The following is a 576716-nucleotide window of genomic DNA, read 5'->3' as shown; positions in this document are numbered from 1 at the left end:
TGGCTCACGGTGCTAGGTGGAGACAGGGTCAGATATCCCAGGAAACTCCGCACACACAGCAGAAAGATGCCCAAGGCAGTGCAGAGAAGATGACCAGCCTCAGAAAGCAAAACCGCCCCGCCCCTCGCCTCGCGTCATCCTTCACCGAACAGTGTCAGAAAACCTCCCAAACTCAGCTTTGGACAAATTTCTACAAAAGGAGAGCTCCGTGAAATGTGCATCGAAACCACCCCCCAACAGGGGTCCTCCAAGCGCGGCAGGACTAGGTGGAGGAGACCAATGGGTTGCTTTCTCTTCCACCTCCAACGCCATTCCCTGCCGCAGTCAGTGTTCGGGCTGCACACGACCTCCCCACGCCCCAGCCAAGCTGCCTGCCTGCCTGCGGACTCCTTTGAATTCCATCTGATTTCGGAAACACCCAGAGAAGTCGGGAACAGCAAGGGCTTCAGAGACGTCAGATGCCATGGGGAAAGGTAAGCAGGCAGGCAGGCAGCAAACCCCAGAATCAGGAAGGATGACTTGTAGGGTGCTAATCCATGGGGTCACCCCCTCTCGGAGCCTCACTCCGGCCTTTGTCACCCCTTGCCCACACTCCAGACCCACACCTCCTTCCCCATACTTCCAGGGAAAGGAGGTGAGGAAAGAACCTGTCACTACAGCCCAAATTTACTCCAAATGCAAATGAACCCCTTTTACAATATCGGGCTCCACTTCCAGAAAAATGGGGCAGAATCGCCGTGTTTACTTCAGCCACGGTGATGCTGCCAGGACGCAGCACAACCTTCAGTCAAGCTATTAACTTGAACGTTGAACTTCACAGCCTGGCTGTCTTCCTCAGCCTTCCTTTTGATGTTACCTCCAAAGCAAAGATCAAAGGCTTTGAGTGTGGTGAGGGGAAGTCCCAGGCTCTTAGCCTACCAGCCTGTGATATATGTTAAAATCCTGGCCAAGAGAGCAGGCAGGAGAGGAAGCTGCTCCAGAGAGGCCTGGGGTGGGCAGGGGGTGCAGGAAGGAGGCTGGACAAGAAATGAGGTCACTGGTGACAAAGACATCGGGACAGTGACAATCTGTGTGCTTGAAGCATCTCCTACCTGGAAACACACAGAACCCCCAGAACAAACTCCCCTTGGCAGGCATGGAGCCCACCCCCGCAGCACAGACACACCCCCCCAAAGGAGCCAAGCACTGCTCCACGTGCCCTCGTCTTTCACACAAAGGAACCCCCCCAATGACCCAGCCAACGTGAACTGGGCATCCACCCCACCGCGAGCCAGACACGCTCTCCAGCTCGGGGGGAGGTGCGTGTCAATCAAGTCATCACACCAGGCAGTGATGGTAACGGAGAGGGTGACAATGTGGGAAGGGGGCTGTAGTTTAAGAGGGTACAAAACGCTGCAGCCACCCCAGGCACCCCCCCCCCCGAGGCTACGGGAGTTGAGGAAGAGGGATGAAGGCCGGTGGAGCCGTGGGGATGGCAAGCGGCGGGGGTCTCGGCCGCACAGGGCTTCCAGGAGCTGTGGGGATGCGAGCATCCCAGGTAAAGGTGTGCCCTAGGCTTTTCCACCTGCAGCTCTTAAACACGCAGACTAGATACAAAAAGCATTCTTATGTAAAGGCATAACAAATGGACCAGGTTTTGACGGGGTAGAAGGGTATGAAATTAAACTTAAAACACCGATGGTGATTCAACGTACATGAAGTTCAAGGGAGAAAAACTAAGGTGTGGTTACAAAACCCAGAAGCGGTTTTCTCCGGGAAGGGGCATGAGCAAAACCCCTGGATGCGGGTGGGTTGTGGGTACACAGGCGTAAACGTGAGCAAACCATACGGCTGGACACCTGAGGCATGTGCACCTGAAGTTCTAGTCCGTGAGCAAGCAGGGGGGCAAAGAAAAAAACTTAAATCGATAGCACCCCGGCGCCCACTCGCTCGTCCAGTGTGGGAGGGAGGGTCTGGGTAGAGACAGCCTCCCCAACACCACGGCGCACAACCCAGGGGCTCTGCTAGCTCTGCCCCGGGAGAGAGGGCTGCAAATGTAAAAAAAAGCCAGGGTTTCAACTAAGCAAATAAACAAGCCTATCTCTGGCCCCTTTTAGAAACAGAAGTGTAGCTAAAGGGATAAAATGGAGAAATTCTTCTGGGACAACTTTCATTATGGACAGTGCGTGCTGTTTCCAATTTGCTGCATCTCCCGAGTTCCATTTTATGTTTTACAAGAAAAGTCTCTGCAAGGAATCGGAGGCTCTGTGGGCCAAGTTTATCTTCACTCTCTCCAAACCTCACCGGGCTCTTTCTCTAGGGTATCCAGAGAGCCGTTTGTCCTCCCCTCCCCGCCCCGCCCCTCCCCTCCCCGCCCCACCCCGCCCCGCCCCTCCCCTCTCTGGAATGCTCCTGTTGGCCCATCCTTGTCCCACCTCTGTGAATCCCCTGTGCTAGTCTTGGTTTCCATTTCCCAGAACACATACCAGCTCCATCCCACATGTGGACAATGACGCCACGGCCCACACTCCGGTCAAAAGAAACCAGATCCCACCGAGGGGCCACCGCATCCACCACCAGGTGGTTCCTCGCCCAAACCCAGACTCGTTCTCCTCTCGTTCCTCCTGACCCCAGGCAGGTACCGCCAGGGGCACAGACGACACCGGGAAGGACTTCTTCCCGCTGGCCCTTTGCAGGCCACCTCTCCGGAGCGACCCTCAGCCCCTCCGCAGTACGAGGAGTGGCCGTTCAACCTCCACCCTCCAGGAAAACAGGGCGGCAGGGGTGAGAAGGCGGGGAGCGTGTGAATCTCAGAAGCGGCCCTTCGGGGCACTTGACAACTGGCTCCCAGCTGGAGGGTCATCGGCCCAGCAGACCACATCAGCCTGAACCCCCCAGGGTAGAAAAAGGCTTGAAACGCAGCCGGTTCAAGCTCAATGAAAGCCCAGTGAGATGGGCACCTCCTCTGTAGTGACCCCGCCAGCCAATGGCAGAGTCGGACCTCAGACCCGTCCTCTGAGAGCCAACCTGTCTCCCGGCACACTGGCCCCCAGCCACACCACACTAACTGGACAGGGAAAGGGTCCTCTGCCCACCCGCTCACCATGCACCATGAAAGTGATCCAACAGCCTGTCAGACCACCAGCAAGACCCCTTGAGCACCAAGAACCTCCACGGCTCACTCATTCATTCGTTTATTCATTCAATCATTCACCTCTGGCCCAATGCCTGCCAGGTGCCAGGAAATGTGCCTGGGGTTTGAGTGTCACAAAACAAAGCCTGCCCCCACAGTCCCCCACACGCCCAGCTCCCTTGAACCATGGGGGCTATGAGAGGATCAAAAGGAGAGCTTTTAAAAAAAACGGAGCTGTGCAAAGACCCACGCCCAAAAGTCTACCGTGATTCAGTGTGGGAAATTTCATGTGGACTATCTAGAAACATGTGTGAGCAGCAGCTCAGAGAAGAAAAATGCCATCTCAGTCCCAGAGAGGGAAGTCTTCCTGTAACAAAGCAGGGTTTTTTTAAAGGAGGATTTTTATGTCACTGCAGCCAGTAACCATCTCTGATCTGTAACAAACCTGGACCCTATTCATCTCCCAGTGTGAATAATGACCAAGGGACTCCAACCACCACTGTCCACTGAGCCGCAGGTCCTCCGGGGGACGGCGGGGCTGACGAATTGGTTTACACTGTAACCTACAGCTCATCCGTAGCTCCTTTGGCTCCTAAAGCCCCGGCGAGGCTTGTTGGGAGTCTACAGAGACCCGAGACATCCTGTGGCCCCAAATCCTCGCTGCTCCTCCCTCACACGACTCCTCCTCTACTGTCCCCCACCATGGTTCACACTGTCCTTCCTGCCCCGACCGCAACCCCACCCAGAGCCTCCCCCACCCCCTGGCACTCCTCCCACAGATCCAAAGTCCACCCTCGCTTCAAGGAACCGGGGAACCGTGTTCTCACTCACGGAGGACAAGCTAACTGATCTTGGGCAATCCACTTCCCTGTTCTCAGCCTCGTCTCGTAGGTCTGTGAAGTCCCCATGATTAACCAACACCAGCCCCGAGGAGACCTAAAATGCCCCGGAGTGCATCTCCTCTCTGGTTCCTCGCCCGCTTAATGAGAATCCCATCTGCTGGCCTCAGAGGATTGGAGAGGGGACAATGACAGGGCTCAGTGGTTGGCACGAAGTAGGTTATCTCAGATAAGGTCCCTTCCCCTCCCCTGCTTGTCCATAAAACATGTGGTGAGTTTCTGGAGACAAAGCTACAACCACAGCTCCGGCAGGGAAAGGGGGTCAGGGAGGGGAGGAGGAACAGGGCACGGCCATTATTTCTGAGCCCCCAAATGACTCCCGGGGACATCCAAGTCCTGTCACAGAGACCATCCCTCTGCTGCGTGGGGCTCTGGGGACGGCTCGCCACAAAGCAGACACCCCTGGCACCGCACGGGTGGCGAGCAAAGACAGGACCTGGCACCCAAGGGTCTCCAGGGGCACGTGGATGAGATTCCACAAAGGAAGAGCATCAAAAGGAAGTCCCAAATCGAGACCCGATCACACCATCGCCCACAATAAATGATGTCTGCGAAAGGTAGGGGGGACAGGGAGGCCCCCACACTGGGGGAGCCAACTCTCGCATCCAGTGTGGAAGAAAAGCTTGTTTTGTGTGTCACACAAAGCAGACATTGTTCCCAATGCTTCACCCACAGACACGGTCAGGGCCGCCTCTGGCTATTACATAAGTCTCTGCTGGCCTGGGACTCCACGGTTAATGTCATTCCATACTTGTTCATACATATATATATATATATAGATATATATATAGATATACACACACAAATATATTCAAATACAGGGGGTTCAGGAGAAGCAACGCCTGCTTGAGTGTGGTTGGTAGGGTAATAATGTGAATGTCATAACTTGTAGTTTTAATGTGGACATTTCGTATAAAATGGCATAGGGTGTGCTTGAGTGCGATAGTGTGATGTTACAGAATTAAAGGCTAATGATCTTGTAATAGAAGATTTTGTCATTTAAAAAGGGGCGTTATGTGTGCCAGGCCCTGTATATAAATCCAACATAAACTCATTCTTTCCTGTACTTACTCATACACACGAATAAGAATATATCCGTACCTATAAATATATAACATATATAAATTCTCCTATGTCCGTATATAAGAACAAAGGCTCCAACAGGGGTGTCCAGCCTTTCGGCGTCTCTGGGCCACACGGGAAGAAGAAGAGTTGTCTGGGACCGCGCATTAAATACACCAACCCTCATGAAAACTGACGGGCAAAAAACAGGTTTAAAGTAAATTTACGATTTTGTGTCGGGAGGCCCACAGGCCACAGGTTGGACACCCTGCAAAGTGAAATTGAGAGATGAGTGAAATTTACAGGCATACCAACTTGTTAAAAGTGGTTACACCTGAAGAGGTAGGTGGGGGACTTGACTTCTTCACCAGACCCCCTTCCAAGGAAAAGTGTAGCGATGATGTGATTTTTATTTTATTTTTGTGGGTTACTGTACTTCTCAAAGAGAAGGTCTCAATATAGAAGCAAAGACAATGTAAAAGAGCCACCAAATAAAGTAGATTCCATTCTTCTCCCGTTGACCCGAGGGCCGCTCACAGGCCTGCCCTGACCCCGAGGTCCCCACAGCCAGCGCCAGGCCTGAAGCACAGGTGAGCATCGCCCGCAGTGACCGCCAGGGGAGCGTGCGTGCACTTCCGCTGCCCGCTGCAGACCAGGTAGCGCACATGTGCACACCCATGCACACACTCGCTCACACCAGACACTCTCAACCTCAGCACTATGGACAGTTTGGGTGGACAACTCTTTGTAGTGGGCATCTGCCCTGTGCACTGATGGCCATTCAGCAGGACCCCCAGCCTCTGCCCACCACATGCCAATAGCAACCCCCACTCCCTCCCCAAGGAATGACAACCCTAAATGTCTCCAGATTGCCAAACACCCCCTGGGGTGAGCAGGATCCCCTCCTTCTGAAAACCACTGAACTAAACCATGGGAATCTAGCAGCCCCAAGGCACGGAGAAACTAAGCCCCCACCGGCTTCCTAGTGACCAGCTCCAAGGGCACACACAGTAGGCCAGCTAATTGAACCCAAAACATCGAAGTCTTCCGCCACCTTGACACAACCCCAGGCCTCAGACAAAGCTGAATACCACTGAGGAGTTTCAGAAAGCACAGCTTTTTCTTCCTAAGAACAGGAGCTGGGGGGTGGAACCTGTCATCCATTCCGGGGGCGGCACTGTCACCACGCCTCCACGCATGATGAACTGAGGCCGGGAGGATGCCTACACGGACTTCCTCACGTTCTCTAACTTCTCAGCAGCTGGGCTCCGGCCTCAAAACCGCGCCCCCCGCCCCCCCATCTAGGCCAATAACCCAAACAATGCAGTGTCCGGTTACAACAGGGTTTTTAATTCTTTAGGAAATTACTTTGGGGAAAACAAACAAACTGATTATCTTAGTGATGCCTGGCTTAGACTCGTATCTCTTCCATTTAAATTTAACACTCAGAAGACAATGAAAAGTCCCTCCTTGTCAACAACCACTATCTTGAGGGTGACTTGGTTCCCCCCCCAGCCACACCCACACCATCTCTCATACACAAACCGGAAAGTCTAGAGGACCTTTTCAGGAGCTAACAGGCCCAGCTTAGAGTAGTAGTAAAAGTTACTTAGAGTAACTTAGAGTAAAAGTTTAGAGCAGTCCGTCCTCTGTCTGCACCAAACGGAGGAAAACGCCACGGAAGACGGAGTCAGAAAGAACAGTCTGTGGCTCGGTGGCCCCTCTGCCCGCCTCCTGGAGAACCGACCTGGAGAACCGACCTGCCGGCCTGCAGCACTCACCTCGGACCTGACTGGCCGGGGTTCTCCTCACCCTGCAGACATTTTTCTTCTTTCAAAGTTTCTATTAACTCCCCACTGATGCGCCCTAAAAGAATTTTTGAGGGCTTGGAAACCCATAAATAAAATACTCTTTGTTGGACCAGCACAGCCAAATGAAAGCCTTTCACCTGTGGCCGTGGTGATAAAAGTTTCAGGCCCTGCTTTCCTGTCGGCCACCTGAGGGCCTGGGAGAGCCTGGCGTGCCCAGACCTCCCGTGGCACCTGCGCCCTCCACGCCAGCCCAGCGCGCTCCCCGACCAAGGGCAGGGTGAGGAGGGCACGCCCACCGGACACACCGGTTGCAAGAAGCATTTCTGACTCCAGGCCTGCCCGCTAGAGCCTTCCAAAAACACCCAGTTCATCATGTTTGTCAAAGCCCCAGTTCGCACATAGTTACAGATGAGCAGGCTCTCTGGCCAACTGACCCAGTGGGGGGGTTGGGGGTGGGGGGTGGGCTCAGGTGGAGGAGGAGAAATAGGACCCGACCAGAAACAGAAAACCAGAGATGCTTCTCCATCCGAAGGCCGTGCAGGAAGTCTCTGGCCATCGATCACATGGGCAGAGCGGCACACCGTGGGGTGTGAGCCGCACTCAGAGCCTTCCGCCAGAAACACTAATGCTCGCCCTCCCCTCCGGGCCCGCAAGACCGTGTGCCAGTGGAGGGACAGCAACGCTGCCATCCTAAGCAAACATCACTGCTTACACTGTCCAGGAAAGACATCATCCTGACACCATTTGGCAGATTAAATACTTCTGCTATCTTGCTTGGAGTTCTCCGTCCAACAGGGCCACTGCAGGACCTCAGGTGAGTCCCTTGGCCTGTCTGGACCTAAAGATGCTCACCTTCCATGAGAAGAGACCAGTGGCAGGAAAATAGAGACAGCTGTATTTGAACAACAATTAAAAAAAAAAGAAGAAGAGGAGACTGGACAGATTGTGACAATTCTTCTCCACTCATTCTACGCTGTACATACTACTCCAAACTGTGCAGCATTCCAGTGTCTGTGGTCTCAGTCCAGACAGGTCTCGGTTTTTCTTCTTCCCGTCAGAGTTTGGTCCCCCGAGCCCAGGAGAGTGAACTGGACAAGCACTGGTTGGACAATGCTCCCTTTCTCTGTCACAGGTTTCCCGAGATGGTGACCATGCCTCGATGGAGTGCTGCCTGTGACCCATCACAGCTGGCACAAGTAAATGGGGAGTAAGATGCAGCTGAGATGATCTGGAAGGAGGTTCGAGCCCCACCTACCCTCATCCCCTAGTTCCCAGGATGCATTATTCAGTGCCGCAGAGAGCTGTCCAGATTCCTCTAACTGTAGGGCCTCCCGGGCCTTCGGATGAGCATCTGAATTCCCCGAGAGGGGACGCCTGACGCAGAATCCCCTAGAATCCACTCAGCCTTCCTTACGTGACAGTCACCGAAATTTCACTGTGTTCCCTTTTTCATCCAGACCATGAGAAAAACGAACCAGTAACCCCAGGTACCTGTACCCAAACCCCTCTAGAGTATAACTCATCTCTGAGGCAGCTTCCTCCCCTCCTCCCAAAAAGCAAACTGAGCCGGACGGAGCCTGCAGGATGCAGAAGGACCCTCCACGAAGGAAGGCACCAAACTAAGACAAGGTACTGTGTGCAGCAACAGAGGCCCCTAACCCCGCCACGAAGTCATCGGCAGCATGCAGAGTCCAGGCCCGAGGCCTGGTGCGCTGTAATGCACTTCCCTGCACCCTCCAAGTCAGGGGCGGGGCTAGCAAGTCCCAGAGAGGCGCCCACTCAGCCACGTGGGACACAGACAACACAGGGCCATTTCAGTTCGCCTGTTACACAGGCCCAAACACACAGGGCCCTCCTGAAGCAAAGAACCCCCTTCGCCGGAAAGCCCCATGCGAATGGACAAAGCCTGGGGAAGACTCAGCATTCTTGAGAAGGCCTGAGACCCAGCCCCAAGGTACACTGCTGGTGTGGCCGTGAAAAAATAACCCCTCATACCACCTCTTAATTTGGTATTGACGTTGTGATGACTTATCAAAACACAAAGCCGTTCAAAAGCATTACCAAATTCTTAGGACTTCTGGTCCCTGTGTCCTGTTTGCAGTCAACACATACAGCCAGGAAGAATGGAGCGGCCCAGTGCTCAGGCTCCTGGCCCCCTCCTAGCAGGGGGACTCTGAACAGCTACCTGGCCTCTCCCATGTCAGTGTCCCCGCACCTGGGAAGGAAGCACGCCACGCCTCACAGGCACTAACCAGCACAATGTCTACCAAGCGCTTAGCTCTGCGACCACTCAGTAAGTGGCGGCTGTTTTAAGTTCTGATGCTGCAGAGCCGGTTTCATTCCCAGCACTTAGAGACAGGGCCATCGGGCTGGCAGAGCCATCATCGTGTTTGCATCCCCAGGTGATGACGCCTCCCCTGCTCCATCCTGCCTTCCCCCTTTCCTTCTGCTGCCCGCCAGCCAAACCTACGCAGACCTGAAAAGGCCGGGTAGGCAGGGGGCATTCCTATGTGGAAAATTTGGAAATGTTTGCTTTAATCCAGCTCAATGTACAAATCAGAAAGCAGGCCCAGGGGAAAGGTCCCAGAGTGTACAACCAGGAAGCGACTTACCAAGAACAGAACCCAGGCTTGGGTGTCGTGGGTCGGGGCTCTCCCACTGCCAAAGGCTCCTCCCCGCAACTCATCCCCCAGCCAACTGTGCACGGTAAACCAGGAATATCACCAAAACGGCTCCCTCTTTCCCTCTCCCGGTCAAGGCAACTGATTAGCTGTCCCCATCAGGGGTGCGATACACTGGCAATCAGAGTAACAGTCCGTGGGGAAGTACGCAGACACAGACAGATTGTGACACAAGATCAGAGACAGCCCCTCGGCCAGGATGACATACACCCTCTACCCCGACAGGGTCCTAGAACTCATGAGTTACAGAACGCGGTCTCCCCAGGACAAGAAGGCAAAGGAACCAATGTGGAATGCGGCCAGCTGGACCCCAGGCCTGAGAACATGCCTCCCCAGAGGCAGGACCAGGACCGAGTGGACGAGACCAGGAGATGCCCCGTGGGGCTCATCACGCGACCCGTCTGTCGTCTCTGGTCCCCAGCCCAACGTTTCCCTGGGGGAGGGGTGTCCACCCCTGCCAGGAGGGGATCTACAGCCCCCTTCCCACTGGCCCAAGGCCTCTTGCTCCCTTGGGGCCTCTGTGTGACCGGAAGGTGACTAGCGACAGAAGGCATCCCTGTCATCTCCTGATGTCACCGTGAATCCCCAGGCCTGGTGTCCCCCGGCCTCCAATCCACTGACCATCCTCCCTTCACGTTATTTCAAATTTCAAAACAAAATACCATGACTCAAGTCAAGATAAGCACAAGTTTCCGTCGGCTTTTCCACACACTAATGGGCCTGTGTGTCAGTCCAGAGCCACTGGCCCCCGTCAGACGGACGCTGGCTCCGGGCCGAGAAACACCCCACCAGCCGTGCAAGACTTGTGATTTCCGAGGCTAAGGCCCTCCAACAGTGGGAGGGCGGGAGGAAATTACCAAACCGACCATTCAACTACAAAACTCGTAGCCAACACGCTTCAGGATTTCTTCAGAAACCCACGGCTTCACTACGTTTTGAAGAACCTGAGCTGGAGTCTTGCTCAACTTCTTGGAAGCCCCGCCACCCCCACCCCAGATTTTAGCTCAGCCCAGGACAGCCACCACCATCACCACCCCGCGAGGGCAGAGCGTCAACCTCGCCCTGATAAAGCGCCCCGAATCTGCAGAAATCTCCACCTCAACAACCCGGGCACCAGCCCCAGCTCAGCCTCCAAGGAGCTGTGTGACCTTCGCACGTCTCGCGGTCCCAGCTCCCCAGTCTGGAAACGAGGAGGCTGAATGGCACCGCATCTCTGGCCCCGTCCAGCTAGCGGGTTGTACAATAGGGCACGCTCCGCACACCATCAGCCTACGGGCTTCACGTTTGGCGACTGCTAACCAGAAAGGCCAGAGCCCCCCAGAAGCTAGCCGAGGAGGGCGCGGTCGGCCTCGCCTAGAGCCCGCCTAGATAAAGACGCCGAGTGAGGAGTGCAGCCCCCCCAACGGGCCGCCCCCGCACCAGAGCCTGTGCTGTGGGTTTTCGGGGGCCATCACTCAGGAAGGCCTGATCTCAGGCGGTGGTCAACGATGCAAATGGCCTTTTGGATCCTAGAGTGCCCGCCCCAGCCTGACACGTTGGCCCTCCCCACGGGGCCACCCCCTCCAGTGCCTCAGAGGCACAGGCCACCCCAGCGGCCCCTTTCTGGTTTCAGGTGAGAACCACCAGCGCAGGACCAGTGCGGGGGCCACTGAGCACAGTCTCTTCCTGGTGCCACAACAGGGACCTGTGACGGGGCCCCAAATCACTGGGCTGCCAAACCCGAGAGGGTCACCGTCCTTCCCCACCCCCAGCATTGTTTGTTTGTTTGTTTGTTGGTTGGTTGCCCCCAATGCACAGGATTCTCTGATTTGCTAATCCTCTCACGGGGGACAACAGGGCATTGTGGGCTCCGGAGTGCGGAAGGTCCGAGCCTAGGCCGCACCTCTAACTTGCTCTGCCGCCTCCCCTGTGAAATGGCGTCTGTAAAGGCAGGCCCGCCTGCCACGCAGGACTGCTCTGGGTAAAGAGAGAGAATCGATTGAATTCCTTAGCCCCACGCTGGGCACAAAAGTTTTCAATAGATGTTCATCATCATCATTGCTTCTTAAATGTAATTTATTAAATGATAAAAAAAATTATGGCCAAAGAATAAAATGTCTGTGGCCAAGCTCTGCATTCATCAGGAATTCGCCGTCCCAGCCACAAGTCACGCTTCTGAAGTTCCTCCCGTCACCTGCAAGTCCCAGGTCCCCGCTCACGCCCTCTACGCAGCCCAGGGCTCGTGTAAGAGAGTGTCTGGGACCTTCCTAGATTCCTTCTGGCCTGCACAACCAACCCCATCTCTGCCTCTCCTTCTCCCCTGGGGGCGGGGGGCAGAGGTGCAAAATGGGCAACACCAATTTGTGAAAAAACAGGTGAAAATGCCGGCACGTAGGTTCTGATTTAACTGACCTGGAGGATGAAGCTTCTGTTTTCTTTCTAAGAGCTCCCGGGTGATTGCACTATGCAGCCGGGGTCAAGAACCGCTGGGCTACAGGACTGTAACTGCTGAGTGTCCATCCAATCATGAAGAAGAGGGCCTAGTATTTAACATGACCGCTTTGTTCACAGGCAATCTTAATATTGTCTCTGGCAAACAAAAGCCCCATTCTGCTGTCTTGCCCAACACGACTGGCACACACGGTATCCAAGGCTTTCAAAACAAAACGTGCTATACCCATACAGTGGAGCCATATCTGGCCCTAGGAAAGAATGAAGAACTGATACATGCTACAACACGGATGAACCCTGAAAGCGTGAGGCATAGTGGAAGCAGCCAGACACAAGGGGCCACATATTGGACAATTCCATTTATATGAAATGTCAAGAAGAGGCGAGTCCATAGGGATTGCCACGGGGTGCAGGAGAAGGGGGAATGGGGAGTGACTGCTAACGGGGACAGGGGGTTTTCCTTTTGGGCGTGATTAGATAGTGTTGGTAATTATTATACAACTCTGTGAATATACTAGAAGTCACTAAATGGTGCACTTTGAATAAGAGAACTGCTGTAAGTTTTGTAAAAGTCTCAGTAAAGCTATTGTGTCCAAAAAAGGAACCCGAGGATTTATGGCGGCTGGAGAAGCAGGAGGTGTGATTTTTGGAGCCCTCTCTCGGTGAGTCGCACCAAGGCGCGGACACTACGCACTCAGTGCTGAGTGGGACGACTTACAGACAACTCCAAGTCCAGGTGTACCCTGAGGAACCTGACCTTCTAGGTATAGACCCCGATGCCGGGGAAAGCAGGAGACAGCACAGGGCAACAAGCATTTTGATATGCCACTTCATAGAGACACATTCCCAGGTCGCCACCGCGCCCAGGGAGTTCTGATCCAGTCAGTGGGGTGGGGAGGAGATACAGGAAGAATCTCAGTTTCTAGCAAGGTAAGAGTCCCATAATTAGGAGGGTCTGGGGAACACTAGCAGGATAAAGAACTCACACTTTATTCCAGAATCTCAGAGAAGAATCAACTCAGAAGTTTATTCTTTGGGAGAGACCTCCAGGGGCCAGACAGAAGCCTGGAGTCTTGCTCCTCGGACTCCTCCAACCCCCGCCCTCCCCCCATCCTGAGTCCTGGGACTTTGTCTCCTTGCAGCTCCAAGCCCTTGGCAGAGCCCCGGTGATCTGGGCGCCCAGCAGCGAATCGCTCCTGAAGGCCTTGCTGGGCAGGCTGCACCTCTTTTGATTCCAGAAATGTTAGCCCAGCGCCCAGGCGATTGGCAGTAAGCTGGAACTCGAACTCAGGAATCCCTACGCCCACAGATTCTCACCTCCAGCTCCAACAAAAGTCTCTTTGTGGGGTTTGGGTGTCTCCCGGAGGGCACGTTTCCCTCCCAGGGCTGGGAGAGGAGGCGAGGGTGGTGTGTGGAATGAAGCCTAGGCCACCGACGTGCGTTTCTGTTCCCACATTGCCCAATCCCACCGCCCGAGGGGACGGATGGGCAGCGCTTTCCCTGGGCTTGGCGGCGGGATCCGAGAGGGGGCTGGCCGGGCCCCACAGGCCCACTGCCCTGTGAATCCGAGGCCTGACCGACGGGCCGCCCGCGTCTGCGTGCTGCCCGTGCAACAGGTCTGGAGCGAACAACGGGGCTCTTGTTCAGACACGCTTTTCAGCCGGTGAGGCGACTCTGGAAATACTTCTACATAAACACATCAGCCAGCTCATGCGGAAGCTGTACGGTGCAGCTTTGCACAGCAGGCTCACCTCGGTGGCGTGCCATCCCCCCCTGCCCTGACCACCACCACCTCTGCCCGGGGCTCACTCTGCCTTCACGGTGAGGACCCCTCCGAGCACCAGAGGATCAGAGTCCACGGGCACACCAGGGCGGGGGTGGGGCGGGGGCCGGGGGTGAGACCGGGTGGGGCTAGCACAGCACCTCAGCCCCTCTCCTTCCAAAGCCCCCTTTCCAAAAAGCGCCAGGGAGGGAGCTGGCTGCGGCTGAGCAGACTGACAGAGGCCTTCACAGGAGGGGAGGTGGCAGTTCACACCCACTCTGTTCCAGATGTAATGCAGCCCTGGCCTGGGGACCACCCAGAAGATGAAGATGCATCGCTGTCCCTGCAGCCTGACACCCCCTTGGCAGTGGGACTGACTCACTTGTGGCTCTTCTGACCCTGGTCCCTGCTTTCTGAACCCCCGTGGAGGCGGGGCTACATCCTCACCCCACAGCAGGTCCTATGCCCCATTAGCAACATCTCACTCCCCAGAGAGGGAAGTGAGTCCCAAAGGTGCCACGAGAAGCCAGGCCGCCACAGCTCCGGACCCCCCCCCCCCATTTGGCATGTACTCCAGAGCCTGCAGGATCCTGAGGAAAATCACAGAGCTCACCTCAATGGGGGGTGGGGGTGGGCGCGGTGGTGGGATTACACGAAGGACGAGGCAACTCTGGGCCATAAAAACGCAGGACTGAGACTCGGGGTGACCAAAAACCATTGAATGGTCTCAAATTTAAAAGCCTGCCCAGCAACACTGATTTCCCCCAGAGGGTTTCCATCAAACTATGTCCGTTTTGGAGTTCAAAACTACCCCATTATGATAAGGAAATATTCCCACTTTAAAGGAGCAAAAGAACTAGCATAAACAGCTGACAACCTAATCTTGAACATCCTTTCAGATCCTGAGATTGTGTATCTGCCCAAAACGTTAGGGGACGGGAATGTAAGCCTGGGAAAAGGGGAGAGGGGATGAATTCTACGACCCTGAACTGCTCTGAGGCTTAATGGATGAAATTAAAACTTACTGAGTCTAACCGCTATGCTGCACACCTGAAACTAATACAAGGTAATATTAACTGCAAACCATAACTGAAAAAAAATAATTAAAAATATAAAAAACAAATAAATTAAAAGTTTTTTTTAAAAGTTACCCTTCGAGCACCAGGAAAAAATGGATAAACCTATGTCTCACCTGAGTTACCCTGGGGGTGGGCAGGACAAACACTAACAAAACACTCCGGCCCCCAGTGCTGTGTCCTAGACCATGGGGAATTAACTGTCTATTAGCCACGCGGAGGAGCCCTGAGAAGCAGGCAATTGTCTGTGTATTATTAACAGTAATGAGAACACACTACGACGAATAATCACGGCTGCATCTCATGCCAACCTAAACTTTCATTTCACTGTATGAGCTGCTGGGCATCAAAGCCGGCAAATTCGCAGAAATGCCCGGGGAAGGAAGGAGGGGGAAGAGAAGAAAGCCCAGCCTTCTGCCCACCACCATCCCCTCCACATCCCATCCATTTGAAAACCTATTTCTAAATAAATAATGAGGAAGTCCAATTTTGCAAAATACTCCACGGCACTAGGGGAGCAGAAAGCCCCTAAAACGTCATCTCAAAAAAAATGTGAGACCTCCCTCTCACCGATTAATCGACCCCACCTCGGTCCAAATTAAATGAAACGCTGTCGCGCTGCTGTGTCTCAGAACAGTGTCCAAGAAGGTAGAAAAGGTTACCCACAGTAAGCAGTGGCTGCCATCCTCACCATAGCAACGCGCTGATTTATAATGTGGTCCACCTGCATCAAAGGCTTGCGCAAGACACTCAAGGCAAGTCTAGTGCTACGTCCCAGCCTGCAGATGAGGCCGGAAACGCTCCTACCCGTGTCAATGAAACACTTCCAATTACATACATGCCACAATTATCAGCATCGACTATCAATTTTTCCTTCCACTCAAGTACGAATAAAGGGGAATATGAATCGAGACACTTTCTGGGACATGGTAGACACCCAGCATACGACTTTCCAAAGTGCTTTAGCAATTTTTTTTAATGGTTAACCCCACAGGCAGATACAGGAGGGAGGCGCGGCGCAGGAAAGCCGCCCTGGAGGGTGATGAACCCTCACCCGTGTCGGGTGCATGCGGCCTGGTAAGATGCCCACTGGTGCACCAGCAAAGCTTCTGCCACTCGTCCCGGACAGAGGAACTCCAGGGGAGCCCAGGTCCAGATCCACACTGGACCGTGGGGGGAAGAAGAGACGCTTTTGTTTTAGAGGGAGACACGAGTACCCACATCCAATGACTAATGTGCAAAAGAATTCTGATGCGCCGTCGAAGCCTACCCTAAAGGTATGGAAGCGAAATCTAACTCTGTCCCTAAGAGCAGCGTCCCTGTTTCCAGGTCGGTGTGGCCACCATGCAGCATGACAGGGCCCAGAGTCAAGCCCCAGCAGAGCCACTGACTAGTCACATGTGTCCTCGGGCAAGTCCCCTTTCTTCAGTTCTCTCATCTGCATAAAGCTGCTATAAGCCTCAAGTTTACAAATACACAGAATGTTCTAGAAACTGGCACACAGAGAGAGCTCAAACAACAACCTACTCTTTCTTTTTTCTACTGATATTAAGGTTCTTTCTGGAATTACTGAGGAATAAACAAGGCATAAGCTCCCACTCACAGCAGAGCCACAAGAGAACCTCAAAAATTTGAGTGTTCCCCTTCCTTAGCACACATTCTATGAAATAATGCCAGTCCCGTTTCACAGGTAGAAATACTGAGGCCAGACACACCGGCACCAATGATAGTGCTAAGGCTCAAACCTGGTAGACAGACCAGGAGGAAGTTAAGAGTGACAGAAGGGGGAGTGACCTGGAGGAAGCTCTAAGGGCAAGGCAGACTGGCCCTCATTGTTTTCGTTCAGTCAAACGCAAGAAAGACAAAAGCACGCCTTGGGCCACGGTGAGTGGCACAGACTACAGAGGGGTTCCCAGTTCTGGACACGCTCCTCTAAGTATTTTCTTTCCCAGCAGACTGTACATTCCTATAGGGCAGGGTTATATCTTTTATCTAGATGTCCCCAGAGCAATGGACACACTGCAAACCCTAAATAAATATTTGTTTCTGTTGAATGCATTTGCGAGGGTGGGGGGAGGCTCCAACTTCCTGCTATCTTCCCTAAAGTGGTTTTTCATTTTAAAAAAGCACAAGATAGAATATTGTTTCATTTCATTATTGCAGCAATCTCTTGAAGAAGGTTATGTTTTATTAACCCTGTTTTCCAGAGAGGGAAAGAAGTTTAGGGAAGTACTCGCCTAAGGTCATAAAAGTCACAAAACAGCAAAGCTAAGATTCAAAGGTGGGTCCATCGGATACTACAGTCAAGTTCTGCAGTACTTCCTTATTCTCAACATTTCCCTCAGTGTATCATGTGCAGCTCCGCACATGGTTCTTGCGTGCATGCTCGGGAAGTGTTTTCTAAATGGAAACAAAAGGAATGGACAACTCAGGCTGTCCCTTCCTGTGCTCACAGAAACATTATTAGATCACCCAGAGCTGAGAAAGCTTCACCTCTGCCTTGCAAACTGCGGGAGCAAGTCCTCCCTGCAGGCATCCCAGGTGAAGAACAACTCAGCGCCGTCTTCACCCTCCCAGTCTCCGCGAGAGAAAGCCCAGGAGCAAACCCAGGGACACACAACTGCCTGGGTCTCTTCTGGCCCAGGTACTGAGTTAGGCTGAGCTAGGAACTCCCAAACCGGGGATCCAGGATCACCCAAGACAAGGAGTGTGAGGTCAGTGCTGGACCCACCTGGGAGGAGGAACACCTTCCCGGGGGAGGAGTGGAAGCCTCCAGAAAGGGAGGTGTGTGGGGAAAATGCTCTAACACATCCTCTTAACCACAGCCCGAGCATTTCTCCACCAGAGAGAAACACCAAGTGCAGCCACAGTGACTTCTAAGTGTGCAGGCCGATTATGGCTTTACTTTCAAAAGAGCTTTGATTGATCTTTTTTGATAGACCTGAAATAAATTAAACTAGATTGACTCACTTGAGAATGGACTCTAATCCCTTAGTCAGATCCCGGAGAACTCAAACCAAACCAGCTGTTAATTTAGGCTTTATAAGATAAAGCATGAGAAATCCAAGTTGATGTACCCCAGAGCAAAGCTTGCATCATCTCTGTAAGCAATCAACTTACTGCCTCTTGCAGGAACTAATCAGTTCTTGGGTAAGTGGGTGCCAAGCCTGCGCTCTCAGAGCGAAACTCACTCAAAGAAAGGAGGAAAGGCGAGAGAGGAAGAGAAAACTCGAGAAACAATGACTGACTCACTCCCCCAGCAAGCTGAGAACCAGCCCAAGACATTTTCGTCTTGCTTTCTGCACGCCCTGTCTCCTGCCCTGTAAACTGTGATGGCGTGGCCAGAGCCTATCCACCAAGTGAGAGGAAGCAGCTGACACTCTTGTATTTCCTTTAAAAATTGGGGGGCAGGGGGACCAGGATTACCCAGAATATATTCCCCACTACTTTTTTATTCCCTCGTCTTTGAAGATCACACTGTCCCCGTCCCTTCATCTTTGCTTCTGGGTGTCTTTGATTTGAATACAGGAATCCCTACACTTTCAAGTAGCAGCTGCCTGTGGCACTAATAGAGTTAACAGGCACACATGCACGCGCACACACTCACAGACACGCAACTACAGGCTTCTTCCCAAGCTGAACTCTGCTCACTACCAGGCAGCCCCCGCTAGCTGTCCTCAGCATTTTTGGAAAGGGACGCCTGTCCCCACCCCAAGCAAAGGTGAGCTTTCACCTCCAGGGGACACACCCACAGCCTCCCCCCAGGAGGTTTAGACATGGTGCCTTTTCCCTCTGAAAAAAGCAAGGCCGCCGCCTCACGCCCCCAAACAGCGATGTTTCATAGGACACTCTGTTTACCGAACATAAGGGGATCAAGAACTGAAATCCAATTTAAGGAATTATGGTGCCTTCAGACTGTTTTTCCTCAACGATGAAAAAAGACAGGCATGTTGTTCCTGGAATTAGGCCAGAAGAAACTGATCCTTGTAGTAATACAAGAAAAAAGAAAGAAATCGATGTATGTGTTTATAAATGTGTTGGGGGAGGGGACTGCTAAACTGGGAGTTAAAGCCTGAGTGGCAAATGAAATCTGCTTAATTCTCCAGAAGGATCCTGACGTCTATTTCAAGGCCCTATTCGGATCTCTATCGGATAAGTACGATGCAGTTCATCTCTTATGGCTTCTGAAAAGCAGTTGAACCAGAGCAGCACAATAAAAAGCCAAAGTCCATCCACTTGCCTTCCCGGGTAGCAAAAGGAACCGAGTACCCCAGGCACAGCCAGAACATACCAGGATTGCAGCCACCTTTCCCCTTTAAATATTGATCAAGGAAACCGCTGCTGCCTGGTGCTGGCCACTGTGTTCCGCCTGCCTGTGTGCTGTCCTATTGAACACTCTGCGCCTGGTTTATCCCCATTTTACAGGTAAAACTGAGACTTGGGGAGGTTAAGCAAACTGGCCGAGGTCACACATGCAATAAATAGATGTGGCTCGAGGCCCCATGTGTGTCTGACATCAGGGCCAGAGTTCTTACCCATGAGCCTACCAAGCCTCCTTTTCACAGTAAAAACTTGTCAAGTCCAGATACAACAGCACTTTTATGGCCTGTTATTGGTCTCGCTACTGCAAACACCCCGATTCCACAGATGAGCAGACTGAGTCCCAGGGCACACAGCCATCTGCAACCTGTGAGTTAGGGGCAGACCTGGGAGTGCTGGGAGCTCCCGGTGTGTAACTGTAATTAACTAAGCGCCATCCTCTCCCTTAATTAATTCTTCCCCATGGCCATATCCAAAGACAAAGTCCTCCCAGAGAAAAATGTCTCATCTCACCAAGTGCCACCTGGGGAAATGGTTATGTTATTGGTATTCATTTTCTTTCTTTTTTTTTTTTTTTCTTTTTTTGGAGCGGGGAGGAGAAAACCATCAGATGAAGGAAATTAAGGCATTTCTGATAGGTATGAAATAAATCACCACTTAGAGGAACTAACCCATTAAAGTCACAGCACTGCTCTTGCTGAAAAAGCCACGCGGTCCGCCAGGGCGCCTGGGACAAACTTCCGTGGAAGAGGGAGGAAAACATGGCACCTTCCGCAGCCTAAGGCCACTGAACAGCTACAAAGGTCTGGCCAAAGCCAACAAAAATACCATAACTTTCTGATTAACAAAGCCTGCTGAAATATAAGTCCTATTTTTTTAGGTGGGAGGGGGAGTGAGTGGGAGGGCATAATCACACTAATCTATTGTTTTACACCTCCCAAAGTCAAAAAGAGGGGAGAGAGAATTTTAAAAAGTCTACTGACTAAGACTGCTTTCTGGTTCCTCATATTTCACTCCAGCTCTTTTCATTTTGGCCCTGAAAGCTGAAGAAAGAGAGCAATAAAAACGGACAAACCTCCACGCACCGTTTTAACACGGCCTTCTGCAAATGAGGGAGGTCTGAACTGTACCTTCTAGAACCAGGAGATGCCAAAGAAACAATGGCTTCTGTCAAGTTGATTGGGAGAATCAATGTCATTTCTTAGCCACCGCTGGGGATAAATCACTGCGGACAAGCTCCTGCCTGCATCGCCGTTACCCAAGCTGAACTGTGAAAGGGCCCCAGTGTGCTGTCCACCAACTGATGTCTTGCCCAGGAGAGCCCCACAGGAAACTTCCAGAGAACTGACCTGCGTGGTGGGCACAGACTCAACTGCAGAGATGGGGCGCTTCCCCCCACCCCGGGGGCCAGTACCCGGAGCAGTGAGCGCCCCATCACAGGTTCCAAAGGTCTCGTCCCTAGTAACCCACTAGGGCTGCCTGTCTTTGAAGCAAATTGGAGGAGGAGGGGGCTGTTACACGCTTATTAGAAATTCAGACAAACAATAGCCAGACCACAGCGGCCAAGGAAACTCCCTCGTAAAGGAAGAAGTGTTATTAGGCTCGCAAGCCAGGAGCCAACCCCTGCCTTTCAAGAACCAGAAAGGATGCCTTTTCAAATCTTTTTTTTTTTTTTAAACAAAGTTCTAAGCAATAGAAATTCGACCAGAGAAGAGAACAGACATTACAACCGAAAGACCACAAATTCCTATCTTGCTGTCACTAATTTCATGCCCATCAGAAGTTGAATAATTCTAAGTCCAGTCTCCCGGCCGGGTTTTTTGTCTGCCCTCCCCGGGGAGATAAATTATGTCACGACGAAGGCTCTTGCACCCCAGCGCCCCTCCACAGGTGTTCTGGCCTCCTGATGCTGCCCACTCTCTTCCAGGAGAAATAACTCAACGCCCAGGACTTGGGGAGAGAACGGGGGAAGGAAAACTCCGAAAGACATCCAACACGACATATCACCAACTTGTCGACTTGGCAGGAGTGCGGTTAGCGGCGTTGTCAGGGTGACCAGCGGTGCCAGTCCGCCTGGGGCTGATGGCACCAGCGCCGCGCACCCTCTCACACGCCGGGCGGAGGGCTGATGCCTCTCCCGGTCTCACGCCGACCCAGTGTAGGCAAGCCCTCCCGCTGACCCAGAGTCACGGACGAGGGAAAAGGAGGCAGGGGGCAATTAAGTACTTTGCCCAACTTCAAGTTTTCATCTTTAAGTAAAAAGCGGGGGTGGGAAGGGGTGGAAAGCAAATACTGGGGTAAGTGGGGGAGGAGGGAAGGATTGAGAAGAGAAAAAAAAGAGAGAAAAGAACTCTTGGAGATGGGCAACAGTGTGGTGGCTGTGGGGGGCGGCGTGCGGGGAGGGGCGGGGTGTGTGGGGAGGGGCGAGAGGGTTCAGGGGGATAAATGGTGATGGAGGTGATGTGGATGGGGTGGTGAACACATCATACAATGCACAGGTGATGTGTTGTGGAATTGTGCACCTGAAACCTGCATGATATTGTCGACCAGTATCACCCCAATCAATGCAATAAAAAGGGTTAAAAATAAAAATAAAAACAAATTTAAGAATACTCAGCTAAAGAAAAGTTCATACTTTATGGGGAAATTCTCACCTGGAAACTAGTTACTGAGGAAAAAACATTTCCATCTCCAAGGAGATGAGAGGAAGGCTGGGGCACCGGTAAACAGAACAGAAAGATCAACCACAAGCTGGTCTAACTGTTTCCAAAACAGTCCTTAGAGGCATCCCGTAAGCAACACAGAAAGAGAGAGAAGAAACCCAGGTGGGGGGCATGTGACAGCCAAGGGTCCTGCACTGTCAGGGAACCCTGGGCCCACGGGAGACGTCCCACCCCAGCATCCCCAGGGAATGCCACCCTAGGGCCCCCTCTCTGCAGACACCCACAGACCAGCAGCCCCGGCCACTCCGGTCCCCCAGCAGCCAGAGCCACGAGCTGTGATGGCGAATGGAAACCACAAACCATGAACCGACCCAGAAGTCACACCGAGAGATAAAAATCCACCCTCACGAAAAAAGAAACGATAACCGAACCACCGAGACTGAAATCAAAACCAGGGCTGCTTTGCATGTGGTGTGTGGTTTTGTTTGTACTTTCTGCATGCCGGATCATCGGTTCCCGTCCTGTGCGCGTCGCCGTCGGGCTCCCTTCACGGCGGCGCGGACCCGGGGCCCCGGGTGGAGCACATTGGCCCCCAATTCCAACACGGGATGGAGAAGGGAACACCCTCAACGTAGCACAGTTGGGGAGGGCAGGGTGCCCGACCCAATCCTCAGCAACAACCACGTTGGTGCTTCTCCTAAAGCATTATCAACTGGCCGAACCGTGTCAGGAGTAAGTGGGGGAGTGTACTCTAGGGTTTATTTTCTAATAGGGATTATGTGGCAAATTTAACCCACCGGAAAAGCCACCCAAACAAAACAGAGTTTTTGGAGGGAGGGGGATTGGGAGGGTTCTCTTCCAAAGAATCCTCTCCTCGGGCATTCCAGGCCTGAGTGCCAATATACTTCAGACACAAGTGGTTCCACAAATCAGGTCTTCTGTGGGGAGACATTTGTCATCAGCTTTCACTCGACATCATGAAACTGTGACGTCAGTGACAAGGTTTCTTTAAAAAGCAAAATCGAGTGCATAAGGCACACACTGGTGGTTTGGTAAACATGTCCTTCAGCTTACGGGCAATTTCAAAACTTCCTCTAAGTTCTCTTTTAAGAAAACTGTTTGTATACATTGGGCCAGTGAGGAGTTGTTTTGTTCTGAGCGGTTTTTTTTTAATTAACAGAGAAATTCTTGGCTTCTCCCACAACAATGATTAGGAACTAAAAGCCGCCGGACTCCAGAATAAAAACGAAGTCACTGAAGACCAAGAGGAGGAGAACAGGGGGGTCTGGTTCTGATTCTGAGGCCAAGAACCAAGTTCAGCACCAAGGCACTCCTGAAACACTCCTGAATCCAGTCTTACAGATTCCATATGTCAGTAAAGCCCTGATCGAGAACTTGCTGCCACAGGGAAGCTTATTTTTTTTAATTCCATGGAAAATTATTTTAAGCTAACCAGGAATGATCTATTTCGTTTCTGTATCGTATTTTAAGTATTCCTAAGTCTTGGGTTCTAATCAAAATGAAAGCCCTGGCTGGCGTAGCTCAGTGGATTGAGCGCGGGCTGCGAACCAAAGTGTCGCAGGTTCGATTCCCAGCCAGGGTACACGCCTGGGTTGCAGGCCATAACCCCCAGCAACCACACATTGATGTTTCTCTCCCTATCTCCCTCCCTTCCCTCTCTAAAAAATAAATAAATAAAATCTTCTAAAAAAAAAAGGATAAAACTTCCTCTCTGCGCACATTTTCACAAGATTTCAGCTCTGCTAGAACACCAGAAAGCAACAATTAACCATGAAAGCACCCCCTCGAGGCCCTGAAAAGATGTACCCATACCACACGCAGGACGTTTCGACCCACAAAGTGGACACTTTCTCTTCCGTAAGAGTCTGATACCCAGAAGTCCCCTTATTCATGGCCTGCCCAACCCACACAGGCTATACCCGCCCCTCTGAAGTATAAGTCTGACAAACGCTTTCAAGCCAAACCAGACAGAACCCCCACAAAACTCAGGGAATGCAAGGGACGTGCCTGCCTCCCTTCAATACAAAGATCTTCAGGTTCAGAAGCACATCTCCAGGTTTTCTCCAAATCACTCAATCACATCACTTACTTGTTCTGAAGGGACCTGGAGGTGTACCGTCAGGCAATGTCAAACTGAGGGCTAACGGTGCGGGTGGGTTTTGCTGGACATGGTCCTTTAATTCAGATTCTTAGAATTCAGTGTTGACCCATTACTGTAAAGTCTTAAGTTCTTATTATCATTCCCTTATTGGTTTTTTTTCTACTGAGTTGAAAGTTAAGAGAAAGCCAGAAAGTAAACTCCTATCAAATTGGTCTCCAGGAGAAAAGATGGACTTGGAACGGACACCACGACCCCATGTGAAGAGCCGTATCCCAACTACAAAAAAAATCCTCAGAGCTCTGACCTCCACTTACACCCAGCGGTCCCCGTGGTTAGATTTATGGCCGCTGGGGGAAGAGGGCAGAACGATGAATTTCTGGGCCGTCTACTGCCAAGCTCTCCCTGCACTCCAGGCTTTTAAATTCTCCTTTCAACAGGCAAAGTCGCCAAGTCCAGTCCATGCCACAAAAGAAAAGAAAACCTCCCAAAAAAAAAAAAAAAAACCCCGGTAACTACTCATCGGGGCGCTTTATCATTCCTACCAAAATAAAAGGAAGTCAGAAGTCTTCTAAGAACTTCCTAGGCAAAACCAACACTAGAGAAGCGGGGGTAAAAGTAAGAATCATAAATTTTGATGTCACATCCTCGAATTCCTGGGAATGAAAACTACTGGGTGAAACTGGGTTACAAGGTGCTCATGGGTCTGAATGACTCTGAGGTGAGGGAAACTCCGGAACTTCGCCTCAAAAGTTACTTCTCTAGGGTCCCGAGTGTCCACTCACCTCATCAGTATGTCCTGAGCCCCTACTATGTACAAAGCTGAGTCGACCACCCATCAGTAGCTATTTAAAACACAGAAACTTTTATTAAATAGACGAGACCTTCCAAACTTCCAAATATGCATCCCATACGTATTTCAGAATAACAGTCCCCCCTTCACTGCTTTCCAATAGAGAACCTCAGGCCCCACGATTATTGACTTAAATTTAGCTGTCCTGTTCTTGCTCCGTCTCTCTCTAATCATCATTAAGCAAAAGGGAAGCCCATGCCCCGGGCTTCCTATTACAAGGCTTAGGACAGCCCATGCAGGTGTCAGGACTGGAAACACAAGAGAGGAACTCAAATTTCCTTTCTATTTTGGACTGTCAGGAGCATTCAGGAAAAACACCTCTTCTTGTTTCTGCTTCACGTGTTTTCCTTATTGGTTCATTTCCACAGTGCAGCTCTCGCGACGGCAGTTAGTACATCGTTTTGTCATTTCTGCCCTTCCCCACCATTAGCGCGGGCTGCTGAGACGACACCCCAGCTGCCTCCCGGGGTGGCTTGCAGCATGGGCTCATCCTTCCCCCAAGTGGTCCCCCCCTTTGACTAATGTCCACCAACACTCATACATCATCCCCAAATTGGTCCAAATGAATTAAGCACAGCTCTGCTTAACATTACGAGATTTAAATGGATTTTCTCTCTACAGGTCTGCCCCGTAATTGGGTTTATCCATCTTGTTGAAGTACAGTTTACACTTGCTAACATCACGCCAATTCAAGCTACATTTTCTGCTCCAGTGGCAGGAGTAAGGCAGATTTGTCATCGGATCATAACAGGTAATTCAAACAACAATTAGTTTGATGACGGCCCGTATGTCAATGTCGGCTCCCAGCAGCCCGGCTCACACGCGGTGCTCTCTGTTCCTCAAGATGAATTCTCTCCCCGATTCTTCAATTTCAATCACCAACAATGCCTACTGAATCAACTTAAAAACCACTGACACAAGGCTATCTTCCCAACAGGGCAGCCGCGACACAGCCCTGGTAGAAAGAACCCTCTCGCCCCACTGGGAGGGGCCGCCAGCACACCCATGTCCACTGTCAGGCCCTGGACGACTGCCGATTCTCCACCAAAGCTATTTATTCCGGTCCTCATCGCAACCTCAGACTTCAGGGAGGCACAAGGTTTAGGCCTAGAGAGAAATGAATCTGACTGGGCTGGCTCATCTATGCACGGGCAGTGTAACACTTGTTTAGTGTTTTGGAAGTCCCCTGCGGGAATTCAGGCAATTATCAAAGTCGGCCAAAATGTTATGATCCAGTGGGTGACACAACTTGTCATACTGAAGAAATAAAAAAAAAAAGCTGTTGCTGCTTTTAAAAATCAACTAACCTCCAAGCATTTTGAAAAGGAGAAGGCAATCAGATAAACATGAGCCAATCCAACCATGGTTTGAGCGATGCCACAGACATTAAGACAGGGTGCCAACTCAGGCACCGAGGGAGAGCTGGAATTAAAATATGAGGTATCTGGGAACATCTAGTGAGCACAGGGGCTGAAGGTCTACCTCAAAGTATTTGGTTGAATACCAAAAAAAAATACTCACACACACATATATACACACACATAGTAGTAATGGCCTCTCCTGTTATGCAGGGGGCTGTTAGGAGAAAAATGCAAAAAGCTACCTCTCGTACACACCCACCCCAACCTCGCTTATGTCCTCTGTCCCCATTTCTGCCCACAGTGTGTATTATTTAAACGTATTCACACCCCGTGTTGTACATGTACTGCGTCCCAGGCATTCGTGCACGCTGCTATACAAAAGGTGAGTAAGACACAATCTCAGAAGAGCTTATATTCTAGTCCAATGTTACGAGGACTAGGCAGAATTTTTTTTAAGTGACATAAGAGAAATGCAAACAGCAAGTACCAGGAGTCATAAATCTTGGTTATGCCACAAAGATGGTCCAGGTTATCAAATTTATCATGTGTGATGTTCTTGACAGGAAATATAAAATATGCGATGCATGCCAGGATAAGGCATATTCTAAATCTGCAGACAAGTACTTCACGTAGCACTGGGGGGCAGGAGCAGGAGCCTGTGGGTACCAACCACCTGCCGCGGGCCCCTGCACTGCCCGCCCCCTCAGTACACACCCTCCCATTTGGACTCCCAAGCACCTCCTGGAAACAGATGCTATCAGTATCCCCATTTTACAGGGTAAGGAGACTGAGTCTTGGCAGAATGGGGACCCAAAGCCAGGTTACCTGACTCCAGACGCATGAGGGGAACCACCAGCTTCCTCTTGCCCGTCCCTTTAAAATGCAACGGTGATGTACTCGGGTCTCAGTGGCAAGGTGCACACGTTAAATGGTTGTGTTAAAGCAGTGGTCCTCAACAGGGGCCAAGTCGGACTCGGCTGAGGGGGGCAGTTGGTAAGGTCTAGGGGCATTTTTGGTTGTCGCAGGTTTGTTGGGTGCCAGAGGCACAGAGAGGGTAAACAAGTATCCTGTAATGCACAGGACAATCCCCTGTGCCACCAGGACGTGTCCCGCCCAAACCTCAACAGCCCTGAGCCGTCGTCCGGTCTCATCCAGACCCAGCTGCTAACCAAGCACGTGGCAATTTCCAGTCTGGGAGGATCGAGTATAACCAAGTGTTTTCCTGCTGTGTCCCTCACAAAACTGGGGTCCTGCGAAGATGCTTCAGAGAGTCCCCAACTGTTCGTTCTATTCTAATGTTCCTTTTTTATGACATGTTAAAGATACAGAGATATCCAGGGGAGGGCAAAAGTAGGTTTACAGTTGTAATACAAATAAATAATATCATAATTAATATATAATACAAGAACAAACTCGGTGCTTCGCATACTCACAAATGTAAACCTACTTTTGCCCACCCCTGTATAATACAGGTACCTACTTTTAAGCTTTATACACTTTTCTTTCCATTGTGATCTATTATTCATTAACTATCAAACACACCACCAGCCACCCAATGGTTTGGGTAGAACCCTAGGAATAATGGTCAGCAGTCATTTCTGTTTAATTGAAGAGTTTGCTGGGATTTCAAGATAAACCATTTAAAAAATAATTTGCAACCACTTATCTGTCTGATCGGGATTTGATAACACGCAACCAAACGCACATCCAGAAACAATTACGTGCTAAGCCTGATACGCCCACAAGTGTTGCTATGGCCCACATGGACATTTCTGTGCTTAGCTACACAGCCCCATGACTCCCGGCAACTTTATACAAAGTAAATGTTACAAAGTGCAACTTATAAAATAAGAGTTACAAAGAAGTCAATCCCACCAGCTGACTGCCTGCCACAGGCCAGACCTCCAGACCACTTGCCGGGGACCATAAGGGGGACACGTGTGGCCGAGGGAACAGCTGTTTCCATTCTTCCCGGGTGTCCGGTCAGGACTAGCAGGCGCTCTCTGCGTCCTCCCCAGCCCTCTCACACACCAGGCGGGCTGGGCCCCACGTGCCTGAACATGGTGGGGAATGAACAGATGCAAGTATCTCAACTCACACAAACACAGTTAGAACAGATACAAGTTAAATCGATGATGTAAATAAGAACAGCCGAACCAGACTGTTGTATTTTATCTGGCCAATGTAATGCAACGGCTTAGACACAGTAACTTCTCCTTGAAAGACGGGTAGTCGGACTCCTGGATTCTAGTCTTGGCCCTGTTTCCACCAAGATGGGAGACCTCGGCTAAACCATTCTGCCTCTTTGCAGTGCCGTTTCCATGCTTTTCAAAGTGGGCTTGACCTCCACAACACGCCAAGAGTGTGTGCTGGAAATGCAGAATCTCAGGCCGCGCCCTGGAACTATCGAACCCAGGCCTGCACTTGCGCGTGACATGAAGTGTGAGCGGCACTAGGCTGCCTGGCCCCCAAGCTCCAGGCTCCGCAGCCCCCTGTGCATGGCAGCAGATTCCCGCCTCCTCTCACTGGCACCAGCTCAGGGCAGTCGAGCACCACTGTTACGCAATGGTCTCAAATGAGAGGTTCCTGCCACGGAATAGGCATCCCCTTTAGAACTCTGAACATAAGCAGACCTTTCTCCCCCAAGGAAACACGGTCCAGCTACAATAAGCAAACAAAAAACTTGATAAACAGTTGTTGTCCAAGGAGACTCCGTGCTTCAGATTCAACCAAAGAGTGGGGAAGGGGTGTGGAGTCCAAGATCTCCTGGACTGGCGCTCCTCAACCACCTGTGCACAGTAAAATGACCGGGGAAGTCTTTTAGGCACAGGGTGGGCTGCCCAGTCCCCACCCCACCACCAGACCCCCGTACAGGCGGGCCGGGGCAGAGCCTAAGTTTACGCACTGGTTCTCGTGCTCCCCAGGGGATGCAGTGTGCAGCCAGAGTCGAGCACCCCCGCCCCGGTCCAGCGTTCTCAGGGTGCAGTCACCAGATGAGGGACATCATCGTTACCTGAAAACTTGTACAAGATGCCAATGTCAGGACCCACCCCAGACCTACAGAACTGGACACTGTGGGGGTGGGGCTGCAACAGGTTATCTTACCAAACCCTGCAGGTGCCCTCCAGGTGATGCTTGTTCAAATTTCTAAGGCACTGCCCCAGTCCTCATAAATGGGATTCTCCAAGGAGTAAAACCCTGACTCTCCACTTTCTGGCAACTCCAGGTGATTCCTTTGTATGCAGCCCAGGGAGCTGGTTGGGCACCACAGCTTTGGGAAACCCCGGGACCCTCTGGAGCACGACTCTGAGCAGATGGTAGTTAGCACAAGGCTGTGTGTGTGCTACAGCCTCTCCTCAGTCTGCTGGGGCTTGAATCCTAAGCCCTTGATCTCAAGCAAAAGACCTCAGGTATCTGTCTCCACTTCCTTATTTACAAATCGGGATAACAGTGGTAATGAGTTTAACTATATCTTTTGGGTTGCCCTCCATGTTCTTATGAAGAATCAATAAACAATTCACAGATAGCACTGGACACTGGACCCAGTGCCAGGGAGAATTCTGTAAGCACAAGCTGCTGTCCACTGTTGTACTGCCTCTGACCCCTACCACCAAGCACCTTATTGTCTGTGCTACTCTTGCGTAAGCAAAGCAACGCCTCTTCCCGAGCCTGGCGAAAGTACCTGGCTTTCTTCGTGTACCATGGAGCAGGAAAGGCATCGAACACGCATGGAACCGAAGGGCAGTTTCACCCAAAATGAGGAAAAGTTATCCCAATGGTGTAGCTGGCCACCCTTCAATTTTTATTCACCAGGTGAAAAGGACTGAGTATTCAATAAATGACTCGAGGACAGCAAGTCTCAAATTCTAGCAGGCAGAAAACCAGAGCCCTGATTAAAAATGCAACCTCCCAGGCTATACCCGAACCTACTCAATCAGACCAAGAGGAGTGAGGTGCTTAGAAACCCACATTTAAAACATCACTGGAACTTCAGCTCAGTGACAGCACACAACTTTTGTCGGTCTGGCTCACTGTCAAGTTCCCCAGACACACAGTAGACACACAATAAATATTTTTGAATGAATGAATGAGTATTCTGAGATTTGGACTTAAATTAGACAATCTGGCTAAAACAACACTGTCGCCAGTGAATGAACCTTTTGAATGAGTTAACTGGCATCTACAGGCTTTGTCAAACTACGAGTGAAATGGCATCTCTCTCCGGCTCACTCACTCACTCACACACACTCACACACTCATTCATTCTTTGTGAGAGGCAGAAATGAAACGTCACAGACAGGTGTGGCGGTGGGTCTACACGAAAAGTGAGAAGTGACTACAACAAGAACTGAACCTGTGTGGGGGAATTCTCCCACGTATCCCACATTTGCTCCCCAACTAGGAGAGCAGATCCACATGAAGACTGGACGGCCAGGGAACTGGTGAGGACAGGCCTAGGGCACAAGGCACCGCCGTGGGGCCCATGAACGGGAGGAAAGCCAGGAGCCCTCACGGACGTCCTGGTCACACCCACTGGTGTCCGTCTCTGGACAGTTTTACCACCAATGCCAACGGCCCATCTGGTCAAAGAGTTGGACTCCAAGCCACAGCACGGCAGGGAGCGTAACAAGTTGAACACGTGGGCAAGTTGACATCCAGGAATAAGGGGCCAACATGGAACAAGGATGTTCTCCAGCTTCTATCCTTCCGTCCCTGGCTCCACAAAGCACCCAGACGCTGCAGGAGGGCCGGTGGGCCTTCCCGGATCACGCCAACGAGCTCTGAGACCAGGCGGAAGGGGTGAGCTTTGGTGCAGCTCAGATGAGAACCTGCAAGCCCGAGGAGAGAGGGAAAGCAACACCCACTGCAAAGTCTCCACCGCTCAGCTGTGTAAACAAATAAAATGGTCCATTTCTTCTGGATCCTCTCCTAGTTGTCTTTGTGCGCACACACACAAGCGTGTGCATGCACTCACACACACCAACACACACAAACCACTTTACATTTAGAAGAAAAACAACCAAGAGAGGTCTACTCAGTTTGTTTTTGCTGCGTGTGGAGTTTTTTTTTTTTTTCCCCTCCCTAAATCACATCTGACTTGGTGTTAAAACATCAACCTTTGGCCAAAGTACTCTTAAAACAAAGGCTTAATTGGTTCTGGAGTAGCCCTTCTGAAAACCAAGGGAAACATCTGTGGGTCCTGACCTCGCTTCCAACCTTGCTCTTGGGGTTGGAATAACGATGAGTGCACAAGTGTGGGGAGAGTGCTCTTCAGAGAGGCAACAGAGATGCCGAAACGCTGACGTGCAACCAGCTACAGGGCACCCCCAGGGGTCATCTGCAGCGTGGGACCCCTCTGTGCTCAGGTTTATGAGAAGGTGGGAGGAGCTCCTAGGAGCTGAGGCCAAAGGCCATGAAGGGGCCTGCACTGGACTCTGGGCAAAGGAGCCTTATCTTGTTGCTCCTCCTCGTAAATATCACCCACATACCTAACAACCACTATGCTAGTGCATCTCCATGACAACACTTGGAATCCTGTGTTTAAGTCCCTCTCAAAAAAGGTCAGCGTAAAGCTAAGCACACACATTACCCTTCGCCTCTCCCAGCCCACTCCTGTGTATGAACAGATGTAGGTGAGTGTGTTTCCAGGGCCTGACTGATAAGAGCAGAAAGTGGGAGGCAACCCAAACATCCAACAACACAGAGAAAAACCTACGCCCATTGTGGTGTGTTCCTGTGTGGAATACTATGCAGCCGTTAAAAAGGCAGGCTGTTGCTACACACAGTAAAGGGGACACACACACACACACACACACACACACACACGACACTGAGTGGGGCCAGGCATGAAACAGTGTGTTCTGTGGAACTCCATTTCTAAGAAGCTAAAAACCAGGCCAACCTGATCCACAGTGAGAATTTTTGCTGGAGGTGGGGGGAGCCGGAGCACTGGGACGAGAAGGGAGCAACAGAGACTTCTGGGGGGCTGGCAATATATTCTTTATCGGGGGCAGCAAACAGTAGTCCATGGACCGCATCCAGCCGCCGTCTGATTTTATCAATGAGGTTTCCCTGGAGCACAGCCACACCTGCTCCTCCAGGTGCTATCTCGGGGAGCTTTCTCATCGCAATGGCGGAGCTGAGTAGCTGCCACAGAGACTGTGTGGCCCGCCGAGCCTAAAACAGTTACTACCTGGCCCTTTACAGAAAAAGTATTCCGTCCCCATTCTCTACCCCACCGATCTGGGTCATGTTTTCCTATGTAGCAGTTCATCCGCCCCTCCACGAAAGACCCGAGCAGTGTACTTCAGTAAAACTTTTAAAGTCAACACAGTTAAATAACTGTGTCTAAAGAAAGGTTTTTTTCATTTTCATTCCATTGATATTTGTGATAACCCTTTCGGGAGAATCATTTTGGTTACCTGAGTCTTTTCAAAACCGAGAGGAGTTGGGAGACTGTCACAAACGTGGGCGGGGGGGGGGGGGGGAAGACCCCAATGCCGGCACGGACACTGCGCCCATAACCTTGGACAAGAACACGCCACGTCTGCACAAGCACCCGGCGCCCATTCATACAAACGGTGGACCTGGCCCAGCCCCCAGGTCACAGGGCGGGTGGGAAGGGAATCTCATGTGATACGCGGTATCATACTTCTGGAGGTTATTTTAGGATATAGCTTAGGAGAGCAACAAGCGCCGCTCATATTGAAATACAGTATTTATTAAGGTTAAACGGGCTTCAGTTTCCAGGAAAAAAGACTTCAGCCCCGACCATCACGTTGACTTAAGCCTTAAACTGGAGACCAGAGCCAGGGGAATGCCCACTCCACTGCTCACCAAACGCAAGGCCAGCCTGTCCTCCAGCCCCCACCTCGGGGCAGAACGGTCCCATGTGCCTTGGGAACCACTTTTCTGTGGCTGAGGTTTCCTCTTTTTTTCCCTTTGCTGCTTTTGTTTTGTTTGGGGGTGGGGAGGGGGTGCCATTTATCCTTTGATGATCAAACTAGAATTACAGCTAGCTGCCATTTGGCTTGGCCCCATCCCGGTCTAGCGGGGAAGCCGGGAGAGTGAGCCCCGAAAGCATGCCGGTGCTGGGTCTCTAATAAAATGTCTCTCTGTTTGCCCACATGGGCATCAAGCCTCAGCAAACAGAGGCAGGGGAGAACAATACTACCTGTTCATGGAGGAATAGTAATGGTCTCAGTCCTCCAAACAATGAGCTCTGTAATTTACTCCATCTTCCTCCTGAGAAAGAGCTTCCCATGGCCTGCCCCGTGCCAGGTGGTTTGGAGAAAAGACGAGCTTGCTCGGCCTAACAAGGGACGCTTCAGCCCCGGGTGTAAAGACACAACAGCTGGTCTGGGCTCGGCCGGTCTCCCAGCGACATGGCCCCAGCCAGCCTTTCCACACCAAGATAGGGATCACTGCGCTATTCAGCCCCAACAATTCCCACACCCCGGGCAGCAGGACTCTCCAGCGTGGCCGGAGATGTAGCAGGCCTGTTCGTCTATCCATCCATCCATCAGGAGGTAGGGGTGAGGCACGTTCTCTCAGCAAACCCCGACTTGCAACCATCCTCTGGGAGCGGGACTCACTGTGCCGTCACTCAGCGGGGAGAAGGGTCCACCCAGAAGCGTGCCAGCAAGAGAAACTGTTGTGTCCAACTGAAGACACCAGTCTTAAACACAGCTGGCGGTTGGGGGATAAATTCAAGGTCGCACTTTGCTCTCAAATGCAGACTGAGATCAGCCAGCCCAACTTCAGAAGTCACTGGAATATTTTTAGAATAACTTACTGTCTCTCCTTGAAAGGAGCACAAAAACACGAGGGATCCACCAAAGAAAAATGTCTGCTGAGTCATAGCTTCCCCTGGTGAGATGACGCACGAGCTACCTGAGGCAAACGGCGCTTTGCAAGTCTCACCTGGGAAGAGGCACATGCGGGGCAGCAGCAGAGATCCCCGGATGCCACGCGGCTGGGGTCCGGGAGGAGACCACAGGCAGGGAACACGAGTGCTCTGAAAAGGCAACTAACTACAGGACGGAGAACGAGGGAGCAAGGAAGTCGCTTAACCAGCCAGCACCAACCTCTAAACAAAGACCCTAGGCCCGGCCTGGAATACTACAACAACCGGTTTCAAAAGCCTCCCCCCCCAAGGGTTAACCCAGAAGACTCCAGAAGTTTCAGTCCCGTGAGTGACACCAGGAGGTCCGTCCACCCGGGCGAAGCCAGGCAAGGCCAGGCAGACAGACGAAAATCGAGTTAGTCTGCCCGCCCTCCACGGCTGCGGTGTGCTGGCATCGGTTCAGCGCCGAGTCTATATTAGTCCGTGATTTGTTTAGCCTTTGGGTTTAAGAGAATGGAAGTACTACGTGAGCAGGAAACAGGACACTCATCAGAAGCCGGGATCTGTCGCCTTTCCCTTCCAGCACTGCAAGTGTCATGTATCAACAGGCCCAGGAGAAATCAACATTTCAGGACAATCAGGTCAAAAGTGATATTCTTAGCACCACTTAACATGATTCTGATCCACCGGAAACAACTCTCTGGCTGTCACACGGCCGCCTCTCCCATCTCCCCCTGCCCTCTTCCCATTCACTCTCCGCCGCCTCATCTTACTCCCTGTTTAAGACCCCTCTCTAGGCAAAAAAAAAAGACAGTGGCCAAGCTGGGGTCTGTGTGCCCATTATGCCTGAACAAGAGACTCTTCACAAAGACACAGACTTCTCTTTCTCTCCATATCTTTTAAATCATTTGAGCAGCATCTCTTCTGCTCTTGTTTATCCTTTGCTTCCCACCTCCCCCAATGAATCAACCACCACCGCCACCATCGTCACCACCATCGTCGTCATCACCACACTCATCATCGTTACCACGGTCATCACCACCATCACCACCACCACCATCATCATCATCATCATCACCACCAACACCAGCATCATCACATCAGCATCATCACATCAGCATCAGCATCATCTAGGTTGGGGGAAGGGGTGGAGAAGAAAAGACACAAGAGACCTACGTATGTCATGACCATGCAAGCCTCGGGGACCTGTGGCATTTCCTACCTGAACTGCAATCTGGTGCTCAATCGTTTTGTACGCAGAGGAATGCGTGCTCCCGGACTGAAAATGGAGCTGTAGAAAGAAACCAAATCAAAGCGTTCTGCTTATGTCACAAACTACAAGGCAACATCTTAAGCAGTTTATGAATAGCAGACAAACCTCCTTAGATTGAACTGCAGCCTTGGCATGCAATCGAGACCTGTGTATTTTTATTTGTTGCTATGGATAAGATGATCATAATAATCTAAGGTAAAGTCAAAAAAAAAAAAAAGCCTCTATTCAATAAAGCAAAAAGGGAGTGGGGAGGGGGCCAGGAGTGAGAATCAATAACATGAAAAGGGAAGACGGATGCCCATTAAGACATAAAGGAAGCCAGTGTGCTGAGCAGGACGCTGCAGAAAAATTAACTGTGCTGCAAAAAAGTCATCAGAATTGCAACATGTAGGCAAGAGGAAGAGGCTATGAGAGAAAGGATGATGGGAAGCCACGAGACTGCCACAGGTATACAAGCCCCCCACAGTCCCAATAACTGGCTCTCGCCCTCAAACACAATCCTGTTTTGGGGGAAACAAATGCATCAGACAGAATTCAGGGGCTACCCCGCGCCCTGTACATTCTTTCACAGCGATGAAGCTATGTCGCCCAGGACAGCCGGGAAGCCTGCACTCCAGGTATCCACACCTCCCCAAAGGGGGAGCCAACCCCTGGCTAAGAATCACCGAGTTTTCTAAAGAGAGGCCACCACCTACAGCACGGCCACTTGAGTGCAAGTCCACCCTGGTTCAGCAGACCCTGCACCGCCAAGTATGTATCGAAATCTCTCCTGGGCCTTCCCCTCTGAAGCCCCATCAAAGAAGTGTGTAGCCTCCAAATAGAAAGGAGTACCAAGAGTCCTCATCAAAGTCTTTCCAAATAACACTCGTTAATCTTGGGATCCTACCAATTGGGAAAACAAACACCATCTGCTGATTTCTTTCATAAACAATGCAACAGTCGCCAAAGGATCTCCACATTATCTGAAAACGCACTGTAATTTGCCATGGACGCACAAACGATGAAGAATCAGATGGTCCCAAGAAACTGCTGCCCATTCCCCTCGCAACACGCCCATCAGTGGTGCTTCCAATCACAGACTGGTTTCACTGCGACCAACTATTGCTATCACTACTACTACACTGTTACTACCACCATTACCAAAACACTTCTGTATCTACCGCAAAGCGTACCCTAGCCTGCAAGGGTTTCAGGTCCAATTAGTGTGCATCTTACTCCCTGCCAGAAAAATTATTCAGCCCATAAAAAAGAAAAGCGGGGTGGGGAGGATTTCACATAAGAACTTCTGCACCAACTCATAAACACCACAGTGGTAATCAAATTTTCAAAAATAGTCTAAAGCCATACTGCTCATGGCACGAGGCTGTAAGTTCCCATTTTTGGAGACAGGGGGTTCTGGGAGCATTTTATCTGTCACGAATAAACAGAAATACCCCCTGTATCCATTATGAGTCCACTTGCCCCAGAACACAATATTAATCAAATTAAAGAGGGCACAACCAAGGTGGGCCACAGAAAGGATTTGTTCACCTGTCAAAGTGGAGTGATAAACCATATCCCCCAAAGGAAGCCCAGACGCCCGCTGAGCCCCTGAACACATGCCCCCCCACGCACAGAGCCCCCACGCACTCTCAGAAGCCAGCCATCCGAGGTGCGCTGCTGACAAAGGGAGCTGAAGTTGCGCTCCTTGCTCCCCCGTCCTTTTTGTGAAAACCGCCCGTCAGTAAGCGGAGATTGCACTAATTACTGTGACAATTCTGCATCGTGTTAAAACAACTTCTGTGCCACAGACAGGTTCCTCCGCGAGTTTGGAATTCTTGGCTGGAGAGCGGCTCTTGTCTGAGGAGGGGGGCAGGGTGGGGGGGTTCTCCTTCTCAGTAGAGAAGGCAACACTAACAACGTGTCCCCCTTTCTCAGCGGGCTTTATTCTCCTCTTCTGCCTGATTCAGAGCTGACTGGAAACTTGTCCAGGCTTTGCTTCCCACAGACCCTGCGGAGCCCTAGGCGATCTGTACTCAGGGTAACCGCAGGAATCTTATATTGTCAATTAAAATTGAATGGACACCTGATAACTAAGTATAGGTCGTGGAAACAAAATTTCATATAATCACAGCCTTATGAATGCATTAATGAAACTGTGGCTAATCCAAATTCAATTTTCACTTGTCGGGTTCCATTCTTAATCCTGGCGTTCACCGCCACCCAAGGAACAACACGACCCCGAGCGGAAGCTGCAATTAAACAGTAAATACGCAGCTGCAAAGTCCTCAAGACTCTAGCAGGACAAAGTGAATTTAACCTTCACACACGCCATCCTAACGCCCCCCAGCAATGTCACTTCCCTCCCCAGGTGTCCAGCCACACAGAACAGCCTTGACCAGCTCATGAATACCCACAGCACACGCTCCTATGGGCCTTCGCGCCCAGCCAGCAACCGCTGTTGCAGGGATTTCGAGCTCGGCTTCCCCCAGCTACAGCGACACAGCCTTAACCATTTTCTTGTTTCTCCCAGCCCCTCTTTCCCCAAATGATCCTTTGTAAAAACATATTTTAAACTGCTTTTTCCTCCCCTGTAAAACACGAAGATGCCTGTTCATTCTAGTCTAGCTTTTTAAGACAAAGAGAAGACACGGGGACCCTGGAAAAACCTGGCATTCTAAACTAGAACAAGAGACAAGGTGATTGGCCCTCTGCTTTTTGGAAGAGAAGGGAGGCTGAGAGGCCCAGGACCGGCTGTGGGGCTGTCCAAAGCTTCCTCATCTGAGTTTGAGAACCAGATTCCCCTAGTCCTCAACTCTGGGGACCGCCCTGCTGTTGACCACCTGCAGCACGCACATCACGCAGCGCCTCATGCAGCACCTGTGCCTGTTGTACCCTGGCCATGCGACAGGCCGGCCCTCGCCATGGCGCCTCCCTCCCAGGGCTGTCCCCCCCAACGAGGACTCCAAGGTGCTTTCCTTTTCATCCCTCCCAGTGACACTTCCGGCAAAATAAACCTTCCTTTCCTGTGCGTTTGTTGACAGTGGCCAGGCCCACCCACCCATTGTAACACCCGAAGGTGACCCAACCCTCCATGGTCCAGGGGAAGCACCAGGAAGGCCGGCTGTGCTCGACACACAGGTGTGCACAGTTCTCCAGCAACGGGAAAACCAACCTGTCATGGTTGACCGCTTCCCTTATTATCAGCCCATCTTGCTGCCTCGTTGTAGCTCTGATCACTACTACTGGCCCTCACTACGGCATCTGGGATACACGACATCAGAGATTTCCCCGAGGTGGGAGGAAAGGGAGTGGGCTTTTACAACCAGAGATCTCACCCTCAAAGGCAACTAAAAAAAAAAAAAAAAAAAAAAAAAAAAAAAAAACGGAAACCCTATGGAAAGACCAACGTAGGATGCCTGTTCATTCTGCTAAATTGGGAGGGGGTAGGGCATTCGTTTTATTTTCAGCTTAATGAATCACTTAGCTTTCTTCATTACAAGTAATAATAATAAATCCAGATTAATCTCCTACAAGGTTTTGATTTTTTGGTCCACTTCCCTTCCTTTTTTACCCCGTAGCTACCACTATGACCCACTTGAAGTTTCATTTCCATGCCATGAGCTGAAGACGCAGAACACTTTTTTAGAAAAAGGAATACCTAAGACTTTCCCTTTCGCCATCCATCGTTCTCAGGACAGGAACTGCACCCTGCGTTAGGAGCCTCTTCCTTTCGATGGGGAATGAATGTCTGACCAGGACTCTGGGCTACTGCCTGCCCTTTCCGAAAGTGTCCAGGGGGGCCTCTGGCTTCCCCTGGGAAGGCAGAACCAGCACTGCCTGGCAGGTATGTGGGCTTAAGCATTCCTGCAGAGATCTAGACACCGGAACACTCAGACCCTCCTAAAACAACACCTTAAACAAAGGCATCACTTTGCACTTCCCAGCATCCTCCAGGAATCCTGCTGCAACACAACGCATGCCTTTGGAAGCGAGAACAACCTCTCCCACTGTCTCCGTGTTCCATCAAATGTCTATTTACCCTCATTAATTTCTTTCTTTTCTCTTTCCTCAACCTGAAACCATCAGCTATGAGTCAGAGAGGATCATTAACTTTTACAGCTTCCACACACATCCACCTACTCACATTTGGGGAAAGAAGTATTGACTTGCAACATTGCCTGAGACCAAAAATCTGTAAGAAGAAAAAGAGGGGAAAAAATTGCTTCAAGAAAGTTACATCCACAGGTCTATGGGGGGATGCTACGCGTTCATTGTTTTTCCACTTGGTGCTGCAATCTCTTGCAAAATAGAAAAAGAAAGGAAGAAATATTGAAGTTGAACTTGGTGATGGTGATCGGTATTTCTCGGTTGATTTTTTTGAAGAAAAACTAGATGATTTTCTTGAAATGTTAAGACAAAGTTCATAAACTGCTTGGGGCGGGGGGGTGGGGGGGGTAAGGGGGAGGGTATAAAGTGAATCAAGTTTCCTGCTCCCGAACAAAACACATTTCTAGCATCCAAACACACACAAGCTCTACCACAGCACTTTTCGTTAAAAGTTGCTACACTAACACTCTTAAAATGATGCCCCCATCATTACTCCACTTAGCAGTCACAGTGCTGCAACTCATAACGCATTAATTTGCATTAATGTGGGTTTCATATGTCCTTCCCTGGCTATGCCATTGTGATTCAGGCTTAATAAAACTGACACGACAGTAACACAGTGCCTTTTATTTCACTTTCTAAAACAAACCAACCCACCCCAAGACCCACACAAATCCTCTCGATTTTTAAAGTATCTTACTAATATATTTAGTACATCATAATTGGCCCAGCACGCTGGATCCTAGTTATCTTCTCAGTAAATATTTATAGCATCACTCTTTCCCATTCATTCTGCATTTTCTGGGAGAATCGCACTGCAGCCTACATCTGCAATTCATTGACTTTACAATTTACCACATGTTGGGATGGGAGAGGTCTTAGCTCCATTTGAATCACTGCACAAATATGCAAGTGATTTATCGGTTTCAAACTGAAGACTGCAAGAGAAGGACTCCACTTTTCCTGAACATTACTTCTTCTGGCAGACCATGAACAATTACAGTTCGTACTAATTAAGCTCTGTAAATGTGCTGTGCCCTGCTAATGCCTACCAGGCCTCAAATTTATTTTCATGATGCCAAACTTTGGGGAGCGATTTTAACTCCTTCAGAGCTGCTGCCACTAATAATAGCCATTCCTTCCCCCTTTAGATGGAACAGTTTGGGGCTACTTCACGACAAAAAAAAAAAAAAAAAAAAAAAGAATAAAATGTAACGGGCCGAATTACCAGCCCGAAATCAGATGTGCCTAAGGAAGGAAAAGCCATCCTGGGAAAACCGAAGAACACCAGGGCTGATAACCCGTTCAAAGATCCCACAGCCCCATCTTTGTAATGAGCTGGTAAGGGATTCAGATCTGTCCCGGAGGGCTAGTAAGTTTCTGCATTCCATTGATTAGAAAATAAAACCTTTCAGCCTCGGTCTTTAAGTTTCGGCTGGATGGAGAGAAGTATCCCGCCAGAAACGACGGAGCCATCCACCCCCCTCAAGTTTCCCACACCCAGGAGCCCCGCGCCCCTTTACCATGTGGTCAGCTTATAACACACAGAACAGCACACTTTTAAAAACTAAATTAAAATCGGCCAAGTAATTGGCCTTTGAGACCTCCTGCAGCGGGAGGGGGGAGGGGGGGGTCCTCACCCACAAATGCCCCACCCCCAGATCATCTCACAACAGCTGATAGGAAATATATCTGTTGCAAGATCCTCACTTTGGGCAAGGACTGGATTGGAACTAGTCTCTGCTGAGCAAAGTAATAATATCGTTTTTAACAGCCCGCCCCCCTCCCCCCCACCACCACCATGGTCCTCCCACCTCTCATAAGAAACTTCCAATCCCCAGTTTGGATAAAGACATTCCCCAAACCCGAATCTGTGTCCCATCTTCTTATACTTTCCTAATCCCAGCCCAGCATCTTCTCTGCCTTCCTGGGCGACATGACATTTCTGTACTGCCATCCCCATCCCCAGACAACAGCTCATGCTTCCCAAATGAGTGGCCCTCCCATCCCCAACATAAACCTGGATTGTTCCCTCTCATCTATTAATTTCTTTTCATCGACTCTCCTCACCCTCACTTAAAAAAAAAAAAAAAAAAAAAACCCTCCTGTTAACTGGGGATGCAACGTGTGTATTTTCCCTTCCAGCTCAGTAGAAGGAACATCATATAAATTACAGAGCAGTCTCCCCTATCAGGTTTCCCTAAGTATTCTGGGAAATATGCACAGTATAGGCAACATAGTCTTAAAAAAAAAAAAAAAAAAAAAAGGAAAAAGGGAGAAACCAAAAGGAAAAAGATGCAAACACCTAGAGCAACTTTGCTTTTGAAAAAGGCATTTGTGCAGGGCCCCCCACTGAATTTCCATCCCTGAAAGTGCTCTTTATAAATGTGTATAACAATAGCCTAGAGGAAAAGTACAAGTCAGCTGCCAAGGAGGGGGTGTCTGTCTCAGTCAGCTCAGATTGCAGAGGTGGGGGTCAGGGGAGGGGGGAGGGCAGCATTTGCGATGGGCTATCCCCCAGCCCCCCCAACTCATTGCTTATAATTAGTGAGAGAAATCTGAGCTACTGCCAATGTCTGCGGACCTTGAATATTATAAGGCCAACGTGGCGTCAAATATCTTAACATTCATAAGTGTTATGGGCTGTAAATAAAGCCTGTGGATTTATGACCCGGTGGCGCTTGCCAGCAAAGGACTGGGGCACATTTCTTTCAGCAGACCTGTCGAGGTGCAAGTTTGCCTTTGGTTGTAAAATTAACCATTTCCTTCACAAATGTGCTCAATTATAAGTCAGAGTTGAAGATTTACTTACACGGTTGCCAATGTTCACTCCCAGAAGAATCTCAGACGCCCCCATCATACCCCCCCTACAAAAATAAAAGCCTCCAGGATCTGATTGACCCCTCCTTTTCAAAACTTCTGTACTGTGTCACCTCCGAACAGTTATAAATGTGGTTAAAGATATTATCTAATTCCACTTACCAAGACTAAAAAGCTTACAACCTACTTCCTTGGAAAGTGCTTATTTATTTGGCAAGTCTATGGTTTAAAAAAAAAAAAAAGCAAAAAAAAAAAAGAGAGAGAGAGAGAGAAGAGTAAATCACTCCTTGCCTTAAGTCTCTTCCCTGCCCCCAATATAATGTCATCTACTTCCTGTGCAAGAGAGAGCCTCTGCTAAATCCAGGTTGTCTCATACTTAACTGCCAATAAACCAACTTCCACATAACTTCCAGACAGCTGGGGAAAAGGTCCCCGGGAGTTTTAGTCACGGTCCAGAAACACGCGTCCGCACAAAAATTTGCAGCTGTCCTTTCTCTCCAGTGCATTTTTAATGTGATTCGGGGGGCCCCTGTTGTGAAGCCTCTGACAAAATGTGAAATCCTCTTAGATGCCTCCTCGTTGACCCACTGTGCTTGCGTGCGAGAAGCCGCACCAAGGTTTCCCCACCAGGAACTCTGGGCACTTTTTGCAGGCACACAGGCACCTCACAGGATGGAGAGGGGCATTCGGAACCTGCAAGGGCTTCTGCTGTAAATCTTTAAAAGCACAGCCTCCGGTGCAACTCTTAAACTGCGAGTTTTCTAAAGCAAATATTTTTTGCGCTGCTCCCAGAACAGCCTTCTTGATCTGCCAACCCCCGGACACCTTCCTGTAACTTTTTCACAGCTTGCTAAGAAACAGAAAGCTGACCAGCTTCCAGCAGGGACTCCCGAATGAAATCCATTATCAGTAAAATTTCAAAGCAACGTGCAAAACTCCTCGGCTGAGAACGGGGGTTGTCTTCCTCTAAATCTTTCCTCAGTCAGATAGGGGGCATCAGTGAAAGCTACTTCCCCTGTAGCCGTCAAAAGTTTCCAAAAACACTTCTTCCAGAGAAGCACTTTAGGCTCCCAACTGCTTAATAGTTTGTTTCTGGCGTTTCAGAAAGCTTTAAATTCAACAAACGCCAAAGCGCTGGCATATTAAATTTATAATCATTAAAATATGACTTACTGGGTGAGTGTTGAACCCATAATCCATACTGCAGACATTAAACCCCAACCTATAAAGATTAGCACTGAATTAATGCTGTGGCGGTCAGATTGAAATCTAAACATGTTCGCCATAAATATTTCGGAAGGAGATGAAAAACAATTAGCATAAATACCAAAGAAGGGCAAGAACACCTGTTCTTTTTCAGGGTGATAAGCATTTTATTGTTCTCTATTTAAAATGTAATGACCTGTGTAATTACAGTAATATTACATTGTTATGTAGGGGCTTGGAATGTCACACTTTGAAAAGTGTTGTCAAAACAATCGGGGGTGAAGGTGGGGGGTGGGAGGACAACAGGGAAGGACCACCATTAACCCTTCACACTCCAAGGTCTAGCTCTTTTGTATTAGAAAGGATTATGTTGTTTGAGTGAGAAGAAAACATCCATTTTTCACAAGGCAGAAAGAGAAGTTGCCCGGCTAAATAGAACCCCAGTGAATAGGCCCCTCTTGCTTTCCTTTAAATGCTAGATTCCAAGTTCAAAAATGAATTCAAGATGCTGCTTATTTATTTGTTCAAACTAGTAGCAAATAGTTCAGTGAAAAGCAAACAACGTTGGAGGAAAAGATGCGAGAGCTCCAACAATCAAGTCCTGAAAAGGAAATTCAAACCTAACTAGAATTTCGACCACACCACATTCCCTTTCTGTTTTGGCAGGAGGCAAAAAGAAACGCAACACTCCTTTTTCCTATCAACTTTAATATGGTAACAGTATTCTTATCTTCAACATACAACTGTTACCACAATTCTAATATTTGTGGTTCTATCACTTCCCATCTACTTAACTAGACCTCTCTCCTTAATGCGTTTCTGTATTCAAATCTGTCGTTTTAAAAGCCGTTCCTATTACTGTATCAAAGACTAAATTAATGTTATGCAGAAATCTTTGTCGTTTTAAAATAAAATTATTACTATCAAGCTTTATGGCGTCTTCGGCAATTAAAGCATTATTCTTGAGATAATGTATTATTCATCATAAGCCTATTTAATGATACTCCTTAATTCTTTACATTCTTAAATAGAAAAGCAGAAATCAGGGATCGAAAGAGTTGGCTTTTTTAAAGGCTGAAGCTGCTTCCAGGTACACTCACAAGCGACAGAAAAATGTAGCAAAAAACACCACCGCCAAGGAGGGTCAGGATATGAATTAAGCATATAGCTAATTTGTCTTTACACCTTGCCCTCCAAAACACCCTCTATGAAGCACTAAGAATTTCAGATAGGCATGAAAAGACCGCTGTCTTGCCTATAGATTCCGCCGGCAGCTGTATCAAATCTGGAATTGCAAGCTGACCCCTCTGATCGAAGACGTCAGGAGTGACACATAACAGCCTCTCGTCCTCATTTCCATTGCTCTGCTGCCCGGCCTAAATAAATAACTTTAATTTTGGAGCACATAATCTAACCCAGGTAACAGAGAGGAAGGCGGAAGGGGCAGCACACACAAAGATGTCAGTTGCCGTTTGACATGCAAATACCAAAAACTGCCTACTGAGTTCAGAAATGTCTTTTCAGACCCAATCTGATGTCACAGCACAAGGCCACCCGCTAGGTCCGCAATTAAAATAACTAGACTCCTTCTATTCCTATAATGCCCACAAAGGGAGCCTTCCTTTTCGCACCAGGAAATCACTTCTTTGCCTCTAACAATTTCCCTGTTTCCCCATTACAGCACAACACAACAGCTCAAGTTTGCGGAGATAGTATGGCGAGATTGCCAGCGGTCACAGACGTGGAGTTTGCAAAGAGTCAAGAAAGCCAGCAAGCCCGCCATCCAAGCTCAACATTCAGATGGCCTTTCAGATGGCCAAGTGGATTTTAAAATAATACCATCGCAGAGGGAGGGGGGAGGGTAAGAAATTCTCATGGTTACTTTGGAATGTTGCTTGGTCGGGTTGGTGAGTACACAAACCATCCGATTCCGAGCCGAAAGCTCCCGGTTTAAGATGCCCTCAAGCTCCCAAGAAAAATACAACAGAGCCATAGCAGGGTGTGCTTCCCCCACAGCCCGGCCCCTGCAGCCAGAAAGAGCTGGCCCTGCAGGAAGAGGTCGGGCTGAAACGTTCTCCCAGCTTCCCAAGCATGCAGAAGGCTGAGCGCAGGGGAGGGGGGAATAATTGTTTCTCTTTCCTAGCCATAAAAAATGACCGGTCTAGCATGCCCTTGCCATTTTTGCCGGGACCCAAAGAACAGGTCAAACCTGATAGTTAATATTTTAATGCTTAAAAACACTTGTAGATCTGATCGACTCCTGTTCGGCAAGCCCTCGGCCATTAGCCCTGAATCAACGGCTGCTGAACAGTGGGTGCATTATTTCAAATGGCTATCTCCAGTTACCGAAAAAGAAAAAACAAGAGTAGTAGTGTGTGTAAATAAGAGGTAGGGGGACCAAACCAGAGAAGGTGCAACTGACAATTCCGGGAAACCAGGCACAAACGGCTGAACACTGCATCTAGAGATTCTCAATCCAGGCTTTTTTTGAGGATGGGGAAAGGGAGTTCAGGGCAAGGGCAGGGGGCAGAGGCCGTCCGGGAAGGGGATGAGCCTCATTAACAAATGTCAACGGTGGGTGCGGGATGTAGGCTATGAGAAGCAGCCCAGGAGCCTGGCACCCCATGCAACCGTGGGGCCCCCAAAGTTGGAAGGCTCACGATCAGCAGCCCACTCACTTAAGGACAGACGCCTTTAGCCTCCTCTTGTAGCCCCTTGGGCCGGCACACCCTGGTGTCTGTCTCCCCTCCCCCAGGGCCCACTGAGCTGGCGCGCGCAGACCCCGCTCCACGCCCGAAGCCACCAAAATTCCCTAGAAACACATCAAGTCCGCTCGGAGGAAGCCGTGCGGGCTGCCCACAAACCCAGGACCCCAGCCACAGACAGGGGCCTCACCACCCAGCACGGCCCCGGGGAGCTTGTAGCCAGAGCACCGGGCAGCCGAGCCAGCCAACGCGCCCAAGGCGCTCGCGGCCCTGCGGGGTAGCTAAAGGAGAGGAAGCCCAGAGGCCCCAAGTTTGCAGCGGGACTACTCTGGCAAGCATGACCTTCCAGGGCAAAAGGGGAGGAGGGCTATGCGCCTGAGATCAGCACTAGAAAGCTAAATAAGTAACCGGCCGAAAAAGAAAGCCGAGTCGCTTCTCCAGGGCCCCGGGCTCTGCGCGCTCGCTCGCTAGTTTTCAAGTCCAACGCCTGGAGGAAAATTCACTCTCTACCCCGCGCACTCCGGACGCAGCCCAGTCACTGAGTCCCCGGCAGCGGCAGCCAAGGGGTTAACCGGGGAAAGCCCAAGACGCCACAGAAGAGGGAAGGAAGAGAGAGAGAGCGAGAGAAAAGAAAGAGCCACACAGTCATCTTCCCAGGGTGAAGAAACAAACAACACCACCGAAGGGGGAGGGGACAATCAGAGCGCAAAAAAAAGTTCTTCTGATTTCTTTCGCCCCCAACAAAGCCCTGCATGGAAAGAAAGGTCTCCCCAACATCACGAGGCAGCAAACTGAAAGCAAGAACATGGCGAAGTGCAAACAAATCCAGTCCACAAAAGGCAGAAAAGTTTGGAGAGTTTCGGGCGGCCTGGGCCACGAGCGGGGGAGGGGAGGCAGGGAGGGGAGGAGGTGTGGAGGGGGAGGGAGAGGAGGGGGAAGGAGGGGGCAGGGCAGGGGCCGCATGCGGGGCAGGGCTGGCGGGTAGCGGGCGGGGGCCGGGCGCGGAGACACTTACGGTTCGGGCGGTGGGCGAAAGAGATCCGTTGGGGAGGTAGGGGCTCGTCAGGTCGGGGATCATGATGAAGGGGTAGCCGGGATACGGTGGCCCCTTAAAGAGCCCTCCATCTTGCCTCTTGGCCGCTAACATGGCGGGGCGGCGAGGGGACGGCGGCGGCCGCGCGGAGCGGGAGAGAGCGAGGAGAAACTTTTTAGAGAGTGGCCCAAGTGTCCAGGCGCCCCGGCCGGGCCGGCGCAAGGCCGGGCCGAGCGGGGCGCGGGGCCCGGGCGCGCGGGGCGGCGGGCCCGGGGGGGCGGCTGCGGGCGGCTGCGGGGCACGCGGGGCGTACTCACCTTCTTCCAAACTTTCCCGGGATTTATCTCGGAAACTTTCGGAGCGAGGCGGAGGCCGTCTTTCCGCCTTCCCGGAGGGGTGGAGGTGGGGAGGGCGAGGGGCAAACGCCACGCAGGGGTGGAGAGAAGAGGGGAGAAGAAGAACCGGCGAGGTAGGGGTTTTGGGGGGGAGAGAAAAACAGGGTTACAAGTTTTTGCAATGGTGGCACGGCACGCACACGCCGCCCGCCCGGCCCTGCGGTGCCCCGCCGCCGCCCCCAGCCCCGATTTCTCCCCTTTAAGCAACATTTGCCAAGCCCAGGAAATAGATTAAAAACCCCACCAGCCCGAGGGGCTTTTCCTACCTCGGAATCGGAAGAGCTGTTTTGATTCGTTTCTGATTCATTGACTAGAGACGATTTGACATCAGCTAAATCCCTCTCTGCTGAGGAGTTTTCGGAGCTCTTCTCCTCCTGCTCGCCCTCGTCTTTGAAGGAAATCAGTTCGTCGTTGGCGCCTAGGTCATCTCCTCCACCGCCGTTCAGCTGCGGCATTTTTTTCACCCACCAGCAGCAATTTTGGAAGAAAAATGAAGGAAGAAAAGCCAAAAAAAAATACCCCCAAAAAGTTTTGCCCCCCCAAAAAAATATTGCAAGAAAAAGACCAGTCCAAGGTGAACTTTTTTTTCAGCTTTGGGGTCTTTTTCTCCTGGGGAGGGGAAAGAGGGAGGAGGGGAGGGGAAGGGGGGAGATCTTCTGCACGCGTGAGTTTGGGTTTCTTTTTTCTCTCGTTCCCAAGGATCCGATCAATGTGCAAAAAAAATAATAAATAAAAAAGGGGGGTAAAAAAAACACCAACAACAACAAGAAGTCAGATATAAAGAGCAGAGGGGGGGGGAAGCCGAAGATACAGGAGGAGCTCGTGCCGCTCGAATTTGAGTGAGTTGAAGTTAGACTGAGAGCTTTTCAGTTCAAAGGCGGCGCTGATTGACAGATAGAAAAAGGGGGATCGAAATCCGGAGGAACGGAGTAGTCTGGGAGCGGAGATTATTGACAGGGCGAGAGGAACACACTCGCTTAATGAGATGCCGGGGGGTGGGGCCAGCCCGGTGACGTGTGCATAAATAAACAGGCGGGGTGGGCGGGGCGGGGGCGGCTAACAATGATCCTTTCGGGCGCCGGGAGCAGGAGGAGGAGAGGGCGGGGTAGTGGTGGGGAGAGAGATGGAGGGAGGAGTGTGCTGGGGGAGAGGCCTTCGCTGAGTGTGCGACCCCGGGAGTCTGTTCAGGGGGGACCGGGACTCTCTCCGGGAGTGGGGGGTGGTTGGGGGGGCGGCCTCAGAAAGACAATGCGGAGTGGGAGAGGAGGGGAAGGGGGTGGCAACCAAGTCTGGAATCGGAGCCGAGGAAGGCGGAAGGAAAGCCCACTTGGGGGGCGGGGATGGGGAGAGGCCCAGAAAAGTGCACTTCAGAAATGCTAGAAATAAGTCTTGAGAATGGGTGAAAGGGGAGTATTACTGGGAGAGGGGTGTACGAGGGGGGTTCTTAGTGGTTAATCCAGCAGTGAAATCAGCCACCCTTGGGCGGGATGTAACAGAAGTCAAAAAGAAAGATCAGCCCTCCACTTTCAGCGGGCTTGGGGAAGTGGAGGGCTGGGCAGAGTTCCTGGTCACAGGCAGTGAAAGAAACTATTAACCCACGAGGTCTTCCCTCCCTTTTTTGTTTATTAGTAGTGAATCATTTCATTAAATGTCTCACTAGAACAAATATGCCAGGATGACCTTTTATCCAAAAAACAATCCAATATTGTAGTGTTTGTTAGGGGCATTAAAAATATCTTTAAGGTAAAATACATGATTCATTTAAATGTTGAGTCTTGTGGATTTTTTTCTTTTTTTTTTTTTTTTTTTAACTGACGTCTCAGGTGGTAGGAAATGAGCTAGGATTCAAAGTCCTTTCTGACTTGGGAGGTGAAAAGTTTGGGCGTTAACACCACCAGGGAAAATAAAACTGAAAGTTCACCAACCCCTGGGATCAGAGGTACTGGAGTCTTTCTCCAAGGGGGTCTGAAATGAAATCCCGGAAAGACTGACCAAATAATCAAGATGTAGATGGCTCTGGCAGGAAATTGCTAACCAAGTTGATGCTGGAAGACCTCAGGGAGGAGATGGAAAACCTGGGGTTTGAAGCAGGTATTTGTTGATTTTTAGGCACTCTCCTGGGGAGCAGATTGATTTGCTACAAAACGGGGAGCAGAATTATGTTAAGGGGGAAAAGACCTAGCTTCCAAAACACAGTGTCCCTGGATGATGGAGCAAGAACACTTATTTTCTTGCAAATATCCAATGGGAAGTGGACTGGAAACTCCAACATGAAAGGGGAACAGAAAGAATCAGAAAAGAAAGAAAGAAATCAATAGGAATTAGCAAACTGTCTGTTAGGAAGTGTTGGCCTGGAGTCCATGATGTATTAAATTATCCCACCCATCCTTAAAAAAAAAAAATCACTTGCTTTTCACCAGCTCATCAGTACCTAAAAAGAGCAAATTTACCATGTAGTATTTAGAGAGTTTGGGGTTTCAGCAAAACTGTTTTATAAGCTAAGGTCTCAGAAAGAAGACTACTAAAAATAATGATACCAAGATTGGCAAGCCCATGAATTCCCCTACAATGGAAAAAATTCACAACCACATTTGCACACTAAACAATAAGGTGCAGAGAAAACAAAAATGGGGGGGACTAGAATCACTGTAACTCCCAACTTTAATATTAATCAGGAAATCAGAAGTATAGCAAGAAGAAGCCTGAAAAGAAGTTAAACAAATGTGTACATTTAATCAGACAGGATTGAATAGGATACAAAGCACAGGACTAATTAGTCTCAGCAGGTAGGACTAACCTTCAGACTTCATAAATAAATAAGGCGGGCACAGTTTCTAAGAGGGAGAGTGGAGACAGAAAGGGGATTATTTCAAGACACCAAGTAAAAACATGAAGAATGAAATGCTTCACTGTTAAATCCATGTACAAATGGATTTAACAGTTTCCTTTTTTAGGTCTTTTCACTTGGTTGCCTTTAGATTTATACGTTTAGCAAATGACCATAGTTTTTCACACTTGCTAATTGTAACACGTATACTTGGTGTGCCTCAGTCTGTGTACAGCATAGACTTTCCTAAGGCCCATTTTAAGGGCTTACTTACTTTAACTGGAACACATTTATGGTAATTCAATTTTCTGGCAATTTCTTTCTCCTGTATGGTGGTATTTTGTTTTTTAATCTAACCTGATCTGAATTAAGTTGGATAATGAGGCCTTCTATGTCCTTTATAGGACTACCTGGATAATAAAAACTCATTAATATACTGACTTGAAATTTTAAAGAGCGGATTTATTGTTTTTAATGTCCTGGCCTGCATTTTTATCATATGTAAATATAAGCGCTTTCTTCCTGTGATCAGTAACCACATGTATTTTGGCATATCCTTATATTTCTCAGTCAAAGGGAACTCTTGACTCTTTCCTTCTTTAAATCTCTGATTTAATCGAGCAATTAAAAGTTATTTCATAAGAGCGCATGTGCCACATCTCATTTCTTTGCCTCGTGCCACAAAAAAGGCGTGGAGAGACCAGCAGGCCCTCAGAGGGTCAGTGACCTCAGAGTCCCTGAAAGGGCTTCAGGTGATGTCAGGGTGGGGGTGGGGGAGGAGTTGGGCATGGAGCTGCCATTGGCAAAAAGCAAGGTCACATGATTTTTTTTTTTTACTCTTTGGCCCAGAATGTGAATATGTAATTTACAGTTTTGGTGTGAAATTCTAAAGAACAGCTGGCATGTGCCCAGGTTGAGGCACAGCCACTCAGACACTTTAAAAAAATTTTTTTTAAATATGTCTATTGATTTGTGAGAGAGAGACAGAGAGAAAGAGAAACATGGATGGGAGAGAGAAATGGATGGCAGTTGGTTGCCTCCCATACCTGCCCCAACCGGGGATCGAACCTGAAACCTAGTTATGTTCCCTGACCAGGAATGGGACCCCCAAAATGTTGGTGTACAGGACAATGCTGCAACCAACTGAGCCACACCAGCAAGGACTTGGATTCTCCTTTGACAGCTGAAGGCAAGTTCTCTCTCTAGATACAGATGACTCCTACTACTGGGCAGGGATTCTGAAAACACGGAGGAAGCCAGACCAGTTCTGACTTTAGCCCAAACTAAGGGATTTTGCCCTCTTGGTGTATGAATATTGGAGGCGGGGGGGGGGGGGGGGGGTGAACAGGATTGGATTAAGGAGAAGCTGTGACTTCTTCCTTTGGAGCCTGTTGTGGGAGCCAGACCAGGGCCTAAACTATGTAGACAGACTGTCCCTCAGTCTCCCGTTCTTTCTCCGTCTCCTCCTTACCCACTGCTTCTTCACTTCTTTGTTTGCTCCTCCCTGTCCGCCATTCTTCTATTAAATCTTTCTCTGTGGGTCCCGACCTGTGTGGCTCAGTTGGTTGGGTGTCATCCGCAAAGCTAAGTGTCGATCCCCAGTCAGGCACGTCGAATCTCTCTCACATCAAGATTTCTCTCCCTCTCTTTCTCCTTCTCTTTCCCTTTCTCTAAAAAAAAAAAAACTATTTTTTAAAGTAACTTTATTTTTTTAAAGATTTTATTTATTTATTTTTAGAGAGTGAAGGGAGGGAGAAAGAGAGAGAGAGAAACATCAATATGCGGTTGCTCAATGTGGTGGCCGCACATTGACGCCGTGGCCTGCAACCCAGGTATGTGGCCTGACTGGGAATTGAACCTGCGACACTTTGGTTCGCAGCCCGCACTCAATCCACTGAACTACACCAGCCAGGGCTAAAATAAAATATTTTTTAAAAAATCTTTGTGGAATTATGTTGGTATTAGTAAAATGCATAAAATTTTTTTATCCTCACCTGAGAACATTTCTTCATTGCTTCTAGAAAGAGAGGAAAGGAGAGAGAAACATTGGTGTGAGAGAGAAACATCCGTCTGTTGCCTCCCACACCTACCCTGACCAGGGATCGAACCCTCAAGCTAGAGTAATATGCATAACATTAAATGAATACGTTATCTCCCCCAGGTACGCTTTCTTGTTCATCCCAACTGAGGAGTATGAAAAGGATGCTCCAGTTTACATAAATCACCTTTTGGGCACAGGTTCCTCGTGGGGAGTGACGGCAGAGTGTTAGGTGTCCTCTGGGAAATGCGCTGGATGGAGAGACAGCAGGCATAGGCCCCGTTACCTGTTCCCCCTTCGTCCTGTTTCACCTGGCAGTCAAAGTGGTTGGACTGGATACGCTCTTAGACCCTTTTGAGCATTCACAGTCCATGATTCACAGTTCCAGCCCCCACCTAATTTATGGGAAAGGTTCACCAGCACACCAGCAAGACAGACAAACCGCATTGGAAGGTTGGCTTCGGAATTTAGGAGAAGTAAGGGGAGCCTGTTCAGATTCACCAGAAGCAGAGAAGACATGTTGACAACCATATTCAGCTCCCTCAATCGCTCGGCAAGATTCTGCTAAATTACCCTTGACAGCGATGTGTACATGTGTGCGTGTGTGTCTATGTATGTTCTGTGTGATTTTTCTTTAAAGATCGGGGCTCCATGATGGATGATCTGTTACCCACTGTGTTGGACTTATCTATGCAGGGAGTGTGCTGACTGATGGGAGCCAAAAAAAGAACCTGAAAACATAAGGAAGCTATAAAATGGGGGAAATGTTTAGAAGCCAAAGTCCTGACTCCACTGTGAGATTTTCTGTTTGCTTTTTGTTCTGTGTGAGTGATGGTTCCTTATTTGGTTCCTTAAGGAAAGCTACTCCCTTAGCCAACATTAGGAACACTAAAAATTGGACACCTAAGAGTGTTCAATTTTAACAGGAAGAACAGGTAGGTAAAAAGGGCCCACTTTGCAGGCATCCTTTTATTCCCCCCCCAGTGATTCTGTCAAGGGACGTGCGAAGGCACGCACGCTCGCGCACGCGCACACACACACACACACACACACACACCCTGTTCTTGAAACCCCAAGGAATGCTGTTCTGTTCTGGCATTTTTCTGCAGTGCCTGGCTTGATCTCCTTGCTTCAGCTAATGACAGGTCCGGGTAATAAAGTGACAATAATGCCTGATGATCCAAGGGTTAATGGGGAGATGTATGTATTTGTACAGGGTTTCATCACCTGCCTTCCTAAGCCGATCACTACCGCTATAGGCATTTGTGACAGCCTTTGGAAAGACATCAGCTCTCCATAAATATACCTTTCCTATTGACAAGATGTCTTTTAACCCTAATAGTAATGGAAGAAGGCCAATAAATGAAACATTTACTGCATAACTTGCCTTATTTTGGGGTGGTGTACGATTCCTTTCTAGCCGCCTCTAGAAGATGTTTTCAGCCTAATTTGCTCCCTAGAAATTTCGCTTGCTACAGTTATACGTCTATGACGTTTTATTGCCTGAAGCCAAGTCTGCATAAGAACTTTCTTAAGATATACTTATCCTAATGCCAGGCTACAGGAACTGGCTGCTTTATGCGGAATTATTTGTGCTGCCCTGGTATACAGGGCAGAGGCTTCCGATAGTCATTGCCATAGGGTAGGTCTCAGTGTTTCTGGGAAGGGGGGAAAGGCTGCTTTAAAAAGTTTCATCTAGGTTGATTCGTGGAAGCCTTTAGAATTAATGATTGGGTGTGGATTTAACATATTAAAATGCTTGAGGTTTTCTGTTCTTTCAAACAAAAACAAAAACCCTCCTCCAGTGACCCTGTCTTTCTTTACAGAGCATCCTCGCCCCACACAAACCCAGTTGTTCAGAAATGTCAGGGATGCCAAAGCCCCCTCCGCAAAAACATGGGCACTTTAAATGGAGGCAGAGACGGGTGTCAGCCAGCATTGAGCAATCTCACAAGGTGGTTTATGTCTTTTCCAGGGACAGAGCAGGTGAAATTTCAGGAGAAGACAATAGCATTGTTCCCCCTGGTAACTTATCTAGGTGTGGGCTGACACACCTGCTTCTGGCCAAAAGCATCATGGGATGGAGGAAGTGAAGGATCCAAGGAGACTCCTGGGCCAGAGTGTGATGATGTCAGGCTGATTTCTGCAGAAACCCACAGCAGCTTTGAGCTCCAGTCTGTCCTTGAGGAAGGACTGAATCTATATGTTGATCAAATCACTTGAGACTGGATTAGAATCAGCTTCCCCTCCCCCTGACAAAAGTCCCAATCGTTTCTGTGAATTCCAAATATTAGTGGATATTTCCTAGTGAAACACTTCTTTGGGCGGGAAGGGGGAGAAGGATAGACGAGTCCTGGGGTCCAGAGTGAGGTGGATCGCAGTGCAGAGCACAGCCTGCAGCCCAGGGCTCAGCAACAAGGAGTGAGGCTTCCGGTTGACTGTCATCTTGAGCAAACTCTGATTCCTGGTAGCCTGAGGGCACACTGTAAATACCTAGAGCTGGAGGGAAGGCATTAATCGTTATTTCTTAAAGGTTCCAGGATGCCAAGAATGAGAGATTATAATGACCCAAAACCCCTTAAGAAGCACAGGTACCCTCCCAGCCACCCCTCCCGTGGGAATGTGGTCTTTCTCTAGGCGTGAGCACTCAGACCCTGATTCTTCCACGCTTTCTCGGTCACCCCGGTTCACGACGGTCTTGTCACAGCACAGGCACACACATTTCATGCTCCACGCAACCAAGGGCTCTGCTCCTGGAGAAACCTCCATCCCAGGTCCCAGAAGAACAGCAGAGGCCTCAACCCCTCTCCCTTCCCTTTCCCACCAGGGGCCTTGTGAGTGATGGTGTCCAGGTACCTGGGAGCCCTCCTAACCCCTCCAGGCCCTGCGGCTCACCCCACCCCCAAAAGCAAAGGCGATGCCTATCTGCACACCAGATGGGGCATTTCTTAGGGAAGGGTCTCATATGGATGTCTTTCAGCATTTTCCTCTTTGAAGGAAGCTCACACACCCCTCTGTACAAGAAGCAGCTTTCATTAAATGGTAATGGAAAAGATAATGATAATTTTTATCATTATAATGATAAAAATGATAATCATGATAATTTTTTTAAAAAGAAGCATCTTTCTATTTTATTTTTATTTATTTATTTTAAATTTTATTTTTCAATTGCAGTTTACATGCAATAGCATTTTGTATTAGTTTCAGGTGTACAGCAGAGTGGTTAGATAATCATACAAGAAGTGTCTAATGTGGTCTTCTGGCTCTTCATGTTATTTTATTCTGTCTACAAAATGGCAGGTACAGTAGAGTTCTTTCTTTAAAAAAGGTATGATTGTTCATTAAAAAATAATTAAAAGGGTAATCTAAAATATCAAGTATTTTGTTTTAGGTGATAAAATGTTGGGTGATTTTTACTTTCATTTTTATACTTGTCTATACTATCTGGTTTTGTTTGCTGTTAACGACTGGGCCCGGATTAGTTGCATAATCAAAGAGAAAGATCATGCTCTTTTTTCTGTTTTAAGAAATAAATGTGGGTTGGGTGGGTGGGCTGGAATGGGAGTGGGGGGAGAAAACTGTACTAGAACAATGATTAAAATAAAAAAAATTAAAAAAAAAAAAGAAATAAGTGCTTTGGCCCTGGCTGGTGTGGCTCAGTGGACTGAGCGCCGGCCTGTGAGCCAAAAGGTTTTGGTTCGATTCCCAGTCAGGGCACATACCTGAGTGGCGGGCCAGGTCCCCAGTTGGGAACATGCAACAGGCAACTAATGGATTTTTCTCTCCTTCTCTTTCTCCCTCCCTTCCCCTCTCTCTAAAAATAAATAAAATCTTTAAAAAAAGGAAAGAAAGATATGTTTTGGCTTTCCTCCTTCTCATACACATGCCTCCCCACTCAAAATGGGGATATGTCAAGACAGCTGTCACTCATGTTGCATCTCATTTCTTTTGAGGATTGTTTTTACTTTTATTTTTTAATTGCATTTCGCCATCAGCACTTATCCCCCTTATACCTTCTTCCACCTCTGTCCACCGCCGCCCCACAATCAACACGCTGTTGTCCGTGACCCTGAGTTCACCCCACCCCCAGAGCTGTCGGGCTGCTCTGAGTCTGTCTTCTCTTGCCTGGTAGTTCAGTGTGTTCACTGGATTCCGCATCATATATAACTTTAAAGCTCTGTTTGTCATATTCACTCTCATACTTGAGTTTCAAAGCACACGAATGACAAAGGATTCCATTTCACTCCTTTAATTTAAAACTATTGGGTTGGCCAAAACGTTCATTTGGTTTTTATCATAAGACGGCTCTCAGAGTGCTTAGTCGTCTTTAACTTCACCCGAACCAATTTTGCTATATTGCATTGTGACAACTGTCATATCGGCGTGCATTTAAGAACTTATCAAAATTACCTGGCTGCATAGCTCAGTGATTGAGCGCGAGGGCTACAAACCAAAGTGTCGCAGGTTCAATTGCCAGTCAGGGTACATGCCTGGGTTGCAGGCCACGGTCCCCAGCAACTGCACATTGATGTTTTCTCTCTCTCACTCTCTTTCTCCCTCCCTTCTCTCTCTAAAAATAAATAAATAAAATCTTAAAAAAAAAAAGAACTTACCAAAATGAGTGAATTTTTGTACAGCCATTGTAATATAGAAGATGGAAAAAAATAAGCAACATTCTCCACATATTATGCTTTATTATGTCAAGAAAGGTAAAAGGCACCTGAAATGCAGAAAAGGATGTGTGCAGTGTGTGGAGAAGGTGCCGTGGCTGACTGAACGCGTCAGAAGTGAGTGAGAAGTTTCGAGCTGGAGAGTTCTCACTGGATGACGCCCCATGGCCGGGTAGACCGGTTGAAGTTGAAAACAGTCAAATTGAGACATTAATGGAGAACAATCAACGCTGTACCATGTCCAAATCAATAAAGTTATTGGTGAAAGTAAAAAAATGTGTGTTTTATTTTATTGAAAAAACCATGCAGACTTTTGGGCCGACCCAGTAAATAGTGAACCCCATGTACCTAAAATGTGCTTAGAGACCTGCATACAGGTGTCGTGGTGCAGCATCCTCTGTCCTTTAAGGGGACTGTCCTTCAACAAAGCCTGTTCTCACGCCTTGTTACACTTGCTACACAGAACACCTTGTGTGGTAGAGAGGGCAAATGTAATTATCCCCATTTTACAGGTAAGGAAACTGAGGCATCGCCTAGCCAGGCCAGGATTGGAGTTCAAGTTCTTGAACTCCCAAACCAGGTCTTCTTTTTGCTACTAGCTCTGTATCCACAGACGAGAATCACCCTCACCATTTCCCTGTGATGTTCTGGTGGTATAAAGAAGATCTAGGCAGAAAGGTAAGTATCATAGTTTCTGCTCTGACCAGGTGGCTCAGTTGGGTGGAACCTTGTCCCCAAACACTAAAAGGTTGTGGGTTTGATTACATGTCAGGGCACATACCTAGGTTTCGGGTTTGATCTCAGATTGAGTGTGTATGGGAGGCAACGGATCAATGTTTCTCTCTCTCTCCCCGCCCCCCACGCCTCCTCTCTCCCCTCCCTTTCTCTCTCTCTAAATCAATACACACTTCCTCAGGTGAGGATCAAAAACAAAAACATAAGTAGTTTTCTTTTAAAGCAAAACTCATACCTGCCCTCAGCCAAATTGTGAAGTAGATAACATCGGTCTTCAAGATCCATTCACCGCCCCCCCCCCCCGCCCCCCGCTCCACTTATGCTTTGTCTGGGATGCAAAGGGCTCATGCCTGCAATTTACCCCCTTCCTCACCCCCTCACCCAACAGTGCTGGTTTTCTTCGACCTCGGTGGCCGTCGACATTTTGGGCTGAAACACTCTTTGTCCTGCAGGGCTCTCCTGTGGGGTTGTCGGGTACTGAGCAGCATCCCTGTCTCTACCCCACAGTTGACAGTGGCAGGACTAATGCCTCCAGAAGGTGACACATGTTGCCTTTGAGGGAGGAGCAATTGACCTCCAGTAGAATCACTGATGTGCACCCAACCCCCCCTCTCTGGAAGGCATAAGATCAACTCATTCACTTTAATAATTAGCAAGTCCTATTCTGTACCAGGGAGGGACCACACTCCCCTCACCCCAGCCACCCAGGGGCTGTATCAGGATGACCTTGGGCCATTTTTTTCAAACTGTGCCACCATCCACTCTCTGGTGGGGACCTAAGCTTCTGCCCAAGAGGGCATCTGTGGTCTCACTGGAAGGGTTTCAGATCTCGGCCCTACCATGTCTGAACACGTGACCTGGGGCCCCCGTCCATGGCTTGTTCTGCCTCTTCTTCCTCATCTGTAAAAATGGGGGTGTAACACCCACTGCATTGGAGTGTTTTCATGAGGATTCAGGGAAACAACGTTCCTTCCCTGCCTCCCTTCCCCAGACGGAGGTCAGATGCCAGGACTGCGCACAGTATGCCTTAGCCCTACCACGGTTTATCCCATCCCTGCTCAAGAGCAAGCTGCGTCATGAATGCAAAGGTACCTAAACTCAAACGGAACGTATCAGGAAGGTGGCTTTCAGAACCAAACCACAAGCTGGGAAGTGGCCCCAGAGAGACTCTGAGGCTGTCTTTGGTTGTCCTGTCCGTTGGGAGGGGCCAGCCCCACCCGAAGAGTCTAAGAGTCCCACTACTCCTCTCCCTCTCTCCCTCTCTCCCTCTCTCCCTCTCTCCCTCTCTCCCTCTCTCCCTCTCTCCCTCTCTCCCTCTCTCCCTCTCTCCCCTCTCTCTCTCTCTCTCTCCCCACCTCCCCCCAGGCAGGTCCCTCCCACAAGTTAGGGCAGCACAGGACAGATTTCAAAAGCCCCCAGGCTTTATCTCAATTGTCTAGTAATTTAACAATCCACAGCCCTTTGCAAACACTAATTAAGCAAGAGTACAACTCCCCGGTGAAGGCAGCTGGCCACCCTCCCACCCCTTGGCCCTGCTTTCAAATGGGAGGCAACTGAGAGGTGTCTCCCAAGAGAAAGTGGTTTGCCTGGGGCTAAGGAGGAAAGAAAGGAGGAGCTGGTGTCCAAAGGGAAGAGAGGAAATCCAGGTCACAGGATGTCAGAAACTTGGTGTAGACGAGACTGCTTGCTACTGGCCACGTCCAGGCTGGCGCATCTCCTTGAGACCAGGGCCCTCTCGCTCTTCCACTCCTCAGGGGAGGGTGGCAGAGAAATCCTCCGGGAGCCTGAAGCTAGGTGAAGTCTTGCTTACCAGGGAAATGCACGCACTTCAGTTTTGGCCAATACTCTCTAGACTTTTATTTAAATGTTCTGCTCTAAAGAATTCTAAGGGAAGTCTTCTGTTTGGTGAGTCTTTACAATTTTAGAAACAGTTTCCAGTCGGCAAGGCGCTGGGTGTGGAAGCGAACTATCGGGCTCTGGAATGATGGGTTTGAACCTGTCCGTGCCGCCATTTGCTGGGTTGCCCTGAACAGGTATTTCACCTCCCAACCCTTCTGCTCCCTCGTGCACAAAGCGGAGTTAGTAGAATAGCTCTTATTCAAATTGGATTTTCCATTTCACAGAAAAAAAAAAAAAAAAAGAAAAAAAACAGAGACTTGGAAACGTTGGACAAACTGATGCAAGTCAGGAACTGTGATTTGAACCCATGACTCCTGATCCTTTAGGTATTGTCTCTACCTCTGTATTAAAACTTTTTGTTGACATCTACAACATTGTATAGTAAAATGCAAACATCTTAAGCATTTACCTATGATGAATTTTTAGAACAGACACACTCAATATAACTACTCTCTCGATCAAAATATTAGGGATGTTACCAAACCACAGGAGCCAGCCTCCTGCACCCTGTGATTTAATATCCCCCCTCCCCAAAGCAGGGTTGCCAGATTTGGCAGGTAAAACTTTGCACAGCACAAACTTATAATAAAAAAAGTATTTGTTGTTAATCTGAAATTCAAATTTCACTGGGTGGCCTGTACCACTGTTCTGACCTTTATGACTCTGGATTCGCCTTGCCCGTTCTCAGACATCACAGGAGGGGAATCGCACAGTGTGGACCGCTTTGGGTGCTGGCTTCTTGGGTTTGGCGTTATCTCAACGAGAGGCAGCGAGATAGCTGTAGTTTCCTCTTCATGGACTCCATAGTACCCACTGCACGCAATGGAATATAAATTTATACATGTATACAACAAGTAGACATTTATATTATCCACCCCACTGTAGGTGAAACTTCGGGTTGTCTTTAGACAAGACTAACAGAGCTACAGTAAGTATTCTCGTACATACCTTTTTGTTACTGTATGAGTGCACCCCTATTGTATATACCCAGGAGTAAAATTCCTATGACATCAGAGCACACGTGCGTCCCTCTACATGTGATCAGTTGCCTCTCACATGTGTCCCAACCGAGGACCTGACCCACAATCCAGGCATGTGCCCCTGACGGAGAATTGAACTAGGCGACCTTTTGGTTTTGTGGGATGATGCCCAACCCACTGAGCTGCACCAGTGAGGACTGATATTGCATTATTTTGATGTTACTTTAGGGTTTATAGTATATGCAGTTAACACATCACAGTCTACTTTCATGGGATATTATTCCTCCATACATGTGGTGAAAAAACTTACAATAATATACTTCCACTTCTCCTTATCTGGCCTTTCTGTTATTATTGTCAAATATTCACCACCACATACATACAAACGTCACAATATATTATTAATATTTTTACTTTAAATAGTCCACAGTATCTTCTTAATACACTTACATCATAAGGAAACAGTCTTGTATTACCCACATGTTAGCATTTCTGGCACACTTTATTCCTTGGTTGTAGATCCAGATTGCCAGCTGCTATAATTTGCCTTCTTCCTGAGGGACTTTCTTCAACATTCTTGTAACATGGGTCTGCCAGTGATGCATTCTTTCAACTTTTGTATGTCTAGAAAAATATTTATTTCACTTTTGCTTTTGAAAGATATTTTTGCTGAGTATAGAATTCTAAGTTGCCAGTGTGGGTTATTTTCTTCTACATTTTATTTCATTGTTATTTTTCAATACTTTAAAGATTTTGCTCCATTGTCTTCTGTTGGTTTGGATTGTTTCAGACAAGAAAAGTATTCTATTCTTATCTTTATCTTGTTCCTATTGTGTAATGTTTGGTCTTTTGTTGTTGTTGTTTACTGATTTTTAATCTTTCCCTGCTTTTAAATGTTTTATTTTTCTCATTGTGTATAGACTTTCTCTGTTAAACTATGCTTTATATGTGCAATCTTATTCATGTTTCTTGTGTGTGGGGTGTGTTGAGTTTCTTGGATCTTGGGTTTATATTTTTTTAATCAAAATTGAAAAGTGTTTGATCATTATTTCTTCAATAGTTTATTCTTTGGGACCTCTAACTGCATATTTTTGGACTGCTTGAAGTTGTGCCATAACTCAATGATGTCTGCTACATTTTAAGGTCTTTTTTCCTTGTTTATTTTAGATAGCTTTACGTGTATTACTGTTTGCAAGTCCACTAATTATTCTTCTACATTATGTAATTTGTTATTAGTCCCATCTACTGTGTTTTTCAACTCACACATTATAGTTTTTCATCCCTAGAATTTCAAATAAGGCCTTTTTTATATATATCTTTGATGTCTCTACTTAACATGCTCAATCTTTCCTATAGCTTCTTGAATGTAGCTGTTTTAATGTCCCTGAGCATTAATTCTATCATTGGTATCATTTCTGAATCAGTTTTGATTGATGGATTTTCATATTCATTATGGATATATTTTCCTGCTTCTTTGCACGCTGATAACTTTTTATTGCAATGCAGTTGATAGATACTGTGAATTTTACTTCTTTTGCGTATTACATATTTTGATATTCTTATAAATCTTCTAAATACTCTTGGCTTTGTTCTGAGACATGGTTCAGTTTGATTTTCCTAAGCCTTGTTTGTTGAGAACACAGCAGCGTTTCGTTTAAAAGCTAAATTTTCCCAACCACTGAGACAAAACCATTCTGAGTGCTCAACCTGGTGCTCAGTGGGATTACAAGGCTTTCTAGTCCGGTAGATAAGATAGAGTAAGGAACCCTTCCCCGATCCTGGGGAACTCCAAGAATCGTTCCCACTAATCCTCTCAGGTGGTTCTTTTCCGGGCCTTGAGCAGTCTCTGCACCCACCTTGTGCTGATCAGCACTCAGCTGAAGACTCGGGGAGACCCTCTGTGGATCTCAGGCTCTCTTTGCATGGCTCTCTTCTCTGGGGTATTCTGCGTCACAAACTCCGGCCACCTTGGCCTCCCCTTCGTCCAGCTGCTCTTCTCAATCCAGGGAGACTACCAGCTCCTCATGCTTGCACACAGTTTGGAAGCTCTGCAGGCAGTAAGCTGGGCGGTGTCACAGTGCCGCCTGGTTCGTCTCCCACCTCTCAGGGGTCATTGTCTTTTGCTGAATGAATGTCAGTGCTTTAAATTGTTTCATGTACTTTGTGTGGCTTTTGTGGTTGTTCAGGCAGAAGGGTAAATCGATCCTTTTAACAGGACCTTGGTTAGTAGTGGAAGCCTGCAATCAATTCTATATATTATATTTAATGCATTAAGCAAAAATATTGATTCTGAGATGTTCATAGCCTTCAACCAGATGGCCAGAGGGGACCATAACATGAAAAAAGGTTAAGAACTGCTGTTCAGCACCTCAGGTATTAGTTCATTTTTCTTTTTTTTGACCTCTTTTTTTTTTTCCCGCATTCACAGATTTTGCCTGGGACCGTGGGAACAAGGCCTGCCTGCTTTTAGGCCCTCAGGAGCTAGGGCCCGAGCGTGGATGAGAACGTGAGCGTGGTGGCTGGGAAGCCAGGCTCCTGAGGTCCCCCCACAGGGAAAGGTGGCAGGGGGGACCTGATTTCCACTCTGCACCACATCTCTCCACACTGGGTTGTGTTCTCTATCACGTCTTCTTTTTCTTTTCTTCCTTTTAAACAAATCCTCTGTCACTTCTTATAGAGATATTTGTAAGCCTTCTGCATGCTGTAGGCAAATGCGTTGGTGGAGTTGTAATTTCCCAGCAAACTGGTTACGAAGCTTTCATTTTCTCTCTCTGTCCTCCATGCCCCGCCCCATCCCATTGTAGGCTCTGCCCCATTTTCCCCTCCTCCATAATTAGGGCTTAAGCTTCCTGATCCTTTGCTTGGTGAAGGAATCTACGCACACCCCTAGCACAGCGTGTTTTGTTAATCCTGGTGCAAAGTCAGAACAGGTTGGAGGTCTCTCCTGCCTCTGACTGACAAAGGACCCGGAGGCGGGGGCTGGCTCCCACCTGGAAACCACTCATTAGTCCTATATTTTGCCTACTATTCCAAGTCTCCCCTAATTCCTTTTGGAAGACCGGAACTGCCTGGGCTGCTCTGTACAGACAAATGGATGAACACATTGGCTTTTGTAAGCAGGTCTGTGAGAGCCAGGCCGGAGGGGTTCATTCTATAGAGATGAACCCTGATAAGGCCCCAAAGTTGAGCTAAACTGCTACTCCAGCCTCAAGCTCAGTAGCATCTTCCTCTGAATCTGTCTTCTTCTTTTTTTAAAGATATTTAGTTATTTATTTTTAGAGGGGGGGAAAGGAGGGAGAGAAACATCACTGTGCAAGAGAAACATCTATCAGTTGGCTCTCGCATGCCCCCAACTGGGGACATGGCCCACAATCCAGGCATGTGCCCGGACTGGGAATCATCCGGGGCCCTTTTGGTCTGCAGGCCAGTGCTCAGTCCACTGAGCTGCACCAACCGGGGCTGAATCTGTCTTCTTGCCTGGATTTCATAGACCTGCCCCAGAGGTAACAACCCATCAGAAAATCATAGGGGACCCAAAATCCAGCCTAGACATCCATGCATTTTTTTTCATTCCATAAATATATGAACACCTACTATATCCCAGTTTCCATACTAGGAGAGTGATGACAAAGCCAAACTCTGCATTTCCTTTGTGTGGGCTTACCTTCTAACTGAGAGACAGGCATTGGTGTGTGTGTCTGCCCATACACACATCGATACATATATAATTGTGTGTATATTTTATATGCACACATATGTAAAATAGAACTGGGATATGCGTCAGGAATCATAAACTAGGGCGAACTGGCCTGGTGAGGGAGCTTGGGAAGGCTTCCCTAGAAAAAACAGTGACTCAGCTGAGATAGGAGGGATGAATAGGCCTTAATTAGGGAAAGAGGTGAAGGGATGTTGCAGGTAGAAGAAACAGAATGTGCAAAGGCCCCATGGGCTGAGGACGCAGGTGTATGTCTGATTGTACTTCCAATGCTGACCACATCACTACGGGGTACCCCGCAGCTCTTCTTACAGTGTGACCCTGATACTCACTCCCCAAGAGGCGGGGCCTATGTTTCCTCCCTTGAATTTCAGTGGCCTGTGACCACCGCAGAGGAGATGCCGTGTGACTTTTAAGCTACACATCTTCTGCTGGTTCCTTGAGACCTGGTCACCATGCTGTGGGGCAGCCATGCAGCCACATGGAGAAGACCCAGCTGAAGACTCAGGGTGTCTGAAGGGTGTTGCCCCACAGACACGTGAGTGGGCCAGCCCCAGAGGATGCCAGCCCTGTCTTTGAGCTTCTGTAGCTGCCATAAAGTGGAGCAGAGGAAAAACCGCCCCATGAGGCCCCACCCAAACTGCATGATTGTGAGCAAGATGCATACGGCCATTATTTTAAAACCACTGAGTATCGGGGTGTTTTGTTCTGTGCTGTGGATAACAGTGTATACGAGACACTAGGTACCTCAGAACTTGGAGCATTCCTCTGTGCGCTGAGGATGAAATAGGCAGCAGATCCAGAACAGCCCAGTGACACTAGCAACTGCGCCTTCCTACCCCGGTCAGGGTGAATGAACAAAGGCCTGAGGCTGGTGGCTCAGCGACTGGAGTGGGCTCTAGATTGCACCCCTCAGCCAAGTGCACTTGTCCAGAGTCCACCGACCCAACCAACTTGGGCCCTGGCTAGACAGACCGTGCAAGGCCTGAGAGACGGGGATGGGGGCTCTGGTCTTCATCCTAGGAGCCATGGGGGACCAGGAAAAGGCAGCAGTGGCGTGGTTCCTGCCGCTGAAGTTCGGAGGCTCCCATGGTCACTTACTGTCCATAGGTGTCAGGCTCTATTTTCAAGTGGAAAATGGGACCAGAAAAGTCAGCTTCTTGTTCTTTGCTATTTTTCTTCTGTAAAAGGTGGAGGAAATTTCTCCCACCGACAGGCTCAACTCTTCGTACACATGGATCCCCATCCTGTCCTAACGCTGCAGAGTTCGAAGAATGAGAAATGGTAGACACCCGTTCTCTTTCCAAGCAAGTGAGACATTCATTCCGAGTTGTGCCGTGTTCCACAACTCCCTACAAACTCATCAGTTGTCATGTTTAAAAGGATTTTTGTCTTGGCCTGGCTGGGTGGCTCAGTTGTTAGGGTGTCGTCCTAATACACCAAGGTTGTGGGTTCAATTCCCAGTCAGGGCACATGCAAGAGTCAACCAATGAATGTTTCCAGTAAGTAGAACAACAAATTGATGTTTCTCTCTCTTTTTCCTCTCTCTCTCTCTCTCTCCCCTAAATCAATGTATTAAAATAATTAATTAAAAATGAAAAACACCTTTTTTAACCTCGGGGGCATTTCTCACCTCCGTGCCCAGCCTTGCTCACCAGCCCTGGCTCAGGAGGCCCTCGCGGGCTGTTCCTCCTCTCCAAAGGAGCACAACTCGGTCCCCACTGAAGCAATGGGGAGTCAGTGCTCGTACTCCCGACAACCTCCGCTTTCTGCTTTCTCCTTGGCTGCCATTGTTTCCTTCCTGCTTCTTCTTTTGTCCTTATCTGTCCTTTTGTGGTTTTTTTGTTTTGTTATTTAAACCTAATTTTCAGATTCTCTTGGGTTTTTTAGATTTTATTTATTTATTTTCAGAGAGGGAAGGGAGGGAGAAAGAGAGAGAAACATCAATGTGCGGTTGCTGGGGGCCTTGGCCTGCAACCCAGGCATGTACCCTGACTGGGAATCGAACCTGTGACACTTTGGTTCACAGCCCGTGCTCAATCCACTGAGCCACGCCAGCCAGGGATTGTCCTTTTGTTCAGGCCACTCCCTGCCTGTAATTACCCGCTGGGATCTCGAGTCCTTGGGTCTTCAGGCTGAGAGCTAGCTGGTCTTTGGGAGGCCTCAAGACTCTGGCAAAAGAATCTTGAAGCTCACAACCTTGGTGTCCCGCTTCACCAGTGAGTAACTGAAACCAGAGGACTCGTGAGACCCAGAGTGTCTGCCAGAGCAGCGGGCCCGTCTGTGCCGGGCAGACAGTCCCCAGCGGATCTGACACAGAGAGCGCAGAGGGGGAGACGCATGGGATGCTACGCAGGCGGAAGCACACTTTACTTTGTAATCCGCGTGGACCAAAGGCACAGAGAAGATAAATAGACTCTCTACCACCTACTAGCTTCTCTGACCCTCAGTTTCCTTATCTGTAAAATGGGGATAATAATCGTATCTACCTCACATGGTTGTCGTGAGGATGCACTGAGATCATACATGTAATGTACAAAGTGCCTATGACATGGTGACGGATCAAAAATGGAAGTATTTATTATCATCTTTTTAAAAAATCTTCACCCCAGCATATGTTGATTGATTTAACAGAGAGAGGAAGGCAGGGGGGTGGGCCGGGAGAGACAGAGAAAGACACAGGGAGAGAGAGAGAAACATCAATTAGTTGCCCCCCATTCGCATCTCAACCGGGGACCAAACCCTCAGCAGGCATGTGCCCTGACTGGGAGCGAATCTGCAACCCTTTGGTGTATAGGGCAGCGCCCCATCCAACTGAGCCACCCATCCAGGATAGACCATCATCTTTTTCAAGTTCATATAATGTGTCCTCTCAGTGCCTCGAAAGTCTTGCACCCCGTGCTTATGAACGGAGGGGTTAGCTCCGGAAGGCACCTCTAGTTCCTGGTGGGGGCAGCTCTGAGAGCTGGATCAAGGGACTCCAGAGCTTTCCTCTCTACGCCATTGGTTAGAGGCCCCCTTCTGCCCCAGAATGGGGTAGGAGCCCTTTAGGGAGAAGCCAGGTGGAACTGGATTTTCTCCCTCTGTTGCACCAGCACATCTGTCTTATAGTCATTGTTCTCCCAGACAAAGCAGAAGGAATACCTCCCCATTTTGTATACTAGGGCTACTAACCCTGACCGTGGTAGTCAGCTGGGCAACTTTCACGGGAGGACAGCACAGAGCGCCCCTCTTCTGTGCCATGAGCAAATGAATGAATGAATGAATGGATGGATGAATGAGTGGATGAGCAGAATGAATATGAGGCCTCTGTGCAGTGTAGGCAATCATTTCATCCTCCAAAGAGCCTAAGCCATGGGTCCCCCTACCCTTTGTCTCCCTCCACACCAGGCTGTGGTTCTACCAGGCCTGGGCAGGAGCTTTCAAGCCTACGGGTTTTCTCCCCTAGGCCTGGAAAACGGATCTATTCAAAGCCAAAAACTGGACGGGCACCTGTAGGGTTATGCCAGAGAACTAGTACTGAAGAGATCTCAGGTGACTCACTAAACACGAGCAGCGGTAACCCGGGACTGTGAGTACATCAGTCTCCCTTGCCAACTCTTGAAAACATCCAGGAATGTAGCCTGTGCAGGGGACGGCCTCCTTCCGTAGACTGACGCCTCCGACAGAAATGAAGGCAGATAAGAGAGGGCTCTTCATATACCAACTCACCGTGAGGCAGTCTTCCCACCTCTACTGAGGACACACGCCTGAGGCCTGGGAGATTAGAATATTGAGAAAGATCTGTCACAAAATGCATTGGCCTGGCTTGTTGTACGGCCAAACATTTATTTGTCAGAAGAAAAAAAAAAAATCTCAGCAGGCAAGGCAGTCAAAGATAGTGGACACGACTTTGGTTTAAGAAAGCTCTGGCCGAAGCAGCTTCCTGGATGCGGATAACATAACAGGCTTCAGGAAGCAGCCAGCTGCCGGCCCCCTGCCCCTCGGTAGCTGCTCTGGATGTGAATTATGCTATCCTGGATTGATACGTTAGGTCTTTAAAAGAGATCTCTGTTCTTTGTAATAGCGGAGCCACGTTATGGATGCTGAGGGCGAGATGGCTCGTTGTGCATAGGAAAATACCCTTCTCCCTTTGAGTAAAAGTACAAGCAAGCCGGATGAGGGAGTCTGTTTAGTAGTGGGCCAGGAAAAATGTTCACTGGGCATCTGAAACGCAGACCCTTCATATGTAAAAGGACGGTAATGCTAGGACTGAGCATGTTCAGTTTTTGCAATGTTTTCATATCCGTTTCTCATTGCATCTGCAAGGTAAGGAGGACAGGAATTACAACTCCCCTTTCAATCGTGATACTTCTTGGTGCTGTTTGTGGGAAAGGAAACTGAAGGCCAAATCGTGAAGGGGGCTCTTCCATGAGAACTAGCAAAGGCACCGGGAACAGAAATGGCTGACTCCAGGTCTCATGCCCTTAGGGACATGCATTTTTCTCTTTATTTTTTATTTTTTATTTTTTTGCCCTGGCTGGTATGACTCAATGGATTGAGTGACAGCCTACAAATCAAGGGTTGCTGGTTCGATTCCCAGTCAGGGCAGATGCCTGGGCTGCGGGCAGGTCCCCAGTAGGAAGCGTTTGAGAGGCAACCACACGTTGATGTTCTCTCCCTCTCTTTCTCCCTCCCTTCCCCTCTCTAAAAATAAATAAATAAAATCTTTAAAATAAGACTTTATTTATTTATTTATTTATTTTAAATAAGATTTTATTTATTTATTTGTTGGCTTGTTTATAATAAGATTTTATTTATTTATTTTTAGAGAGGAGAAGGGAGGGAGAAAGAGAGGAAGAGAAACTTTGATTAGTTTCTTCTCACACGTCCCCAACCTGAGACCTGCCCCACACCCCAGGCAGGTACTCTGACTGAGAATCGAACGGGCAGCCTTTAGGTTTTCAGGACAATGCCCAATCCACTGAGCCACACCAGTCAGGGCAAGACATACATTTAAAAAATCTAAATGCAGAAACATACCAAAATGAAATGGACCAAACTAGGAGTACGCTAAAAAGAGATTTTTCACCATCTCATAAAGTGGTTAGAACTAGGAAGGTCACCTGGAGGTCTCTGGCCCTGTCTCCAGAAATGCAGATTCAGCAAGGCTGGGGTGGTGCCCAGGAGTCCGCATGTCCCCTGAGTTCCAAGGGGGTTCTCAAGCAGGTTCCTTGAACTGAATTTGGAAAGAGTTCGATGTTAGAGCTTATTCTTTTCTCCACTGATTCAGGACACATCAAGAATATTTGTCTCTTCCTATTCTGTCTCCAGAGAACAAGGCCACCTCTGAAGTCCAAAGCTTGCTAATTACTGAGATTCTTTTCGCAATTTGTAGGTAGTGACCATCCCTAAGCTCCAGGCAAATCCCAGCTTCGGGCCATATTGAATTGTAGCGTCTTCCAGGGAGGGAGTGTACAACAGAAAAACAGCCAGGGCACCCTCTGTCAGGGGAACGTTCACAACATACCCTTAAGAATGTTAGCCCGAACAACTGAAATTTCAGACTATGGATTGAAGTATTGAGACTTTTCACCAGCAAATGTCTGTCTCGGGTCTTCTGTACTAGTTAACACTGGAAATTCTCCTGCCAGATGTCTATTTTCAGCAAGTAGTCATGAACTCGAGGAAGTTTAAGCTATTGTTATGATATGAGTTACTAATTTAATAGATCAATTATCCAAGGTTTATGGTGGTCAGTCAAGAGAAATATGACAGCTAATCCACCCGGACACAAGCCAGACATTTTCACCAGCATTGCTTCTACGAGCCTGAGAAATTCTAGCGTTTTATGTTCACTGATTCATAAGTCCCTTCTCAGTTACCCGGGAGGGTGGTTACTGGTCATCAGCATGCTATTCCAACTCTGTTTAATAGTTACTCCACATCGTGGTTACTAGGTTCTCAGTTGGGGGTTTTAATGCACTCACTGTGGCAGCTATACGCAGGAAAATAGGCAGCCATTCACAACCATGGCTAATAACAGCATCACCTTTGGAGCTCTTAGGAAAATCCAGATGCTAGAGACCCACACCCCAGACCCAGTGACTCACCATCTCCTGGGTGGAGTCTGGGTGTGTTTTGTTTATTTGATCTTACTTTTCTTCTTCTTCTTTTCTTTTTTCTTCAAAGGATTCCTAAGAGTGCCCACCCACTCCAGCCTCTACCCTTAAGAACCGTGATCTGTTTTTGTGCGTTTCGTAGTAATAAAATCTACCGTTTGTGAAAGCCTCTCCTGGGTTGGGGGTTTGCCTGTAACACATCTAACCGTTCCAACAACTCTATAGGCCAGGAATTATCTTGCCCTTATTACAAATGAGACAACCGGGCCTGGAAAGTTTAAGCAAGTTGTTCTAAGTCACTGAGATCAGTTTCATGTTCTTACTACGTGAAAATCCATCATTACTTAAGAGGCTCAGGGTTCTGCAAGAAAAATTCCTTTGCTCAGTAGGAGTAGCAGTTATACTTGTAGATTTTTTTTTCCCCCTAAGAATGTCCCACTCCTCTCCCAGCTCCTTCTTTTTATGCTTTAGTCTGAACTCAAAGAGGATTTCCTTATGGAACTTTTCTGAGACCCTCTGGCCAGTGTCCCTTATTTGTGCTCACAATGAGCTCTGAACTGGACAGGACACCGTATTGCCTATGTCTTTGTCTATACTCCTCATGAGGCTATATCGCCCCAGAGGGCAGATATCCAGACTCACCCTCGTATCCTAGAAAGTCACCAAGCTGAGTACCCTAGCTCATACTGAGTGTTCATAAGTATTTCTGTTGAATGGATGATGGCTGCATGGCTGGGTGGACGGGTGATTGATTGTGGACTGAATTAACAGCAATGGCAGCAAGAGAGCAAAATGAGGACCGATTCGTGAGCATGACTAAGAAAACTATTCAATTCTTGGAATAGGGCATCACACATACAAGAAAAAAACTTTTGAATCCTGTTAGTAACATAAGTGGAGACTGAGATCAAACATTATTTGTTGGCATAAATATCAACAAGACTTCTGAAGCCTCCAAGTGAATATATAAGTCACAAATGAATAAATAATTTAACTCATAATATTGTTCTTCTTCAACAGTAACAACAATGCCACCTTGGGTTTCCAGACCATTTTTCCCCCTATAGGGGTTAAATCACTCAATAAAGAACAGAATTTGTCACTTCCAAATTTCAAAGAACTTTCTCAACTATCTGGCTACTCTAAGTGTTTGAAAGAAGGAGCCAGGAAGGGAGAATAAAGACCATGTGTATGGCGGAGTAGAAAGCTCCGTCACTGCATTGCCCCATTATGGATCATATAAAGAAAAAAGTTTTGAAATAATGGCAAGTCTTCAAGAGTAACAAAGGGTACCTTAGAAAACAAAGCAAAAAACAACAGCAGCCTAACACAGAGAGGAAGGCAGCGTGAATGCCGAGGGAGAGAACACAAAGAGCTCTGGATATTGGAGACGGAGGCTCCTTGGAGCCATCGGGGCAGGACTTGGTAATCTGTGTGAAGAAAAGAAAAGCCTACGCGATACTATGGCAGGTATTCAAGAGCAATAAAAGGCAGATTAAGAAACAAAATTCAAAATACTGCCTGCGTGCACAAAAGGAGGAGGAGACCCCTCCTATCTCAATACCATCTTCATTTCCTCTCCCTCCTCTTTCTTAAGACTGTACAGCAAGGAGTCCAAAGCAAGATTAAACCCACTTTGAACATTATAGGGAATACCAGCCCCCCCCAAACCAGAACATTATTTCCTCGTTATCACCCTCATTAAGATGCCCCTAAGGCCCTCGCTCTTTATACGGTGATATCACGCAAGGACCAGGTCCCGTGTGCCTGCGATGAAGCATGACTGATATTTAAGACCAACAACTCAAGAGCATTTGATTGCATTTGTGTTTATTCAGAATGGCACTTTTACGTGCGGCCATAAAGTGGCGAATTTCCTAGACAGGGCTGAGAGTGTGCGGGTGGGGCAGGTGGTGTGTGAAGCCTGGGGGTGGGGGTGCATGAGGGAGCCCCAACACTTCTCACTGAGTATGGCCCTTGCAGCCAAACGAGAGGACTGTGCAACTTTCAAGTAAATTACTCTGCTCATGTGGCCGAGTCCATCGCCACCCTCTGAGAAATGAAAAGCAGGAGGAAGTGGATGTCAACGAGGAAGAGAAAATAGATATAAGCAAATTGACCCTGACAAATATGAGTCATGCACCTTTCGCCAGCTAGCTCTGAGAAAGGGAAGCCATCATTACTCAGGTTTAACCTCTCAGATTCCAAACACTTAGGAGGTGAGACTCCATGTAGCGGTGGAAAATGCATCTGCATGAACACACTCTGTTCGCAGACACTCCTTCCTGTTTTGGCCGCAACCACAGACTCATCTGCCATTTTGACCTTTGAAAGGAAGGAAGAAGAGCAGCTCCAAGTTGAGCTAGAGAATCACCCTGATCTCCATCTCGCCATGGGGGTAGGTAGCCACTCCTTGGCCTTCTCTATGTAAATACCACTCCGATCTCCATTTCAACCGGAGCAGTTCCTACCACCCTCCTTTAAAAAAAACACAAAGCTCATTGAGATATAACTTCCGTGTCTTATAATTCACCCTCTTAAAGTGTGCAGTTCAATGGTCCCTGTTATGTTTACATGATTAATTTCTTTAATTAGCCTAATTTTCTTATTAAAAACTTTAGTACTGCTACAGAGGAAGAGGAAAAAATCGAATCTAGGAGAAAATAACAGTAGGCGCACAGAAGACAAAGAAGAAAGTGAGGCAGAGACAGCTAAAAAGGGAAGTCAACTATTTTCCAAAAGGAGTTGCAGACTGCCACTGGAGTTCTGGGTCTTGGCAGCAGGTTTCCAAAAATCAGCATGGTGGTATGTCCCCCAGGGCGGGGCAGAGTGGAACCTTGGAGCGGATAAAGAAAGGGACCAGAACGGGCTCTGCGGTTTGGGGCCGAGAGAGGAAAAGCCTCTGGGAGGCCGCAGGAAAATCCCGAACCCTGGCCCGTGAGTCCCCGTCAGTCCGTGAGCCTCCCCTGTGGGGAGCCAGGCACGCCAGGCTCAGAGCCACAGCTCGGTGACCTGCACCAGGTGCCGGCGGTCCATCTCAGCCCTCCTCTCGTGTCATCAAATGGCAGCATTTAATGAGGGAAACCATTGGATTACAGAGGACTTTTTTTTTTTTAATGAGAGTTCAGGGAGGTTTCTGGGTTAGCTGAGAAAGTACGAAAGTATGTAACCTCCCCTCAGCAGACTGCCCTTTATTAACTTTCCCTTCTACCGTTGTCCACATGAGCTGCACCTAAACAAGTTCACGGTTCGGTGTTTGGGTCTGGTCGTAGCAGACCGCAGCGTATTCCCATTGCAGGGAACGTCTTCTGTAAATCCCACTGAAGAGTGGCTTTTGACTTTTTAAAGAAATTCTCACCCAACGATAGGCTTATTGATTTTAGAGAGAGCGGAAGGGAGAGAAGAGAGAGAGAGAAACATCAACCAGTTGCCTTTTGTACCAGTTGCCCTGACAGGGGATCGAACCCACAACCTAAGTTTGTGCCCTGACGGGGATTGAACCCACGACCTTTTGGTATGTGGGATGATGCTCCAGACAATGGAGTCACAGGGCCAGGGTGCTTTCTTTTTGCTCCCTACTCTCCCTCTCTTCCAGGGAAACACACGACAGTGATATAATGGTACGATACAAAGAGTAAGGAGGCAAAAAGACAACCCCACCATCCTCCCTCCTCCTCCTCCCATCTATTACTCTTTGTAAGCTACACAAGGACAACAGCAGAAACTATTCCCTAAAGTCACACACTGGTAGAACTGGAAGTCACCTGAGAGCCACCTGTAGTGAACACCTGTTTGCCATGCCTTCCCATCATCCCTTCTCCCTTCTTTTGTTCACAGGACCTTTCTTTCTTTCCTTCTTCCTTCCTTCCTTCCTTCCTTCCTTCCTTCCTTCCTTCCTTCCTTCCTTCCTTCCTTCTTCCTTCCTTCCTTCTCTCTTTCTTTCTCTCTCTCTCTCGTCTCTCTCTTTCTTTCTTTCTTTTCTTCTTCTTTCTTTCTTTCTCTTTCTTTTCTTTCTTTCTTTTCTTTCTTTCTTTCTTTCTCTATTTATTTATTGGAAACCAGCATCCTCGCACCCTCTCACGCCTTTGAATAGGGCTGGCCTATCCCTGGGCTCCAAGGCCTGGCCAATGGGCAGACTCTGGCCCCCTGACTCTGGGGACTTCTTTGGGATATACACATAGCCTTCACTGGTCCAATGAGGTTTTTTTCCCCCTGGAGCTATTGTGATAGAGGATGTCTGTGTGATAGAGGAGGAATTGCTGGCTGTGAGGATAATGTCAGGCTACAGCCACTGGAGTTACTACAAGAATGAGGCTGAGTAGGAAAGTCCAAGACGAAGACCAAATCATAGGTGCTCTGTTTGAGCCCCTGGATTCAGCTGTACCTGAAGCCAACTTTATCTCTGCATTTTTCAGTTATGTGAGCTGATAATCCAATTTGTTTTTAATCCTCACCCAAGGATGAGTTATTGATTTGAGAGAGAAAGACATTGATGTGAGAGAAAAATATCTATTGTTTGCCTCCCATGCACGCCCTGCCAGGGATCAACCTACAACCTTTGGGTACATGGGACAATGCTTCAACCAAATGAGCTACCCAATCAGGGCTGAATCCAGTTGTTTGGCTTAAGCCTATCTAAATTGGTTGTTTTCATTTGCAATCAAAAGAGCTAATATTCCCCCTGGTTCTTTCATTCCACAAGCCCAAACCAGGGAACGGCTTTGCCTAAATCTCATTGTTAGGGACAAACTAAACTAGCATCTAAGCTCTCTGATATCTGGTCTAGGGTCCTTTCTAAAAGCGTCTCGCAATTCTCCTTCCTGTTTGAGGCAGCAGAGTGCGGCTATCCTCAGTCCGCTGCAAGCACAATAACGTGAGCTAACAATGTTTTATGACACCATCGATGGCGAGGACCTCTTAGGATCGGCAGCAGCCGGCGCCTGCGTAGCTGACTAATTGCAGCAGTTTCGACTCCTGAACTCTCTCCACAGTTTACAGGACAGGCAACCAGGCACGGCTCACACCACCAGCCCTCAACTTTTCTTTCCTTTAAATGGGTGGAGACCTTTTCTTAGGTGAACACCCTGATACACTCATGTGAGTCTGAGCTTCAGCCACACATATGGCTACAAGTGTGCTGGCTGTTACAATGTGGAAAATAGGTCTGTCCTGGTTGGCAAAAGAGCCACTGCCCTGAGCTCCCCGAGAGCCCTTCTGCTGTCCCCTGCCCTTCACCCTGGACCCCCACTCCCCCAGACATCCTAAGTATCTAGTCATTACAGGTTAATGCCTGGGTTATGGAGAGGGGTCTCGGAACCCCGCTCTAGCACCGACCCGGGGGCATTCTGATTGGGCTGTTTCTGAGCCCAGAGGTTGCTTTCATATTTTATTTTGAATTTTGGTTCTAGGATACAACACATGTGCGGCCTCGTCCCCAAGGGGGAAATGTCGAGACACAAACGTCATAGTCCTGATCTCCTCACTCAGAGGAGGGCACTCCTCGATGCTTTTAAATTGTGTGTGTACCTTTTCATCTGGCTCCACAAGGAAATGGGCTCCTGGTGGTTTTACAGTGAGGGCTGGACCGGGAAAGAGTACGCCCCGGCGTCTCATCCCAGCTGTGGGCCCCGGAATCTCCGCGGACCCAACCCAGTTTCTCTGCGCCGCACGTGTAAGGAGCTTACAGGGCCGTGACTGCTGACCCTCTCTCCCTGGGATGCTCTGAGGATTCTGAAGCCGTCTCGTTTTAAGGATGGAATTTTAGTTAACGTCACGGAGCACATGCCATGGGCCACGCACGGATCTAAGTCCTTGACACATATGAACTCCTTCAATTCCCATGGACTGTGAGGCAGATGCTACGGTCACTATTCATAGATGAGGAAAACTAAGGCACAGAGGAGAGCGGTTTCGTTACTTCCGCTGACCTCGGAGACCTCAGGTTTAGTCAGGACACTTTGCCACCCTTGAGGTCCTCCCGAGAAGGGGATGTGGCTTTGAGCTTTGAATAGAACCCCCACCACATACCAAACACACACCACACACACACACACACTCACACACTCAGGGTTCAAATCCTGGCTCTGTTGTGCACAAACGCCGCACCAAGTTTTCTCTTCTGTAAAGTGGGACTATTCGTAGTAACTACTGTACAGCTGTTGAGCTGATTGACTAAGCTAAGACCGAGGATTGCCAGATTTAGAAAAGAAAATCAGCGTACCTAGTTAAATTTGGAATTTTAGCTAAACAATGAATGGGTTCTTTCAAAAAGTATAAGATGTCCTATGCAATATTTGGGACACTTTTATACTAAAAACTACTCATTGTTTCTCTGAAATTTCAAATTCAACTGGGTGTCCTGAAGACTCAGCGTCGTGCCTGGCCTGGCAGGGTCATTGGGAGGTGGCAGGTGTCCCCGCTGAGAACTGAGCACCAGGGAAGGTGTGATGGGGCTGAAGAGTGGGACCGTGCAAAGGGGACCAGTTGGAGAACCTTGAAGTCTCCAGGACTGGTCCTAGACTGCGCTGGCTGTTTCTAGAAGATGCCTAGGGCAGGGGTAGGCTGCGGAGAGATGACACTGTGACGCAGAGTCTTTGGCTTTCATCTCAGTGCTGGTCCCTGCTGGGTTTTCAATGCCCGCCACGCCCTGGCATCCTACCTGTCCCCAGAGCCTCCCGGGCTGCCCTATGGGACTGGGCCACATTACCACCCCCCGCCCCCACCCTGCCAGCTCCCCTTAAACTTTTTTCACTTGGAGGCCAGTGCTACCTCCATGTCAATAGTCCCTGGTGGCCACCTGGCCCTGTGAGCACAGTGTGTACCCAGGCCCTGGAGCACACTGGGTGCTTTTTGATGGAAGTTCCAGGAACATTCTGCCACAGTCACACAGTGCAGGGGAGAACATGAAAACACAGAAAGCCGAAACCACCGTCGGCTCTCCATGAGGAAGAGCAGGAGGGAAGGAAGAATAGAAAAAAGATCCAAAACGAAGGTTGCACCAGGTCACACCGGGTCCCCTTAAGGGCCCACCTAACCGAGAGGAGAAGGTGGCCCAGCAGAGCCTAAAGCCACCCTCCGGGAATGGTGCCACCCTCACCTCAGTACCGTCCGCTGGACTCCAGCACCTTCCGGCCCCAGCAGCTCTTTGTAGTTACTGCGAACTCCCCACACCTGCCTGGTCAGAGCAGGCTGCCCTGCCTCCATGCTTTCCGGCCCTCTCGTCCTCCTACTGCCTCAGCCTCTCTGTTTGCTAAGTCGGGATAACGCCATGGCGGTACTCATAAATCACAGCTTTCCTTCCGTTTTGCTCAACAACACGGTAGTTAAGAGTGTGGGTTTTTAAGAAGGACCCAAGTTTGAATTCCAGCCTTGCTGCCTACTTTGAGTGTTGGGACCTCTCTTGGCCTCCGTTTCCTTAGCTGTAAAAAGGACCCGCGGACACCTCCCGCCATCTGGTCGGTGCAGAAACCAGCCCGCAAGTTCAGGCTGGCTGCCTCTGCTCTCCCTGTCAATGCTGCACCCAAAGTGCAGAGTGGGCTCCCTTCCTCCCCGGCAAGCACGCAGTCTGCAGTCCGTGGTAGCTCTGAGGACATCCTGAGCCCTCGCGTGGTAGGGAGAGGTCCAGGAGAAACAGATTCAGTCGACAATACTCCATGCCCTGGAGGGTGTACAATTTAGTTGGGAAGACAGATGATTAAATCATTAGAGAAAAAGACATAAGTACTTTCCTATAATTAAACTGCAGAGTGCGTGGCTCCCAGTGAAAATGCCGTGGCCTGAGGCATGCTCCCTGGTAGCTGGGAGAGTGCGAGGTTGGGGCTGCCGCTTGGCCAGATGGCGAGGGGGGCCATCCGTTGGCTGCGTAACTTAAAGATGATGCTACACCAGTGGCCCAAGGAGAGATCCCTGGTCTAATGGAGTGAATCACCCTTCCCTCGCTCTGTAGGTCAGCATTTGGAAAAAAAAAGATCCCAGAGCAAGCCACACGTTTATTGCAGCCATTCCTCGCCGGCTGCCAAGCACATCCCACCCAAGCTTGCACATAGCGGCCCAGAGGCCCAGAGGCCCAGAGACCACAGCACTTTCTCTGCCCTGACCCACGAGCGCAGCATTCATGGGTGGATTCACCACAGGTCCCCCAAGCCCTCTTCCTTTCTCATCTGCTCACTCGCACTCCTCGAGGAGTTCGAAGAAGCAGAAGCCGGTCAAGCTGCTGCCGGCCCAGCCCGGGGAGATCAGGCTGGATTGCTGTTTGTCTCCGCTTCCAGGTCCTGTGTGTGGTTAAATCATTTCTCAGAGGCCCTCCAGAGCGTAGTCTCACACTCTCCAGATGTTTCGCTGATGACTGGACCAGTCCTCTATAGATCGCCATGGGGGTTCTTTGCTATGCATCATTTCTGGTGAGTCACCCAACAGCCCAGTGAGAAAGGGCAGGAGGTGTTACTGGAATCCCCCTTTGGCAGACGGGAAACCGAGTTCCCTGGAAGGAAAATGCCCTGCCCTGGGTCACTCAGCTGGAACTTGAAACTTATTTCCTAACTCAAATCAGTGACATTCTCTACATGCTCATCATCAAGGCTGCTAGGTCGCGCCTGGAAGGCAGGGCATGCTCCTGTACGAATCCGTCCCTCTTATGTTACCTACATGTCATCCAGTGGTGTGCTGGTAAATGTTTAACGACCGGCTCTCTGAGACGAAACAGAATCCCTGATTTGCAGTGTTTGCCAATTTCTGTAGTGCAAATACTCTCACCGCAACAGATTTCAAGCTAGCAGTGTGAAATCAACCCCTTGCAAAATTCCTGAACATTTGAGATCAGCTCTTACAAGCCAGTATGAGCTGCCTCCAGCATACCACTGCTTGCAAAGTACCTTACAAGAGAGAGCTGATGAACTCGGTGGTTTAACGCTCCTCTATCCATCCAAGTACCCCGGGGATGGAAGACTCCTGCCCCTAGTTTACACAGAAGGATGCTTAGGATCTCCTAGCCCTGTGGTTGGTTCCTCAAGGGTCAAGTATTGTTACTGGTTGGTGGCCTGTGACGCTGGCAGGAAAGAAGTGGGAAAGAGATTTAGAGAGAAAGGAAAGAAAGGCTATGGGCGAGGAGAAGAGAAAAAGAAGGAGAGAGAAGACAGGCAGGTGAAAAAGGGAGGGATGAGGGGAGGGAGGAAGGAAAAAGGAGATGCCTTAGACGGTAATAGCGGGGAGGGGTCTCCTGAGGATGCCTCTGGCAGGTACTTTCATTCTAGCACCTGGGGTGCAGCAGAGGGAGGCTCAGCAAACCAGTGTCCAAGGGCCCAGTCCTACCCTGCCTCTGCTCAGCGTCTCTGATCTTATCTCCCAAGGAGATCCTGAGATCGGTGAAATTAAATCTTGTAGCATTCACTTCTCTATCCACAGTAGAATCACCGCTAAGCGTTTAGAGATATTATTTATAATTTTCAGGACAATTCCGCAAGGCAGAAAACGGAAGCTCAACAAGTAAGTGGCTCAGACTTACACAGCCATGGAGTGATGGGGCCAGATGCACACTCCGCCTGCTTTTCCACGCTGCTCCTGAAAGGGGCAGAGATCCTTCTGCCAAATGCAGAGTGAATTTGTCTTCTCACCCAGAGACCTGCACTCCCCTCCTTTGCTACAGATGGCCACCTCTCATCGGTCACAGGGGCCTGAACAAGAACATCAGGACATTGGTACAGGCATGTAACACGGAGTCTCCAAATCCTAGAGCGTATGCACTGCATATTAACCCTCGGTGATCAGGAACTAATGGGACTTCATCAAACCCCCAGCTCAGCGGTGTAGAGCCTGCAGCAGACATGGGCGCACACAGGCAGCGATGCTCTCTCGGATTTTGCCATGGTGAGGCTTACTGCACGCTAGTACCCATTTACAATCCCGAGGAGGGATTGCCAGCCCTTTTATGAGTGAGGAAACTGAGGCTCATGGAGCGTAAGGAACCTGCTCTCATAGCTTGGTCTTCGCCCCCAAAAGCAAATCCCAAGACAAGGACTCGGGAGCAGGTAGGCTATTTGGGAGGTGATTCCAAGAAGCATGAGTGAGGGAGTGAGGGAGCAGTAACTCGGGCATCGCTATGGACAACAGGGATGTAAGGCCACTGGGGCTCCTTCAAGCAATCCTGTGCCCAGTACCATTCCATCCCCCAAGGGGCGCAGAAGCTGAGATGCTACCAACCGTTTTCTCTCTTTGGGAGACGCCTTCTCTGGAGGGACTGAATCTGGAGCACTCTGGTCACCCTGCTCCGGTGCTGGGCAAGCTCCCTCAGTACCGGGTCACCAAACAGAGAGAGAGACCCTGGGTGCCCGCTGGGGAGGACCATCGGTGGTGAACTTGAAGGTGAGCCGGGGCAGTATGGGGCATTCTTGCTCCAGGCCATGCTGGAAGTCGGAGGAGCCAAAGTGAAATTCCAACTCAGGCTTGTTTCGTGCCAGAACTCATCTTCGTCCTGTGACGTCAAACCCTTACAGCCAACCAATGAGGGAGAGAGAATCTGCAGGCCTCAGACGAGGAATGCACGGGCTGGCGATGAAGAGCGGGCTGAGAGGGGAGTCCCAGGTTTCAGGCTGATCTGACTCGGCGATGGGGCACGGGCGCTGGCCGAGAGCGAGGAGGCAGACTCCAAGGGCAGGTATGATTAGGCTGCTCAGGGCACCTTCATCCGGCCACATGTGTTTCCCTGGAAAAATCCAGTCTCCTTATTTTACAGCCCAAACCTCTGAGCAAGAACAATAAGACCAACGCAAGAAGCGAGTCTCCAAAAGCCCCATGGGAGGGAAATGAGCTAAGAATACAGGCCTTCCCAGGGCCAGCCAAGCCTCTTTTGGAGCATGCCAAAAAAACACACAAAATATCCAAAACAAAACAAAACAAAACAAAACACACACACACAAACCAACAAAAGTCAGGGATGCTGTCCCTGGGCTCCTCCGCCAATAATGGTGCTGGTACCCGTTTTACACGGTGCCGTTTGTTTAAGAGCCGAGCAGGTGCTCCGCTCTCGTATTCACACCAGGAACAAAGCCAAGTGCTGGCCCAGGCTGCTGGGGACAGCCATTAGCGGCGAGGGAACAGAGGGAAGGGAGGGCTGGGCCCACCTTTCAATGGTGAAAAGGTTTTGTTTTGTTTTGGTTTTTTAAAGAAAAGTAATTTCTCCTTGGCAAAACCATTGGCTTGAAATCCGACCAGCCTCCGTATCCAAATTCAAAAAAGGGAAAGTGGAACTCTGAGGGAAGGCAATAGGCGGACGTGGCGGATCTCATGCCCTCCTCGCCCCATCCTGCCGGCCCCTCTGTCATTGGCCGTCCCCCGGCCTCATGGGAAGGCACTCTGAGTTCTGTGTCCAGGAGGAATCCCAGCTGGAAAGGACCTCAGGGATCGCCCCAGGGACCACACTCCTTGCCTTGTTTCAAAGAGCAGAAAACAGGCCCAAAGTGTCTGGCATTTCCTGAACTCTCAGAAGGGAAGGGACCAGACCGATGAACCACTTCAGGTGCCCCCCAGTCATGACCTTCACCTCCGGACTGTGGTCTTCCCAGGACAGCTGGGGAGAGGCCGTTCAGCAAGGACCCCGAGGAGGTTGCTTGTGGCCCCAAACAGAACCAGCTTCCCATCCCAGCTCAGTGGCGTCCTTCCTGTGTGACGGAGGGCAAGTCTCTTTACCTCTCGGAGTCTCAGTTTCCTCATCTGTAAACTACAGATGATGGTACCTACCTCCTAGGATTGTTGTGCTGGTGAAAGGAGAAAGATAACAATGGTGCAGTGGTTCTCCAACATTTTGATCTCAATGTTTTGAGCTCTTAAAAAGTGTTGAGCCCTGCCTGGTGTGGCGAGGTGGATTGAGTGCTGGCCTGTGAACTGAGAGGTCGCTGGTTCGATTCCCTATCAGGGCACATGCCTAGGGTGTGGGCTGGGTTCCTGGCTGGGGCCATGCGAGGGGCCATTTCTCTCACATATTGATGTCTCTCTCCCTCTCTTTCTCTCTCCCTTCTCCTCTTTCTGAAAGCACCCCATCGGCCCTTGTGAAAATTCTAGAAAACACATCCCACTGGCCATCAGAAGGATGACTTCATCACATATCATGGAGCTTCCGGAAAATTTTATTGTGTGCTTGAGATAGAATGAGAGTGAAAAGCAGTCAGGGTCAGAGGTCTGGGCAGCCAATGGGAGGGAGAAACGGGGGCTGGGGTCCCAGATCCCCCTCCCTACAGGCACACCCGGCTTGCCTCTCACAGCCCCCCAGCAGGCTTACCTTGAACCCAGCCAGCTCCCGGTCCAGTGTAGAAAGAGAGGTCCAGGTCAGAAGGTCAGGTGCATCCAATGGTCAGCAACGCCCATCCGTTCCGTGGGTTTCTGGTGGATCTGCTGACTCGTCTTTGGCTTGAGGTGGAAGTCAGGCAACAGGAGGGGCAAAAATCTTCGGGCAACACTGTGGGGTCTTCTCACCCATTTTGTTCAGTGTCTCTGCGGTATCTTAAACATAAGAAGAGTAAGAGTGACAAAAGTGGCCCTGGCTGGCGTAACTCAGTGGATTGAGCTCGGGCTGGGAACCAAAGTGTCCCAGGTTCAATTCCCAGTCAGGGTACATCCCTGGGTTGCAGGCCGTGACCCCCAGCAACCGCACATTGATGTTTCTCTCTCTCTCTCTCTCCCTCTCTCTCTCTTCCTCCCTCCCTTCCCTCTCTAAAAATAAATAAATAAAATTTTTTTTTAAAAAAAGAGTGTAAAAAGCAAATAATGCCTTAGTGACATAATGAAAATATGATACAGTAGTTTTGACTTCCCCGATCCCTGAGAGGGCATTCAGGCCTGTAAGACCTGCTGCCCCGGGCATGCAAAGCCCCGACACGATGCCTGGGGTGTGGGAGGTGTTCCATCACCGTGCCGGTGGCCAGCGGTTGGGGTCAGGGGACTTGGCACTGCTCACTGGTGTGACTGGACAGGTGTATGGGCCTTGCAAACTCACTGGTGTGGAAACACCCTCTGTAGTACTTCTAGCAGGAGGCTCTTTCTCTGGGCTACCTGGGGGACCTTTTGACTCTTCCAGGCAGGGCCCGGAGGGAAAGTTCAGCAGGAAGCCAGACGGGCCAGGAGAGCCGCCTGGAGGGGTCTGTGGGCAGGGCTGCCTAGGCTGGTTTTCGGGTTCCCGTTGCTACTCTGACAGAACGATTCATGCACATTAGGCCAGTGCATATACAGCACATAGAGCAGGCTGGGGGAAAGACAGGCAGCCGACAAGCCTTGGAGGCCTTCCACGGAATCTCGCTGCCTGGTCCGGAGAACAGAGCTCTTGTCGCCACTACTCGAGCCTCAGTCTCCTGAAGTGTAAAACAGCGGTGATGTTGACCTCCAGAGGTGTCTCGAGAATTAAATGAGATACTCCCTGGTGAGAGGGGCACATTGTGCCAAGGAGAGGACATGTTATTGATCACCCCATGTTTATTGAGAGGATTGTTCTCAGTTGGCCACATTCAACAGTTGCTTTAGTTGACTTCATAAGGCTTTGCCGAATTTGGTACCGGGTCCAAAACGGCAGGTGTGGAGTGTATGGCGTTGGCCCTGAACGTGTCCTGCTCCCCTGTAGGGAGAGGTCTGTGCTGTCTTTCCACAGCTGAGGCCACTCATCCTGCTGCGCTCCAGTGGCTGGTCCAGAAGAGCTGGGCCACTTCCTTCTTCCTTTATTGTCCCCTGTCCCAAGGCAAACACCGGCTCCCCAGTCCAGCCTTGGCCACGCTGAGTCTGCAGGTCTGCCTCCGGGGCCAGCTCCGCTCTCGCCTGCCTCTGCGGTTTCTTCTTCCTAGTGCCACCACTGCCATCTGTCAAGTGACTTGGTGGCTTGTAAGGGCCAAGGCCTTCCTGGTCCTAATAAGGGTGACAGGTGCTGTCATTAGCACCTACTGCATGCTCAGCAACATAAGGAAAGACTCCTGTCCCCAGTGTAATCACCGGCACTTGGAGTGTGAGTGGAGGGCAGGGGCTGGGAGGAGAGACATTTCACACAAGAGAAGCAAAAGACCCACATTTCTGAAAACGTCCTGGGATGATATTAATGAAATTAACTTCCACCTCTGCTACATGTCGAACGTGTATGAAGCGCCAGGCTGCATTTTTCCCATAAACCAGGGATCAGAAAATTCCTCTGCAAAGGACTAGACAGTAAATATTTCAGAGTTTGTGGGCCATCCAGTCACTACTGCAACTACTCAGCCCGGCCTTTGGAGCGTGAAAGTAGCCGCCGGCTCTAAGGACTTAAGCGGATATGGCTGACCCTGACATGCACTGTGTCCGACCCTGGCATCGACTCCACAAAAGCAGTGTTGCCGGTTCCATTCCACAGCGCAGTGAGCTGGCTCAGAGAAGCTAAGGAAGTTGTGCAGGGCTACCCAGCGGCTAACGACCAAGTCGATATGAAAACCCAGGTGTGACTCCAACACTGATACGTCTGGGGCCCTGCCTGGAGACCAGCCTCGGAACACAGACACACAGATGGTGGCTGTGTAGGGTCCGGGGGAGGGGTCCCCAGCCCCCAGGGTGAGAGGCTGGAGTCCTGTCTTTCTGCCTGGAACTCAGAGGGAAGGCTCGAGGCCTCCAGCCTTTGTCACGGGGCACCGCTGCCGTCTTCCCCAGAAGGAGATGGCCACAGCTGGGGTGACATGAGTGGGCTGGAACCCCATCTTGTCATCAGCACCCTGGCGCCTAGTTGAACTTTTGACTTTCCAAACCAGAGAAGTTGAAAGTTCTGCAGGGCACTTTTTTCTTTTGAGGGAAACATTTGTTGTTAATTATTTACCAGAAAGGGGTCTGTGTCTCTCTCCCTCTCTCTCCCTCTCTCTCCCTCTGTCTCCCTCTGTCTCCCTCTCTCTCTGCCCACCTCCTTCATGCCCTTCCCTCCTCCCTGAATTATCTTTCCTTCAGTTTCAACTCCTCACAGGATTGAAGTGTTGAGAGGCACCCCTGGCCTTCTCCCCCAGACAAAGCACAGTGGAGTGGGGGCTCCCTAGACCCGCTTCTCTGTGCGAGTTGCCTCCCAGAGACCCCGGCTGCCCGCCCCCCCAGCATCCGATGCATAATTTAGCAGCCTGGTTCTCCCACCCAGCCCCATCTGTTTTCTCCGTGTATTTTATCGACTCTTGCACAAGAAAAGCTGCCCGGGATAAGGGTGGGGACGGCGTGCAACCCCATTGTCAGAGAGGTTAAACATTAAGTTGGACTCCGAGTTTGCTCCCTAGCCCCTTAACATCCGCCTCAGATCCTCTTCTGGCCACGCCTCCTTGCCAAATTGTGAGGCGCTAATGACCTGATTTACATCTGTGTAAATCCGAGCTGCGGCCTTTAATGAGGCCTGAAATGAATGGAACGGCCAAGGCTAGCTGGCCGGGCCCACGTGCGGAGGCGCCATAGAGTGGAAATCCAGCTGTGGCTTGCCCAGCACAAACCATGGCAGAGACACACAGGACACAGAACTGAACTCCGGGCCCAAACCCTGGTCACCCGGGCTGGGTCAGCAGGAAAAGAGTTAAGCGACAGGCTGCCAGTCAGTCTCCCACTGGAAGCACCTTCTCCTTCAATTCCCGGGTACTGGGCTTAGCCCAGGACCATGCATAATTGATAACATCAGCCTGTCCTCTTTCTCCAAGTTGGCAATGACAGTGCATATTCACCCCATCACAGGCAAGGGCAGGGCACCCTAGTCTGGGTCACTGAGCATCCACCTTAGTCCAGCATTTTGGGGACAAAGGCTCTCTGGGTCCCCTCTTCCTCCTAAGGAGCTGTGGGTAGAGGAGGTACAGCTCTGGGCTGTTCGCAGGGCAGAGAGGGCTTGAGTTTTCTCTTTGCAACTTCTTCACTCTTGGGTTGACCTTGAGAAAGTCAACTCTACTTTGCTAAGCCCAATCCCCCCATCTGTAAGCTGGACAGGACAGCAGGTCTACCGGTCAGAGTGTTTTGGGAAGACTCCCTGAGCTAGTACAGGCTGAGTGCTTTTCGTGATGCCTGGCACACAGGTGCGAATAACTTCCTCTTTTTATTTCTAACTGGTTGGCCCTGAAGACCAATAAGGTGGAGGGATGGCAGGGGAAAGACAAGAATTTGGGAGGAAAGGGACTTGAGAATTGGAGAAAGCCTGCAGGCACAGGCCAGAGCAGGGTTGCCATCAGTTATCTTATTGGGGGACATGCCCTACGTCTCACCTGGAGGAGCTCAGCTCTCTCCTCCGTAACACAGGAGTGTGAGGGATGCTCTTCCTCCTTGCCCTGCAGCTTTGAGGTGAAGTAAAGAGTGTGAACGAGCTTTGGAGCCCAGAATCTCTTTACAAATGCCAGCGTTTTATTGCAATTCCTGATAACAATAACAGTGCTACTGTTGATAATAGCACCAACGACAAATTCTCCAGGGTCAAGGGCTATAGGTTTGTGTCACCTGCAACCACTTCCCAGAGCACACAGAGGCACGCAGGCATGGTTTTACCCGTTGTAACCAGTTCTGCACGATGGGTCTGCACCAGCCGTCAGGCGAGGCTAGACAACGGGCCACACAGAAGTGAAGGCAGACCCGCACTCCTGCCACCAGGCAGAACTGTTCCTCCTGGTGACCCGCTGAGGGCCCGGTGCATTGTAGGTGCTCAGTAAGCGTTAGAATGCTGGTTGAATGAGTGGAGAAACAAATGAGGCTTGTTTGCTCTTACCAATTCAGTCCCCCTACAAGGACCCTCCATTAAACGTTTTCATAGAATAATGCTCCGTTCTTTTTATTTTGATTTCTACATGGTGGGGCAAAAGTTGTGAATACACGAAACACAGAATTTATTCTTGTATTATTATGTATTAATTATTCTATTGTTTTCCATATTAACCACGGTGAACCTTCTTTTGCCGCACCCTGTATATATAACAACTTTTGGGAAAATAGGCTGGTTATTGCAACTAATTGGTGGGATGCTTTTTTTTTGAAGATATTATTTATTTCTTTTTAGAGGGGGGAAGGGAGAGAGAAAGAGAAGGAGAGAAACATCAATGTGTGGTTGCCTCTCTCACACCCCCCCCCACTGGGGACCTGTCCTGCACCCCAGGCATGTGCCCTGACTGGGAATCGAATCGGCAACTCTTTGGTTCTAAGGCCAGCGCTCAATCCACTGAGCCACACCAGCCAGAGCTGATAGGCTGCTCTTTTATTTTGCTCTTTCTTTTATGGATAGAAGTCAAGTCACTGAAAATAATGATCAAAATAAAACTTACAGCTTGTTACAATGTGCTCGGCAGAGCCAAGTCCTGACAGGTCGCTGTCTGTATGTCCTGAGAGTTCTGGATTCAGTGACATATTTTTAAGCTTTTATTTGAAAAAATTAGTTATACATATTTATTTATTGAAGTATAATTGACATATAACATTATATTAGTTTCAGGTATATAGCATGATAATTCAATTTGTATACATTGCAAAATAATCACCCCTATAAATCTAATTATTATCCATCAACATACATAGTCACAAAAATTTTTTCTTTTTTTTTTCTTCTGGTGAGGATTTCTAAGATTTACTCTCTTTGCAACTTGCAAATATGCAATACGGTGTTATTAGCTACAGTTGCACTGCGGCTGCGGCACATCTCACCTCCCCGGTTTATTTTATTACTGGAAGTCCACTCCTTCCGACCTCCTTCACCCAGTTCACCCCATCTGTTAGCCATTTGTATGTCTTTGAAAAAATGTCTATTCAGATCCCCTGCCCATTTTTTCATTGAAGTGTTTGTGTTTTTTGTTATTGAGTTGTATGAGTTCTTTATGTATGTTGAATATTAACTTCTTATCAGATGTGATTTGCAAATATTGTCTCCCACTCGGTAGGTTGCCTTTTTGTTCCTTTCTTCTATACAAAATTTGTTCATTCGTTTTTTTTATCATTGCTTGTGATGGTTTTGTTTTTTTTTAAGACTTTATTTATTTATTTTTAGAGGGGGAAGGGAGGGAGAAGGAGAGAGAGAGAGAAACATCAATGTGCAGTTGCTGGGGGCCGTGGCCTGCAACCCAGGAATGTGCCCTGACTGGGAATTGAACCTGTGATGCTTTGGTTTGCAGCCCGCGCTCAATCCACTGAGCTACGCCAGCCAGGGCCTGTGATGGTTTTTAAAATGGCCACCAACTGTGTTTTGATTCTTCGTCCATTGAAAGATGGGGCTCTGGCTCTTCCTCATGGATCTGGGCAGACTAGTGACTGACTTGACCAGAGTCCGAAGACATATGCAGCGATGGCCTCTCGCAGTGATCCAGCTGACACAGCCTCAGTGCAGCCGACCCTCGACTCCTACCCTCAATTCATCACAGTCCAGATACGGGGCATGTGCAGGACAAAGCTTTGGATCTGTCCTAGTCACTCTGTTCAGTCTTCTGGCAGAATCCCCAAACCCCGTGAAACTGAGGCAAACCATCCCCTCTGCACCTGCCTGAATTCTTGACCACAGACTCTGTGAACATAATAAAATGGTGTAGTTTCCCAGCACTACATTTGGGGCACTTTATAATAATAACAGCTGGAATATTGGTAGCTTGTCTGTCTTCTACTCCAAACAGTAAGCTTTCTGAGGTCAGAGTCCACGTCTGGTTTTGCTCACTGCTCTGTCTGTCCTGGGAGTAGGGTGCAGGAAGCCAGGTGCCTAAGACACAAAATATAAGGAGGCCTTTGCTTTCAGGGTCATGGGAGTTCAGGCCGTACACCTGAGAGTTAGTGCCTCCTTAAATTTAGTGTCTTTGGTGCCCTCTTGCACCAACCTAGCCCTGGCCCTCATTGCTAGAGACCTGTAGAGGGCTTGGCCCATAGTAGGCACCTCATAAATATTGAATGGATGAGTGGATGAATGAATGAATGAATGAATGAACAAAACAGATCCTGAAATGGTATCTGCCTTAGGGTGGTAATGGAAAGAATAAGCACTAGACTTAGAATCAGATGGACACAGGTGTGAATCTCAGTGTTGCTGCTCATTCGTGGTAGAACCACGAACAAGTGACTAGCATTTCTGAGCCCGAGGCTAATACTACCTTCAGGGAGGGTTCTGTGGACAGTAAACAAGATAACAGACACGTAAAGTGCCTAGCAAGTGTGGCACTCAGTACAGGTCATTTCCCTTCTGCTTCTCCCTCCCCTCAAAGCAGGCAAGGACTCAGTGATTTCACAAAACTACCCACGGGAACTCTGCTCGTGCAACATTCCAGAGCCACAGGAAGTCGTGGTTTGAAAAACTTTGATTTTGCTCCAGTAGGAGGTTTGTTTCCACGTATTTGTATATTTTTTTCTTCTTGGAGAGGCAGTGTGCATAGTAGAATCACAGGAATTGGAGACAGCTAGGTTCGAGTTAAAATCCCAGCCTCCAACCTTTATGTAACTTGCCTAAAGTCACTTAACATGAGGCTCAGTTTTCTCGTGGAACAGCTGCAAGTAAGAAAAACCTCAGTGGCTTAACCAAATAGAAATGTATCTCACAGTCATGTTTCAGTCCAACACAGGAGTGTTCGGCAGGTGACCTTGCACCTGGAGCGTGATTCATGAAGCCAATCGCTTTCCATTTTGTGGCTCTGCCATCGTTTAGGCCTCAAGGTCATTGGCTGGCTCCTTTATATCCACTGTCGGAAGAGAAGAGGGAGGAACTCAGGGGAGGTTTTTGTACGCCTGGTCTGGAAATGCACATGTTACCCCTTCTCGCATTTCACTGAGCAGAACCTGGTCACATGGTTACACTTAGCTGCTAGGGAACCTGGGAAACACAGTGTAGCTGGGCGCCAAGGAGGAAAGGGAAAATGCATAGCGTCTCTGCCACATGTCGTAGGTAAATGAGGCGCATCTCAGGGAGGGCCATTGGGAGATTTAAATAAGACACTATGTCCCTGGCTTCTGTGGCTCAGTGGATTGAGTGCTGGCCTGCGAACTGAAAAGTCACTGGTTCGATTCCCAGTCAGGGCATATGCCTGGGTTGCAGGCCAGGTCCCCAGCTAGGGGCGTGCAAGAGGCCATTGATGGGTGTTTCTCACATTGATGTTTTTCTTCCTCTCTTTCTCCCTCTCTTCCCCTCTCTAATAAATAAATTAAATAAATAAATAAAGCCTAAGGGTCATCCTTTTAAACAAAAGGCAACATGTGCAGAGTTTTTAGCGCAGGTCCTGTGCCAGGAATAAGTGCTCAGGAAGTGGCAGCTATCCGGGTCGTCAGCCTCGGGGGAGTCAGTGCACTTCTTTGCTGGCTGTGGAGTGCACGTGCTGGAACATGGCAGGATTATACCACCAGAGTCTGCTGGGGTCGCTTTGCTTCCTGTAGCTGGAGTAAGACGCCCCCTTTCATTGCCAGTAAACACCGAGTGTATGTAGAGTACTTCACAGGCTGGGGGCCCATGGGAGATGAAAACAAGCCAAAATGAATCCTTGTGCTCAGAAAGCTTAGTCTCACTTGGTGTGGATGATGGACTTGGGTTCACTGCCTGTAGTACAAGTAAAATGTGTTACGTGAAAGGTGTTAGGGAAATAAGACTTAGTGTTAGCTAAAGGGATTTGGAGGATGTGTTAGCTGAGTTAGACGGTGGAGGATTCCAAAAGGTGAACGACAGGAAAAGACATTCCAAGGGCAGGGTCACAGTGAGAAAAGGCACCGAGGGAAGAAAGATCAGTGACAGTTTGGGGACCAGGAAATGATTCACATGGCTGCCACGTTATGCGTGGGTTTTATGAGAAGGAAAATGGGGATGGCAGGCGGGACCGGACACAGGGGACTTGGCTGCCGTGATGAGCAAAGCTGCCTTTTTTTCTGTGAGCAATGGGGAGCCATCGACGGTTCAGGGTTCACAGGAGCGTTGCTGTGGTTATGACACTAGATGAACTTTCTTAAAGCTATCATTTTATTTGTAAAACATCCCTGATAGTTGGGTGAGACAGGTACTGTCTTTTCATTTTACAGATGAAAGACCTGAGCCCAGAAACTGGCTAGCCCAGGATCACAGAGCGAGCAAGTCATTTCATTTGTATAGATCAGTGAATTGAACCAGAAGCTTTTTAACCCCACCCACCCCCACTTTGTATCAGTTAAATTTCTACTCAACAATGCCGCATAACAAATGTCTCCAGAGTCTCACTGGCTTACAAAACCAGTGCTTTTATACCTAGCTCATGGTTACATGAGTTGGCCAAGGCAGCTTGCTTCAGGCCGTGGGTTGGCCTAGGTTTGCCTCCTGTGTCCCTTTGTCCTCCTTGGACCAGGGGCTTCTCAGGGCGTGGTGTTTTCACGGCATATGGCAGAGACAAAAGACTGCAAACCAGAAGCAACAACACATGCAGCCCTACTCACGTCATGTCTGCATCGGCCAAATCAGTGGTTCAGACCAACGTTAAGGGCAGAGAAGCAGTGCGCCCCCTGTGGTGCCGCGGGAGCAAGACTCTAGAAGGGAACGGAGACTCAGGAATGACAGTCTCACTGACCACACTCCCATCATCAATGCTCAGTGATTCTGAGCGGGAGAGCCCATCATTCCGCTGGACACTCAGGAGCTGTTGCATACAAGAGGATACACAGTGGATTCCAACCATACAAACATTTAAGTTATAAGAACTCAGCAACAGAGACAGAGAAAGACAAAGAGACAGAGACAGGGAGAGCACGCAACTTACGTGGTCCGGCTGCTTGTGTTTTGCTGGGTGAGCCTGTGCGTGGTCAGAGACTGGCTGCGTGCAAGCATCTCACCACACTGAGGGGTGGGGGGGCACAGAGGAGCCCCCCTTTGTTTAACACACCCCTTATGTACAAGGTCACCATCAACTGAAGAAACAGCAACCTATCCTCTTTTGGGGAAAGGAGGAAAAATAGGGTGTGCTGGATTTATTGAAGGATGGCACTCCCGCTCACTTGGAGTTCGTTTAGACGATCCTCAGATGACAGAGACCACGGCGCCGGCCTTGCTGTCGGTGGGGTCTGGCCGGAAGTTGCTAGTCACTCATGGAAAGTCAGCTGAAGTGGGGAATTATTCTAAGACCACACACACATATGTGTTACAAGGTTTAAGCACTTTGAGACATTTCAGTGTGATCAATGTACATTCCTTTGCGGACCTTTTGATGTAGAACCAAGGCTTTGCTTGGGGTCTGGGTCTTCTTCTCTTTGTGGATCTGGCTTCTCTTTCTCGCCACAGTCGACTGCACATTATTCCTAACTTCCGGTCGTGCTTTTCTAGAGCGAAGATCTTACAGTGAGACCTCAAAGACTCTTGCAGAACGATCAGAACACCGAACTCTTGGGGGAATTTTATGTTTTATTTCTCCTGCTCCTTCAGAGCATCTCACGTGCACTTAATATTTTCCTTATCAATTTTATGGAGAAATCACTTACAGCTAATAAATGGCATCCAGTTACATACAGTGTACAATTCAATGAGTCTGAACAGTTGCGTGCATTTTTATACAGCTGTATGAAACCATGTGTTGCCATGACCGCCCAAAGATTCCTTAATTGTAAAGTTGTTTTTTTTTTTTTAGCAACTTGCCTTTATCTTTCCAAAGCATTCACTTAGTTTTTTTAGAAATCACATCACTCTTTTTCCTGACTCCTATTTCACCGGCTACCATCATTTTAACTAAGCTGGGTGACTGCAGTGCAGTGGTATGTGCGGGTTTGCGTACGAACCTGGTGGACTCACGGCAAGCGCTCAGGTCAGCTGGGGAAGCAGCAGTGTGCGACACACGGGAAAGCAGCCCGGTAATCCCGAGCATTCGGACGCTTTACGGAGGACAGGAAGCACAGCCAGTGGATCCCTCAGTCTCTACTCAGAGCAGCTACGTACCGTTGTCCGGTTTGCACACTGCCCAGGGCGTCGGCTAATGGGACGGAGGAGGGTTAAAATCCTGCCCGAGTCCCAGCCAGCGTGGCTCAGCGGGTTGTGCATTGCCCCGCAAGCAGAAAGAGCTCCTGTTTGATTCCCGGTCAGGGAGCATGCCTGGGTGGCGGGCTCCACCTCTGGTCCGGGTGCTTGCAGAAGTCAACTAATGGACGTCTCTCTCTCACATCGGTGTTTCTGTCTCTCTCTTTCTCCTTCCTGTCCCCTGTCTTTCTCTCTCTGAAAAGAAAAGTCCTTCTTGAGCCTCTGTTTCCAAGCCCTACTGTGCTCGGCTGCTGATTCTTCTGCCCAGAGGAGGCACAATTTTTCTAGTTCGTCTACCCAAAGTGGATGGCTTTTTCTCATTTGTGCCAAGGCTGTAGGAGGCTAGCAGCACACTCTTCTACCAGTGGCTTTGACCTTAACACTGCTCTTAAAACCTGGCAGAAACCAAGGTGAGGGTTCCCCATATCATTGTGGCCATCCTGTGTGAACCTAACAGCACCATGTGTGGGGTACCCCAACATCACTCAATGTCCTCACAATGACCCACTCCAAATCCCAAGGGGTGTCTAGTCACAACCTTTGGAGTTGTGACTTCTTCAGTCCAGGCTAGGATACTGTCTGATCTGAGGGCTTCCTAGGACCCTAACTTCCTTCTGAGGGGGTCAGCCAGCCAGCTCCGCAATAGAATGCCATGGCCCCCCCACCCCAGTTAAACTGGATGGATGCCAAGAGATTCTGAACGGCGCAGCTCCAGGTGAAATTTTCTTCATCACGGCCCTGCTCTCTTGATAAACCTGCTGACCCCTATTTTTCAAGGTTCACCCTTATTTCTTGAGCCTCAATGTCTTGCCTAGCTTTCTCTTCTGCAATGTGAAGAGGGGCCACAAATCTTGCCCTAATCTCTTGTGTTAGCTGGAATTTCATTATTTAAGTGATAGAAACCTAATTCATATTGCCTTAGCAGAAAAGGGAATTCATGATGAGCTCAGATAATTGGGAGCCCAAGTGTTAACTTCAGGTACAGCTGGATCCAGGGGTTCCAGTGAAACCAGCAGCACTCAGTTCCCTTCCTGGCTTGGTTGAACTCTCCTCTGGATTGCATCTTCCCAGACCTTGTGGCAAAGTGACTACCTAAAGTATGAGGCCCGAGCCCTTCCTCTTAAAACCCTTGTGGGAAATTGCTCTGCCTTTTCCAATGGCTCTGAAAAAATAAATCATGAGAAGGGCGCCGATTGGCCAGTTTGGGTCATGTGCCTGCCCTTGGGGCAAGGGCAGGGTCAGGTCCATCTGAACCCTGTGGACTGAATGGAGTTATTTTAGAATCGGGGGTGGAGTGTCCCTAAAGGGATGCCGTCTGAGAAAAAAAAGTACTGTCTGTCCACTGCCCTCACAATACATGTGCGCAAACGTGCACACACATGCACACCCACACACACTGCCCTTGACAGGCGATTTAAGCTCTTAAACCTACCCAAATGCACACAGTAATTGGGCTTCTTCCTTGCATTTGCTGCAGCCAGACGCCTCACCCTGTTACAGACTGTGCCAGCAGGAAAGAATAGCGCAGCCGTCTGAAACAACCAACTGTTACCGTCTTCCAGAAATCAAAAGGCGGATTCCCTTCCTTTTATTAATCATCTCTTTTCTTACAAGATTCCACCTTTTGTTTTTCCGCACGGTACAAGGCGGAGAGGCGTCTTTATGCTGTGTGCAGACCTCGGCGGTTAATGGGAGGCTTTGATTTGGAAGTAAGAGTGAGTCCTGTGAGTGCGCGGGGGCCGCAATAGGCTGGGGACGGTACCTTCAGGTTCATGCCTTCCCCCAGAGCTGGAGCCGAAGGATCGGACTGAAACTTTAAACATTTTGAGCAATACCTAGAATATGTATAATTTATAAGCCACACACCGTTGGCTGTCAAATAGGCGATTGATCTGACTCGGATCTTGTTAATTATCTTCCACATACATTACGCCTTAACAGATCTTCAGTATACTGAGTATCAATATTAATAAGATTATAAAACACTATTGATAATTAGGAACAGAAGAGACCAAGCCTTTGATTCTAGCTGTTACAAATGCCCTGTCTCTGTCTAGATTAGAAAGCGGCCACTTTCCATCTCATAATATCAGATCAGAACATCCGTGTCCTAAAGTGGGTTGTTAGGAGACAGCTACAATTTGCACCAGGATGCAAGGGGCTATTTGAAAATGAGCACGGGAGTATGCTGGTGTGTGAGGAATCTGCGTCTCGCATCTACGGGAGGGCTGATGGGGTGGGAGAAGTTTCAGGGGGAGCTGTGCCCACTTTGATGGACCAAATTCCTCATTTTCTTTGTCTGGACAAATCAGATCGGTTTGGTTTGTCAGGATATTCACCGGGATGGCGTTTTGCCTTGGTTTCTTCAGGTGGATGAAAGGGGCCCGTTGGGAAGACGGAGGAAGGGGCTGGGAGGTTCAAGGAGGATTTCCAGCCCGTCCCATTTGGATGGCACTTTGTTTTCTATTTTCTCTCTTTGGAAGAGCCTCTTCTTTTATGTTTTTGTTGGGTTCACAAACTCATTAACATCAAAAGGCAGATCTGCCACTAACTAGAGAATGCAAGCCATTTCCCGCATAAACAGAAAGCACGGAAGCTGGGGGGCTGGGCCCAGGCTCCTCCCTGGGGGTGTCTCACCTGGCAGATGGGGGAGGGTCGGAGGCAGAAGGGCCACAGGAGCAGGAGGGCCTCCTCAAGGCCAGCCGTGGTGTGCAGCAGCAGCAGCAGAAGCAGAGATCTGGGACTCCCCGGCTTGGGCGTGCCTAAGAGCCTCTGTCCGTGCTTATTAAACACTCGGCATCCCTGGGCATCTGTGCACGTAATGAACTCTCCCAGCAATTCTGACACTGAATTGGACTTTCAGCACATCTAGTTTTGATCACATTTGATTCTTTTATTTGCAAATGATAGACAACTTTACCCAACCGGTCATAGTAAAAGTGGCCCCTTCGCTGGCTCTTGTTATAGGAGGTAATCTGACTTCTGATGGAGCTAGAGACACAGCCAGGACCACATTGCTGTTTCTCACCTCCAGTCCTCTGACTCGTTCTCCTTCTCAGGCAAACACCATCACAAGATCACAAGATCGCTGCAGTGGTTCCTGACCTCACACCCTCACCCCATCATTGGCGGAAGAGAGAGCATCGCTTCCATAAAGTTCCATGAAAGAGATGAGCTTCTCTTTCTTTGAAGACCACAGGGGTTTACCATCTACATCTTCCAAGCAACACTGGCATACCCTGTAATGGCCCTTGTATTTCATCTTCTGGAAACCCCTGCTTGAATATTTGTTGCGTCAGGGAGCTCACGGCTTGCTCCTCGGCCCCTTTCACCTTCAAACAATGCCCCAGAAGGAGGCATTTGGAGAATTAGCCTGAAAATACACGGGGGCAGCACTACCAGTGGTTTCTCCATATGTCAGCTTCAGGCATTCAGCGCTCGGTAGCTGGCTGTCGTAGCTGTGTCTGAGATAACCCTCTCTGGGCACCCTCATCTTTTAGGAGGCACAGTGAAAAGGTGTGTGTTTCTACAAACTCAGTGAATCTGTCCACTTGGGCAAGTCTTAACGACCATTCTGTGGACACTATTGTCAAGAAGCAATCTATCAACAATCATTTTGATTTACTTCAAGCTATAATAAAAAAAACCCCTACTATGTTTTAGTCTCAGAGGTATTCTTATTTATTACTGATTGTCTCTCAAAGAGGCATTTAAGGTGATTTACTAAAAACAATCAATAACAAACAAACAAACAATAAAAAGAGGATGTTGGCAGGAAAGTTTACATGTTGTGAGAGCCAGCAATATTACTAACGGTGGTTTTAAACTTGAACTTCTTGGTAACCAAAGCAAAGAGGGAGCTATGCCAAGTTATAAGATTCACACCAGAAATAAGAATGCTCAGTTAAAGACTCAGGTGGGCCCCGACTAAATCCTGGTTCTCCCTCATCCTAGTTTTGCAGCTCGGTGCACCTTACTTAATAGCTCTCAGACTCAGTTTTCCGACCTGAAAAATGAGGTAAATATTCTAGGAGTCCATGCTAGTGTAAATGAATAATTAAATGAGTAAACGAAAGGGAGAAGGGGAAGATCTTTCTTACCGTAGTGTTCCAATTCGCCATGTGAAAGGAAATATGGAAATAGAGAATCACCTGGCTGGCGTAGCTCAATGGATTGAGTGTGTGGGCTGTGAACCAGTGTCGCAGGTTCGATTCTCAGTCAGGATACATGTCTAGGCTGCAGGCGAGCTCCCTGACTGGGGGGGTGTGAGAGGCAACCAATTAGTTTCTCTTCCTTTCTCCCTTTCCCTTTCTCTAAAAATAAATAAATAAGATTTTTAAAGCGATGTGTTAAACAGCCAATCTAATTTAAGTTTCATTTGTATTTTTTCTCACCTTACATGTATTATAACTATTTCAGCACACACTCCATGGCAATCTAAAAAAAAGGTGCTAAGGATGTGGAAGACAAAGAATGAAGATCTGTCTCAGATGAAAGGACATGAGGGACATTACAGCTAACTGCAGCGTGAGATCCTGGATTCTGCACCAGAGAAAGTACAGCAGCGGTATAATTGGCGAACTTGGAACGAGGTCTGCAGATCAGTCAATGGGATTGTGCCAGAGCTGATTTCCTGTTTTGGACTATTTTATTGTGGTCACGTAAGACGTTAATTTTGCAGGGAGCAGTGGGTAAAGGATATACAAGGATGCTTTATAGTAATTTTGAAACTTTTCTGTAATTCTGAATTTATTTCAAAGTGAAAAGTTAGAATAAATTGGAGTGGGGTCAATAATAACAGATGGTCCCGCATAGTGCTGTGAGGGAGGTAGGTGCACACAGCCCTCAACTCCATCCTCGGGCAGCAAGAGCTCAGTCCACATTAGCGCTCCTTCATGTTATCATCTGCAGGGCACAAGGGCGCATTACTCACCGGCGCACCTTCGAGGAGCTGGTGAGGATGACTGGCGAGGTGTGCAAACAATCAGGGCATAATTAGAAATGCTAATGGAGGTCAACCCAAAACATTTCAGACCCTTTCTCACGCCCAGGTGGGAAGTGTGCACCTTTAGGGCAAAGGAGTTTGCTCCAGGCCAGAGCTGCCCTCAGCTTCCTCACCAGTGAGTCCCTGCACTGGGCTGAAACCAGCACTGCCGGACCAGTGAATTCTTTTATGCTGGTGTGTCATCATAATGAGAAAAACTGAAGTCACAGGTCACAAGTAGGGAAGGTGTCAGTGGCAGGTCATGTTTAGGCCTCAAATGTCCTCACTCCCATCTGACCCCTAAGTGTGGTTTCCAGCGGCTGTGTGGACAGATGTCTTTGAGCTGGGGTCCCTATGCAGGTAGGATCCTCAGAATAAAGGCATGAATGATTGAGGGTGATGATCACACACCCCCTCTCCCCCTACATCTACAATGTTTACCAAGGTCATGAGTTGAGACTTGGGAAACAGAGATTGGGGCAGGAACCAGAGAGGTCATGCCAGTGGGTAAGAAACCTGGAAACCTTTTTCTGATCAGTTCCTGAATGCTAGAGGAGAAAGCTCGGGTTCCGGGGGCTGTTGCAAAGAAGAGGAAACTAGTTTGCCAGGTTGGGATCCTTTCTTTATCTAGACAACACCCTGGCCAGGGAATCTTCGACTCACTGGAGTTTGCAAAGGGCAGCGTGCTTGGGCAGTGTCCCGCGTACTCTGCCAGCCCAGCTTGCCAGGAATCACAAAGGCCTAGAAGTATGTGCAGAATTTTGGGTGTTTTCTCTCCGGTGAAGAGGTTTCATAGTTTTAAATCTAGTTCCCTGAAGCCTGGGCGACTCTCTGCCCCCAAAGAATCGAGAAGCAGTACCTACCTTAGAGGGAAAAAGCCAAAACTTAACTCACTGGTCAGCTCTAAGCCCTGTTGTTTCTATCATTAAACCTACAGGACAGCACGGAACCCAGAGACTGAAAGGATTTGGGGGGAACTATTTTGATGGATAGTGGGGACAATAGGACAGAATGTCTAAAAGGTTAAAAATGTGATTTCTCTGTAGGGACAGACACTAGGATTGTCCCAAAGCAGCCAAAGAGTCATCGTTCCGGGGGTTCTCTGTCTACTCAGCGTCCAGCAGAGCCTGCACTGGGCTCTCCCTGCCACATGGTCCCCACCACGGAAACTGATCTCACCTAAGTCCCAAGTGACCTCCATGTGGCTCAATCTAATGGACACTTTCCTGTCCTTGTCTTGCTCAACATGTTGGCATCAGGCACTGCTGTGCTTGCTTGCTCCTTTCCTCCCTCGGGTTTTAGTTAGAGCAGCCACACTGACAATAAGAGAATGCATACATACATCAGGCTGGCTTGAACACAGGAGACTTATTGGCTTATGTATCTGTCAAAAGACCAGAGGTAATGGTGTTCAGGTACAGTTTGATCAGGGCTCTGGTTCCGTAATTCTCTTAGCTTTGCCCTCTCTGATGTGTGCCTTTGTCTTCAGTCTGGTTCCTCTGATGGTTGTAACATGGCTTCCAACAATAAATAAAGCTTTTTAGATCATTTCGGGGGTGGGGTGGGGAGAAAGACCTTTTATCTTTGCTCTAATTGTATCAGCCTTAACTTGCGATGGCCAGGAGGTTACCATGTGTTCTTTGGTGTAAGTCTGGGCTCCCTCATCCAGTTACGATGACAAGGGGCTGAATTACACCTGGAGCTGGGGATGAGGGGAATTCCACTCCGAGCACAAGGCCGAGGGGCAGGATGGATGCTGGAGAAATGGTCATAATGGCCCACTCCCCACGGCTCTCCCTGTTTTCCTCTGTCTCACTCTCTGCTCCTTACCAGTTCTTCAGCTCCTCCTCCTCTTCTCCCATCGCTCAAAGGCCTAACCCGCATTGAACCTCCCACTGCAAGTTCTTGAGTTCCGCGTATTTCCTCTATCACGTTACTCACCGCGCTTTACTAGAATCTGTGGGCTGAGAGCTCTCTTTCTCGTGACGCCAAGGTCCTGGAGGGTAGAGTGCCTGTTTTCCTTGTCAGGTGTCAGAGGTCGACTGCACCAACTAGGCCCGAAAGGTCCACGTTGTGTAATGACCCCAGGACCTGCTATTCTAAGTGATTTCCTTACGGAGGTGGGCAAAATAACCCCCATTTCACACACGAGGAAGCTGAGACGCGGAGAGGTCACAGTGCTGGGAAGGACCAGAGCTGGAATTTGAACCATCAGTCTCGCTCCAGAGTTCACGTTCTTTCTATTGCCTTGGTCGTAAAAGAGAACAAAAGATCTGTGAAGCCCGAGGGTGTGGCAGTCTCGTTCCCGAGAGACTGACCACAGTCCCGGCACCCCAGGTCTTCTGTCTCTGTGCCTGGGGATGTCCCCTCCCCTTCTCCTGGCTGATGCTCTCCCAACTCGCACACTGCTCTTGTCCCTCTCCATGCAGGTCGCCCAGCCCCCAAATCCCACCAGAAGGCCACAGAGGAAGGCTAAAGGGCTCAGATGGGAGAAGATGTTGGCGTTTTAAGAATTATAATAATAGCCCTAGCTGACGTAGCTCAGTGGATTGAGTGTGGGCTGTGAACCAAAGTGTCGCAGGTTCGATTCCCAGCCAGGGTACATGCCTGGGCTGCAGGCCATAACCCCCAGCAACCGCACATTGATGTCTCTCTCTCTCTCTCCCCCTCCCTTCCCTCTCTAAAAATAAATAAATAAAATCTTAAAAAAAAGAATTATAATAATAACATTAAGTCAGCCTTTCTACCTAGGAGGCTTAGCTCATGTAATCAACACGATGACCCAAGAGAGAGGTACTATTATTTTTTCCATTTTCCATTTGAAGAAACTGAAGATTAGAAAGACGACGTCCCTTGTCCAAGGACACAGGTCTTACAAGCAGCAGAACACACATTCAAAGCCAGGCTGCCCAAACTCACAGCCCACAGTCCTCACTAGGAGGCCATCATTCAGAGGAGGGTGGGGGGTGGAGGGTGGGGGAGTAAAGAGTAGCACCCAGGGCTGTCGGCCACCTCCCTGACTTCCGTATCACGGGGTGAGAGGTTAAACAACACCCCGCAATGGGATTTGTTTTGTTTTCACAAAATAAAAATATCGCCCTTTGAATCGTGTGGCTTAACATATTTCCCCCTACATCCTCAATAACCATTTAGGAAGCCCTCACTGTGTATACTCAAAGCACTGCCCTTGCCATAAGTAGAATGTCCAGGTAGATGAGACGTAACCTCAGACGGCGAAGAACTTGATATTGCAAGTGGTGGAAAGCAAACCGGCTAAGACAAATGAGGCTTAAATACCACAAAACAAATGAGGCTTGACTTCCAGAAAGGTCCCCAGGATAATCCTGACTTCAGGTACAGCCACATTCGGGGTCCCAAGCACTGCCATCATCATCTCCGCTCCTGCTCAGCCTGCGACTCTATCGCTCTTTCTCCCCCCTGCTTTCCCCTAACACAGCTCCACTCCTGGGTAGGCCATTTCCATACAGTGACTGAAAGCTCCAAAACCAAACAGGCGACCGGAGGAATGGGACGTGCTGATTGGCCGGGGTCCCAGTGCTTTTCTGGACTAGGGTTCGAGCAGGGGAGAAAGGAGAGAGGTGGTTCCCCGAAGGAAAATTAGATCCTTCCCCAGACAAAAGGGGAGTGGGTATCGGACTGGCAAAAATAACGCATGTCCGCCGTTGCCCTCCATTGAACAGGAAAGGGCACGGTGACAGAAAAATGTTGTGAAAAGAAGGGGTGTGGCTTCCTCTTCAAAGAGACGGTCCTAGAGCATTGGGGTTAGAAAGGGCCTCCCCAAGACCACGCGGCTGAACTGAGTCTTGAAGGAAAGTACTGAGTTAGATAATCAGGGAAGAAATAAGGAGAAACTTCCAGAGTAGGGTGCGGGGGTGGTATATGAGGGGGGCATGGTTGAGGGAAAGGATTGGAGGTGTCTGGGGACAGAGAGAACAGGGCAAAGCTAGCTGTGAGGAGCGAGGAGGCTGGGGTAGCGAGGGTGGTCTGCCGGCCTGAGCCTTTCTGCGAGTGAGAGATGTGCTGGGTCACGTCCACTTTGGGGGGTCTTTGTAGATAAAACGAAGAGATGCCAAAAGTGTACTAAAAACTCTTGTCTGTTTTAATTCTTTGCAGATCGCAAAGAAACACCTGAACACCCTTCCCCCAACATAAGCCAGGTACTGCCTCATGCTCCAGACCATGAGACGGCTCATAAGGTGTGTTATTACCCTATCGCTGGGCTGTGTGGTCCCGTCACAAGGAAAGGGAGCAGATGAAGGACTTCTTTCATCTTGTTTCAGAACCTCAGCGATTGTCTGTGAGGCTATATTTGGCGATAACATCAAAGTCTCGGCCAAACAGCATGCCTGCCCCACGCTGCCCTGCTCTAGGCTCCTCAAGGGGCTTGACCCTGGGTGCGGCATCAGGTGAGTTTGGCATTGGTCTCTGCAGGCGGCAGACAGGGCTGCCGTGTCACTGAGCTCCAGGGGCACCGTCTGCACCGGAGCCCATGTGACTGATGTCCTTGATTGCACAGGGCCAAGCCTATGGGCCCAAGTCATGGCGGCCCCGGTGGAATGGTATGGTTTCCAAAGAAATGGAAAAAGTCATGCAACTCCAGCAGATACACCCACCCCCAGAAATGCATAGCTCACCAGCCACGTCTTAACTGAAATCACCTAATGTAACCCTGCTGGGGTTGAGTTCTCGCCGCTGGTAAGTGTCAGGAATACAGGTTGGCCAGGATTCTCCACCAGCAACGTCAACCTCTAAGGGATTGAAATAATCACTCTAATTGACAATTGGAAGGTAATTCATCACCAACAATGTAGAACACACTCTGTATGATCAAAAGCATTTGCCCAGAGATACTGTGTACTTTGGAAGGAATTCCCGGAGATCCTGGGTCGAAGCAAATCCAGTAAGTACAGGGTGACTTTATACAGAAAGGCCAATTCAGAGGACTTAATCACTTTACAAAATAGTGTTTCACTTTACACCCGTATTTCCCTGACGTATTTCCTTCAACACCAGTCCCTCGTTATCATGTTAATAACATGAGACCATTTCATAAAAATAGTGATGGCCTCAATACTTTTAGGGGGTGCTCCTAATGGCTGGGGGGTGGGGGGCATCAGGGTTAGGAAATGCTCACAGACCCGGAACGGGACCCCAAACCAGGAACAAGAGCCCTTTGTCCCCCATCAGATCGCTACTCCAGCGGCTCCCAGTGTTATCAGTCCAAACCCCCGGAGCCTCCAGGGACACAGCTGTGAGGCAGGCGTGCCATCATGGGTTTTACAAGAGGGAGGGAAATCCCGGATCTGAGGGACTGCGTGACTCATCCCAGGTCACCAGCAAGTCAGTGGGCAGGCCCGAAGCCCTCCCTGCTCCTCAGCCCTGCCCTTGTGTGCGGTATATTTTTAAAAGCTCAGCAGTTTCTCCCTCCAGAAGCTCAATTCCGCTCTTCTTGAGTGGAGGCTGGACTCGAAGGAACAGAGAAAGGAAAGGAAAATATGTTACCTTTACGGGGGAGAAACCTCATGAAAGCCACGTTGACTGAGGTTAATTAACATCAACGTTAACCTCACGAGTAATGAGCCCGGTGGATGTCACCGCCCCTGATTCAGTGTGAGGAGAAACACACATGACCTCTACATCCTAGAACTTCAGTTTGCCTGTGAGAAGGCCTCTGCCACCCCCAGACTGAGAGGCCTTCTGCAAAAATACCTGACCGCTACTCTTGAAAGGTGTCAAGGTCGTGAAAGCTGAGGAAAGACAGAGAAACTGTCATAGTTTAGAAGGGACGAAGGAAACGCGATGGCTAAATGTCACGTGGGATCCCGGGTGGGACCCTGGAACACAGGAAAGGCCATCAGTGGGAAAGCTGGGGACATCTGGATAAGCCTGTAGTCCAGTTGACAGGGTGATGCCAGCGTTACTCTCTCAGCATGGATAGTGCCCCCGGGTTATGGAAGGTGATCGTGTTAGAGGAAGCTGGGCGAAGGGTCTGTGGGACATCTATCTCAGTGTTATCTTTGTAGCTCTTCTCTAAATGTAAAATTATTTCCAAAAAAGCTTTGGTTTTGCTTTTAAGGTCCAGAGGTAACTTAAATGCCCGACCCTCCATGTCGTTTCCTTTCGGGAAGGTGGGGCAAGGTCATGGCCGGGGACACATTTGGTTAGCCTGGGCAGCCTTGGCTTCTTCAACGTCACATTCCCTAAATTCTGCAGAATGCCGCTCCGTGGCCCCGTCTTCTGGGATTAGCCCGGATGCCCGTTGAAGTGAAACAGTCTAGGAAGGTCAAGGCCGGACAGCTAGGCCTGCGGAGCCGGGCCGGAAAATGAGCACAGGCTCTGTGGATACAGGTCTCAAGATGCTACTCAGAATGGTTTTCAAGACTTCAGGAGTCTCACGATTCCAGAATGTAAAGTTAATCACGGGCCAGCAATCAAACTTTTCAATGGCATGCACACACAATGGTCCCAAGGAAAGGAGGGGACCCCCAGAGTTTCGAGGCTCATTCCAAAGATGGTGACCACCAGCTTCGTCTCTCCAGGAATGCGCACGCTGCCCCACCGGTCCAGTGACCATCACTCCCTGGGACCTTGTTTCTCCTGTTCTTCAATCTGGGTTGGCTTTTGACTTGTTTTGACCAATAAAAGGTGACAAAAGTGAGGCAGTGCCAGTTCCGGGTTGAGTTGTGGTGGCTTCTGCTTTTTTCTTGAAGCCAGCTTTCACAGAAGAGGTCCTGAGATCCTCTCCACCCTGAGACCACCATGCTGGGAAGAAACCTGGCCTACCCGTGGGGAGGGGCCAAGTGGAGGGACAATAAAGACCCAAATTTGTGGGCCAAGCCTTGGACCTTCTGGCCCAGTTCAGCTGAATGAGTGATCTCAGCTGATGCCAAAAGAGCAGAAAAAGCGCCCGGCGGGTCCCACTCAGCCCACAGAATCACGGGAAATTACACGTCATTGTCCATTTAAACCACGAAGCTTTGTTACGCAGCACTGGGTCACTGCAACACTCGCTGATGTGCTTTATGTTCTGATGTTTTTACTCCACTTTTGATACTTGGCCTCACACATTTTCACTCTTTTTTAAACTTAAGAAATCAGAATAAAATGAGAGGTATGCCTCATTGGTAGAAAGGTGTAAACTATTTCAGACAGCTATTAAAGAAGGAATTAGAAATCAGTGGATACTACATCTCTGCTCTCATCCTGCCTTGCTCTCCCGTCTCACTGAGCAAAAGCCATGCCGCCAACATGGCCCCAGAGACCCCGTGTGATCCGTTCTCCACCCCTTGCCTCCCTGACCTCAGCCTGCACTGCTCACTGCCACTGCTGTTCCTTGAATGTGACCGGCACAGTGCGCTCGGGACTTTTGTATTTGCTGTTCCTTGTGCCTGGACTGTTCTCCCAGATATATTCACAGACTTGCTCCTTCACTTCCTTCAAGTCTTGACTCTGATGTTACCTTGATAAGGAAGTCTTTCCTAACCCGATTTAAAATCGCTACTCTGTCCTTCCCCATCCTCTGTGGCCCCTGCCTGCCTTTGTTTTTCTCTACAGCACGGAGTGCTGCTCAGCACGTTGGGCATTATCATTCGTCTCGTTGGTAGTCGTCTTGTTTCAGTAGAACCTCAGCTCCCAGAAAGCAGAGGTTTCTGCTCGTTTCGTGAACTGCTCTACATCCAGAACTCAAAAACTGCCTGTGGAACGAAGCTGACATTCATGCAATCTTTGCTGAGTGGGTAAATGAACTTTCTAAAACCCCACGCCTCCCATCTGGGTGGTGTCAGGCTGACGTGTGGAGGACAGCATCACCTACTGGCAGTGAATGACATTACAGTTCAGCTCTATGAGACAAGAGGGAACAGCAGCAAGGTAGTTAGGAGACCCTCAAGCGTACAGACCAGAGGTCGGCAAACCTTTTCCCTAAAGGGCCAGAATGTGCGTACTTTGGGCTTCCTGGGCTATGTGATGTGTACGGCGAGCACTCCCTCTGTCACTGCAGTGTGAAATGAGACACAGGCAATATGTAAATGGGTAAGCATGGCTTAGGTTCCAATAAAACTGTATTCACAGACACCGAAATTTGAATGTAATCTTATGTGTCACAAAGTGTTATTCTTTTGAGTTTTCTCCAACTGTTTAAAACTTCAAAATCATTCTTGGCTCAGAGGCCATATGGAAATGGACGGTGGATCAGATTTGGCTCTTTGAGCTATGGTTTGCTGACCACTGCTATTAATAATCTCCCAGTGAGTCAAAGTGTGGGAGAAGGGTTCACTTTCCAGGGAGAGCAGCCAGGAGGCTATTCATTTTTAAAGACATATTATCTGTAACATGCCTGGGTGAGAAAGCATCAGGCAACAGCCAAGTGAGAAGAACCAATCTTTAGGCTGGGAATGCCAAACCCACTAACCTCTTTATACTTCCTTCCTCTGAAAAAGAGGTGGCCCCGTGCAGGAGGCAGCCATGACGGGCCACCGCAGATGGGGTGACACGGAAATCAGACTGATGCCGTGCTAAGGCACTAAGTTTGTTTTTTCTGCGTGGGCCAATAAGTTCTTGGCTGAGGTCTGTACGCCCGGCTCCAGGCAGCTCGTGTAGGTAGAAAAGGTGGCTGGAGGGTGAGGAGGGTGTGGGATCTCATGAAAGAATTATTTCCTACTCAGTGCCTTCAGGACCACAGGAAAGGTGAGCCACTTTAATAATCAAAATGTCAGACGTAATGCTGGCTCTTTGTGATCTCTGGGGGTGTGTCATGGGAGGGTCAGAGACCAAAACTGACAAGGTGCCATTTTGTACTGAAAAAGGTTATTTTAAAAACCCCAAACTTTAGAATGAAAAATTCCAGCCACATAGAGAGTACAATACAAAGTCAAATGAATACCTTGGTACCCAGTCACTTAGATTCAAGGGCCAGATTCAACCCACAGCCCAGCCTGTTTCATCATAGCCCTGCCCCACAGAGTGAATTCCAGAGACCATGTCATTTCACTGGGCAAAGGCTATTTTAATTACAAAGGAATTCATTATTTAGAATTCCCAAACTACTCAAAATCTGTTCAGGTGAATGAAAAAATAAAGTTAAGCCAAAGGAAAGAGATAAGAATAATTCACATTTTACTTCCATATTGTAAAAAGCAAACAGGCATCTCACTATAGATAGACTTCAAACTTGATTTTTCCCCTTCTTGGTGCATCTGACACATCTCTCTATGCTCATAAATACGGGTCTGCCTCGCAGTTCCTCACGGTTCTGTGTGGATCCTTACGTGGGCAGTCCTTAGGCTTTAAACCATTTTCACATTGGTGTGTAGCGGGGACATTTTAAATTCTTTCGCTATTATAATGATACTACATTTATTACACCAAAACGTGGAATAAACATTTTGGACCAGATCTCTTACACCCTTGTCTGATCACTTTCTTGGGATGAATTACTAGGAGTAGAACTCCCGGGGCCTGGGGCACCCATGTATGTAAGCCTTCTCATTCATGGTGCCAAGACACTTTCTAGTAAGGTGACCCCAAGGCCATACCAAACAAACCAGGAAGGCACGCATACCTGCTCCCTGCCTCCTTGCCAGGAGTATTAATGCGCTTATCATCGCTGCCAATCTGATAAGTTGAAAGTTGTACCTTGTCATTTTAATTTGCATTTCTTTGATCGTGAGGGAGCTTAACTCTTTTCCAAATGTTGGTTGGCCAACTTTGGGTTTTTTTTAAAACTCTGGTATGGAAATTAAAAAAATAAAAGCAGAGACGATTTGTATGCAGTCATCACTCCACCTCAACATTTATCAAAACCTGACCAGTCTCGTTTCACTTGTTCCCCCCCCGCCCCCGCCCCTTCACGTAGACAAACACACCACATTATTCTGAATCAGCTCCCAGAAATCAGGTCAACTAAAACACGTCGGTAGGCTTTAAATACGAAAGGAGTCTCCATTTTGTTCTGACACGACCATCATATCATTATCAAACGTAAAAATAACAGTCCTTTGTGAAAATACCGGCAAGTATCCAGTGTTCAGAAATCTCGGACTGTTCACGGCCCTTTGCAAACAGTTGCTTTATGTGAATGAGGACCCATTCAACCTTCACACACTGATACGGGGTTGATATGCCTCTTAGGTCTCTTTTTAAAACATTGAAGTAAAATTGACACAACATACAATTAACTATTTTAAAGTGTATCGTTCACTTGCATTTAGTGCATTCCCAACGTTGGGCAGCTGCCAACTCTCTGGAGTTTCAAAACATAGCCCGTGTTCTTTAAGCAATGACGCCCCATCCCTTCTTCCTCTCAGCCCCTGGCAAGCACGACTCTACCTTCTGACTCCGTGCATGTTCCTGTTCTGGATCCTTTATACAAAGGAATCATAGAAGTGACCTTTGTGTCTGATCTTAAGTGTTTTTTTTTTTAATTGACTGAGTCCTCTTCCCACTTTTTTTTTTTCTTGAACTTTGCTTGTTGAAAAAACTGGGTTGTTGTCTTGTAGAGCTTCCCACATTCTGGATTTTGCTGGCTGTGACCAGGGTCCTGTTTCATGTGCCCTTCTGTCCTCTGTACTTTCTGTGGATGGGTCATTAGAGCTAGAAGCAACATTCAATTCAAGTTTGATTTGGGGGCAAGAATATCTCATAAATAGTCCTGGGTGGTTTGTCCTACTTGACATGAGGGGTATTTAACTCAGCTGTTCTCAGCCTGATTCATTCACTGTGAAGCTTCCCATCAGCTTTTCACTGAATGAGCTTAGGAGCTGTCGCTGGCTGTTACCTGGATCTACTGTTTCACTAGTGGTTGTAAAAAGGTGATACTCTAATTCTGTCCTTCTTTTGCATTGACTGGCTGAAAACATTTGATAAATAAGAACTTTTCTTTATCAGCTGTTTAGTTATTCTGAGATATAGTTCCTGCTAAAAAGATAGTCAAAGACTCAATTCTTTAATTTGCCAGTTTTCAGAAAATGAACTCGTTCCCCAGCCTCTTCCAAAATTTATCTGAGAGTTTTTCTTTTAAAGTATTATTATGAACTCATGCATTTGAACATATATGCATTTTGATTCAATACAGTTATTATTATTTTTTATACTCAAATTTCTCCAACTTTCGCTGATTTAGGTCGGTCCCATGTCTTTTTTTTTAGATTTTATTTATTTATTTTTTTAGAGAGGGAAGGGGGGGAGAGAGAGAGAGAGAGAGAGAGAGAGAAACATCAATGTGCGGTTGCTGGGGGCTGTGGCCCGCAACCCAGGCATGTGCCCTGACTGGGAATCGAACCTGCAACGCTTTGGTTCGCAGCCTGTGCTCAATCCATTGAGCTATGCCAGCCAGGGCAACACTTTGTACCTTTAACTCAGGTTGGTAGGACCAACATTAATATTGTTATTTTGAAACTACTTCATATGTATAAATTAAGTACCAGTAATTATGTTAATATTCTTAGGAACCAAGATTTTCACAATCAAAGAATTACATGTATAACATCAGGTAAGTTCAAGTCCAGTAATTCTAGGTTAGAATTGAATATTCATTATATTCTTAGGATGTAGTTTCCATTGAAAGATTTTTTTCCCAGTACTTTCTACTTAAAAACCTATAAACATTGATCAGCCCAGCAGCAAAGAGCATTGTCTTTGCCTAGACTGTGGTCTCTAAATATCAATTCTAGGACTCTTTGGACAAAGACTGATGCCAGGTCTGAGGCAAGACTTTCATATAGATTTTTGGTAGACATTTATGTACATATGTAAGTATATGTGGTTTAATATTTAACTTGTAATGACTACCTTCAATTAGTGCTATTGGCACATCAAAATCTTATCTATTGCATCTGAAAAAGTTACAACAGTATATGTATTTACTCTTTTTTTACTGTCTTTGTTAATGTAAATGTTTTATTTATTTTTAATGTAAATGTTTAATGTTTGTTTTATTTTTTTATTTTATTTAATCTTTGTTGCATTTTTCCCCATTACCCTTTAGTCCCCTCCTTTTTAAGTCTAATTTTGATACAATCATAGTAGGGGACCTACATACTCAATGACAGCTCTAGATAAACCATGCAAACAGAAAATCAATAAAGAAATGTTGGCCTTAAATGACGCATTAGAACAAATGGACATAATTGACATTTACAGAGCCTTTCATCCCCGAACACCAGACTATACATTCTTCTCCAGAGCACATGGAATATTTTAAAGGATAGGCCATATGTTGGGTCACAAACTAGCCTCGACAAATTTCAGAAGATTGAAGTTATAACAAGCAGATTCTCTTTGAAATTAGAAACAATGCTTTGCAATTAGAAATCAACTGCAAACAGGAAGTAAAGGAACCCACAACTATGTGGAGATTAGACGGCATACAACAGAAAAAGAGTGGGCCAAAGAAGACATAAAAGGTGACATCAAAAGACATGTAGAGACAAATGAGAGTGGCAATATGACATTTCAAAACTCCTGGGATGCAGCGAAAGTAGTAAAAAAAAAGGAAGTTTATATTAATACAGGCCTGTCTAAAGAAACAAGAGAAATCCCAAGTAAACAATCTAATATTACATCTTAAAGAAATAGAAAAAGAAGAACAACAGCAACCCTAAGTCAGTAGAAGACTAGAAATAAGAAAAATTAGAGCAGAATTGAATAGAGAACAAAAAGACTACACAGAAAAATAATACAATAAAGAGGTAGTTCTTTGAAAGATTAATAAAGTTGACAAACCCCTGGCTAGACTCATTAAGGAAAAAAGAGAAAAGACCCATATAAATAAGATCAGAAATGAAAGAGGAGAAGTTACCTCAGGCATCACAGATATATTGCACAAAGAATCATACTAGAATACTGTGAAAGACTATATGCCACCAAATTCAATAACCTGGAAGAAAGGGATACATTCTTAGAAATACACAGCCTTCCTAGAATGAATCATGAAAAAATCTAAATAGGCTGATCAGCAGCAAAGAAATGGAAACAACTATCAAAAACCCCTCCAAAAATAAAAGTCCAGGACCAGATGGCCTCACTAGTGAATTCTATCAAACATTCAAAGATTTGATAACTATCCTTCTCAAACTCTTCCAAAATAGTTGAAGAAGAGGTAATATTTCCTAACACATTTTATGAGGTCAACATAACCCTGGTACCAAAACCTTGCAAAGATAACACGAAGAAAACAAACTAACAAAAAGGGAAATTAAGAAAACCATCCCATTCAGATTGTTTCAAAAAGAATAAAATACCTAGGAATAAACCTAACCAAGGATATAAAAGACCTGTACTTGGAAAATTATAAGACACTGAAGACAGAAATTGAAGAAGATACAAATAAGTGGAAGCATATACTGTGTTCATGGGTAGGAAGAATTAACATCATTAAAATGTCCATACTATCTAAAGCAGTCTATAGATTCAACACAATTCCTATGAAGATTTCAATGACATATTTCACAGAACTAGAATAAATATTTCAAAAATTTATATGGAACCACAAAAGGCCCCACATAGCAACTGTGGTCCTGAGAAAGAAGAACAAATTTGGAGGAATCATGCTACCTAATATCATACTATACTATAAGGCCATAGTAATCAAAACAGCATGGTACTGACATAAAAACAGACACATAGATCAATGGAACAGAATAGAGAGCCCAGACATAAACCCACACCTTTATAGTCAATTAATATTCAACAGAGGAAGCAAGTTACATATAATGGGCTAAAGATAGTTTATTCAATAAATGGTGTTGGGAAAATTAGACAGATACGTATGGAAATAAACTAGACTGCCTTCTTATACTGCACACAAGAATAAATTCAAAATGGATCAAAGACTTAAATGTTAGGCCTGAAAGCATAAAAATTCTAAAAGCAAACATAGGCAGCAAAATTTCAGACATTGTTCATAGCAATTTTTTATAGGATCTATCTCTTCAGGCAAGGAAAACAAAAGAAAAATAAATGGGAATATATCAAATTGAAAAGTTTTGCACAGCAAAGGAAACCATCAACAAAATAAAAAGACAGCCCACAGAATGGGAGAACACATTTGCCAATACATCTGATAAGGACTTGATATCCAAAATTTATAAAGTTCTTACAAAACTGAACACCAAAAAACCCAGTTAAAAAATAGGCAAAGGACCTGAATAAAAACACTTTTCTAAAGAGGACATACAAATGGCCAAAAGACATATGTAAAGATGCTCAACGTCACTCATCATCAGAGAAATGCAAATTAAAACCACAATGAGATACCACTTCACACCTGTCAGAATGTCCATCATCAATAAATCAACAAACAAGGAGTGCTGGCGAGGATGTAGAGAAAGGGAAACCATTTTGTACTGTTGGTGGGAATGCAGATTGGTGCAGCCACTGTGGAAAGCAGTATGGAGATACCCCAGAAAATTAAAAATGGATCTGCCCCTCTCACTAATTTGAAAGAACATAAACACCCCTATGTTCATTGCAGCATTATTTACAATCACCAAGATATGGAAGCAGCCCAAGTGTCCATCAATAGATGAGTGGATAAAACAACTGTGGGATATTTACACAATGGAATTCTACTTGGCCATAAAAAGAAAAAATTTTTACCCTTTGTCACAGTATGGATGGACATGGAGAACATTATGCTAAGTGAAATAAGCCAGTCAGAGAAAGAGCAATACCATATGACTTCATACAGATGTGAAATCCAAGGAACAAACGGAACGAACAAGAAAAATGGGGACAGGCTCATAGATGGAGAACAGAAGGCAGCTGGAGGGGGAGGAGATTAAGGGGTCCAGGGATTGAGCAACAAGGATAAAGGACTCAGGAACACGGACAACAGGTGGTAATTGCTGGGGGGAGGGAGGTGTAAGGGGACTAAATGGTAATGAAAAAATATAGTAAAGATTCAATTAAAAACAACTACAGATCAGTATCTTTGATGAATACAGATGCAAAAATCCTGAACCAAATACTAGCAAATCGGATACAAGAATACAGTAAGAAAGTAATACATCACCCCTGGCTGGCGTAGCTCAGTGGATTGAGCACGGGCTGCGAAACCAAAGTGTCGCAGGTTCGATTCCCAGTCAGGGTACGTGCCTGGGTTGCAGGCCATGACCTCCAGCAACCGCACATTGATGTTTCTCTCTCTCTCTCTTTCTCCCTCCCTTCCCTCTCTAAAATAAATAATAAATAAATAATAATTGGGCAAGTTCTTTAAAAAAGAACGAAAGTAACACATCACAATCAAGTGGGGGTCATTCCAGGGGCACAAGGATGATTCAATATATGCCAACGGATGTATATAGCACATTAAAAAAACAAAGGATAAAAATCATACGATCTTATCAATAGATGCAGAAAAAGCATTTGATAAGATACAATAGCCATTTACGATTGAAACAATAAAATGAGCATAGAGAGATAGTACTGCAACATAATAAAGGCCATATATGACAAACCCTCTGCGAATATCATACTCGGTGAAAAACCGAAAGCTTTTCCTCTAAAATCGGCAACAAGACAAGGATTCAAGATAATTCAAGATTCTTCCTATTGGAAATAAGACTACCACTTGCCTGCCTTGCATTCATTAATATATTTCATTTTGGACTCGGGGACGTGGTGACTGGACCTGAGGGCCATTTGAGGGTCTCCAGAAGACCCTGGTTCTCAAAAGGGAAACCAAGGCTAGGCCTCCGGTGCCCCCGCCTCCCGGCTCCCAGCTCTCACGGCGCCAACCGAGCTCCATCAGCATGAGGCGCGGTCCGCCTGCTCCCCCCTTTCTCCGGAAAGCAAGTTCTGGCAGGAGCAGACCTGGCCTTCTCCCACTTGGGGCTCTCCTAGGGAAAATGCCCTCTTGTTCCTCGATCCCCAATAGCCACCCCGCTTACAGGACTAGCTAAGGGTGTCATTACAGCCACCACATTTTCCAAACCCCTTATCACGACTTCAGAGCCGATGTCTGGGAAGAGGGAAGAGACTCTGAAACACAGCTCCACCTGGGGAGAGGGGGCAGGTCGGGGCGAATGCCGGGATAAGACTCTGAACTTTGGGAAAACAGGGAAGCGGGCGACTCGTTTTGAGAAAAACCAAAAAAGGGTCCAACAGAAACAGCTAATCTAAAATAGGCTCCCGAGTGCACAGAACGAGTAATGGGCATCTGGGTGGGAGCTGGGTCCGGGGCAGCGCTGGGGCTCCGGAGCGGGGCCGACTGTGAGCGCCGACTTTCTAGGAAATTAGCCAGGCTCTGTTCTCCTAACCACCTGCGACACGTTTTATCCGTCCTGTCTCACCGAGAGGTAGATACTAAGCTGTCGAAATGTTTTCATCTATCACCAGTCCCTCTTTCTATTCATCCATCCACTCCCCCACCCACCCATCCAGCAGTTTCTGAGCAAGTGCAAGGTCCCCAGGAAGACCGTGCTTAGATGCCCCCTTTCCTGCTCCCACAGAGGATTGGCCGAGGCCCTCACGTATGCAAATAGCCCAGCTCACTGTGATAACGTAACGCCAGTGGATTTTTTTCTAGGAATGTGCCCACCTCCCACCCTGTCAGCCAGAAATTAAAACGCATTCATTAATCCCATCTTAAAGTCCCAAACAGCTCTCTGCTTCAAGTGGTAATAAATATTTCATGCCCAATTGTGCTGCGTTCCTCGCTGTGTTTATTAAATGGAGTTTCTCATAATTCCAGTTATTCATTTTAATAGGTCAGGCCTTGGCTGTGATTTAAACAGACCGCTGAGGAAACAGCCGTGGTTAAACATTGTAACAATATGGATTATTAATTTAATTGGCTGGCTATTACTTGTTTGGACTCAGAGCTAACACATTTAGTTCAGTCTCTGGTGGCCCATAAACCGCAAAGGTCGTGACTTTAACGTTCAGAAGAATGGGAAAAAGGAATTGCGGTTGAGATTAGGAGAAAAAACTTACAACGCGCAGCGTGGGGAAGAAGCACGGGGACACGGCGGGCTTGCTGGAGGCAGGGCAGGGAGAAGGGGGTTCATTTGTCAGCTTCTCATTAGAGCTTCTCCAGCAGCCCCCATCCAGACTGGCCATGGCCCGGAGCCAGCATCTCGCTTGGATTTCTGAAAGTGCCAAACCCTTAGCTCTGGCGACAGAGCATCACACACCAAGTAAGGCCTCGCTTCCCTTCTGAATGCTGAGCGGCGTGGAAGGGTCGTGTGCAGTGAGAAAAGCAATTGAGAAGGCAGGGGTTTTTCGGCACCGCGTATTCCGCAGCCTCCTCCAAGCCCCAGACATCAGAGCTATGACCTGCGGACCTCCTCCTATGTGAAAGGCCCCCTGAGCTTTCTAGCCGCCTCCCAATGTCTGCAGGGTCCCCAGGACCCTGAGATCTAGATGAGATCAACTTGACTGAGACTCCAGGACCCTTGGAGGTCCAAGGCCCTCCCTGAAGGGGGTCTGTAAATTCCTAGCGACACTTACATTCCTGCCTCTGGTACCCACATTCACTGAACTGGATCCATTGACAAATGGATTTATAAACCCCCTACATTGGCCCAAATACGAAATTCAGTCCTTTCCTTGTTTTCTGCTGCAAACCCCAGTCACTCGAAGCACGTATGAGCGTCAGGGAGACTCGGCGGGGATTTAGCTGGGAACAGAGGCGTCTGTGTCGCTGTCGTTCATCGGAACACTAGAAGGAGGGCATCCTCGGTCCTTAAAGCCCATGCTCCCCAGGCTGAGGGCGTTCTGTGGGCCACGCTATGCTTGGCATTTTCCAGTTGTGCTGTCGGGCTGGCAATATCTCTGCCCCTCACTGCCCCCCACAACCCCAGAAGCACCCACAGACTTCCGAGGTGTTCTCGGGGGCCTGTGAAATTGGGTGAGAGGAAATTGCAGTTACCAAAATATCTGATAGCTTCCAACTGGACTTTAGATTTGCTTCACTGGGAGTGTAGCACCATAGTAGTAGTAGTAGAACCTGGGCCTCTGTCACCATGGGAAATCCAGATATTTTTTGTCACCTTACAGGGACTGCAGATCTTGAAGGATCACTTAGGCTTGACTCCACCGTGGGGCTGGTTACTGGACTGGTCCCAGACTGCAGACTACTGCGGTGCTCACGGCTGCAGGTACTCACGAGGCGGAACTCGTCCACTCTTGAGCAACCCTTGGCCCAGTAGGTCCACCACCAGATGGTGAAGCTGTGTATTCCACAGTTGGAGTCTAATGCCGTAATCTTCAGAGGATCCGTTTTCCTTGTAAAGCAAGCTGTGGACTCTTAAAAAATATGTTTATTTATTTATTTATTTTTAGAGAGAGGGGAAGGGAGGGAGAAAGAGAAGGAGAGAAACATCGATGTGAGAGAGAAACACCAACTGGTTGCATCTCGTATGTACTTCAACTGGGGACTGAATCCACAGCTCAGGCATGCGCCCTGACCAGGGATCAAACTGGCAACCCTTTGCTTTGTGGGATGACACCCAGGCAACCAAGCCACACTGGTCAGAGTGAGCTGTGGACTTTTGAAATACATTTACAGCAATCTATCTTTGTGGATCAAGATTTTCAAGCCTATACACCATCAAAATTAAAAGAAAAACCAATTGAGTGTCCAGCATGACACGCAGGTCGCCCTTTCCAAGACAAACATATCGCAGTGGCCAGGATGGAGCCACGAAACAATACTCAACACAGGGATATCTCTTTAAAAACTAAAATTGAAGTGAATGTTGCCTATACTTTCAATGCATTGTCTTACTACTTAAATGCACTTATAAAGTAGCACATCAATCACACTACCACAATTTAAAAGCATATTTTGATGCTGCATTCTAACATAAGTGTTTTCCTTTTTATTCTATGTATTTTGTTTCATGTATTTACAAATGTTAATCTGAGAAACGGTCCCCAGCCCTTCCCAGGCGGCCCGTGGGCTCCCCAGCACCAATGGTGCAGGAACACCAAAATTTCCTCTCATATTTATGCGGGGTAATCTGGCCTCACTCAGCCCGCTTGACATGGCTAGTCTCTGAACTTTCCTCCGAGTAGGATCCAGTCCTCACTCCCACCCTTCACATGCTCATTTGCTCTCCGCGTCCTCACGGTTCGCAGGCCCCACGTGCTGCTGGAGGAAGCAGCGAGCAGGGCGATTGAGCAACTCTGCTTCTCATATTTGTCATTATTGGCATGGCCGTGCCAGTTCCCCAATTGCAGGACGTGACCAAGATACAAGAGAACAGACCTCAAATTTGGAAGCCGTGGTTTGTGGACAAGCAGAGCCCTTCCAGTTTCGTTCCCCTCCTGTCTCACGAGATGATGGCTTTTGTAGTTCTCACATTCACAGCGGGGTGTAAACCTCCGAAATGCATTATCCTAAGAGAAGGCGCTGCTGACCTGTTAGCAGGGGAAGGGGGCTCTGTGTAGCACTGAGACATGCGACTAGCGCCTGCCACACAGAGGCATTCAACACGTAGTTGAATTAATGAACAAGTGAATGAAGGCGGGAAAGAAGGATGTCCACACGTGACTAAAGGAAGGTAGAGACTGGGAGGGACAAGTGTGTAAGCAGCATTATCTGTAAGAATGGGGGGGCATCCCACCCCCTGTGTGTGCATATGCGTGTGTATACACATGTGCATGTATGGAATCAGGTTACAATAAACATCAGTAATATCCTAGAGAGGAAAAGATGTCAGAGGTGTGGTGTGCATCACTTCATCCCAACAGAAACCCGACAAAGTTCCCCCATGTACTGGCATTGTCACCATCTCTGTGCCCAGCAACACACTGCTGCTGGTGTCCCTGGCTCCTGTCCCTCTCCACCCTGTGCACACACCCAGCTCAGCCTCAGGGGCCGAAGGGGCATGAGGCTTCAGGACAGAGGCCCCCACCAAGGCACTGGCTCTCCAGGGCAGAGAAGGGCCGCCAGCTGCAGCAGGGATTGGAGTCGGGCAGAGGGAGCACGGGCAGAAGGAGAGGGGCTTGTCTGCATCTTACAGGGACAAAGAAGTTGCAGGGGGGCTCGTCCATGGACACATACACCCGGGCACGTCCTATAAAGCGGGGGGACATGGTCCAGTCCCCCCCTGCAAAAGAGGCAAGGGCCAGCCTTGAGGAAGCTGGAGGTCTCTGGGGAAACCAAGGTTGGCAGTTGTTTTTGAGGGAGAGACAATTGAAAGGGAACATATTTATTTTTTTTTAAGATTTTTTCATGTATTTTTAGAGAAGGGGGAAAGGAGGGAGAAAGAGAGGGAGAGAAACATGATATATAAGAGAAACAGTGACCAGTTGCTTCTCTCACACTCCCAACTGGGGACCTGGCCCCACAGCCCAGGCACGCGCCCTGACTGGGAATCAAACCGGCGACTTTTCTGTCTGCAGGTTGGTGCTCAATCCATTGAGCCACATCAGCCAGGGCTGTTTTGTTGTTGTTGTTGTTGTTGTTTTTTCTTTTTCTCTCTAAGGCTCCTGCAGGAGTAGAGCTGGAGACAACTTTCATAAAAGGCAAACCATTCCAAATTGTTCTCCATGTTGTGCAAACGTGTGCCTTGTGCTCACACGCGCTCCCCACAGCTGTGTTGGTGAGCGGAACCAAGGCTGAGTAAAGACCTGTGAGTTTCTCCTACATGCCAGGCAGAGGCAGGACCCAGAAATGAATCGCCGGTGCCTTTGTCCTGCACGGGGAGATCCCAGGTGAACCGAGGACCTGGGCCGCCTCAGCCCCAGCTCTGTCAACAGGAGGCCTTTGAAGCTATGCACCGCCATCTTGTGTGGCCTTGTCACCCGAGGTCTCTAGGAGAGAGACTCCCGCTTCCTAGGGCCCACACGGTTGGCACCGCCATGCCAGGTCCCCAGTCGCCAGCTTCCGAAAGACTGGGTTTGGACATCTCCAGGTGTTTATTTGGTTTTTCCTATTTCTTGGTTTTTAATTGGTTTCAGATGTGAGTACCCAATAGAGGCCCTGAATAAATAAAACAGATCATAAAATATGGCCAAGCAAAATGGGCGTGAGTAATCCCAGAGTGCATGGAAATGCACTTCCAGAAAGGCTCATAAATAATGAGGTGGAAACAGTAGTCTATTTTCCCTTTAATGGAAAGCCAATTAGGAACCCTCTCTGGGCTGGAGGGAAAGGGCCAGGTTCCTTTGTTCTGTAATGAGGGGGTGGGGGCGGGGTGGGCGCCGGGAAGCCACTTGGCTTGCCAGAACAGGGCAGAGAAAACACTGTGGTCACTGGGTCTGCCGGGAGTGGCAAAGCAGGAAGTTCAAGGTCTGGGCTTCCCATCCCATCTCAAGTTTCTCCAACTCCTTCCCAGTCAGGGCAGGAAGATCCGTAAGCCCAAGCTGACTTGAGAAAAAAAATTAGGGGAACTATTTGGAGGCCCATAGAAGGAAGACTCCTTGCAAACTCACAGGATCCTGTTGTTTCTGACCCATTATTGCCTCCTGTCCCTCCCTGGGGCGGGGGGGCTGGTCCCATTGTCGGGGGTGCTGGCCCTTGGAGCAGCAGGAAGAGAGAGGACAGTGCGGCATCAGGACCCCAGCAGACCCCCAAAGGATCACTTCCTTCCTCCCTGCTCCATGCCTTTGTCTTCTCCGGGCTGCCGATGCCCACCACGGAGCTTCTGTGTCCAACATCGTAGATGGCCACGTGCCACGGAGGCAGAGGAGCTGCGGGGTCCTGCACCCAGCGGAGGGGGGAACTGAGCAGCAGACAGGGAAAGTGGCTTTCCCCATCCGCAGCCTTTCAGCGGTGGCATCAGAAACCAGTTGTATTCGCTCTCCACGATTCCAGGTGGCTGGTGCCCACCTGGTGACCATGAATGGGGGTCCTGGTGGGCCAGCCCCCAGAAGCACGAGAGATGTAGTACAGCAGAGTGGTTGGGAGCGCAGGCTTTGCAGTCAGGTGCACCTGCACGAGATTCTGGAGAATCCCTCCATCCCTCATGGCCGTGTAACCTTGGTCAAGTTTCTTAATTGCTTAAGTCTGACACTGCATTTGTAAGAGAATGCCAATGAACTCCACTTTCTACTAACGTGAAGCAATAGATAGAAGTAACACTGCTAGCGGTTACTATTTTAAGAAGATTTTGTGGCCAGCCCGCCCTTGGGAATTGCCAGTGGGTTCCCCATGGAGCAGAAGGTGGGCTCGGGAGCACCACAATGGAGCTACCACTCCCTCCGAGGGGACAGGGCTCTCGGTAGAACAGCTCAGTGCGCTAAAGAGCCCAGGGAGGCAGCTGGGTCCAGCTCCAGGTTCATGTTGGCCAGGGTGGAGGATGCTTGCCAAGTCTTCTCAGAGAATCAAGGATCTTCAGAGCCCACCAATAGTGAATCACTTGCAGGAAACAACAGACCCCTCAAAGCCAAGATGTGTGCATATGCTTCTGAAACCGAAGTGGCTACAGTTTTAAGGAGAGACGGACCCACTGAGCAGGGCAGCTCTGCCGTGAAGGAGGTGGGGCCCTGGATTTGGCAAAGGCCACAGGTGGAGAATGTGATGCCTTCATTCCTCGTGATGAGTCTTTCAAAAACATTCTTCTCTCCCGCTGAATGGGTGAACCACCGTTCACCCTCCAGGGAGAGCCCAAGGAATTCCTTGAAAAGCAGCGAGTTCCTGAAGAAGAATGTGAGGTCTCAGGAGACTTGACCATTGATGTTTGCCACCTGTGGAATGGGGGCAGGTCCCATCACCTGCTGCAGGTCACTTGTTCAGCAGGGCGGGGAAGGAGGGATGGAATATTTGTGAAATGCTCACGATGGACTAAGTGCTTTACCCCTCGCCCATGATGTATGTCCAGACGCAGAACCTCAGGCCCAAGAGTTGCCATAACTTGCCCAGGCTCAGGCCCTATGTCCCTCTGAGTTTGATGGCTGCAGCAAAAGAAACTCATTCTTAAAAACCCAAGGACAATCTGTCTCACAAGGACAAGGAGGCAGTCTGCTTCGGGTTGGAGGCAGTAGGAGCTGATACACAAGTCCACCGGGGACTGTGGGCAGGATGAATGGGTTTCGACTCGTCACCCTGCTCAAAATTTGCCCTCCGGGAGGAAAGTCTCATGGGTTTGTTGGAGCCACCCGACCATATCTTAGGCAAGGAAGATATGGTACTTTGGGGGACAGTCCCATCTAGACTGGATGCAGTGGGAGAGGCATAATCCCCAGGGAAAAATTGGGGTGCTGTTACCAAAAGCCCGAGTAGGAACATCGTGCTGGTAGCTGGCAGGCACAGCCAGCATCTGCTGGTCACACACGTGAGAGGCAGAGCTGGATTCCAACAGGTCAGTGACCCAAGGCCCCTGAGCACTGCCAATCATGCCTACATGCTGACCCTCCACCTCTGGCGGCCCTCACTTCTCTGTGCAGACTTTTGGCTTCCTCTTCCGTGGGCCCCGTGACGCTGGCTCTGCTTGGAAAGGGGTTATGCCCTGCAGGAGAGGAACTCTCTGAAAAGGGCCGTGGAAGGGGAAGTGAGAAAGATACAGTGACAATTTAAGAGTGAGAGCATGCCATGGAGAAGTGGGAAGGGCCTGTGGCTTTCTCTACGTGGGAAAATGACCAATCATTAGGGAGTTTTGTGGGGGAAGGGCAACCCGGACCAAAGGCGAGGAAGACTCAGAGAGGCAGAATCTGCGGGGATCATCTTGAATGAAAAAGAAGCCAAGACATACTTTGTCTGGTACTCAAAAGTATTTGATGTGCCATACTATACAACGTTTCATCAAGAAGAGGGTTAAGCTAGAAGTTGTGGGTTTAAAGAAATGTAGAAGGCGAAAGGATATAGTTAAACACCTGTACCTGGGAAATTTGGAATGTAGTTCAGAGCTTCCTGGCAGCTAAGGCGAAAGGGAAACACGACGGGTTATATAATATTCATCGTCTCACAAAAGGAAGTGAATCTGCAAGTCAGAAAACGCATTTCTCCTAAGTCATAAAAAGAAACGAACCCAATGGGACACCAACTATCCAGTGGAAAGACTTCCTGCTGTCATTTTATGGAGCCTGAGGAACATCATTTCCAAGGCCATGATCACGTGACTTGTCGTGACAAGGAAAGAGTATTCCTGTCGGGAGCCCCTCTCTGAGCTGGAAAGTTAGCCGAAGGCTATGGAGTTCAAATGCCTGTCCCCGCGTCTTCCACAATGGCCCCTCGTGCCGTCCTCAGGCCCTCTCCACACCCGTTCTGTCTCCCGGGGGCTGAGCCCTGAGGCCCCACATCTCTCAGGAGCCTTATCAACTGGCCCCCTGCTGGGTTAGGCCAGCGGGCAGCACTGGAGGAAGAAGGGATGCCGTAAGGAAGGACCACAGGGTATTTCTCCCATCCCACTTGGCCGTGGACAGGGACCCTGGTGGCATCTAGGTTCTTCCACGGCTTCGCCTCTTCTGACACCTGCTTGTGGAGGCGGCTTTGCGAAGGAGCCCCAGCTCATTCTGTCCCCCTGGCAGAGGGTGCCAGCTGGTGTAAGGGGGCGGGTGTCGGGGGGGGGCTTCTTACGCTGCTCATGAGGAGACTGACTCGGCGCTCCCAGTTTGACTTCTCAGCTCCCCCGTGTCTGACAAATGCGGTTCCTGCCCCCAAGCCCCCTGTTTGCAATCCTTCAGTGGCTTCTATGTCCTGGGTAGACTCTGCCTGATACACGCATTGACCGGTGTCCAGCCTCAACCCAGACATCCCAGGAAGAGGCACTCCTTCTAAATCAGGGTGGTCTGTTTCCCCCCGCAGGCAGGGCCACCGGAAGGCAGCACCTGAGCAGAGGCTGGACATGCGGATAGGGCCTGGGTTAAAGAAGGGGGTGAGAGGGACTTTCTGGGCAGGGGAAGAAATGTGCAAAGGTCTGCCGGCTGGAGCAGTAGGGCACAGTCAGAGAACCACAGGCATTTGGTCTAGTTGGGACGGAGACTGTGTTTGTTCAGCAGACACATGTCAGCAATTCCATGGCCTAGGTTCGTGGGGAACCTCGAAAAGGAATGAATGAAGCCCAGGCCCACCCTGAAATGATTCCGTCCAATTTGGGGGGTGTTCAGGCTTGATCCACAACTTCCCCCAAGCGCCACTCCAGTCCCAACCCCTGAATATACAACAGATTCTTTGATCTTCTGTAGTCTGTTTGCAAATGCAGTCATTCATCTGAAGGCTATTCTTCTATATGAAAGTGAGGGTGCAGGGCGGGAGGGCCCTGAGGCTGGGAGGAGTCCCGGACTCCTGGGGTTGTGAGGTTGACTAGCCTGACTCACTAGAATGGAAGAAAATTCTCAGGGAAGGTGGAGGTTCATCAGAACCATTGGCACTTCTCTGGGAAGCTGGAGGAAGGGGCAGATGCAGGTTTTCTTGGGCACAAAACCGGGGCCGGCTACACGGGTGTGCGACCCATGTGGTCACAAAGGGTTCCGTGTTCAGAAGGGGCCTGTGCTGGTTCAATGCTCTGTTGTTGCTATTTTGAAATTCTTAATTGTTTACGGACAGAGGGCCTGTTTTATTTTTGCCTTTGACCATATACGTTATGTAGCCGGTCCCACGTGAAACTCATCTCATTCGGGGTCCATCATTATAAAATGAACACAAAGTGACAGAAAAAATTAAGTGCCAAGGGTATCCTGAAGAAACCTGAGCTCCATTAGCTTCATAGAAAACCTACCTCTGCTCGGGGGTGGGGGTACCGCTGACCTCCGACATCGTCTTCAACTACTTCTGGGGCCTGGGGGAGCCCCGGGGGCTCAGGGACTGAGGGTGTCATGTGGACCCATCTTTTCTACCCCTCCCACCCCACCTTTGCTTTAACCAGAATAGAAATTAGACTTCAGGCTGTTCTTTTTTTTTTTGTATTAATGTCCCATGACTCACTTAGTTTGAAAACCACCAGTTAGACAAACCACATCACACCAGGCCTTTTGTTGTAGGGAATTGTCTTATTTCAGAGGGCCCCAGGTGACCCGCTGACCTGGGGTGTCTCCAAAGCCAGGTAATAATAGGCCATGCTCTAATCTAAGGAGACTCTGCTGTATTTGCAGAGAGCTTTGAAATGTTCTGGGAAAAAAGCTGATCAGATGTGCAAGGTATTATATTCATGGAGAGAAAAGCCCTCCCAACTCTTTATAAAATGGATTAAGGCAGTTTCTAAGGGCTGCAGGTTTGTGTGATCTTAATCCCGCTCCTCACTCCCTATCCTCCACCTTCTTCCTTTGTTTCCAGGACGTGTGCCTTCCCGGGCCAGGGCCTGGTGCCTTCCGGGGCAGCCCACCTCCCTTCCTGGCTCTCCCTGAGGGAAGAGCTGAGGGACGCCCTCGCCCTGGCCCCCACCCCTTCTTCGGCAAGCACATTTCACATTCACAGCTCTGATCCGATGGTGGGAAATCCGAACGGAATATGGTAATCATGCCATTGTGCATTCAGCGACTCAGACGGCAGCAGCAGATGGGAAAAGGTGCGGATCACAACCCCATGCGATATTTGACAGAATATCAGTCACATATAGTTCACCCATCATCATGTTTCTGCCAGTCCCTCTTAGCTAAAGTTAATTTAAAGTGACAAGAATGACATCTGCTCTTTTTAAATGGGTAATGCCTACTTCAGGGCCGCCCCCTTCCATGGAGACCCAGGGAGAGCCCCCTCCAGTCCCAGGTGGGTCTTCTAAGGTGGGACCAGCTGTAGACCAGGAGCCTTCAGCCACCATTCAAGACCCGTGTTGGGCAATGCACCGCAGGCTCAGTCTATTCCACTCTGTTGAGTCAGGAAAGGGGTTGCTATGGGCACCAGCTTTCTGGAGAGGCCATCTCCACAAATGGGTCTCAGAACTGATAACAGGGCTTGAAGGCTCAGGCAGAGAGCCACACTGAGGGATGGAGGCCCATGTGGAAGACAGTGGAGAAACTTCTCCAGCAGGTGGAGGCTCCCTGAGCCAGCACCGCCACCACCTGAAGTCTCATCGGGTGCTGACGCGCAGCTTCGGGCGTGCTGCGTACTGGGCGTTCTTCCCTGGCCCCTACTATCTGTGCACAAAGACTCAGAGGAAACCACAACCTCTCTGACTGGTCAATCCTACTAGCAGCTGTGACTTCTAAGGTGGCTTCACGCCAGGGGCCCAGAGGGTGTTACCCTCTCCAAAGTGAACGGTGAGTCCAGGAGCTCACCTCTACCCACCAAATCAACATGCCTGTCGGCTGGAAACTGAATGTGGGAGGTGGGCTTTGTTCCTCTATCTTTAAGCCAGGCAGATCCACCCACAAACCGTGGGCTGCCAGCTCTCCCTTTGTCATGACTAGGGAACTCCTATTCACCCTTCAGAACCTACCTCATTGGTCAGCTCTTCCTGGGAGCCTTCCTGAACACCCCTAGAAATCCACTTCCTCCTCTGGGCTCTGTCTATAGTTCCGTTTCCGCAAGTATCCTACGGCATCATAATCACTTTTTTGCTTCTCAGATTTCCCTTTCCTGCCGTGATCACCAAGCCTTAATAAATGTTACTGAATTGAGTCATCGAATTGTTTATTAAACAAGGTAATAGCCTGGAGACCGTATCCACAGGGAATGTATGATTTTCTGCAACTGCCACAGACCTGCTTCTCCCTCACTACACTGAAGGAGACATCTTTCGTTTCTCGGTCGGTTCTTGTGCCGCTCCCTATACTTTGGGAATCTCCCCAAGGGCTCCCTTTCTCCGGTCCCATCAGGGCCAATTGCCCAAACTCCCTCTTCCTTCGCCTTGACTTCTCTGGGGCCTGGGGGTCTTTTCCTGTTCTTTCTGCCCATTGATTTACTTGGGACCCCCCCAGAGACATCAGAGGGATCAAAGAATTGATGGTCTTCAAAAGGGAAGACGGTGGGGCCCAGGAATTTTTCTCCCCAGGAGGTCCCTCGGTTCATGTGCACATTTCCCTGCTCTCCCACAGCAACCGCGGCTGCGTGCAGGAGGTGGGGCATGGGGAGAGCAGCCCTTGAAGGCGGCGCAGTGTCTGTCCCCCTTCTCTGCAGGGCAGTGGCGACCTACTTGACTCATATACAGAGTGGGGCAAAAGCAGGCTTACTGTTGTACCTATGGAAATGATACAGTAATGAACAACTAATAATACAGATATAAACTCTGAGTTTCACATACTCACAACTGTAAGCCTACATTTGCCCTCTCCTGTACACCTCTCAAGAAATGAATTCCTGAATAGGAAGCCCCGCCCCACGGTGGCTGGTGAAATGTTCCCTGTCCTCTGCATTGTCCCTCGAAGACAGATGAGCTGGGTTTCTGCGCACAAAGAGCTGCTGCTCCCATGGGGCAGAGAGCTGGTCTTCCTGCTCTCCTCTGCCTCGCCCACACGTCTCCATGTGGAGGTCTTCTGCTCCTTCGGCCCTTACATTTTGGGGATCAGTGGCTCTGTCATCATGGCAACTGTGTTACCAGGGCATCTCTTGTGACCACCAGCACAGGTGGGGCTCTGTGTCTGGGGTTGCCACAGAGCCACCCCTGCCCAACCCTGAAGCCTCCAGCTCCAGGGGCTCCTCCCCACAGGAGGCGGCTGCAGATCAGTGGCGCCCCTTCTCCAGGGCTCACGTGTGGCTGATGAGTTCATTGTATCTGGCCACACAAAGAGCCTGTCGGGCAGGTACTCACAGACAAGGGACTGGGAGAGCTGGACCAAGAAGTCATTTTCTCCTCAGTGAAGGGACAGCACGGTGACAGATGATTGCCAAAATTAGCGGGGAGATCACATTATAACAGGGGTGTCAAACTCCTTTTCACTGGGTGCCACATCAGCCTCGTGGTTGCTTTCAAAGGGCTGAATGTAATTTCAACTCCTAAACAGTTAAGGAGTAGTTACATGTATACAGTCCTAAAATTATTTTGGCTCTTCGAAGGCAACCACGAGGCTGATGTGGCCCCTGGTGAAAATGAGTCTGACACCCCGCATTATAAGGTATAAAAACGTCAAATCACTACACGGTACACCCGAGACCAATATCACTCATATGAGATTGTCCACTGACTACACCGAAGTAAACAAATTCCGTTCCTCAGTCACACTGGCCGCACTCCATGCTTGGTGACTGCAGAGTGTTCTATAGCACAGGGCAGCTCTCCTGGCACCATCGTGGAAAGCCTATCAGACAGTGTTGCTCTAGGATCCATAACGTGTGCTTGTGCCCGGCCTCCCAGCCATCCTGCTTGTGCACACGTGGGCACTTTCTTCTCCCCAGGCCAGTGAGGGATCCATTCGGTAAGGTGTGGCTCTTCCAGAAAGCCACGTGTCAAGAGGACATCCAACTGAACAGCAAAGCTCTGATAATGGCGTTCAGGGTTATTCCTTTGGGAGCCCAGGGGCAGACTCCCAAAGGAAATGGAAAACGGGATGGAAGGTGATTTGCTTATATTGAGGAGGTAGGGTGGGGTGTAAACTCTCCTGCTTATGAGGCAAGTTCCCATCATGCCAGGCTCAGCCTTGGGTCCTCTTGTCTTCTCCAGAAAGGACACCCTCTCGTGAGCAGCTCCACCCTGGGCGAACCTGGCCCTGGTTCTAAGGGAAATGGCCTTGACTTCCCTCCTTCTCACCCAGAGGTACTTCCTCCGGCCCTTCCCCCTGGGTTCTCAGAATCCTGCACTGAGAACTCTGTCTCCAAAAAGCATTCAGAAATGCGACGCCACCCCCTCTTCTGTATGTGGGCACTGTGCCTTCTGGGGGAGGGGTGCCGAAGCACGTGTTAATTCTGAAAGCATTTCCGCAGAGCTAGGCATTGGTGAAGTTCAGGCAGGCTCTTCTTTTGGTGAGGGCATTCGAAACCCACAGAACAACTGAGGCAGGTGGCTCTTGCTGACCTATGCCAATATGGACCAGCCAACGGGAGAAGGCTCTGCCTCTCGGTCTCCAGCCAATCAGCAGGCAAAGTATGTGCATGCTTAGTCTCAGCCTGGCAGCGACCTTTCCTATGTGGAGCCAGGACAGAAGGACCTGAATTAAGAGTCATGCCTTAGGTTGGTGTTGACCCCACTAGTGCCCCAGCTCCACCAGGTAGGCCCTGCTGGTGGGGTGGGCATGGCTCCAGCCTCCTCCTCCTCAGGCCCACCATTCCTCAACACCCCCCTCCACCTCCAGTTCTCCTTGAATCTGCTCTTTTCCTTCCAGCAGGGAATAATGAAAACGAACTTGCCATTTTCCTGAATGGGCATATTTTATGGCTGACTCAGGCGGACTCTTCTAGAGCCAGTATCAGTGGGAACTAGGTGAAACTGCAGCAGAAAGAGGAAGAAAAGAGTTCTTATTCCCCAAGATGAAACCCCAAAGTACATTTTGAGCATAAAAATCTATTTGAATGGTTTTTTCTTCCTTAAACAAACAAACAAACAAACAACCCCAAAGCCGACAAGAATCACGTAGTCATTGTAGTGTCGTGAGATGTGACAGTGTGTTTCCATTTCTCAAGAGCTTGCCCTGCCCAGGGTGGTGAGGGGGAAGCGAGGGGACCTCCTGACTCCAGGGTGTCGAGTTCTAAGCTTGCTGTGGTTCCATGGGTTCTTAGGTTTGAAAAAGATTAACAGTGAGAACAATTACAGCTTGATCTTATTGCCCCCTTCTCCTTTGCATGACCTCACAGCATCTCGTCAAGACAAGAACCAGGCCGCCTCACACTTGTTTCTCAAGTTCAACCCAACTTGAACTTGAACTTTTCTTTAGAAGAGAGGAGATGGAGAAAGAAAGGAGGAAAGCGGGTAGAGAGAAATAAGGGGCTGTTCGCAGGGTGGACAAAGCAAGCTGTGCCAGCAAATAGTACATCTGGAAGTGACCCTCAGGGACATCTTGTCCAGAGGTTCTCAAGCTTTTTATTTGTCTACCTACCTACCTGCCTATCATCATCTTAAATAGCAGCCTCCCCCCCCCCCCCCCGCAAGTAACATCTTACACAAAGCACAATCTAAAAGTGATTAAGTGGCGCCTCAAAAAGCCCCACACCTTGGCCTTCCTCCAACCCTCCTCCCCCCGAGTACCTAGTCTCCTCAATACACCTGCTGCAAACCAGAGATGTAGCTCAACTCCTGAATATGCTGATGCAGAAACCTAGGTTCAGAGAGGGGAATGAAGTCGCTGGAGAAGAGTTGAAAGTCTTTCCCCAGACGATGTGGTAAAAACCTAGCAGAGATGGATCTAGAAACTTGGAAATGAAGTGGAGCGCGGGCAGGGGATAATGGAAAAGGTGGTGAAACAGTGGGCCATGCTACGGCCTTGAGCACTGTTACTGTGTGGGTTGTACAGAGCACGGTCCCAGGAGGCTGGAGACCCTACAGGTTCCCTATGTCCCCTCCCCAGGGACGCCGGCTGCTCCGACTCTCGCGTCCCTCTTCAGCTCAAGGCATATGGGGATAACTCCACACATGGGTGGTCACACGTATGCACTGGAAGCAGGGACAAAAGGAACAAATACAAATGTCAGGATCTTCAGAGAGCCCGCCACTCATTAGGTTGGAGCACCATTGCAAATATGCTATATCCGATTCTCCGCTCTCCCTGCACACCCTTGACAGGCATTGCTAATCGATCACAGCACCTTTCCCTGCTGAGCCCAGATACAGCCTCAAATAGGCACAACCTCTAAATCATTTTCAACCCAGCACTCCAGGAAGCCACCACCAATTAATCAAGAACTGTCCCTTAGGATGAGCTCTCTTTGCTCTTCCTGGTTTGTGGCTGTGAAACCAAACTCGTTGTCTCTTGTCCCCTGGCATTACAGCTGCACAACTGACAGCCTGTACCTTGGCAGACAGGCCTGAAAGTGTATTTCTTAGAATCCCTTTCCCTGTACAGCTCAGGGGATAGTCCATCAAGGAGAGGCGCTCCCGCAAGAAGTGGAGGGGGAGGAAGAATCAGCCATTCTCTCGCAGTAGCTGCGTAGCTGCGGCTGGACACAAGGGCAAAACCCACTCTCTTGAGAATGGCATGCTCTGGTGTCGCAGGCTGTGGAGGTTGGTGGTGGTGGCCACCGCTGAGATTGCTGGGTCCTTTACAGCTTCCGGGTGAGCTCCAGTCTCAATCACCTGCCTCTAGCAGCTGCCAGCCTGACCTTTGCTCGCCCAGCCTTTCTAGCAATCACGCAAGTCTCCGGTTCCCTGTATTAGAGCTCTTCCTGCTTGAACACCTACTGTGGCTTCCGTTTTCCTGCCCAATGTCCCCAGTGGCTACAATAACATTAACACCTGCAAGGCAAGGTACAGAAGAACTTGGCTGTAAAATGGACATTGCCTGTCTTGCTGAACACGAGAGGCAGATTCTTGTTGAGTTTAACCTTCCTGTCTTCTATGGTAGTCCTGTGGTCCATCGGCACAGAGTGCAGAGAATGAGGCAATGGGAGGGACAGTTCCAAAGAATCAGAATAACGGCATTCTAGACTTCGGGGCTGGGGGGACGAGCACACGGCTTGTTTTCCTTTTGCTGATGGGAAACTCTCAGGTCCAGAGAGGAGCGTTCCAGTCAGTTCATTCCAGAGCTGGGGCGAGAATCCAGGCCTGCTGGCCCACGCCAGTTCTGGTCTTTGGGCCCTAGCACCTCAAACAAGGGGACTCATATGAGCTTGTAAGTAAGGCACAGCCAAATGGCCATGTATCCCATGGCAGGCTGGCTACGCTGATGTGAGGTAGTAAACACCCGGCTGTGAGGGAAGCCTGGGGAGCGGAGCCTTAGATGTGAGTTCTCCGCTCTGCTCAGGGGAGGGGAGAGCAGCCTGGAGGCAGGTCTAGGAGACAAAAACAGGAAAACGACATTGCCCTCTTCCCAGTCCTACCCTGGAAACCCAGTCCCATTCCCATCCATTAATAGGTGACTCTTCTTAAAGAAATCCTCGTTTCTCTACCCAACTGTTCAAAACATGTCTTTGAATGAACATGACTCAGGTGAAAATGACTGAGAATGAACGTGACTCAGGTGTCTCACCTATTGCAGTTGTCCTCTTGCCTCCATTGCCCTTGGGGTTGGGGCTGCGTCTGATCCCACTCCCAGCGGCAAGCCACTGACTTAGCAGAGAGGGGATTTTTTTGTGGGGAAGGCTTTTGGGAAGAGACAGAAGCACCAGGAAGGCAGGAGAACTACGCTTGGAAATTATGCCCTAGACCGTGGACACCCCAGGACACTGCCAAAGCCTGGGTGGGTGGACACCCCCTTCCCCGCTGCATGGCCCCTAGGTGCTGCACCCCCTTCTGGTGTGGCTGCCGTGGGCACTCTCAGAATGGATGCTTCACTTTTCTGTTTTGAGAAGTCAGCTCCAGGTCCATTGTCTGCTTGGGGCATCTGGAGAGGCTGGTGTCCACAGTTCCCTGAGCCCTGGTGGGTGGAGGGCTCTGAGGCTGGGCAGCCACGCGGCCAGTGGCCACTGCAGGTCCCACTGTGGTGGCGTGGCTTTGGGGGCCTGCTCTCAGTCTTGCTTCACGTCCTTTTCCCCAAAGCCTACATCGATGGGGTTCTGGATTTAGGGCTTTGCCTCCCATTAAAATAAAAAGACTCAGTCCTTTCCATTACTTCCTCCTCAGTGTGGATGACCAGCAAGTGCATTATTTTCCAGAACCCCACGTCTAGCTCTCTTACGTGGGATGCTATACTGCCACTTTTGCGACCCACACCTGCTTGTCACCCACCCCATGAGCTCCTGGGGAAACAACCCTCGTTTCCCTGGAGGCGGGGGCCTGGGTGGGGAGAGGGTTGCAGCTGTGGGTCCTAGAAGTGCTCAGTTGGTCTCCCCTGTTCCCTCAGAAAGTCCTGGGGTGAAGACAGCCCCGCTGAGGACCCAGAGCCAGCTCAGGGGGATGTGCCTGCAGGTGTCCTCCTGGGCGGTTTGCTGACCCTTCGGCAACCAGTTTGGCGCTGGCCACGGCCGCCACACATCCCTGTAGTCACAACCACTAATGATTGCCTGTTTCTGTTTATAGCCCATTGCCTAGGTGCCCGGCAGTGCCCTAGGTGCCTACCTTGAGTTAGCTCATTTAATCTGCTCCTGTGGACGAAGGAGACGACTGTTACCTAAAGCTGCACAGCCAGCTCGTGGCTGGGGTTTGAACCCAGATAAAACCCAGTCAAAACCCAGTCTCTCCCCACCATCCTAGGCTCTTTCCCCAAAATAGAGTTTTCCTCTTCGCCCCGACCCCCACACACCATACACAAGGCAATAGAGACAGTAACTAAATCCCAGGCACAGACATTCCTGAAGTCATATTTGGGGGCTTTCCTTTCTTTAATTTGTATGTAACGTGTCCAAGGTCCAGATGTTCTGAGAACCAGCTGATTCTTAGAGCACCTGGCTTGCCTGGCTGCCCAGGGTTGGAAGCCTCTGGGGTAGGCAGGGCTGCTTCCCGGGCGTCTCTCAGTGAGCTGAGAGCGGGGGGCAGAAGCTTACTAAGTACCCATTGAGTGTGAGGCAGGCACAAGGGACTTTTCGTACATCGGCACCGTGGTGCTAAGTGAACCAACCAAGTGAGGAAAGAGAAGCTGTTTATTCTGCACTTGCTGCAACAGGGAGTCAGCCCTTCCCACTCCCATCTTGGAAGACACAAAGCAGGCAGAGGGGCGGGCAAGATTTGCAGTGGGAAAAAGGAAGCTTCTCGTGTGTCATGTGCCGTGATTAGAGGCAGTCGTCCTAGGGAGACTGGAGGTGGGCTAATTAGAGGTGGGCATTTTTGACCCAGCAATTCCACTGCTGGGATTATGCCCTGAGAACCCTGGAACACCAATTCAAAAGAACCCATGCACCCCAGTGTTCACAGCAGCACAATTCACAATAGCCAAGTGCTGGAAGCAACCTAGGTGCCCATCAGTAAATGAGTGGATCACAAAACTATGGCACATTTACACAATGGAGTTCTACGCAGCAGAGAAAGAAGGAGCTCCTGCCCTTTGCGACAGCATGGATGGAGCTGGAGAGCATTATGCTAAGTGAAATAAGCCAGGAGGTGTGGGGCAAATACCATAGGATCTCACCTTTAATTGAAACATAATCAACAAAAGAAAAAAGCAAACAAAATATAACCAGAGACATTGAAATTAAGAACAATCTGACAGTAACCAGAGGGAAGGAGGGAGGGGATAATCAGGGGAAAGGTTTTCAGGAACTACTCTAAAGGACACACGGACAAAACCAAGGGGGAAGGTGGAAGCAAGGGAGGGAGGGAGGTTTGGCTGGGGGTGGAGAGGTGGAGGGGGTGGAGAGGTGGAGGGGGTGGAGAGGGTCGGGGGGGAAAATGCAGACAACTGTAACTGAAAAACAATAAATAATTAAAAAAAATAGAAGTGGGCACGGTTTGTGGTTGGTTACTGGAGCCTGCTTGGCTTTCCCTGGCTGGTCCCAAGTTGGAATCTGTGAGTTATTCCCAAAGTCCCGGCGATGTGGGTCTACGGCTACGGAAGTTACTGCTCGGCCCCCCGGATTGTCGCTGGAGAGAGCGGTCAGGGCTCCTGCAGGTCTGAGTGGTCGCGGGCTTGCTTCCGGTGCCCCTTACGGCGGGTAAGGGTTGTGGGTCCAAGCTCCCTTTGTACATAAGGTCTGGCCATCGCGCTTTTGTTTTTTCACTCCCAGCACTCGGTCCCCACAGCAGCCTGTCTTACAGGTGAGGAAACTGAGGCCCAAGGCAGTCAAGCAATGAGCCCGAACTCCCTCAGCTGGGGCAGAAACGCACAGCCAGGCCTGCCCGAGCCTTGCTTCCACACGTGTTCCCCCTTTAATCCGCTCTCTCACACACACACACACACACACACGAGCCGGTGATCCTTAAAGTCATTCCCTGGCTTAAAACCTCCCAGGGCTCCTTCCCTTTGCTCTTGGAATAAAATGCAGCCTCCGTCTGAGACCCACAAGCGGGCTCCAGCCCCCAGGGCTGCACCCCCAGGCCTCCCAAGATGCTGCCTCTTCGCCGCTCAGGGCCCTCACTCTTGCCCTTCCCTCCGCCCGGCACTCCCCCCCCCCCCCCCCCCCCCCCCCCCCCCCGGCCTCGGCACACTCGGGACTCAGCTCACCCACTGCCAGTGGCCTCAGGAGCGGCCCCTGCGGCTCAGCACCCCGTCACTCCTTCATTACCCTTGCGACACCTCTCACAGCCCCAAACCACAGGGGCTTTCCGTTGTTTGCAGATGACCTGCCTCCCCCAGCAGACTGGGAGCTCCCTGAGGACAGGAGCATTGACTTACTCGTTCTGGTGTGTTCTCAGGGTCCGGCCTGCGGCAGGTGCTCAGTGAATATCCTGTGAATGAATAAGTGAGGGCGGCTTTTTCTCCTTCCGCCTGAGGCTGCTGGTCACATTCCTGAGCCAGTGCTCCAGCGCCCCCCGCCCCCACCCCCACCACCGCGACGCTGTCAGGGAAAAGGCAACACGCGGCGCCAGCTGTGCCGGTGGTGGCTGCCAGTGGCCCCTTCTTTGAGGCAAGCCGGGCAGTGACTGAGCCAACAGCCTTCAGCATTTGAAGCTCACGCAGTCCCCCCCTCTCCCGCCTACCTTCCTTCCAGCCCTGTGCTACCAGGAGGCGGGGTCTCCGGGTGTTTCGACAAAATACAGGCCGCACTAAATCCAAGTTAGCTGAGGAAGGACAAGCTCCCAAATATGACTTCAGGAATGTCTGTGGCTGGACCTTATGTACCTGTCCCCGGGGATGTGGCTACACAGCTGCTTGTCCTGTGTCCCCCAGGCCACAGCAACTGCTCCTGGGGAGCCACTCTGCATACAGCTTTCCAGGCCAAGTCCTCCCATTTCGCAGATCTGCAAACTGAGACCCAGAGGTGCAGCCATTTGCGGGGGGGCGGGGGGGGGTCACTGTCTGTGACAGGGCCAGATGTGATAGGGCTAGACGCAGAACCCAGTGTGGTGTCCTCCCCACGACGGCTGGAGGCTCTGACCCAGAAGTGGGTCCCACTCAAAGGCATGTGGCATCAGGGAGACAGCCGGGTTGTGGCCTTCAGGACTCACCTCGGTAAGACGGGAAATGAAGGGGTATCTATGTGGCTTCCTTAGCTGTCCCTGCCTAAAACTTTCCACCCTGTGTCCACTAGGTTCTCCGTCTCCTTCCACTCCCCCTCCTGGAGCAAGCCTTTTCCGAGACTATTTATTCACCTGAAGTAGCGATGACTAATGGCTGCAGCTCGAAGTGTGGCTTCTACTCTAATGCAGGGGCTAAAGTGAGGACGGAGGAGTCCCTGTATCAGCGTGAGACCGCTGTCCCCTACCCCTCGGGGGGTCCACCTCTCCAAAGTTGAGTGCATTCACTTTGGACTGAAAACCGACTCCCGTTTTAAGTCGACCACGGGCAGAGACAGGCTCGCATCCTGCGACACACGGCCTGACTCCAATCTCGAAGTCTCCGTGGTGGGTGCTGATGTCACCCAGCCGAGGTCTGACACGAAACTATGACAGAAGGCTGGGGGGAACTTGCTGCGAGGGCGGAAGAGGGGAAAGCGCAAGTTCTGTTTTATAACTTTGGAGAGGCCCGCACGTGCGGCACGGGACCAGAAGTCAGGAAACTGCTGTTCTATTCTTGGCTCTGCAAGGAGCTTGCTGTGTGCCCTTGGGCCGGTCACTTCCCCTCGCTGAGCCTCGGTTTCCTCATTTTATAAAACTGAGTGGAAGAGCTCCAGTCCTCCTCCTTTTGCTGCTGAAGAGCCTGTGAGTCTAGCTTGGTCTGTGACCACGGATGAAGAAACCAGAAACCTGGTTTCGTTTCATAATCTGGGCCCCTCAGCACTTCCCAGTTGGGGCTGGGAGTGGGACTAGGCACTCACGGGGCAAGCTAATCTGGGAAGGGGGCCAGCAGCCCCTGAGGTCGAAACCTCCCCCCAGGAAGAGGATGGACGGGTGCACGCGGGCCTGGAAGAAAGCTTCGTCCTGCTGCCCACGGGCTGTGATTGGCACTGAGGCATCGGTGCTGGTTCAGGCTGGAATTTCAGCTTCTAGAGGCTCAAGTGTCATTAGCCGCTGTTTTCGATCAATGGAAGCCAGCGAAAGCAACAAATAATAACGCCCATTTGCTGGCAATTGCAGTCGTTTGTGGCATTTAATTAGCATAATTGATCTGCACTGGAACTTTTTCCTTACCTGAATTTAAAAATACATCACCACCACCCCCCGCCCCACTTTAATACATCTGAGAAATTTTCTTTTTTTTTAATGAGGTTTTAACTAAAGCCCAATATCAAAACACCATATAATACTTTTATCTCATTGAAGACATTTGATGCTTATTAAAATATGATTGCTTTAAGGCTTATTTTGATTTTTTTTGCCCAAGAGTGTATGCGGAGCCTTGCCGCTCAGATCATAACAAAGAACCTTAAACATGAAAAAAAACACATGAAAGGTAATATGTTCCCCATTAGTCCCAGTATCATTTCTCCAGGATTACTGCTTTCCAAATATAGCATTAGTTTAAAAATAAAAGAGCGTTTACAGTAACGGGACACTTGCTACTACTCCGGAGCATGCGGGCCCTCTGGGCCCTCCGAGGGGCAGGCACAATGGCTTCATTAAGCGGGAACAGCAGGGGAGAGGGCTGCCTGAGAAAACACCCCAGCACGCTGCCTCAAAGGCCCCCCAGATGGGCCACCTACCCTGACCCAGGGCCTGTGTCTAACAAGCCTCCTAATTCCCCTTTCAGATCTGCTTTGTTTTGTGCCTGGTTTCTTCCAGGGATGAAAACATTTGGGAAGTTGACAAGTAATCAATTAGGCACCACCCGGGGAAGAGAAGCGACATCCTGGAACTCTGCATTCTGGACTCATGCACGGGAGAGAGCATGGCTTTCATCCGCGTGGGAAAGGGGTGCTGTGGGGTTTTGGGGTCCCTTTAGTCCTGGGAGATCCAGAGGCAGCCAAGTGCAGGTAGGAAGGTTTAACTCATTCAGGAAGTGTGTGTGTCTAAAAGCGTTGTTTATTTGACCTAGACATGCAATTTTTGTTTTGCTAAGGACAGCTCGGCTCCATTTGCAGTTGTTATGGACTAATCTAGCTAAGGGACAAGACAATCGTGCACACAGGAGGGCTCTGTCAAGTGCAGTGAGGGCCACTCCAGTTTGCTTCCCTGGGCTGGCCTGTGTCAAGCACCCACCGGAAGCCGCCAGCCCGCTGAGGGCCCCTGAACAGACTCATGTTGCACGTTTGCTATTTCGGTCCGACAATGCAGGCCCCTTCCGGTTTCGGGAGCCGGTCTCCTGGCACTCATCAGGCACCAGCTTCGAGAGGCCTCAGGGAGCCGGAGAACCAGCTTCCAGCCTGAAGTGGGGGGGGGGGCGCTGTCCTGGTTTTAAATCCCCAACTACATGCCAGCCATACTTTGTTGTCAGCAGAGAGGGGCAGATCAAGAGGGAGCGAAGGAGGAGAATGGAGAGGGGGTAACAAGAGCTGAAATTTATTGCCCTGAAGCTTGCCTTCTCCCCGGAGGCAGGTGGCACTGCCCACCAGGCAGGCCCTCAGCGTCCCTAGGCCCTGCCCTTGCCACAGGGAGGGCTCCTGGGATGGAGGCAATTAAGGTGGGTCAAGGTGGGGGAGGGGGTGGTGTCTCTGTGTCCAGACTGGGACCTCATTGTCTGACCTCATCTAGTTCCTGCTCTCGATGCTCTGGATTCCTCCTTCAGGGCAAGACTCGCTCATTGCCCCTCGTGCTGGGAGACCAGCATTGGCACACTGCAGGGTCAGTGCCCGCCCTTGAGCTGAGAGAACAGCCCCGGTGGGTCTCATGAGGGGACCAGAGGCCTTGAGGGCAGAGCCAGTCCTAGGGTGGGAGATGAGTGAGAACTGTGAGAAACGCTTCCATTTTCTGAGCACTTACTACAGACCAGGTTCGGAGCTCAGGGCCCTGCATGGTTCTCTCCTTCAGCCCCAAAGAAAGGCAATCTTGCAATGCCTGACTTGCAGGGAAGGGAATAAGGGTTCAGGGAGGTTGATTAACTTGCTCAAGTTCACACAGCTCAGGAGGGGGCAGCAGCCTGGGCTCTGCACCTGGGCCTCGGCCCCCATGCTCAACTGTCTCCCCAACCTCTCATTGGCTCACAGGCCTGAGTTCCCAAGTGTGGCTCAAAAGGCCCTCGGAGGGGTAGCAGGTAGAGTCAATCCCTTTGGAACTATGCTTAACCTGGGCTTACTGCATTTTTCCCGAGAGTCTCATTCCTCGGGAGATGACCAACATCACAGGAATTAAACATGCAACCAGGAGGTACCGAGTACTCTGCTTCTAGCCCTCTGATGCCCCGAGGAGACATGCAGTTCAGCCCCAGACATGGTCCTGCCCTCCAGGAGCTGGCATGCATGGGGAAGGAGAGCATCGACCCCGAGCCACGGTAAACGGCTCAGAAAGAGGGATGGTTGCCAGGGACTTTGCGTCACAGAATGGAGGAGCTAAGGTTCACGTTTGAGCTCACAGATTGGGAAATAGGGATGGAAAGCAGGAAAGAGATTCCTTCAGAGTCATCCTGCTGCTGCAGAACTCAAGGGTCTCCACACGCGTGGCCTCTCACTTGCTCCTCTGGGTCTGTAGCAGCAGAGAGAACAGTGGGTGGCAACCTCTTCGAGGAACTGGGGACTCCAGTGGGACGTTGAAGGTGTAGGAGCCGGTGACCGGGGGAGCGAATGTGAGGGCCCTGCAGGGAGAGGAAGGGGCATGCGCAAGACGTGGGGCATGCAGACATGGTGGGCTGGATGATACATGCACAGCAACCCCCAATCAACTCCTACTGATGAACCGGGGCTGCAGGGAACCCTGGGTTGAAGAGGATTCTGGGACTAAAGCACCAGGGCCAATTAGCAATGTCGGCCAGAACCACGGGGAGAAGGAGGTGACCTCCTGCCGCATGTTTGTCATCCCTGGCATAAGGTGAGTTTAGAGGACAGTAACACGTGTTAGCCTTTTTGACCTCTGAATTGGGGGCTGGAGGGGGCATCTCACTGCCCTTTATTAATTTCTCTTTCTTGAACAATTTCCTGCTCACTCGAGTCACAGGGTGCTGATATCAGCACATTTCTTTCATCTGTTCCATGGGGTCCGCTACCTGCCAAAGCTCGGAGGCCCTGCAGGGGAGAAAGTGGGTCCAGCTGTGGTGGGGGGTGTGGGCAGGGTCGAGTACAGTTGGGATTCGGAAGAGCCTCTCGTCTCCTGCATTTCAAATTGGCTCCCGTGGCCATGGTGCGGGGCGGGGGGGAGGGTGGCACATTTCTGCGGAGTCAGAGCTACTTCAGACTCTGTTCCTCTGTAATGAGTGAGATTTTCCTGGAAACATTACCATAGTGGATGTGGGGACCGCCCAGGTAAGGCAAGAGGACACTCTAAAAGCCAAAGGTTATGACTTGCTCTAAGTGTCGGCTTTGAAATATCCAGTGCTCCTCTGGAACCAGTTGGGTCAGTGCTGTCCTTCATTCTTTTGAGAAAGAGTCAGTCCAAGCGGAAGGAGCCCGTGGGCTGTTCGGCTGGGGGCCCATGGGGCCCTTTGGCTAAACAGAACGAAGCACAGGTGAGAGCCTGATGCACGGAGGCTGGGGCTCACGTGGGTACCAGCCCCCTTGGTCTAAACTCCACATGGTCCTCTCCAGTCAAAGGAAGAGCCCGGCCAGCCGGGGGGCAGAATGAGACTTCCCGGGTGGTGGAGCTTTTCATATTTCATGTGGTGTATTTACCCACCTTGGGAGTGTAATCTGACCTATCAGCGTGGAAGGCTTCGGGGGCTCTGAACTCGCCTTACATCAAACACGCCACCCCCCCCCCCCCCCCCGGCTCGGGAGAAAACCCCAGCCCCTCTGCGGCAGATACAGAGGGCATTTGATTGCCTAGAACACATCAAATGGCCTAAGTCTCCCTTGTAAAAGTTTTACAGGAAAATCACTGAAGACCTGGCCAGCTGTCCTTTCCCTCTCCTCCCCCTTCAACCCCAAACCCAGGCCCGAATTCCCCATCCCCACACTCCGGGGCCGGTGCATGGGCGAGAGCGGCAGGAACCTCCGCCTCGCCTCATTACACTTGCCGGCCACGGCTTGTGGGATCCAGTGATTTGGACATATTTTATTTAACCAGCTTAGTAAAAGGTAATATTCAGCAGCTGTGATCTATGGCAGAATTACAATTTTCAGGGTCAAGGAGGGATTTTGATATTAGGAGGTTGGGCAGAATTGCTATGAAATCTCATGAGCTGCCTTTAAAAATAAATGAGAAAATAGGTTATCCAAGAGTCATTGTAAGGGAAAAATCAATAGGCAGTGTCTATTCACTTGGGCTATCAAAATCCTTGAAATTTGAACAAAAGTTTCACGTTTAGTGTACTGTAGGTTTTGAAACATCAGCGCTGGAGGCTCGGGGGGTAGCGATTCATTGTGCTGTGCATCCGAACGAGGCGAGCCTTGTGAAGTTGCTCAGCTCCCTTGCAAGATGGGGGAGCGTCTTGGTGACCACACGAGACGGAAGAGAGAAAACTGTTTTGTTCAAGGCAGCCCACTCACCAACACGGAGAGGCATAGGTGTGGTCGGTGGCTCTGCACTCCTTCAAGGCCCTGCTGCTTGTCCAGCAGGAGGGAGGAGTCCACGTGTCTTCTGCCCAGAGTCCACAGCGTCTCTGCCCTCAGATGGGAACAAATGATCAATGAACCGGGAATTTCCTAGCGGTGAAGTCTGGGCTGAGCAGGTTCCTTGGAATGACAGACGCTGTCTCCCATCCATTCATTCTCAATCTACAAAACTTTTTTTCTCCCCAGTGTTACAAATGTCTTCAGCTTCCTTCAGGATGCCACATCCTTGGCATTGAATAGGCTCAAATCAGCCCAACCAGCCAAGGCTGCTTTACCTGTCCAGGTCTCTCTATGACTGAATTCCTATGGCAGGTAATTGCCAGGTAACCGCTGGGTCTCCCTCACCGGCCGGACTCAAGGGCAGAGACTCTGTTTTGTGGTTCAGTGCTGTTTTCTAATCCCTGGTGCCGTGTCTGAGAGCTAGTGTCAAAGTGTAATTTTTTTTAAAGATTTTATGTATTTATTTTTTAGAGAGGAAAGGGAGGGAGAAAGAGAGAGAGAGAAAGAGAAACATCAGTGTGCGGTTGCTGGGGGCCGTGGCCTGCAACTCAGGCATGTGCCCTGGCTGGGAATTGAACCTGCGACACTTTGGTTCACAGCCAGCGCTCAATCCACTGAGCTACGCCAGCCAGGGCTAAAGGGTAATTTTTTAAGATGAGCATTTTCGTTAATGAATGAAGAAATGAGTATGTTCCTTCTATTGATCCGAGACATTTCTGAAGTATTTTAAGGTCATAATCATAAGGAATCTTCAGAGAAAACAAAGCAAAAACACCACAATTCCCCACCCCCAGCAGTGTTTGTGCACTGTGAGGTTACAGCTCCTGTAACTGGGAGGAGGGGGATGGTGAAGGTGAAGGTGAAGGTGTATCACGTGCCCGGCTGGGCTTTCTTCGGGCGACCCAGCTGAATTTTCACATCAGTCCTTGCCTTGAAGTGGGTGATATTTCCCCCACGTTACAGACAAGGACACTGAGGCTCAGTGAGGGGACCGGTTGATGAGCCCATCCCATCGAAGAGGGAACCAGAGCTCACGGCCAGATCTGTGATCGCTCTGTGAAGCCCTCTCCCTGAGCCACTTAAGAAGAAGAAGAAGAAAAAAAAAACAACTAAACAAGAAACCTGTATTGAAAAGCAACCTTGAACGTGATCCTTCTAACTTTCATCATTTAAAAAAAAAACACCACCATGTCTATACTCATAGTACAGAAGCTGTAGCAAAGCACTGACCCAAAAACTTGTGACTCCCCTTCAGCGAGAAAGAGAAAGAAAATAAGATAAATAAACCAAATGCAAAAGATGGGAATAGCAGACTTTGGAATTAGGCGTTTTATTGGACTCATCAAATAATACAAGTTAGTTCAGGAAACAACAATGAAAATGTATCACTTGTACTAAGGATAGGTAGGACCACATTTCCAAGAGGTCTAATGAAAATAAATGCTGGAAATAAATTACTTTGTGGAATACAGCAAATAAATAGAATGGCACACACAAAACCAGCCCTGTGGGTACTGGGAAGCAAAGTGAGGTTCTGGGAGAGGAAGCCTGTGGAGTGTGAGGGGGGGGGTTGGAACTGGAAGCTAACGCATGAATGAGATGTGAGAAACAGCAGCACATTCATAAAATTAGCTACCAACATTCTCACTGCTTCCCCACATCCCCTTGGTTTTAGGAGTGATTTCGCCGGATCCCCGAGACAGGCTCGGAACACCACCGCCGACACCCTGAGTCTCTGATCCAGATAATGTAATCGCACCGTCATTAGGAGCCATGAAATTGCAATTCCTCGGGGAAGGAGCCGCTGCGGCTCGCTTGGACAGAGAAGAGCGATTAATTAGCAGATCTCAGTTTAAAGTGACTGTGTTCTACATGGGTTCTAATCCCACTCTGGAGCAGCTCTCAGCCTAATGAATTATCTGGAGGAGGTCTAGCTGAAGCCGGAAATCATCACTCAGGATGAAATGAACTGAAATACGATCAGTGTAAAAGAAACAAAACCTGCAAATGATAGCGAGCTCGCTCACGATCAGGAAAAGCCATAGAAGAAGCCAAAGGAAGTTCATTAATTTTTCCTTTGTGCAGAAATGACACCAATGAGTATGCAATTGGGATTCCATTTGATGCAACTTGATCTAAATGACTCATTCCTTCCTTCATTCATTCCATGAATATGATCTTAAAGCGACAGCACTTTATTATAGAGTATGACAGGCTGTTACTTTGGACCCATTCAGCCTTGGACAGTTGGGTCCTCAAACCTCAGGCAAGGCTGTGCCTGGGAACCCCAAGATGATGGCTTTGGAAACAATCCTGAAATGGAGATACCTTCCCCTGAAAGTAGAGTGGACCTTTTACCATTCTCAAGAGGACGACATCTCGCAAGCCAAACCTGGCTGGCACCCACCCTCCTCCGGCACTGAGCTCTGCACTCCCAGGCTGCACCGGCAAATCAGAGGGATGGCACGGAGAGTGGCCGGTGGTCGGTGGGCACGGTACACCTCGGCTCGCAAGCCGGCTGATGGCTTTCTGTTTCGTAACTTGCTTGGATTCCAAGTTAAATCTTTTTGGGGGCTGAGGCCTCTATTCAATACGTCTGGGGTTTTTAACTGGGGCTCCAGTTCTACGGAGAATACCTGGGGGAGAGACTGCCCCACGAAGGTGGTTCAACTTATGTGAGGGAGGCGGGACCCCCTTTTGAAGGAAGGAGGGCCGGGGCTCCGAGGCCGCGGGTGGGCCGCACACTCTGGACTCTAAATCTCTCGTGGATTTTCTCCCAGCGCAGGGCCACGACTGGCCCATGAGCTAGGGAGAGAGACGAGGGCAGTGCTCAGGTTTGACTCCTGACAGGGACACGGGTGCCCAGGAGGGAGAGGGACTCAGCCAGCAAGACCACTCTTGTAATTTGTCAGATCCAAAGCAAAACAAAAATGTGGAGCTCCTTGTTCAAAACGTAAGAAAAAAGCCGCCTTCCCCCTCTCTTTCCTGTCTGTCTGTCTCTCAGCTGGTCCATGTTTTACATGTCCTAGTTAATGGCGTTTGAAGTAGAGTCAAAATTTGAAACTAGTAGCATAGATTTGACCATTCATTTTTAGATCGTGCAATGCCAGTTTTAAAGGCAAGTATCCGAAGACCTAACCCGCGTGTGGACTCACCAGAGTTCTGCACCGTATCTTGTTGCTCGTCTAAGAGAATGCCGACAACAGGCCGGGACCCACAAGCCAGACGCAAGCAGGTTGGAAGAGAGGCATCTCCCCAGGCACGGGGCTGGCCACAGGGGCACTCCCTCAGGCCAGGGGGTTCTCTCAGGTGGAGTGCAGACCCCAGGCTCTGGGCCATGCCTCTACACCTGGGGCACGAACTTGCCCTGAAAGCTAGAGGTCAGGCTCAGTTTCTCCCCTGCAGCTACATGAACCTGCTGTGCCCCCAGCACCTCCCCCTTGCACGGCCCGCTGCCTCAAGCCTGAGCAGGGGGGCGACCCCCAGAGGCACGGCAGCCTTTGTGCCAGGATGCACTAGGTGCACTGGGTGGCCGACTCAGTCCCCCACTGGGTGTGTGCTCCGATGCTGCCACCCCAGGGAGGGCACTGAGGCCACGGTGCCCTGCCCCACAATTCTCTGGGTTGTGCACGTCCGATCTTGACCCTGCCCGCACCTGTGCCCAGGTTGTGGGCAGGTTGGAAGCAGCTTCAGGGTGGAGGTGGGGAGGGGATAGCCCGGTGGAACTGTGGTTCCAGGGGCAGCGAAGCAAGCAGCTAAGAACCAGACCCCGGAGCAGGGGCGGGCAGGAGGCAGGACTGCGTGTGAGCAGAGGCTCCAAGACCACCTTCTCCCCACCTCCTCTTCATGGTCCAGCGACCCACTGGATTTCAGTTACAAAAAACAGCTACAAAGATACAATTATTAAGAATTTCAAGAAAGTGACTGTAGAGCATTCAATCCCAAGCCTGCGGCCCTTCTGGGTACAGAGCCCTGACCACAGGCCCATGACGCCAGCCCTGCCTCCAAGACCACTCAGAAGCTCCAAATACCAGTCTCTCGGTCTTCTAGAAGGTTCCACACACTAGCAGCTGCCACATGATACCGAGTCCCTTGACCCTTATCAGACATATCCCCTGTTCACCGCCATGGTCGATGGGCACTGCGGAAACCCATCTTCCTGAGACTTCCCAGCGCAGCTTTCCCATTGGCTGGACGAGGAACCGCAGCCTGGAGCAGGGGATGGCCTGCATAAGACCATTTGTCGGCCGAAGGCCCTACGCAGCATGGAAGATACTTTAGCAAAAGGCCAAAGCCTCATGGGATCTCCCTGCCAAGCTGCTCACTTCAGTCACAACCTCCAGGACCCAGTCCTGAAGCAGCAGCCCCGCCTTAGCCTCAGCAACCAAGGGCCTTCCAGGAGCCCCTGTAGGCACTGGTGGTGGGCGAGGAGAGATGGGCAGGGACCAGAGAGAGAGAAGGTTTTCCCAAGTAACATTAGCAGCTCAGCTGAGAAGAGACCCCAGGTCTCCCCTGGCAATTCCTGCAAACAGCAAAGATCGGACATACAGAGGAAAAGAGGACAATGGCTAATGGGAATGGGGTTGAGTTTTCCTGTACTTGGGGTCTGAGAAACGGAAGTGGGGATAATGCCAGCCCTGGTGGCAGGAAGGCTGACACTGCCACGAGGGCCAGAGGCCTGTGGCTGGGCCTTGGCTTCCAGAATGCGGTGCTGTTTGAAGTTACCTTCCTCGTGCAGAGCAGAGAGGCCTGCCTGGAGGCGGAGGACCTGCGGTCCACGCCTGGCCCTGTTGACATGATTGGCTGGGTGGCTTGAGCGAGGCTGCCCTCGCTGAGCCCGTCCCCATCTGCAAACAAGCAGGTGGGCCCGAAAGGTGTGCATACCTCGAGGGTTTTCTGTGAAGCTCAGCCGGTCTGCCGGAGTGGCTTTCGCTATGCACACTGTCACCAAGGTGGCCCGCACAGAGCTCCTGCGTTTCGTCATTTGAACATCACGCTCTCTCTGGCTCCGTGGCTTTCATCTCTCCTCACAAAGGGGCTGGGGGAGGCCTTCGCCGGAATGCCCAGCTTCGCCTGTCCCCAAATGCCACGGGCTCAGACTTCAAAGTTCATCCACTGTCTGGGGGGAGGGTGGGGAGGGTGGGGGTGGGTGCCCAAACCAGCCAGGTGCCCAAATCTGGATTTGGCTTCTGTTTCCCCTTTCTGCACAGGACCCAGAGAGAGGAGAAGAAGGAGAGAGAAGCCTTTGAAAAATACCTCCTGTTCTATTCGCTCAGCCATTCGCCTCGCCCCTGAGCCTGGCAACACTCCCATGGTGCACCTCTTAGCCACTCGATGACTTTTTTCCCTTTTGTGATATTTTGGGTTTCCGGTTGCCTGCCAAGTCAAACCTTTATCATTTCATAAGAAGGAAAAAAAATCTCCAAGTGAATCCCAGAGCCCTAGGTCCCAGAGTAAATGGTCCCCACGTCCGTCCCCTGCCTCTCTCCTGGGCCAGTCTTGGACAAGGGGCCAGTGCTGATGGGACTCCCCCCCACCCCATGCAGACAGGCATCAGCCCTATGGGTCAATTCTGCAAATGTAGTCATGGGAACTGCCCGGAGGAGTGGACAGTGGACACTGTTGTTGGGAGAAGCTTTGCCAAGCAAGTCGTGGAGATGAGGCAGTCATTGTGGGCAGCAAGGCGCTGGGAATGAACACAGCTTTCTGATCTCCAGCCCCAGGGCGGGGGGGATGACCTTACTTGTTTCCTTATCTATCTTCTTCACCATGTGTTTTTGGGGCCTGGAACACAGTAGATGCTCAATAAACACCCATCGGGTAGATGAGTAAATCTGATTACACCTCTCGTGCTGCGAACAGGGGCAGGTTTGATTATGCGGCCGTCTTGGGGACAATAACGAGCTCACCGAAGCCGTGTAGCTCTCTTTGCTCTGTGATTTCTCTGCAGGAGCGGGCTTGGATGAAGAAAGGGAGATAGAAATTGAGTAGAAGGAGATTTTGATGGTCACAGTGTCTCCACTGTGCCAGGGCATCTGGTGGAGCACTTTGTGGAGAGTCTGCTCAGGGCACCAACAGTCCCTGTTGGGTTCTTCCCCCAGTGCCTGCTTGTGCTCTGTGGCGCTGTGGCCTCCCCTGTCCTCAGCAGGGCTCTGCACGAGCGGAGGCTAGAGCAGCTGAGCAGCTCACCCAGGGAAGCCGTCTGCTGGGCCCTGGCTTAACTGTTCTGACCCCACCTCCTGCCTTCCTGCTCTTTCCCCTTCTTCTCAGCAAGGGCAGCGCTGTGGATGCGCCAGGCCCCTCAAGCAGGTGCCTCTCCTTGGCTGTGCCCACATGTTCACAGGCGGGCCCTGGCCGGGGCGTGTGGGGGCTCCCAGGGTAAAGCTGCATCCCCGGAAATGCACGCAATGGCTGGTACCGGGAGACACCTCCAGGGAGCCGGTTCCGGGGAACTGAGACCCTCCTTCCTTGTCCCCCTTTCCCCAAAGATCGCTCATGGGGTAGGTCCCTCCTTTCCCGAGGCCCAACTCCGCTCTTAGGAGAGGGCCCGACAGCTCGCCCAGAGGGGTCAGTGGCTGTCAGGGCTGACGCTGTCTGGGCAAAGTATCTGCAGCGTTTTTCAAGGGGGATAAGGTCAGGCCCACTGGAGTGAATGCTTGAAGGTGGGCTTTCCGGTCTCTTCCAGTCCACAGGGTGCTGGCTTTGCAGGACCAGGCTGACCTTCCGTTGCTTATCCCCGAGAGGGGAAGAGTATGGTCGGAGCCTCAGGCCAAGGGGCTGGCGAGTTCCGTCCCTGGAGCCACCAGCCCGTGGCTGACCCCCGTCCACTGAATTTAGCCGTGGCCCCACCCCCACGGCAGCGAGGATCCTCCCTGTCTTGTCAGAGCCCCTCCCTTGAGGACCCGGGACAGGGAAGGGAAGTCAACAGGAAAGGTGGCCTGGCTGCCCCAGTGCTGGGCCCACCGCCGGCACGCAGTGGGCTCCCTAAGTGTCGGCCGAGGGTGTCTCTGCCACCGGGTCTCTGGCGGAAGCTTCTGGAGAGAAGCTGGAGCCCGAGGATGTATTTATTCTCAACTCTGTGGGGCCTCCTTGTGCAAAAAAAAACCCACTTCTCTCCAGCTCAGGTATTTTCCCTGGCAAAAGAAGTCACAAACAAAAACACTTGAGCCAACCCACCAGCACTGAGCTGGACAAGGGCCTGCCGCATCCCCCCCCCCCTTGCACCCGGTCCCCTCCTGAGCACACCTGGTGGGGGTGGGGGAGGCGGGCTGCACTGAGCGGTGCCCGTCTTGCCCCCAGGAAAAGTCCAGGCAGCTCTCAGTGGAGCGGCGCGGGCAGCCGATCAATACGGGCTTCGAGCCGCCGAGCTATTATTCACGCCAAAGGGCCTTGTCTGGATGAAGGGAAGGAGGGGGCATGAGTTCGCAGCACCACGGTGCGGAGCTCTGCTCCTTGGCATTTCCCCACCTCGCAGGGACGCCTGTGTTATTTATGTAGCGCGGGTAGCGAGGTGATTCAGGACCGGGAAGCGCTTTCCTCCCAGCGTGCTGGGTGCCCCTCGAGGCCCGGCGAGCAGGGGTTGCATGAGGTTGGGGCAGTGGTTCAGAGAGAGAAAGACAGAGGCTTGCCTTGCCCTTCCCTTCCTTTGGCTCCCCCTGAAGGAGGGCGAGGCTGGGCCCGGGGTGGCACAAGGTGGAGCCGGCTTCCTTGCTCCCCTGCCTTTCCTTGACTTTTCCCGGGGATGAGTGTCACTAACCGTCTCCGTCCTTGGAGGCTGGGGAACCCACCACCCTTCACCTGCGCACCATCTGCCCCTCACCTCATCACACACTGCAAACCCACTTGCGCCAACGTCTTGGTTTGGCCCCAGCCTCTTGGATTGGCCCTGCCACCTTGGTTTTGCCCACCATCTTGGTTTGCCCCCCTTGCCTGCAGTAAGTTGGCTCTGAAACATTCTCCTTGTTACTGCCCTGGAATCCCAGCATCCCAACAGAGAGGGGCAGTCTCTCTCAGTGCTCTCTGTGGCTTCCTCCTTGCACGACGGAAGAGGGCGTTCACCCTGGTTCAGTCATCCCATTTTAAGCCTTGGCTCACACACACCCGTCCCCTGCCTTGGCATGGCTGCCCTGGTTACCCTGCAGGGTCTCCCTTCTGGGGTGAAATGCCTGTGGATTTGGGTGCTTTTCTGAGGTGTCGGCACAGTCCGTTCCCCATTTAAAAAAGGGGTAGTGTCTTGTGTAAGAGCCACCTGACTGGTCACAGAATCTTGACGGCTTCTGGCCAGTACCACCGGTTTCAGCCCGATGGGCCACAGGCAGGACAAAGCTGTACAGACGAGAATGCTTCCTGAGGTCTGGTTTCAAGGTAGTGAGTTACAGCAGAGGATGAGGTCAAGTTTTAGGGTCGGCAGCTTGCCTCGGACAGCACCTTCAGCCAGCGTCTCTGGGGTCTACCTGGGGGTGGCTCGCCACTGAGTCCTCCTTCCCTCTGGGACAATGACTCTGCGCATGCCTTCTGCTGAGGTGCGGAGGCCACCCCAAAGGCGGCGAGCTGTCATGTGGCTCATTTGAAATGGATTGAAATGGAAGGTCGCCCCCACCTTTGGACCCTGATGTGTCTGCCATTTCTGTGCCCACAGTGATGGATGAGGCCTGAGGCCAGGCCTCACCTGGCATATGCCTGCTGGGATGGCCCTTCCCTACACGACCACCTGCTCCTGGGTGGGGAGTACTGAGGGATGCCGTGCGGAGTAAGGAACGTGTACTGTCTCCTCCTTCACATCCATGGAGCCTAAGGGTCTATTCTCTCCGGGATGGGTGGGTGGAGCAGAAACAGACTGGGAGAAAGGTGCGCCCTGTCCCCTGACACTGACCACAATGCCCAGCCCTGGAGTGCTGACGAACCAGATCTCTGAGTGTGGCTTCCATGGTCACGTAAACTCACGGACTACAATGGAATGGTCAGCGCGGCCAGCGGTTACAGCACGGAGGTCATGGACTTCTGACGTGGCATGATGATGAGGATGGAGCTTTTCCCCGCAAGCTTACAGCCCATGGAAAAGCCCATCATTTCACCAATGAGTAGTCACAGAAAGGGAAAACGGCGCAGGGGTCAGCAACCCCAAAGCGTGGCTCCTGCTGCCCACCAGGGAAGCGCTGTCTGCAACGAGCTCATTGACGATACAGAGAGACTCCGGGCATCCGCTCACCACACCCTCCGGGACACACAAGTGTTCTTTTAAGAAGCCTCTACCTACTCTCACTGCAGACCACAGCCCTCCAACCACACACTCAGCGCAAGGGGGAGGCAAGTGGACCAGGGACCTGGGACTCACAGTGGTTCCTTTGAAACCAGCCCCAGTCACAACTGGCCAACCACCTCTCGGCTCCGGACCCACATTTCTCTCAGGAAAGCCGTTGCCCCTCCTGAGCACCGGGTGACCCACTGGGCTAGCAGTTCAGACCAAAGAGATGAGGAAATCATCGCTCGTGGTTAATTCTCAACTACGTAAACAAGTGGCTATAAATATTTATGACGGGAAATTTCATTATTTAAAAATTCGGCTCTAAATTTCCAGCTAACTCCATGCAGAGCGCCTGCTGAACAGGTTGCAAATTAAGAACAATTATTTTTCTCTTCTGCATTTGAATGGAACTTACAGCAAAAGTCATTTAAAGGGGTTAACATCAACCTTAATTAAATATTAAAGTGTGCCTGTACCTGCTGCTATTGTTGCCCCTTCGAATAAGATATAACCTATTTTTGACAAGTTTTCATCTTTCTCTGTGGAAGACGCTACATGAAACCAAATCAGTGGCAAAGAGGAGAGTAATGAATAATCTATTTCATATTCCAACAGTACCCAGAGCTCAGGGTGGAAAAATATTCAGTCAGATGATGGCAAGAGGCTGCTGGGGTACCACATGACACAGCTAATGTTTAAATAATAATAATAAAAAAAAGCGATAAACAAATCATTAGCCCTTAACAGTTGTTTAATGCAATTTGTTAATGAACGTAATGGTGGGGACTAATAATGAAAGAAAATAAAAACGTCTAAACAGGCGCCAAGTTGCTGGCGATGCGCAATTATTTCCTTGTCAAGTTTTTATGATTTAATGAGCCCCTCTGGGACTGATGGCTGTCAGTCAGTCGTGACTTTTTGACACCATTACAACTTCAAATACAGCAGCAGGCAGGCTGTTTTCCTTGGATTTGAAATACTGAAATGATCTGACAGTTTTAAAGAAAAGATGTGCCAAAAAAAAAAAAAGAGAGAGAGAGAGGGAGAAAGAGAGGGAGAGAAAGACAGTTGCTTTCCTTTCTTTCTTTTCCTTCCCCCCCTCCCTTCTTCTATGGCATAGATAGATAATCTCTGGATGCTGGTTGGTAATAAAACCCAATCGCTGAGGTCATTATCTGATGAGGTTTTTGGAACAGGCAGGCTTTTTCCCCCCTCTTTATTTCTTTACTTAATGATAACCCTCAATGGGCTTGCCCCGCATGGGACGGACGGAGCTGCACAATTTTGTTCGCCATTAATTTCAGCCTTTGAAGCTCAGGGCTCAGAAGCAGTAGCAAAGCAAACCCCCCACCAAGCTGGTTCCAAAATAAGACAATCCAGCCTGCCTTAAACAGAATAGCAAATGGCCTCCCGGCCCAGGCAGGCAGCTGACGTCAAGCCCACTGCATTCGGAGGCATTCTCCTTCAACGTGCAAAACACGGCAAACTCTCTACAACTTAAGAGACTTTAATTAAAGTGCTTTTGATTCTGGAGCACGGGTAGCATCTGCCTTATTTATTCTGTTGAGGAAACGGTTTAGTCTGCAGGGAATTTTATACGGCGATGGCTTCCTCCTCTTCTTCCTCCTCTGTGTCTTCATTAGCACCCCCTAGCTCCACGTGGAACAAGCATTTTAAACAATACTCCCAACTTTAGAAATATTCATCAATTGAAGTCTACTTGTTAAGTTCCTAGAACCTTTCCCTTGCTTCGAATTTGTGGGCTTTCTTCTGTCCCCAGTGGAGCGTGGAAGAGCGTGGAAGGGAGAAGAACAAAAAACCCATCTCTCTTAGGGCTCCTTTGAGTTGCTCCTACAGCATCCAGGAGGGCCAGACAACAAGTTCCAGGGACCTTTGGACCAGCTTCCTACAAGGCACTCACTACGTCAGGCTAGGGGACTGCTCTCACGGGGGGTTTGAAGGAGCCGTTAGACCAAGGGTTATCTGTTCATATTCTTTCCACGTTCGATGTTGAATTGGGGCAATATCTCGGACAAGAGCTGATTAAAGAGATAGAACCCCAAAGAAAAGGCCAGTAAGAGGTGAGCAACACACTCCTTCTTCCTTCATCTACTTCAGCATGAACACGAAGGTCTCGTGAAATACTTGGCAGCTGGTAAGTTGAGATGCTCAGATCTGTGTGGCTTGCTACGCGGCCTCGGCAAGAATCTGGAGACGTGCAGCGTAGCCGGAGAACTGGCTCCGCACTTGAGGTGAGATCAAGGGTTTCGGAGGAAGCCGCCAGAGAGGCTGGGGTACTACTTCCCCACCGTTAGTATTTCAGAATGAGAAGGAAGTGGGTTGTTTGTTTTCTTGCTTTTAAATAGTTTCCTCGATGTGTTTAGCACATGCTGAATGCCATTGTCAGAATAAAAGATTCTTGCTGCGGTGGATCCCTTAAGCCGATGGGAAAATCAGCACAGCCTTCCCACTCCTCGGCTGTCCTATTTCCTCTGCCAAAATCTCACACCATCCCTGCGAAGTCAAGGCTGCAGCGCTATTCACACAACACTAAATGATTTATCCGAACGCGCGCAGGCCCTGGCCTGTTTCAGTAAGTACGAGTTCTCTAGTGTGTTTTGCCATTCTGCATTTCCTCCCTAAGCCATAATGATTCTCTTCTGAGTTGGAGAAAAAAACAACATATTAAGTGCTACATGGAGATCTAGGTGGTCTCCATCCATGGGCACAGGTGGTTAGCATTTTTTATGAAGAGAGCAGGTTTGGTTTTCAAGGGTTCAAAGCATCTAATCATATTCAAAAGATAGTACGGACCCCGTAAGTGCCTTGGAAGCCTTAAAGAAAAACACATTTTGCTTCATGACTAGAAGGAGAATGACCTCAACTCAGGCAACTCGAAGCCTCATCATAAATGAACTCATTTTGAACGCAATTCCCGGTCACCTCGGACAGAAAGAAAGTGAAGAAAATCACAAAGCATGTTAGAGGTTTGAATACATAGTGACTTCCGGAAGGCGAGGCTGACATTTGTTAGTAAAAAAACATGCTGTCTTCTTTGCAACACGCTGCAACCCCTTTCTTTTAAAGAAGGTTAGTGCACCTTTTTTTTTCCATAAAGTTTATTTCTAGCGGATCATCCTATAGGACTCCACCATATTTATAATCACATCTGAAATTTCACACTGACGGAGTCATGTTCTTGCTCTTCCTGAAATATTCATGTTCTCTTTACATACGGAAATGGATGTGGAGAGAACCTTGTCAGACCTTTCGCATGTCTGAGGGCTGCTTTCGGCAGTGCAAATATTAAAACCGAAAGGATACAGGAATGCTTACACAGGTCAGGGGAGAGGAGGTCACAATTAAATAAGGGGCCAGGACTCACTTTGCCAGCAAATTCTGGGGAGTATGGGATTTTGGGGAAGGTATGGAACTATTTCTTGAAGCCAGTAATCAAAGTTGTGAAAAGTGGATATTGGGCAGGCTCAGCAAAAATAGTCTTGGGTGTAAAGAAAAAATATGCGTAGAAAAACAGAGAAAGTGCTAAGTCAATTTCCTGCGCAACTGACATGAAATACCCACCTTCACAATGAACGCATTCAGCAGGTTGACTCTATTCATTATGCTGGGGTAGGAACAGGGCTGGTTTGCTGAATCCGGTCACTGGCTCTGACCCCTGCTTTTCTCTGCATTTTTATCCTCGGACATCACAGAAGGGCAAGTCGGTGACAAGAGGTGTGTGACAAACAGCACGGCCCATCAGAAGCCCCCGTGACGGACTCATTACGCCCTCTCCCAGACCATGACCCCTGACATGGACACGGGGCAAGGAAGGACGTCACCAGGGCTATTTTGGTCAGTAGGTGAAATGGCCAAAAGGCAAGTAAACACCCACCTTCCCCCATGAAAAACAAATCTGGGTGAAGACACACCTAGAAAAGGAAACCAACCCACATGCAGACGAGAATAAAAAATATTTTTTACACTCTTTGCACTTCAGCTGTACAGTGGCGAGAGAGGAGGGTCGCTCGGGGCCTGTCGGCGCCAAAGGATGATGCATGTGACCGTTTTGTCTTAATTACTCAGAACAAGCCGCGGTTGCTGTTTATCAAGGAAGAGCAGATACATCAGTGTCTTCTGAGAGAAAAAATGATCGCCATCAGGATGGTGACAACCAGGGTGATGGCCAGGACGACGACCAGGATGCGGTTCTGGATGATTCTAGGAGAGAGCAAAGAAACAGAAATGATCGCACACGATCGGAGGGCATTCTGACGAAGCTCGTCCAAGCTCAAGTCGGCTAATCAAATGAGGGCTTCACAGGTTGGGGTGGGGAGCCTGGCGCGCGCAAGTGTGTGTGTGTGTGTGTGTGTGTGTGTGTGTGTGTGAGAGAGAGAGACCACACAGCTTTTGGGATCTAAACACCACCCAGAAAGGCACGACTCCACAGTGGATGTCACACTGCACCCGGAGAAACGCTTCCTGTGAAGCTAACAGGAATCAAATGGCTTTCCAGGTTCGGCGTGCCCTGTCGTAATCTTTAAATGATCAAGGGCCCCACAAGGGTTTCTCTTTTTAATTTAAAATGTGAGACAAGCCTCATTTTTTTTTTTGCAGTGTTTCCGGTTAAGGTAAAAGACTCTAAGGAAACATGTCAGGAAGGTACTCACCTGTACAAAACTACCTGGGGAAAAGGGAAAAAGAGACGTAGGAAGAAAAGGACGAGATTAAGAAGCAAGTGTCAAGCTTGTAGCTCAGGCTGTGAAACCGTCATCTGTCACTGGGGCTCACGCTCTGTGACGCTGGCAGAAAATGTTACATTTGCTCCATATTAAAAAAAAAAGATGGGAATATGGAAATGAGAAACAATACGAAGTACCCGAGTGCCTCGTAGGCTTTGGCTGGTGGGCTGTCACCTGCAGAGACTCCAACCCCCCCAGCTCTGGCTTTGCCGGATGCTGATGCGGAACTTGAAACTCAGAAGGAGAATCGGAGTGGAGGGACCTGCTCCAGGATGCCTGCCCAGAGCTTCTGATGAAGCTGTTTTGTAATTTGCTACCTCATTCTGAGAAACGTGGTTAAACACCAGAACGCTTTGTTGAGACTTTCAGTGGGAACGGAGGTCGCACAGCCCCGCCCACGCTCACTCTCACAGAGGCGACCGCACGAAAAGAGAGAGTGGTTGGCAGTCTGGCTGGCTGTCTGTCCGCTCGGCTGAGACCCGGCAGCAAACCCCATCCGCCAGTCCTCCTAATTCCAGGCACAGAGAGGCCTGCTGTCTTAGCCTAGACACAGACCACGGGACTGCGCCTCCGTCCACAGGAAGAGCTAGGTGGGACTAGCCAGGTGGCCCGTTTAACAGAGACCCCTCCCTCCTACTTCACATCTCGGAGAAGGAATCTTTGCCGGGTGTTCACAGCCTTTCCTAGCTTCTGGATGAGTTTCTTTCTTGGGAGGATGATGACACCTTTGGGGTTTCGGTCGGATTCCTCCCTGCCCATCCCCTCCCGGCCCAAACCTAAATGGATGGATGGAAACCATCGCATCAGACAGGCCCACTCCCTTTTGCCCCCTGGAAGGACCAGCTCCCTCTTCTCCTGACAGGTTACAAAATGATCACATTTGCTGACACGTCTTCCGCAAAACTGCGTTAGTGCCTGTGTCCACTTCCCGGGAAGGAGATGAATGATCCGCGCGGTCCTCATTCATCACGGCCGGCCCAGCTAAGATCTGTCTCGTTTATTTCTTCCCTTCCCCACTAGAAAGGCTGCGCCCCCGCATTCATTCTTCCGCGGTGACAGCTAATTCAGATTTAACAGGCCATATTTACTCGGGAGGCAGGAAGATGCTCCGCCCCCAAAATAAATAAATACGAGCAGGACTTCACGGCTCGTTAAAGTGGGGCTAATTATGAACACTGATCGGCGCTGGTTGGTAGCTTGATTGAAAACCCAAATTGATTTTCTCCCCTTTTCTCTGGAAGGGGCAGAAGTCTGCAGAACAGCCCCGGCACATCCTGTTGGCCCACGTCACTGTCACAATCTCTATTTACCACGGTCACCCGCATCAGACTTGCAAAGGAAATCAGCAAAATTGAAACTCAGCAGTGAACAGATTAAAAGCATGAAAAACTCTTTAAAATTCTGCCTTAAGTACTATTCGGTAGCATGTCTCTGGGTTGACAACCATTTTATTTGTGGGTTGAGGGCCCCAAGGCATCCATGATGCTCATTTATAAAGGATTAACTGTGGATGTTACTTGTTTAATCTGAGGCATGGTTAGGAAAACAAATGCACAGGAATCTGAAATTCTCAGCTCTTCCACGGCCTTCCTAATTGGGCTCCCCTCATTGCAAGGCAAAGAGGGGCACACTTCACCCACGACCTTTCCTAACAGCTTACCTCTTCGGCTCACTCAACAGACACCCCATCCCAAGGCAGGTGACCTCACCGTTGGGTCACGGGCGATCAGAAAGCCTGAATCGCCCACTCTCTCCTTGGTGGGTCCACAGTTACCTCTCCAGCCCCAGCACATGGCACAGCCACTGACACGCACAACTGTCCAAAGGACGACAACGAAAGAGTGCAGCCCCCTTAACTGTCATCTTTCCATTCAAGGAAGAACGAAGACCTGTGCAAATTAATTTGCAGGGAGATCTCGGGGAGCCTGCGTAGAAAAGGCTGAAGCTAAAGGCTGAAGTAAACCTGCAAAGACGGAGCTCCCTACCGCCGTGCATTCTCAGAGCACTACCGGGTCTTCTCCGGAAGCTGGGAGAAGGATGGTCCTCACACCAGCAACGTACCTCAAGTGAGGCGTGTGTTGGTGGTGGGTGGAAGAGGTCGGCAGGACAGAGCATTTGCTTTCAAACCAATGGCTGGTAGATATTTGGGACGACAGGTTTAGAGGGCAAAAAGAGAGCTGGAGCCCACCCAGCGGGAAGTAGGCTTGACTCCGGCCAGGCCATTGACCCAGCTATGGATCTCAAAGATGCTGGGTATATACAACACCTGTAAGAATGAGAACGATGCGCGGCTGGGGCCCTTGAGCCCACAGGACTGAGCCAATCTAGGGGATAGGGAGGAAAGAGCCTAGCATTGGTGGGCCCCATCTGTGAGGAAGCCTGAGTACAGTTGGAGCCACGGGCTGCTGGCAGGTACCGCTGTGGGCAAAGCAGAAAGGAATGCAGAGTTTGGAGAGAATCAGAAAAACAGCAGGAAGAGGGGTTCCCAGTTAGTGAGCCAGAGAAGGGGCTTTGGGAAGGCCCCGAAACAGCTTTCTTCTTAACTTTGGGTGATGGGGGTGGTGGGTGGGATTTCTGTTCGACTAGGTATGCAGCAAGCAGTCTTAATCTCCCTTTTGAAAATGCAAAGTGTGTTTACCCAGTAAATAATTTAAGAAAGAATATACACTTGAAAGAAGACATCCATTGAAGCAGCCAGGCTAAATTGCCTCCGGGCAAAAACTTGTGCATTTGCATGCTGCATTCTATTAAGTGAGCACACTGTGGCTTTAAAAGAATGCAGAGCCAAATTAAAAGGAATGTGGGCCCTGAAACATCAAGGATTCTCCAAGTTTACATTATGAATCACAGTGCTGTTGATACAAGATGAATTAACCATTTACTTTGAGGCTGAACTCACAAAGTACTATTGAAAATACCGATCCTGTGCAGGGGACCGGGAGGGGCTCATCTTTGCGTGGCCAGTCTCTTTCCCCTCTGGAAACACGCTGCTAGTGCGGTGGCTGGGGTCGCAGAAGATTGGTTAACGCACAGTGGGCCGGTGTGGCACCTGGCTCAGCTCTCTGCTCTCACTCGAGGAGCCCAGGAATTGGAGATGCCTTCCCAGCATTCGCCAATACCCAGGTCCCTATCTCTGGGCACAGACTGCCTTTACCCACTCCTTGCTGTTAGTTGCGGCCACGTGACTTGTTTCAGTCAATGAAACGTGAGCCAAGAGTTTGACCCTCCAGCCGCCTCCTCCCTTGCTCTTCTGACTCGGGAGGCTGTAGGTCCTGGGAATGCATGGGGCCTCCAGGACAGTGGAGGTCCCTTCTGTCTGAGTCCCGGAGTCATCACAGGGAGGGCCATCGCCCTGGAGACTCGCCTGGACTCACCGTGGATGTGGGTGTGTATTAAGCCAATGAGATTTGGGGGTTCTTTGGCACCACAGCATGACATAAGCCATCCTGAGTGATACACTACTGCCCCCGGCCCCTTCTCCGACAAGATGGGGTGTTTGGCCAAGCCCAGTGAGGCTCTGGTTTAATGTATTCCAGGAGCCGAGATATGATGAGGGTTGCTAGGACCCTCCTTTAAGAAACAGGCTTGGTTTTCAAAAAGCTGGGTCCTCTTCTGTCCACACTTGGTCATAACGCCTCACCGAAGACTACGGAGTGTCCCGTAGCTGTAACCAATGCCACTGTGTGCTGATGAATGATGGTATCTCACGTGCTGTTTCAGAAGGCTCAGCGAGGCACTCCGCTTCCCATGTACAGCAGATACATATATAGGTTACATTCATGTATTCGTTCCAAACATTTGACACAAGCCTTTCTCCAGGGCTAGCGCTGTGACCTAGGCTAAGATGGCCAGCATGTTCCATGCCCTTGGCCACGGGACTGGAGCAGGCATGTGACTTCATCCAGTCCAACAGAGTGAACCTCAGAAGCTTTGACTGCAGTTCCGGGTCATCTGGACCATGTGGTGTATGGATGTTGGGCCTTGATCTGCTGCAGTCATTGTTCCCATGAGGAAAGTCAGTCTAAGAAAGAAACTGACCCACAGAGGACAGCAGACCCTCCAACAGCAGATGGCGGAGAAACAGGAAGCTCACTCCTCTATGTCTACGGTGAGCCTCTGTATCAAACCACCTTTCCTTTGAACTTGTAGTCGTTTGAAAAATAAATTAACTGTATTTTTCAAGTCAGTGAGCCAGTTCTCTGTTACTTACTACCAAAAAGCATTTTTAGGTGGATTCGCCCTGATTCCAAAATGAAGTTTTGGATCGATTTTCTCCACCTCTTCCAAGCAGAACTCCCTGACCATGCCCCTCTCTCACGGCCGTATTTTCGCGTGCATCTCTCCTACCACTCCGCTTACCATAGGGTTTCATGGTTTTCTGTTTCTATGCAGGGTTCTCCAATAAAAAGTGGACCTTCTAGGGCCTGAATTCCCTTTGTCTTCTGCATTCTCAGTGCCCCAAACAAGACGTGCTGAATGCACGAAGGAGAGACTCGACCGGCACGTGCTCCCTGCAGGCCCACGCAGCACTCTTCCTGATCTCCGAGGGCTGCTGCAGGCAAGCTCGGCCTCAGGAGCCCGCGATTAGCCACCTCCGATTAAGGATGCCAGCAGTGTCCAAACCCTCTTACAAGCCTGCATTCATTAGCTGGAGAGTGCATGACACGCTACAGGTTCAGTGCCCCGTCCTGGACACGCGTCCCCTGCCTGGCTGACCAGGCCTGAATAATGATGCCCCACCTTTGGGTTCTGCCAGAACAGCAACGGTGGGCGAGACAATTAGCAGCCATGAGTGCACGAGATGAACTCTGTGCAAAGGAACCTATACCTGTCTCTCTGGAAACTTCCCCAAAACGAGGGCCCAGGGAAAGGCTCTCCAAGGTCTCTATCCAATTCCATGTTAGTTGAAAGAAATAAAGACAGGAGTTAGAGAAGGCGGCTCATCGGTATCAGCCGCTAACACTAACTTTAATTTGAAGCATTGTTTGGGGGCATCTCTGAGCCCCCAGTGTGGTTAGCATGCCCTCTGATAATGCCCATCTGGGGCCTTCTGTAGTTCCTGCATCTTTGGGAGGAATCCTCAGCCTCAGGCCGGGAATTCAAGGGGAGGGGACTGCCCCATTCTGTGGTGTCACAGAACGACATCACATTCTGATGTCCCAGGTGGACATAGATAGGATCCAGGCAGGTCCACCTCTGGACAGCTCTCTGTCCCTTGCATAGCCATTCCATCAGGAATCGGCATGCCACCCAAGCCAGAGAGAGTCCTCTGAGGAGTTTTCCTAGAAAATCAAGAAAAAGGTCCTCTTTTTCCTGGGATTGAATGAGGGGAAAAAAGCAGGAACTTAGCTGCTGGGGGCCATTCTCACTGCCATGTAGCGGGGGCCTGTCTGCAGGGGGGCCCGTCTGCAGGGGGACCCATCTGTAGGATACCAGCGCAGAGCAATGGAGCCCAGAGCTGGAAAAAAAGAGATTCCTGCAGGCATCGTTGGAGTGCCTAGATCCTGCGGTGTGCCTGATGCCTGAAGAGTCACATTTGATCTTGCCAGTTGTAGGAGCCAGGCAACCTGGCAGTCCCAGCAAAGCTTCTGAGATTCACTTTATTGGACTGGCTTACATCGCTCAACTGCTGCTGGTCCAGGAGTTTGGTGGGGACTCCTCTGACTTTCAGCTGCACTCGTGCTACTGAACTGAACAGGGTCTCCCTCCAAATACACATCCAAGTGGGACCTCAGAATGTGACCTTATTTGAAAACAGGGTCTTTGCAGATATAATTAGTTATGGATCTTGAGATGCAATCACCCTGCATGTAGGGTGGGCCCTCGATCCAACAACGGGGGTCCTGATTGGAAGAGAGGACACACAGAGATGCAGAGAAGAAGGCCAGCTGGTGTCAGAAGCCAAGGCTGGAGCGGTGCTGCCACAAGCCAAGGAATGCCTGGGGGACCAGAAGGTGTACAGGGCAACGAGGGGCCCTTCCCCAGGGCCTTTGGAGGGAGCCTGGCCCTGCTGACTCCTTGGTTTCGGACTTCAAGCCTCCAGAGCTGGGAGAGAAACATTCCTGTTTTAGGCCCTAGTTCTTGCTGCTGTGTCGCTGCAGCCCTAGGACACGGGCGCACAGAGTTCCAGCATCCAGAGCGGGATGTGGACCTGGCCGTCTCGTCTCGGCCTTCGGGCGGCTGCTCTCCGGGTCTCCACCTGCTGCCTCACTGCCACATTGCACGGTTACTGCAGATCCGCACAAAGGACGGGAGCGTCCCAGCCCAATTCTGTGAAAGTTTCGAAGACAGCTGTGGGCTGACAGGCCTTAGGAGCTGTTGGTTCTTTCATTTCGCAATGGGAATTTCCAGCCACGAGCAAAGCAGGCAGCTGCCCAAAGCCGTGTTAGAGGAGGGAACTGAGGGGGCATGTCCTACAAGACTCCTGCCTCTGGGATAAGACATTTAAAGTAGGAAGGAAACCAGACTGAATCATCTCTGGGCCAAATTACCGAGTCACCTCCACCGTTAACAGTCTGCATTAACTGACCTAGTTTGGCAGTCGTCAGTTATCCAGGGGGGCCTGAGGAAATAGGACACGGGAGAATTACAGTTTGGGAGGTCGCGAAATGAGCATGCTCTCCAGCAAGGAACCAAGGACACGGGAGCCAGTGCCTGAGCCCCAGCACACCTAGGTTAGGCCTGGGGAGAGGACAGAAGAGGTTTATCCCCTTTCCAAAAGTCTATGTAGTGTAACAGGGATCAGCAAACCTTTTCTATAAAGGACCAGGTTGTAAAAGGACCGGTTGGCTAGGGCCGCCATCACAAAGCTCCACAAACTGGGAGGCTTAAACAGAAGTTGATGGTCTCACCATTCTGGAGGCCAGAAGTCTGAGACGGAGGTGTCGGCGGGGATGGTTCCTCCTGAGGGTGACGAGGGAAGAGGCTGTTCCAGCCTCTCTCCCAGCCTCTGGTGGCTTGCTGGCCGTCTTGGAGGTTGCTTGGCTACAGAAGCATCACCCCAATCTTTGCTTTCATCCTTATATGGTATTTACCCTGTGTGTGCATCCTTGTCCAAATTTCCTCTTTTAATAAGGACACCAGTCTCAGTGGATCAGGGGACCACCCTACGTCAGCATGCCTCCTGTTAAGACCCTGTTTCCAAATAAGGTCACATCCTGAGCTGCTGGGGGTTAGGACTTCAACATAAAATCTGGGAGACAGGAGTGGGGAGAAAAGAACACGATTCAACCCATAACAGTAAATATTCCAGGCTTTGTGGAAGCTACAGCCCCTGTTGCAACTCTACAGCTTTGCCCTCGTGCAGAAGCAGCTGTGGACAGCATGTCAATGAGTGAGTAGGGCTGCGTTCTAATAAAACTTTATTCACAGACACTGAGATTTGAGTTTCCAGTAATTTTTACATGTCAACAAATATTCTCCTTCTGATCTTTTTTTAACCATTTAAAAATGTAAAAGCCATTTTTATCCCGTGGGCCATACAGAAACAGGCAGTGAGCTGGACCGGGACCTGCCATCTAGGGGTCCGCCCACCCCTGGTCTAAAAGCTAAAAGCTCCCCCAGGTAGACCCTGCTGCGCGGGAGAACAAGGTGGTCCTCCCACCGTGCCAGGCTGGGCGTGGCGGGCCTGGCCACGCCCCTCTGAAGAGAAAAGGCGGCCTGAAGTCCCTGCCCTGTGGCAGCTCTGGTGTCACAATGAGCAATCAATTACAGAAGGCTGAGAACAAAGGCCGTAATGAGAGTAATGCCAGCGCCAGGGCGATCTGTTGCGTGCCCATGATCCTGGATCTGCCCGTGGTGACCTGGAGCAAGCCACTCCATGACTCTCCAGTTTCAGCTTCTCCCCAAGCAGGACCAGCCGGCTCACCGCCCGCCCCGGGGAGAAGAGGATTAGCTCATTAGAGATGATAAAGCCCTTTGAAAACATAAAGCCCTTTGCCACATGTGTGCAGTTGGCAAATCACTCCGTGAAAGGAGGTGACATTTCAGCAAAGGTGAGAGGCAGGAGGAAAGTCGTCGGAGGCTGAGGAGCTGCCTGGGAAACTTCCTGTGGCCGGCGGGGAAGGGGGAGGTGGGGGTCCTGGAAGCGGCTGCTGTCCCCAGCTTCCCAGGTTGTGTGTTCCCACAGGCCAGTGTCTGTCTGGGCCTCACAGGGACACCCCCGCCCCCACCCCAGCAGGGCCGAGCCTTCTGGCTGAGGAGGTGGCATAAACATCAAAGCACAGGCAGGAAGACCACTGGCTGGCTTGGGGAGCCCTTCCCAGCCTGGGAAGGCAGCCAGCGTGTACCTGTCAGAGCGCACAGATAAGTCCGATGGGTTTTGATCAGTGATACGTAGTTACATTGTGCTCTACGTTGCCAAGCACGTACATCGAATTTCAGCCTGGGCACCAGGGCCGCTGTCACTCCTCGGGATGGACTCGGTGGCGGCAGGGGGCCTGGAGCGCGGCTTGGCCGGCTCCCGGGCCTTCAGGCAGGATCAAGGCAGCTCACTTCAATCACAGGGGCTTGGGAAGAACTTGAGGAGAATTAAATAATGACGCTCTGGAAACGCCAGGTAGACTTAATCCCTCCTGGGCTTGCAGACACTGGAGGTGGAAGAAAAGGTCTCCACGCCCTTCTCTAGATTGTTTGTTTTAGAGTTGGGGGCCCTCCCAAGGCCCTGAGAGGTGAAAGGGAGGTGCCCAAGGTCAACCTCGTGGGGCATGGCTCAGTCTTCAGACCCACAGGCCCCTTGTTTCACTGTCCTTCTCTTAAAGTTTCTATTTATTTATTTTTAGAGAGAGGGGAAGGGAGGGAGGAAGAGAGGGAGAGAAACAGCGATGTGAGAGACAAACATGGACCAACTGCCTCTCCGTACACGCCCTGACTGGGAACCGAACCTGTGACCCAGGCATGTGCCCCGACCAGGAATCAAACCAGTGACCTTTTGCTTTGCAGCACGATGGCCAACCCACTGAGCTGCACCGGTCAGGGCTCGTACTCACTCTTATCTGAGGGCCAGTGTCACAAGGGTGACTGCACGCAATGGCGATCAGAATGCATCGACTGCTCCTAGGGAGCCGGCTCAGCAACACGAAGGGACACAACCCGAAACCTGGCAGGGGCCTCCACCTGCCAGGTTTCCTGGGCCCAGCCCAGTCTCGTGTCTGTGTAAAATGAAGGGGCTGAGGCTGATGCAAGAAAAGAGAGGCCACCGAGAAGGCGGTGCTTTCCGGAGAACGAGATGGCTCGGTGTCAAGGACCCTCCTTTCCTCCGAGGCCGTGTCCTACCTCCTGCGTCTTTGCTCACGTTCGCTGCGGCTTATGGAGCGTTCGGAAGGTAGATACCAGGTATGGTCCTTGATGTCCATACTTGATCACTGGAAGTGTCCCCTCTTTCCTTTGAAAGCACTCTTTCTTGGCAAAATGTAAGGGGACAAACCTCTGTTTAAAAAGAAAAAGCCCCAATCCAAGAAACAGAAAGGCTCCTGAGCCCTGGAGCTAGAACATCCCGCCCAGCTGTACTGGCTGGTGGCCCTCCTTGGCCTCTACAGCGTGGGGCCCATGATGACAGCAACAATGACAACAGTGACGTCAGTGACGACAGCGCAGCCACACCACACCAGCGGCTCCTATTTACTGGGCAATATTTACTCTGGGCCACGAACTGTCCCGGCATTTTCTACACTCTGTTGAACCTGCACAGCAATCCTACGAGGTGGAGACTATCATCACCCTCATTTTCACAGAGAAGTTGCTGGATGACCCGACCCCCACACCAGCCTTATCTTGCATCCCCAAAACACACACGCATCCTAAGGTGGTTACTTATCTGCCTGGCCTGTCTGCTGTTTTCTGGCAGGTTCTCCTGGGGCGTCTGAAGGGCGAGTCTTTCACGGCTTCGTCTGTACAGTCTTCTCCGTAGACTATACAGTGATGGGGTAGGTTCGTTTTTGTCCAAGCACACTACGCTGACTAACCAGAGTCACCTCTTCCTAGTGCCGAGGGTAAACACGCCGTAAGTTACTAAGATAATGTTCGTTTTTATTCAGAAGCACACTTCATCAGCTCTCTTCAGTCACAGGGCACACTGGCCGTGAACTTCCAGCCTCTGTCTTTTAGGTGAACACGTGAGCACTGGATCCCTTGCCAGATTTGGTGGCAGAGAGAATGACAATCGTCCCCTGGGGGCAGCTCGCCAGGGACTGCCCATTGCCCAGTGACCTTGTACCACACGGCTCTCTGTCATGTCTACATCAGCGCGCACACAGATGAGGGGATGCACCACAGAAAGGTGCCAGATCTGCTGAAGGTTAATGTAACGCATCTGTTGGAACGGAGTGCTGGGCGGAAAAGAAAATCAGACCTACTGTGTGATCTTGGACTAACGGTCTCTGTTTGTGCGTGCAGACAGACATACAATATAATAAAGGAATCTCTCCTATGTATTTATTTATTCTCTGGATGGGGTGTGGACAGTGAGGTGGAACTTCTAGATAGTCTTAAAAAGACAGGGTGTTTTTTTTCTGGTCTTGAATGTTTACTGTGTCTCTGATGCTATTTAGCCTCAACAGTGATCCTGATTTATTAGGACGCAGACTTGGTGGCTCAGGCCCACCCAGGGAGGAGTGAGGCCTACTCCAGATGTGGCCCTGGCGACGTTCTCAGGGCGGGTAGGCCATCCCTGGAGTGCAGGCCAGGGGGACCCCCTTTCTGACCCCCAGTTTTAGGAGCTTCTCCCCCTTCCCCCTACCTCCCGCTGGGTGCTCTGAGGGAGGGTCTCCATTCCCACTAAGTCCTCCCTCAGGATTATGAAGCAACCCTGCGTCAGGCAGCCCCCCAGCTCCTCCCTGGCTGAGGGCCCCTCCCGCTCCTCCCCCTCCAGAGCAGCTAGGAAGTATGTGTGGGCAGAAGCCGGTCAGCCCCCTTCTTTCTGGAGCCAGCTGCCGGGTCGAACGCAGGATCTGCCGCATGCCGGTCGTGCAACCTGAAGCGAGTCACTTCGTTACTTCCCTGCGATTATGTCCTTTTGAGTCTCTTACGGTGAAAGCGCTCTTTATTTTGTGGTGTGATGGCGATAGTAGATGGCAGTGCTTTCTCCCCGATGTCCTTACTTGGACATTGGAAAGGGGCGGTTTCCTTGGAAATTGTTCTGTTACTTAGCAAAATAAAAAGTGAACCACCCTCCTTTAGTCCTCTGTTTTCAAAAGAAACACAGAAGTGCCGACACAAGGAATCTGCAAGTTCCAAAGAACCAATGCTTTGGTTCCTACATCAGAAAAATGGGGCTAATAACAGCAGTGCCTCGGTCAGTGAATTCCATTAATAAATAAATGAGTTAATTCAACATGAAGTGCTTAGATCGTCAGCGCTTGGCAATAGTAACTGCTCGGTATAATAATCATTATCACTCCACTCCTGTAATTACTCACTGATCTCCACACAATGGGCTCTGAAAGTACGGCTTGGTTGGCCGCTCCCACCCCCTGCAGGCAGTCCCCACCGCAGGAGCCTGGGCCCGGAGAGCCTGCAGATTCCGGCAGGACACATCCCGGGGCTGGCCCTGATTAGCTTGCCTCGTGGGGTCCAGGCTGAGCCGCTCTCCCGGAAGCCCCATTTTCAGCAGCTACTCAGCGACTCAAGTACCCAGGAAGGCAGAGGCCGCCCTTTCCTGCTGTGTTGGTTTCCCTGGGGACACCCCTTGCCAGCCAAGAGGCCTCTGTGCATCTCGGCTGGTTGGGGTCACATGGGTGCAGACACCACTGCCTTGGCTTTTGTGATGGGCTCTAACGTTATGTCCCTGCAAGATCTGATGTTAGATACGTATCTCCTAATAGGCATGGATTTATACACGTGTTCGTTCCTGATGTCAGGGGGAATACAACATTTTGGCAGATGTTTACTGGCCATCTGTGTCTCTGTCAACTCTTGACGGATATGGTGATGTATTCTAGATGGTAACATGGGGACCCCTCTCTCTCGTCTCTCTCGTCTGTACTTGGTTCTGTGGCAAGCAGAATGGGATCCGGCCTAACTCTTAGCCCCATTGGGCTGGTCCTGGGTGGCAGCTCCTCCGATCCCTTTCTTGTCCCTTTGTTACTTTGCAGCAGAGGTTCATTCCGGCCACCTGGCCAGCAGCGTCGGCTCCACCATGCTCCTAACAGGCAGGTCTGCGTGCTTCCAGCTTCCACCAGGTGGCCCGGGTCCTGGGTCCCAGGGACACCACTCCTCCCTTTGTGCCCTGGTCCAGTGGAGGGGCTTTCTGTGGATGCTGAGCCCTGGGCTGCCCTGTTCTCCTGGCGGGAGAGTGCATGAGACACCCAGCGGAGTGTGCGCCGTTGGCTCGAATGTATGACTTTGCTCCCACAGCCCTTTACCTTAAACGGACTTTACACACCCCAGAGCAGCATTAGTCACGCCGTGGCAGGTGCACACCGGGTGAGGAAGGCCTTCTCTGCAGGCTTAGTAATGAGAGGCACGATGCTTGACTCGCAGTTCTCTGGGCGGGGTGACGATCAGATAGCAGGATGCCCAGGTTTGCGCAGGTGAAGCCACATCATCTGCTGGCCTGGGAATGCATGCATTTCTTCTAACTAAGGAAGGAAATCCTTCGGGGAGGAGTGGGGACATGCAGGCTGAAGGCTGCAGGCATCGGGAGAGAGGCTGGGTGAGTGGGGAGCGCTGGATCTTCTTCTAAACTGGGGGGCTGCTCTGATTGCTGTTGGGGCTCAAAGTGGGCCCAGTGCACCCGGATCTCCTGCTTTGTCAAGAGAAGCCAAGAGTCATAGTCGCGTTCTTTCTGTGCACTCTCCCAAGTTTTTGATATTGGCCACTTAGTAAAAGTTTTCCAAAACACTGCGCGGTCAAACCAAGCACATGTGCGGGTGGGTCTTCAGTCTGTGACCTCTGACTAGTGATTAAGGAACACACGGGAAGGAAGGGGATGGGTGGGCGAGAGCGCCTCTGCCCTGCCGTACCGGAGATTCCCTTGGTAATGGGAACAGCCCAGGACTCCTGACCCGGCGAGATGCTGAAGTTCGGTGGTGTGAGCACCAGGAACCAGAGTCCACACTGACGGCATCCAGCTTAGCGCGTAACTGATTCTTAGCCACAGGATCAAAGGCCAGGGAGAGGTCAACAGAAGCCATGACCCAGCTCGTGTGTGCCTTTTGGCCCTCTCACAAGGTGATGAAAAGCACAGAAATAGGTCTGGGCTGTATGCACATTTGCACATCTGCAGCCCCCTTGACCTTCACCGTGGCCCGACTGGCGATTCTCAAGGAGGATGGTGTGCATCTTCTGTGCAATGCCTTGTAAGCCAAGGGGCCTGTGATGGGAAACCGAGGGGTGTCTGTTGGGGGGTGAGTGGCAAAGAGAGGTTGGCAGGATTGCCTCTACCTCCAATCTGTTGAGCGATCTTATGACAAACAAGTCAACATGTCTCTGTTTTCCCCTCCCCAAAATGGGAGTAAATATATGTGACCCAAGCATCCATGGGAATGGATGCTAAGGACCATGTCTGTGGACTCGAGAAAAATAAAGCCAATAAATTGCCAAGGAGTAGAGCGGCCTTTGAATACTCACTCAGGTCCTTTACTTAGCTGTAAAAGTTAGAAAGACCAACCCTAACTTAGGGGGGATCTTGAGGGGAAATGAGCCAAAACACAAAGAAGGAGCCATGTTTTTCTCGGCTCTGCGGAGGTACTGGCCTCAGGCTACCCGGCCCTAATTTTCACAAGTGGATGGTGAATTCCAACTACTCACTGGCTACCAGACAACATGAGGTCACCTAACTACAATACCAGGTAGTGTCGCTCCAGGTCCTTGCCAGAGGTGACAGCCTCCAAGTCCCCCTGCCGAACACTCATTAGAAATCCAGCTGACCGGCAAGATGGAGGCATAGGTGGACGCACCGTATCTCCATGCACAACCAAGATTAGAACAACAACAATTTAGAGGCAGAATAACACCCAGAACTGACAGAGAATTTATCTGAATGGAAGTCGGACAGCCAAGAAGTTGAAGTAGACCCGTTCATCCAGCCCGGTAGGAGGGGCAGAGAGGAGCAGCCAGGCTTGGGTCGCCGGGTGGGGAGAACAGGGAGAACTGGGCGCATAAGGCAACTGGGAGTGCGTAAGGCATCCAGGGTGCGCAGGATCGCAGCAGGTGGACCCTGAATACGCAAGCGGCAGCTGGCGGACGCAGTGAGGTGGCATTGTGGACCAGGGCAGAGTGCGTAACCCAGGATCCCAGGGAAGGGACTGAGGTCCCAGGAGAACGGAGGTACTGCCATTGTTCCCTCCCGCTCCCGCCCCCAGATACAACGTCACAATCTAGCGACTGGGGTGCCCAGCGCCAATGAACACCTAAGGCTCCGCCCCTCACCTTAACAGGAGCGACCAGACCAAAAAAAAAAAAAAAAAAAAAAAAGAGAGAGAGAGATATGTCTCAAACAGAAAAACAGGTCAATGCCCCAGGACTCATCCTTTTGAGCGACTAAGAGATACCAATCTATCAGATGCACAGTTCAAAATACTGGTGATCAGGAAGCTCACAGAATTGGTTGATTTTGGGAGCAAATTAGATGAAAAAATTCAGGTTACCATAAAAGAGATGAAGGAAGATACACGGAGAACCAATAGTGATGGGAAGGAAACTGGGACTCAAAACAATAGAGTAGACCAGAAGGAAGGAAAAAACAACCAAACAGGAAAGAATGGAGAAATAAGAATTCAAAAAAAACGAGGAGAAACATCTTTAAATGTTCCAACATCCGAATTATAGGGGGACCAGAGGGGTAAGAGGAAAAGCAACAGATTGAACACATATTTGAACAAATAATAAAGGAGAACTTCCCCATTCTGGCAAAGGAAATAGACTTCCAGGAAATCCAGGAAGCTCAGAGAGCCCCAAAGAAGTTGGACCCAAGAAGAAACACACCAAGGCACATCATAATTACATTAGCCAAGATAAAAACGAAGGAGAGAATCCTAGAAGCAGCAAGAGATAAGGGGACAGTAACCTACAAAGGAGTTCCCATCAGACTGTCAGCTGATTTCTCAAAAGAGACCTTGCAGGCAAGAAGGTGCTGCAAAGAAGTATTCCAAGTCATGAAAGACAAGGACCTATATCCCAGATTACTCTATCCAGCAAAGCTTTCATTTAGAATGGAAGGGCAGATAAAGTGCTTCTCAGATAAGGTCAAGTTCAAGGAGTTCATCATCACCAAGCCCTTATTTTATGAAATGTTAAAGGGACTTATCTAAGAAAAGAAGATAAAGAAAAAACATGTATAGTAAAAGGACAGCAAACTCACAATTATTAACAACCACACCTAAAGCAAAACCAAAAGAAACTAAGCAAACAACTAGAACAGGAAGAGAACCACAGAAATGGAGATCACATGGAGGGTTAGCAATAGGGGAGTGGGAGGAGGAGAGAGGGGGAAAAGGTACAGAGAATAAGTAGCATAGAATGTAGGTTGAAAATAGATAGGGGGAGGGTAAGAATAGTATGGGAAATGCAGAAGCTAAAGAACTTATAAGTATGACACATGGACATGACTAAAGCGGGGGATATGGGTGGGAGAGGGTGTACAGGGTGGAGGGGAGTGAAGGGGGGATAATGGGACAACTGTAATAGAATTATCAATAAAATATATTAAAAAAAGAAACCCAGCTGAGAAACAATGTTGATCAAGGAGCCTTAGAACGGCGTACATCTCTCCTGGTGACACTAGTGTCCCGCTTGGGATGGCAGAGGCCCCTGCAGTATACCCCGTGGTTTGGGTTTGCGCATGCGCTCCAAGCTGTGCTGGGTGCAATGCCACCAGCTTCCCTAGGGGGATGGGAAGAGACAGCCGGTGGAACTCATATTTCCTGTAAGGCTGCTCTTGAACGTGTTTATTCCCCTGCCCAGTGGGTGTCCCTGACATCCACTTCCCTGGGAAGGTGTCCTCTCCCGTTGGGCCGGCGAAAGAGTTGTGTTTTTATGTTACCGGCTACTGATATGTAACAGAAGCCATCCCCCTCTTCAAATCCACCGCCAGAAAACCCAGAGCTGCGCATCCGTGGCCCACCTCTCGCCGGTGGGCAGGCTCGTCCACAGTTTGTGCTCTAACCTTACTCCTGACTTCATTTCATAGGCAGAAAATCTGTTGTTTTTACATATTTTGGTAAAGTGCTATAAATCTTTTTGGACCTTTAGAGACAGGTTTATGCACAGGCACCGAAGAACTAAGAAAACAGAAAGAATTCACACCCTCCTGGCGTGGCTACCTTAGCGATTCTGGCTTTATTTTTCCTCTTATCCCCAAACAATTCTGTACTGTGTGATACTTGGAAAGGCGAGTGTGCACGTTTACCAAAACAATAGGATATTTCCATTTTCCCCCTCGACTCTTCTTTCACGGCCAGCATGGAGCTATTTCCAGAAGGAACCCGAACTTGGGACTGGGGGGGCCCCTGGGCTTCTCCCATAGCTAAATACAGGGAATGGCGGGCCCCCTTTGTTTGGGAGATTTACAGCAATTGTCTTAATAACCACAGGCTTCTTTTGTGAGAGCTGAAGGCGTTCCCAGCAAATGTTGGCTGCAGATACGCCAGCCGAAATGTTACCACGGTCACGGGCCTTCCTTGAACAATCTAAAGCATATTTCTCTCCGTATATAGTTGGTTTCTCAGATGCCTTAAAGCCTGGAAAACAATCATAGCCGAGGCCATTTCTTGAGATGGCACTAAAAGAACCTACTCGGAGACAGATAAAAATAATGAGAATCTTTCTGTCAGGAAAGATTTAGAAAATATCACTGGCATTATTAAAATTTAATTTTTTACTTGGCTTTTTGGTTCCCCTTTCCGGTGATAATGAGCAGGACTGCACACCTCCGCCTCGCTAGCACTTGTTTTGTGCAATAAATTCAGCCTTCCAGTCGGAAGGCATTTCAGACAACAGCTCTGACTGCTGTAGGCTTATTTTTCACCCTGCGCTGTGCTTTGAGTCTTCCTCTAAAAACCAGTTCATGAGATAATTTTCCACGAGGCCCATGAAACTAATAAAAATCAATTTCACCCAACTGGTTCAGAGGAATCTTGGGATGAGCCAAAGCAGAACCGCAAAAAACGGAAACAAAAAAAAAGAAAGAAAGAATCAATGTATTCACTAAAGGTTTACTTGATAGAGAACTATCAAATGAGCTGACAGGAGATGGCTGGCTGTGGGATTTTCCTTTCGGCACGAACAGAACACCTTTTCAGGTGGCTGAAGGTGCTCGGGTGTAGTGAGTTTGAGTCTCCCAGCTCTGGGTGACCTGGGGCCTGACAGATGGTGGCCTCTGCTACAGTCTTGTCCAGACCCTCTCTGTGTGACGGAGAAGCTGGTCTTGTGAATGCATGGGCCGAGTTTTACATGATTTGCTCCAAGGCCACAAGATCAGTGAGTTACAGAGTCGTCAGCGCATTTCGACACCTCGGGTTCTTGACACAGCATCGTTGTGCCTCCACCAGGACCGCCCGTCCGGCCCCCACAGGGGTTTCCTGCCCATGGGAGCAGGATTACAAAGGGGCATCTCTTTTACAGGCTGGAAACGAGAGCAGAGTATGGGGACACTCGGAACACACTTGCTAAAACACATGCCTGAACTGCCACCTGCATTTCCTTAGTTCAGGACAGAGTCAACATGTCTAAAGACAAATGACAAGACTTGGCATACGAAAAAAAAAAAGACTTGAAGGAAATGTAGCCAAGTGTTAACAGTGTTTGTATTTGGGTGGTGGGGTTTTTTTTTCTTTCCATGTTTATGTATTTCTTAATTTTCTTAAAGTGCACATTGTTACATATATAATTATTATTTTAAATAATGCTGAGCTAAGAATTGAGTACATTGGAAAAAAGAAACAATTTATTCATAATACTATATGAAAGTGAATGGGCATATGTGAGAAAATAAGGACAATGGTGAAATTTATGTTTTTATCTATTTTTGTGCCTTATTCTATCTTGGATGTTTCACAGAAATTCTGTTATTTCATCCTCAGAACCAATGCATGGCAAAGGTGTCAGTGTGCTCGTTCTCCCCGGGGGAAACTGAGGCAGAGGGAGGTTAATCTGCCCAGGATCCTGCTAGTTAGTGGCAGTTAGAAGTAGGCCCTATGTCAGAGACCATGTGCCGGACGTGTTTGGAAGAGTAACAGCTGGGATCAGGTCATCTTCTGTTCTAGCTCACTTTGCATTTATGAATAAAACCAGAGACAACATCCTCCCCCCCACCCCAATGTACAGATTCTTTTGATGTTCAACTTGGATCATGCATATAAAAATAGAAAATGCAAACTTCTATTCAAAGGTATTTGATAAGATGATACCATTTTATATAACATTGGTGAGTTAGGAGTTGTCACAAATGCCATTTGGATACTGGTAATTAAAAAAAATATGTATACACACACACACATACACACACACACACACTTAAATAGAATTAATGCTGAAACGACATGGACCAAATGTGTCCTTGAGGATTCAGAGGGATAAGAAGACCTTGTCCTATCCTGGTGGTCATTAAGACCACCAATTTTCTTGAATATAGTATATTAGTTAAACAGTGAAGGTTGCAAAGAACAAGTATATTATGATCCAATTTTGCCAAAAGAAAAATACATATATAACCTTAAAACAAAAATTGGAAACATATGCATTGAAATGATGGTAATGACTATGTGTAGGTGTGGGGATCATGATTTTTAAAAAAATCTATGATTCACAGCATTTTCCAGATTTTTTTTGAATAATAATTACACACTGTTTTACAAACAGAAAAAAAAAAACCCACAAAAAAACCAAACCATTCAGCCATTACCCTCCTATACAAAAACATCTTCTTCTTCCTTGGATAAGACTGTAAAATAAATTCCGAGCTTTCTGGTAGCTTGACTTCTGGTGAAATAAAAGTTTACTTCAAATGCATTTCAGATCATAAGCAAGGAGTGGGGACACTCCAATTTTCTTTACACAACTTGGGCTCAGTCTGCTGAGGGCTTTTGTCACATGCAACCTGATTGAACATCAGCAGAGGTCAAGAAACAGGGGACTACACAGTGCACTTGGAGGGAAAAAAGACTGACACGTCAGGCTGCCAACATATCAGAAGGACAGCAGTGCCGGGTCTGAGTCCTAGAATGACCCAGTTATTTGCACGGTGGCTTCGGAAGGGGACCTGTGCGTCCTGTTGGAGCTCATGATCAGTAGCTTAGCGGAAAAGTGCCACCCTGTTTGGAAAAAGAAGGCCAAGTTCCTATTTCCAGCAGTGCCACCAAGGAAGCTATTTTTAAGTATCTAATTGCATTTGTAGCATCTGGCGTTCTGCACACTCCATTTTTATGACTTCAACGTGATACATGTTCCGCAAGACAAACAAACAAAAGAGAGATTAAGTGCGGGACATTGGAGTCATGTTGGATATTCCCAGAACAGAAATATTACAATATGTTCTAGAGATTATTCCAGGGCCAAATAAAACATTCCCCAATGTATAGAATCTTGGACGGGGGACTACTTGGCAGGCACGGAGAAGAGGGATTTACTCCATTTATTAGGCCGGTACACAGCCCCAGATGCTAACACGCACTGATAGGAAATGCCAACATTTCAACTTAAATCAAGACTATAGAGCCCGTAACATCGACACTTTGCCTTTCAGCAGATCACGAACAGCATAAATCTGGATTTCTTCTACTAATTGGGGAGGTTTCCTAATTTGCTTGTGGTGTCTGCCTCGTGTTGAGCTAATCTTCCTCTGGTTGCCTCCTAATGCTGTCTCGAGTAATCCGCTTACTCCTGGTCTGTCCGCAGTACTTTGTATCAAATCACAGCGCTTCCTCTACACAGCCATGGCCAAGGGCTGCCCGGCCCTGTGTGCTGCTGCATGTGAGAGCGACTGCAGACGCTTCCACAGAGGCGAGGCGAGAAACGAGGGTGCAGCGAGGCTTTCGAAGGAGTTAGAGTGATGAAGAAGTGCCTGCTAACTGCACTACTTAACGACCGAAAGCATGATCTGATCACTGTTTTGAAAAGACTGAGACGGATCATTGTGCTTTCTCAGATAGGCAGGCAAAATATTTCAGGCTGTTCACCACACAGCCTATGTAATTATAACTATCAACATCCAAACTCAGTTCGAGAAGACTATTTTTTCTAAATATAGCATCCCCACTCCTGCCCTTTGGAAAGGCTCGTGGAAGCATTTAAGGACACAGCCAGGAGGCTCCATTGATCAAGGGCAGGCAGTGTGCCCTTTCAGGGGTATCACAGCCCTAAGCTTGACTCACTTTTAATGTGTTAGCATTTAAAACATTTTTGTGAGGGGGAAGGAAATGTTTTCATTTTCATTAGGCGGAATAGCCTGGAATGCTAATGCTCGTAACAGATGCTGTGAGTGCACGTGTGTGTACGAGTGCGCCAATGCGAGAAAGCGCTGTTAGGCTGTTGTGCAAAGTAGGGGTAGAGGGCGGGGCTGAGGCTACAGCCAGGCTCCCAGGTCAGATGGGCTTGCCTGTGGGGCTTCCGGCAGGACACCGTCTCCTTCCGGGGCCCCCATTTCCTTGTCTGCAAAGTGCTGGGGGTGGAGGTTTGCAAGGACTAGGGGATTTCGAAGATTTCCTTGGCTACTGAGAAGTCTACGATTGTTAATTCAAAGGTTCTTGTTCTTTTCCTTATGTGCGTATCTATTCTAAACAAGCAAACCTTTCTGTTCCTTTGCAACACATCATATTTGAAAATGGTTTGCTCACATTTCAGAGATTACCGAAGGGGGAAAAAGTTCTATTGTTTAATCCTACTTTATAGGAGTTTGCTCTTTCATTAGAGAACAGACCCCGAACAGTGATCAGTAAGGTACACGTACCCAAAGTGGGGCTGGGGGAGGAGGTGAAGGAAAATAGGCCGTCTTCAAGTGCCTTGTGGAAATGTAGAAAACAAGCAGTGAGATAGTCCTTTGCCAAACACTGTCATAAATTTTTTATTTGGCAGCTAACATTCTCACTAGTTTTCTTGGCAGCAATTGGGACCTTTAGCAAGAAAGGTGCAGGAGAAAAATACCTTGTTTAGAGATGTTTTCAATACTTTCTGGGATTTTTCAGAACTTCTGCCTGCAGCACATTTTTACAACTACAGTCTCTGATCACCTGATGAGTGGGTGGTGGGGTTTAAGCTTCTTTTCTCTTCTTTCTTTCTTTCTTTTTTTTTTTTTACAAAAAAAAGAATATATAGAGAGAAAGCGAACAAGCAGTGCTACCCCCTCTGGCCTTCCACTGCATCCACCCTTCTCACTTTTGTGGTAGTATTTCTGATATCTATGCTTAGTCTTCTCTGTCGAGACAAACAAACTGAAAATAACATCAGAATGCATCTTTTGTTGGGTCCGATCCTATCTGTATTGTATTCCCAGATGCCAGAGATAAAGGCAGGTGAAACTGGCCAATGACTAGGCCATCTGCCTCCAACAGTTCTGCCCCAAAAAGGTCCCACCTGTTGCCTTTGGGGCACTTGGTGCTCAGAGAGCTGCCCCCGATCTAAGCTGCCCCCGATCGAAGCTGCTGTAAGCACTTGAAGATAAGACCTTGGCAGTCAAACTGTCCGTGGTGGAATGAATGGAACAAAAGCTTCTGGAACAGGTCATCACCCATCTCAGGGAACCTCAGGCGCTGAAAGCTCTTTGAGGAGGAGGGCTTGGAATTCTGGGAAATGAGTGGCCAAATCCATAAGGAGTCAAAGATGAGATCTTTCATTACAACCATATCCTAAAGACTTTATAGAAAGTCTTTGTACAGACTGGCAAGATCCCTCTACCAGGGGTCTTCCAGCTATGAGTAAAGAAGTTGGCAGATTACTCCTTAAGTATAAAACTGAACAGTTGTTCAAACAACCCTTTCAGGGCCCTGGATAATGACTGAAGGCAAGAAACAAATTGAGAAGTGTTTATTCATAGAAAGCTGGCAGAACTTCAGGTAAGAACATCCCCACCTCACCCCCCAGCTTAGTTGGCTAGAATGATGGTTTTACCAGGGCAGGGCTGCCAGAGAAGACTGACTTGATTTTGGAGCAGAGGGCAAAAACCCATGCCCAGTATCACTGTCACTCAAAGTAGCAAACTTGGTAGGGAAGTGAATGGGGGAAAGTCTAGAGTTCTGCTAGTCTGAGGTTGTAGAACCAGTTGGGGTGAGTCATAGACTAACCAAAAAACGTGATGGGGAGATCCTGGAAATTGGAGTGCCACAGAAGTGACAGATGAGCTCTCAGCATATCTTTTGTCAATTGGTATAAAATATGTGCATGCGCTGGGAAGACCTGAGAGACCCCACTGAAAAGTCAAAGTCAAGGCAGGCTTGAGAACTGACTGAACTTGAATGTGCTCCTCAACACACATACAAATCACTTGGCAGGGGATGGAATCCTTATAGGCTGAAGGGTTTTTTTTTTAGATTTTATTTATTCATTTTTAGAGAGAGGGGAAGAGAAAGAGAAAGAAAGGGGGAGAAATATCAATGTGTGGTTGTCTCTTGCACACCCTGTACTAGGGACCTGGCCTGCAACCCAGGCATGTGCCCTGACTAGGAATCGCACGGGTGACCCTTTGGTTTGCAGCCCGCACTCAGTCCACTGAGCTACACCAACCAGGGTGGTTGAAGGTTTTTGAGTACAACCTCTGCTCAATCATTGGCTGGCCACTAAGCTATGCACACAAAGGGGCAAGCCCCTAGGAAGCCAAGCTCATGAAATAAAAATAAGAACTAAAACAAAAAAACACAAAAAACTGCAAGGGAGATAGATTGTGCAGATCAGGAAAGCTACTTAAAAATATCAAAGCCTGAGTGTTACAGTATATTATATAAAATGTCTAGTTTTCAGCAAAAATTATGAGCTGTCAAAAAGAGAAAAAGTGAAAAAGTGTGATTTATAATAAGGAAAGAAAAACATTCAGTAGAATCTGACTCTGAGTGGTTCTGATGGTGGGTTTAGCGAAGACTTCAAAGCAGCTATTATACATACATGCAAAGAGTTTAAGGAAATTGTGTTTAAAGAATTAAAAGAAATGATCACGATGATATCTCAATAAATAAGGAACCTCAACAGAGAAAGAGGAACTGTAAAAAAATCATAGAGGCTAAAAATACAATAGATGGAATGAAGAGGAATCAGTGAACTTGAACATTTGTCAATAGAAATTGTCCAGTTTTGAGAAGACAAAGGAAAAAAGATTGAAGAAAAATGAGCAGAGCCTCAGAGACCAGGGCAACAATAACAAGCATACTAGTAATGAGAGTTCCGGAAGGAGAAAGTTAGGGAGAAAGTGGCAGAGAAATATCTTTGAAGAAATCATGGCAGAAAGAGAAAATCTTCAGAGCAGAAAGACAAAAATATCTCATTATGTACAGATAAGCGACGGTATGGCTAATGGCTGACTTCTCATCAGAAACAATGGAGGGAGGAGACAGTGGAATGAAAAATTCAAAGTGGTGAAAGGGTGGTGGGGGAGGTAACCCATTTACCAAGAATTCTACAACTAGCAATACCATCCATCGAAAATGAGGGCAATATAATGACCTTTCTAGATAAGCAAAGAATGAGAAAATTTCCTTTTGTTGGCAGACTTGCCTTACGATAAGTACTAAATGACATCATTCAAGCTAAAAAGAAATGACACCAGATGGTGACTCAGATATACAAAAAGAAATGAAGAACACTGAAAATGGGAAACAAAAACACTATATATTTTCTCTTTTCTTTCCTTAATTTCTTTAAAAAGAAACATAAAGGTGGACACAGACAATAGTATAGGGATTGTCAGAGGGAAGTGGGGGTGGGAGGAGGTAAGAGAGGTAAAGGAGGGACAAATGGTGACAGAAGGAGACGTGACTTGGGGTGATGAACACACAATACAATATGCAGATGATGTGTTGTAGAACTGTCCACTTGGAACCTGTATAATTTTATTAACTAATGTCACCCCAATAAATTCAATAAAGATTGCGTAAGCAAGAATAATAACAATTCAATATTGTTGAATTTATGATATATAGTGATATGACAATTATGATACAAATGAATAGGGAATAAATTGACTGCATTGGAATCAAGTTGCTATATTTATTAGAATTAAGTTGGTTATAAGCCAAAGTAGACTGTGAAAAGTTAGAGTATACAGCATCCAGCATAAATAACACCCCTTTTTATTACAAAATCATAGGCATGTAATTCTGTAACATAATAATATCATGCTGAAGCACACCATCTGACATTTAGGTGAAATGTTCAAATTAAAACTAAATTATTATACCCATATCATTACCCTACCAACCACAGTCAAGCAGGTGTTACTTCTGCTGGATTCCGTATATTGCAATTCCTAGAGCAAAGACTAAGAAAACAACAACAACAAATGTAGTTAAAAAAATTAGCAGATGAATTAAAATGGTAGGATAAAAATGTCTGTTTTATAAAAGAAAGCAGAAAGGAAGAAACAGAGAAAAACACATGAGGCATATAGAAAACAAATTGCAAAATGGTGGACATAAATCCAACAAGATAAAAATATCATACAAATGTTACTGGGCTAGACACTCCAATCAAACAGCAGATTGTCAGACTGGATGAAAGAGACCCAACTTTATGCTATCTGCAAAAGACATCCTTTAGATTCAAAAGCACATGCAAGTTCAAAGTTAAAAGACAGAAATACTTTTACCATAAAAATAGTAACCATAAGCGAGCTGGAGTGTCTATACTAATATCAGACAATGAACTTTAGGTCAAGGAATATTCCCCAAGACAAAGAGGGATATTTCAGAGCTATAAAAGGGTCAATGCATCAGGAAGATATGGCAAATACAATATAAATATATACACACACATTTAACAACCAAATCCAGAAATACATTAAGCCAAAACTGACAGATGAAAGGAGAAATAGAAAGTTAAATAATTATACTTGGAGATTTCAGTATTGCCCATTAAAAAAAAACTGATAGAATACCTAGACAGAAAGTCAGTAAAGACATAGAGGACTTCAACACTATCAGCCAACTTGACCGAATGAACATTTTATAGGACACTCTACTTAACGACAGCAGAGCACACGTTCTTTTCAAAAGCACATGGAATAGTTCCCAGCATAGACCATATGTGGGTCATAAAACAAGTCTCAATAAACTGAAAAGACCTGAAATCATAAAGAGTAGGTTCTCATAACAAGATTATATTAGAAATCAACAACAAAAGAAAGCAATTTGGGAAATCACCAAGTATTAGAGAATTAAATAAAACACTTAAAATAAACCCATGAGTCAAACAAGAAATTAAAATGGAAATTAGATATTTTGAATAAATGAAAATGAAACAATGATCAACATTTGTGGGATGCAACTAAAGCAGAACTTAGTGGGGAATTTATTTGCTTAATTTGGAAAAAAGTTTCAATTCAATAATTGAAGCTACCACATTAAGAAATTAGAAAAAGAGCAAATTAGGCCCAACACAAGCAGGAAAATGGGAAGTAAGGCTTAGATTAGAAATCAATGACAGAGGAAACAGAAAACAATAGAGAAAATCAATGAAACCAAAAACTGGCTTTTGAAAAGATCAACAAAACTGACAAACTTTTAGCTAGATTGACCAAGAAAAAAGAAGACAAAATTGCCAACATCAAGAACGAAAGAGGAACATCACCAATTTAACAAAAATGATCACAACTATAAGAGAACATTCTGAAAAAATTTATGTCAAAAAATTAGACAATTTAGGTGAAACGGACAAATCCCTAGAAATACATGCATTATCAAATCTGTCTCAAGAAGACACAGAGAAGCAGAATAGACCTATAACAAATAAGTTGGACTAGTAATTAAAAATCTTCCCACAAGATTTTTAGATCTAGCACCAGGTGCCTGAAATAAACTTCATCACATACAGCAAATCCTCACTTAACATTGGCACTAGGTTCTAGGACTTTGCGTGAAGTCACATCTAACAGAAGCAATTTACCGCAGTCTAATTGGTGGAGCCAAGTTCCCACGGCATCCCATCAACATTGTAATGAAACAACAAACGACGCTGCAGGAACCTGCGGTATTTAAACAGAAAATAATACCGATCCTACATAAACGCTTTCAGAACGTGAAGAAGAGAATGCTTCCCAACCCATTCTACGAGGCCAGTGTTACTCCAGTAAAAAAGCTAAGCAAAAGCATCATGACAAATATCCATCACGAACGTAAGACACCAAAATGCTACACAGATGGTATCAACCTGAATCCAGCAACATAGATGAAACATCAGGACCCAGTGGGATTTGCCCTAGTAATGCAAGGTGGTTTAACATATGAAAAACTATCAAGGTAATACACTACCTTAATGGGCTAAAGGACAGAATTCACAGGGTCATCTTATTAACACAGAAAACATGTCTGCCTAAATCCAACACCTACTCATGACAAAAACTCTCCGTAAACGTAACCTGGTAAAGGGCGCCTGTGAAAAACCTGCAGCTGACATGGTACCTAACGATGGGGCCAAGCTGTCTGTTGCCCCAGCCACCAAACTTGCAGGTGCGCTGTGCCAGAAACTCTCTGGAGCTGTAAAAGCAAAACGGTTCCGGAGTACAGCAAGCAACCTGGAGTGCGTGAGTCACTTACAATACAATCTTAAAGCCATTGCTAAAACACTGACAGAGCAGACATATCTGGATCAGGTCATGCTCAAAGGCAAGACTAGGCACTCTCCAAACAATGGGAGATGACACAGGACGAGGGGAAGAGGGCGAACCTTGAAGCCCAACTGCCTGGGTCTGGTCCTGGCTCCCTGCCACTCCCTAGCTATGTGGCCTGGACAAAGTCCTTACCTCTCTGGGGCTTGGGATAAGAATGCCTATCTTACAGGGCTGTAGTGAGGGTTAGATGAGATAAAGCATATGAAGTGGTTAGCGTGCAGTGACCCTATAGAAGTAGAGGGCTGCGATCGCCTCCGTAAGCATTCCCTCGTGTGGCTTCGAAACAGGGTCTGTGACCTCGAGAGCTGCCTCGGCTGGGGAGGGGCTTCTCTGCATCAACCAGCACGTCATTCGGTCACTGGGCTCCCACAGCCTCCCGGGGAAGGGGCTGCTGCTGGGAGGGCACCTGGGGCACTGAAGGGAACCCCTCCTTCTCACTTAGGGACCTGTGTCCCTCTCTGTCCCTCTTCCCTCCCCTCCCCACCACTCCTGGGTCTTGCCTGGCCACATGATTGTGGGGAAACTTTACGGGCTGTGCTTATATGCATGGGTATGGAGGTCTTTTTTGTGTCTACGTTTACAGTAGAGAGCAAGGAACAGACTACAACCCAAAGCCAACGGGGGCTGAGGGGTCTGCCCACCTCTTGGGTTTTGCCATGACGTGAGAACACAGGGCTTCGGAGCGTAGCGTGAACAGCCCCGGGGTCTCTGCAGGGTGGAACCCATGTTTCAGCCGTGCACAAATACTCACGATGAGCCTTTAAAACAGTCCCTGGGAGGGCGTGTTAAGAGAAAATCAAGATAACCTTTCCTAGGCATGCTTTCCCCATGTCCTCCAAAACACTTCCTTTTTGGCGCGAGTACGAGTTGGAGAAGCGCCTTCAAACAGGGGAAGTGTCTGTTTTCCTCCAGCCTCACTTGAGTTGGGCACTCTTGGGATGAAGGGGAGGGTTGCCATTTGTAGACGAGAATGAAGCCTTTTGTGAACAGCCTAAGTACACCGCGGGCCCGCTTTAAAAAGTGTTGAAGGCTATTTTTGGAGAACATGCGGTTGGCTGTGCCAAACTGAGACATTGACTTATCGCCCGATTTAGCATTAAAACATTCGAGCTTACCATTTAGCACTACTCTGTTTACTCCAAGTGGGTTTGTCAACATGCTGCAGATGTATTTCTGTCATCGTAATACAACCAAGAAACAGGCGGGAGTGGTCTCTCACGGTTGAAGACCATGCTGAAAATCCCTCCTGAACCCTGAAAATTGAGCCGCCCCATCATATAGGCAACTTCTCTTCCCCGAAGTGGATCCTGGGTGTAGCTATATTTGTACATAATAGGTTTATTCTCATTCACAAATCAGGAATTACTTTATGGTTCCAAAGTAAAACTAGTGGAAAAAATATGCTGGCAGATTTGCTACAGATGTGGTCTCTGACACGTACGCACGGGGAATCTGCTATTAATCACATGTTAAGATTTGAACATTATAAAGTACAAGGCAGACAACCATTAAGTTCAAGGTCTGAATTGATTAAAAAGAGAGAGAGAGAGAGAGAGAGAGAGAGAGGAGAAAAAGGATCAGCATGCCTGTGTTCACCATTGTGTTTAAACATATTGCTTTAAAAGATATCATTCATCCCCTTCCCTGCCTTTGCCCCATTTTATTTCAAGGTCACTCTGCCTTGTGCTTGGTTCCTTTCACTCTAACACAGAGGACAGTTCTCGGGAAAAGTGCAGCCCGTCGGCTGTCCCGCTTGCTTGCTGGACTAGGGCAGGCGTGTGCTTGTCCGGCGCGTGCTCAGGACAGCCTGGACACCACGGACACCGGGGACGGGGAGGGCAGGGAGCACGTTTGGGCACGGCTCAGCACCTACGCCCTGCAGGCCTTTGTCACCACCTGCCGCAAGGGTTAAGGTGGCCACGGTAATTATGCCAAGGCCATGCATTACTCTGACAAAGTCATCCATCAAATAATTTCTCACAATTTCAATTCAGCCCTCGAATTTTCCTTACCTCCAAAGCCAGCTGGATATTATATTACTGAAGCTGTTGAAAGGGTGGAACACTAGCCATGGAGCCAAAGGCCACGGCAACTATGCAATGCATAAATTTTTATTGTTTGCTCAGTATTGAAATCTCATTAGGGTCCATAATTCATCTGAACACCGTGAACATTTACATCTGTTGATCATGAGAACTTAGAAGGAATGTACACCTCTGGCTAACTTGTTTTTCGAGGCGGAGTGTGTGTGCACGCACACACACACACGCTCACATGTTTGCAGCCCGTGAACAGCTGTGGTTTAAATATCCCTTACTCCCACCAATTTCCAACCTGAATTTAAATATCCCAAAGTTGTTTTCATTTGGCAGCTTTCAGACAAAGACTCGGTTCTCTTCGAGTCCTGCTTAATCAATGGTGGAAAATTCCACTCGCCGCACATGGGCCTTCGTGCAGCGCCGCTGTGTTAATTACTTCAGAATTAGCCCGAAGATTACATGCCTTTCGTTCAACATATGTATGGTTTTGTCGTCCCTGAATTATGGCTTCAACATTCACTAGGGAGAAAATACAGCTATGACTGTTTCAGGGGTATCCAGATTTGAGTCCACATTTTTGGGGGCGTGTGTGTATGTAAACACCTCTCTTACGAAGTTCTACCCTTGGACTTGGCAGCACTCTCATTTACGAGGCTCGTGTGGCTGCATGAACACTCTATTTGGAAGGTGACAATCACTGAATCACAGAATAGGAATTGGAAGGGGAAGGGGCCTGAGGAGCCATCTAACCCAGCCAGCCCCCTTCCGAGCAGAAAGCCCCTCCCCAGTGACACCCCCGACCGGTGGTCCTGCAGGAACGCATCCAGTTTTGGAGTGAACCGTGGCGGCAGCTCAGGGGCTCCGTGCAAACACGCCCTAGCAGTTCGGGGCAGAGATGCATGCTGGGGAGTGCGGTCCGGAGGGCGTTTGGGGAGACCCTGTGTCATTACTACCCAGACTGGCACCTGGCGGGGCACCAGCTCCCAAGGGCCCCGCTGTAATTCCAGCTGATGGCAGTGACACCTTCTGATGAGAGTCTTGTTAACTACAAGCTGTTCCTTAGCAGGACTTCACTAACACGCCACAACGGGGAGAAATGCAACACAGATGTTTTCACTCAGAAGGCCTTGGAAACGCTCAAGTCCTATCTTCTCCTCAAGGAGAAAGGGCGTGCACTTCCATGCGGGAAAGGAAGCCAAAGGGCCTGAACACAGGGCCCGGCTGGCTCCGAGCCGCATGGAAACGTCTTTTCCTGGGTGCTTTCCAAGTCAGCGCTGGGATTCCACGTTCCCCTCTCAGGGCTGCGTGGACAGCCTCAGCACTCACGTGGCTGCAGCCAGTGCCGTGGCCCTGGACACACAGGGTGGGCCAAACACCAGAGCAGGGTGACAGGAAGTGATAGGACTCCAGGCCAGAGCACGAGACTCTACTCTGGGGAAAGGATGAGAGGTCTGGGTCTGTGACGAGGAGTGAAATCAGACGGGGGCCTGGCCCTGCGGGGCTGACGGACCTCCATAGGTGAGCACCATAGCACGTGCCACAAAACCACGCAGCGCCATGAAAGAAGCAGGCAGGAAATGACGAGAGTCCTACAGAGGGGACTTGTGTCAGTGGGACCTTCACAAAAGCAGATGCTGAGATGGAGTTAGGAGTGAGGGAAGTTTACTGGACACGGGTTGGATGCCCCTGCAAGGTTAACGCAAAGGTTAAATGAGATTATACATACTGAGCTCTTAATTTAGTGCATGGTACGTGGGCAACACTTGGTAATAAATGTTAGGGATTACAGAAAACCCCGACTGGAGTTGCCTTCTGAAAGAAGCAAAGGAGAAAAATGGACTTGCTTTAACATTTTGTTTTCAAAGGCTTTCAGGTTTTACTCTGAAACAATGTGCGTGCATTTGAGCAAACTATATGTGAAATTGCTGAATTTTCCACCAACATCTTGGTGCTGACCCAAATCCTCAATATTGAAATTCCAGGCATACAGATAAGTAGAGACTTAAACAATTAACGTCGGTAATTCAGAAACAGAATAAATAATAAGTAACTTGTCATAGGAAACTAATCCACAAGAAACCTGGAGAACAGGGGAGCGCTTAGAGACAATGGCAGTCGTAAATGAAAATTGTGCCCATGCAGGGCATGGCAGCTTCTGTATAATGGCAATACCGAAAATATAGACATTTTCCTCTTTCCTGTCTCACTGGTTTATGTGAGTAATCCTTCAGATAACTATTTTCGGATTAATTTCAAATCATAAGATGCAGGAAACGAAAAAACCAGAAGTGATGAAAAGTGAATGCTAGCTGTAGTTGCTGAAGCAGATTTGATTGTTACTGAAAATTTTTTCCTAGATGGTCATGATTTTTTGTTTGTTTGTTGGAAAAGCAGGAGAGCATGTGCTAACAGACTAAGGGGGAATCTCTAAATTCAGGTCCAGATTAGCTGAAAATAAGTATGACTCCTGTATCACTGGCAGCTTAAGCGTATATGAGTTTGCCCCGTGAGGCGAAAAGAGGACAATCTCTCTTAGGGAGATGCGTTCCCTTGTTTTACTGGTGGCAGTTAGAAGAAGCGCTGGCCGGCTCACAGCTGCGAAACTCCCGCCATGCTTGCCTCTGTCTTGAAATCCAGTCTCCCCTTAAAGAGATAAATCTGGCAGCTACTGTTTTACGAGCTCACGCACCGCTCCCGTTGACTCCTAGGCATCTAGCAAACACACAAAGCTATTATTTTCAGCTGGTTATCCCCTCGTTCATTCCATCCGAGATGATTCTGACCACCTTTGACAAGCAGGAGAGTGCAGAATAACAGGATGGCTGGCCTCCACTATCGGAAAGCTGGAGATGAGATATGGGTAAAATAATCCAAAGGAACGGCAAATGTGTGTGTTCTTTGGTGTTTTTCCTCCTTTCCCCTTTCAAGCTGTGATGAAGCCTACGTGAGGTTTCCACAGCCACCTAAACAAAAACACTTTCTTTGAGAATTTGAAAGTATTCTACACATCAACTTAGATTATCATTTTCCCCCCTCAGCTCCTGAACGTCTCTTGCATATTTTTTTTTCTCTGCCAAGGCTTATCAACTGTTAGGTCATCTTGATATGTCAAAAACTGCTTGGATCACGGGGCTGAACCTAAGCAGACTGGACAGGAATTTCTCCTTTCAGACAAAAAAAAAATACGATGAGCAAGTTACTTATGTTTCCTGGTGCTCATAAATTGTATGGTAGTATCGACTAAACTCTCACCCCAGATTTTTTTCCAGAAAGAATGCTACCTAATGGAATTGCTCCATGCTTCTGAACCTCTCATTAGAGTAAGTCATATTGCAAGTAATTTTAAAAAATTCTCCCAAGTTTTTGGTTTTTGCTACAGATTTGCCGAGGATTCTTTTTAGCAGAATAGGAGTGAACGGGAAAAAAGTCTTAGTTCTGCACAGAATGCTTAAGTTTGTTTAAAAAAACACACACACACATTCTGTGAAACATCTGTACTTACTCTAGATGGGGTTGCCCAAGGATTTGTGGTTATTTGTGGGCAACTGGCTTGTGGAGCCACGTTTGGGCACAGCTCATCGTGGCCACCGTCCCCCAGGAGGAGGATGAAGGAGGGTACCAAAGGCTGACGGCCTCAGCAGAAGGGCCTGACGGCCGCTTGGAGGTGCCTGCCCTCCCTGAAGCCACCCCTTGGTTCTTCAGGTCAACAACTTGGCCTTGGTGTGAAGTTAACCACGAGGCGGCATGGATCCGGGTGGCTGCTGACTCCAGGTCCTGGTCACTTCTCCAGGGGACCTACTGTCATCAGTACTTCCTGTTTACTTCTGAGACTGTTAAATGACAATACAGGTAGCATCTAATTCAACATCAGCGCTTCCTTAGAAAGGAGCCACAGGACAAATGCCACAATGTGCAGAACCCTGAGGCCTGTGGAGACCGGTGGGAACCCCAGAGCTCCCGTGATGTGGGGCGGAACGGCTGGTGCCCCTCCCTGCAGGTGAGTTTGGTCTCTGACTGATGACATCAGGCATGGAACTGAAATGCAACGATCACCAAGGACTACCGGGGAAGGTATCCCTACCACGCAGACTTAACACTCAGAATAAAAGCCTTTTGGTGAAGTCTTGCTTTTTACTTTGTTGCCCAGAGATTGCCTTCTTCTCCACAATACTCTGTGTCAAAGACACAAGGACAAATGTCTGTGTAACAAAGGGCTGCCCTGTGGCCATCTCCACACTCCACCTGGGGAGAAGGGACTCATTCATCGGTGATCACGTTAGTACTGGACTGCGGGCCGCGATGGGCCCGCCTCCATGACTCACACAGCAGCTGGACAAGAGGGGCCTGGGAGGTTGGGACAGTGGTCAGCACCGGCCACACCCAGAACCTGCCTCACGCCTTTCTCATCCTCCAGGCGCGGAAACAGCTTCCTCCCGGGAGGCAGGCGAGGATTCTTCCAAAGGCCAGAGAGAGATGGGCACTGATGTGGGCTCTGATTTTGCTTTCTGTAACTCCAACACCAATCATCAGGTCTGGAAAAGTCAGAGTGTGGAACTTCTGGCAGTTAGGAAAGAAGAGCTCGGAAAGATGTGATTGGTTTCTCTTTCTAAGTGAGCCTTAAGAAAATGGTTTTAAAATGAAGTCAGCGCAACTCAGGACGGGGAAGTGAGAAGATGATGATGATATGACTTCCTCTGGGGTCATAACAGCCCCTGTTTACATGGCTGGTGTTGAGCACATTCTAGGGTGTGAGAGGCTAAGAATGGGGCCCCACGAGGATGGACGGCCAAATGGATGGATGGTTGACAGGCAGCAGCTATGAGAGAATCCCTGCTCATAACCATCCTGCTTCTGGGACCCAGAGAGAATAGACCGCTTAGTGCTCAGGCCGAGGGCCCGCCCGTGCACCCCCCCTTGCCCTGGCCCTGCTTCGGAGCTCCCTGAGGTTGCAGCAGATGTTAAAACTAAAGTTGAAACCTTTAAGCTGCGATGAAGGAGTTCACAGGGTTCATAATCCCAGCACCCCACCCCACTTTCCAGCGATCCCGCTGCAAGCTCTCAAACAGTCCTCAGCACTGACGCGGGGCACGCAGAGCGTGTTCAACACTGATCTGCCCATGATTACCCTCGGCTGCTGTAAAACAATCTCAGTCCCCCGTGAATGCAGGCTGCAGCAACAATGGTGTTATTGACTTGTTGCTCCGGCTCTATTTAGTTATTACCCTCGGGGCCACAATCAATAGACTTTGCACCAAGTCAGCCTAATAAATCCCAGGCTCTCACTGGAGGTTTGCCAGAAACGGCGAGAAAATCTATGGCAGGGAAACACTTAGACGGCAGAGAGAGAGGGAGAGAGCTGCAGTGACAGCTGTATAAATTAATTAACAAGGAACTGTTTATTCTTCTGAAAGATCAGACCGCACATTTATCATCGAAGAAGTCACAGATAGAAGATCATAAAATTCTCCGGTGATGGAAAAAAAAAAAAGCCCCACAAATTCGGACGTATACACAAAAAAAGACCCGCATTCTGTAGCAACTTGTTTTTGTTTTTTTTTTTTTCCTTTACTACATTTTCAATTACTTGACTTATAAATTCGCCTTCTCAGCACCAGTTCTGGCCAGTCTATTATTTCCAGCTTACGCGGACAAATGCAGCGTGCCTTGATAATTCTTTAAGCTTGTGGTTGAAAAAGTCAACACGATAAAAATAAAACGTTGATCATTAACATCGCTGTACTCTGCGGTTTGTTTTTCCACCCTCCCCCACAGCCCCTGCTTTGGAATTTAGGAATTGGGCCATGCTCATAGTGCCACGGTGGAGGGAAAAATGCTCTAGGTGATAGAAACACTAAAAGCTCAGTGAAAGTAAAGTAAATGCCAGGTAGATGGATGCAGAAGCTTCTAGAGCCACTGCCCTCACTTAATAAGCAGATAGTGTGAAGATCCAGTGGGAAGGGACCCAGGACCCCACTGCCTCAAGACATGCTCAAGCCTGGGCCACCGTGGGGACAAGACAACCTTCTCCCACAGACTGCAAACAAATGTAACAGACGCTGGGGCCTCCTTGAGCTAGTTTGCCCCGGCAGTGGCACCAACTAGAATCCACATGCAGCCCTGTCCACGCTGGAACCTGCAGCTGGATGGGGAGAAGTCTTTCTACATGCTGAGCTATTTAGGCATGTTTAAATGCGAGGGTGGAAGTGTTAGAAATGGTTTTTAGACCGAATCACAAGGTCCAGCCTCAAATATCACTCAGCAGCTCGGCCAGCGCTGGGTGAGGGTCTCTCAGGTACAAGGCACTGAAGCAGCCATTGACTGGCTGCGACACAGGCATCATTGTTCCCAGGCGTGGAAAGCGTGTTTCATTGCTTCGGTCGAGCCTGGGACATGTCTGCGTGTTAACACATGCCTGCGAACAGAGCAGGGCGCAGCAGTCCCCGAGAACGCGTCCCCTTTCGCTTGACAGGCCCCCGGGAGGTGTGGGGGGCGCTTACGAGTGTACACGCGAAACCCGTTTTATTGTGGGACTGCTAATTGTGTTGCCCCAATAATTTATTCCCTCTTATAAACGGCTTCCAGGTAATAAGAGTTAATTGACTCAAGAGACTTTCATCCATTGCAATTATCTCCTCACATTGTACATTAGGCCAGTGTACTCTCTATTAATCAGGCCAAAAGTATCACCTGGACAGATGCATAAAAAACAGTGGGACTTGCAGGCTGCAAACCAAAGTGTCATGGGTTCGATTCCCAGTCAGGCCACATACCTGGGTTGCAGGCCACTGCCCCCAGCAGCCGCACATTGATGTTTCTCTCTCTCTTTCTCCCTCCCTTCCCTCTTTAAAAATAAATAAATAAAAATCTTTCCTCACACTAATTCACCACCCTGGGCACGATGTGGCCTTCAGCTTGCTGACCAGTCGGGGCCACAGGCCTGCAGCGCTCTTCTGCTTTCCGCTGTCTCGCTGGTCTTGAGGACACCCAGGTTCAGAGGGGAGGTGGTGGTCCCGGGGAGCCCCAGGAGAGCCAGTGGCAGAGGCAGGCCTGGGTCACACGTGCCCCACCATCTTTTTCTGGCACCCCGAAATTTCAGGGGAGGTAGACTATACCCATGAGAGGAAGCTCTGACAAAGTGGAGACACAGAGGAGCCTTTTCCAGCCGTCGTCCCTGTGATGCGAAGTCTATCCTGGCATCCCTCTCCCAGCGACGCAGCCCCTGAGCCGATTTCCCGGAGCCCTCGGCTCCAGACCCAACTCGCAGCCTCTTTTCTCGCGACTCCTTCTCCAGCACCCTCCACATCCACATGGCTCCGTTCCAGGCGCCGCGGCCTTAGGTGCACCTGAGTCTGTGGCTACCCGTGGCCTTGCCTTGGCCAAGTCACTCAGTGCCTCTGAGACTTAGTCTCCTTCTTACGCCAGAGCAGGGAGCTGGGTGAGATTGCCAAGGGCCCTCCCTCTCTGCTTGAACATCCTGTGGTTTATGCCAGTGGCTCCTCAGGGGTTGTCGTGCTCTGTCACGTTTGCATGGCTCTTCTTACTGCTCCTGGGGTCTTTATATCCACCGGCTCTCTGCTGCCCACCCCAGGCACGGTGTTGGATCCCGGAAATGACCCTAAGCCTTCGGTCAAGGGCAGGGCACTGCTGGAAGGAATTAAAGGCCCCGGGGAGAATCTGAATGCCTACTCTGAAGATCCTCGCATCCGGCACGTGGGGTGAGCAGTTCCTTAGTCCTATGGATGGTTACACGTGTTCTCACACCCTCAGCCGAGTTGAGGCGTGTCCAAGCGTCATTCTTTTCTAAGACTTCCTGGGGTTAACGTTCTGGGTAGAGGAATGGGGTGGCACAGGGTAGTGTGTGGGGTAGGTTTGTGCCTCTGGAATTGGCTCCTGTGTGGATTCTCGGGTTCTGGCCTCTGTAATCTGAAGTCGCAGACACATAGCGTTTTGTGTGATCAGTGGTGGGAGAGGGGACAAATATGACAAGGGTGAGCACACACTCTTTGCACGGCAACTGGACAGCAAGTACCATATGCTTTCCCATGCCTGGGAATGCTTTCTCTAACCCAACCACTAGTTCTGGGACCTTGGTATCAGTGTCCACATTGGAGATGAAAAAACCGAGGCTCAGAGGGATTGAATGAGTCATCTAAGGTAACAAGGCTTTCGACAAGTGGTCAATTCTATTTCTGTTATGCCCTACTTCTCCCAAAAGGCCCAGAGCTGGCAGGGAGGTAAGAGAGAAGTATAAATTAAGATGATTACATGGCTACCATATTGTGCTTATTCTTTTATCCACTTACGGGGTGAACTTGATGAACTTTACAGTCCCACTCTACGGCTTGCAGACTAGAGCGTCTGAGGGCTCAAGTGGCTCTCCGGGTGCGAAAGCTGATGCTCCCTGTCCCACTCGGATTCGCCAGTGGGCTTCCGAGGTGGCCGGAGCTGTGTCTAGTGGGTGACCACGTCAGTGCACAGTTCTCTTCCTTCCTCTGGGGCACGGCTATCCGACCGGATGTGCACGTGCAAAAGACGACAGCTGGATCCTTACCTCATGCCATAGGTAAACAGTAACTCAGAATGGATCAAAGACCTGATCACAAGCACCCAGACCGTAAAACTCGTACAAGAAAACATAGCAAGAAATCTTGGTGACCTTTGATTTAGCAACAGTTTCTTGGATACGGCACCAAAAGTACAAGCGACAAAAGAAACTAGGTAAGTTGTATTTGATTTGAATTAAAAATCCTTTGTGCTTCGAAGGACAATATCAGGAAGGTGAACAGACAACTCCAAGAATGGGAGAAAAATATTTGCAAACCATACAGTTGATAAGGGACCTGTATCTAAACCGTACAAAGAACTCTCACAATTCAGTAATAAAAAGACAAATAACTCAATGAAAAAGAGAGCAAAGGATCTGAGTAGACATTTCTCCAGAGAAGACATACAAATGGCCGATAAGCACAGGAAAAGACACTTAACCTCATTAGTCATCAGGGGAATGCAAATCAAAACCACGATGAAATACCACTTGGTGCTCACGAGCATGGCCAGAATGACACAGTGAGCTAAGCGTTGGTGAGGACGTGGAGGAATCAAAACCCTTACAACACACTGGCGAGACTAGAATATGGTGCAGCAGCTCTGACAAAACAGTGTGGTAGTTCCTCAAAACGCTGAACACGGAGTTACCATTTGACTCAGTAATGCTACTTGGAGATTTACGGCCAAGAATAATGAAAATGCATGTCCACACAAAAACCCGGCACACGAATGTTCGCAGCAGCATTCTTCACAACAGTTAACATGTAGGACACAAATGCCCCAGACTGCGGAATGGATACAAGGATAAAGAAAATGTGGTGTGTTATTTGCCCATAAAAGTGAATGAAATACTGACACATACTACGACGTGGATAAACCTTGAAAACATTACGCTAAGTGAAAGAAGCTGGTCGCAAAAGATCACAGAGGCTATGATTCCGTTCACATGAAATATCCAGAATGGGAAGAGCTATGGAGAAAGCCGGTTTGCGGCTGCTTAGGGTGGGGGTGGGGGGTGCCGGGGGAGGAAGGGGAGATCGGTTAGCGACAGCTGGAAGCACACGGTTTCTTTTGAGGATGTTCCAACACTGACTGGTGATGGTAGCACACGTCTGTGAACACGCCCAAACCATTGAATTACACTCTTCAAATGGTTGAGTGGGAGGGTGTGTGAGCTACAACGGAATGAAACTTTACAGAAGAAACCCTGAAACAACCAGAAACACCACTGTGCTTTAGGACCTGCTTTTGTGGGGCAGCCGCTTACAGCTGGGCGGGGGTAAATCCTCCCCCACATCGCTCTCCCAGCTCGGGGGTCCGCCCCTGCAGCACACACGCTCGCTGCTCACGTCAGAGGGGCTGTCTCCACCCCCCCCTGGAGTGCGGGAGCCCAGGGGCCATGGCGGTGAACTGCCCATTCTGTGCCTGTGTTCCACACCAGGCCCCACGTGAAGTGTTGTGCGGAAGTGATCTCATTGACTGTTCACAACCGGTCTGTAGGGTGGGTGCCCTTCTTCTCTCCCTTCAGACCTGAGGAAACGGAAGGAGTTGAGGTCACACAGCTCTGGATCTGAACCGCAGGCCATCTGACGCCAGGATCCGGGCGCGGGTGTGCCTTGGTTATAAGCGAGCACTTGCCAGTGCCCCCCGGGCCAGTGTGTGTGCGTGGGAGCCTCCCCTCGCCCCAGGGGCCTGGGTATGCACACGGCCTCCCCGTTACATTATAAACTACCCAGAGTGTGCCCTGGGAGAGCCAGGAACTTCTTTAGCCAGAAGCTAGAAATGTCTTTGGAGAGAAGTGCTATCCAACAAGTCATTTAAAAATGGGGGGGCGGGGGGAGGTACGTTTTCCCTGTAACAGTTGCAGCTGACACTTTGAACCCCATCTTTACACGTAGTTGTTTCTAAAAACCATTTTGCTTGTGGTTAAGAGGAAACATACTCATTGAGTTTGAAGGAGGTATTTCTATAAACATGTGGCAGAGTAGCATGTTAGGAGGTTTCACGATGGAATTAATTTTCTTTTCGAAAAAACATTTGGAATTAATTACTCCTGTTCACGAGGCACGATCCTTTAAGCCGTGTCAGACCAGAACTCTCACTAAGCAAGTTTAACACCCCGATGCCGCATGTCCACCTCTGACACGAACGTGCGGTGTGATCGTCGGCCAGGCCCTGGGCCTCCCCGGGTAACAGCGCCCTGCTGGACCTCCAGTGACTGTTTGCAGAATGTAATTGTCAAACACGTCATCAGAGTGGGTTGGATCAGATCAGAGATTGCTGACGGGCAGCCTGCGGTCTGATCCCACCTGCCAGGTGTGTTTGTTTGGCCTGTTCAGATTTTATTTTGATTTTTAAAAAAATTCTTGCCGGTATTCATCAACAAGGAGGTTTGTAACCTCAAATCTGGGTAGGCATTCTGGAAAGCAGGGCAGGCCGGAGCTCAGTGGCGCCCACCCCCCCATGGCGACAGTGGAATGCATTCCGAGAGGCCTTTTCGATAGAGCTCTGTCTCCAGTCTTCTGCCTTACCTTCTGGCTCGTCGTACCCACCTGTGGGGCCGAACTGCTTCCCACGGGCGTCTGAGAATGCCCCCTCCAAACCGGATCCTCACCCAGGTTCCTGTCTGCTCTCCCAGGCTATGCTGTAAGCTTCGCAGTGTTGCAACAGGAAGGTAAAAGCAAGGTACGACACTCTGACCTGGCCATATGCCTTTTCACATGCTAGAAAGGGCAAGGAATGGCACCAGTTGGTGACAATGTCACAAGGCAAGAAAAGCCCTTATGGATACCACTTTGGCCCTCATACTTGATACCACACCCAGAGCAGAAGCTAAGGGAGAAATACCAGGAGGGCTTTTGGCCCTCACCATGGCTCTACCTTGCCCGAGACCCCTAACTCATGGACAGGTGGATAATCCAGGTACAGACTGGGAGGCTGTTACTGGCAAGGCTGCCTAGCTAAAGGCTTGAAAACAAGGAAAGTCCACGGTTGTATCTAACATGACAAACGGATTTGGTGATTCAAGTCAACTCTTTTGCTTCCTTATGAGAACGGGGGACACAGAGACCCTGCAAACTGCACGACAGTCATCCCTGATGTTAAAGGAAGAGCAGGTCCTCCCACACACTAGAAGGGCTTGCTTCCCAGCTGCGGTAACCTTGTCACGAGGCCCCCAAGACGGCTGCAGCCCTGGCGGGGCGCAGGCATGGACCCAGGTCTGCAGGGCCCCGGTGGAGATCTGGGTTTTCATCACACTGGTGGATGCAATTAGCTGCGAATTTCAGCTCTCCCTACTTCACGCAGAAATTATTTGGAGCAGGCCTGTTGTTTATCTTTTCTAGCCCTCCTAGTTTTTAAGAAATGAGTAATTGTCAGTCCTACAAGGCCAGAATGACTTCCTAATGGGATTTTTTTTTAAAAATTCTTATTTTGAAATCATTACAATCTTAACAGGAAAGTTGCAAGAACAGTAAAATAAGCTCCTACACCCTTCACCTAGATTTGCTGGTCGCTGTTCTTTTGCCCCGTGAGCTTGTTGACCATTCCCTCTCTGTACAAGTGCATTCTTTGATCGGAAGCACTTGAGAATGAGTTGCAGACAACCCCGCCCTTTACCAAAAGCAGGCACTTGAGCAATGATACAACACTAACGTCCAACCCACGGCTTGCATGCCTTGTCTGCCAATTGTCTTAATAATAATAATGCCTTTTATAGATTCCCGCCACCCCACCCCGTCCCAGGATTCAGTCTAGGATCACACGCTGCATGTATTTGTCTAGTTTTCCCGTCCTTTTGCTGTCCTATAATCTGAAACCCTAATGTGGTTGAAAGATACTTTCTCTGCGGCACCGGAGAAACAGAACAGAGAAAGAGTAGGAACATACAAAAAAGGGAGGGGGATCCTTAAATGTAGTGATAAACGGTCAGAGGGGGAATACCAGTGCTCCTTCAGGCTTCAGCAGTTGCTCCAGGAATTGATTGCATCATGTGCTTAAAGCTGAGAAGGCAGACGTGCGAAGTTCAGGGACTTCTATTTTGGTCCATCCTTTCTTCCAGAGACAACTGCCATGTTCTGCTCTCATCCCCAAAGTCTCTCCAGAGAGAGCTTTGTGGAGCCCTAGTTCCATTTCCAGGCTGGGAAAGCAGCGCGCCCCCAGCCTCGGGTCTCACGAAGCACCTAACTCGGTCCATTCTACCCCAACAACGGGCTCTGTCGCTGGGCAAGCAACTGGTTTTCATTATGTAAATCACTTCATCCTCTTCGCAAATGTGTGCAGGGAGCAGCGAGCCACTGCAGGTCAGACCAGGCGTGAAGAGGTGGGGTAGGACCAGAGGGGTTGAGGGGGTTCTGGCTTGTCCTGGTTGTCACCAGCCACAAGTGACTGGGGTGGATGAGGAGACCGGGCCACAGTGTCTTAGGCCTGGCCTTGGGAGGCAGGGAGGAAGAAACGTGGCACAAAGCACGGTGATGCATTTTATCGGAGCTTCTGGGGGAGGGCAGGACCCCAACAGGTGCCGCGGCCTCATCCTAGCACACGCTCTGCAGCTGCCCCGCCCGCCCTCACTGCTGCTTTGCCGGACTCCGCGGAAAGAGAAGCAGGGGTCACCCGGACACCCTCGAGTCCCCTGTCCCCCAAGGGGCCTGATGATAAGACTGGTCCTGGGAAGGGGCTGAGTGCCCAGAACATTCTGGACTTGTCGCCATCTCACTGTGTTTTGAATGCAGTTAGTGTTTAAACAAGTTGATTAAATGTTCCATTGATCTTCAAACAATTTTTAAAATTATTATTTTTTCATTGTATCTAAAAAAAATTGGGAGAATACAGAGAAAGAGGAAGGGAAGAAGGAAGGAAGGCAGGGAGGGAGGGAGGGAGGGACCCTTAGCTGAATACCCTTCAAAAAATGCATTTAACATTAGACAGTATTTGTCCCCATTGTCCCAGCACACTCCACACTGTTGTTGTTAGTTTGTGCCTCCCTGTTTTCAGGACTAGGACAAATCTATTTTGTACAAGACATTAGACTAATTTCTCTGTTACTCGAGTATAGCATTGACTTCATACTCCGCACTGAACAGGCACTTACTTCCTTTTAGGCATTAAGTCTGCAGCGGGTTTGCTGGCTGCCCCCAAGTAAAGAAGGGACTTGGGGGAGCAGAAGGGCCCGAAGGTTCAGAGTGTGGGCTCCACATCCAGACCATGTGGTTCAAATCCCCACGTCCCCAGCTGACTGGCTGTAGGACTCTGGGTCTTAGTTTTTCTGTCTGTAACAGGACATGATAAAAGTACTTACCCCAGAGGCCGCTGTGAGAATTAAAATGAGACACCGCTATGAAGAGCTGAGCGCAGTACCTGGCAGATAGTAAGGGCTCCATAATGAGTAGCTATTATTACTGTTGTTGTCATCACAACATGGTTTGAAATGCCGGGCTTAAGGCACAGACTGGAGAGCTGATAGAAAGCATTTCTCCTTTAAAGAATAAAAACTCAAATGGCTAAGAAGTGAGTAGCCTTCACACCGCTGTTGAAGGCCGTGTGATACATCCACACGGAGCCAAACGCAAAGAGCGAGCCCCTGACGGCAGTACTGCTACACCTTCCTCGCTGACACGTGACACGGAGGGTGTGGGTCTTGCCCTGCATCCTCCCCCCCACCCCCCGATGGCTTCCAAGAAAGAAACCCTTGGTTTTCACCTCATCCAGTTCACCTGCCACTACACCAGCCTCCCCGTTTCTGAGAACACATTTATATCCAGTTAGGACATGGATGCTATCTTACATTCCCTCTTCTACCAGCTCCCTAAGGACAAGCCTCAGGAAGACACACTCAGGGCGTATTTTCTGCCATCTTTGCTAAGCAACCCCCCGTCCTTGTTGTTTGTGATGGGAATCGGACAAGAAGTTTCAGTCCTGTGGACCACAGGAAAACCTTGAGCGTATTCCGTCAATCCAAAACAAGCAGTTTTCTCTCCTTTTTCAAGGGCACTAACGTTTTCTTCTTCCCGGTGGGAATCGGGGCCCTGATTTCCTATTGACTATTCATTGGAAGGGCAGCATTTTCCTCTTCAGGTGAGGTTGCCTGGAGCAACCAGCAGGTAAGCATCAGGTACCAACTGCTTGCAGAAACAGCCTCTTTGTAGCTGCGGAGTTTAACATTGTATTTGAACCGAAGTTTCTAAATCAGCTTTTTATGGAGTTTAGTGAAGTTTATAAACAGAAATTTCAAGTAACGCTGTAATATGTTTATCGTTGAAAGTACTAGCTTGCCGTTATTTATGTGTAGTTTACACACTCGGCCCATGGCTGTGTCAAGTTTTAACTTCGGTTTTTGTTTACTGCTACAGAGCCATGTCATTGCCCCTAAGGTTCCTTTCATACTCGGCCTTATCAGAATCCCTTGACGTTCTGTGCGTCCTGCTGCACCTCGGTGGCCTGGCCGCGGATGCTGGCTCTGCCTCAGCTCAGACCGCTCTCTGCCCTCTCTGGCCTCTGCGGGCTCACCGGCCTGCCCCCTGCTCTCCGCACCCCACCCCCGCACCCCTCCCCCACCCCCGCCCACCGCAGGGCCCTCACACGAGCTCCTTCCTAGGACAGGAACCTCTGAGAGGTTCATGAAGGTAATGTCCTCAAAGCTCAGCTCGTGCACCACTTCTTCAGGAAAGCTGCCTCGTCCTCCCTGCTGGGTGAAATCTCTAGACCGGAGGTCCTCCCTGTGGTCTGGGACCTGCGTCATCAGCGCCACCCGGGTCTCAGGCTTGCCACAGACCTCCTGAATTGGAAACTCTGGGGTGGGGTGGTAAGGCTCTGCGACCTGGGTGTTGGGAAGTGCTCCAGGTGATTCTGATACCTGCTCACTTCTGAGAACCACTCGCTAGGAGTCCTGTGGCGCGACGGAGTGCTCCCTCCTGGCACGCATGGCCACCACACGCTCAGATTTGTGCGACTGTGTGATAAGTGTGTTTCCCCCGCTATCCTGAGGGCAGAAACCATGTCTTTCTTGCTCCCCACTGTGTCCCCAGCACCAAGCGGTGCTTAGCATATAACAAATGCTCGATAAATATTTTTGTGCAATCATTCAAAAATAAACAAATGTAACATTTAAAAGGACAGATACTGTAATTGAAGAAACCAAGGGGTTAAAGAGATGAACAGGTAATTTACAGAAGAAGAAGAAGCAGAAATGGAAACATTTTAACATGCTCAACCTTACCTAGTAAACAAAGAAACTGGTAGAACAGTGTGATGTCACCCGGCCCCCTGCCTTTACCAGGCTAGTAAAGATAAAAGGAATGACACCGGATAGCCACTGTGGTAGGAACGTGTGTTTGTGCAGCTTCTCTGCACATCAGTTGGGCGCCATTCCGGAAACCGACAACGAATCGGCAGCTCCGCCCTTAGTCATGAGCTCTGAGGGTGTATCAGGACACGTGTGCACAGGGACATGCATGTGCAAGAGTGGACACTGTGACACTACTAGTGACGGCAGCTTTGTCACTGCTAGTGACTATAGCTATAATGCAAATGTTCATCAATAGGCATTCGTGTAAGTACATTGTGGTCATTCGGAACACCAAGTACCATGCAGCCAATAAAAATGATGACACTGAGGTGAATTAATTGATTCCAATTAATTCATTGATTTCCAATTAATTGATTCCAATTAATTCATGATCTCAATAATTAGTCGAATTTAAAAAGCTTAACTTAATTAAAAACGTATCTCATAGGTGTATGTAGCAAGAGAAAAATGTCTAGACATATTCAGCAAAAGGATTTTAATGGTGTGATTACGTGATCTTTATTTTCCTCACAGTAATTTTCTAAATTTTTTTCATTGTAGCATATAATATGAAAACCTAAAATGTAACATGTTAAGCATCAAGTTTAGCTTAAGCAGAACACACTTAGGAAGGTAACGCAATTTAATAAAAACAAAGCCAAGTCGGGCTAACTCTCACAACATGACTTCTTTGCATCGCTCACCGTCCCGGATCAACCGGACCGTGGGCCTCTCCACTCCCACGGACAGTTGTTGAGCCTTGCCTGTGGCTGGCTGTGGTGACCAACACGTCCCGTGCCACAAGCACTGGCTGGGATCAGGCAGCCGGTGACAGCCAGCGTGCATGCAAACTGCAGCCAAGAATTCCTGGCCCAGAAGAGGACAAATCGCTAACCTTAACTAGGAATTCCTGAGGCTGCCGCGTCCGTGGAGGGTGAGCGTCCATGCCCAGGGCTGCAGGGTGGGCATTGGTCTGCTGGGAGCCCCTGAACTCCCAGGGGGGCCAGGGAGACTTGTCGGCAGGCACACCTGTGGCTTTGTAAAACCTTCCTTTCCATCTCTCCCCTTTTCTCTCCCTGAACACACACACTTCCTTGGCCGGCTCTTTCCCAGGAAGGGTGCGGTGGCACCAGTCAGGTGAATAAACCAGTGGGACAGTGGGAAAGGCCATGGTGTGCACGGGTGTTGGAGCAGCACCTGGTTCATCTCATGTCCCTGCTGTCATATGGCAGTAGGTGGTGGAGGAGTGAGGCTGGAGGTCAAGGGCAGAAACTCCATGACCTTGTAGCACAGATTAAGAAAACCACACCTGAGAGCTTATGCCGAGATGAGGGTGAAGCATGAAATGGGTTCTGAACACAGAGAGCTGATACCGACACGGTGCAGAAACTTCTGTATGCAAAGTCCCACAACTCAGTGACGCAGTGTCCTCACTGCCACCGGACTATTAAAGTCACTTCTCAAAGCCACAAAGCACCGCGACATGCTCTTACTATAAACAGGCAGGAAAAGAAGTAAGAACTCAGCTCAACCTCATCACCTTAGCGCAGGTGGGGCGTGTAAAATTATGCTTGGATGGGAGGCGTGTAACAAAGGCCAGTGGTACATTAAAGTCTACCAAGAGGCCACATGCTCCGCTATTCATTCTCTACTAACCACAGTGGCACCACACTGCTAATGGGCTTCTGAGTCTGGTGCCAACTGGCAGGAGCTGTCTGGGTGCAGGGTGGGGGCTAGGCAGAACATTTTCCAGCTGTGACTCTTATTTTTTTTTTTTAAATCAGGCTTCTCCTAGATGTGTAAGCTGTGATGAGCTGGATCAGTGATACTTAATTATCTATACATATTTATTGATGAGAGAGGGAGAGAAACCTTGATCAGCTGCCTCCCACACACACTCCAAACGGGGATCAAACCCACGACCCAGGCATGTGCCCTGACCAGGAATTGAACCCTCGACCCTTCGGAGCACAGGGCGATGCTCCAACCAACTGAGCCACACCGGACGAGCAGGGTCAGTGGTATTTAAATGTCTTGATTTCTCACATGTGTGGGAGACGTGGTCCTGGACCGTAAAGGGTGCTGCTGTTTAGCCCAGCACTTACGTCACTTCTGGGAGACGCTGGGAGTGAAGAGAGGCCACATTTTCAAGTGAGAATGTTCATTTTTTGGCAGTGACAGCCTCATATTAATTGACTCTATTCCAGGTAGATATCAATGAGAAATTCGAATACAGCTAGCTAATGACTGCATATCCTTTGCATAATTACGATGACCTGAAGTGCTTTCGAAATGCCACATTAACTAATTAAAATGAGTCTTGTTGACGTTACAATATCCTAATTCAAAGCTCCTGCCCAAATCCACCCGCAGAACCAATGTTTAAAGATGGATTTGGAGAACTCGCAGAGCACTCAGGGCCTACTACACAGCCAAAGGCCTTCCTGCCCCCTTTCAAAAGCCCTCAGTGTGGCTCCTAGTCCAGCTCGTAGGGACCTCTTTGCCCTGTGTCTGGTTTGCTGCCTGTTTTCCATTTCCGGGAAAAGAAAGCCTTCAGCGGAACTTCACCTCGATTTCACTTCTCGGTTCTGGTTTGGCCTCCACCGTCACACCTCGCCGCCGTAGAGTCGCATGTGGCACGTGGGCTGCAGGGGCCCTGGCTCCGGCGTGTGCCGAGAGGGCAGCTGCAGACGACAGGCCTGCAGCGTCCACCGTGCCAGGGGCTGGCTGCCCTCCACTGAGGTCACAGCGCCTACCCAGCACCCAGGCTTTCCAATCCACTCTATTTACAAAAGACTTCAAATAAAATCCAGCACGTAAAACTGTAATGCACCTTGGGCAACAACTGTCAAAGAACAGTGAACTTCTCTGGGGAGAAAGTGTAACACTCTCCAGGTCTGCAGTAAATCAGTTCATTGTAAAAGAGTTTATTGAGACCACAGCGTAGATATCCAGTAACTGAAGTAAGACAGTTTCTTACGGCATGAATGAAATTGTTACCTGTGCAGGGACACACAGAGAGAGGTAGTACACACAGACACCTAACTAATTGAATCTATGTATACAGAGAGAGAGAGAGAGAGAAGGAGGAGGAGGAGGGGGAGGGCGATGAGGGGGTCAGAGAGGGCGGGGAGAGACCAGCCATCAATGGTAATAAATACAGCAACACAATCAACAGTTTTAAAACTCAATTGTGTAGGGTCGAACTTATTTTTCTAGCTTATAGGATTAAAACTGGATTTCAACCTAGAGGTAACGCATTGCCTTGACATTAAGAATAATGTCAGGCTGTGTAAAAAAAATTTTTTTTAAAGAATATGTGGCATTATTAGCCAGAGTAAGACATAACTGTTATGCTTAAGGAAAGAAAGCCTTTATTTGTTCCCTATACAATCATAACTCAATCAACCAAACAAGGCTGCCCCCACCCCCCCAGCCACCATTATAATGGGAGTTTTGTGTGAGCTCCTTGTTTGCACAAAAGCCTGACGTTAGAGTCTTGAGGGGTAATCCTAAAGCTGTTAGACCGAAATTAAAACAAATCTCACCGGTAGATCTGGGTTTTTAAGACAGCTCTGTTTAAGAGGGCCGTGCTGATTACACCGGGAGATAAGCCCCACACAGTCTCGGGGTGATCGCTTCGGCAAACATGGGTGGGGCATGGTAATTTTCTGGTGTTTCACCTCACAGAAGAGCAAAGACCTCGCAGGCACCGTGTTAAAAAGCAGCAGATTCCTTAAGACGTGCGGGCATGCTACGCGTGAGCCTGAGTGCGAGGTTGACTTTGGCTCCTTAGACCTTAACAGTAAAAAAGGTAACTTAGTGTCCCCTTGCTACGTGGGTTCCCCCGTCACGGAAATAGAGGAGAGCTAGCCAGGAAGGGCGCTCGCCCCATTTCCACGTGCTCATGTCGAACGGGAACTTAGTAGTACGGATCAACAAACATCTGGACGGTCGCCAACTTTCTGGTTTTTCTTAAAATAAAATCTCATCTCTGTCCCCGTCCCGGTATTATCCCCCCCCTCCCCCCAGCCCATAACCCGCATACCACAACCAGAACGCCTCTCGATGATCTCAGCGTCACGTTTTGACATTTTAGAACAGAACCACTGAAACCGTCAGACATCTATTTCTATCTCCCCAGTTCCCGTTTCCTCATGTGGACTTCTGCATAGTTTCCTTTGTTTACGTCTCCGCGCTCCCCCTGGCTCCTTTCACCTCAGGTGCAGAAGACTCTAGAATCCCCCTCTCTGCTCTCCACAAACCACCTCTTGGAAGCGCATGTTTGTGTTTTGCTTGATAACAGCACCCACAGCCAGTCACCCAGCACGCTGAGGACACCAGGGGCCGGTTAGACCCTGGCAGCGCACCCCGAGTCTACCGATCAGGGCAGCCTCAGAGTGTGGGGACAGTGAGGAGACAGGGGGCCACCTGCGGCACTGGGAGCTTGGGGGCACGGGGCGGGGTGGCACAGGTGGGAGCTTCCGAGGGAGCAGAAAAGCATGCAGTTCCTTTGAATCTGCTCCTTGAACCAATAAAACAAAATTCCTTCATACTTTGTGTAGGAGTTATGGTTGACTGGGAGGGTTCCCTGCGTGCAAATTGCTCTTTGTGAGCTGGAGACAGCGGCAAAGGAGGCTTTCGGAGAAGCGTTTCTCAGCTGAACTGTGTCTGTTGTCAGTTTCCAACAAAAATACTTTCCGAACACAGTGTCACTGCACGTTGGTTCAGCAGTGCATGTGAATGAACCTAATACACCAGGGGAAATCAGAAATGGATTTTATTAAGTTTATTAGCAGCTAAAAACACGATACTTCAACAGCGGGAGGAAAGTGATCCACCCACACAATTTGAGAGGAATGAACATTTGGCTTTAACTACAGCTAACACGTGAAACCCAAAACCTAGTTTTCCATCGAAAGACCTTTGGGGTCCATTTTTACACTACGCTTTGATCAAACCAGGAATTAAAGTGCAAGCCGGCTCGCTCTGGTCCTGGAGGGTGCTGGTGTTTCTCTGGTCACACCTCTGCACATCAGCATTTCCTCGGGCTTATCTCTCCCTCCCGCCTTAGCTTAGCTTGGCTCCCAACCAAGGATGCACTTCTACCAATCAGATGCCACCGCTCCCCTCGGGCGGCCAGGAGGCCCAGGGATGCAGAGTAGGCCTGGGCAGAGGCAGGCAGGGGTCCCATCAGGAGCCTTGCGGGGTCACGGATCTCTGAGGCCGCTTTGCAAAACAGGGTCTCAGCTAAGACGAAAGGGGCCCTCCATGCCACTCCTACTCACGTTTTAGAGAGGAGTGATGTGTATGAACTATAAGAACAACCACCAAAAATGGCCTTTGAAAACTGGCCACGGCTGGGCCTAAGCACTTCATCTCCTTCTCACAGCTTCCCTTAGAGGGATCTCCGGTTACCACCTCCTTTTACAGACGAGGAAACAGGCTCGGTGAGCAAAGGGCCTTGGCCAAGGGCACAGGGCGGTGAAGGACTGGGCCGGAGTCTGAGCCCATGCCTCGATGGCCGAGTGTCCAGCACCACAGCCGCAGCCAGCACTGCTTCCTGCATCCGAAGGTCTTTGACCCCTTGCACTGGAATTACCTGCGTGCATGTTTTAGAAATTCAGATTCTTGGACCCGCCCTATAGGTTTTGATTGAGCAGGTCTACGATGAAGACCAGGAAGCTGTCTTTTTAAACTTGCCCTTGGTGATTCTGAGGCAGAGAAACGTTTATGGATCACTGGACTGGATGTTGTGTACACATAGGCGAGGGACTTTGCCAGGACTGAGCTGGTGTAGAAAAAGGGGTGCTCCTTTCAGATGCTCAAAAGAAAATGCAAATCGGGGCCTCTGAGACAGCTTGCACTAACACGAGACTCTAAAATATCACACCTCCCCAGTTCAGGTCCGCCTTCTGCCTGAGCCGTCCAGTCCATGCTTGTTCCCCAGGGGACCCCCTGTTCTCCAGATCTGCTCAGCTCCGGCGTGGGCCTCACAGTTCCGCCCCATTTTGCATTATGCAGCTTTCCTTTGTTTTACAGGTGGTTCTTGCATAAATGCAATTTACAAATAACTGAGGGGATATGAAGTAAGTGACAATTCTTACACACGAAAATGCTCAGGGCAACACTGTTTATAATGATGAAGAACTGTAAACAAACAAAACGTCCAGCAGTAGAAGATTAAACTGTGCAGACATTCGAAACAATGGTTTGAGGCATATTTAATGATATGGAAAATTGCTCACATTATGTCAGATGGGAAAAGTAAAAAAAAAAAAGCAAAAACCAACTCCATAGGATGTTTTTGAAGAACAAAAATAAAAACCAAAGTTTGGAAGAAAATATATCTAAATCCTGAGTGGGCATCTTTGGGTGGCCAGATGACAGGTAATTTAATTTCCTTTTCATATTTTTCTGTACAGGGTGGGGGCGAGAGTAGGTTTCCAGTTGCAAGTATGGAAAGCAGACTTTTTTCTTGTATTGTTATTTACTAATTAGCATGCTATTTTCCATACAAACAACTGCAAACCTACCGTTGCCCCACCCCGTATGAGACTTGTTTCCGTGAAAACACGTTCTATTAAACTATCATGAAAAAATGGGAGCGGCAAAGAAAGAAAAAGCGAAAGCAAAAGAGAGACCCTGCTCTTCCTCAAAGAGCTTAAGGTCTAATGTAAGCCAACGAGCGAGTTGTGTCTGGAGCTGCTGCCCTCACCTGTGCTCTCAGTGCACCTTGACCTTCTCCCTCCCGGTGCCCTCACGTAGCAGTTCTGCATCCCTGATGTCGGTGTGCCTGGCTGCCTCCCTGCTAGATGGTGAGGGCGGGCAGAAGGCTCCCCGGTCACCCTTGTACCCACAGCACCTAGCAAGGCTCACACAACGCTGCCTTTCAATACATATTTTTAGCTTCATGAATGAATGATACAGGTCATGCTTCCCCAAATAAGCTATCAGGGCCTGGAGGGCAGGGCTCATATCATATATGTTTCTGAATTTCCTGGAACGCCAGAGTTGGGCATGTAGTAGGTGCTTAATAAAGACCCGCTTGTCTGCTGGGGATCACGTGCGAAAGACGCCAGCCCGAGGAGAGGAGCCAGCCTCCTGGAAGCCCGTCCAGAGCCCAGGCAGGACTCCAGCATGAGTCAGTGGGAGCCCGCCTTCCGACTGCAAGTGCTGCGCGGCCCTGAAGGCTGATTTTGTTTGCTGAGAGATGCGGCGAGGTAGCCCCGGATCTCTATCTGCAAACGCAGTCATGCCTTAACACACGGCTCCACCCCACCCCTTTCGGAAAAAAAGATTGATAAGCATAATGATGATGTTTTAATGAGCTTAATTGCACATTCCTTATGGTCTTGCAGAGTTGCCAACCAGTACTTCAACATCCAGCAGTTTACTTGTAATAACTTTCCCCCTCCCTCTCCCCGCGCCGGGGAGCGTAATTATTCCTGCGGTAATTCGGCCCTTGCCCCCTCCTCCTCTCCCACTCTCTTTTTCTCGCTGTTTTTTCCCTTTCTGGGAATGACTCTAAATGGGTATCTTTGAAAGGAGGGTGGCAGGCTGCTTTTGGTACAGGACTTAACCAAGAACCCTTTCATCAAAGAAGTCCTTGTGAGCATGCTCTGGACCGGAGCCAATCAGATCATCTCGCTGTCTGTTGCTGAAGAAAATCTGACCCTGGTATGCAAGTCCAGCCCGAGTCTGCAGACAGGCTGACTGCGCTCCTAGGCCAACCTGTCTTAGCCGACTGAAAAAACGCTGAAGGGAAAATTACCTGTTTGGCTCCAGACGGAATTAACTTTTTTTTTATATATACACACAAGTATGTTTATTATTTTTTTTTTTGTTTAAAACTGTTTGCCTATCTAATATATTCATTAATGTTATCTGGTCAGTACTCAAAACATTTTGAAATATGTGCAAATGCAATAAGGCTACAAGGCCTGGAGGCAAAATAAGATGAATTTTCTAATTAAATGACAGAAAGCTGTTTTGGGATTAACGAATGGCGGTTGTGTAATCTGTTTACGGGCTCTGCTCCGTGCAGGGACATTTGGTCCACAACCAGGCCCTGGTGGGCTGAAGAGCCTGGGTATTGCACACCCCACCTCCTCCACGACCCCCTTTGAAACCACACCCCACCTCAAATCAAACCCCGAAGGCAGACCCCGGCCCCTCCTTAAACAGCATGGGGCTCGGCTCCTCCTCAGGGGTCCGCATTCCCAAGCAGGCACCTTCCTTCCCGTCATGGGTGCTACAGATACGGCACTGAGTTTTAAGTAAATTTCTCTTCTGCCCAAGGTTCCTGAAATTCTCACCTTCTCTTCAACCCCCAGCCCCCACACCATCTTAGGAACACATTTATGACATTTCTGGACAGTTCCAGAAAAAGAGCCTAAGTGAGAACTACGTTTTATAGGAGCTTGTTTGAGTAACAGACCCGACACATTTCCTCTCTCCTGGACCCATTCTACAGTGTGGCCCTCCTCTTCCTCCAAAAGCCCAGGTTCGGGGATGCTGCGCACACAGCTGCCTCCCGAATGTGGGGCGCTGGGCCAGCTGCCGGGCACCGAGACGGAGAAGGTGTGACCTTCGCCCTCAAGGAGAGGGTCTGGGCACCTCTGCTCCCGGGACCTTCAGGATTAGTTTGAGTGATTCAAAAATAACAGCAGTTCCATACCACGGAAGTCCTAACGGCGGCACTAGGTAAAGGCGATAGAAATACTGTGCCATGCATTTCTTCTTTGTACTTTTCAGACATTTCCAGAATTTCTACAGTGAACTTTTACTTTTGTAGGTATAAAGTACGCTTTAAAAAAAAAACCAACTTCTTGGGAGCACCAAACAGGCACATTCCTGAATTAAGTGGAGCCGGCTTAGGGACCAGAGGCCAGGCAACACCCAGGATGGGATGGTCGGCGGTGGGGGTCTGAGCGAAAGGGGGGAATTTTAATGAGCAGGGCAGCTGGAGAGTCCCAGCTGGTGGGCTAAGTCCCTGGGGTGTTAAATCAAGTAATCACGAAAATATGACCGTGTTTTACATAGGAGATTTCGTAACTTCCTGAGACGTAAACAAGCCCTCCCCCTTGGCCGTCCCCTCCCAAGGAATGTCCACGTTCCTCCTTTTGGCTCAACTTCCCCCCTCAGCCCGCACGTGTCCGTAGTAACAGGGGTGACGTCAGACGTATTCATGCACTGCACCCTCCCTGGCTCCTAGAGTCCCACCTGCGCGGTGTGCAGAACTCTTCCTGCCACACTTTCGGACTCGACCCTGGAAAGGGCGCGTGGAAATTCTCTGATGTTCTGGTTCCCTCTACCCTGAAGGGTTCCTTCCCGGGAGTGTTTTCTCTTTTATAATCCCCATAAGGTCACGGAGACAGGCTGAAGTTGAGGCTTTCCCAGCCATGAGAGAAAGAAATGTCAAATTCTGTTCATATGGTATACTCACAGAAAATAATCTTACGCTGTTCCTGGGTAGGCAGACATACCTCTGGGTGGGCGGGGGTAGTTCATTTTTGCCCTTGCACAGTTTCTCTTCCCATACCGAGGGAAAAGAGCTAACTTTCATCGCTGAGTTGTTTTTCTGAATGACCAGTGGGGGAAAAAATGATGGAAAAAATTCCTTGCAAACAGCGCATGACATGCTATAAAACTATTAGATAACAGTAAATTGTAGGTTTAGTCTCAAAAGCAGAATGCTGTTTACTCTGAAGGGAAAATGCTCATATTTTGAGCAAAATAAACTCTTTCTAGGATTTTTTTTTAAGACAGAGAAGGGAAGGGAGGGAAAAAGAAAGGAGAGAAATATGGATCGGCTGTCTCTCACACATGCCCTGACTGGGGACCGAACCTGCAACCCTGGCATGTGCCCCGTCCCAGAATCAGACAGGCAACCTTTTCCTTTACGGAGCAGCCCCCAGCCACACTGGTCAGGGCTCTTTCTAGGACTTGAACACTGTCTACTGCTCTGAGAATAGTAACTGAAAAAACAAACAAAAAAACCAAGTTCAACTTATTCCCCTTCCAATGCTGGGGAAAGTGGCTGTGGGGTATTTGTTCTTTCCAGTTATGGGATTAAGGCTTGTACTATTATTATATTCAAAAGCCTGAAACTTCTTGTTTTTTTTTTTTATTCATACTTATAAACCTGGAGAAGGAATTCTTTCTGCAGAAATAAGTTGCGAGCCTGACAGCGGATGATACATTTCACTCTGGATATGTTGTAAGTAGAATGTCCACTCATTGCCATCTTCTTAGGGTAGCATCTATTTTCTGTAATCTTAATCTTTCTAAAAGGTCACTTTTCCAATGCATAACTAAGTCTGATTTAATTGGTAAAAAGTTTTCTACAAAATACACATACACATGAGGAAAACAACCTTTTCCAGGCCACACGTCTCACTTACTGATTTGTAAAATAGGGTTTCAGACTCCACAAAGTACAGGCCTCTGTCACACACACGTACACACACACGTAAGTGGGATAAAAAGTCTGTGTGAATGAAACGAAGAACCAAAAATAAGCCTGCACTGTACCGAAAGGAGAGACTGCCAAACCACCGCAACCCCCGCGAAACGGAATTTAAGGAGGTAAACAGCAGAATACCAACCAGGCACCAGAGTTCTTCCTCCTCCTTTTTTTTTTTTTACTTATCATTTTCTTCTTTTTTTCTTTTCCCTCTTTTCCCTTGTCTTTTTTTTTTTTTACATTAAACTTCTCTGGGTGACATTGGTTAACAAGGTCATACAGGTGTCCATCATACTATGGAACTGGATGTGCACGCTGCACTGTGTGCACACCACCAAACGTGTTCTTCCTCCCCGGTACACCGGTACATTGGGGGTGGGGGGTTCGGCACAGCAAACAACTCATGGTTTGGTGAGTGGAGGAAACGTAGTCTTAAAGCTGTCCTTCACCTGCCTAAAGCAAGCAGGACTTGTAAAACCCTGCCTGGCTGCCACAGCAGGGCAGGAGATACATTTTTAGTGGGCATCTTCCCTCAGAATGACCCCACTGAGGGAGAATCATACCTTCAGCGTTTTCAAAGATCTCTCAAATGGGACAAAGGTCAGAAAGTGCTAGGGCAACAGGAATGAAGTGGACATCTGTGAGTTTCTCTTTCAGGAACTGCAGCTGCTGAGCTGGAGACGCCTCTGTAATTAGGACATTAATTCTGTTTCAGAGCAGTAAATGGTGTAATTCAAATAGCACGAACCAGGAAGGGACACAGGGCAGGATCAGAGGACAAAATGAAGTCAGTGTGACAACAAAGGAGGAGGCACTGCTTGGAGCCAGACTGGGCCCAGCCCTGGTGGCTCCTGACCACGGGTTACGCCGCAGCTCAGCGGGCAGGGATTGGCAGTTAACACCAGCCAACCCCGCAGAACTGCGTGTTGCGGCTTCTCTCTCCTCGTCTTTATTCCACAGTCCTTTATGTCACCTGTGCATAGTGATGTCCACACTATGACTTCGGTTCTTCTCAACCCGAGAAGGGAGCCCTGCCTTCTCTCTGAATTCCGACTTAAAGGAACCCCGTTGTTGTAGTTAAGGAGATGCATTTGGTACCTGATTGGATAAGACCAGGTACGTTGTAGCCATTGGAGGATGCTGCCCGACCTCTGTCTATTCTACTGTCATCAAAATGCACTGTTGAGCAAAGCAAGCATGAGCTGCCACCTGCAAGGATTCTAACGTGTCCCAGTGACTGTAGGACCGAGGAGAGTAGAGATCCACCCCTTACTTTGCAGGGACGTGGCACTGCGCACACCCTTTCCTGCGGCACCGCTCCCACACGCACGAGCTCTAGGCTGGCACACGGGGGTTCCAGACTCTCCTTCTGGTTCTTCATTTTAATGGAGGGATGAACAGTTTTATTTCGTCTGTGGATCCTATTTACCAAGGTGATTATGACTGCCTCCAACGGGACTCTGGATTTTAGAAAAAATGAACAATATTTTAAATGATGTTTTAATGCTCCCCCACAATGCCCAACAGGATCTGAATAGTTTAACAGTTGCTCCTCCCTCTCTCTCAGGATCACGTGACATTAAGGCAACGCCTCTAACTGCCTGTTGAGTTGTTTAGAAGAGAAGGCGCTTGCGTTCCTCTACCCCCTCACTCCACACCAGTATCTCCCTTCACTTCTTAAAATGTCGTTACTGATCTCTCAAGGTGCACACTTCCCTGCCACCCATAAGATTGCTCAATGCTAATTAAACTGCAAAAGGCTTTGCCCTAACAATTTCAAATATACATTAAATGCAATTAATAAAATGAATGAGATAAAAACATTTCCAAAATTCAGCCCAGGTGTATCTTGGGCAGAACATCTACAAATATCGGAGGTCATGTGTCCCAACAGGAAGGGCCAATAGTTCTTAAAGCAAAAATCTCTGGCCAAGAGGATCCTAATTAAAAATGTTGATATGCAATGAATCAGGTTTTTTTTTTGGCGGTGCAGTTCGCCAGACTCTCAGAGATCACCCGAGGGAGGCAGCTGAGTGGACAGAAGGCCGTGGTTGACCAGTCGGTGTCTACAGGGATGATTTGAAAGTCACGTGTGAGTTAGCGGACCACTAACCCTTCCACTGACCCTGCCTCCTACGGTGCAGCCTACTTTGCTGGGTATTTTCTCCGCTTTCTAGGCTGCTCTTTGTGAACATTACAAATGGAGTTCAACCAGATATCCATGCTTACGAGAAGGGAGAGGCTGGTGTTTCCAGGGCTGGCCCTGCACAGAGCTGGCCTGGCCCAAAGTCTTATAACTTAGTTAGAAGCAATGTCCCTGCATAGTTACCTGCTCAAAACTAGCTCTTGGTAGGAATGGTCCCTAACTGGTTTGGTATTTGGCCATCTCTCACCCAAACAGCGTAGTACTGGAGCTAGCTTTGCTCATTGCTTAGGCAAAAATGCAAATTAGTGTTTTGTTTGGCTTAGTTGGTGTTTGAACAAAGCTTAGATGGAATGCTTTAAGAGAGGCCATGCATGCTGCAGTTCACCCCAGCCCCGACTCCTTGTTGTGTGACGCCTGGCCAGCCTCGCCCCACACATCATGTGACCCACTTGCTCCCACAGCCGCCTGACCCCTGGGCTAGAAGCAAAGGTGCACTTTGCGGGGCCTTTTCTTAGTAATTATTGAACATTGCCGTCTTCCCTCTATAACACAGAGTCTACATGATCAGCTACCGAGCAGGGAGGCAACTACTGAGCACCTACCGTGAGCCCGCAGAGCGAGACGCTGGAGGCACAGAGACGAGGGAGGCCACTTCCTGACGTCTAGAAGCCTGCTCCCTCATCCGTGCCCTGGCACGTCAGCGCTCTCTCTGCCAAAGCACGGACTGCATTCCTAGGAAATCTTTCTTCAGTCCTTACACGGAAGGTGACCACAATCTTAATTCTTTTCCCTCCCCTCAAAAGACGAGCGCTTTATGCCAGACACCAGTGTAAGCACTGACATTACTCTATAGGACTATGAAACTTTCAATAGTGAGCCACACTGACACTTCAGCCAGATAAAGGAGTGTGTGTGTGGGGGGGGGGGTTGGGGGGTTGGGGCGGGGAGGGGTGGGGAGGGACAACCTAAATCCAGGAGACAGTGGGAGAAGAAGAGAACAAAACACATGTTCATGCACTCGCCCTTAAACACAGGGGAAAACCAGTTGGGAAACTTTCATTTTCTTCTTGGATGGTTGGTTATTCAAAAAAAAATCCCATGTGCTACGTGTGTCTATGGAAACCTTCCTTATCTCAAAGACGGCGAGGTACTAAAGGCCGCTGTTGCCATGGAACATGCAGTATTTGCTTTTTATTTTATTGTACAATATCTAATTACAGAGATCCTGATAAAATTATGCATTCCTAAGCACAAATTAAGGCCATTCTACAGGAGCCTTCATGCACATACTTTATTTGTCAAATTTCATTAAAAACAAAAATCAGGGATGACTTTGGGATAGGCGGTGTATCCCGACTCATCCCCTTGCAAGAGGGAAAGCGTTGGAAACCTGTGGTTGGGGTGTCGCAGGTGAAAGATCGGCTCGTTTCGTTTACTCTCTGACAGAAGCCTGAGTCGAAGGCCTTTCTCCCACTAGAATGTTTCACAGGGCACAGATTTTAAAAATCAGTCTCTTTGTTTCCTCTTGAAATACAATAATGAATTTAATGGCATGGAAAGCTGAGCTGCTCTTTTGAAAAGACAACGCGCTACAAATACAGTTGATACTCCTTCCCCAGTATTTATACTATCACACTCACTAGGTACCTATACACGTGTGTACCATTTTAAACGTAATACTCCATATGTGGCACTTTGAAAGTTATCTTCCCAGATGCATATATGTGTATGTGTGTCTGTGTGACTCATTGAACTGGTGTATAGTATTCTATCAACCCACCCTTTACCCATGCACGTGTATGCTGCTCGTAAATTCCTGCTATTCCGATGTTGCAACATTGCCTTTGAAGGCCAGCGTGAGGCTGATGTGGCCCCCGGTGAAAATGAGTTTGACACCCCTGCCCTCAGCCCTCCCTACTAACTTTCCATCCACCTTAGAAATAGAATTCGGAAGTGTCGCAGGGGTCTTAGGGACAGACACTAACAGAGTTATTTAGAATGAGAAACGGAAGTCAGGCTTGTTCTGTGGGAAAATGAGTCCACTTAGGTTGTTTTGACAGAGAAGACTGGTTTTGCTAATTGCATTACCCGGTGTTTGCCTCCGTAAATTGAATGAGATAAATCAATTGTTCCAAGGTTTTGATAAGAATATAACTGAAGCATATAAGACGAAAGCGTTTCCTACAAAAAGATTCTATTGGCAAAGAGGGATTTATGCGAATGATAGTTTAGTTTTCCCAACCCTTTCCCAGTAGTATATTTAGTTCAACAAGTTACCGCAAGGAGAAAAAGCGCGACAAGTGTCACTTATGTGAAATACGAGTACGAGTATGTGTCGTTAGCCAGGACACTCCTCGCTTTCAGAACAAGCGACACAGAGCTTGCCGGGCGATCTCCCTGTGGAATGTAAGTCCAGAGACGCTTGATGGGCTTGGGTGGGATGATGACACGTTACTGTGCGTGAGTCACCAACTGCAGGAATCAATTAGAGCTCATGTAAATTGCTCTTTTAGTGCTACACACGGAGAGTCCAACCACCTGAGAAAAAGGGTATGGCCCCTCTTGGTAGCCGGTACAATCCTCAAATGTGCCCCCCAAACCAGATCCCTGGATGGCTACCCTGGTGGGAAGTATTCAGGGTGCACGAGGGACGGTACTCGTCTGCTTGGGCGAAGCTGCCTGAGGTGGGCACGCCAGCAGCCTGCAGCGGGAGTGTCTGAGCAGGAATCCTAGCTGAGCGGCCTGCAGTGGGCTACTTCCCCTCCCTGGGCCTCAGTTTCTCCTTCTAAAAAGTGAGGAGTTTGGGCCCACAGTCCCTTGAGGTTCCCTCTCGTCACCTTGGCCTTGGCCCATCACTTCTTCTCCAAGGAGCCCCAGGCTGATGCTTCCCCGGGACCCTTGGTCTGGGCATTAGGCTGCCACCGCGGCCTACACCTGGGCTACACGGCTACAGCTGCCGCTCCTGAGAACTGTTCAAAACCTTCCCCGTGGACTTCTTAAATGTACAAATAGGCAGCACACAGGGAAGCCGGTTTCAGGCCCCAAGGAGGCAGCGCCTTGACCTCAGACACTTCACAGTGACCTGGCTTCGCCCGGAGGAAGCAACCACACTGCCCTCAATCCTTGCGAGGTTTCCTTTTACACAGCCCAAGCCTCCAAGCAAGGATGGAGAAGAATCAAGCATGTATCAAGGCTTTCAGGGATCCATAAATATTTATTTTCCCCTTACCAATATTCTTATGTTTTATTCTAGGCACCCTAAGAGAAAAAAAGAGCTAATAAGGGTACTTGTGGCAGATGATGAAAATAGCCTTCTTAGCTTTAAGCATATTACAGAAAGACACTCAGAGAATTTCTCAGAGCGCCCCCCTCCCCTTTTGTGGGAACTGTGCAGGGAGGCACGGTGAGTCCCGAGCAGGGAGACGCGGATAGGATGAGATGGACTTCTCCGTGTATAGGGAGTGGCTAAGCAGCCAAGTCTGGCTGCTTTGGCTCAAATGTGGCCTCCGCCACTGGCTGGCTGTGTGTCTGGGCTGGGTAAGCAAATGGCTGAGTCTCTCTCAGCCTCGTGCTCTTCATCTGCACATGGAAACAGCCTCCTACAGTCCTTGCGAGGACTGAATGAAAGAAGCAATGTAAACACACTCAGCGCTGGGACTGGAGCGTAGTAAGGACTGAAATCACTACATTTTTATCACGTCGCCTTGTGTTTCAGGCATATTAGAAAGATTGTTCCATTGACTTATTTAGTAGGAAAATCTAGCAGATAAGCCGTCAAACCTGTCATTCGTGATAGCAATACACGCTGGGTTTTCTTTCTCCCTGGGAATTTTTTTTTCCATTATAACATGGAAAGCCAAATCAAATTTGCTCAGCTAATTTTGGCCTGAGAGGTGTACTTAGGACCCTCAACATTTGCCTTACAGGTCAGCCTTATCAGTTCACACTTGTTAGGGTGAAAAACTCCTTTCCTATCGCTGCGTCTGCCACTTCCCTTATCCTGTCTTTCTTCTGGAACAAGTGGCCTGGCAAGATACTTCACCCCTGATTTGGCAAACACACTTGTTCCGTGAGAGCGAGTTCCGCCAGGGTGGACGGCCGCCGCGGGCTGCCGACGCAGGAGGGTTTATCAGAGAAAGCCTTCCTTCTGCAGGTGCCGGGGCACTGAGAGCAGGGCCCCTGCTGGCTGTCCCCTTCTAATGAGGACTGTCCCACCGTTTCCCAACTATGGCTCTTAGGGGCACCGGGATAACTGTGAGAGGGTTGCACTATATTTACCAACCCTTGAGGCGAGCTGAGAAATATTCCTAAGCTGGAGGAGGAGGAACACAGTTTTTAGAATACGGGTGGAGTACAGGCAGTGAGCTTTGTTACATGCACAGCAACTGGACATTCTACATCATAATAAAATGTGTTTCAAATGGACGTTCAATTCCAGGGTCTTAAAAGGAGGTTGGCCCAAGGCTGGGCAGGAAGAGCAAACCTGGTTCAAGATTTGAATGCCCCGTGTGTGTGTGTGTGTGTGTGTGTGTGTGTGTACAAATGTCGACCGATGGCTGGATGCTGAGTGCTAAGCTAGGGTAGGGAAGGGAAAGATTTTATCAAATAAGATGTGAGTTAACCTAATTTCATGGACAAGAGGTAGGCCTTTAAAAACCGGGTTCAAGTCTTAGCTCTGCTCCTTGCTACCCCAGTGACCTTGAACAGGTTTCCTGTGAAGTGAATGCAACTTCTCAGCACCCTGATAGCGCACGGGGCCAGCCCCTCACTCGTCCGGCCTCCTTCCAAGGCCCCGGGAGAGGCCCTAGGAACATGTTGGTTTGGTCCAAGATTTTGCATAATTTGTAAAAGTAACCTATTTAACTGTCACCTATCAGGACGACTGCCTCTTTCTACTCTACTCTCCTTTGCGTTGACATTGCACTGTCCGTTTTGGGTTCCAGCTAAGACAAAGCTGAGTTAGGGATGATTTATTTTGGACAGAGTAGGGTATGTTTACATGTTTCACAGTCGTTTCCATGTTTGGTTAAATTACTGCTGGCTGTCCTGGGCTGGAAACGGCCGGCTCATCCAGTGGTGGGGTGGGAAGTGGCAGGGTCAGAGGTCGTATGAACTTGTCCGAGAGCACTGGGCACTGGAGGTATGTGGGAGGCAGAGGAAAAAAGTGTGTGGAGCCAGAAGCCGGTCTATGGGGAGAAGTGCCCACGTCTACACTCACGTGTGGAAAAAAGGGAGATGTTTTTGTGACAACCACCTGAAAACCTTACATGACATTGCTATGACGTTACAAAATAATCGTTATATGAAGAAACAACTAAAGATAGTGCAGCCAAAAATACAGAGAAGAAAGTGTTGCAAATGTGCATCACACAGTTAATCAATAAAACAATGTGATTTCTCTGGACGTTGTGGTGTTTGTAGTGTTTGCCTGCTTTTCACAATTTCGTTTGACCTAAAAACATTGCTTTCATAGCTGGTTCTGAATGTCACCTCTCCTCCTCAGGGTGTCCCAAACTGGATAAGCTTTGGATCCCACCAAACTGGGATCTGCCCCGGATGGCTCACAGTTTCCTGCAAGCACGAAACGAACTGTGTGCAGCGGCAGCCTCTGCCATGCAGCCGGCTTGTAGTGGGAGCTCGGCTGCATGTGCACTCTTAGGGCTAGAGAGTGGGTGTTGCATCGGGAGCGGTGGAGAATCGCGGTGGGGAAGCCAGTTCTGAGGCTAAGCTAAGGGTCTAGACAACAGAAGACGGGAGCTCGCCTTGGGTTTCCTCTTACAATGTGCAATGGACACTGTAGAAAGCACCACAGAAAACTGTCACTTTCAGGGTTTGCGAATAACTGAATTCCTGCAATTTCTTCTGGCTCAAATGTTTGGAATACAGGAAATGCAAGGCAGCAAAGGCAGCGTGCATTTCTCCCCCACGGACACATTGTGTCTCATTCTCTCAAGAATTTATTCTGTGTTGTTAAGAAGGTACTCTCTCTCTCTCTCTCTCTCTCTCTCTCTCTCTCTCTCTCGAAAACTGAGAGGCAGCTGAGACGTCTCTGACTGTCCCGCTGTGGTGGGAAGTTCACGAGCCTTGAGTTTGCCATGCAGAGCTTAAAGCCAGACCTCCTGAGAGCTGAACTTTCCATGCGCAGAGAAGGGTGAGTGAGAGAAATCTCCCCCTGCGTAAAGAATAGGTGGAACAGGGTGCTCGCTGGCCAGTGGGGAGGGAGAGAGATGGCTCAGCAGCGTGAGCCCAGGACGTTGTTGTTAACAGTCAATGGGAATGGAGTATGGGCAGCTCGCAAAGGGAACCTGCAAGGAAAAGCCACACGGCGGGCCGGATGGGCTCCAGCCCGTGCCCAAGCACACAGCCAGCCAGAAAGTGGATGGAAACCCTTTGGTTACAAATACCTGCGGACGGCGGAGTGAAATAATGAAATAAATGAGAGGATTAGCGAGTGAGTCATCGCTGGCAGGGAGTAAACATTTCAGGCTGACAAATTTCATCTTATGTAAGAGTTAGCATGAATAAAGATGATTTACAGTGGGGTCTGCACATTGTTTCAGAGGTACGTCCATGGACGGGACGGCGGGATGGTAGATTTAACCTCTGAGTCCTAATAATGTTCTGTTTTCCAGATGAGCTCCAGGCTTGTCATCTTTTAGACGTGGAGAGCATAAATGGTATTATCGTTGTATATACAAATAAAAATCAATTCATTTTCCAAATGTTTAACTTGGTCAGGAAGACACACACACACCCATGCACGCACGCACATGCACGCAAATAGGTTCCAGACGAGTCACCAGCATCGGCAAAGCTTTTTTCACTTATCAGATTAGGATACATTAGGTTCAATAAAGGTGCTTGACTTACAAACCTACAAGTAAACAGTTATGCTCCTAAGCTGCACTTTGATTTGTCATCTGAAACTGTATTTCCTGTTCATTGCTAATTTTTTTTTTGGTAAATTTCCCCTAAAATAAAAGGAAGTAGCACATCTGGGAAGAAAACCATCTCAGTAAACTAGGCTCTCTGGACTATAAAAGGCCTACGTTTTCTACGTGCGCAAATGATCACAGGACAGAAATGCTGACTAGGAGGATCTTTTTGAAGAACCATCAGAGACTGCGTATTCTTACAGGCCTGACACCCTGGAAGTAGATCAGCCTGAAACCCTTGAATTAAGTCTGCCTGCCATTGTCCGCAAACCTTTCCGCAAACCATTCCACAGCCTCTGCTCCTGGAACGACTCAAGCCCTTTGCGGACTCATCCTGTCAAACCCACCGGGCTACCTCACCACACTGCAAGGAAGAAAACAGTTTCGGGTTTTCCATGCCCTGCAAATAGCGCGGCATCTCCAAGCTGCGTTCCAGGCTCCCCAAACGCTGGCTCCTTAGCAACTCCGATAATCTGCCCTGGCCATGAAGGCTGGGAAGCTGGGGTTCCCTATCAGGCTGTTTACTTAACACTTGTCACATCTAAAATAAGGACTGCTTTGGCTGAAAAAGCAAGTCATTTATAAGTGTGCATTTATAAGGGCAAAAGTCAAGGCAACTGTGCAAACCACTTGTCAACTTATTTAGAGGAAATTGTGTAATCAACTTAACATACCAGTTAGCCTTTACCTGCAAGGTCAAGCTCAGAGTTCCTGTATGTCACCACACTGGCCTATTAATCACTCTGCAGGAAATTCCACATTTTTCTTTAGATTAAACTATAGAAAGTGGAGTGTGAACAGAATCTAGAGTCGATTTCCTATTCATCTCTTTGTTTCTTCTGACTTGGTTGATGTTTCACGATTTAAAAAAGTTTTTTTTGACTTGCTTGCTACAGAAATGAGCGTAGGCTCAAAATGATGTATTTCAATATGCATTGCTAAAGGGAGTTTTATTGCACAAAGGTAAATGTAGGTATTTGGTGGCTGGGTGCCAACTTACTGCTATAGATTCTAGCTAGAGATAGAAAGTGTTGACATTGTTGAACAAGTAACAGATCTTTCAATCCAGGGGGGAAAAAAGGATATAAGCTATTAAATTTAAAACCATTTCCCTTTCTTTTTCATGCTGTCAAAAAAGTTCAGATACGTGATTTTTAAAGGTATCATGATTTGAGGCATGATTTTTCTTTAAAAAGCACATTGAAATACCTATAAAAATTTTTTACCTGAAAATGTCTTTATTTTTGCTTTCATTTTTAAACAGCTTTATAGAGGTAGGTTTAATACACATACCATGCAATTTACCCATTTAAAGTACAAAATGCAATATTTTTTTCATATAGTCACCAAGTTGTACACTCCACATCATAATCAATTTCAGAAAATTTTCACCCCCCAAAATCCTATAGCCATTAGTAGCATCTCCACTTCCCCTCAACCTCTGCAGCCCCAGGCGACCATTAAGCTATTTTCTGCCTATCCTGGACATTCCATACAAAGGGATTCATACAACATGTGGCCTTTTGTGTCTGGCTTCTTTCACTTAGTATGTTTTCAAGGCTCATCCGGGTTGTAACAGGACTTCATTCCTTTACATGACCGAGTAGTATACTGCCTTTTATTTATCCATCCATCTGTTGATGAATATTTGGGTTGTTTCTACTCTTTGACTACTAAGAATAATGCTGCTATGAGTATTCATCCACAAGTTTTTGTGTGAATGTATATTTTCATTTCTCTCGGGTATATATACCTAGGAGCAGAAATGCTGGGTTGCATGGCAGCTCCACGTGAACATGTTAAGGAACTGCCCAACTTATTTCCAAAGTGGCTAGGCCATTTTACATTCTCGTAAGCAGTGCATGAGGGTTCTAACGTCTCCATACCCTCGCTGACACTTGTTACTGTCTGTCTTTTTTTATTTTAGCCACCCTAATGTGTGTGAAGTGGTATCTTACTGTGGTTCAAACATCTTTTATAGAAAATGGTCACAGAAAATTTCTGTATTGTTTTCCCAGGGCCAGTACCATGAATGCCCATCATTCTGTGGTGGTGGGACCTTGTGTAGCAGGCAGGAAGTTTAGGAAACGTGGACTGAAGGCCGAGAGACTTGGCGTGGTCAAGGTCTTGTTCTGAACGAACAATGTTCTCAATTTCTAGACATTTAAAAACATGAAACGAGTAAACCTTTTCCCAAGGCATCCAAAGCCACAACTTCTTTGTGTTGCTGCTTGATATTTTCTTTGCCCGATTTACTTTAGGAGAACAAACTCAGCCTTAGTTGCACCACGTACATTTAAAAAATGATTATTTTGCTTCTGAGGAGCCATTTGCAGCTACTGTTCTATCTGAGTAGCCTCCATGCTTATGTTTCCCCTTTCTGGGGTGGGGGTAGGGGTTGGACCCAGCAATGAGAAAGATAATCCTCCTTTGTGGACATTCCCACAGTTAAGTCCACACACATCTGGATGGCAGTTCAATAGTCCACTGTTATTCAAACAATCTGTAATCACACATACTCTGTGTCAGCTAACAAGCCAGGGTGTGTGGCTTTTCAGTATTCCGTGGCACGCAGCACGCACAATTTACAAATAAAATAAAAATCTACGGCAAAGACAGCAGCACATTCTTTGTTGAATAGCTGAGTAAAAAGAGAGTCTCTGTTGAAAGACAAGACATCACTTGTTACTTTGACGGTAAATGAAAAGAGGTTCACAAAACCATATTTCATCTGTTAGGTCCCTTCACGTGAGAAAGTCCCGTATCTGTAGCATTGAAGAATCTGGGCCCATATGTTTGTCTAAGTTGTGCTTGAAGCGGCGATGGCCAAACCACCACCAATGGTACAAACTGCAGCTGACGAAATTCTACAGGCTTAGCCGTCTAAGTCATGGCAGACCGGGGAGGACGGGGGGCGGGGGGTGGACATCCTCACCACGCTCCATGGTTGTGCCCGTTACTTTCAGGAGATGTAGGGAAGGAGGAGTCAAGTTCAACTCCCAAAGTGGCTGAGTAACAATTTTGGAAACAAAGGGTTTGATAAGGCCAGAGGAAGTGAAGTTGAGCTTGTCCTGAGAAAAAAAGGACTGGGGACAGGCTCTCCACATGCATGGCCATTGAGACCCGAGACAAGCCGTTGAGATGACAAGGTGGCAGAAACAGCATGCCAAAGACAGATCATCGTGGGACAGAGAGGTGTTGGGAAATGCAACCAGAGGTGCAGCTGGGCAACATTCCACCTGCCCGGTCTGACTGACAGCTGCGTGGCCCCTGACCCCGAGGGGCTGCATGCATCGTTGGCAATCCGGAGCCCATTCAGCACAAGTTCCGGCCTTGGAACACGCTGAGGCCTCACTGAATGTGGGATCATTCAGCTGGGTCACTGCTTCACTCCACCAGACTCAGGGACCAGATGATAAAGTATTTCTTAGCCATGAGGGCTTTTCCCCCTGGGCCTCCCACTGGCTTTTTGCCTACAATGCCTAACTTGACTTCTGGGCTCTGCCGAAAGCTTCTTAATAGTGGACAGCCCCAAGTCCAAGGTAAACACAGTTCTGTCATCTTGTGAACTCAATAACCTTGTAGTAAAGTAACAGGTGGCTCGTGAGAGAAAGAAACTCTCACTGCTCCATCAGGTTGTATTGGGGAGAAAAGATGAGTTTCACATTAAGCGTCACGTGTTTTGATTGCTCTCTAACCACAAAATGTTAATCCCTTCAATACTTCAGCTGTCTAGTCATTCCCCTCCTTCCCCTAACCCCAATCAATGCAGCAGGCATTTCTTGAGGACCGACAGTCAAGAGCTGTGCCGAATCCTGGAGATACCACCAAAGAGGAAACACGTTCGTTCTCTGCCCTCAGGAATCTCGCAGCCTCAGAGGAGAGCCAAGTCTGCCCAGGGTAAAACCTGTACCACGCGCTGATGGATCCGAGATAGAGGAGAATGAGGAGGCACAGAGGGAGGAATGGTTTTTCTGCCTGAGGGCTCAGGAGAGCCCCAAATAGAAGGTGACATTTAAGCTGGGCCTTGCAAGAGGAGCAGGCTCCCCCTGGATGAAGGGAGGGCTGGCTGGGAGAACCCGAGGGATGCTTTGCCGGTGACCACTCCGCTTCAAAGGCAGCCCAGCTGAGCCCTCCCCTGTAAGATGAGGAATCGGACTGGCCGGAAACCAGACGAGGCGTCTAAACTCCCTTCCCACACCACATATTTTCATATTCCATTCACCCCAGTCATAGGCAAGGGAGAGAACTGGATGGTGGGGCAGCGCACAGTCTCAACGTCACTAACCAGACAGAACGTCAGTCCTGACCTCTGGACGTGTGCGGGCGTGCAGGGGGGCTGCCATGTCCTCGTCTGGGTCTGCCTACCGGGGGCCGATCTCCACCTCGGCTCTTGCCCTTACATTCCCCGGAAGGCAACGATTCCGCGGCTCAGGTATCAAACCAACAATAAATAGGAAAAGCAAAAAGAACTGCAAGAATAATGACTCAGCAACAAGAAAAATCATCAATTTATAAAAATTTTTTTGATCTTCAAAAGTATGTCCTGAAAGGAAAGGCAGCCACAGACAGCTTTAATTTGCCAGATCGCTGTAGGTCTCCGTGACCTTGCCAGTCATCTTCGCACGGAGGAGGTGCTCTTGTTCTATTTTGGAGGTACCACTGCGTTTCACACACAGAGGCTTTGCGTTAAGATCACAGGGCTGGATCGAGACCTTACACGCTGTCCCGGCCACCCCCGGGGAATGCAGGCTGCTCCTTGCTCGCGATGTGCCTAAAATACTGCCTGCCCTGTCGACGGCATCCCGGGGAACAGAAGGTGGAAAGAGACTTTCAGGATTCAGCCTTATTATTTTGCTGGAGCACTTTCTTTCGGTTCATTTTTTATCACTTTTTAAGTTATCTCCTTATGGGACAAAATGAATAATCCACATCTCGTTGGAATTTTCCCTTTTCAAAATAATTGTCAATTATTGAGCAGGCTTTCCCTTTGATCCTCGCGGAATCGCGGAGCTCCAGGGCCAGGCGAGCCATCTAGAACCACAGCGCATCTGATGCCAGCATCCCCCAGGATAAGCAACCTCGCCAGGCATCCGGGCATGGCATGTATAAATATTGCCGCCGACATCACCTTGCTACTCGTTTTCCACCGGGGCAGCTCTCTGAGTGGGAAAGGTCCCTCCTATGAAGCCACGATACGTGATCCAGTGAGTCCCACCCGCCGGTCCTGGGTCCACCTCTGGGGCCACAGAGACAGGTTTAATCATTTTTCTACAGAACGAGCCTTGTGAAGGTGGTGATTTCATTAGGTAGCACTTCTCACCGCCTCTCACCTCCGAATGCACCCCAGTTTGGAGAGAGAGACGAGCCCTATTTTGGATTTTAGGTCAGACTTTGATTTCTTATCAAAGGAGCTGCTTTCAGAGTCAAGCCCTTCCTTTGCTCATTTCTGTCTGAACTCGGCTGCTTGTCCCAGAGAACATAACTTTCTTTATTCCTCCGCTCACCCCTCTAGCCATCCATCTTTCTGCCCGCCCACCCATCCATCTATCCATTCACCTACCATCATCCATCCATCCATCCGGTACTTACTGAGACCTTACAATGTGCAAGGCACTATTCTAGGCATCAGGTTAGAGCAGGTTGGAACAAGATAACAAGGTGCCTGCCCTTTGAATAGCTTCCGACCCAGGGGAGGCATCTCACCATAATCAAGTGCTAGAGAGTAGAAAGAGAGTAAATAATGAGACATTAGGTAAGGTGGACAGGGAAAGCCTTTTTGAGGAGTGACATTAAACTGAAACTTGAAGGAAAAGGAGAAGAAGGAACCGGCCCAGGGATGATCCAGCAAAACAGAATGGCAAGCGCCTGGCCAGGAGGAGATGGAAGGCATCTGGGAGAAAACGGGCCCGAGGAGACGGGGTTGGAGAGGCGTGGAAGGCTGGCGGGGTGCGGAAGGGTCAGACACACACACCCATTTTAAATTTCACCGCTCAGATTAGAGTCATTTGTGAATTCCATTTCGCCTGCTTGCCGTGATGGCCAATCAAATCCGTTGATCCCTGTCTCTCTCTCTGGTCCTCGCATAGTTGTTCTTCTCCAGAATTGCAACTAAAAATGTCCCGGAACATATCAGTCGAGTGCCACGGGGGACCCAATGACCAGACTGACAAAATATGAATCCCAGCTGAATTGCGGGAATCCCGAGTGGTCCCGGAAGAACAGGGTATTTAAACCACACACCAAACAGTGTAACTCAGAACAGGCTTTGTGTGTTCTAACCAGTTACACCTCCCCCTCTACTTTTTAACAGCTTTGTTTATGGAGCCCATATTGAAAATCAAATGTTTATTACCATTTTTTGAAGGTGAGGTATAGAACTTGGCAAAGTATTGATTAATAACTCGTGGACGGCTGGTGCAGGGAAAGCAGCTCCGAACCCAGCTGCACACAGCGCTGCTTCGGCACCGCGGCTCAGCTATGTGCAGGCCCGGCGCTTGCCAATGTGTAATTAGTTGCAGATTTTCAATTACTTCTCAGCAAACAAAATAGTTTTATTTGCATTGTTTACTTGGCATTTAATTTAAAGAGAATCCAGTGGATTATTGTTAAAGACGGTGGATTGGGAAGGTTTGGATAAAATAAATAGATACGGTTTTGAGGAGCCTTACATCTGTATTTTTGTTTTGATTGATATCAGGGTACAGAACTTGGCCCAAATTCAATCAACTCTATCACACGATCCCAAAATGCCTCCTGTGCAATTTGTCAAAAGGAAGATTTTTGGCAACTGCATGTAAAACTCGGGAGATTTGGAATGAGGAACACAATCGGAGAGAGAAAAAAAAAAGCAAAGTTGCGTTTTCTGCTAATTGAAACTGGTAAACCAATGGGGGTGGCTTTAAATCCAATAGAAGATCAAACTAATTATGATTTTAAATGTTAGTCCTTGTTACTTTGCATCAGATTGCTTCTCTCTGTGACTTATGGCTCCTTGCAGGCCTAGACGTTTTTCTTTGGAGAAGAAAATTCAAATAATTCAACAAAATACTTATGGAGGCCCCATACAGCGGTTGGTGCTAGAGAAGCAACCAAATGGAAGGCAAGGTTTCCGTGCTCTGGAAGATCAGAGTTTGGTGGGGAGGGGAAGGAGCTTTACAAAGAACCTCACTCAAGACTGGCTGTGATAAGTAAGTATATCACCACAAGTGAACAGCCATGGGGTTGGAGAGAAAGGAGGAATTTATCCTGACTAGCAGATCAGTGAGGGAGAGAAGGGAAAACGCGATACATGGCAAAGGGGAAATGAATTCCTGCAGCTGGGAGAGAGGAAGGACGCTTTAGGGAAAGGAAACAGGACACATAGAGCGTGCGGGATGAACATGCACCTTGGTGCTTAGACAGGTACGGTGCATTGTGGGAGGATGGGAAGGAGGGCAGGGGGCGTGGAGGGACAGGTGTGGCCAGCCTTAGACAGCACGGTGAGGGACTTGAAGCCGGTTCTGCAGGTGGGGGAGAGCCAGTGACGAGTGCTGGGCCAGTCAGCGACAGGATCAGGTGGATGTGACCTGAGAAAGCCCAGCGGGGGAGTAAATGGTGTCTGAGAATGGGGCAGGGGCAGTCAGAACACGAACACGCATGGGGACTGATGTTGGGTATTTCAGATGTGCAATCGACAGGACCTAAAGAACAAGAAGATAAAGAAGATGGGTCCGAGCTGATTCTCAGGCTTCCATAGATGGCAATGACATTATCCAAGACAGAGACCACAGGAAGAGGAATCATTTTGATGGGGTAAGAATCATAACCCCCCCACCCCAAAATGCCATAGTAAAACACTATGGCAAACCTCAAAAACATTATGCTGAGTGAAAGAAGCCAGTCATAAAAGGTCACATATTGCATGATTCTCTTTATATGAAATATCCAAAATAGGTAAATCCACAGAAACAGAGGCTGGGGGATGGGAGAAGGGTCTTTAATGGGTACAGAGGTTTCTAATTGTGTGAGGAAAATATCTGGAACTAGATAGAGGTGATGGTTGTATAATATTGTGATTGAACTGAATGACAATAATGATGTACTTTAAAATGGTTAATTTTATGTTACGTGGCATTTATCCACCCCAGCTAAACAAAATAAAAAGGAAAACAAACAAAACAAAAACAATAAAAACAAACCACCAGGCCAATCCACGGAACCTTGTATTCTGGAGCTGCACATACTAACAGCCTCCCGTTAAACCCAAACAGTACTAACAACACAGAGAGGGAGGGCGTGAGGGTACCCACGCACTACGCGGAACTGTCTCTTTGGTTCCTCCTGGCCACACTCCCGCCTACCCGTTATTCTGCACATTTTCCTGGGAAGGCCTGGGCTGATAGTCTTGGGAAGGTTTCGTTTGCAACAACCGTCTTCTTTGTAGGTAAGCCTCTACTTGGGGGCCATCTGCCTTTCCTGTGTCAAACTCTGGCTGCCCTGGTAATGTGAGTAGTCAATCCGTCATGCGGGAGACATGTTAGGGGAGGGGGGAGAAGCAAAACACATAGAGAGAGGAGCATGTAGGTCAGGAAACAGTAAGGAAAACTTTCCGGCGCTCACAGTGGCCATCAGGAGCCCTGGGGGAATAAAGGGCTCCCTGAGGCTCAGCGCATCATCAGGAAGATTAATTAACATTTGTAAAGGCCACACACAATGTGAAAGGCCCAGTAATAGATCTCCAAAAGCCCGAGTCCCTGTTTTCCAGAAGGGTCAACGCAACAAGGAATGGAAAATATTCCCTGGAAGCCGGAGCTGGATGACCTCGGCCATGAAGAACATTGCAAAGAAACGACTGGGCTTGTCTGGGATTCTCTTCATTCTCAAGTTGAATCTGATCTGACAGATGTGGTGAGTAATTAAACCCTTGTCCATTCATAGTCTGAATGCTTGCACTGCCCAGAGAATGGGGCAGGAATAATGAGAGGCACAGCCCCTCCGGGACTATTCAGGAGTGCTCACATTTGCATGGTCACATGAACCCGAAGGAAGTGGATTATGCTGGCCCGGCCAGGAAGTGGAGACCGCCAAAGCTTGCTGATTTGCATAAATCATAGGGCTGGGAGGTGGGGAGGCTGGAGGGCTCTTGGAGGAGGCCAGGTGTAGCTGCTTTTCCTCAAAACCGGTACATTTTTGTAGCTGGATGTCTATTACAAAGGCTCTATACTAGGGAATTTTATTTGCGATGTTATTTGCTCAAACATTTTGTCAGTACGTAGGTACCATTAAGTTTCCAAAAACTGTCATTTTTTTTTTTTACGAGCGAATTCTCTGCAGTCTTCTAATGAATATGTTCTTTTAATTACCTTGGGGAAAAAAAAGGTGATTTGTGAGGAGTAATGCATTTTATTATGATTACTGCTGTCAAATAATTTCTAATTGTGTGACAAGGTGCTTAAATAAAGAATTGTTTACGACTTTAAAAAAACAGCTAATGCCTCTCAAAAAGGATTACTTCCTTTTTAAGTTTCAAATGAAGGCTACCAATTAATTAATCTATTTACATAAAAATGTCTTGGATCAGCTACCTGCAAAGATAAAGGGCGAAATCTATCCTCTAATTAAAAAAAGAGAAACTGCTATAAAATATGTGGCAATAAACATATAGACGTACTCTGCAAAAAGCAAGTGGAAGTCATTAATGAGAAGCCGAAGTCAGAAATTTCAGTTCAGTTTATGCAATATTAAAAATAGTAGTGGTGCCGTATACTTTATCGAATTAATTCCTTTAAACGTGGATTTCCACGTGCACTATTTTACTGAATTTTCTTAGTGAAAGTGATCCGAAATTACAGGATGGTTTTAGACTGCGTGTAAATCTCCCTTCTGTTTCCCTGCCCCTCACAAGTAGCTGACTTCACCTTATCTCCCAGATTCACAGCTTGGGCAAGGCATTCCAACCTCTGCTCCCTTCAGTTCTGAACGAGCCCTACACTTGACGCAAACAGTCATTACGGACCCAGAGAGGAACAAAGAAGGCAGATATTTACTAGTGAAAAACTGAAGTTCCTTAATCACTGTAATATATATAATCAAATGGAAATTATACATTGCTCAGACTAATTATATGTAATTTCTTGGCATTAAGTATAAATTATTTAGACTATATCAGGGAAAATTTTTTTTAAAAAAAGATTCTTCTTTACAGCAGAGTTTTCATTGTAAGACGTATCACGGAGCAAAACCCATCCTTCTGTATCTCTTCTTAAGCCTTCGATGACTTAGGTTGTTTTCCCCAGTCTCTCTGAGCTGAGGCCATGCTGCCGCTTTTGCTGTTGGAGCCAGCCTTTCCATGGTCACCTGCCAGGTTATGGACGTGGCCGCTGATTGACATGCGGAGAAGAAACATGGAAAAGGAAGGAGAGGATAGAGGAGAGAATAAAAAAGGTGAGAGGGGGAAAGAAGGAAAAAGGGAAGAAAAGGGGGAAAGAAGTTAAGAAAACCCTCAGTGTACCAGTTATGATAAAGAGGGAGGAGAAAGGTTCAGTCTCAAAGACAGATGAGAAATGAACTGACGATGTCCACAGGGCGTCTGTCAAAGGGGCCCCGTGTGTGGATGGACGGCAGGAAGCGACACTCAGGCACGCAGGCTCTGGACTGTTCTTCACTCTAAACAGATTCCAGTGACCTCTGATAGCTGCTCTTTTGGACCGACAGGTTCTAGCTACAACGCAGCTAACACTGGCGGGGCCCCTCTCTGCTTTATGAAGGTGGCTGGGGGCAGGGATTATCAATAAACCCCGAGAGACACATCCCCACAGGTAGAAGTGGGAAAGTCAAGTTCTAGGAAAGCGTTTAAGGATGCAGAGAAATGAGGGTCACGGAATGAAGGAAACCTATGGTTTACTGGCGGTTGGAATCTCTCTCCCTTAACAAGCCCATTTCCACATTTAAAATAACCCGGATAGCTCATGTGTTTTTCTAGGGAGCTTGGTGTGGTTTGTACTAGCTACTAACATTATTTTCATGCCATGTTGGTGAGAAATATGTTGTTGTTTTTTACAGTCAACGACACCCAGGTCCAGAGAAGTTCAGTAACGTGTCCCAAGTGATGCTGCTGGACAGAGAGGCCCTGATGTTGGATTCAGGTCTGGGTGCCAAAATCCCGCCCAGGATCCTGCAACTCTCTGGGGGAGTATCAGGTGTGCTCCCCACAAAGAGAGTTAAAGGAACTTTCCAGAATGGCACCCAGATATGGGCCTTGGCAGTACCACTGCACCCCCGAGATGGCACAGTCCCCTTTCCTAAGTCTTCGCAGAGACTTAGAACGTCTCATTCCATAGCTTGCACCAAAGGTGTTGTTCACCGTCTGCCAGTTTTCAGGAGTGTGCACTTGACTGTTCTTTAACTGCTGCGCACTTCTATTATCGACAGCACACCACACCACACACAGGACAAGCGCTCTTGCACTGCTTGTGACCTGTGAGAGGGGGTCCCGTGCAGAGCCCTTTTGGAGGTTTTCCTCCACCTGCGCTTTTCTCCTGTTCCTTCTGTCGTCCGTTTCGAAGACACTCAGTGTCATGGAGGCAAAGCCTTCCGATACAAACTTCTTCATCCCAGGAGACTTAGTTTGTGCGACTGGAACACTGAGAGGATAATCCCTACCTTTTGGGATTGTTCGTAATTCCAGATAAGCACCCCGGGTGACAAAAAAAGGGCCATAATAAGTGGTAATTGGCACAGTTATTATCACAGAAAAAGAAGTGTAAGCAGTTAAGTGTAAGGCTACAAGAACAGCTTTATTTTCATATTTTTCTTTCCAGAGGTTAAACCTGTTCGAGTTCGTTTGCATTCTTTCTGGTCTCTGCTGATACCCACATATTATTTAGAGTGTTAGAAAAGTGAATCCAAGAGAAACATACGCTTTGTGTCACTGACCTCTTTAAGCGGCACCTTCCCCCTGACACCCCCAAATTAATGATTACCTCGCAGTGACAGTGCTGTGGCCAGTTTCCATTCCCTCTGACGACTGCTATGAGCTCTAGGAGAAACACTGGTTTGGGACCTTTCTAGTCAAGGAGCAAAGAAGTCTCTCTGAACTTTCCGAAAAGAACCAACCAACCAGCCAACTCCTCAATGCCTGCCTGGTTGTTAAGGCTGAGAAGTAAGACAGACCTGGTCCCCCGACCAGTTTGGCCACTTATAAGGGACATGATCTGAGTAAGTTATTACCTTATTTATAAAATAGAGACATCAAAACATTATCCATTAGGTCTATCATGAGCTTTTTAACAATCCATGAGCATAAACTGCTGAGCCCGTGTCTGGAACACAGAAGTGCCCAGTAAATGGTTACCGTGATCCCGTTACCATCAATAACCATAAAACTCCCATCTCGTGGTCTGGGCGCCGGCACAAGGACCATTCATTGGTAGATACTGTTGGAGAACACGGGGGGAACCAAAATCTCCGCTACCCTGAATCGCCCCCCTCTTTACACATACATGGTGTGATTCTATTTCTTCTCTCCATTTCAGCAAATAAGTTTGTACCCAAAAACAGTCACGGCCCTTTGCGCTGTATATGTAGAAAAAAGTGGCAGTGACACCTGGGGTCCCAGCTTTTTTATTTGTGGAGACAAAGGTCATATCAGACTTTAGCATTATGCATTTGCCGGGTCCACGTTCTGTGGACAAACTCTAAGTAACCCATGGACTGTAAGTGGGACAATATTTTTTTGTCTTTCTTTTCATGAGATAAAGCAAGCAGCCTGTGTTACTCACGATGTTAAAAAACAATTACTTCCAGAAATTTTAGTTCACTTAATAGCTGTCAATGAACATAAACCGGTTGTCACTCTGCAAACATTTCCTTATACCATCTGCCGCAAATTTCAGTTGTGGGAGGCATACTCAGTTTTTCTTCTTCTATTACTACTAGCAGATACTATTTCTGGTTCTACTTGAGTGAAAAAGGAAGAAAAATGCTCAACATCACTAATCATCAGGAGAATGAAATGAAGTAAACCATAGTGAGACATCACCTCATATCTGTTAGAATGGCTATTATCAAAAAGGTAAGAAACAAGCGTTGGAGAGGATGTGGAGAAAGGGGACCCTGTGCACGGGTGGTGGGGATGCAGACTGGTGCAGCCACCGTGCAAAACAGTATAGAGGTGCCTCAAAAAAGTAAACACAGAATTACCATATGACCCAACAAATCTATTGCTCGGTATTTATCTGCAGAATATGAAAACACTCATTTGGGAAGATACATGCACACCTGTGTTCACCACACACGACAGTCAAAACATGAACATAACTTAAGTGTCTGTTGGCGGATGAATGGATAAAGGAGATGTGGGACATATACACGATGAGTATTACTCGGCCCTAAAAAATGAAATCTTGCTGTTTGCGATAACATGGATGGACCCCGAGGATATTATGCTGAGTGAAATAAGATAGAGAGAGACAAATACTGTATGATTTTACTTATACGTGGAACATAAAAAACAAAACAGACAAATGAAACAAAGCCAAATTCATACATGCAGAGAACAGAATTAATTGTGGTTGCCAGATGGAATTGGGGGGCACATGAAATGGGTGAAGGGGGTCAAGAGATAGAAACTTCCAGTTATAAAAGAACTAAGTCACGGGGATGTAATGCACGGCAGGTTGACCAGTCAATAGTATTGTAGTGCATGCTTGCAAGTTCCCAGAGAGGAAATCCTAAAAGTTCTCAAAAAATCCCCCCCAAACTGTAACTTTGTATGGTGACAGATGGCAACTAGGCTTACTATGGTGAACATTTTGCAGTCTGTACAAATACCGAATCATTATACTGTTTGCCTGAAACTAATATAATGTTATATGTCAATTATGCCTCAAAAATGAATGAAAGAAATAAAAATTGACACAAAGAGGGAAGGTAGTAAGGAAGGAAGGAAGGAACAGAGGGAGGGAGGGAGGGAGGAAAGAAGGAGAAAGAGAAAAAAGAGAAAGAAAAGGAAGGAGTGAAAGAAAAAGAGAGAAGGGAAGATAGGAAGGAAGGAAGGAGGGAAGGAAGGAAGGAAGGAAGGAAGGAAGGAAGGAAGGAAGGAAGGAAAGAAGACTATCTCTAAGCAGGGACTGACTGCCTAATCTGAGCTGTCCTCAGGTAAAATCTCTTCCTCTGGTGAGTGACACAGGTGGTGACTCTGCATTCACACTGTTTCCTCAGCAGCCCATTTGTATCAGAGCTGAGCTGTGCAGTGTCAGGGCAGCCACAGAGTGGACCAAGGCATGCTGGGAAAGTGGAATGGCTCACTGGGGTCCCCGGGTGGGATGGGGGAGGGCGGGGTCATCCTCTGGCCCGTGGGTCCTCCAGCCGCCAGGGGTCTTGCAAGCTAAAAATTGCACAAGCCCAGTTTTAAAAGACACAATTTTGGATGCCTTCAAAGAGTGGATGTTACCAGTCCTGGATCCTCCAGGAAGGTTAGCAGAGATGACAAGAAGAGAAAAACTGGGTACAGAATTTCACACCACTCTTTTTTGCTTTAATCTATGAAATCTTATTCTGAAGATTAAATGCATTATTTTCTTCCCACTTTAGCATTATTATACTTGAGACCACTCTGCCATGAAAATGGGCCATATTTGTCACTACGACTTGTTCGTTCACATCGTATGTACAATGAAATGCAAACCATCCAGAAAGCCTCACAGCTCCCACAGTGAGGACCAGCTACTCTAACGTTACTGCACTCATTCCATGCCCGTGAGACTATTCAGTGAAGAGCGGCTGCTTATAATTTATTTCCTATCACACTTTCCTCCTGTAAGCAACTCCAACTTCTTAGAAATTACCAACATTTTTTTTTCTGCTGAGTATCATTAGGAAAAGAATGTGGCTTTTCTCTTGGTGAGCAGTTTTACTCTCCTCTGTCTTCTTGCAGCAAAGATTTCCTGCATGCCTACTATGTGCCCGGTTCTAGGTGAGCTTTGCAGAGACAGGCATGGAAGAAGGTGGGCTAGAACAATTTGATAACAGGTGAAGCGAAGGCATTCTGGGTTTCACTGCTCTTGCTTCTTGGACAAGCGGAGATGAAGGACCAATTTAATTTCAAACCTGTTGAGCCTGATAAGGGGTCCTGTTCACAGGACAAGTATGCAGCTCCTGCCACATGCAACTCACCATGTGTGCTCAATAGCACCCAAAATGGTCCATGCCCTGTTTAATGAGACAAGTCCGCTGGCTATGCACTTGGCTGTCATAGCAATGTCAAGTTGCTGTAAATGTTTTTCCATGCTCACTCTCCATATCTGCACTTATCATGTCCCAGGACAACAGCAAATAGTCCATGACCAGCCCTGGGAGTAGCTCCAGACCAATGAGTGAATAATGTGCAGTGGAGTGAGTTACACCCAGCGCCCTGGTTCCGGTCTTGTGTCCTCTTCTCCAGACTCCTAGCCCACCTCCCAATCCTGCTGCTTTCGATGAACCAGCGCAAACCAGGACCTAGTCCGTGAAAGCCAAGTCAACTCCAAGACCGTCGGAGGTCCTTGAAGCCTATGAAACTGTCTATAAAGTTTTATGTGCATTTTCTAGAGAGAAGGTCCATGGCTTTCATCTGATGTTCAGCTGTGTATGCGGCCTAAAAGCGGCTAAGATAAGTCCTCAATAATTTTTTATTACCAAGAAACTCTAGTTAAAAATTTCAACATGCACCCACAACCACCATGCTTCCCAGGAAAACACACTCTCCTGAGGGCACGGTTGGTTTTATGAAACCTCCCAGCTCTGGTGATTAGGCTGACCATCTCCATGGTGTTGCAAACATTGTTGGCTGGGTTAAGAAAGAGACTAGATCTGTCTACCAACAGCTTGGACAGCAACAGGAGGTTAACTCTCTTCAAAAAATAAGAAAAATAGTCTATTAAAAAAAGAGTCTCATTATTCTTCAGCATCATGGAAGTGTTCCCCATACTGGTGTCTTTAGAGCCCAGAGGTGACGGGAGATATCTGACTAGGGAGGGAAGGAGGAGAGGGTTGGGAGGGGGCAGGCTGTGGTAGGAGGAGAAGTGAGCACTGGCAAGAGTGTGTGGGGCAGGGAGGACCCGGGTGGAACCAGCTGCCCCCACACAGCAGGACTCATGAGACACAGGGGATATGAGGCTGCCATTCTGACACAAACAAAACCGTTTCAGAGGGAATCTGCCCTGAGGTCCAGACTGTGGTCTTTACATACATGGGGAGAAACAGGAATTCCTTGTAGAAATAGTTGGTGGCAGGTTTAGGAGTTTGGGGTGTCTTACCCTGCCAGAAAACATGAAGGTTGACCAGAGGCAACTAGAAGGGTCTCCCACTGATCAAGAAGAGTAATGATCACAGCGGACTGACACATATGAACCGGACAAAAACCCAAGTGCTTCCAATAATGCCCATCATCCAACAAACAGGCCTCACCAGCGACCTGAGGAGGTTGCTGTGTGTGCAATTCAATATTCTGAAAATTGATTAAAAATGGGAAGACGTATTTATGTTGCTTTTCTTGTATAAATTGTATTTCAGAATACCCCAATAGTTAATAAGTTCCATATAGAATAATAGCTAACACATGTAGATAGAACGATAGAGTTGAAAATCATTTTGTAACCTCTCATGGGTATGGACTGATTATCATTGGCTACTAGAACTATTAGGTTAACAGGTAGACGGAAAACTTCAGAAGGGATGAATCAGGCGCACCGTACCCGAATCCACTGATCAATCTTGACTTTGATAAAAGTTGCTATACCTCCTGATGTGGTACAACTGAACCTGAGTTCCAGTAAGTTTTTAGAGCTAATGACTAATTTACAGGAAGCACGGAGGAGACAGAAACATGTTAAAGTGCACAATGAAGATGCGATAGGCCGAATACATAGTGTGGACATTTTTATAAGAACGTGACCGGGTGTCTATGCAATAAAACACAGAAGGAGGGTCTGTAATAGATTAAAAGATGCTTCAGGGTTGGGCCGGCCAAATGCAGTAGGTGCATCTTGTTTGGGTCCTGATTTTAAATGCCTGATGGTTCGTGAACATTCTTGTGACAATTAGGGGCAGCTGAACCTGGACAGGCTACTGATCATTATTAAATTTGTTAGGCGTCATCAAGGTATTGCAGTTAGGTTTTTAAAGGTTATGCTGTATGTGCTAGAACTACATACTGAAATAGTTACAGGTAAAATCAGGTATCTGGGATTTGCTTTAAAACACCTAGCAAAACAGAAAAGAAAAACAAGAGAAAGCAAACAAGAATGGCTAAATGTTGGTAATGGTTAAAGCTAGGTTCTAGGACATGGAGGTTCACTGTATTATTTTCTGTGTGTGTGTGGACATTTCTGTAATAACTTTTTAAAAAAGAATCTCACACAAAATAAAGCCAGTAAGACAGGCGAGCTAATGAAAAACACAGCCCTTATCTACCGGGTCTTTGAGTTCACACCTACCCTTGCCCCAGCCCTGGGGTCTGAGGGAGGGCAAGCACAGGTCAACGGGGCAGTTTAAGCTCACTGACCTCCGCAGACCGGGGTTACTAGGTGCATGGGAACTGGTGGGGAGAGAGCAATTGTGCGGAGCCCACAATCCCCAGGAGAGGTTGGGGCAGCTTTCTGATTGGTGGGAGGGGATGGAGGCTTCCAGGATCCACTCTGGAGAGGAAAGGGAGAGAATCCCAGCCTCAGTCTAGCTTCCTCTTTAATCCCATTCCCAGGGCAAATCCAGAACAAGTACCAACAGTACCACACAATGCAGAATTCTGTAATACACTGCTGGCACCGTGCCATGGCCAGTAACCCTCAGAACTGTAGGTGCCTGGCATTTTTCAAGGCCACACACATCTTTTCTCCAGCCCTCTGTCTATCCTCTTACATGTTATTAATGCACTTAAAGAACTGTGATTAATTTGGACTTGGAAGGGGTTTGCTCAAGGGCAACAACACCACACTGGACACAAAAATGACCTATTGGGACCTGTAATATCTCATGCCAGCTTTTTCCAATTAAATGACCACAACTAGCAAACAACTATTAACATGAGGACTGTGGGGATACAAGGATATTCCGTGTCTGCAATGGCGAGCCGCAAAATGCTTGCAGAAGAAAAGGGGGGGAAACGCAGTTTCGCATGCAAGTTCTTGGGACAAAGATGTTATTCAGCTTTACGATCTTTTGAGCTCCTCCTCAAGATAGCCCACCGACCTCCGCAACTGCAGCTGGAGGCTGTCTTGATGGAAACTGTGTGTTGAAGAACCTGTAATGTCCGTGTAATGTCCACACTTGTTCGAAATGCCAGAGTCAGGGACTCTTGCTATTGTACCCTCAGCCGCTAGAGCTACCTCGAATCATTTCTTCATCAGCTGAAAATGAGATTGAAACTCTGCCTAACCATGCACTTTAATTTTTCTCTGAGGCTATCCCACATATTCAGATTGTGCTTATTTTCGCATAATTAGCCTAGAAGATGGGGTTGTGGAGCCACTTCCTATTAAGTAGAGACCACATTGCTTCCTATTCAGTAGAGACCATGTTTTCTGAACCTCGGGCCCTCCCGTCCAGCAGGGAGGGTCAAGGAGCCGGACACTGCCCTGGAGATTTGGAAGGTCAGCCGGCCACTCATGTGCACGCCTTTCCCAGGAGTCCAACCAAACCCCAGCAGCAGCCTTCGGTCCAGGCCCCTGGCGGCAGAGCGGTGGCCTGTGCTGGGTGTAGAGGAAAGAGCGGGATGGAACTTCAGGGGGTTACCTGGCTTAAACCGCAGCTTTTGGCAGGAAACCCGATGAAAAACATTCCCCTTCACCGGGGAGTTCTGAATCTGAGGAAGCATGCTATTAACGCTGCCAGGAAGGGTCCTGAGTTTTCAAGCAAGGTCAGGTCCCGTGTGCAGCCAGTACACAGCGGGCCACTTTCTCAGCAGGTGCTCCGCTCCCGTCGGGTCGCGCCACTGCCACTGCGACCGCTACTAACAGTACAAAACAGTGATGATGATGATGATGATGATGATTGTATATCAGAATATGTAGTGCTTTATTTTATTTTGGGTCTTTACCTTAGCCTTTATCATACAAGTACTATTGTTCTCTCCATTTATAAATTAAGACTGTAAGGTACAGAGAGATTTGAAAAACTTGGCCAACACTGCAACATCAGTAAGTGGACAAAGCCTGGCTGTCCCCTCGCTGGCTCCGGAGCAGCAGTGTGGACCGCCGTGGCTACTGCCGGTCCCTGCGAGCACCGCCTCCGAGTCGATGCAGTGGCCCCGCCTTACCTATGGGGGATGTGTGCCAAGGCCCCAGTGGACGCCTGAAACCACGGAGAGCACCACACCCTGTTTGTGTCGTTTTCTCCTGTGCATGCATACCTATGACTAAGTTTAATTTATATTAGGTTCAGTGATAAATTAATAACTAATGATAGAATATGACAGTTACAACAATATACTGTAGTAACAGTTATCTGAATGTGGTCTCTCCCTGATAATTGATCTGATAACTAGAAGACTATTATGTGACTAATGGGGGGGTGGGGAACATGACCAGGGTGCGCTGGATAGAAGGGTGGTTCCCGTCCCAGGTGGGATGAAGTGGGACTGCACGAGGTCTCCTCACGCTACTCAGAATGGTGTGCAACTTACAACAACGGATGAATTGTGTATTTCCGGAACTTTCTATTTCATTTTTTGGACTATGGTTGACCACGGGTAACCAAAACTGTAGAAAGTGAAACCACAGATGCAGGGTGACCACTGTAATTGGAATTCTAAATGGCAACCTGAGTTACACAAGCAAATGTCCAGATTTTGCCTAGGCTTATGCTCAGACCAGAACAGTGCTTCCTTTTTTACCCCCCTTTTAAAATTTAAATTAAAAAATTATATTAATTGATTGTGATTTATTGATTACGCTATTATAGCTGTCCCAATTCCTCCCCCCTCGGACTAGTACTTCTTAACCCTGGTTTCATATGAGAATCACCTGGGGAACCATTAAAAAAATACCGATGCTGGGAACCCATCCCTAGAGATTCAGATTCATTTGGTCTGGGGTACGGCGGGTTATCTGTGTGTTCATAAAGCTCCCCAGGTGATTCTCGTGTGCCACCAGAGCTGAGACCCACCGGCTGAGGCTGACAGATGTGCAGCTGAAGGGCTCTGCAAACATAACAAATAGATTTAGGATTGCTGCTGACCGCCTCTTCTTGGGTAGTCACACAGGACAATGGCACATCAAAGGCTCACAATCAAACTCACTCGTACATGAAACCCTTGCTGGGCATGGTATCCGTAAACACGGAAGGGAATTGCTGTTATCACCATTTGGGAACTAGTAATTCAAGTTCATAAATCTTGTTTCTCTCTTTTAAACAGGAAGCCCTGCACCTCTAATTCTTCAGGATGGGAATCTATCAGAGCCCAAGTCTTGTTCTTCAGTAAGGATACAGAGGACCTTTTTAGCCAGTGTGCTCTGTTAACTAAGAACAAAGATCCACAATCAGAGGTGAAAGGGACCTTAAACGCCATCTCATTTCTCTAGGCGCACATACACACACACACACACACACACACACACACACAAACCCCAGTGCAGGAATCCCTCCTAGATTACCCTTCCAGATGGCCATGCAGCCCTAGCTTGAAGAGTTGAAGGACAAGAGACCTCACTCCTTCACCACACAACACATTTCATTGTTGGGCAGATCAAGTCTTCTTTATATGGGCTCAAAATTGCCTCCCTGTAACTTCTCCTTGTTCATAGCTCTGTTGTTGTCTGGAATAATGGCATAAAGTCTCCCCTTCTTTCAAACGAGTGTCCTTCAGCACATCATTAAGGCGGAGCATGGTACACAGGACTACACAGGAGCCCAGACAGAGACTTGGCCGTGAGAGCTGGCTCTGCCTGGGACTTGGACTGTAGCAACTAAAGCCTTTCAGGCCTTAGGGACCTCAGAAGTATAAACCCAAAGATGATGAAAAATTGGTCTTGCATAATTGCAAGCATCAAAAGTATATATCAAATGCTCTGTAACTGAAAAGGATCCTATAGATACAATATTATATGAGTAGGTACTTTCAGGTACCACATTTTTATACTCAAAAAATTCCTCTGCCAGTTGAAATTTATATTCTATTTCCAAAGGATAGAGGTATATGAGATATATGAGATTTGCTAAGTAACTATAGCAATGCTGGTAAATGAGTGCTCCATGATACCCCCTATCGGGTACTTGTGTCAGTGATTTAGTGGCCAGATTTGGTCCAGTGAGACAGCCTGGGCAACCATGTGCTGATGCTATCCTTCAGTCATCTGACGGCCCGGAGCAAACAAAACTGTGGACTTGGAAGCAGAAGGTCCAGGTTATAAACTTCCATTTACAAGACAGGTTTATTGAAAAAGTTAGCTAACCTGTTTCCCCACACATGAAAGGAGAGAATAATAATATCAATCTTACATGTGCTACAATGAGGATAAAATAAAATATCTGTTAAGTACCCAAGACAATGTTGTGGATTCTAGTTTCAGAGCATTTGCCCATTAGTGTGAAAAAGGAATCAGTGAGAACCCATTTGAAAAGTGCATTGCATTCTCTCTAAAGCACATGGAGACGCTCAGGTATCTGGATCGCACCTGGAGAGAATTCCACCTCTGTCATTAATTCCCTGTGTAACCTACCTATTCACTTCTGATGCCCTCGCTTTCCTAATTTTTAAAATGAGTTACTTGTACAAACTAACCTTTAAGCCATTTTCTAGGTATAACTCTGGAACCACCAATATCTGTGTTGCCAATCAAACTGAAAAAAATGTTTCAGAAGTAAATTGATTCCTGAGGGCAACTCAATTATTCCATAATCCAAAAATACTACCATTGTGAAAATGTCTTCAATTTGTAATTCTGTTTGAAAATTCCTCCCTTTACAAAGATATATTCATTTCCACCTTAGTTCTGTTAGCCACATTCTTGAGGTATCAGAAGTTTAAAATACTCAACAGAAACAGACGTTTATCCACAGAAAAAATACAAATGGCCAATGAGGACATAAGCAGATGCTCAACATCTTAGCTACTGAATAAATACAAATCAAAATCACAATGAGATAGTTCCTCATTCCCATTGGGATAACCATAACCAAAAAGACAATAACAAGTGTTGGCGAGAATATGAAGAAGCAGAACACTTACACATTGCTGGCAGGAATATACAACAGTCACTTTAGAAAACATTTTGGCAGTTCTTCAAAAGTGAAACACAGAGTTACCACACGACCCAGCACTTGTACTCCAGGTGCACACCAGGAGAAATGAAAACATACGTTTCATTTCAAGCTTCACGAAAGCTTCCATCCGGATGCTCCCAGCAGCACCGTTGAGAAGAGCCAAAAGCAGAAACGACCTAGCGGCCCCTCAGCTGATAACTGAATCAACAAAAGTTGTATATCCATTCCGGTGGAATATTAGTTGGCAATAAAAAGATACGAAGTACCGATAGATACTACCACACGGATGAGCCTTGAAAATAGTATGCTAAAAGAAAGAAGCCAGACACGAAAGACCACATGTTGCATGATTTCATTTCTATGCAATGCCCAGAGGAGGCAAATCCGCAGAGACAGAAAGTGGGCTAGTGGTTGTCACGAGCTGGTGCGACATGGGGAGTGACTGCTCATGGGAACCGGGTTTCTTTTTGGGGTGACGAAATGCTCTCAAGTTGATTGTGGGGGTGGCTGCTCAACTCAGTGAGTATCCCAAAGGCCATAAAACTGAACACTGAAATGGCTGAATTGTATAACATGTAAATTAAATCGCAATAAAGCTGTTAAAAACTCAACAGAAGCACACAATCATTAAATTGTACTGAGCAAGAATCAAGTCAACTTAAACCAAAGTGCACAACATGTGTGTGTTCGTGCAATAGTGTTTTGTGTGGACTATCGCTTTATACGTTCCACCGCTTTCAGCCCATTTTTGCATTTGGATCATTTTTCAAGGAGGAGCTGAGATTTAAGGAATGAAAATGGAATAAACAAGGCTATGGAGGCACATGAAATACAGTTCCTTTATTTTACTACCTCGGATTCGCTCAGTGGTGTAAAATGCCATTTAAAAAAAGAATGACAAAGTTTGAATGAGAAAATGTTATTTCATCGTGGAAGATAAAAGTCTTTCCTTCTCTACAGTGAATACAGGTAATTTCAGAAGCAGCAGCTCCTAATTATTCGCTGCTGAAAAGCTAAAAAAGGTTCACATTGAAAACAGTGACCTCCAGTTTGCACTGTGAATGAAGGCAGACACAAATTCTCATTTTCCTGGAATCCTGGTTGATAACTGAGTTGGGGAAGGCATGCATTTCTTCATTACAGTGCAGTCGGACTGTTCATTTAAATTACAATAACCTGCATAAAAGTCACAAAAGCATTATCTAGCAATTCCACTGCGTCAAAATGCATTATTAGTACTAACAATGCCAAGGAGAGTAAATAAACGACTGTCTTCTTATTTTCAGCATTATTCCTGATTACTTAGCTTTATAAAAGGGTAGCGTTATTATTAGTGGTTCATTCACCACCTTGGGCGACACTGCTTGCTTGGATAACTTTTGAACTGGAAGGGATTTTAAAATAGAGCTATCTTCTTTTCTGGGTTACCCAAGGGCAAAAATCTCTCCAATTCAGTGCTTATGTGGCATATATTTTTAACAGAAAATATCTGAAGGACTCAACTTCTGTTCACTATACATGTGTAAAAAAACCCCTGGAATTAAAGTCCTCATTAAAGACAGCACACTTGCAATAGTACTTTTTTAAAAGTGTAAAATTTACATCAATAGTTTAACTTTACCCCAGAAGATTTCCCACCAAGAACAGGCTAACGCTTCAGTCTCTAAGGTTCCTTGAGCTCAAACTCTCGGCCTTTCTTACACTTGTTTCTCCCATTCCCTGGAACATTCGGAACTCGGCCAGATGCCGCTGCCCAACCCTGTTATGGGAGCACCACTGAGCGCACGGCGAAGACAAGGAGAGATTTGCAATCATTTTCTCCTGAGGTTCTAGATTTCTGTGGCTAAATCAAAAGGGTCCTCTCAGTAAAAGATGTAAGCAACACTGGGCTTTAACAATGCCTGATGGGAGTGTAACTTCCTTGACGATGGGGCAATGGGATTACTCTTAGAAAGTGTCATCTTCTGGAGGGGAGCGCCACACACGGAGGTGACTGACTCTCCTTCAAACAATGGAAGTGCTTTGGTTTGTGTATGTGCACTTGGATTTTGGGATGGGAAGGGAGCGTGAAAGTTGCAAGCAACGCCATAATGAGTGAATTAGTATTTAGGTAATTTAAAGGATGATGAGGGTCCAGAAAGATATTCTTGAAGGGTGTGTGGCACATTGTACTTTTCAAAATTGGCCCCATTTCCCATCCCGCTGGGTTCCCACAACTTGTCACTCCTATATCAGGAGGCAGAGTCTGCGTCCCATCCCACTGAAACTTGGTGGGCTGCCTGGACGAACAGAATGAAGCGGAAGTGACGCTGGGTGACGTCCTAGGCTAGGGTAGCAAAGGCTGGGTAGCTTCTGCCAGTCTTGCTCTCAGAACTCATCTCTGGGGCCCTGTGCTGCCGAGCCTGAGGCCCCATGCAGTAAGGAGGCTCAAACTAGCTCCTGCAGAGAGACTCCGTAAAAAGTCCTTGAGACCCAAGAAGACATAAAGGAAGGGAGAGCTGGCCAGCCAGTCCCAGGTTACCTCAAGATCCTGTCTGTCCCCAACTCTTTTAGCTCCGTGCTCCCTAAAGACAACCCCACGAGAGACCCTGGGCTAGAATACGCAGCCACGGAGCCCTTCAATGCCCTAACCCATAGAAATTGTGAGAGCCCACAACTGCTGTTCCAAGCCACTGGACTTTGGGGTGCTTGGTTACACAGCAGTAGATAACCAGAAGAGGAGGAAAGGACCTGAGAGGACACTCGTCATAAATAATACAGATGACATATATCATCTGGAGCCAAGTCTTTTGAACTTTGACGCCTAGACATGCAGATAAAAGTAATAGAGAAAGACTCCTTGCAAATCACCAACTTGGGCATGACTCAGAGCTTATACCATCTCAGCACTGGGCCAAGTTTCCTTCTGGGGAATCTCTAGATTTTCCACACAGAGGAATTCAGGGCAGTGGGTCAACGTCCCTTCTGTGGACTCTCTGGATTTTCCATACAGAGGAGCAAGGGAACTTGCTATGAAACTGCATGCACGCAGCCAGCACAGTCCTCTTTCCCCAGCTACATGTCTGGGGTGTCCCAGGCAGCACTGGTGGAGAGGGGTGGGGAAGCTTCAGCCCCCCTAAAGACACGCACTGCTACCATCACCGGTTTCCGCTTTGCCTTTTTTGCCATTTAGTAAAACCAAGCAGTTCATAGTTGCAGAGCACAACATATCATTTTAACGCCCCATGTCCCTGCTTTCTCTTCTGGGGCTCACTCACACTCACTTATTCTTCAGAACTCGGGCCAGCAGTCACCGACGCCAGGCAGCCCAGCAGGCCTGGGAACTCCACGTGGGCCTCCAGTGTTCTATGTGACTTCACAACAAAATCCTCGGTTAGGGGTGTTTTTTCACCAGACCCCGTGCATTGAGAAATAGGTATGAATTATTTAGATTTTTACCTTTACTCCCTAGAGGACTGCCTTGTCCCAAGTTGGTGCTCAGTATGTGCCTGTGGAAATGAGCACGTAAAGAGAAGCCAGCTCCAAAGGATGGATTTGGTGACAGTGTCTCCATGCACTTCAGACACCCTGAGCTCCTCCCTGTGTGACCTCAACTGGAAATTCTTCTGTCCTGTCAACTCCCAGGAGAATGCTCTTTGTTAGAATTTCTCTCAAGGCACTTTCCCTCACCTTGGCCCCTCATCCTCCCTGCCCACCACTGGGAGCCCATCTCTGTGCCCTGGGCCGCACTATGTGTATTCCCATCAGATCCCTGTCTAGACGGTTCGCTCCAGGGTGGCAGGCTGCTGGGACAACCCCACCCCGAGTGCCGGGAACAGCCCCTCACATGCTACATCAGCATGTCTTCCCTATCTCAGGACTCTGACACAGTCACTACTGACTCTGAACTCTCTCCCCCGGGGTTGGCAACTCTGCCTCCCACGAGCCTGCAAAGGCCCTAGTCATAGCTGTGATCAACAGGTGATATCAAGATGAACCCAGAGGACTTGAGGATAGCCTGCCAGAGTCCTCAGAAGCTTGCTGTGCCCTTGAAGTAGCTCATCCGCAGGAGCAGCTGCGTTGCACCTGCCCAGCAGGTGTGCGTCATCAAGTAAATACCATTAACGTGTCTTCCTGCCAGGAACAGATATCTGGCAGGGAAAGGGAAGGAAGTACGCAGGCTCATCGATGTCGGGTCTAGATGGAGAACATGAGATCTTTTTTCTTCATGTATCGGAACTAATAATCTTATTAACAAGACGGTTCCACCCCCCACTATTTATTGTGTCCCTGTCCATTCACCTGCCCTAAACACCCAACTAAAAACCTTCCAAAACCAACTAGTCCCAGCTATATAACTTTAGTCATGAAGGTTTTAATAAAGAAGATCTCTTAAACTTGGCCCCACAAAAACACATTTCCCCCCGTAAAACTCTCTGATTTTGAAAACAATCATTATAATAGGTAGGTTAATTTGGTTTACTTGGGATTATCTGCTCCCCACCCCAGCTTTTTTTTACGTATTTAAAAATTAGTTATTAGTACTATGTTCTTTTTGCTGGTAGATATAAAAGATGTTAAAATTCAGAAATTTGTGGGGTTTTTCATTTCGTTAAGATTAGGGAGTACTTAATAATACGATGCAATTTGTTCTTGAATATTCTAGAGTCTACCCTGTTATTACATGCCAAATTACTAGGTACCATTGGACCCAACTATTACAAAAATTATGAAAAACATAAGCCTGTGGTTTAACCTTGACTTCACAGCTATGCGTACACCTTAACAGAGGAATTATTTGGACTCAAATGTGGATAAGATTTGGTTTTAATTTTATGCACATTACTTATAACTCCCAAAGCCAAAGATAATTCTAAGAGAACCACGAACATGATGTACATCATGTGAGATGGGGTCATAATCATTTCAAGATGAACTGTGCAGACACAACAATTTTTCACTCACATGATGGTGGATTTTGTTAGATCAGTGTTTTCTGATTTCATGGTGTTTTCCAGACACTTCGATACCGTTTTCCTGACTGCAGTGCACCTGAAGAACACCTGAGCTAGAGTATTTACTTAACTCTTTCTTGTATGCAACTTGAAATTGGCCTTTTATCAAAAACAAAACAAAACTCACTCAACAAAAACAAAAATTCACCTCATCTCAAGCATGGATAGCAGTCAAATCATGGGTTTGATGGTACTTAAAATTTGTTCTTTTGGGGGAAAAAAACTGGGTCAAAGTAAAAGCGACCCTGTTCAAAAGAGGCGTGACACGTAGTTGATGTTTTCCTTTGATAAAGTGCTGACTAAGTCCTGACTATGTGCCAAACCCTCTTGTGGACGCTGGGTTTAGCGTAGCAAGCACACGAAAGCCCCGACTCTCACGGAACTGACATTCTCTGGAGAGAGAGGGCGATACACCAACAAGTAGATAACACAGTTCCGGGCAGGGACACGTGTCATGGAGGAAGGGAGGCAGGGGAGCTGGCCAGGGGGCTGTTTCAGCGGAGACCCAACGCAGCACGGAAGACAGGGGACTGTTCAAAGCAGCGGCAATGGTCTCGCAGGGGTGTCCAACCCATGGCTCACGATGGCTACGAATGAGGCCCAACACAAAATCATAAATGTACTTAAAACATTATGAGATAGTTTTGTTTTCGTCAGTGTTTGCATATTTAATGTGTGGCCCAGAGATGCCACAAGGAATATCACCTGTCTCCATTTTCACTCTTCCAAAGCCCAGCTGTGTCCCAGGGTGATGTCTCGGGGCGATCTCCCTTCCTCAGACTGCTTTGCGGTACTAGAAGTTGCTGTCTCTCATGGACTGAGAGTTTCCACTGGGGACTGAGTTTCTGGGACAGACTGGCTGAGACGGGTGCCAGTGCAGAGATTTAGCACACAAGGAGGTGACCGTAAGCGCCGGGGAGGGGACGCACAGAAGGCAGGGACTGAGGGTCAGAAGGCCCGGAAGGCACCGAAGGCCTCCTTCTGGCATTTTCCCTATGGCCTGGACAGCAGTCTCCCTGTGCCGTAAAGCAATTATTTCACGTACCGAACCTGGCAGGGGGACAGGGTTGTGGAGGGTCTCTGAAGCATTTCTGTCCACTTACGGTGAGGGCAGCTGGTAACTTTGTCCCTTAAACATTTTCTTAAAAATCTGATTCTTAAGTGACTGACTGAAAACATCATGGACACTATACATGAAACATCCTAATGGCAGCGTAGCCTGATGACCGAACAGATGTTTTCCTTTGACCACATAGTCACTCATGTTCCCTGGAAGCGGACTGACTGCGTGAGGAGAACCCAGCTGGCGTGGGGTTTCAGAACAGGAGAGCTGGGCTCCCACGGCCGGCGGGTGTGAGGAGCTGCAGTCCCGGCTGAGACTTGATATTGCGTGACTTTAGGCAGGTTACTGAAGTTTTCTAAGTCCCAGTTTCCTCATCTGGGAAAAAGAAAACAATACCTCCCTTGTGGGTTTGCTCTGAGGGTTGAAGGAAACAAAAGGAGAAATGATTATACAGCATTTCGCATTCGCTCTTAAAATAAAGGGCAATTAAGATGACAACCGTGGTCACGATGATCACGATGACTAAGAAATCACACACAACGTCCTCTGGTTCTGAACCTGAGAAGGAAAAGCCCTGGCTGCTAGATTCCTGAGCGGGTTGATTAGTAACTAGTCATTTCGTGAGTACTGGTACTCAGCTGGGCGAGTGAGGGCAGAGCAACGATCAAGCAGAGACGGGACCTAGGGAGGGAGGAGTCATCCACCTGGACCACGGCCCAGCCTCCAGCCTAACAGGGCGAGAAGGGAGGGGATGGGCCGTCAGGGCTATTCCAGAGTCTCCAGCAGATGTGGAAACACAGAAGGGGACTACCTAGGGGCTGGACAGGGGTCCTATATCCGGAGCAGGGGACAGGAGGCCGGTGGAATGTGTCCCCAGGCATTTGGGGCTGGCTGCAGAGCCTTCCTCACCGTTGGCTGCAGCTTTTGCTCCCTTGAATTTTTAAGGTGCTCAAAGTCTGCCTGTCGCCCCGAGTTTAAAAACAAGCGAGCACATCCTGAGTGCATTACATCTGTGTATAGCACAGGGAGGTGTTATGTAATCAGCATCTCTTGAACCTGCACCAGGCTCCATTAGCAACAGAAGCAAAGTTTGGGGAAGGCAGCGGTGGAAGTGAAATGCAAGTGAAAATGGTCTATTATGATGCCTGAGTTTCCTTAACAGGGACATGTTCCAGCTTCTTGAGGAAGGGAAATGACTGAGTCCACCAACCCCATTTACTCCTTTTCCTTCCTTCCCCTCTGGATTATACAATTTGGTTGGATTTACACCATTTATATATTTATATCTCTGTGATCGAATCATTGATACCATGCAGCTGGATTACACCACGTAGACCACATATAGTTATTGAGTCCTGCTGTGGGCCCAGCAAAGCAATCATTAAGAAGATGAGAACTCCCAGGAAGACTTTGATTAACTCCACAGTCATGAGCTTTTAACAAAAATACATGCGAGGCCTCCAACTTGCTTCTGTACTGGCCTAATGAAAGGAGATGCGCAGGAGTAGATTTGAGGTTACTGTCTGGCTGCCCCAAGGTAATGTGGCACCTACAGCTTTCCAGCAGAGGAGGAAGCGGAAGAGAAGAATGAAGATGCCCGGGCACACAGAGCAGTCTACAGGTCATGGACAGGAAAGCAGGAGTTCTCGCTGTGATCACGAATGTGGTCACTTATTCAAATATGGAAGGAATTGTGAGGAGCTTGAGGTCTCTCCTCTGGACTTATCTCACTGGGCAGCCATGAACACTGATCAAGCAATGTTTGTAAGGGGTGTCTGCTTCCCTGACACTATGCACGTGCCAGGGGTCTCCAGCTGGAGCATGGACAGAGACTGGATGAGGACGAAGAGGGACAAGGGTTAAAACAGAGACACACCCAGAGGCCAAACAAACCCCCTGGATGGTAGGAAGGAATAAGATGATGCCTGCCTTGTGGACTTCTCTCAAACTGTAGCCTGGTTTGTTTGGAGAATCCACTTTCTGTTGTTATCCCGGAGGACCCGTGCATCAGCTACGGATGACGCAGCAGAAAACAAGCGGCTCAAACGGTCATTATCACTGTGTTGGCTTGTTCTCCATCTTGCTCTCCATCGGATTCGGGGAGGTTCACAGGAACGCACACCAGTCGTGTGTGTAAGGTCACTGGTCTTGGACCTGGCCTGCTCTGGCTCCACTGTGGGCTTTGCCATTTACTCACTGTATGGCTGGGAGTGACCCTGAACCTCACTGAGCCCGGGGACAGTACATGTGGGAGTGATTTACTAATAAGAATTTGCTATACAAATGTCAGGGGTGATTATTATTAGTAGGAGGAATGCTTTTCATTTAATAGGCTAAATAAAACATGCTAAACAAACACAACTATGAAAAAAAGCACAAAGTTTGACCTAGACTGACATGGCCCCCAAACCTTAGCAGCAGAAAGTTTTTCTCACAGTAAGCAAAGCCAGGATCTGGTCCTAAAAAAACAGTACATTTGTTGGACTGAAAATCCTCTAAATTATTCCTTGGTCAGGGCTATTTTGCACAATCTGATGATTTGGGATTTCATCAAATTAATGTCACTCGATATGCCTTATAATTAGGATAAAATATTTGAAAAGTTTTAAAAATGAGGCTATTCATGAACTCATTGATTTTCCTATGGATTGGGAGCCTGAATTTAAATGATACCCAAAAATATAACTAGGTGAGCTCAAAGGGAGAAGAGCTGGTTGCGTGTCTTTAAATGGAATGCAGTCGTTTAAAATGCTATTACTATTCAGATTCTCTGAGAACATTAAAACTGCCCATTAAATGAAAATCTAATAATTGGCCCGACTGAATTGTGACATTTTGTAACCTGTTCAGAAATGCAGAAAATTGTGGAAAAAGTTCTTTTGAGGCAGAATTTGATTTGCAATGTAACATTCTTCCAAAAGCCAAGGTCTCCGAGCTCACACACATAAAAGAACAACCATGCAGACTGATGAAGCCGAGGAAGACTCTCAGAATAAGAGCGAAGGCCCATGGCCCAAGACTCTCCGAGATAAGTTATGTTACTGGTCTGGAAAAAAAAAATAAAACGGCAAGAGCATAAGCTCTGAGTAAACCTCAGCTTGAGGCTGAGCTCTCTTTGGGTTTTGCTTCGAAACGTAACCAAGACAGGTCACCACGTGCTTTGGTATACATGACCTATGATTTCCAAACTTACTCCTCAATATCAATAAGGAATAATATTTAAAGACATCCACTGGGGGAGAATCAATAGTTTCAAATCGGAGGTTTAAAAGTTCTCGTGGGCCGATAGTTACTGAGGGTCTTCTGTGTGCAGGAAACCGGGTCCAGGGCTGTTTGGGAGTCATCTCTGAGACAGAAACTCTTGCTTTTAAGGAGCTTACCATGTAGTCGGGGGAGTGAGACAGAACTGACATACATAAAATACAAGTTGTGCAACATAAGTCAACAGGAGCAGTCCAATCAAAGCAACAGGGAATCCCCCTGCCCCGCCATTGGAGGGATCAGGAGAATATTATGTCCAGTCTTTGGGGAGGTAGCATGTCCAGAGACGTGATGCTGAAAGATGGGTAGGACTTTGATCGGGAGAGCGGAAAGTTAATATCCAGGCAGGAGGAATAGCACAAGTGAAGGACGAGCCCGAGGCGTGCCTGGGGAGTAGGGAGGAGCTGGGTCTGGCCGGAATGCCGGTGAAGAGAAAGCAGGGTGGCTGGGAAGGATGCGGAGGGCCAACAGGGGCCTGGCCAAGGCACCGAGGGACAGTCCTGTCGGGAGACAGATGCTGTTGGGGGCACTGGGAACTGGGTCAAAAATCTCCATCCACAAACTCTTTATCTACAAAAAAACAGGGCTCCAACATTTCGCCCCTTTCCTGAGGAGTTTATTAGCAAAGCACCAGATCCTGACTAAAGAGAAGGCTCCCCAAAGGGAACACACTCTGGGAAGAAGTGTTGGTTAGGAGAAAGCAAAGGCAGGGAACAATCAGGAATTTAAAAGGAGGAAGGTGAGTGAGGTAAAGGGGAAAATAACGACGGACAAAAGGTGATATCTAATTAGGAACATGATGACATGTCATGACTCTAATTTGATGAAATCCCGAAGTATCAGATTAGGCAGAATCCCTAAGAGAACTGACTACAGACATTTGAGGACCAGCAAGCCCATGGTTTAGAAAGCCACCGGCAACCATGGGGACAGCACCTACTTGCTAGCTGTGGCTTTTTACCCATCAGCTAAGAACCACTCTTTAATACCAAGGGGCAGTGTTTGCCGGAACCTGCCAAGTGGGGAAGACTCCGTAATGGATACATGCGTATATGCGGAGCATGACTTCAGCGTAAACGTGGTAAGTAGCACTTAGTGGTGTGGTTGGCCCGTAAAAACAAGATCCCTGAATGGTGGAAATATCTGAAATATGCCATGTCATGAAAAATATTTCTTCATTTCTTACTTGGAATATTCAGTGACTCTTTTCTGTCAAAAGGACCGTGTAATACTTCTATTACTATGCAGAACGCATCACTTTAGAAATCTCTCTAATAAGAATAACTAAAACAAAGAGACTCGTTGAAGATGTAGCTGGCATGGCATAAAATATTAGAGATGAGTGTTTCTACTTTTATAACTGTTAAAAAACACACACAGGACTTCTGGCCAAGATGGAGGCATAGGTAGACACACTGTGCCTCCTTGCACAACCAAGATAGGGACAACAACAATGTAGAAATGGAATAACAACCAGGACTGACAGAAAATTGAACTGTGTGGAAGTCAGACAACCAAGGAGTTAAAATGGACACGTTAATCCAGACCGTTAGGAGGGGTGGAGTCGGGCAGCTGGGCGGAGAGGGGTCTCGGCCCAAAGAGCAGTGGGACTGGGCGCGTAAGGCATCCGGGATCACAGTACTGCAGTGGGAGGACCCTGGATGTGCAGGCAGTGGCTGGCACACCCCGGGCCCAGGGTGGCGATGGGCAGACCCAGCGAGGTGGTGATTGTGAAGCAAGGCACTGCGCACAAGGCAGCTGGCTGGCCGGGTGGTCCCAGGGTCCCAGCGCCGGGAAACAGAACCTTGGGGCACTGATTGAAAACACCTGTGGGGGTTGACATGCAGGGAGAAACTCCCAGCCTCACAGGAGAGTCCACTGGAGAGACCCACGGGGTCCTAGAGCATACACAAACCCACCCACACAGGAATCAGCACCAGAAAGGCCCAGCTTGCTTGAGGGAAGCGGCGAAAGGGACTGAAGTCCAATGGAGAGTGGAGCAAGTGCCATTGTTCTCTCTCAGGCCCCACCCCCAAACACATGACACAACCCAGCAACTGGGTTGCCCCGCCCTGGTGAATACCTAACAAGACCAAAAAAAAAAAAAAAAAAAAAAAAAAAGGCCCAAACGGAAGAACAGATCAAAGTTCCAGAAATAATACAACTAAGCAAACAAGAGATAGCCAACCTATTAGATGCACAGTTCAAAGCACTCGTGATCAGGATGCTCCCAGAACTGGTTGAATTCGGTTGCAAATTAGATGAAAAAATGAAAGCTACGCTAAGTGAAATGAAGGAAAATGCACAGGGAATGAACAGTGATGGGAAGAAAACTGGGGCTCAAATCAATGGACTGGACCAGAAGGAAGAAACAAACAACCAAACAGAAAAGAATGAAGAAATAAGAATTCAAAAAAATGAGGAGAGGCTTAGGAACCTTTAGGACATCTTTAAACGTTCCAACATCCGAATTATAGGGGTACCAGAAGGGGAAGAGGAAGAGCAACAAGTGGGAAAGTTATTTGAACAAATAATAAAGGAGAACTTCCCCTATCTGGCAAAGAAAATAGACTTCCAGGAAGTCCAGGAAGCTCAGAGAGCCCCACCGAAGTTGGTCCCAAAGAGGAACACACCAAGGCACATCATAATTACATCAGCCAGGGTTAAAATGAAGGAGAGAATCCTAGAAGCAGCAAGAGATAAGGGGACAGTAACCTACAAAAGAGTTCCCATCAGACTGTCAGCTGATTTCTCTAAAGAGACCATGCAGGCAAGAAGGGGCTGGAAAGAAGTATTCCAAGTCAGGAAAGGCAAGGACCTACATCCAAGATTGCTCTATCCAGCAAAGCTTTCATTTAGAATGGAAGGGCAGATAAAGCGCTTCTCCAATAAGGTCAAGTTAAAGGACTTCATCATCATCAAGCCCTTTTATGAAATGTTAAAGGGACTTATCTAAAAAAAAGAAGATAAAAAACATGTATAGTAAAATGACAGCAAACTCGCAATTATTAACAACCACACCTAAAACAAAAACAAACTAAGCAAACAACTAGAACAGGAACAGATCCACAGAAATGGAGATCACATGGAGGGTTAGCAACAGGGGAGTAGGAGGAGGAGAGAGGGGAAAAGGTACAGAGAATAAGTAGCATAGACGGCAGGTAGAAAATAGACAGGGGGAGGGTAAGAATAGTATGGGAAATGTAGAAGCTAAAGAACTTATGACACATGGCCATGAACTAAAGGGGGGAATGTGGGTGGGAGAAGGTGTGCAGGGTGGAGGGGAATGAGGGGGGGTAATGGGACAATGTAATAGCATAGTCAATAAAATATATTAAAAAAAACAGTCCTCTATGTAAGGAATATACAGGGCCTTCCTTGAAAAACAAAACAAAACTGAAGTATTAACACAGGTATTCCCAAGCGCACGTCTGCTCTCCTAATCAATGTAGCTTGTTTATACGGACCTGTTACTCCACTTATCTCAACACGCCCAGGTATAAACTATGAACACTGAATATTAGCACAAAGTGGAGGCCCGGGCTTTTTCCAAATATGAACGTGTCTGGATTAGTTTATATTTCAACAAACCCGCAGTAATACATATGCCCTGCACACACACTACAGATGTTTTCTGTTTTGCATGTGAGATTATCTCTTTTATAAACCGAGCAAACACGGTGGAAATGAAAGCTCGGTCCATTGCTACGAGAGAAAGGCCATGACTCTTCATGTTGAACTTCCTGATGTCAGTTACCAGGATGGAACTGTGCAGTAGAAAAGAAACACCTTCTTTCTTTGGGGTGAGGAGTGTTATCAGCCTCTCACCTAAATAAACCTCCCCAGAACCAGGGTGAAAAAGTGGACCATATACTCAATAAAGGGCAATCATGACTGCAGCTGCTAATTTGGGTTTGATGCTTTACAGCTGAAGGTGGAAAAAAAGCGAAAATGCAATTATGCGAACCGAAATAGACTTTTATAGTTTATAAGCCAAACTTAAATAAGTAATTCTGGCAGCTTCTATATTCTTTGTGTTAAAATACATCAACTGCCAAATTAGGACACTACCTTAAACATTTTTTACTTATAGTATTTATTTATAGTAAGCCACAGACAGGTTTCTAAACCTTAAAATGCCAACAACACATTCATTTGTTCATGTGTAAAATGTGCACAGAAGAAAGGCATAAGAAATGCACGTTAAAGGGTCGGCATTGCTTCAATGGAGGATGAGGTTGACAGGGAGTTTTATTTTGTATTCTATATCTTTCTGAAGTTTCATGAGAGTCAACAATAAATAGGAAATTAATATTTTTAAGATATCGAAGATCTATGTTTTTAATTATGAACAGTCGACAAATGCACCACTTTTCTTTGTAGAGGAAAACTACAGAAGATACAACGGAAAGAAACCACTCGGAAGCCTACTCCGAGCGAGTGGGAACAGCCCAACAGACACGGCATTACCGAAGAGAGCTTCCACTGCTTTAAAAAGTTGTTGGGCCGCTGGCCTGGGGCTGCGGGGCTGGAGCAGGGGTGGGTTTTGTTGTTGCATGACGCGGCGGGGGGTGGGGGGGGGCGGCGGGGGGTGAGCGTAGGCCATCCTGAAAACACAGGAAAGATGATGTAGTGAACTGGTAGCAAACGTCCAGGTTTCTTGAGAGTCTACTGGTTTGGAGCAGTTATGTTCAGGGTGGGAAAGGCCACAAGTGGTAATGTGGTTGAGAGGGTCTAGAGAGACTCCAGGAGAAAAAGCCTTCACCAAAATCCTTCTGTGAAGATCAGTGTATACGCAGGTAACATCTTTGTGTCTCTCCTACTTAACTTAGCAGTTGTTTCCTTTTGATTGAGTCCACACGGCAAAACATTAAAATTACAGAGACCAAAGTAAGTAAGACTTCCTGACAGCTCTCCACCACTGGACACGGGCATTAATGGCATAGGCACAATGGCTATTTAATTAGCATACACTGATTAATTTAACCCCCTGTAACCACTTTCTTCTGCTGCTGCTAATTTTGTTTTTGATGTCCAGTGAAATCAAGTCGCCGAAGAGAAATTAAGTGTGTCTGGTCTCCTCACCCCTATGGCTACAATACCTGGTAGCCCTCCGCCGCTGAGGTTTTCTGAGAAGCTGTTGGAAAGGCTTTGAAAAAACTCAGAGGCATCTCCTCAGGAGGCGGTGACTTCACTTGAAAAACCCTAATATGAATGGGCCTGGGAGCAGCACTTTCCTCAACAATGCGTGTGCGTGACGAGTCTCATTCGCAGTTATTTTCAAATATTGGCTGAGAAGGTAATCATGCTCTATTACAAAGCTTGGTATGGAATGAAATTCCAGGCTACACTTGTCTTGACCTGCCTCACATGAAAAAAGTAGCAGATAGAAGATTGAGAAATATATGCATGTTAGCAGTGGTTTTGAAACTTAAAAACAAATATACAAACAAAAAAAATGAGAAAACTTTCAAACCAACCACCATGGACCTGGCCAACAGGCGACCAGATCCACATGGCGCTGCTCCAGAGGAAGTCCGGCCTGCTCGGTCTCCTCCCCATCCTCAGCAACCTTCAGGTGAGCGGGCCAAATTTTAGGGTTCCTTCGAACACAATTTGAGAATCGCCACTTCACAGCATCCATGGGGGCTACTGAGCATTGGCTCATTCCACACAGATTCTGATCCTTTTTAGCAGCTTTCTTGGACTGCGAAGGCTAGGAAGCTAAGAACTACATTCTTGAGTTCCTCTTGCAGCCAGGTTCCAGATATGGCTTGGGTTCTTCCAGGCTGATGTCTGTACGAGACTTGGGAAGCGGATGTGAGCAATAGGAGGCAGCTGCATGGGAAGAGACAGCGACTTCTGGTGTGTGTATGTGTGTGCGCGTGCGCGTGTGCATGTGTGTAGGGGAGAGGGTTGCATTTGGTCTTCTGGGACAGGTGGGACAGAGACTGTGGAGCCCAGTGCCTGTCTCCTGGGTGACACATGGGGTAAGGGAACGCAGCACTGAGCTCCCCCAGGCCGTCTGATTGGTCTCTTCGCTGGCTTTCCCAAAGAGCCTGTAAGCTCCTCTCATAAGCCCCTCTCTCTTACGTTAGCCAGATGGAGCTGGCCTCCCGAATCCAAGAACTGTGGCCAGTACAGCACTGACAAGCAGACCCCAATTGTCTCATTGCCTCACACGAGGTACCGTCAACACCACCCCGTGATTGGATCCCTACTGAATCTAACTCTGGTTTTGTCATGCAGGCACACAATAAATATTAGTTAAATCACACCGCTACAGCCACAGCATTGTGCTGGACGACTTCTCACACTATTCAACCACTTATTAGTGAGACAAGGTCTAAGTTATATGGGTAAGAAATACCTCAAGAAGCAAGGGGTTGGATGATTATAATTTTAACTATGTTCATTCATCTAGGTAAAGAAAGCAAGGCATTAAAAACAACAATCTCAGTTTCTCATCATTTGGAGTTAAAGAGAGAAATAACCCAAAAGCTATCCTTTAAGACACAGTAGAAAAAATGGGAATATAAAATTCTTATGATAATTAACAATGAATCTGATTTTGGTCACTAGAATGACAGGCTCAAATTTTTCTTTTTGAAAAATACTTAGAAAAAAAGAAAAAGAAAAACTGAGAAATATAAGAAAAAAGAGAAATAATATATATAAAAATAAAAACTTTTATTTAAAAATCTTTAAAAATCTTTAAAAGAAAACAACTCTTCCTAAAATAAAAATAAAAACTTTTATTTTTTATATAAAAAAACTTTTATTTTTAGATATATTATCAGCATGGTGAAATATACTAAAGATTTTATTATTGATAGCACAATAGTTTTCTTCATCTAGAAAAGACTATTTGAAAAAAAATCTTTTTTCCCCTGGTCTATGCACAACCTGCATTTCATTTTCTACAAGTGGTTAGAGAAAGGGTCAGATGATAACTTTCAATATTTAAACTTGACAGTCAGACACGTCTCCAGTTTACTTCAGCATGGAGCGCCTTGGCGGTAACCAACGACAGGGCACAGCTTCCTAATGAGAGTGAGTTACGGAACTATGGAGCACGTAATGCTGAATTTTAAATAAGACCGAAGAATAGACGGGGTACAACAAATGAAAAGAACTGTAATTAGGCACTACTGTGAGATATATTAGATAGTCCCACTATGCATACATCAAAAACCAGAATCAATAAACCTAACATGTTAATAAAAAGTTAGGTCTGGACCTTAGACCTCAACACTAATTGAAGGGATTTTGACAGAACATCCTGAATAACTCTCATTATCAATTTTGGCAAGCTATTTTCAGCAACCTAAATAATGATTATTTTTATACTCCACAGTGCATCTATCAAAATCTAAGATCTGAAAAATATCATTACTGAGGATGAGTGAAATAGCAAATGTTCAAATACTACAACCTGAATTTGAATTTATTAGTATGATATAAATGATACCTACGGGGTGTTTCATTTTCTTATATGTTACTTTTATACTGTCCACTTAAAATGTACCCTACACTTACAATTCCTTTATAATATATTGTACATTCATTTTTTAATGTAATGCATTATATTCCCAATTTTGAAGATCATATATTCTGATTGCTTTGAAAACTCTTTCCGCCATGACTGGTGTGGCTCAGGGGATGGGGCATTGTCCTGCAAAACGAAGGGTGGTCGGTTGGATTCCTGGTCAGGGCACAGGCCGGGGTTGCGGGCCAGGTCCTGGGTTGGGAGCACGTGAGAGGCAACTAATCGCTGTTTCTCTCGCACATCAACGTTTCTCTCCCTCTTTTTCTCCTTCCCTTCCCCTCTAACAATAAATAAAATCTTTAAAAGAAAACAACTCTTCCTAAAGTTTGATGATTTCATAGAATTAACTCTCAATGAAAAACTTTTCATGGTAAGGGCAGGGTGCCCTCACAGCGAAAACACACACGGAAGTAGGTATCACTGGTGAAAAGCACAAAAGGTATAATTTTGTCTATGGCACCTCATTCCTTAACCAAAATAGAGATTTATCCCTCTTTGTTGTTGCTGGAATTAAAGTCATTAATTAAAAAATTAATTAGATCACTAGTTTAAAATAAGACAGGCCCAGCCCAAAAGGAACTCCAATTAATTAATACCAGAGAGGAGTACCAGGGACCTATGGAGGATTCTGTTTATTAAGGTTTTAAAAAAAGGCAGCTGTGTGACACATCAATGCCTCTAACTATTCTTGATTTTAATACTCGATTTGGTCCTACTAAAAACTTTTCCCCTTGAGGTGAAATCCCAGCTACGTGTATCTTTTTCATAGACAGCTATCGGCGCTGTGTGTGCTGAAGGGTATTATTTTGTGAATATCTTTCACTTTCACTAAAGTGGGAGCCTTGCTCGATTAATCAGCGACATGCTCAGGTCCTACACTTATGGGGAAAAGGAGGAAGGCAAGGCAGCCCGAGCTGACTGCTGCACCCCCACCAATTCCCCTCCACAAAGCGGGGCTTCCTGGTTCCTTCCTCCGGGCCTTGACTCACAGAGTCCATAAGTTCCCTTTTCTTTTCCTCGCCGAAATGAAAACTCTCACACTGCGGACTCATGATCATGCCCCAGTGGTATAAGTCAAGGGTATGAATGACGTCCTTCACTTAATGCCCCTGTCTCTCACACAGTGGTATTTGTAACTCACGGGCTGCAGCATTTCCAAAGCCGATTGATTTGTAATGTAATACTCTTAGGATCTCCAGAGTAATTTCGGCATTAGTTACAAGTAAAAGTTGGCTCCCTGCATCTCTGAACGTTGGGAACATGAACCTTTAAGACTTGGAGATCAAATACCAACATTCCCCTAGGAATGCTGCGCACATCTGCATTTCTGGACACGGGACTTTTTTTTGTTCCTAATCAAGTATAATCTCACTTCATAACTTCTACTTTTGGCTCCGTGCTACCTAGATTTCCAGGCAAGCAAAGAAATGAAGGCTGAGGATTTTGTGCTTAGAGGTTTGGAAATTTGGCAAAGGCTACACGAAAATACAAGTATTTGATCTTGAACTTCAACATAGTGAAATTCAGTTAAAGTACAAAGAGACCCAAGTGAGGCTTTTTAGGTTCCAAATCTGCACCTGTATTTTGAGGTTGCCAGATATTTGTACTAACAATTCCGTGTTCAGGGCAAAAGCGGAATGGAGAGAATGAAGAACCCCCCAAATTGTCCTCTGGGATCTCCCAGCCACTCGAAGTAATCACGGATTCCTGCTTACATCTACAAGTCAGCCATCCAAGTGTTGCTATTCCTGGCTGATCTTGTTCTGTGTTTAAATGGTCTGATTGTTAGTCTCTGCATCTGGGTCCAAACCAATTTAACATGGAAAGTTAGCTCAGGGGTTCCAGTCTCCTCTGAGTTATCTTTAACGCCAGCTATAAAGATAGCTTGAGTTATTAATGGACAATAATGAAAAATGCTCTCCCGACCCACCAAACTCAAGGGTATCATTATTAATACAGTTTCCTTAATATTGACCTTTTAGAGTCCAGCCAATGAAGTAGAATTTATTTTCAAATGATTTAATTTAGCATCCATTAACACTTCTCGGGACCTGAAAGCCATAGGATTTAAATGATTCTTATATGCAGATAATTGTGAGAACACATTATCTGTACGAGAAAATTTCCACGAAGACTTAGCTGGGCAGCACATTTTATAGTCCTGAATTTCATCAAGGTGGCAGTACCGACTAAATGTGGATTTAATTTACAAAAGCTTTCATATAATGGCCGTAACTTTTATTTCTTGTTATGCTTATCCACTTTATAATGTTAAAAATGAACAAAACCAATCAAATATCACACAGCAGCATAACGAGGGATGATTAAGGGAAGAACATACTTCATCCAAAATTGATTTATACAATATAGTTTGTCTATGAACTCATTTATTGTTGTTGGTTGGGAGCCAATATGAGTAATGGTTAAAGGTATGGGTTTTATTTGGAATCAGGCTTGCGTTCAAGTTCTAGTTCTGCTACTTATCAGCTCTTTGACTCAGGAGAAGTTCATGATGCTTTTCAGGCCTCAGTTTTCTCACCTGTCAGGTTGCTGGTTGTAAAGATGCAGGGAGATGATTTATGATGAAGTGCTTAGCATAGGGCTGACTCATAGTTCTCTCTCAATAAATGGAAGCTATTTTTCATTTGTCAATATCTCCCCCCCCCCGCCCCCCCACCGTAAGCTCTCTGATGTGAAGGGCTTTTTCTGGTTCTTCTCTGCATATTTTGCAGGACTGGCCTTGTGATATGGTAGGAAAAACGCTGACTTGGGCGTCAGGGACCAGAATCCAACATCCGACCTTACTATGTATGAGATACTCAATTTCTGGCAGAGTTCTTAAGATATCTGGGTCTTAGTGTGCCTTTCTGTAAAATGGGGATATTGTTTTACCTTCTAAGGTTCTGATAGGGATATAACACATTTTGTAAACTGTACAGCACTGTTTAAGTTTAGGTTATTGTCACACATGAATTACGAGCTATTTTTTGAGCACTGCCTATGTGCCAGATGCTGCTTAAGTGATCTCTAAGTGCTGAGTCATCCTATCAATTCTGCAGGCTCAGGAATGTGGGGAGTACCAGTATTCCTATTTTGCAGGCCAGGAAGCCTACCCTGACTCAAACCCAAGCAGTCTGGCTCAGAAGCGTGGCCTCTAAAATGCTATCACGTGATGCGTCCCATAACATTAGGAAAAAAGGGCAATCTTTTGTGAATCTGTCCATGGCTGGTCTAGATGGTCAGAGTGAATAGGAGACGGTCACCTTGCTAAGGTGATGGCAGATGCCACAAGGAAGAAAAGAAGAAGGAGAGGGAGAGGGAGGGAGAGGGAGAGAGGTTAAGAGGGAGAGAGGGAGGGAGAGTAAGAGAGAGATTGACTCCAAACAATCAGATTCATGAAAGACTAGGAGAGACTTTTTCCATTCATGTTCAGCTTTCTGCAACACAAGTACCCTACTCTGGGGTATGTACATTTTCCATTCTGCTGAAATTGCCAAGTGAAACCTAAGAGGAAAGAAAAAAAAATCACCTCAATTCTACGGCTGGCCATGAGTAAGACCTTAGAACTTGGCATTTTGGGAAAACACAAGTCAGTGAGGCCGAGTGAAAAGCAATACTTTGTGACATGACAAGCCCATCGCTGAAATCCCCGAAAAGGCCACCACTCGGGGGTAGAGTAGACACAACGGACCGTGGCAAGGGTCACCTCTGTGGGTATTCTCTTCTCCAGACACACCAGAGGGACCCCGGAGTGGAGGTCACCTGGCAGAAAGGACTGTGACTTTCCTCGGAACCCGTCTCCGGCTGCATGCTACTATACTAAGCAGCGAATTCTAGAAAACGAGACCCAGGACAATACTCCGCCTGTGCCGCGCAGCCAGTGCGCGAAGGGCGTCAGTCGGAGCATGTGTTCCCGCGTGTGCGAACAAAGAGCATAAAGACGTGTGAGACGGGTGTTAAAACATCAGTTCAAACATGTGTTTAACCATGTGTGAGCAGAAGGGTGTTAAGCTGTGTGGTGAAACAAGTGTTAGAGCAGATTCGATTACAAATGTTTCTCATTTGGTAGCTTAAATTATTTTCTGCCTAATCCAGTGTTGCTAAGCAATAGCCGTGTTGTCCTACCTTAACACAATAAATTATTAAACTTAAAAAAAAATTGAAGTTAGAACTCTTTTTTTTCTTCCCTGTCTTGGTTTCATCAGGAAGAATTTACATGTGCAGTTTTCAATAAACAGAGTGGTGTTCTGCTGGGGTCAGCAAAAACTTCCCGAGGCAGGACGGCGACAGTCAGGGAGCGACCCGGGTAGACCACGCGTGGTGAGGCTACGCACGGAGTCCACAAGACAGAGCGGCAAAGACACTAATTTCGGGATTTGATGAGCCTCGTGGTCCCCCGTCCTGGGGTGACTATTGCAATGCGGGAGCTGTGCCCCAGCCAGGATGCTGCTTTTTGTTTCCATTTTTTAAACATTTATATATATATATATATATATATATATATATATATATATATAACACACTACTCTGGGAAACAGGGATTTGGGTGGTTCTATTGAGAGTAAAACGTGGTGGAGATCCGCTTTAAGGTTTCTCTGACAGTATTTGCTAAATATGTTAGTTTATGGATCTACAATGCTGCTGGAAGATTCCATTCCAAAACACATGAACAGTCCTATTTTAAAATGTAAATACAGCCCCGGACAATGTGGCTTAGCTGGTTGGAGCATCATCCAGTAACCAAAAGGTTGTGGGTTCAATCCCTGGTCCGGGTGCACAGGGGAGGCAACCAAATGATGCTTCTCTCGCATCGATGTGTGTGTGTGTCTGTCTCTCTCTCTTCCTCTCTAAAAACAGCTATGAAAAAACGTCCTCGGGTAAGGATAAAAAACAGTCCGTACACAAACCTGGATGTTACTTTAAGAAGAAAGAAAGTAGACAAAGAATCCTAGTGTGCTATGGGTGCTTGGCTACAGGGTGAAGAATGAGTTTAAAACAAATATATATATGCTAATACAGAGGGGAAAAAAATGTTCAGGTAGCTGCTTTATTTTCTTGTTATGAAACAAAGCTCTGTTGTTTCTCCGATGAGAGCGGATATATATAAAATCAAACATTCTTTTAAAAAACACCAAGAACAGAAGAAAGGCAAGAAGACGTGCAGATTTGTGTTGAAATCCCATGTCCTGTGCAGTGCCAATTAATACGCCTCTTTCTGCTTAACCGGAATAATTTGGGTACAAATGCTATTTGATTATACCTAGACAAATATTTTTTTGATCATTCTGAATCAAGAAAAATTGGCATCACCATTAAAATCGAAATATCGCCTTCCCAATCACCTTCTGCCTCCACACCACGGAATGTTTTATTGAAACAAACACTGGCAAGAGAGAAACAAGCAATTAAAGCTAGTGTCTTCTGTCAGCCACCCTTGTAGCAGAGGTCAGAGAATTTTTGAATACTTCTCTCTTTCTGTTCACTCGTGTCACTTAATGATTTGTTCATGCAGTTCGGTACATACTCGAGAAAACACAATTCCTCAGCAGAAAAAAAAAACCACGGTCTCCGGGGGCTGTGACCCGACTCTTTGCTTAAACAAATTCCACAGTGCAGGCTGACAAAGAGAGGGTGATTATTTTTTCTTCTAGGAGACTTTGGCCCAAATTAAGAAAACTAAGGAAATGGCATCTGACCAAGAAAATAATAAAAGGAAGGTTGTGCACAGGTTTGCTTCGCTTGTGTTTGACAGTTTTACTTTTGACCAAAGCAAATTTACCGAGGAGCATTTATTTCGGCAACCCCGTGTGTCTTCAGTGTTAGCGTTTCACCTTCCCCAGTGCAAGACCAACACAGAGTGGAGACCAGACATTTTCTGTCCATCCTAAACACGACCTGAAATCTGAGGCTATTTCAAGGAGGTTGGTCTCCAAATGCATGTAAGTCAGGCTCAGGAATAATGTCTGTGCTACAAAAAGTATAAAACACCTATAAATCTCACGGGCTGGAGGAAAACACTACTACGAAGCAGTGTGCTTGTGGGTCCTCGGAACCAGCTGGAATTGGTAGCCGGGGGCCAGTTAACTGCAGGCCATCAGTCTTCAAACGAGCATGCAAATACACCCCACTTCACAGAAAACAGCCAAAAATAAACAGCCCCTGGGATAATACTTCTGAATTTCGCTAGATGTGCCCCTAGAATACACATAATCACTTTCCTTCATGACGTTCCTCTCGGAGGTGGAATGCTCAGGAGGCAAAACCCTGGAGGCAACTGCAGCCAAGAGGCTCCTCCTTCCTAAACGGCTCTTCCTCGAAGCCCTTCACGTGAGGGCAGGTGGAGTTAGATAGATGGTACTTCGTCCGGCTCGCAGAACAGTTTGTACTCTTCATCAAACTTTTCAAAAGGCAGCAAAAATGGTTAGAAACATAATTTTAGCCTCTTCTGCTTTCTGTTTGAAGTGACCGCCATTAACCTCCGCGGACAGGCCGCCAGTGGGGTGAAAGGGTCCCCAAAGGAGTAAGTTCTCCCGATCTCCCTGGGGGGGGCCTTTCCTGCCAGGGCTGCTGGGCGCGGCACTCGATGCCTCCTCAGTGGTCCTGCCCCCCGCCTCCAGCTCCGTGCCTTTCCCAACAGTGTAAGAAGGGAATATCCATGGTACACTGGCGCCATGCTTGCAATGCATGTGTTTAAAGCAAGTCAGAGGAGCTTTCACAACTTCCAAATTGAGACTGGGCAATTGCCTCTTGAGGTTGGCGCCACTTCCCTTTTTATAAACAAAACAACTTCAGCAATTATGGGGGGAAAAGCCAAACGAATGCAAATAAACCAACAAGTCCGTTTATCTTTCTCACCTTAAACATGAACAAAATTACATATATATATTAATTTATTTCTTTATTGTTGTTCAAGTACAGTCATCTCCATTTTCCTGCCACCACTTCCCCCCCACAAAAATATATTTTTAAAAGGCTTAAGAAAATTAGATGCTTTTTATATATCTAAATACTTATGCCCTTTTTCTACTACTCAGTATGTTTCTTACCACTGCTTATAAAATTAACCAACCCCCAAATTAGAAATTTTGAACTTTTAAAATGCTGTCTGTAATTAAATGCAAATGCAGCAGTAAACACCACGCAGTAAAATTCGAGGGAGGGGCCGTGCGAACATCAACATGGCTCCAAGAATCTCCGCATCAGGGGAATGCGGTGAATAACACTTCTGTCATTTAAGGAAAGTGTTAGGAGGTCAAAGAACAGGCATTGCTTCACTCCTACACGTTTTGGTACTTTTCATGTGTTGGTTCCAGGTTGGTGTGCCCAAGTTCATCGGAGCTGGAATGGACTCAAGAGTGAGAGAAAATAGCAAGTGTTTTCTATTTGCTAATGGTGTTTCACCTGTGGTCGTGAGAGAATTGTTCACTCATTAGACGTTTAGTGAATGGATATTATGCACCAGGCTGCTGACACTGAGATACGGAGATGGAAGCCAGTTCTCCAGGGACTCCCAGCCTAGAGAGGGGGAGGGGCAAGAAACCCCCAGGTCCAGTGCAGCCGGGTCCCCACCTAGCAGCTGCGCACCCCTGAGGGCTCCAGGGCTGGCTGCGGGCACACCGAGGGGGTTACTTTTTATTTTAGATATTCATGAATGCTCTTAACATTTTATTTACTTATTCACTTATTTTAATATGTGAATTAAGAGAATAATTAGCACATTTGAACCATGGACAATTCTCTGTGTGATATACCTGAAGGTATTTCAATATAAAACAAAAGCGTGCCCATTTCAAGAAAAACGGCTGTATGGATGTTAGGCAGATAGGATAAAAAAAATGGTGATGGTATGACTCAATTACTGTAGTTTGGGAAATAAGGCAGCTCTAACTGGGTGAATCAAAAAGGACGCCGTTTTACAAAGGCTGAACTCCTCTGCATATCTTCCCTGGCCTAAAATAGGTTGCTGTTCACCGTGTGACCCAGCAATCCTACCCTTAGATATTTACCCTGGAGAAATAAAAAGCCTGTGTTCACAGCAAGATGTGTACACAAATGTCACAGCGCCATTATTTATAATAGCTCCAATTGGAAGCAACCTACATGTCCGTGAACTGGTGAATGGAGAAAGAACTTGTAGTAGATCCCCACTATGCGATATTACCCAGCAATGAAAAGGAATGGGATACGAATACACACAACAGCATGGATGAATTTCTAAACCGCGATGTTAAGTGACAGAAGTCATACACAAAAGACCACACAGACTGCATAATTCCATTTACGAGCCATTCTAGAAAAGGCAACATTCTGTCATCAGAAAGCAGAGCAGCGGCCGCCCGGGGCCGGGGTGGGGTAGGGAGCTGAGCACAAAGGGACCGGAGGAAACTTGACGGAGTGTGAGAACTGGTCTATATCTTGACGTGCTGTGGTAGTTACCCAACTACATACTATGCCCCACATTCATCCACCTGTACATTTTAAATGTGTGAATGTTATTATGTATAAATAATACCTCAACTTAAAAAAACAAAACAAAACTGTGAAGACAAAAAAAAAAAAAGTTCTGCAGGTCGCTTCTGGCCCAGAGACTTCCAGTTTTCAACCTCCGGTCTCAGCAGAGAGATTCTGCTGTGGCTGCCCCTGAAGAAATACAAAAGATGACAAGAAGCCATCCATCATCCCCGCCCAAGGCTGGGCTCGGGAAGAACGGTGAAGTTGCGTTCACCCCCTCTTCCACTTCTTGCTCCTCCTCAAGGTGCAGCGTGCTCCCGTGCTGCCCCCTGGCTGCTCTGCTCCTGCGCCCACAGCACCCTGTGCTCACTGCTCCTCCCTGCGAGGCGGCTCCCGACCCAGCCTTCCTGGCACAGCCCTCCTCCCAGCCCCCCTCATTCCAGGCTGCCCTGCAGTCCTCCGTGCAAGGCGGAGATCCATTTCCCCTGGTGCACTCTCCACCAAGTGGGTGCCACGGCTGACACTAGTGCAATGATCAGGTACTGACATTTGGCAAAGATGAGACGTGAAGCCTTGACCCAAGTTGTTATTCCCTTTGGGTCCATTAGGAAATACCTGGGGGAAATGAGATGATTTTGGGAACCCACCGCATTTACTCCATCACAGAGTGACCTGCCTGCGTTGCTTATAATACACTTTGTTGTCTAATTATGAAACACCTGAAAAATAACGCACGCCACTGGTCTGTGTGGGTAATATAGAACGAGACAAATAAATCTCAGGACTCAGGTATCCAGACTCAGGGTGCTCGGAAATGCGGGGCCAAGGAGCTCTAAGACGTATGGGAGTCAGCCCTTCAATGTACTGAAAAACAAGCGCATGCCAACCACGTGCTACTGGCTGGGCTTTCCTGACCTCTATAAATGTCACACTAACTTGATTAAATGAGAGAAGACGAACTACAATATCAAATAGACTAGGGCAGTGCAAGCTATCATGTAAAGTTAAAAAGAAAAAGGCAGCACTTAAAATTGTATTAAGGCCACATAATGAAAAATGTCAACATATGAAAAAAGGCTAAAAAAAGTGGGTTATGGGTGGTTTCTTTTCTTTAAAAAAAAAATGTTATTTTTCTTGGACAATCCTAGTAATATAATAAATACAAACCAGAAGTCCCAGAGACCGGGGCACCAGCCAGGAGGTGGTGCTCACCTGTCCATCACCCATCAGTTAACATCTCACACTTCCTTCTTCCCAGAGCTTTAGAGACCAGGGGGCTGGATTCAGGGTGCCCTGCCAGGCGCCTACAAGTGTTCCATGGACCCTTTAGTCATGCTGATGAGGACAGCCACTCCTTCTAGGGCTGGCTGCTGAGCGTCCCGTTTGCAAATGGAAATGAAAAAGTCAGAGAACTTGGTGAACAAGGCAGGTGTGCTCCCAGAAAGAACCCCAGCGAGGAGGGATGACTTTCATTCGAACATTTTTAAAAAGCAGTATCTTGACATGACATACGGTTAATACATTTTTCCCCCAAAGCAAAACTGGGTTAAAAATTTCAAGTCCTATTAAAGCAAAACTGTTGCTTAAAAAAAAAAAAAGAAAAAGGCAGAAGCAGGCCCGGGCCATTTTCAGCCAACATTGTGCAGTTCGTTCAAGCCCACCCAGGCTCTCGGAACCGCGACCTCCTAGACCCCTCCAGAGTCAGCTCCCCCAACCCCCCCCCCCCCATACCGACTTGTTCTCAGCAAGTAGTCAGGTTGGGTCATGTGCAGCGGCGGTGACACGGCAGGTCCCAGTGGTGCCCACACAGCCTCTGAAGAGACAACGGAACCTGACGACCGGGAGAACGAGCTCTAGGGGAGGCGGCCTGGGCATGGGCCAGGCTGGCGTGTTTGGTGGCGTGGTGGCCCTAATGAAAAACCCCACCTACGTTCATAGTCAACTTAAAATGGTATTAAAGCCACACGATGAAACATGTCAACATATGAATAAAGACTAAAAACAGTGGGTTATGAGTGATTTTTAAGTCACTTTTAAAAAACATGCTTTTTTTCTTTGACAACCCTATTTGTCAAAAATGTGATATATACAAATCAACAGAATTCTTAGAAAAACATGGCGAAACCAGGGATGTTCCAGAGGAAATAGGAACGTGCGGAAAGAAACACATCAACCGGCTGCATGAAAACCACGCAGGAACCTGGGTCTTCACCGAGGCCATTCTGTCCGGAGTGCATCACAGGTGCTCGGGAAAGAACAATAATGGTGAGAAAAAGTGGACCCTAGACGGACTCTCAGACCACTTGACTTTGACGAGGTCTCATCTCCCGGGTGGCGAGCACAGATGGGAAGGAGAGGACAGTTGTGCGCAATGGCAAATGTGTGTGTTATGAGGTGACCCCCATTCTGCTGTTAACATGGGGATGTGAGCAAATAAAAGCTGTGAATCACAGAGTTGGCAATAAAGCGCGGACCTGAATTGTCCGTGATGCCTGCCTTGAAAGAGGCTTCCTCCCTGTCTCTGGTCAAGCCATCTCCTTAGTCTGGAATCCCTTCTAACTTTGCCTGGGCAAATCTTACTCCTCCTTCAAGGGCCATTATGAAGGCCGTGTCATCCGTGAAACTGAAGCTGACTCCTCCAAGCTGGCAATAGCCTGCAGACTCTGGGAACTGTGCCCTGTGGCTTCTGATCACCGTCCACCTTGAGTAGCCCTTCTTCCGCTCTCCTTCTCTCTCTCTGATTAGGATGCGAGTTTTCTGAGGACAAGAGTCATCCCCCCCGCCCTACATCTACCCAGCCAACTTCCTTGCGTGTATCTGTGGAGTGAATCACCATTTTTCTAATATTATAAATGCTTCCCAGGATGAAAGCATTAAGAGGAAAGTCAGTCCCTTTAATTCAATCGCTCTTATTGTTGCTGTTATCCTCGGAGGGAGGACAGAAATGTGTGAGGGTGCCTGGCCTTCAGGATGCCTCACAGCTGAGCCCGTCAACGGATACAATGCCCCCACTGCCTTCCCCTGAGAGTGTCTGGGATGGCCCCCTAAATCCTACCTCACTATATTTCTTGGAGGGACACTTAGACCTCAAAGAAGATTCATCTAAAGAAACTGGCACATGGGATTTCATTTTCCCTAAGGCTTTGATATCCCATGTCAGTAAATCACCCATAATTAAACAGCAGAGTTGAAACAAGATGGCCAGGCATGCAGGCCCAAGGGTTGGGCGACAGAAACGGTTGGTACGGTTCTCTTATCTCGAGCCATTTTAAAGATCACCCACACTTTCCAGATGAAAATGGTGCTGGCCGATGGCTCCGGAAAACACAAAACACAGAATCCAAAGACCACGCTGGCCACACGGTGCACTGCTGACCGTCGGTTGTTCTTGTGACCGCGGGCCTCATTCGATGCTGCAGCTCACCGCGCAGCGTTCTGGGGGAGCCCCGTGCGGCACATCGCCAGCCCAGGAAAAGGTCGAAGTTCAAAATTCAAGGTGTGGTTTCTACTGAATGAATAGAGCTTTTACACCACTGTACAGTGAAAATTGCTAAGTCAAACCATTGTAAATCAGGGACTGACTGTATGCCCAAATCATACACACTCCTTGAAAAAGTTACTTAAAAAATATACCCCAGCTGACTACCAGGTTAGGAAGTTAAAAATGCAAGAATGGGGAAATCATTCATAAGATGAGCATTTATTCTCTTCAAGGATGCCACACCAAGGAACTAATATAATCTATGAGTAAAGACACATAGCATCAAGGTATAGCAATAAGCCGGGAAAAAACCTATTTAACATCAAGGAGATATTCTTATGAGAGAATATTATACAACCACTATAAATGAGAATTACAAATGCCAGAATATGAAATTATACATGTTGCATGACCTCAATTACATACCTAAAATCCACAGAAAATGACCTGTGAAATACGCTGAAACTTTAACCAGTTGCTTCCTTTCACTGTGATTATGGATAACTTCCCCCCTTTTTTGATAAAGTGTTTTGCTTTTCAAAAACTGTTATCAGATTTTCTAAATCAGAAAAAAAACACAATTATAGAGACTATGTGGAAACGTAGGCACGAATTTAAGATAGAGGATTACCAAAGGAGAAGCAGCAGCACCAGACCATACACGGACTGTGACGGAAAGGCTAGAAGGGAATGCTTGCCTCAAGGGGAGTAGCTTGTTTTATGGTAGAAGGATTAAAAATTTTTTTTCTTTTAAAAATTTCCTTTAATCGTGCTAGTTTACGTTTCATGGGAAAGTGTGATTTAAAAAGAATGACCTCAAACAAACACATGTCCGTGGTACCCACCACGCAGTGACATCGCACAGGAAGAAGCCTCTCCGACCGATGCCCGCACCCACTGCCCGCAGCCTCCCCAGGACGGCCCAGGCTCGCTGGCAGGTTCCGGCCACTCACTGTCACTGCGACCTCGACATTTGCTGTTCACCCTGTCTGCCCAGCACTGAGCCTAGAGTCCAGAAATGTGTGAGTGCTGGAGAAATACATATCTGGCAGATGAACAAATGAGTAATAGAAGAAAAGCACATTCCGTTTTCCAGGTACACCCTTTGGTAAAAGGATCTTTTGCCTTCCTTCAGTTTTCCCAGCATCGCCACCGTGGAAACCGAAAGGACAACTTGGCTTCGAGAATTCTCGTCGTCCTTCCTAGGTGACACGCTCCATGGAAGTCCAGTTGGAGCCAAAACCTGGTGCCGTATTTTTATTTCTCTTTTCCATTTCAAAAGAAAAGGCTGTAGTTAATTCTAATTTTCCTGCGGGCACAGGGAAGGGAAACTTTTTATGTCTGTGAAAGAATGGCAACCCCCCGGCCACCTGAGGACAGTTCCTCCCAGGAACACCTGTTTGCCCTCATTGAAGCCTCTCCAAATGGAGTCCCGGGGATCAGGAGGTTGCTCTTCAAATGTCCCACCGTGCTACAATATTTATTCCCCACCTGTCTGATGGCCGCGATAGCTTGGGAATGCTCCAGCTGGGGAAAGCTGTTCCTTGGCCCTGACATGGCAGACCTAACAGCAGCTAATGCTCACCCAGGCGCTGGCCGGCATCCAGTTGCCCGAGTTAAAAAAAAATGCCTCTTCCTTCCCACAGTCTACCAGGCTTAGTGCAAGTTCTTAAGGAAGGGCAGGTAAGTAATTTTTCATCCTCACACAAATATGTTGTAAAACCAAGTTGCATCTTTCATTTTTTTGTCTCTTAAGTCGGAGATATTTGGGTTTTCTATTCCTAGTCGTATTAAATAGTTGCCATCTGCTGAAAATGAGGATTGGTAAATTAATTTCTCCAACAAGAGAACTATTAAAATCCAGAAGGTAAAATGCAATAGAAACTATCTTAGACACATAATTTAACATGTAATTCAAGGAAGAAAAATGATGCCCACATCAAACTCCAATTATGATAGTGAAATAATGTTTTATTTAAAAAATTCTAACCATGAGAAAAGTGTACTTTTGAAAAGCTTACATAAAGCTTTATAAAATAAGAGACCTTTTATCTACTCTAGATCCATGAGCTTGAAAATACTTTATCTATGCAATTTCAAGGCACATAAAAACCCCAGTGAATAAATAAAATGTTCTTTTTTTCTTTATACAGAAGCTTTAAAAAATATCCATATAAATGGCTTGGCCTTGAACAAACAGATTAAAAGACCTAAAAGGCTATGGTTTCAGATCATGTACACATAATGGAAAATGAATGCTTTTCTTTATTGCCTGGGCAAGTTTTCTACTAATAAATTCTATAAATCCATTTGATGAGAAGGTTTAATTGGAATATATGAAAAAATTCAGTGTTTTAAAGTGACACACTTACTGAATTATTAATATGCCACAATAAAACAATTCACGTACACTGCCAATATTCTTTGCATCTATTCATGAATCATATGTATAGCAGGTATGGTCAACATGCAGTGTAATTTCAGAGGCCACTAAGTTTTATAAATATGTGATTGTGGTTACGAACATCAAAATTCTCATTATCTTCCTAAAGCTGGGGTAAAACGTGTGAAAAGATTTTTCATAATTGTTTATAATGAGAACTATTTAGGTGACTTCAAGCTGCTCTCATTTCTTGGAAGAAAACCTTACACTCCATTGCAGTTACAATTCCCAGTGCGCCCTTGGGTCACGATCACCTTATGCACAGGTGCGGTTACCCGTTGTTCGTTAGCTTCCTGTGTACCCTCCACACCGTCGGGCACAAATCGAGATCTTTTTAACACCATCCCCCAGCACTCAAGTTCCGCTCCTGGGAGTTGTATCCTGAAGCTGCCGTAACAAGGGAAGCAACACACCCCCACACACGGAGTAAGGCCGAGACGGCAACTTTTAGGTCCCGATACCTGCCATTGCCTCTACGGTCCTACCTGACCACAGGCCTCAGGAGTTTCTTCTTGCTGTCATCACCTGTTGGCTTTGTCTCTAACTTCCCATATAGCACTAGGCCCTTGGTATCGTTTCTTAAAAACTATTGAGCTGCCTGGGAGTAGCGTGCAGAGCTTGCTGAATCGGATGCCTACCACACTGCCTGTACACCACCAACACTGAGTGCGCGCTGCTGAAGGAGGTGGCTGCTGCTGTCACTGCTCAGAGAGTGCTGGAACTAGCGCTTTGGTCCAAGTTTTGCCCCATGGTGGTGCAATGAACTTGGAGAAGGCTCAACTTCTCTAGGTTTCAATGAACTACCACGTAAGGACAATGACAGAAAAACCAATTCACAGAGTCCTCACGAAGATGACATCAAATGAAATTCTGTATGCGAACAGGCCTTAGGAACCAGAAGGCTCCAAGGTACAGATTTTTAATTGCTGCGATGGTCTTTAAGGACTTGTTTTGGATAAATGATCTGATTTCCCAAAGAAGGCACCGCTGTAAAGTTTCTTGTGAAACTTGGTGGAAACTTCAAAGTAAGTGTTTTGGTAGGCTGACGCATTTCAAATAAGCTAGCATATCAGAGTAATTGAGTGGTGTTTAGTTATGGGGCATTGTACAGTTTTGTAACACTAGCTCACTCCTCAACTTTTTTGGAGTTGGTTGTGGACTCTTTAAAGATATTATGGAAAATTCCCAGAAAGATGCATATACACACATGCACAAACATTTCTGGGGCACTCCAGTGGTTCAGAGATGCTGTGCAGCCCACCCCAGGGTGGGGACCACCACCCTGGGCCTGGAGACAGAGGGTGTGGCTGGTTGTACGAAAGCACTGGGAACCTGACTCTGTCACTTCTAACCAGCTTGAAAATTGGAAAGCTAATAGTTTTTTTTTTTTTTTCCTTCATCCCGAAGTCATTACGGCATCAGAAGATGGAAAAGTAAAGAGGTATTTCCCAGGAAAATTACAATGATACAGGACACTTGAGTGCTGTTTTTTTCATAATTCCAAGCCTTCTCAACCCTTAAAAATTTTTTTTGGTAAAATTTACCACTCTGGCATTTTCTTCACTGCTATTCCAACTCGGTTGCAAAGTTCTTCATATAACTTTGCGAAAGAAGTCATTAACTTTGATAATAGGATACTACAGTTAAAAAATGGCCGTGTCTCCTGCCATTTCAACTTCTGTCTCGTTGGAAATGGTAGAGACAATGTAAAGTAACAAAGAGGAAGGACCTCAAGTAATACTACTAGCAAGGCAGCCCACCTTAGAATTTTAACAAATACTTAAATCACACTTTTGGATGCTGGACATACTCTTTTACAAATAATGGGGTACTCTTCCTCAGAAAAGCAAAATGTTCTTTCTTAACACCTAGATGACAGATTCTCGAGATGTACACAGTTGTTTCTTATTATGGCTTCCCTGGAAAACAGTTCTGGGAAGGCACAATTCCCAGCCACCTACTTTGTTTACAGCGGACAGAACTGCTTGTGTGGTATAAATAGGAGTCTGTCTTTAAATGCTGCTGAAAAATAAAATGCACCCATGAGAAGGAGCCATTTCCTGCCCCCAAGGTGGCTTAAAAAAATCTTAGCTACTTTCGGAACAGCACCAAAGCATACATAATAATTACCAATTACTGCACAATAAAAGACTAATTAAAAAAAAAATCCAAGAAGGAAAACACCTACAAGCTTCATATTCCAGAGACCCCCTCAGAATTCTCAGCACTGGAAAGTGTTCTTATCCTGCAAGATCATGAAGCCCCTTTCTGTCCCCCTGCGTTTGTGACGTACATCTCTAACTCGTTCTTGTTCTTGCAGATAAACCTGGCCTTGTCTCCCGGACTGCACTTTGCAGAGGAGAATCACAGTGGTTGGACTTTTGATCTGGGGAGCAGCTCGCCCGACCACCTGCACTGCGCCTGAGCCGTTACTGAGCTCGCTTTGTCCCATCTCATAACACAGCCAGCCTTTTAAAATTGATGTGTGAATACGCTACTTTACAATGCGAGTGTTCAAACAAAAAAATATGGTGATGGTGGTGGTGGCGGCGGCGGCGGCAGCGGTGGCAGTGGCAGCGGGCCGGGGTGGTGGGGGGGGGGCTTGCGGAGGGGGAAGCCCTGACTCTTGCTTGCTTCATGAAGTTCAGATATTGTTCGCTGCATTTAATGAAACAGATGGTCAAAGGCCTCCCTCAACTCACAATGGAGCGGACAGTGGTGTAATGGCGTGGGGGCCTGGGCTTGTAAGGCGTTGTTTGGTGATGGGATGTGTTAATAAATAGCCATTTATGGGGGCGGGGGGCTGGGGATCCTTTACTTGTTCATAAGGAAGGCCCAGGACTCCTTGCTTCTAGTTAAGAGCTCAAGGCTACGTTCAAAGATGGCATTGACGGTGAAGGTAAAGGGCACCCATCCTATTCTGCATCGCATTAGAGGATGTTCCCTGCCGGAAGAAAGAAAAAAAGCATGAAAGAAAGGTAATTCAAGAATTAGGTCAAATCGTGGCTCACAGCGGAGAAAAATGTAAGATGCTTTTCTATTGTGATTAATTAATGGACAAAAATATTCTGTTATGGTGTCCTCGCTTACTTTATCTCTGAATGAACAATATATTGCAGCCAAAGTGCAACAGAGAAGAACCTGCAGGGTTTCAATAAATGACCCCCAGGGGTCATTGACCCTAGACAGCAACTGTGAAACCAATCTTAACCGTCCTTCCAAGGACTATGCATTGACCAGGCCTGCAGCAGGGTCACACAGCCCTGTGCAGAATGCCGCAAGGCCCCTGGCCACCAGCAGCCTGCCATCCACACCTGAGGACTGGCAGAGAACTGGGCACAGAGCAAGTCCTCATGCCTTTAGGGTGGGGACTGCCATCACCTTCCAGAAACCCTTCTGTCAACGGGCCCATCTCCGTGCAAGGAAGGCAGTGTTTGACCACAACTAAAGGTTACTGTCATTTTTATAATGCACCATGGATCCTCCTACTGTGTTTCCTGCTTTGTGTTTGGCTTGGACATGTCCACCTGTCTGGATATCTGCCCTGGAGCTTGTGGAAGGTCTGTGCTTTGGGGAAACTAGAGCGATTCCCGGGCTTTATTTCCGTCTCACCCTGGTAGCCTCCCCTGTGCGTTTCAGCCGGTTGTACGATACTGTGTGGAACTGTATAACACAGGTTTGGGGATGGGGGAGGGGATAAAAAGATCTAGGAAAAATTTCGGACATGGTCGCCGATGAACACAATACACACAATGCCAAGCAGAAGGCGTCGGTGCCTCGTGAGGTGTGCAAATGCCTGGGAAGAAGGGTCCGAGCAAAGACGGTCACGTCTGGCTGGGAGACTGCTCGAGGCTCGATGGGGAGAGCGGCATTTCACCTGAGATCCCGAGAACGGATGAAAGTTCATCTGGAACACGTGGAAGGTGACATCGATTGTTGTTGCCACCTCGTATCCGTTCCCCCTTTTAGTACAAACCCTGGAATTTTCTGAGGGATCTATTATTTGTCCGTCCTCAGCCATGTGTCTGTCCCTTGCATGAAGTCTCAGGTCTAAAATATCAGACTGCAGGTAAATGGGACTCTTACCTACCCAGAGCCACCCAGAATTAATAACACTCCATGTTATGACTTGTGTTGGGATGACTGGGGAGATGAGATTTCTGTAGTCCCTAAGAAGGCTTCTAGGAGCTGTGCTTCTTCAAGGAGGCATGCTGACAGAGGACAGGCCCCACGCACGAGAGAGCTAGGATGAGAGGTGCAAAGGCAGGACCCAGTCATAGTGAGGCTGTTGGAACCCTTACGTGCCATTGCGTTTGAAGTTACTTCCGCCCTTCAGCCAGTTACATGTGACGACATATATCTACATTCTGCACCTTTCAGCACACGTGGCTATGAATAGTTTACCTGACTAATCATAGTTATTCTCATCCGTAAAATGGGGCTATGATGCTCCTCTCACAGGGTTCTTAAAGATTAAATCAGATAATGGGTATGAAACATGGTTGGGGTCAGACACACATTGGGCAGCTGTAGAGATAGGATTTTACTTATTTATTTTTAGAGAGAGGGGGAGAGAAACATCCACGTGGGAGAAAAACATCGACTGACGGCCTCCTGCACACCCCCCACTGGGGACCTGGCCCGCGCCCTGGGCACGTGCCCTCACTGAGAACTGAATCGATGACCTTTGGGTTTGCAGGACGATGCCCACCCCACTGAGCCATAGCAGCTGGGGCAAGAGTTAGAAGCTTTAAATGTGCACTCCAGTGTCTGAGACAGGACCAAAATTCTATGCTTAAAGCTGTAAGAATGTTATTAAAGAGACACATACATAGAGAAACCCAAAGGCCTTCTTCAGGTGGGTGAAAACATCAGCCACGTCAGCCTCGAAGAGGCCAGGCGGCTGGGCGAAGGCAGTGAGTAAGGTGCACAGTAATGAATTTACTCATGCGAAATGGACTGAGATTAAAAAAAAAATCTCCTTTTTGTAGCATTTTTCTAAGCTCAGGTTCTAAACCTATGAAGTCTAAAGAATCTGCAGCAAATTCAATCAATTTATTCTGAAAGAAAAGGAACTTGATTAAAAGGTGAACAGCGTCTTAGAGGTGAAGGTTTGCTATACTAACTCCGGGTCAGGGCCCGCGTCCATCACTAGTAACAACAGCCAGGGAACAGCAAGGAGAAAAACAGAAACGCGAAAACGTAAATGGAAGGCACTGCAGGAGACTATGCGTTTCTCAGTGTATAGAAACTGAGAGTAAATTCTCAAGGACACTTTTCTCACAAGTCTTGAAAACTCTCTCCTGTTGAATTTTCAGAAATTGTAATAAGAACAATTAAAGTCTAAGAAAATGTTTCCTGGGCAAAATGAAGTGGGAAAGGAATGAATCTTTAAAGAAGATGAAAAAACATTCAGTCATGGCTCATCTCCTTAAGAATAAGCCTGTTTATTTAAAAAATTTATATTTCTGTTGCCTATAGATCTGGCATTGGTATTTCTGGTATTCTTACCCTTAGGAATCATTCTGACAGTATATTTAACGTTCCCAGATGTTTCACCTGTCACCCAACCACAGCAACAGAACCATGTTTCAAATGCGAGATGGGGGAGCTACGATAGGTGGCAATTTTTCCCTGAATGGAGTCAGGAGTAGCTCTGACAAGAATCCCACGTATGAAATAGCAATGGGAGGACAACGGCAGCTGGGTCGGCCGCACGTGACACCATCTGCTCTGTTTCCATTACAGGTCTGTGGCGAAGACCTCTCGCCAACTGCGTGCTTACGGAAAGAAGTGACTACGTGATGGTGGGAGGGTGAAGCAGGGCTTGCTTTCTGAAGGACAGATTCTCATTTTTTAAAGAATTGTGGAGACAGTAGGGGCAGACGTGGGTAATATGGGAGAGAGAGAAAAGTGTTTGATATTAAGGTAACCATACAAAAAAGATATTTTAAAAAAATCACATATGCCATTTTGTTTCATAAGTCTTTTGCCAGTATACACAGGGCCCGGCAGGAGTAAGGCCTCTTGGGTACATGGATGTCTCACACGAGATGGACAACAATTTGAACATCTCACCTAAAATGTCATATCGTGTGCTTGAGTGTGGTATTATGTTACAGAATTACATGCTCATGATTTTGGAACAAAAGATTTTGTAATAAAAGAGGGTGTTATGGGCTGGACCCTATATACATGCAGTCAATGAGCCAACATACATTTATTAAAATATCCTCCTAATGTATGCCAGGGGAGATCCCAAATTATAACTTTGTTACATTCCTAAGGAATCCCTCAGCCACCCCTAGAAACAAATACGTGATTACTGATCAATTATTCACTCTTTAGAGCTAAAAAGAGTCATGGTATCCTTTGTTTTCTAACTAAAAAGCTTGAAAACATCTATTTTCACGTCCACTGCTTGCCAGCAATGTTTCGTCTAATCAGACTTCCCAGTCAGATGTGGAGAGAAAAACACACACACGTGAACATACATGCAAATATACGAAGAGCGACATTTAAGCTTCTCGGTGCTGCTTGTGACACTTTAAGACATCCCATCAAATAATCAAATTTTGTGAAAGTCAATGAGAAATCCACTTCTTGGCCCCAGTCAATGAGAAATCCACTTCTTGGCCCCAGTCACCACACGAATGGTCATTTGTTTCATGAGCATTTTCATTACTACCTGAAATACTGCTTTACTCAAACCCTGCCTACCAGTCGGGAAGCAAACGACCCGCCCCTGGGTAGCGCGCTGTCGGTGTCAAGACGGAAGAAAACGACAGGAGACCGGCTCTGTGTGTATTCTGGTGTCAAGTTTTACTGTGACAATTCTGAATGGGCCCATTTTCTTCGTTTTTTCTTTTGGTAATATCATGTAGTTACATGCAGGATAACTTATTGATGTACGTGGGTTGAGTCAGTTGCTATCTCACTAAACTAGGTGTCTCAATAGTTTCTGCAGACTTGAGTCCTTTTCAAACCTTGTTTCTGTTATGATTCCTTATCATCCTCTAGTTCTCTGTTTTCCCCAAACACACAGGTTTTATAGCGATTGAAATCATATTTTCTATTGGTTAGTTGTTTTCCTGGCACCCTATTTTTTAATCCTCACCCAAAGATATGTTTATTGATTTCAGAGGTAGAGGAAGGTTGGGGAAGGGAGGAAGGAGGAGGGGAAAGAGGAGAGAGAGAGGGAGAGAGGGAGGGAGAGAGGGAGGGAGGGAGAGACAGAAAGAGAGAGAGAGAGACAGAGAGACAGAGACAGAGAGAGAGAGAGAGAGAGAGAGAGAGACATTGATCGGCAGCCTCCCATATGCACCCCGGCTGGGGATGGAACCTGCAACCTTTTGCTGTACAGGATGATGCTCCAAACAGCTAAGCCACCAAGCCAGGGGTCCTGGCCCCCTTTTTAATGACCAGTAAAGAATCATGGAATTGCTGAATCTTCAACAGCCTCCTTGAGAATTACATAATCTCTATGAATTCTCACAGCACGTTGGAGGCGCATATTCTTTATTAGACTGAAGCGCTCTGAAGGCAAAAAGCCAATCGGCTTCCTCCGAGGACCCCCAAGGCCTTGTACACAGGTATTAAATATTTACTAGAAGGTGAATAAACCAAAAAAAAAAGGAAGGAAGGAAATAGATATTTCTAAACCTCATTTGAAGTGAATAAAAGATTAAAACACAGAAACGGTAGTGGCTGTCACTCATTTTCTTTCCTATCTGTCTTTGGCCAGGCCTGCAGATAATCAGGTGGGTGCACGTACGGACTCTGGCGCTGAAGGAGCTTCGGCTTTACCTGTCTTCACAACAGACTGATCCAAACAAGTAAAATGAGCCACCTACGGGGCCGCAGCATGCCCCCTTCTGTGCATTTGACAAATTTAAAAACAACCTAAGTTCAAACAATGAAAGTAACCAGCAATCATCCTTTCAAATAAAGGAATTCCTTGGTTTGGGGCCTTACAGAATATTTACCTATTCTCAGTCATGCAGAATGTATCACGTGGAAATAAGCGGGCTTATGACGTATGCAGGTAAGCAGTTACGCTGCACAAAGAGGACTTTCATTTCTTTTATACATCCGTGAAGGTGACAGATGAGCCCACTGTTCCGTATCATAACTTTTCCTAAATCAGAAGCACCTGTTGATGCACCATGGAGCTGAGCAGTTCTGGTGAGAGACCGTGCCTTCTGAAAGGAAACCTCAGTGGAGTGGGACGTGAACACCAGGGAACTCGGGAGGAGGGAGCAGAGGAAGCAGCATCGGAGCATTGGAGTGAAAGACCGGCGCATCAGCCCAGGTTCCGCTTCCCTAGAGGCTGTTCCCCCAGGCAATGATAAGAAGTAACTAAGTAGGTGATATGTGTTTGCCTTTTCCAAATTCCAAAAGAAACAGTACCCCATGGAGGACGGTTCTTAGACACTGAAACAAACCCGCCATCTGAGTGTCGTTCCAGAGGCTCAGTTAGGGGACAGCATTGACTGAAGTACATGGGTATCTTGGTTTACACCACGATTCCCCAGTTGCACCTAGTACAAGACACGGTCGCCAATAGGCACGGGTGGCTCTAAGGGTTTCCGTGGCTCCGACACAGCAAGGTGATGTCCATCTGGGGAATTTTTATTCCTGTTCGTGCACTAGACAGATCCCGCCAGGAGATGAGTCAGTGATTGACCGCATTTGCCTACAAAGGGAACCCCGAGTGGATTTCAGGGGAGTAATTTTCTTCTGTGGGCTTTGGAAACAACCGCGTTAGGACGATTTCCCTACAGAAAGCCCCGTCGGAGGTTGCAAAGCTGGTTTGTGCTTCACCCTCTCTAAATGACTTGCAAATTTATTCAAACGCAGTATGAGGGGATGCTTTATTTGTTGAAATCACTGTCTGCTGGGCCCTGCACAAAAGGGTGAGGTACCTCAAGCAGAAACACGGACAGAAATACACTGGTTTGGAAACTCATAAATCCTGATTTGAGTCTGCCAACCTGAAAGCCACACACAGCCTGAATAAACTATTTTTCCTAAATGCTACATCTGATTAAGCCGTACCATTAAATGACAGCTGAACTTTAACATTAATATGATATTATTTAAATAACCGCATGATTTTTTTTTACACTAAAAATGATGAATGATTTCTGGACAGCTCAATTGACATAACGCAGGGGGACTCTTTAATGAGATGTGACAAAACGGAGACACACGCGGAAGAGCTGTTACAGCTCGCGCGGCAGGGCCCTCCCAGGGAAGCCAGACAGGGTGGTTTCCTTCTTTTCTTTTTATTGTCTACAGGCACTGAAGCATCCCTTTCCGTCGCCACTTCTCTGTCGATTTTGAGTTTTTCTAGGTCATTTACATATTACTCTTAATCAGAGAATTCGCGGGCGTATGGTTCGGCATCGGCACGGTGCAGGCGGGAAAAGCAGGGGCGTGCAGAGCTGGGTCGGCCACTGCCTGGAAGTGTCCCTGAACTTCAGACTTGCCCCTGACCAGCCCGATAGAGAAACCACATCAGCAACTAGACCTTTCATTGGTTCTTACGTAATCAATTACTACCACGGCAAACACACTTTTAGCAAGTTTTTACGCGTGGATACATGATCAGAGAAGGCTTATTTTCAAATAGTTGTCCCTAGAGTATCAATGAGAACAAAAGGTTCTCTTCTCTATAATTCCAGTCAAGCTGTTCTAAAGGCGATTGTCAGCACACCCCATTCACACTTCTAGCCACAGTCCCAAACTGAGGGTTACCCTAGATAACACTCTTATTTGGTAGATTCTGAACGCAAAATAATTACATGCTGAATAGGGCACCTAAATAAAAAAACGACTCCAGTTTTCAGACCAATGCAAACATTTCCCACTCCCCTCTGAAAAAGACAGAGTGTAGAATATTACCTAAAACCAGTCATTTATTTGCAATCGCTCCCAAATCTTCTCCGTCAATCAAAGGTTCATACACAACATTAACACTGGTTTGCTCGCACACGTGAATTCAGATTATTCAGATATCCTTTCAATTTTAAAAGCCATCTTTAAGTACACATAAAATCGAGATGCTTCCCCAAAAAAGCATCTCTTGAAACAGAAACGGAAACAAAGGCAGCACGGCGCACAGCGAGGACCAGAGGGCTCCTGGCACCGCAGGCCGGCATCCCCTCTCTGAGCGAGAGACTCCCAAAATAGAAAATAAAATTGCTCAGGTGCTGCCATGGGGCCTTCCCCAGGCTATGAAAGAATACTTCATGTCTAACCCTAATTTTTTCCCATAGCTTGAGGTATCCCCCCTAGCTCAGACTTTCCCTCTAATCTAAGGCACTCGGTGTGTGTCCCTGTCCAAACAAGAGCTAATACCAGCGCTCTGTCATTTCCAAAGGGTCTTGACACAGGCGTCCTAAAGGCAGAAGCTTGCGTGCTTGAAAAATGCCCGGTTGCAACGAGATGAGAAAATACAGTGGAGAAAAAGGGAGAGAGAGAAAAATGGGTCCCTACCTTGCTCTTACCTTCTCAACATCCCCGTCAGAACCCTGGAGCTTTTCCCCAAGTTGGCATCTGTCTCCCGCAGCTAGGAGAAGAACAGCAGCATTAGCACACAACAGAACCACGCTTCAGGCAACTGTGTTATTTTTAAAGTGCACTGGCAAACAATAATTTTCTTTCATGACAGAAAGTTCAAGTCATTAAAAAAAATGCATGGAAATACATTTTTGATACCAGTACAATCTCTGGAAATTCTTAGATTTAGAAAAATGACACGTGATAGATAATCCCAGGAGCTTTAAACTGGATACTTGAACTGGATATAAAAACAAATTCTCAGTGGCTGACAAAGTTCGAGGGGGCATGTCAGGATGAGGATGGACAGGGTCAGCTTATTCTTTCTCCATCCCGCACTCGTTCTTCCTCTCTCCAGACTCTACACCCCTCTGCGACCCCGGCTATTTTTATACACACGACCCTTAGATGTATGTCACTGCGACTCTGTGCATGTGCCCAAGACCCTTGGCTTTATGTCTCACTGCTTACTGAATTTGTGAGAAGGTTGTATCACTTCTACTTACCCTTTCCCGGGCTCTCTTTATCTTTTCTCTGTCATGGCTGAGGTTTTCCAACATCTCCTGGCCAATTTGCTCTAGGAAAAAGGAAATTTGAGTGAGGAAAGATGACTTTGGGTGTTAAGTGAGAATAATGTTCAGCACAAGTGCCAAAATGACAATGGGTGCAGAATGAATGTTAAATAAGTGTGCATTATACATCAGACACACATTTCAATTCACGTACAGTCATACCTTGGTACTCGTCAGCTCCAGAACTTGTCAAACCCTGTACTCCTTGCATTTTGACAAGAAAAAAATGTTTCAGCACTCGGCGCTTGCTTGGGACTCGTTGGTTTCAGCACTCATCACGAGTTCCGGAATGAATTAACGACTAGTACCAAGGTATCGCTGCACTTAAAAATTATTTTTAAAGTATTTGATGAATTTGCCTATTTATCCTAGTTGCGGTATGAACTGAAATCCAAACTACAGAACATGACCAACATGGCAATGACAACCAAGAGGTGATGTGACTTGCCCAAGGCCACCTCAGCATATTATTTGCCAAGATGGCAAGCCTGGGTCCAGTGGTCTCTCCATTATTATCGTGACATTTAGCCTTTGCTTTTTGTAGATTATAAATCATGTCAGTGATTTCATTGTACCTTTCCTACTTCATTATTACACTGTTTTGCAAATGTAAGTGGAACTCCACTTAGAACAATGTTGGTTTGAATGGACTTGCCCCACATAAATGGTCCTCATGCTTGCCATTCCTGCAGCTTATCGGTAGCAGAACCATCTCTAGGCCTCCGCTCTCTTGCAGTTTAGTGGTTCTCAGCTACTCTGGACAGTGAGTTAGGGTGAGGTGCCTCTTTACTAAGCAGTTGAGGAGAGCTCCAGCTGGAGACAGAGCTTCCTAACACTCACACTGGTGTGGGCGGGTGGGAAGATCCATTAAAGAGCCACGTTGCCGGGCACCGGTGAGGGTTTCCCCTGCTGTGATCATTCCACTTGCTTGGCAGTGGTCGGCTCGTCTCCGACTGGAGAATCTTACAAGACCCGACACACATTCAGCTGCATTACACACGTTTTTTTCAGACTCCTTCTCCATCACCTGGGAGCTGTCTTATTCTGTAACAGAGGAATGATACCCTGCCCCTCTTCTAATCTTGGCAACTTGTCTACCTTATTCTGTACTTATTTCTTTTTCTCTTTTATCCTCTAACCTATAACAACAATCATCTCTGGCTAATCAACTTATACAAACATTCAAAAACATCTATTAAACAATAGCAAATAATTTAATGAAGTCATGGCAGTTATTTGAGTCATGTTTATATGGACAACCCTTTTAGAGGGACATCCTAAAAACCAGAGAGCAGTGACGTCAGCAGCGCTTAGGCTGTGACGTCACACTGCTTGAGCCTGAACCCCAGTGCTGACGCTAGCTCTGTTGCCTTGCACGAGTTACCCAACTTTGTTGGGCCTCGTTTTCTTCATCCCTAAAATGGGGATAAAACTAGGTCTATATCGTGGGGTTGTTGTAGGAGTTAAGTAAGATAACTCAGTTAAAATATTTTGCACAGTGACTGGTCTATAACAGTAACTATTTATTGGATGATAATACTTGATATTAAAAGAACCCCATGAACTATTATGGCCTAGTCTCCCTCCTCTTCTCCTGGGTGTGCCATAACCCACTTGAGCTGCAACTTTATTCACTGACTAAAACACCTGTCCTACCTTTCTCACAGAATTGTCATAGCTCAATAAAATAACCTAAGTGAAAATGCTTTGAAAGCTATAGGGTGCCATATAAATGCATGTAATTGGATAGTCATGACATCAACACGCTCCATTAGTAACCGCTGAGTCCAGAACTCTGCTGGGCGCGGACTTGGGGACACAGTCAGGAAACGGACCGAGCTCTTGCACCGAAGGAGCCTCCCTGCTAGTAGTGCAGGCTTAACAGGGAGCAAGTGTCCCATTCATGTTTGTGTTTCACGGCACATCAGAAAGAGGAATGTACTACATAGTCCCTTCATGAGCAAGAATCCAAACCCAAATGATAAGGCTTAAGTACAATAACATAAATATACTTGTGACACTTATAAAACTCTAAAAATTCTTTCCAGTATAGTACTTTCCCATTATAGCATCCCCTTCCAGCTTGACGTTAGACTTTTTGTTATTACCTCCGTATGATTTATCCTTAAGGTGAAACTGGATCAGACACGTGGTTCTCAGGAGGCACCATGAAAGGTGGAAGATGATACTGATAGTTGAGGAGGAGGAAACAACTAGGACTGAAGTTTTTCTTTTTTTTTTCATCACAGCTATAATATTGAATTTTGTTATTCTATTAGGAAATACTGTTATATTGAATTCCTTTCATTGACACAATGTAGCAATTTTAATTCATTTTTAACTTAAAAGTCTTAGTATTGATGGACACCATCAATGCTGGAATTATTTCAGCAAAAAACTATTTATGTAATAATTTACCCTATCAAAATTGATGGCACTATAATATTAATTTCAAATGAATAGGAAGTAGATAACTCCTACTTTATTATTATTATTACCATTGTGTCTGTCACCAGCATAATGTTCCCAGTAATTATTTGTGGAAGGAATAAAGAAATGAGAAATGGAATAAATGAAAAATGTAGTATGTGAAAGGTGTGATCTATTCCTGCTTTCAAAGCATATCAAGTGTGGTATTGGAGAAGTCCACATTGAAATGCAGGTAACTGATCCACAATTCCACCAGGTTCACATGGGAAAAACTCTATTTTGAATGAATGTTCAGGCTGCCACTGAAGTAACCAACGGAACAAGAAGTAAAGAGCTCAGGCCTTTTCAGGAGTCATAATCCCCTCCCTCAGTCTCTTTGCCTCTTGGGAAATAGCTCAGCACCCAACTATTAACCCTGTTATTAGGGTTATAACACAAATATACATTCGTTGGAAACAATTATTATTTTAAAATTATTATTGTTATTCTATTACAGTTGTCCCAATTTTCCCCCTTTGCCCTCTTCCGCCCAGCCCACTCCCACTCCCACTCCCACGATCAATCCCCACACCATTGTCCATGTCCATGGGTCATTCATTCATGTTCTTTGACTAGTCCCTTCCTCTTCTTTCCACAACTACAACAACATACCTCCCTTGTTGAATGTGTGAGGACCCTCTGGCTGCTGTTAGTCTGTTCCATGTTTCCATGCCACTGGTTCTCTTTTGCTTGTTAGCTGATTTTTTTTCATCAGATTCCTCTTATATGTGAGATCACACGGTATTTGTCTTTCACCGACTCCCTTACTTCACGTGTCATAATTTTCTCCAGTTCCATCCATGCTGTCACAAAAGGTAGGAGCTCCTTCTTTCTTTCTGCTACATAGAATTCCATTGTGTACATGTTCCAGTTTTTCCATCTAATCATCTACTGATGGACACTGAGGCTGTTGCCAGCACTTGGCTATTGTGAATTGTGCTGCTACAAACATTGGGGTGCATAGGTTCTTTTGAATTGGTGTTTCAGGGTTCTTAGGGTATAAACCCAGCAGTGGAATTGCTGGGTCAAAAGGCAGTTCCATTTTTAGTTTTCTGAGGAAATTCCATACTGTTTTCCACAGCGGCTGCACCAGTCTGCATTCCCACCAACAATGCACTAGGGTTCCCCTTTCTCCACATCCTCTCCAGGACTCATTGTTTGTTGATTTACTAACAATAGCCATTCTGACCAGTGTGAGGTGATGTCGCACTGAGGTTTTAATTTGCATCTCTCTCGTGGCTAGTGACGTTGAGCATCTTTTCATAGGTCTATGGGCCATCTGTATGTCCTCCTTGGAGAAGTGTCTGTTCAGGTCCTTTGTCCTTTTTAAAATTGGATTGTTTATCTTCCTGATGTTGAGTCATATGAGTTTTTTATATATTTTGGAGATCAAACCCTTGTCCGACGTATCACCAGCAAATATGTTCTCCCATACAGTCAGTTCCCTTTTCATTTTCATGATGGTTTCTTTAGCCATGTGAAGCTTTTTAATTTGATATAGTCCCATTTGTTTATTTTTTTCCTTTATTGAAAACAATTCTTTTTTCATTTCTTACTTCCTACCTTCAATTTGAACAGCCCAACAAAGAAAAGTCCAGGCCAAACATATTAGAAATGTTTACTCTTATAGAAGGAAGAAAAATTCGTACGAAGACAGTTGTGTAACTTTTGTTATTATGTGCTCCCTTACCCCAGTTGAACCCAAATAAAACGAGACAATGATTTAAAGAGGATTGTTTTTAAAACAGATTATCCTTGGTCAGGATTGTATTAGACACTTAGGGACTTTTTCATTTAAAAATTAGTAGCACTATTAGATTTACTTTTCTTGAGTAATTCAACTTGAGATATATGCATTTACCAAAAGCACCAATAAAGAATACAAGGTCATCAGACTACACCAGTGCAGATACGTCGAGTCTAGAGTTTTCAATTTCTAACTTTCACAGTGTCTTCAGAATGGGAATGCATTCTTTATTGAAACAATTTGAGAAATTATAAATTTTATAAATACTTCACTTGTGGCCCGTGTGAGGAGTTTCTTCAGAGTAAGAAACAGTGGGAAGCGTAAGGGAGAACCGAAACTGTTGCAGCACGCTGGAATGCTGCATGTCAGGTTGGGCATGATAAATGAACTCCTGGGAAGCAAAGTTCCTTCCTGCACTTCTTCCATCCTTTCCACCAGGGTCCTGGGAATCATCCTGGGGATCCACGTTCAAATTCACAAAGTGAGCTTTTGTTTTCACAATTACCCGGGATGAATCATATCCTTGATCCATGGCCCTGTCCATTGGGTCACACACTGCAGAATGGGTTTGGGCTAATATTTCCTCTAGTTTTTAATATATTGGCATGGGGTCGGCGGTGGGGGGGAGGGGGGAGTAGACAACAGGCATTCAACACTGTCCTGCCGCAGAAAAAGAATAAAGGAGGAAAAAGGGGGCTGCAAATCTAGCAAGATACTTCCTGAAGAACTGGCCTGGCATCACAAAAGATAAGACTCTGTTCATGGGGCTTGCACCACCAAAAGCACCATCGCTCTCCATTCACGAAAGTCACAGTGCTGTCCGAACCGTCATAAGACTGAGGTGAATGGACTTAAAAGATTATTGGACTTGCATTTTGGAGATGAGCAGATTAAAATATTTTCTACAAGAAGGCAGAATTGACTGACGCTCATGTCATATGCAAACATGGCTGAAAGGGAAAAAGCCTCAAATATAATTCACCACAAAAATGTTCCCTTTGATCAATTCAAAATATTAAAAAAAATTTTTAGCCACTATGTTATAAGCAGTGCACTAACCAGAACTTAGTGATCATTTCTTAGCACACTTATATTTAACTTTCTTTTTAAAAAAATAATCCTCCCTGGCTCTCGTGCTCAGTGGATTGAGCGTGGGCTGCGAACCAAAGTGTCGTAGGTTCGATTCCCGGTCAGGGCACATGCCTGGGTTGCAGGACACAGCCCCCAGCAACCACACATTGATGTTTCTCTCTCTTTCTCTTTCTCCCTCCCTTCCCTCTCTAAAAATAAATAAATAAAATCTAAAAAAAATTGTTAAAAAAATAATAATCCTCACCTGAGGAAGGATATGTTTATTGATTTTAGAGAGAGAGGAGGTGGGGCGGGGAGAGACAGAGGAGAGAGAGAAACGTTGATGTGAAAGAGAAACATAGATCAGCTACCTCCCATAGTGCCCCAACTGGGGCTAGAACCCACAATTTCTGCAATTTCTGGTGTACAGGATGACGCTCCAAGCAACTGATCCACCTGGCCAGGGCTTATATTTTACAAATTTTATCAAAGATGTGATATCCAACAAATTAGTTTTAAGAAAGTGAAAACAGCCTGTTGAGTCTTCTTTAAAGCACTAAGAAAAGGAAAGGTTATTTTCTGGCACTCAAAAGCTTCATTAGCAATTTTAGAACCAGGTCAAAGGCATTTGAAATTAGTGATTGTTTGCATGTGGGGACTTCTATGAAGTGCAGGAGTACAAAGAAATGCTGTAAAAGAGCTGTTTTTGAAGCATGTGTTTTTATATGTATGTTGCAGAACACCAACCAGACAGATGAAAATCACAAAGTGTTATTCCCTAATGATTTGGAGTACTGAATTTTGGACATGGCTTAGGAACTTCTGGCCACTGCATCTAATACAAGTAAGAACTTACTGCTCTGGGAATGCAAAGGAAGTCCTAACCAGCTTTCCCAGGAGGGAGCTGCTGTGGAGGGGTTGGGTCCGCCATCCTTAGGCATCGAGCACACCCCTTGAACTGACTCTAGGCATCATGTGCTGAGCTGGTAGGTTATCCACAGTCTAGGTGTTACTCAGACACACGGAGGCTTTTGAATTCCTGACACCTGGAAAGGTGGGGCATGGAAAAGGCAGTTTTTTTCCCCATCTTTTATTATTTGACAATTCAAGACATGAGAGGAACTTCTGCCTGAGGTCAGGATGCAGACAGATGCCAATGACCACGCTCATGAAAACAAACCCAGACAAAAGAATCACCGTTCTCATCTTGGGGGCAGTCCAGTGCAGGCAAAGAAGCTCTGGTGGGCTCTGGAGAGAAGCAAGCACCTCGTCCGAGAGCCAAGGGTTGCAGAGGCGACACTTACAACTACAGCGAGGGCCTGGTCCGCGTGCAGGCCTCCCCACTGAGGCACACCGCAGGGGTGAGGAGACAGCAGGCAAACGCCAGAGGAAGACGTGGGCTGACAGGACAGAAGGGAATGTGGACCGGCTCTAAACAGAGACTCAAAGCACTTGGTCTGATAGTTTTCCTTCGATCCCCAAGTCTGCCCAGGGAGAGGCAGTGGAGGGGCTGCTTAGCAAAGAGAAGTCACATATTCCCACACATTCTTAGGGTGCCTGCATCCTGAGATGTTGTGAGTTAAGTCCAGACATGAACCAAAACTACGGGAAATGACAGACCAACCCACTACCAGATCAAATAGAGATAATTTTTTTTAAAAGAAAAAAGAAACATAGATACAAGTTAGGGTGCACTAATCTCAGATGTGTCCAGTCTAATGAGAGATTTAGCTCAGCGCCAGCTCTGCTTAATTTTGGGAAGAATCTGATCAGTTCGTTAATCAAATACATGACAGAATAAAATGCACTGGAAAATAAATTCAGAATGTTTCTATGTCAGATTCCACTGTTTTTTTTTTACAGTGTGTCTTGAATACTACACAAATCACAAGACAGGAAAAGAAGTAGGGGGAAAAGAGAATAAGGAAGTGAGAACAAAGTTTAAGTAGACCAACAGATGACTTAGTCATTAGGGTTAGTAGACTAACAATGGAAAACAACTATTATACCCGTGTTAAAGAATTTATAGGAAAACATAAACATAATAAATGAAGAAATGGGTTTTCCAGGAAAGAAATGGAAACTGAAAAAGAATCAAATGAAATTCTAAAATGAAAAATATCTGAAGTCACTATACTGGATAGACCAAATATTAATAAAATAACTTTTACTATATAAGAAAAAATTATTGAACTTGAATATAGATGAACAGAAATGATCCAAACTGAAGGATGGAAAGAAATTTGGAGGGGAAAAAAAAGGGCATTAATAATTTGTGGGATAATAACAAGTGGTTTTAAATACAAGCGATTAGATTCCCAGAAAAAAAGAGATTCTCAGAGAGAAACAACAGGGTAGAACAATAGTATTTAAAGAAATAACTTTTCAAATTTTATTTTAAGGAAGTCGACCCACAAATCAGGGAAGTTCAACAAACTTTGAGCAAAATAAATACAAAGAAAAGCACATCTAGTCACATCATAGTAAAATTTCTAAACACTAAAGATAACTTTAAAATTTGACAAGCAGCCAGAGGAAAAAAAAAAGGCAGATAACATCAGAAGAGCAGTGATAAAAAAAAAAAGGCTAGATCTTGAGCATCAATGCAAAAAGACAACGGAACAATATCCCAAAGTTCTGGGGGGAAAAAGTCATCCTCATATTCTGTATCCTGCAAAAATATCCTTTAAGAATAAATAGAATTTCAGATACTTGAAAACTGAGAGCATTTCCAACAGAACTGAGCCATAAGAAATGAATGTTAAGGAACATTCTTGAGGCTGAAAGGAAATGATACTAGATGGAAATTTGGATGTATATGTACGGAATTTAGATCCAAATAGAGTAAAAATAATGAGTATGCGTAGAATTACATACATGAAAACCACAGCACAAAGAATAGAGAGCAGGTAAATGGGAGTGTACTGCTGACTGGGTTTTAAGTGATACCTGAGGCAGCAAAATATTTCTTCAAGGTAGACTCTAAGTTAGGGACAGATATTGTAACCCCTGAGTTTCTCTGTCAATATGGTACCTACTAGCCACATGGGGCTATTTAAATGAATTAAAATTAAGGAAAATTTAAAATTCAGTTCCTCCATAGCACTAGCCACATTTCAAGTACTCAGTAACTACGTGTGGCTGATGGTCATTGCACTGGAAAACACAGAAATACCACCTTTAGAAGGATCTCTGAATTCCCCTTGTCTTTAAGGCCCACTTGAAAGAAATAAGGAAGCATTTGGAGATTAATTTAGGCAAAACACCTCCCTTCTCTGGACTTCAGTCTCCTTACATGTAAAGGGCAGTCTTAAATTAGATAATCTTTAGTACTTCTGTCTCTGAAACATTAGGACCCAATGACCCCATCAAATCTCACTGCCTGTTTCTCCATAGGGCATTCAAGCAAAGGAGAGCACAAAGAGCCAAATGAGACCCATACATGTATTTCCATTCCCTGTCCCCCCTGCCCAATGTTTAAAACAACCCGACTCAAACGTAAACGCTTTTAAGCAGGTTATATACTCTCCAGTTTGCCCAAACCTACAACACTGGACTGCTTCTTACCATATAGTCTGCTTGGTCTCTGAGGACGTTTGCAATTTACTATGTAGTATAAATATTTACAAGCACTTTGATGATGACATTATTATAGGAAATTATACATTCATATAATCTGAAAGTAAACAAGCACTCTTAGTAGAAATACAGCAAAGGAATACGCAGGGTCTAGGTTTTTTTCTTTTTCCTTTTTTCTAAAAGCAATTATCATTTAACACTACCTCCTTAGCAGGTGAGTATGTATTCCATTTTGCTTTAAGATGATCAAATCTATCATTAAGCAATTAAAAAAAAATCACCAGCGCCGCTTTCATCAAAGTCATAGTAGCAGAATCTCCCCTTAGTTAACCGGTTTGCTGCAGATAATTAATAAACGCTATTCCCAGAGCCCTCAGACATCAGTCAATGGAGCTGCGCTATCAATAATGATGCTCTGGAATGAGCAGGTACTATGTAAATTGAGGTTGTTAAACAAAGGAAACCATGTTAATTACAGCTCCATTCAAAAACAAGAATGAATCATTCTATTCTGGGAAACAAGACCAGAGCCCCAGGAAAGACATCCCCCTTTCACAATTCAATAAAGAATGTAAAAGTCAAGAGATGAAGTAGCAGACAACCTGAATGGGGAAACTGTCAAAACACATCCCAGAGGCTCACTTGTGGAATTTAACAAACATGTATTTACTTAGCAGACAAGGGAGCCGTGAACAGCATCGTCCAGATCTCCAGGTTGAATGAACTACTCATTCTTAAAAAAACAAAAAGTGCCGTCAACTGTGGACAAGTGACTAGAAAGTAATTAGAAAGCCTTTTTAGAAATCATTACGGGCAGAGCTGTGAACTGTACACATTCCTATCACCGAGTGCACAACATTCTAATTATCTCCTTATTCAGAAGTCACAATTGGGTGGGCCGCAGAACTTACGTGGCTAGCAAACATGTTTTGTTTTTATGAAACATGATTTTAAGCATTTCTTAACTGGTTGGCAACAATTTTTTTTTAACGGGATTTCATATAAAAAGTGGACTTCTGGCTTCTTTCAGCATTTGGAACGTGAGCCTAGCTGAGTCCCCATTCCCACGCGGTAAATAAACATGGGCTGGAATTGCGTTCCCACTGCCCTCTTCAGAACAGCCAGGTATGGCACAGCGAGCCACCTCCCCACCGGGCCGATGTCACTCATTCAGGTTCCTGCTTTGCGGCTGTAGAATCTGAGTTTGTGACGCTTTGTTTGTATGTTCTGCCTTGTTATTAGACCGTAAAGTACTTTAAACATAAGGCCGTTGCCCTGACTGGTGTGGCTCCGTGGGTTGCGTGTCGTTCTGCAAACCAAAATGTCGCCAGTTGGATTCCCAGTCAGGGCACATGCCTGGCTTGGGGGCCTGTGAGAGGCAGCCCATGGGTGTTTCTCTCCCTTGCCTTTTCCCTCCCTTCCTCTCTCCCTAAAAATAAATAAATACTTTTTAAAAAAATATTCTGTTATCTTTATTTTTATTTATTTTTTTTAGATTTTATTTATTTTTAGAGAGGGAAGGGAGGGAGAAAGAGAGAGAGAGAGAAACATCAATGTGTGGTTGCTGGGGGCTGTGGCCTGCAACCCAGGCATGTGCCCTGACTGGGAATTGAACCTGCGACACTTTGGTTCGCAGCCCGCGCTCAATCCATTGAGCTACGCCAGCCAGGGCAAATAAATACTTTTTTAATTAAAAAGATGAAGCTGTTTCTTATTCCTCTTAGTGTATGCTGCATTTTAGGAGGCAGCACCTGTCATGTGCAGGTGCTCAGGAAACTCTTGTTCAATGAGAACCACTGTGCTGGAAAATACGGTCATCTTCGACACATTTGCAATAACAGATGTACAGACTTTCAGAAGGCATGGGAGCCTTCAGGGTCATTGCACAGATCAGCAAATGAGAGGGAGGGAATTTGGGGCCGGAGATCATGCAGGTCACATTGCTAATTACCCACAGAGATGCCACCATGACCCAGGTCGTCTGACTGCTAAGTCCGTGATCTTTGCAGTAAAAATAAATAATTTTAAAAGTGTCCTGTCCCAAGTGCACGATGGTGTGGGTGACAAGGCATTCTACTTTAGTGCACATTTGAAGTGTCAGTGACCAAGACAGGCCCTTGCGATACTTTGGGCAAGAGCTGACAGAAAACAGTTTCCACATTTTTGAATGTCCTCCCTGTGTAAGAATGACAGCAGAGAAATATGCTGTGATTTCATGAGCTTGCCTGGACAACCTCCTCTTCTTTGCAAATTCTACAAACAACAAAAGAACCCTAGAAGCATTAGATTCTTATCCAAACGTTTTTACTTCAGCATAGTTTTGTTCTTTCAAAAACTAAGGGGCCAATTCTCACATAAAATTGTAAAATGCCTGTTGCACTGACCCCTTTCTCCACTCTCTATTCACGATGTCAGCGAATCTGTTATATTTTTATTTAAAAGTTTTCAATTACAGTTGACATATAATATTACAGTAGTTTCAGGTGTGCAATATTATAATTAGACATTTATATACCTTACAAAGTGAAAATTTGTTATTGTTACTTTTTAAATCCTTACTCGATGATATCTTTATTGATTTGAGAGGGAGGGTGAGGGGAGAGAGAAGGGGGAGAGAGAAGGGGGAGGGGTGAGAAAGGGGGAAAAGACACACACACACACACACACACACACTCTTTTGGTTGCACAGTATGACATTCCAACCAACTGAGCCACCTGGCCAGGGAAGAATTTGTTATTTTTAACAAGTCAATCGGGGAGACAGAACATTCAACATACTTCAGTTGATCACTGCTGCTGTGAAAAGCAGGCAATCAGAAGTTGAATTCCAACGTCCCCCCTGTCAACCCTACCCCCTTATACACACACAGTCAATAAAATATATTTACTTGGCTTCAGAGCCTAAAGGAGAGCACTTTGCTCAATGTTTTGGCAAAGAAAACCACAGAAACTCGGGTGTCATATGCAAATACAACATGATACTAGAATTACTGGCCTTGGCACTTTTTCTCTGGGTATGTCCTTCTATATATAGTCTGAGTCTGCGTTGAAGCTAGAGGGGAAGGTGGCCTGAAGGGCACACTCACTCCCCTCCTTCGATTCAGGTGTGTGGCAACAGATGCAGGCTGACATATTAACACATGAGTAACAGACACACATAACTTGTGATCTTCAGGTTTAAATACTAAAATTATTGAGATTGCATCAATTTGAAAATATGAACTGGTTTACTTCACTTAGCTTAATGTTTTCAAGGTTCATTCATGTTGTAACAGGCATCACGCTTTTTTGTGGCCGAATAATGTTCCACTGTAAGGACAAACCACATTTTGTTTATCCATTCGTCTACTGATGAATATTTTGGTTGTTTCTACCTTTTGGTTTTTATTTATGTACACATATTTGGCTGTTGTGAACTTTTCTTAAGAATGAAACTTACTTTTCCTTTAAGATTTTATTTATTTTTAGAGAGGGAAGGGAGGGAGAAAGAGAGAGGGAGAGAAACATCAATGTGCGGTTGCTGGGGGTCATGGCCTGCAACCCAGGCATGTGCCCTGACTGAGAATTGAACCTGCGACACTTTGGTTTGCAGCCCGAGCTCAGTCCACTGAGCTACGCCAGCCAGGTGTTGTGAACATTTGTGTACAAATAGTTGTCTAAATATCTGTTTCCAGCTCTTTTGGGTATATGCTTATGAGCAAAATTATTAGATGATATGGTAATTTTCTGTCTAACTTTTTAAGAAACCGCAAAACTATTTTCCACAGTGGCCAGACCATTTCACACTCCTACCAGCAACACACAGGGTTCTAATTTCTCCTCACCTGCACTTGTTATTATTATTATTATTTTTAGTGTAGCCATCCTAGTAGGTGTGAAATAGCATCTTGGATTGGATTGTAGTTTTGTCTTGGATTTCCCTAATGACTAATGATGTTGAGCATCTATTCTTGTGCTTAATGCCATTTGTATATCTTCTTTGAAAAGATGTCTACTTACGTCCTTTGCCCATTTTTAAACTGGCTTGTGTTTTTGTTGTGGAGCTGTAAGAGTTCTTTCTACACTCTAGGTACAAGACCTTTACCAGGTGTGCTGTGCAAACATATCTTCTTGTTCCGTAGGTTGTCTTTTTACTCCCTGGACAGTGTCTTCTGATGTACAGAAGTCTTAAACTTTAATAAAGCCCAGTTTATCTATATTTTCTTTTGTTACCTGTGTTTCTGGTGTCATATCTAAGAATCCATGCTCAAATCCAGGCCATGCAGACTTATCCTTATGTTTTCTTCTAAGAGTTTTATAGTTTGAGTTCTTACACTTACATCTTTGATCCCCTTTAATTTTTGTTTACAGTGTGAGGGAGGAGGTCACGGAGCTGTCATTGACGCACACAAGACATTTAGAATTCATCTGGAAGAAGGTACCATCTTTGTACACATCTTATCTATTTTTTAAAATTCTAACTTACATCCTAACTCAAAGCCTGAAACAATATTTTCTTTGATTTATAAATTCAAGTGTTAGGTTTTATAGAGTGTTTTTTTCATTCCCTTGACCTTTCTGAGCACACTGACGGCAGACACCTAGGTTAGCACGAGGAAGGAGCACAGGTACATATGCAAGCATACCTTGTTTCATTGTGCTTCGCATAGACTTTTTTTTTTTTAACAAATTGAAGGTTTGTGGTAACCCTGTGTTGTGCAAGTCTATTGGTGCCATTTTTCTAACAGGCTCAGATGATGGTTAGTATTTTTTTTAAGATTTTATTTATTTATTTTAAGAGGGGAGAAGGAAAGGAGAGAGGGAGAGAAACATCAATGTTGCCTCTCTTGCCCCCTACTGGGAACCCAGCCTGCAAACCAGGCATGTGCACCGACTGGGAATCAAACTGGCGACCCCCTGGTTCATAGGCAGGTGCTCAATCCACTGAACCACACCAGCCAGAACATAACCAAGTATTTTTAATCAAGGAACGTACATTGTTTTCTTTAGACATAATGCTATTACATACTTCACAGACTACAGTAAAGGGTAAACATAACTTTTATGTATACTGGGAAACCCCAAAATTTGTGTGACTTGGCTTATTGCAGTATTTTCTTTATTGCAGTGGTCTGGACCTGAAACTACAATCTCTCTGACTTGTGCCAGTATTGAGTACACAAGAAAAGAAACTTATTGAGTCTGAGGAAACACAGGACAATGGATACAGGCAGAGAACAGGCCTTGGACATTAATGCTGCTGAATTTGAACATTAAGAAACACAAATTTTTTACCTAAAGGATGATCAATATTCAAGAAATATCAGGCAGGAAAGCACGTTGGAAACTTTGAGGGGAAAATTGAGACAGCGAGAAGGCTGATATTCAAGGTGGCTTAGAAATGAAAGAAATTAACATTTGGAAGTCAAAATGCAGAGAAAGAAAAATAAGCCTGTTTCTTTAATTTTCCAACAAAATGCCATTTCTACTATCCCCATTATCTAGTCCTGGGAGCACACTCAACAAATATCTGCCGTACGTGGGGCCATTCTTTAATCCCAACAGCCCGCAGATATCATTAATCAATCCCAGCGCCCCTGAACATGGCTTGCTCGCAACTAGCCCTCTCCACACAGTGCTCCAGGCGATCAGCTCCGATTGATCAGAGCTGGCACAGGGGACAAGACCTGTTTGCTATCCTGGAGCTACAGCAATGGGGTCTTTTTTCCGTGGACAACAGAGAATACTCGCTTTTCAGCTTTCAGCCAGTGCTCTCCTCCCTGAATCCTCTACCATTTGTTTCCTTCAAAAGCTCAGTGAGATGATGGAAATGTGAAGGGGACAGTCAATGGCACAGGTTCCCATCTGTTTATATGCTTCTTTGTCTGTGGACCAGACACACGGGTCGAACTTTCAATAAACACAGTTGTGTCGATGTTACTCCAGGTTGACTAAATTTAAATGAGAATTTCTGGAAGTGGAGTAGAGACATATATTTTCTTAAAAATTTCCAGAAGTCACATTAAACTTTTTGTTAAGGACTGCTGGCCGTCATTCCTTAACGTTCTGTAATACCACATATCTGGACCTGATACAGAACTTGACCCCTTCGGCTCTGGGTCTTTGGTGCTCAAAAGATTTACTTAAGAAATTACAAAACAAGGAATATTTCAATATGGTTTTACTCAAGCTGACTTCAAGGATAAGATTCATCACATTTCTTTGTTTATCTCATTTGAGGACTACCACCATAATACCCCTTCCCCTTCGTGATTAAAATAAGGGCTTTTTGACAGGGCAGGAATTTATTCATTTTGTACTACCGAATAATGCAAACTGTGTATAATCCAACATACTTTCTTCTTTGGCCTGAATCCTAGGACGCTCTGGGTGAGTTTAATCCTTAGTTGTTAAAATACTGTTTTAGGATTTCTTCATGCAGCAAGCCCCTCCCCTGCTCCACACTGGTCCAAATTACTTCTTGACTTGTCCTCTGTCCTGGGTTAATATTTTCTGCTCTTGCTATACCTACCTGATCTTTTACAGTGAGACACTTTTGCGTGTGTGTGTGTGTGTAAGTAGATGGGGTATAGATGAATCAATAAACAAAAATAAGCCAGATTGCTAAAACACAGATTCCCGGGCCCCATGCTCACAGGTTTTAATTCAGTAGGTCTGGAGTGGGGCCCAGAAACTGTATTTCTAACCAGTTCCCTGATGATACTGCCGCTGCTGCTGCTGCTTCCCTGGGACTGTGTGGGACTTGCTCTGAGTGCACAAACCACGGCCCTTCAGCCAGTCCATCCGGTGGCCAGTTTTTGCACATAAAGTTTCATTGGAATACATGCAAACAAGCCAGGGCCACCCACAGAAAACTCAGAAACCTAAGGGGGAGAGTTTATACCCTATCACGAAGCAGACAAAAAGATGGAGACATTTTATTCCTGAATAACTCTTAAAGCAGAAGGGCCTTGCAATTTAGGCGCTGACGTTTCGAGAGGGAGAAATGACTGAAACTCAAGACAAAGGGGAAAAGCATCCCGGAAAAGGGATGGATGACTTTACGGTCTAGTTGGGCAGGATGTGAAGGTGAAAGTGGCCTAAGTATTATTTCTAAACTTGAGATGTGTGGCCAGTAAAAGATCCCCACTGAGCCTAACTTACTGTCTTCCTGGAAAAACAAAACATACGAAGAAGCGAGAGATTCCCTAATATTTATACTATCCTTCTGACTTGAAGAGAAAAGCAAAATAAATATTGGTTTTGATAATCTTGCTCATCAGATGGCAATTGCTGGTTAATGTCACAGGAAGGACAGTAAATAACTTCAGTTTTGTAAACTGAGATGTCAGTTTGATCTTAGAAGATTAATACACAATCACATAATCACATATGCACTTGGAGACTTCTTTTAGTAAAACTCCTTTTAAAAAAGTTTACTATTGTTTGCCTTCCTTAGCCAGCACTATGACATTGGGAGTTTCCAAAATCCAGAATGAAACAAAGCCATTATTGTTTCTAAATACAACAGAGAATTTATTAGGCTTCATGGGCAAGGCTGTATATTGAACTAATTAGCATGATGCTAAGAAGAATTTTTAATTATATCTCAACGAGCTATATTAGGGAACCACTAAAATCGAGTCTTTTTTAAAAAAACTTCCGTGTAAGAGTATTAACAAGTTGAGATGGGACTTCTTTGAGGGGAAAAGGCATGCAGGCTTGAACCCTTGGTGATGAAAAAAATGAGTTCATTCATTCAATATATACCCAACAAAAGTTTATTGCTTACAGGCTGTGTGTAAAATGCTGCTGCAATGACTACTTCCCTCCGGGGAAAGATTTTATTTTTTGCGTATTATTGACTGCTTCATTGTACGCCAGCCACTGTGCTAAGTACTTGACAGATACTGCATTTAATCTTCACACAGCCACCATATGAAGTAGATTATCACTAACCCCTTCTAAAGACAAGGAGTCCGAGGCCCAGAGAGGTTAAGTAATTTGCCCACGGTTGGCCAGTATTCAAAACCCATGTCTGGTTTATCCCCAAGCCGATGGTTATGGCCACTGGCACACACTGTGTTTTCACCAGCCCATAAAGGGCCAACATCACAGGCATTCTAGCCTGGCAATTTGGAGCGACACTTTGGTCAAACACATAACAAAAAAGGAAGCCAGACATTTTATGACTTTTTGAATGTTATAAACCAAATACAAGGATAAGAATATTAAAAAATGACTCCTATCTGAAAAAAAAAAGCAAGATGAGTTTTCTAAGGCTCAAGAGCCTCACACACACAACGGTCTACTTCCCAGGCCCAGCTGGCCCGTTTTTCCAACTCCTTCTTTTACTCTCCATCGCAGAGATCCCAAACCCTTTCCAGGTGTTGTGCGTTTTGTTGTTTGTGAGACGCGCAGGGACGGCACGCTCGCTGAGACGATACTAACTGCCGGAGTAAAGGCCACTGATTTCTGAGGACCTCGGCACCCGTCTACCTGCACTGCCCTTCATCCTTCGGGTGCCCCTCGGGAGGCGGCAGGCTTGGACTGCACGGCGGGCTTGCCCGCGCTGAAGCTCAGACCGCGTCCTCGGTGAGCACTGGCTCCAGCACGCGCCCATGCCTCTGCACAGAACCTTAGAATCACAGAATTGGTGGGGGTTTTCTCCCCACAGGAAGCAGAGAAATCCCCGTCACGCTAGAATTTTCAACATGCTACTACACTCCATGGTAAACATCCTGTAAGGAGTCACGGCGGTTTCCAGCGGGTCGGAAGCCAGCGGCTGTGCTCTCTTCCCATCCCTGGGAGCGGCCAGTGCTCTAAGGTTTCTGCAGACGTACCGAATACCTTACTGATAAAAGTGTTCCTTTGAGAAAGCCGGGATATGTAAGGTGGGTTTTATTAACTTTCTATTTCAACTTTTTTTTCTTGGAGAGACCATCCTTAGAAATGGGAAGTCCGTAGTTCATTCATTTTTTTCTTTAGTATACTGAAAATCCACTCTCAAACAATTTTTAAATTTATCATTATTCCTACTATTTTTTAATATGGGTGTCAGTTTCATCAAAAAGGTACTGCCATCACCAACTATTACAGTGCTTGTTCCATTAAGAAAGATGATGCCGCCTGGCTGGCGTAGCTCAGTGGGTTGAGCACAGACTGCGAACCAAAGCATCGCAGGTTCGATTCCCAGTCAGGGCACATGCCTGGGTTGCAGGCCATGGCCCCCAGCAACCGCACATTGATGTTAAAAAAAAAAAGAAAGATGATGCCAATATTTTCCTACTAATTTAAATATTTTATTTATGTTTCAGAGAGAGGGGAAGGGAGCAGAAAGAGAAGGAGAGAAACATCGCTGTGAGAGAGAAACATTGATTGGTTGTTTCTCGTATTCACCCCAACTGGGGACCAAGCCCACAACCTAGGTGTGTGCCCTGACTGGGAATTGAACTGGCGGCCTTTTGCTCTGTGGAATGATGCCCAAACCAATGAGCCACACTGATCAGGGTTCTACTCAATTTAGACAATGAGATACTACCAACTATTTTGTCATCATTATAATCTCATCTGAAAACCATCTGACAGGCCACTTAAGAATATAAGAAACTCGGAAGACAGTGTTGCTCCCTTCTGTCGACTTTCCACAGCCAAGGAGGCCACCCTCCCACCTGCGTGGAAACACACCAGGTCAGCTAGACTTGACCGGTGCTTCAGATGAAGAGAAAAAAAGAATACGCTCTTCAGCACAAAGAAGTGATTTACAAAGGAAAGAGGAAAAAGAAGACTTTTTAAAAACTATCAAAGCAATTAGTCATATGTGCAAATGAGAATAGGAGTCACGGCTTGGAAAGTCGAGCTGAACAGAAACAAGAAAATATCTTCTATGTTTAATATAAGTCACACTTCAGGAAATAGTAAGAGCTAGTTTTTCATTTTTGACCTCTTCACTGGGAGGACATGTGTAGTGTGAAGGCAGATGGCTTCTCTTCTTGTAGTTGTATTTGAATTTAGAGATAACACTTAAGGATTATAGGAAAGCATCCGAGGCCTCTGCTAGTGGAGAATGTGTCTTGTTGGGCATCTGTATCCTCCCCGCCGCGTCCAGCATGTTATAGAGCCCATAGTAGGCACTAAATAAATATACGTGATGTAAAGTAAGGAGACACACACTTCAGATTACTGGTGTCAATTCCGTGTTGGGGACTGATACACCTCGAGAACCCAGATGATGCCAAAACATAATACAACTTCTTTTTTGTTTTTTTTCCTTCTCGCAAACAGAAAGCTCAGGAAGCTGGTGAATAGCTCAGCAACCTAGAAACTGGCTGTGCAGAGCGCTCTTTGAATATGAATTAGCAGTGGGTAATGGCAGCATATTTATGAGGTCTCTTGCCGGGTCCTTTCCTCCTGTGAATGCTGTATAATTCATTGCGCGCGCCCTGACCCCAGTGCGCTCCTGTTCTGACAAATCATACTTGATTAAGACAAATCTTTATTAGTTAGCTAGTCAACTTCCCCATTTATCACTGGCAAATCTCATTCTCCTCTTCAGGTGCAGGAAAAGTGACTGAAGCCTTAAAAAAAACACCCCCCCCCCCGCAAAAAAAACACCTAAATACAAATAAAATATTTGTTGTACACAGCAAGTACGAACAGACCTCTCCAAGCCTTCACAGATGATTAAACAAATTATTTAATAGGCATGTTTTATACCCGCTTACAAACTCAACACACTACACATTTCACCCAAGCTAAGGAATTGTTAATAAGGAATTTTTATCTCCTGCTGAACTCCTGTTTGAAAGCAAAGTGCCACATTTAAAAAACTGTATTACAAAGTCGGAGGCTCAAAATACTGAAATAAAAAAACAAAGACTGCTGAGTAGAGAGAATGTTTAAGGTTCCCACCAAAACAAACAAACAAAAAATAACAACAAGGCTTTTAAAAAGTGAGACAGAATGAGGCGGAATGAATTCAAAATTATTCGTGATTCTTCAGTAGCACAGAAAATGCAACTTTTTGAACTGCCTGCAATATTTTCATGAACTTCAACGTTGATTCACCCTAAAGATGACTGAATGTAACGATAGTGGGTGATTCTCATTGTAGAGTCTGGGGCATTGAGCCTGGTACCTGCGCTGTTCTCACAAACCCCACGATGGAGCCATCAGCAACAAAGAAGTGTGCCGTGCCCCAGGACTGCCCCCTAATAAAATAAATAGCACCTCCTGACCAGTTTCAAAGATTCCCTAGTTTCATGGAAGTAGATGTTGGCACAAACCATTAACTCTCTTTCCTCAGTGAGAGCAAGACGGAATAAGAACGAATATGGTTGGAGCTGATTTTTCATTTGCATATATTTACTTGTAAAGCCTGATTCCAATGGAGAAGGAAAACCTTTTCACTTTTTTCAGAAGAAGCTACTAAGTCAATCTGGATGAGTAACGGATGTGTAATTTCTACACAGGTTGTCTCCTTATTCCCATGAAAACAATGCAGAGACAGTGCATAATATAGAAATTATTTAACAAAAACTTTTCTATGTGAGGTTCTAAATGTCCTGCCCTAAACAAATCTATATAGAGCTTAGAGAGAAAACCCACTTTTAATCTTGACAACTTTAATGAAATGCCAGTTAACATCGTATAGGACACATATCATAGTTTACCTTATTGATGTCCTAAAGTGTTAAATGGAAAGTAACATTCAAAAACATTTTGCATGTGGAGGCTGCCTTCTATTTGCCAAAATCTCCTATTTAGAAATTTTGGATACATCTTGAGCAATGAGGTCAGGGCTTGGTATGAGAGCCTTCAAAAGAACACCTAGCACAATGGGAAATAGTGCGATGATGATTTTATAAGCAGACGGACTCTGCTTATACGTATGAATTCAGAAGGGGTCACACGTAAACAATCCCTCCCCACTCTACAGGTCTCCCGTCACGATCTCGGAGCTCTGGACAAACATTCCGCAAGGGAGACCTGTCAGGGTCCCATCAGAGAGTCTTTATTTCATTTGGACATGAGCTGGAGAGGTAAGTAATGGTTTCCAATATGCACACGGAAGTCAAGGAAGAGTTTTGCACAGTCACTTCCGTTCCTCCAGGGATTGATTCTCCATTCATTAATTTTTCTTGGAAATATTGGTGAAAATGAACTCACCCAGGAAGATTAAACAGCTTCCCCACGGAGACAAATTTTGCATTAGAGGCAGGATTATAATTCAATCCAACAGAGACTACTGAGCACCAACTATGCGGCAGGCACTGCGAAGATACAAAGAGGAATACAGTGTGTCCCTAACGTGTTGTGGCTCACACTGAAGTGGGGTAGAGTGATGAGAAAAGCACCACCGCTACACGGGAAAAACACCGTGCGAAGGCTAAATGGAGGGATGTGCCCAATGTGTTGGACCCACTAACATAAAAACAGGGTTCCCTCCACTAGCCTGTCCATCAGCTGTGCAGCTCTTCCGCCCATGCTTCTTCCCCCACACTCACAATCCTCTGCCTCACAGCAATGCAGATATGTCTGCCATAATCTAAAAACGGAGTGTCTATTGATAACCTAACAATTACAATAGCATAATGGACACGCTCCTGTAAAATTCACATTCTTTTCAAATCTTAGAAGACAAAGGTAGGGAGCGATGGAAAGAATGATTTCTATTTTTCTTCACTGTAGCTTTAGTATTGACAATAATACTGACCTGAAAGTAACTGTAAACAATAAATATTTAAAATAACAGGGTGGATTTTGGGATATTCTATAAGGAAGGTTTTATTTCTAGCAGTATTTGCAGTAAACTTTTTGAAAGGCATCTGGTTTGGCTAATTCTACTTACAAACCTACATCGACCACCCAGTGGCACATAAATCAAACTGGGTGATAAAAAGATAGTATTTTCCTCCGTCTACCCGCTCCCCATCTCTGGCATCAGGTAACCAAGAGAGCAATATATCGCTACTTGGTGGTGTCACTTTTCCACATAATGCCTGGTATATAATAGATGCTTAATACACTCTTTCTAGGATGGATGGATGGATGGTGGGAAGGTCAAAAGAAAAAAAGATAGGAGTACAAACAAAAGTAAAAAGGAGGGAACATTAAAAGAAAGAAAGACTAACAGAGTAAATGAAGGTGGTAAAGAGACTTATGCTAGACACTGATCAAGAGGATTCTAGAGTCAGCGGAGATTTAGAAGCTGTTTATTCCACGCAGCGGCAGGATTCGATCACCTGGAGAAAAGCAGTGTTTCTAAATGGCATGCTAGGTGGAGCTCAGATTAGAATCCGGACATCTGATCGGTTCACTTCATATCCTATGTAACACATAAGTACACAAGCAGAAGGTTCAAGACCATGTAATCAGTGTGGACTCCTTCTTATTAGTCAATGAATGGCCCTGAGGCATGGCTCCTTAAAATAGCCCTATCACTTCTGCACCTCTGGGGGAAGTGCTAGGGATGCAGATTTCCACCGAGGAGAATCCCACACAGCACTGGTCTAACTCATCATTTTAGTGATGCTCTCTGAAACTAGTCAGAAACATCAACTACCTACCCATTTATACCCTCCAATGAGTAACTGGGTCAAGACAGATGGCAGAGGGGAGAGATGTACTTTTTCCTTACATTTCGCTTACTTAGATTGTGTTTAATTTTGGGAAAGTAATTTAAGTAGGTTACATGCTCAGCTATTGTAAAGTAATTACTGGTCCGTTCAACAAATATTTACTGGGTGCTTACTATGCACCAGGCATGGGAACAAGCAAAAAACAAATAAGGCATCAGATGATTGCAGTGAGCTAGGAGGCAAACAATGGTTCTTGGAAAGTGAGTTAAGAACATTTACTCTTCTAAAATCCTCATGATTGAACAGTTGAGATTATTTCCTCATCTACACATTTTAATGGAATAGTTTCATATAATGAGGGCTTTCAACTTGCAAACACATTCCTAGAAAGCAAAATAAATATCCAGTAATTGGACTGTTTTGCTGCTGTGCCTCACCACTACGGAAACGAAGCGAGTCCTCACCGTGGTGTGATTTTGCCATTGTGTTTAAGGTTGGTAAACCGGTATAATCAGAGATTCTAATGCAAACACTTGATAGAGAAACCCGATTCTGCTGCAAATTTTCAGAATGTGTTAAAATTGATGTCAATGTCTCGGTAATTTCGCAGTTTAAAAAACAGTCAGAAATGTAATGACTACACTATACTTGATTAAAGCATTTACAGCTCTAATCAAAAACTGACAGCAAGATCAAAGATGTTAACTTAAATCTCTCTTCTAATTATGTTTAAAATGCCACACCTCAGGCCTGTCTCTCCTCTTCTTTTTCAAACCAAATTCTGCTTAAGAAAGATCTAACACTTCTTAACAGTTCATTATCCAATAAAACTATTCAAAGCTTAAAAGCAATCTACACAATTAGTCAGGACCTCAGGGAGTCCACCGGTAGTCTTTATTACAGGACTTCATATTAAAACACCTTAATTATATTTGTCAAATGGATTTCATTAAAACCCATCGTCACTTTAATTTTCATATTTTGACAGTGCTGGCATAGGCATTATTACCACCTGCCAGGCTGGGAACTACAACCAAATTGTCAAATTCCTTCAAATCCTAAGCAGTTTCTTTTGTACCTGACTGATAGTTTTCCCCGTGTGGGGAATCGATCACAATTAGAAGAATTAAAACACCCCTACTTAAATTCTACACTAAGCATATATGTTTCTTGCAGGTGCAGGGAAAAGCAGCTACATCCGAGTGGGTCTGCCAGGTGCACTTGCAGAGGGCAACGCACATACTTTGCAGTGTATCTGAATAGCAAAGCCCAGACATCAAACAGAATGCACTATGATTCAATCACATCACAACCATCAGGACTTGAAAGCCAGGATATATATATATATATTTTTTTTTACCTCCTATTCATTATGCTGCCATATTCCACAAAATATACGGTGTTCCTGGCCATTCACTTGAGATTCAATTGTATTTTCATTTGCCACTGCGATTTAGACTATTGAAATAGCAAATGGAAAAAACACACACATCCCTTTCTTTTCAGCTCTGCAATGTTCAATGTCAACAGTGATGCAATGTTTACAGCACTCGCCTAATTCAGTGAGTTATGTAACTGCAGGTAAATGGAGTTGTGTAAACGAATAAGCAAAGCATATATTTGCTGGCTTTTCTCTTGATTTCCCAAGTCTGTGGTAGCATATGCAACACAGAAAGAGAATTCCTCAATAATCCTCCCTTTACATTGTGGCACTAAAAGTCTATTTTTCAAGTGTCTAAGATAGAACAGGAATGGTAAAAATGAATGGACTTTTTTTTTTTTTAACCAAACAGACTCATACGATATAACAAAGGAGAGAGGTTTCTGGCCTATGTCTAACACACTTCAGGGCTTTGTACAATGGTCTCAAGAGTAATAATCACCTTGCTTTATGAATACTTTAAATCATAGTAAATGGTCTTGGGTTATTTCAAGTCAAGCTGGAGTTTTAAAGATATAGCTACAAGATCCTAAGATGTTTAAAAATCATAAATGATCACTGCCTTACGGGTCTCGAAACGTCACATAATTAAAATAGAAAACATGCACAGAGAAGTATGCAATGCATCGGAGAAATGCATTCAAACACAGTTCCAGTGTCAGTGCCGCCGAGAAGCCTTTCGCGATCAGTGGTGCCGGCAACGTTTCTCTGTCCTCGGCACCTGGCTCAGCTCATTACCTGCACCCCGGTGGTGATGTCACACACCCCACGGCGCGGGGTTGTGTTCTTCTATGTCCAGCATCCAGCGGAGTGCCTGACGCTGTGCACACAGTGTGTGTCTGCTGAAGAATGACCAAGTTCACGTCCGCGTCCCCTCCCAGACCGCAAGGAACAGCCCCACGGCGGCACACAGATCTTACGCATCACCCATCCCTACATCACACAGCGCCTCACAGGCGGCAGTCGTCTGGCCTGCCTATCTCCACTCATCTACCTAGATCGATATACAGACTTAAAGAGACAGAGAGCTAGACGTACAGATATGTAGACAGTGTACTTTATGAGTGTACGTATGAACAACATTTGGAATTCTGTTGAATACAAAATTTATAGAAAAGTTCCAAAATTCGTATGTCAAAAAAAAAAAATGTAAGAATCATCAACTCCTTTTAAATTTTTATCAAGTGTCGCTATAATCCTGAACCACGAATCCTTCTCATGTGTCCCATCTTTCCCTTTGCGACCCTTCAGTGACTGCTCGGGATGGCTGATAGCCGCTGAGACATCTGGCAGTGGGAACATCAGAATTCTTTCCCAAAGAGCCCCTAAAGCTGCTAGAAAGTACATTCCAGTGCAACCAGTTAATAATTTATTTGGAGCCATTATTATTAATAATCACAGAACACATGGATTTTTCTCATTAGGAAAAAAATGGGAACAACCCACTATTTCAGAACGGTTCCTAGAGGGACAGTTCAACAGTGAGGCCAGATGCGGTCTACACGCTGGACTATTTGAAGTTTATTTGATATAAATAGAGGCCTACAGAAACCCTGCTGACACAAAAGTCACGAGCATGTATAAGTTTATGAATACTGCATTTACTGCATTTTAAATGCAATATATGCCAACTTGGTGCTCAAAGAGCGATCCTGGTTATTGGAGACTCCTTCTGTCTTAACACGGTGCTATGTCAATTTCTACTCAGTGGCGCATGGGCTCTGGTCATTCACAAAGATGGACAGGGTCACTGTCTTTTTCTCATTCGTGTTCGAAGCGGGGCACGAGCGGCAATTGGCTTGTCGACTGAAAACTCTATGCCAGAGGTGTCAAACTCATTCTCACCAGGGGCCACATCAGCCTCGCGCTTGCCTCCAAAGGGCTGAAATAATTTTAGGACTGTATACATGGAACGACTCCTTAACTGTTAAGGAGTTGAAATTACATTCAGCCCTTTGAAGGCAACCGCAAGGCTGATGTGGCCCCTGGTGAACATGAGCTTGATGTGCCTGCTCTATATGGTTTATACGATGGATTGACACAGAGATGAAGTGAAGGTGGTTTATAACAGGAGGCCCGTGGGGAAGCCTGTGAAATGCAAGCAGAAGTTTGGGTAATCTGGTGCTCCCCCTAGAAAGGGATGCTCAGGGGATGGGGAAGGGGCATCTGGAGGGGCCGGGGGCACTAAAGGTAACAGGTAGAGACGATCACTGAAGAGGGGCTTTGGTATTGAGGCTGGGACCCTTCCCAATTCTGGCTGGAATTTCGGCCTCAGACCACATCCACATTATCAGGGCTGCCGGCCACCTCGGTTCCTTGCTAAGGTCATCTCCACTCTTGAGTCCACTTGCCACTCACATCATCACCTGGTCACTAACTCTGGCCTCGGCAAGTTCCTCCACATGCCCCCACCCCCCAACCCATGATCGAGGGCATGAGCCCTGGGGGCAGTCCTCAGCCTTTCTGAACTGGGCAAAGGAAAGAAAGGGGCTTGTTCTGGTTTTCCTCTCCACGACAGCAAGCGTGGCACATCTGAGGGACGGGACGGTAGGGAGGTGGTGTGGGACACGCGGGATCTCAGGGACCTGCAGGAGCACTGGAGGGGGAGTGGCCACGGCTTGCGAGCAGTGCGATCAGAGAGGCGGCCTGCAGTGCCCGGCTGACAGCTTGCCAAGCCTGCTCAGGTATCTTCTCCTAACGGGAGAAAATCCGTGTGCTTTGCTGGGTTTCCCCCCATCCTTTTGGAAGGTTTTTCTTGTAAAAAATCTCTTTTGTTTTTCTTCTGTAAGAGTCACAAGACAACAAAACAATATTTACTATATTTTTGAAGTTCTTTAAAAAAAAAACAGCCAATGAAAATATGCCTGATTGTCCACTGTTGGCTAGAAACTGAGACTTGTGTCTTCCCATTGAGTGATTTGGATGCTAAACCACAGCATTCATCAACATCTTCCTGGGGCCCCCCCACCAAGGATGACAGGAACGTCTATTTCTGGACTGAGCCCTGTATTTTACATTCAGACTACCCTCAGGTCTACTACTCTCTGATCCACAGAAGCACAGTGATTCTCTTCAAATGAAACAACTGCCCCATTCGGTAGGTGCCAAAGGAGGGGCCAGTATTAAAATGCGTTAGCCACATTTTCTCTACTGAGGCTCAACACCAGAGCCCTCAAACAGTGCACTAATAAAGGAGAACAAATCACTTATAGAGTGGAACAAGCTGATCCAGTTAAATATTTATCTGTGGAAGCTAGCTGTGTGTTTTCTGGGAGTGCTGAGATCCTCCCTACCCACCTCCGGGCTCTGCAAGGCCTCAAAGAAGCTGGTCCCCAGGTTCTCCGGGAGGGGTGGAGGTGCTGGGGTGTGTGGCGGGGGCACTGGGCAAGCTGTGGGCAAAATAAGATTTTAGTCAGATTCAAAGACTGACTGCTATGAATCCTGGTAAATGCGGCAGTTTCTGCTTAAAAAAAAAAAAGAAAACAAACTCCCATGTTTCATAGGTAGATAATATTCTAATGGCATTGGTAGATATGGCTATTGAAAGACACTCGCATATGACATCTTTAATATCTCTAATAGTATTTTTGCAATATAGATGCAAAATAAATGGATGTAATATGATGAACATTTAAAAATAAAAACTACCTAAGCGATACTCTCCTATTTTAGGAACTTAATTCTTTAGGTAAAAACCCATAATTTCATCTTTTTAACTTGAAATGGCCCTTGCATTGTTCCTCTTCCAAGTCCCCGGCAGCAGGGGAAGGCAGTTCCTGGTTTCCTGCTGAAGAAAGGTGGCACAGAGGAATGAAACACCTTTCCCACTGTTCCAAGTGAGGAACAGAATCATGACATGATACGCTGTCTCCTGGTCTATGTTTTAGTCTTCAAAGAAGAAAACTAGCCTAACCCTAGCACAATACAGACAGTTTCTGGAAAATTATTTGGCTTTATCCTGAGAGCTAAGAGTCATGGAGGATTTCAAATAAAACGTTCTAAAGCAAAAACAAAGTATTAGACTAAGCTGACCTATATATATATATTTTACAAATATTCCCATATTCTCTATATACTTTGCGACGTCCTAAGTTTCTTACATTTCAACATCAGTTCGGAGGCACCCAGAATTGCTGCCAGCCTTGGAAGCGTGTTCAGGCTTTGCAGGGGTTAAGGAAACAAGTCACAGGATGTCAGTTCGTGAGCCTGTCACGGATTACAAGGTAGCGCTTTGCACATACAGTAAAGTTAAATTTCATGGACGAGGCGGTTGTGTGGCATCTTGGTATGAGTTTGCCAAAACGGTGACGTTTCCTTGAGGAGGGAAACACAGACATGTTCAGAATCTACCCATTCTGAAATTTTGAAAACATCACTGTTATAGAATAACTATCCAATTAGCAATTGTCTGTGTGAATCATCAAAAGGATAAACATCAGAAAATCAAAGTCTCCTGTAAGTCCAAAAGCTCAGCGCTTAAATAATATTTTGCTTTGTATAATAGTGTCAACTTTGATTACGCATTTTGAATTGTCAATGAAATTTGGTAATAAAAAGGGAAAGCCTTAATTGAAATGCTTGTAAAATCCTCTTACTTGGAGAGTTTGTGTGAGTTGATTAATTAAGAGACTTTCACAGTTTTCATATTGATTGCCTTTGTGTTCCTGAACTTCCTGTCTGTTGTTCAAGTGCAGATTTAAAGTAAGGAATAATGGATGTAACAAGATGTAGGATTGCTCGACACAGGTTTCTACTTTGATAAATTGTGTGGATTCTCCCCCCTCTTTTTCAGAGTATTTCTCTGTCGTTCCAGTTTGCAGAGAGAAGGAGGCTTTTCAAATGCTGATACATTTGCCTCAATGTCATAATTTCACCAAATGTTTTTAGGAGATAAGATTGCCTGTATCTAGTATAGTTTTTATTTATTATATTAAACTGTTAAAAAACAGAACTGAAAAAAAAAACTTGTTTTGCTAGAACTAAGACAAAAGGAAATGTTAATATCTGTATTCTAGATCTCTGCAGAAAAAAATCTTAAAGAAATTGAAATTGTCTGCCTACATTCGGGTGTTGAAATACACTGGTGCTAGCTATGATTTTCCAATGATCCTTAGAAAGGTTTAAAATATGGGGAGCTCAATCTACTTAAAAATAAAGTTAAATATTTCCTTATAATACTACTGAACAGTATTTTAGGGATTTTTATAGAATAGGTTACATTTCAAAATAAAAATAAGAAATGTTTTGGTATTCTTGATTAATCTTTCTTCCTCTCACTAAATGTTCACAGGGGTATGATATGGTACAATAACTAAGTATTTAGGGTGTTTTTATAAGGTAAAAATAATGAAATTTTTAAGATGTCATTGTAAGATAAACTTAAAATTTTCTCATTTCTTTGCTTAGAAATTTTCCCCCTATAGCAAGACAAGATACTTCTCTCTTCCTTTGAACATTTCAGTATATTTGTTCAGCATTATTTTTTCATTCTCTTTTATCCCCCGGGCTCTCAATGTTTAAATAGCTCCCTCCCATGTAAAGCTTTGCACCCATATCGATCAGCCGAGGCTGGAAGTTACTACGAGGCATTTTCAATAATCAGCCCAGCTGTTCAGAGAGCTTCTTGAATATAACCCTTAGGTAAACAGCATAATACACTGAGAACTCTCTGCCAGCAGCCAGCTCTCCTCGGCAATCTCAAAGATTGCTATTAACGCTTCACTAAACAAAGAACTTAATTCTGAGTTTAACAATGGAGGCTAAAGGGTAATTCAAACAAATCCCATCTTTGATTCACATATGTAGAAAACTATAAGGGGTCCCCCCTGCCCACATGCTTGCTTATCTGATTAATTCAAAAGCATGTGTGTCAAGGAAACCATTTCTAGAGTACCCCAAAGCAACTGTATGCAAAGCAATTTTTTAGGATTACCATTTTACTCTGTAATCCTCACGTTCAGACTGAAGTTTATTCACTTAGATCTTTTAGGGAAATTATATTATCTGTGTTTATGTAACATACATTGAAGAAATAAAGGGGCGCTTGTTTATAATTTTGCATTACTTTTGCATTTCCTCTCTCCATGAGAGTTACATGCTAAAGAGAAGGGAGACTTTTACATAGCACTGCTAATTGTCACTTCCTGCTGACACGCAACCAGGGAGCCATAACAGAAGCCCCGAGACGGACACTATATATAAAGTATAATGTAAAAATAGCACGAGGTAGCCAAGCAGTGAAACCCGTAATGTTCACACCCTTCAGTGGGTGAAGAGTAAACACCATAAAAGTAAACAGCATTCCAAAATAGATGGCACCTATAAAATCTTGTGAGTCCTCAAGTTGTTTTGCTTCGAGAAAAAGAAAAACCAAATAAAAGTTGGCTATAAACAATTCCTAATGTTTCTACTGGAAATGTTCAAAAAGGCCTTCAGGTCATTATTTAAGTTAAACATATTTGTCTGGTTAAGGCTATTCTGAGATGGAGTGAGTACACAGGGGCCTCTCGGTTCTGGGAGAATAGACTAGTCTTGTGATAAATAAGAAATCTGAAATGTTTCGTCTGGTTTATGAGGCGCCCCAATGCCATGGCCAATACTCAGTAACGCAGAGTGATCCTGGGTGTGCTGTTGTTGTTGTTGGTTGGTTTTGTCATGGTTGTTTTCTCTCTATTTTGGGAGAGAATAATTGGCCCCTGGCATTTAATTTATACCCGCCGTGCCCTGTAGTAATATGCCAAAGAACACTTTTGCTCTTTGCCCTTCTCACAGTTCTCCCAGTCTCTGCCCTTGATGGAGTTTGAAAATCTGTTTGAAAACACGGGACTCTGCCTTCACCCCACCACACTGTTCAATGGCAGAAGAAAATGAACAAGCGATTGCAGGAAGTACACATAACAGTATTAAACAATACTAATTGTAATTGTGTACTCCTATACATAGGCCTGATATTGAAAAACAAAACAAAACCCCAAATACTCTCGAGTTGGTTAGGAAGATTCTTGGTCTACAAAATGCTGCTGCATAAAGCAGCATTTTGCATATTTAGCATATTTAGCATATTTAGGCGAAGCGGCCAGTGAAGACTTGGCCTGGACTTTGGAAGACCTTCGTCTACACACAAGCCTGGGCAGCCCGCCCGCTGTGAGCGAGGCCCCGCCCACCCGCTGGTCTCTCTCCCTCGCAGGTGCTGCTTCCTCCTCGCCCGGAGTCCTCCTTCACTTCCATCGTCCTTCAATATCATCCCAGTTTCTGTGCGTAATCCGTTCCAGCCCACCCCAAGGTTTACTCCCCGGTTCTTATTATATGCTACATGTTTCACCCTGGTGGTCTCACGCACCAGTTACTTAAACTCAAAGGTATCAAGTGAAAACCGTATCTTCTCACTGTGCATCTCTTCTCATCAGGGAAAAGTAGGAAAATCGGGGGCAGGGGGCGTCTCTCAGGACTGACATGTATGAGTTCACTTGGAACCTTCCTTTATTTTGCTTCCTGTTTCAAACCAGTCACCAGTTCTTCCCAAATCTTCCTCTGAAATAGCTCTCATATTTGTTTCTTCTTTTCCATTACTGCCACTAGGACCTCTCACACAGACGGGTGCCCGCTTCCTGACGGGTCTCCCGGGCCTCGTCTCCAACCATCAGCACATCTGACTCCTAAACCGCCACCCAGTCATGCTCAGAACCCTTTAACTGCTCACCACGTAACACCCGGGCCCTAAGCTGGCACTCAGAAACTTTCAGAACTTGGGCTTAAATTCTCTTCCAGGCTTCTCTCCTAATTCTCTCATGTAGTCTGGGTTCTGCCCCAGGGTTGCTCAACCTTGGTCCCTACCGATGTTTGAGGATGGATACTTGTTTGTTGGATGGGAAGGTCTGTCCTGCGCATTGTAAGATGCTTAGCAGCATTCCCAGTCTCTGCGGACCGGATGGCAGTAGCAGCCCTTCTCCCCCGACACTGCTGAATGTCCTCTGGGTCGTCGAAACCAGCCCTGGCTGAGGACCACTGCTCTGGTCAGACTGGACTGGGGCATCTCCAGGCCTTTACCCATATGGCTCTCTGTCTGGAATGCCTCTAACAGTCTCTGCTCCTTAAAGTCCTGTCCATAATTCCTAGTTCAGTGCATACTGTCATGAGTTCTTTTGCATTTTCCCCTCAAACTCTGAAGCGCATGCCCTTGCCTCATCAGATTCGTATGCCTGCATTATATCCTCTCTACCAGAGTGCAAGCGGCTTGACAGCAGGGTCTGTGTCATCTTTGGTCTCCCTGAGCGATCAGCACGGTGCCTGGCTCACAGTACCAAGAATGAAGGAGACTCCGGCTTTCTGAAACCCCGCAGTTATAGATAATGACAAGGTGCGAACCACTCTGGCAAGAGAGTCACAGAACTGGCTTCCCTACTTGCCCATCTCAAGGGGGCAAGGAAGAAACAGCACACATCTTGACCGCTCAGTCTAGGGCTCCCACCTCGAGAAACAAGTGGTTTCAGACTGTGTGAGGGATGGATTAGAAACTGATGGCAAACTTAATGAAAAGCAGATAAAACTGCCTTCCAGAACAGGTATATATGGCAGGTATGTAAAAAAGCCGTGAGATGTTTATAATGAAGATAAGAATGTGGAAGATTGAGAGTCAAAAAAAAGAGATAATTACATAGAAGGTTTTTAAACAGCCTGTCTAACGAAGAAGTTGAGTGATTAAGACAAATGCCTTGACAAGCTACCTGGTTACAGAGACATAAATCTCAGAATGCAGGAGATTCTCCAGATAGCTCAGAATCACTACATTTAGTTTTTAAAAGGGGGGAAACATGAAATGTGTGTGCTTGGTTGTGTGTGTGTGTGTGTGTGTGTGTGTGGTGGATGCATGTATGGAATTATCGGGAGGGAAAGGTATGCTATTGATAAACTTTGGAGAAAGAAACCATCTGTACTGTCAAGTGACTTAAAACTCGAGGCGCAATCCAAAGCGAGAATTAACCAGCACCGTGCAGGGCAGGCCGCGGCACAAGAGAGGGTGCCTTCAGGGCAGCACACACTGCTGCTAGAAAGGGCAGCCGAAAATGGACAATCAGGATCTCCAAAGAGATCAGTCACCCAGAGGGTCTCTGTTGGACCAGTCTAGTTTCTTAGCCTTGAACCAATGTGGTCTTGCCGTGGGCAAGGAAAAGGCTGCGCTACCCCACAAAGTCAATTCCAGATGCATAAGCCACCGAAGCATACTTGCTACGGAATGAAGACTGAAAAGAAAATAAAGACGGAGAAATGAGAGTAAGAGCGCAACAAAATTTTTTAAGCAGCCAGTCTTGTTGTGTGTACTCGCAAACAAGGGGAGAAAGCCGCATCCCTGGAAAAAGGGTGTCCGGAGAAACCACTAACAAAGGAAGCTGGAAAGAGCCCTTCATTTCTAATTCTGAGTTAACTGTGTGATTCTTTTCATAACTGATGGTACACTCCAGGGTGGGTCCTGACATTTTAGGTTTTATGCTGGCCTAGAACCATCTTGCTAATGCACTTCAAATGTATTAATTGACTAAGCTGCTAGGAGAAAGCTCCAGTGCCCGTGAAGTCCGAGAGAGATTGGGAGGACCAGTTACAGGGATGAAATGGGAGAGGAGCATTTACTGAAGTGTGGCGAAAGTGTCCGGGGAACTTCTGAGTGACACATTGTAGAATGAATGCCAGTCCTCTCCGGACAGGGGATATCCCTCTGTGGGGCAATGTCCCTTCCCTCACCACTGTTTCCTCCAGTCTGTCCCCTGACTTCCTCTGGGTTGCCCAGGCATCCTGTTGCACTGTCCCAGCCCTTGGGCTTTGCCTGTTGTGCCTTTGGAGAAGAGACAGTGCCCAGGCTTTTGGTACCAGGGACCAGTTTTATGGAAGATGGGGTGGGGGGCTGGGAGGGCCATAGCTCACTCACGGCCATGTTCCTAACAGGCCCTGCTTTAGTGTCTGAAGATTGATGATCTTTTCTTAGCAGGTAAGGCGGGGTCCTGCTTCATAGTCACATGCTGACATGGGGTGAACAGAGGTTACGGGAACTACAAACTTCCCAATATGCTTGAATGAGGAAAGCAGCTCCGTCTGTAAAACGGAGAGTTCGGAGGTTTTCTCATAGGATTCTGGTGAGGAATAATGCACAGAATTTACTTACAGGGCTTGGCATAGTGGCTGGCACATAGGGAATGCTCTGTAAACGCTAGCTAATACTCCTCTTACTATTATTATTACGTAAGCCCCTATAATTCTCCAGGACCTACTATGTGCTCTGCACAATGCTGAACACCCAGAAAGGAGGCTCTCATCCCCATCAGGCCTCTTTTTTTTTGGAACAATCCGTTTTTAATGCCCCTTTACTGTCTTGAAATGAAATTCAGGACTAATATAATCTATGAATACACGATTTAAAAAATAAATCAACACAGCCGTGGCTGGCATGGCCCAGTTAGTTGGGCACTGTCCCGGAAACTGGAGGCTCATGGGTACGACTCCTGGTCAGAGCAGATGCCTGAGCTGCGTGGTATATGTCTGGTTGGGCTGCACACAAAAGCCGACCAATCGATGTTTCTCTCCTTCTCTTTCTTCCTCCCTTCCCCTCTCTCTAAATAAATAAACCTTTAAAAAATCAACACAATGCCATAACCATAAATAAATAAGATACACAGGCAAGTAATTTATAGTAAAATGCATCTCTGTATGTAAGTATGTAGCAGACATAACTAATTAGGCATATACTTGTATCTATGCATAGAATTAACATACATGTGGCAGCCACACACGCAAACCAATACACATGTATTGTAATGATGACTCAAATACTGTGAGTGGAGCCGCCATGAAACCTGTACGCACCAAACTTGCCACCTGCTCCTCGCTTCTTAGTTCTCTTGTGCTCAGGGCCTGTGTACTACTTCTGACCACTGGGCCACCGTCAGAAATGTGGTGCTGGGTTTGGGGGAGAGCTGGTGTGCCGACCCCGCCCACCCCTGCCCGAGGTGGCTGGCAACGACCCCCAGGGGGGAGCCTCTGTCAGGGTGAACCCCTGATGAAACGTGAGCAGAGGCCCTTGCCAGTGCTCAGTAGACTTTCGGCGTAAACGAAATGTAAACCCAGGTTCATTTGTTTCTGCAGCATTACTCTGCCTATCCTTCGGCATTAACCAGCTCTTTTAAATCAGTGGGTGCGAAAACCAGACAAAAAATACTTGGTGTTTGTATGGAAATCTAGGTTCAGATCACCATACACAGCGTTTTCACCCACATAAGTGACCAGTAGGATGTTTGAGAGTTTGGTTAGGAAGACTAGGGAATGTCCGTGTTGTGGAAGAAGGGCCGATAGCTCCGGCTGGGTGGCTCAGTTGGTTAGAGCACTGTCCCAGTACGCCAAGGTTGCAGGTGTGATCCTCGGTCACACCTACAGGGCATCAATAAATGCATAAATAAGCAGGAGAACAAATCGATGTCTCTCCCTCCCCACTTTCTCTCTTTCTCTCAAATCAATTTTTTAAAAAAGAACATTCAGTGCACTACAGAATGTTTATTATTGTTGACTCATCACTGGGACAACCAAAATGCCCCCAACAAAGGTTCAAAACACCCCTTAGAGGAAGAAGACCTCCAGGCGGGTAACCTAGAGACAAGGCCAACATGGAGTGACTGGCCGGGCTGTGTACTGTGAGGCTCCATCAGTGAGAAGTCACAGACTGCAGTCTCTTAGAAGACTGGATGAACCTCAAAAACATTATACTAAGTAAAAGAAGCCAGACACGGAAGGTCACATATGATCTGACTCTATTTATACGGAGTATCCAGAAGAGATAAATCCACAGAGACAGAAAGAAGACTGTGGGTGCCAGGGGCTGGGTGGAGCATGGGAAAGGCTGCAACTGCTTAATGGACAAGAGCTTTCTTTTCGGGGTGATGACAATGCTTGGAACTAGACAGGAGGGGTGGTTGCCCAACATGGTGCAGGTACTGAAATGCTAATGATCTGCACACTTCAAAATGGTTAATTTTATGTTGTGTGAATGGTACCTCATTAAAATGAATAAACAAACAAGGTTAAAAAGAACACCCTTTTCTCTATGCTTTGGGCTTATCAGTTTGAGTCTTCCAATATACGAATCCTTTCTATACGCTTTCCCATGTTGTTACGAATATGACTTTATTTCTTTTCATTTACTGGTTGTTGTGTAAGGAAGTGAATGGATGCCGTAAACATATAGTGAATAAAATTTTCTGGAGATTGATTATAGGCTGAAAAAGATAGTCCAGCCACCTTGAATGAGGTGGAGTGGTTTTCTACCATTAACTACTACAAGCTAGAAGCTGTGTTCTGCAGAGTAGGAATATGGCATTGAAGCCGGGTGAATGGAGGTTCAAATCCTGACCGCATCACTTAATAGCTACATCGTTGTAGCACGTTATTCAAATTCTCTGAGGTTCAGTTTCCTCGAGTGAAATAGGGAACAGTAACATGTACAACACAGAGTCACTGGAGGGGTTAATTGCAATGATGGAGGCAAAAATGCCTGTAACAAAACCTGATTTCCCAACAGGGAATCCCGCCCCCCAAGTTCCAGTACCTCCAAGTGTACTATTTTCCTGGGGAGCAGCCCAGTGGTGCCTCAAGTTGCCTTCGGTGGGCAGAGGGGTGACCTGGTTCATGCTAGGGATTTCCTCTCCGAAGCCGAGGACATATTCGGCTCCAGGAAAGAATTTCAGAGTAAAGATTTTCTTTGTTCTCTGACTCCGTGGGGTGCTCCGCTGCGCCGTGCAGATCAGAAAGTGGGAGCATTGGGCAGAATGCCTTATACATATGCATGTGTTTATAACACAACAAGTCTCTCTAGAAGGGAACCCCTACATAATCATGTCTGTCAGAAGAAAGACTCTCTGGAACCTTCATCTTTTGATCAGGTGGGAACTAAGCGAAAATTTCAAGAAAAAAACCAAACACCTTTAGGCACAATTAACGTGTTTCTTTACTATCCCATGGCCCTTCTCACCTTCTACTCTCGGTTTTAATAGAATAAAACGATCTTTCAGAAAAAATACTGAAAAACCCATCTTTGTGTAAAGGCAATCTTGTGGTCACACAACCGTACACTGTGCTCCACAGGGGAGTTATGAATTCACAGGGCGGGTTTGGGAGGGCGGTTCCCAGGGCGGCGGGACGAACGCAGTGAAGGCCCAGAGATTTGTCCGCATCTAAACCACGAAACTGTTTGGCAAATCACCCAGTTTTGAAAAGAAAATAAGCAAAGTCACTAACTCCACTCTCTTGGAACTCATCAAGTTTAATTTAATGCCGCTGAAGCCATTCTTGAAAACTGGGTGCAAATTAAAACCTTTTACCTACTAAATGGCTGCTATAGAGCTTCCTTTTCAAATAACAATTCCTCCATTAAATAAACACTCATTCCCAAGTCACACAGTGTTTTACCCTGGTCTCCCGTGGGCTCTGTAGAAGAACTTTCCTACAGGAAGCTTAACAGGAGAGGTGAGTTCAGCTCCTATTTTTCAAAGATTCTATTTCTTCTGAATTCCAAGGTGGGGGAACGACAGATACACCTCCAGCGAAAAGCCAGCTCTCCTCCCAACTGCTCAGCAGCAGTGAAACAGGGAGTGGGAAGAATGTAACGGATAGGAGAAAAACAGGTTTTTTCCTACAAAAAATCCAAAGCAGTCTCCTTCAGGGCCTGGTAATGAGAAGGAGGAGGGGCATAAGAGAACTTTCTGGCACCTTGTCCCTGAGGAGGAATGGGAATCACAGGTTCAAACACTCCCTCCATCTAGGATTGACCTGGAGCCATGAGGATACCACTAGGCAAGTACCCAGGGGTTCTGAGTGTTGTAGCGACATCAGCTGCCACCCCGGAAAGCATGTGCTTGGCACACAGTCTGCAAGGCACACGTCTCCTCAACAGGCAGGGAGAGAGGAGATGGTCTGCTGGGTTGTTAGTAACAAAGTGAGCAACTAGCAGTAGAAAGCTGATTATGAGAGAATTACTGGGTTTGTTCTCATGCTGGGTGATACGATAGTCAGGTTCTAAAGAAAGACATTGGAATTGGGTAATGTCAAATGAAAACTGGGGTCTAAAAAAATAAATAAATCACATGCATTGAAAAAAAATGGGAAGGATAGATAACACAATGTTAGCAATGGTTATTTCTGGGTAGTATAGTTATATCTAAATTTTATCATTAAGAAGAAAACTTTTAACAAGAAAACCTTACATTTAAAGGATAAAATATAGTTCAGAACACTTCTGGTTCCAAGAACAACGTAAAGGCAGAAACACTGAGGAGTAAACGATGATCCAAAGAAGACAAGAGACGCCATAGATAGACACAAACTAGCCCACGCGGGTCCCAGCCCCACGAACGAGAACCCGTTCCTGTGCAGTTGGTTGAATAGCTTTTAAAAGATGGACAAGAGTGAAATATGTTTTTTTATGACAAAGACATGATGTATACTTCTTTGATGGCCCAATCTAAAATTAAAAGTGATTAAGGGACTCTTGTCTTGACACGTAAAATGAATATTACACACTTTCGTGACCCAAGCTCTGGTTCCTTTATTCTTGAACAGTGGTTTTGTATTTGAATGATAGAATCCATGGACTTAAAATAATCTCACTTTGCAATAGAATTATAACATCAATTCCATAATACATAAATATCAAGATTATGACCCATGGAATTACATGCAACATTGTGAAGTTAAAATGTATAGAAAAAATTTCCAGTAATATATGAATGATTAAATTATGGCATAAGCACATTACAGAATACTAAGCAGTCACTAAAAAAGAATAATTCAGGTCCATATACGCAGACACTGGAAATATGTCTAGAAATCATTGTTGAGTGGAAAAAGCAAGGTGCAGGACAGAAGGAATAATACAGTTTTGCTCTGTTCAAAGAAAGAAGCAGGGCTTTGCACATACCATTTGGGAGAAACCGGGCCTCGATGAGCACAGGGCTCACTCTGTCACTTCCCTCTGGCCTCTGTCTACAGGCCACCTCAGGACACCCAGCCCTGACACACCAAACCCAAAGCAGAGCCCCTGGTATCCACTGTCCCTTTACCCGTCTGTCTTTTCTTTGGAGCACGCACCACTGCCACACTTTATATTATGTGTTTATCGATTTACTCTCTAGCTCCCTATTGCTATGTAGGTTCCATGAGAATGGGGACCTTGTCTGTGTGTCACTGCTGTTTTCTCGGCACCAGTTCTGGGGTGCAGTCGATGCTCAAATATGTGTTGAGTGAATGAACAAGTAAGTATACATATATACACACATATATGTATGTGTGTAAGTGTATTTACACACATAAATATATACTTGCATACAGATAAAACATATAAATACAAAGGGAAAAATCTCAGAGCATATGTACCAGCTGTTCATAATGGTTCATCTTGGGGGAGTGAGACCTGGAGAGATGAAAGGGTGGGGGTGGGGTGGGTGGGGCTTCTACTTTTTATTTTACATGTTTCTATCTTATTTAAGTAATTTGTGCTAAGGATGAAACATGTTATAATTAAAAAAAAAACAATTGTCATATAAGGACTAGCATCTGCAGAAACTACATAATTGCTTTAAAAACACTTGTATTTCTGGGGAGCACAATTCCGTATCTCTAGTTTTTCAACCGGGCTCATCAACTGAAGATACTGTAATCAGTCCTGATTCCAATCTCTTGCTGTAGGCAGTGCTGCTCAGACTTCAGCGTGCAAGAATCACCTGCCCATGTAAAACACAGGATCCCAGGTCTGTCCCAGAGATTCTGAGTAGGGACTAGGTAGCAGAAATTCACCTGTATTTTAAAAAAATATCACACGAAGTGAATGACTAAAAGCTCACTCACTATTGGAGAAACCGGTTCAAGAAGGAGCTGAGACGGGGAGACTGAATCAACGCGCATTTAACGAGGACCGATTATGTGCCAGGCAATTGTGGCATAATTAACATTAGATAAGTTTAATTAATTGGTTATTAGTGGATAAGTGTTTCAGCTAGCTACATGTGCAACTAATTTGTAAGTGGTTCATCATTATAACAGTATAAATAGAGCAAAATACCTTGGAAGTGAAAAGTTATGATGCAGGTTGTATGGCTTTATTTGTGGGGATTTTCAAATGACATTACACTTAATGAAATTACTATATTATGCCCGCATCTGTTATTATGGGGGGTGGCAAACTCACGCTCTCCACAGACAAGGACCAGAGTATATCCTAGTGCACACTAAGAGTGGGGGACTGGCCCTGGCTGGCGTAGCTCAGTGGATTGCACGTGGGCTGTGAACCAAAGTGTCGCAGGTTCGATTCCCAGTCAGGGTACATGCCTGGGTTGTAGGCCATGACCCCCAGTAACCACACATTGATGTCTCTCTCTCTGCCCCTCCCTTCCCTCTCTAAAAATAAATAAATGAAATCTAAAAAAAATAGATCATAGAAAATAAAAGGAACTTTAAAAAAAAAAGAGTGGGGGACTGCCAGCTGGAAAACCGTCATTCCAGGTCCTTAGGACAATCATGTATGTCCAGTAGGACTCAGTTTTCTAATTTATAAGCTGCTAGAGCTGACCCAGATGACCATAAGATCTCTTCTGGCTCCTTCAATCTATTTATCTAAACACATGCAAGTTTCTATACATTAAATACATATAATTCCTTTGCATTACATGTGATCCTTGTGTTCATGGTGCTTCCATATGTAATGGCTGCTGAGGTACTTTCAATAGTCTTTTACACTTACCATATTTACCAAGTATACTAACCTAATATGAGTGTGTACACACAGGTTATTAGTACACCCAAGGGAAGTATATGTATCTAGGCCTTATTTTATTGTAAAACACGCACTGAAACAGTCACTTTGGGATGACTGGATCAGAAAGGTGTCAGAAACTTCTCCTTCGGACTTAAAACAGCAGCAGAAACAAACGAGTGATGAGAAGCCACGAGGCTCTGGGCCCTGGTCGGCACCTCATGGATGTGCTCAGAATCTCCGTGTTTTCTGCTATCCCATTCATACTCCATTTACAAGGATTTATCCTAACGACCACCGTTTCAACAAAAATAAAAACGATGGGTTTTTCTTTTTTTTTGAAATCCTTCCCAGGAATCCTAGAGGTCTCTAGGTAAAACACATCACTGGCAAATACATCACCATCCATGAAGATTTCAAAACAGCATCTTGAGAACAAGGAGACACAGCAGCTCATTTCATACATTTTTCCCCCTTTACGTTTCATTCTAGACTAATCAGGGGACGCAACCGGCCCTGCTGCCAGGATAATCCATTTCGCGTCGCTGATGATGGAGAAAAAGGAAATGAGAGACGTGGGACGCCTCAAGAGGACGACAAAGAAAAAGATCACAAGGACACTGACTGCTAATTAGCAACATATTGGAAACACGGGTAAATGCACCCGTCTTTCGACTCTCGAGCCCCCGAGTTCATATCTTAGACGGAAGTGAAAATGTGTTTGTCGGTACCACGCTGGTCTCTTCTCTCGCAAGATGACGGACAGCTGGGGGCCGGAGCTTGGCTCCGGTGCGCATAGATCTGCTGTGGTTCTCTCTCCGCCAAGCAACTTGTTTATAATCAGTTCTTAAAAATCTGAAAACAATCTGTTCTTGCAGCAGAAGCAGTCCCGGGAGAGTGCCAAGACTGTTCATGAGAAACTGTCTGGAACCCTCGCTGGTAGTTTGTCCGAGCCCCTCCCGAAGCAGCAAAGATTTTGTCCACGTCAGAGGAATCCTGCAGAAATGGACTAGAAAGCACCTCCAGGCTTGGGACACCAAGTCTCAGTGCCTTTTGGGAAGTGGGATTCAACTTGCAGCCCCAAACTCTTGTCCTACGACCTGCTGGGGAGAATGTCCCCCTTGGCCGGACAGTGGCCAACCCTGTAGCTGTTTAAGGGGACAGATCCAAAGACAGTTCTCAGCCCGCAGGCTGAGAATAATGACTGAGACGTCAAATGGTCCAAGGAAAGAAAAGATTTAGAGAGTTCTGGTGCAAAAAAGAGGAAAAAAGCTATTTTAATACTGGTTAGGAGGAGCAAATACGTATCTATACACACACTTTGACTTTTTCAGACTACTCTCGTAAAACGGGAACATGGTGTATTTAGCCTTCTTTTAAAAGCCTCTAGCCTGTCTCTTTCCTGCTGGATTTACAATGCTAAAAAGCAAAATCCCAGAGACCTATTTCTGTTTACTTAAGGAGGATAAAGTGTTACCCCCAAACAGAGGGGCCTTTTACAGAGATTGGAAAACAAATGGGTTAAGAGCATTAAGATCTCCATATCTCTCATGCCAGCACATTTACAGTCATCAATCAAACATAATCCCGAACATACGAGGTGCAAAAGTGCTAAAAAGGCCCCATTAAAATCCAAGCCTTTTCAGGTGTACCACCCAATCATGAGAATTATATACAAGGCAGAAACAGCTCTCGTTTATACACACAATACCATTAGGGACAATTTATCATGTCTTTAAAAATGATCTATAGTACATTGTGAAATTGCTTATTAACTCCAGAAATAACAAACCCAGCTTGTGTAAATGCACTTGAACACCCATAACTGGAACTCTGAAAACTTAAGATAGAGGTTACTCTTATTTATAACTGAAACTTTCTACGAACTCCCTCCTAACTTCTAGTTCAGACTTTTAAATTCACATTTTTCAATGAACATTAGAAACTTGAGTTCTTTTGGCAAAACGTTTTAAGATGTTTGAAGGAGGTTTGCTGTACCAAATGCTTAAAAGAACAAAGGTGACATAAATTAATGCACTCTAGGTAAAAATCTAAATTCTAGGACTGTATAATTTTATTTTTTTAAATCTTCTTTAAAAAACATTGCACTTATTTCCTGATTTTTTTCTTCAGTCCATTATAAAGAAATATGTATGTGACTGTTTATAGTCCTGGCTCTTCTACTTGATTTCATTATGCCTCTTCTCTTTTTTTAAGTACTTTTTGGTCTATAAATACGAGATTTTTTTGTACATAAAAATAGCACTCTCGGTCTGCATTAAAATCTACCCAAACCAAAGCTAAAAATTGTAGAAGTGAGTAAAAGGCAGAGGAAGCTCGAAGCCAAGGGCAGACCTTGCTGCACCCGGGTGTGCCTCGCGCCCATTCATGTTAAAACCTGTAAAAACAACCGTGTTCAGAGGTCCCTCAGGGCAGCCAGGTCCCGGCTCCCGGTCTGGCGTTTTAGGCGTACCGACTGGCCTACAACACTGTGTTGGTGCATTTCAACAGGACGACGGTATGTTTCTCTACCTGATGCATGACTGCATATGGAAGGTATCACGCTATGTGTATCTCAGCGAGCTGACGCTTTACAACCATGAGAACCAGAGTCACAGTTAGAGCGAGCACCCGGTCTCTCTCCGCTCTCACGCCTGAGAAATGCTCTCCTGCACATGCTCATTCAGCAAACGAGTACTGAGCAATACTATGGGCCAGAATTCTGTCAATGCTGTACCTACTGAATGTAACCCAAATTTAAAAAGCATATAGCCAAAAATGGAGTGTGCAAAAAAAAAAAATAAATAAAACTACAACGTTAGTGGGGACACCAGAGTGGTCAGTTCCATGTGGAAGAGTGTGGGTCACGAAAAGCGGTGAAGAGTGGGTGAATGAGGATTTAGGACTACCGGCCATCGCTGGAACAGCCAAGGCAGAGCATATATGTTTAGAAGAGCCCTGAAGACAGAGGACAGGGTCAGTGAGGTTAGGATACACTGGTGCTCAATGGATGGACACACATGAATCTAGGAGGTAGCACAAAGTGGAAGTGGTTCCCAGGATGGGTCAACTTGGATGCAAATTTTGGCTCTTTTCTTGTGTGTGAATTTGGGAAAAGCACTTAACCTTCAGTTCTCATCTGAAAAATGGGGACAAGGCTGTCTATGTCATAAGGATGTGGTGGGGACTATGAAAAACATATATAAAAACTATTTATGAAGTGCACTGTTTCTTCGATCTTATTTTGTGAGATGTCAGTAAGATTTTTGGTATGCAAAGTTAAAAAGGATTTTCACTTCTCAGAACCATTAATATGTTTAATGTATAACCTGACCTTTCAAGACAGCGGTGCGGCATGTAATAATGCTCGCAGATACCTCACCACGAAGCCCTCATTTGGTTGAACACCTACTTCCACAGAAAAGCACACTTGGGAAATAGTGCCGTAAGTCTCTAAATGTATATATCTATTTAGAACATATAAGTAAATGTTGGGAGAGATGGCAATGATTGAAAACTACCCAAGCAAGAAGGGGATAGGAGAGAATAGGTCACTTTGTAGTAAATTTCAGCTTCCGAGAGCAAACAGCAACCAATTAGGTCTCGGCATTCTCCGTCCATAGACTGGGGAAAACCACAATGCCCTTCCTAGAGTCAAGCCCTGGCTTACAACCAAAGGCTGCAGCCATGGACCCTGGCTCATTTCCCTGCACTGCACATCTGTACCCCTAACCTCACTCCTCCGGTCCTGCATGCTCTGGGACCCCAAATTTCCTGTGCATCTCTTCTTATGCCTCTCTCTCTTGGCCATGGCTCAAAATTCCATTTGCAAAGCATTCCTTACTTTCCCCAGTCTATCCAAGTCCCACTCTCCTTGGAAGTCTCGTTTAAAACTGATCCTCACCCAGAAGCTTTCCCCCAGTTGAGTCCATTTCTTCCCTTTCCTACAAGCTAATACTAAGCACTTTGCACGTCTTTCAGCTGTCAGCCTAGCAAGCAAGACTTCCCTAGGCTACTCTTTTTATGATCTTCAGTGGAGCGTGAAGTCTTCTAGGGCGGGGCTGTGTCTTTCCTCTTCATGGCTTCACAGTGCTGAGTACAACGCAAGGCACATACATGAAGAATAAAGCACTTGTTGGGTCAAAGGACTTCGATTCTGATCAGTAACAGTAATAGCTCAAAGAGTAAGAGATGACACCCCAATAATGAGACACAAGTTCTATTAGAGCCCAATAATAATTAAGTGAAAGGAACAACATGCACAGTTACTATTACATGCAGTTACTCACCAGGCCTAAAACACAGTGTGCTTTTACCTATCGCAAGGATTTCCACACTGTTGCCAGAATTACTTTAGTGAAGTGTTTTAAAAGTCCTGGGAACACTTCCAGGTTGTTGCTGAACGGTTCCAAAACTAGAAAATACAACCCAGGGGGCTGAGGTCTTCTCCAACCACCTGGATGTCCACATTCCAGGTGCAGGATGTCCTTTCGATGATGTCCTTCCCCAGCTGGCGCCTCCTCCTCTCTCACCTCTAACTTCCATCCTGCCCGCCCCATCCCACCACTCGCAAGTTGGCAGACAAACCTCTCCCACTGTCAGGGAGAAGGTAAGAAAAATTCCTGTACGTTTTACCCCAAGTCTTACTCACAAGGAAGGAAGTGAATTAAAGTCTCATCTAGCTGACATTCATCCCCCAGCTGTGTCTAGTCCTGAGCAGAATGATGATTGTGTGCATCTGGGCAAAACATTAAAGAAGAAAGCTCTGTAAAAATTAGGTATGGTTTAGAATTGAAAACCAAACATAGTCTGTCCATGCTGCAGAACTGACCTTAGAGAAGCACCAGCCCAGCTTTGCAGGTAGGGGGCAGCTAGTGGTTCGGAGAACTATGGGAGTGTCCACGCAGCTCCTGAAACAAGACTGCAAGATGCTGGAGCACAGGGCCCACGCTTTCTCCAGTATTGCAATGCTCCCGCCACCCCCTGACCAAGCTGTGCTGTTCAGCTATTTGTACTTGCACAGGTATGTACGTAGCTACAGGAACTATCATCATTATCACGTCTGTCCCATTTCCACATTTTTTATCCCCGGAAGCCCCCTTCCACTGCTTCTCCCAAAAGAACAATTTAACTCCAGATGCAATGGATTGGCGCACACCACTCATACATTTATTTTTTTTTTAAGATTTTTATTTATTTATTTTTAGAGAGGGAAGGGAGGGATGGAGGGAGGGAGGGAGAGAGAGAGAGAGAGAGAGAGAGGGAGAGAGAAACATCAATGTGCGGTTGCTGGGGGTTATGTCCTGCAACCCAGGAATGTACCCTGGCTGGGAATCGAACCTGGGACACTCACTTATACATTTATCCCTTCAACAACAGGAATCAGTTGGAAAAAAAACAAACCCTAGTTTAGTTTGACCTGATGTCATCCATTTGACAATTTTCTGAACCCACTGTACCATATATATTAATTCTAGAAAGAAGAAATAAAGACATAAAGGAAGGAAGGAAGGAAGGAAGGAAAGGAGGGAGGGTGGGAGGGAGGGAGGAAAGAAAGGCTGTGGACTAATGTGTCAGGCACTATACCAGAAGATGAATGTACCTTTCCTTAGGTATTTTCCCATTTTCTTGGTATCTGACGGCTAATTAATACTTGGCTCAGTGTCACAATGGGCTGTGCTAACAAACTCCTGTAATTTCAGCGTGTTACTACTAACCTATCCTTCAACCTCACCTCCTCTCAGCCAGCCAAGCTGAACCACCCCCACCGCCCAACACGCTTTCCCCCAGAGACCCGCCGCCGTTCACCTTGCATGCCCCCATGAAGTTCAGTGAAGTTAGACTCCAGGATGCATACACAGGCTCTGGCCCCTATGCCCTACCCGCAGTGTGCATGTTCTAACTATCAGTACTTTAAGACCCAGTTCAAAAATCATCTATTTCACAAGTCTCTTCTGAGGACGCATCCTCCCTTCTCTAGGCTTCGATTGACTTTTCCTTCCTGACAGTTTGCCGATATCACCTTCTGACACTGACGATTTCTGTGGTAACTACCCGCCTACTGCCGTATCAACCCTGTTAGATTCTAAGGTCCTTACGTGCTGGGGCCATTTCTTCTCCCGTGGCTTTGGGCTTGGTGCCTGATGATGATGATGATAATGAAGATGATGACGACAACAGTGGCTAATATTTCCTGGGAGTTTTATGATGGACCAGGCACAGTGATAAAGATTATATTAGGACTTTTCTCATTTAACTTTCAGCATTCTATTAACTACTGCTATTATTGCCATATCACAGGTGAGAAACTGAGGTTTGGAGAAATCACCTTGCTCAGGATCATGGCTAATGAGCTGGGTCTTGTACTTCTTTTGTTATATTCGCCCCCAGACAGCCTGTATTTTGTTATTGTAGAGGATACCTTTATTTTAAAATTATTTTATTCCTTTCTTTTTGCTGTCATATAGAATTACAAGTGGTTTTTGCACAATTTTTAGAATCCAGACAATTCTATTTTTACCCTTTCAATGGTTATATTTGAAATTTTACCATGTACATGTAATTAAGTCTGAAGTTAATGGATATCTTTATTCCTTTCCTGAAAATTATAAGACCTTAGATCACTTTAACTCCAATCACTGACTTTCTCACTTCCAATAATAACAAGGCAATATAGGAAGGTCTTTGTTCTTTTCTTTTAAATGACCCTGTCCTCCAAATTAAACTGTTATTATTTTTAAGTTTAAATTAGAGATATAAATCTCACAATACGTGTTTAGGTGTGCATTTAAATTCAACTGTTCCTTGGTTCACTTTTCCTTCTTGTACCTTAGATATTCCTTCTGAAGTCATCTCCCTTCTTTCTGAAGTCCTTGTTATGAAAAGTTCCTTTGGAGAAAGTCCACAGATAGTAGTCTCTGTTTCTCTGAAAGTGTTGTTTTGCTGTTGTCATTGAGAAACACTTTGAGGGCATTTTCTCTTAAAACTTGGCAGACCGTACTCTCTGATACTTCTTGAGATGCCTGCTGTCAATCTAATTTGTCATTTGTTTATAGGTGACACCTCTCACTGTCTCTGGCTGCTTCTGCTGCTTGTTGGCTCTGGTGTTCTGCAGTTTCACTACAGTACGTCTAGATGTGAAATTCTTTGTGTCTATTTTGCTTTGTATACGTTGTTTATTGCCAGATTTGAAAACTCTCAGCGTTATATTTTCAAATATTGCTCCTCTAATTTCTCCCCCCAGAACTGTGATTTGATGCTTTTTAAGATCTTCTTATTCTATTCTGCATGTTTTAAAATCTCTCTCATGTTCTCCATCTGGTTTCTTCTCTGAGCTTAATTTCTTTGGATATATTTTCCAGTTTACTAGTTGTCTTTCCAACTTACTTTAATCTGCTTTTAAATCTATTCATCCAAAAAGTTCTATATGGATCTTTATCGTCATGTTACTAGTTTCATATTCTTTGATCATTTTAAAATTCCATTTTTATTTCCTGTAAATATTATATATATTTATATACAATATAATCCTATTTTTGTATTCTGTGTTGATAACTGTAATATCTGAAAATGTTGGAAAGTCAAAATGTGTTGTTTCTGTTTGAATCAACTCATGTATGGTAGTTTTTTCTTTCTATACAAAATTTTTTTTAAATTTTTATTTTTTTAAAGACTTTATTTATTTTTACAGAAAGGGGAAGGGAGGGAGAAAGAGAGGGGGAGAAACATCAATGTGTGGTTGCCTCTCGCATGTGCCCCCCACTGGGGACCCGGCCTGCAACCCAGGCATGTGTCCTGATTAGGAATCGAAGCAGGGACCCTTTGGTTTGCAGGCTGGCACTCAATCCACTAAGCCACACAAGCCAGGGATGTATACAAAATTTTTAATATAAGTTCATACGTGTGTTTATGTGTGCATACACACACACACACACAAATATACATATAAATATATATGTAAATGTATATTGTATATATACAAAATATATTTTTATGTATGTAAATTTTTTCATATAAGCTCGTGTGTGTGTGTTTGTATTTATTTAGTTCAACTTAATCTGTAGAAATCCAGAGAGCCAAGTTTGGGAATGTTTCTTTCCAGGAAAAAACACTGTTTACTTTTGCTGGAAGCCGGCAGGTGTGACTTACTCAGGACCATTTTAACCCTTTCAGTGTCCGGTCAAACAGAACAGTTTCGAGGTTAGCTGTCCCGCTGCGTGCGTGTGTGCCGGCGTGTGCTCTCACACGCGGGGGCAAGTCCCTGCGCACCTCCCCTTGGTTCCCGACTGCGCTGCTGGGGGCGGCGGCCGGCCCTCCGCACCTCGGGCTTCCTCAGCCACTCACAGCCCACTGCTCTCTGGTCCGGCTTCAGCTCACTGATTTCCCCCGTCCCTCCTTGGGCGTGTCCCTTATTTTCTTGAAAATTCTCCAACGCACCACCTGCTATGCTTTAACTTATCCTACATCCAGTCACGTCGTAGATTGAGATACCTCCTCTGTCTCAGCTAATGTAGCTTTCCTACTTTTTGTCCAACACAAAAGCTCTAAGGTGTGAACATTCAATAAAGTCACTACCATTAGCTCCATCGTTTCCTAAAGGGCTGCATTTTACTTTCACTTACAGAACGGTACTGTTAGCGTGTAAAAGCACCCACGTGATTATTTCGCGCAGTGTTTCCTGCTGGGGCACTATCGGTATTTTGAGCAGGATGAGTCTTTGCCCTGTGGGACTGGCCCAAATGCTGTATGACATTTCACATATCTGGCCTCTACGTGCTAATGGCTGTAATTGAAATGCTTAAAAAAAAATCACCCCTTTCCAGTAGCCTCCTAGTTTGAAAACCCTGATGCCTAATCCTCTCATTATATAGAGGGAAAATATGTTTTCAAGACAAAGGGTAAAATCTGTGATCTAGCTCTCATCTCTCTAGCTTCAGGGCTCACTCCACTACATTCTCCCTCCAGTGACACTGACTTTCCATCCTTAGTGCGTCACCTTCCTTCCTGCCACCGAACCTCGGATTGGCTCTGCCTGGGGGACACTGCACCTCCCACCCTGCCCTGCTCCCTTGCCGACTGACCCTCACTCAGCTGTCAGACCACATACCCAATGCCACTTATTTAGGGAAGTTTCCCTGACCCCACACTAGGATCAAGATCCCATGTTGCGAGCTTGCACAGCCCTCTGGACTCTGTCAACCCACTTAACCTGGTTTAAAATGTATATATTGCAATGGTTCTTTCTGTCACTGCACTACAAGGTCCATGAGGGGCAGGGATGTCTGTTTTGTTTACTCCTGATTCACCAGCACCCAACAAGCCCCATTAAAGGGCTCAAAAATTGTTTCAGATAAACAAGCCACCTAAAAAGTCACCGACATGTGACCCATCTATACGAGAAGGGAGGTGATCTCCAGGGAAAGTTCAAGCGCAGACCCCCTGACAACATCCATCAGGACCTGGGGTGCAAAGGAAATATTAATAGATACCAATTTATATCAGAAAATAGAAATCTCTCAATCTAGAGCACCTCATAAAAAAACTTCCTTGGCAAGCTATTGTGCCTGTTCATTCTTGGAAACTACTTTTCATCTAAGATGTGGAATAACCTCACATTTAATGCTAATCTACACCTTGCAGGGAGCCAACAGCGTGACTGCCACACAGCCCTCCTGGAAAACTTCAACCAGCAACAGAAAGTTTGGATAATTATGGATGTTTAAGTTTTTTGGCGAATAATTGCAACGATGACCCATTTGCCAGACATTTTGGAAGCCTGAATGCCATTATCGGCATATCCCATCTGTTCCCTTAGACCCACCCGTCAGTAGGGTTCTATTTAAAACCTGCTTACCCAGGCTGGGGGTGTGCTTATAAAAAAAATTACCCACACACTTTCTTGTCTCCATTCTCAGCTGGGAAACTGACCTTGCTTTTCACTCACTCCCGACCCCTTGTGCGGCCACAGGCCTCACGGGTTTACACTGGGATGTCTTTCGTGCTGCTGTGCCTGTGACCAATGTCTGGCAACAGCCTCTCTGGTCAACCCAATTCCACAAACTGAGCAGGCCCACAGAATCTCCGGAGTCCTCAGGATGACCGACGGTCTCCATGTCTACCTGCCCATTAAAGCACACAGAAGCTCTTTCAAGGGCTCTACAGCTATCCAGAGGAAGAGAAAAAAAAAAAAGAACTCCTCTCAAAGACTCTTATTTTTTGAAAATGCCCTCTTAAGAATAATTTCTCATAAGAGACGAACTCGGTCAGCCAACCACTGGTATGATGAAGCCATGGGTGGTCTTTTTGTTTTTTCCCACAAACTTACGGTAAACCACAAAATAGTGAACCAAATATAAACTGCTGCTGTCTACACTTTTTTCCCCCTTCAAGTATAGTAAGGTTTCATTCTTCTCTTAAAAAAAGCAAACCACCACCCCCTTAGATGACAAGGGCGGGAGTAAAGAATAGGCTGTGGAGGAGGAAATGCTTCAGCGTTTGATAAAGCTGGATGCCCATTGCTCTCGTGTGTTTTTTTAATCCTCACCCAAGGACATGTTTATTGCTTTCAGAGGGAGAGGACAGGAGGCAGAGAGAGAGCAGCGTCCCTGTGAGAGAGACACCCATCGGCTGCCTCCTAGAAGTGCCCCGACGGGGAAACCTGCAGCCTGGGCATGCGCCCTGATTATGAATCGAACCCACAACCTTTTGCTGTACAAGATGACGGTCCAACCAACTGAGTCAACCAGCCATGGCTGCTCTTGTATTCCTGAAAGGCCTGAAGAAAAACTGCTTCATCAGCCCCAAGAGCAAGCTTGTCGCTGGTAGAGCATGTCAGGGATGGTTGCCTTCTAGTTGTTGCTCCCTTTACGCGACCAACTCCAGTGTTAACTGAGCACATTTCCACGAGGGAAATCAACTTGTTGGAACCTCCACGGAGGGGTTCCTTCCCCTGAAAACCACTTCTCTTTGTGAAAAGCGAAGAAACCATGAGCGTACTTTCACCAAATGAGTCACGGGACTCGAGAGAGAGCGCTGAATGGGGGGGAAAGATGGAAGAAAGAAATGGAACAACAACACGAAAAGATGGTTAACAGGAGGCTGTTGGATTCCCCAAGCAAGCAAGATGAGCTTAATTGAGGCTGACGCGTGACAGACTCGCATGCACGGTCTCGCCCGGGCTGCGACTGAAGCTGCTGACAGAGGGTAAATGGTGGCTGGCAGCGGGGCGCGCCCTGGCCTGGCATGGCGACGGAGGGTCGCGGAGCCTGTCAGGAGATAGCGTGCGGGCTAATGAAGGGCAGCCCTTGTTTTTAAAATTCTTCTCACTTAGTTTGGGATCAGACTCTCCACCATGAAGCCTTCTCAACCTTTCCGTGCTCTGTTAAGGATATGTGACACTTACTTAAAAATTAATGCATTCTAATCAATTTCATGTTAGACAGCAGACAGTCTGCAAAGGAGGGGAGGCAAGAGGAGAAAAAGGCAGGCACAGGAGAGGCCAGAGAAGAGGGGGAGAGGATAAGCTCCACAGACATGGGAGAAGGTACACGGCATGAGGAAAGGGCGTAAAAAGTACCTAATTTGTTTCCGGGCATCTTTGCAGGGAGGGATTTATAAAGATGTCCACCTCGACGTAAGAAGTCGGGGAGACAAACACATGTTTGGTGTAGTCTTCTAACAGTATAAAAATTCTAGGAACCAACGTGTGAAAAAAATGCAAAAGAAAAATGTTAACATTTGTTAAAGAAGCTCAATTGTAACTTTTTAAAAAGGCCAACTTTTTTTCCCCAACAAATACGAAATTACTGTATATTTCATTATTAAAATTGATTTCATTGCCCTATTGTGGGAAGTGTTACAAAATGACTATGTGCTTTAATAGAAAGAATCGTGATATTTATATGCCCTGTTGAATGAGTACTTATATTAAAGAAAAAATATCACCTGTTTTAGATGCAGCCACTATGCACAAAACACAAAGAAGATAGACCGTTTTCTGTCTCACAGCCACATTTGTGAAATATTCAGGTTAGAGGCAAAATAAATGGTAAAAATTGTGGCATGTCCAGACAGGCAAGCATACGTCTATATTATCTGTTTTATTTATCCTATGTTGATATAAGAAAGTGTTTAACTGCAAATTTTATTTACATGTTTTTAGCTACCTGAAAGTCACACATGTGTAATCCACCTTTTATAGGTTATCTAGAAAAGATTTCTTTCAAATGGTGCTTGCCATTTTAGTTGGACTCGTGGAGGGGGGGAGAAATCCCCCTGGGTTGTTAGTATAAAAGTATGTATTCAGTAAAGACCAGTATGTAAGTCAGGCTGAGAACTCTGTTGTCTCAGCTTCTATTAATCATAACCCAAAACAAGCTTACCTTTCCTGAGCCCTCTAAGGACAAACCTCTATCTGACCAGATCAGGCCCTGGGGAGAATATGGGTAGATATATTTACAGTCATATGAAACTCCTGAAACCTCATGATAAAATGGCTTTTTAAAATTTTTAAAAAATTTTTTAAAGATTTTATTTATTTATTTTTAGAGAGGGAAGGGAGGGAGAAAGAGAGAGAGAGAAACATCAATGTGTGGTTGCCGGGGGCCGTGGCCTGCAACCCAGGTATGTGGCCTGACTGGGAATCAAACCTGCGACACTTTGGTTCGCAGCCCGAGCTCAGTCCACTGAGCTACGCCAGCAAAAGCTACGCGCTTTTCTTTTTATTTTAAAGGAATTTATGATATGATAAAATGGCTTTTTAAAAAAAATTTAAAGGAATTTATGAATCCACAGGTTTGTACCCAAAGAAAAATGACTCGTCAATAATAACCTTTCTCTACAAAAAGACTTACCAAAGATGACCAATTTGTCATGTTTTAAAAGAAACATAACTCACTTTTTTTTTCTTTCTAGATTTGGTTTTTATGTTCCAAAGATATCAATGTAGGGTCCCGACATGAAGTATTAAACATTTTCTAATGGCATTGTCTTGATTACCTCTGGACAACTCAGAAAGCTTTTCCACTCCCTTGTACAACATGCACTGAGAAAGGTCACACACATGTAGATCTTACCCAAATGACCAGAAGTTTCCAAATTATCAGTGCGCTTTTAAGGAATTTACAAACTGGAAGCATGGGCAGCCAATTTGAACTTCTAATCCTTTGACATGTTATTTGTTCAACAGCATGAAAATGAAAATAATGCAGAGCAATGGCAATAAGGAGCACAGACAATAATGCTCAGGAGATACACACTTTATTCTGTTCTACCTATGTCTGAGAAGAGAGATCATTTTCAGTCACTCCTAGAACCACTGGACTTCGGCCAAAACAAGTAACATTACTCCATTATTGTTTCTTGTTTAAGATCAGTATTTGTCAATGTCACCAGGCTGAGCCAGCTGTCACGAGTGGCTGGGAATTGAAGCAGTTCTGGATTTCTTTACAGTAAGCATAAGGACATCTAGCAGGAGGTTAGAGCCAGCCACATTAAGAGAGTAGCAAAAATCAGGCTGACAACAAACAACAGAAAGTTTCATTTCATTTGTTGATTGGATAGCCCACATAGTCTAGATGCGTCCTAAAATGCAGAGGAAGAAAAAATCTTAAAGAGGCATTTTTTTTCCAAAGTTCTGGAAATAAGCTCTAAAGACAAAACAAAAGACATACAAACACACATGTTTCCTATTGGTCAAAATTATTTTATTCATTAGGTTGTAATGTTAGAGTCAATTATCTAAGAAATTTGGCAGGAGATAAAAATCGGACAGCGTGACTTCAAAGGTCCTTTACAAACTAAGAATTTCTTGACTTTATGTCCCATTTTACTGGGCATTTTGGTTTTGGAGATGCCTCTGAAAGGTGAATGAGGGTAAGAGACTCAAGAGACTATTGATTTGGGGGTTTTACCAAGACCAACAACAGCGATCACTGGCCCTTTGGGAGTTCCTAGGAACTCTGCTGGGGCTGCCTATATTTTTCAGAGGCTTGGCCACAGCACCATCCTAAGCCGAGGTTGTAGGAAAAAAACTAAAAAAAAAAAAAAAAAAAAAAAAAGACTAGAAAAGTACACACTCTCTGTGACTTCCCTGCAACACTAAAGACAACCTTTGACCTGGGCAGGACCCCATTTGCATGCATCCCCTTTAAAGCCCACGCTGTGAGTATGTAATGCGCATTCGGTCTAGCACCTTTCAAGTTTCCATATTTTTGTGAATTCAGTATCTGTGTGAAAGAGGGTTAGCTTTTTAGTTTTTCTTTCCTGTGTGCTTACCCCATTTTTTTCAAAAATATTTTACTTAAAAGCTGGGGTGCAGTCTCTTCAAGTGCCCGGGAATAATCTGTCATCCTGTTGTGACACCAAGACTACACTCTGTCCTTTTAGAGGTAAGACTTAGAGTCCCCAGCAGGGGGTGGTGATGCTACCAGCAAGCCCTGTTCCCTGCGTACTTGGGGCCACTGCTCTGTGGGAGCGCTGAGGGGCCCTGAATCTGCCATCCAACCCAACACAGGGAAGTCCCCAACGTGATTACATTTTTTTAAAATTGAGGCTTGACAATATGGCGGGGAGGGGTGCAGACTAGATAAATGCTTAAAATAATTCTGCGACAATATTCAGAAGGAAGACCTTAAAAATTAGGAGTGGCTTCTATGCAAAAATAAAGTCATGTAATTTAATTATTAAATTCTACCACATCATTAATCTATTCAACATTTAGTGTCTGTTTACTGTACTCACAGCGTTAGATTCAGGAAGGGGGCTCTAAAAATTAGTAAGATATGACCCCTGTCCTAAGATATGACCCACAGACTTTACATTCTTAAATTATTTTGGAGTTATTTTCATCATTACCAGAAATGTAATTATTTTTTAAAGTTATTTTTAACCACCCCAAACGAGTTTTTACATTATTTCTAATGATCTTGTTCCAAAGCTGAGACCACCCTCATTTAACCATTTAAAATGCCTGTTCAATTTTACTTGCTTCCTAATCTTAGAGTAAGCTCCCATTTTAATGAATTCTCTTTCAAAGAGCAAAAATATACCTCATCACTTAATCCCTCCCCAAAGCATATATCCAGTATTTCAGTAGCATTAAACAGAATAATATAAGAGGGACTTCTTAAAATTTATTGATACATAAATAAAATAAGATCCACTAAATCTTTATCATAACCAGATATCCCACCAAAAAAGATTTTCCAATGAGAATTCTTTCTATAGATTTTTACATTCAACTCCATTTTTACTAGTTAACCTAGTTAAAACAATTTCTAACGTAGGGATATTGGACGGAAGGCGCAGTGACTGCGAAGGTTGCTGAGTCTCGCGATAGCTACAGCAACCCACCAACGCGAATTAAAATGCCAAACGAGTGGAGATGCATCCTGATCATTTAACACCGGCTTCTAGCAACACTGAAAGAGGAGAGTAAGAAACAAGAGGTGTGCAAGATTTTATTTTCATGACCAAGAAAGGTCATCTACGGCGCATCAGAATGCCGCATCTTCAGAAAATCATTATTTTAAATGCTGGTATTCCAGTGAATAGAACAGTTTTAAATATTAAAATCTCCGTGGTAGGCTCTGACCTCAGAATAACAAGAAAATGACAGGCGCTTATGTTCCCACATATAAAAATGACACTTATTGGAAGGTCATTATGTAAAAGGCCTATTTCCCCTTCATGAAATAAATAATTATACCACTGATTCGATATATTTGCCAGCATGTCTACATGTGGTTTAAGTGGTTATTTCAGTGACCTGAATAGCGAACAGAACCAGCGCCCGCAAACTTAAAGACTGCGGCCCGAGTGGTCCGCAGCCCTCGCGTGTCACTTTCGCCGCTGCCTCCAGGCCCCCGTGAGTTTTATACACGTGGTGCTTTACCGATCCCACAGGGCCGTGCATGCTTGGTTCGAAAAACCAAGTAGTTATTCAGATAGGTAACAACTGTAAATGATGTGGAAGTGTTGTTTAATTCCACCAGAAGGAACCCTAGAAGGGGTTAAAGCGGCAACTTTCCAAGGTGGAAGGTGCAGGGGTGACCTTGTGCGCGCAGAAACACCGTCCGGTGGAGCGCTGCGGTCACCAGGCGCCCGTAGTGACTCCCATAGCCCGGTTCATCAGCCTCTGCAGCCCCGCCCACACTGCATCCAGGTCAGTCTGTGTGATCAAGAGACTACCACAAAGTGATGACGTGGCAAGTCCAAGATTACGTTAGGAAAGACACGAAGGCCGCTGTCTTGGCTGTTCACATCTTCACTCTTCCCTGGATCACTTGCTCTGGCAGAAGCCAGCTGCCACGTGCACCCACACTCTCTTGTGGAGAGATGCATGGGGTGGAATACAACCGAGGGTCTCCAGGCAGCAGCCACTGAAGTGAGCTTGGAAGCAGTTTTCCAGCCCCAGCGAAGCTTTCTAACCCCTGCAGCCCCTATGGGGTGGGGGTGGGGGGGGGGGTGCAGGCAGGAAGGCGTGGTGAAGGAGGGGAGATCGAAGCTGGTAAGGTTTACACCAGACTAACACACAATGACCCAAACGTTGTACGTGGCCCACAGGTCAGTTTTGTTTAGCCTATGTTGTGTTTCAAAAACTGGGGATTTCCATGAGAATATGCATTTCCAGCTTTGCTTAAAAAAATGGACCATTGGATAACTTCAGATTCACTCTCCATCATAGCTGTCCCTTCTGGGGACAGGCCATACATTAGTCTCTACCATGCCCCTCTGACCTACACTTGCCCTACTCAACTCATTTGCTTTACCTGTCAGGCACTTCCAAGGAAGCAGCACAGTGGAAGTGAGAATTGTGTGTCACTGCAAACACAGGCTGGATGTGGCGAGGTAGGTACTGCTTCTAGCTGCACTGCAAATTCCTATTGTTTTTACCCCACTCGTCTCACCACACACTGTATTTCCTCCTTGGCCCCAGATACCTGAGATACGGACTCCTGATGACTACGGGGGGAGGGGGAAGGTTCTAGTGTATGCAGAACTGTTTCTGGAGGTAGGCAAACCCACACAATGAAAAGCAGCATGCTTGGCTACTGGCTCAGAAGCGGCTGAGGTTGTAGTGGAAAAGTGGAAACAAGGAAACTTTACCTTCTTCCTCTGCCTCTCAGATTACTGATTTCTTTCCTGTAAATGTCTTTGCTTTGCAACACTTTTCTCGGGCCCAACCTCCCCGAGATAAGTGTGTCAGGGGGTGAACGAAGGGACGGAGACACTGCAGGTGGTTCCATCTCCGTCACGGCAGGAGCCAGGCCTGGGCTTGCCACACTCCTCGCCATGAGGTGGACGGAATGGGATGACGCAACAACCTATTATGGAGGGTGGAGCCTGAGCATGCAAGAAGATTGGGCTGCAAAGACAGCTGGGCAACCTTGTGGGGCCAGAAACACAGCCGAAACCCAAACTAACCGAGCTCTGGTGGGGGCGCAAGGCACAATGGATTGTTGACTTCTGCACTTTTTCACCATGCACACGTTTTCAGAAGAGGCTCATCACAGAGAGGTATGATGTCCAGACAAGCAGAGGCACACAGTTATATATTTAAATGATAAATTAACTCAAAATATACAACTTCTACATGGTAAACCTGCTTTATCTAAGAACATTGTCCATTCCGACCCATTTATTATCCTAATCTAAGTGTGGGGAATACCTTATTCACCTAAATGGGTGAGCAGCATTTTAAACTAAGGAATGTACCATTAATTAGACAAGTTTATCAGATCGTAAATTAAACATGAAGAATCAGAAATTTGATGTTCTATAACTTATTTTGGCTTTTAACTTTCACACAGTATTTTTTCTCAAGTTCATTCCTTTGTTTTCTAGAAATAGCCTGGTATACAGGCCCTAAGAAAAAGGTGATACGTAGAACCAGGCTGAACTCTAGATGCAAAAATAACCCGTAGTTTCAAATTATGCGTGCACAGCAAAGCGCAATTAAAGGCATGCGTGTCCAGGGGCCAGAGGCGGTTAACACACACACACACACACACACACACACACACACACGCCATGCCATCCGTCTACCTGAAAAGCTGTGTTATATCTTTTCTTGAAACTTCCCATTTACCACGTGAATAGTCAGAGCAGTTCCCACTTGCAGAAATACCTTGTCTGGTGAAACACTAGTTAAAGATGCTCCATAGAGCAGCTTGTGGTCAAATAAACCTGAGAGTAGTGCCCTGGTCTCCTGTGTGTGTGAACTTGGGAACTATTATGAAAATGCTGAGGACAGCGTCCATCACATGCCACGGCGTCCCTGTTGTGAGGGCCCATGAGAAGAAAGATGCACAAAACTCGGGGCTTAGAAGAGCTGTGCTTTTTGCAAACCGATTGGTGTGGTTTACCTTTTGGTTACTTTGGCTTTTATAACTGATCAGATTTGCCTCTCTGGTCCATGGGAAGTTCAGAGGCAAATTGATCATCCACTTTTGATTAAGGAATGGGGGCTCAGAGAATGCATTGCTGACTGGCTTCAGTTTTTACTTCCTCTTTGCCCTGATTACTTTAATCCTAATGCTCCTTAGATTCTTTGTAGAAACAAGAGAAGGCAAAAAATAGAAAAAGAGGAAGATGGAGAGGGAGTTAGGGAGACACAGAATGGGACAGAGAAACGAAGTCTGAATCGCAATAGGTGGAGAGCCTACTTTGTATTAGGTGCTGTTCTCTTTAAATGCATTAGTTTTAATCCTTTACACGTGTAACTCCTTACATCTCTCTTCTTTACCACCCATGAAGCTGTTAAGAGCCCCATTTTATAGGTGATAAAAATGAGACACAAAAAGATCGGATGACTTAGCCAAACCAGGAGTGCCTTGGTGGAGGAGGCACTGCTGCTGGGGTTCAAACCCCTCAGAGCACCCACTATGCAAAATCCATAAACAGATGAAAGGGTTTGGCTTCTGCTCTATCCTGAACCCTTGGGGATGGACACACACACACACTCACACACACACACAGTGTTTATTTCTAAAGCATGTTGATCCGGCACTGACCAAACCCTAAATCACAGCACACTGGGCTAGAGAAATAGTGCATTTAGGAAACTGACCCAGAAGGACTTAACTAAATGGTTTGTAAAGGGGGATGGGTTTGCAAAGGTTTCATTGTTATTGGGTGTTGTCAAATGTCAGGAACTGTTCTTCTCCTTTCCAGGTAACCAGGCACACACCAGGCCTTATATGTCTGAGTGGGGCTGGGGATCAGGGATGAGGAGGGAGATAATGGGGTGATAAGATGGATGATAAAAAGCTGTTCTTGTTTACCATTTACTGAGCTTGTCTGAAGACGCAATGCCCCTTCTGTCTAGGCTGTGAGCATATCGTGTAAGCGGAAGGGATTTCAGAAATTCCTAGGACATACTTTGAGATCCAAAGTGTAGAGACATCAGTTTGAAGTAAAACAGTAGTTCTTAAGGGAAAAAAAATACCTAAATGAGAAAAGTCCTGACAACTAAGAAAAGTACTATCGCTGTTTAAATGACTGAAAACCAAACCAAACACAAAGTGAAATGAATTTTTAAACTCAGAAAAAGACAAGAAGTGTGACTGAAAAATTGAGTGAAACCCTGCACACCTCCGCTGTATGCCCAACGGCCAAGAGCAGCCTTTCCCCTTAGGACCAGGACTTCTGGGGAACAAATGTTCTTCAAAGCCCTTGTGATATTAGGAAACGGAGATCTTAATCTCATTAAATTGTCAACAAGTTCCCAGTTAATCAGTGTCCACATTCATTTGGGTTTAGCCTGTTACACTTGCAATTAAATACCGCAAGGTTCAAGCCATTTCCCCCACTGGTATGGCGGAGTTACAAGCCAGCGCAGCGGTACAACTTAGGCAAAATGTATCCTAATTAATTACCAGAAGCCTAAAAGAGAGCCAATTCCACAGAATCCCCGTAGTTTATTTAATAGGTTAAAAATAACATACAACTAACAACAAACACCCCTGACCCCAAGTAATTGTTGAGCAGGTCTTTTGCTTCTGCAGGCTATACGAACAATATTATCGAGAAGTTCTATGTGATCGAATTATTTTAAAAATCGATTCTGTATATGTTTCCATAAAGGTACTTCTCTAAGGCTTAGGCTATCAGGAAAAATCACCCAAATACATGTTTACAAAATTAACATAAATATTGGTGCCAACTAGCTTGAACTCTGCTGTTTCACTGTTTGACAGTCTGGCTACAATTCCCCAGCACATGCATCCCTTACAAACATGTGTTAGTAGCTGTCTCCTAAAGGCTGTCTGATAGCAAAGACTCTTAATTGTAAGTCCAACAAAATGTCGTATAAACCCATTAGCCCCAATATTTCTTTCCTTTTTAAAATAAATTTTGTTTATTTTCATTTTACCTTTTAAGATGATTTATTCTTAGACGAGAGGTAAGGAGAAAGAGAGGGAGAGAAACATCGATGTGTGATTGCCTCTCGAGCACCCCCTGCTGGGGATCTGGCCCACAACCCAGGCATGTGTCCTGACTGGGAATCTAGCCTGCGACCCTTTGGTTCACAGCCCGCGCTCAATCCACTGAGCTACACCAGCCAGGGCCCAATATTTCTATATTAAAAACATAATGGATTAGAATTTCACATTCACTTGAGGCATTTCAAAATTTGTTATCACAAGTATTTTAGAGTTTAAAAGGTTTCAAAATTAAAAATAAACAATTTAGGATTAAGGATCAGTCTGGGAGACAGCTTTGATAAGACTCCATCATCCTTAATTTTTTTTGAGCTATTATTCTTTCAGCCCTGGGTTGCTTCAGCTGAATTTTGCCAAACTTTGACATATCCGTTGCTCATTTTCAGCAATATCCAGAGGGTATGCCCCTTGCCATTTGTGGACCTGCCTAAGTAAAAGATTTGAGAAAAAAAATTTTCATTCCCTCAGTGAACATTAAGTCCCGGGCACTGGGCAAGGTTGAGGTCAAAGGGTGAAGAAGATCTAGTCCCTGCTATAATTACTCTTAATTGGGAAAGGAATATGTTAGAATGAATGATTTAATTTCCACTTTTGACATCCCATTGCTTATGTTAACTCCAGAAATGCTCGCATTAAAAGATGCAGTCTATAAAATGGTCTTTTATTTAGAAAGACTGTCATATGAAGATGTCATGCCTGCATTTTTTCAGCTCTTCCCATTCTACAGGGCCTTTAACCTCAGCAATCAGAAGAATGTGGTTCAGACTCCATCCACATGTTTTCTGGAGAATTTGTGGCAATGCATCATCTCTATCTAGATTTGAATAGACCCAGGCCACCACACGACTCTAACTGTGATCATTCACGCTCTATCAAAATCTAATCCCATTCAAATATGTTTATTCAATTTCCCAAAGCCCTTAAAATGTGGACCATCCTCATCCACTGAAAATGATCCATTATAGCATATATCACTTCTCTTTTCTTGCCTTACTGAAAATATTTGATACAGAGAATATACAGATCTATCCTTGTGTCATGGTGGAATAACTGGTGAATTTCTATTGCTTATCAGCTTAAAGGTGAGGGGTTATGCTGGTCAGTCACACTTATGAGCACAAACAGGCCAGACCTACCTCCTAGGACGGGGCATGGAACAGCTAATAAGAATGACCAAATACCAAAGAAACAGTAAACAAAACGAGTGTCAAGAGTGGAATACCCGGTTGGCACCAAATCAATTAGACCAGGCACATTTGTGGAAGTTTCCCTATAGAAATAGATGTTTAAATACAAAAAAAACCCCCCAAAAAACCCCAACCCACTAGAATACAGTAAACAATCCATCAGAATTTTAGCCCAGAACATTCTGAATATGACCAAAAGTGTTCACGCATAGCAGACATGCCAACTGGTTCTCACTGAACATCAATATTTACTGTCATTGGGGCATTATTGACTCTGGTTTCTCGTTAGTCAATATTTCCCTTTAAAAAAGCACCATGAACTTTTTTTTTTTTTTGCTTCTGTACCTTTGTTGAAACACATCCCTTCATTTAGAATATCTTTTCCTCAAGTTTCACACATCAAAACACTACTCGCTGTCCAAACCCTGGCCAAACTTCACCCCTGCCCCCATGAAAGTCTCCCGAATCCCAGGAACTGGATGTGAGTATGCCCTTCTTCGGCTTGGGTTCTTTGTTAGAGCTGCCCTTGTAACATGATTACAGCACCCAGAGACACTGCAAGTTAAACTTGACAGCCCGACATTTATTGAAATCCATCTCCTTTGTTAGACTGTAGATGCCTTGAGGGCAAGCAAGGGGTTGCACTTTATACATATTTGCATTCAGAAGCCTTAGGATGAGGAATTGCACACAGCGGATGGAATATTAGTATATATATATCCATGCTTGAAATCAGCGATTTTCAACCAGTGTGCCACAAGAATTTTTAAGACATGCAGTACCTATCTATTTAGAGGCACTGACCTATTTTCCCTTAGGTTGTCAAATAAAAAAATGACAACAGCTGGCACAACAATAGCTATGTGATGTGAATGAATCAAAATCATACCTATTTTTCCTCATATTGGCAAAAAATATATATTTTGGTGTGTCACAGAAGTTTTGTAATTAGTTTATGTGCTCCATGAAGTGAAAAGTCGAAAATCTGGGTCTCAATAAATGGCTGCAAAGACGTGTCATAAGGTAATTCATACCAAACACTAATTCTATACATCTGTAAAAATTCCTCTATCTGTGACTTTTTGAACACTCGCCCTTTGCCAGGTTCCGTGGGTCCGTCCGCCTTACCCATGAGGGTACACTCCGAGCCCCAGAGGATGCCTGAAACCACAGATGGTGCAGAGCCCTGGGTCTACTGTGCTTTTTCCTGTACATACAAACCTTTCTACGTAAAGTGAGAACTTCACACTTCTCTCCGGCATGTCCGAATCGCCAGCATCACTAATCTTGTGCTTTGGGGTTATGATGAAGGGAAATCAGGGTTACTCGAACACAAGCACTGCGATTCTGTGAGAGTCGCCCTGGTAACCAAGATGGCTGGGAAGTGACTGACAGGTGGGTAGCAGACACAGCCTGGATGCGCTGGGCAAAGGGATGGTTCACATCCCAGGTGGGACAGGGTGGGAAGGCACAAGACGGCATTCATGCTACTCAGGTGTGCTATTTAAAACGTTACTCATTGTTTGTTTCTGGAATTTTCCACTTAATGTTTCTGGACTGTGGTTGACTACAGGTAACTGCACTGAGGGGAGGAGAACCGCAGGTAAGGGGCGGGGGTGGGGGACGGGACTGCTGTGCTGTTTTAGGAGCCAGAGACAAAGCAGATAGATAACAAAGCAGACCAGGTCTCATGAACTTGACATTCTGATGATAAAAACAGACAATGAACAACAAAACATAGATGAGAAGTTTGGGTAGTGATACATGTAGGGAAGGGGGAGAATCAAACATTATTTTAGACAGGACAGTCAGGAAAGAGCTACTGAAGGAGGCCACACATGAATGATGCGTGAACCATGTGCGTAGCTGGAAGAAGGGCTTCTGGGCTGAAGAAATAGCGAGAACTGGACCCCTACGGTGAGAACATGCTAGGCATTTTAGAGAAACAGGTAAAAGAGAGATGTAGGAATGATGGCTGGAGGGATGAGAGGTCAGATAATGGGACGCCTTATGGCCCACACGCAGTAAGGACTAGACTTTATTATGCCTAGCGAGACATGAAGTTACTGAGAGGCCTGATCCGAGGATGGCTGGATCTAAGTTTTTGAAGCCCCCCCCGGCTCCTAATAAGGACGAAAAGGACTGTACTGGGGCACCTGTGGAAGGGAGAGCCGTGAGGAGGCGGTCCGGGAGCCCAGGTGAGAGGTGCTGGGGGCCTGGATCAACGCGGTACCAGTGCTGGTGGAGAGAAGTGGTCAGAAAAGTCCTTTGAAGGCGGAGCCTTTAGAATTTGCCAATAGACTGGATGTGGGGCAGGGGACCAAGGGAGGAAATCAAGTTGGTTCCAAGGTCCTGGTTCGAACAACTACGTGAGAGGTGTTAGCATTAACCAAGATGGATGACACTGGAGAAGCAGCAGGGTGGTGGAGGAAGCAAGAGTTCTGCTATTCTGAGCACATTACGCCTAAGCTGACAAATTGCATTCAATTGGATATGTCGAGTAGGTAGCTATTAAATATATATCTAAAGCCGGAGATATAAATGTAAGATTTATGGGACTAGAGCTGCAATCTATACATATACATGCTTTTCAGGCTAGAAGGTTAACATTAACTGGTATACTTTTAACCCCACTTACAACCTATTAAAGCAAACTGAATTTTAAAAATAAAGTTACTTTCATCTGTTGCCTATCACATCAACAGTGACCCTAATCCCAGAGGCATAAATAAGCATGCATATTTTGGGCAAACTTTAAAAAAGAATAAGGAAAGAATAAAGTATATCTGACCATGAATATTTCAGCAAATAGTCATGTGAAGGAACATGAATGTTTAATTTAGACATCACCTCTGTCACTGTATGTTAGACAGCATGTCTGTGATTTCCTCTGGAAGTTCCAAAATGCAGTCAAGTCTTTCCACGTCTAACTGGAAAGAGCACTTCCTCACTATGTAGCCTCCCTCTTTCTTTACCCCTTGCCCCGACTCCCAAGCTACACCATAAAGAATGCTTAAAATAATGAAAAGGTATCTTACATGGTCCGGGCCAGCACTGTGCCACAGATTCAGTGGACATGCCAGCCCAGTACAGGGACTTAGTCAATGCATGTCATACACATGTGTGGTAAAAGTAAGACTTGGGGATACATGGGTAATCATCATCATCTTTCCTCCTAGGTAATAAAATTAGAAAATCCTGCCCAAATCCACAATTCCCCAAAGAACAATTCCCCTCACTTATTTTCAAGTAAGCCTGCTAACATAATAACAAAAAAATGAGTGGAAAATTTGCCTGTCCCGACTATGACTGGCCAACCTAGAAGACACAATCATGTCAGGAAGGAAATGAAATGTAAAGAAGGGGTACACTTCCAGGTCACCTGAGGGTGGATGGTTGCAACAGCCTCCGCTCTGGTCTTGTCTTTAGTCTCTCTGGCTGGATTCATCTCTATTTCATTGCTGGACTAATATTTTTTTTTTAAGATTTTATTTATTTATTTATTTTTAGAGAGGGAAGGGAGGGAGATAGAGAGAGAGAGAAACATCGATGTGTGGTTGCTGGGGGTCATGGCCTGCAACCCACGCATGTACCCTGACTGGGAATCGAACCTATGACACTTGGACTAATCTTTTCGAAACACTGTGTATTAGCTTCCTACTGCTGCTGTAACAAATTACCACCAACCTAATGGTTCAAAACAACAACCCCACAAATGTATTCTCATATAGTTTTCTAGGTCAGAAGTCTGGGACGGTTCTTATCGGACTCAAATCAAGGTGCTGACAGGGTTGTATTCCTTCTGGAGACTCTAAGGGAGAATCTGATGCCTGGCCCTTTCCAGCTTCTCCAGGATGCCCACAGTCCTTGGCTGGTGGCCCCTCCTGCATCCTCATGGCTAGCAGCACAGTAGCTTCAGATCTCTGTCTGAACTCTGCTGCCATCATTATGTCTCCTTTGATTCTGACCCTCTTGCCTTTCTCTTATAAGGACCCTTGTGATTCCTCGGGGACCACCTAGATAATCCAGCACAATCTTCCCATTTCAAGATCATTAACAATCACATCCGCCAAGTCCCTTTTGCCATTAAGATAACACATTCACAGGACATCATTGGGGGAGGGGGCGCTATTTTTTTCTACCACATTGTTTTCAAATGTTTCATTTCTCAGAAATGTTTTGTAACTGTTATGGCTAATAACTAGGGCTCTGGGGTCAGACGGCCCCGAACTTAAAACCTGCTTTATCACACGACAGCTATGGGACACTGGACGCTCATCTTCATTTCTCTAAACCTTAGATTCCATGAACTGAGAACAATAATAGGATCTACTTCATCATGATACTGAGATAATGAACGCAAAACACCGCGGATAACTTATTTTTAAAACCTTATCGAGCTGCCTTCTCCGTGCCAGGCTCTGTCCCGGGACATTATCATTCTTTCCGGGTGTAGGAGAGCGTCTCTGCTCGCGGACGCCCTCCCCAAGGGCCTCGTCCTCCGGTGTTTACTGGCTGTGCACTCACTGGCATCCATCATGTACTGCTCTGCTCTAACGTTTAACTCATTACATGTATATTCCTTGGCTACGCTACAAGATCCAAGGGTGGGATCTTCCCTAAGTCCTGGCTGCAATTTAAAATAAGGTCAGTCCAATCTGCTTGCAGCCCATCCACCCCCTACCTCTCAACACCACATGCTGGCTGCCCACTTCTCTAGTCAGAGACGGTCTCCGCCCCATCAGGCCCTTCCTGGGGCCCGTGTCCTACCCCTTTCAAGCTGCGCTGGTTGTTAAACCCTATCCTGCTAGCCGCTTTCCGTTGGAGGTCTTTCTAGACATTTGAGACTCAGCTTTCCACAGTGGCCCTGGCCTCCTGGCTCTCTCACCCTTGTTTCTCAGGGAAGTTTCTGGAAGGGTGGCTCTTGCTCTGGGTATAGACCATCAGAACACCACTGAAGACTGACTGGTACGTTTTGAAGAAATGGTAGACAGAAGATGGAAGGAAGGACTAGAACGGAATTGTACGGCAATCTGGTTTCTTGTTATGAAATCAGATACAATGCGGATGAAGTCTCTCCTCTCACAAACCAAATCATTCCACAAAAGCAAAGCCCGAGAAAACCAGAAAAGCCTAATTCACATATGCATATTTGGCAGGCCTTTCTTTACATACAGGCGTTATGGCGACGGTCCACGGTATGTAGAAAAGCAATCACAAGCCCGGGTTACTTAAAAGAAAGGGATCTTTTCCATCTGACACCTAATGGCGGCAGCAATAATACAAAATAAGCTTTTAAAAATTGTTCCCCATTGTTCTCCATTATTTGGGGCTTTGATGTATCCTACATTATGAGCTATCAAAGCGAGGCAATACGTCCGCGGGAGGGAACGCTGCTAATGAAGGAAACATTAAAAGGTTATGCTTTCCCCCCATTACTTTTGTCTTCTTTGCAAATGGTTTTAAAGGTCATTTTAAAAATAGCCTGCAAGGCTACAAAGGCCTCTAAATATTTAAATAACACAATGCAGTTTATTTTTACATAGCGTTCTAAATGCACATCACAATATGCTTCCCAGAAATGCCAGTCGAAGGCTGAAGAGAATAGAAAGGTACATTTGAAGACTAAACAGAAGGAAAACAATGACTCAGAAGAGAAGGAAGAGGTCTTTCAATAAATGGTACATACACTAGTTGCATCAATGAAAATGCGACCACACACTTGAGAGAATTAGGGAGACCTAAGGGAGAGACGGGTTAACCTGGAGACAGCCCAAAAGCAAGGTGTCTGAATGTACTGGAGGAAAATGGACCGAAAAATGGTCTTGAATCTTCCAAGGCTAGCCTGACAATGTTCTCTGGAGAAAGGAACTAGCGGAAATCACATATTTTCTTGAGCACTTACTACGTGCCAGGCCCTGGGCTCGGCATTTCACATGTCACCTCACTTAGTCCTCACGGGTCAGGGTTTACTTTGACCTTTACAGAGAAGAAGCACGGACTCAGAGAGCGTCAGTGAGTTCTCAGAGGCTACAGTGAGTGGGAGAGTCCAGGCTCTCTTCCGAGATCTGTCTCATTTTCAGATCTCCAATTCAAGTTCACTTCAAAGAATGAGGACCAGACAACAACCTAATATGTAAAATAAAAAAAACTGTAAAGGGATTAGAAGGGAAATGAGTTTGTTTTTGATCTTACGTATGTCAGGGAAGGCTTGTCTGAGCCTAAATTCAAAGGGAAAAATAACAAAAAAAGGAAAAAACTTCCCATATCAAATTTAAAATTTCAGTACTTCAGGAACAGAAGAGAAAGCACGCTGACAAACTTGAACGCGGCGCGCCACAGACACGACACCCAGAGCAGCTACCAGAGGAGCTCTTATGTAAATCGAGAGGAAAAACACTAACACATCAACTGGAAAAATTAACGTTCAAAGAAAAAAATAAGCAGGAGAATTACAACGATGATTAAACATAAGAGAACATATCAGCCTTACTAGTGGTAAAGAAATGCAATAAAAACCACAGACACTTTGGGTTTGTTTTTGTTTTTTTTCGGTGTGAGTGAAAGGTTAGGGAAGGGGAAACTAACCTGGTATATAGCCCAGGACATGACCAGTAGAGCCTAGTAGAGCCTTCTGGAGGACAACCTGGTGTTACAAATTTTAAAAACCTTGAAAATATTCATGTTCTTTGGCCTAGCAATTCCATCCTTAGGAATTAATCATTAAGAAATAACCAGAAACTTAGGCACAGAATTATGAATATGTATCTCTATTGCAACAAGAGGGTAGTTAAAAAAAATGAGAGACAGAATGTCCCCTAGTAGGAACCTGGTTAAATAAAGCTGTGGTATATTTACAGGAGGGAACAGTTGACATCCATTACTTTTCTCAGCAGAACAGTTGATGGCAGAGAAGAATATGAATATCGTATTCTTTTAAAGCAGGCTTTTAAAAAAGGATGCACGTTTCAGGGATTGCGAACTTCAGGGTTTACAGCGGACGGCGACAAATGCGCGGTGTGACATGACCAGCCTCGGAAGGAGGCGACCGACCGTACGTCCTGTGTAGGTGTGTTCACACACATGCACACCCTCCGGCCTGGGGACCTTGAATATTTGCCAAAAAATGTCCAGAGTGCTGGGTGGGGTTATGAGTAATTTTTATTTTCTAAAATAAAAATTTCAGAAAACTTGGTATTTTCCTTAAAGCTTTCTATATTGAAAAAGCTCCAGTTTTATAATCAGAAAAATTCGGCCACGTGTTATCAGAATAAAGAGACAACCAGCTCCGGAATGCTTTTACACAGAACCACGGACACCAGCCCGCTCTGAGGAGCCCCTGCCCATCCCGTTTTCAGAGCTCTTTCCGAGGAAGGGGATGTCACCGCCTCCACGTCCCGACCCCGTCCCACTTCTGACCGCGACACCCAAACGCGCACCACCGATGGTGCTGAGGCCGTGGCCCTCGGTCTCCGCTGGCACTGGACGTGGCTGGGCAGCTTTAAAAAATGCTGCAGCTTACACTTCATTCACCCTGGAGACTCGAATTCAACTGGTCTGGGAGGGGGCCCAGGCATGAGTCATTTTTAAAGCTCCTCAGCAGACTCTACTGTCAGACCACAGTTGAAAACTCCTGGCCTGACCTAAACTCTAGGGGTGCAGCTTAATTTCATTTCTCATTGCCTCTTTTAAGAAGATGGGAAAGAAGATCCATCCCTACTCTCAATATAAGATACCTGTCTCTATTTCTAAACTGTTTGGAATTATCGCTCTACATTCTCTTCTTTAAGTGGAATAATCTGAGCTGTTATTTTCTTTCTTCAGATACCATACACTCCTTCAGTTGGTAAACACTTGATTATAGAGAACTAGATCATAGCACTATATCCCTTTCCTTCACGGCACTTAACACACGTCTAGTTTTAGGTTTATCTGCAGGGTCACCTGATTAGCATCTCCCTTTCCACCCCTGGACTACAAGCTCCGTGAGGGTAAGAACACATGGTTTTATTTTCCATATATCCCATAATTTGCAGATTAAGTAAATGTATAAGGGAACCATGTCTAATCAATCACCTACAAGTCCTCTGAGGATGACATTCAGAATGCAACGTTTATGGACCTGGGTGCCTACTACGTACAAAGCACTATGTCAAATAATGGGCGGATATAAACCAAAGTGCAGACAGACTCCAAGTGCTTTGATTTAGTAGAGAGAGACGAATGCAAACAGCCAAACGCAACACTGAGCCGAATTAAAAAGTACCATCCATGAGGCAGAAACCCCCCAGATGGAAAAGTCATTTTTCCGACTTGGACTTCCAGGGAGGCCTCCGTGGAGGAAATGCCGTGTGAGGTAAGCCTTGGAGGATAAACAGGTGTTGGTAGTTAGAGGGGGCGAAGAAAGGGCACTTGCTGCTATAACAAACCACCTCAAATTTATGGCTTAAAACAACGCAAATTCATTATCTTATAGTTCCAAAGGTGAGAAGTCCAGGTGGGCCCGGCTGCTTCCTCTGTTCTGGGTCCTGTGAGGCCCGAATCAAGGTGTTGCTGGGCCGAGTCACTTCTGGAGGCTCTGGAGAGGGATGCACTGGGACACTCATTCAGGCTGTTAGCCACACGTGGCTCCTCTGGTTGTTGGACTGCAGCCCCTGTTTCTCCGCTGGCTGTCAGCTAAGACCTGTCTGAGCCCCTACACTGTCTGTACGCCTCAGCACATGGCCCCCTCCACCTTCACACCAGCGCAGGTGAGCCAAGTCCTTCACAGCTTTGAAATCTGCCCCAATTCTCCTGCAGTGGAATCTCTCCTGCCTCCAGCCCAGAAAGTTCTCTGCTTAAAGGGCTCACGTGATTAGACCGGGCCTGCCAGTTTGGGGAAACTCTCCCTATCTTGAGGTAACTTTAATTGTATCTGCAAAGTCTCTTTGCCGTGTATTGTAAAACATGATCAGGTGCCAGAGATCAGGGCGTGGACGTCTTTGGGGGGGGGCATTCTGTTCTCTAAGCCAAGTAACCTGCAGGATAGTTAGTATGATGAAGTTGGGGCACAGGTGGGCGATACAGGGGAAGGGGCTTGAGAGCCTTGAATACCAGCTTGAGATGTCTGGATTTTATCCTGCCAGCAAGAGGCGGTAAAGGCTCCGAGGGGGTAAATTTTGTAATCTAAGAAATATACACTTGTTTTATAAAGATAGGTCTTGTAACATATTTCTGAGAACACAATAAGAAGCTGACTTCCTGTGCTTTACATGCTTAGTTCCTACCATTACAGCGCAACAAATTCTTTCTTGTGGTATGGCTATCTCTCTGTGCACTAATTATTATGCTGGCCATACCTTCTGCTCTTGTTCCCAATCTCCGGTCTAATGCAATACATAAATTATGTATGTATATGTATGCCACATATACACAGATACATATAGATTCTCTCTCTTCTCCCTATATTTATATATTCAATAGTTTTCTCTTTATAACTTTTTCTGATTCACTACATATACATTTTCATTATCATCTGTGAATAATAAAATCATTCTTGACTTCCGGTCAAGATGGAGGCATAGGTAGACATGTTTTGCTTCCCTGTGCAACAATAGAATTACAACTAGACCTCAAAACAAATAAAACACCCAGAACTGTCAGAAAATCAAGCTGTATGGAAGTCCAACAATCAAAGATTTAAAGAAGCCACATTCATCCAGACAGGTGCCTTTTCTACAACAGGCCATGCTACTAAGACAGGGAGTCAAAGCAGCTCTACCTAATACACAGAAACAAACACAGGGAGGCTGCCAAAATGAGGAGACAAAGAAACATGACCCAAATGAAAGAATAGAACAAAATCCCAGAAAAAGAACTAAATGAAATAGAGATAACCAATCTACCAGATGAATTCAAAACACTGGTCATCGGGATGCTCAAAGAACTTAAGTATGACAACAACGTAAATGAAGAAATGAAGGTTACACTAAGTGAAATAAAGAAAATCTACACGGAACCATCAGTGGAGATGAGATAGCCAGGAATCAAATCAATGATTTGGAACATAAGGAAGAAATAAGCATTCAACAAGAACAATAAGAAGAAAAAGAATTTTAAAAAATGAGAATAGTGTAAGGAGCTTCCAGGGCATCTCCAAATGTACCAATATCCAAATCATAGGGATGCCAGAAGGAGAAGAGGAAGAGCAAGAAATTGAAAATTTATTTGAAAAAATAATGAAAGAAAACTTCTCTAATTTGGTTAAGGAAATAGACATAAGTCCAGGAAGCACGGAGAGTCCCAAACAAGAGAGACCCAAAGAGTACCACACCAAAACACATTATAATTAAAATGCCAACAGATAAAGATAAAGAATCTTAAAAACAGCAAAAGAAAAACAAACAGTTACCTACAAGGGAGTTCCCATAAGATTATCAGTTGATTTCTCAGAAGAAATTTTGTAGGCTAGAATGGACTGGCAAGAAGTATTCAAAGTGATGAAAAGCAAGGACCTACAATCTAAATTACTCTATCTGGCACAGCTACCATTTGGATTAAAGCACAAATAAAGGTCCTCCAAAATAAGGTAAAACTAAAGGAGTTCATCATCACCAAGCCATTATTAGATGAAATGCTAAAGGGAATTACATTAAAAAAAGATCAAAACAGTGAACATTAAAATGGCAAAAAATTCACAACCATTAACAACTGAATCTAAAAAAACAAACTAAGCTAACAACCAGAATGGAAACAGAATCACAGATATGCAGATCATTTAGTGGGTTATCAGCTGGTAGGGGGAGGAGGCGAATTGGGGAAAAGATGCAGAGATTAAGAAGCATAATCGGTAGGTACAAAATAAGACAGGGGAATGTTAAGAATAGTATACGATATGGAGAAGCCAAAGAACTTATAGGCATGACCAATGGATATGAACTAAAGGGGTGACTGCTGGAGGGAATGGGGGTACTGGATAGAGGGGGGGAAAAGGGGAAAATTGGGACAACTATAATAGCATAATCAATAAAATAAATTTTAAAAAATCATTCTTGATATTAACTCACCCATATATAAGCTTTTGAAAGGCTATCAGCTTTCGTCTCTTGTTAAATATCAGAAAACATGGCTAGGACTCAAAACACCCCTAATAGAGATTAGGGTAAGAACGTCTGGGTGGAAGAGTAAGTTGAGCTATGTTCAGTTACTGAGTTCATACTCTGAGTACAAAAATATTGTGTCATGACAACTAGAAATCTACACTTAAATAGCACCCTGACATTAAGGTTTGGCCCTTTAATCCCTACACACATTAAATCTATAAAAAGGAAGAAAACTATAAATCATCATCTTTTAAGGAAATGCACATTGCAATTCTCATGAAATAAACTCAGGCTTTCAGAACATAAAATTTTCTCTCTTCTGACTTAATGTTTGTGTGTGTGGTAATAATTTCCTGGTCCTGAATTCAGATTCTGGTGTCAGACAGCTGGTGTGTGACCCTATCCTGCCATTTTCTAGTAGCGCTACCAAGTCACCAGACTCTCCTGGCCTCCTCACGACAAAAGGGGACAGGAGTGACACCTACTTCAGAGGGTTGTTCTAGGGACTTGATACATGTAAAGCTCTTAGAATGGCGTCTACACATAGTGAGTGCTTGGCAAACGCTGCCTATTATCATCACCATTGCACTTGGATGTGTCAGATGTTACTCTCTGTAATTCATGCCCCCACCCCCATTGATGAAGGGGAAAGAGGTTTTAGTTTTACAAAGACCAACTAGTTCTCAGACACAAGGAAGCAAACAAAAGAGCTCACTTAAAAGCAAAGCTATTTAACATCTGCACCTTCACTATAAAACTTTGAAAAAGAATGAGGAAGCAAAGGGTTGAAATAGGTAGGGATAGTGGTTACAGAAAACCACACTGATGCGTGGAGTGAAATGAACTCCCGCATCAGGACCAGAGACGGTGTTGTATCAGTGAGCGAAGGCGTCCGGAGAGGTAAGAAAGCGGGACCAAGCCTGGAATAAAGGAGCAACGTGATGAAACAAACTCATGACACAGTGACGACGTGCCCGGGAGTTAATGCTGCAGTTAAGAGAAAGTGTTGAGCACTTATTTTAAGGCATTAAAAGCTCTCCACCATGAGAGCCTATGTAGGGGACACAAACGTGCAGAGCTAATAAAACTTGCCTGTCATGAAGTCCTACTTCCCAACACTTTCTACCTGCGGTTGAAGAAAGACTCAGGAAAGAGGCCACCCTGAAACCATTCAGAGTGAATGAAACACAGGCTCATCTTCTTCAGGCTCTCACCTTGCAAGAGGTATCATCATTCATTTCAAATGAAAATGTATAGCAGCTCCAAACTGAACAGAGGAAGCCACTTTTCAAACATGTTACAACATGATGTTCTCAGTCTTTCACTGAATGACTTTAAACACTCAATTAGTAGTACTTCCTGTGAAACACACTATCCTGAAGTAATACTCGGAAATTTATTATATTTACTACTTTTAAGTACTGATTTGCTTTCGAAATTAGTCATTTTCTTTCAAAGGGGAAAAACAACTTCATAATGACATGGCCTCAATTACAACTGTTTTGGAGGAGCTGGAAAAACTAGCTCTATTTACTGCCTTTTGCTCCAGGCCACTCATATTTCCATGTATATTTCTGCTGCTTGTCTACTTTTTCTTTTCATGAAACTAAGTTCAAGGTAGAGGCAGTGAACGCACAATCACAGCCTAGTCAAGTCAGAAGACAATGCACAAGCTCCTTTAAAAGCCCTATAAAGTATTTTTTTACACAATTTTCCTGTGTAAATCCACCTCATTTTTCTTTTGTGACATCAGAACAGCAGTGGTTTCTAATTTCATTTCAAATGGGAAAGACGTGGCTTTGAAAACTTATTTTACTAAAACCAACAAAGCACAATTTAAGGGTAAAAATACGAAGGTCTCCTGATTAAAACAATGCATTAAAAATGTAAGAAAGCATCAGAAACACTTAAGACAGTTCAGGAATTTGGAGGGAGGGGGAGAAGGGGGGAAGTCCAAAAGTCATTTTGTTCCCATTGAGGGAAAAATAACCTTCAACAAATCCCACTTTTTTGGTAATACATTTTTATAATTCCACTTCTACCACGTGGAATCTAACTCCAAGTGTTAGCTGCATTTCTACATTGACTAATTAATCCATTCAAATTATAGCAATAGGCCTACAAAATTGCTGGTAACATTTCGTTCCCGGAGAAGTATAACTTAATCATAGCAAATTTTCAACATTTTCTGCAAAGGTATCTTTTGATATGGGAACTCAGGGAATCCCATTTAACACTGGCTGGTTCACATGCTCTCCTGCATCAAAGTTTATCTCCTTTGTCTTTTTTTTCTCTTCATTAATGTCCAACAGCTAGAGCTAGCTCCTTTCCCCTTGATATTCTTTCCAGGTCCTTCCTCTTAGCCACACTCATTTATTCTCTGTGCCAGTCTCCATCCCAGCTTTCAGTCTGGTGCTGTTTAACTTTCCTCCTCCTGTGTCGTAAGCTCTGAAGGACATATATTATCCTCCCCTGAAGTTCCCACAGTGACGACTGCAGTGGATGTACATGGCAAGTATTGATGTGTTAAATAAATCTTTGGAAAATAACATTCACTCAGAACATTTATAGAGCTAGGGAACCTTAAATATGCTTTTGTAAACACCACAAACAGAAAAATAATAATTTCCCGCAAATCTTATTTAACCCAAACATTCTGGCGACAACTGACTTTAGTACCTATTAAAAGGGACATGTGGTCCGTCTATACATAGCATCGGGGTCCGCTGGCACATGTAAAACCCTGCTCAGATCCTAAATCGCATGCCAAGGAAACTCAGACAAATAAACGAAAGTGTGAACGTACATACATAAATGGATGGTGCTAGAACAAACTAAGTTTATGCATGTGGAACTTCTGAGTTTAAATTTCAAGGTCCATGAAAGAATAAAACATGTTTGCTGCTAAAAAACCACTGGCCATTTTTAGACAGCTAAATCACCGGTGGTTACCCTAAAACTAAGTGCCATAATAATAGGATGTGCAAAGTGGAGATGTTGGAAATGAGACATTGTGAATTTGTTGACTTTGGTCTTTTTTACCAGGGCTAGGAGAGTAACTGTTTTGACTTCCGACTCTGCTAACCACAATTGTTTCTAAGGAGATGGGCTGGAGGAGGAAGAGAGGTGCGGAGAGAGCAGCGGGAGAGAGAAAAGGAAAAGAAGAAAAGGGGACAAAGAGAGATAAGGGAGTTGATGGGGAAAGACTGGTGATTATTACCTGTTTTTGAGTTACAGGTCATGCGCCGTCACACAGCCAGCTCTCCTTTATTTTACCTGGAGGAGAAACTAGTCTGTCTCTGCTGGAAAGAGTCTGCTTTTATTCACAGCATTGCGGACAAAAAATGATAAAGAGCAGGGTTGTTATTTTTTGCACCTATTATGTTCGTATGTTGTTATTCGTTTCTAACTCATCATTTAAAAACTTTCACTTCCAGGAAAAAAATAACTTCCACTTCCCGTCATAATTAGATATTTCATTGACATTATTGGCAGTTCTAAAAAAAACAAAACAACAAACCCTAAAAGTAGGTTAATTCTCATTTTCAAATGACATGAGAATGAGTTTATGCCGGTAACACAAAAGGTCCAGAATAAATAGCAACTAAGGAGGACTATAGAGATCCTTGAATGCTTTTTTGGCTGCGAAAAAGAATGTTGCCACAAAAATCTGTTTTGCATCATCTAAATGCTTGAAACAAGAACACATAATTTAGGAGAAGGAAAAAAACAGTGGCTGCCACTTAGCCAGAAAGAGAAAAATCGTGTTAGAAATAGCTTCCCTGTGATATTTTGGTACATTTCTGGGTTTTTTCAGCAATCGATGTAATTATGCGGTGGGAGAGGGCAGTGTTTATCCACATTACCATTTATACACTGTATACAAACAGAGGACTTGACTCCAACAGTCTGATGAGCACATGCATTTGTGGCCACATCCTTGACCTCAGCTGCTGAGGAAACCCAGGTGGTTTTATCAGACATACGCGCAATCTTTAAACTAGGGATTATTGATCTCTGCGTCTGCCTGTCCGAAACACCCAGCACTTTTCCCGCTTGAGTGCTAGATTACAGTTGAGGCAGGCTGTGTACGTGCAGTTATATCAATGTGCTAATTCTTTCCATGGTTACTAACATTATGATACAGAGAGGCCAGCGGCAGAAGGTGTGTGACGACCAAAAAAAAAAAAAAAAAAAAATCCATACTTTTGTTGCTTCTCTGTACAACCCGAGGCCAGACAGAGCCTTCCCCATGGCTGCTCTGCAAATTTTGGAGTAATGTCTAGGAAGCAGAATAAGGAGACTTCTGCCTAGGAGCATATTCAAGCTTATCAAATCACTGCATGTGTTGGAGGACTTACAAATACTAACTTGATCGAACAGAAAGTTCTTTCATGAAAGTGACATTCTTTTTCAGTTAAGAATGTTCCGATGTCAAAACCGGTGCAGAGAAAAGTTAACAAGCTGTAATAGCTGCTCTCCACGGCGCGAGCACAACATCGTGTTTTGAATATCACACAACTGCCTCTATTCAGCTGGCACCCTCCTAAGTGGCACGCCCGTGCCATCGGGCTGATGGCCAGGGCCCTGCAGGAGTGAGTCAGAACAGTGGCACACCTTGCCCATTCACACACGTCTCGTACTGTCGGCAACACTATTTACACAAGTTAAGAGATAGGAATCAACATTTCGTAGCATAACTTTTCTTCTGTGTGGCCCTTTATTGAAACTGGGCTGGCTCCCAGTAGCATTATATATTCCACATAAGTTGACCCACCCTTCATAAAGGACCTCGTTCATGCAGCCTGTGCTATTAAAATGATTTGTGGGGGGAAAACCGCTGATACATTATTTCGTAATAAGTTTCTGGAATCTTATGGCGAATTTTCACAATTCTGTTTCCAAAACCCTGTCAATTTTCGTTACAAATATATCACGGTTACTTTGTTCTAAGACACCATGGAATTAAATGTACTATTTTTGTACATTCACATATCTCTTTCTAGATTTATAAAAATAAATACCTAAACATGGAGAGAATGTAAATATATCACCCTAACTCACTGCATACCAGGAGGCTGCGAAACTCCCTGAACCTCCGTTTCCTTATCCATTAATAGAGGAATAATCCTCTCCGCACCCCAGAGGTTGGTGCAAAGACTAAATGAGGAAATGCTTACGAAGAGCTAGTACAGTGCCTGGTCCATCAGAAGCATTCAGTATCCAACCCAAGAAGAGCTCAGTGTGTTGCCAGTGGGGATTTCAATTGGGACAGTGAAGCAAGCAGGAGCCAGGTGGAGAAAGCTGCTGCTTCCAACGGCTCACCTGTACTGTACTGGAGATCACAGGAATACTACACTGGACACCACGGGGGGCATACAGGGTGGTCAGTTTGACGTCCTTCCAGAAGTGAACTCGGGACATCTTGCTTTGGGTTACAAAAGTCGCCCTGGCAAATTTGGTCCTTTTTATGGGGCTTGCACTCATTCCTCTCCAGGATTTCTCAGTAGTGTCTTGAGAAATGGCTTGACTTCATGAGTTCTTGAGATAAGAGGAAAATATGCTTCCTAAATTCTTCCTATTAATTTCTATTACTCATTCTGAGGCCGAAGTTCAGCCTGAATGACATCGCTAGGATTTTCAGACTAGTAGCAAAACCACCTGTGTTATCAAAATAGCACTGACAAAAGCAGGGAAACTGATAGAGGAAAAGGATATATGTTTATATCCTCTGTGAATCCGTGATCACTTGCTCTAAATACCACTGTGGACCGTAAACAAATGCTTTTCACAGACTAGTGCATGGACCCCTGTGTGACTGAACTTCGACAGAGTATGTTTTACATACAGAAGAAGAAAAGAGTACATTATACATGACTGCCATGTGACAAGGCAACTTGGGCAGCGTTTTGAAAAGACGCTATTTTGGCAGTAGGAGAGAGTGCTGGCAGTGTGCACCAACATAACTCGTCTGTCACTTTAAGAGCTAAAATAGGAAAACCTGTACCATTTTTTGTACTTTTGTTCATTCTTTTCAACTCATTCGAAGTTGCCCCCTGGGAGTGAGCCCTCCACCAAAAGTCTCTTTCAGTGCACAACTAGCTCTCTTCATTAAGCGTACCCACCCCTGCTCGGCTGTAACACTGCTTCCTTTGTACTTGCCTGCTGAACTGACCAGCCATACAGTACAATGGCCACAATTACTAAATTACACTGCCTGTCACTGCCTTTTGTATCACACCTCTAACAGGTGCCATTACCATGATAGGCAAATTGTAATAATCCATTCACAGCATCCACGGCCTTAATAACGTATTTTTTTTTTATTTTACATAATCTCTGTGTGAATACCACAAGGCATTTGAATAGTTAGTAAATACATGGGGCTGAAAGACTGAACCGCATGGAATGCGGCCACAAACAAAGGCGCTTAGGACAACAGACCCGAATGCAGCCACATTCCTGACAGAGCACAGACACACACACACATGTGTCCAGTGGAGAAACGGCCTCCAGATTGGAGGGGTTTGGCTCAAACTTAGGGACCTGGGAGGCTGACAGACAAGACATTACGAAACTGAAGCTGTTATCCCGGGTTTAAAACTACATATGGTGTCTAGGTGGGCAGAACCACACCAGTCCCCTGCTGTTATCGTGGGCGCCCAGCGCCCACAAGCACAGGGAGTCACCCAAGCGCAAGCCGACGCATGGGAACTCTGCTCTGGAGCACTGCTTGCCCTTCTACCCGGCCCCCTTTCTTCCTCTCTCTCTCTGGAAGATGCCTACATGTGTATAGCACATGAAACACGAAACCACTTAAACGACTTGTTAAGTTTACAGAACTGCCCCAGGGAATATGTGTATCAGCAAGGAGGCCTCCATTCCTGGCCACCGTGGTCAGTGGTAAACTTGAGTGCATTTCTGATGGGGGGTTAGAGGGCTTTATTTTCCCAGAGGCTGCTGCGGATAGGAATTAGTGGTGTCCTTCAAAGTCTGGTCCACGATGGTGGCCTCCCAGTGGTCAGCTTCACAGAGGATGCACGTTGACAATAGGACAGTGTCCTGACTTTTGAAAAGTGACTAAAGATGCTTTCCAACAAAAAGGCTCGAATCAACTATAAGATGGCACTGCTACTGTGGATTAATAATTCAGACCATTGAACAAAGTCTAAGCATTGCCTTGCTAAGTCACAACAAGTGAAAGACGGTAAGAGTTTCTGAGTGTCTACTTCGCCAAAGTCGTTTTTGCTCCGAAGTTGTAAAGACCGCTACTTTTGTGCCACCTAAAAGGCACAGCTGTGCCTTCAAAGGTTTCAATTACCCATATAATCAGAACCAGAGAAGCCTCCCCAATCCAGAGGACCAGCGATGGCTCTACAATTTCCACACGTCACAGCGACTACTGGAAAGGTGTGATGAGGAGGTCGGCCAAGGAAAGTGTCTGCAAGCTGCACGTGCATATGTAGCGCACTGTTTACCTGGATTGCGTATTAGAAACATTGCAATGGTCGTAGAGAGCATTTTGCATATTTAGTTTCTTCTTCCCACAAATGAAGTTGTGATACCATCAGTCTAAAGTGCCTTTGGCAGGAGGGGCTCATAGAAAAGAGAAAAGCAGCTGCAGTTTCTCCTTCTCCAATTTACCCCTTCAATTCCGCCACTGAGAAGCATAGATACATCGGGAAATGCTACTTCCTAGTTAAAGCATTCAGTCCCTGACTTATAGATATCTATACATCTATAAATGGACACATGGAAACTCCAGAGTTTATACTACATCATCGTCATTTTTAAGAGCTGACTATATGCCCTGCGTTGTGTAGGGATTTTACATGATCACATCTAATCCTTCCCCCAAACCTACGAAGTAGGTACTGTTATTATCTCAATCTTACAGATTTAGAAAAGGGAGGCTGAGAGCCTAAGTAACTTGCCCAAGGTGATTTTTATCAGAGTCCCAATAGAAAACAGACCACATAATCAAATTGGGCAATTTAAGCAGACTTTAATAAAGAGACTATTTAAGAGGTGTGGGGAACCACAATGCCTGGTGCGTTCGCCTGGGGCAAGCAACAGTGGGCAGGCTATCACCACTCGGCTTGGAGAAGGGAGGGGAGAGAGTGGTTACCAAGACTCTGAAAGAGCCACGTGGACCGAATCACGCAGCCGGCCCACTGCGATCCTACGGGAGGAGAGCCAGCAGAGCCCGTGCCACAGCCACACTCTCCTCCCTGTGTCCCACGCGCTGCCAGTGCTCCCACTGGGTGAACCTCCCTGCAACCCAGAGGCCAAGGGAGCCCTCTGGCGTGGTCCACACAGTCACCCACCCAAGGAACAAAGAAGAGTGGCTGTGGGGAGGGCAACTTATATCCAAGTGGCCGCACAGTGTGCACATGCTAGTTGGGCTTGGATTCAAATCCGAATCTATTGCTGCTAAGAAGGCTTCGAAGAAGACATGTACGTTGACAATTCTGGTGCATGGTTTTTCCTAAGTTTTCTATTTTAAAATTCTCTGGAAATTCTCAAAATCCCCATTGAGCCAAACAGAGTCTTCATTCCTTCTCTTCCCCCTCGGTTCTCTGTGCACACTGTGTCAGTCATCCAAGGCCCCCTTTTCTCCCTGATTTGGCCTCCTGATGATGCCTCCCCGGCTGGCCTACCTCCCACTGTCGGCCATTTCAACCCCGCACTCACTACTGCCCTGCAATCACTCCCCTTTGTTCTCCTGTCCTTCCTACTCTGCCAGTTCTCACCAGGCATTGACCTTCCACTGCTGGCTTTCTCAGCTCCTACTTCTGGTCTGCCACTCAACCCTGGGGAGACTTGTGAAACTACGCTAGTGAGCCCACTACAAATTCACACTCCCAGAGCTCAGCTGGGCTCTTGTAGTAACTTGGACATTGCTGGCCCTGCTCGTGGTGAGTCCTCTTGACGTTTTACAGCAACCGTTCTGAGCCGTTTCCATCCCTTTCCTAAGCTCTTGCTTGACCCTGCCCTTCACCTTCAGGGAGTAACTTGGTTCCCTGTTTGGAATCATGGTGGTTCTTCTGAAGTCCCCCCCTTTCTAACTCAGCATTCTTCCAAGTCCACTCTCTCTCTCTCTCTCCCTTCACTTGTACTTCCGAGGAAGCGTGACTCCTTCCTGAGGTCACACCTTCCACGTGTGCTGTTTATGCCATCCCTGGGCACATCCCCCACGTCCCGAATGACCTGTTGCTCTCCTTCCTGTTGTCAGCACTCCCTTGCTACCAGTTCCCACCTCCAGGCCCCCGGACATGCTCAGGGCCCTGTAGCTTAAGGAGAAAAATTAATTCCGATCCTTATCAAGCATCACCTTTTTATTTCTCTACATGCTTTTTCCTGAAGAAGAGAAATCCAAGATCAACTTCCTCACTATTCAAGCTCTCTGACTCCTTGAAGCTGCCATTTCTTATCTGTTAGGAAATTTCTCCAGGTCTGCTGAGCTTTTGGGTATTCTAAGGTACTTCTCTTTCTGGAGAATTCTCTCCTCCTCTGGCTTGCATGGTACTGTACTGCCTGGAGTCGTCTATTAATCCTTCTCAGTAATATTCTCTGACTCCTCTTTTGCCCATGAAATGCAGACTTTCTGGGCTTCTAAGGCCCTTTTCTTCTTTATAAATATTTTCCTGGTGATCTTATTCATTGGCTGGCTTAAATAGGCTTCCATAAAGCAGTATTTATAACACAAACTTAAGTGGAACATGAACTGACATTTTAAAAATTTGGATATTTTTGTTTAATCTGAGTTTGGACAACCTCCATTGTAAGATGCACCTTTTTTTAATATACTACTCAGAAAATAACTGCCAATTAAATTATGACATAATGCTTTTTATCACTCAAAGTTTTTACTTTTATTAGCAAAGCAAACGGGTTAAGGTTTTCCTAAAATTTCCTCCCAAACAGGGTCCAGCTCTTCCGAACCGCTTTCCACTCTCAGTCTTCAACGGTCTCCAAGCCACCGAGAGCGTCGGGGACACATCGCTTCTTAACTGCCTTCGGTGGCTCTCTCTGGGATTCTCTTCCGTGCTGTTGCACACCCCCTCTGCCAGTTCCCGTGTGAGTGCTTTCTTGAAGGTACCGGAAGGTAAGGCTTTTTGACAATTAAAACCCACAATTTTTTTTTCCTCTAAAGATCTTTAAGTGGGTTATTGACTGAAACATTGAGAGACTACTTCTTCTGCTCATACCACTGAAAATAAGAGCCAGGTTGCCTCATGTACTGACAATGACAAGTGCGTCTCCACTCTGGTCTGGCCAACCATATGTAAGATGTCACTGACTGTAGGACACCCAAGGTTCAGAAATGTGCACTTGTGAGACGACGAGCATCTTATAATCGTGAAGCATGGTAATGAGACATTTATTTTAATACGTACTAAAAAAACTGTATCTACTATGTCAAACTCAAGGTTTCACAGTTATTATTATTTAGAATAGGGCTATGCTTTTATAAAGTGAGTTAAAATAGATTTTTAAATATTTATTAAATAAGAATAAAAGTATTGTTCAATTATGTCAAAAATTTACAATTAGCACTCAAATGGCTAACATTTGGAAAACGCAGGCTTACATGATCAACACTCCAAGAATGATTTATGTTTACATATCCAGCTAGAACCTCATTGCTGAGTTCAGTCCCCACACTTCGATGGCCTGCCCAACAATACTCCTTAGGCACTTTGCTGATACCTTAAACTCAGTGTCTTTTCTCTAAAACTGATTCCTCCTCCCGATTTTCCGTTACTGTTAATCCCACACCCTTTACCCAACCAGAAACCCCAGAACCAACCTGGATTACTCCCCATCTGTCTCTTGACGCCGAGTCCTGTCCTCACGGCCACACTGCCAAGTCAGTCTTGTTTTTTAGCTCCTCGGGGATGTTCCCTTGCATCTACCCTCTTTTCTTCACTCCTAATCCCACAAGTCCAGTCCAAGCCTGAATGATTCCTTCTAGGGCTGGCAGCCGCAGTGTCCTGAATGCTTTTCCTCCGTGTTTCCTTCCCCTCTGAGCTGTCTTACATGCCACTGAACGGTAATAATTATCATCAGGTCATTTCTTTGGCTCAAAAAGCTCAAGTACAAGAAGAAAGCTACTTTACATTTACGTCGCATTTTCAGACGTTTTTCAAATGATTTTTTTCAGCAAGCTGATGAGGAAGAATAGGCATTATTAATTCCATTTGCGAGAAGAAACAGAACTGGAGAAGGAGTGAAATGATTTGCGGGGAGGCAAACAGAGAACAGACTTGACGGTCTGGTGGTCCCCCCCGACCCCCGCATTGTGCCTTCTTGCAATTCTTGACTGCCTGCAAAGCTGCTTATTTGATCAAATAAAAGACATAAAAACGATGCTGAATTTAAAAATACAACTTTTAAGTAAATTATACTTCAAATCAGTCTTTTCCAGTACCTTTCCCACGGCATTGTATCACCTTATTTTATTTTTCATACATCTTTAATAGCTTCTAATTGCCTATGACATTAAGACTCACGTCTTTGGCATTCAGCGTCCTCTAAGGTCTCACCTTTCTTTCCTTTCTTACCTCTTACCAATTCCTACCTGTGTTCGACGCCATTGCTCAACTTCATATTTTGCTATTCCCCAAACAACCTTTTACTCATTGTGCACTCGTTCACAATGCTTCATCTGCAGGGATGGCCTCCTTTGTGACCTCTCCCATCTTCAAGGCCCATTCCGAGTGCTACCTTCTTCTTAACCCCAGACCTGGTTTCCCAGATCCCCACTCTGTGCGTCTCTTTTAACTCCTTACCAAAGTGTTAGGCCTATTGTTGGTAGTACACAAAATCTTTTTTTTTAAATTTTATTTTTAGAGAGAAGGGAAGGGAGGGAGAAAGAGAGGCAGAGAAACATCGATGTGAGAAACACCAATTGTTTGCCTCTTGCACGCTCCACGAGGGGGACTGAGCCTGCAATCCAGGCACACGCCCTGACTGGGAATCAAAGAGGTGACGACCTTTCGCTCTGCAGGTCGGCACGCAACCAACTGAGCGACCCAGGTCAGGTCTGCAAAACCTTCTTTAGCTTGATATTTCCGCAATTACTCATGTTTTTCAGTATCAGAGAAAACAACGGGAGCACCTAACTCATGGTTTCACACGGGACAAGGTTATGTGGTAAAAAAAACCCCACTTCAGTCACTTTAAAGTCAATTGATAGGAAAATATTAAGTAAATAAAACTAAATAGTGGCATAGAAATGAGGTAAAAATTGTGACTGTTGTTCACAAAGATGGACGTTTGGGAAATACTGTCCTAGAAGACTTACAACTTGCCCCTCAGAAAAGCTCTTTGTGAGCGTGGTTTACGTTCCCTGCTAGAATGTGCAAGCTGCAGACGAGGGGGAAATACACTCACCCATGCATGCCCTAACCTCGACTGCGCTGTGACCTTGTGTATGGATTATAAAATCATTTCAGAAACTGACTGAAATTTCTTCTTTAAAAACCAAGATGAGAAAATATTAGCATACATTACCCATGGTTAAAAGGGGAAATACCGTTTTACGAATATTCATTTCAGTTATGTATGTATGTGTGCAATATGAACTGTGAGGACCACTGTATTTCTTACTTTAAGTCATGGTCAAAACACAATTTAAAAAGACTGCCCTGACACATGCAGTCTAGTACCTTGTACATGTTGTGCACTCAAATACGACACGAGAGGGGATTTCTTGATTTAGGTACCAGAAAACACCTTATTTCTAAATCTTCTTCTGACTAGGGAAATCGTGCATTACTAGAATTTTACTATAATAAATGATGAGAGTAGTACTCTGTAATCAATGCTCCACCACCTCGCCCTAAGATACTCTTGATACGTTTAATATTCATCCCAGACTTCAATTTTGAAATATATTTTATTTTCTTAAGATTCCAAAGTTTATCCTGGCTGGTGTAGCTCAGTGGATTGAGCGCAGGCTGCGAACCAAAGTGTCGCAGGTTTGATTCCCAGTCAGGGCACATGCCTGGGTTGCAGGCCACGGCCTCCAGCAACTGCACATTGATGTTTCTCTCTCTCCCTCTCTCTCTCCCTCTCTCTCTCTCTCTCCCTCTCTCTCTCTCTCTCTCTCTCTCTCTCTCTCTCTCTCCCTCTCTCTCTCTCTCTCCCTTCCCTCTCTAAAGATTAATAAGTAAAATCTTAAAAAAAAGAAAAACTAAAAAGTTATTTTTAAAAAATGCAACCTGCTTAAAAAAATCCCAAAGTTTATTATTTTGAGGATGACACAGTTCTGAAGGTGTTGCCTGCATGTTAGTGCGGTGCCTAGTACCGATCAGGGACACAGAAATAGTTGGACGATGAAACGCATGCTGAAACAGCATGTCTGTAGAACTTTCGGACTGAAGAGCCATTGATACATAGAAATGGGTAGTTCTGGCCCCCTTTTTAGAAGAGGCAGAACGGGAATGGCCAAAGATAAACATAAAGAATGAACAGAGGAAAATCATCAAGGAAATCCTAAGAGGTTTAAACGGCCCTGTACAATAAACGGGTAATTGTACATGCTTCCCTTAAGAAGACATCATCTAAAAGAACGGGATGGTAGTGATATAGCAGAGCAATCTCAGTGCCAGCAGATTAACGTCTACCAGGCCAAATGGCATCAGTGGCTCCAGCGCTGCCTGGAACATAAACGAGGCAACGAGCTGATCTGATGGAAGCATCTTTGTAAACAACTAGAATAACAGAGTGCCATCCTTCAGGTTATATATTAAACATTAATTAACTTCATGAAGTAAGAGATAATTTAGTTCTGTAATTACGTTAAACTTTTCTCATTTAAATGGAGGTGGTATTTATTCAACTGAACCTTCAAATACAGCCAGCATGTTCCCCTGGAGGGCACGCTGTCCAGACACTACAATGAACCAAAAATACTTGAAACATGATGGACAAGAACAAACATTTGTTGAAGGAAGCTGAAAACTGCTGCACCTCCAGCTGTGCTCAGAATCCACTCTTGCAAAGAGAGGACATATATCAGATATTCAAATACACAGGAAGACTGTCTTGATTTGTATGTTTATGAAAACATCTACAAAGATTATATGGAAAAGATCCACAAAGTAGGTATGTCTATCAGTAAATCAGAAACTGGAAATGAGCTACAGGAACACCACCCAAAGTTCATCAGTTTTCAGTGCCAGGGGAAAGACATCATTAGGTGAGGGAAAGCAAAAGGATTTTTAGGCGTCGAAATCTCAAGAGAGAAAGCAATCATGCATTGTACAGATATTTATTTAGTGCCCACTATTAGCACCAAAGAGAGATGTAGTTGTGAGCAAACCCTGCCAGGTCTCTGTAGTCATGGAAATGGCATGTTAGTGAAGAAAGTACAAGAGAGATCTGGAATCCAGATCTTTGTTCTGCCGCTAACTAGCCGAGTGAGCATGGCGAAGTCACTTAATGCACCAGGACCTTAATTACTTTGTCTGTTACACTGAAGTGGTTGAGCAGAATCATTTCAAGGAGAAAATGCAAATACTGGGGTTCATATCAGAACCACCATTCCAGTAGAGTCTAGTGCCAGCCAAATCAAATTTATCTAGCATTTTCCTTTGTACATCTGGGAATTTCCATAACTAGTCCAGGACATTGAAGCCTTCCCTGACCCAGTCAATCCCTGCACATGGTAGTCACCAATTTCCTTCTCTGTCATGCTTGTTACATTCATGCTCCTCCCAGCGCCTGATATAGTGCATGTCACTTGATTTGTTTCATTCTAAAACTCGGATATCTAGGAACCAATGATTTAAAGTATGCAGTAAGTACTGTAATTTAAGTAACTCAGAAAAAATGGATTTAAGACTATAGTTAAAAAGACATGAGAATTAAAGGTTACATTCAGAAAAATAACCCAACAACTTATTTTTATTATATCCTAAAGCTTACAGAGAACATTGTGAAGGCACAAGACCAAAGTTAAAGTAGATTCTGTTCTATTTCATTTAAAAAAAAAAGAGTGGGGGTTTTGTTTATTGGGATAAGAATATACTTCACTTCTTGAAGGCAATATGACAGATTTGTTGTTTAAGGTTCCTCTCACAACTAGATCTACAATATACATCAATTAATATGCATTTTTAACGCATCGGTGAGCTTGCTAGAAATATGGGGATCTCCAGAAGCAAAAGGAAGTAGAGAATTTTCCTAAAGCCACATAGATAGTACATGGTGAAGTTGGAATTAAAATTTGAATCTCTGATTCTACAGTCTTTCCACCTCCATTACTTGTCTTCCAGGTAGGTTGAATGCATGGTAGCTGAGTAAACCTTTGTGATCAAGTATTACCTTTTCATTTCTTGGGGATTGGATACTTTCACCAAACAAACAAGTATCATTGTCCTTTCATGTAAAATAACAAAATGATTGCGTGGATATTGTTTGGTGGATTTCATAGGTATGTTTTTTTCCTAATAAACACACCCTCTGTCATCAGCAAAAGTTGTTGACCCACTGAGTGCAGGGCACTGGGTGGGAAAAGAAGGGAATAAAGAGGTGTAAGCCTTAGTCTTGACCCCCAGGTGTGTAGACTGTTTCAGGTAATGGGGCAGGTCGCACATGAGGTGAACACGCACAGAGCTAGTAGGCATTGAGGGCCATGAATGCACTTCATTCCAGGGGCCGTGAATTTGAATTGAATGCTGGCTCCAACCACATGTGTTTGGCCAGGACAATGTTTTCAAACACTATGTGTTTTCAGGTCAGGGTATGTTCTCTCGAGTTCAGCCATAATAAACACAACTCGATACATACAATACATGTGCAAGCCTCATAGCATTTGGGTCTGTTACCCTAATAAGCTTGAAGCACTACAGGGGTTGGGTAACAACTCATTTATCTAGTATTGTGGTGAAACAGGGTATTGTAGAAAGAGAACTTTCCAGACAATTAAGGCTGATTTAACTTTAAGCAACATTTCTTAATTAATGAGAATATTCTAAAATACCCTACTAAAATATACTTCATTGTCTCCTTAAAACAAAGGATAGAGAACATTTCCATTTCTTTATTGACTTAAGTTGTTATCATAAGCAGCCATTATGTGACTGTTTCAAGTCACTTTTATGACTCTCTTTCTTTAATGGTGCTGGTAATTCTCTTATTTCATGGTGTCGATCCTCCTTACTTTAATTTAACCCTTCTGCTGAGGCCTGAGAAGTAAAACAATTAAAGAACTGTAAAAACAAATTAAAACCACAGTGAGATACCACTTCACACGGGTCAGAATGGCCATCATAAACAAATCAACAAACAACAAGCATTGGAGAGGTTGTGGAGAAAAGGGAGCCCTAGTGCACTGTTGGTGGGGATGCAGACTGGTGCAGCCACTGTGGAAAACAGTAGGGAATTTCCTCAGAAAACTAAAAGTGGAACTGCCTTTTGACCTGCCAGTTCTACTGCTGGGATTATTCCTTAAGAACCCTGAAACGCCAATTCAGCAGAACCTATGCACTCCAATGTTCATAGCAGCATGATTTATAATAGCCAAGTGTTGGAAGCAATAGCCTAAGTGCCTGTCAGTAAGTGAGTGGATCAAAAAACTATGGTACATTTACACAATGGAATACTATGCAGCAGAAAGAAAGAAGGAGCTCCTACCATTTGCAACAGCATGGAAGGGTCTGGAGAGCATTACATTAAGTGAAATAAACCAGGGGGTGAAAGACAAATACCATATGATCTCACCTATAAGTGGAACCTAATCAACAAAACAAAGAAGCAAGCAAAATATAACCAGAGACATTGAAATTAAAAACAAACTGACAGTAACCAGAAGGGGAAGTGGGAGGGGTAATGGGAAAAGAGAGAAGGGTTGTCAAGGAACATGTATAAAGGACACATGGACAAAGCTAAGGGGGGTTATGATCGAGGGTGGGAGGTGGGGGTGGCTGGGGTGGGGGAGGGGTGGGGGGGAAATGGAGACAACTGTACTTGAACAACAATAAAAAATAAAAGAACTGTAAAAATAAACCTTTTTAAAGATCTGAATGTAGGAAAAACATCATCACCACCCACCACCACTAATACCTTCACTGTGAGCCTTCTAGGTACACAACGGTGCTATCACTACGTTCATTTTCCTGATGATGGAACTGACAGAGAGAGAGAGAGAGATTGAGAGAGAGAGAGAGCGAGTGAGACTGGTGTTCCCAAAGTCGCACAACCGGTAAAGCGGGGGAGCAGGACTGACGCTGAGGTCTAACTCAAGTTCACATTCTCAACCACTGCCTTAAACCAGTGCATGTTTTTGTTGTGGGTTTTTTTTTTAAGGTATCCTAAGATATCTTTCCAAGGCCAGTGTTGTTCCCCTGGAGAAGAATAAGTTTCCTTAAGATGAATCACTGGCTACATAAGATATTACTAGTCTTTTCTTTGGAGTTTAAACTCGGAGAGTAAACAAGGTGGGATGGTGCTTTAAAGGCAGCTTAGGACGAACATAAAGTAGAATGGGGAATCAAAAGCCCAGTATCTCTAACACCCACCAGGTATGTCACTCTGAATAAGCTACTACTTGGTCTCTCAACTTCCATTTCCTCATGTATGAAATAAAGATAAAGAGCCATATACCACAACTACAATTCTTTAAAGATTAAGATAACACCAGGAACAGCATAGTATAGTACCCAGCACATGAAAGATGCTTGATAAATATTAGCTGTAAGGTGAAGATAATAATATGGATGGAGCAGTCTCAGAATTAAACAAAATCATCTACGTAAACTCCTTAATGTGGTGGCATACACGTTTGGCATACAGTAACTGCTCAATAAACGCTTACCAGCACTGTTGTTATTAGTCCATTATTGTTAACTCCCTCACCTCAGTTCTTTCAGCAAAAGCTAGAAAGGAAGAACATGTACAAATTCTAAGATGGATGATAACTTCATGAAACAAGACGTGCTAGCTTCCTTCACTGATGCCAGAACTTGCTGAGAAAATTTGTATGAAAATTCAGTTGGCACTTTAGCCTCTTCAGAAAAATGTGCCCAGAGATACTCAGGCTGTTATATAAACAGCATTTCACTTTGAAATTTAAATACTTGATTTAAATACTTTGTTTTCCTTCATTATATGTGCTACCAGTTTTTGCTTATGTCGCAAAATATGGGTCAACCCTCAGTAAACTGTCAATCTGAAATATATTGTACACTAATTCATCCTACTGAAATTTAGAATATGCAAAAGATTACAAATTCCAGGCTCAATCTTCATTATTCCTTTATTATTAGAATGTCAATATTGGGTTTTCTTTTCTTTCTTTCTTTCATTTTTTTCCATAGGAAGTCTTGCCTTGCTTTGCCACAGGGCAAACATAATGGAAACAGGGAAACTGACCTTAAATATGCGACCTTCAGGCAGCTATCAGTTTCCAAACTCAACAAAAAATTTTGCACACAGTTTAGAGTTTGCTGAGTTCCCAGATGTATGCCCTGACTTCACTTTGCACAAGAGATAGTTTTATATTTTAATATGATGCTGTTCAGGACATTTCACTTTCGATTAGAAAAGGACGAACAAGTACACGAGACGTGTGATTGTGGGAGATACTGTGCGGCGGGCTTTGGGAGAAGAAACCCCCTTAATGTGGCTCTGAATGCCTGAGCACCAACATGCAGGGAACTGATGGCACTAAATGGACACTCCGCACAGAAAAGGTGATTCTCTAGAGAAACACAGATGGTGCAGAGAGGCATGTGGGGCTTCAAAGTCAAGGTCCTCCCAGATTCATCCATGCTTCCTACATGGAAGCAATAACCCTCAGAAGTTAGTATGCTTCAGAAGCACCTGAAGTTACTCCCTAGAAGCGAAGATGCCTGGGCCACACCTCCGGACAGGCTCATGGGGTCAGTCCGCATTGGGGCACAGGGGGCCTTGTGGTTCTGATGCAGGTTTTTACTTACCTTCAGAAGCATGCTCATAGCAATATCACATCACCACCTTGGAACGTTCTCCCTTGGTACCCTCCTCGCCAGGCAGTTCCCATTCTCAGCAATGTACAGAGAGCGCCAGCCGCTTTACACATAGGGAGCTGTCTCCATGGAGAGTTGGAGAGGGCAACATGCCTGCCTGTCTCCCAAGTACTAACTCAAGAGATGTTCCAACTTACCCTTTCAGTTCTGCTTCCTATGCTAGAACTCAGTAAGGATAATTAAACCTTGCCTTTAGCATGTGATCATGAAAAAAAAAAAAAAAGGAAGGGATCTGCCTTCAGAGGGTCCTGCATTTGGATTGGGTGCTCAGCTTCTCTGGATCCCAGTTTTCTCCTTTGTGAAATGGGGACAACCGCACCTACCTTGTAAGGTAACTTTGAAGACCATTGCCAGTGTATGCCCGGGTCACAGAGGCGCTCAGCGAATGGCTGTTTCCCTTCTCAAAGAATCTATCGTTAGAATTTCTAGAAGACAAATGGTTAACCTATTTGAGTTTCATCTCTTGAATGGGCCTGCTCCGTGGCAGAGGAGTACAACAGAGAGTTAGTCAAAGGAGGGTTACAGGAAGCAGGAGGAAAAGCATGAAGCCTTGATAATCCCGAAATTGAATCAACAGGAGAAGTAAAACACAACCATTTAAATGAATTTCAAGGGGGAGAATCTCATTGTATTTGGTAATTTTTAGCTGTTGGATGATTGCTATAGCATAAGATTGGGGATCTTATGCTATATGCTATTAGAACTCCCCAACCCTTCGCTGGAGAATAGTTCACGATCATTTGGTAAACAGCCCTCTTGGCTCCCAACCTGGAACACAGGTACACATTGCTACTAATATGAAAAGCAGCTCCATCACATCTTGGCAGGTGTAATTTCTTCTGGGACTTATGACTTGGTGCTATTATCTGAGACCACACACTTTACCACCCTCTGGCCACAGTATCTTAAGATGTGTAGCATATTTCTCTTGATACCTCAGTTTCAGCTTCTCTGAAACAACTATGAAATATCACCTTGGACCCTGTAATGCATTTGGGGTCCATTACATAAGCCTTATTTTAAGTGAGATAATCACAAACATGACTGCAAAATAATCAAAATCCACCTAGTTATTTTAAGATGCACTAACATATAAACACAGGCCAATCTTGATCTGCCTACAAAGATGTGTGGCCTAGTTAAGTGCTAATTCTTAAAACTCCTCTTCAATGAAATGGTCTTGCTTTCCAGAAAGATCCAGGTTTTCTAAGGTCATTAACAGAGAGATGTGGCCTACTGTCTCACCCTTGGGTTTGGACATGTCATTAACACAGTACTTACTATCTTAAATCATGCCACAGAGGTATTCTATCAGCCACAGACTAGCAATATCAATTATCCAACTTTACAGATTCCTAAAAGAGTTTAAGTTACAAGAAGAACCATCTGTTAATTCTAATATGATTATTTGATATCATGGACTTCTTTTTCTTAATAAAATGAAAATATAAATCGAAGCAATAATAAATTTTCACATCATATTATTCTTGGTAATAAAACATAAAACTGGTGTTCATTTATGAATTCATAAATTGGTTAAAATCATACGCCTAGCAAACCACATTTTATAAAGTCGATTACATTATAAACTATAAAAATGGTGTTTTACAAAAATAGATTAGATTTTATTAGTTTCAAGTGAGTTTTTCCCTAACGATAGACTGAGATATTATGTCCATATTGGCAGTAAGTGAGCACTGGCGCAAACCCTGGGGACAGCCTCTTCAACACAGAGCTGGCTGATGAACATACTTTCTGGGAACTTTTCCCTGAAGATTCACAGTGGAAGCGATGGGGTGCAGGAGGTGGCATTTATGGGCGCAAGCATGTGAGGACTTGCATGCTGGGGATCCAAGCAGGAGCTGCTTTTGCCAGTAACACTAACATGTTCTTAACGTTTGCCATGAATGAATTGGCAGCGCCATTGCTTAAATTTTCGGTGATAAACTTCTCCACTCTCAGCAGACAGCAACACCTCGCTTTCTTCCGTAAGTCACTCTAACTATTAAATAAGAAGACAGTGATTTACCCAAAATGTGTTTATGCAAAGAAACAGTCCCAGAGCACTGTTTTTAGAATCGTTGGAGCTACAAAATACAAAGATTAAAGAATGGCGCTGAACTGTACATGTAGAGTTTAGTTTCACGTGAATTTATCAAAAGTATTTGTTATGCTTAAAATTTATTTTCCAGCATATAAAAGTTAAAGGACAGTTACGTTGAAATATAATACAGTTGTAAATATTATTTTAAACCTATTATTATAATATACTCTTGCACCAAAGGATAAAAATACAATAGAGACATTACTATAGTTTTTCATATGTTAGCAGTCCCAATATTAGTGGAAATGAAAGGAAAATCCAGTGTATATCCATAATTCTAAACTGTTTTCACTTAGACTTACTGAACAGGTTCTTATCTTCCATTAGGGATGGAACTATATTCACTTTGACTTCACAAATTTCTTAAGCAGGTATGGAAGTTAACTAGATTTTAATGTAAAATTTCCAAGCACATATTTGTGTTAATTATATCTGACCCTTTAAAGTTACTTTATTTATTTTTTAAAGATAAATGTCTTTTTTTAAAGATTTTATTTATTTATTTTTTAGAGAGGGAAGGGGGAGAGAGAGAGAGAGAGAAATATCAATGTACGGTTGCTGGGGGCCATGGGCTGCAACCTAGGCATGTGCCCTGACTTGGAATCGAACCTGCGATGCCTGGTTCGCAGCCCGTGCTCAACCCACTGAGCTACACCAGCCAGGGCTAAAGTTACCTTAAATAATGATTATCTTTTAAATTGTAATAAATTTAAATGGTCTTCATCAAATAAAAAATACGAGAATGACTTCACCTGTTTAAGTTAAAAATTGTGTTTCACCTTGACTTATGTTTTTCTTATACATTTACATAAATACTTAAAACTTGAAAGAATACCTGTGTTTAAAGCAAAATTACATTTAAAATTATTAGACAATATCCTAAAAGATCCAAAAATGATAGGTATATCAAAATACGTTTTTAAAAATATTATAGTCACAAACATTTAAAAAGCTGCGAGCCCGTCCTTTTCGTTTCCATGCACTCTCCATTCCCATCTCCCCGCACGAGGTATTTCTTTGACTAGTGGCTCAATGGCGCAGCCTATGTGTAGAAAAGTATAATGCAGCCTTAACTGCTGAGCCAAGTAGTCAGTTGTGTTAAGTTATAAACAGGGTTTAAAATTATAATATGGTTTTGGAAAACAAGAGGTACACATGAAAGAATTCAGTTCCTATTGCATCACGACTTTCACTGCTTTTTTGCAAAACTATTTAAAATTCAGAGTAAATATAAATAAAACATAAATAAAAATGTCTGTTTTCATTCAACATGAAGCATTACGTATTTAATTGGTTTTAAATAGTCTCTGAATAAATTTGAAATTCTTCTATTTTCTCCATTGCCCAGAATCTACAGAAACATGGTGATTTGTGGCTGGGTTAATATTTTGATAGCTGTTTCCTTTCAGACTAACTTAGGACACTGTGATTTGTCATCTCTTTAAACTAGTCTTTCCTCCAAAGACACTAAATATGTATATCACAAATTTTAAATCAGGAACATTACTGCAATTTAACAATTGTATCAGGTTAATTAAACAGAGGTGCATTGTTTTATGGTGAAAGGAAGGCGAAATAAAACCTGTTCTGCTGCCTCATGTATGAGCTTGATAAATATATTTCCTTCCATAAATCTCCTTCAATCAACACATCCTATGGGTCTCCAGTTAAATATAAAGGGGAGGGGGGCTATTTCCTTTTAAGGCTGCACATAATGATCATCTCTCACACATTTTTAATTTAACACACAATGAGGAAAATATATATTAATATGTATATAAATATGTATGCACTGAAAATTTAAACTAGTTCATCTCCTAAAAAATAAGGAAAGAAACAACCATTGACAAAGAGCCACAGCTACTAGTAAATTCTGAGCTAAATCAATGAAACCATTTTTAGACACGTAACGAAAGCCAGCATTCCACGGTACACAATTAACTTTCCTGTTATTTTTTTTGTGTGTGTCTCCTTTAAAAAGCCCGGAGCCATCATATAGGGAAGTCCTTCCCATATCCCCCCGACTTCTCTCCCTTCATGCAGAGCTGGCTGCTAATCCTAACAGAGAAAAGACTGAGTTCAAAATTTGCACTCATTCTTCCTCTGTACTATTTTTTAAAAAGAGGGGAAAAAAAAAGAGTGACCCTGTAAATTTACTCAAGCTGTTTAAACATGGACGAAACGCAGTAACTCGCACGGCCTCTGTGGCAAGGCGGGTGCAGTCAGAAAAAACTGTTTTAGTGGCACTACAACTTAACAGTCTTAACTTCACAATGTGTGATTTTTTTTGAAAAGTCCTTCAATCACACAGCAGAGGTCTGATCAATTTGACATTGACTATAGAAAGCGAAACTCACAGCGAAGACAAACACAATGCACTGAAAAATTATTTCTCTCTGGTTCGCTACTACTTCATTTTTTTCTCTCTATTGCTTTTGGTATAAAGAAATCAACAAAGTGTTGAACAAAAATGAAAACAAAAGACATTCAAATGTTTATTTTTCCAGTCACTGCGAAATGATTTCATTCTGAAAGCTCTTTTCATTCCATAAAAGTTGTGGTTGCGTTTATTTATTTATTTTTCTCCCTCAAGGTCATATTTGTCAATTAAAAAAAGAAAACAAACCAGTTTCAGGAAGAAATTGAGATTTTTCAACTCTTTGTTAGTTAACAAACCAAAAGTTTGACAATTTTAAGTATTTTAGTATTTTATTCACCTAAGGCTTCTGAAAAAAACTTGATGATGTCTACTATTTTAAAACTATTGTAAATGTGTTAATAGTTTACAAAGCTAAAACACTAAATTTGAGAACTGAAGTGATATCTTACATCTTGCCACAGAAAATAAATCTTTTTGTCCCAAAACCATTCACAGATATTCTTATGCAGAACAGCCAGTTCACGTCCAAGGGATTATTCTGCTTTGAAATAGAGATATGTACATCCTAAGAATAACCCCATGGAACAAATTAAAATTAAATTTGCCAGTAGTTTCTACTTCAGCAATTGCTAAACTTTAATTGTGTAAAAATATAGTGGTGCTAATTTGACATTAATAAATTAAGACCATTAGAGACAGTCTTTCATTGTCGTCCTCCAACCATCGTCAATGACACTGTTTTCTGTTTGCACTTCCTCAAGCGTGCTAATGTATCTTTGTTTAGGCTCGCAAGTCGAATTGGTCAATGTAAACACAGTCAATGAAACATCAGGCTTGGAAAACAAGTCTACTGAGAGGACCAATGGGCAGGCCATTTGGTCTACTGCCAAGTATGCAATAAGGCTACAGCACTGAAAGGCTACTTAAAAAAAATTTTTTTAGAAGATGAATAAATTACTCTTTAAAAAAATTCTCCAAATTCTTTGTTTTGCATACAAAGTCCACCACAGACGAAGGTGGTCTGCAAGTTGAACTTAGTGCAGTGTGGGTTCTAGTCTTTGTCTGCAGTCTTAACTGGGGATTGTACCTTAGCTACCGTAGTTCAAGCGTAAAAATACTTTGTCTGTAATACTATATACTGTTGCCAGTGACCCTCTAAATCCTTGAACCAACTGTGTCTTCTGGTGTCACAGAAGATAATGCCAATTTATTGCAATGCGTGGCTTTTTTAACTGATTAAAATTAAGCTGGAAACACGTGACAATGGAATTAGCACATTTAGAGAGTCTGGTTTCCCACATCCCATTTTGCGCGAGTGCGGCTGGTCCCTGCAACTCGACGCGGGTGCAATTTTAATGACTTTGCTGGGTTTTGATGTTCTTATGGAAAAAAGCACGGCGTGGTGTTTGTGGAGAAGGTAGATACGGGGGCTGGAGAGCTGTGATTGGGGACGTGGTGACATCGTTTCTGTGTTCCGATAGGATCGGTGTCATTTTCCCCTCAGCGATAAGACACCTCCACCGACAGTGCCCGATTAGGGAGAATTTTATTATAAAATTCACTTTTATCGAATGAGGATAGAGAGATAAACAGTTCAGCCTCAGGGAAGGATAGGAACAGAATCTCTCCCCCCCTTTACAAATTCCAGCTTTCCCCTCTTCTCTCTCTTTTCCTCCCTCAAAAAGATGATTGTGTTTTAGTTACTATGAATGGTGCAAAAAATCTCCCTGCAACATGTGATGGCTATGATAAAACTACCTGAATCAAGAGACACTTAGATGTTCTTACAAAAAAGAAAATCTATTTTATATAGTTATGGATACGTATGTGCGTGTACACACACGTACATTAAAAAAAATAATAAAACTGTGTTCTCAATCCTTCTATTTCTGGAAGTTACCTGGAATTTGTTCCTTAGGAAGATATAACATCCTAAAAGAAAATCACACTGAGGTAATATTGACTCAGTTACTCCAAATACACTCACACGTCACACTTGTCTTCAGAAATAAACACTGTCAGGAGGAACTGTGAGCTAAACATAAAGAAACAGAACATCATGGCCCTCTAATTCTTGAACACACACGAATGCCTCCAGGAAGAACATGAAAAAAATAGGATTGTTGTTAAATACTAAAACATCATCGCTTTTGAATTTTGGTAGTTTAATGATGTTACTTTAAACCTCCGGTGTCATAAGCTACATCTGCTTACTTGTGATAAATCAGGAATAGTCTGTGTGACAACTACTTGAAAGGTCATTTGCGAAGCAGAAAATGAGCATTTGACATTATTTATTTTAAACGAGTTTCTTTTCCTGAAGAAAAGTTTATCCAGTGACTCAGAATACTCCTTCTACTTTTATGAATGATAAAAAAGTAGTGTCTCAGGGGTGAAGAGTGTCTAGTGGAATTAGTCAATTCTGGTGCATTACAGAGGTTGATGATAGATTTTAAAAAAAAATTTTGGACGGTGGAATGTTGATGATACAAGCAACTCCAAAAGTATTTATTAATGGGAAATATTTCTGAGGGGGAAATAAGGGACAGTGCATTTCTATGTATCCCTAAATTCATTCTTTAAAAGTTTTTTCCAAGCATGCTTTTTCAAGTGCAGATTCTAAGCATTGGTGTGCAATTCCCTATATTATTCAAACAGAAAGTTTTGGTTATCCACGATCAGAGAATCATGTTTTCATATCTTACTCCCCTTTGAGTTTAGCTTCTACATTAAATAAATTTTCCAAAGTCACTGCTATGAACTGAAGATGTTTGCAGCTTAATGTTGAATAATTTCAATATTTGTGTATTCTTATAAGCAACAAAAGAGAAATGGCTATGTGTTTTACTCATCACATAATAAAGTGGAAAACTGAGGTTTACACAATGACAGAGCCACTGTGAGCAAATGCCCCTCACCCAACCATTTCTTTCTACACTCCTTGTTTCCGAATTTCTGTGAAACAAACATTATACCCAAACTCATGTTAGGGCAGCATTATTATACAGCAACCTAATTTTCACTATTAATTTTATAGCCTAAAGACAATTACCCAAGTAAACTCATGAAATTATAATTGGTAAATGGTGGAGAAAAACAAAGCTCAACAACTCCAGTTAAGCAGTAAATTAAAAAGGGAATCCAGACTCATTACTGGCTTAAAATCTTTACCACCAAATGCTTATTAACGAGTATACACCAGCTGCATGGTGAACCAACTTAAGGAAAGTATACTTTTCTTAATTATCACTTTGCTGGGTAAAAGGTAATATTCTTTTAAAAAACCCCACGCAAAATGGTATTTTTGAGACAGCTACTTGAATGTATTAAGAATTTCAACATAATGAGAGACAGATAAAGCCAAATTCTAAAATGTAACATATCTTCTTAAAAGTGAGCTGGGAAATAGCTATATTGACTGTAAGGCTAAAGGTTAGTGAGAAACTTTTGGAAATAAGCACTCCTCTTTGTAATCAAGGAACAGAACTGCAAATTTCTCTCATTCATTCAATAAAATGCCCCTCAGGAAGCTTACATTCTTCTGGTGAAAACAAGCGAAACCCAATTTATGGGTTACCTTCAGTTACTAATCGATGCTAGGAGGGAGGGGCATGCTGAGATACGGGAGAAAAGCTGCTTGAAATGGAGTGGTCATGAGAGTCTCCTCTGAAAAAGCAGCATTAAACCAGAAACTGGGATTATGAGAAGCTCAGCCAAGCTCCTTACACAGGACAGAGATACACTTGTCCAACATGGGAACGTACCGATAAACATGCGTTTTAGAAGGTATTTCTGGAAAGTTGCATGCTACTTTTTTTCTCATAAGAATGAATGTGCCAAAGACCTTACTGAGATGAAGATAAACCCAGTAATAAAATGCCTTAATGCAAAGAATCCTGAGTAGAAAATCTGTACATATTACAGTACACTTAATTTCTAAGTGTTGCCGACCTCCGTTTCTCTAACAACTCCGAAAGCACCTCAGCGCCGTCCACTCTTTGGAACAGAGTCATCATTGGCACGACCCTGTCTGGGATGGGGAGAACCAATGACAGACCAGTTCGGACTATGCCCTGTAAGCAGGGCATAGCCTTCCAGGCAGCCATGAGCACGTTCACACACAGGAGCCCGACGCGGACCTACTTGTCGGTGCGTCTGCTTTGGCTAACCCGCGGTGCAAGGTGGAATACCCTTTCCATTTCGGACATTAAGACTCGTTCCATCTTCACCTCCTAAAATTTTTGCCTGTCTCCCAGAACACCTAATAAAGGCGCCCAAGTCTGGGAGCGCCAATGCCTCTCTGTCCTGGGACGGGCAACAGCAAGAATGGCTGCGTGGGTCCGTGTGTTCAGAATTCACGTTGTGTCGGAATAAGCAGGAGCCCTGCGTGAGGGGGCTGCACGCGTGGGCAGTGGGAAATGGACAGCTGATGAAGAAATCACCCAGCGTGGCTGTGCAGGATCGCAGCCTGGCGGGGCGCAAGCAGGGAGAGGGGAGGCGAGGATGCGCTCCTTTCTGCGGTTGCATTGGACGCGGGGAGGAGGCCTGCGGCGCGCAAACTTCAGATGTGAAGAACAAAAGGCCAGGTTTCCCCCCTACGCCGTCACTCTGCCTTTTCTCTAAATATTGACTGGATGATGAGGTCTCAAGCTGAAGCCCTACCGAATTCCATGGGACAGCCCGTATTTATTAGTCGGGCTTACCTTCCGGGTGTAAGAGGCAAGGCCTTCCTTAATGTGCACGAAACAATTACATGGAGGACCGTTGCCAGTCTGTACTTGGGGAACGTTTAGCAGGATCTCAGTTCTCTACAGCCGAGTTGGGGTACATCAGAATAACCAACATCTGCTATCTGTTCATCCAACATCTTAAATCCTTAAAAAAAAAATAAAAACGCGTGGCTGATAAACATTACTATCACTGAGGTCAATTTAAACATTTTTCTCCTGTTCCTCTAAGGGAATAATTTGGAGGGGAAGGTAGTTCCTACGCTGGTGGTGGATCTGAGGTTGCCAGTCACGGCAGCACTTAAGCGCCCATTGGCACAGCAAGATTCAAAGCCCTGGTAAGCTTCAAAGAAACACTTTTTTTTTTCTTCTTCTAGAACTCTTTGCTTTCTAGTAAAGCTGCAACCACAATGTTCTCTCTCTTAATGCCACCATAGAAAATCAAAACACTTTAAAACAAATTGATGTCCTCTTTAATACAGTCACCGCATCATCACAGGGCCCCTGCACCCTGCATGGCGACAACCGTGGGGATGCACGCCGCACATCTCTCTCTTTGTTGCCTGCTTCAATGCTTCAAGAAAAATGGAGAGAGAGAGTGTGTGTGTGCGTCTCTCAATTGAGATATGGGCACCTTTGATTGACAAGACCTAATCAGCTTATCTCCACACTAATAAAGTTGGGGCCTGGGGAGCTGGTATATGCCCAGCACCGAGTGAACTTTCCCTAGCCCTGCCTCACGGGCCAGGTCTCAGGCTCTGCTTCTCGAACTGGTTCCGATGAGTTCTTAGTGGGTTATTTTCATCTTGATAAACCTTCGTAGTCTTGTTCTGAACTAGTATTTATTTCTTTTAGGTTACTATTTATTAAAGAGGATGGGATTTTTTTTTTAAAAATTAAAGGATGGCAGGATCCTCTGCACGTTGAGTAACAAAAAGGTCCAGTTAACGATTTCTGCTGCACAATACTATTGGACGTTTGATTCCTTGTGACGGAGCCCCACAGCTGACACAAACATAACCTGTGTCCACCATGCCAATACCTTGGGTCTCCAACTTGCTCACATCAGACACCTGATGGGTCCTGACTGATTGGTGGAAAACCAATCAGAACATAAGGCCAGGAAACACACAGGAACGGGATATGGGGGTGGGGGGGTATACACCCACGCACGTATACACACATACACATTTTTTCTTCTTCAGGTTTACTTGTAGGAGGCCCTTTCAAGCCAAGGCTTTGCCATAAAGCTCAAGACCAACGTCTTTGTTCTTATCTGTCTGTGTTTGCAATGTAAAGACCGAATTCAAGAGCTGAGGTATAAATAAAGTTATTTAAAGGACCAGATACTTCTTCAACTACACAATGGAGACCTGGGACAGAAATCACTCTTTGCACGTGCCAAGGGGAGAGTGAAATACATAGTAGACATTTTGGTCTTGACTTCCCCATGTGGCCATCTACAGAGAGAGATGGGCTCGCTGGACAGTGCAAGCTTTGCAGAGAGAACTCCAGTGTGGGGAGACTCTGTGAGGTGATAACGATTTTCCAAGCATGGAAGATATAGGAGTGAATAAATTCGTGTGTGTCTATATAAATTTGTACCTCCTACCACACATAAATGGTCATTAAAACCAGTAATGGTGCTTTCAAACTGCAATATACCTTAAGCATTATAATCACCTGAATAAAACCAGACCGTTTTAAACCTATCCCCCAAATGCAGTTTTCTATAGATGATAGGAAGTCTTGAGCAATGTTTTTCATTCAGATTGTAGTCTTCATGCTGTAATTGCTTTATACAAAACCCACTCCAACCTTATCACTCAGTATTATCTTCACTGCTGAACATCGGAAGATGATTTTGCAATAAAATTTAATTTTCAGAGCTTATTTTCCACTAATCTCCCAGCAGAGGGAAAATGAACCATGCCAAGGTACGCACTCTATCTCGGCTATGGCCCTAATGGCATTTTTTTTAAAAAATTTCTGGAATAGTAAGACCCCGAACATATCCATTTTGTCATATTAAAATGCTGTCATATTTTAATGGTCATAACTTTGTATCCTAGCAAAAGAAGAAAGCAGGCTATTAGGGATATATATGAAAATAAGCCTCTTCCGGTGATAAAGTGCCCCGGGGGTAAGCATTTTTCTCCATCAGAGAGAAAATACTTAATGTAAAAATATGGGGCTGGTAAGAGTATTTTATTTCAGACTATTAATACACCAGCAATGGGCAACAGTATTTGAGAGTTTTAAATAAAAAGTCAGTCAAATAGCAATAAATAGAGACTAGACAGTAAATTCAGTTTTCCGTCTATAATGGCAAAGTCAGCTTCATCACCTCTAAGGCTCATTCGAGCTCTGAAATTTTAAAACTTAAATATACAGAAGCTGTACAAGTTTTGGAAGGGTAAATTAATAGGAGGTCTATTTCTATAGGTCATTTGGCCTCTATCATTTGTGCCCTAGAAAGCATTCATCTTCTGAAAAAAGAAGGCTTACTTTAAAAAAAAAATATTGAGGACTCCATGACAATGAACTAATAAGATATAAGCCAATCCTATAGTTCAAAAAAGAAAAGAGCTTCATTTAGGCACTGGTGCAAAATACTGAAAAAAATCCTCATTAAAACTCAAATTCCTCATCAAAATGGTTACGTATTTTCAAAAAAAGATGAACGACCATTAATGGGTTGCGAGATGAGTGCTTTGAGCCCGGACCGAATGAAACCACCACTTCCGAAACTGGATTAAAATTGCTCTGCCTCTTTTTAAAGTTATGTCACAACAAGGCCAAAGTGATACTGAATCATTTATGAGGTTTTTAAGAGTTGAAATATCAGAGACACATATGTGCAGAAGTATTGTACTGACATTTGAATTTCAGGAATGGGCAATTCTGAGACATTTCAAGTTATGCAAAACTTGACATTTCCACGTTAATATACAAAACAATGATGATGTGAAAAGCCACTTCTCTACCAATTCTTAAAACTTAAATACTTAATAAAACTTTATGAGCATAGGCCTCTAAAATTCAAGCCCACAAAAGAAGTCCTTACCTAAAAGATTTGATGTTTATCCACATGAAAAGTACACACTAAATATTCATCTGTTTGCAATGATTTTTTTTCACTTGTACATGGAAAAAGCAAAAAGTATTTTAATTGCTTTGTAGGCTACTTATTTCCTATTTACCTTTCTTTTCATTTCTCATGGGGGTGGTGTGAGAATATTCCTGCCATGAACCATAGATTATTTAAGATTGTTTCCTGAATGTTAAAAACGATAATGGATAAGATATAATTAAGTATATTTCACTTTCTTGGACAGCATGAATCTCAGCCAGCTGTAATTTTATATGAAACTAAAATGAACTTACTCATGAATGACTACCATGTCCAACGATTATCTTCTTAAACACAAAAACTACAATGTTCTGACATTATGATCTCTTGATAGAAACAGTAAAGGCATTTTTTTTAAAAAAGGCTAAAATAAGTAGGGTAATAATGAAAAACAAAATGTATAACATTTTCAAGCTGCAAATTAACAAGCAGATATTGACTTTTCTTTGAGGTCAATAACAGCTCTTATTGATCTAAAAAGTTAATACCCACTAAGGTCAATATAAGATCTCCAGGGTCACCAAATCTGGATTCGAACTTTCACTTCTTTTCACATATAAATATTGCTGAAATGGGTACAACTGTGTTTGGAGAAATCAGGAAAACGTCATTACGATGATAGAATAATCCAAATAATGAGGCCAAGAAAGTTAAAAACAGAGAGAGCTCTAAAATTCCATTAGAATTCTCAGGGACATTGACCTTTAGACATAAATCCTAGTAGTATTACACAATTTGGGCAGTTAAATAAAGAGAAACAAAAATAATTAAAAATTTTGTTTTCAATTACAAGTGTTTTGTCTCTTCATGATATGGACATATGGAATCTCTTGCAGTATGTATTCTAAAAATATAATGTGGAATAATCTTTCAAAATAGACCTTAGGAACTTTTAAATGTCGAAAATATTCTTTTTTTAAGTTTAAAATTAAAAAGTATCATCTTGGGAAAATTAGAAGAACCAAAAAAATTATAATCACAACATTCTTACAAAACCATGTCTATCATTATCATAGTCTTGTAATTTTCTAGACTGAAAAAAAGCATTGACTATTGATTATCATTCTTCTGATAAGTAAAATGGTCTACTCATTCTTTTTTGGTTTTGGATTTTATTTTTTAATTATTTATTTTATTAAATCTATTAGGGTGACACTGGATGGACCACATGAACATTGGATCCATGTCCCCGTATATATATATATATATATATATATATATATATATATATATATAATTTCCTGGGGCCCTAAAACGAGTGATTTATTAATGTAATCCTTTTCATAGCCACATAAATGTTGATATTGTTCTTTTAGAATTACTGGAAGCACAGAGAGTGGGAGAGGGAAGAAAGAGGAAGCAGATGCTCCTAGAGCATTTCCTAGTACCAAGACCTGGGCGAGCTGCTTTAAATAGACGCTCGTCCTGTTAAAATCACTGGAAGGGCCAAATTATCTACAGTGATAATACACAAGAGAGACCACATCTGCGAGAATGAAAATAGTACACTATGGGCATTCAATAAATGTGAAGATCCTGTGATTGCCATGTACTTTTTAAAAAATAAACTGGTTTTAGCACAGTTTTAGATTTACAGAAAAATTATAATAGTACAGAGAGTTCCCATAGACTTAACACTCTTTCCCCCGTTTTTAGCATCTTGTATTACTACGGTACACTTGTCACAGTTAATGAACCAACACTGATACTTATTGTGAACTGAAGCCCACGTTGTATTCACATGTCCTTAGTTTTTGCATAATGTTCTCAGACACTTTGTCTAGGGTTTCAGGGTGCCATCCAGGACACCACATCACAATTGGTCACCATGTCTCCTTGGGTCCGTCCTGGCTATGACGGTTTGCAATGTTCTCGAAGCACACAGTTTAGAAATAACATCAATAAATTTGCTGACTTTATCGTCAACACTTAGATAAAAACACGTGCAGCAGAATAATCTTTTGTTACAGATCTAAGGAATATAAATTTGAGATGTGAAGAGAGATACATGTCTGGTAGAGGAGAAAGCAGATGATATTGACTTTTTAATGTGTCCATTAATAGAATACAGATAAGAAAGTTTCACTTGTCATAAATTCTGAAAGATCACGACGACTGACCCGACCCGTGTCGTCTGCCCCTCCACCTCTCCCATTACATGGTTACCGGCCAGGGTTTTTAAGTGATGGATTGTAGTGCGGTGAAACGGGCAAGGGAATAAACAGAATGTCAGAGGAGGATACAGTGCCCCTCTGTGCTGGTTCTCTTATTTACTGTGAAGCTGTGACTAGAAAGTGCTTGTTCAGTTGGGGCTGTATTTCCCAGACTCCTCATCACACGTTGGTGGCACCATTCGACTAGCTCTTGTCAGTGAAATGTCTTCTACAATCAACGTGTCGCTTGATGCCTATGGGACTGAAAAGGTGGGTGTGTTCCTCATTCTCTCTCTGGCTGGCCAGTGCCTGAATGTGGAGGACTCCAAAGCCTCCATGCAGGACGGAACCACAAAGTGGGGGAAACTTGGATTTCTTTTTATTTAATGTATTTTATTGATTATGCTATTACAGTTGTCCCATTTTTTTCCTCCCTTTATTCCCCTCCACCCTGTACCCCGCTCCTTAGCATTCCCCCACCTTAGTTCATGTCCATGGGTCGTACATGTAAGTTCTTTGGCTTCTCCATTTCCCACACTATTCTCAGCTTCCCCCTGTCTATTTTGTATCTACCATTTATGCTTCTTATTCTCTGTACCTCCCCCCACCATTTCCTCCCTCCCCACTGATAACCCTCCACGTGATCTCCATTTCTGTGGTTCTCGTCCTGTTCTAGTTGTTTGCTTAGTTTGTTGTCATTGTTTAGGTTCAGTTGTTGAGAGTCGTGAGCTTGTTGTCATTTTAGAAACCTGGATTTCTGAATCACCACATGGACGGCGGTCTGCCCACTAGCATACTGGCACTGGGCCGCTGCAAGAGTGAGGCATGAACTTCACATCACCCAGCTACTGGGCTGTTGGGCGTTCATTTGTCACAGGACCCAGTATTATTATGCAAAGCAGCAAATGGAAACCAACTTTCACTGAGCCTTCTAATGGACTTTACATGTGTTGTGTATTTTATATAATTTGCCTTATTTAGATAAGCCTCTGCTCAAGTTAAACCCTATTATATTATCAGGAGGTTACAGCAACCTCCATATAAAAGACCTGCAAAAAGTTTTATATATGAGCAAGTCAATACTTGGAAAGGCTAATGAACTTGCCCAAGATCTCCCAGTTATTAGCGTGCAGATCCAAGGTGTGAGCCTGGGTACGTGTAGTTACAAAGCTCCCAACATGTTCCATTTTGCTTCACTGTACGTGAGAGACAGGTGCCCTGGATTGGTGCTTGGATTAAAAAATAATCTTTATGCATTTTATATGTGTAACTTTTCTTTTGATCGTCACAGGAGCACAAATATTGGAGATGTGTTCTTCCTGTTTTTTTTTTTTTATGTGGTAGACATGAAGACTTGAAGACAATTTTCAAGGAGCAGTGGGTATGGGACAATTAGCTCGCGTGAGTTTGTTAGCATTTTCCAGATCAAGACAATGTTATGCCGTGATGCCTAAGAGAAGGATACACTCCACTCCTGTAGCCCGCTGATAACCTTACGGCGCTAATTTGAGCGGAGTCCAGCCACTCATGGAGGGCACGAGAGAACGGTGGCTCTGAGAGGTTTACAGTTAACAAAGGACAGAACAGAAAGACGGGCTTGTTCCCGCAACAGCATGAATTTAAAGAACTATATGGGGTGCGCATTCTACAGGAAGCCCAAGTAGGAAGAAAAATGAAACGCTGCACCTTGTACACAGCAATCAAAATGAGGGGGTTCATTGTAGTGAGAAAACGCACAGCTGGCAGGCAATATCAGGAGGCAATAAGGTATCTGGCCCATCTTCATGCTTACCTTTTCTAGTCACAGTGTTTAAAAAAAAAAAAAGGTTGTCTTTTTATATTCACAAAGTCACTCCAGTCAGTCTCTTTAACTCACCTCCGTGAAAAATTCAGATGACTCTGTAAAAGTCCTGTGCTAACACCAGTGAGGAAAACTGGTCCGTGCTTTTACACTGTGCGGCCTTCTTGAGACAGAGTTTTGTTGGTTTGTTTGCTTAAATAACAAGCCCTACTCATCCACTGGCCCTTGTAGAGTGTGGAACATCCTAGATGATTCACAGATATGCCAACAAGGAGGACGGGAACAAAGGCTCCCGCTTCTTTCGGGAAACCAAATAAAACTTCCGAGCCATTCTGGGTGGTGAGAACTGATGGCACTTGGGAAAGTACTCAGGGGACCAGGGCACTCAGTCTCAACAAATCATTCCCATTTTAAGTTGCCATTAATTTACTGACTGCTACAAAGATGTAATAGATGTGTACAATGTTATTTGTAATATAAGCATTATTTTCAGCACACGCTACAAAGTTAGAATTTACGCAAGTTTGTAATTTAAAGCATGAAAAGTGTTCACGATGTATTAAATAAAAATAATTACACATCTGACTATTAAAATGGATTAATTGGGGGGAGGTGACGGTGAAATAATAAAATTTTGAGGAAAAGTGTTCTTGAAATGCATGTTACCACGTTCAAGTACACTTCAGTAAGGCGCACACTAGCTGTACCCTAGGGCATGCTCTAGAGATCCTCGTCAGCCCTGCGCTGGCCCCGGAGCCCAACCCAGCTCATGCTTCATCCGCTCCCCTTTCCCTTCCCCCCATTTGTTCCAGAAGACCCACCTCTTCTGAGCTGTTCCCTGACACAGTGCAACAGACTTAATTACTTCCTTCGCTCCGCTTCCAAAATACTAATTATATTTATTACGGGGATTTACTGATATGTATTTCCCTAATAGGTATTTTTCCAAGATACTCCGTTTTATTGAGGGAACTTATTCTCAGTGCCTAGAGCGGAGACAGGGTCTGTTCCTTCCTAGATTACATAAAATCTATTATCCCGCTGAGGTGTGTTGACTGTCTTCCTTACCCGACTTCCAAACTCAAAGCTTGATAATCACATTCATTTAAGGTAGCATTTTTCTTGCTATTTTAGAGATCAGCTTAGCCCGATCCAGGTCTAATTTCTTAGGGGTCAACATTTATTTCCTGAGTAAGGGTTAAGGCTCCATTGTGCTCTATTCGAGTGCCATGTGTTGCAAACAGCACTGAAAGTGAGAATGAAAAAAATTAGCTCAATTTGAAGGTATGTTTTACGTTGACATAAATACCAACCTTCTAATGTGGACCAGGACCTTAGACAAAGGATTCTGATGAGATTACTAACAAGGAGGATAATGGCAGGATTACGCCACAACAAGCTTATTTTCCCTCCAAAGGACCATCTTGAAACAGCTTCTTCCTTGTCTGGCTTTCGGGTGGGTTCTTCCTCTCTTTAAATAAACAAATATTTATTCAACTGTGACTCAGAGCTTGTATCTCAAGATGCAAAGGGCACCACTGTGCCCCGCATGAATGGTGACCCACCATGACAGTCTCTTTGATAACGACTTTACTTGGAAAAACATATTCTTCAATAAAAATTTATTTTTTTTAATGTTGACTTTGTTCTCTCAGAGCAACGTTGGAAAACACTGCGGCCCGACAGGACATTCAGACGAAAGCTTCAAATGTAGAGCACACACAAAAAGCCATTTTTAAAGCTCATGCCCATCAACTTTTCCACTTGATATAAGTCGTACACAAAGTCTTAGTCCAACGAACTCATGCTGTGAAAATTCTGTAGTACCCGCCTCAGAAAATACTGTTAAATACATAAACACCGCTGCAAAGAAAACTTCTGGGCAATAGAAATCAGAGGCAAAGGGAAAATAAACCTGATTTAAAAAATTCCCAAGGAAAGTTATATAAGCACAGTGCAGCAAGGTCAGAAGCTTAACCGTCCCTCACGGTAATATATGAAAGTAAATTGGCATTCTAGTGATCTGCTTTGGGTCGACATTCTTTTTTTCAACTCACAGAGACACACGTGAGTTGAGACACACGTAAGAATGGCTTCGCGTGTGTCTTACAAACCAACTGGAAAAGGGGTGGGCATTATGGGGGAGGGCACCTTTAAAAATGAGTATCACACTCTCTAATGGGTTCAAAATGACACCTATAGATTCGCTTGGACCACCTAAGGAGAAGGTTCCCCAAATAGGGTTTAAATGACATCCTTTTCTTACCACTGTGAAGCGTGCCAATATCTCGGAGAACCTCTAAGCTCGACTTGAAAATAATCTTTAAGAGTTTCACCCAAAGGACAACCTCCTCTGTTCTGAAAGGAACTGAGGCTTTTTGAGATGTAAGACTTAAACAGGGTTGTAATTATAAAGTAAGTGATAACTACACATTAAAAATTATTATTTTACCTCTGGGTAGACTTTTTAAAACTCACAGAACATGATCAGGTAATTTTCAGTATCAAGAAAATGCATATTCAAGCAGAGCTATCTTTGATTCTGAAAGCATAATCACGGGGTCCACCACTCAAAATAATGAAGAGTGAAATATTTCCTAAAGATAACTTTTCTGTTAAAAAGTTTAATATTTTGGTAGAAAGAGATTTTCTCTACAATACGTACACTTGGATAAAAACAGTTAAAATCAATCCAATTGTATAACCTCAGTTTCCGTCTGTTATTGCCGCAATACTGTGGTCAGGTCACACGCTGAAATTCCAACCTGTGCCTGAACAAAATCACCGAAGCCCAAACTCCCAAGTGTTTGCAGACCCAGCACTCTGCACTCCGAAAGCCCAGGCCCCGGGCATCTTGTCATTCTTGCCCTGCATCCCCGAAAGGCTGGGCACTCAGGGAAGCTCAATAGAAGCTTGTTGAATAAGTGAAATACAATATTTACCTTCTTTCATGCAATGTCTACCACTCCTACTAAAATTACAGAATCAGAAAGTTTTCCTTCTATCCACTGATAACAGCTTTAAGAGCAAGCAACATAGAGCAAATACTTTTGGGGTCTATTTTCACAGTACACTTAATAAATGACTTATTAGTAAGTAGAGTGAAAAGAAAAAAATCTTTCTCCTATTTCTCCAGTAGATGTTAGCTCAGTTCCAAACTAACTTAAAACTTTGAAAATAGTCTTATGCATTAGTCTCTATATTATGCATTGTTTTACCCATTCATCTTGTTTGTACATGATAAATCAATACATGTAAGCATTTGTACTCTGGAACCAAATTATTACATTGTATATAGTGAACACTCCTATTTCTTGAGAGGAGAACAAAAGGGGAAATAAAGGAGAAGAAGAGGATAAAATAATGCAGTGGACAAAGAACAAGTGCTGGAGAGGTTGTGGAGAAAAGGGAACCCTAGTGCACTGTTGGTGGGACTGCAGACTGGTGCAGCCACTGTGGAAAACAGTATGGAATTTCCTCAGAAAACTAAAAATGGGTCTGTCTTTTGACCTGCTAATTCCACTGCTAGGATTATATCCTAAGAACCCTGAAACACTGATCCAAAAGAACCTATGCACCCCAATGCTCATAGCAGCACAATTTACAGTAGCCAAATGCTGGAAGCAACCAAAGTGCCTGTCAGTAAATGAATGGATCAAAAAACTATGGTACACTTACACAATGGAATTCTAAGCAGCAGAAAGAAAGAAGGAGCTCCTACCCTTTGTGACAGCATGGATGGAACTGGAGAGCATTATGCTAAGTGATGTAAGCCAGGTGGTGAAACACAAATATCACACGATCTCACCTATAAGTGACAAAACAAATCAACAAAACAAAGAAGCAAGCAAAACATAACCAGAGACATTGAAATTAAGAACAAACTGACAGTAATCAGAGGGGAAGTGGGAGACAATAATGGGGGTAAAAGGAGAAAGGTTCAAGGAACATGTATAAAGGACCGACGGACAAAATCAAAGAGCGGGTAGGATCGAGGGTGGGAGGTGGGGATGGCTGGGGTGGGGGGTAGTGGTGGGGGGAAAATGGAGACAATTGCACCTGAACAACAATAAAAAAAGAGAGAAAGAGAGAGAAAAGAAGAATGCAGTGGAGGTGGAAAAAGAAAAATGTCAGTAGCCATGGAAGAAACTCCTGGAATGATAAGGAAAATGACTGGCTTTGTCTCAATAGATACTTCCAAAACTGATTAAAATTTCTAAATTAGTTCTATAGTGAGTTGCTTAAAATAATAATAAGGTGATTTGAAAGACAGTATCAAGAACCGAAAGACACAATGTGATAAAGCCGCATATGGTCCTCTTACGCTCCATAATCCCCAGAGTGCCCCACGAAAGGGTCAGGAAAGCTCCATCCGCAGTTCAGCCCAGTCTTTCAGCCAATTAATGATACAAAGGGAGTCACCTCACATTGTAAAAGTATTTGTTTGGATTCTTTAAAAAGTTCTCAACACGAACACATTTGCTTGATTTTTAAAAATGTAAGCTGACAACTGCTTTTCTGGTGAAGAGATAGGCAAAACAGAAAAATACATAGTGGTGTACATAAATTACCTCATTCTTATGAAAATTTTATACTTCTAAGAATTGTTTGTTTTCCAGAAGAAAAAAAAATTACACCATATGTTTTTTCTGGCTATTAGGTCAAGTGGATTCAAATTTTGATGATGCAATCACAAAACGCAAAAATAATCTGAACACGACATATAAAATTGGCCTGTGGAAGTACATTCCTAACATGGCGAATGTCTGCAACTTAAAATTAGGTAACTATAATATAGTACTGAAATACTAAAATTAAAGTAAAATCCACATATTTTTATTTAAAAAAATATTTTTAAAGGCGTACAAACTTCGGTAAAGCCTTTCAGCTCTAAGATAAGTAAGATCTGGGGATCTAATGTAAGCATGGCGACTGCAGTTGATAACGCCGTTATATAACCAAAATCTGCCAGGAGAGTAAAGCTTAAGTGCTTTCTCTCTCACACACAGTGGAGGATGCAGGAGGGGAGAGGAGGGAGTGGGGGAGAGGATGAGAGGGGTAGAGAGAGAGGAAAGGGGAAGGGAGGGGAGAGAAAGGAGAATATATTACCATAAACTCGGTTTTAAGCCCAGATTTCTAATCACAAATCTCTATTACCACCAACTAGCCTGATGGACTAGCTGTTGTCCTTGCAAAGCTACACCAAGTAGAAGGACTAACAAGTTTCCACTTGTTTGAGGATATCCTTCAGGAAGAATCTTTGGGATCTCATGCCAATTGTTAAGAAAACTAATGATAAAATTCAAGCTCCTTGCTCTGGAGTGCCTTTTAAAATGGCTTAAAATAACTGATCCTGCACCTTCATCTCAACTGGTAAAAGGATCCAACCTTGGACTACTATGATATGTTTCCTACTTCGTCCCCTGTTCGCACTCCTTTGCCACTCCACCCCTACGATGTCCGTCCTCCACAATTCCGGTCAGGCCAGTGCATCACACCCTACTGAGAGTCAAACTCAGGCTCCTTCCCATGCTCTGGGGCACCACACAGCCTGCGCCCTACCTGGCTCTGATACAATTGTGTGCTGCCCCCCTGTTCACTTGACTCCAGCCACCCTGGTATTCCTTCTGTTTCCTGAGAAACTGGCAACGGCTCCTCATGTCACAGCCCGTGTTCTCGCTCTTCCCTTGTGGAACCAGCTGTCCGAAACTGGCTTACTGATGGCATGTTTGTTCAATTCAAGACTCAGTTTATAAGACGCCTCACTGGGAAGTCTTGCCTGACTGGCCAGCCTAGGACAACCTTCATCAGTTACTCTTTAATACTGTGCTTCATTTTCACCGTATCTGAAATGATCTAGTCACCTGTTTATTAATTTTTCAAAATGTCTCATTCTGCATCAACTCCCCCACCCCCGCCACTGCCCTCATATGTAAGCTGCCGAAGACACGGGGGCCCCTGGCTGTCCTCTTTACTATTGTATTGTCAGAACATGGCACAGAGCATTCAATGGTTTGTTTTTTTTAAATAAATCACATGAAAAGGAAATTAATACACATAAGAACATGACACATTTTGACTACAACAGATGACTTTGGAAGATCTAGGTACATGGGGCCCATTCGTTTTTCAGTGTGGCCTGAGGGTTAAGAACACGGAATCAGATGGTCTGGCTGTACTGTCTCCTAGCTTGATTATAAGCGTGGGCAATCAATCTCTCTGTACCTTATTTTCTCATCCATAAAACAAGACACAAGTAATTACTGGCTAGGGTTGTAGTGAGGATTACAGAGATTATGGGTATAGGTTACTGAGAACAGTGTGTGGCCCATGTTATATGTTCAACAAACACTGTATTATTCCTACGTATGTCTGTCACTAGTCTGTGGCTGGGAACCTGCAGGGACCTGGGTGAGGGGTGGAGCACTTCCTCTGATGGCAGGAAGGCTGGCAGAAGTAGCACCCTGCTGCAGAGCTCAGTGGCCACATGGCACACCAGAGCCAGGTGGCCTGAGGTGACCACTGAGAGAAGGGTGCCGACTCATAAGGCTCGGGTACTCGGGGATGGTAGGAGCAAGGCTAGGATGTGGTGCAGATCACTCTCTAAAGACACGAGGCTACTAACTGCAGACAAATGCCCCATGGATCCAGAGATGTACCACCAGGTGCACTGGGCCCACTCAGCATTATAGGGTAGGACAGTCACGGGTGTCTTAAAGTCCTATTGAAAGGAGAGAGTGCGCCTCACATTTCTGCCCTTGTGTAATTTCTCTTCCCGACTATATCATAAAGCTTCTATAAACCCTGTTCCTACTATCAGTCTGAGATTGTTACTTCAGGGAAAAATAAGCATAATTACAGAACAAAAGGAAGATGACCCAGAGTTTTAAATATCAAGTCCCTGACCTCAAACAAAATAGATATCTCCACACAGCTAAGAGTCATAATTATTAGTAATGACTAATAAAAGAAGAGTCACCTTTTAGTCACAGATTCTAGGACAGGAACCAGGTAAGAAACACCACATTGGATCCAGCCAATGACTCACGCGATTGTCACAGTATTTGGTCTTTGATTGTCACACTCAAGAAAGTTTTGTTAATGAGTCTGGTAATTGTCCCACTTGACATCAGCCATTGAAATGTCCCAGCATCGACTCTTTCATGTGTCACATATTCTTCCAGGCATCCCTCCTTTTCTAAATGGAGCTGTTCAGTTAACTTGTAACTTCATCAGTGTTCTCAAATAGGAAGAGAACCAGGAAAGAAATTTGGTTGGTACTAAACTCAATATATATCAAGGTGTAAATGGCACTTAAAGATGACCATGTACTCTTTCTCAGACCAAGTGTATTCTGGACATGCATCCCTCGGCTGAAGAGCTGTTCTTAAGGAGAAAATAATGGCCAATTTGACAAAACAACTTTTAAAAATTTCAGAAATGACTCAATAATTTTAGAAGATGAATTTCATTATTTGCTTGGAAGATACTAGTGGCCAAAGTAGCATGCTTTCTATTCTTCTCTACATATAATTGATTTTATATACTAAATCAAATTTCCTTTTATGATATTTGCCAATAAATGTCATCAACTTAATGAACAGAGAAGTTTAAAGATTTTTGTTGAAATATTTTATCAATAATTTTGAAAAATAACCACTTTTGGCTAATGGTAATACATAAAAATGATGACTTTTATAGAGCCCTCTCTATTGTCTAAACACTTGAATATATGTGACCTCATTTTACTTTATAACAGCTGTATGGGATATAGAGAATCTGGTGCCAGGATTAAATTTTGCAAATAAAAGAACATGTCCAGATAGGTTGAGTGATTTCGCAAAGCCACACAGCTGATTAATGACAAGGTCAGGTAATGGGGTCGGTCTATCTTTCCTCAACAGTTCATAGATTTGTGGACAAATAAAATTTCAGAAAAACATTCCAAGAGGCCCAAATTAGGATTGCCAATTTTGTTCTTTTTCCAGGTAGAGAAAAAAACAAACAAACTTTTATCTACTGTTTCTCTCTCTTACCATAAAACTCTCCTTTCTTTTATCACCCCAAAATAGAAAAAAAAAACCATGATCTTGCAAAAGGTAGTCCTTCTAATTAATAAAATTAACTTTATGAGAAAGTCACTACTTTCAACCTTTTTTAAAAATCTCACTTTGCTGTGGACTGGCAAAAACTTACTGTGGTCCAGAACTAGTTCTCAGACCAAAACTTGGAATCCATTTGTCCCTTTGGGCTATTTCAAAAGTCATGCAAACTCTTCCACATCTCCTTCTTGCATTTCATTGTCATTAAGAAAAAGTAACCAATAGACACTAAACAAAAACTTTTCCTTCTGAAAGATGTTGTTCTTCTGCTACTCTAACAAGATGATTAGTACCATAAATCCACATCATAACCCAAACGCAGAGCTGCTGACGGACTAGATGCGACCAGGCTGAGCTTTCCCCCTCCCGCTGCAAAGGTGTTACGCCTGCTTCCTTGTTTCTCAGCCCACTTTTCAAACTCACCCAGGAATCACTGGGGTGACTCCCGTCTGGCAGAGGCTGTGTGTATGTGTCACATCTGTCTTCGCCTCCACCAAGAGTAAGCCCGCCCTTCCTCTTCGCAGACTAGCTTTTATAGTCCATAAGAAGTTCCCAAGTCTTATATGACAAATAACTGTCTAATTTTATAAAGCTTTATAGTTCATCTACCATTAGTAGTTAATGGTGGTTAACCTACCATTACAAAGTCCAGGAAGACTGAGGTTGATTTTTGGGCCACTCCACATCTTCCAAGTTGACTGTATCGATAATTTGATGTGGGTATTATATTTTAGCACACATAAGGACGATCAAATCCCACTCAATCTTATACCCTTGATCAATACATGACCCCCCCCAGTATCTTCAGACATCTCTGATGACTTCCTTCAGCTTTAGGAGGGAACGGCATGAGTGATGGGATGAGAGGGAAAAGGCAGGCCAATCCGAGACAGTGTCCCAGTGAGAATGCCCTCAGCCCAGCCCCGTCCCATGCGTAAAGAGGCTTGCTGATGGGTGGCTTTATCAGAGGAGGCTCCTTGATGATGATTAAGTTCAGCAGGTGTAGTGTTACATTCCCCAAGGATGCCAAAGTAACAATCCTTAAAAACTTCTTTGATCTATACAAATGTTAATCACAATGAATTTTTTTCTATGCAATAGAGAAAGATAAATGCCCGTAATCATCAAATGGCCAACACACTCATACTAATATTTATATTTGTATAGTGTTTTATAGCGTGTAAAACACTTTCACATATGCCATCATTTCTTAGGAATATTCGGAGACAGGCCAGATTGTTTCCATGTTGTTGAAAAAGACGCCAAGACTCTAAGAGGTTATGTGATTTGCTTGAGGTCCCACAAGAAGAGCTTGAACCTGAGCCTGGTCCTTCGACCTCATGTTCAGGGCTCTTTGCTTTATCCACACTCTTCACAGCACAGCTACTTGTAAAGTTGAGCCCAAGGACAGAAAAAGCAAACAAAAGTTGGCTTTCTTCCCAATCAGTGCTGAAAGCCAAAGTATCAACAACTTCAGAAAGAAGGGCTGCCTATACTACTACAAAATCTGGAAGGTTTATGGTCTCCTTCAGTTTTCCAACCATTAATATCAATGCCATCTGCGATCTTCCTATTCAGTTTCTTACAATTATTCCCATAAACCAGCCAACACAGAACAGTCATGCACCCAGGACAAGAAAAAAACATTGACCATTCACAGCAGAAATTACTTGTAATCATTTTTTATTATACCTGTTCTTCCAAAATAAACATTTTTGTGACCTAAATTTTTTTTAAAAATGATGGAAATGTTAACTATATATTTTTGTGGTTTACATACTGTGGCAAGAGCTATCCAAAAATATGTTAAAACAGATTGCACCTGATTATACTTTGCAAAACAAAACACAAAAGAAAGCTAAGGAACAAAAAGCTGATGGCTACAAAGGGGTCCATGGATACTTATTTACTGTGTGAAAACCAACAGTCATTGCACAAAACATTTATAATTAAAAAGCTTGTCTATTTTAAGTAGACGAGTCTTAGAAGTCAAATGAAGGTTGTGTTTTCTGAAAAGAATAGCTAGTGTTAATTCAAACCAAAAGTTTGAACAGTATGAACTAATGCTAGTGAGATTATCACATATATCAGTCTTGCTGCTTACTGTGACTTTTTTTTTCCCTTAATATCTGCTTATAGGCTCTGTTCATGATTTAAAAAAAAAAATACAGGATTATTAGAAACCATTTCTAACACCAGGATAAATAAGTGAGGTGAACTAGAGATTTTTACTTCTCTGCCCCCAGTCCACATCAGTTAGACTGATGAAAATGTTAATTTCTCCAAACGGGAACAATGTTCGTTACGTTCCCAAAACATAACGAAGCGAACAACCGGAGGCCGCGCCGGATGCCAGCAACCGTTGCGGGTGGGTAAACTGACAACATGTAACTGCATATTAAGACAAATGTAGAATTTAGACAAAGTATTCCATCGCTTTTCAGATATATACTTTTAAACCTCAGGAACTGTTTTCAGTAGATGTCATGCCTTTTAACTTGAAAAAAGATAAGCACAAATAAGCTCCCAATTGTCTCCCCAATATGTAAACCACATCTCGGGCTGCTGTCTCTGCTGCTCCTTTGAAGTTACCCTGAAATGTCATGTGTTGTGAAGACTGCTGTGCATAAGCAAGACAATTTGCTCACTCTCAGAATTCTTACCGGTTTCCACTGCTATTTGGTATCCAGCCTCTAGTCTCCGAGATGACCTTTCCAGCCTCTCTGTGTTATCGAGCAGATGTGCCCTCTGAAAAATAAAAAGGGGAAAAAATCAGACGGCCGTCTACAATGTTCTTTTTTTTTGCCTTTAAAAAAATAATGCTTTTGTATGCCCTAACATTTGGGAGGGGGACGGCAGTCAAAACCCATTAGAAATAATTTTTAGCAAATCTTCCATGATAAGATCCACTACAATGGACAGATTTCCAATCACTCAGTTGTGCACGGGCCATCCGCTTTTTTTTTTTTTGTTTTAAAAGGCAGGCTTGTGTTGTACGTAGCCACAGTAAATCTTACTCCAGAACACTGAAAAATGTACTAAGACCAGAGCTAACTGGATCTCTCCTGTTTCAGGAAAGGCAAATGCAGGAGGCATTTGCATAGATCTATGACCCTTCTTTTATACTTATTTTGTGTAAATGCAATCATTTAAAACACTCATTTGTTCCTTTCACTTCTGCAGACTGCAATTTTTAAGCAGGAACTTTATTTTGAAGAGGACGCGTCCCTCTATTTTGGATGTGCGGCAAGATGCCATATAGAACAACACGTGCTACTAAAACAGAATACTAAACAGCAGTTCTAGTTTAACACAACTCGGGGCAACACCAAGAAACAAGAGCTGTGTGTTGCTCCACGCACACGGATGTACAAAATTGTGAATGTATGCACTAGATTGAAGGTAAACTTGACACATAGTGTTTTAGACTGTGAACTATTAATATAATAATTATATGCACTCTTTTATATTATATCTGGTTGGCCAATTAGAGGATCTTCCCCCAAATCTCAGCTTCTAAACTTTCATTTCTACACTGAGGTGTTTTTTTTTTTTTAAACCATGATTCTACACTGGATCTATTCAGGTTGACAAACAGATTTGCAAGCTAATCATTGCTGTGAATGGGTAAGAATATGTACATGCATATGTGAATGCGTGTGTGTAGAGACATGTATATCTGGACACTCAGAAATATATGAATATGTACATGGCTGTGTGTGTACACGCACACATGCATTTGTATCAGTTAGCAGCTCACCCCCTCAGATCAGTTTTGGTATTTGGTCAAAAAGAAAGAAATATTGCAACCACAACTCCTATAACTTTGTGTTGTTGACAGATGTCACTTAAAATAGAGGAAATGCTTCCTAATAATAATAAAAAAAGGAGGTGCCATCCATATTATCTGAGTGGCTGTCGAGTGAAACGATCTACCTTGCTCTAATGAGCCCCCATGGATCTTGGAGATGCAAGCTGTATTGACATGCACACTTAAGCTAATACACCTAGACCAGTGCCTCCAAGCTCTAGCAGCCAGGGATGCTGACAGAATATCTCGCTTCCATCTTCAAAGAAAGGAAGTGATTAGTATGTTATCATTACCATTCAAAACGTGACTTCCTTATTCCCTCCCGGCATAGGTGACACATCTGAGATGCGGCCAGACGTTGGAGGCAGCTAAAGCCACATCAAAGCTTTCCTTGAAAATTTTTTTTGGGGGGAGGGGTGGGGGAAGTGGGGGGGTGAGAATCATTAAAACAATGCATTTAGAACAGAGAGATAGGACCTGATGTGAAGGTCAGGAAAGCTGCAACAACAGTCTATAATAATTAATAGAGACATCTAATAGACAGTGGAGAAATTAAGGAAAACTGCCCCTCCCTCTGCAAAAAAAAAAAAAAAAAATCCTAAACTAAATAAATAAAAGGAAGGAAGGAAGGAAGGAAGGACAGCTTACATTATGGAACCGCAAAATCACTAAAGGCTGTAATTGAGAAAAAGAAAGGCATGGGGAGCTCTGTGTGTTTGGCATTAATGACTATTTTTAAATAAAATTAAACATTTCACTTGGCTTGTCAAAATAGCTTTCTCACTCCTAATTCTCACTACATGCAGGTTTGGGGGAACAGGATTACTCTTCCCTTTTTGAAGGTTGCTTTCTCCCTTAACAAAGGACAATTTCAAGTTGGTGATTCCGTAAGATAGCAGATTTGTGAAATGGAGAGTAATCTGAATTTTAATCAAAGATTTTTGATTAAAAATCAAAACAAAGATTTTTAGTTCATTTTGTAAATGAACTAAAAGTCCAATAGCATCCAAACATTTAGCTACTTTAGATTTTTTAAAAGTCCAAGATCAATACTGGGAATCGACAGTCTAATTAGATGATTATATATAATGTAGGAAACAAAGCATTTAAATTTGGAATGATTTTTGGGATTCCATAAAAGGGAGCTAAATTAGATTATCCATGTTTGGCTATGGTGGGGAGTGAATTTCTAAAAGACCTTTTTTTAAAAAAAAAAAAAAAAGAATATTCCTAAACAATAGAAGTCGGTACTCTCCGGGACAGTTCTGTTTTATCAGATTAAATGTGCACACAGAGGACGCTCAGTTTACCCGCAGCTCTCCAGCAGGACCTCACTTTGTATTTTGGAGCCCCTTCACTTAAGTCAAGCTAAAAACAAGTTCTTGTAACAGCTGTGCTATTTACATTGTTCCCTTGGCTGTGCTTTGCCCTGGTCTCTGAAAATGAAAGGAAATACACTACAGTAGCAGCTGATGCTTTCAACTTGCCCCCCACACTCCATCCCAAACTCATTCTCTCACCCTCTTCTCAGCCCTTTTCAAAGCAGGTAAGTAAAGCTGTGCAGGAGCTCAGATGGAGCTTAACTTGCGTAAGGAGCTGTGCAATGCGGAGGGCTGGAGATGCACATTGAAACGGACAGCCAGGCACCGCCAACGCCAGGTCAGCTCCCCGTGCACCACCAGCCTGCCTCCAAGCACGCCCAGTCTACAGAACTGAGCCAGAAAAGAGCATCACAAAGAAGGGATGGGGGCGTACTTTATTTCTAAACACAACAAAACGTCCTATTTTGGAGGAGAGGAGTGCCTGTTTTCTTAGGATAGGTACAGGAAAGAAATCTGGGGTACACTCAGTTTGTTTCCTATTAGAATCCTGGCTGAGAAACAATCACTTCTGAGCAAACTATGTACCAATGCACTGTCATCACCATCATCTCTATAAACATCAATGCTACATCCATTTCAAAGATTGCTGAAAGACTATTTCAGAGTATATTATTCTTTTAGTTGGGTGATATAATTCTTCCAAGTACAATTCATTACAGGTTACAGTAACGAATGCAGGTTTGGAAACATTCATTCCAGAAGCATACTGATGAAGTTGTTGCTAAAGGCAGCATAAAAAAAGTTAGGCCATAAAATAATGATAAAACATATTTTGAAAGAAATGCAGACTTTATGTTTGCAGCTTTTAAAATTAAGATTGCTAAATCCATACAATTCAGCTTAACAACAACAAAATGTCTTCTGTCAAAAATGTCAATTGTAATAAGGCACACATTTTTATTAATTATATTCATTGCCAAAGTCAGGGGTCAGAGCTTCATGTAGTTTCCTCATAGAGAAGTCTTTAAAATCTGTTATTAGTTCCAATAATATTTGAAAATTCAGATTCTTCACCTAAGCATGAACATATGCAGATATATACAAGTAGATACTGTGCCTTGCAAAAAAAGAAAAAGAAAAAACCATGGATGCATCACCCCCCTCAGGAATAATCTTATATATCAGAACTGCAATTGATTATAGTCATTTAGTGTATACATCTGCTTCAATGTGGAGAAGATCAACCAACCAACCAACTAACCAACAAACAAAAAAAGGTTAGAGGGTATGAGTTTTGTGTATTTTCAGCTTTTATTTTACATATCATTATTACTTTTTCTAAGAGAAGATATCATTTATGCATTTTCAGTTACAAAATTTGTTGAAGACCACTATCTACAAGCCTCTAAATTAGCATTTGTATCCCCTGGAGAATGATGACAAACCAATAAAAAACTTCTACAAAAATCTCAATCAACACAGTCCATCTAAATTCAGAAATAATTCACAGTACTCTGATTATTATAAGCAGCTGGGCAATTTTTAAATTGCAGCATGAGCCACTATTTTATGTCCTGATGTAAAAGCAACAAAACTGCACTAAGTAAAAAAATGAAGCTGCTCTATCTCTGCAAAGAGTACCAAAGCATATTTGATAAGTTTGGCCTAATTAAAAAAAAAATACAGAATCAGTCACAATTTCTCACTGATATGGGGATAAATTTATAACATCGCTATAAATATTTGCTGGGCCACAGAAATGTCTGAGGCTGCATTATGAAACAGGCTAGCAAACTCAGAAAAATGAGAACTCACTTGGGTGCTATTTCCCACAGAAAGGAAAGTCTCTAACAATGGCGAGAGCTGTGGCTGTTCTTAGGTGTCGGTGCACACGGACTAGTAGGGCATTCACAACCTACGTGTTTCCCCAACAGGATAATAGATTCCTGGCATCTTATGTTGCATTTTGGGTGAGGGAAAGAAGTTTATTAAAAAACAGTTTTCAGTAAAGTGAAATCAGATTGTCAGAAAAGAAAATTATTCATATTGACTTCTTTGTGAAACCAACACAAATAAAACAAGTCTGAAGTTAGTTTACATTAAAATGATACTTTTCATGATAGCTTTAAGATATTCCTTTGTTTTTCCTCCTTTTGGGGCCTTTAAAATATGAATTTTCCGCCTGATACCAACAAATAACAATGATCACTGAAACAGGCATGATTTGGATATGCTTGTTTTATTAAAGATAATCAACAGAGAATATATCTAGCAATATAATCAATAATTTTGCTCTGTGCAGATTTTCCTGGAAAAATGAACTCAAAGATCTTAGTTCAGATTTAGAAACTCAATTTTATAGGGAAAAGCAGAATTTAAAAAAAAAGCAAGCTAGAAAGTACTCACCTCTTCACGTAATTTTATCAACTGCAACATGAATGCACAAAAAAAAGATAAAAAGAAAAGAAATGGCAGGAAAGAAAGATCAGTTGTGTGACAGGGTACAGAATTAACATTGACAATTTATCTGTTTACATGTTTAGCATTTAAAAATCACAGACAAACACATTAAAAGAACCTAAACATAGACTACATGCAGAGTTTTTGAACGAATAAAGATCACTTTCTCACACTGTCACATTAAACAAAGAGAATAGTGTGAAATTCTCTTTTAAAGTACATCTAAGACACCATCATGAAATAAAGGGGAATGACTTCATAGAAGTCTATATTATAAAGAAAGAAAACAAGTTTACTGTTCCTCTCTTCTAAGAATGTACCACTGAAAAGGTTTTGTATATACAAGTTTTCAGGATGTTTCTAGATTTTGAATCTTGACAACTGATTTCAGATTTTACCTACAAATGAAAATGATTAATAGTTCATGCTTTTGTCCCAATAAGTATTTAAAACAAAGTATTATGTTAGTGTCATACTTGTACTCACTCTAGTAAAAAAAAAATGCATTTGGAGATAACATTGTTTTAATTGAGAATAACGCATGCCACAATAGGTAATACTTAGGACATGGTATCAGAAAATATCTCACTCCCCTTAGAAACGCGGCATGTATTAGAGTTAACTTCCAGATGTTTGTTTTGCTTAAGAAGGCTACTGCAATCACATGGCGCTTTAAAAAATTTTTGATGTTTCTTTATTTTTCAATTTTCGTCCGTTTTTTAAACTGGGCCACCTCCAAGCAATGAACTCTCCTACTTCATTTGCACTGCAGTTTGTTTTCACTAAAGTCAGACCCCAAACCTCTCTTTACTTGTTAGTAAATTGTCCTGTGATAATATTTCAACTCTCTTCTGCAGAACATTTTCCTACTTGCCTTAAATATAACAGATAAAAGAAGCTGCTTAACTCTTTAGAAGCTAGAAAATGGACATAACCGTTTGTTTGGCTCACTCTTTGTGTGGGTAGATGTGTATGTTTGCCAGCATTGTACACTACAGATACCACTGTATAATTGAGAAGATTGCTACAGTTTCTGCAATGAACGGAAGCTGAAACCTGTGTTGGAAGAGACTATAAACCACGTTCTAAGCCTGAAATGCGCAGCCTCAGCAATTCAGGGGTACAATTGAGAAATTTTAAACATCCCAAAATATCTCTAACATCTGTTATAACGCTTGACATATGCAGGCCAATAGATTAAAGTATTGCTTTGGGAGAAACGTGCTATGAATTGCTCCCTGTAATTCTTCTCTCCAAAAGTATCATGTTTACTATAGCCCAGATTTCTCAATGCTTAATGCTGGTTTTGTCTCCAATTCAAAGAAGGCAGCAGGCATTCCAGCTTACTCCGTGATTTCATTTGTTATAGGAAAAGTATTTCAAGTACAAAAGAATGAGATTTCAAAATTGTTATGAATCTCATAAAATGGGTATAGAATCTATTACATAATGTCTCAGTGAAAATGAAACTTTTAACGTCGTCCTTTCAAAATATACAAGAAGCCATTATTTTTAATTAACACGCTCAGCAACCATCCAGTGGGCATGAGCAAAGCCCCTCATCGCTTCACGTGCAAAGGTACTATTCTTCCCCAGAAGAGGTAAAATTTTTACATGAAAATACCTGGCCTATCACATATCGGAATCTTTCTCTCTGCTCTCCGAACATCATGGGAAACAGGCAAACATTAATTCTCAGAAAGAGAAGATCTGGGAATGGATCGCTTAGCCCTCTCTCCTTTCTGGGGGCACCATTCATCACTTGACTATGATACTTAAAGGGCCAAAGTTTAAAACTACTCCTCTGCAATGGAGACCATTTGGGGCATGCCACCCTGCCATAATCAATGAGTGTTTAAAATGCTGCCCATTTGTTTCTTCAATAGGTTCCAAACAAAAAACGTTCTATCTTGTTTGTGCTGCATGGCTGCCTTCGAGCTCTACGCCGGATTTGTAGCTAAGCTAGGTAATGGGACGGGTTTTAATCTCTATCTTTTTTTTTTTTAAGGGCTGAGAGTTTTCATTCAAGTAAACAAAAGATGGTCTATATTTGAAAATTACCAATGCTTAGACTAGAGATGGGAAGCAGTGATTTCTTATATCACCGAGTTACTAGCTCAGCATAGACGACGTGAAAGTGTGCCTGGCCACCACGTTGAGTTAAGATCACCAATATTTTTTTGAAACAAAGAGGTGTTCACCATTGCCCCCCCCCCCCCCCCCAATGCAGAATGTGATACAAGAGGTAATCTATTCCTTTGTGGGCTGAAAAAATCTGGTTTACGCTGGTTTGAACCAGTGGAATCTCTTGTGGCTAAGCCTTCTGCTGTGACTAAAATCAAACCTGCTCTGCGGAGCATGGGAGGGTCCATGCGCGCGCGCGCCTCGGTGTGGGCGGCGCGTCACGTGACCCCCACGGCTCCCGAATTTTTTTTTTTACAGCTGATAACGCGACTGCCGTCTCTGTCCGCATACAGATAACGAATAAATGCTGAACTCTATTAAACGCCCTTTACACATTATCGTGGGTCGAACACACAATTTTCTGAACTTATGATGACAGTCTATTTATTTTGCTATAAACCCTCAGCACGTAACGAACAGATTTGTGCTTGGTAATGATCTGCTCTGCCAGGGCTATATGAAATGATACCGACCTCCTTTAGATCTTGGGGAATTAAATTGACCGACTTCACCCCCTGGTCTGTGGCTGAAGTTTGACACACTTTATGCACAGCAAGCTCAAATGGGAACTTAAGAGAACCTCGTATTAAAAAAATTAAGCAATGCTATCTGCTAAATATTGCTTTACCACAAAAATTTTGGCACGTTTACAAATATCCTACTCTTTATATATCTCTCTTTGAACCCTCTATCTAGGATTTACTCAAATCGCATTTACTCAGGTTTATTCACTGATCAATATAATTTTACATATGGAAACTGAGAGACTATTACCGTTCAAAGGTATTGCTTGGGACATTTTATTGGCCTCATAGTGATACTTTACTGTGAAGGGGATTTAATTCTACAATATGTACTTTTTTTCCTTTTCTGAGAATGGGTTTCATGAAACTAAATCAAGTTAACAGCTATTAAGGTTTCCACTCTGAATACAGCATCTCTACATATAAAAATCTCAATTCTCTCAAGAACTAAATTGTTGCTATGTGGAATAGGAAATATGATATTTTAAAAGAATAGAATGATAATTAATGCCCAAGACAACAATCCTTGGAAAGCTGATGACCCAACAATAGTACTCAGACATGCAAAGTAGGTAATTTTGTCCCTTCTTTGTAAACCAGGGATGAACTCTATTTGATTGTATGGAATGGATATGAATCAGAAATAAGTTTATACAAAGCAATTAATTTGAAATTACATGAAATTATGTACTATATGAGGGACATTAAAGATGCAGTTGAACAATTCTTAGTATTTGAAATCTTAACATTTCTAATCATGGTGGAAATATTTATATATAAGAGTAAATTAATATACTCTATAGTTAGTTGGGAGATTATAATTATGTGTATAAACAGCCAGGTTTTAGTGCCTTAAAAAAAGACATTATAAATGGCCAGAATGAGAAGTAACAGCTATAGCATACACATTTGTCTAAACCACCACAAAGAATCCAGTCTAGGGAGGTTGTGTATATTGCATCAAAATTAACTAAGCAGTACCTAGTTTATATTACCTATTTATAACCATTGTTATGGATTCTTCATTATTTTCATTTTCTGACCTATAATTTAAAAAATATTGAGCTATATCCCAACTTCAATGAAACAAATATTGCTATTTTTGTCTCAATTTGTTTATATTCAAGTGTTCTCTGTATACTAAAAGTTTATGATAAGCCAGTAAGTTCTGAAAATCAATTTATCAATAATTAACTTGAAACTAAAATCATTAGTGGGCAGAAAATACTTTCTTACATAAATTACATGTAAGTCGACTCAGAAAAAAAACTATCTTCTTTGCCACTCAGCTACAAAAACTAATATGAAGAGCCAACTTAAGACCTTTTCTTCCTTTAAAGAAAGGCTCTGTTTTAACTCCGTAGTTTGAATGGTTGCTGATGCAGAATAAAGGGTTATCCTCAAGTGACCATTCCTGTTTAAGGATGTTTTAGTTTGAGGGATTTTAATTCCTGTACTATGATAAAAAAAATCCTAAAAACAAAATTTAATATCTTCATTATGATATGGAAATTTTTTGACACCTGGTAACTCAATACCCAAAGAGTTAAGTGTGGTTTCTTTGAACTGTCAAGCCTCATTCAAATTTTAGAATGAAAAGTTCACTAGGTAACAATCTAATAGTTACATACCCATGACTATCGTTTATCATGCTCTGTTTATTGAAGTGACAGCTTCTTACAACTAAACTTCAGGTTCTCCGAGCACTTTCAGAATTTCTAAGTTTGACTTATACCAGTCCATGGGAAATCTCTGTGTTATCACTTGCAAGTGACAGGGATATAATTAGAAAAATTCAGAAAATATGAACTCAGTCTATTTTTGTGGAATACTTTTTTTTTAGGCATAAAAAGAGCATAACTATATGTAAGTAAGACAAATGTTTCAGGCACATAAATGTCCACTAAGAGATGTGAACGTGGTTTAAAAAAGTGTGTGTAGGGGGGGGCCCTGTCACAGTGCTGCACCGCCCATCACAATAGAGGCGCCTGGTTAGCCAGGAGCACCCCCTTCCTGTCCGTTTCCTCTGTATCAGGCAGTCATTGATCTGAAATGAGCGAACGATCTGTAGGTTTTTAAAGGACTGACATGGGAACTACACATTCCGTTTTTTGTTTAAAAAGAAAAGATAAGGCTCTTTTTTTGGAGTAAAGAGAAGAAATAAAATTATGATTCATTCATTCAAGAGGTATGAGCAGCCTAAATCTCACTTAAAATAGGAAGAAAATATTTTTTCTCTCATCCTTACATTATTTAATCTATTATGAGTGAGACCCCTTTATCACATCACCCTTTTCTGTTTGATGTGCTCCATATACTTTTTTTTCTCCCTTAGCTGTTCTCACGTTTCAGTCAGGAGAGCTGAAATCCCCAAGTCGGATCTTGAAGTGTGTACATGTCTGAACTCAGGGTGATGACACCCCAACAGTGGAGAAGGTGAGATGTTCCAAAAACAAACATAACCAGCTCATGACTCTTCTCCCTTTTTTGCGGGGGGGAGGGGGAAGAAGGGGACTTAATCATATAAGCAACACCCCTGTTTTATATTATTATAGTAGATAGTAATATATTTTCAGCATATACAGACCCATAATTTGTTTGAAATCATAAATACAATTATGCAATTTGCATAATGTATATCAATATATCATTATATTTTATAATCTTAGTAAAATTTTGGTTTACTCCATGGATGATTTATTTCATTTAGGCAGAACAGAGACCATAATACTTGCTAAAGTAAAATTAATAAACAGGTGCAGGTCTTGCTTCTGAAGTCCTCTGGCTTTAAAAGTGTCAAAGAGAACCAGCCACTAGGGTTGAGACATTTTAAAAATCATCTCTACATGGAGTTTCCAGAAACATTTTTTCAGAAGTCCTATATATTAGCTATATGAACTGATTAAACCTGCAGTATTAACTCAAAGAAAAAAGTGGGGTGCAGACTCCTGACACTACTGTGTGATTCAGTGACACCTGACAGCCAAGTTCTAAGGTCCTTTGAAGAAGAAACCGTACCCTATTTTTTGTTTCTGCAGATCTTAAATTGCAAGACAACTTTCCTATTATTATTATTATTATTATTATTATTAGGCAGGGGCAAAACTCATCTATGAGTATCCCAGCTCCACACTGGCACGTACGATTTGCATTTTACTGAATGTATTTTTAAGAAGCTCCACAATAGGAGGCTGAGCTGCCCTGTTGAATTTTGAAAGCTTACTTTCATTTGTTTTGCTGCAAGTGTTGATTTAATTATACTGCATTATTATCAAAGCTGCATTGTGTACTTTTTTATTCCTTTTACATGTGTTTGAGGTGAAGACCTTGGCTCTGTCTGCAAACAGTGTGTTTCAAGTTATTCCTTAAGTACTAAATAATAAAGAAAAGAGAAAAAAAGATTTTTTTTTAAAGATAGCAGACAGTGATCCCAAGGTAAAGGGTTAAATGTAAGATCTCCAAGAAACATTTTGAAGTTGATTAAGACTCCAGCTTTGCATTAAACAGTATCACTTCCACATGAGTTGCTGCTAATACTGGGAAGGAGCAGCTTGGGAGCCCAGTGTGCCTGTGACCTCCTTCACCCTCCAGCCACCCACCGGGCCTTCCTGATTAGCATGCTACCTGGTTCTCCGAGGAATTCCCATCATCCCCTAGGAGCTCATTGCGTACTTCGTCACTGTAGGCGATCCGTGACCTTTTCTATAAAACAAAACAAAAAGGGAGAGAGCGAGATGCACGTTAGGAAGTAAAGGCTTCGAAGCATTGTTGGTATCAAGGCTGATCATCTCAAACCTCGAGAGCCCCCTAATGGAATACTGTTCGCTACAATCTGCAAACCAAAGTTGTGTAGAGTTCTTGAACTTGAGAAGTTTAATATAAATTAGAAGGTTTTCAAATACCAATAATGCAAGAAAACTCTGCCCTGTGTAAGTACTCCATTAATATTCAAAATGGATCAGAAGTGGTATATTATTCCATATGTAGTCATTCAAGTAAGAACACTAAACCAGAGGAAATACAGCTCCCTCACTGTATATCTGCAAAACTCACCAGACTGTAATTACGAGTATGTGGGGTTCTTTAATACTGTGGCAGGAAATCCATTTTACAATATAGCTCTTTTGAAATCTCTAATGCTAGGATAATATTGTATCTGCATACATACACTGGAATGCCTGAAAAATTGCTTATCTATATTTCATTATTGTGATGTTACTAACCAAAAAGAGATGAAACTTAAAAGCCCAACCCACTTCCAAACAATGATTTAAATGTCTCTAGGTCCTCTATAAATAATGGCTTGAGGACAAGTATGGGAGTGTGTTGTGTGCATGCATGCGCATGCCTGGTAAAACAAATTAAATTCCACAGTCCTTGTAAATAAAAGCAAGGAGGCTATGAGTCAACTTTTCATAATCCCAGTAAATAAAGACAAGTGGGCTGAGTCAACATTTCGCACGGTGAAATTCTGTTTTACAAGAAGTCTACCTTTACCTGCAAAGTCAGAGGGACATGTCTGCAAGCGATTCCTGACCTATCTGAACTGTACACATTTGGAAAAGCTAAAAGGCTCTGAGGATTAGTTGTGAAGCTGCAGTGCAGTCCTGAGATGCTACTTTGGCATCACTATGTCAGACCCAAATTCAGATTTATAGGCTACTCGGTTGCCTTTTCTGCTTCTGAACTAAGCAAAACAGTTGATTTAAACATGGCAGTCAGAAAATGGTAATCTTTTTCTCACTTGGGGTCTACAGTTCTGAACTTCAAATTCCTTACCTGTCCAATGGTTATTGGAAAAATTATTGCAATTTAAAAGGACTATCCATAATCCATGATCAGAAGTCAACAAGAGTTTTAATTAGATTTCTAAAGTAATGAATGAGCAACACTGCTTTGTCACATAGAGATCATAATATCTGAAACATAAGATCATATTATACTAGAATTCAAAAGGACTTTGAACAAGAAAAACCAATAGATTTTAAATCATGTTAAAGTAGCTGCTTTTCTCAATTGGGTTCTTATCTGAACCACAAAACACAGAAAATTATTTCGGTAACTATTTTCTCAATTCTCCCAAGAATGGTACATAAAAGAGAATTTAATTTATTACATGGAACAGAAGCCTTAGGGCATTAGGGCTTACCTCTCTGGCAGAACCCAGTTGAAAAGGGCTGAATGGAGCATAAATAAAAATAAATAAACCTAGATACCCTTTTAGTTTTTAGGGGGAAAAAAGCGCCAGTCTCATGGAGTTCTAAAGATAGCTTTGGTTAAGCTGGGGTTCTGACTCACAGGTCAGTGCTCATGCTATCACACAAAATTTTCTCACCACTTTATTATCCTCTGGACACTCAGGAAAAAGATACAACAAAAATGCAAAACATTTCAGTATAAAGGAGACGAAGGCATACCATTCCTGCCCTGAGTCTGTACCCTGCTACAAATGCGCATCTTATACCTTGGCAAATGCAGTAAGTCTGTATGTAGATAAATAAAACCAGTCATGTTGCAGAGAGCACAAAGTAGAAAAGTTAAGTCATTAGCCTGATGTCAGCAATGGCATTTCTATCAGAGGTCTCAACAATTCAGGAGTGACCCAATTCATTCACTCATGAACAGGATAGACGTCTTACCACCACAAACAGCACGTTAATTAAGTCTGCGTCTCTTACTGCATTTATTCAAGCTGCTATTAATTAGATATTTCTATTAACTTCATACAGAACTGGACTAAAAAATGCTAAGTTACAAGGACAGTACACTTCATGGCCTTACTACAATATTTAGATCAAGCCAAACCTTTCTTTTGCCCACGTGGAGATTCCCACTACAGTAGTTCCAAACTAGCTAAGTAAAGTATTTTACAGCATTAAAGGAAATGAGAACCTTTAAACAGGCCGTGGTATCAGAGCTGCCTTTTTAATTATTCATTTCATCACTATGGGGGACTAAAACGTTCCACAGTATGCAAGAATATCATATGGAGAGTGTTTTTGGTTTTCCCTTTTTTCACCAAAATACCAACAAACTGGCATAGATTGTTCAATTACATGATATTCTTGTTTTCATGTACTATACTTCAAAAGAAGGAGAAAATTACAAGCATGTATCCCCAAATATCTTATCTTGTTTTGAAAGCCAGCAATTAAGAGTGGACGTGCTCGGCAACAGAGGAAGCCTAAGGATTTATCCACAGTTGAAGGGTGGTCCCTATAAATGTCATTCTTTACCATCGGGATGGTGAAAACTGGTCATTGGGATAGCTTTCTGGATGTAATTAAGCAAATGATAGGTTCAGTTTACAGAATGCTCCCTGATAGGACTGACTTCTGTTGAAGAGTGAAAAGATAACTCATTTCAAATATCAGAAATAGTCCATCACGAAAATGATGCAATCAACGCTGGAAACTGAACTCTTTACACTTGAGTATCATCTTACAAAAATGGTTAAGTGTCAAGACTTTGTTTTATTAAGAATTATATTTAAGTGTCTGACATTGGTATTTTCTCCTGACTTTTTACGGTTTGAAATTTTAAATTAAGCTGATTGCAATCAACCATAATTTAGCCTGCAGGGTCATCATTAAACTAATTGGATACCAAAAAAGGAAAATTCCTTTGAGGGGAAAAAACCCACTTATTTTATGGATGATTTTCCTCCAAAATCAATAAGTTATTTCACCTTTTACAGAACTTTTAAAACCCTCCTTCTATATCACCAAGTAGTATGCCATATTTTAATTCGGAAGGTTCAAAGTTAATGAAACTGGAACATCTCCTGTATCTTGATAAACTAACTAAAATAATTTTACTTTCTTATCAACTGTATAAAATCTGTACTTTAGCCAAATGCAAGCATGAGGATTTGAGCTGGAAATGTCACACACTCAGCTACAGTTTGAAGGAACCCAATTCATAATGCATTTTATAAATAGTTAATGACTTCTATACATAAGCTAACCAGGCAAATCAAGAAATTGTCAACATTTTTAGTCTTAGTTGTCAGTTACCACCGTCTACTGGTGCTTTATAAGTGGCTTCTGGAGAAGACAGAACTCTGTGCGGTTTGTAATCTATTGTAATTTGGAGTCTGTACCATAAGGACGGAAGAGCTTCAGCTGACAATATTTGCCACACACACACACACACACACAACGCTAAATACAACAGCATTTCTCACTTTTAGTTGTGTTTGTGTAAAACTCATTCCTTTTAACTAACACACTTAGGTGAACTAGACACATTGGGCAGAAAAATCTACGGACCTTATATAAACTATAAAAAAATAGGACATTAGCGAGTTATTGTTGTCCCTAGGAAGTTCGATGCCCTAAGTTCCAATGGCTATTTTTCAAACTGGTGACAAAAGTGAGTCCCTCGTTATAAAAGTGAGAATTTCAGATTCCAAGCAGTTTTCACTTGGTCTACGAACAGACCTTTTGCATACTGAGTGGCTGATTTTCTCAAAGCCAAGTTCAAACAGATACCCTTGCTCAGTTCTATCTGGCAATTTGGCTTAAAACTATCTACTTGACCCAAGCCTTAACATTTCCCAACTGAACTGAATATATTCCTGGACAAGCACTGCTAAACTACTGTAGAAACAAAATGAATTAGCTTAAACTAATTAAGAACTGTGATCTGTGATCCTGCTCCTGTATGTTTCTACGTGTGAAACAGGGTATACATAACCAGAATGAGGATTCCACAGCCCACCACTAGCATAAGCATAACAATGAAGTTGGTTTATTACTAAAGCGTATATGAGAATTTAATTTCCAAGGAGTGCACATGGCAAAGCAATTGCTTAAATTGCCTCACCTGGGAATTTAATACAATGTTATCATCAGACCAGCCACATTGTAAATAGATTTATAATGCTTTCCATGTGCTGCACTCTGTTGCATATGAATTAAGTAATGATCTGGTATTACAATAAAATCAGCTAGTTCCCACACCTGGCAGACAGGATATTTCACTAAATTAATACCCATACAGCTACATCACAAGGCATGGGAGTGGAAACCATCTCCAAGGCATTCGGCCTGAGTTTTCCATGGGAGGCAGGCGCTCCACGCTTGTGTACAATGTCACTGTGTTGAATGGGCTGCTCAAGACAATCTGTTTCTAACATCTGTATCGCGGAATTAAGACTTTCTCATTCCCATTCAATTTTGGCCTAATTTTCTTCATTCAGGACTTTAATTACTAATCAGCAATCCACAATGTTCACAAACACTAAGAAAGGCCTTTATTCTAATCTGTGTGCTGCAGACAGCCAAATAATTGATAGAAAGTACAGTATGGTTTTGGTAAGTAATGAAAGAACAGCTTGTCCTACTTCCTAATCAAATTGGTCTATAGAAGAACTGGTTAACAGATTTCTCCATAGGTCTAAAACAAATTACCCAGTCTGGCCAGACTTTTCCATTCCTTCTACCATTTCTTTCAGTCTCCATATATTTAATAATGCTCAAGGTTACCAGGTGATACATCTATTAAAAACTGTTATGCTTTCATAGCCAAAGAATTTAACTGCTCTAAAGAATTTAACTGCTCCTGTTATAATTAACACTTTGGGATATCTACAGAATACCGTGGAATTATATTTATTAGCTAGTATTATAATTCCTGGCATTTATTTCTTACCTAATTTTATCTGGTTCTAATTAAATAATATCATACTTCTAAAATGCCCAGATGGCATTTTCTAAAATGCATCTATCTTTGGCACAAAGCATTCCGTTTTTAACCTCAATTTCTATTTCTCCATGGCCAATTTCAGCTTTTCATCCACACTCTACCACTGACCCAGGACTTGGAAAAAGGCTCATCAGTCTAGGACAGGAAACTGAAATTTTGGAGAAGAAAATGAAGAGGAATTTGTGAGATTTTGTTCAGTATAGTGTTCTGAGTTATATTAATTTCTGGCAAAAAGCGATTTACGATTAAAGCATGCCATACTACACAATTCAGGTAATGGCAGAGTAAACGACTGGGCAGACGCCTGATCCCTGGAGAGCTGTTAGGGTGGAAAAGCACAGGCCCTGAGTGAAGAGAGCAGAGGTAGCATTTTAGTTTGTGATGTTGGTCAAAGTAAGTTTTCTGAGTATCCGCTTCCTCAGTCTCTGAAAGCATGGTGATCAGCTTTATTTCCCAGGGCTGTTGTGAGGATCTAACTATTATAAACAAATGGAGACTTATCCATAATACCTTAGATGTGATAACCCTGCAGAGGATGTCCAAGTAAATATTAATTGATAACACTGAAAAAGATGTACTAAAACCCGTACACGCGCAGGCCGGAGAGTACAAATTACTGCCTCCTTCCTGGAACATGATCTGCTGTTACACACCAAAAGTAGCTTCAAAAAGTTCGTATCATGTAACCCAGTAATGCCACTACATTGTTTTGCCCAATTCCCGATTTTAGCTGCTACAATTTTGGGGTGATTTTTAATGGTAAAGACTTTACTGCATTTCTTTAATGATATCAGAGAAATTAAGTTCCAATCTGTTTCTTTTAAGTAATTATTTCAGTAACCATGGTTTGCTCTTGCTCAGGGGACTCTTTAGGGTTCAAGGTCAAGTTCATTCGCTGGAAAGGACACATGCCACATGTCACAAATACTGTAGCGTTAATAAAGGGAAAACACACTTTCTATGTATCATAAACTCATGGCCAATCAACCACGTGCAAGCCACCAGAGAGGAAATACTGGAGTGCCCCGCTGCTAGGCTACCAGCAGTGACTTGGAAAAGCAGGTTAGCATGAGCACACTGAAATGGCCCATTATTCTTGAAGTATGTAAAACCAGGAAGAGACATTTAAATACTTTTGGAAAAAGGTTTTAAATACTAATGTGTTTGTATTATAATCACTCTCATTGATTATTTTGCTTGTACTTCACAAAACATAATACGTGGTTGACTTGGATGTTTATGTTTTGGCTGTAAATAAGATAACTTATACCACATTTTGTCTTATTTTTTTTAAGTTTAGCTATCATGTCACATGTGAACACATGCATATGATGAGTGTGTATACACACACACACACACACACACACATAAAGGCTCACACAAACCCATATGCAATCCACATGGAGTAATAACTCTATTTGTGATTCACAGTGCTAGAAGAGGCTTTTATTTATACCAGGAACTCCAGCCACACTGCTGCTACATCATTTAACGATTTGTAAAATAGAAAGCCCAGAACTCAAGTAACTGCACTTCTTCATTTCCTTCTCCAGCACTTTTAAACTAAAGCCTGAAATTTAAGTTTGGCATTTGTGTTTCAAAATGCAACTTAGTATCATGGCCCCAGTTGCTGGCATATGCTTGTATTCAGGACTTTGACACTGCTATTGAACACAGTGTGGCTGTGTGTTAAATCATGTTAGCTTGTCAATCAATAATTAAGTTACTTCATTCAGAAAGTCAACTCATGATAGAATGCCCAGATGTTGTCCACATCTGGAATAGAGTAAGTGTGCAGTGGAGGAAATCTAATTCTTTAAAGTCTTTCTGAATACAAAATAAAATAACTCCATAGATTGTATTTGAAAATAATCAGAATGTCAAATGTTCACTACTTTGTCTGAAAATGACATACACTCCCGCTGGAAAATGGTACTCTGATAAATGAGTGCTATGGAACAAATGGTTCGTTTGTATTTTTAAAAGAACTAGTAAATTAAGTTTACTCATTTACACAATGAAGTTGTATCTATGTTTTCCTATGAAATCTGGCATTAGGGAGGAAAAGTGATCATTCATTGAAAAATCTGTCAATAGTCATAATTTCAAGTGATCTATATACCCAAGAACAAATGATCTTCAGGATTCTCTGTAACTGACACATAGTACGTATCATACACAGTTAGTAACACGTAAGTGACAGAGTCTTCTAGTTGACAGTGATGTAAGGAATCACCTAGACCAGCCTCCACATTTAGAGATGGAGAGTTCTAAGCCAGAGGAGCTCTCTACCCACAGCCACACAGCTGGGAAAGAACAGGCAGAACCAGGACAGAATCCGTTTCTCATCGCCAGTGCTCGTCACTGTACCAGACCGCAAGGACCGGCTAGGGTTGTCTTGTGACTCATTCCCCAGGGCAAGACTGGCTGTACTATCCACCTAGCCCTGTGACTTATCATAGGTTGAATAGTCTGTAGGGGTTTTTTTCTTGTCACCCTGCTCTAAAAGAAACAAAAAACAAACCTTTACTTACACGTTATTGTCAACATCTAGAACATTGATAATAAATTTGGAAGTTCAAGGGTAACACATGCTTAAGGTAGAATGTTTCATTTGTCTGATCTCAGAGGGTGAGTCACAACCACACCTATGGCTGTAACTAGATAGGTTTCGAGATTAATCTTCAAAGGCTATACCATAAAGCAACATTAATCTACCCACAGGGCAGGAGAGGAGCCTTACCAGTTATGGTTATTAAGATGTGTCAAGAATTGGCTGCTTACCCCTGGGATCTGGTGACTCCCTATGTTGTTACTCTAAAATTCTGGGTTGGAACTAGCCAAACAATTTCTACAATAAACTTTCCCTGGTACTTACTTTTGCACCCATGTTGAGACAAGATTCTTTATTATAGCATATGCTGTGTTACAGTGAGGTTACAGTACTCATCATGCAAAGATGTACAAGATGCTTTTTGGCAATGAAACAAAATTCTTTTTGCCCAAATTGTCTATGAAAACATTTTGAAGCTTACCCCATACACTAGGGTGAAAACTATTAAATATAATGAAGTAAATATAAATACTCATACCTAATTCATAAACATGTTGTTCTTAAAAATTTCTCCATTTTCGCTCTGGCTGGTGTGGCTCAATAGACTGAGCAATGGACTGTGAACCAAAGGGTCACCAGTTCGATTCCCAATCAGGGCACATGCCTGGGTTGCAGCCCAGGTCCCCAGTAGAGGGCGCTCAAGAGGCAACCATGCATTGATGTTTCTCTCCCTCTCTCCCTCCCGACTTCTCTCTAAAAATAAATAAATAAAATCTAAAAATAAATCTTTAAAAAATTTCTCCATTTTTGGTTGAATAGGATAAATTCCTGCCTACTCAGGGGCTTTGCTTTGTCAATTAAACGTTCTTCCTTTTGTGTGTCACTGTCTATTGCTTCTTTTAAGAATATAAACATTTTTAAGCCCTGGCTGGCGTAGCTCAGTGGATTGAGCACAGGCTGCGAACCAAAGTGTCACAGGTTCGATTCCCAGCCAGGACACATGCCTGGGTTGCAGGCCATGACCCCCAGCAACCGCACATTGATGTTTCTCTCTCTCTATCTCCCTCCCTTCCCTCTCTAAAAAGAAATAAATAAAATCTTTAAAAAAATAGGCATAATTAATATAATGAGAAAAGTTTTTTAAAAAGAATATAAACATTTTAAGTGTAATCCAGCTTTATATATTTTATTTTTTATATTTATTATTAATTTATTTTTATTTTTTATGCTTTTACAATTGTTCCCACTTTTTCTTCCTTTCCACACCTCCTCCCGGCTCCACCCTGTCCCCTCCCTGTGCCAGTCCCCATATTGTTGTCCATGCCCATAGGTTGTGCATAAATGTTCTTTGGTTAATCCCTTCACATCTTTCATCCCATCCCCCAACCCCCACCTCCCTTCTGGCAGCTGTCAGTCTGTTTAATGTACCAAAGTTTCTGTTACCATTTTGTTCATTAGATTCCACATGTAAGTGAGACCATGTGATATTTTTCATTCACTGATTGTCTTAATTCACTCAGCATAATCTTCTCCAGGTCTATCCATGCTGTTGCAAAGTGTAAGAGTTTTGTCTTTTTTCTGCTGTGTAATATTCCCTTGTGTAAAATGGACCACAGCTTTTTATCCACTCATCTACTGACAGGCATTTAGGCTGTTTCCAAATCTTGGCTAGTGTAAATAGCACTGCTATGAATATAGGGATGCATGTGTTTTTGTACTGGTGTTTCGGGATCCTTGGGGTAGATTACCTGAAGTGGAATTGCTGGGTCAAAAGAGAGTTACATTCTTAATTTTTTGAAGAATGCTTTATATTGTTTTCCACAGTGGCTGCACTAGACTGCATTGCCACCAACAGTGCACTGGGGTCCCCTTTTCTCCACACCCTTATCACCAATTATTGTTTGTTGATATATTGATGGTAGCCGTTCTGACAGGTGCAAGGTGACATCTCATTGGGGTTTTAATTTGCATTTCTCTGATGATTACTGATGTTGAGCATTTCCTTGTGTATCTAAAGGTCCTCTGTATGTCCTCTTTGAAGAAGCGTCTATTCAGGTCTTTTGCCTTGAATATCTTAATTGGCTTGTTTGTCTTCCTGGTGTTGAGTTGTATGAGTTTTACCCTCTAATACTCTCCCCAACTAATGCCCAACCTCTTTTATCCTTCCCTTCCTAGCCAAGCTTCTTGAAATAATATTCTACAAGCACTAACTCCACTTATTCATGTCCCAGCCACGTATCAACTTAAAACAAACTAGATTACTTCCTACCATGACACAGGATTCCCCAGGATCACCAATGACTTTCCAGTTGTCAAAAACCACTGGACATGTTTTTAAAATAAGCTTTCTATTTTAGGACAGTTATAGAGTTGCAGAAAAGTTGCAAAGACAGTACAGAGTTCCCATATAACCCACATCCAATTTCCCTGTTATTAATATCTTACATTAATATGGTGTGTTTGTCACAATTAGTGAATCAATCGTTCATTATTATACATCGTTATTAACTGAAGTCCATAGTGAATCAATCGTTCATTATTATACATCGTTATTAACTGAAGTCCATACTTCTTTGAGATTTCCTTTTACAACCTAATGTTCTTTTTCTGCCCCAGGATACCATCCGAGACGCCACAGTGCAGTTAGTAGTCGTGTCTCCTGAGGCTGCTCTCGGCTGTGACAGTCCCTCGGACTCTCCTTTGGTGACCTGAACAGTTTTGAAGAGCACTCGTTGGGTGTTCTGTAAAATGTCTCTCACTGGGATTTGTCTGAAATTTTGCTAATGACTAGACTGGGGGTATGTGTTTGGGGGAGGAAGACCATAGAGGTAAAGTGTTATTTTCATTGTAAACATTTCAGAGGTATATACTAGCAACATGACTTAATCACTGCTGAGGTTGACCTTGACCGTGTGACTGGAGTAGTGTCTGTCGGTGCTCTCTACAGTAAAGCTACTCTTTCCTCCTCCCCACGCCGTCCTCACTGTGCACCACCCACATTTGTGGCGTGGGGAATGGGGCTCCACGTCCTCAAGGGAGGGGTACCTACACACATCATGTGCCATTGTCCTGCATGGGAGATGGAGTTAATCATTCCTCAATCATTCGTTAACATCATTATGGACTCATGACTATTTATTTTATTCTTTGGCTCATAACCCAATGCAACTTACTTTGTTACTCAGACTGTACCAGCTTGGGCTCCAATAGCTACTTTTCAGTCCTTGTTTCACTTGACCTCTTGATTGCACCTGCCCTTGTTGACCACTTTCACCTCGGCAGTCACGGCACTGCCTTCCCTTGGAAACCCCCGTTCCTTCTGCTCTCCCCCCTCGGTCTCGGGCTCTGCCACAACTCCCCCCTTGGTCTGCACGGGGCTCCATCCTCACTTAGCCCTTCTGTCCCTCACCTACGTGATCTCATCTGGACCTACTGTTCTACTACCACCCAGAGGCTGGCAAAGACATGTTTTCTCCATACCCTTCACACAAAGCTAATTCCTACTGGGCGCCTTAGGTCACCTGAAGGCATGTCAAACCTAACACTAGTGGGGCATTTTTCTCTCTATGCCCTGCTGTTCCTTCTGTTTTCCTTGATGTCATGTTGTTGTCATGCACATGGTTTCCCAGGTAAAAACCTAGAAATTAGCCCACTCTCTCTCTTACTCCCCACATCCAATCGATCAGCCAGTCCTATGGATTAGGCTCTTATTTTTCAGAATATCTACAATCGGAGTCCTTAGCCATATTTCCAGGATGTCTGTTTCCTTATGCACTAGTCTCATTCTTTCCTCAGAACTGTGGTTAACGTATTCCATCCCTTTTTTAAAACACGAATTATATCTGAGAGATACTTGTATGGGAAGACGACACGTTTTCAGGTGGAGGCAAGCCCACAGGCACAAATTCTCAGCTCCTCATCTTGGGAGGAAAGGAGACCCCTACAACCCTACCTCTAGCCAAATATCAAAGCTCTAAAAGAATCCGTGTCTAAAGATATAACATATTTCAGAATAGGCATGTTAAAATAGAAAGCAAATTCACTCAACAAAAGCCAACGCACTGTGGGAAAATGCTAAGCAACAGACTTCTCTCCAACTTTACAAGTCAATACATTTCTCTTTAATTTCACATACGGTCATCTCTCATATCAGCTGTTTCACTGTTCTCCTAAGTTAGGTATACCCATTTTTTATTATGTAGAAGCTACAAGACCACCATTTCAAACGAGACAATGTGCATGCATATTTCTCCTTTGTTTGTCTGATTTGTGGGCCTCAGGAATATGGATTACTTCTGTTATCTGCACGGAGAAGCTCTACCACAAGCCTGGCATTCAGTGCGCTTTTATCTCTGAGACCCCAAATTGTACCGTTAGGCAACGGAGGGCACTTATCTAGATTGAACTGTCATACAAACGGATTTTTGTCAGCCATTCAATTTGTATTGGGGGCCATGCCAGCAAAACAACACCCGGCAATTTAAAACAACAGACGCGTCTCCCCCGACAGGGACAAATTGCTGCATTTCAAGTGAACAAGAATTGCTACAGATCACACATCCTGCGTGTTGGTGCTGCAGGAAGGAAAATATTCTTGGAACGAATTTTGTCTAGTTTTTCTGGCAGAGGTCTAGCATGAAGCAAGCAAGTAGTATGGATGATACTAAAAACACGTAAGAAAAAAAAAAACACCAATGGACAGGAATTACACGCTATCAGAAAAGAATGAGGCTTTCTAATAAAATTCCAAGTCAACACTCAGTGGCTGCACAAAGAAGGTGGCATTGCGCTGCATTTTGAGTGTGTTTTCCCATCCATAGCCCTTCCGGGAACGCAGGAGCGCCTCTGCCCACAAAACGGTCCATTTGAGTAGTGACGCCTTCGTTCTCCCTGGGCCTAACCTGACTTTGGCTCTGTGTCTTCAACATTCACAAAGAGCAAGTGAAAACCTCAGACCTGTGTACCTCAGGGCTGTTACACCTGATCTCTTCCATATTTCAGACTACTTGAAAAAATATTCAGAGATGATGTATTCAAAGTCAGCGTCAATCATAAACATTACAGATGCTGATAAATTACAGCAATGAAAATGGGGTAATAAATTTCTCCTCCCCTATTACTTCTGTCTGACTTGAATCCTGTTCCCTTTTCTAGCAGCCGCACTTCATTCTGAAACTTAGGTAGCCACGCTACGCCTTCAGTGAAAGCCAGTCGCGGAGTTGTGGAGCCAGAAGCTGCAGTGGAGGAAATATGCAAACGTGCAAATTCAGCCCTGTCGATCTACATCAAATTGAAACAGAAAATAAACAAACTGGAGGGTCAAAAACTTCAACTGAACCCATGTAATTTTACTAAATAGAAATCTAACTAGTTCCATTATTCAAAAGCAAATATTTACATTTCGAAAATGAGTTTTCTTCGGTTAAAATTATGCAACAGGAATTTAGCACCTTACAAAATTCTTTAATATGTCAAATGGCGAAGCTATAATATTATGTGTTGTTGCAACAGGTGCTTTATGTAAAGACCTGAAACTATTTAAGGATCATCTGAAAAGAAAAAAAAAAAAAAAAAACACAACAAACTCCAGACACAAGGCACGGAAAGGACCTCATGAATCGTAGCTAAAGTAGATAACAGGGCAAAAGCAAGCTGAAAGATAATACTTCAAGTAGCCTCTATATGTTGGCAAATAATAGAGTTCTCTGAGAAAAAATATTTTTACTTTGAAGAAAGTTATAAAATCACATTGCTTTAAAAACGGGAACAGATGCATGATGTGTGCAACTTACTTTCAAATGGCTTAGAAGAGCACGTGCACACGCAGACGGACAGAGAAGGGCGGCAGAGAGGGCGCACGTAAATGACAGAGCAAACAGGACAACGCGTTAATAGGTACATCTAGGTAAAGAGCGTATGTATGTTCTTTGAACTATTCGTCACGCTTTTCTGAAAGGCTGACCTTATTTCCAAATAGAAAGTTTAAAATAAATAAAAGTGTAGAAAGATTATTGGGAAAAGGGAGTACAGGTTTCTGGTAAACTAATAATCTACAACTAGGTAATAGCTGAGATTAGCTGTAAGGGTCAAATCCTTGATTAGGTAAATAATAGTTAATGCTAAACGAAAATAGGAGAATGTTACTCCTTTCGAATTCAGGCAATTTAAACTGTTCATTTTCACCAGATATGATGGTGTTTTCCACATTTTCAGTAAAATTACAGGATTATATTTGCAGTTTTGAATGAGCAACATAATTTTCTTTTGTAGGTCAGCTATTAGAATGGACTCTAAATCACACATGGTTCAAGAAGTTCCAAGTTATCCATTCAAAATAACAATATTAACTACTGTTTAAAACAGTTTGGCAATAAACTGCATTTCTTTTCTTCCTTTATTTTATTCTGAATTACAAAGTTTTAGGGCAATAATTCTAAATTAGGTTGCTGAACAGACAATAAATTATTATTATTATTATTATTATTTACAAAAACGCCTAGAGGAACCTAACGCAAATCTCATGGGCGTGTTTGGCACTAACGCGGGATCTTTGACCGTGCTCTTAGGTCATAGGTCATGTTCGTGAAGAGAACACACACTCGCAGATCCACATGTGCCCACTAAACTTTGACTTGATTTGGCAACAGAGTATCGCTAATCTTTCTCACTGTGCCTGTGATAGCCCCGGACAGGGACGGACTGTAATTCTATCCTCTGGGAAGAACATAGCCCACTCTGGCGCTCTACAGATACACAGGCAGCAATAATAGGACGTTAGGGCTAGCGGGGGCCCTGAGAGGTCCCCTGCTGTGCCTCACTCCCTGGCATCATCACACACCTGAATGTATCTTATAACGACCCCTGGGAGGAGGTTCCTTAACGTTCCCAAATGAGGTTTGCCAACAGTCCCTGGTCACTGTCAGGAATTATCTCCCTAACTTAAACAGAAGTCTAGGGCACTGGAGCGGCACACGCCGTGGAGACCGACGCAGCCGCCGACCACACCTGGCATCACAGTTCTTCACAGACTTGAAGACACTTAACAACCTCACCACTTTCCACCCAGAGAAAACGATCCCAGGACCCTTCTGCATCTAACTTTCTGAGCCTTTCATCTGAAGGACCACCCCTGAATTTCTCTGAAGTGTCTTTATGCACTGTAGCCCCCATGGCACTAGGCAATGGATTCTTCCGGGGTCTAACACACCAAAGTGTGCCCGATCTCACTCCTGGCATGTTCAGTCTTTTTTCTGCTCTGAATACATCTAAAATGTCACACACACTTTAATTTGCATTTGAGTTTGGAGCTCATTTCTGTTGCTCCCAGATTCTTGTCCTTTGAGGAAACAGCGTGACCAACGGGGAAGGCCTCCACTTTGGGCACTCGAGCAGCTTGGGTCCAAATCCCAGCCTCGTCCTTTCCCAGTTGTGATTCATAAGCGAGTTTTTGAACCCCCACGTACCTCAGGTCTGGCCAAGGTAAAGTTTAGTTAGTCTAGTGCTCAACACGTATTAGGAATTAAAAAAAATAACTGCTCTGATTGTAATACTGATTGTTTTTGAGAGAGCCAGCAAACCCATTCCTCTGGCGCATACACTCTGGGTGTGCCGCTTCGGCACATTATTTTAATGGTCTCACACATCTTACCCAACACGGACACTTCAGTTCTGCTCCTGGTTATCACCCAGACTCCTGGCTGGAAAGGTCGGACTGCCATTGCATTCTGGTCCCCCCTGGCTCTTGGGACTCAATATTGCCTCCCATTATTACTCTTTTTTTCTTTTGATTTTTTACATATATCTGAACTTGATTTTCTCTGCTTTGAGCCTCAGTGTGTATCTGAGGATTTAGGGCCCCCTTCATCATTTTGCTCTGTCTCTAAAAGAAAAAAAAATATATTTGTACATGTTATCCCAAACCCTGGAAAGAATTCAGACAGTAATACAACATAGACGCTTCAAAGATAAGGTGCTTGGTTGCCAGCACGTTATTTAAGGGTATGAATTAAACTAGGATTCAAGTCCCAGCTCTGCTGTTTATTGTCTGTGTAGTGTGTAGAGGGGGTCTAACCTTACTGGGTCTCAGTCGGCACATCTGCATAAGGGAAATGAAAACGCCTACTTTGTTGTGCTGATTAAATGAGACTTGCAGCACACACACAGCTGCACAAGTTAACAGGCTCCCTCTAAGTCATCCTTTTTCCCCCTCTCCTTCCCTTCGGGGATGGGGTACGTGGGTGAGGAACAAGAACAAGGTACTCTGAATTCACTCTTCTCGGAAAAACTAGAAAACAGATACTGTTCATACACCCCAAAGTATGGGGAGAGATGTCCAAAAGCAGATGAGATCACGCAGAGCCCCTTGGTAGAAGGTGACAAAATACATGAAGGATGATAAAAGGACTCAACAGCAGCTGAGCTCAAAAAGTGCCAGCCAAAAAAAAACACACTTCCTGAAGGTGCGAGCCTCATTCTGAAGCACCGGCACTGTACGCTTTGCTTCAAACAATGGATGTGGGAACAGGTGTAAGCAGGCTGCTGGCGGAAGGCCTCCTGGACACAGTGTGTTCAGAGAAGCGGAGGAGGCGGGGCTACATGAAGAATAACATGGGACTTCTGAGTCCCAAGGAATGCAGAAATCCACAAGACACCACTGCTTTCACCTTCACAGACAGAACAAGCTGGAAAAGCGACACAACCACAATTTTAAAACCTCTCAGAAAGCTGATGACATGAAGACATCTAATGAAGTACATTCCAGAAAATCATGAGCCTTTTATATCAGAGAACAGACACATAGCTGTTTTTATTCTTGGAGGAGCCTCTACAGATGTGGGTAAAAAGAAACCAGCCAAACCCCTAACAAACATACATTTCTAGCAACATACAATCTTCTGAAACGGAATCACGAAGAAGCAGAAATCCTGAATAGACTAAAACAGCTGGTGAAATTGAAGCAGTAATAAAAAAAATTCCAGGCACACAAAAGTCCTGCACCAGATGGCTTCACAGGTGAATTTTATCAAATATTTAGGGAAGAACTAATTCCTATCTTTCTGAAACTATTCCAAAAAATTCAAGAAGAGGGAAGACTCCTAAACCCTTTTTGTGAGGTCAGTATCATTCTAATTCCAAAACCAGGCTAAGACACAAGAAAGAAAGAAAACTACAGACCAATATCTCTGATGAACATAGATGTTAAAATCCTCAACAAAATATTGGCAATTCGGATTCAGCAATACATTAAAAAGATCATACACCATGATCAAGTGGGATTCATCTCAGGGATGCAAGGATGGTACAATATTCCCAAATCAATAAACATAATATATCACATAAACAAATGAAAGACAGAAATCACATGATCATATAAATAGGTGCTTAATAAAATCCAGTGTCTATTTATGATAAAAACACTCAGCAAAATGGGAATAGAAGGAGCATACTTCAAAATAATAAAAACCAAATATGAGAAACCTACAGCCAACATTATACTCTACAGGCAAAAACTAAAAGCTTTCCCCTTAAGATCAAGAGCAAGACAATGGTGTCCTCTTTCATCATTCTTATTCAACATAATATTCAACACCATTCTTATTCAACTTATTCTAGCCACAGTGATCAGACAAGAAAAAGACATAAAAGGCATCCAAATTGGAAAGGAGAAAGCAAAAACCACCATTATCTGCAGACAATTGATAGCGCACACAGAAAGCCATACTGTCTCCACCAAAAAACTACTTGACGTTCTAAGTGAATTTGGTAAAATAGCAGGATACAAAGTCAATATTCAGAAATCAATGGCATTTTTAACCACCAACAATGAAGTATCAAAAGTAGAAACTAGGGAAAAAATCCCATTTACTATAGTAACAAGAAAACTAAAGTACCTAGGAATAAATTTATTTTTTATGTTTTTAAAAGGTTTTATTTATTTTTAGAGAGAGGGGAAGGAGAAAGAGAGAGAGAGAAACATCAATGTGTGGTTGCCTCCTGCACATCCCCCACTAGGGACCTGGCCTGCAACTCAGGTATATGCCCTAGACTGGGAATCAAACTGGCGACCCTTTGGCCCTCAGGCCCATGCTCAATCCACCAAGCTACACCAGCCAGGGCTTCCTAGGAATAAATTTAACCAAGGAGGTAAAAGACCTATACTAGGAAAACTACAGAACACTGAAGAAAAAAATTGAGGAAGATACAAATAAATGGGAGCATATACCATGTTCATGGATTGGAAGAATTAACATCATTAAAATGTCCACACTACCCAAAGCAATCTATAGATTCAATGCAATTCCTATTAAAATACCAATGGCATACTTCACAGACATAGAATAAATATTTCAAAAATTTATATGGAACCAAAAAAGACTCCAGATAACCCAGAAATTATGAATAAGAACAAAGAAGGAGGGATCATAATACCTGATATCAAACTATACTACAAGGGCATTATAATCAAAACAGTCTGGTACTGAATAAGATCAGACACATAGATCAATGGAACAGAATAGAGAGCCCAGAAATGAACCCAAGTCTCTATGGTCAATTAATATTTGACAAGGGGGGCATAAGCATACACATACAGTGGGATAAAAATAGCCTATTCAATAAATGGCATTGGGAGAACTAGACTGCTACATGCAAAAAAAAAAAAAAAAATGAAACTACACCACCAACTTACTCCATACAGCAGAATAAACTCAAATGGATAAAAAACTTAAATATTACATGCATTACAGCATAAAAGTCCTAGAGGAAAAGTAGGCAGGAAAATTTCAGATATCCCACCTAGCAATATTTTCACCAATATATTTCCTAGGGCAAGGGAAATAAAGGGAAAAATAAACAAATGGGACTACATCAAATTAAAAAGCCTTTCAATGGCTAAAGAAACCATTATCAAAATGAAAAGGGAACCGACCGTATAGGGGAACATATTTGCCAATGATACATCAGACAAGGGTTTGATCTCCAAAATATATAAAGAACTCACACAACTCCACTCCAAGAAGACAAAGAACCCAATTAAAAAATGAGCAAAGGATCGGAATAGACACTTCTTCAAGGAGGACATACAGAGTGCCCATAGACATATGAAAAGATGCTTAACATCACCAGCTATCAGAGATGCAAATTAAAATCACAATGAGATATCACCTCACACCTGTCAGAATGGCTATCATTAACAAATCAACAAACAACAAGTGTTGGTGAGGATGTGGAGAAAAGGCAACCCTAGTGCACTGTTGGTGGGAATGCAGACTGGTGCAGCCACTGTGGAAAATAGTATGGAACTTCATCAAAAAACTAAAAATGAAATTGCTTTCTGACCCAGTGATTCCACTGCTGGGAATATACCCTAAGAATCCTAAATCTCCAATTCAAAGGAACTTATGAACCTCTATGTTCATAGCAGCGCTATTTATAACAGCCAAGTGCTGGAAACAGCCCAAGTGCCTGAAACAACCTAAGTACCCATCAGTAAATGAGTGGATCAAAAAACTATGGTACATTTACACAATGGAATACTATGCAGCAGAAAAAAGGAGCTCCTACTCTTTGCAACAGCATGGATGGAACTGCAGAGTATCATGCCAAGTGAAATAAGCCAATTGGTGAAAGACAAATATGGTATGATGTCACCTATAAGAGGAATCTAATGAACAAAATAAACTAACGAACAAAATAGAACCCCAGGCATGGAAACATGACCAGACTGACAGTGAGTAGAGGGGAGTGGGGAGGGTAATGGACGAAAGAAGTGTAAGGGACTAGTCAAAGAACATGTATGAATGACCCATGGACATGGACAAGTATGGTAACTGACTGTGGGAGTGGGGGATGGGATAGGTGGGGGAGCACAAAGGGGGAAAACTGGGACAACTATGATAGAATAACAATAAAAATGATTTAAAAAATTACAACACATATAAAGAATCAAGAAAATATGACCTGTGGTCAATGACTGATACTAAGAAGAATCATATATGGAATCACTACTTAGAGACTTTAAAATAACTATCATAAAAACGCTAAAGAATATGGCCAAAAAAAAAAAGAGCAATGAAGAGATGGAGAATTTTAATAAAGAGACTATAAAAATGAACCAAATAGAAATGACAGCCCCAGCAATATGGTATCAAAATGCAATTGAAATATGGTATCATTAAGTAAACTTAAGAGCAGACGGGAAACAACAGAGAAAAGGAGATAATAGAAGGTACCCAAACTGAAACACAAAGATACAAAGAAGTGAACGAAAGAAATAGAAAAGCATCCAAGAACTGTAAAATAATATTAAGTGATCCAACATAGCTGTAGTTTCAGTCAAACAAAAAAGAGTGAGGAATGGGGCAGAAGAAATATATGAATAAATAATGACTGAAACTTTATAAAACTGATGATCGTCCAATAGGTCCAGGAAACTCAGTGAGTCACAAGCAGGTTTATACCTGCTATAAAGAAACCACAGCTAGGTACAACATAATTAAACTGTCTGCTCAAACACAAAGACAGATAGCAACTCTTAAAAACAGCCAGAGAATAAAAGAGCGTCATTACATCCAGAGGGTAAAAATAACAGAGATGACAGCTGACCTCACCAGAAACAATGGAGGTCAGAAAACAATGACATTACACCTTTAAAGTACGGAAAGGGGTGGGGGGATGTGTCAAACTGAAAGTCAACATCTAGTGAAAGTTTCATCAAAAAATGATAGTGATAACTAATATAATATTGTATACCAACTATACTTAAATAAAAAGGATTTTTAAAATGATGCTGAAATAAATAAGGACATGTCTTAATCTGGGAAAACGTGACAGAATTCTTCTCCAGCAGACGTGCACACTGGACAGGCTAAAATGAGTTCTTTAGACTGAAGAGAAACAATACTGAAGCAAATTGTGATTTGCATGAAAGAAAAAGATCTTCAATATAAGTAATATCTGGGGAAGTATAAAAGACTTTTTCTAAGTATGTGCCACAAGGTTCAAAGCATATATAGAAATGAAATAAAAGACAAAGAGAGTACAAAGAGTGGGAGACAGGTAAATGGAATTCTACTAGGTGAGATCTTACACTGTCCATGAAGTAATATGATATTGTTGGACAGCAGACTGTACAGCCTAAAGATGCACATTGTACTCTTTTACGGAAACCACTAAAGAACAACAGAAGAGGTGTAATTAAAAATTTAATACAGGAGGTGGAACATAATATTTAAAAGTATGTGATTTACTCATAAGAAGGCAAGAAATAAGAACCAAATGAACAAAGAAAAGGCATACTCTATTTGCATTTGTCACATATGTCACATATATGTCAAGTACGCTTCAATAAAGTCCATTTTTCAAAAAAAAAAAGAAAAAGAAAAGTGACCACTAACACAGTTATTTAAAATTTTACCGAAATACTAGCAAACATAACTAGACCTAATAAAATAAGTTAGAAGTATAAAATTAGAAGGGAAGAGGAATAAAACAGCATACTTACAGATGATATAATTGTATACCTCAAAAGTTGAAGAGAAACTAAAATTGTACATAATAATAAATGAATTTGATAAGGTAGCATGCTGCAAAATTAAAATACAGAAAGCAATTCTGTATTTAGACAACAACCAATTACAAGGCATGATGAAAGAAAAGTTTCCATTAAAGTAAAAGGATAAAAATAAAAGATCAAACCAGGAATACACTTAATTCACCTTATAATCCCAAGGTGGAAAAAGCCTGTTTACCTATGACTCCAAATGCAGAACCATAAAAGATGGATCATTTCAACCATACAAAAAATGAAAATATTTGCGTGGTAAAATGTAGCATAAAGACAGGCTACTGTCAATGTTTGGCTGAACAAAATCAAAAGACAAACTGGAAAAAATATCTACAAATTGTATTTTGAACAATGGCTAATCTTCAAGACATATAAAGAACTCTTAGAAATTAGTAAGAAAAGACCAAACAACTGCTCCCACGCCACCCCCGCAAACTGGCAAAGGATAAGAACAGGTTCCTGAAAATATCCCGTCTCACTCATGAGAAAAGTGAATGAAAACTACAATGAGCTATCCCTTTACTCCTTATCACTTTGACTAAAATCCAGAAGTTTGATAATCCATTTTGCAAGTGAAAACTCACTTTGTAAGTAACCAATCTTCTCATGTACTACCACAGGGAGTGTGAATTGGGACACCTCCCAGAGAGGAGAATGTGAAAGGATTATCAATATTGCAAATGCACATATGCTTTGGAGAAGTAATTCTATTTCTTAAGATCTTTGTCTACAGGAAAAACAACAAAGTTCAAAGCCATCCATTGCAGCAAAACGAGCAACACCAACAGCCATCCTTAAGTAAATTTGGTATAATGGAACACTTGAACATGCATGAAAAAAATAAATATGTTTTTTGCATATTGATATAAAGTTTTCCGAGGTCAGTTGAAAAGTGAAGAAAGGTATAGAATGGTATGTCTAGTTTATGCTGTCTTTTGTATGGTACGCCATTTTGTTGATACTTAAAGCGGGGAGGGAGAAGAGCATACATTTGTATTTGTGTATATATTTACATGAAGAAAACTGGAAAGACACACAGGGAATGAATAACAGCAGTCACCTCAGTTGGGGATTTGGGGCAGGGTGGAACGGGGACTGAGACGGGCAACGAAGGTGAAAGGGAGTTTTCCCCGCCCATCTTCGTAACCCTCCTCCTCCTTATCAGCATCACAGTCTCCAACATCTGCGGGGCAAGAGGTTCCCAACAATGCAATAAGAAACGTGGGTTATATTCTTAGGACCTTTAGCCATTGCTTATGAATATCCTGGAGGACAGTTTAAATAATAAGCAAATTTTCGGTCTGAGATGAAGAAAAATTCCAGAACAGTGAAATCTTTTGGACCATAGAGCAGTTTCCCCAGGGAAAGAAGAAGGAATCCCCACGTTGGACCTCATCGAGTAATGTGATTTGGGCGGAATGCGGAACGCTGCGCCCCCAGAGAGCAATCAATGAGACTTTGCCCCAGCTCCAAGTAGGCAAGCCAATGAAATGTTTCCATTTCAACTTCTGCAGGCTTATGACTTCAGACTTATGTACACAGGTGAAATAAGAAATGGAAGGTAACTGGAAGACCCAAGGGATAAACATGTGAATGCATTATTTCACATGGACGACAACAAGCAATTAAACTTTCAAACCAAAGCACTTAAGTGATAATACAGCCCAGAAGAGTTAAACACTAATGTAAGCGTTGTCCTGCTAAAATCTCCTCCAAATCACATTCGTTAGTGAAAGAAAACTTGGGAATTTACTCAAAGAGAACATTTGCTTAATATCAAATAGTTTAATTTTAGATTTAATAATTACAAAATTAGCACCTTATCAAAATGGGAATCCCCTACCTTCTTAGGAAAAACAATAGGCAGTACAAAGGTTTGTGTGCTTTCTTTCAGGAATGAAAGAAAGTCTAGGCAATTTAAATGAAAAGCACACTCCAAGCTTTCACAGCAACTCCTTCTTTTGTTTGTTTCTAAGGAATCAAGATTTAAAAACATGAAAATCCGTTGCTTACAGGAAACCAACACTAGAAATAGAATAACGAAAAGAAGTCAAGTTAGTTGTGTTAAAAAAAAACAAACAAAAGAAGTAGGTTCAATTCTACACTACCACTTAAAAAAAACACACACATATAATTATATCAGATTAGAGTTTACACTTTCTTGGAAAGGCCGAGATCTTCCCGTTCCTGAGCAAGCTGTGGACACTTGATTCCAGGGACCAGAGCCAAGGCTAATATAAAGACAAGACTCTGCTATTTGTTACAAGCAGGAGTTGGGGGAGAAAATGAAGAGAGATGTGCACAAATCTATTCTTACTTTTAGAAAAATAATTAAAAATAAATGACCCTGATTGTAGTGGGTCAGCAGTGATGTTCATAGGAAATTGGACGTGTGTAAAAAGCACGTGCGGCCATCCTGCTGACAGTCCACGTTTACCACACTGAATTTTTTTTTTTTTGGCAGGGATTGAGGAGTAGGAGATCACAAATATAACGGCAAATATTACTCTCTGGTTTATCTAGCACAAGTAAGAAATTTGACTGGATTTAAAATGTAAGGATCTAGAAAACATGGACAGATCCTTACTTTGCTACTTCAAGGCTGAAGTGCAAAGTAAGGTTTATTTGTAAAATAGCACCGAGGATATAAGATCATAGAAATATAGAAATTGGAGGTTATGACCTCCTAGAAACTGAAGTAAATATCTACTTTAAGGGTCCCATATACAACTGCTTAACACTAAACTCATACATTATCCCTTTTAAGATAGAGCTACATTTTAAGCCATTATTTTATTAAGTGGGATGCTCATAGTTCCCAAACAACAAAAACGATCTTATTCTTTGATTTGACAGTAAACTTAATGCAAATGTTTTAGATTCCTCAGGGGAAAAAGGGTAACTAGCCAAAGTAAGTCATATTTCCAATTAGTAATTAAATCCATAGTTCTTTAGAAAGGTGACTATTAATATAGTACTCTTAAAAAGAAGTATGCCAAATGTTGATCAGGAGAGAAAAAAATTTTGGAAGTAGTATCTATATCTCATTTTATTACCTCTTTCATTTTTTCTTTGTTTTTACCTTGTAAATGCCTTTTAAGAACCCTAACTTAGAATTTGCCTTAAGAGAGAATAGAAAGATTTAAAGTTATTAAAATAATTTAGCATGAAATATTAGAAATTTTTGAGTTAGTTATAAAACTGAATATGTTATAATGACATAAATAAAGATCACTACTCATTTCTGGAAGAAATGCTATTAATTAATAAAGCCATACAGTTTCATTGACCATCTCATACTTGGACCAAAAAACAAAAAACACACAACAAACAAATCTAAGTAAGACTACAGGCATGGAGTTCTGTGCTGTTCACTAATTCATCCATTCATTTCTGCATTTATTCAACAAAAAAGCTTTTGAGCAGTGCTACATTAGCACTGTATCTAATACTGTATTGTTAATAAAGAGATTCCTAGACCACGAGCTCCGCTGCGACACCAAGGAGGACACACGGACACAAGTACTTGCAGCAAGTGTAAAAGTGTACTACCGAATGGAGGTTGATACTAGTGCAGTGGAAGAAAGGAGAAACCAACCTGGTTTCGTCAATTTCCTCTAGCTTCAAAGTGGAAAACAGATGGCGGAAGGACTAGACCGAAGGCAGAAATCTCAGGGCTGTCCTTAAAGGTCAAGAGGGAGAACATATGGGCCTCAGCAGAGCAACAGTCAGGGTGGGAAGGGAGAGATCTGCTGGGGGTCACTCCATGAGAATCGGTGACATTAGATGTGGGGTCAAGGCAAAGAAATAAATATGAGGTGTCTCCCAGGTTTCTTATGTGGGTAACTGGGTAGATGATATGTCAATCAGCTTTATCATCATATCCATTAACCAGCATAACAAAAGGAGGAAGAGCAACAGATCTTGGAGAAACGGTAGTACATTTCATTAGTTCAGCTTAGAACATTGTATTGAAAACCTGCAGACCTGAACCAATCGAAACAAAGGGTAGAGTGGTGCAATGTGAAAGTCTGGGCCGAAGGCTGATCTTGAGGTTACTGATACGCAGGCATGAGTGGAAGCCATGGGCATGCGTAAAATTAACCAGGGAGACTGAGGAGATGACAAATCAAAACAAGAATGACCTAAAAACACAAGCTTTAAGAGGAAGGCAGAAAAAGAGAATCCAATGGAAGACAAGAGACCAAAGAGCCAGGAAGAAGCAACGGCATGTGGTGTCAAGGATGCTAGTTTCAAGAAGACGGTAGTGACTCCAGGGCTGCGTTGAAGACAAGTTAGATAATAAGGGACCTCAGTCGCAGGGCTCATATGTGACATTAGCAGTAAAGTTTCAGAGGTCTGACCTCCATTACGGATGGAAGTAATATAATAAAAAGAAAGTTAACACCTGATTTGCTGTATACATGTTCTAAAATGCAGTCTCTCCCTTTCTTCCAATGATGAACTATGTGGGCAGTACGAGGTCAGGATAAAGCCACTCTTCCCAAGCCTGGTGACTTCTTCATTTACCTGACAACCTTTGGCGGGCCTCTAGCAGATGAATGATTAATCTGGCCACCACCTTCCACCCCATTCTCTTTAGACAAAATTCCACTGGATAACATTTTAGTCCCTGGGGTGAAAACAGAATAATTTAGGTAGAGACACTTAGGAAAGAAGACATTTATTACAGTGACAGGCTACCTGAATAAAACGCCTACCACTTGAAGCAACAACATTTCTAAGAGAAATGGTTCATCGAATACATAATAACCCTTGGAAGTCACTTGAGGAAAAAAATGGTAGTCAAAACTCCAGCTGCAAACAGAAGTCTATTCAATCTTTATTTGACTGAGCCCCATATGTATACACTAAAATATAGCCAATTGGGATAAATATATCCCACTAGCATTATTTATTTTTTTTCTGCCTGGTTTAAATATATTTGTAAATTACAGTCATTTTGCTCCCCAAATGCTCACAGTATATTTTATAACACTTTTCTAAAAGGAGGATTTACAACAGTAAAATTATTTGTTGCTGGTGGTGGGGAAGTTAGTTTAACATTGGGATCTGTCGGTAAATCAATAAGAGGGAAAATATCCATTTTTAAAGCAAAATAAACCACCTTAATGGTCTTACAAGGATAAAATATAAATATAATTAGCATTTTATAAACCTTATGATAATAGCAATTCAGAATTATTAGGTTAGTAAGAATAATTTAACCTAACCTCATCCCTTTACATATGATGAAAATGCAAATTATGGTCTAATGAAATGGAAAGAGCAATTCTTTGGTCAGTATAAGCTTGGTTGTGTTGCTGACAAACACTTGTTTAAACTGAGAACTCAGTTTACTCTGAATGCTTGGAGAGCATTTACATGCAGCACATTATCCAGTGGAGGAAAGACCTACCGAGGAACATCAATTGTGAATCAAAATGGGGATTATTAAGGCTGATCTATTACATTATCTCATGCCATTTAATATAAACAATGAGACGCTGACTGGAAAAACACTGGTATGACTTCTTGCGATAAGAACTATATTTTATGAGAAGGTAACCCCTTTCATCCTTTCCCATACACAGTCATGGGCCACTTAACAATGGGGGGCGTGTCCTGAGAAATGCATCGCTGGTCAAGTTCATCACAGTGCAAAGTCACAGAGTGCACTTACTCAAACCTAGCTGGTACAGCCGAGCACACACCTAGGGTAGGTACGTGGCGTAGCCTACTGCTCCTAGGCTGCCAGTCTGTACAGCACGTCACTGCACAAAACGGCCCAAAATCCAATCAAGCACAGGAGGAAATAATGCAATCAAGAGACGCTGTAATCACGACGCGCATGCAGCTGTTGCTGGCGCAACAGATATATTATACAACAAACTTTTTAACTGTAAGGAGAAAGACTACACTCTAAAACGATGGTATAGAAGTATAGTAGATACATAAACTAGTCATATAGTTGTTTACTAGCATGATCAAGTATTATATACGGTAATTAAATGTGACATATATACTTTTATATGACTGCCAGCACGGTAGGTTTACTTACACCGGCATCACCACAAACACGTGAGCAATGCATTGGTCTACGATGTAAGGACAGCTATGACGTCAGCAGGCAACAGGACGTTTTCGGCCCCACTGTGATCTTTGGAACACCGCTGCACATGCAGTCCGTCACTGACAGAAACGTTGCGTGGTGCGTGACTGCACTGAACGGGCACTAGTTTATGTGAGACGCCACCTGAGAAATACACTTCAACCTATTTACGTGGTCATCTAGGATCTGTTTCTAGAGCTATAGAATAAAATTCTAGTGAACTGCATTACTAGTATCAATAACTAAATAACTGAATCAATAGCTAGATGGCCTCACTCAGTACACGGGTGATCAACTGTCTTGTGGGTTTGCAACTGAGAGAAGTCTCATGTCAGAGAAATTCTCTCTTGGGATCTTGGCCTAACTTAGATTAACTTTACTCTAGAATGGAGCAAAAGTTAACTAAAAATCACCCTTGCCCTTGCCTTTGCCCTTGCCGGGTGCTCAGTTGGTTTGAGTGTCTTCCCAACACACCAAGGTTGTGGGTTTGATCCCCAGTCAGGGCACATACAAGAATCAACCATGAATGCATAAATAAGTGGAACAACAAATCCATTTCTCTTCTTTCCTTCCTCTCTCTCTTTAAAATCAATAATAAAAAAAGAATTGCATTTTTAAAAATCAACCTCATGTGTGCTAAAAGTAGTTCATCTATTTTTTGAGTTTACTAAGTATCAGGTATTATTCTAAGAGGTGTGTATGTGCGTGTGTACAAGGGTGGGCAAAGGTTGGTTTATAGCTGTGACTACATGAAACACAGTTTATTCTTGTATTGTTATGTATTAATTATTGTATTACTTGTATTACAACTGTAAACCCACTTTTGTCCACACCTGCATGTTAATTTACTGCTTACAATAATCCTGTGAGGCACACACTATTATCATTCCCTTTTAACGGGTACAGAAATTGAGGCAGAGAGATTAAATAAGTAACTTGCCCAAGTTCAAACAACTAATAAGTGCCTGAGAAAGAACTTAAAACCAGGCAAAGCTTCTAAAAGAAATCACTTATAGAATCAATCCAATCACATTTACTCAATGTATCCTTTTACTAATCCCTCCTGCTCCATTGCTGAACTAAGAAGAGCCAATATGTTTGCATGTTTATTTATTTTTAAGGCAACTTGTTTTAAAACATTGCTCCAACTGGCAGCTGTATCTGCTGGGAATAAAAGAGATGTAAGTAACCGCTGAAAACCATGTGTCAGTGGTCATGGCCACATAGAAATGCTCTGCTTACACAGTCAGAATAAACTCGGGTTCTTAGCTGAAACAGTCCCTTGTCTACAGCAACAACCGGGGTCACACTGACCCCAAAATCGTACTGTCCATTTCATCAGAACACAGTCTGCTTATCAGGACCACGTACGTGACTTAAAATTGGCAGCTAATAAATACCTGCTTAAGTGAAATAAATTTAGCACTCAATTGGTTTAACAGAGCAATAGCTTTGCTTGAGTGATTTGCATATATAAATATTTCAGTGACTACGGGAGGTAGTGACCAAGTCAGGCTTCCAAGGGATTTGCTGAATCTTAATTCCTGCCACTCAACTTTCGGGTTCTTATCAAGTTCAACAGTGACCATCATGCTGACAATCCAGTGGACACTTTTTGTATCTTCATCTTACCCAATTTCTTAATAATATTCAACTTGTTTGAGATGTCCAACTAAGACTTATTGTAGTGTCTTCTGTAAAAATGATCTCACTTTGCTTCTACCCTACCAGTAGCTTTTTTCCTAATTCAATGCAAATCATTCTCTATTTGAACTCTAAATGGTACAACTCCCATGAGCTTGGTCATGAATTCTTTTCTATCACTCTCTTCTCTCTCTCTAAGTATTCTCATCTGTTTCTAAAGCTTTAAACACTACCTACATGCTAATGACAAAATACATCTAACTCAGTGTTCCCTCTGAGCTCGAACTTGATATATTCAACTGGCTATTTAGTTTCCCACTGGGATGTCTCATAGGTATCCCAAATGAAAACATCTAAAAGTGAATTTTTGATTCTACAACTAATATTCTCCCATTAAAACAAATAAGAAAAACAAAACAAACAAAGATGTATCCTACACTAATATTCAACTCAGTAATTTGTGCCATCCATTGAAGAACCTAGTTAGTCAAGCGAGAAACTTGGGGGTTTAATCCTGGATTCCTTCTCGAGAAATATTCATTGACAAAACAATTTGAGGAATCCTTCTGTGAAAGAGGCAGGGGCAGCAAAGGAAAACCAGTATTACCAGTGACCGAATTTAAGTAGAGGTACACAGGCGATTATTGTACTCTTTCAACTTTGATACATGCTTGGAGACTTTCAAAATAAAGACTTGAAGAGAAACTTTTTTTTTGAGTTAAAGAATAAAAGGGCTTTCCTGAATTATTCCCTCCAGCGAAGTGGACTGCGGACAGGTGGCCCCTATTATTGAGCTTTTTTTAACCAAAAGCACCGTGACAGAACACTCAGGTCTCTTCACTGCATCTAGAAAGACACGTTTCTGCTTGGGTATTTCATATACCATATTTTGCTGTGTATAATGCACACCGTTTTGCCCAAATACTTGAGGGGAAAATAAGGATGGGCATTATACATGGGCAGCACTAGAACTGTGGGTGTGCATTATACACGGCAAAATACGGTATCTTAAAACATTAATGGGACCCTAAGAGCATTTGACTCAGTACTAGAAAACCAACAGCCCTGATTCTTAGATTCTCAAGCCTATTTTCAAATTGCATCTCAGCCTAGCAATAGCCACTGGGAAATAATATAGAGAATGACCATGCATTTCAGTTTGAAAAATAAGCTGGTGGAGAATTTAGAGCTTTAAATATTTATTTTACAAAGGAAGGCATAAAATCATAATCTAACTTGCCATTCAAGAAGAAAGAAAAGAGGGAATGATACCTAAAGTAGAAGAAAGGAAATAATAAAGGTCAGAGCAGAAATCAATAAAATAAAAAACAGAAAAAATAATAAAGAAAACCAAGAAGCCAAAAGTTATTTTTAAAGAGAGATGAAAAATATTGATAAATTTAGCTAAGGAAAAGACAGAAAATTACCAAAATCAGAAATGAAAAGGGAGACATTATCACAGACCCTATGGAAATTTTAAAAATTATAAGGGAATATGATGATGAATTTGTGCCAACAAATTAGAGAACTCAGATGAAATGGGCAAGTATTAGAAAGACACAAATTATTAAAACTGACTCAATACTTGAACAATGATAAAATAAAAAACTGACTCAAAAATGTAGAATTAGAATAGACCTATGACAAGTAATTTTACATTAGTAAAGAATCTTTCTACAAAGATTCTTACAAAGAGCCTTACATGGTTCCACTGATGAGTCCTATCAAACACTTAAATAAGAAAAAACGATTCACACAAAACAGTTAGAAGACAGAGGAAGAAACAGTTCCTACGATGCGACCAGAACTACCATGATGCCAAAGCCAGGCAAGATACAAGAAAAGTGTACATCAATATCCCTCATAAACATAGATGTAAAAAACCCTTAACGCAGTGTTAGTAAACTAAATCTAACAGCACATAAAAGAAGATTATACAATATAACAGAGTGGGATTTCTCATAGGACTACATCATATTACATACCAATACAATAAAAAACAAAAACCATGTGATCATCTCAATAGACAAAGAGATAGCATCTGACAAAATTCAACACCCACTTATAATACAGATGAAAAACAAACTAGGGATAAAAAGGAAATTCTGCTACCTGATATAGGACATTTATAAAACAAATACAGCTAACATTGATTTAATGGTGAAAATCTTAATGTTTGCCCCCTAAAACTGACACAAGTCAAGTAAATCCCTTCTCACTACTTTGATTCAATGTTGTAATGAAGGCTTTAAGCAGTGCAAAAAAGTGAATAAATAAAATTAAAGGTATTCATAGTAGAGGGAAGTAAAACTGTCTTCATTCACAGATGGCTTGATCTATAAAAAATCCAAAAGCATCTACAAAGAAAATTACTTGAATTACTAAGCAAGTTCTGCAAGGTTGTAGGATGCAAGATCAATATACAAAAACCAATTTTATTCTATGTACTAACAATAAAGAAACCAAAAATAAAGAAAAAATTCATTCACAATAGCATCAAAAATTATAAAATATTAGAAATAAATGTCACAAAAGAAGTTCATGATACATACTTCAAACATTACTGAGAGAAACGAAAGAACATACAATAGGTTGTAAGACAATATTGCAAAATGGCAATTTCCCCCATATTGATCTATATTGATTTTATTCAATGAATCCCTATAAAAATCTCACCAACTTTTTCATAGAAATTGGCAAACCGATTCTTAAAGTTAAATGGAAATGCCAAGAACCTAGTAGAGGTTTTTGTGAAAAAGAAAAAAGTTGGAAGGCTTACACTGTATGATTTCAAAACTTATTGTAAAATAAACCCTTACATTATAGTCATCTGATTTTTTACAAATGTGTCAAGGGAATTCAATGGGGGGAAGATGAGGCTTTTTTGAATGTTGCTGGGACAGCTGGATATCCATACACAAAACAAAAACAACAACAAAAAACAAAGATACTTTATCTTATGCCATACCAAAAAAAAAATCAATTCAAAATAATTATTGACCTAAACATAACAGTTAAAGCCATAGAATTTCTAGAAGAAAATCTTCGCATCCTTTGGTTCGGCAAAGATTTGTGAGATACAATACCAAAAGCACAACCCACTAAAAAACTAATAAATTGAACTTTAGCAGAATTTAAAACTTCTGTATTTCAAGAGATATTATTAAGAAAATGAAAACACAAGCCACATACTGAAAAAATACGGGGCTGGCCAAAAAGTTTATTTAGTTTTTTTCTGCACAATGGCTCTTAGTAGTGCTTAGTGCTTATCTTTAATTTTCATTTGAAACAATTCTGTTAGATTGTATTGTGACAGCTTTCATATCAGCATGCATTAAAAAAACTTTATTAAAATTGGTGAATGTTTGTGCAGCCATTTTAATATTGAAGATGGAGGAAAATATGCAATATTTCCAGTGTGTTATGCTTTATTATTTCGAGAAAGGTACAAATGCATCTGAAATGGAAAAAAAATGTGCGGTGTATGGGGAAGGTGCTGTGACTAATCGAAGGTGTCAAAAGTGGTTTGTGAAGTTTCTTGGTACCATTGACATTTTGACGAAATAAAATTTTTTGCTGTGGGGCTGTCTTATGCATTGGCAGATGCTAAGCAGCACCCCTGGCCTCTATCCACTACAAGCCAATAGCAGGAGATAGCTGACATACTCAAAATATCCAGATCAATAAATTTACTGGTGAAAATGAAAAATGCATCTTTTACTTTACAGAAAAAAATAAACAAACTTGTTGGCTAACCTAATCTTTTCAAAGCACACATCTGATAAGGGACTCATATCCAGAATACACAAAAAACTCAATCATAAGAAGACAACCCAATAAAAATGGGCAAATGATCTGAATAGATATCTCACCAAAGATATATATGGTACATGTCTAATAAGCACACTAAGAGATGCTCAAGATCATTAGTCACTAGGGAAATGCAAATTAAAACCCAATGAAATGTCACTGCATAACCACTAGATGGCGACACCAAGCAAAACAAACCCTACCCAGTGTTGACCGGGATGTGGAGAAACTGGGACCCTCACACGGCTGGTGGGAATGGAAGTTGCACCATCTCTTCAGAAACAATGTGGCTGTTTCTTGAAAAGTAAATATTTATCACATGACCCAGCAATTCCACTCCTATGTAATTTTTCTCATGAGAAATGACTTGTATGAAAATTTTCACAACAGCATTAGTCATAATGGTAAAAACTTCAACCCAAATGTCCATCAACTAGTAAATGGATAAATAAAATGTGATAATACCTATATACTATGATAGAACATGGTAACACAAACAAACTGTTGATACATACTATGACATAGAGGAAATGAAAAATCTTATGGTAAGAGAAGGAAGCTAGACATACTGAATGGTTCCACTGAGACCACATCTACAGAACAGGAGAGGCTCGGGAGAGAGCAAGCAGATCAGGGGCAGCCTGGGGCTGGGTGTGGGAAAGGCGAGCTTCACAGGGCAAGAGAGGACCTCTAGGAAGTGTTCTAAAACTGGGTTCTGGTGGTGGTTGCACAACTGTATAAATAGACAAAAAAAATCACTGAATTATATACTTACATTGGAAAATTTTAGTGTGTAAATTATACCTCAATAAACCTGTTTTTTAAAAAGATAGACTATATGGAAATAAATTTTATCTAAGGAAAAATCTAAAATCATATACAAAAAAGTACCAATTAACTGGAAGCTGCCTTATATATACTGCATATAATTTCTGAGATTACAAAATATTCTTAAAATTAATGTCAAAGGCTCCTCTTACACTTTATTTTTTGTTGTTGTTCTGAAAACACTTCCATGTCTACCCTCTCTCACGTATCACATTCTTATTTTTAATGGAAGAAATAAAATCTATCCATCCCTTAGTTTAGGGTATACTGACCTAAAGATCCTACATCCTCCTTATTACCAAGGAAGTGGGGTAGAGCAGGGGAAGGTGGAGATCATAGAAGCTTCCTGGATGGGGGAAGACTATGGAATAAGACACAGGCACATTTAGGAGCATCATGTCTAGTACAGGAGCTCTGAACGTTGAATGCTCAAATCCCCCAGGAAGCTTTAAAAACACCCGTGCCCTGGCTGCACACTAGACCACGTGGCTGTGTTTTCTAAAGCTCTCTGGGTGGTGCCGCCAGAGCTGGGAGCCGCTGGGCTAGCGGAAGAGGTGGAGGCTTAAGCACCTAGATCGTCACACCCAGCTGTCTCCTGGGAATGCGGTCTGGAATAGGTGCACCGTAGCATCTGGAGCTGCTGTCTAATCCGGTAGCCACCGGGCATCTGTGGTTACTGAGCACTTGAAATACAGGTAGTCAGAACTGAAACATGCTGTCTGTGTAAAGTACGCACTGGATTTGGAAGACATAGTAAGAAAAAAAAGCATGTACAACATCTTAATATTTTTAAAGCGTATTACAATATTGAAATGATATTTGTTTGGATTCATTGGGTTAGAAATATATTATTAGAATTCATGTCACCTCTGTCTTTGGCTTTATAAAAAAAATATATGGTTACTAGGAAATGTAAAGTTATATATGTGGCTGCATGATATTTTTATTGGACAGCGCTTATTCCAAACTTTAAAAGAATCGTAAAATCTCAGAGCTGAAAAATGGCCTTTGAAACCATCTAAAGCAGTCCATTCATTTTCGCTGCCGAGGAAACTAAGGCCCAGAGAGAGAGGCTGGCCCTGCAGGGCACGGCCAGAAGGTGACACGGCGGAGATGAGTCAGGTCTCCTGACTCCTTCCTGTCTGGCTATTTCCATCACACCTCCTCAAGGAATGTTTAAATAAAACTGCTCCATCATCTCCTCCCAGACGAGAACGTTTCATTTAATCAGCCGGCGCTGAAATATGTACTTTTTACGGAGTGCCTTTTTCCCCCTCCAGGATGTTCCATGTCAGCCTCCGTGCCCACAGCTTCTCTTCGCTTTGCTGCCGCACATCCGATGTGCTGCTCTTGGTGGCACAAACTAAACCAGGAAAAATGTAAAAAGATCAAACCTCACGCTCCGCTTTCTACTAGGAAAGGTTATATGTCAAAGGGCACTTGCAGAAATACCACCAAAATAAACTTAAGGGCAAGGAATTGGTAGGGAGAGGCCGGCAGGGGGGTTGAAACCCGATGAAAATAATACTTTGTGTTCCTATTTTAAGTGTCTTTCTCAATGCTGTATGCATAGCAGCTAGAGGCAAGCTGGAAAGCCGCCAGGTCCTGGCTGCCAGCAAAAATTTTGTCACCTCCTTTGAACATCTGAAGTATGTTTACCCCATAGATTTCATTAAATTACACTTCCATTAGGAAGCATACAATGTTGATACTCATCTCAAAGATCAAAGGGATCGCTAAGAGGCATGTCATCCTGCTCCCCAGCTGATTGCTATTTCTGGGCCAATCAAGGAAAAGGAGCCAGAACAATACTTAGTTAAAAAAAAAAATTGTAGCATCTCCCCAAGGACTATAGACTAAGAATCTGTAGCCCCATTATCAAAATGAGCATATCATTAATGACAATGCTCATACAGTGAGTTATTTTAATACAAGTCCTACACAACAAACAAGCTGGGTTGGGGTCATTAGCTGAATCTGGGAAGCAGAATTTCTGCAGGCTGTAAAACCCTTCGGTCCAAACGGAAGGTTTAGAAGATGGAGAAGGTCCCATTTACAAATGCAGGAGAAAATCTAGTTTTTATTCATTTCACAGTGATTTTACATAAACCAACAGGTGAACCAGACCGGAGATGGCCAACTTACTGACAGGCTGTGAGTCTTGTTTTAAATCTCACTAATTTTTTCCCATGGATAATTTAGAGAAATATCATAGGTACATTTTTTTAAGGCAAAACAATTCCATGTTGGAATCTAATGACTTATGATGAAAACAACTTAACTTCCAGGAAGTAGGGACACACTCATTTCCAAAGAGGGAAGATTTGGTCATTGAAAATTAGGAAATAAAAACAAGTCATTTCAACTGGGGATAGCAATATTGGAGGTAGGCTTCCTGGGAGGAGTTTAAAAATACACGTGGTGCTGAAACAAACAGCTGGCAGCCCCAAATCCTTTATCTGAAGTCAGGAAAGGTAGTTCGGCATCAGCTCCAATGTTCTAAGCCTGATTTCAGATAGCAAGAAATCTTTTCTAGTAATTTTTATTATGAGGATGTTGCCCAAAATGGAATGAAAAAAGCAAAGGTTCAGTTGAGTGTTCTTTCTACCTAACGCTTCCCACAAGCGCCGGTGGTGGCGGTAAATCACCCACAGGTCGCCACAACCCACAGTCCGGGTTTCAGCTTTCTCTGGCACCGCGTAGTCAGCCTCGTGGTTATCTACATCTGACACATCACATGAACTCTAATTATCTATCTTTTGCAATTAATCATCTGACAATTACATTCCCTGCACTTATAAGCATCCAGCTGGGAACTGAGTTTTAATCTGAGAGAGAGAAAAAAAGAGGATTCAGGTTTCTAACAAATTACTTCTAATTAACCAGAACCTTTTTTAGTCATCCCAATGTAAAGATGCCTACAGCTAGTCAAAGAATTTATTGTTTGCTTTCTTAATGATACTTTAAAATTTCATTTAAATTTCCCCAAAGGGCAGTTCTGGAAATGTATTGCACTAACATTAGTTAAACAAACACGACGTTCGACAGTACACAAAGAAAGATGGAAAAAGGGAAATAATTTCGAAGGGAAGGAAACATCCAGTATTGTCTGGACAGGGCACCAAAACAAAAATACAGATTCAAGACACACATATTCAAAGTGGGAAAGACAGCGATTTTCTAACAAGTCCCAGAAACTGGCAAAGCTGAGCTTCAATTTTGGAGCTGAGAGAGACTTCGTGGTTCATCCACCCCAGTGGCTCTCGAGTGTAACCCCAGGACGGCAGCCTCGGCGTCAGCCTGGAATTCTTCTGGAATGCAAAGCCCCAGCCTCTTTCTGGCTCCCAACTCAGCCCCCTGAATCAGAAACTCCGGGGTATTAGTGGATTGAGCGCGGGCTGCGAACCAAAGCATCGCAGGTTCGATTCCCAGCCAGGGTACATGCCTGGGTTGCAGGCCCTGGCCCCCAGCAACCGCACATTGATGTTTCTCGCTTTCTCCCTCCCTTCCCTCTCTAAAAATAAATAAATAAATAAATAAATAAATAAATAAATCTTAAAAAAAAAAGAAAAAGAAACTCCGGGGGTATTAAGAAGTTCAGCTCTGTTCTAACCACTTTGTTGCACAGATGAGGAAACTGAGAGCTGAGAGAGAACCAAAGTTTCCACACACAATAAAATTAAAGAACAACCTGGATGAACTTGATATTTTCTATTTTTCCCATTTATGAAAAAAATTCTTTGTTACTATATGGGATGCACCACTGTGATGTCTCACATAACTTCTGGGGCTGCTGAGCCTCAGGATCCCCAGCAGTGCTCTCCTTTCACAGTATACGCGGCTGCTGGAACTGAAGTACCCACACGCCCTAGGGGACTGGTGGTAGGGTTCCCAACAACACAGCATTCCACAAACCCTGAACCTACGGTGAACAAAGACCAGAGAGGTGAGCCAGGATCCTACACGACTTTGAAAAAACCAGACTGCTGCCAGGCTAAAAAGGTCCCCTGACACAAAACAACCCCACCCTGGCTGGTGTGGCTTGGTGGGTTGAGAGCCAGCCTGGGAACTGAAAGGTCTCGGGTTCAGTTCCCCATCAGCACCCAGGACTGGGCTGCAGGCCAGGTCCCCGGTTCGGGGTGTGCGAGAGGCAACCGGTGGATGTTTCTCTCACACGTCATGTTACTCTCCCTCTTTCTCCCTTCTTCCCCCTCTCTGAAAAATAAGTAGAATCATAAAAAATAAAAATAACCCCTCCAGCTTCTTAATAATAATATTAATAATACTAAATAAAAGGGTTTTTGCCTTATTGTAATTGTCTCATGACTGGAATACTAAAAAATGAAACTATCAGTTCTCTGAAAACAGAAAACAAAACAAATCAGACCGCGGCAAGAAGTACATTTATAAGACAGAGCAGTGCACTGGACACAAAATCAAGGACATCTTGGTGTCTCATTCTTGCTCAGCCGCTGCCTGAGCAACCCACATTATTATCTCTGACGACGTGTCTCATTCTTCAAAACGGTCTCAGCACGGAACCTTGTGAATCTTCTGAAGAGGTAGAATGCAAATGGCCCTTAATGCAGTTTTTGGTACATAATGAGTATTCAGTGAATATTTGCCTCTTCTTCCTCTTCCTTTTCAATTTACCGGAGGTACAGGTAGAAATCAATGTGCCCAGCTGTGTTCGTGTTCCGAGGGGCTCCGTCTAGCCCCATTCTTGAAATGTGCAGTTTCATCTGTCTAGGTGTCAACACACTCTCCATGATTCCTCAACCTTGTTTCTCTCTACTTTCTTTACTGGAGATCCAGAAAGATATTAGGTGATCGTACACTTAGCCAGCACAAGAGTACACAGCCTAATTAAAATGTCAAGAAAATATATATATAATAATTTCTTATTTTTGCTTTAGGCTGAAGTGATACAAATTTAGTTCTCTCACCCTGACTTAACCTTGACTTCTCTCATGTATTTAACATTGTGTCTCCCAACATTTGTTAATAAAAAAACGTGTCCTTAACTAAATGTTTTTGACTTGGTTCCCCTCGTGGTGAAAAGACGGGGAACCATCAGCCCAACAGTTCGTTTGAAAACATGCACGCTGGAATCGCTGGGGCCCCAGCTCAGGTTTACAGAGCCTCGGGCTCCAAGGGGGAGTTTTTGATGTGCGTATGTGGGTGTGTTCGTGTGTGTGTTTGAAATGCCGCAAAGAATCTGACAGAAAGACTCCTTGTTCTCGGCGTTGGAAAAGGGAGGCCATACTCCTGACTGTTGACTTGACCGCCAGCTGCCCAAATGGACAAGGGCGAAGCAAAGGCAGCTGGGATTGGGCAGAGCACGCAATGAATTTAAAATCGTGGGCGCCAATTTGTGAACCAAAAGGTCCTCTGCACTCGAGAGTGAGAAAGTGGAGTATTTTCAGACACAAAGGAGGAACTGAGAAAATTTCTAACAACTTAAGAAAGATGAAAAAAACAACCCCCCCGCCACAGGGTATTTTAAAACAAATATAGTTGCTTAGGCTGCACAAAACTAAAGTTTATGCCATGATTACTTTGTTTTACATTTTAAATGTGGAACACCACTTTGACAGCTTGGGTATGAAAAGTACAAAAATGTACCGTTTTAAAGAAAAAAGAGTCTATTTTTAGAAACCAATGGACATGATTACACTCCTAATGTCTTTGGGTTTGGTTCTGGTTAACATGGATTAGACAAGTTCCATATTTGAAGCCATACTGGGTAAAATACAGGCATTTTACCCAAACTTAGGAAAGTTCCACATCGTGATGTATGTTTTATAACACAGTCCAGCCCTATTTCACTTACCATAGAGATCCGCTAACTGGACAACTTTCTCCTAACATGTCAGACTTGATGTCCCCATCATCTATTAACTCACGAGCATGTATTTAGAACCTCTATGCTGTCGCACAGCACAGCAGGTCAAAGCTCCTATCCCAAAACAGTATACGATGTCGTTGGAGCAACGAGACGGACGGCACAGGGAACGAAGCAACTGCAAAGCGGCATGGGATCCAGGAGCACACGGGAGGTACTGGGGCGATGGCATGGAGATGGAGGAAGCAATCAGAAACATGTAAGCATTTTGCCAGAAACACATTTCAACAGTGTCACAGTATTTTTTCCCATTTATTGATTATAGCATGAGGAAATGTGACCCAATAATCCAAATCACAATCCAGACAGTTCTTTGAGCATTTCTTTGTAGAGTTACCACATTGTCTACAAATCTAAGAAATCTACACAGGGAGAAAACATTAAGGACAGTACCTATTAGTCACTACTGAAATATTTGTATGGGCTGAAGTTTAACTTTGAGATGAGGCCCAATTTTTAAGTTGAGCTACTTAGACGAGAGTGTTTTCTTCCTTTTAGGTAAATTCATTACAAAAGATCTGTGCCACAGAGGAGATGACATCAGGCAGAAAGGCTAGACGGAATAAAGATTTTTGAATCCCGTACTGAAGGTCAGAAGGTTACAAGTGGGATGAGAGAATTCCAGACAGAATAGCATGTATAAAGGTAACATGGTGAGAATGAGCGAATCAAGTGTACATAACGAGAAAAGATTAATTTGATTATGGGAAGCAAATAAAGGTAACTTAAACTCATAAAATGTCGAGGCTGAGGATTAGGGAGAATTAGGAGTGAAATGAAAGCTAGAATGTGAAATGTGGATTTGATTCCATTGGCAATGATAAACCCTCCTTGCTCCTCAAAGAAGCAACATGGTAGAAACCCCACCCCCCTTTTAAAATGCATTAACTGTATCACAGTGTTGCTCACCCCGGGTGCAGAGCATTTATATGCGCTTACACAGTGCCCCTATTCTCAGACCACTTTACCCCTTAAAAGTGGTATCATCTCTAATGGATAATACATTGCTGTTTTAGCAGACCCGTACACAATGCACCCCAGTAAGGAGTGTGGTTACATGTGGTAACAGCAAGGGTATGCTCTAACCAGAAGGATGCGGATGGGAAAAATCCGGAAATGCTGTAATCTAGGAACTGCCCATGAAGTCAAGGAAAAGACACAGTCTATGAGGAGGTTCAGGAACTACGGGACCTGGGTCTTTACTCCGAGTGTGCTATTACTTATTGTGGGTCATTTTCTTTTTTGGTACATATATGTGTACTCTTTGGACCTGTTCTATCTAATGGTTATTGCATGCAGTGACTATAAAACCTTACTCCCTTGGGCTCAGATCTCCAAGACAAAGTTTGGGTTGCCCTTCTGCGGAAGACTCCTCTTTCAGAGACAGAGACGGGAACCAGGAAGACATCAAGGACAATGCACAGGAGGGCACTATAAACAAGGATTTCCTGACGTGTCTTTCCATGCATTTTCTAAAACACATTTTCATGATGCATTATTTCATGGTCAGGTAGGTAAAACAGGTACTGTTCTTCTCCTTTTATAAAGGTAAAAGGATGAAAAGGTAGATGACCTGCAAGAATTCTCAAAGGCAGTCGTGGCTGAGGCAGGACTGGAATTCAGGACTTCACTAGAATATCCAGTGCTCTTTCCAGCCCATTCCACTGCTGTTCCGTATGAGCCCCCCAAATTTAGAGTGCCCCCTGACACTCGTAACTGTGAGATCTCAGCACAGACATAAGCGTGGTACAGTGTTATCAGACATGCTTTAACATATGTATGTGTGGGGCATGGAGGGGGATTCAGACTGTTTTTCTTGGGCTCTCCTCTCAACCCCAAATGTTGTGTAGGGAAATAGAAGGATGCTACCCAAATATCCAACAGCTAGGAAACAAACACAGAAAATAACACAGAGAATTAGAAAAATATATATAACTAGGCAGTTGCAATTGTTTAAGAAGGAACACGTACAGAGAAAAAGCTCTCATTTGTAAATCTTATTGCAACGGCTGCTTCAGTGGTACGTGAGAAAGTAGCGATAACAGGCTAAAAAAATAATAAAAACTTTGAAACAGAATTAAGGGATACATGCAACTTTACAGAAAACATCTTTTCCTACACAGAAAGGTTAAATTGGGAGGCTGACGCTTGCATTTGTTAGGCTGTCAACACTCTCTATCCGTCTGTGTGCAAACAATATCTGAAGGTGTCATCTGCATATTGATACCAAAGAGCTCCGGAACAGGCCCTGTCAGCGCGTTTTCACACCCTTCCGGCACGCCGGCTCTCATCAGACATAAACACAGCGTGTTTAATTTATTAGCTTGGTCTTAATATAGAAAGTTGACAATCATATGTCACGATGACTATTGATAAGGTAAATGAGGACTATAGAAAAGTGTCAAAAAGTTATTGAAATGTTTGCTGAAGTACTGCATCAAATTGTCTGTACCAGCTCCTCTTTGCCAATGAATATGTCATATTTTCCTACATATGGCTATTCCCGAGAAGATGTACCCAGTGGAGCATTTCAGAGACTTCATTCCGAAAGCATCTTCATTCCCAGGTATGAGAAACGTCAAAGGAGTCAGAACAGAGGAAACACGTGTGGCGACGCGTGGCATTGTTGTTTTGCTCCAGTCAAGTTCAACAGGAACCGTCCTCAAAGAACAACTCACACTAAAGAAACTGTTTGGTTGGAATACTTCCGTTCTGTGTGCCTATCACGTGTCATAGATGTTTCCTCTGCTAATGTTTGCTTTAAAATTAAAAAATTTTAAATCTGATTCAGTAGGCCCTAACTGAACACCCAGTATGTACGGCATTTGTTAACTACTTCACAAAACATAAATGTAGAAGATCCAGTCTTCTCTCTTGAACATCTTGTAATTTGGTTGGAATAATAAAACGTAAGTACGTGCAAATCAACAAGTCATTTCGGCTCTGACATGGAAGCCGCGTGTAAGTTGGTCAGGGTGTAAACCTACGTGCCAAGGCACATGGGGAGGAAAGAAAATCCACCAGGACAGGAAAGATAATTAGAAAAAACTTCGACGAGGAGATGAATAATGGGCTAGGGATTTTAGAAACGGAAGACAGATCGATATAAGATGAATAGAGTAAACTGACGCACAACTTCCAAAGCACACCTCTTGTCCTAAACTGCAAACAGAATAGCTGGAAAGTGACGTGAAAACTTTTGCCAGCCCTGAAAGGCCGAGCATTCCGATGTCCGCCACCTGTGAACAGCAAACGCATTGGCCTTGCAGAGCGCGGAGGCCGACCCCGGCATCCGAGAGCCGAAGATGCTGACGCACGAGGACTTGCCCGGTGGTGGCACTGAGCTCATAGGGAGCAGAGTGGACAGCCGAGGTCAGAACTCAGGACCACAGTCCGCTGTGCCACCCACTGCGTGACGCTGTCTCTTGATTCACAGCCGATCTGGAACAAACGCAGGCTGGTCAATAAACGGAGTCCTCTTTAAACTCTAGTGACTTGTTAAAGATAAACGCTGTAAAGCAGAATGATTTGGTGGCTTTAGTGTCAGACGAGATTCGATTTCAAGTCCGGTATCCAAATTGTGAGACCCTGGAAAAGTGTCTTAGCTTTTCATAACCTCCTATGTGTGAAGAGTGAACTGGCTGTGAGGAGTAAACGAAACACGACATGGTATCTAACCTATTAGAGGCCCTCACTTGTCCATTCTCTGTCCCTCTAAAACTCCTGCCAGTGAGTGGTTCTCAGTCAGTGATAACTGGGCCTCACGGGGGGGGACATCAGGAGTATCTGGAGAGATCGTGACCGGGGTGGGGTGTGAACAGTCTATTGGCATTCAGATATATTGCTAAACATCATAAAACATACAGGACGGCCTTCCCCCACCCAGCAAAGAATTATCCAGCCCCAAATTTCAACAGCACTGAGGTTGGGAAACTGTTCTAGACCAAAGAGAAAGACCACCCATTGTCACTAGTGTTCAGTTAAGAGACAGATCATATTTTTTCTGCCCTCAAGGGCAAACATCCTAACTTTACCGAAGTATCAATATCAAGGTAGAAATGCGTCATATCCCCAAGTTCATGACGTGGAATATAAAAACAGAATTGAGTTAATACTCCTGGCTGTGTCGATTCTCCTGATTATTGGCACGAGATAGATTTGCATAAAAATCTACATTTCCAGACACATGGAGAGATTATTTCCTTAAAATCAACCTGAGGGAGTAATAGTTTACTAAAAAGATGTAAATCTGTGACTCTTTATGGCTTTTTTTTTTTTTTTTAAATTAGAGGACTGGAAAATTCTTCAGGCAAATTTGAACTTAATGACAATATCAGTTGTCGCTCTGGGATGTTTCTTAGCACTACCTGCATTCCGAAAAGACACTGAAAATAACGGAAGGCGGGAGGAGCAGGCGTCCCAACCAACAGGCACCCGAGGCGGCGGCTGCCGCAGCCCCAGCCTACTGGCATGTCTGCTACTTTTCCTCCTTTCTTCTCACAAGTTATTCCCCCCACTGCTTACTTTCTTTTACTCTCTTTCCATTCCTTGCTGTCTATGCCTCTTGTCACTCGCCAGTGACACGTGTGCAGCACCAGTCACGACAGACCTCCAAAGGCAAAATGCCTTGATTTGGTGGCAAGGTTGCCCCGGTGCCTCCTGGGAGACAGGAGGAGTGAGATCTACGGGCACGCTTCGGTTTGTACTTTCTGGGTGCGACACTATGTACAAAGATTTTGCAGAGATAGTGCTAAAAGAGACGCCGTTTTGAAAAACATTTGCAGGGGCTCAAGAAATATAGCTGTCCACAATCTACTGTTCACTGATACTTAAAAATCAAGCTAGTATTTCTGATTTTGCTGGGTCGAAAATCATTCCTCTTCAGAGTGAAGAGTAAACTCCTAATACAAAGGGGTTATTGTAGATGAATTTGGTACTGGGAATTTCTCTCGGAAAATGCCACAATGGGGCACAATCTAAATATTGCAGTGAGCCACAGTGCCATCTATGGCCACGTTCCGTTTGGGTGGGAACGCGTGATTTTGCTACTTGCACAGTCTCTGAACGGCCTCGGGAAGAGAGGGAGCCCTCTGGGCTGTAACAGGCACTGACAAAGATCACTCCCCAAATCTGCATTTCCAAGTTCACGGAAACAGTATTTCCTCAGAATCTACCTGAGGGAGTAATTAGCAAAAAAAAAAAAAAAAAAAAAAAAAGCGCCATAAATGTACAACTCTTATGATGAAAACATTTTGAAATTACATATTTTCATGAGGATAATCTCTCTGTAGAGTCTAGAGCAAAATAATATACCCATACACCAAGATTCTTTAATCATGTCAACATATTTTTTTAAATCTTGAGAAAATAATTATTTTACTGTAAACAACAGAATAGATTTTAAAATGGCAACTAAGACATGGGATAGTCTTTTCTTCTAATCTGAGTCTTCTTTTGACTGCAGTTCAAAAATAGTTTAAAAGTTACTTCATAATTAAAAATTCTAAAATACCATTCGATATGATGATCATAAGATTTAAATTAATATCATAAGCTATGAGTTAACTTAGGAATTTTCCAACCTGGCCAAAAAAGGAACTTCAATTTTCTCCTACACAAGAGAAATCCTCTAGTAATTCTACTAGCAAGTTGTAAGTTATTTTCCCCACACCAATGCACAGCTATCATCGTTTGGAACCAAGTGGATTTTCTCTCTTTCTTTCTGCTCCAAATTCACTCGGCTTACTGCCAAGAGAAAATACAGACACAGGGGAAGCAAAGAGCAATTCTGTTAAGATCAATGAAGATGTTGGCCATAACAGAATCCTATTTATCCGTCACATCCCTACTTCTCCCTCTCTGATTAGAGATTACCAGCAATTTCTTAACAATTCTTGTAAAAAAATTAAGTTACAATCAATTTTGCAAGATTTAACAGGGGGGAAAAAGAAATAAAAGATATATATATATATGGAGTTTTTTCTACTAAATCAAGAAATGACATGTATATAACTTGTATAACTATATTTCCATTCTTACAAGAGACTTAATATACCTGCTTCCAAAGCAGTTAAAAGTACATATTGATCAACAAAAAATTCACAGGAAGATATTCTGTTGGCATTGGCTTTGTGTAAGAGGTCAAAAGCACAGTCTATTTGGTGGTATTAAAATAATACGCTGGGAGTTTGGTTCTGTTCTAAGCTCAAGTGAAAATTTAAAAGATTCATTCTGCCACCCAGGGAGAAAAATCATTCATGCTATGGCTTCTCTGTTTTCCCCAAATAAAGGTTATGATAGTACTGAACTTTACGCCAAAAGGAAATTAATTATTAAAGTAATTTGACACAAAAGAAATGTGGGTAACTGTCACTATAAGATACTGGATTTTGTCAACTTAAAACAATGCATTTAAAATAACAGCACTGACAATTTGAGAGGAAAAAAATGAAAATAATTAAATGGCACTGCAACCCATATAAAAGAAAGAGCTTCATTGTTTTCGATGTCTTCTTAAATATAAAACAACCACATTACCCAGCTCATGTAATCTTTCGATGGCTTCTAACCCCAAATGAGGCAAAGGCTGACTTCCTCAACTTAACCAACAAGGCTTTGCCACACTCTCAACCTCATTAAGTTCTGACGCCCAAGACACACCCCACACCGATTACATCACAATGTCTGGGAGTAGGTGTAGGGCACGAACAATTTTTAAAGACACCCCCCTCCCAGCTCCATGATTCCAATGCATAGCAAAGTTCTCGAACTAAGGCTCTAGCCCCACGTTTAACACCTGAAACAGCATCAACACCCCAGGCCTCTCCTTCCTCCCATCCACTACACTACCCTCCCTCAACCTCCTTTGTCTACTTTGTTCTTTCCACCCAAGTAGACCTTGCTTCTCTCAGATTCCACCTCCTCCTTCTCAGTGTGGGTGCATTATCTCCTCCTGGGTGGTTCCCTTCCTGACCCCCACTTCACTCACATACAAACACCTGGCTTGGATGCCCCCCCCAGAGAGTCTGCCCTTTCACATGCTAACCCATCAGGAAATTCATGATTTCACTTACAATGGCTAGGACTATCAGTTCCTTAAAAATACGACTTATTCATCATTTGATTTCTTGCACAATGCTTGATGTACATGTACGGCCTTTATAGTAATCTATACCAAAACAAAAAAATCTTGAAGATCACCAAAATTAAAACCTACTTTAACAAAGTGAATAGAAAGAATACCAGCTTAAAAGTTCTCTTCCTCAGCTTCCCCATTTTTTCTTTAGTTAGAAATTAGTTTTAGTATTTAGTTGTTTTACTAGCAAGAATTTGATTTAAATTATTTTGGCTTCCTCCATTATTATTTCTAGCTGTGTATTACCATTCCCTTATATATTTGGGCATATTCTAAACCCATCCTCAGTATATGACAATACTTGGAGCTTTTTCATTACAAAGCTATTTGGGTGTGGTCTCCAGGTATGCAAGAGTCACTTCTTTGCTGGTATGAATGACAATATTTAACAGGTACTGTGGAATCTTCCCCCTTCCCTTGTCAATACCTGTATGTTGGGCCAGTGAAATAACCCTGCACAGAGAGTGACTTCTAACAGTTGCTGGGAAACGTCAGTTATTAGAAATTAGCGAAGGAATGGGAAGGCAATCCAACGTAAATAATTCAACAGGTATTTTGAGAGTTAGATGAAAAACACAGCACAAATACAACTCTAATTAGTAATATGATTTATACAACAAAATGATACAAATGAATATATAGTATCATAATTATCCTCCCTTTAATTCTGACTGTACTACCACAAGGTCAAGGAGAAAACTTGCTTGCGAAGAGTAACTTCTAAGATGTCTTTGACAAAACAGATGTGCTAGAATACAAAAGCAATCCGACTTGGAAGGTCACGTCTGAGAACACGATGGAAGAGTTCACATTTCAACGTTTTGGGTAAGCTCCTGAAGTTAGTCGGCTCAGTCACTGCGGATTTAACTTGAACGTCTTCCGCTACTTGAACCTCTGAGCTCTTTAATTCTAGGATTCCTACTTATGCCCAGTGAAGTCGCTGAAATCAGTGCAGTTCTCAAAGTATTTGCACATTTATTGTCTTCTATGACTCTGACATTTCCCCATTAGGGGGGCAGAATTGGTACGATACCCCAAACTCCCAGATGCAGACACTGAAGTGCAGTGTGATAGGCCACGTCTCAGGTCTCAGGTGTCCGGCCCCGGCCTTTCCTCACTAGTCCACACTCCTCTCCTGGCAAAGTGGCCCGTGACCAAATTTAGCTTGCACACAACATGAGAAAAATACAGTATGGACCATTTGTAATGAACGCCTAACAATTCATATGTGATATTTTTAAAGTGTAAATAAAGCCGTCACACAGGCGCTGGACCAGACAGCATCTCCAATGAGTAACACGGAACCACATTCTTTTTTTAAAAAGTAGAAAAAGAAAACATTAAACTTCATTAAAACTAAAAAGAATATAAATCCGCAAGACTCAAACTATGAAGATAGTCTTCCCCTTTCTGAGCTTTACTTTAAAAATCACGTATGTCCATAAATAAGAACGACCCTAGTATACGGTTGAAATTTGTTTGTAGCTTAGGTTTATATAAAAAAGATCAAAGTAAGAAAACAATTGAAGCAAAAATGCGGGTCATTGAATATGCAGAGATGCAATATCCCATTGTGAAAGTCAAAGGGTAAAAATCAGAAGACGCTACCAAAGGGCACCCTCATTTTCAATTACAGAATACATGTCCAAGAAACATCTCATTTCTACAACTTCTGTATTTCCATTTCACACCCCAGTCAACGCCATGCGTGTGCGTTCCTAAATCACAACATCCCGCACGCTCTCTGCATGTGCAGAACGCAACCACAGGCCGACCTCTTCACAACGGACGACAGAAATCTCCCTTTTCACCGCAGACTTCAAAGGTCAAGGCAGCAGTAACTTGTCTGAAGCCGTATTTCAAGGAACCAAACGGAGAATGAGAAGAGCTGGACATTTCCTGAGAACTGCCTGTGACGGAGCCTGAGCTCCGGCAGCTTCTGGGAACTCGTGAAGGCCCGAGGAGCCCCCAGAACTAGCCCAGGGCACTGAGAATGGGGTGCCGAGGGCCCTTTCTCGGTATTTCCCAACGTGAGCACGATGAAGAACTTCAGGGGCATCTCCGGCCAAGGCTTTTAACCCATATCTGATGAACTTCTTAGAAGCCGAAAGAGCAATTTCGCTCTGCATTTACTTGTTTTTACTCTTCAGTATGATTTTTTTTCCCATTTGGGGCAACTAAAGGACACTAGGGTAAACAAAACAACCTAAGCAAAAAAAATGACACTATCGGTACGCACGGTCCATTTCCTGAAAGGCTTCTGAGGACCTGGAATCTGCAGAAACGTCTCTGGTGAAATCTTTCCTAGCCCTGTTTTAGCTTCTTGTACAGGAAAGCTCAAAATAGCTGACACAGCAAACTGCTGTAACACAGTTTCAAAACCTCCACTCTGGAGATCAGATCTGGCTCGGTCTTTATCACAGGAAGCTGAATGCTCCTAAAAGCTATAGGCTACGTCAGGAGTGCCTAATCTGATTTAAGTTTGGCCCTGAACCTCACAAACGCAGGACTAGATAAAAGACAAGAGGAATGGCACAAAAAGCAGCTGAGGATTCACGAGAAAAAAAAAAAAAAAGAAGTGAGAAGTAAAAGTCAGAAGCACGATGTCATTGCCAGTTGCAACTTACTTCAGTGCAGCAACGCACAAAATTGACACACTTTATTCGAATATTTTTATAACCTGAGGGTCTAAGTATGAAACCCTTAGTTCTATCACTGGTATTAAATAATGCAATTGTGAGTTTCACGATCCCTAGAACGTAAGCTTTAAGAAGGCAATGAACCTGTGGGCATCGGGTCTGTGGGGGGTACGGAGCTGTGGCCTGGAGGCCTCCGGCTGCCTCACATCACTCCCTGGCATCGCTGTCTCCGCTCTAATGCTTGGCATTTACCAGGAGAGTGACTGGCAAGTAGTAGTTTGATAAAAGGCATTTCATTTAAAAATCAATTTGCTACTTTTTTTACCCCCAAGGAATAATATACCTACCATATATGAAAACTGAGCACGGCTCAGACAAAACCAAGTGAAAGGCTCAAGATACTATTTTTCCAGGGAAATGGAACCAGGGCTCCGCCAGTCTGGATAGCACAAGCTTTGACCATATGTCGACAGAACATCAGACCCCTTTTGTCCATGGGGCAGTGTATAAGCAACCATGAGAAAGTTTACTATCCATGAGCAAACAATTTGACATTAACACAGAACTGGCTTTTGGACTATGGCAATTAGCTTCTTCATGTTGCAAACACCAAATAACATTTTCCCATTAATTTTTAAACCAATGTGGCTTTAACTTAAAATAAACTCTACATCAAAAGAATGGAAAATAAACAGCCAGGAACACAATTTGACGAATTGGATTTATTTAGTTTATTTACCTAAACAGGGACCATTGGATCTCTTTAATAGGCTGACAGTTGCATTGGGCTGGTTAATAAAACATTCAACAGTGTCTTCAGCCAATATAGAAATGCAAATCCCATCAGAAATATTTTATTCATGAGGCAGTAATTTCAGTTACTACCAGTTCCTTAAAAAAAAAACCATGGCACTCTGCAAATAAACAGTGCCATCTAGTGACTAATAATGAGGCCAAAGTTGTCACAGGTTTATAATGAACCTTTCAAAATCTTGCCTGTTTTTATTTTTCCTCTTTATTTCTTAGGTAACATTAAAGTAAATAGGCAAAGCAACAGAAAAGTCAATAATAATTTATCAAGTCATTTAAGAAGGATTACAAGTAGAGATAACTACATTCAAATGAGTAAGCTTTGTGTGTGTGTGTATACTTATATACATATATTTTGTTTGAAAGCAATTTAGCACTGTCTCCAGAAAATAAACACTTCATCTGCTTAGAACACTCAAACCACTAGAAAGACCAGAATGTTGTAGGAAAAATTTGCTCCTCCTGCCACAAATTGGCACTATAACTTTAATTATAATGATTAAAAAAATGATTAAGTAGGTAGAAGAAACATTCTAATAAAATCACAAAATTCAATCTGACACCAAATTTTTAAAAGATTACACACACAGATATATCCATCCCAGTGCAGACTCCAACTTCGCCAATGACTGCGGTGGATTCGGAAGTTAGTTGTTCAGGTCCTAAATCTCTACGGGAGCTAAAGGCCAGAGGCAAAACCTCAAAGTAGTCATCATAGTAACAGTCACAATGGAAGTAAGTGTCAGAGCTTCCAAAGTAAAGAAAATCTATGAAGGCCAACCTCAAATTCAGTACATAAGACCAACGACAAACTATTTAATACATACTACAGTTCCATTCAAGTATACATGGTGGGAAGAGGGGTCAAGAATGTGAACCTGTTAAAGAATCTCGGGTTAGGAGACCAGAGTGACATGCAAGTACAGATCAGCCCCCAGAAGGCATCACTATAGCTGAAAAGACTTTGGTCTCGTCCCTATACACTGTGTCCATTTGCTGTGTCGGGCTTTGAAATGATTGGAAGCGACTTTGTGAGTGTAAGATGTACCAAGGTCAAAGCCGAGGAATGAAAAGCTTAAACAAAGAAGGCCAATTGCATGATGATTTTCTAACAATTTCATTGAGTGGGGCCTTGGGAGCCACAGTCTTAAGAAAATATCTGGAAACAAAGAAAATCAGGTACAAGCACATAATTATAGTATTACCTTCTCCCTTAAGGGTCACAGTCATACCCACATGACTAAAATATGTTTCATTTCTGATCAAGAAATACTGAAAATGTAAGATGACCTCAGTTTTAGACCAGACATTGAAAGCTGTGCATATCCACCGTGAGCCTTTACCAACATTAACATATCTCCCACGGAAGAGCATCTTAGAAAAACATCTCAGATGCGTTACTGCCGGAGTTGTAAACCCCCCAGGATGGCAACTGACAACAGTATCCTCCTCACATAATTGTGGATTTCTGAAATCCCATTCTAACGCAGGGGAGATAAGGAGAAACAAGAACAAAATGATCTGATGAGTCACAACAAACTGTAATTCCAAGGAATATTTTAATAAGAGCTATAATATTGTTGATACCCTTTGATTCAGTAATCTGCCTTCTGAGAAATGATAAATTTCTTTTTTTTTGATGAAAATAATCCTGTTCTAATATGTTAATTGCAGCACAATAAATTATGGAGGGAGTAAATGGAAATCTATTAGGATTCAACAAAAGATGAACTAACATAACTGACTGAAATATTATGTAACCATTAAAATGATTAAGAATGTATAGAAATGAGAAATACTAATGCTAGAATCTGTGTTTTTAAAAAAGGTAGAACATGTAGACAGAGTAACATCATTATTATGTAAAATAAAACAATAAACTATGCAAGAGAGAGGGGAAGGGGACATTTCAGGAGACAAATGTTAAAATGTGGGCCTTTTGGCAGTAACAGAGCTAAGGTGATTTTTTTCTTCTTTCTACTCTTCTTTAAGAATATTCCATAATAAGCAGGCATTATTTTTTACAGAATTTCACACAAATATAATTTTTTAATGGAAAACATATTTGTTAAGTGCACATAGTACAGGAAAATTTCTCTTCTGGGATGGTCCTGTCCAGTCTGGCTTCCTTGTTTCTTTCTAGAATGCACCTATGATTCTGGAATAAAGATAAGCTAATGCTATAATTATAACATAAAATTATAACATATAGACACTGACACTACCCCAATGTCTAACGCAGGCTTTCGTGGTTTTTTACGCTTCCACAGAATAGAAGTAACACATGCCAGGAATCACAACAGAAGAGATAAAATATAAGCAGAAGCATCAAGTTCTTGACTTTTCAACAAAAGTCAAAACTTCAAAGGGTTCATCTTTCTTGTTTGCAATCCTTTAGTCTATCTTAGACTTAAAGAAAGTAGACTACGGGCTGGCTTCATTCAGAAACTCGGATACTCAAGTTGTCCATTCCCCTGTTAAAAGCAAGTGCAGGTAGTAGCAGTAAAAGCTTCAAGCTGTTCCACAGTATCCTTTGAACCCTGACCTAAGGGACCAGCTCCAACAGTCTGCAGGTGGCTGGGTTTCTAGGACCATTCAGCCTCACTGCTGAGATGGTCAATAGAAGTGTCATTCTCTGATGTACACAGCGCTGCACTCGGACCTGGTCGAACAATCACATCACATACCCAACAAACAGGGAAAGGACAGCATTTGTGTACCGCTGACCTGGGAGAGAAGTGAACTTGAGACTGGGGCTAAAAAGCTCTAGTTCTAACATTTGTTATTATACAATTCTCCACCCCAAATCCTGGATGTGTGTGTGTATATGTCTTAAAGGAAATTAAGCTTTGCTACAAGAAAAAAAACCCCCAAAAACACAACTATACCAATCAACCACAAGATGGCACTAGCATCACGGGACAAGGTCAGAGATGTAAGAGGCTTTCAACACCCCCACATCCCCAAAACTTGAGGAACAGTAGTATCCTGGTGCATTTCTTACTTGTTTCTTTCCTTTCCTACTTACTGAGACTTGTCAAGTACTTTATACAGTGTTGGTGTGTTTCGTCTGTTTGTACAAGTTTAGGGATTTCTTTACTTTTGTTTTCTTAAGAAGCAAATAATAATCTTAAACTTTAAAAATCCTTAACTACACTTAGTTGATGTATTTTTCTGGACTATCCTGGTATGACCATGCCCCAGATAATCTCACACAAATACTGACGGGAGAAACTACAAAAAGAACTTAAATATGTGAATTCAAATTTTTTCAAAGTTGTTTTCAAATCCATAACGAGGCTATTAAATGGACTTTTTCAGAACCGCGAAGCTGGGGGTGGGGGTTGCAAAGGACCGCGGAGAGAACGTTAGAATGTGTGTGTGTTCGGGTTGTTTGATTCTGGTCCCAGCTGCAACCGCAGTGCGACTTCGTCTTCCTGCCCCTCCATTTCCTCGTCTAAAAAATAAGGTGCCTGAATTTTAACTTTTATGGACCTAATATTCCTAGCTTACTCTGAGACCACCAGAAGCCAAAAGTTACAAGTATTAGTTTATATGAGACCAAAAGTCAAGAACAGTGGAATTAGGCAAATGAAGGGAATCACCTAAAATAGCAACAACATGGAGGGACCATGAAGGGGAGGCTGCCCGCCCCCCCCGCCCCCGCGAAGGGGACGCTGTCTCCCCTCTCCCCCCGCCCCCGTTCCCATCGTCACAAATACAAATCATAACCTGCACTTCAAAATCGTTTAAGTAGGTATTTATTCGGTTACAAACTAAATTCTATAATAGGTCACTGTAAACAGTAGACTATATACATGACTTTTTCATTCTCAGACACACACAATTACCCTCCAGGGATTAATAAACAGTAAAACGACACTGAACCTTCATGCCAGTCACGACCACCCTTCCCTCTCTAAACAACGTTAGAAATGGACAAAGCGGATGAAGCCATTGTTATCAAAACCTGGACAACAGACTGCAGCCCCTCGGGGAAGGGAAACCCTTGATTGACGTGAGCCCTTCAATTGCCATGACTCTCAGCCACGTGAGTGCTTTCCATCACAGCGTGGGGGCGGCGCCCGAGGAGCACGGCGCTCAGGAGGCCGGCACTGCGGCCGGGCCTGCCGAGATGGATGAGGTTCAGCAGGGAAGGGAGCCACTCAGGGAAGGGGCTTCAGAAATCGATGAAAACGGACTTGCATGCGCAGAGAGTGCGATCCCATTAAGTCTTGCCGAGACCACGTATTGGGGAGCCGTGGATAAAGTGGAGATCCTGGAGGTCACCGAAGCAGGGAGACAGAATTCTGACCAGTCAGAGGGTGGGGCATTCCCGGAATGCTCCAGTCATCAAATGGAACCCAAAGGCCACAGCTCAAAGCAGAACGGCCCCTGACGTGTCCTGGCAAAGCTTAGGGATGAGCCCTGAAAGGCTCAGCCTGGCCTGTCAGTCAGTGATCTGCTGGCCCAGATAAAGCCCCACGTTCCCTAAAACATGCACTGTCAACAGAGGCGCTATCACGCCCACGGAGGCAAACACTGGTTCTTGGGAGGATGGAGAATCTTAGATATGACAAAAATGTACAAGCACACAGAATATCTGTGGAATTACAATCTCATGGCGGGTCGGGGGGTGGTGGAAAGAGGGTAAGGTTCCTTAGAGGTGCCATGCCAATGTCATAAAGAAAAAAGGACTGAGGTGCACTGCTCTGAAGGAGAACGACAAAATCCAGGCTTTTAACCACGCGCAAGCCACGGTATCAAGCACACGATAATAAGTTACTGGGCATGTGAAGAAGCAACGGAACAGAGGAGAGAGCCTAGAGGCTGACCTAGATTTTACTCAGCGGGCAAAGGGGACGCCATAGGATCTTGTGGGACAGGGGATCATACCTGGATGGTGTGTTAGAGAGAGAATTCTGAGGTGGTGCGGAGGGCGGTTTAAGTGGGGGAAGACTAAAAGGAGAAAAGGCTACTACGAACATCCAGGTGGAGAGACATGAAGGTGTCCAGCAGCAGAGACAAAAGCAGGAGACAGTTACGGGACAGACTTAATTCTCAGTGACCAACTGGATGTGCAAGGTGGTGGAGAGGGAACAACCAAAACGATTAGCCCGGGAGTGATGAGTACTTGTCAAATTTAAGTGTTTGTGTTTTATGAACTCTGGAAGAAGTATCCAGTAAGTAGTAAGAAATATGAATCTAGAGCTATAGAGAAGTCTGGGCTAAAAGTACAGGTTAGAACAGAAGTGGTCCTGAATCCACAGGAGTGAGCGACACTTCATGGAGTAAGACAGTGGGGTAGGTGAGAAGCAGCGGGAAGAACCCAGGCATGAGCGGGAAGACAGAGGAGGAAGAGGCCCAAGGAAAAAAGCAAGGGAACACTGGCACAAAGGACAGATAAAGAACCAATTCTGCTATTTTTTCTTGAGATTCAATATTTCAAGGTATGGTATATCACCATAAGAAAGTTACCAAATATCTTTAAAAAGATATTCTTCATTCATTCAAAAAATTAAAAAAAAAAAAAAAACCAGTCCTGACTGGTGTGGCTCAGTTGGTTGGAAGTCATCTCACAAAGCAAATCGTTGCCAGTCCAACTCCTGGTCAGGCCACATGCCTGGGTTGCAGGTTCAATCCCTGGTCAGGGTGTGTGCAACAAGAAGTCAATCCATGTTTCTCTCTCACATCAATGTTTCTCTCCTCCTTCTCTTTTTCCCTCCCTCTCTCTAAAAGTAAATAAAACCTTTTAAATAATAATTTTAAAATTAACTATAAAAAAGAAAAGAGGAATAAGAGAGAATCATGTAAATTTTCCCACCCTCCATTCAAACGCCTCATGTACTATATATAGCATGGTAGAGTGGAGAAAGCTGTAAACCAGGACTCAAAGGACCAGTCACTTTTCAAAGCCCGCCAATAGCTTCTCACCAACCGAGAGGAGACACCAAGCTCTTTACCACGCCTGCCATGCCCTCGCAGGTCCTTCTTCTGCCTCCCTCTGTAAGCTCCTGCACCTCTTCCTGGCTCAGGCGAGTCACAGGGCACATCTCGCAAAAACAGCCACACCCACGCTGCTAGTCACTCTCCTATTTTTATTTACTCACTTTTGTATTGATAGTTGTAAATTTATTGCCATTTTAATATTCGTCATTTTGACCTTCTTTTTGTTTTATATATACATATATAATTCCCTTTAGCATTTCATATAATGGCTCGGTGATGATGAACTCCTTTAGTTTTATCTTGTCTGGGAAGCCCTTTATCTGCCCTTCCATGCTAAATGGTAGCTGTGCTGGCTAGAGTAATCTAGGTTGTAGGTCCTTGCTTTTCATCACTTTGAATACTTCTTGCCAGTCTCTTCTAGCCTGCAAAGTTTCTTTTGAGAAATCAGCTGACTGTCTTCTGGGAACTCCTTTGTAGGTGACTCTGCATTTCTCTTGCAGTTTTGAAGATTCTCTCTTTAACTTTTAGCATTTTAATTATGATGTGTCTTGATGTGGTCCTCTTTCTGTCCATCTTCTTTGGGACTCTCTGTGCTTCCTGGACTTGTCTGTCTATTTCCTTCAACAAATTAGGGAAGTCATCTTTCCTTTTTTTTTTTTTTTCAAGTAAGTTTGCAATTTCTTGTTCTTCTTCTTCTCCTTCTGGCACCCCTATGAGTTGGATCTTGGTACATTTAAAGATGTCCCAGAGATTCCTAAGCGTCTCCTAACTTTTTTTGAATTCTTTTTTCTTCCTGCTTTTCTAATTGAATGCTTTTTCCTTCCTTGTATTCCAAATTGTTGATTTGATTCTCAGCTTCATCCTCTTCACTGTTGGTTTCCTGTAGATTTTTCATTTCACTTAATACAATGTTCATTTCTGCCTGGGTCTTTTTTATGGTGTTGAAGTACCCAATGAGTTCCTGGAGCATCCTGATAACCAGTGTTTTGAACCCTGCCTCTGATAGGCTGCTTATCTCCATTTCGTTTAGTTCTTTTTCTGGAGTTTTGTTCTGTTTTTCGTTTTGGGATTTTTTTTCCCCCATTTGGGCCATGTTTCTTTGTCTCCTTATTTTGGCAGCCTCCCTGTGTTGTTTCTGTGTATTAGGTAGAGCTGCTTTGACTCCCTGTCTTAGTGCATCTATTAAATTGTATGGGGAGGAGAGTTAGGCAATCACCAGGGCAGGGCAACCCCTGTCACCATTCTGATGCTCTGTGTGGGGGAGGGCCCACACAGGGGACAATGCCGCTGCCTGGCCTCTGGAGTATCGTGAGGGAGGAAGCTGTCTCCCCACTCACACTTGACTCTCTCCCATATGCCACTGGTGCCCTTTCAGCTGTCGCTCTGGTGCTGAATCCCACAGCGGTGGGTCTGCATGAGTCCTAAGTCTGTTGTGGGTCATTTAAGAGGAGGTAGTTTCTTCCACCACCCAATCCCCACTGGTTTTTACAGCCAGAGGTTATTTGGACTTATCTTCTTGGTGCTGGGACCCTGGGCTGGATGGTCGGGTCTGGGGCTGGGATCCCTCACTCCTGAGGTGTCCCTCCCATTTTTAATCCACCACAAGAGGCTTTGGGACCAGACATCCCCATCTCCGCGCCTCTCTCACCACTCTGTGTCTCTACACCTCTCCGTGTCTCTACACCTCTCCGTGTCTTGGCCCCTCCTACCTATCTGGGATGAATGTGGCTTTATTAAATCCTTGGTTGTCAGACTTCCATACAGCTCAATTTTCTGACAGTCTGGGTGATACCTGTTTTGTAGTACGGCTGTATTTTTTTTAATACATTTTATTGATTATGCTATTACAGTTGTCCCATTTCCCCCTTCACTCCCCTCCACCCTGTGCCCCCTCTCCCACCCACGTTCCCCCCCTTTAGTCCATGTCCATGTGTCATACTTATGAGTTCTTTAGTTTCTACATTTCCCGTACTATTCTTGCCCTCCCCCTATCTATTTTCAACCTACATTCTATGCTACTTATTCTCTATACCTTTTCCCCCTCTCTCCTCCTCCCACCCCTACTGCTAGCCCCCCCTTGTGCCCTCTATTTCTGTGGTTCTGTTCCTATTCTAGTTGTTTACTTAGTTTCTTTTGGTTTTGCTTTAGGTGTGGTTGTTAATAATTGTGAGTTTGCTGTCCTTTTACTATACATGTCTTTTCTTTATCTTCTTTTCTTAGATAAGTCCCTTTAGCATTTCATAAAGTAAGGGCTTGGTGATGATGAACTCCTTTAATTTGACCTTATCTGAAAAGCACTTTATCTTCTCTTCCATTCTAAATGAGAGCTTTGCTGGATAGAGCAATCTGGGATGTAGGTCCTTGTCTTTCATGACTTGGAATATTTCTTCCCAGCCCCTTCTTGCCTGTAAGGTCTCTTTGGAGAAATCAGCTGACAGTCTGATGGGAACTCCTTTGTAGGTTACTGTCCCCTTATCTCTTGCTGCTTCTAGGATTCTCTCCTTCGTTTTTACCTTGGCTAGTGTAATGATGATGTGCCTTGGTGTGTTTCTTCTTGGGTCCAACTTCTTTGGGGCTCTCTGCGCTCCTTGGATTTCTTGGAAGACTGTTCCCTTTGCCAGTTTGGGGAAGTTCTCCTTTATTATTTGTTCAAATAACTTTTCCACTTGTTGGTCCTCCCCTTCTGGTGCCCCTATAATTCAGATGTTGGAACGTTTAAAGGTGTCCTCGATGGTCTTAAGCTTTTCTTCGATTTTTTGAATTCTTATTTCATCATGCTTTCCTGCTTGGTTGATTCTATCTTCCTTCTGGTCCACTGTGTTGTTTTGAGACTCAGATTCCTTCCTTTCACAATTGGCTCTCCTCCATGTGTCTTCCTGCATCCCTTTTATGGTAATCTGCATTTTTTCATGTAATTTGCATCCAAAATCAACCAGTTCCGTGAACTTCCTGATCACCAGTGTTTTGAACTGTGCATCTGATAGATTGGCTATTTCTTGGTCACTCAAAAGGATGAGTCCTGGGGGACTGATCTGTTCTGCTGGAAACATGTCTTACGTCTTTCCCTGTCTCTCCTATTATTTAATTATTTATTTATTTTTTCTCCGGTCTGGTCACTCTTGTTACGGTGGGGGGCGGAGCCTTAGGTGTTCACCGGGGCTGGGCGCCCCAGTCACTAGCTTGTGACATTATATGTGGGGGCAGGGGCGGGAACGGGGACAGGAGGGATCAATGGCGACCGTTCCGTTCTCCTGGAGCCAGACACTTCCCTGGGCTTCTGGGCCGTGAGCTCTGCCCTGGTCCACAATTGCTGCCCCACTGATCCCCCCAGCCGCCGCCTGCGTACTCAGGGATCACGGCTGCACCGCTGAGCTCCCGCGCCCCAGATTGCTGTCGCGCCGATTTTGCGCCAAATTTCCCCCGACCTACGCGCGCCTGCGATCCGCGCCAGCCCCGCGCCTGCTCGCTCGGCTCGTCATCCCCTACCAGTCTGGATGTACGGGTCTACTTCAACTTCTTGGCTGTCCGACTTCCATTTAGATAAATCCTCTGACACTTCTGATATTATGACTGCAAATCATTGTTGTAAATTATTGTGGTTCTGTTCTTGGTTGTGCGAGGAGATACGGTGCGTCCACCTATTCCTCTATCTTGCCGGAAGTCCAAGAAGCAGTACGGCTGTATTTTTTTCTACAGTTGCACACAGAGGCATGGCATGTGAACCTACACCCCCATTTTGACCAAAATCACTTTATTTTTACTTACAGCATTTATAACTACCTGAGATCATGCTGTGTATACACGTTATGTGCATTCATTTATTTCTTGTCATTGTCACTAGAATTTAAATTCCACGAGAGCAAGAACTTTATCTTAAAGGTGTCTTTCCAGCACCTAAAACTGTACCTGAACGACCACAGGGTTCAAGAAAGACTCGTTGAATGAAATCCATAATCAATCTGAACCTCTTCATTCTACCATGCGTAAAACGGGGAGAGCGATCCACACCTGCTGTCTACTCTTCATACCGTAAAGTGAAACATGTTGAAGCACTTCGTGATGATGTTCCCTGACACAGAAGAAAGCCGTGGTAGCACATATCCACGTAAACACATGAATTATTAGTGACAGCCTGGAGCAGAAATGCTCCGTTCACACTTGCTGGCGCTATTTTTATTTTGAACAGAAAGTACACCTGAGAAATACGTATCCAACCATGCAATATCCAAATACCTGAAAGAACCTACCCAGGATCATACTCTTCAGGAGGAAAAAAAGAAGGAAACTCCTGAAGATTGGGTTAGCTAATCTGTAAGCCACAGAAGCAGTTTAATTCCTGAAAAAAAAAATTTTTGTTTTGATTGGAAAAGAACAAAACTAAATTCAGTGTTCTGGGCTGAATCGTGTCTCCCCCAGTTCATGTACTGACATGCTGACCCGAGCACTTCCCAACGTGAGCGTGCTTGGACACGGGGTCTGTAAAGAGTTAGCCGAGTCACGCTGAAGTCATTAGGGTGGGCCTTCATCCAGCGGGTGACTGGCTTCCTCACGAGAAGAAGAAATTAAGACACAGTAAAACAGAGGAATTAAAACGGAGGAAAGACCGTGTGAAGACAGAGTGAGAGCACGGCCATCTGCCAGCCAAGGAGAGAGGCTGCAGCAGAAACAGCCCCTGCCAACACCTTGACCTCTGCCCTCCAGCCTCAGAACTGTGAGAAAGTGAATCCTGGTTTTGAAGCCACACAATCTGTGGTACTTTGTTGTAACAGCCCTAGAAAACTAATATACTTCATTGTTTTAGAAACCAAGAGAAAAATCATTGGAAAAGAGTTTCATAAAAATGAGATGAGCAAACTAAAATAATCCTTATAAATATTTTATTTCACTTTCAACATTTGTATTGAAACAAATGAGACTTTAATCAGAAGTTGTTCTAAGTTTAAATATGAGTTGTTCAATTCTCAAATAAATCCAATGCCCTTACCATACCTGATATTCTTGCTGAGAGAACCTACCTTTCACAAAGCAGATATAGAAGATTTATCTAATACACAGCATAGAAGCAAGGGGTTCCATTTCTTTTCACATCTAGGTCCATCATAAAATCTAATTATTTTAATTACTAGAGGCACAATTTAAAAGGCAACTGCATCACAGGACTAACATAGCCTATCTCAAATTCTTGGGAAAATATCCTTTGACATATAAACTAAATATGCAAACATGCAAATTACCCTATTTCTAGACACTGGAATTTCTACCATGTCTGGCACCTCTGGCCCTGTAGTGGAAAGATATGTTGTAGTCTTAAGTTGTAGCTTCTGAAACACCTGAGGCACGAACAGAGGCAGAAAGACCTTTATAAATCCTTGACTTCCTTTATGAATTTGGAGGCCAAGGTCAGAAATACAGTTGCTTTTTGTGCCAACACATGAGTCCTGTCACTCACAGATAAAGCTCAGGTCTTTCCTTATCTGGATCTTTTTTTACAATTTTGAATTCTGGTAAATTACATATAACATAAAATTTGCCATCTTAACCATTTCTTTAAATTTTTTATTATTTTTTTATAGAGGGAAGGGAGGGAGAAAGAGAGAGAGAAACATGAATGTGTGGTTGCTGGGGGCCGTGGCCTGCAAACCCTGGCATGTAACCTGGCTGGGAATCAACCCTGCGATACTTTGGTTCACAGCCTGTGCTCAATCCACTGAGCTATGCCAGCCAGGGCCATCTTAACCATTTTTAAGTGCAGAGTTCAGTAGTGTTAAATGCATTCACACTGTTGAGCCTCCAACCTCTAGAACGTTTCACTTCGGACAACTGAAACTCTGTGCCCACTGCACAGTCACTGCCCACCGTCCCCTCCCTCCAGATCTCGGCAACCACTTAGTGTGCTGAGGCAGGCATGCGGAGGAAATGACAAAAATGTAAGTAAAAATTCAGTCTAAAGATCAGAAAAAATGACAAAAGATGGAATTTGACTCACAAAATCTGTTTCCAGTTTTCCCATTTCTTGCTTGTAGCTTCTCATCCTGTTGCTGTACATCCCTCGGCTTTGGGGCGGTATCTCTCGCACTTCCAAATCCATCTGTTCAAGCTGGAATGGTGAGAGAAAAGCATGATTTAAACCATATGCTTCTTCTCTAGTTCACCAGATGTTGAGAGCTGAAAGGATTTAATTTCAGTTCCTCATTTTATGGCCGAGGAACCGGGTCCAGGGAGCTAACTGTCTGTAATCAAGTAACACTGGGGCTACTTGTGTCCTTAATTTTTGTTTCGGTGAATAAATAGTGACTGAGTGCTTACCTAGTAACATGCAGACTACCAAAGCTCTCACCTTGTCAAGAATTTCTATTAAAACATATGCATTAATCCATACATCCTTAATAATAATAATGATTTTGATGCACTTGAAGTATCCCATCATTCAGTCCAACCTGCTGGTCTTCTGACCCCAAACCCACAGAACTACACGGGAAGATGAACTAAACCATTATTTCTGACATTGAGCATAAAGCATTGGCCCAGCCTTAGTCATTTGGTAAACATTCTTCTGGAAAGTCTTTTCTGATCAGGAACAGCACATACCGACCAACATGTGATCTCAACCTCCAGCCTGACTCTTATACTTTATAACATGCTGGTTTGAAGTTAAATGGATACAGCGATATGCTAAGTTGCACAAAGCCCACTGAAATCACAGCAGGGCACTCTTTAACCACCTGTCATCACGTAACACTTTGAATACAACACATGAGCAGGTAATGGGAAGCAATACAGAATTACGATGGTCAAGGACACAGGCTTCTAGTCAGGTGTCTGCATTCACACACTGTGGGCTCCACCACGTATTAGTCACGCAACCTTGGACAGGTTTCTTAGCTTCTCTGAGCCTTAGTTTTCTCACTTCTAAAAACAGTGTATCTTTCTTTTTAAAAGATTTTATGTATTTACTTTTAGAGAGAAGAAGGGAGGGAGGAAGAGAGGGAGAGGAACATCAGTGTGCAGTTGCCTCTCGTGTGCCCGCACTGGGGACCTGGCCTGCAACCTGGGCATGCGCCCTGACTGGGAAAAGGACAGGCAACCCTTTGGTTCAAACTCCATCCACTGAGCCACACCACGCAGGGCTAACAACAGCATGTCTTTTGTAGGGCAGCTGTGATGATGAAATGGGGTAATCCCCATAATGTGCTTAAAATAGTGTGCCTTACTTGATAATCACTGGATTAATGTTAACTACAGTAGTGATGATTACTGATGAAGAAAAAAAACATGCAACCAGCATGGTACAAGGTATCAGAGGTAACTTATTTATCTTTGGTATTAAAAAATGAAAACAACAAATTTGCTCAAACTATGTCTGATAAACGCATTTTAATACATATTTCCATGAACACTGAAAGCCTGTCACTAATAAAACTCTTATCCAGTTTTAGAGATTGACTAACTGTAGTATTGTAGAGCACAGGGAAGCCAGTAAAACCATGTTTTAACTAACAGGTCTCAATTTTAATAAAGAAAAAAAGGTCATTTTAATTAGCCTTGATTTAAGCGGTGACCATTTAAATTATTGACATGTCTCAACATAAATGTGAAGCACCCATAAATTAAACAGTAAGGCACTTATTTAAAGCACCTCTCTGAAATCACCAGTAAGTACTTATTCTGACAATGTGAAAAGGATCATCCAGACAAAATCATTGGAAAGTACATGTAAGTGAAAATTCAAGACTTAAGTACATTTTTGCTTAAAGAATTGTACAAGGACACCTGAAACTAAACTAAAAGTAAGCAAGCAAGAAGAAAAGAAACACACAACAAGCACCTCAAGGGAAACCAGGAATAAAAGCAATTAGCAGCACCTGTTTTACGTTGTCACCTGAGGGTCACGTGGCCAGTGCAAAGTGGAAGACATGGTCACTGAGGAACATGCGGTGCCCAAGAGATTAATATAAAACAATTACTCAGCAGAAAGACACCTAATCCTAATAAGTCAAATTTTTAAAAAAGTTTTTCTCCCAAGGTCCTCATCAAAAGGATAGTATGTGATAAAGTGAACAGTGTTCTTGACAAGAATGTCATCAGAATTTAGTGAATCAGCTTTCTGATCACTTTAAACAAACATGAAAACATATCATAGACAAAATTCTTCATGCTAGTAACAACTAAAACTGAGTAGAAGCTCCATGAGGGCACGACTATGTTTTATACTTCTTGATGCAGGAAAGCCTTGGTTATCAGGAGACCAGCTTTCCAACATCATCAAACTAATGATGAATCCAAAAGAAGACAGCCCTGGCTGGGTGGCTCAGTTGTCTGGAGCATCATCCTGGATACCACAAGGTAGTGGGTTAGCTGTCTGGTCAGGGCACATAGCTAGGTAGCGGTTCGATCCCCAGTTGGGGCTTGTACGGGAGGCAACCAATCGAAGTTTCTCTCTCATGACGACGTCTCTCTCTGTCTCCCTTTCTCTCTCTCCCCCACTGTTGGGGACCACTCTCTGTAGTTTCAGATGTTGCAGCCCCGTGAGAGCAGGGTCTGAAAGGGGCTAGTGAGTCTCCCTGGAAAACCAGGTGAAAATGCAGGTGGCAGGCATGACCTGACTCTAAGACTGAGGGTTCCTGTGGGAATCAGGCCCGAATAAATACATTGTATCCTTTGAAACTTCCCCTGCTTTGCTTGGTATAGCCCCGGTAATGTGAACTGGACGTTTAAGTTCAGGGCATAAGGAGGAAGCTCCTTGTCCCATGAAACACGTCTTACAGACCCTCTGGCATCAGCATGACTCACAGACCCTGACCTATGATGGATCTCTGTGTTCCTACCTGTTTTTGTATGACTGTAGCCTTCTGGCATGGATTGATGAGCCATGCATGTATGCTGTGTACACCTACACACACCATTCCAGATAAAAGCCCTTTGGGAGAAGGGCTCCAGGCATTTCCCACTAGAGGGAACTGCTGCCGCCTTTCCCTCGAGAACAACAAGGTTGTGTCCGGGACGATTTATTTCTCATCCACGGCGGCCTGGAGGAGCTCTGCGGGACGGAGTTCCTCCCCTACCCCCACCCTTTCTCTTTCTCTAAAATCAGTAAGTATATTCTCACATTAGGATTTTTAAAAAGTCAAACATACCAAAACACAAATTTTAATGGCAAAAAGCCTAATACTGAGAACTCAACAACAATACAGGATGTCAACTCAAGATCTAAAACATCTTTATGGCGAGCCAGCCCACCAACTGGAAGAAAGAGGTGTCCTGACTGGCAGCTGTGGTTTGTAAACGGTCAGTCTTTGTACAAGAAGGCTAGGAAGCATGACAGAAGTAGCTGAATATGAAGGGAAGGGGAGGGGAGGGAAGGGGAGGGGAAGGGGGAGGGGGAGGAAAGAGGGAGGGGGAGGGGAGGGGATGGGAGAAGCATTTGTAAGAAAAGGGAAACTTTCAAGAGACACAAACATGAGAAGCTGGGGAGACTGGAAGCGAGGCTGCCACTGTAGAGACAGGCGTAGATCTTCTAGGGCATGGAGAGCATCAGACATTCGGACGGTCAGAAAAGAACCAGCGACAGGGAAGACAGAGCAGCAGCTCTGCAACTCACCGTCTTCGCGCTCGGGGACACGGAGGAAATGTGTCCGGCGCAGTGGGCGCAACAACCGGTTCCTCCCATATACCCCTAAAACAGCGACCCCTGCCCCCACCCCCTGCCACGTCCGCTCCTGTTAATAAACATTACTCAGCCTGAGGAATAAGCCTGAGAAATGCTCCACGCTCTGGCTGTCCCCATAGTCCCTTCTTAGGGATTCATAACACCTCTTCGCCTACTTTAGGGCCCAAGAAGGTTCTGTAGGGAAACAACCAAGTAAGTCCCCAACCTCCAACTCTGTTTGAGCTACAGTTTCCCAAACGCATTTGAATAGATACGACCAGTTAATGGAAACACACCTTGGAAAACATCCTAAGTACATGAGTAAGTAGCACTGAAGGAACACCAAGGAGACCCTTCGGTACTTAGAAAAGCAACACATTCATCTAGGACCACACTGCAGTAACAAGTTGAATCATACCTGCATGCAATATTTGGCTTTTAAAACCAAAAACTGGGACAATATTTTTTGTTCCCTGATTTGTGAATGTATTTATATTAAAAAATAGTGGAGGAGCTAGAGCTCTGGGTTTACATATAGATAAACTCTAACTCCACCACTGAGTGGGTGTGGACATCAGACAAGTTACTTAATCTTTCTAAGACTTAGTTTTCCCATCTACCAAGTGGGGGGAGGGGTGTAACAACAGTGTTGAACAATCATTTCTCTATGGTTTTCTCAGCCTCCTCTCAGCCTTGCTGGGCATGCCAAGAATGCAAGGCCCTAACCAGTCTTTTCCCCAAACATTTCTCAAGGCTGTATTTGCCGGGAGCCATCCTGGGGGAGGAACTACCGTGTCCCTCTGGGACAAAGAGCAGGCTTGCTCCCAGGCTCCTGTAAAGCAGTGTGTTTCCCAGGCTCCTCGTTCCTCTCCTGTAAGGCGTTCCACCAAGGGGGCGGGCTAGGGCCCCCTGCAGCACCCCCTGCAGGAGCCGGGGCTCAGGGACCTAATGTAAAAATGCTCCAACTCTGGCAGCTGCTTTTGCTGTGAGTGATAAGAGTCTTTTGTCTCTGACTTCGGTATCTCTTGTCTTCTATCAGCATCCATGAAATTAGGGCAAGCTCAAGTATTAGTGAGGGAGTAGAAAAAAATCAGATCCTTAACAGTTTCTGACAAATAGTACTTGTCTCATAGAGTTTTTGTGAAAAGTACTATTACAAAGCAAGTAATATGCTTACTGCTGTGTCTGGTACTCAGAATGTTTTTGACAAGCATAAACTATTGACAGCTATTATAAAAACTATTATTGAGGAATAAAAATTAGAGCTGGACATTTAATGAATCGCCTTGATTAAGAAAAATAAAATCCCAAGAAACTATTAAATTCTCTTCAATTTAAAAACAGATGAATTTTCGGTTATAAAGTGCTAACTAGCCATATTTCCCATCTCTACGATGTATAAAATAGGCCAAGGCATCAGCTTAAATGTCTCTGGCTGTGTGTTAAAATATGTTACCGAGTCTGTACATACCAGTTCTTTTGCTTCTTCAAGCTGTTTCTCCACATTGGCAACCATCTGTTTCTTCTCATCTGAAACAATATCAGAAAACTGCTAAGAATATAAATAATTTAGTATTTAGAAACCTCTATTTTTGTATGACTTTTTCCTTTCTATTCATTCAGTCAGATGAGATGATTACCACCTCGGGCGACCGACCATGTCATTCTCTGGCGTGTCAGAAACCACTCTGGAGCCACTCATGCTAGGCTATCTGGAAACACATACCCTAACAGAGTGCCCAAGTGATTACGGGATGCCACAACATTTTAAAGAGAAACCAAAAATTATTTTGTTCTTTAGAAGAGACTGTGTCAATAACAGCAGATTTAGTGGTAGCATGAGAAATCTGCAAAGTCTTAACTATAATAAATGGAGAATAACTGACTTACAAATACAATTTAAAACCTGAGACCCACAACCCAGGCATGTGCCCTGACTGGGAATCGAACTGGTGACCTTTCGCTTTGTGGGATGATGCCCAACCAACTGAGATACACCAGTCACAACTGGATTATCTTTCATTGAAATAAGCTGATACAAGTGAAATTACTTTTAAAATGGGAAGTGCCAAGTCTCTGTATGTGGTTTGCTCAGACTTGACCAAAATCAAGCTCTAACCGAACTGTCATTCCCTTTTCCAGAAGAGACATGTCCTGGCAGGTATTTTCAGAAAACATTCCCCTACTCTCATTCTAAATCATTTGTTTTTGTTAAAGTTGAGTTTCTGCGATGTGGAACCAAAATGATTACTGACTGACTAGTACAACAGACTAGAAAAGTGCAATTTGAGCCCTGGCTGGCATAGCTCAGTGGATTGAGCGCGGGCTGCGAATCAAGCATCACAGGTTCAATTCCCAGTCAGGGCACATGCCTAGGTTGCAGGCCATGGCCCCCAGCAACTGCACATTGATGTTTCTCTCTCTCTTTCTTTCTCCCTCCCTTCCCTCTCTAAACATACATAAATAAAATCTTAAAAAAAAAAAAAGAAAAGAAAAGCGCAATTTGAGGTGAGCATAACACCTACTAGCTGACTAGCCTGTCACTGGAACAATCAACACTAAGTGGGGACTCTTCCGTAGGAATTATTATTTTACAAGAATAATAATTATGTTCTGTTAACCCCAAACCTGTCCTTTTACAGGGTAGCTGTCCTATGTTTTATGTGTACTCTAAATATGTTTCCCTAAAAAAAAAAAAAAGCACATTTGGAATTAAAATTCAATTTGATTTCTTCTCTTTGAAAAAGTTAAACCTAAAATAGGGCCAAATTAAACTTTTAGCACATGGCCCCAAATTTATTTGCTTCTGGCACACGTCAATTTGTGTCTGGCACAAGATGGAGTAAAACCGCACTATATTATTGTGACAGAGCAGAGTGTGAGTTAAGGCAAGCCCCTCTTGGGCCAAGAGTGAGATTCCATATTTAAAGAGTGGAAGGAGCATCTTGTTTTCCTTAAGGCACTCAGCTGTTATGCCAGTCCATGCCGTGGGCCTCCAGGACTGATGGACACCAGGTTTTCTCATTAACAAGGCAGACAGAAAAAGCAGCCTCCCTTGACCTCTGCTCCCCTTCGCCACTAACGCCTCTCTCCTCCCAGCCGCAGTCACGCTTCCCTGCCCTGTCTCCCCAGTGCCTCCCTGTGCCCTTGCCCGCACCCCATCCCTCTGCTGGAGTGACCTTCACTTAAGGCTCAGACCTCTCCTTTGCCCAGACTAATGGACATTCCATGTTCTATTTTTATTTAATCTTGTGGCACCTTGCATTCTGCTCCTCCCAGCCTGTCACTTTCTCCTCTCCTGGCTGCAATGACACTTCTGTCTCAGTGTCCTCTGCTGCTCATCCTCTTTTTCAGCCCATCCTTTAACTGTGGGTGATCCTTGACGTCTAGTCCTTGCTGTTTTCTCTTATGACTGTCATCTGTGTCCCTGGGCAATTGCATCTGCTCCCATTTAGTAACCTTCATATTCCCTATTTATGATCCTAAATCCTTATCACTAATTCTGATACATTTCCAGAACTCCACTCCTCCAATCCCAATGTTTATGCCCACCTCCATGGTAATCACCTGGCAAATTGCTATTCAACACTCTCTTCAGAAATCACTGCCTCTGGGAAGCCTTTCCTAACCCAACAAAAAGAGCCCCACGTTTTCACTCACATAAAACAGCCAAACCTTTCACCTAATCTTAACGATTTCTCTCTCCCACTCACCAGTCTGATTTACCTTCTATCTTGGAGGCTCTGGGAAGACAGGAACTCTGTTTTAAACATCTTCATAATTGTAAAACCCACCACTGAGCCTGGCAAATAATCGATTCTCAAAAAGCGACATTAATAGAATAATAAATAATATAGGCCAGTGCAAGTACTTGCAAAAGAAACTACGCTACCAACCACCCTGGTTTCCTGGTCTCCGCTCTGGCCCCCCTCCCCCACATAATCTCCCTACAATGTCGCTTTGAGTGGATCACTTGAGTCTAGCAGTCAAGGTCCTCCACATTCCAAACCCAGGCAACCAGCTCTCCAGTGTGCACTCTATATGCTAACCAAACAGGCCATCCATTACTGCCCAAACAAACCTCTTTCCTCCCCCTGCTCTGTGCTTTGTTCAAGCCATCCCTTAGGGTTCTTCGGTCAACTATAACAGAACTAATTCTGGTTAATCTAAGCCAAAGGGGGAGGGGTTGTTTATTAGAATAATATGAGGTGGCTCAGCAAGTCAGCAGAAAAAAGAGCCCACAGGCTCAAGAAGGACAGTCCCCAGGGTGGCCCGGGGCACCAAGGGAGCAGAAGCCCCCTGGCTGTCCCTGCAATAAGGAGCCTCAAGCAGCAACACCATGGGTCAGTGTTGAGACTCCTTCCGAAGGGCTCTCTTCTTGGCTCACTCTGCTCAAAATTTAAATTTGCAGCAAAAATTCTCTGGATGTCCTTGCTTGGTAACACGTTCACCTCCAGACCTGGATCAGGGCACGACAGCCAGTCAGTTCCACCGAGACTGGGTTCAGGTGGTTCCTCACTGGGAAATAGAGGTGCTGCCATCGAAAGATAAAGCACAGGAGTCTGGACAATCAGAAACACGCGTGTCCAGTGCACCCACTTACTGCAATCTCTGATAAAATACTCTTTCTCTGGTTTTATCTGTTGAGTCCCACCTACGCTCCCAGGTGATCTCCTGGGCCACAACTGGTCCTTTCTGAATCCCTACACCTCTGTGCTCTGTCTAGTGAGTGGCCCTGATGGTCATTAGAAACCGGTTTTCTCTGCAGCCTCATTTCCAGCTGCGTGAAGATAGGGCCCCCTTTTGCCACACCTTTGTCTGAACTCGGTATGCAGCACAGAGAGCTCACTAAGCAGCAATGAACAGGCGTGGTGTCCAGACCTTGGTTTCTCACCCCAGTTTTCAGTAAAACGAAACAGGACTCCCTGGGAAATGGCTGATTCTGGGACACACTTAGGAAAAATACAAGATGATTCTGGAGTATCTTCTAACAGTAAGAAGGTAAGGACGCACTTAAAAGGGAAAACAGCCCTGCATGGTGGGGGTGTATCGAACGGTGACAGAAGCCAACCGAAATGGCTCTCCGTGGTCAAAGCTGGGACAGTCTGAGCAACAAAAGAAAGCGCTGGAATGTAAGACGAAGCGCAGAACAACTGTCATGAGGCCACATACGTGAGTAACTGAGTAAGGAAGTAAACTGAGGACAGACAAAACTCTCCTGTAAAGAGGAGTGCCGAGCAATTTACACAGATACTGAGTCTTTAAGGAGGTGGAACACAACCCTCACGCCTTAAGTTTGGGCGATGCACAGGCTTTCCTTCCGAACAGCATGGAAAAGGAGGAAGATAGTAACTTTACTGTACAGAAACCAGACCAACACTACCTCAGCCAGGTGATCAAAGCTTGCACCGGTACTAAGTTCCGTTACGGCGTGTACTCTTGATACGGTGTGATGGAAAGGATGCTCTGCCTCTGTTGTCTTCCTCCCAAAAACCTATAACCCCAGTGGGACCATGAGAAAGACATCAGGCAAATCCCAAGGGAGGTACAGTCTCTGAAAGATCTGACCAGTAACCCCTCTGAACTGTAAAGTCATTGAAAGCAAGGGGGAGCCTGAGAAACTGCCCCAGCTAAGAGGCACCTAAGGAGCATGACTGCCAAATGTTTTGTAGAATCCTGGATCGGGCCCTAGAATACTGAAAGGACATTAGATAAAACACTAAGGAAATGTGGATAAAGTGAGGACCTCGTCTAATAATAATGTATCCCCATGGGTCCACTGGCTGCAACATATTTAACATACGATGTTAACAGAGGAAGCTGGGCATGGGGTATAGACGGATTCTAATCATTATCTTCCTGACTTTCATATGTCTAAACCTGTTCTAAAAGTAAAAGCTTATTTTTAAAAAATCAATGAAGTCGTTATTTAGGTTAACTAAGTTATTGAAGGGAGAGAGGTCCCCCCCTGGGATTAGAGTGTGGTTGTGGGTGTGTGTACCTAGCTCAAATCCTACCAACTCTACTTCATCTTACTATGCCCCTGAACTTCTGAATTAAAACGGGAACCATCCCTTCAACTCTAACTCTCTAGAACAACAGAAGTGTAGTGCATGCAAGTCACATGTAATTTTAAATTTTCTAGTAGCCACGTTTGAAAAAGTAAAAAGAAACAAATGAAATTAGCTTTAATAATCTTTTTAGTATGAACATTTAACTCGAAACATCCAAAATATTCTCATTTCACTAGGTAGCCACATTCCAGGTGCTCAACAACACCATGTACACACTCAGTGCCAGAGCCACGTGTATTTTAAGTAAACCACATTATGCATAAATAAAGGTAGACTTTTTCAAGTCTCTCAATACAACCACCTTGCAAAGGCAAGAGGAAATCATGGGTCAACATTTGTGGTTTCTTTTGTACATAGCTATGTCTGATCTCCAAAAGTCTCTGGGGCTTAACATGACCAATCAGTGAGACTTGAGCATTGCCTCCCATAAAGGATGCTGTCTAGTCCCACAATTCCCAATTCTCCCCCCGACTCCTTCCTTGATATCTCAAGTTAAAATCCCAATTCCAGCTTCATATCCTGAATTCCCTTCCTTTGTCTCCCTTCAAGGGTAGGGAGAGAGACTCCCCTAACTCTAGTGTAGGCACAGAAAGGAAGCAAGAATTGAGGTCCAAGTTTCCTTTAAAAGTTCAATTAATATAACCAAGTCTGAGGAGGTGGGCCCTGAATAACCCTACTAGCTTTTGCCTTCAGCAGTAGCACTAACATCCATCACTGATGGCTAATTCATCATGGACATTCTCTGGGGGGAAAAACACGCTAGTATGTTACATGTTTTATTTCATCTGATTTTACAACATTGTAAGTTTGAAACCAACTCTTCCCTCTTCTGCCAGTTTCACAGATGGAGGAAGCAGGCTTAGAAAGGCCAGGCAATTGGCCCGAGGTTGCACGTCTGGTACAGAGAGGGGATCCTAAACAGACCTGGTGCCACGTGTGAATCTAAGCAATTTGCCATCATGTGTTTCTTGGCGTTTCTGACTTATAGCCACAAAGTGACAGGATTCACAATAGACCATTTATCACTCTGTGAATGGTAACATATACAACTGACTGCAAGAGAACGTGTTGTTTTAGGTCCTTCAGGAAGCCTGGCTGATGTAATGGAACCTCTGCACCTGTAATGTATCCCTTGAACTTGGAATTCATCCCCAGGGGAAAAGGAACTCCACAATTAGTATTTGTTATGGTTTCCACTCATCCATTTCCCTGACATGACCGCAGAACACTAATCATTAAAATCAAATTTCAAATACACTGTGACAGAGTATCACCTAAGAAGGGAAGATCCATCTCATTAGTCCAATTTCTAAAATTAGTCAAGATTGAAACACTATAGTCTAAGAGCAAAGTCTTTTTATTGTTTAAAATATACCACAAGACAATCAAATTTCTCTTCTAAAATAAAGTTTTAAAATATTCAATCTTTTATATTCTCAGTGTATTAACACTTTAATACATTGTACATGCACAGCAGAGAGTGAAGTTAACTATAACTAATCCTACTCACTCTACTTCAATTTTTTAAAAGATTTAATTTATTTACTTTTAGAAAGAGAGGAAAGGAGGGAGAAAGAGGGAAACATTGATGTGTGGCTGCCTCTTGAGTGCCCCCTACTGGGGACCTGGCCCACACGCAGGCATGTGTCCTAACTGGGAATCGATCCAGCGACCCTTCAGTTCGCAGGCTGGCACTCAGTCCACTGAGCCACACCAGCCAGGGCTCTACTTCAATTTAAATAAGTTACTATGTTGGAGAATGAAGTGCTTTGGCTAAAAAGTTTGTTCCAATTTTTAACCTTCTTAACTGAAGTAAATCATAGTTCATCTCCTTTGGTCAACCACTACAGATGCCCAGAGAAAGAGATGATCATTTCTTTTAACCATACTGTTTTTGCTACATAAATTTTTGTTAGTCCACAGGCATATATCTGAAAGTCATAACTATGTAGATATATTTTCATCTTTTTCTATATATCAATTAGAAACATGTTGTAAATTGAGCAAGCATAAGTAATTACTAAGAGAGAAACCACTGCATTTTAAACAATTACTGGTATTCAATAATTCAAGTCAGGAGGCATTCTTCCAGCGCCAGCCGTGCAGCCTCCTTTCGATGTCACTGTAGCTGCTGTGTGTGGGCCTCACATTACACTATAGCCAAGGAGAGTCGGGCTTTATTTTTTAAATACTTAATTCCAAGGTTTCCCTCTGTGCGGTAAGAATGGTTACATTAAAATATAAAGACAAGAAAAAAATAAACTGCGGCGCAACCTGTTTCCTTGGAAACAGTTTTTACAACTTTGAACCTAGGGATGACTTTGTTACTTTACAACACAACTTCCAAGTACAAAAGCAATGATCTCAAACAAACAAACATGTTCCTATTGCTAAAGCTATTACAGGTAAAAAGGAGCAAAAATTCCAACTAAAACCATACATCCTGTTATTCTGAGGCTCTGGGACTGAAGTCAAAGGAAGTAGTCTCCAACAACAAAGACAACAAAAATCAAGATGATCTTGAGCAGTGCAGAAAAGCGGAACTGAAGAGAAGAGGCGAGGTGATGTATCATGAAGTGGTGAGGCCATCAGCCACTTTATCCACAAAAATCTCTGAGGCAGCCGAGCTGGGTGGAATAGGCTACCTTGGTTCTCTCCTCTTGTCCCCTCACTTGAACTCATAAACCTCTTTAAGACATCATCCACCTCCTCCAGAACTAACTGAGACTTCAGGAGATGAGTGGGGTGTAAGTTCAGAGATCCTGGCTTCAAGGAAATATCCCTATTAATAGAAAAATAGGTGGGGAAAGAAAAACAAAGAAATAAAGGAAAATATTATTTATAAACACATAAGTTTGGGGGAAGGCAGGAAAAGGGAAAGAGGAATGACAACCTGGGCCCAGGAGAAATCACTGCTGGCATCAGGACTGACTAATAAGGTGAGACGGTGAAGTTGCCCACCAGTTCACAGATCAAGGAGCAGTCCCTTTCCTACGCTTTACACCCGAGAGCTAAGGCAGGACCAAGTCTAGCATCCCAATGATTGTTCGGTTTCCCTAACACAAGGAAGCCAAAAGTAACAATCTTATTCAGAAATAACTACTCAAATTAAATTTGTATTAAGAGAAACATAAGTCCCCAGACAATGTCTTACAAATAAAAATAAAAAAAGTCACATTTATGTATTCATTTATTTACTTAAACGTTTTTACCTGAGTCCCTTCTAAATAAGTGTCAATGAAATCAGACATGACTTCCATTTTCACACAGTTAGTCTAGCATAAAAGAAAGACATGCTAAAACACAAAAACAAAAAATATATACACTTCTGGAAGGAAGTTGTGGAATTTTAAGTGATAGAAATTATCCTGTACCAAGTTTTACATAAAATTGGGTTACGGAGTCCTTGAATAAGAATGAGAAATAATAAATGGGGCTGGGGTATGAAAAATAGTAATGGTAATAGCAGCTAACACCAAGGAAAGGTTTTACATGTTAATTTAATCTTCACAACAGCCTTATGAGAGACCTACAATTCTCCCCATTTTACCAAGAAAGAAAGTTGAAAGAGGTTAAGAAACTTGCTTAAATGTCAAAACTTCTAAGTAGCAAAGCTGGGATTTGAATTCAGGCACCATGGCTCTTAACCCTGAATTGCTTCGGGTAATAATAACGTCATTACTAACAAAACAACGTCAGACCCTTAATCTAGGTACTTTCATTCATTCTTTTTTGAACAGTCTCACATCTCCCTGTTATACAAACGAAAACAAACAGGCAAAACCAAAAGCCAAAACTAAGACTCAGAAAAACATTCCCAAGATTATGCAAGTAACAAGGCGGCAGAGTTCAGACTGGAGCCCAGAAGGGGTCTGTTTACTGCACCCAACCCACCATGGGCTATCCCTTTAACCTCAGCCAAGTGAAGTTCCATGCCTCCCGGAGGGCCCGTCACCACTGCGTTCCAGCCTCGCGCCTCAGAGACACACTAGCTCAGACGGCGTTCCATCACCCGAGCCTCCCGGCTCTGCGAGCCACCCCGGCTCAGCTGGGGCAGGGCTCTTACCCGGTGGGAGTCGAGGGACCCTGGCAATTTTGCTCGTGATCTCTGCAGTGAGCACCGCGAAGTCCTGCTCGTAGCCTTCGAAATCCGACGACATGGCGGCTCCGCAGTGACAGACCCGGGCCGGAGCCTAGGTCCGGGCAGGGGGTCAAGCAAGTAGGGGAACGCGTTGAAGGGATTCGGAACCGCCCTCCAAAGCAGAGCGGAGAACCCAGGACAGCTCCCAGCCCGGCCGCTTCCTGGTTGTCCGTCGCAATCTTGGTCCCCCGGAATTGGGGTTGGTGCGCTTTCTTTTTTCCTATCAGACTTCAAAACTAACAAATTCTCTAAGGAAAAGCACGTTAATTAGTGCACCCAAAAGTCTCCAAAAATATCCGTCTTTTAGGTAGGGGAGGACTGATTTTTTTTTTTAACCCTTCCACGTTCTGGAACGCGGCTCCAGCTCCCCAAGCTGCACGTCACGCGAGCTAGCTTCCGGTGGAAAGTTTGTTGCGGCGAACCTCCCGGAAGTGGCTCTCACGGAGACTGCGCACCCAGCCCGCGCGGGGGAACTGCGGCTAGAGTGCTCGCTGAGAGGTAGACGAGTCGAGTCGCGTCCGCACCCAGCCTCTAGCAAACAGGATTTGCTTTCTGCTTGCTGTGAACTGAGGTACCCATAATGGACTTACCCGAAAAGGACAAAAGCTGTTCCGGGTGAGCCCAGGCCGCCCCGGAAATGCGATGGCCGAGGAGCGGGCACCAAGGACCAGACTGAGGTGGGAGTCAAGGCAGGGGACGTCACCACGGTTTTGGTGGTCTTCACTCCACCCGAGTGAGACCAGAATCTTCAGTACTCGGGGGCCAACCACGCTTACAAGGATGCCCCCCCCCCCCCCCCTGCTTAAGTGAGGATTTCTAAAAGCTCTGTCTCAGGACACGGGCGGGAAACAGGCACAGGGCAGCGGTATCTGTTGCGTGGAAGTTATTACCCTTGTGTCTCAGATCTTCTTTCCTTGACTCCCTGCAGTTCCATCATAAGTACCCGTCTACAAATCTTCCCTGTGCTCGCAGAAGGCACTTCCTCTTCTTTTTTTCTAAAATACTCTCATCCATGTTCTTTGTTCCTATATGCCTCCAGGCGCGATTTCACACACACCTCTGGCTCCCCTTTCCTTGCACCCTGTCTTTGCATTAACTCCCTTGCTTCTTTTCCTTTGGCCTTTCTTTTGGGGTTTGGGGGGCAACTGCAGGCAAATAATGTAGACCATGTCTGGCTCGTAGCTGACTTAATTCAAGACTCAGTACGCGGTAGTTTAGAAGTCCGTAAACAGAGTTGAACGACTTGGTTTAGCTGTTAGGTTTGACCTTAATCATGTAGCCTCTCCACACCAATTTCTATGAAGCTGGGTTAGATCAACTCTAAAGTGCTGTTTCCCAGCTCTAATATTCTTTGTTTCCTCAAACCATTGGCTAAACGTTGGACAGTCACAGCCCCCAGACTGTGGCATTACATGCCATTTAGACCTGAACCCTATTTTGAGTAAGATAAAAATAATGTGGGGTTTTTTTTTTGGCGTTTGACAAGTTATTCATCCCATGGTAGTGCACTTGTGAGATGCTTTTGTTTAAGTGGTTATTGGACTTTACTACGTAATAATTTTTTTTTTACTGATCTTCTTCATTTTGTTTTCTTTAGATTGAGTTTCGGACCAAGACACTGGATTCTCATAGCTCAGAGAGCTCTGAGTATGTAATGGTGAAAGTGGTATAGTCCGCATTAACATCGCACAGAAGACATGACAGCTCAGGAACGCACGTGGACTTGTAGCGCATGGAAATGTGTGCACAGAAAAAGGAAGTCTATAATTCTTTAAAGATAGGAAGACATTCTTCCTTACCAAAATGGGCTCATCTTGCTCAGTTATCAAGTTTGAAAACCTCCAAGAATTAAAGAGACTATGTCATTGGGGTCCCATTATAGCCCTTGGTGTTATAGCAATATGCTCTATGATGGCCATGATTGACTCTGTGTTGTGGTATTGGCCTTTACATACAACTGGAGGAAGCGTGAATTTCATCATGTTGATAAACTGGACTGTCATGATTCTTTATAATTACTTCAACGCTATGTTTGTTGGTCCTGGCTTTGTCCCCCTGGGATGGAAACCGGTAAGAAAAAGATTCCTTTAAAGAATGAATTCTTTTTTTTTTTTTTTTTTTTTTTGTCTTTGTTACACAAATCATTATTTATTTTTATTTATTTTTTTTATATATATATTTTATTGATTATGCTATTACAGTTGTCCCATTTCCCCCCTTCTCTCCCCTCCACCCTGTACCCCCCTCCCACCCACATTTCCCCCTTTAGTTCATGTCCATGTGTCATACTTATGAATTCTTTAGTTTCTACATTTCCCGTACTATTCTTGCCCTCCCCCTTTCTATTTTCAATGTACATTCTATGCTACTTATTCTCTATACCTTTTCCCCCTCTCTCCTCCTCCCACCCCCCTGCTGCTAACCCTCCATGTGCCCTCCATTTCTGTGGTTCTGTTCCTGTTCTAATTGTTTACTTAGTTGCTTTGGTTTTGCTTTAGGTGTGGTTGTTAATATTTGTGAGTTTGCTGTCCTTTTACTATACATGTCTTTTCTTTATCTTCTTTTCTTAGATAAGTCCCTTTAGCATTTCATAAAATAAGGGCTTGGTGATGATGAACTCTTTTAACTTGACCTTATCTGAGAAGCACTTTATCTGCCCTTCCATTCTAAATGAGAGCTTTGCTGGATAGAGCAATCTGGGATGTAGGTCCTTGTCTTTCATGACTTGGAATATTTCTTTCCAGCCCCTCCTTGCCTGTAAGGTCTCTTTGGAGAAATCAGCTGACAGTCTGATGGGAACTCCTTTGTAGGTGACTGTCCCCTTATCTCTTGCTGCTTCTAGGATTCTCTCCTTCGTTTTTACCTTGGCTAATGTAATTATGATGTGCCTTGGTGTGTTTCTTCTTGGGTCCAACTTCTTTGGGGCTCTCTGAGCTTCTTGGATTTCTTGGAAGACTGTTCCCTTTGCCAGATTGGGGAAGTTCTCCTTTATTATTTGTTCAAATATGTGCTCAATCTGTTGCTTTTCCCCTTCTGATTCTGGTACCCCTATAATTCGGATATTGGAACGTTTAAAGGTGTCTTGGATGCTCTTAATCTTTTCCTCAATTTTTTGAATTCTTATTTCATCATGCTTTCCTGCTTGGTTGATTCTATCTTCCTTCTGGTCCACTGTATTGTTTTGAGACTCATAATCCTTCCTTTCACTATTGGCTCTCCTCCGCGTGTCTTCCTGCATCTGTTTTATGGTAATCTGCATTCTTTCATCTAAATTTCGTCCAAAATCAACCAGTTCCGTGAGCTTTCTGATCACCAGTGTTTTGAACTGCGCATCTGATAGATTGGCTAATTCTTGGTCACTCAAAAGGATGAGTCCTGGGGGACTGATCTGCTCTGTTGAAAACATTTTTTTTTTTTCCCCGTCTCTCCTTTTTTTTTCCGGTCTGGTTGCTCTTGTTACGGTGGGGGGCGGAGCCTTAGGTGTTCACCGGGGCTGGGCGCCCCCGTCGCTAGATTATGACGTTATATGTGGGGGCGGGAGAAAACAATGGCGGTAGTTCCGTTCCCCTGGACTCAGACCCTTGTCTGGGCTTCCGGGCCGCGAGTTCTGCCCTGGTCCACAATCGCTGCCCCTCTGGGTCTGCCAGCTGCAGCTTGCGTACTCAGGGATCACCGCTGCCTTCTTGTGCGCCGGATGGCTTTTGCGCCGATTTCGCGCCAAACCTTCCCCCGACCTCCGCGCGCCGCCAACCCGAGCCAGCCCCGCGCCCGCCGGGCTGGTCTTCTCCTACCAGTCCGGATGAATACGTCTACTTCAACTTCTTGGCTGCCTGACTTCCATTCAGATAAATCCTCTGCCGGATCTGGGTGTTATTCTGATAGTAAATTATTGTTGTAAATTATTGGTTTTCTAATCTTGGTTGTAGGAGGAAGTACGGTGCGTCCACCTATTCCTCCATCTTGCCGGAAGTCCAGAATGAATTCTAATAATAATCTGATAATTTAGTTTTTGCTTTATCTTCACCAGTAATATCACACAGATTACTTTTTTGCCTTGCTACATACTAAGTGTATTGTAATCATTGACCATTTAAATCTCGGGTGGTTTATTTCATATCTCTTTAAGAATATTAATCTAGAGGAGGGAAGATGGCGGCTTTACTCTAGGCAGCGTTTTTCTCGGCTTCTGTGAAAAGGGGGGAAACTCGCGGATCGGTGGAGAAACAGAGCAAGTGGGCCAGGTTACCGAATCATTTTTGAAAGCAGGACATCAAATATTATTGCACTCGCCGGAAAACCAGACGGTAAGGAGATGGCTACATGGCTACAGGACAAAGGGGGCCCAGGGATCAGCGCGGGGTCTAGGGGTGTGCAGACCCCAGGCCCGCCCGGTGCTCCGGGTCCTGCCCCAGGACGCCCGGGAGAGGGAAGTCGCTGCTTCCTCCCCCGAATACGAGGGGTGAGCAACTCCAGGGGACAACGTGTTGCTAAAAGGAACAGATTGGCCAGTTGGACGGGGGAAAAAATCGCCCAGGGACTAAGATCGCCCGCCCAGAGACCTGGGAGGAGTGAGGGACTCTAGCCAACAAGACCAGGGGGAGCCTGAAAGGGCGCCTGCGCCCCTAGCCGGGTAGAAGTGCAGATCGGTGGAGGGTACAGGGCCCGGCCGCGCTCCGCTCGCGCCCCATAGGGAGACCTGATTCGCGCGCTGCGATCCCGGGAGGGACATGGCACTTGGTGCATTCCTACAGTGGTGGCTCAGAGATTTCCAGCCAGCCCAACTGGGGGAGCCGGGAAAGATGCCAACTCCTGGCCGGAGTGTGGTTTGGCGGGGAACAGAGCTGGAAACAGCTTGGCGAGTGCCATCAGGATGGCTGACTCTCTCGTGCTTTGATCCCGGAAGGGTCTTGGCGAGACGCTTAGGGCAATCCTAGACCCCAAATCTCAAAAGTTTGGGGGAGGGGCGCTCCCTTTTATGATCCCCAGGGAGGGCGCAGTGAATCCCAAAATGTCACGGGTGCCTTCTGAGAGCATAGAGCTGGAAACCTGCAGGACCCCGGAGTCCGGAAGAATGTGGGAGTGAGATCCAAAGAGCCAGTGTGTTCGGGAGCGCCCAGGCTACCTGAAACACCAGCTGAGGTCTGGCTAGGAGAGAGAGAAGCATTTCAATGGTCCCTCAGCCAGCTGAAGCCAGTAAGATCAGAAAAACTGGTCTGGCCAGTTAGAAACCAACAAGAGGTTTTTTTGTTTGTTTCTTTTGTGTGGTTTTTTGTTTTTTTGTTTGTTTTGTTTTTTCCCTTTTCTTTTTTTGGTTTTTTTTTGTTTGTTTCGTTTTTGTTTTTTGTTTTTTGTTTTTGTTTGGTTGTGGTTTTGTTTGGTTTCTCTGGCTGTTGTTGGTTAATTGATTTTATCTTGTGTTATATGTGACATTTTATATTTCAATTCTTATTATTTTTATCTCGCAATCCCTTATGTCTCTCTTCCATTCATCCTAATATTATTCTTTCCACTCCAAATTTATCTCTCCTGCACTACATCTTTTGCTTTTCTTTCCTTTTTTTTTTTATTCTTGCAAGTTACTGTAAATTTGTATTATCTTTTTCTCACTCTTCCGACATTTTCTATTTTAATAATATTTTGGTATTCTTTTTCTTTCTGTATAATTTTCTTTGCTTGGCTGGTTATACTGTCAGTTGATAGGTTCCCCCTGGTATCTCAGTCACAAGGTGTTGATAAGTTACGATCCTTCATCTGTGTTCCTTTAATATACCTCTCAAGGTTCTATACTCTTTATTCTTGTTATCTAGACTTCATCGATTCTGCCACAAGACTGTCACTTTACTATTACTACTAGTAAGACCTAGTCTATATAATTGTAATTGCTTCTCAATACCCCTACCTGATCTCAGCCCACTTTGCAATTTTCTGAACTATACTATTGTGGGGGTTGTCTCTATTCTTTTACTCACGACTCCTATATACTAATCTTTAGTCCAATCCTACCTTAGAATCTGACCTCCCACAGCCTCACAGCTTTCTAGATCCAACTAACAATCCTCTCGTCCCCAATAAGAGTCTTACCTTCTTTCCATCCTTTCTAAAACATGGATGGTGGGGTGGAGGATCACGGTTAACACTATAAGGAGCCAAAGGATAACCCATCTCTTCTCTACTGGCTGCTATAGTAAATATCATAGTATACTGTCTTGCTGTTTTAAACCATTTTGCCTTACTCCTCCAACTGATCACAAAAAAGAATAGGGGAAGCTGTGAGCACCAGGATACACGAAGGAGATTGCACCACTGAATCTCACAAATATTCTACCACAGAAGTTCACACCATAATTAAAGGGAATTAGAACAGAACAAATTAACAAACAAGAAGAAAAAAGAAGAAACCCACGAACAATGAGAAAACAAAGAAACAACCCCCAATTGAAGGGAAATGAGGAAGCCTCAGGAAAAATGCTAAATGAAATAGAGGCAACTCAACTATCAGATAGTGAGTTCAAAACAATGATTACCAGGAAGTTCAATGAACTCACAATGAGCTTTCAGAAATTAGAGGGAAACTACATCAATCTCACTGCAAACTATATAAACATGAAAAAGGAAATAGAAACTCTCAACAAAGGTCAAGAGGAAATGAAGAATACAATTTCTGAACTGAAGAACACAGTAGAAGGAATGAAAAGCAGGCTTGATGAAGCAGAAGATCAGATTAGCAAACTGGAGGACAAAGTAGAAAACAGCATCCAGAAAGAGCAAGAAAAGGAAAAGAGGCTCAGAAAGAATGAAGAGGGATTAAGAGAAATGCAAGACAATATGAAACGTAATAATATCCGTATAATAGGGATACCAGAAGGAGAAGAAGAAAAGCAAGGGATTGAAAACCTAGTTGAACAAGTAATGAAGGAGAACTTCCCTAATTTGATGAGAGAAAAAGTCAGACAAATCCAGGAAACACAGAGAGTCCCAATCAAGAGGAACCCAAAGAGAACCACCCCAAGGCACATCATAATTAAAATGACAAAATTTCAAGACAAAGAATCTTAAAGGCAGCAAGGGAGAAAAAGGAAGTAACATACAAGGGAGCCCCAATAAGGCTAACAGCTGACTTCTCAATGGAAACACTTCAAGCCAGAAGAGAATGGCAAGAAATACTCCAGGTAATGAGAACCAGAGGGCTGCAACCAAGGCTACTATATCCAGCAAGGCTCTCGATCAAGACAGAAGGCCAAATAAGAAGCTTCCCAGACAAAAGAAGTCTAAAAGAATACACCTCGACCAAACCAGCTCTGCAAGAGATTCTAAAAGGACTGTTTTAAGGAAGGGAGGGAAGGGAGAGAGAGAGAAACACACCTACATAAAAGACAATGAATAAGTACCTATCAATAATTACCTTAAATGTAAATGGATTAAATGCTCCAATCAAAAGACAGAATAGCTGAATGGATAAGAAAGTATGACCCACACATATGCTGCCTACAAGAGACCCACCTCAGGACAAAAGACCTACACAGACTGAAAGTGAAGAGCTGGAAACAAATTTTCCTAGCAAACAGACAGGAAAAAAAGCTGGGGTAGCAATACTCATATCAGACAAGATAGACTTGCAAAAAAGGACCATAAAGAGAGACCCAGAAGGTCATTTCATAATACTCAAGGGGAGAATCCACCAAGAAGACATAAATATTGTAAATATATATGCACCCAACATAGGAGCACCCAAATAGATAAAGAAAATATTAGAGAACTTCAAGAAAGATATTGACAGCAACACAATTATGATAGGGGATTTTAACACCCCACTGTCAAAAATGGACAGATCTTCCAAACATAGTATCAACAAAGATATTGTGGCATTGAACAATGCCCTAGATGAAATGGATTTAGCTGATATATATAGAGTCCTTCATCCCAAAGAAGCTAAATACACTTTCTTTTCAGATGCACATGGAACATTTTCAAAGATAGACCACATGATAGGACACAAAACAAGCCTCAACAAATTCAAGAAAATTGAAATCATACCAAGCGTTTTCTCCGACCACAAAGGACTGAAACTAGAAACCAACCCCAAGGGAAAAAAACCAAAACACTCAAAATCATGGAGACTGAATAGCATGCTATTAAACAATGAATGGGTCAAGAATGAAATTAGGGAAGAAATAAAAAAGTTTCTGGAAACAAACAAAAATGAACTCACAACAACCTAAAACTTATGGGACACAATGAAGGCAGTCCTGAGAAGGAAGTTCATAGCAATACAGGCCTACCTAGAAAAGATAGAAACATTTCAAACAAACAACCTAACCCTATGCTTACAAGAACTTGAGGAACAACAACAAAGACAGCCCAGAGCAAGTAGAAGGAAGGAAATAACCAAGATCAGAGCAGAATTAAATGACATAGAGACTAAAAGCACAATTCTAACAATCCAGGAGCTGGTTCTTCGAAAAGATAAACAAAATCAGCAAGCCTTTAAGCAGTCTCATCAAGAAAAAAAGAGAGAAGACCCAAATAAACACAATCAGAAATGAAAGAGGAGAGATTACAACTGATACCACAGAAATAAAAAGGATTGCAAGAAAATATGAAGAACTGTATGCCAAGAAATTTGAAAACCTAGGTGAAATGGAAAAATTTCTAGAAAAATATAGTCTTCCAAAACTCAATGAAGAAGAAGCAGAAAACCTGAACAGACCAATAACAGCAGATGAAATTGAAGCAGTAATCAAAAAACTCCCAATACACAAAAGCTCTGGACCAGATGGTTTCACAGGAGAATTCTACAAAGCATTTAAGGAAGAGCTAACCCCTATCCTTCACAGACTATTCTGAAAAATCCAAAATGATGGAAGACTCCCAAACTCTTTTTATGAAGCCAACATCATCCTAATCCCAAAACCAGATAGACACAACAAAGGAAACTTCAGGCCAATATTGCTGATGAACATAGACGCTAAACTCCTCAACAAAATATTGGCAAACCACATCCAACAGTACATTAAAAAGATCATGCACTATGACCAAGTGGGACTCATCCCAGGGATGCTAGGATTGTTCAATATTTGCAAATCAGTAAATTTAATAGATCACATAAACAAAAGCGAAGACAAAAACCACATGTTCATGTCAATAGATGCAGAAAAAGCATTTGATAAGGTACAGCACCCATTTATGATAAAAACACTCAGCAAAGTGGGATTAGAGGGAGCATTCCTGAACATAATAAAGGCCATATGTGAGAGACCTACAGCCAATATCATACTCAATGGGCAAAAACTGAAATAGTTTCCACTAAGATCAGGAACAAGACAAGGTTGTCCACTTTCACTACTTCTATTCAATATAGTATTGGAAGTTTTAGCCACAGTGATCAGACAAGAAAAGGAAATAAAAGGTATCTGAATCGGAAAGGAGGAAACAAAACTGTCATTGTTTGCAGATGACATAATAGTATACATAGAAAATCCTATAGACTCCACCAAAAAACTGCTCAACCTAATAAATGAATTTGACAAAACGGCGGGATACAAAGTCAATATCCAAATATCAAAGGCATTTTTGTACACCAACAATGAAACAGCAGAAGCAGAAAAAAATCCCATTCGATATAGCAGAAAGAAAAATAAAATACCCAGGAATAAACCTAACCAAGGGGGTAAAAGACCCGTATGCAGAAAACTACACAACACTGAAGAAAGAAATCAAGGAAGACACAAACAAATGGAAACATACACCCTGTTCCTGAATCAGAAGAATTAACATCATCAACATGTCCATACTACCCAAAGCAATTTACACATTTAATGCAATACCTATTAAAGTACCAATGGCATATTTCACAGACATACAACAAACACTTAAAAAACTTATATGGAACCATAAATGACCCCAGGTAGTTGCTGCAATTTTGAGAAAGAAGAGCAAAGGAGGAGGGATTACAATACCTGATACCAAACTCTATTACAAGGCCACTGTAATGAGAACAGCCTGGTACTGGCACACGGACCAGTGGAATGAAACAGAGCCCAGAAGTAAACCCAAGTTTCTATGATCAATTAATATTTGACAAAGGACGCAGCAACATATAATGGAGTAAAAACAGCCTCTTCAACAAATGGTGTTGGGAAGACTGGACAGTTACGTGTAAAAAAATGAAGCTCGAGCACCAACTTACACCATACACAAAAATAAATTCAAGGTGGATAACTGTGGCAGACTCTGGCCAGTGGAGTCGGCCTGTTGTGACTGAAAGAGAAAATAAATGCACAGGAGACAGCAATCCTGTGGAGAAAAAGGGGGTGGCATGGCTAGTCTCTCAAGGGGAGAGAGCCTATGAATGCCTCGGCCACTCCCTCCAGAGATGAGCGCCCCGACCCTTGCCTAGACGGGCTTTTATTGTTTTTCTCGGGTCTTACATCAGAGAAAGATTTGTTATCTATTACATAGAATATTGTTGTCAACATACTAGGTACAATCAAGGAAATGAAAAATAACATGCAGAAGGGAATGGTGGTGAGGTGATTAGCTCTATCCTTGGGAAAATTCACACAGGCTTTGGAAATTACCTTGAAGATAGACAGACAATACGCATTTGTTGTTTTAGACCAGGGTGATGGAGTTTTAGCAAGAGCAAGCCATAACAGTCAGTATGCATTTTCTAGGCCTGATTCCCATGGAAAAATTTGGTTTGAAGGTCTGGCTCCTGCCCACCACTTCACTTCTGTAGGTTTTCCATACAGAGCTGAGTCACATTTGCCAGACTAAACAAACCGGTCCCCTACAGATAAAAGATTTAAATATAAGCCATGACACCATTCAAGTCCTAGAGGCGAACATAGGCAGGAAAATCTCAGATATTCCATGTAGCACTATTTTCACTGATATGTCCCCTAGAGCAAGGGACATAAAGGAAAGAATAAACAAATGGGACCTCATCAAAATTAAAAGCTTCTGCATGACTAAAGAAAACAGTATTAAAATAAAAAGGGAACCAATGGTATGGGAAAACATATTTGCCAATGATACCTCAGACAAGGGTTTAATCTCCAAAATATACAAAGAACTTACATGACTCCACTCTAAGAAGACAAGCAACCCAATTAAAAAATGGGCAAAGGACTTCAACAGACACTTCTCCAAGGAGGACATACAGAGGCACATGAAAAGATGCTCAATACTGCTACCTATCAGAGAGATGCAAATTAAAACCACAATGAGATACCACTTTATACCAGTCAGAATGGCCATCATAAACAAAGCAACAAACAACAGTATTGGAGAAGTTGTAGAGAAGAGGGGACCCTAGTGCACTGTTGGTGGGATTACAGACTGGTACAACCACTATGGAAAACAGTGTGGAATTTTCTAAGAAAACTAAATATGGATCTGCCTTTTGACCCAGCAACTCCACTTCTAGGATTATATCCTAAGAACCCTGAAACACCAATCCAAAAGAACCTATGCACCCCAATGTTCATAGCAGCACAATTTACAATAGCCAAGTGTTGGAAACAACCTAGGTGCCCATCAGTAAATGAATGGATCAAAAAGCTAGGATACATTTACACAATGGAATTTTATGCCCAGAAAGAAAGGAGCTCGTACCCTTTGCGACAGCATGGATGGAACTGGAGAGCATTATGCTGAGCGAAATAAGCCAAGTGGTGAAAAGCAAATACCATATGATCTCACCTTTAACAGGAACCTAAACAACAAAACAAGCAAAATATAACCAAAGACACTGAAATAGAGAATAGGCTGACAGTGACCAGAGGGGAGAGGGAAGGGAATTTCAGGGGAGAATGGGAAGGGTTTACAGGAACAAGAATAAAGGACACATGGACAAAAATTAGCAGGTGTGAAAATGGGAGGGAGGTAGGGAGCATTGGGGGGATGGGCTGGAATGGGAATAAAAGACAGAAAACTGTACTTGAACAACAATTAAAATTTAAAAAAAATTTAAAAAAGAAATGCAAAATCTTGAGCTCCACTTCAGACCTACTGAGTCAGAATCTACATTTAATAAACCCCCCAGAATGATTCTTAGATTTTTTTTAGTATTGGAGAAGTACTAGTGTACTATTTGAAGTGAGTAAAGAAATGGGTAAGACCCAGTTCATATTATGAAAAACCTAGTAACTGAGGAGAGAAACAGAGGCACTTTTGCAGGTAACTATGGAGTAGAATGTGGTGAGTGCTGGTGAAGTTAGAAGGAACTGATCATTTGCAGCTAGGGACCTACGGGAGGAGTGGGAGTTTCCAAGGGAGATGGGAAGAGGCTTTTCAGGTTGAGAGAACGGTGGGAGTGTGGAGTGCACAGATTATATAGTGCAGATAAGGTGGAAACAAATGCAGATATGGAAGCCTCAAATAAATGAGAATTGGTTAGACTCTAGGGAGTTAGAGGTTTTCAGGCAGAGCTCTGACAGAATCAAAGTCATGCTATAGCAGTGTTATTAAGAGTATCCACCCTGATGTTTGAGTCCCTACTCTAAATACCAGCCAAGTTGTCAGCCAGCCTTTTTCTGAACTTCCACTCTACGAAGATTTTGGATAAGTAGAGCTAACTGTACTCAGTGACAATGGATTAGGATGGAGCATAGGGAAGAGAAATTAAGAATGATTTCTGGTAATTGGGAGAGTGCTGCTGTTACCACAGATTTTTTACTTAAAATTATTTTATCTCAGATGAAAGGACTGGAAGTGCAAGTTAAAATTCCATCCCTCCCCCATCTCCCATAAAAGAAAATTAAATCATAAAAAGCATTTATTCATCAGGTTTGTTATTACTTAGGATTGGTTATCTGATGTATTTTTTTGTTTGTATTTTGTGGCCAAGGAGAATTCTCAGGATTGCATGTACCTCCAGTATTGTCAAGTCTGCCAGGCATACAAGGCACCCCGGTCACATCACTGCCGAAAGTGTAACAGGTGCGTCTTTGCGATCCATTGGGGGCTGATCAACTTGATGAGTGGTCTTTTGTTCTTTCTGCCACAATGGTCCTACTTTTATAAAGTAGGTGGCTCCTTTGTAAAAAAAAATGTGGCCAGAATACTTGTGTCCATAATCTCCATTTTATTCTTAAAGTATCAATTCCGATAATAAACACATCTCTTTTGTTACATGTGAAAAGAATTTTTTAGAAAAATGCAGAATGACTTTGCTTCTTGCCCTGCCAACAGCATGGTAGAAGGTTGTGCCTTTAAGTTGTTTCCATGGGTCACGATTAGCGGTGCTGGTTGACTGTCATCTTGACGAGCTTTAGGGCCGTTCTGAGTCTGGTTACAGAGGAGAGCTGCTTTTTCCATTATGTAGTTCACTAACACAGTTACACTTTATTCTAATCTAATAAATGAAGCCAGGTACCTAGTATTGCGGTGTTTAGCATAAAAAAAAATAATGGGAAGAAAACTGACTCGCTGTAAAAAATGTGAAATCAGCTAGAACCTTTAGAAATGGACCGCTGTATCCACTGCTTAGCTCAGAGCTTCCACATCTAACAGATGAGGACAGGAAAGAAGGGAGTTGCAAGCGTCTTCAAGGTCCCATCAACTCCAGTGGAGATTTATAAGTGATTTTGTTGAGTCTCTATTGTTCTCCACTTCAGTCACTGCACTTCAGAGCCAGAGGAAAACCAGGAAGGAACCAGGCTCATTTCCTTATAATGAACCTCTCAGTGGGCCTCCTGACTTAAAAAAGACTCACAAGGGGTGGGCATCTTTTCCTCAGAAGCTGTTACAAAGCCCACCCTTTCTTGCCCTATTTAGAATTTACAAGATGTCACTGCTCAGAGTTGTTTAAAAACTCAAAAGATTTTTCTTTCTGTTCCATGTAATAAAATTCCTCTATGACTCATGAACATGCTGGATTCCTATTTGCTTGGTCTTCTGAAGACCAAAGTTATTTAAAGCAGACAGGATTTCCTGCCTCATGGCTTATGTAAACACTTCTCGCCAGGTGTGTGATGAAGATGGACCATCACTGTCCGTGGATCAACAACTGCTGCGGTTACCAAAACCACGCTTCGTTCACGCTGTTCCTGCTTCTGGCACCCTTGGGCTGCATCCATGCTGCCTTCATTTTTGTTATGACCATGTACACACAGCTTTATAACCGGGTAGGTGAAAATGTTATAAAACCATTCATGCCAGATTCAGTGGTAGTTAATCAGGATTATTTATGAAGTCCCTTTTGGAGAGATGCTTTCAGTGACTTTAAGTGGGGAAATAGAACTTTGCTTTACCTCTACATGGGTTTCTTTTTAAAAAGCATTAAAACTTATTTTTTTAAATGAAGAAAGATTATTTTGCTCCAGATACTCACCTTGCTAGCTTCAATTGAATTGATAATTATTTATTATTTTATTAATAATTAATAAATTGATAATTTATCAAATTTCAAACTTGGTAGCTATGGTAAGAATAATTAGAGGGGAAGAAAAGAAGAGCAACAAGAAACAGGCAACACGAGGACTTTCCTCTTCCATCCAGTTCAGGGCACAACTTGTACTTCTCTTCTTGATTTCTAATCCCAGTGCCCTGGAAGGTGGCTCCTGGAGCAGGCACGGTCCTAAAGCCCCCTGCGGCACATTGAGTCCTTACGGGCAGGTAGTCGTGAGGCAAGGTTCAGGGTGAACGAGGGGCACAGTCCCCGTAGGACTGTGGCACTCTGGAGAGCACATGCCCTTCAACTTACAGAGGACAGCCCATATTTGACCTCGGCCAGTTTTTTCAGGTTTGGGAATCCAGACCAGTGATGCTAGATCTTCCAGTTTTTTGATTTAAAAACCTGATTTTTTTTAAATGTGAAATCTCCTGAATTTTAAATGTTGGCACCTAACTCAATATTTTAAAATTTTGCAGGCCAGGCAATAAACACCTGCAGGCTACATTTGGCATGCCTTTTGCCAGTTTTTTGTTGTTGTTTTTTTTTCATATAAGGACTTAAAAAATATTTTTTATTGATTTGAGAGTGAGAGAAAGAGAGAAACATCACTTTGTTGTTCCACTTATGCATTCATTGGTTGCTTCTCATATGTGCCCTGACCGGGGATAGAACCTGCAACCTTGATATATCAGGGCGATGCTCTAACCAGCTGAGTTATCTGGCCAGGCTGTGTTTTGCCAGTTTTTAACCACTGGTTGTGGAACATAAGGGAAGAAACTGAGTCCTAGGCTGTATTTGTTGCTCTAGAAAATTACTGTAAATATAGAAAAGCATTGAGGTTTTAATTTGCATCTCTCTTATGGCTGGTGATGTTCAGCATCTTTTCATATGTCTATGGGCCCTCTGCATGTCCCCCTTGGAAAGGTGTTTATTCAGATCCTTTACCCATTTTTTAATTGGATTGCATTGTCTTCCTGGTGTTGAGTTGTGTGAGTTCTTTACATATTTTGGAGATCGTACCCTTGTCTGGTGTGTCATTGGCAAATATGTTCTCCCATACAGTTGGTTCCCTTTTCGTTTTGCTGATGGTCTCTTCAGCGTGCAGAAGCTTTACAGTGTGGTACCTGACCGTGGGAGCAGGGTGTTGGTGTGAGCGGAGGAGGGCAAAAGGGAAAAAGCTGGGACAACTGTAATAGGATAACAATAAAAAAAATGATTAGTTAAATAGAGAAGCAGGGAGGAGAGGGAGACACTTACAACTTAGTGTCTAAATTAGTTAACTTAGATTGATGTTAAAATTCATATCAATGTTTGTGGGGTATGCCTAATACCTTCTGAGGATTCACTAAACGTTAGCAATAACAAAAAAGTAACATTGGAGAATAAATAAGAATGCTGTAGTGCGTTATCAGCATGAGTGCAAACCACGGTGTTAATTAGAAACAGCTATGTTTGCTTTGGCCAGATTTTCTAGTTCCCGTGTGTTGATCTTTTCAGTCAGGTTGGTTTAATTGTCACAGTAGAGCCTAGCCTCTTAAGACAACCAAGTCTCTCAAGCGTGTGCTATTGCTTATAGCTTTCCTTTGGGTGGAACACGGTCAAGATTGATATGAGTGCAGCCCGGAGAGACCCTCCTCCAGTTATTCCGTTTGGATTAGCTGCGTTTGCTGCCACCTTGTTTGCCTTGGGATTAGCCTTAGGAACCACCATCGCCGTCGGGATGTTGTTTTTTATCCAGGTAAGTTCCCCAGTTCCTTCTAGCTAAAAGCTGTCAAGTTATGGGGGGTGGCTTGTAATGAGAAGTGGGTATTACTGTTTCTTCATTTAGGTAAGTAATGTAATCTTAGGTACTGGTCAGATAATTTTAGAGTGGCTTTGCCAGAATTTCTAGGTAACTGCTTGGATTTTCAAAAGGTTACCTTGGAGTTCTATAGCCCTTTATAGCTGAGAAAGCCCTTCTCACATTTAGAGCCTGCTGATCTTCACATCGGCCCCAAAAGAGGTTGAAGAGGAGTGTTATTTTCTCTTCTTTACAGATGAATAATTGAGTCACCGAAAGTTTTAAGTGACTTACCACCTAAGATGATTCACTCGTATATTCAGTAAACAGAATTACTGTTGTTATTTTATAATAGCATATATTTAATCAGTATCATAATACTATAGCCAACATTTATCAGACAGTTCTTATGTGCAAGACACTGTTTTAGGCACTTTACATATGTTAGCTCATTCTATCTCATTTATAACTGTATGATGTAGGTGTTATTTGGTGCCTACTCTGTGATGAATTACTCTGCTAATTTTGAGGCTTCAATAATGAAAATGAAGCAGGTTCTACCCCTAGGGACTCAGAATTAGTTGCCAGTTAACTAATCATGGTCGTGTGTCTGTCATAGGTTTTTGTACACAGTGCTATGAGGACACAGAGAAGGAAGATATGACCCAGATGGGGTTACAAAACAGTTTTTTTACTTACGTCTCTCATTTAATACATTTATTCATTAATTGAAGGCCCACCATGGGCCAGGTATTGCACACGGCCCTTGGAATAGGATGAGGACTCTGTCCAGGGTTGTTCTGACTATGCCACGCTGTCTCTGCGAAGACACAGCCCGACTTCAAGGAAGTGCAGACTTGCTGTAGAATTAGAAATGCTGGCTGGGCAGCCCTTATGCACTGCCCAGCCATCTTCAGCTCTTAGTTTAAGATAATCCGGTTATGCCCTGGCTCGTGTGGTTCAGCAGATTGAGCACCAGCCTGTGAACCCAAAGATCACTGGTTCAGTTCCCAGTCAGGGCACATGCCTGGGTTTCAGGCTGGGTCCCCAGCTGTGGCATGCAAGAGGCAACCAGTTGATGTATCTCTTGTACATTGATGTTTCTCTCCCTCTTTCTCCCTCCCTTCCCCCTCTCTAAAAGTAAATCAATAAAATCTTAAAAATGAAATAATCTGGCTTTGATTATACTTCATGCTTTCTACTAGCCTGGGATCAAATTCTTTGATTATTTTTTCCAATGCCTGTAATTATTAGATCATATTAGAAATAAACTAAAATTCTGTGGTGTAAAAACCTCCATAAATGGATTAGTTATATGTAGGAAATCAAATAGAATTTGGACTGAATATATTTCAGTTGTTAAGGCAAGCAAAATATCTAGGTTGACTGAAATGAGTCAGTTATTTGTAATAAATAGATTAATCATATATTTAAAGTTAATTAAAGTAGTGATGCGATTTTAATAGCAAAATACACTTACGTACTGATTGAATGGATTATATCAATGTTTTATTAATACTCTGAAAACCTCACTCAGAAGATGATCCTTAAAACATGAATTTTTATTACAGTAATAGATTTGGGTTTGCTTGTGGGTTTACGTGGTTATTTTATGCAGAGGTGCTGCACAGCACAGTGGTTACCAACAAGGACTCTAGAGTCGGATGCACCTCACACTGTGTCGCTCAAGCTGTATCGTCCTGGCAGCGCCATCTGTGGGGCGGAGCAATTAGCGCGCTCTCATGGGGTTAGTGCAAAGAGTAATCCTAAATGAACCAAAGTTCCATCAGAAAATTTCGTTGTCTGTTATTTAATTTTCAGATGAAAATAATTCTCAGAAACCAAACTTCTATTGAATCATGGATTGAAGAAAAGGTAAATTTAATACTTGTTTTCCTCAATATTCATAAAGGACTGGGTAACTCACAGACCAGATTAACTAATAAATGCCTGGAAGTGAAAGGTTGGCTACCAAATAGCTTCCTTAAGTCATTTGTATGCCACATAAAAGATAAAAATAGGAGACATTTTTATTTATCCCTGGCTTAATATTACACAGAATATTAAAAGGCTATCTACTTGAATGTTGAGATTTAATAAAAATAGTAATAATTGTTATTGGTTCGTGAAAGACATTCTCTGAAAAAGCTGTTTTTCCGGGGGTGGAGGGTTGCTTTGTTCTGAACTGAGAGTATGTCATGGTGAAGACTGTAATAGCCACTGATAGAGGCCAGTGTCGCTGTCCTGATTCCTGCTTAAGGTGCCAGCAACGTCACCCACCAGTGCAAATGACAACACAATGAAAACAGCACATAGCATCTTAGTGTTGTGACAAAAGTTGTTTGTCATTGTTGAACCCCAGGAAAGGTCTTGGAGGCCCAAAAGAGTGTGCAGAGCTTGCTTTGAGAACCATTGATGTACAGGTTTAATTATAAGATCCTTCACTTATACATAGTAAAACCTTTCACCTCTTCCCTTATCTGCTTCTTCAATGGCATTTCCCACCCCATCTCACTCTCTAAACCAGCTAATTCCAATGAGTAGCTCATTGTTGGTACATCTTCTGTTTCTTTCCACACGTGCCCTCTGGCTAGAACACTCCTCCCCCCCCACCCCCCCAGCTTCTTTGCCTGTATTCTTGTTCCTCAGGACTTACTTTAGGTTTCATTCCTTCCAAGGAACCGTCCTGGACTCTCCCTGAACAAGGTTAAGTACTTCTGTTGCTTTGCCCATCACACAGCTCCTATCACACACCTCTGTCACCTTTTAACAGAGGTGTGGCATAGACAGAGCCACCGCCCCCCCCAGAGTGCTTCACTTAGGCAGAGACCGTGCCCAGGTCGTTTCTGTAAGCTGCTCTCGTCCTTACCACTTTTTCTTTGCTAATAGCCTAAGTCTCTGTTCTCTGAGACTCATCCATTTTGAAGACTCTGAAGCTTTTACTCATAAATAGGGAAAAGAAATTACCCTTTTCTCTCTGGATGGGGATGTCTTTACACAATTCAGTAAATTCATGTATTTTACGGGTTGATAATTTTCTAGTTGAATTAACATCAGTATCAATTTTTAAGTAACTACAAGAAGCTTTTCCTTAAAATACTGTGCCTTGATAATAAAATATTTCAAAGTATCATTTATAGTTAGCATAATATTATTAACATTAGAGTAACAATTATTTTGCTGGTGACCAAGTCTCTTTGTAAAGTGCCATGCTAAGTCTAAGAATTATTTTAAAACTGGTTCTTTGTTGCTGAGTAAAATATTCAAATAAATGATTGTATTAAGTTTTAGAAAATTTATCAAAATTACCAGACACTAAAATTTATACAACAAATTTCCACTGCATTTGTTGACTTATTATAGGAATAAATAATGTATCTTAGCCCTGGCTGGTGTAGCTCAGCGGATTGAGCGCGGGCTGGGAACCAAAGTGTCCCAGGTTCGATTCCCAGCCAAGGTACATTTCTGGGTTGCAGGCCATAACCCCCAGCAACTGCACATTGATGTTTCTCTCTCTCTCTTCTCTCTTTCTCTCTCTCTCTCTCTCTCTCCCCCCCTTCCCTCCCTAAAAATAAATAAATAAAATCTTTAAAAAAAGATGTATCTTTATACCACTAGGTGTCAGTGAAACTTAAGATTCTAAGCCAGTATGTCCTTAAGTTAAAGCTAACAATTTAAATGCTTAGCATATAATTTATACAACTAGAATATTTATGTATATGCATAAAATGTACATACAAATGCAAATATAAGTAAGTATATATGCATGTGTAATGGTATAAAAAACAGGAGATCTGCACGTGGCCTGCTGGCTTAAAAAATAATAATTTTCATAAAATGATGACTCCCCCATTACACATTTCCTGGCCGTTCCCACAGCTGTCACTGCATTCTAGTGTCGCCCACAAAATCCTTCCTTGTGAATAAACCCTCGCTGCCTCTTGAATCTGTTTGTCAGCTTCTCTTCTTTACACCTGGATTCTTTTCTCTGCTGAACAACAGGAGCACTGAGAAATTTTTATATGTGGAATAAAGTTACTAACTGTTACAATCTGCATTTTTGAATGCTCATTCCCAAATAAGCCCTGTCACACGTTTTTTGTATGTTCTCGTGTGAGGCTGGTGTTGCATGTCAGGTTCTTCCAACGTTGTGAGGTTTTGTTTAGCTCTTCTGTGTACCCTGACATCACAACAGGAGGAAGCATTTTGGAGAATGGTACAAATTTGAGGAGTAAATGTTCTCGGTACTGTATCGCTACAAGCCATTTAAGGCACCTGCCATCTTACATCTTTGTTACCCACAGGCTAAAGATCGCATTCAATATTACCAACTAGATGAAGTCTTTGTTTTTCCTTATGACATGGGAAGTCGGTGGAAGAACTTTAAACAGGTGTTCACCTGGTCAGGGGTCCCGGAAGGAGACGGGCTGGAGTGGCCGACCAGAGAAGGCTGTCACCAGTACAGCTTAACAGTGAGTGTCTTCGTTCCCATCGCCTTTCCTCTGAGCCGCGCCTTCTTCCCCTTAGCTCTCCCTGAACTCAGATGATGCTTCATAGTCAAATCCTAAAAGCTTTTTTCAAAGTTACTAACCCAAGCACTGTTTGTATCATGTCTCTCCATTTATTTAAATCTCTCCTCAACTCTCCATACCTGTGTGATAAAGTCCTGATTCTTTAACTCAGTTTTATAAAATCTGGCCAAAAACTACCTTCCAGCTACTTCCAACCAGGAATCATCTTTTCCAATCAGCCGAGACTATGCAGTGAACAGCTTACACATTCCTGCCCCTGACTCCGCCCCCACTGTTTTTCCTGTCTCCTCTGATCTCTCTATTAGACTCTATGAAGACCAGTTCCAGTCCAGCCTCTTCCCTAGTCCAGCGTCTGCACTGTAGACCCCTCTGGATCTGGCACTTCATCATGTAACCCTGTGTGCTAGCACATGAGGTCTCATATTTTCATTTAATTCTCGTACCCTATATCTTTAACTTTACTTGACAAGATTCTAGGACCGAGACTATATATTTTATTTCCCAAAATCCATCTATGAATAAGTAGAGAAAAGTGAGTCACAGTGATGACTTTCAGCTGAGACTCTTTGTTGATGAGTTTTGCTTGCTTCCTCCCATGTCTGTAACGAGCCCATGAACTCTGTGCCGTCTTCACTGTAGGTCCGGCCCGGAAGCTCCAGGAGGGCGGAGAGCCACGGGGAGCGCTCTCTCAGTACACGCAAAGGAGGAGATTAGCCAGGGAACACTGAGAAGAGAGCCCTACTTCAGCCCCTGTTCTTAGTCATAGGGCCTTCTTTTCAGGCTAAAAAGGAAAAAAAAAAAAAAACATGTAGCCTTTACATTGTCAGCAGTTTGAAACCCTGGACAATTGGGAGTTGGTGGTGCATGTCACTCTGATATAAACATTGAGCTAAGAGACTTCTTTTTTATCTTCCAGATAGAACAGCTGAAACAAAAAGCAGATAAAAGAGTGAGAAGTGTAAGTAATTCTTTAAGCAATGGTACTATTTTTTTTTCTTTTGTCAGGCTCTACAATTCTAAATAGTTTTTAAAATTGCCTTTGGGTAGAAGCCAACAGTTGGCTTTTATTAAACAATATTCCAGAAAACATTTATTGGCATCGAATGCAACTCACTTTTGTTTTCATTTAAGTAGTTTGGACTGCAGGGTTGGAGGGAATTTAGTCAATGTATATTGCCAACAGAAAAACAATTTTACTCTGTATATCTTGTTAGCATGAAGCCTGTCTTTATAATTGTACTGTACAATCTGATGGCCACTAGCCACATGTGGCTATTAAATTAATTAAAATGAAGTAAAAAATTCAGTTCGTTGGTTTCACTAGCCACATTAGCAGTGCTCAGTAGCCACGTGTGGTGAGGGCCTGCCACGCTGGACACTGCAAATAGAGAACATCGCCGTTGTTTTGGAAAGTTCTGTTGGACAGCGCTGCTCTGGAATTTACTTCTTAGCTCTGTGCTTGTGATGAAGGGTAAGAAGAGCGTCGAGAACTAGAAACATCAGTTGCCTCCTATAAGGGAATTGCTTAGCTAGCAAACTGGGAGGGAAAGACTTGGCACCTGCTATTTTGGGTCTGCCTTTAACAATTAATATTCAAACTTAGCCTTGGCTGGTGTGGCTCAGTGCATTGAGCGCCAGCCTCTGCACTGAAAGGCCATCGGTTCGATTCCCAGTCAGGGCTCATGTCTGGGCTGCAGGCCAGGTTCACAGTTGGGGCCATGTGAGAGGCAACTGAGTGTTTCTCTCACACATTGATGTTTCTCTCCCTCTCTTTCTCCCTCCCTTCCCCCTCTCTAAAAAATAGATAAAATATTTTTAAAAAGAATTCAAACATAAATGCAGGTAATGGAGAAATGTTAAATTGTTCTTTTTTTCTTTTCAGAAAATTCATATGTTTATTAACTTAATAAGTGTATAATAAAAATCTGCTTCACAAGAGAGATCACCTTAATTTTATTACACTTAATTAGGATTGCTAAATATAATAATATATACTGTTCCAACAACCAACAATTAGGAAAAACTGTTTCTGAATGTTTGGTCCATTACTTGCTAATCTGCAAAGTTCAGTAATATGACCTCCTGCCATAGTAAATTGAGGTTTCTTTTTTGTTTAATTGTTGTTCCAGTAGTTTTCTGCCCTTTGTTCCCACCCAGCCCACCCCGTAAGTTGCTCTTCTGATTGCCGATGACAGGTGCGGTATAAAGTGGTAGAAGATTACAGCGGTGCCTGCTGTCCTCTGAATAAAGGGCTCAGAACCTTCTGCACGAGCCCCTGCACTGAAGAGCCTCGAGTGCGGCTGCGCAGAGGGGAGTTCGTTCTGGCCACCAGAGGGCTGCGGTGAGTGGCAGTGAGTGCTGGCTTTCTCCCTCGGTGACAAAGTCGGCACCTGGCCTAACAGAAATAATTGTACTCTTTTATGTATTTCAGGTACTGGTTGTATGGAGACAAAATTCTTGACGATTCCTTTACAGAAGGTATGAAAAATGGAAGGGGGTGTTTAACGGGTAAGACACTGACAGTAATTCCCAACCTTTCAAGAATAACTTTGGTAAACAGTCTCATATCACACACATTAGGGGAGCCAAAGAGAGGAGCACATCATTAAGCAACTAAAAGAAGCTCCTTGTATAGTTCTCCATAGCATTGTATCTGTCAGGTCTCTAATGATGGCAGACCCTGGAGCTCATGCCTAGCTATGTGCCAGGCGCTCGTACCAGTATTTCCCACGTTGCACTGAAGTCCCCATCAGCCCCCTGCAGTAGGTATCAGTATTGGCGTTCACGTCTTACTGGGGAGGGGACTGAAGCAGAGGCCCAGCCTCTTTCCCAAGGCGGCACTAAGAACAGGTAGGGCCAGGACCCGCCCCCCCGCCCCCCCCCCCCCCCCCCCCCCAGCAGTCTGGCCGCGGCACCTGTGCGCTCAACCCCTGCGCCACGTGCTCCCCTTGAGTGCACCTTCCTGCTAAGTTACCATAACAACTAACAGGTTATCTTCCATTGTTTTGGGCGGGGGCTGTTAATAGGCTTTATTTTTTATAGCAGTTTTAGGTTCGCAGCCAAATTGAGTGGAAAATACAGAGAATCCCCATGTAGCTCAGCTCCCCCTGCCCCCACATACATAGCCTTTCTCCCCACATCCTGCACCAGAGCGGCGTATTTGTTAACATCAACGAATCCACATGCACACACTAGAGTTGTTCCTTTTTCAAGTGAAGACTAATCTAGGATGCTTGCTTAGAAACACTCAGTTGATCATAAATTAACCCCAAATGATGCTTAGGCAGCCTTGCTAAAGGTTGTTTGTTACCTGTTAGAAAAAGTGTGTAAAGGAAGCTCACAAAGGCTACAGGTAGACTGTTCCCTGGAGTGGATGGGGTGTGGCGGTAGGGGAAAAACACCCTCACGATCACACACGGGTAAGCGAACACCCGTTCTGAGAGGCTCCCTTCGGCTCCACTTCGGGCTGTTCTAAACCACATTAGCCCCTTTTCCACATAATGGAATTGGGGAAATACCTATTTTCTAGATTGTTAGTAGTTAAAAACCTTATTCCCCCCCCCCCAAACTGTGCTTATAAAAGGTGGTAAAGAGCGGGGGGGAAGTCAGTCTGACTAAAATAGGAAGAACAGGACTTACGGGTGTATCTGACGGTTTCTCATCAGTCTCATCTCCTCCCGCAGGTGTATCAAGGATGAGAGGCTGGTTCCCGAGAAACTGCGTGGAGAAGTGTCCCTGCGATGCCGAGACAGAGCAAGCCCCAGAGGGCGAGAAGAAAAATAGATAGCCGCTCCCAAAACACAGTTCTCCTTTCAGTCCGCTCCGTTACTTGAAAATTGTACACATCACTAAAGAATTATGCAATGAGGCCACTCTGGTTAAGGTGTTCTTTTCCTCAAAGGTGCCCTAGTGCCATGATCTAAGTATTTTTATGACCATTTGGAATGGAGAAGCCATTCTGCATATGCCTTTGAATCTCTGCCCCCCCTCACCGCCTCCCTCTCCCCGCGAAGGGAGAGACACTTCACCCGAGTAAGTCGGCTGCGTTCGCTGTAGGACTTTTTACGCGCTGCCCCTATGGGCCTCACCTGCAGGCGTAGACCCCTCCTCCAGGAGCATCTGCATGTGATGCTTCTGTCCACTTCCCCCGTCGGTAGATGTTTCGTATGTAATCTAGATACTGTAGCACCTAATTTGTCAGATTCAATATGAGATCAGATTTTGTTACCTGTCTTTTAATAATGCTGATTTTGTCAAATCAAAGACCAATGGATGTTCTCTATAAATCATAGTTTTTACTTAAAGCATCTTTTTTTTCCTTTTTTTTTTCTGACTGCAAACATTTGTCTTAGTTCCTTAGGGGAAAACCTGCTCTACTGTCCTGTCAAAAATTGACATCTTTGATCCTGAGTCTTACGACGTACGTATTGACCTCCACAAATAAACCCCATTCGCGGCATATGGAAGTCACAGCGTTCTAGGAGACTTTGGACCTGCTGGTCTTGAACTGCTTATGTGCACTTGACTTTACCAAAACCTGAAGCGTATGCAAGTGGTAGGATCTAGCTGGTGGACTTGTATGCTTAAAGTCAGGCATGTCTAAACACGGGAGTAGAGTGACAGAAGTCACCTATTTCCATATTCTTTCCAAGGCGGGGAACGTGGGCTCTGCTGGCCAGGCTTGTGACAGGTAACTTTAAGGGAAGGGCGTTTGGGCATTCATCAGGTAATGAAACAACTCCGCCCCATTCCAGGGAGGGCTGGGCAGGTAGACAAGTAGAATACATGTCAAATGGAGTCACGTACGTGAAGGTGGCAGGGGGGATGGTCTGATGGAGGTGACATTTGAAACATGAGAGGACAGGTCATATGCCTCCGGGAATTTCTGCATTTTAGGCAGGGACAACAAGAACCACGGGCCAGAACATGCCTGGCGTGTCCGAGCAACAGGGAGGCAGCCAGTGCGGGTCAGCTGGAACAAGTGGGGGGTGGTCAAGGAGATAGTAGGTGTGTGAGACCATGGAGAGGCCTGTTCATTAATTCCTGCCTTCCCTTTTGTTTCAGCGGCTGAAGAATACACATTTCAAATGTTCTGGGCTGAGAGTCTAGAAAGACCATCCAGGAACATTCTCCTTAACTCCTGGTTAGAGGCCAGAACAGAACACTGCTCAAGGTTACTTAGGGTGCGACAAAGACAGTAAAGGAGCAAAACATAAATCGGGCTCGACTGGAGTTCAGGCTCGGCTGTAACTTGCTTCGTTGCTCACGGTTGTGGGATAAGAAGGCCCGGACGTCTCAACATATCAGTAGTAGGTCCCTGCAGTAGTTTTCAAACTTGGTTGCATCCTGCAATCACCTAGGGACCTTTAAAAAATCCCCCTGTTGAGGCCGTACCCCACACCATTTCCATCAAAATCCGGGGTAAAACCCAGGTGTTTGTATCTTTTTAACCTCGCAGGTAATTCTAGCGTGCAACCAAGTTCGAGAGCCGCTGGCCAACATGATCGTTAAGTGGTCCTTGTCCAAGGCTGACTCTCGTCACGGTCCGTGAGGAAACACGCCACAACGTACATATCTGCAATAGTTTATTATTTTAAGGACTTTAAAGATTTACAAGTGGAAGCAACACGTGTTGTCGGGGGTAAACTGGAGCCGGAACTGGCGCTCACGGGAGACGAGGCTGTTGTGCCGGGCCCGGCTTCCCCACTGGCCTTCGCTCCCAGCTCGGGGGGATCTTGCTCAGTGCTTCGCTGCATTTACTGGAAAGTGCACTCGACAGTGTCTCAACTCCTGCCCCCACAGCGGACTCTAGGGAACAGATTTAGTCGCCAGTAGTAGCCCTGTAAATAACAGTTGAAGAACATTCTTTTTGGACAACACCTCATTGGCCCAATGTGCAATTCTCCCAGTCAGAGAAACTAGAGGACCTGGGACGTTTTCAGTAGAATCAAACTTCCCTCCTGCAGACTTGGGCGCACACTGAAGTGCATCGAAGCAATCTGTTTCATAGATGTGATAGGCTGGGACAGTTTACACTTTTCAAGGTTTCATGGGGTAGTTGGCAAACAGGAATTGTAAACAGCTTTTCAGAACTTAAAAGTCTCAACTCAAACTCTGGAAAGCTTTAGTGTTGCAACTGTTGACGAGTTTTTACTGGAAAACAATGAGAGTCACAACGGGTCATTTTGGCTCTTGAACTAGTGGTCAGTTAGAGGGAGGGAGGAAGATTATACAAATAGACCTTGAAGAAAGGTATGTTGATAAAGTAACCTGAAAACCTACGTGTCAGCAAATGACTTACTTAGTACACAACTAAGCTTCCACATTATAAGTCTCTCACTTAATATTTCTCGAAAGTCCCCAAATTACGTGTATAATTTAGTAGGTAGAACAACAGACAGGAGAAAAGAAAAAAGGGAATGTAAGCTCGGGTTTTAATGCCCATTCCCACAAGGCAGGCCACCTACAAGCCCCTCCCGGCCGGCAGTACCTTGATCTACTCCTGGATGGCCTCGTACAGGCTGTTGATTTGGGTCTGGAAATGCTTGGAAAGCTCTGCCCGCTTTGCTTTCAGTGTTGGTGTCAAGAGCCCATTTTCAATGGAAAATGGCTCTGAATGGAGATAGATGCTCTTGACCTGGAAGAGAAGGTGAACAGACACCCGTGTGCACATGCGCGTTTCTTAGTGATTTGGACTCTTTTGCAGAACCCTCTAATTGCTATGGCGAGAACCTTAAAGAGTACTTCATCTTATAAAAGTGGGGTTGAAAAAGGGGTAAGGAGAAAGAGAACAGTAACACATGCCCCTTCTCACACGCTTAGGTTTGGGAAAGAAAGGAGGAGGGAGAAGGGGGAATGGATAATGAACAGCAAAACAGGACTGCACGAATAGCTATCAAGGCCACTGCCAGTTACAGTTCATAGGTTCATGGTACAAACTCTAAGACCAATTCCTCGAAGCTGTACCTTCAAACCCCACTATAAGTGCAATCTTTAGAACTTGCTAGCATGCCTTGAGAGACCAGGATCGCAGCAGCAATACACATACCTGTTCGAAGGACTTAAGGCCACCCTCTTTCCCAAGTTTCAGCATGTCTTGCAAAATGGCTTCCTTGATGGCCTGAGAACAGAAAACATGGCTTGAAGCATGGCTGTGTGACAAAGAGCCCTAATGGCAGGCTAAGATGAATCGACTTAAAATTCCTGCAGAAGCTCGTGGGGATATGAGCAGGATGTAGAAGTATGTACAGTTGCGTTTTATACCTATTATTGCCCAAAGAAAACAAGTCAATGAGAAGAAAAGGCAAATCTACCTACTAAAGGACTTTTCTCTGAAGGACAATGTAAAACTTTTGATTTTCCAGTTTTTTTTCCCCATGAAGAACATATCACTATAAAAAGGACAGGGTTCTTCATTGCTTTTAAACTCGCCATCCTGTCCTCCAGTCTCATAAAGCCAGTCATTCCACTTTGGGGTTCAGCCACCTGCCACCCACTGAGGGGGAGTCTGTTCTTTCAGACAGAAGGCTGCGGGAACTCGTGGGTGCCTGAGCTGGTGGGGTCCCCCCTCTCCCACGACGGGCCCCACGGGGGTGCATACAGCTTTGCTGAGAGAGACTTACCTGGTTTTGGCACAGTTCTTCAAAGGAGCCCTTAACCCCAAGTTTGGCCGCAAATGAGGGGAGCGAGTCTGTGTCGGGAACCACCACCGCTACTAAGGATGACTGTGGAAAACAAGCAAGGCGTGTGAGAACTCCCGTGAGGTGTCCCCTGGTGGGTAAAGGAGGCAGGACCGAATCTTCGGAAGAGATACTTCCCCAGACCTCAGATCCCCTGCTAGTGCCCTACTCTTCCTCACCGGATACTTCCTCCTCACTGGGAACTCTGCTCAGAAACTGTTCTACTCCAATTCGGTTGTTCGAAATGGAGTGGTGCTCCCCATTAAGCCGGAAGCATCCCTGGCCTGGCCTACCAACCCTCCCCTCCTCCCCGAGAGCTCCGTTTCAGTGTAGTACACATCGATATAAGACAGTAGGTGCCCAAGGACTTGGACTCTAGTGGGAACAAATCTGCATGGGTCTCCTTTTACTGAATGGCTACGCTTTAGTGCAACAGTTTAACAGTTCTACCGACTTGATTACAGAGTCCATCATAGTTGCAAAAAAGTTATTTTCATTTATATTGCCTCATTTGAGGTTTAGAAGCTCATATCTTCTCATCCTAAACCCACCCAAACAGATTTCCTGTGGCTATTGGAATCAGCATGGTCCGTGCCTAGAAAGTGCTGATGTTAAAAACGACGTGTTACCCGTAAGCTTTCCCCGTGTACGAACACTTGCAGCACCGGCCTACTCCTGATGTAGATATTTTCTATCTTCTCTGGAGCAATGTATTCTCCTTGGGCCAGCTTGAAAATGTTCTTTTTCCGGTCGATGATCTTCAGAGTTCCATTCTACACGAGACAGACAGACGGCAACGTCAGTGTGTTCGAGCCCTCTGTTTGAGGGGGTGGGGCGTTAGGGGAGAAAGTAGTGAAGTCACAGGTATCTTTCTGCTTTAAACTTGACTTCTCCAGAGACTTTGGAGCAGTCTCTCATTTCTCATTCTTGGCTTTGGGGAAAGGGGAGGGGGGCAGCTTCCAGCAAGAGCCTGTGTCTGCTTATGTCTACTTGGAGAGTCCCCGTGCAGCCTGCTGGGGTCGTAGAAATGGTTGTCTCATCTCCTGAGAATATTTTGCAGCCCCGAATTTCCAGTAACTTAATCTCTAATTACTCCACTTCAAGCACTCCCAGGAACAAGGAAGAAACGACCTTTCACTAAGCGTGTTGAATAAGTTAGAACTACCCGTTCTTGACTCCGTTTTGTGTACCCCTCCTGTCGGAGCGGGGAGCAGGCTAAAACAGCCCCACCGCGTTAGTGCTGATCAAGCCAATAATCGTGCTCGTTAGGCCTGAAGCAGGGCTGGGGAGGGCTCTCTGACCAGCCACCAGGGCTCATTTGCAGCTTCCTTTCTCTGGGCTAATTGGTCTGAGGAGCTTAGGTTCTTAGAGTAGCAAATGCCACCCACATGATCACACCCTAAGCAGGGCAGTAGACCGAACCAAGCCTGGAACCTTCCACAAGGCCAACTCAGGAAACCAGCCACTAATCCCGCCTAACAGACATTATCCGAAAGCGATTAGTAAGGCTCAGCCCTTTATAATTCTTCTTTGGGGACACATCTGTTGCCCATATCCTGTGCTTACGAGAACAGAGGACTCTTGTACAGGAATGGGTTTGGCAGCGCAGTATGGCTGGACCCGAATCTATGAAACACATCATCGGGACCAACGTTCTCAGAGTTCTCGCCAGGGGTTCTGTGAGTGTCACTTAAATCTGGAGAATGTCGAGCCAGAAAGGAGTCTAAGGTCTGGGTACACCCCCACTGCCCTAGCACATAGTAGACAAAATCTTTTCAGAGAGGAGGAAACCTGGGAAGATGCCCTGCAGGGTTTCTAGGGCTCCATCACAATCATAGAATGATTTCCCCTCTCCTCGGGGAAACAGACAGGGTTGACATAGACAATAGGCATGTTTATGAGTAAGGTATGCTTAACATGTTTCCATTCCTCCCACAGAGAGGCAGAGAAGGTCACCGAGAGGCAGAACCTGGCCCCTGCTCACTCCTACTGTAGAAATTGGCTTGCCTGTGTTGTTGACCTGTCTCTACATATTAAGTAGAAAGAAACATGTCTCTTTGAAGCTTACAAAAGGCAAATGTTATAAGCCCATGGAGTTAACAAATCACAATTCTGCCTCAAGAAAAGTAAACAAACACACAAAAGAACAGACTTCTACACTCCTTTCCTGGAAAAGTCACCTGATTTTCCTTTGGCTGTAAGCAAATACAGGTCCGGCACAAATAACGCCCCCCTTTATTACACTTCTATTACAAAATCATAAGCATGTAATTCTGTAACATAACAATACCGCACTCAAGCACACCATGTGACATGTTAGGTGAAATGTTCAAATGAAGACTATAGACCATTGCACCCATATCATTACCCTACTGCCACACTCAAGCAGGTGCCATGTTACTTCTGCCGGACCCTGTGTACTCCATGGTGAAAGGAGTCACACCAGCTCGGCTGATTACCCCACTCGCATCTCTGCCCAGCTCGCTGATGAGCAGACGGTCCTCCCCAGCAGCACAGACTCCCAGAAGAAACACCCACCGGGAGCCAGCGCCCGATGTCTCCCGTGTGCAGCCAGCCATCCTCGTCCAGGGCTTCCTCCGTCTTCACGGGGTCCTTCAGGTAGCCTTTGAACACGTTGGTGCCCTTGATGCAGACCTGCCCATAAGACAGTACAAAGTGGTGACAATAGCAGAAGCTACTACTCCTTTGCTAAAACACCTGTCCGCACCCTTGAATCGCTTGACGGTTTCAACTACAACGCGAAGAGCACACGATTGTAATCCCTAACATGGTGGATAGAAGAGTGAGGCTCAGAAACATTCTACTCCTTGCTCAAGATCTCCTTGCCAAGCCTGCTCACAGCTGTGCACTCTTCCTGATACAAACATGCCCACCATGACGGTCCGGGCATGACCACCGGGCACAACCGACCCACCTCTCCTTCACCATTCACTGAAAAGTAGTTCATGTCCGGCACATCTTCCAGCTTCACGTGGTTGCAAGCCAGGGGGACTCCGACGTGGCCTAGAACATACCACACCGAGTCAGCGGGGAAACCACAAGACGGTGACCATTCTGGGCACATTTCAGAGGTACTTATGGATTGACTCTAAACATTTTCAAGAACCTGAAAAATCATTTGTCAAGATAGGAAGGACTGGACCAAAACCTGAGTTGGCTTTTGCCACATTCATCCAGAGCACCGAGGTCATCTAAACTCATTAAGTCCAAGTTCAGTTAGAACCCTTTCCCCAACCACTGTACCTCCCGCCCAGCCGATGGAGAATGTACCTGGTTTCCAGTCCCCAGGGGTTGTAAACGTGCAGCCAGCAGTGCATTCTGTTTGACCATATGCTTCAAACACCTGGGAAAAACAAAGAAGGGCTTGGAGACAGCTCGTGATAAAGCAGGACTTAGCCATGCCTCGTGGCAAGACAGGAGGAAGGCAAGGTCTCTGAGGGTTGGAGGACACTCGGCATCATCACACCTTGAATTCATGCCTGAGCTGCTAAGTCTTTACAAGTGGAGGCTCGCTCAGAAACCAACAAGGTCCAGAAATAGACCAAAGTATGGAAACTTGTACTGTACTTGAGGGAAATATGCCATTTCAAGTCGATGGGAAAAGGAGAGTTTTTCAATAAGGGATGTGCAACACAGTGGCAACTGGACTTGAACCTGGGCAATGGAGCACTTTGTGAAGGAAGCGAAGTAGCATTTTTAAAGGGAAGTAGCTCTAGCTGCAGTATAGAACAGCGGTTGGCAAGCTCTCTCTCTCTCTAGGACCAGAGAGTAAAAAGTTTAGTCATTGGTCTCTGTCTCAGCTACTTAACTCTGCCAATGCAGCAAGAAAGCAGCTGGAGACAATATGTAAGTGAATAGACACGGCGGCGTTCCACTAAAATCTTTCTTTTATAAAAATAGGCAACCAGCCAGATTTGCCTTATTGTGCCAATCCCTGGTATGAAGGATAACCTGGACTAGAGGGACCGGTGGGAGGAAACAAGTCCCCAGTGTACTGTGGCAGTGGTCGGTGGGGCCGCGGGGCGGGGGTCCTGCAGTAGACAGAGTTGTGAACGTGGAGAGGAAGCCTTTCTGGGAGGGGCACGACAACAGGACCTTCTGTCCTGTCAGTGCAGGGGCTGAGGGAGAGGAAAGTAGTAAGAGTGGCCAAGAGGGTGCTAATAGGAAACACTAGCGGACCTCTGGCCTTGACATCCACACAGAATATTTTTTTTCATGCTGGTCCCCTCACAGACAGGGGTTCCCCCTGTGAGGACTAGCCTGTCTGTTTCACTCATGTTTTGCACGTTGATCACATGGACAAACTAGTTAGCCATTGGTGGGGGGGTGGGGAAGAGAAAATACCCATGTCCCAGCTCTTGTACTAAGTTCCAGATAGAGCAGCAACTTAACCGGATAAAAGTAAAACCATAAGATTACCAGAAAATATGGGGAGAAACAGTCTATAAATATTGGGGGCCAGGGACTGTTATCTAAGCAAACCAAAAACTACAAAATAGAAAAGATTAATCCATCTGACTACATAAAAAAATTAGAACTTTCATAGAGCCATACACGAGGCAAAAGATGAGACTAGGAAAAATATTTCTAACATGACAAAAATGAGGAATAGTACAATATGAAGAACTCTCAGAGAGCAATGTGAAGGAGAATCAATTTATCCTTTGCCTGTTTTTCTATAAGGAAGTGATCGAGTAATTTATGGAACAAATACAAATGCTGATAAGCCATAGAAAAGATGTTCAGGGTTAATAAAAAAAACAAAACCCTAATCAGGTTTTTCATGTGCCCGACGGGCTGAGATGTAAGTGACTGACAAAGCCTTTCGCTGGCCAGAATATGGGAAGTAAGGCCCCACGCATCATTTGCAGAAATGCATAAAAAAAAAATACAAGATCTTTGTGAAGGGAAGCTTGATAATCTATATTAATACATTAAACCCCAAATGTACACTTGAACCCAAAAGTCCCTACCTGTAAGGATTTATCCCAAATTGATCATTGTATTAAATACTAAAGAATATAAAGGTATTCTTATCACTTCACTGATTATAACGGCAAAAAAAAAAGGTAAGAAACTCATGTCCATTAATAGGAGACTAGTTATTTAGGTGTATTCACCAAACTATTCCAAGACCACAAAAATAATGTAGATCTTCCTTTCACAAGGAACGATGTGGATGGGACACAGTTTAACAAGTATTTTAGATGCACACAACGTGGCTGGAAGGATAATTTCTCCTGATTTTGAGATTTTGGGGTGACTTTCTTTCTGGTACTTTTCAGTTGCATGTTCAGTTTTATTTAAACAGGGAGCCTCGTTTGTTGCCCAAGTGCAATCAGCTACCTTCAAAGGCGCGTGGCTTACCGGACATCCCAGTGCCGCCCGCAGGAAGGTCAGGACGGGAGCCGAGATGGGAGCTGCTCCAGTGACCATGATGCGCACCTTCCCGCCCAGGTTGTTCTGTTCAGCAGAAACAAAGAAGACCCGCTGAGGTCGATGCCCTCGGCTTGATGTCTCCCCACTGTAACATGCATTGAACAACCTACCCACTCTAGTGACGAGAATTGAACTTGGTAGTTTACAAAGCACTTAAAACAGGGCCTGGCACTGTGCAAAAAAGCACTTACAATGTTAACTATTACTGTCACGGCTATTCGTAGCTGGGACCCGGTCTGCATTTTTAAAAAAACATTTCCTCCTATAATTTGTATTTTTGGTCCCTACGCATTACTGACAGTTACAACAGACCACCTAAAAAAACACAAGAGAGTGCTAGAACCTAAGTACAATTGGTTTTTTGCATTTTGACCAATTTCCTTCAGTGGCGAAGTTGTCCAAGAGAGATCTTAAGTGGTGAGTGAGCGCAGGAGGCGCGAAAGACTCTCCGGTTCAAGAGACAACTGACCATCAGAGGGGAAGCTGGGGGTGCCGAGTCAGAGGGCAGCCTGGATGTTTGTCTGGCTCCGGGCAGGACCCGCCAGACCCACCTGGATCTTCGCAAAGATGAGCTTGTCCCACAGACTGTTGTTTCTGATGATACCCCTTTTCACTTCACTGAATTTACAGGAGATAGCCAAGTTCAGTAAGAACTTCTTCAAGGGTGTCTTGGCTTCATTTTGAACCTGCAGGGTGATAACTCCTTTTAGTTGGAAACCTATTACAGATACTCACCAAGGCTCATCGGTGAGCAAGAGGTGTCTGGCTTAATAAGGAGGTAGCTCTCAATCATGAACTGGTTTTCTGAATAATAAAGATTCCAGAGAGTTATGTCCACACGAAAAAGGAAGTGAACGTGGTACATACATTCAAAGTTCCGGCTCCTCCAGACACCTTGGCAAACAACTTCGACAACTGAGATAATAATCACGTCCTCGAAAGACAGTCATCTACCTACAAAGTCACTGCCAGATAAAAAGCTGCTTGATGGGCAGCACCCTTAAGGGGTTTTATTTAGTAGGTCAAAGAAAGTCACAGAAATCTAATTTTTTTTAACCAGCACCACCTCTTGTTCCCCTTGTCCCCATTTCGCTTACATATGCTAAACTTGGAGAAATACCCCTTCCTCTATAACCAAAGTTCCATTAGCCACAGCGTATGAAACCCAGTAGATTTTCCTGCCTAGATCATTTCTTTCTTGTGTACTTCATGCGGACACCATTTTCCAAGTTCACACAATTTGTCTCTCTGACTCTGGTCTCATCGTGACTCTATAATGCATCAACCACACTCCTGCCAAAGGAGAGCTTCACCAGCTCAACTCAAAGAAGCCCAACATATCTACAAAACTACATCCCGACTCCATATTCTGGCCTTCAAATCTCCATCCTCCTGGAGGTCAGATTCAAGGAACTCAAAGTTCTTCTCCAGTTCAAAATTCAAAAATGACTCTCAGCCACCTTTCATAATCTGTATTCCCATTTCTGGGCCCCCAGCCAAGTGCAGCTGCTCATCCTCACCCCTAATGCCGACTGTGCCCTAGCCTCTGGATATCTACCCATATCTGTACCATTATTTGGCCCATATCTCACCCTCTCTCTCCAAGATCTACACTCAGATGCTGCCTACATTGTGTTATTATTCCTGACACCGCTGTCAGCCCTCAGAAATGGATCTTTTTTCAGCATTCACAAGACTCCCCCTAACAAGTCACTGATAAGGAGCTGGAATGTAGAGACTCAAACTAATAAAGTCCTGCATTTCAAAAATAAGTTCCAGAAGTGAGCTGTGTGTTAAGATCATATTACAGAATAACACTCTCTCAAAAAAAAAAAGTCCATCCAACAAATGAACAAAAATGATAACTGACTCTAATAAGCCCATGGCATGATGAGGAACTGTTACAATTGCCAAGGCTGATAGAAACCAGGGCTTTCAAGGTCTAGGGGGCATCTGTGCGCTAGAATGCCGCCGGCCCTATAACCGGGGCCACAGGACAGCAGCACCCAGTGAGACTCACGGGAGCAAAGGGGAATGCTGGGATCTCAGGGGTGGGGCCAAGCATGGGAGGAAGGGCCACGTGTTGTTTCCTTCAGGCTCCCATGCCTATGGAATCACAAGGTGACCCGGCACGTGGTTAAGAGCCTGGCTGCTGTTACTCTATCGTCTGTTCCAAGAGCTCCTTGGAGGAATTAGCCAAACAGAGATGTGAGGAACAATCATACAAGGTGAGCTTGAGGCGCTGGATGCCAGTAAGCAATGAAGGTACTAAAACCACCGGGGTCATGCCAAAGGACATAGGACCAGCATGCTGGGGCTGCCAACTTCCAAGGTGGAGAAATGTGAACACAGAGAAGAATGAAGGAAATAGATTAAACATCCAAATAGGCAAATCATTAGTTCATAATAGTACAAAGAAAGTCATCTCATTGGCCAGTTTTAAAGATCACTGGGGCGCCGAGTCAGCATTTTGAAGACTGATACATGAAGGCAAAGAATGAAATATTTGTTCTGCTCTTATGGAAGAATCTCAGCTAACGAATGTGGGAGAAATGGTTGACTTACAAAAATCACCATTTTGCTCTAAAGAAAAATTGAGCACTAATTAGTGACAGCTAAAATAATTATGTGACAGTGATTCTGGACTGACCCCTGACTAGATATGACTCTGGACAAGTTACTTGACTTCCGAGGGTCAGTCTCTTCACCTGTAAGTGAGGGGTAGCAAGTGCAGGCCTCATGTGGTTTTGTGAGGAGTAGTGCTGGGATGCACATGAAATGTTTATCATAAGCCTCAGCAAGCAGCTGAGTGACCAGAAGGTGTAATGAAAACACCGTAACAACTTCCCAGGAAGTTGGCTCAATTCTGAGGGGCTCCCCAAGTCTCTGAATGGAGCTCTTCCTCCAGATTAGGTCCAAATAGTCTCATTCAGAGGCAAAAGGGATTTATTGATTATATTTATTATGGCTTTTCACAACTGCATTTATAAGTGTGGATGTATGTAGATGCTTGTAGGGAGAGTGTGACTGGGGGGAAAGCAGTCAAATTCTCGACAACACAGAGTCCCGAAGAGCCTCAGCCAGGTCTGAGCCATGGACGGTCCCTGCCTCGCACCGTCAGCCCAGCGGGAGCAAGGTCCGTACCTTATCGTAGACCCTGTTAAGGAGGCGGGGAACCACGGGAAACAACGTGGGCTTCAGAGCCTTCATGTCATCCTGCAGCAGCCGAATATCTCCTTGGAAGAATCCAACTCTGGCTCCACAAGAGTAGGCGACGGTCTAGAAGGAAAACCGAGGAACAGGGCTCAGGTGGGGCCTGTCTTCAAGAGGGTGTCGCGAGAGACTTTGCTGCTCACGGCGCCTTTTAGTGCCGCAGTGCTAAGAAAACCCACCGCCCATTAAACTGGAACATGCCTGTAATCGTAAGACTGTCTCAGTTTCCAAAATGTTAAAATGTGAAAAAAATATGCTCATTAGAATTGATATTATATAAATCAGATATCAATATTTTAGTCCAAGGACCAGAATCTCTCATGTATTATTTCATGCATTAACAGAGAAGCTGGTCAAAGAAGTATTTAAGGATAAGACCGAGAGCCAAAGGATCACTTTGGGGCAGGGCGGGGGGCGGTGTGGAGCAGAGAGAGGAGTTTTTCTATTCCTGCTACCACCTGTGTTTTTCTGAAAGGCCAGCATCGCTTTCAAATCAGCCTCAGAGTGGCACGAAAAGCCTGGAGGCCACTCATGGACGGGCAGCTCCCTCCCCGCCAGGGCACACGGTCCCAAACGACCCCGTCTCACACGCTCTGGACCTCTTACCTGAACCAAAGGCTTCTTTTCTGGCCCTTTCTAGGGAACTACCTTTTCTGTAATCCTAGATCTTTCAAAAAATTCTAACCAAAATAAAATTAAGGAGAAGAAAAAAGATCTCCTATCGCAAGTCGGAAGTAAGGGTCGATAATAGTAAGCTCCTGGCTCTGACCTCGCTGGACTCACAGACACCGTGTGTGAAGGCAGGAGCAAGCCTGAGCCCCGTCGGACACAGCAGACTTAACGGAGGAAGGCGCCACGGCAAGTTAAGGGGGATGCCGAGATTCCGACTCAGCTGTGCCCACTCCCTGCCTGTGCCCTTCGCATCAGCACAGGAAGGACTGTAAGTGTTGGGTAGCCACCTGTGGCATAAACGTGGGACTAGGAAGTCAAGACTCCCCTTCCACATACCTGCCAGAGACAGGGCACTCACCTGTACAACCCTCTCAAACATGTGAGCCAAGGGGAGGTAGGATATGGCCACATCTTCAGGTGTGGGCACAAAAGTATCCTGTGGGTCGGGAACGGAGAGGAGACAGAATTGGGTTAACGCCAACCTTCTCTTCCAAAGGAGATTTCAGAACCACTCCTATCAACTACAGTTACTAAGACTCCTTGTGTATTTGAAAGCTGCTAAGAGCGTCGACCTTAAAAGTCCTCATCACAGGAAAAAAGAATGTGTAACTAGGTGCGGTGGTGGATGTTAACTAGACTTCCTACGAGGATCGTTTTGTAATACGTACAGATACCGAATCATCAGGTTGCACACCTGCAACTGTTATAATGATAGATGTCAATTATATCTCATTTAACATTTTTTTTTTTTTTTTATTTATTAGGGAGGGAAGGAAGGGGGGGGAGACAGAGAGAGACAGACAGACAGACACACCAATGTGCGGTTGCTGGGGGTTATGGCCTGCAACCCAGGAATGTACCCTGGCTGGGAATCGAACCTGGGACACTTTGGTTCCCAGCCCGCGCTCAATCCACTGAGCTACGCCAGCCAGGGCTCATTTAACATTTTTAAAAAAATGTAAAACAGCTGTGGCTGGCATCGCTCAGTGGATTGAGCGCAGGCTGTGAACCAAAGCATCGCAGGTTCGATTCCCAGTCAGGGCATGTGCCTGGGTTGCAGGCCACGGCCCCCAGCAACCGCACATTGATGTTTTTCTCTCTCTTTCTCCTTCCCTTCCCTCTCTAAAAATAAATGAATAAAATCTTTTAAAAAAATGTAAAACTGCTTCCTTCCAGGATATCACGCACAGTTGTGCGGGTGGTACAGGGCGTGAGTGTAAGAGGTGCGCTGAGTGCAGAGGGCCGTGGTGGGCCAAAAAGACCGAGGCGTGGGAAGGCACGCCCCTCCCCACAGGGATGCACATGTCTTTGTCCACACTCAGGCCCGTCCCCTGGTTTTTTTTCCCTCTCCGCCTCCTCTACCTTCAAGATTAAAATCTTATGGCAGATTCACGTGGTAATGAGGCCTTCTTTTTCAATTGTCCACTGACCTCCACACATTTGAGAAAAGCAGCAGCATTTGAAACAACATTTTGGTGGGTTAGCATGGCTCCTTTGGGGTCGCCTGTAGAAAACAAGAGGTGGAGAGAAAGGTCCTTCAGGTAACGGACAGGTAGCCATTGGCTTTGAAATAAGAAACTCCATTCAATTTGTTCTGTTCCAGAGAGCCAAGAGCTTGTCCTGGCACTGTGTCTTTGAGGGAATGGTTTAGGACTCTGTTTATGAATGATTAATGTCCCCAGAGATTCTGCTGCTGCTGACGGCCTTCTACTACCTACCACACAGGGCACAGCTGTAATCTCAGATAGCAACAGGGTTGAAAAGAAAAATCCAAGCAACACCCCCTTCCTTGTGTTATTTCTATGTTTAAGACTTCAGAGCTAAGAGTACTTTATACACTGGGCAGAACGGAATGGATATAACAGTGGGTCGTGGGCCACATTAAAAGCGATAAAGAGTTCTAATAGAGAGGTAGCTGCCAGGTGGGGATGGGGTGCCCAGTGATCTGTACAGAACTATCACTGAGTCATCTTAATTGAATGACCATTCTAGCAGTCGGTGTCAAGTTGAGAGAGTGGTGGGTTGGGGAAGGAAGTTGCTTTTCTGATGCCATCTTTAAGACCCCTTTAAATGTGGATTTAAGAAATCCACAGCATGTAGACACCTCCCAGTATGTTCAGTGATGTTTACTTGCAAATGCATCCAGTTTTCTACTTGGGTACTCAAAGGCAAAAGCCGCAGGTGGTGAGCCCCTAAGGATGGGGTTCACTTACTTACTAGCCTACCAGGGGTTAGTGACTCAAGCCACGTTTTTGGCTGACCAGGGGCCTCTAGGACAGCTTCATGGGCACTGACCTGTGGTCCCACTGGTGAAGCAGATGATGCCCAGGTCTTCTGGTTCAGGAGGCTGGAAGGGGAAGCACAAGGGCTTAGTCTACCATGACCTTCGGGAGTTGAATATGCAGGGGTCAAATGTGAGCAGAAGAAAACTTACCACGGGTTTTCTGAAATTCTCTTTGCCTATGTTCTACAATGGGCAGAAAACCAACAAAGACAGACGTTAGGTGAGACAGAGAGACCCATGACAAACACAGCCCTCCCCCTTTTCACGAGAATACATCTGTGGGAATACAACAGAAATTTCAACCTGGATCAGGCCCAGAAGCCCTATGGAAAAGCATACATTTATCTAGATTACAAAGCTTAAGATGGCAGATCCCAAATGTCCAAACTTCCCACCATACTCTTAAGGTTCAGTCACCCATCCCCATTCTTAAATCTGTTTGAATAATATGTGTAGTGACAGGGGAAGGCTTACTACGTACCACTCATTGCCCTGCGTACTCTCTGTGTATTAACTCAGTTAACTCTTTAAGTGCCCTGTGAGGTAGGGACTATTTTATACTCATTTCACAGAAAGGGAAAAGGAGAGGTGGATGAACTTGCCCAAGGGCCCCTAACCGGTAGTGCCTAGCTCTGGGACCACATCCTGAACTGCCACGAACCACTGCACCTGTCCATTCTCTACTTAGAAGTCTGTGCTCACTGGCCACAGACCTTACTCCTCCCCTGGCATGGTTTCCCAGTTGTCTTGGGGGAATTATTCTTGAAGCTGCACGGCATGAGTCTAATTTACTCCTGTCCCGCCACCCCTGGAGGACAGCAGCCCACACACATTCTCGCGCAGATGCCTGGCCAGGAGCCCACGGTGTCAGATCGGCCTTGGAGCTGCGGGCTGAGTTTCAGGCCATTACCTCAGCATCAGCCAAGGCTAAGACCTCTACTCCGCTCTTCTCCCCTCTTTCTTTCAGGTCCTCGTTAAAGGGGTCCATGAGGATGATCAGTTTCAGGCCTGGAGTGAGGCTCTTCTCCACATTTTCCAGCAGGACCGATGCCTTTTGGGGGGTATCACAGATCACAGCAGCAATATCAGCTGAAAACAGAAATGGAGCCAGAGGTCATCTCCCTGCTCTGCTACGTAGCTCATGGTCTTATCAGGAGGAAGGGATTTTTGAAAATTTCAAAGCTAGTGGGTCCCCCAAAGGCTGTTAGTTATGACTGCAAATGAGGTTTGTAATGCATAAAACCTGAGACATTCCATTGGCATTAACTGAAGCAGAAGCAAGGCTGCCTGGTGGCTGTCAGCACAGCTTCGTCTCTAGAGAAGCCACACACTTCTTTCTGCTTAAGGACACAGACCACTCGTGCTGGGGTCGCTGAGGTGTGGTCCTGCCATTGTGTTTTATTTGGGGAAGGTGAGGAGGGGGTAGAAGGGAAAGGAGGGGGCACACTGAATTTTAGCAGACAAGCATTTCGTGATCCTAAATGTTAGCGTTTGCTTTGAGACTTATTTACACAAATAGAAAATGCCTGATTGTGTCTGACAGTTGGAATGGACCTAGTCATTTAATCTATTTCTGTGAAAGAAAGTAACATCTTGGATATGTGGAAGGGCGTTACTTGCCCATTGAACTTGTACTTGACAATGGTAATGTTTTCACAGACTCATCATAAACATTGGCACGCACTGGTAAACTGTACTGACTTAGATTCACAAGAGTAGGAATTTAGACAGTAAGTTTCACAGCCATTTAGTCACTCTGGACTTTTCTCCAGTGTGGCCAAAGTAAATAGCCTCGTCCTATAAACTCCATTGTCATACTATGTCACCTTAAAGCATTTCATTGACTCTTCTAGCTATGCATAGCCCTGCCTTGTGGACTTTTTGTAACTTCCCTATAAAGTACAGTATATTGTAGGTATTACAGGACAGCAAAGACCTGAGCATTTTTCCGCTAACAAAAGCAGACGTTGAGGAATTACTCAGCGTGAAGAAAGAACTGAGTTGTAATGTAATAGCAAATTTTTACCCTTATTGATAATGTATATGACGGCTTCTGCTCCCAAGGTGTCATACAGGGGGACGGCCACCATGGAGTATGTGTAACAAGCTAACTCGGAGATGATCCACTGTATGGAGAGAAGTTCACATAAGGACTAGGGCACACTTTGAAGAGGAAAAGCATTAGTCATTTAGCCAACAAAATCTTTTGTGGTTACTTTGCATTAAAAAAATCACTGTGGGTCATTAGGGGCACAGCTAATGCTACAAAGTACAGTTAAATAAAGGAGATAAGATAGGCACAGACAACTATAATACAAAGGTAGACCGGAGTACAAAGGTGGAGTGTGATACGTTTCATCTGTAAGAGGTATGGAGAGCAGCATTAGGGAGCTTTAAGGATGCAGCAGTCGCTTTCAGGGGTGGAGTAAAGCCTATCTGGGGCTGGCTGCCATGGGGAAAGTGATAGAAACTGGGCAGGGCTGTGGAAGACCGGTGAGAGAGGGCTGTCAGGGTGGAGCCAGCGGAGGCATTCCGGGAATGAGCAAAAGTAGGCGAGCATGATATCGATGCACACACATCAGGAAGCACGAAGAGTGACAGAAAAGGAGTCCAGGCGTGACAGGCGGAATTGCAGCCCTGGCCCCTGGCGACAAGAACGTTGGACATGGGGCCTTTAAAGAGGTAATTAAGGTTGAATGAGTTCATAGGGTGGCGGGTCCTAATCTAATATGACTTGTGTCCTAAGAGGAGGAAGAGACACCAGGATGACAGAGAAAAGATCATGTGGGGACACCGAGAGAAAGCAGCCAATGTCAAGGAAAAAAGTCCCCAAGGTTTCAGACTGGCTGAAACCTTGATCTTGTACTTCCAGCCTCCAGAACTATGAGAAAATATATTTCCTTTGTTGAAACCACCAGTTTCTGGCATTCTGCTATAGCACCCCTACAGACTAATTCACTGGGCTTGGTCCTAATTTCCTAAACTGGAGTTGAAGATATGTCTTCTCACTGATGCTGGGTGTAACAGATTCATTCCAGACATCTCAATGTCTGAAATCTGCTCTCACTGGTCAGTCTCAGTAGCAGTGGACACTCTGGTTTACTTCAGGCACAACATGAAAGTTCCAACTCTCACATGAGTACATCCTTTTCTAGAACATCCCCTTTGGGCCAGTCCCTTTTAGTTTCTTTGTTTTCCTCAGGCGACAAATAGACTGACTTAGAATGACTCTTAATGGGCTGGACAATAAGAGAAGTCTAAGTCACCTAGGGTAGAACACTAGACATTCAACCAGGAATTAAGGAGGCCCTGAGTTGTCACTCACTCAAGGGAAAGAATATTTAAAGAATATGAGATCTTTAAATAGCTTTGGTAAGTCATCAAGTGTCAGAGTGATGGGTTAGGGGTGGGTTTAAAGTGTTTAGACTTAGCCTGGACTCATTGGCTTGAGTTAACTTCAATATGGTTACCTCTGGCCTGTTCTGAGCAAAGATGCCAACGAAAGAGTCTTGTGATGGCTTATATTCTTTATGCAAGAGACAGGAGCCCAGGTACTCTGCTCGATCAGACACCTACGAAAAAGGGAGAAAGGAGAGAGGCAAAAACAGCAGTCAAGACCCAAAGGGACCACATTAGCAAAGTGATACCACACCAGCAAAAGAAGTTTTCCCAATCATGAGCCTGACTCACCTGTTTGTAGGACAGCCATCTGTAAGGCTGGTTTGGTTTTCTGTATCCCAGGCAAGGCCCATTGTCTAAAAACGTAACATTAAAAGAATATCAGCTCCATTTGCAAATTCTGTGGCCAGATAAGGTAAAGGGGAATTAGGAAGCTACAGGGCACAAAAGGTAAATCTAGTTAGAATGTGAGCTCCTCTCATGTGCCAAGGAAGTTCAAAGGCAGGAAGTACTCAGTTCTCAAAGACAGAGAAAGTCTTACAAACTATGCTGGGAACCCTGAGGAAATTCTACAGAACAGGGGAGGCTCGGTGCTGGCGTATGTGACCTCCATGGTAACAGGCATTCAGGGAAAGCCATGCATAGGGGACTAGCCCCAGTACTGCGACCAAGTGGAAGCCCGCAAGCAGATGGCCTGCATTGGATAATCTTGGACTGAGCATCCCTGTAATAAAACAGTATGCTCACAAAAATATAGAAAAAAAATCAAAATGTGAGTTGTCAATAATCTTGTCACATAAATACCACTGTTTACGCTGATATGCTTTTCATTGTTCCTTTGCATAGTTCTGTAGGGCTATGACATATATATTCAATTTGTGCTGCTTCCTTTCCTTGTGTGATATAAACATCCCCATGTTTATTTATTTATTCTCTGCAGAGATTTTTGTGGCCTTATGATGGCCTACCAAGGAAGGGTTTTCCTGTAGTTGACTTAACTCTCATTGTGGATGTTTAGGTTATTTCCAAGTTTGACATCTTAAATAATGCTATGGCAAATATTTTCAAATTTAGAACATTTTCGTGGAATGGTGTCCCTCAGAGGAAAGAACTGAGCTGGGAGGTGGGGGGTGGTTGGCATGGCTCGGGTTTGACACCCAGCACCACCTTGTAGGCACTACAATTAAGCACTACAATGGGGCTTAATATGACCCTATTGTAACCATTTGCTTTTCTCCCACCAGGAACATATCAAGTCATAGACACTAAATAGCATCTTTTTAAACATGCTCTATAGTCTAGGTTTCAACAATTATTACTTTAGTCGAAGTTTCTATAACAGCTAGTAAAATGGGACCTTTCTCTTGTTGGTGGAATTTCATTTACTCTCATCCATTCAGGTACTCTGCCTGTGTTTAGGAGTGTCTCCTGCAATACCCAAGGCTCACTGGAACGAGAAGGGCACACGCATGCACATACATGCAGCTCCACATACCACGTGCATTTCCTTTCAGTATCTTTATAATTGTGCCTTATGTTTGACAGTAAAGGAATTAAACTTCTGAACATCTAAACTACTCAGCCTTTTTTTAAAATAATTTGTTCAATTGAATTTTCATTTTTTAAATTTTTTTTTAAGATTTTATTTATTTATTTTTAGGGAGGGAAGGAAGGGAAATAGAGAGAGAGAGAGAGAGAGAGAGAGAAACATCAATGTGCGGTTGCTGGGGGTTATGGCCTGCAACCCAGGAATGTACCCTGGCTGGGAATCGAACCTGGGACACTTTGGTTCCCAGCCCGCGCTCAATCCACTGAACTACGCCAGCCAGGGCCTTAAACTACTCAGTCTTACTAAAATTAAAAATAAGTGTAGGAGTACCCACTTACTAAACAGTGGTCTCGGCCCCAGAAGCCACGAGGTTGTGATAGGAAGCTAAGCAACAAGCCTAACTGGCTGAGAAGTCAGCACGAGACCGTGTTATAAATACAATGGTAGAAGGGAAGGGAATTTGACATAGAGGCTCCAGCCGATTTCTGAGAGGACTTCAGGTCCCGCCAAAAGGAAGCATTCCAAGAGAGGGTTACCAGGAATTCAGAGGTAAATATGGAAACTTTCAGACTAAGTGACAGAGGAAAAAGGAAAGAAAGCAGGAAAGAAATAGCTGCTCTGATTAAAAAGATATAAAAAATAAATGAAGAGACTGTCTGCCGGAAATGTTAGTACTTTTTCTTCCTGCTGAAACAGCTGCATAAAAGTTCAAGAAGTCAAGTCGCAGACTCTAATTTTCCATGAAGCCAGGCAAGCCCTGTCCTCCGAGGTGCTTGAGGCCCCCTGCTCCAGCCCAGAGTGTGTGCCTTGATGCTCCACCAATGAGCTTGCACTAACGTTAATTATCAGTGGTAGCTACCAATTGCGGAATGCTTACTCCACGCGAGGCACATTCACTCATTTAGCCATTGCAACTATTGTTACCCCCATGGTACGGAGAGACAGAAAGGACTGGGACAGCTTAGCGTCTTCAAGCTCACCCGGTAAGTGGCAGAGCTGATGAATGTGGGAAAAACTGCACTGCATCTCCTTATCAACTCCCCATAGGTGAAAATTCTAGCAGAGGCCCAGGGCCAAGGAACCAGTCCCATAATTGACCCAAAGGGGCACCAATTCAGGTCTCATTAAAATCTGTGCCCTAATCAGCTTTAGCCTGATTAGCCAAAGTCCCAATCAGGCAAGAGCCATGCTTTTGATTAACTTAGTTCAGATCAGCTTGGCAAAATTGCTGCCCTAAGTTAAGTAGAGCTGAAACTATGGTGTGACAATCCCTCCCCCCAACCAAGCTTTGTTAAACATTCAGATTCTTAGGTCTCATGTGGAATTTTGATTCCTTTTAACATGCAGAGCCAGAGAATCTATCTTTTAAACATTATCCACAGGCGACTCGCAACACAGACCATCTACTGGGTAGGGGTTAAAAGTGTATGTTGAGGTGGATGGACTCAACCCCAGTGGGGATCAGATGGGTCATTTCTCTTTGGAAATAGCCAGGCCAGATTTCCCATGTCTGCTGACATGAGAAGTGAATTTAATTTTATTTGTTTAGTTTTAATTTAGCAGTGAAAAAAACCCCCAAACCTCTAAATGAAGTATCTTATGCAACCTTTTCTGGTTCTGTCATCTTCACAATGTTCCTGAATCTCAGAGCCTCTATTTTCTCTCTTTAATAAATGATAGTCATTAGGGCACAAGCCTGAGTTGTAGGCGAGGTCCCCAGTAGGGGGCGCATAAGAGGCAACCATACACGGATGTTTCTCTCCCCCTCTTTTTCCCTCCCTTCCCCTTCCTCTAAAAATAAATAAATAATTAAAAAAAAAAAATAGTAATTAACTCCTGAGGTTTAGGGGAGATTAGTAGATGGTATATGAGCAATACCTATTGCATAGCTACCACCTGGCAGGAGTTGGCTATTAAGTATTATCGTAGTCATAGTTAAAGGCAGAAGGAAGGCAGGGATAAGGAGTCACATACACAAACCTATGCCTGGACATAATGTCACCCCAAAGAAAAAAGATATAGGAAGAGCTATAAGCCAATAGCTTTTGGAAGGAAACTAGCATACCTAGTATTGTGTTCAATGATAAAAGATATACGTACTGAAGCCTGATATGTTCCAAGTGAACCTACCAAAGCCTGCATGGTGCCAGTTCAAAGAAAGTCCAAAAGATAATTGTCTTCTGTGATACTAAGGGTAGCAGCCTGGGCTGGTGGTATGGTTCTGGGGTCAAGGGCAAGGTAAGAAGTCAGGAGGCCTAAATGCTAATTCTGGTTCAGATTCTGCATCTGGGGAATTGCATTCATAAAAGCATGTTCCTAAACAAATGAACTAGTGGGTTGATCAAAATACTTCCCTATCCATCATTGTTGACTCTTTAACAACAACGTGACGGGCAAGATCTCGAGTTAACAGCAAACAGTAGTCCCAGCCGCAGAAGCCACGCAGGTTGTGATAGGAGGCTAAGGAACAAGCCTAACTGGCTGAGAAGCTAAAGTGAGACCAAGTTATAAGTAGAAAAGTAGAAGGGAAAGGAATTTGACATAGAGGCTGTAGCCAAATTTCTGAGAGGACTTCAGGTCCCGCCAAAAGGAAGCATTCAGAAAGACGGTTGCTAGGAACTCAGAGGTAAATATGGAAACTTCCGGACTAAGGGGCAGGAAAAAGGAAAGAAAGCAGGAAAGAGATAGCTGCTCCGTGTTAAGTGAGGGACAGATTCAGGGAGGCAAAGTCGTGTGTACAGGGGTCACACCGCTGGAAATGGAAGGACTGGGTTTCCAGCCCAAGGCTGTCTTTTCTTTTTTTTCTTTTTTTTTTAAATTTTAATCATTGTTCAAGTACAGTTTTCTCCCACCTACTCCCATTCCAGCCCACCCACCCAACCCTCCCCTCTTCCCCCTCATTACCCCCCACCCCTAGTTTTTGTCCATGTGTCCTCCAAATTTGTTCCTGTAAACCCTACCCATTCCCCCCTGAAATTCCCTCTTTCCCCTCTGGTCACTGTCAGACTATCCCCTATTTCAGTGTCTTTGGTTATATTTTGCTTGTTTTTTTGTTTTGTTGTTTAGGTTCCTGTTAAAGGTGAGATCATATGGTATTTGTCTTTCACTGACTGGCTTGCTTTGCTTAGCATAATGCTTTCCAGCTCCATCCATGCTGTTGCAAAGGGTAGGAGCTCCTTCTTTCTTTCTGCTGCATAGAATTCCACTGTGTAAATGTACCATAGTTTTTTGATCCATTCATTTACTGATGGGCATCTAGGTTGCTTCCAGCACTTAGCTATTGTAAATTGTGCTGCTATGAACATCGGGGTGCCAAGGCTGTCTTACATTGTCTCCTGCTACTGCGATTTTCTGATTCCTGCACCCACCCCGATGCCACTCATGTCACCTCTGTTCTGTGTGCTGGAACTCTACCCGGATGCCAGTGGGTGTTCAGAGGTGAGGCAAGAAAGCAGAGGTATAGAACAACACCCCACACGGGTCTCTTTACAGGCAAGGCGAGACTGCCGGGCTTACCAGACACAGCAAGTCCTCTTTTGAAAACTTCATACAATGTCTTGGCATCTGAGAAGTAGTAGCTTAGCAGGTCATTGTTCTTCTGGTAAGCGTTCCTCCGTGCTCCTCCCTAAGACACAAGGCCACATTTAGGCCGAGACCGAGTCTCGCCCCACCCTTTCCAGACCCTTTCGAATGGCACTGAAGAGAACGTAAATGCTGACCACTGATGTCACAGGAATGACCCCCCCATCCTGTTCAATCCATTTTTTTTAAATCTCAAAATGGAAGTTTCTTTACACATAGGAACCCAGAGATGGTCACAGTTAGGTTTTCGGCAGTCTCCCCCCAGCTCTCAGGGAGCATGTGCACGCACACGCACACGCACACACACACACACACACACAACACACACACACACACATGAGAGAATGTTACTGTGTTTTTATCCTTTAAAATTCATATCAAGTTCAAACATCTATGAAATGTGTGCTATATTCTAGGCACTATTGAAATACTATAGGTGTAAAGTAAGTTAAGACAAAATTGCTAGCCATGAGCCCCTTGTAAGTGAAAGTTCTGGAATGAGGGTGGGGTCATAAGGGGAAAACATGTAGATATAATACAGTGGTGTACATGCGGAAATAAAATACATGTTTTGGGAGGCTAGTGAAGCAACCAATTCTGCATTAAGTACATAGGCTATAAAGAAAAAAAACGATATTTCAGTAGAAGCTTTGAAGATAAGTAAGCACTAACTAAAGAGGTGTGGGTTGGTACAGGTGAGAGAAAGGGTAGTTCAAAGTGAAGGGACAGCCTGAATAAAGGCACAGAGGCCAGAAAACACATTGCAGCCTGGTGGACAGCTAGAGAACAGGGTGTTTGTGGAAGAGGGAGTAGCTATGAACACGTCTAGAAATGTCTGCTGGAACTGCAGGGTCAGGGCCTCATGTGGATATTGGAGCTGCAATGGTCCAACCCTCATGAAAATTGGTCTAGAAAGAAATAAGCATCAATTAAATAAGCATGCAAAAGGGGCCATTAGAGTACAGAGTCTGTACTCTATGAGTCTCATGTGTTACATGAGACTCTAACAAGAGGTCTGACTTGTCTGGAGCACCGGGGAAGATTCCCATGAGATGTCGCATTAACTTAAGATGTCAAAAATAAAGTTCCTTGTTTAGTAAAGGAAGATAGGGTCTATTTTCATAGGTGGGCTGAGGAAGATGGAAGAATGAAGTGATTCAGAGTCAGCTTTAGGCAACTGGCTAACAGGTGAATTTTATTGAGATAGAGCAGGAAGGGAAACGGGAAAGGGTGTGGTGCTCATTTGTATGTGCATGTGCATGCATGTGTGTGTGTATGCAGGGAGAAGACAAGCAATAAAGAGACTTGTTGTTGCCCTGGCTGGTGTAGCTCAGTGGATTGAGTGTGGCTGTGAACCAAAGGGTCACTGGTTCAATTCCCAGTCGGGGTACATGCCTGGGTTGTGGGTCAGGTCCCTAGAGGGGGAGCACACGAGAGGCAATCACACATTAATGTTTCTCTCCCTCTCTTCCTCCCTCCCTTCCCCTCTCTTTAAAAATAAATAAATACAAATCTTTTTAAAAAGAGAGAGACTTGTTGACCTTGAGATACTTGAGCCTCACTGAGGACTGGAACTCAGGGGAGAGGTCAGAACTAGAAGGTCGTATTTGGTTGTCATAGCCTTTTAGGTTCATTTCAAGTCATAGGAGAGGAGGGGTTTTCTCAGATGTGAAGAAGTAAAGCAGGGATTGGCTCACATCTGGCCCGAACCTGCTTTTACAAATAAGATTTTATCAGAGCACAGCCATGCTTGTTCATTTGTACATCGTCTGGTGCTTTCCCACCACAAGAGCAGAGGTGGGCGGCTGGCACCAGAGCCCACCTGGCCTGCACAGTCTCAACAGTCTGGCCTTTACAAACATGTTTGCCTACTCCTGCCTTAGAGAAATCAAGAGATGATGAGGCTGCAACTTCAGGATGAAGAGGGGAAACAACCTAAGTGACAAAGAGGGGGCTGTCTTGGAATTAGGAAGAAATCATAAGAGGCAAAAGGAGAAGTTTTAAGAAAGAAGTCTCCAGTCAATTGAGAGGAAGGTGGAAGGATAAATCATTAAATTTGGAAGCTAGATTATAAGTGACCCAGAGAAGTTTGGGGAGATGGTAGCAGTGAAGGTCTGACCTCGGGGGATTGAAATTCAAGTGAGGATATCAACAAACAGCCTGCTCTTACAGAACTCTGGTGGAAAAAGGAAGGAGTGAAACCAGACGGTGGCCTGAAGCAGCAGGATCAGCAGGAGAGGACAATGCAGTGAAGGGGATAGGAACACGCCAGAATAAAAGAACAGGCAGTGAACAGCGCAGTTAACTCGGAATAAGAGTCCCAAGTAGATGAGAGAAGTTCCATAAAAGATCAGAAGGGGCTTAGATTTACAAAGGAACAGGAATGCTTTTTTTTTTCCCCTCTGAAAAGGGTCGAAGATGAAAAATGACTGAGAGAACATTCTTGAAACTTCCCCTTCACTCAGAGATATCAGAAGCTGTGTGATTTGCTGAAAGTTGGGGAATTGATCGGAAAAGGTCAACTTCTGTCCGTTTTAAGAATGAATAGTAAGTCCAAGCTGGAATTTAACTCAGTAAGTTATTTATCATTTTCAGGCATTGGGTATCTCCATAAAAATATTCTTCTGCCCCGAAAGTTCTGTGTCTACCATCTAGACCAGTGATTTACAACCTTTTTCATCTTGCAGCATTCATAAACTACTGTGGTTCTGTAGCACACCAAAAAATATGTTATATTTTTTTGCCAATCTGACAAAAAAGGTATAATTTTGATTCATTCACACCAGATAGCTACTGTTGTGTTGGCTGTTGTCATTTTCTGATTTGACAATTTAAAGGAAAATAAGTCAGTGCCCCAACTCAATCAACAGTCAGGTATTACATGTAAAAAAAAAAATCTTGTGGCACACCGATTAAAAATCACTGACCTAGATCTTAGTTTGGCAAGCTTTTTCCCTAAAGGGATAGATGGTAAATAGGCTTTGTGAAACATAGATGATCTACCCCTGTTTTTAATTTTTATTTTATGTTTTTACACACTCCTTTAAAAATGTAAAAGCCATTCGTAGCTTGCTGGTCCCATCAACAAAAAAGGTGGATTTTTCCTGCAGGTTGTAGTTTGACTTCCCTGATCTAGATTGCTGGCATCGTGAGACCTATTTGTGGTTTCATTTTTATTATAAAGGAAAATGTGCCATTACTAGAAGTTTAAATGTGTAGACTTTCTATTGATTATGAACCTGAAAGGCTCACTTTCCATGCTACACCCCATCCCCTTCATGAGTTATCCCAAGGTCTTGAACTACGTACAGTTTGTGTTTGATCAGTGTTGACCAGCTTATAAAGGTGATGGGTAAGTTACCTCAATTCCCACCGACTGGTTGTCCAGATCAACAGTAGGCAAGACGGGGTAAGGTCTGTTGATCAGCCACAGGAAGATGGCAGCTCCGAAGGTCAGGAGGCAGATCAGTGCCGGGGTTGGAAGCGGGGAAAACAAGAAGTTAAAGATGAAAAGCATCTTTGTGAATAGCAGCAGGAAATTCAGGCCTGAAAAAAAAGAGAGAGAGAGAGAAGGAAACAAAAAGTTAGTGGAAATGGCTGTATCTTTTTACTCAATCGTTCTAGGTTTACAGAAGGGGACACACGCAAACACACACACACACACACACACACACACACACACACCTTCTAAACCTCCAAATAGCCAGCGTCAACCTTTCTAGTAGCAGAACTTCTCCCACTGTTTACCTTAGCAATGTTGAAAACAATAGAATGTGTTCTACCCACTATTGCTACTTGATGTGCTTCCACAAGGTGGGAAGGATCAAAGGAAACAAGTTAATCATTTCCCAGACAATTTTGAGAAATGACTGTCCTTTTTTTTCTGGTCCACAAAGCCCAGAAGAAGCCCTTTGGGGTCCAACATAAGCTGGTAGTCAGAGGAGGGTGCTCCGGAGAGCTTCCCCCTGCCCAGGCAGATGGAGGGTCTAGAGGGACTCTTTTAGCTGGATTTCTACAGCACAAATGAAACAGAAAAGAAAACCTCCATAGAGGTGACACCACAGATTTTAGAAATCAAGTGTTCTGCATGAAGGACCTTTCCTGTTGGCTGGATATGACTCACTCATTGCTTTCTCTTTTTTAAAACATCAGGAAGGGCTCAGAGATCAATAGTATCACAACTTGCTACATCCAACGTCCTCTCCTCCAGGGAATCTGGAGGAACCATTTTTACTGGAGGCAACTTGAATCAGGTATGCAGAAAGAGTGCTGGAGAATGAGCCTGAACATGGTGACAGATACGTAGGGAAGATTTCAGCCAGGAAGTGACCTCAAGAAACAAAATCAACAAATGCTTCTTGTAACACAGCTTTTCTTGAGCGCTGACTATATATGCCAAATCCCGGGTTTGTAACAGAATGAAATGCCCTGTCTCTTGGACTTGTTCAAGCCTTCCTTGTTCCCATAATACCTCCAGACTGATAGCCTTTGCTTTGTCTTGCATATAGACATGGTAATTGTTAGAGGAATTCTGCTTGTACCCTGAGATTTACAAAACCAGCCCTTCCCATTTTTCCTTCCCTTGACATAAAAGAAGCCTGAACTCTGTACTTTCTTAAGATGGATTTGGAGAACCACTAGGTCTCCCATCTTCTCAGTTGGTACAATCTCATCAATAAATCTTCCTTACTCCAAACTCTGATGTTTTGGGTTTGGACCTTTGGAAAAATTAGACCACAGACTATGGACCAAATCCAGTATGAGTTGTTTGTGTGAATGACCTAATTTAATCCAACAACTGTCATGAAGTAGCATTTTACAGGTAAGAACAGAAGCTCCCAGGGGTAAAGTGACTTGTGCAAGTTCACTTACCATTTCCATCGCTGCTTCCCCATTACAATCTATAAAACCCACAATTCAGTATTTTCTTATAGGGACTAGCCACCAAGGTCAAGGACACTGAATTTGTCTGGCACCTCACAGCTGACAGCAAAGGAAGTTCATAATTTGTATCCTTCAAAGTTTACTGCAATGCAGCCCTGGCTGGCGTAGCTCAGTGATTGAGCTCAGGCTGCAAACCAAAGCATCACAGGTTCGATTCCCAGTCAGGGCACATGCCTGGGTTGCAGGCCACAGCCCCTAGCAACCGCACATTGATGTTTCTCTCTTTCTCTCTCTCTCTTTCTCCCTCCCTTCCCTCTCTAAAAGTAAATAAAATCTTTAAAAAAAAGTTTACTGCAATGCCCGATGGAAAAATATCTCAGAGAAGAGGCCAAACATTGGCATTCAAAACCAAAAGGGCAAAGCAAGCCCAATAAAAAGTTTTATTGAATCAAGATCATGGTCACCCTTAGAACTGTGGGGCAGCCGCCATTAGCTGGCATCTAGAACTTTTTCCATCGGGGAACACACTTCACCCCATGATAACCAGGGCTATAAAACTTCGGAATTTTGTGTGGGAGCAAGAGCAGCCTCAAGAAACCCTGAGTCACTCATCATTTCTCTGCCCTCAGATGGGTTATCCCCAGAATTTGGAGCAGTCCCTCTCCAGTTTATGGAGGAAAACGGAATTCCCAGATGCTGGGATGACTGTCTCCCCCTCCTTGGTTTTTTTCCACATTGTGTTTAGGGGAAGAAGAAGAAGGTGACGCAGGGCCCCACGGGAGCTAGCCAGCTTATGTAACAATGGGTGCTATTGTGACTGCCTGCCAGGATTCTGAGAGCAGGGATTTTTTGAAGCCAGCCTTACCTGGACTTGTAAGGTGAAGTAACGCTCCGGGAGGCAGAACCTGTTCAGGAGTCAGCCACCCAGAACAAGCGTCTGAGGCCAGTCTCCCCAACCTCCGTGGGGCGGGGGAGGCTGTGAAATTGACAGAGCGCACAGGAGGGCCAAAGGGACGAAAGGCCTGCTTGGTGCCCACCCCTCCCGCCTGCCGCCAGCCCCTCCCCTCAGCCTGGGACACTGCCACCTGCCTGGTAGTATCTTATGCTGTAAGATTCTTCTCCCTGCTCCAACACCATCATCAAATTAAGAGATTCTTACTGAATCTCCCTTCTCAGCTACAGGAGCAAATTGTTGCATGCGGACTTTGCCCTCTTTGTACAGATGGCAGATTTAACGGGAGACTTTGCAAACAACAGCTTCAAAAGTGGGTCTAAAGGTGAAATGTATGTTCACTTGTGGCAGTATGGGGTGGGGGGAAGGGGAGGGAAAACAGGCTGGCAAGTAATACCAAGGGAGGGAGGGTGGGGGAGAGAGAGAGAGAGGGAGAGAGGGAGGGAGGGAGGGAGGGAGGGAGCACCTGCTCGCAGCCTTGACTGATTGTTACCATGCGGTGATGTGAGCTGGGGTCACCAACTGGTCAGATTTTTTTTCTCCCTAGAAAACCTGGAGCGCTGGATTTTTATGAACCTCAATTTGAACTATTGGCTCAAATAGTCGGTGTCTGGTTTGGGATTAACAAAAAAAAAAAAAAACACATCTGGTTTAACCTTGACCATGGTCTGTCAATGAGCACTTCTTTTAAACATACTCTAGTCGTACTGTCCACAAATGGAATGAGACCGGTCCCTCCTTTACAAACAAGCGAGATATGTATCAATGCCAAGGCCAGTTTCATGAGAGCGAAAGGACCTTGCCTGCACTGGATTGAAGACGACATGCGAGGATATACCCATCTGTCAACTGCCGTAGCTTACCTTACTTTCCTATTACCGACCAATTCAAACAGGGTATGGGCAAAGTTTCCGATGGTCCCTCCCTGCCTCCCCACGTGTTTAAAAATTAAGGTAAAATTTGAGTGACATAGGATTACTCATTTTTCAATGAACAATTTAGCAATATTTAGTTCATTCACAATGTTGTGCAAGCATTGCCTCTAGTTAGTTCCGAAACATTTTCATCACCCCAAAAAGGAAATCCTGTACCTACTAGGCAATCACTTCCTATTCTCTGTCCCCCCAGACTCTGGGAACCTCAAGCTTACTTTCTGCCTCTATTGATTTACTAATTATGAGTATTTCATAGAAATGGAATCATATAATGTGTGGCATTTTCTGTGTGACTTCTTTCACTCGGCATAACATTGTCAAGATTTATTGGTGTTATGCATCAGTTCTTCATCCCTTCTGACGGCTGAAGAAATCCAATCATTTTAATGTACTTGTTGGTTGTCTGCATTTCTTCTGTAAAGAAATAGCTAGTCCAGTCCTTTGCCCATTTTTAAATTGGGTTGCTTGCCTTTTTGTTGTTGAGTTGTGAGAGATCTTTATATATCCTGGATACTAGACACTTAGAAAAAAAAAATGATTCACAATATTTTCCCCCACTCTGCTGTCTTTTCACTATATTGATAGATTTGTTTTTAATGCACAGAGGCACACATTTTTTGCACGTACACACTCAATGCTTTATAATGTTACCTGCTGCTGGAGAGGATTTGTGTCCATATCCTGTCACTCCCACTGTAAATGGGAGAAACTGAGGGTCTGAGAGGAGGTGAGACCTTCCGCTCAGCTCTCACCATTACTGGACTGGGAAGCTCTGGGAAGCAATCTAACCCTTGAAACTATTAACACTGACATATGCGCTCAAATAAATGAGGGGGGAAAGCCACCATCACTCCGTCATGTATCGCGTGTCACTCAAGTTACGATTTTGTTTTAGTCACTTCATGGAAACTCCTGCAAACTGTAGGTGTGACGGCACTTCCTCTTCCCTTTGTGTCACTACTCTGGGAGAGTGTAGGGGAGGGAGAAGTGCAGTGGTTAAAAAAAAAAAAAAAAAAGAGGAAAGAGAGTTGCATGACGTCGCATCTGGCAGCGCCTCTTTAGGTCACCTAAACATGGCCGAGAGAGCCACAGTGGACATCAGGATGGCCCCAAGCAGTGGAAAGCTTCCTCCGCTTCCTGATGTCATAATGACATGCTTCTGTCTCCCCCTAGGGTGCCCATCGGTCCTCAGCCATTGCTCTCGATCCACTCCAGGGCTCTCCCTTGTTCTGCGGTACAGATGGCCATGGCCATGTTCGCTCATCTTCCAGCACCTAACCCATTTCACTCTGAAGGGAGCAGTAAGACACCTTCTGACTTCATACCTCCCAGTGAGCTCCCAGGACCAGCCTTGGTTTCTAGGGTATGACCACCCCATATCCATCTTCGGGTTTTGCTGCTTTGTGGGTTTGGAATAGTATTTCTTCACTAAGTCTAATTTTCTTTGGGTAAAAACCCTAAGTGGCACTTTCTACCCTAATACTCAAGTTTTGGTCAAAGGTAAGCCCATGTCTACCCTAGATCCTCTGTATTTTTCTTCTCTTTGCCTGGAGCACTGATCCCCAGATCTGCAATAGTTGCAATGGCTTATAGGTGTGGTCTCAACTCAAATGCGGTCTCAATTCAAATGCTACTTCCTCAAAGGCTTGTTCTGGTCACCCTATTTAGTATTGCCCTCTTTACCCCAGTCACTACCATTGACTTTGCTTCCCCTCTTCCATGACACTGTTCACCCTCTGAAATCATCCTGGCCTCTTACCACCCATTGTCCCCACTGCACTGATGTTCCAATTGGAACAGGGATTACTGCTTTGTTCACTACGGTGCTTCCCATTTCTGCCCTGTGCCTCGCACACAGTAAACTTTCAAGGAGTGGCTGCTGAATAAACGACTAGTTTTCTGGTTCAGAACTGTCTGTTCTAATCCTCTTAGTTCACCCATGTTTCCCTTAGTAAAACTACTCCACCCCCAAGTCCCCCAAACCGAGACCATCAAAGGGCATTCTGGCCGATCTTGAATTGGGTACTCCCGCATCCATATTGCACCAAGGGCTAGGGATGGTGTGTGGTGAAAAGAAGGTATTTCTAACACATATCAAGAACCACTCAGGATCAGTGAACTCCCCCAGGCTCGGTAGAATCTACAGAATAAACCATATCAAAATAAGTCATCTACAGTGGTGAGTGGGCAGAACGTCTAGTCTAGAAATAAATAATTCTGTTACCCTGGTTTTCTGAAATCCAAAGCACAACAGAGCAAATCATCTTCTCTTTGCGGGCTGAAGAACTAATTCTTTTCTATGCAATACTAAGATGTAAAATGTCATTAGAAACTGCTCTGTGGTTTCTAATCTGTAAGACATTTCTTTTTTTTTCTTTAAAGATTTTATTTATTTATTTTTTTTAGAGAGGGAAGGGAGGGAGGGAGAGAGAGAGAGAGAGAGAGAGAGAGAGAGAGAGAGAGAAACATCAATGTGCGGTTGCTGGGGGTTATGGCCTGCAACCCAGGAATGTACCCTGGCTGGGAATCGAACCTGGGACACTTAAAAGACATTTCTTTAATGCCTCCTAGAAAATGGCACCCTCGTTTGGATTTGACTGGTTTCTCTGGCCTCTTGCATGTATGGGCTTACTCTGTGATGACAGAAAGCTCATTCACCCGGAGGCCAGGGTCCCTAAGTTCTCACACCCAGTTAGTTAACACATTCTTCCATCCTGAGCTACTTACTCTCTCCTAGAGACTGTGTCACAGGTTGTTGCCAATCATAATGACGCCGAAGGGGGCCTGTGAGTTACTTATGAGGTTGTATATGAAAGTTTTGGTTCACTGGAGGGACATTAAGTTGCTTACTCAGCCTCCGTGGTCATTTTCCCTAAATTCCTGCCACCCCCAATTTAGGAGACAACCATCTAGGTCCTTCACCACATAGTCAATATTTGTAGACAAATTCCAAAATAATGGCAAATAGTTAATAGAACATTACAGACCAGGAGCTTTGTGAACATACTTGGAGATCTGATAGCCTTTCCCTTAATATGCAATGAATGCAAATAAGTTATGCATTCGATTGCAAGAGCCTTTGCCCAGTTTCCTCAGAGCCCTGGACCTAAGGGCCTTTCTTACACCAGTTCACTCTTCTGTTTGAATGCAATGTTTTATTACTAAAAAATAAAAGACAGCATAATTTGAGAAAACAGTCAGATAAAAAAGCCTGCTATGGAAAAGCATTGGTTCCTAAGGAGAGTAAATCTCATCTATTCAAAATGATTCAAAGGTCGGAAGGGCCAACCTTTGGTTATATCTGAGATAAAAATTTGTTGTCATATTTCTCAATTAGAAAACAAAAACACCGTAGTGGGGAAGCTTTAAAACCCTGTAAGGAAATACGTGGCAATTAGAAACCATGAATTCAGTGAGGTAGCCGGGAAGTCAAAAGCTTTCTTATATTCCATGCAAATAACTAACTAGAAAATAATAGAAAATATGCCATTCAAAATAGTATCTGTGCGAAGAAATGTGTACAACCTATAATAAAAATTATATTCGAGGGACAAAAGAAGGCTTGAAACATGGAAAGACATACCCAAAATAGTGAAGGGGCCCGATCTCCCTAAATGTATCTATACATTCAGTGCAGCCCTAATAGAGACCAACAGGATTTTCTTAGGAACTAAAAAGTTAATCCTAAAGTTCACCCAGAAAAATGAAACTTACAAAGGAGAGTCAGAAACATTTTGAAAAATAACAGGAATTGAGTGGGTGGCAGCGAAGTAAGCATAACAAATTGCTTACTACAGAGCTTGGGAAGCTTTCTGTCAGCCATGAATAGACAAATATATGTCGCAAAATAATCTTGAAATCCTCCCAGTGGATCTACTATTAAGTACTCAATTGCATTTCAAATCAAGATAGATTTCTTTTCTCTTTCATAACTGTATGGAGACAATTGCGCGGCCACTCAGAGAGAATACACAACGCTGATCACTATCTTACTCCCACAGCAAAAGGAAGTTCAAGATCGATCAAAGACTTCATGTAAAATAATGAAAGTCAAAGAGTATTGGGAATTAAAAAACTGAGAGAAACTATTTTATAGTTGTAGTATGGGGAAAACTCAAGACTGACCCAAATTCTAGAAGCTATAAATAAAAATGTCGGCAAGTTTGATTAGGTAAAACTTTGAAAAATATTTGCTTTTCAGAAAAGACATCAGAGACAAAGTCAAAAATAAATTGGGAAAAATATTAAATACTCCAGACAGGCAAAAGGCTCATTTTCTCAATAAGCTATGCTCAGAAGTCCATGAGAAGCAGAACACAGCCCAGGCTAACTGAGGGCAGAGCCCTGAGCAGGAAGTTCACAGCAGAACAGGTTACTTAAAATCAGGAATATTCAACTTCTCTTATAGTTTTAAAAATGCAAATTTCAATGAAATGCCTGTGTCCCCCCCCATTAGATTAGCCATGGTACAATAGTAGAAAATGCATTGTAAATTTGGTCTAGCCTCCTTGGAGATGCGCCCATTGCCCTCTCCCATAAGGTAGGTCGTGTGCCTTTTGACCTAACGACTCTACTAGTAACTTCCGCTGTGGAAGAGAAAGACACCAGTTTAGCTGAGTGTGTCACACAAGGCCGTGCAAGGCCCTGGTGAAGGATGTGGGCTCTGAGTCAGACTATTTGGGCTCAAACTCCACTTCGTTGTCATCTTTGTGACCCGGGTTAGCTAACCGCCGTGTGGTTTCTAATCTGCAAAATGGCAATACAGTCTGTCTCAGAAGGTCGTCACCATGATTAAAGGGGTTAACGTCCCTGCAGAGTGCTTAGAACCATGCGTGATGCCTAGTCTGAGGTACCAGCTATTCTGTTCATCATCACTAAATCCTCAGGAGCGTTTATAGTGCCGGAGACCAGGAGAGCCTTCCTTGAGGACAGCTGCCAAGTGAGTCATAGCAGGTCCACACCATGGAACTCTTGGCCAGTATGGAAAAGAACAAAGCAAACAGGTATGCCCCGATACGGAAGGTCAAAAGGAAACAAACAAAAAATGCGCAATGTGTATGCTTTTGTGTTGCTGAAAGTATAATCCTTCTAGGAAAAGACCAATGGAAGAACAAAAACCATGAATGGATTTTCCAGAAAGTTCTGAGTGTTCAGTCACTCAGCCAAAGCCATCTAAGTGCTTGCCTTTACATCAGACCTCATTCTGGGTGCTGGGAATACAGCCGAGAAAATCCTGCCCTTAGGGGTTGCATTTTATTGGGAGAGTTTGATGACAAGCCTGAAGAATAACCAGATTATACAGCACTATAGAAGAAGAAATAGAGAGGGAGGCTTGGGGGTCCAGCAGGGGTTTTTTTGGTTTTTGTTTTTTTAATTAGGGAGGTTAGAGCAGTTCTCATTCAGAAAGTGGCACTTCCAAGTCCGTCTCACTTATCACTGAATCTGAGATAGGCAGGATCTGAAAAAGAAACCATAAACTGAACAACTCCTGGTCATCCCACCTTGGACTCTGGCAGCTAACGCAGAAAGTTCCACCACCCCAGGAGGAGGGGGAGTGGAGGGTGGCATTCCACGCAAGCACCTAGAGAATACAGCCTCAGCATTGTTTTCTAAAAGTGCAGCTGACCCACCACCCAAGCTGCACTTGACTATGGCCTTTCCCCAGTGCTGGCGTCCTGTAGGGAGCTCCTCAGCTGTCGGGTAAGCCAGGCCCACAGCAGCCCTGGGGTGGGAGCATTTTTCATTCATTTCTTTAGCAGATAAGAAACCAGAGCAAAGGTCAAATTTCAGTCCCAAGAGCAAACATGTGTCTCACGTGGCTGAGGGAAAGAGGCTGTGGCATAAGAGGCTCCTGACCTAAGAACCCAAAGGGTCTGCTGATAACTTCCCAGCCGCTCACCAGCACCACGGTGCTCAGGCCAACTTACAGGAGCCTTTCCCACCAAACAGGGCCATGTTGCCATGTCACCAGGCCATGAGTGCAGGTGGCTCTCCTCCTCTGGGGGCCTGGCACTCAGTGTGCTCTGCAGCTCATACACCAGGGGACAGTCCCAGGCAGAGAAGAAAGGGCCCTTCTCATCTCCACAGGGTCATGCAGGGCAGGACAAGAAAACAACGTCACCAAAGGAGATCCCTATTAAAACCCCCGAGGGGAGCCTTATAGTCATGTGCACACCATGGAGAGATTCTGTGAGAGTTGACATAACTCAGGAAAGCAATGTGAAGCTCCTCCGTGTTGATCTTCCCAGCCCAATTTCTAGGTTGCACTCAACAGTTCCAATTTGTAAGGCTAGGCTACACTCAACAGTTCCAATTTGTAATTCCTTACAGATTGGCAGAGAGACAGTGAGGGTAGACTTGGGACAGATCCCCTGGCCCGCCAGCAAGCACCCCATAAATAAATTGTTAGGGTTTCAATGCATAGCCATTGGGGAAACCTTTGCTTCCGAATCGCACAGGAAAAGCTACAGGAACCAGGGCGCAGGAGGGGTGTGAGAAGTGGGACGGACAGCTTCCCTTGGGTTCGGGTTCTCAGGGACGCTTCCTGTGGCTCTGTGAACAACTGAGCCATGCGCAGCTTCCAGGCAGGAGCTGCCAGACTTCCAGAATCCACTGCGCCCAGCGCAGCGCCTGAGATAAGGCGGGAACCCACCAAGTGCCAGCAAGTCACCTTCCCCTTTCGCTCCCCATTGACACCAGTTCAGAGAGAGGTACCTTTAGGGGGGTGACACATTTAGAGAAAGGTGACTTTAGGGAAGGGAATCTGTTGAAGAAAGCAGGTCACGGAAGTCGATCCCACAGTGACGCGACATGCACCTATACTCACGCTGGGGGCGGGGGGGGGGTGGACAGAATCGGCTGAGCCCCCCTCCAGAACACTGCAGCCAGGGGCTTTATGTCATGGCAAGGGCAAGGCTAAGCAGCCTGACCTGCCGAGGCCAAGGTTCACTCATTCGACAAGTATTTGCATGTTTGAGCACTTACTGTGTGCTGGGCAGTGTGCTCAGTGTGTAGAAAGCACACTTAAAGTTCCTGGCAGGGGACAAAGCCAGTTCCCCAGGCAGCAAACAAATGAATGCCCTGTGGCAGGCATGCCAAACTCATTTTCAGTGGGGGCCACATCGGCCTCATGGTTGCCTTCAAAGAGCTGAAATAATTTTAGGACTGTACAAATGTAACTACTCCTTAACTGTGAAGGAACTGAAATTACATTCGGCCCTTTGAAGGCAACCACAAGGCTGATGTGGCCCCTGGCGAAAATAAGTTTGACACCCCTGGTCTATGGGGTGGACCCCAGCTTTGAGGCAGACTGGAGAAGTATGTGTGTGGCAAGAGGTATCTTTATTCTCTGCACCTTATAATTTATTTTAACCAAGGCCAACAAAGATCTTGGACCTACTATGTGCCCAGCTATGTGCCATGTACAGAGAGACAAACACTTAGAAGACACAGTGTCTGTCCTTTGGGGACTTATTGGTCTGTTGAACACCAAACATACTTAGAGAAGGATTCAGAGTGTGGGCCACAAGCTAATGAACTTGAAGGAGAGAGAGGCTAGTGTTGACTGAAAGTAGAGGTTTGGAGCTCCGGACCTTCAAGGGCGTGTGGCCCTTGATACCTTGGGCCTTATAATAGCAAGTCTCATTTCCAGGCTTAATCAAGGATGATGACCCTATCAATGATGCCACTGACTAATAAACCCCCAGCTGTGAGTCCAGCCAGGGTCACTGTCACCAAACCATCCTTCTCAACTGTTGCCTGGTTCTTTGTGTCCACTTTTTCCATGGAGAGACCAGTCCCCACATAGGCCAGATGAACCTCAGTGAAGGGAGGAAGGGGATTCCCAGATGTGGGGTGACAGCTAATATGGTTGGAGATACTAGAGCATGACAAGCAGGACATTTGGGGAAGGGAAATGGTGAAGGGGTTTTTCTGATGGAGGGAGAGGATGCATCTTTAGTTGAAAGGTAAATAAAGAAAAAGCCTCCAAAAAGGTTGAAGGAGACACCGTCTGGGGCCTGGTGTAGACACCACACCAGTAGAGTCATTTCGGTTCACAAACACCAGAGAGCCTTGGGGTGCCAGGCTTTGACCAATTGAACTGCGTGGCAGTGAATAGGAAAGCCCTCATTAGGTCGAATAACTCAGTCCATGAAGGTAGCACGGGCTAGTTGTTGAGCCACCACGGATAGGCTGGTGATGGGAATGACAAATTAAACTGCGTCACAGATTGACAGAGTCAACATTGATCTACCATTAGGCTTCCCACAAATCACAGTCCTGCAACCCTACCCTGAAAAATATCTTGCACCCCCAAAGGCTCCCCATGCCGGTTGCTGACCAAGTGATTTATGAGAGCGCTGAGGTCCGGTGAATCAGTATCAGAGGTCCCCTGGGCTTGATAAGAGAGCCTATAAAAAGATAGGCTGGACAAAGTGCTGGGGCCCCGTCACCCGTGCCAGGATAAAGACAGGGTGATGCAAGAATTTGTGAAAGAGACTCTCCTATCTGGGCTTTCTGCAGAATCAGCCCTCGTACTACTGGGCTCGGCCAATGGTTAGGAGTCACCAGATTCAACTTGCAAATAAGCTTTATTGCCAATAGGCTCATTTGCAGGGACAAACTTTCAAGGCCATTGCCTTTTCAAGTACTACCACTTACTGGATGCGTGGCCCTGGGGGCAGTTACTTAATGCCACTAAGCTTAAGTTGCCTTTCACTGCACACAAGAAGGGGTAAGGCGATAATCTCTACTTCAAAGGCACCGAGGGTGGGTGGGCCTTCTGGTGCACTGTGGGTCACATGGAGTTTTTAACTCCTTATCGATATCAGACATTCTGTTGTGAGACATCCCAAATGAGAAGAGGTAACCATGGTCTTCATACTATAACTGTCTTTTAACTTTTCTGCAAAAATCTTAACTCCTCATTTCTATGCAAACAGAGGCTTTCTAGTGGGAGAGAGCATGGTGCACCTCAGAGCTCGAATCAACCCATCGCCCCTGAGGCAACCCCACCCCTGCTTTCTCCTACAAGCCTTCAAAACCTCTTAACGCATAAAAAACCTCATAACTCTTATGGTAGAATGAGCCATGGAAACCCAGAGAACTACCAGCTCCCCTGAAGAGGGCGGATACCATGGCCTAGCCATAGCAGTACAAGGGCTGCCTGACTTTCCAAAACTTATGTATTTATTCAAACAACATGAATGAAGCAAGAGCCTGGGAAATATCAGGCCCTGTGCCAGAAGGAAGAAAGAGAGAGTCAGAGTCACCCAGGGGAGAAGCAGACCTGGAGGAGCTCACAGCAGAATGTGACAAGAGCAACGATGGGAAAGCTCAGGGAAACTGGGGACACATCGCCCTTGCGGGGTGCTGCACGAGAATCACCCCAGGCCACATGCCAAAGGAGGGTCAGCACATCGCTGGCCAGGCATATGAGACGCATGGGAGCAGACACATCACTTCTGGTTTCTAGAATACTGCCAAATCCTGGCTTGGAAACTCCCTTGTCTAGGGGTGGGAGGATTTCTTTGAGGTGTAAAGTGCATAAAATTAACCATTTTAAACTAGACAATCCAGTGGCACTTAGAACATTCACCGTGTTGGAAAATCACCACTTCTGCCTAGGTTCCAAGCCCTTTTCTGTCACCACAAGGAAACCCCGGACCCATTAAGCAGTTACTCCCTCCCATTCCTCTCTCCTCCCACGTCCTGGCAGCCCCCCATCTGTCTTGTCTCTCTGGATTTGGGGTGAGGGGGTTTTCAGAGGAGGATTTCTCCCAGTTTCTAATTCTTTGGCCTCTTCACTGTATTAATACTTAACTAGGTGCTTCAGAACCTGAGGCCTCGCTCGCCACCGGAACCACATGAGTCAGAGTGCAAATTCCAGCCCCAATCTCTTCACACCACCTCTGATGCCAGTTCCCTTCTTTCTAAGCCTCAGTTTCTCCACCTGTGAAACCAAGTGACCTACCTCACGGGATGATTTTAAATATTTAAAAAAAAAAAAAAAAGAAAGAAAAGAAAAGCCCCATAGAACAGTAAGGACAGCGCTGCCCCGTAGAGTATATTCAGTGAATGGTAGCTGTGTTATTTGCAGTTCCAGAAAAAGGTCAACCTGAAACCTATCAAGTATGTGATCTCACCATCTGCCCAGGTCTTTATACATGAAAGTTTTATTAGGAAATCTGAAGATGGGCCGACTCAACTCCACACACGAGTGGAAAGAGCACGGGTTCAGCAACAGACTGACCGCAGCTTCAGTCCCCTTTTGACAGTTGGCTGCTTTGTGACCTTGAGAAAATCACTGAACCTCTCTGAGCCTCATAACCCAACCACAAAATAGCAAAACCATCCATGCCATAAGACTGTCTTAATTAAATGTAAGTGTATCTACTGTGAGCGGGCACTTCGCTGGCTTTGTCTTCCCTCTCTCTGTTCATCCCCCGATTCCTCTCTCCTCCCCTGGCCACCTGCCTCCCTGTAGAATCTGTGGCCACACTGTGCACTTAGCACTTAGGTACCCAATGATACACGGATTATATTGTAGGCATTTTTGCCATCAAAGACTTGGCATATAGCATGGGAGAGAAGACTGTTTTAGGTTAGGATCGGAGTCAAATGTCTGGCCAGCACATTCTCTTTGGCCTGGATAATGTTTATATATATAAAAAAAAATGAAGTCAAAATATGTTTTTAGGGGCATGCCTACTTTGCATTTTGTCAGACTCCCTACCGCTTACATCTTATTATGTCCCATTTATTTTACTTAGCTACGTTCTCTGCCTGCCCTACAAGCATTTGTGACTTTTGTTTTATTTAGGTTTTTGTTCCTTTCAGTGGACCAAGCACACAGGTGATTCCTGCCAAATTTTATACCTTGCCCCTTCCAACATTATTCTATGTTCATCTCAAACCCTTGTTAATCACAGGGACCCACCACAGTGTGACCGCTGTGCTGGAATGTAGCAAAAGGGAACAAGCAAAATCACTTTATTTATACACTGACTTATTTACTTATTTATTTTACTAAATCAATTATTTACTTTTAAAACGAAATTAAGTTTAGTTTTATTTCATTAGTTTTCAAGGTGCTGCCTCTGTCAGAGATCACCTATCACCTCTATGTCAGAGCTACAGGTTCAATCCTCGTTTTCAAACCACCAGGAAGGTCAATACCCCGGGACATTAGTAAGCATCGACGGTGGAGTCCCTTCCTAATGCTCACTCCTTAGTTGTCCCTGAAGTTCACCTTAGATCCAGCTCTTGGTTTTGGCCCTTAAAACAGATCCGGCTGCATCAGAACCGTCCCATCAGTCACTCATTCGTCAGCTCTCGCCCCAGGAAGGCATCCAAGTCCTCGATATAGATTGAGGGCACCCCCCAGCCCGCAGGGGAGCTATGGCGGACACTCAGACCCAGAAAAACCGGTCTCAGTGGTGGTTCACCTCCCGGAGAGAAGCAGGAGAAAGGAAATTGGATCCATGCCCCACATTCCTCCTTCCACTACCTGCTCCCCAGAAGGAGGCTTTGCAGGTGTCTCCCAGAGACCTGGGAGAGGAAGCGCTGACACGTGTCTGGGGCGCAGCGAGCTCTAGATTCACTGAGGCTGGCCAAGGAGACCTGCTCGGCCCCTCCCCACCTCCCACAGGACCCCTGGCTAGGCAGCCCCCTCAGCTCAGTCCCCTTACCCTGTGAAGGGGGCCGCATCTCTTGGTGGTTCCAGCAAACGGGGCTTCCTGGCTCGGAGTCCTTCCTGGCACATGAGTCCCTGCCCTGCTCCCCTCACCCCTGCCTCCTCCAGGGACAGCGTGGCCTCAGAGCACCCATGCAGGCAGAGGGCCCGGCTCAGAGCGCCCCAGGTCTGCCCTGCCCGCCCTGCCCCGAGCTAGGCCATGCCTGGCTCTCCAGCGTGCTCGCTCGCTTGGGGACTGCACTTCCTGCTCTTTCTCTCGCAACTGAAAGTGGAAGCGTCTGGCCAGGAGGAAGAGAGCTGCCGCTGGAGTCTCCCCTGGCTGATTTTCAAACGCTGCAACCCCAGCCCCCAGGGGCTGACCCAGAAGCCGGCCCACATCCACAGGCTCACCCTTTCCTCCCCTGAGCACCTCAGCACAGAGACAAACACAAAGAAAAACGACAGGAGGTGTCCCCCCCTCCACACCACTGGGGTCAGAGGAGTGGCGCTGCTCTCTGCCGGATTTGCAGAGCAGGACGGTCCAGCCAGAGGCACCCCAGCCCTCACAGAACTCCCCAGAGCGCAGGGCACCCGGAGGCCGGCCCTGGCCAGTCGCGGGTGGCGCCCTCTGTCCCCAGCATACCTGCCTCGGTCCCAGAAGCAGTTCTGATAAAGCCAACAAACAATCGGGTCAGGAAGGGCAGGGACAGGGATGGAAAGACCTTTCTTTTTTTTTTTTTTTCTTTAACACATCGGCTCACCCTTTTCGTACCCCAGACTTGACATCCTGCTGCTTCCCTCACAGCCCGGATGAAAACTGGACACGTTTTAAATCACAGGACGAGACAAGCACATGTGCCATAAACTGTCAGACTGACCCCACATCTAACAGCTTCTGGAAAACTCCACCATGCCCACAAGAGACCATGACAGAGGAAAAGGCAAGCAGTGTCTTAGTATGTATTATTATAAAGTCGACTCTGAATATTCAGATCCCCTGACAGGGTCACGGGGATGAGTTGACAGGTGTCAGCACCTGTGTAGTCCCGCTGGATTCACCCACGGCTGTGGCCACGGAAGGGCTTGGGAGCCTCCCTCCTTGGATTTAGATGCAGAAATAGCAAGTTTTCCTGCCCCTTCTCAGCCACGTTCCTCCCTCCCACCTCACTGATGCCTTGAAAGTGAACGGCATTTTACCCACCCAGCCTTTCCCTAGGGCTAGATTAGGATTTCTCCTCTCTGCAAGAGAGGCAGCACTGAAAATCTCCAGCTAAAACATGCTGCGTGAGCTGTGCCGCTGTCTCGGAGAACACGAGTCAGCCCCGTGGCCTCACGGGAGCCCTCCCCAGACACTGGAGAAAGACGAAGTACAGGAGGTGAGGCGGCCCCCTGCCAGTCCATCTTCCGGGGCCTCTCAAGACTGGAGGAGCACTTGGCTGGGCTTGGCTTCAGCAGCTCAGCTCCCCAAGCGGAAGCTTCCTCCAGTGCAGGGCAGACGATGGCAGAATGGGTGTCCTGTCTCAGCCACTTTAACACTGCAAGTGCTTCTCTGGGTGCTGTTTTCTATGTCCAACCAGGTGAAGAGGTCAGGGCCAGGAAAAGATGAGCCTTGCTCTTCTTTTTTTTTCTTTTCTTTTTTCTTTTATTTTCTTCCCTTTCCTTCCCTTTCCTCTCCTTCCCTTCCCTTCCCTTCCCTTTTCCTTCCTTCCTTCTTTCCTTCTGAAACGAATGCTCAAGTTCAGAAGATTCTGAGTCATTCTAAAGTTCTGGCAGACTCGCATTCCTACTCAATCCTCTGTGCACATGAGTGACAATCCCAAGATATACGAGAGGAGCAGAAGGTTTGGCAATCCACAAGAATTCTGCACCATGCAGCAGCCTATAGTAACGGACTGATTAGGACTCAAACCCTTGCCACAGCATCTCAGCTGCACAGCCCAGGCCGTGTGGTTTACGCTTAGGCACACGTCATTTATTCATGAAATGCGATACTACCTACCTCCCAGGAAGTGGTGAGCCAATGAGGTAACGCATGTTGCATATGCAGAGACCCCAGTACCTAATACAATGTCTGCTAAGGCTTCCCTTCTTCTTTCTTCCAAATGGGAGCTGTTGCCATCCGCAGCTGATGAATGCCCTTTCTGACCATAGTGACACAGAATGGAAGATGGAGACCCATATCCTGGCTCTGTCTATAACCCTTAGAGGTCTGAAGTCTGTTCTGGTTGCATTTAGCAAAATTAATAACTTTCTCTTCCAAGTCTAATTCCTGTCAACGTTCAGGTTGCTCTGATGTCTCCACTCCGTTTCTAATGGACTTTTCCTTTCTTGTGCCTCCCACATAAGTCAGCTGAGATGACTACTCAACCAAATGTAACTTCATGTGGAAAGAGTCTTAGGCTGCGAATGGAGGAGTGTCCCACCTTCCTCCCTCAACAACTCCCAACCCTGCTCTCCTACAGACACGCAAACTCTAGAGCAGGCAGAGCTGGTGCAGCTTACCGTGGAAGGATCCTCTCACTTCCCGGGTGGAGGAAGATCAGCCCTCAGAGCTGGCTGTCCTGCTTCAGCACCACTGTCAGGCACCTCTGCTTTTGTCACAGCTCAGGGATGAGGCCACACCTGAAGCCAATGCGTACTGCTCCAAGAGTGGCCACCAAGCTACTCTGGAAACTTTGAACCTGTTGCAATAGAAGTTCAAAGGTAGATTTTACCTGTTCAAACACTTGTAGTAACCTCTGACAGTGAGAAGTGTAGGATTTGGCAAAAGGTAACAACAGGAGACTGTTACGCAATGGGCTTAAGAGGGAGGGGAAAAAAAAGTCTGCAGCTAAGAAAGCTAACATTTAACAAGCAAAATCCCTTGTAGAGCCCATACCCCTGGGAAAGCAAAGGGGAGACAGGGCTTGCATCTGCTTTGGGGGCAGAATCCTTGAGATTGCCACAGGAAGAGAAAGATCTAGAGAACGAGCAAGAGGGAAACAGCACTCCCTGAATTTAGAGTGAGAAGAACATGAGAAGTCACTCTACTTGTTACTGGAGCTCTAACTTTGAGGTTCGAATAAGCAGAGGCCTTCAGCCTTCTTCCAGGAGGAGCCAGTGACCCCTCCTGAATTAGAACGTCTCTGAACAACCAAGTAAGGCAAATCACTCTAAAGTCAAGACTGAGGCATCAGCCTCCCTAGGTCGTATTTAGAAAGCAGAGCCCTGGCCCCAGGCTGCACCACCCACGGCTTAGCAAGGCCCTGGAAGGAGCAGGGCTGCCATTGCATTGCTGTTCAGCCTAGCTTGTTCTCTCTTTCCATTTGGAAGTCACTAGTCTCCATCTTGATTCCGAAATCTTGAAGACTACAAACCATCACTACGGAGCAAAAGTGGTGAGTGGAGGTGGAAGAGTCCCTGGAGATTGTTTAATCTCCATTTTACAGGTGAGGCCAATGAGGCCTTTTCCAGTGAAAGAAAGAGCTCAGAATCACACAAGCAAGGACAAGACCTGAGCCCAGGACACAACCACTGCGTTTCCTCTGCCCCATGTGGCGCTGCATCTTTGGTGAGTGTTCACGCAACCGCCAGCCGACCTTAGGCACTGGAACACTCTCTGGGTACCAGGCCAGCAGAAATTCGTGGAAATGCTGCATTAGCTTTCTTCTCAGTGTAATTGGTCAGGTGGCCAACATCAAAATTAGAAGCCAGTACCACTTCCTGCTGCCTCCTGCGTGGAGGAGTGGCTACCACATTAACAACAAGGTCTTATTAGGCCAGATTCTCATCCAGGTCTCAGGGGGATTAACTCTTTAAGGTCGCTTCTCTCCACAGAGCCCCAGCCTTGCTTTGGTACCTGAAAGGAAAGGGCTTCTACGAAGTGGCTAAAGAAGATGCAGTTCAGTGGGAACTGGGAGCATGAGTCCCACTTGACTGGACCAATGCTCAGTTGTAGTTAAGTTGTAAACACCTTCTGATGCCACACTTGCAAGAACAAAATGGTCCAAGCCAGTGGTTCCCAAATGTCAGCACCATAATCCCTTGGAGAGCTTGTGACAGCACAGATTACTGGGCCAGTGCCAGAGTTTCTGGTTCAGTGGGCCTGGGGTGAGGCTGGGGAACCAGCATTTCTAACATTGCCAGATCATATGGATGCTGCTGGTCTGGGGACCGTACCAGGAACTCATTATCAGCATCACTGCTCCAAGCAGCCATCCTACCTTCAATGGACTCAACTACCGGCATGTTAAAAGCAACAGTGCTTGGGGTAGCCTTGGCTACAGTGACCCTGGAGTCGGGAGGATAACCTGACATGGAGTGGAACTCGCTACCTGCATTACGCAAGATCAGCAGGCAAGCCAAGTCCCAGAATAGTGCTTTGGCAATGGCAGGAGGAATTGCTACTCGTTGTCCTACTCCTCCTTCATGTAAGGGTAAATCGAAGCCTCAAGGCATCGCAGGTAGACAACCCATTAGTGGGTACAGGTGTAGGGGTGTAAGGAGCATCACCTGATCCAGCAGCCTTAACTTTATTCTCTTTAAGAGAACAAAGAAGGGAGGGAGGAAGACAAGGAGAGAAACATTGATGCGAGAGAGACACATCAATCGGTTGCCTCTCTTACACGCCTGGACTGGGGATCGAACCCGCAGCCTAGGCATGTGCCCTGACCTGAAATCAAACTGGCAACATGTTGCCTTGTGGGATGATGTGCAACCAACTGAGCCACACCAGTCAGGGTGCCTTAACTTTTCTTTTGAGGGTACCCGAGACCCCAAAAGGTGAAGTAGCTAGCTAGAGTAAGCCGTTGGTTCTTTGTGGAGGGAACCCAGAACCCTGGTCTCTAGCACATAGCACGCTACACCATCCCCTGATAAACCACGGTTTCCTGTAGCATCTCTCTTAAAAAAGAAGTGTTAGATAGGCTTCCTTGAAACACCCTTTGGCCCTGCTGTCCTTCCAACAGCCATATGCACTTAGAATTCAATTATAAAAGGTCATTCTTTTGAGACTGGGCATCACGTAGCCCCTAAAAAGTGCAAACCTTCATTTTTCCAGGTCATTCATAGGCCAGGTGCCCGAGGTGTTGAAGGCTCTGACCCACAGCGGCAGTTCTGATGCACTTTCACATGCTGCTCTGGTTGGTTTGTGTGCATCCCCCCGCTTTCCCAGAGACACGGGAACCACGCGTGGCACATGCAGCCATTCTAGAAGACCGGAGGCCCACCTTCCCGAATGTTGTAACTGAGCCAGGAAACTGCCAAGATACTTATGATAGGGGCTGATGGCCCTTCAGAAGCAAAAACCAGGTTTTCTCCAGTGCTGAAAGCAGGAAAGGACAGACCCTGTGAGTTAGCAAAACTGACCTAACACCACTTTGTTTATATAGCCTCTCCCAGTGTATCGAACATTTCCAGGCTATCTCTTGACAAACCTGCGAGGTGTGGGGACAATACCTCCAGTGGCTGCGGGGGCCAGGGCCCACGGCAGGGGCTGCATTTGGACCTCGCACGAGACTTGCTGGGTGGTTACAATCTGTACAGATGAGGAACTGGAACTTCAGAGAAGGTTCATCCCTTTCCTGAGATCCTATAGCTTGACCATGTGGTCATAACGGTGGCTGTGGTGCCAAATATTTTTGTTTTTATTAAATCATTTTTTAAATTGTTATTTTATTACAGTTGTCCCTATTTTTCCCCCTTTGCCCTCCTCTGCTCATCCCACCCTGAATTCCGGCAGCAAATCCGTGCATTGTTATCCATGTCTGTGGGTCATTCGTACATGCTCTTTGTCTAGTTCTTTCCCCCTCTTTCCACTTTCAATCTGAAGCAAAAACCAGGTTTCCTCCATTTTTGAAAGTAGGAAAGGACACACCTTGTGAGTAAAATTTACGTACTCCCCTCTGGTCACTTTCAATCTGTTTCATGTTTCCATGCTTGTGGTTCTATTTTGTTTGTTAGTTTGTTTTGTTCGTTAGATTCTTCTTACAAGTGAGATCATAGAGGATTTGCCTTTCACCAACTGGCTCATTTCATTTAGCATAATATTATCCAGTTCCATCCGTGTTGTTTCAAAAGGCAGGAGCTCCTTCTTTCTTTCTGCTGCGTAGTATTCCATTGTGTGAATGTACCATAGTTTTTTGATCCACTCATTTACTGATGGGCAATGTTAGCGTTGGTGGTATAGTGGTGAGCATAGCTGCCTTCCAAACATTGTTTAAAAACAGTTTCAGGCTATTTTGTAAAGCCAGGTGAGTTGTGGCTTGCCTATGAAGAACAGCTCATCTCTAAAGAACTTGGTTGGTTGCAAAGATTTTAGAGCAGTTTGTGTGGGGGGGGGAGGGGTGGGGGGAGGGAGGATGAATAAACCAGGACACCAAATATTATTTCAGCATTTTAGTGGGTGTTTCTAAATGCCAGACAGCACTTAAAGCTAATGAAGTCCTTCTAAAGAAAAGTAGAATTTGTCCTTCTGTGCTCAGAATCTAGAGATGTATCTTAAATCCTTGGTTCCTCTGCTTTAGAATATTTCCTTAGATTTGGATTAGGCAATAATTATTCAGCAATGTCCATTGTAAGTGTTCCACATGAGGGAAAAGGAGAAGTTCAGAGATGAAAAGAAAAAAGAAACACGCAAGATGTCTGGCGTAGCTGGGGCATGGGAACACGTAGGACAGGGGATGTCAAACTCATTCTCACCAGGGCCCACATCAGCCTCGTGGTTACCTTCAAAGGGCCGAATGTAATTGTAGGACTGTATAAACGTAACTACTCTTTAACTAGGGGCAAGGAGCTCGGTGCTGCCGCCAGGTAGAAACAAGGTGCCAGGTAGAAACAAGGTGCCAGGTAGAAACAAGGTGCCGGGCCGGATTTGGCCCACGGGCCTTGTGTTTGCCCCTGGGGCTTGGGAAGACTTACAAGGATCTGAGGCTGATTTGACAGCTAAGCCAAGTCTTTAGAAGTCGAGCAACAGGGCCCAAGAAGAAACGGAAGCAGAGTCCTAGAGATAGAGGCTCAATCAGTGCATGCGCACTTAGCAATGATGGATCAGAAAGAAAGGAAGCGAGACGCCCCTCCCTAAGTTAGCTGTATAGCAGGACAGAGGTTGTGATGGTACAAAGTGAGCATAAAGAGAGCTGTGATAGGCTGACCTTTGGCTTCCTACATGGCAGAGCTGACGTTGAAGCGTACTCTTCTACTGAGATGTGAAAGGAAGGGGCGAAGTTCTTTCAGCTCTTAACAAGGATGCCATAATTGACCATTCCAATCATCAGAATTCTATACCCACCCTTTCCTTAGTTATCTGATGTTTCAAAGGGCTAATGGCACTCAAAGTACATCGTACAGGGTAGAAATCTTAGGCTGTCATGCCAGCTTTCTCAGAAGGTCTTTAAGATGATCACAATGATGGACATTACGGTGGCACTGGGCCAAGAGCTTTGTCTGCAATATCTTACTTAACCTCACAGTACCGTGTGGAGAAATGATTGTTATTGTTTTGCAACAGAGGAAAGGTTAAGAGAGGCCAGTAACTTGCTGCAGGTATGTGGATGACCATTGGCCCAGTCTCAGAGTCAGATTTTGAGTCCAGGTGGTCCTGAGTCCAGAGCCCAAGCACATATCTGTGACGGTGCAGGACCCATTCCATAACCCCCTCGCAATCTTGTGCATTTGTATATGCATTTCTCTCTGGAACTTTCACTGGCTTCTCAAAGAAAATTAAGAACCATTGCCCTAGAGGAAGCAGTTCCCAAGGTCAGCCACATAGACCCGATGCCAAGGGGGGAACAAGAGCTACCTTTTCCCCTCTCAGAAGGGAGTCTCATCTGCTTGGATGTCCTTCCTGCCACTGAACTTCCCACACAGAGCCTTGCTTCATTCACCTGGTAGTGGGGGCAATGCACCACCCATTCAGCTTGCACCCCACCCCCCAACTCTTTCTGCCTAGTTGCCTGCTGTCCTGTGAGTACCCACAGCTCTGTGCTGGACTCTGCTCTCAGTCCTGCACCATCGGGGCTCACAGTGCACAGGAGAAGCTGGGCCCAGAACTCAGTGCCTGTAGCAGCCCATTTTGTTCAACTCGGGTTACTGACAGCAACAGCTTGAGCACCCCAGCTCTTCAGCTCACGTGCTCATTCTTTGTGGGAAGGAAGTATTACTCAAACACGGGCACTTGCTTGACGAGAATGGTGTTTTCACAGATTGCAATAAAACCTTCCCCAACCCCACATACATTTCCCCTCCCTCAGCCCCAACAATACCCACACAGAGCAAACTGCCTTGAAGACTTAGATCTGTCTGCGCTTCCCAACTGAGAAGCCATGGCACGCCGATGGGCTAAGAGATACGGACCCCTCAGCCTCCGGAGTGGCCAGGTGTGCTCATGGATGGCTTCATCCGGGGGTCTCGGGGTGCCATGTACGTACTAGTGTTCTCAGGTCGTGATGTCAACAAGGTTGGGACACAGCGACATGAGCAACCTACTCCTTTACCAGCGAGAATATCCCAAGAGCATCGGAGAATCAGAAGTCAGCTCTAAATTCCCAGAACCTTCAACCATCCCAAGGAAACATCACCGTCTCGCAGCACGTTGGAAGGGAAGCTCAGAGCGGAGATGCAGACCCGCACCACCCAGGACTGTATCCAGTAGCCTCGAGTGGCTACTGAGGAGTCAAAGTCAGGCCAGGCTGCATCAAGACACGTGTCAGTGTAAAACACACACCCCATTTTGGATACTTAGGATGAAGACAATTACATAAAATCTCAATTTAAAAGACACTGATTACATGTTAAAATGATAATGTAGGATATAGTAGGTAAGTCATCTTACCTGTTCCTTTTCCTTTTTTAAATGTGTCCGCTGGAAGTTTCTGAGTAGTGTGGCTCACAGTCTATTTTGCTTGGACAGCACTGATTTAGACCAAAGTTTCTTGGCCTTCATGCCTATCCAATATAAGTAAAAGGTGGTGTTACCTGGTGGCAGCAGCAGGCATGTTGTGACTTGAGGACAGCCCTGTCCTTAACCTGTTTCTCTGAGGTCTGTAGTAGGATTTGCATAGCATCCATCCACAATGGGGCGTGTGATCTTGACTGAGGCAATAGTCCCCTCATCATACAACTGCTACTCCTCTCTCACTGCTCATTGAACTTGCTCAAAGAACGAGCAAGTTCAATGCCAGGCATTATCTCGTGTGCTCTACCTCTATAACTTCATCTAATCCTTGGTTGAGCTCACTGGAGTCATTACAAATGAGAAAACTGAGGTTCAGACAGTATATAATTTGTCCAAGCCAGCTCAAGTCTCATTTCAAACCTCCACTCCCAACCACTCTGCCACGCTGCTTCCTGCAGGATGGTATGGGAGAAACTTCCCGAAGGAGCACTGATACTTGGGGCTGCCTGCCAACCCCTCCCTCTCAGCACGCCTTTGAGGACATTGCACTCTGTGTTGCAGCCTTGTTTTGGTTCCCTGGGCTCACGGCTTGGAGGGCAAGTCCGAGTGCCTGGCTAGGGAGCTGTTTGGGAAGCTTTACCATGAGCGGAGTAGAAATGACAGGAAATGGGAGGGTTCTGGTCTCTCCAGATAAAAAGCCCAGGAGGCTGGATGAGTCAGAAAGGACATCCTGCCTCCCTATAGAGAAGCCAGCCAGACCCGTAGCCTAGTGCCACATGGGTTCCTGACGGGCTCAGACAGAGAAGCCTGTCATTCTCATGGGTTCAAAGTATGTAACCAGCAGAGAAAGATGTATTAAGGCAAGGACATATTCTTTATTCTTTATAGACACTTGTGACAATAAGATGCTTTTGGAAAACTTAAAATTTTCTGAAAAGTGTCTTCGGAAGTAATTACATCACTGCCAATCATTTAGTATCTTTGCCTACCGAGTAGCAGGAACAGGCAGTCGCCCCGCCTCCCCAAGTGCTTTCTGCTTTTGCCAAGGTTTTGCTCTTCTGGCTAATGCTTTATTGGAAGGTGGGGTCTTGATCTGGGAGGCAGGATCAAAGACCACAAAATAAATATTCAGATCCGAAACCTGGCATTTAGAGCAAACCAACCTGCTAAGCTTCAGGTTATATTTGTAGCCAGAAGAAAACTGGAAAATATTGACTAGAAGCCCCAGACTGTCAAAAGCAACTGCTCAGGTGTCAAAGACATATTCATGGTGGAAAGGGGTGAGAGAAAGAGAAAGAACGAACATCACAGGCCAGGGGAAGAGTCTCTTTCAGCAGCACGGGACAAATACCAGGTAGCAGAAGCATATAAGAGACAGGCGGAGTCCCCAGGAAGGAGGATCCCTTCTGTCATACCAACCCACTCAGAAACAGGACCAGAGAGTCTTCATCAGACAGCCAAGGTCAGTGCCCCGTCCCCAGCCCAGCCCTGGCCTTCTAGGAACAGTGCGCACATGGTTACCTGAAAGAGTGGCTCTGGGATCCAAGGAAGTTGCCTTGTTACAGGCCTGAGAAATATGATCTCCTGCTTTATACAAATTCGACCTTTGCTCCACTTGTCTATGGCTTCTCAAACATTTACTCACTAGGAGCTTCACAGTGAAGTTATCTCAGCTATTTGCAAAAGACGAGAACACAATAGGGAAGTTTGAAGTTCACACCCGACAGGAAATAGCCATGTTTTACTCGCTCCTGTTTCTGGGATGGTCCGTACAAGGTGTGCTAGATCTTCAGGAACGCTCCCTTGAGGAACCTGTAAGCAAGCTCTGGGAAGGAACTTGCCACCACCACTGAGCGTGGGGTACTTGGTTAGCTGTGAAGCCGCCAGAGTGCTAGGATTTTAGGGCAAGAAGCTGGTAATGGCAGAGGCCTCTGCCCCCTGCTGTTTCCCCATATCACAGGGAAGGACGAAGAGGCTCAATGAGTCTTATTCACTGGGGAAAGCCTGAGGCTGATGCCTTTTTAAAGGAGACACCATGAGATGCAGGAGAATGCGGGTTGCCTCTCCCTTGTCTTTCCCCAGGACATTACAGGCTCATCTCATTCTTCCAGGTGGGCCAGGTACCTTTTCCTGCCTCTTACCTTTGGACGAGTGTGAACCCACACATTCTAAACCCTCACTTTTTCTCGAAACGTGGTCAGCCCCACTGATTTACAAACGGAAGGGATGCAAGAGGAAAGCAGGAGAGGAGGACAGGACGGACAGGAAGAAAAGTGCTAGAGGTGTTATGAAAACCCCAGCACCCTGGATACAGCCCATCTTACTTGACCTTGGATTAGCTGGCCCTGTGTCTGATTTATGGCCAGGCTGGTCAGCATCGAGGAAACTGTAAATCAGACACAAAGAACCCTCCCTCTGCAACCGTCTCTTCAGGAAGTGGAGATAGAGCAAAGGAGCTAAGAATGAAAGCACCGCCCCCACGGACACAGGCAACCAACCTCTGCCCCTCTGCGGGAAGTGCTTTTGTGCTACAGCATCTTTGGATGAAACAGCGCTGCCTCTCCCTGCAACCACCCTGCCACTGGAAACTTGTAGGCGTAACAGTCTCCTAGAAGGAGGGAGAACTGGAAGCAAAGTGGAGGACATCATGTTCTCTCCAGCAGCCTCAGTCCCTAAAAATCACACTGAGTTGGTTTTAACCTCAGGCCGTTTCCACTCTAGCCAATAAAGCACTCAGCACAAAGTGGGTAAGCCTGTTACTACGGCAATGGTTTCCAGGTGATTCCCATTATCTGGACCACAGCATCTCTAGCTCTCGCCTTTTCTGAGGGTGATGGTAAACCGGAGGGGGCTGGACTCCACGGAGAACAGTTAGAGCCCACAGAGGAGAGCCCAGTGCCTCGAAGTGTGAGGGCCCGGGCCAGGGAGAGACAGACGCTCCCGTCCTGAGAATCCAGACAGCGTGCGCTCGACCCCTTGCTTTCACTCCACACGTGCAAGCCTGTGGGGTTTGTTTGTGATAAAAACTTGCACTTTTCTTTCTTCTTACAGACATTAAAACAAAAAAATATGAAAATTAAGATAAGCAAAGAGAAGAAAAGCACTCATAATTCCCATTATTCAAAAAATACCATTTTTAGAGTTGAGGCAGATGTAATCTTTGCTATGCAAACTGTGTGCTTTGAAAAAACAATAAAAATAGAATATCATACACGTTGTTTTATAGTGTGCTTCTTCGGTTAATTCATTGGGACAATCCTTCTCAGTATAGAAATGTACTTATTTTCAAGGACTGGCTGGTCCTTAGACATACAGATTAATTATGTGTTATTTATCCAGGCCTCTGATATTAGACATGAAATTTGTGTCTAATTTTTAACTCTTAAAAAAAGCAGTGTAGCCCTGGCTGGTGTGGCTCAGTGGATTGAGTGCCAGCCTGAGAACCAAAGGGTTGCTGGTTCAATTCCCAGTCAGGGCACATGCCTGGGTTGCAGGTCAGGTCCCCAGTAGGGGGCGTTCAAGAGGCAACCACACATTGATATTTCTCTCCCTGTCTTTCTCCCTCCCTCTCCCTAAAAATAAGTAAATAATATCTTTTTTAAAGAAAGAAAGTGAAAAGATAAGTTTTAAAAAAAGCAGTGTAGTAAAATCTTATCATACGATCTTATTTCTTTAGGATAAGTCTCCAAAACTGGAATTCCTGAGTCAAAGATCCATACATTCTTAAGGCTTCTGGGTACGCACTGAAAGATGACTATGGACATCTACCAGCAGCGCACGTCTGCTTGTTAAATTCTCCAGGGCCGAAACTTCATCAGCATTTTCTCATGGTTTTGCTCATGCTCCCATGTAAGCATTTAGGAATACAAAAACAAAACAAAACATGCTTATCATGATTAATGTTAATTTGGATATATAAAGGCTCCAATCTGAGGATCCAAAGAGGGGCACACACAGTCACCTGGCCTCAAAGATTTCTCAGAGAAAGTCAGCCTGTAAACACAAAGAATCTCAGTTATCCAGAGTGGGAGTCCAAATGTTAAGATGTTTACCTATGGGTAGGGGAGAGGGCACACAGGATGTATAATAAAACATTGTTCCCAGAATGCTGGTTTTGACATCGTGACTTAGGTGATGACGCGCCCATTTGGGAGAGTGCCCCTTTGCTGGATTCCTTCTGAATGTGAGGCACTGTGCTAGGTAATTATATAATTTCACAATATCTTTACAACACCCTTCTGAGAAGAACATTATTAAACTCATTCCGAAGTTGAGAAAACTAAGGCACAGGTTTGAACTGACCTGCCCAAGGCCACATGCATCTGGCAAGCATGTGAACACAAACAGAAAAAAATCTGTGGAATTCTGTCTAAGATTAGATCGAGGATATCTTTAGGCTCAGATGACGTTGCAAACTGATGCCAAGCTGTCGCAGTAGAAGAGATAGAGAATCTGAAGCTCAGAGAAGAAGAAGTTATGCTGAATTTGTTTTGGAGAAAAGCAACTCCTCCAACACACAGGGTTTGAAATGGTCCCTTGAGATGGGCCAGAATGAGGGCTCAGGGATCCCAGCTGGGGAGCTTGCTGCCGAAGGAAGGTAAGTCGAGGGTACTTACCAGCAATTCTTTTCCTCTTCTCACTTCAGACTGTGTCAGAGCTCCTCAGATGCTTGTGTGGTTAGGCATATATGAGTCTGTTAACTGCAGATTCTCAGAACAAACCAAAGACTGCTTCTGAGGGTCTGGAGTGGGGCCCTGGAATCTGTGCTTTTACTCACTGGGAGAGACTGATGTAGGGTTCCGAGATCAGACCTTGGGAGTTAGTGTTCATTCATCGGAAGCCTCTCCCGATGTCCTCGTCCAGGGTGAGGGACAGAGACTACGCTATTTGTGAGTAAATACTCTCATAGTCATTCACACACTTATTCTAGAGAAATTATAAGATTAGTTCAGCAGGCGATCATCATGATTATGAAGTCAACATCATCAATCATTATCATCACCATTTCCTAGCACGGAGAAGTGGCTCCCTTTGTGCAGGCAGTGTGCTGAGGGCTGGACTTGTACAACCTTGTTTAACCCTTACCATACCACTTAGGGGGAGATCCCGTTACAGTTTAACCCTCGTGTATCTATCAGGAGATGATGGCATAGAGAGAGGAAGGAGCATGTCCTAGGTCACACAACTAATACGTGGTGGGGTCAGGATTCCAGCCCAGGCCACCTGCCTCCACCTGAGTGGTTCCAGATTCTTATTGAATTAGCAGAGAGGGATCCTGGGGCTGGGGGTAAGTGGGGTTACGTGCTTTGTCCAGGACCATAAAGTTTGTCAGTGGTATCCCCGGATTAATTAGCAGGGCCTTGCTGACTCCCCGCCCTAGCCTCTTTCTGCAAGACTGCTGCTTCTAGATGTGTTAGGGCAGATTCTGAAAAGAAAAGGCTCTAGCTAATTAACCGCACTGAATGGAAACCAAGCTGTGGTCCTCAGGGGACTCTGAACTATCATCTAAGCTCCCGGCAGGAGTGGTCAGGAGGCTGAGCCTCTCTGAGTTCTGCAGTGTGCCAGACGTTAGACACCATCCACGGCTCCCAGCACAGGTGCTGAGGCCCCACTTCCATCTGGGCTCCGTTTGGGGGTCAAATGCCATGATGCCCACCCCATACTGGTTCTAACACTCTTTGCCAGTGTGCTGGTGACTTGGCTCGAGGCTGCTAAACTCGCTGTGGGCTTCCAGGCTCCCTGGGTTATCTCCCATCCACTCAGTGTGCAAAGGCTGGGTGCGGGTCTCCAGATTGCCATGGACAAGATCAACTCAGAGTCAGCGGACCTCGGAGACTTCAGCTGGGAGTTCACTTACACCAACGTAACCTGCGGCGCCAAGGAGGCTCTTGCTATTTTCGCCAGCCAGGTCCAGGGAGAACAGATTCCTGCCGTGTTTGGACCGGCATGCCCAGAAGCAGCAGAGGTAGACAGCCTTCTACAAACTCTGGCCGAGTTTCCATCGGAAGGGGCGGTCTTAAAGATGTTGGCACAGATCTGAATAATCCCTTCACAAGGGCGCATTGTTAGAATAGTTGTTGTGTGGGTTTTCGGTTCCTTTTTTTTTGGAGATGTAATTAGAACAGTTAATATTCTCTTAAAAGAAAGCCTTTCAAATCAATAATTGTAAGTTCCCTCCCTAGCCGGTGGTTGTGTATTAACAAACTTGTTGATCATTTGAACTTAGCGCTGTTGCAGATCGACTCATTATTCATTCTAATGTTGTCAGCTACATGGGACAGGAAAATTGAGAAGAAAATCAATGCTTGGTATTCAATAGAAAAATATCATTTGTGTGGGTTTCCCTTTGGTGTATAATAAGTGATTTGGTGATGGTAAAAGGAAGTGGGAAAGAAGGAAGTACGGCAGACGGTAATAAGCTAGGGCAAGAAAATGAGAGAAAGCAAGGACTTGTATCTGTTTAGTTAATGGGATTAGACTTGTAGAAGTCCTTGGGTATCTCATGCTTAGTGTAAAACAGGCTAAGCCTATTGATATGCAAAGCCGAAATAGAAAGGAGCATCCCAAGTTCTCACTCACTGCACAGCGACCGCTAGTGGGGGCTGTAGAGTTCAGTTCCTGTTTGAATTTGAATCTTGCTCTCCTCTGGAATTCTTCACGTGACACATTTTCTGCTGGCCACAGCCTACCCCTTCTTCAATGTCAAGCTCAAATGCCAAAGAGTTTTTCTTCACCCTCCCATCCTCACTTCTGTATCTCTAATTCCCAAATCAGAAGTGATTTCTTTTTTTTAAAGATTTTATTTATTTATTTTTAGAGAGGGAAGGAAGGGAGATAGAGAGAGAGAGAGAAACATCAATGTGCGGTTGCTGGGGGTCATGGCCTGCAACCCAAGCATGTACCCTGACTGGGAATCGAACCTGTGACACTTTGGTTCACAGCCTGTGCACAATCCACTGAGCTACACCAGGAACTGAACTCAGGGCTAGAAGTGATGTCTTACTTTTCTAAATTCCTATGAATCTATTGTCTATAAATAGTGAAGGGTATATTTAACTGTATAGCTATTTTTGTATGTCTTAGCTCCTGTAATAGGTCATAAACCCTTTTAAGAGCAGGGTCTCCAAAGTGTCTTATAAATAGTAGGCTGATAATGAAAAATGAATGAGAAATGAACGAGGAACAAATTAAGAAAGATACACTAAGAGAGTGAATAGTAGCCCTGAGTGCGGGCTCGGGATTCATGTTGCCCGTATTCCAGTCCCGCTCCACTATCTGCCAGCTTTGTACCTTACACCTCTGCACCCCCGCGTTTTCATCTACCAAATGGGGTGATGACAATGCCTACCTCATAGAAACGTTGCAAAAATTGAGATAATAGGTATAAGCTCTTAGCAAAATGCTGGGCACACAGCAAGCTCTCCATGAATGCTCACCGTTGTTATTCTTGTCCTGAGGTCTCGCATCCTCATGTTGGATACAAGACGTTCTCATCAATATTCCAGAAGACAGGCTCCAGCATGACCCACTGAGTCACCGAATTCAAAATTCATGCAGATTCCTTGCCACGGGGTTTGAGCGTAGCATAAACTCAATTATGAAAAGACATCCTTTTGGTTACTTTCAAGGTTGTTGGTTTGCTGGCCTCTGAGTGGAACATCCCCATCTTTGACTTTGTTGGACACACAGAGAAACTGGAGAACGACTTCTTATATGACACCTGTGTGAGACTTGTGCCACCCACGCGTGAGATTGGTGATGTGCTCCAGAAGAGTCTCCAGTACCTGGGCTGGAAACACACTGGGGTGTTTGGGGGTCCCTCTGGGAATTCCTCCTGGGATGGAGTGGATGAGCTGCAGAGGATTGTAGAGAATGAACTCAAATCCCATTTCACCATCACAGCCCAGGCCAAATACACCAACAGTGATCCAGCCCTCCTAAGAGAGAATCTTAGGACCGTGTCAGCAACTGCCAGGGGTAAGTGGAAAAGGATCTTCTGTTGCTTACGTTTAAGAGAGACAAACAGGAAAAGCAGATGGAATTCTTCATTTTGCTATGGGTGTATAAAGCAGATGGAAATTGGCAGCTCAGAGGATGCAAAAATTAGTGATACATAAAAAGGTTTTCTTTTTGGTTGACATCACCACCGCCATCAACAAATACTTTTAATCTAAAGTGAAATCCCATATGTTACAGTGTTATGATTTATTGGATACACTCTGAAAGCATCTTCCAGGTGCGCTGAGTCCTGGGCCTGGGCTGTCGTTCAGAGCATGAGCTCTGGAGACAGATAGCCTAGGTGTCAAACCGGCCTCTAATGCTTGTTAGCTGTGTACTCCTGGGCAAATACCTTGACCTCTCTGTGCCTCAGATAGCTCATCAGATACCTCATCTGGGAAATGAAAGTAATCATCTGCCTACGTCACAGAAACATAAGGATTGCATGAGGCCCTGCCCGTAAAGTCTTAAGTACCGTGTCTGGACATAGTAATTGGTCAACGTATGATAGCAGTTTGTTTTGTTGTAGTACTTATAAGGCTCTGTTTTCTAGCCTGAATTAGTAACTGACTCATTTCCGTTGTTCAATAAACTAAGCCTTTCTGGCCTTGGCACTTTGAGACTCTCTGATCCTTGGCCTGGAGCGTAACCTGTAACCCCGTTGCACCCCATAATTCACTGGTTATAGTGCCTGTCTGTTTCAGTTCCTCGAGAGCAGGTGACTTCTGTCTTGCTCATCGCTGTATCCTGTGCTTAATCAGCACAGGGCTTGGCACGTGGACGGAGCTCAGATAAATAGATAATAATTTACCTCATTTAAAGAACGTCACTATTGCACTTGCGTGTCCTCAAAATGCACACTGATGTATTCAAATGGAAGGAAAGCACCGTGGCCCATGCCCCCCCCCCCCCCCCCCCCCCCCCCATCTCAACTCAAAAAGTCTTCATGCTCCTGGCTCTAGGTCCTCCTTTAACTCCTCCTAACCGCGTGGCTGATGATGAGCAAGCCAGATCTGTTGTTCTGAGCCAATGAAACAGAGAAACCAGAACACAGAGGTGGTCTTAACCTTTTCTGGCTGGATCTGGGGAGAGAGCTGCAGTGAGAACTTGAGTTCTGCAGAGCAAATCTGCCGGTCGGTACACTGCTGGCGGTGCCATCTGGGGATAGTTTCGGCATTCCCCTTCCCTAAAGCAGCCTCCGGGAAAGAAAAAGCCCATGTCTCATTTGGAGCAGTTTCAGGCTGGACTTTAAAGAGCACGTGCCTGTGTGCATGTGATCATGTGTGCTTGACTGACTATTGGTTTTTTTCCTTATCATATAGCAATCATCCTAATCTGCAGCTCAGGGGTTGCGAACATTATTCTGCTGGCTGCAGAGAACCTGGGAGTCCGTGCCGGAGGGTTTGTTTTCATTGTGCTGCAGCAGTGGCAGGTGAGTGTCGGTGACACCACGTGGCTCCTGCAGCAGGAGCTAAGTGTGGAGCCGTTGCTAAGCGCCAGATGAAGTGGCTCACTGAAGACTCGCCACGGCCCTAAGTGTGCTCCTCTTAAGGCTGGGAGACTGGGGCTGAGCTGGGAGAACGTGCCCAGAGTCCTTTTGCCCAGTGATTGGGCGTTTGGGCCAGGCCTCAAACCCGGATGCTGACTCTTGGTAGTCTGTCAGCAAACGCCAGTGCAGGGGGACTGTTGCTCTTATCATGTACCTGAGAACTCCCCGAAGGACACTCAGACACACGTGGCACGTCCTCCCTGTGGCTCTGCTGGAGTCCTAACAAAGGCCTGGGGAGACCAACATACTGGTCCGATGAGGTCATTCTTGGGTGATTGGGTTCTTTCGGTCATGATCGGAATGGTCAAATGTCCCACGTGCCTACCCTGAGGAATGAGTTACACATTTTATCTGCGCTGCTTCACTTAATATTCCCAGGAGCCTCACAAGGTAGATCTTATCAGCAGTCCAATGTACAGATAGGAAAATTGAGGCTTAGATGCACAAGGTAACTTCTCCCAGATCTCAGGGCTCCTGAGGGCATAGCTGCTGTTCCAAACCACATCTTTGGACTCTGGGGCAGAGCCTGCACCCCAACAGCTCTGGCTGATGGATTAGGCACTGGGTGCCAGGCCCCACCGTGAGCGCTTGATACGCTAAAACTCACGTCAGCTCATACCACCCTGTGGGAGATATTTTTATTTTCCCTGTCTTACAGATGAAGAAACCGGGGCTCTGAGAGAGAGAAATAACTTGCCCAAGGTCTCATGCCTCGTGGGAGGGAGAGCTGGTATTCAAGCCCCAGGAGGGCTGCTCTCAGAGTCTGTACATTTGAACACTGCCTTACACTAGCAGGCTCCTGGGAAAAGCCACTTGCATTTAGATGTGGAAACACTGTGTAAGTTTTCCAGCAGTTTTCTTTCTAAAATGAGCTTCTTTTAAATGATTCTAAGAAGCTGAAATGAGGCAAAAGGGAGTAAAAGGTGTATAACAATGTTCCAGATTTCTTTTACCTTTCAATTACAGTTGATATTTAATTGTATTTTATATTAGTTCAAGTGAAGAGCATAAAGGGTAGACAATTATATTATTCATGAAGCGGTGCCCCTGGTAGTTCTAGTACCCACCTGGCCCCACACCACACATAGTTATCATAACACTATCCTGTTGAATTCACGCAGCTAC

At 45.0% G+C, this 576716-nt stretch overlaps 4 protein-coding genes and 1 long non-coding RNA gene across 49 annotated transcripts in view; 1 reads left to right on the top strand and 4 right to left on the bottom strand.

Annotated features, from left to right (window-relative positions):
• Nucleotides 1–48494, bottom strand: part of TCF7L2 (transcription factor 7 like 2) — a 189933-nt gene extending 141439 nt beyond the window's left edge. For 8 of the 38 annotated variants that reach the window (XM_036027296.1, XM_036027297.1, XM_036027303.1 and 5 more), the window contains exons 1-4: nucleotides 47783–48492; nucleotides 47439–47505; nucleotides 47104–47228; nucleotides 35218–35286 (exon numbers count right to left, since the gene is read on the bottom strand). In XM_036027296.1, coding sequence (XP_035883189.1) covers nucleotides 35218–35286; nucleotides 47104–47228; nucleotides 47439–47505; nucleotides 47783–47971 — 450 coding nt within the window. In that variant the 5' untranslated portion in view covers nucleotides 47972–48492. Of the gene's footprint in view, nucleotides 1–35217; nucleotides 35287–47103; nucleotides 47229–47438; nucleotides 47506–47782 lie in introns of all 38 variants that reach the window. The other 30 variants (XM_036027311.1, XM_028512328.2, XM_028512329.2 and 27 more) reach the window with 11 other exon arrangements.
• A 98820-nt stretch (nucleotides 48495–147314) lies between these two features.
• On the bottom strand, nucleotides 147315–490540 carry VTI1A (vesicle transport through interaction with t-SNAREs 1A). 4 transcript variants are annotated; one of them, XM_028512938.2, is made up of 9 exons: nucleotides 490105–490540; nucleotides 481436–481494; nucleotides 476305–476415; nucleotides 414284–414361; nucleotides 407898–407918; nucleotides 403022–403106; nucleotides 283516–283586; nucleotides 282958–283019; nucleotides 147315–154308 (listed from the first exon to the last, which is right to left on the bottom strand). In XM_028512938.2, the coding sequence occupies exons 1-9, from the start codon at nucleotides 490196–490198 to the stop codon at nucleotides 154215–154217; spliced, it is 675 nt and encodes a 224-aa protein (XP_028368739.1). In that variant the 5' UTR covers nucleotides 490199–490540; the 3' UTR covers nucleotides 147315–154214. The 4 variants fall into 4 exon arrangements, with proteins under 4 accessions (XP_028368739.1, XP_028368740.1, XP_035883187.1 ...); XM_036027294.1 differs by having other exon boundaries at nucleotides 154199–154308; nucleotides 282947–283019; XM_028512939.2 differs by lacking the exon at nucleotides 407898–407918.
• Nucleotides 374256–384859, bottom strand: LOC118500908. The gene is made up of 2 exons (XR_004903492.1): nucleotides 378737–384859; nucleotides 374256–378511 (listed from the first exon to the last, which is right to left on the bottom strand). It is a non-coding gene; the product is annotated as an uncharacterized LOC118500908 (long non-coding RNA).
• Nucleotides 490541–490576: 36 nt separating the features above from the next.
• ZDHHC6 (zinc finger DHHC-type palmitoyltransferase 6) lies at nucleotides 490577–514905 on the top strand. Of its 2 annotated transcripts, none has more exons than XM_028512048.2 (11): nucleotides 490577–490856; nucleotides 491777–492249; nucleotides 503030–503121; nucleotides 504149–504308; nucleotides 506154–506315; nucleotides 508179–508232; nucleotides 510662–510829; nucleotides 511806–511847; nucleotides 513085–513230; nucleotides 513321–513367; nucleotides 514573–514903. In XM_028512048.2, exons 2-11 carry the CDS (start codon nucleotides 491983–491985, stop codon nucleotides 514674–514676), a joined length of 1242 nt encoding a protein of 413 aa, XP_028367849.1. In that variant the 5' UTR covers nucleotides 490577–490856; nucleotides 491777–491982; the 3' UTR covers nucleotides 514677–514903. The 2 variants fall into 2 exon arrangements, with proteins under 2 accessions (XP_028367849.1, XP_035883186.1); XM_036027293.1 differs by having other exon boundaries at nucleotides 490586–490912; nucleotides 514573–514905.
• Nucleotides 514906–516457: 1552 nt separating this feature from the next.
• Nucleotides 516458–559818, bottom strand: ACSL5 (acyl-CoA synthetase long chain family member 5). Of its 4 annotated transcripts, none has more exons than XM_036027290.1 (22): nucleotides 559675–559818; nucleotides 542089–542273; nucleotides 538662–538770; nucleotides 533888–533952; nucleotides 533668–533769; nucleotides 532224–532323; nucleotides 531108–531286; nucleotides 530348–530380; nucleotides 530209–530260; nucleotides 529344–529417; nucleotides 528272–528349; nucleotides 527173–527307; nucleotides 524580–524714; nucleotides 523957–524052; nucleotides 521860–521932; nucleotides 521504–521592; nucleotides 521107–521223; nucleotides 519198–519341; nucleotides 518512–518613; nucleotides 517938–518009; nucleotides 517384–517526; nucleotides 516458–516732 (listed from the first exon to the last, which is right to left on the bottom strand). In XM_036027290.1, the coding sequence occupies exons 2-21, from the start codon at nucleotides 542242–542244 to the stop codon at nucleotides 517386–517388; spliced, it is 2052 nt and encodes a 683-aa protein (XP_035883183.1). In that variant the 5' UTR covers nucleotides 542245–542273; nucleotides 559675–559818; the 3' UTR covers nucleotides 516458–516732; nucleotides 517384–517385. The 4 variants fall into 4 exon arrangements, with proteins under 4 accessions (XP_035883183.1, XP_035883185.1, XP_028369825.1 ...); XM_036027292.1 differs by lacking the exon at nucleotides 559675–559818 and adding an exon at nucleotides 557584–557606; XM_028514024.2 differs by lacking the exon at nucleotides 559675–559818 and adding an exon at nucleotides 557189–557514 and having other exon boundaries at nucleotides 516458–516697; nucleotides 517380–517526.
• Nucleotides 559819–576716: the final 16898 nt, after the last annotated feature.

This window comes from Phyllostomus discolor, chromosome 5 (genome assembly GCF_004126475.2).
Source record: "Phyllostomus discolor isolate MPI-MPIP mPhyDis1 chromosome 5, mPhyDis1.pri.v3, whole genome shotgun sequence".
Lineage (NCBI taxonomy): Eukaryota > Metazoa > Chordata > Mammalia > Chiroptera > Phyllostomidae > Phyllostomus > Phyllostomus discolor.
The sequence above is the reverse complement of the archived record's forward strand: the minus strand, read 5'-3'. Positions and strand labels throughout refer to the sequence as shown.

Bases quoted from the DNA above. Each gene is read 5' to 3' on its own strand.
- ACSL5 (XM_028514024.2), bottom strand. The intron at 531,287-532,223 runs GTAAAAATTTGC...TTCTGTTTTCAG, and splicing joins CATATACATTATCAATAAGG to CTGATATTGCTGCTGTGATC. The intron at 518,010-518,511 runs GTAAGTCTCTCT...TTCTGTTCTCAG, and splicing joins AAGAACTGTGCCAAAACCAG to GCCATCAAGGAAGCCATTTT.
- VTI1A (XM_028512938.2), bottom strand. From the start codon at position 490,198: ATGTCGTCGGATTTCGAAGGCTACGAGCAGGACTTCGCGGTGCTCACT. The intron at 481,495-490,104 runs GTAAGAGCCCTG...ATATTGTTTCAG, and splicing joins GGTCCCTCGACTCCCACCGG to ATGAGAAGAAACAGATGGTT. The intron at 154,309-282,957 runs GTAAGAGCAAGG...GCTCTCTCCTAG, and splicing joins CTGACGGGGATGTTGAGAAG to AATCATCCAGAACCGCATCC.
- ZDHHC6 (XM_036027293.1), top strand. From the start codon at position 491,983: ATGGGCTCATCTTGCTCAGTTATCAAGTTTGAAAACCTCCAAGAATTA. The intron at 503,122-504,148 runs GTGCGTCTTTGC...ACTTCTCGCCAG, and splicing joins CACTGCCGAAAGTGTAACAG to GTGTGTGATGAAGATGGACC. The intron at 508,233-510,661 runs GTAAATTTAATA...TGTTACCCACAG, and splicing joins AATCATGGATTGAAGAAAAG to GCTAAAGATCGCATTCAATA.